General features: G+C 40.7%; 2 protein-coding genes across 7 annotated transcripts; both read left to right on the forward strand.

The window, feature by feature from the left end:
• Positions 1-13,132: 13,132 nt before the first annotated feature.
• On the forward strand, positions 13,133-362,145 carry SNCAIP (synuclein alpha interacting protein). Of its 6 annotated transcripts, none has more exons than XM_089674735.1 (14): positions 13,133-13,254; positions 101,635-101,669; positions 103,855-103,955; positions 191,977-192,079; positions 215,897-215,969; positions 244,068-244,888; positions 282,161-282,340; positions 300,989-301,102; positions 303,717-303,842; positions 313,856-314,025; positions 322,793-322,873; positions 331,045-332,110; positions 333,407-333,471; positions 355,897-362,145. In XM_089674735.1, the coding sequence occupies exons 4-13, from the start codon at positions 192,020-192,022 to the stop codon at positions 333,461-333,463; spliced, it is 2,748 nt and encodes a 915-aa protein (XP_089530861.1). In that variant the 5' UTR covers positions 13,133-13,254; positions 101,635-101,669; positions 103,855-103,955; positions 191,977-192,019; the 3' UTR covers positions 333,464-333,471; positions 355,897-362,145. The 6 variants fall into 6 exon arrangements, with proteins under 6 accessions (XP_089530861.1, XP_089530566.1, XP_089530875.1 ...); XM_089674440.1 differs by lacking the exon at positions 333,407-333,471 and adding an exon at positions 337,345-337,415; XM_089674749.1 differs by lacking the exon at positions 333,407-333,471.
• On the forward strand, positions 128,948-129,958 carry LOC149474667 (uncharacterized). The gene has a single exon (XM_089676798.1). The coding sequence runs from the start codon at positions 128,948-128,950 to the stop codon at positions 129,956-129,958; it is 1,011 nt and encodes a 336-aa protein (XP_089532924.1).
• Positions 362,146-576,716: the final 214,571 nt, after the last annotated feature.

The raw sequence follows: 576,716 nt of genomic DNA on the forward strand, positions 1-576,716 counted from the left end.
AGCAGAGGCTGGTTCTCTGCTAAAGCTGCAATCTGTCTGACGTCGGCCGGGCAGATATGCAGGAGCTGATCTCGTATCATGAGATCTTCTAAAGACTTCTAAAGTCCTTTAGTCCACTGTCGGAATACGGTGCGTAAGCGACTTGCCACATCCGTATAAGAGTCCCCAGGTCCCTTTTGCATAGACCTGAACTGCTTGCGGTACACTTCCGGGGTCATCTGGTACTTCCGGATGATGGCTTCTTTAAAGCTTCATAATCGTCGTCCTGCCCCTCTGGCATTTCAACAAACGCATCCAGGGCCTTGCCTCGTAGCCCTGGGGTCAGGTACCGAGCCCATTGAGTTGGGGGCACATGGTACTGACGGCACATTTTTTCAAATGACAGTAAATACATGTCAATGTCATCATTGTCCATCACTGGAAACTTGGCGGCTGTGCCCACGGCCAGAGTGGTATCCCTGTGCTCTAGGGACCCGGGGTTCTGCACCTGTGGCTGGAGCCTCGCCATCTCCAGCTCGTGCTGACGATCAGCTTCCCTCTGCACCGCCTCTCTCTCAGCCGCTTTTTCAGCTTGGCGTTCCGCAGCTTCTCTATCAGCCGCTGCTTGCCGTTCCAGCACCTCTCTGTCAGCCTGGCATTCTGCAGCTTCTCTGTCAGCCTGGTGTTCCATGAACCACAGGTATGCCTCAAGATCTGTCTCCTTGATGCGTTTCAGGGCTTCCTGCATCTGAGGAGAGTCTCTGCTGGTTACAGGCACTCCGGGGCTGGCTGCTCAGGCGGTGGTGTGAAGATAATATTTGATGATACTCCAGTGTCGATCTCTGTATGCCTATCCTGCGAGGCCGTCTCTGAGCCACTGAGACACCGTCATGGTCAAGTTCCCCCGAGTTCTGATCTGCTCGGATACCATACTCCACTAGATCCCGAATCAAATCTTCACAATTTTTGCGACCAACGTCCAATCCTCGTGAGGTACATTCCACCTTCAGATCACTTTTGCTCATTTTCTCGTATTCTGCTGCACCAGGCATAATTGCAAGCAAAGATAGAATAGAAAGTAGAATAAGGAAGAAGCTGTTGCTATATGTCTATATATAAAATATGCACCGCTTGTTTCTAAGGACTGTTTCCACATAGGTTACAATCCTTCAGTGCAGAGCTAATTTTTAACGCTGCACTGAAGCTCTTAATGCAACTATCCCACCGCTGCCACGAATAGGTGATGAGCGCGGCGTCAGACCACAGCCCTTCTCACCAAACTCGTGACCAAAGGACTAGCCAATCTAAAACCGCGTTGTCACGTGCGTAACAATGCCACACCCAGCTGCACCCTGCACATCGATGTTCCAGCGAATTGGACAGCGGTCGACGTACCGGCAGCTTGAATGCGATTGTTTCGGGGTCAGCTTAATTACACAATTAACCCTTCACACTGCCACCACCTCCTTTTTATACAGAGAAAGAGGAAACTCAGCAATACACTAGGATGGTTGGTTAACCGTCAGTATCCCGATATCTCTACAGACCGGTTATACAGAGGGTTAAATACTCATAGTAGCGTTCTTCAGCGGCAGGGACTCGTAAGCTACATTCAAGAGCTATAGAAACAGTTCAGCACTTTCAGAAAGTAGGATTTATTACCAAAAGGTCAAAAGGGTGCAGTAAAAATATTTACAGAAAGGTGTAACCAATATACAGTGGGGCAAAAAAGTATTTAGTTAGCCACCAATTGTGCAAGTTCTCCCACTTAAAAAGATGAGAGAGGCCTATAATTGGCATCACAGGTAGACCTCAACTATGAGAGACAAAATGAGAAAAAAAATCCAATCACACAATAAGTATTTGGCCACCTACAAACAAGCAAGATTTCTGGCTCTCACAGACCTGTACCTTCTTCTTTAAGAGACTCCTCTGTCCCGCACTCATTACCTGTATCAATGGCACCTGTTTGAACATGTTATCAGTATAAAAGACACCTGTCCACAACCTCAAACAGTCACACTCCAAACTCCCCTATGGTGAAGACCAAAGAGCTGTCGAAGCACACCAGAAACAAAATTGTAGACCTAGTAGATATAGATCACTAATTCTTCCCAACTCTTTTTAAGCACACTTCACCTCTACCCTTAGAGGTGCACAAATATAAACAAAAATATGCTCAGTGAAAATTAATAAAAGAAACCCTTCATTAGATAATAATTTCAAATTAAAGTCCAAAGTCTATATGAAAAAAAAAAAAAAAATTGAAAACCAAAATGTCCAAAATATATATATCCAATATCCCAATAAAATAAATAAGTACGTGTAGTCCAAAAATTGATTCAAGTATAAAAACTCTCCGCTGCTTGCAAAAACTTGATTACCTCAAAAAAAACAAAAAAATATACATAGTGCATTATCCTTTATAAATCAGAAATTTGCATGTGAAATCACTCCAGTAATATTCACCCAAGTGAAAAACAAGTATATATATCAAACCACATATACATGCAATATACTGTGCAAAACCATGCATGTGAAACACTCTACTGTGCTCAAAAACCTCATAACACAGTGTACACTTCTATCAAGGTAAGGAGTGCATACCCTTACCAATATTTAAAACAATTTATGCTTTGATCTCAATCCACAGAAATTGCCCGATGATATAAATCCTCTTGCAGATGTCCTCAGGGTTTGCTTTGATCCTATAACACTGTATGGATCCTTCCACCCTAGCAACTCAGATGTGTTTCCACCATATACGCCAGTCAGATACGCAAATGTAAGGAATAAATCATAGTATAATACTGCCACATACTAAGATCCAAACTTTTAATCATACTGCTTACATTAAAAACATCTTTCAATCGCATAAAGCATATAGAACCTTTCTGCCATCCAGGATCCAGGAGAGTCCTAATTGTCAGTCACAGCCGATTTTTGCCCTCTCCAAGATGGCCACCACTCCACTTCCGGTTTCTCGTATGCGTCTGTCGTCACTTCCCTTTCCAGAAACAAAGGATATATAACAAAGTATTGAGATGAACTTTTGATATTGACTTATTTTCCACCATAATTTGAAAATAAATTCTTTCCAAATCAGCCAATGTGATTGTTTTTTTTTCTCATTCTGTCTCTCAACTAGTTGAGGTCTACCTATGATGCTAATTACAGGCCTCTCTCATCTTTTTAAGTGGGAGAACTTGCACAACTGGTGGCTGACTAAATATTTTTTTGCCCCACTGTATGTGTGTGTGTATATATATATATATATATATATATATATATATATATACACAGAGCACAACAGCACAGCAAACAGATAACAGAGAGAAGTTTAGGTAAATAAGTACTTGCCAAATAAATGTCTGGGCTTAAGCAGTTCAAGTGTGATGAGCTAAAAAGGGATTTCTGGTCTCGCACTGGGTTTCGTTGTTGCCGCGAGATTCTCCTTTGCTTTCTGTCCGATAGATGTTATATTGAGGACGGTCCTCACTTCTCTGACTACACACAAAAACTAACAGCTTATTTTTCTACACAACATTAACTAGTATCTTCACTACCTTATTTGGCAGAGGAATTGTTAGGCGGGGCTCAGCATCATAAGCTGCTTGCATTCCTGAGGGAGGGGGAATGAGGAGATACATGAAGCCTTCTTAATATAGCGGGAGCCTGTGCCTGGCTCTTGTATGCACGATACTAAACCTTCCCCCCCCACTCATGTGATGGCATATGAGTTTAAGAGCAATACCAAAATGTATACGTTTAGGGCAAAATGGAGAACTGCACCTCTCCCTGTGGGCATGATTGTGACAGCACCCTCTAGTGTGCTACTAGAATAGTGTAGTGTATTGCAGGTAAAAACATTGTGTAGGACTCATGGTAACTGTGTGAGTCTGTGATTGAGGTTGGGTTATTACAAGTCAGCTGGATGATTAAATAGGTTGTGGATCTATCGCTTCCTCCAGACTCTGGCGGACCATGGAACCTTCTAGATGTCGGTAAGCAGGAAGGGGTGGAGACCTAATCTGCATGTTTATGGGAGTCTGGCCAATCCCAGGTTTGGAGACCCTGGTAGGGTTGTGGACTGGCCCATAAACATGGGAGAGTCAGGTAGAAGATGGAATGCTGAAAAGACTGTCGGTGCCTGGGATGGGCCCCCTAGGTCTAGGGGGGTCTCCCTCCAGGCTGGGCTCAGGCTGGCTCAGGGGGATACATTCAGCAGTGCAGCGTGAATGAGACTGAGACCTTGAGCAGTGGGAGCAAAGAGGACAGAGTGAGTACACCAGCACTCCCTGGGATCCACAAAGGGAAATACTGCCACATGTAGCAAGCTTTCAAAGAACAGCTCTGGGCTCAATCCTTATCCTTGTCCCGGGAGATCTTCTGAGCAGCTGGGAGTGTCTGCAGGCTGTGGAACTGGGATTAGTTCTACAGTGGGACAGAATATACCTCTGCATGAAGTTACAAGAAGCTAAGTTGATTTCTGGAGGGGCTGCTAGTTCCTCGCCCATAAAGGGCTGTTGCTACTGATCCACAAAGACTGACAGCCTTCACAGAAAAAAATGGTCTAGAATCTATTTTTGTACATAGGAAGAAAGTTGTCCCCCCCTTTCACAGATCAAGCCAAACTGGGCATCCCATAATCCCTTTTTCCCTACTCAAGTTATTTTCCTCTAATAAAATAACAAAACCAAGCCCATCGACTGGTTACTGTCTCTTGGATGCAAGTCTGTGAAGAAAATACCTGTTGCCTGGCTGTGCAGAGCTTAGGGGTACCCACAACACAAAGGCCCTCATGAGGGTAGTGCTACATACAGTTGTGTTCAAAATAATAGCATTGTGTTGAAAAAAGTGAATAAAGCTCAAAATCCTTCTAATAGCTTTTATTTCCATACACACAAATGCATTGGGAACACTACACATTCTATTCTAAATCAAAACATGAAGAAAAATATATCAAATTTGTGTTGTAAACAAATTGAAGAAAAGTGAATATTAGACTGTTCAAAAAAATAGCAGTGTTTATATTCTTCTTTACAAACTCAAACATTCACTATATAAACTGAAAAATGTTTGAAGATTTTGCTTTCCTTTGAATCACTTAATTAATATTTAGTTATGTAAGCACTGTTTCTGAGAACTGCCGTACATCTGTGTTGCATGGAGTCAACCAACTTCTGGCACCTGTGAACATGTATTCCAGCGCAGGATGATTGGACTACATTCCACAGTTCTTCTCTATTTCTTGGTTTTGCCTCAGAAACTGCATTTTTTATGTCACCCCACAAGTTTTCTATTGGATTAAGATCCGGGGATTGGGTTGGCCACTCCATAACGTCAATCTTGTTGGTCTGGAACCAAGATGTTGCACGTTTACTGGTGTGTTTGGGGTCGTTGTCTTGTTGGAACACCCATTTCAAGGGCATTTCCTCTTCAGCATAAGGCAGCATGACCTCTTCAAGTATTCTGATGTATTCAAACTGACCCATGATCCCTGGTATGCGATAAATAGGCCCAACACCGTAGAATGAGAAACATCCCCATATCATGATGCTTGCGCAACCATGCTTCACTGTCTTCACAGTGTACTGTGGCTTGAATTCAGTGTTTGGGGGTCATCTGACAAACTGTTTCTGGCCACTAGACCCAAAAAGAACAATCTTACTTTCATCAGTCCACAAAATGTTGCGCCATTTCTCTTTAGGCCAGTCAATGTGCTCTTTGGCAAATTGTAACCTCTTCAGCACATGTCTTTTTTTCAACGTGGGACTTTGCGGGGGCTTCTTGCAGATAGCTTGGCTTCACATAGGCGTCTTCTAATTGTAACAGTACTCACAGGTAACTTTAGACCTTCTTTGATCTTCCTGGAGCTGATTGTTGGCTGAGTCCTTGCCATTTTGGCTATTCTTCTATCCATTCGAATGGTAGTTTTTCGCTTTCTTCCACGTCTTTCAGGTTTTGGTTGGCATTTTAAAGTATTTGCGATCATTTTAGCTGAGCAGTCTATAATTTTCTGCACTTCTTTATATGTTTTCCCCTCTCCAATCAACTTTTTGATCAAGGTACCCTGTTCTTCAGAACAATGTCTGGAACAACCCATTTTCCTCAGAATTTCAGAGAGAAATGCACTGTAACCAGCATGTACAACATTTGCTGCCTTCCTTCCTTAAATAAGGGCAATAGTTTCCACCTGTTTTTCAAAGAATGAATGACCTCACTAATAGAACTCCACACTGCTATTATTTTGAACATGCCCCTTTCAATTAGTGATTCAATTACACAGAATCAGCAGCATGCATGTCATGACTGTTGGGTCTGTTGGATTTCTATTACTCTACTACACCTGCTAGTAAATTATTTGCCATGTAGAAATATCATTTCTACCAAAAACAGTGATTGATCAGGTTAGTGATGTCTGACTGCTATTATTTTGAACACAACTGTATACGTGATTTTGCATATCGGGAAGGGGGTGCGCGACCGCCCTACCCGCGCCACCGATCACGGCCACGGGTGTCAATCATCGGGTCCCGGACGGTGATTATCCGCTGGGTTACGGCGATTGCCGGCAAACACTGACACAGCGCACAGCTGTATTGTTTTCCCTGTTAGTTTCCAGCACTCTGTTCCAGAGAGCAGAGATTACTTTTCCAGGACAGCATGTTTCTGTGAAGCACACACACCCGCCCACTAGTAAATCACTCCCCTCACACAGTTAACCATTTGATTGCCTAAAAATGTTAACCCCTTCCTCCCCAGTGCCATTAGTACAGTGTCAGTGCTTTTTTTTTGCACTGATCAATGTATTGGTGTCACTGGGGATGTCAGTGACCCCAAGTCAGTTCCCCCCCAGTGTCAGAATGTCCACTGCAGTCCTGCCATAAGTTGCGGATCGCTGCCATAAATTGCTGATCACTGCTATTAATAAAAATTTAAATTGCAGTAAATATACCGCCATTTGTAAACGCTATAACTTTCACATAAACCAATTAATTTACACGTATTGGGATTTTTTTTTAGCAAAGACATGTCGCAGAATATATTTTGGCTAAAATTTATGACAAAATTTGATTTTGAAATTTTTTTCACTAGACATGTTTTATAGCAAAAAGTCCAAAATATATATTTTTTTTCTCAAAATTGTTGGGTTTTTTTTTATATAGCGCAAAAAATAAAAAACGCACAGGCAATCAAATACCACTGAAAGAAAGTTCAATTCATGGGGAAAAAAAGATATAAATTTAATTTTGGTGCAGTGTTACATGACTGCGCAATTGTCAGTTAAAGTAACGCAGCTCCGTAACAGAAACCGCTTTATGTAACCGCTTCCTGACCGCCCTATAGCAGAAATACTGCTGCAGGGCGGCACAGGTGTGCAAAATCACATATAGATATGTGATTCGCGCTACAGTGGTTTTCATGCCCTTCCCAGATAGCGTCAGATTGCCCGTTGGTACACCAGTCATCACATTTAACTCCTTGACTGCCAGGAAGACCCTCATGCACAATAAACTTCCATTGCTAGTATAGTGTCTGAGCGGATCAGCACTATACCTGCGTTCACATTAGTATAGTGTCCCCAAAAATGCAGTGTTAGCGGGATCAGCTAACACCTGCCAACACCTGTTTTACCCCCCCCCCCCGCCTTCTCCCACAGCAAGTGCAGTGTCAGTAGTTCACTGTCACTTGATACATTGAACACAAAACCGCAGTGTTGGCAAAATCAGGCCTGATCTCTGTTAGCACTTGATGGTAAATTTTGTTGACTCTCTTATGCAGCAGAGTGCCAGTACTAGTGCCACACTACCTTTTGGTGAACTAACAAACACCAGCGACTTTGTACATCCTGGTGTTTCACATACCTCTAAGATTGTAAGCTCCCAGGATCAGGCCCTCCTAACCTTCTTGTTTTGAACTGTATTGTTGCTGTATTGTCTCCCGTTATATTGTAAAGTGCTGAGCAAACTGTTGACGCTATATAAATCCTGTATAATAATAATAATACCAACACTGCAGTATGACTGGGGACGTGGTGAGTCCCATAAGTGTAGTGCAAGCTGGCGCAGTGGCGAGCACAAGTATTGTCCCGCAACCACCAAGAATTTGCACACAGGACCGTACAGCCGCCAACCCAAATTCAAACCTTGCCCGGCCATTCACATGGAAACCCATTACGGTTTCCGCATTTAATTTTCTTTTTGGGCCTAACCCTCAACATGGGTATTACTAAAAAAAATGATTGCGGTTGTATTGGTCCACAGAACCGATTCATCATATACCTGTGTTCTCTGCCGCCATGGCCAGGCATAGATATAAGAGTATAATGTGTTTTATGCATTTCAATGACAGTACACCCTGTCGTCCTCGGGGTGACCCTGAATTTGACCGGCTCCACAAAATTCAGCCCCTCACAAATCACCTTAACCAAAACTTTGCAGATGTCTATACTCCCCAGCAAAAAATCTGCGTTGATGAGTTCCTCATTAATTTTTCTGGCCGCCTTGCATTCAAACAATTTCTCCCCAGCAAGCGTGCCAGATATGGGGTCAAGATGTAGAAGACCTGTGAGAGGGCAACAGGCTAGACTTGTAAGTTTCGGATTTACAAGGGAAAGGATTGTCACGTGGAGCCCCCCAGATGCCCAGACTACATGGGGAGCAGTGGCATGATAGTTTGGGACTTGGTGTCATCCTTTTTCCATATGGGGTACCACTTATACAAGGACAATTTTTATTCAAGCGTGCCACTATTTAGACATTTGTACAATCTTGGAACTGGCTCATGTGGCAAAGTGTGACCTAATGTGTGCCCATTATTAGAAGTGGGTGGATGCAAGGCGGTATATTCCAATGGTGGGCATACCACAAACTGGCAGAGATTTCTTCTCTTTTTTTCATTCAACCCACAGGCTGCATACAAAAAAAAGAAAGAACATAGCATATACGGTTTCCTCCCACACTCCAAAGACATGCTGGTAGGTTAATTGGATCCTGTATAAATTGGCCCTAGTATATGTATGAATGTGAGTTAGGAACTTTAGATTGAACACCCCCAGAGGGTTAGGGACTGATGTGAATGTACAATATATATGTAAAGCGCTGCGTAAATTGACGACGCTATATAAGTACCTGAAATAAATAATAAATATACAGTAATACCTTGGTTTACAAATGCCTCTGTTAACGTAATTTTCGGTTTACGAATGAAAATCCATTGAAAATAATGCCTCGGTTTACAAATTTTTTTCACAATACGAAGTGTATGTCAGTGCTGATTTGTAAATGCAATTGCCGTCTTTTTTTTTTCTTCACTATATCTCACAACATTAGCTGTTAGTTTCCTGGAGCTAAAGGATACTTTGTATCTTTTAAGAAACTGAAAGAAAACATTGTATCTTTTAAGAAACTGAAAGGAAACATTGTATCTTTTAACTTGGGGAAATAAACTAAAAGAAACTTTATCTCTTTTAGCTGGAGGGGGAAAGTAACTGCTGAATTTTTGAACTACTGTATAGTGAAGAAAAAAAACAAAAACGTAATTACATTTAAAAACTGGCACCTGCCAGCTGAGTGAATTGCCTGCAATTAAAACATTTTTTTTTAATTGCCAGCAATTCTTTTACATTCAGCTGTCAGTGGGGAACCCCGCTGACAGCTGAAACATTAACACATGGTTGTCACTACTAAAATACTGCATGAGTTAATAAAATAACTAATGCTGTATTTTAGCTCGCCTGCTCATTGTGTGCAGGTGGCAAGTAGTTTACAAAAAAAAAAAAGAAAGATAATGTTAAAAAAAAAACAATGTTTTTATTTTTTTAAACACTATACTACTGTGGGGGAAGGGGTGATCAGGGATTTTTTTTGTATTATATTTTTGCATTATTATAAAGATTATTGCTCCTGCAATGCAATTTTTTTTGCTTTTAACTGTCATGCATGGGTTAAGCTCATGACAGTTCAAAATACAGTTATCTGTGATTGGCTCCATACCATGTGAGAGCTGTGTGCCAATCACAGCTCACTAGGAAGAGAAGCAGAGCTGTTATGAATCAGATTGATTCATAACAGCTTTGTTGTCATTGTGATCATGTGATCACATAGCGATCACATGACCGCCAGGTGCGGTTCACCGGGATTTTCATTCCACTGTGTCCAGTGGACACAACAGATGTGTGGGGAGGGTTGTGCGCCTGCTCGGGTGCGCAACACCCCCTTATGTTGCTACAACACCAGAGACGTACAGGTACGTGATGGTCCTGTAGCTGCCACCCATTCACAGTGCATTGCAGGCGGGCAGACATAATGTTAAAGTGACACTAAAGGCTCATTTTTTATTTCTCTTTTTTAATAATAAAAATGTCATACTTACCTGCTCTGTGCAATACTTTTGCACAATGCAGCCTTGATCCTTCTCTTCTCAGGTCCCCCTCCAGCGCTCCTGGTCACCCCCCCCTGCTGAGTGCCCACATAGAAAGCTGCTTGCTCTTGAGCCACCGCTGTGTGTGGCTGTGATTGACAGCGGTGGGCGCCAATGGGTCCTGCTGCTGTGTCTAAGCCAATGAGAAGGCCGTGACGTGGGAGAGCTGTTCCTGTCATGCACATCGCTGGATCGGCATCAAGCTCGGGGGAGTATTGAGAGGGGAGCTGCACACTGAAGGTTTTTTACATTCATGCATAGAATGCATGAAGGTACAAAAAACTTCAGCCTTTAGAAACACTTTAAACAAACCATACCACTGCAGGGGCAAGGTCATCCAATGCCTAGGGTGAGGATACCTACAAATCGTGCCCTCTGTACTACATTCTATAGGACCCCTTTGTTACATTCTGTGAGACTCTAGCATTATATTCTATGTGCACCAGGCGGAGCAGTTGACACCTGTTCTGTATTCTATGGGACACCCGTACAGCAATATGTAATGTGTGGTGAAAACAGTAAAATATGGTGAAGGTAAAGATGCTTCAGCATCAGTGTGAGGGAAAAAATGTCCCTGACTCAATGGTGTCATTGCAAAGAAAAAAAGGCACCTGCATTGATGGTGTCAGTGGATGAAAAGTAATCCTGTTGTGTCGGTGTCAGTGGGAGGAATAAATGGCAATGCGGTGGTGGTGTTTGTATGAAGAGAATTGTCTTGGCATTTATGTCAGTGGATTTAAGGAGGGGAGCTGGGAGGCTGGGGTGGGGGTTTTGTGGGAAACATTGTACTAAGGGGGCTAGTGTTGCCCAAGGGGAGAGAGGGGGCTCAAGGAACCTCTGAGGAAGGTAGGGTGGCTAAGGTGCTCTTTGAGGCTTTGAGGTGGAGAGGGGAGTTCTGGGGCTGAGTTGACTCCCACATCACCCTTCAGGTAATCACTGTGTAGACTTTTTTAGTGCTATGCAGGCTCAGGAAATAAGGCAACTTCTTCCTGTCTCTGGTTGTGATAGGTCACATTAAAAGGGAAGAGAGGAAGAAGGACTGTCCTCTCACTCCCCAGCATACGCCTGTACCCTGTGCTACAGTATATGGGACACCTGTGTATTCCAATGGACCCCTGTACTACATTCTATAGAACACCCATACTACGTTCTATAGGGAATCTGTACTGTATTCTATAGGACACTAGTAAAATGTTAAATTGGATAGCTGTACTACATTATATGGGACACCTGTACTGCCCTCACTCCCCAGTGGGTGCCTGTACCTTGTGCTGCATTCTCTGCCATGGGACACCTATATTTTCTCTGGAACTCCTGTACTGCATTCTGTGGGACACCTCTACTATATTCTATGGGAAACCTGTGCTGAAATCTGAGACACCTGTACTGCATTCTAAGGGACACCCATAATATATTATTCTATGGGACAACCATACTGCATTCTTTGGGACACCCATACTGCATTCTTTGGGACACCCATACTGCATTCTTTGGGACACCTATAATATATTCTGTGGGACACATGTACTTCATCCTATGGAACATCTATAATATATTCTATTGGTCACCTATGCTACATACTATGGGACACCTGTACTGCATTCATTCTGAGGGACATCTGTATTACATTCTATAGGCACATGTACTACATTCTATGGGACATTTGTACTATATTGTATAGGGCACCTGTACTATTTTCTATGAGACACATGAAATACATTCTATGGGACACCTGTACTATATTCTTTAGGACACTGCCACTCTATTCTCTGGGGCACCTGTACTATTTCCATAGTCACCTGTACCGTATTTATGAGACACCTGTACTATATTCTATTAAACATCTGTATTACATTCTATGGATGCCTGTGCCATATTCGTTTGACAAATCTACATTCTCTGGGACACCTGTAGTATTTTCTATGAAACACCTGTGATATATTCCATGGAACATGTGTGCTATATTCTTTTGACACCTCTACTATATTCTTTGGGACACCTGTGCTGTATGTTTTAGGACCTCTGTAATATAGTCTATAGAACACCTGTACTATATTCTATAGAACCCTTGCCTGTACTGTATGTAATGGGACCCCTGTACTACATTCTATGGGACCCCTGCCTGTACTGTATGTAATGGGACCCCTGTACTACATTCTATGGGACCCCTGCCTGTGCTGTATGTAATGGGACCCCTGTACTACATTCTGTGGTACCCCTGTACTACATTCTAAGGGACCCCTTCCTGTACTGTATGTAATGGGACCCCGGTACTACATTCTACGGGACCCCTGCCTGTGCTGTATGTAATGGGACCCCTGCCTGTACTATATCCTTTGAGAACACCCGTAGTATTCTCCATAGGACTCTACGCTCTACTATATTCCCTGGACCTCTTGTATGAAATCTTCAATTCTCTGCAGAGTCCCCTCTTCTTATACCCAAGGAATGATGGCGTCTCAGTGGTCTCACAGCCCGTGCACACACATATATGTATTATATGACGGTATTCCATGTAGCAGTGAAGTGCTGACATTAGTTCAGGCCCCCAGGAGGTCAGCAATCTGTGATCGGAGGATCGCTCCGTACATCTGGCACACACGACCCTCCAGCTGACACACGGAGCCGGCTAGTGACCAAATGGGGCGTGTCCAGCGCTGGCTCGGCCCTCTTCTACACAGCTGGAGCCAATCAGTATGCGGGGGTGTGTTCTGGTTGAAAGGTTAACCCTCTATGAGTAAGATGCTCGGAGCTGATGTGTATGAGAGGGAAGCTGTGCAGTGTTGGGAGGCCGCCCGTCCTCACCGAGAGCCGCAGCCTGGACTCCGCACCCTGGCAGAAGACAGTGAGGTGAGCCGAGGATGGGGGGTCATGGAGCTGACGGGGAGATGCTGATTGATCGTATCTATAGTAACGTTGCCTGCTCCTGGACCACTCAGTCCTCATACATCCTCCCAGTCCAGCCGGCTCCCTCCTGCCATCCCTTTGTATGCTGCTCTGGGTAGCATTGCAATGAATGGGGAGCGACCTTTGTAGCCGCTCATCTCCATCTAACCAACGATGTGTTCTTCTAATGATCATCCCCGGAGCCGAGGGGGGGTTACGTGACCGCAGAGCGGATTGATGGATTGCATGTCACCGGCGCTAGGCACTGACAGGACGGGGAGGAGGGGGGGGGCACCGCCAGGCACAATGACTGGACCCGTCTGTCAGCTCTCTGCTCGTCTCACACAATGTAATGTCACCCAAGGAGCATGGGCCGAGCCGCACACCGTCACATCTGACACAGGAGCACCCCGTCTGATCCCCGATACGTGCTGATGCCTCTCATACATCGCCCCTCCGATCACATCGACCCCCCTATACAATACCCATAATCCTCCAATCACATCACCCCTCCTATATATTACCCCACTGATCACATTGCCCCCTTTATACATCGCCCCTCCGATCACATCGACCCCATACAATACACATCATCTTCCAATCACATCACCCCTCCTATATATTACCCCACTGATCACATTGCCCTCTTTATACATTGCCCCTCCTATATATTACCCCACTGATCACATTGCCCCTTTATACATCGCCCCTCCGATCACATCGACCCCATACAATACCCATCATCCTCCAATCACATCACCCCTCCTATATATTACCCCACTGATCACATTGCCCTCTTTATACATCACCCCTCCTATATATTGTCCATTAGATCGCATTAAAACCTGTGCTCACATTACACCTCTCATACATTACCCCACCAATCACATTGCCCGTCTCATCACATTTCTTCTCTGATCACATCACCCCTCTGATCACATTACTGTTCCGATCACATTGCCCCTTTTATACATCACCCCTCTGATCACATTACTGTTCTGATCACATTGCCCCTTTTATAATATTGCCCCTCTGATCACATTACTGTTCTGATCACATTGCCCCTTTTATAATATTGCCCCTCTGATCACATTACTGTTCCGATCACATTGCCCCTTTTATACATTGCCCCTCTGATCACATTACCAGGCTGATCACGTTGTTCCTGTTATACATTGTTCTTCTGATAACATCACCCCCTGATCAAATTGTCCGTGATCACATTGCCCCCCTTATACATTACTGCTCTGATCACATTGCCCCCCTTATACATTACTGCTCTGATCACATTGCCCCTTTTATGCATTGCCTGTTTGATCACAGTGCTCTTCTTATTACATTGCCCTCTGATGATGGTTTTCCTGTTATCACATTGTCCCTCTGATCACATTGCCATCCTTAATACATTGCCCCTCTGTTCATATTGCCATCCTTAATACATTGCCCCTCTGATCACATTGCCCTCTAATCACAATGCCCCCTGATCACATTACCCCTCTGATCACAATGCCCTCTGATCACAATGCCCTCTGATCATATTGCCCTCTGATCACAATGCCCTCTGATCATATTGCCCTCTGATCACAATGCCCTCTGATCACAATGCCCTCTGATCACATTGCCCTCTGATCACAATGCCCTCTGATCACATTGCCCTCTGATCACAATGTCCTCTGATCACAATGCCCCTCTGATCACAATGCCCTCTGATCACATTGCCCCTCTGATCACAATGCCCTCTGATCACAATGCCCTCTGATCACATTGCCCTCTGATCACATTGCCCCTCTGATCACATTGCCCTCTGATCACATTGCCCTCTGATCACAATGCCCTCTGATCACATTGCCCTCTGATCACATTGCCCCTCTGATCACATTGCCCTCTGATCACATTGCCCTCTGATCACAATGTCCTCTGATCACAATACCCCTCTGATCACAATGCCCTCTGATCACAATGCCCTCTGATCACATTGCCCTCTGATCACATTGCCCCTCTGATCACATTGCCCTCTGATCACAGTGCCCTCTGATCACATTGCCCTCTGATCACATTGCCCTCTCATCACAATGTCCTCTGATCACAATACCCCTCTAATCACATTGCCCCTCTGTTCACATTGCCCCTCTGATCACAATACCCCTCTGATCACAATGCCCTCTGATCACATTGCCCCTCTGTTCACAATGACCTCTGATCACAATACCCCTCTGATCACAATGCCCTCTGATCACATTGCCCTCTGATCACATTGCCCTCTGATCACAATGTCCTCTGATCACAATACCCCTCTGATTACATTACCCCTCTGATCACAATGTCCTCTGATCACAATACCCCTCTGATTACATTGCCCCTCTGATTACATTGCCCCTCTGATCACAATGCTCTCTGATCACAATGCCCTCTGATCACATTGCCCCTCTGTTCACAATGACCTCTGATTACATTACCCCTCTGATCACAATGTCCTCTGATCACAATACCCCTCTGATTACATTGCCCCTCTGATTACATTGCCCCTCTGATCACATTGCCCTCTGATCACATTGCCCTCTGATCACAATGTCCTCTGATCACAATACCCCTCTGATTACATTACCCCTCTGATCACAATGTCCTCTGATCACAATACCCCTCTGATTACATTGCCCCTCTGATTACATTGCCCCTCTGATCACAATGCTCTCTGATCACAATGCCCTCTGATCACATTGCCCCTCTTACCACATAGCCCCTCTTGATCAGGGTCACTGTGGCACTAGGCCAAGCTGTGGATTATATCCAGTTTTGTTCCAGCACAGGAGGACTATATAATACCCAGAAATGTCCTGACAAATCCTGACGTCATCATCTGCTCCCAGAGACCTGATCCTCTTCTCAGACTGTATTACAGGTAATTCCCAGTTCTGGCAGGCATTCCTCCCTCTGCTCTATGCTTCCTATCAGACTGTGTGCACAGCATGTCCTACCTGTACTCATGCCTAGGGAATGCTATGGGGGAATGTTCATTTTATTCTGTATACATGTTTTACACATGACTGGATGAGAGGAGATTTAAGTACAGTGTGCTGATTAAACTTTGTCTTGGAATTGAACTTGCAGCTCCAATAGCCATTCACGCGTCGATAAACGAGCGTTTGCTTTTCTGAACATTCTTCCCCAATAGGAATAATGAATCTGTAGGTGACAACCCATTTGTTTGATATGCCACATATGATTTTGATCAATAGTTGTAAGAAACAATTGTAAGTTTTTGATCGCATCTCTGGTTTCAGCATATCTCATAATCTGATTGAACAGAGTACAACCAAATTCATGACCAAAGCATCTCAGTACTGCTGAATGATGCAACTTGATTTGTAATTTTCCATCCTAGCTAATCAACTCACTTTGATCGAATTTGATCTAAATCAAGCCTGAATAGTTTAGAAGGGATATTATGCTTCTTGGATTGCCAATTTGATTAAATTGCACATCTTTTGGAAAATACGATCAGAGCGTATATGGCCACCATAAGGCTAACCATAGATTGTACAATCTCCTTTAGATCTACCATCAAGTATGTATTGCAAGGGCCTGCCTGACCAGATACAAATTGAATACATTGGTTAGGTTTGCCCCTATATTACATAGTTTTGGTAACTCTAAAGTAAGTTGTACAGAAATTGTACAATCAGGTTGTATAATGTATTGCCAGATTAAGAGCTGATATGATGCCCAGTGACGTCTGGTTGGGGCTCATAGAAGTCAATGAAAGATTTCAAAGAAGTGGAAGGTGCTTTAGAAATACATTGTCAGATGTAGTTATGCTACTTTAACCCTCTCTACTCTAGAAATCTGTGTTTTATGGAGTTCTTATTTCAAGCTGATGTCGGGAATAGGCAAATATTCTCTAACTGCAAGAGTCATATGTATAGTTTCTGGAATCTCGATTTTCTTTGTGTATTGCTTCCAGATTTGTGCAGTATTACAGAGTGAAACATCCTCTAATAAAGACCTGTCAGTGTTGTTCTCTGTACCTGTGCTGCATGACTGGTCTTGTCTCCATCCCCTCCTGTAGTTTTCTACAGATAGTTTGTAGTGGGTGGAGCCTGTGGGGTCCCTCCCACAGCTCTGCTCTTTGCACAGGCTATGTTCAGCATAATGATAATGGCACTGCTACTTTTACAAGGTAATCTCTGGGGTTGTAAAGGCATTTGGTGCACAGTAAATGAATTTATATAATTTAAGGGTATTATTATTATACAGGATTTATATAGCGCCAACAGTTTGCGCAGCGCTTTACAAAATATTGAAGAACATATTTGAATGACAGCTTTTGTGCTTGGAGCTCAGCTTTAAGTAATCCAATGTGAGACTTTGCCTCTGTGTGGGGCTTCCAGTTAAATAATTTGTGAACCCTCACCCTGTAAGACAGCCCATTCAGTTTAAAATAGATATGAAAGGCAAAGCATTTGCGTATACATATGAAATTATTGTAAATACCTTTTTTTTTAAGTGATCACATACCCTCCGATCTCAATTACATAAGGGGCTCAGGGAGCTGGGGAGGATGAAACCGCAGCACACTGGTCTTCCCAGTGAATGGTTTGGGGAGGAGGTGGGGTAGAAAACCAGAGAGACTAGAAGGAATACCGGGGATTTCACAGAAAGGAAGCAAAACAAAGGCTAGAAGGGTATAGGATTGTGTATTTGAAGGTTTTTGATGTGTTTTTTTCTCTGGGGGTTGAACTGGATGTATTTGTGTCTTTTTTCAACAAGACTAACTATGTATCTATGTAACAAAGAGAACAGGATAATTTTCATACAAGTACATGGCACAACAGTCATATATCAGGAATATGAAATGTTGGGTTTACATATTCTTTAAGACCGGCCGCTGCTGCTCTCTCTCTTTGTGCATGGTGATTGGTCTTATCTCTGCCCCCTCCTATAGTCTTCTGCAAGCAGCCTATAGTGGGTTGATCTGCTGGGTCACTGCTACTTTTAAAATGTAATATATAAATTTGCAAAGCCATTTGGAGCTCACAAAGTGGATTTATATCCTTTATGGCTGTAGGTGGCTGAAGGTTTTTGTGACTGGAGTTCAGCTTTAAAACTTCTGAAACTTTTGAAAACGCTAGTTGCCTGAGATCTCTCATTTGTAGTTGTCACGGTCCACCTCACACGCACACACCCACAGCGACTAGCTAACCGAGGCGCGCACGCTGGGCCGTGACTTGGGGTAAGAGGGAATAAGGGGGACCTAACTTTGAATATATATATACGTATATAAGATCGGCCGTGATATAATTTCACAGCCCGCACTACCTCTTGGCCACCACTGGAGGGAGACTCCACTCCAATCCAGCCGGCCGACCACACACTGGCAGATACGAATCTTATACACAATCTAGTGCACTAACTAGAGTTGAGGAGCAGCTTAGCAATTGCACACCCTTCTAGGGTTCCTCCAGCTATCCCACTTTGTTAGGTACACCTGTTCAATTGCTTGGTAACACAAGATTGCTAACCAGCCAATCACGTGGTAGCACTCAATGCATTTCGGCATGTAAAAGTGGTGAAGGCAACTTGCTGAAGTTCAAACCGAGCATCAGAATGGGGAAGAAAGGTGCCAGACAGGCTGGTCTGAGTATTTCAAAAACTGCTGATCTACTGGGATTTTCAAGCACAACCTTCTCTATGGAAATCAAGGCTCATCAGACCAGGCAACGTTTTTCCAATCTTCTATTGTCCAATCTTGGTGAGCCTGTGTGAATTGTAGCCTCCGTTTCCTGTTCATAACTGACAGGAGTGGAACCCAATTGACGTAATGCATCAACGTAGTGACGTCATCACGTCTGGAACCGTCGTATGCAAGTGTCCCCTTGATGGACCAAGCAAAGCTGGTTGGAGCCTAATGTGTGGCATGCATCACATCAGGGAAACCTGCATTTATCTATGCACTCTGGAAACATTTAGAGAGGTAACCTGAGGATGTACCAGCAAAAGGATGAGGAAGAATACTGGAGAGATGGAGGTATGAGGTGCATCATCCTAAAGTGGCAGTAAGTTACTGAACTATACATACCGACGTGCTCGGTCATTCACCAATACTTCAGCCACTACATTCTCTCTCTCCTACTTCTCTTCAATTGGACTTCCTATCCAAATATTTTCACTTAAAGGAACTGTGACTCCTTTTCAGTCACGTGGACACATATGATTGTCGCCTTCCTGGATCAGCCCTTTGGGCTTCATTCAATAAGCGAACTTGTTTACACAGCCATTTTATTGCCACTTTTTGCATATTCTATGATCAGAGTCCTTTGATCTGGATGGATAATTTTCCCTGATTGCATATTGCCCTCATTTCCATAGCTGACGCATAGCAGGTGAATATTTCCAGCACAATTACTATATGCCGGCAATGTATTTTCTATACATATTAAGTTGAATGACAACCTATTTTGGATACATAGCACCATGTGAAGTCTCATGACCTGCAACTTTGAGTTGCCTGTTGCACTTCCAGGCATTTATAGCAGAACTATTCTACCTCAGTCTTGTTAGAAGCTTCTATATTCCAGTTAGGTGATCCATCCACCACGCTGTCATCTTTACTAAACCGATTTATTAGATATTCTTATCTTTAGCTGATTACTGTTATGCTCTATTGTTTAGTCATTGTGCTTTAGGGCTCATGTACACTGCAGCTGATAAGCTCAGGTATAGGAGCTATTCAGTGTTTTTTTCAGCAGCCCCTGAACTCTCCCTAATGTTTTCCTATGTGTCCATGTACACATCTTTGTTTACAGTCGTTTACATGCATTTGAGTTTACAGTTGTTTGTTTGAACGCAGAAAACTTGCATTCAGCAGCCGATTTTATCAGCGTTTCAAATGCTAAACGTGGCAAATCGCGTTTATAAGCGCTTGTGTCTGAAAATTTTTTTAACTCTTCCAGTTCCCAATGCCGTCCAGAGTCTTTTTTCATCATGAAAAATGCATGCAAAGCGTTTTCAAGGTACTCAGATGGACAAAACACTGAACACAGGATGTTCCTACCAAGTTTGTTACACATTGTAATGACCAATTCACACCTCAGACCTCTCCCACCCTTGGAAACAAAAGATATGTTAATGACCATTCATACCTCAAATTCCTCATGAAGACCCCCTGCCAGGTGACCTTAATGACTCACTCCACCAGACACCTTTCTGACCCTTGGAAACTAAAGAAATGTTTAATGAGCAACTCACACCTAAGCTAATTTCAATACATACTGCCGTCTCTGCTTCTACTCTCTGTATTTCTCTGAAACAGTCTGAAATAGTTAATAATTTACCATTTTTCAATGCATTCTGGGCATTTGGGAGGTTCTCCTGTGCTGATCTTTAAAAAACGCTTCTAAACGCACATAAATGCATTATGCAGACGTGGCTAAACAGATGTTTTTTAACCTACGTTTTCCAGCAGTTAGTTTCCATCGTTCAGAAGTGTCCCGTGTACATGGGGCCTTAGTCCTCATTCAATGATGTGTATTCAAATACATTGGGTTCTTTGGGCCATTTTGATTCATATTATTGATCTTATGCATACATCCTAGTACGGCACTTCCTTTTAATTCACTTATATGACCGGTGAATGTATGTTTTTTCTTGAAGGGCAATGTTTTAATGTTTATCTTCTCAATAAGGAATAATGTTTTGTACACAATTCATTAATGCTACTCTGCATGGGTAATTTTATTACTGGCTGTGTTCAGTTTGTTCTCTACAGTTGTTTTTTTGATGCAAGTAAGTAAAACATGTTTGTTATTTTATTTAAAAAATATAAAGCTTTACAATCACTTTAAGGCTAAGTCAATGTTAGAAAAAATAAGAACACTATTTATTTTTTAAAAAGTGCTTTTTATTAGTAAGGTTGCTGTGACCGTCATAATGTGCAGGTCAAAGGACAAGCCTTTGATGTGCACATAGACCATGCACTAATCAAAATGTGCCCGGTTCAGCAAGGAGCAAACAAATTTTGATCAGCATGTGTGTTTTCGGGCTCAACATAAGGCGGCATACTCTGACAGTGGCCGGTGCCGTTGTCAGAATACAGTGTCCCAGCAGGGGAAAATCCTCCATCCTCCTTGTGTTCCGGAATATTGTTTCTCAATTCAGCCAGCCAGGTATGGCCAACGTACGTCTGTGAATCTGATGTCAGGAGTGCACTGCATTTCCAATAAAAGCCGATCTATACAGGTCCCTATTAACTCAAGTGCAGAGATCTCTCTACTAGAGTAACTAACAGTTCTGGAAAGGGGAAGGGGGGGATAATTCAACCTGCTTACATGAACCTGAAAAAATAAAAAATAGTAGGTGGACTTAACCTTTATATGACAGGACACAGCAAGCTACTGTGCTTTGTGATGTTTAGTTGTTCCACTGAGGCATGCCAGAGCCCTTCTAACATGTGTAGGGGGAAAGGTATTCCTTCTCTTCCTAGCACCATTTACTTTCTCCAAAGACTGCTCAGCTGTCAGCTGCAGGAACTCTGGAGGAAGGGGGTCTTAAATAAGCCATTCAGCTGGGTATATATCATGTGAAGCTTGACAAGCCAGAGATTATCATTACTGAGAGAAAAATCTCAAAAATAACCTCATAACTCATATCCCAACAGGAGCTTGAAGAGCCATTTCTCCTTTTTTGAACTGTTCTGGAGGTGGAACTGACTTTGTGAGGATTATCTCTACTTACTGCTCTGTGCAGCTGCACTGCTTTTGCTGAATATAGTGAAAGAGCTTATTTATTTACAAAGCAAGCATTGGTATTTTGCATTATTTTAGAATACATTCAGAGACACTTGATATTATTAAGTATTAGATTTTTTTCTCCTTCTGTCTATCTATCTATCTATCTATCTATCTATTTGTTATTATATATATTATTTTATAAAGACAGATATATCATAAGCAGTACTCTGCCGAAGGGCACACCACTCACAACTTATATAAAATGTATCTCTTAGGGAATGTCTCCTGGCTGCGTGCAGGTAAAAATGTGTCCCATAGTGGATCCTGCTCTGCTTGCTTTTTAAAAGATGCCATAGGAGTGAAAAGCAAGCGAGAAAGCATAAAAGTTAAGCCAGGGAGAAAGAAGACTTCTTCTGAGCCTCAGAACTCTCAAGCCACACAATGGTGCCATAGATTGCATCTTCTTGGGGTGGACACCAGGTCGCAATCAACTTGGCGCCTGCAAAAAGACCTCATTGGAGCCTGTCACTGCGCAACCCAGACTCAATAACCAATCCTCTGGGGAAGGTAGGCAACATGGGTCTCTCATGTACACCTGCTTCTCCAAGTTCCCACTTAATATCTGGTGCAGGGGACATTTATTTATTTATAGACATCAAAGCCTACATCAGGGCCCTACTCACTAGAGATGACCTAGAGCAGTTTTTCAAATGGATGGTGACATAATTTGAGTAAGAACTTGACATTTTTAAAGCTGGCACTACTCAGCTCAGTCAAACGCTAGAAAATAAATGAGAGGACATTCTCCATTTTCTAGAATTGCTGAAATAAGTCACACCCAACCTGAGAGCGAATCCTTGATGTTACAACTAGATGTTGTTACAGCTAGATGACTATGAGAATAGGAGCAGATGCTCTAATATTAGAATAAAAAGTTTACCAGAAGCAACCAGACCCCAAGATATGATCCCTCTGTTACTTGAGATTTTCGAGCAGACCAGACCATGACAATCACATTGAGAATAATAGAGCTCACAGAGCAATTTCACCCTCCAACCAAAGACAAGACGAGATATGCATTTTGTTAATTACTTAAATATTCAGAACAAGGGGCAATAATGGCTAAAATGCATGCTGAACAGCATTTTGACTTTAATAGAGCCTAACTGAGCCTTTTCCTTGACCTCTCCAGATGCATTTTAATGATGCAGCAATCCCTTCTGCCATTACTAGAACAGCTGTGCAAAAAGATTTCTTGTCATTAGGGTTACCTCTTCTGTCTGACTGCTGTAACAGTCACTCTCATACACAAGCTTGTCTCAGATGTTTCATCGAACAGCTAGAGCTGCCGAGGGCCGGAGAGTAGTGGAAGATATCATTTCTCGCCTGCAAGAACCCTGGCATACCAGCCAAAGTAGAAACAGAAGGAAGCGCTGGAACATCATAATCCTGGTTCATATCCTTCCACATTGCATACTTTGTGACTGCTTAAGGGGGCTGTCTTGACCATCAGTCGTTGACTTTATTCCTGATCTTTCTGATCATCCTCCTGTGTAACATATGGATAATATTCCTCTATGCATTATATCTCTTCTTTTTAGGAATATTGCTATATATTGGGAACAATGTGGTGGGTAGATTACTATACCCCTGTCAGGGGTAAATTGGTTCACCACCTTATATAGACTCTCTACAACCAGTCCTGCTCAATGTCACGTTTCCACTGGATGACTGCTACCTTCATTACTCTCAGCTGAACTCACTGTGACTTTAGCTGTTTCTGCAATATTTAAAGAACATTCACCCATGTGTCCTGCACACATCATGGTGGTCTTTGTCAAGTCCTATCATTCACTTGTCCTACCTATTCTGATTTATTTATTTCATAGTGGACCATAGCTCCAAATTTGGTTAGAATGACAATGACAATATTTGGTCAAAGGTGCACACAACCACTAATACACCCCTGTGCAACCTACAATTCACAGGCAGTGGGGAGAGCAGAATGACCATCACATGACAGCAATACACTTACTTCCAGTACGACCTTCTCCGAGTCTCAAAGTACCCTCCATATTGGACCATGCTCTTTGTATGGCAATTGCCACAAATCAGTGCGGCACAGAGACATTATGCCCCCTCTACCTCACCACTGGACCCACTGGAGTTTCCTCTGGTTCCCCTGGGAGAACATATGTCATTTTTTACATCATGGGCTAAGGAACATAACACAAGTTGATATAAATATACTTGGAACGGGTGGTTAATTCCTAAGAAACACAAAATATGAAAGGTACCCTGTGGACTAGGGGAGATATACTTAATTGCAAAACTTTTCCTCTACTCTGCCAAATTTATTATTCATGGAATCCCTCACACCTTTGAAATCCCATTGAACAGGAGGACCCATCTTCAAGGGCTTCTGATCACTTTCATGCACACTCATACTAAGCAGGAAACACAGAATGGTTTATATTATTCTTAAAGAATGGGAGCCAGAACTTGAGAATACATTCACTGATCGCCAAAATGTAAGATATGAGCTCACCATTTTACTGTTTCTCCTTTCACTGTCCAATCACAGTCTGGGGTGGGTCTATTACAACCTGGGCTCAGAGGAAATGAGTAAATTAGGCTGGTCATTAGACTGAGGACATGCAGTGAAAATGTATTGTGGGAAAAAATCTCTGAAATGAAGGTGAATATTGCAGCAAAGATTTTTTGTTATTTTCTTTTTAATGAGCTATTCATTTTAATCATCTTATTATTGGCTGAACTTTTGCTTTAAGCAAGTTGGATTTATGAAGATAGCATTGAGTCTTCCTACTATTAGTCAGCTGGGAACCTGTGGCCTTCCAGATTTTTGTGAACTAGAAAGCCCAGCATGTACTAGCATCCAGATGCTGACCACATATTATAGGAACACAATTAATCTACATTTGTAGGACCCCAAATTGCTAAATCTCAGTCTATAATACAAAGAGAATGAAATACAATGTTTATTCACTAAGTTTCCTATTATATAACCACAGCGGACCTTTAGCAGTCTTTTGCTGTTAAATTTCTCAAAATGCTTTGTCAGCCAGGAACTGGCTGAGCATTGTGGAATATCTAAGTCATCAACACTTTAATATGGAAAGTTGCCCATCCATGGCGTGGGCCCTTTTAGTCTTACAGTACAGTATTTACAGTATATACATGGCTACCTTTTTCTACTGCCTATACAGACACAGCTTGTTCCATGTAAATATTGTAAGTAAATTAACAAGAGATTTTTATTGTAGCATTTATTTCTATTCAAGTGAAACATTTACGTTGCTATCTGAATTTCAGCAATTTTCCAAACTTTGGCAGTTTTTAAAAGACGTGGGACTTGGGTAGGGTTTAAACCGGTAGTAAATTCCACTTTTTATCTTGTACCTACAGATAGGGCCTACCTGTAGGTACAGTGCTATCTCCTAAACGTGCACCATTCACATGTGTAGCAACCAGTGATGTCACCAGCACATGCACATTGCGCTCTTAATGGATGCGCCCCTTAGACTACTAGGACGCCTTCTTCCAAGCTTCTATGAGAGCTACTGCTCAGTCTCAACCAGGGGACTTTAAGCTCAGGAAGTACACGAACATTGAAGGCTGTGGCCTTTAAATCAAGGTAATTAAAAAACTAGGTGGGCTAATTTAGGTCATTGACGGTTTAAAAACGCTAAGTTCCCCTGTTATATAAAATAGCCCATGCACTCAAGAGGCTTTGGAATTAAAAACAACAGTGCAAACAGTGTAAAATATTCATTTTTTTTTTTTTTGCTAAACCTGTAAACCTTTTGGAACCTCTTGGAAGATTGGCTGAAAAACTACCAGTTAGCAATCCCCAGATCCTGCCTTGTTGCTAGGACATAAAAATATTTGGCTTTCGTTCCTGTAATTTTGGGAGTGAGCAACCAATGTTTTTCACACCCTAACAACAAAGCAGGATGTTAGGATTAACAACTGGGAGATTTTCGGCTAGTCTTCCAGGGGGGCCCAAATGGCCTACAGAAATTACAATAAATTTAATTAACATTTTACAAAGCTGCACAGTTTTTTTTACTACATTTGTACTATCCTGCCTGTTTGGAGACCTAAAAGTGTTTTTCCACTGAACAAAATGTTTGTTTTAATGGTCTTAATGAGACTCTTTTTTTCATGTATGTATATGGTGGCATAGTATGATGTGTTATTTTTCTTCCTGAAGAAATTAGAAGCAGAAAAACTCTGCAGAGTACAATGATCTAACATAGATCTAGGCTCGTAACCATAAGTGCACTTTATTTTGTGTATTACATTGGCCTTGAAGTGTGCAGTTGTATCTAGCTTGGGGTATGACTATGATGCCTTTTAATTCAATTAGCCTTATTTTGTAATGTCTCTGTTCACAGTTGGCTCTGAGATGAATCTTCTGAAATAATTATTCTGGGTTTGATTTTTAGATTTTCATTACAATTCTTTAAGACCAAATTTGGTAATGGATGTTTTTCGTGTGCTTTCAAAACAGTTGTTTATTCTTTAATATTGTTTGATGTGGCAACTATAATATTCTGTTTTATAGAACTAACATGTACCTTGTTAAAGGTAGAAAACACACACAATTTATGTGGGCATGATAATGTAATATTTACCTTGGCATTTTTCTTGTACATCTGACTGCCCCACAAGCTAAATCTGAATAACCTTGAATCTAAGCCTGGAAAATGCAGGCCATTGAATCCACTGGCTCAAACTCATCGTTCCCAAGCCCACTTCAAACTCAGTTCATTCTCAGTCAATGACCTAGGACAAGTAGGCATGAAGTAAAAAAACTAATCTTGTTCTAGGTTAGTGAACCAGAAAGTACAATATCCATTGGAACAGTAAGGCTGCCAGGAAACTAGCAATTTCAGAGAGAAAGGACATCAGTAGAAGCCTAAATATCGAATTGAATGTTATAATCAGAATTATATTTATTGATTTTATGTATGCAAATGTGGCATAAATATTGTACATCACTGTATGGAGTACAAGGTTTCATTTACATCAGCCAGTTTTTTTTTCTATATGAAACATATTGCTACAAGAATTTTATTTTAATTTACATTAAGGTCCCGTTCACACTGGCTTTCTGAAAAGGTCAGGCAGACCTGATTGGAAGCTCAATGCAGCTCTGTGGATAGGTGGGTGTAAGCATACCTCTGTCCATTTATATCTACCTACCACAGAGTCTGCCCAACTCTAGAAAAAAATAGAAAACGACTAAGTCCTATTCCTTTTTTGTGGACCTAAACATGATGGATCTGAGGTAGACTGATGTAAATGGACAGCGGATTTCCTTTACATCTGGCTGCTTATAGAGCTATCTCAGGTCTCCTGTGTCTGCTGGACACAAACTGGACAGGCATGATTGTAAAAAAAAATCACATTCTTCCCATGCAGCATTTTTAATGCCCAACTCCAGCCAAATATTATATTACATTTTGAATAGAGTGGTGAACAATAAGGCATTGGTCACAAGGATGTACGTATGGGTACACCCGTGTGAGGGCCGTGTTTTGTTTGCATGGGATGCACAGGTGTTCAATGCATCCATGTGCAGGCAGTCTCCTTCATGTCAGTTGGGACACATAGCTACATGGACATAGCCACTACTCCCAATTCAAAATTTTTGCAGCTGCTGGTCCCTGAATGCAGATAGTGTGAGACTTGCATCCGGATATCATATTGGGAGCAGGGGCTGTGTCCATGCTGCCGCTGCTTCATCATTGACATGAATGGTACTGCCTGCAGGTGGAGGCACAGAGCACCAGTGCATCCCATGCAGGCAACATACGGCCCTCACAAGGATGTATGCTGAAGTACGCTCATGTGAATGAGGCTTTAGAGGCTCTGTTTGTTCGGACCATGTGTCAGTGTCCATATTAGGGAAATTTACCCTCATTTCCTGTCAGGACGTAATGGGGAGCTGCTTCATTTCAGTAGAATGGGCCCTAAAGGTTAGGATTTCTGGCAATGTTTTTGTTGCTTTCTACGTCTTCCAGTTCTGGTGGCAACTGTTCCACCTGTTTTTTGTATTGGCATCGTATGGACAGCAAGTGAGAGGAAATCTGCCCAAGGGGATCACACAACTTTAAAACTATGCCAACTAAAAAAAGAAATTGGTTAGAGTTACCCCTTAAAGTGATGCTAAAGGTTCACTTTTTTTTTTAACAAACATGGTATACTTACCTGCTCTGTGCAATGGTTTTGCTATGTGCTCTGGGGGCACTCATGCGTGCTTGCTCCCAAGCCGCCCCTGTTTATAAGACACAAAGAGGATAGCTCGGCCCCGCCCCCCCTCCATCCTCAGTAGCTGTGATTGATAGCAGCGGAAGTCAATGTCCCAGCCAATGAGGAGGGTGAGACCCAGGAGAGCCGCCTCTCTCACGCACATGGCTGGATCATGATCAAGATCAGGTAAGTATTGGGGGGTTGAGGGGGGAGCTGCACAATGAAGATTTCATGAAGGTAAAAAATCTTCAGCCTATAGAAACACTTTAATCACTTAAGAGGTTTCTGATGCCAGGGGCGGGGCAGGGTTTCTGATCATGTGACCGCTGCGATTGGCTGTCACAGCAGTCACATGATCAGAAAGTGCCCAATCACTAGTAAATATTGGGAGATTTCCGTTAGCTGCTGGTAACTGTGACGGGAGTGCTCTCAGCACAGGTCTGTTTACATTCTGGTACGCATATATGCGGCCTCTCGGCGATAAGGCCCACCTGCCGAAAAGCCACATATATGTGTATCACCAGTGCGAAAAGGTTAAAGGGAATCAACAAACAGAATAGCATTATGCTATCAGTTTTATAAAGAGAAATGTGAATATCTTAGCAATAAAGGTTGTATGTGGAAGATCCCTAAAAATAGTAAGAACAGGCAATGCTGCTCTGCCTTCTTCCATATGTCTATTTTACAATTTAGTCTTCATCATTTTTCATTAACAAAACTTGCTGGTCCCTTACGAAAACTGCCTTCTCTCCCATCCATCCATAGTAGTGAGGCTGCCAGACTATTTTATCTCACTTCCAGATCTTCCTCTGTTCCTCTGCTGTGCATATCCTGGACTCTTTCCTAATATTCCCAGTAATCAAATGTATGACCTTGACCCTACCAAAAACTTACATCCCCCATGGTCCAATAAACAGGACCAATACTTTCTCTTTCATGTCTTCTCCTCCACACACCCTTTAAACTAATTTTATCTCCTGTGGAATCAAAATAATGGATTGTAAACATTCCCCACAGCCCAAATTACACCGCCTAATTATAACTTTGCTCTATGCAGGCAGCGCTTGTAATTATAAATTCCAACAAGGGTTTTACTAACATTAGCATGGGTTAGCTTCTGTCATTTTATTGGCAGCTACAATTTCTCATTTCCTAAAAAAAACTAATTTGTACCCATATAAACTAATAGCAGTGATAACAATGCTTTCTTTTAATGCAAACCCATTACACTGTGTGGTACCTCTTTTATGGGTTCCGCCAACCACTAGAAAGACTGCCTTCTCCAATGAGACTGAAATTATGTTGCTGTATCCTGAAAGGTAAAGTCCGGTCTAAATGGAAAATGAAACCTTCATGCATTGTCAGGCTGGGGAGAGGGTAGGATTAGATGGACTAGTAGTTTTAAATGGACTCAACTAACAAATTGAAGTTGAACTCCAGCTAACACTTTAGCAGTTACAGGTTTCTTTTCCTTTTGGCATAAATAATTAAACTATATAAATAAAAGCAGACCGTGGTAAGCACCCTTCTCCGTGTTAAATGGTTTTTCTCAACTCTCTAACTGGAACTTTTGCTGGACAGCTTGGTCTCTGAAAGGGAATTATTAATATTATTATACAGGATTTATATAGAGCCAACAGTTTGCTCAGCACTTTACAATATAACGGGAGACAATACAGCAACAATACAGTTCAATACAAGAGGGTTAGGAGGGCCCTGCTCCTTGGAGCTTACAATCTAAGGGGGAGGGACTAGTGGTACAAAAGGTAATAACTGTGGGGGATGGACTTGTAGGAGCAATAGAAGATGCCATTATTAGCTGAAGGCAGGATAGGCTTCCCTGAAGAGATAGGTTTTCAGAGATCGCCTAAAAGTAAGCAGAGTAGGCGATAGCCTGATAAATTGGGGTAAAGAGTTCCAGAGGATGGGGAAGCTCTGGAGAAGCCCTGGAGATGAGCATGAGAGGAGGAGACAAGGGAGCTAGAGAGCAGGAGGTCATGCTAGGAGCGGAAAGTACAGTTTGGGTGATATTTGGAGACAAGATTGGTGATGTAATTTGGGGAAGTGTTATAAATGGCTTTTTATATTATTGATAATGTTTTGAATTGTATCTGTTGGGTAATGGGAAGCCAGTGGAGGGATTGGTAGAGGGGGGTGGCAGATACGGAACTGTTAGTAAGGTGGATGAGTCTGGCAGCAGCATTCATGATAGAATGAAGAGGGGATAACCTGCAATGAGGTAGGGAGTTACAATAGTCAAGGCGAGAGACAACCAGGGAGTGAATAAGTTGCTTAGTAGTTTCATAGGATAAGAACCAGCGCATCTTGGAGATGTTGTGAAGGTGAAATCTACAAGATTTGGACAGCGATTGGATTTGGGGCTGAAAGGAAAGATGGGAGTCTAGGATTACACCTAGTACCCTGGCATGAGGGGAGGGACTGATAATTGTGTTATGGATCTTGATGAGAAGTCAGGGGAGGGGGCACGGGCTGGAGGGAATAGTAAGAGCTCAGTTTTGGAAAGATTGAGTTTGAGGAAGTGAAGTGACATCCATGCTTAATGTCACTTAGTAAGTTAGTAATGCGAGAGGGGACTGAAGGGGTGAGGTGAGGAGTAGAAAGATAGATTTGGGAAGGGGTCCAAGGACAGAACCTTGAGGGACCCCTACAGAAAGAGGAAGTGGATAGGAGGAGGCAGAGTTATAGGTAACGCTGAAGGAGATCTGTGAAACGTAGGAGGAGAACCAGGAGAGAGCAGAGTCTCGGAGGCAAAGAGAGTGGAGTTTTGTGAGGAGGAGGGGATGGTCTACAGTATCAAAAGCCGCAGAGAGGTCAAGTAGTAAGAGTACGAAGTAGTGGCTATTGGTTTTAGCAGTTAGTAAATCATTAGTGAGTTTTAGTAGGGCAGTTCAGTGGAGTGGAGTGAGCAAAAGCCAGACTATAAAGGGTCAAGAAGGTTCTTGTCTTGTTGTCAGTGAGGTGGGAGCTCAGGCGATTGTAGACTTAGCATTCTAAGAGTTTAGAGGTAAACGGGAGCAGGGAGATGGGTCTTAAGTTGTTCAGGTTGGTGGGGTCCAAGGAGGGCTTTTTAAGTATGGGAGTGATGTGTGCATGCTTTAGAGGGGTTAGGAAGGCACCATTAGAGAGGGAGAGATTGAAGATGTGAGTGAGGGAGAATAGAATGGAAGAAGAGGGTGAACATAGGTGTTGTGAGGGGACAGGATCCAGGGGGCAGGTAGTGAGACGGGCTTCTAAGAAAACCTTTATGACCTCTTTGGTAGTAGCAAGGTCAAAAGAGGAAAGTGTTGAGGGAGGTTTAGTATAAGGTATGCTAAGTTGAAAAATAACTATCTTACTGGCTGAATTGCCAGGTGAAGATACTGAAAAAAAAAAACAGAGAACGAATACAGCCGCCACGTCCAAGAATTGTTAAAGTAGCACTATAGGCAAAACTTTTTTCATTTTGGATAGAGCAAGGGAAGATTATAACCCCTGTCATGTTTTTTTTTTGCCATCTGTGTCCCATTGCTGAGATTTCCCTTCATTTCCTGTCCCATACCCAAACAGGAAGTGAGAGGAAACCCCTGCAATTAAGGGAATTCCTTGGGGACCCCCAAGTCACCAGAACTAGTGTCTCCATAGGAGGGTTTCCCAAACCCAAAATCTGGGTATTTCTTTTACTTTCAATGATTTCACTTTCAATGATAAAGGTAAACAGGACCAATAGAGAGAGTGAATCTTCTTAACGGGGGCACAGACAGCAATGAAAATCTCTTAGATTGTAAGCTCCAAGGAGCAGGGCCCTCCTAACCCTCTTGTACTGAACTGTATTGTTGCTGTATTGTCTCCTTTTATATTGTAAAGCGCTGAGCAAACTGTTGGCGCTATAGAAATCCTGTGTAATAATAATAAATAATAATAACTGACAAACATTCTTATCCACCTGCACTCTATCCAAAATAGGAAAAAAAAGTTTTGCCTTTAGTAATACGTAACCTGCAATTTGTTTTTGAGTTATTAAACTTTAATAACAATTCCATAGAGCAATTGGCATAATTCTTCCATCTTTTACATGACATGTTGTTTTATCTAACATGGAAGGAAAAATGTCACCAGCACACCGAAGATCACCAATATGGGTCCAAAGGTTTTAATGAACGATCACATAGTTACAGCAAGGCAACTTGTCGGAGTCTCGCAGAACCCCTTCATCAGGCAGGTGAGGTTAATTAAAACCTTTGGACCCATATTGGTGATCCTCGGTGTGCTGGTGACATTTTTCCTTGCTGATTTTGTTCGGTTCCAGCCGACGGTCACTGCAGCACCCACTTATACACACAGCCATTTTTAATGCAGGAACGTGTGCATTTGGATTGTAAACTTGTTTTATCTAACATGACTGTCACACTTGACAAACAATTGAAACTAGGTCTCAGAGAACAGATCTTAAGCCAAGCACACACGATCAGAAAATCATACAAAAAATACATGCTTTCGAAATGATCGTACAATAATCTGATCGTTAATACGCAGCTTTTGTCCGAAATTATTTGAAGGATCAAGCACAAAAATCTTTCTCGTACGATTTTCATTTAATCAGTACAGTTTTTGTCCAAAAATACAATACAAATACATTACAATACATTACATCATTTCCGAATTTTTATTCTGTGTTACGAGAATTTTCGGAACTTTAGTACCGTATTTTCCGGCGTATAAGACGACTTTTCAACCCCTGAAAATCTTCTGAAAAGTCGGGGGTCGTCTTATACGCCGGTGCGAGCCGGTGTCAGGGCGGCACTTTTTCGAGGGGCGGTGCTGCGCCGCCCCCCCTCCTCCTCCAACGGACACCAAGTACAGGGGTGGGCAGAGGGGCTGCTGTACCTTACCTGGCTCCGGTCCCACGACGATCCGGTCCAGGAAGCTCGGCTACTCCTTCTTTCAGTTCGGCCGCTCGATTGTCACGCGGCCGCTCGGCTCCGCCTCCTCACCGGTGATTGGGCGCCAGCACTGGAAAGGCACACAGGCGACCAATCACCGGCAAGGAGGCGGAGCCGAGCAGCCCCACGAAAATCGAGCGGCCGCACTGGAAGAAGGAGCAGCCGCTCCTCTCCCCCACTGACACTAACGATGGGGCACTATTCCTCCTCCACACTGACACCAACGATGAGGCACTGTTCCTCCTCCCCACTGACACCAACGATGAGGCACTGTTCCTCCCCCACTGACACCAACAATGAGGTACTGTTCCTCCCCCACTGACACCAACGATGAGGCACTGTTCCTCCCCCACTGACACCAACGATGAGGCACTGTTCTCCCCACTGATACCAATGATGGGGCACTATACCTCCTCCCCACTGACACCAATGATGGGGCACTATTCTCCCCACTGATACCAATGATGGGGCACTATTCCTCCCCCACTGACACCAACGATGGGGCACTATTCCTCCTCCCCACTGACACCAATGATGGGGCACTATTCTCCCCACTGACACCAATGATGGGGCACTATTCTCCCCACTGATACCAATGATAGGGCACTATTCCTCCCCCACTGACACCAACGATGGGGCACTATTCCTCCTCCCCACTGACACCAACGATGGGGCACTATTCTCCCCACTGACACCAATGATGGGGCACTATTCTCCCCACTGATACCAATGATGGGGCGCAATTCCTCCCACTGACACCAATGATGGGGCGCAATTCCTCCCACTGACACCAATGATGGGGTGCAATTCCTCCCACTGATACCAATGATGGGGCGCTATTCCTCCCACTGACACCAATGATGGGGCGCAATTCATGCCACTGATACCAATGATGGGGCGCTATTCCTCCCACTGACACCAATGATGGGGCGCTATTCCTCCCACTGACACCAATGATGGGGCGCTATTCATCCCACTGACAGCAATGATGGGGTGCTATTCCTCCCACTGACACCAATGATGGGGTGCTATTCCTCCCACTGATACCAATGATGGGGTGCTATTCCTCCCACTGATACCAATGATGGGCCACTATTCCTCCCACTGACACCAATGATGGAGCACTATTCCTCCCACTGACACCAATGATGGGACACTATTCCTCCCACTGACACTAATGATGGGACACTGCTGAGGTGTTATGGAAGACCAGGATGCTTCAATAGCGGCCTTCAGCTCTTCTGCATTGTTCGGTCTCATGTCTCCCATCTTTCTCTTGGTAATGCCAAGGAGGGTGTCAATGATGGTTTTCTGCACAACTGTCAGGTCAGCAGTCTTTCCCATGATTGTGATTCCTACTGAACCAGACTGAGAGACCATTTAAAGGCTCAGGAACCCTTTGCAGGTGTTATGGCTTAATTAGCTGATTAGAGTGGGACACTTTGAGCCTAGAATATTGCACCTTTTCACAATATTCTCATTTTCTGAGATTGTGGATTTGGGGTTTTCATGAGCTGTAAGCCATAATCATCACAATTATGACAAATCACGGCTTGAACTATCTTGCTTTGCATGTAATGAGTCTATCTAATATATTAGTTTCATCTTTTAAGTTGCATTACTGAAATAACTGAACTTTTGCACGATATTCTAATTTTTCAAGTTTCACCTGTATGTCCGGGGCTTTAGGTATGAGGAAAAACTACCCATGTTGCCCACTAGTTAAATTCAAGTGTCCTTTTTCCTAGTGATTATTTGTAATTAAATGATATCTATTAAAAATAGATATAATTTAAATAGCGCCACAGTGTATAAAATAATATAACCTGCCTCCCCAGTGTAAAAATATACATTCTTGAAAAAAGAAAAAAACAACAACAAGGGGGCGCTATGTAAATTAATGGATATCAATCCCAGATATGCTACTAATAAAGATTACCAATCAGGGAGATTAGAAGATAAGGAGATTGGAGTTCACCATTGATATTGGTAAGTAAATGCTATTGTCAACACAGGCAGGTCTTCTTGGCAAGTTCTCACCGAAAGAAGCAAAGAAACTATGGGTCAGCATTACAATTGCAAGAAAAATTCAGATACAGACAGCTCCCATTTTAGTGCGGCTACAAGCTGTCGTTTTCTGAAGATTTTCCAGTGGATAATTAATAATTACAAAATGTTTCTAATTCCAGGCCCTTAACATAATGGATCTTGTAGAGTGAAGAAATAGTAAACATTGTGGTTACGTTCATGTGCATAGTAACTATATACACTTCCAACAAATGTTCTGCAGCTTATATTTCATATGTGGAATTTTTTTTTTAATTCAGAGAAGGAAGATTAGTGTTCCATATTCTTTTATGTAAAGCAGAACTCCAGAATGCAAGGGTCTTAGCAACTCAAATTTCCCCCTTACCCCTCATCAAATACTTATAAATACCACAGCAAATCAATTAAAATTTGTGGTCTTGAGACCGCGACAGTCTCCTTCTTCCCCTTTCCTGGTAGATGATGGGCAGACAGCAACTAAGAACTTCTGCTGCAATGATGCACATTACAAGGGACTACATGTCTCATAACACATTACATCCCTAGCAGTGAGGAGCATGTACAGACCGTGTTTATAGGCATATCAAGAGGCAGCAAGCAGCATTGGTCAGTGCTGCATAGATATTGGGGTCACTCACTGCATGGAGGTGTTTCTGTGTTGGAAACGAGGGTGACTACTTTGCCAATCAGCCTGTTAATTACCCCACCTGCTTAAGTAGTGTAAACACATCACCAATGTGGTTATATTGGTCTACAATGGAGAATACCTCCTCCATATTTAATGGAGATTTGCAAAGGGGGAGATGTTCAAATATGTAACAAGCAGCCTAGGGTGACATCGATGTTTATCCATAGATACAGTCAGTAAAAGTTGTCACCCTCGAATAGGAAGTGTCTGAGTGCCAGTTCACATACAGTATATGCAGATTGGATACAGATTGAACCTCATCTAATCCGCATGACATGTGAAATAATATTGCTTCCTATGCTGACTGTTCACATATGTCCGTTGCACTGGCAGTGCGGATTGAAGAGAGTCGTGTCTGATTTCTGAGCAGATTACAGGCTGTTTATTTCTATGGGAATTGTTTCTAAACCACCAATGTCATCAGTTGTGAACAGGATAAAATCCTGACCTGAACCTGATCTAAACCTGACCTCAACTACTGTATCAATTAGATGTGAAACCTGAGATTCAATCCACACTGGCACATCCCTTTTCTTCTCAGCTGGGACTGAGTTGCTGCATTAAGGCCCTTTCACACAGGTGGTTCGTTCAGGCCTACCTGTCAATTTTTCAGGAGGACCTGATGGAAAGTTCCATGCAAGTCTATGACCAGGCGGATGTAAACAGATGTCTGTTCATTTAATTCAGCTTACCTCCTACCAGATTTGCCTAGGTCCAGAAAAAAATGTAAATGGTCTAACCAAAATTTAATGGACTAGAGCATGTGGCCCACCGAGGACATTTATCCAGCCCGCCGGGTGTTTTGTAATATTTGTCATCCCCCTGCGTACTTTCACTTTCATTCCACCAGCACCGCCGCGCTTGACTGGCTCTGCCTCTCCCTCCCTCAGCTCCCTCACCTGCCCCTTGGCTCCGCCTCAGCTCCACCCCCAGTGATATTCCTGTGTGCTGGGGATGTAGATCCAGCCCGCATGGCGAGTAAATGATAGAGGGGTGGTGTCTGTGATCTCTGGAGGGGCTGCCTGCAGTTCTCCCGCGCTGGGCAGTGACAGACAGCCGAGGAGAAGGACACCGATCAGACTGCATTGAATTGCTGGACACTGGTGAGGCTGCGTTAATGGACACTGATCAGACTGCATTGATGGACACTGGTGAGGCTGCATTAATAAACACTGAGCATACTGCATTGATGGGCATTGGTGAGGCTGCATTAATGGACACTGATCAGACTGCATTGATGGGCATTGGTGAGGCTGCATTGATGGGCATTGGTGAGGCTGCATTGATGGGCACTGGTCAGACTGCATTGATGGGCACTGGTGAGACTGCATTGTTGGGCACTGGTGAGGCTGCATTGATGGGCACTGGTGAGGCTGCATTGATGGGCACTGATCAGACTGCATTGTTGGGCACTGGTGAGGCTGCATTGATGGGCACTGGTAATGCTGCATTGATGGTCACTGATTAGACTGCATTGATGGGCACTGATCAGACTGCATTGATGGGCACTGATCAGACTGCATTGATGGGCACTGATCAGACTGCATTGATGGGCACTGGTGAGGCTGCATTGATGGGCACTGGTGAGGCTGCATTGATGGTCACTGATCAAACTGTATTGATGGGCACTGATCAGACTGCATTGATGGGCACTGGTGAGGCTGCATTGTTGGGCACTGGTTAGGCTGTATTGATGGGCACTGGTGAGGCTGCATTGATGGGCACTGATCAGACTGCATTGATGGGCCTATATATATAGTCCGGATATAGTCCGGCCCTCCAACGGTCTGAGGGACAGTGAACTGGCCCCCTATTTAAAAAGTTTGAGGACCCCTGGACTAGAGGAAGACTGTTTTAAACAGATGCAAGTCCATTTACATTTAAATGGCCATAGATCCAATATGAGTCTGGAGAGCTCTGTTTTTTAAATGGATCTGATTTAGCAGGGGATCTGTTCATGGATCCCCTGCTTAATGGACTGCCATGCGCCCTTGTGAGAGGTAAAAACATTTTTAAATACTAGGCTGGATTTACACTGTTGTGCTGTGGTAACACACAATGCTATGAATTAAAGTTACAAAGGGGGAACAAAGGCTGTGCAGCTGTGTGATTACATATGCTCACCTTTCATCTTCATATAGATCAATGTTTGCAAGAATAGTCAATCAATAAAATGCTAAAAAATTATATTTATTTCTTGTTTTTTGCAAAGTGTGATAATAATAATTGTCTTCAAAGCCAACAAGAAACAGTGTTGACTCCTCGGTGTTGTTTACAGTGAATTATGAATGCAGTGCTAAGATTGGATCATTTCTTTAGCAAGGGTGAAAAAATGGAAAATCTTAGCAAGATTGTAGCTGTAAAGGCAGTAAATTGTATTTAGGAATTTTAAGTGAAGTGTTCTGACCTTAAGATAGAAGTTCAATAAAAATTGTTCTCCTTTAGCAAAATAAATGTCTAGTGACAACAATAAATTTCTGCAAAGATATTTCATTTTAAGTGGAGGAGTAGTGAATAGACAATAGCTTTAAAATCATTTTTGCCTTTTCTGCCCTGATCTCAAATTCCACTATGAAGTTACTCATTGATCTTCTACTCTTGTTGCTCCAAGTATTTATTCCTGTCTGGTTTTCAGAGTGTTGCCTTGATGTCAAGGAAAGTTTACCTAATCCTGAAAGGTGGGAGCACCGAGGTAAGGAGTTTGTTAGGGGTACAAAATCAGTTAAAGTAGAACTATAGGCAACATTTTTTTTTCATCTTGGATAGAGCAAGGGAGGGTTATAACCCTGGTCAGATTTTTTTTTACGTCATTGGCTCCCGCTGCTGTCAATCACAGCCAGTGAGGAGGGAGCAGGGGGTAGGACTGAGCTACTGTCTGTGAGACTTATGGACACACAGAAGCAGCTCAGGAATGAGTAGGCACAAGTGTCCCAGAGCAAGCAGCTTGCTCTGGGGACACTTGGCGGGGGGGGGGGGGGGCTGAGAGGGGAGCCAGGAGCACCAACGGGGGACCAGAGAAGAGGAGAATCTGGGCTGCTCTGCGCAAAACCACTGCACAGAGCAGGTAAGAATGACATTTGTTATTTTTAAAAAATAAAAAAGGAACCTTTAGAATCACTTTAAATTGTAGTTGGATAGGGGAAAAAAGGTTACATCTTCTCTCAGATTTTGGGACAAAAAGTAATGGACAATCTTACATTTTTCAGACGTCACCAGAACTAATGTAAAGATAAAACTACCAATACAGATACCTGTTCCATTGACAACGATCAGCGTTTAGATGTCCTTTCAGTGTTGAAGTTTAAAAGTATGCTACTAACGGTTAACTGACAGCTAGCTAAGCAGAAGCAGCATTGTTTCTGGGGGGCTGGGGTACAAAGAAAGGGGACTTGGATGCAAGGAGGGGGGAACTGTGATGTGATGGAGTGACAGAGAACACTGATGTGAAGGGGAGGGGGGCTGTGATGTTAGGTGGTGTCTGAGGACACTGATGTAAAAGGGAAAGATTTGTGGTGTGAAGAAGGGACAGAGGGCATTGATGTAAAGGGGGCTGTGATGTAAGTGGGGGACCTGAATACAAAAGGGGGGCTGTGATGTAAATGAGGGGACTTGGATGCAAAGAGGTCTGTGATGTAAAGAGGGGGCTGTATTGTAAAGGAAGGTGCTGTGATGTAAAGAGGGAGCTCTGTGATGTAAAAGGGGGCACTGTGATGTAAAGGGGATAACTGATGACACCGATGTGAAGGGAAAATGTAATGTAAGGGGGTGTGGCTGTGACATGAAGGTTCCGAGTCATAGCACAAACATGAGACTTGGACCTCTGCTGGATGAAAATTTTCATGACTGGACCTCCATGAATTTTAATTCCATACCCCTGTTCTAAGCCTTCCCCACTTTATCCAGAACAAAAGAAAGTTATTCCTGGAGTTCTACACTTAACCATCAACCTGGCGTTCCATTTATCTGGAGTTTGTCTTTAAAACCTACAGTGATACAGTATCCAATAACTGTGTGTTTCATAGATCCTGTGTTTCTTTCTAAAGGAAGCATACATTCCTGCCTACATGATGTAGCCTTTGAGCTCTAGCCATAACAATGAACACATGATTGTTTCCTTCGTTGTTTTGCACAGGCACATGTCATAAACACAAGACTGGGAATCCAGGTGTCTGTCAGAGCAGATCCTAAACAAAGCTGGATCTGCTTCCTCTGCTCAGTGGCTACGTCTTTCTCTGAAATGATTCAGACCTCAGCTGGCCTGATTCATTCATGCATCAATTAAGCAGAAAACCATCGGTGGAAGTGGGAAACTGTGAGATCCTCTCAGCAATTGTTTCACCAAAATAAACTGTTTGAAAGAACGCAGGTCAAAAGCATGGCTGTTCTCAATGTCAAGCAGTTGAGTGGAATAACTGTGTTAAATGGGTAGGGGAAATCAGAGTTAATATGTAGAATGGTCCCATTACAATGTTGCATTATGACTTTCAAAATGACCACTACAGAAACACATTTTTTAATTCTTTTTTTAAAAATGTCAGATGAAGACAACAAATCAATGACAAATATCATGTAACATTAAAACAATGCTGAGTTGTGCTCAAAAAGACAATAAAAACCAACTTACAATACCATATTGTAAAGCGCTGAGCAAACTGTTGGCGCTATATAAATCCTGTATAATAATAATAACTTAAGCTGACTATACACTGTTAGTTTTTTTTAACAAAAATTTGCACAACATTTGTATGAAACAGCATATGAAAATTCTCAGTATATTCAACAGCTTGAGGAATGTTGTTCGCTTGTAGTTCAAAACTTTGTTTGCATTTAGCATTTGATTATACTGTAGAATGAATGCACTTTACCAAACAAAAAGCACATACACTTAGAAATTTTTTTGGAAAGCATTTTCGATCCTGCTCTTTCAAATTTTCTCTATATGTTCAAAAACTATTGTCATTTTGACCCCGCTAATGATTATAACATCAAATACACGTTCTGAAAAAATTTCAATTTAAATTCTACTAGTGTATATCCGGCTTCAGTCTTAAATAGGTAGTGTGATTTGCAAGGTCACAAAGCCATCATATGTATGCAACTTAGTATTTTTCCGCTGAAGATTGAGGATAAGCCCTGGTTCACACCGAATCGATCAAAGTAGCGTGATTTCAAAGCCACTGGTCAGTGCGATTTCATGTGCAGCTTGCCTGACATCTGTGTGACATCATGCACAGATGTCTATGCAAGTTGCACATGAAATTGCCAAAAATAGTCAGGAACCTTTTTTCAAAATCGGTGCTGCACCGCAAAGTCAGAGTCGCACTGATGTGAACGGTTCCATAGCCACAAATAGGGTGCGACTTGTCATGCGATTTGGAACTGTCAAATCGCATAACAAGTTGCACCAGTGTGAACCAGGGCTAAAAGAAAAATTTGCAGGTAGGTTCCCCTACCTGCAAGGAGCCTGGGGAGGGGAGTAGAAGAGAGGTGGAGGGAAGAGGTGTAGGTAAGTAGGTGTAGGTAAGGCAAGGCAAACAAGGCGTTTGCCTTGGGTGGCATTTTTCAGAGGGGTAATGTCACCCCCCAGCAGAAGTGACACAGTGGCAGCCGGTGACTGGTAATGGGGAAGCAGGCACAAAAAGGCACAGCAGGCGCTGGGATCCACGAGAGGCTGCGGGCTGCTGGATGGTGTCAGATTCTCTTTCCTGGTCCTGATCATGGCTTCGTTGGTGCCTGGTGGATGTCATTCTTTGAGCTGTGCCGGTGAGTGCTGGAACAACTGTATTACATCTCCATCTGTCCATGCAGGTGAGGTACTGCAGGAGCTCCTGAAGATGGTGTAAAGGAGATGAGTCATTTGCGACAGGCTTGGGGCTATTGGAGGGTGTCCAACTGTCATTCCCGGATCTCTCTCTCTCTTTATTTGGGGGGTGGTACCCAATTTTTGTGTTGCCTAGGGCAGCATAAAAGCAAAATACACCACTGGTGGAGGGTTAGAGGGAGGTTAGTGGAAAAAAGTAAGGGGGTCAGTAGTAAACCTCTGCCTGGTCTACCCCCAAATGTAGAATAATGTCTAAAATATCTAGCAAATGGTAGCAGGCTATAATAACGCTTGTTTGAGCAGAACAAAGTTTTTTTCCCCTTATTCTTGTGTCTAACATCTTTTTCAGAAATGGCTGATTTTCATGTAAAGGATGGTAATTTACTTGCAGAAAGCCTGACATGACAATGTACCCAGCACACTCAGCTTGTGCTGTCATATCATTGTCTAGGAACCAGCTGGACTGTTTATCTATCCACTAGTGACAGGGTGTGTTACTCTGTTTCAGACTATTGGACACTTCAAAAGAAAGAAAAAAGCCAGACTTCCTTTGTAAAGGTCTATGTGGACCTTTGCTATATCTAGAAAAACAATGGATCCTTGGTTTAAAATAAGAGTGTATGATCAGTAAAATGACTAAGGTGACAAATAGCTGACGGCTCCAGGTGAGGATGATGTAAGAAAACATGAAGGATATGGTGTATATTGACAGCTTATGCTGTCAACTGCCTGCTGGAGTTGTTGCATTAGTAGTTTGGCTGAGCACACAGGTTCATTTACAGTTGTGTCCAAAATTATTCAACCCCCACTGAAATTGAGTGTTTTGGCCAGTTTGACATTGCTTTTGATCATTCAGTCATCTTGCTTACATTTACATTAAAGAGGCACTTGTAGGTCAGACAAATATAACATAACAGTTATAATGAAATAACCACAAATGTCTTTTCTGTGCTCACAGCATTATCAGTTTTATTCAACCCCCAAGTGACATTCAATCTTAGTACTTAGTACAGCATCCTTTTACAGTTATAACAGCTTTTAAACGTGAAGCATAGCTTGACACAAGTGTCTTGCAGCGATCTACGGGTATCTTCGCCCATTCTTCATGGGCAAAGGCCTCCAGTTCAGTCACATTCTTAGGCTTGCGCACTGCAACTGCTTTCTTTAAGTCCCACCAGAGGTTCTCAATCGGATTTAAGTCTGGTGACTGCGATGGCCACTCCAAAATGTTCCAGCCTTTCCTCTGCAACCATGCTCTAGTGGACTTGGAGGTATGCTTGGGATCATTGTCCTGTTGAAAGGTCCAACGTCTCCCAAGCCTCAGGTGTGTGACGGACTGCATCACGTTTCCATCCAATATCTCCTGGTACTGAAGAGAATTCATGGTACCTTGCACACGCTGAAGCTTCCCTGTACCTGCAGAAGCAAAACAGCCCCAAAGCATGATTGACCCTCCACCATGCTTCACAGTAGGCAAGGTGTTCTTTTCATCATAGGCCTTGTTCTTCCTCCTCCAAACATAGCGTTGATCCATGGGCCCAAACAGTTCTAATTTTGTTTCATCAGTCCACAGAACACTATCCCACAACTTTTGTGGTTTGTCCACATGGCTTTTGGCATACTGCAGTCGACTCTTCTTATTCTTTGGAGACAGCAAGGGGGTACGCCTGGGAGTTCTGGCACGGAGGCCTTCATTACGCAGTGTGCGTCTTATTGTCTGGGCTGAAACTTCTGTACCCACATCTGACAAATCTTTTCTCAGTTCCTCAGCAGTCACACGGGGACTTCTCTCCACTCTACGCTTCAGGTAGCGCACAGCAGTCGAAGTCAGCATCTTCTTTCTGCCACGACCAGGTAGCGTTTCAACAGTGCCCTTTGCCTTGAATTTGCGAATGATGCTTCCTAAGGTGTCTCTTGGTATGTTTAACATCTTTGCAATCTTCTTATAGCCATTGCCCTTCCTGTGAAGAGAAATCACCTCTTCTCTTGTCTTCCTGGACCATTCTCTTGCCTTCACCATGTTTGTAACCACACCAGTAAATGTCTAGAAGGAGCTGAGTATCACAGTCATTTTAAAGCTGCCTAATTGGTGCTTATTATGCTTGATTGCTGCTCGGTGACATCCACAGGTGTTTTCAATACCTGATGGAAAGCACCTGTATGAACCTCTGTTCTTCAGAGTGGTAGTCTTTAAGGGGTTGAATAATTGTGGCAATGAAGAAACCACATAAGAACCATTTACTACTGTATTACATAAACAATTGATGTCATTTTAGTTGCATTTGGGTAGTTACAACGTCCTTGTAGGATTTGATTCTGAATACAATTCCAAATGTACACTATAGTCCCTAAACCCCTTTACAGCATTGGGGGTTGAATAATTTTGGACACAACTGTAAGTTCATTTAAAAGTACAAAATCAGTTCCACAATTTTCATTTTAATGTGTTTTATTAAACTGTTGTCTTCATGTCAGCTATTGAAATGATAGATTCCGCAATCATACCAAGGCAATACCAGTCTGTAGTATGTTAATGTCATTCTAATGCAGAGTGGACAAGGGTCCAGCTCCTGCCCAGCACCAAGTTCAGCATTCCTAGTTGTCTTCTGCATATCTTAAATTGGCACATCAGGTCACATGTCAGAAGAAAGCGGGCCATAAATCTCCCCTGCAGGCTATTGTATAATGACAGCCAGGTCCAGAGACTGGTAAAATGCCCACACAGCAGCTGCATCTGATTGGACAATTTTCCCCCTGGCTCCTTCAACAAAAGCCAATTTAACAGCTTTTGTCAAAATGGGTAGTGGTGACAAGGGCACCCACAGCTCAAATTTCGTACTCTGACAAAGGAGTATCTGAGAGAAAGGTAGACTACAAGACCATAGCAGTCTATTGGGAGTATGACAGTCTTGGTGTTGTGCACCATATATATAGTTTTGGGTTAAAACTGCTTTGCTTGTGTGGGCTGGGTGCCCCTGACCCTTACAGTTGGGTAAATATACATAATGTGGCCCTTTGTAGAAAAGTTTGGACCATATGCTTATATAAAACATAAAGTAATTTGTAATATAAAATATTAACATTTGCTTTGTGTGATCTCTATGTTGTAGCAAGCAGTACAATACAAATAGTTACTGACCTCAGCTTTCTGTCGAAATATGTGTTTACCATTATATTAATTAGAGGCCAATTCCATGGAGATTTGATCATTGAATTTTTCATGGTCTCCAGCAAATTCAATCTTACGTCTCTTGAGAATTCCATTGGCAAGGGACTTCCATCAAAATCCCCAGCCAAACTGCCATAACCACTTCTTTCAAAATCCCCAGCCAAAGTGCCACAGCCATTGCCAAGTTATTTGATGGTGTTATGTTCTCCTGTTGAACTTCCCATGAGATGAAACAAAGAAACAACTGGGAATTATAACTTCAAGAGTTTCACCTTCATTATAACCATGTGAGAGGACAAAGTCACAAAGGGGTTGATTTACTAAAGGGAAATTAAATGTTCACTTTGCAAGGGAATTCTTTATGGAGCTTATGGAATGCGTTGAAATTTAATTTTGCAATACCCAATCATGTGAAAGGAAAATTTTGAAAATTGTTTTTGCTTTCACATGATTAAATTATATAAGTTAGCAGACCTTTATTTCATTCACTATTTGCATTTAGTAAATCAACCCCATAGTCCTGCAAATCTTGGCAAATCTTAGCATTGGATTTATAAAAGGCAGTGGGTGACTGGAGGGGATGACTTTTTAATGTACTGTCACTAAAAAGTACTTAAAGCAGAACTCCAGTCAAACCTAAAAAAATAAGTCAGCAGGTACAAAAACTGTAGTTGCTGACTTTTAAAATACATCCACTCACCTGTCCCACGATCCAGCAGTGTACTTACTGCAGCTGGTTTCACCGACCGTTCTTGCTCCCAGGTGCCGGCATCCTAGGTGTGGGCACTCGGCTTGTTACAGCTTGCAGCTTCACAACCAGGTGCCCACTGCGCATGCATGAGTAGCACCTTCTAAATTGTTTCATAGTCTTCTGGGACCTTCACATGTTCCAGAAGACTACGAAGAGGAAGGGAGGACAACTTCTGCTTCCAATTGCCTAGGCCAGCCTTTCTCAACTTTTTCAACACAGAGGAACCTTTGACATAACTTTCTGGTCTCAGGGAACCCCTGCTAAAAATGACTATATCTACAATTCACGATACATTAGTGTGATAGTCAGAGGTAAGAATGCTCCTTATACTTGTGGTTATTGGGAAGAATTACCCCCTTACAAATTGCTAAAAAGGTGTCAATGGTGTCAGGGCGAACTTACATATTGCTAATTGCTCAAGGAATCCCTAGCAACCTCTGGAGGAACCCTAATCGAGAAGCCCTGACCTAGGCAGTCACAGTGAGAGCAGGTACCTGTCAAAATGGGGTCCCCCCCCCCCCCCCCCGCTCCCTAAAGGTGTAAATTCCTCACGGGGAGCTGGGAACCAGTACTTAAAGTGGAACTTCCTCTTTTGGGTTGTGCTCCGCTTTAATGCTCCTATTGACTAGATTTGTGTATATATATTTCAATTTGTCAAGCATCTGTTTTGCAGGGGGTTTCAAATTGTCATTAAGAAAATGGAAAACCAGGTGGACTGGTCATAGTTTTCTGCTCAGAACTAACCATTATTTGTTTCACAACCTTTAAAAAGCAGCTCCAGGCTGTTGTAGTTCTTAGAGCTGTTTGGCATTTTAAGTGCAGTCCAGTTCCAACACAGAAACCCAGTTATAGTGTTTAGCTGGCTGATTAGGCAGGTTTCCATGTTTAGAGACTCCTGCCAGTCCACACAATGAAGGAAATTGGAGGAGCTTTCCACTTTATGATTCAAAGGAAAAACACCTTTAAAATTATGTTTTTTGTCAATTATTTTTGTAACTGAGTATTTTTTGCTTGGTATCTACAGCTACTATTACCACCACTAATAACAATGAATACATTCACAAACTCATTCATTATAGCCAGCCACTGCCTAATTGTATATTTATGAATGATGTGTAGGCATCATTCACCCATTTAATGGCAATTTAACGAAAGATTTCATATTGTTTTGACTGCTCTAAACTTACAGAATAAGTGTATTACAGCCTGTTAGAAATTCTGTATATAGCCCTACAGAACAGACAGTGCAGAGTCCACATGTGCTTTTCTGCTTCACTGCAACAAGGAAACAGGAAACTTTATTCAGCAAAAAGACATAGAGTATACCATAAATGCAGCTACAAACGTATAAATACTGCCATCTACTGGTTGAAGAATATATCACTATTGATTACTGATGTAGTTGTTGCACAAAACACTGTATTTCAGCACAACCCTATAGACTTTTACAGGGCTCCTGAGGCTTGAGATAAAGGGGATAGTCCCAAAGAAGCTTATGGGGCTGTAATGTGTAGGTTAGGCAAAAACAGTGAATAGCGAAACTGTGGCTGCCAAATCAAGGGAAGTATACATCTGTGGAGGGGTAAGATTTATTTTATTTATTTTCAGGTACTTATATAGCGCCGTCAATTTACGCAGCGCTTTACACACATATATATTGTACATTCACATCAGTCCCTAACCCTCAAGGGGTGTACAATCTAAGGTCCATAACTTACATTCATACATACATATATTAGGGCCAATTTAGACAGGAACCAATTAACCTACCAGCATGTCCTTGGAGTTTGGGAGGAAACTGAAGTACCTGGAGGAAACCCACACAGGCACAGGGAGAACATGCAAACTCCAGGCAGGTGGTGCCGTGGCTGGGATTCGAACCAACGACCCTAGTACTGCCACGTGGAAGTGCTAACCATTTAGCCACAGTGCTGCCCCATGGGTGATGGGTGAGGTTAGGTCAGGGGAAAACAGGTTAGTGCACTTTTTTTTAAAAATGAAATTATCCTTTAAAATCTGTCTAGCTGTCATTATTTTATTGCATGCCATTGCTCTTTGGTTGGCCTTAAATTAAAGTGTCTTTATTGCCATTTTTCAGTTTTGGATTGAGCAGGGAAGGGTTGAAACCTCTGACAAGTTTTTGTTGTTCTCTAAGTCCAGGGGAGTTTCATCCCTCTATTTGTCCTGGTGACCATAGTCCAAAATTTTACAATTGTCATCAAAACAGAAGGTGAGGAGAAATCTTCCATTAGGGACACCTGTTCTGACAGCTGACTAAGAGGGAAATTTTCTTAATTCTATAGAGTTTTTTTATTCCATGCATCACAAGAACAGGAATAAACAGAAATTTCCTCAATGGGACACAGACACCAAAACTAAATCCACAGTAGTTTTAACGCATTGCTTGTCTATCCAAAACAAAAACAGTGTTGGCTATACATACATTTTAATTAATACACCTAAAGTGTTACTAAAGTCAAAAGATTTTTTGTAACTAAAAAGCATAAACATGTTGTACTCACCTGCTCTGTGCAGTGGTATTGCACAGAGCAGCCCTGATCCTCCTATTGGCTTCTCCTCTTCTTTGTGTATCCCCATTGCAAGCTTTGTAGACTTACACAGCCGGACGTAGCCCTTAGCCCCCCCCTCCCCTCCTCCTCACTGCATTTGATTAGCAGCAGCCAATGGCTCCTGCTGCTGCTCGAGGAGTGCTGTACGAAGAGTAAGAGAGGGGAGAAGAGATGCAGCCATGCACAGTACACAATAACCAACAAATATGTGCAGTCTCTGTATGCATAATTCAATACTCCCCTACCTTGTAATACACTTCCCTTGATAATGGTACTTATATGAATATGTTCTGCTCCTCTAATGACCTCCCCTCTTTAGCCTGCTGATGGGTGGCCAATGATGGGGCTCAATCATCCTGTCGGCATGTTTACAGTGTTAGACTGACAGCACCGTGCAAAACCATAGATACCTGGCTGTGTCAGGGTGCTGACCCTCCTGCTTCCATTCTACATTCCGCTGTGGTTGGAATTATGTAAAGGTCACGAAGAAGGCCAATTTAGGTACTTGTTTTAGAGATTAAAATTAATTTAATTATTCTTAAGGAATCAATTACCTGACTGGTTAAAGGGTATTTTTACTATTTGCTCAAAGCTTTGCTTTTTAACAAGACCTTGAGAACATTTGGGGTTTTTTTACAAAACGCTTGATTTATGTTTTTTATTTACATTTAAGCTCATTGAATTCAAGATGTATTTCCCTGTAACTTCAATCAATAGGCCTAGTGAAATTCAGATATTTTTCATACAGGAAAGTGTTCTGTGGTCATTGCAGTTCCCAAGAAATCTCCCACTAAGTGTAGATAATGAAAAGCACACAGCTTGTATTTTGTCTAATGTGCTAGTTCTAGACATAGCTCAATTTGTCACTGATACCTATTTGATATCCTGCACATACCACTTTGGTTATATCAAGCAAATTGCAAGCCACCTACAAGTTCATAGTGGAGTTTATCATTACAAAGTAGAAACATAAGCTAAATAACTTTGTTTTGTATCTTGTTGGCAGCAAATTGTGGAAATTCTGTTTTCAAAGTGAATCAACATTGCTTTTAACTTCCCATATTTGAACATGAAGAAGTCAGTATAAAACAGAGATTGAGAACTGTATTTTGTATATGCAGTTGCCGGCTTTAATTTAATTAGTCTTTCTTAAATATACTCACATGTTTCTTGCTAGAAACAAAAGACTGATACACACATGTATCAAGGGGGATCTCCTGGAGATCCAGGATTCCCCAGAACCCTAGTTGAGAAACCTTGGGTTAGGGTGATTCACCCTATCCATTGGTCCAGAAACTGAGAGAACATTCAAACTATATAGTTGTCCCCAAAACAGGAATAGAGAAGAAAACCATACAGTGGAAACATCTGGGATTTAGCTCACTTTGGAGAGATTTCCTCCCATTTCCTGTTGTGTCCACTGGACAGAAAGTGAAGATAAATCTCTTGAATGAAATGACTGGCCAAAAAAAATCCTAACTAGGGTTTTAACCATCACCTACTCAATCCAAAATGAAAACAATACATGTTTGCTTTAGATACTTTGTTTTAAATGGAGTTTTATTTTCAGAAAGAAATTGAGAAACCCTATCAAACCGTGGCAGTGTCTGCTGAAGAGGTTTCCAACTGTGTTACTGAACTTGGAAGACCCCTTTCTCAAACTTCTTAACAGAGAAAACATTTTCATGTTTCAGGGAACTCCTGCTAAATTATTGCATTTCATGATACAGTAGTGGGATCATTAAGTTGGATATATAATGATAAGTTAAATAAAAAATGAAGCTTTCCCACTCTATATGACAAATTTCTTTTCAGTATTAATCATGAAATTAAACAAATAATATTAATGGCCAGAAAAAAAAAGCAAAGACAAAAATTATAGTGCCCCCCTCCCCTATATTGGTGTTGAGTGGAGAAATGCCCCTTACATTGGTGGTCAATGGACAAATGCATTCAGTGGTAGGTGTAATGGTCCCATATATTATTGGTCAGTGGAAGAGGGACCCCTTACAACACTGTTGTAAAGTGAGAAGACTTCCCTTTACAAACAGGTAAACATTATTGATTTCTTAGTTATTGAAAGACAGAAATTGTTGCCAGGAGCCCCTGACAACCTCTTGAAGAACGTTAAGGTTCAACATAACCGTAGTTGAGAAAGGATAGTCTAATTGATCACTTTATTACATTTTGTATTGGAATTGTCAAAGCTCATCAAATATATTTTATAATGTGATAGATAGCAGTAGCATTTATATCTGACTGTTACACCAATCCACAGCATTCAGACATTTCCCATATCTCAGTATAAACCAGGTGTTTTTTTCTTGACCTCATCACATGGTAGGAAAAATCTTCTAGGGACAGTTTCCAAGTCCATTGCCTAAAGTTGGCTGCTTGCTTTACATGATAACATGAGTTCAGAATCACAGTGATTCAGCTGTTTTTAATATTATGCATCAGGTCTCCAATCTGTCTTTGGCACCTCTGCTTGCTAAACATTATAAACTCAACTACTATCTGCTGAGCAATAGCACAAATGCTTGTCAGATGTCCTAGAAGAGTCTGTGCTGCTTCTTACAGTCATGATGTACAGTTGTGGCCAAAATTATTCAACCCCCAATGCTGTAAAGGGGTTTAGGGACTATAGTGTACATTTGGAATTGTATTCAGAATCAAATCCTACAAGGACGTTGTAACTACCCAAATGCAACTAAAATGACATCAATTGTTTATGTAATACAGTAGTAAATGGTTCTTATGTGGTTTCTTCATTGCCACAATTATTCAACCCCTTAAAGACTACCACTCTGAAGAACAGAGGTTCATACAGGTGCTTTCCATCAGGTATTGAAAACACCTGTGGATGTCACCGAGCAGCAATCAAGCATAATAAGCACCAATTAGGCAGCTTTAAAATGACTGTGATACTCAGCTCCTTCTAGACATTTACTGGTGTGGTTACAAACATGGTGAAGGCAAGAGAATGGTCCAGGAAGACAAGAGAAGAGGTGATTTCTCTTCACAGGAAGGGCAATGGCTATAAGAAGATTGCAAAGATGTTAAACATACCAAGAGACACCTTAGGAAGCATCATTCGCAAATTCAAGGCAAAGGGCACTGTTGAAACGCTACCTGGTCGTGGCAGAAAGAAGATGCTGACTTCGACTGCTGTGCGCTACCTGAAGCGTAGAGTGGAGAGAAGTCCCCGTGTGACTGCTGAGGAACTGAGAAAAGATTTGTCAGATGTGGGTACAGAAGTTTCAGCCCAGACAATAAGACGCACACTGCGTAATGAAGGCCTCCGTGCCAGAACTCCCAGGCGTACCCCCTTGCTGTCTCCAAAGAATAAGAAGAGTCGACTGCAGTATGCCAAAAGCCATGTGGACAAACCACAAAAGTTGTGGGATAGTGTTCTGTGGACTGATGAAACAAAATTAGAACTGTTTGGGCCCATGGATCAACGCTATGTTTGGAGGAGGAAGAACAAGGCCTATGATGAAAAGAACACCTTGCCTACTGTGAAGCATGGTGGAGGGTCAATCATGCTTTGGGGCTGTTTTGCTTCTGCAGGTACAGGGAAGCTTCAGCGTGTGCAAGGTACCATGAATTCTCTTCAGTACCAGGAGATATTGGATGGAAACGTGATGCAGTCCGTCACACACCTGAGGCTTGGGAGACGTTGGACCTTTCAACAGGACAATGATCCCAAGCATACCTCCAAGTCCACTAGAGCATGGTTGCAGAGGAAAGGCTGGAACATTTTGGAGTGGCCATCGCAGTCACCAGACTTAAATCCGATTGAGAACCTCTGGTGGGACTTAAAGAAAGCAGTTGCAGTGCGCAAGCCTAAGAATGTGACTGAACTGGAGGCCTTTGCCCATGAAGAATGGGCGAAGATACCCGTAGATCGCTGCAAGACACTTGTGTCAAGCTATGCTTCACGTTTAAAAGCTGTTATAACTGTAAAAGGATGCTGTACTAAGTACTAAGATTGAATGTCACTTGGGGGTTGAATAAAACTGATAATGCTGTGAGCACAGAAAAGACATTTGTGGTTATTTCATTATAACTGTTATGTTATATTTGTCTGACCTACAAGTGCCTCTTTAATGTAAATGTAAGCAAGATGACTGAATGATCAAAAGCAATGTCAAACTGGCCAAAACACTCAATTTCAGTGGGGGTTGAATAATTTTGGCCACAACTGTACGAGGAGTCAGGCCAGCGACATATTAACAAGAGAGCAGAAGTCAAAGAATTTCTTTAGCTTTAAAGACACAGAACAAATCTTTAGTTCATGATATCCTTTGACATAATAGTACTTAACCTGTAGCCCTTGACCTCCTTGTGCTTGCGTGATTTGTGATTTTGTTCTGACAGTGCCTTTGTGGAGATACCTCAAAGAAGCAGTGTTGGCAGTATATAGCAACTGCATTCAGGTTATGAGTTGGCTTTGTATCTGAAAACACATTCTAAACAAAGGTATTTTCATTAAAGCTGTATGGGGCTAATGATTACTGTGGAACATCACACAGATAAAAGTCTTCAAAACAAGTCAAATAAATGCAGACAGAATTGGACAATGAAACACACTGATGTGCCAGGAGGACCTGCAATTCATTATCTTTCACTGAGTGTTTCATGCTCTTTCATGCATCAAATAGCCAAAAATACAAGACAGATGCTCTGTTTTCATTGAACTAGGACATTGTAGAAATAAGTGATTGAGAATGCTTTTAAATATTAAATACCAATGTATGGGGTTATAGCCTAACAGGGTAACTGAGCAAAAGGGAACTCTTGCTCATCCCTTCTGCAGTTTCTTTTCTGATAATAGGTGCATTTATGGGCCACAGCTTAGGTACAGAACAAATTAAGAGCTGCATTTGCTCTTGAACAATTGCTTCTATTATCCACAGATTTATGTGAGTGGTTGCCATTCACCTGAACCCAAAATTTTTCTTAGACTTAGGTAAGAATGAGATTGTCGGAATATCTTGTTGCAAACCATCAATGAAAAAAATAGCCCAAGCTGAATGTGTATTGAAAGCATTAGAGTTTGAACAGGTCATTGCAAAATATGGAGCATATCCTTTTAAAATATAGTCAGGATTGGAAAGAAGAAAGTAGAGTGATAAAACACACTGGGTTAAAGAATGGACCAATACTGCCCATAGGCCTAATAGGGTGGCTAGTTGTATAGGCATAATTCAACTGTCTTCAATGAAAAAAAAATCTTCCATATAAGATTGCCTTTTTCACATCTCTTGTGAACCAGTTGTCCTCTCTGCCCAAAATGTTCACCTCGCTCTCCTTAAGGTGTAGAAAAAATGCTTAGTTTACCCTCCTATGTTGGGCCTTCCATTTGCTGAGAGGTTTAGATGTGAAGCATCTTCAGCATTACAGAACAATTCCAGTTGAATGTGACTAACCACTGATTGCCTTTACAATCCTTGTTTTTAGAATCTTTCAGACACTAGAGATTGGCTAGCATATAAGTACTCATGGAAGTTTGCTGTTTTTTGAGTTCACTACCTTTTATTTGGCAAGAACAAGAATTAACTACAGGCTTGTAAATGTCTGTTTTATAGCTATATGGTTGCTGTTTATTTAATCTGTTCCCTGGATGGGTAGGTATAACCAGTTGAAACAGTAGGAATTTCTGTGTGACATCACATCCAATACCTTTTGAAATTTAACAGTTGAAGTCAAACCAAATGTATGTTCTTCTGTAGCAATCCATACCCTTAATCAATGTGTCTTACTTTTTACCTTACTGTTCTGCAGTCATTATTGTTGATATATCAGGCATGAAATCCTGGCTCAGATTTTGTTTTTGGGCTGTAGTGATGGCACTGCAAAAACTGATCAGGGTTAGCAAGTTTGCACTGGAGGTAGAACCTACCAGGGAAATGAGCATCCCTCCACCACTTTCCTATGCTCAGAGAGTTATTGACAGTATAATAGCCCCATATGTCATACAATGCGCATCTTCTTCCACTGACACACAACTACATCACATATCACCTGCTTAAGTTTCTGCTGCAATGTCTCCTCTTACTCTACATATTTTCAACTAACAGACCAGCAGGATCATGTGGTCTAGTTTTTTGTATGGTAATTTCCAATTTACTTTAAGTGAAGATTTTTAACATACCATAACAGTTTCTTCTGAATCTTTTTCTGGTGGACTGACTTCCAATTTCACTTGTTTTGTTACAGCCACAATAAAGGTCTTACAAACTGTTTGAATCACAGAAAACTGGATTTTTATGGACATATACAAGTATTGCTAGTCAGTTATTTGGAAATTATCCAACTGCTGCATGATCTTTTAAGCCCCCAGTTCTCATGATAAGATGTAAACTCTTATAAATGTACATACGACACTATACTATACACTACAGACATACCTAGATTTAATTTATGCTTTGCAGAATGATTTCAGTGAAAAACAAAATCTAAAGTTTCTGCTGAAAATGGAAAGGTTCTGATTAAACTAACCAATCTATTATTGCTGTCTGTTTGCATCTTAAGAAAGTGAAATATGTTTTGCAGAGAAGATTCTATTGTTTTTACAGTAGTATGCCCTTCCAAAGGACCCTTCGAAGCATTTTCTCTATAAAGTAATTAAGACTTTGTATGATCCTACTCCCCCTTTCCCAATCATAAAATATATGCAGATATTATAACTAAACATTAATCTTAATTAGCAAGGCCAATAAATGAGCAGTCCTTGTCACTGCTATTACAATTTCAGATCAAACGCTATGCAAAGCTAGTGTTTTTATTCTTTGTAGATAAAACATTCTTCTTGATTCTTTCCTTTGGTCAAGCAGCATCAACAGGAATGATTATTTAGACAGTATGGAGCTAATTTCCTATATAAACATTTAGGAGAAAAAGATCTAAAGACTGCTTAGTAGCTAATTATCCCCAGAACTATGGCTGCAAATGAACCATATTGCTAGCTGTAAAATGATTGCCTAATTTGAAATCCTTTAGGATAAAGATCTATATAAGGGTTGAACTGTCAAAACTACCACTACTGGGATTCTTCACATTTAAGTTATCACAGCATTCTGTCTCTGCTCTCCACACAAATCGCAATTCTCTATACCACTTGTGTGCTGGGAAACCAGTCACAGCACCACCCTGTTCCACCCCAATGTCCTGCATTTAGCTCAAGCCAAACCACACCACCAACAAGCAGGATGGGCAGTCTGACTACCTAGTGCAACTTGCACCTAAAATTACCACATGCATACTGCAGACCTTTTCCCCTTGTGCCGCTCGGTCTCTACAGGTATGACATGACGTTGCACTCAGCAGTGCCTGCCCAAGACAATGTCTATGCTCCAGCATTGGCTGCCTGACTTTGGGATCATGCCCAGGCTCAGATTTAAATACCAAAACAGGGACCAGTAGTGAGTGACTTACCTCCCTCCCTTCCCTTTCCCTCTCTGTGGACCCTTTATTGCCTGTGACCAGGGGCGGACTGACAACTCATGGGGCCCCTGGGCAATAGGGGATCATGGGGCCCCTGTGTTCTTGCCCAAACTCAAAAAAGCCTATGAAAAAGGTACTAGGGGCATCTCATGGGGCCCCCTACTGACCCAGGGACCTTGGGCAGTGCCCGAGTTTCCAAATGGTCAGTCCGCCCCTGCCTGCGGCCTGTGTAAACCCAAGGCTGTGGCTAGGCTTCTCACTTTGGACCAAGGAAACACTTCATCTGTACCTCTTTTACCCTCTACGCAGCTGTCCTGCGAGGACCCAGCTGATGGAGATAGCATTCCCAAGACCAACTAAAGCTTCCAGTGTGACTGGTGCAGTAACCCCATGTTGTGTCATATTATCAATACTGTGATTCTGCTAGACCAGGGGTGGGCAACTGTGGCCCTCCAGCTGTTGAACTACAAGTCCCATCATGCCTCTGCCTTTGGGAGTCATGCTTGTAACTGTCAGTTTTGCAATGCCTCATGGGACTTCTACAACAGCTGAAGGGCCACAGTTGCCCACCCCTGTGCTAGACTATCCCTGCTGTATCATTGTTGCCTCTCTTATTCTACTGCTGGACTGCCCCCTCTGCACTATATTGTTGCCACTGTGATTCTGCTGGACTGTCCCTGCTGTACCCTATTGCTGCCTTGGTGTCCCTGCTGAATCATCCATATTCTGGCCCTGTGATCCTTTCTGATTTCCCTGACCCTGAAATGCTACCACTGGATTTAACTGTTCGGCTGTACCATATTTCCATATACCAACATGTTGTCCTACACCTCCCTCAATATTACCCTAGTTACCTTGTTTTTTTACTGTGCCCCCTGTGGGCTTAACCTTTAGGTACAATTGCAGTAAATTCTCTGTTGAACCCTTTTAATAAATAACTCCTGGGCCAAGGGTCCTGAACCACTCTTGATCTCCATGTGTGGTTTGTTCTGCCAACACCTTTGTCACATGGATTTTTACACAATGCTAGCAAATACAGTGCACATTACAGTAAATCTGTTTCTTAAAGAACAACTTCACCTCTTATAATAGATTTTCATCTTTTTGCAGATAAAAAAATGTGCTTTGGTAATTTTTTTACTAGGAGCCTAGAAAGCATTGCACCCACGATCTGCTGATTCAAGACTCCTTCTGACTTGTCAGTGTAGCTAGAAACAAAAATGTATGCCTTGGTTGATTTCCCCTGGAGGTAGAGCAATGGTGCTCCAAACCTTACAGTGTTTTCCTTGCACTTTATCCAGTTGCCTACTGGGCACTTATACCCCCTTCGTGCCCAGGCCAATTTTCAGTTTTCAGCGCTGTCACACTTTGAATGTCAGTTGCGTGGTCATGCAACATTGTAACCATATGAAATTTTTATCCTATTTTTCACACAATAGAGCTTTGTTTTGGTAGTATTTAATCACCACTGGGTGGTTTTTTTTTTTTGCGCTATAAACAAAAAATTTGAAAAACAAGTCTTTCTTTGTTTCTATTATAAAATGTTGCAAACGGGTAGTTGTTCTCCTTCACTGATGTGCGTTGATGAGGCTGCACTGATAGGCAGCACTGATGGGCACTGATGAGGTGGCACGGATAGGCAGCACTGATGGGCACTGATAGGCTGCACTGATGAGGTGGCACTGATGGGCATTGATGAGGAGCCACTGATGATGCTGCAATGATGGTCATTGATAGGTGGTACTGATGGGCGACACTGACGGGTGGTCATGACTGGCAGCACTGACTGATGGCACTCATGGGCGGCACTGATGGGCAGCACTCATGGGTGGCACTGCTGGGGGGCACTGCTGGGGGGCACTCATGGGTGGCACTGGTGGGAGACACTGATGGGCAGTGGTGGGAGACACTAGTGGAAGACACAGATGGGCACTGGTGGGAGGCACTGCTGGACACTGGTGGGTGGCACTGCAAGGCACTGATAAAAGCACTGATCATCAGTGCCCTGATGATTAGTGCCAATCTCCTCTGTGACAGCTGCTGGTTATTGGCAGTGCTTTCCTCACGCTGTGACAGCATCATTGGATACAGCTGATCACATGGTAAAAGGCTGCAGTGATTGGTCTTTTACTTCATCACGTGGTCAGCTGTGTCCTACAGACAGAGCGATCATGAAGACCGCTGGGTTTGCGCACCTGGGGGCACGTGGGAGGGCATGTTCTGGGAGGACGTCATATGACACCCTCCCAGAACTTGGTAACCATGCTGTAGCTGTCGTTCAGCTATAGCACAGTTACTAAGCGGTTAGGCAACAAAAGTATAAGGTGAAGAGTCGGCAACTCATTCTCCCAAAAAAAGTACTTTATTCATAAATGGTAAAGTGTGCACGTTACAGCAGCTTACGCGTTTGTGTAAATAGCTTTATTCATAGCCAAGCCAAGGCTACAAATAAGGTTTTTTACCAAAATTCATAAGCTGCTGTAACTTGCACACTGTACCCTTTATGAATAAAGTACTTTTATAAGGAGAACAGGAGAACGAGTTGTCAGCTCTTCACCTTATACATGTTCCCAAAGGTGAACTTATCCTTTAAATTTATATTCCTTAAACATGGTAGCTCTCAGGCCCAGAGGCAGTAGTATTTGTTGTTGAGCGTTGTGTAGTAAGAACAAAATAAAATCCTAAAGCTTCCCTAAAGCTGGTCATAGATGGATTGAAACATGGCCAGATAGCAGGGACCAGCCAAGATCTGATCCATCTGTGGGCAGGCTGGTTGTACCCAAGTTGATCGATGGATCGACTTGGGTGCAACCAGTCTGTTAGATTTTTTTACATGTGATTAGCCCTGCTATGGATGTGATGACACCGTGGGACTGTCTACCATCTACACTCATAGGGGGTGTCATCTGCCAGGCAAGCAGAAGATCAGGTAAGTAAAAGTGCTTCTCCGCTTCCTTAGTCTAAAAAAAAAAACACTAACCTTGGCAGTGCAGACAAAGCTTCATTGCAAGGGAGGATTTTCTCATGTCCCAGAGTTGGGCTTTAGGGAACATTTTGATATGTACAGTTGTGTTCAAAATAATAGCAGTGTGTTGAAAAAAGTGAATAAAGCTCAAAATCCTTCTCATAGCTTTTATTTCCATACACATAAATGCATTGGGAACACTACACATTCTATTCCAAATCAAAACATGAAGAATAATATATCAAATTTGTGTTGTTCCTCTAAAAAAAATTGAAGAAAAGTGAATATTAGACTGTTCAAAAAAAATTATCTATATTGTGAAGGTTTGGGTTTGTACCTTTATGCCAGCTGCTTACTATTCATTTCCAAGCGCTCATTAATGTTTTATTGTTTTAAAAAAATAGCAGTGTTTGTATTCTTCTTTACAAACTCAAACATTCACTATATAAACTGAAAAATGTTTGAAGATTTTGCTTTCCTTTGAATCACTTCATTAATATTTGGTTGTATAAGCACTGTTTCTGAGAACTGCAGTACATCTGTGTTGCATGGAGTCAACCAACTTCTGGCACCTGTGAACAGGTATTCCTGCCCAGGATGATTGGACTACATTCCACAGTTCTTCTCTATTTCTTGGTTTTGCCTCAGAAACTGCATTTTTTATGTCACCCCACAAGTTTTCTATTGGATTAAGATCCAGGGATTGGGCTGGCTAATCCATAACGTCAATCTTGTTGGTCTGGAAACAAGATGTTGCACGTTTACTGGTGTGTTTGGGGTCGTTGTCTTGTTGGAACACCCATTTCAAAGGAATTTCCTCTTCAGCATAAGGCAGCATGACCTCTTCAAGTATTCTGATGTATTCAAACTGATCCATGATCCCTGGTATGCGATAAATAGACCCAACACCGTAGTATGAGAAACATCCCCATATCATGATGCTTGCTCAACCATGCTTCACTGTCTTCGCAGTGTACTGTGGCTTGAATTCAGTGTTTGGGGGTCGTCTGACAAACTGTCTCCGGCCACTAGACCCAAAAAGAACAATCTTACTTTCATCAGTCCACAAAATGTTGCGCCATTTCTCTTTAGGCCAGTCAATGTGTTCTTTGGCAAATTGTAACCTCTTCAGCACATGTCTTTTTTTCAACAGTGGGACTTTGCGGGGGCTTCTTGCAGATAGCTTGGCTTCACATAGGCGTCTTCTAATTGTAACAGTACTCACAGGTAACTTTAGACCTTCTTTGATCTTCCTGGAGCTGATGTTGGCTGAGTCCTTGCCATTTTGGCTATTCTTCTATCCATTCGAATGGTAGTTTTTCGCTTTCTTCCACGTCTATCAGGTTTTGGTTGCCATTTTAAAGCATTTGCGATAATTTTAGCTGAGCAGCCTATCATTTTCTGCACTTCTTTATATGTTTTCCCCTCTCCAATCAACTTTTTAATCAAGGTACGCTGTTCTTCTGAACAATGTCTGGAACGACCCATTTTCCTCAGAATTTCAGAGAGAAATGCACTGTAACCAGCATGTACAACATTTGCTGCCTTCCTTCCTTAAATAAGGGCAATAATTGCCACCTGTTTTTCAAAGAATGAATGACCTCACTAATAGAACTCCACACTGCTATTATTTTGAACATGCCCCTTTCAATTAGTGATTCAATTACACAGAATCAGCAGCATGCATGTCATGACTGTTGGGTCTGTTGGATTTCTATTACTCTACTACACCTGCTAGTAAATTATTTGCCATGTAGAAATATCATTTCTACCAAAAACAGTGACTGATCAGGTTAGTGATGTCTGATAAGAATATACAATAGAGTCATAAAAATAACAACATCAGGGTTAGGTTCCTCTAGAGTACAAAAAATTGTCAGTATGTAGATAATTAACTAATGTAAAATTATCTGGAATAGTGACTGTGCCCTTAGGTTGTCGCTAAAAGTGTAATTCTGAAAAGATTAACATGCCTGTCTGCAGTAAAGATTATTTTTCTGTTTTTCACAGACAAATATTTTTCAATAGATTTTTAATGTTATGTGCTTTTTATGGTACTATATTACTAGAACATACAGAAACCATGGTGCACCAGTACAAGCAGAAAGAATTTCTTCCAAGAACTCTTCTGGGTATGAGCTACTGCCAGCCAAGGTCACACATTTTGCTTTCTATTTATCATTGTCTTTGAAAGCTACAAAAATACAGTACGGTCAATTTCCAAGCAAAATTAATTTCTTCCTGGAAACCATTTGGGTTTTTCTGATTAATAGTTTTAAAACTGTATTGTGTTCTTTGGATACACTGAGTACAGTTTTCTGTTTGTCTTTTAAACTAAACCTTTATGGACACATTTGACTGTTTCTGTTTCCTATCTCTGTGGTATTAAGCCTTTTTCTAATGGTTGATATTGCCATTAGTTTTCAGGGAAATATTATTCTCGACAGTATAGCCCATTTATTTTCTTCTTCTTAACCTTCTCTTGTTTTTTTTGATACTCCCATTTTTTTCAGTCTACTTTTCACTTCACTTAACAGCACATCTTTTAGTGAATAAATAAGCTAATAAGCAAATCTTTATAATTAAATTGCTATATTTTACAAAGTTTATCAGATACCTAATTGAAAAAATATTAGACTCCTAGAGCAAAATCATTGTAAGGCTTCTAAGGTCTCTTGAGAAAACAATACCAGGACAATTTGAAAGTGAGATCCAAAAAGTAATTTGCAAACAAAAGCACTGTGTCCCTGTTTGTCCAACTACTAGATAGCTACTCTGTTTCTATCTATCTATCTATCTATCTATCTATCTATCTATCTATCTATCTATCTATCCTATATGAAAAAAGCAATAGTGTTTCATAACTCTACTGTGCTGCACAATATTGCTTTTCTTCTCTGACTTGTGTAATTCCTAAAATACAATGTATCAATGATTTCTGACAATTGCATAATATTTGCTTTGTAATAAAACGGAACTAAACCCAATGATTTATGGGTTCAAAAAGCAGTTACATGCTTTCTGCCAGCTTTGCTTGTGCTGTCAACCAAACTGTCAAGCCATCATGAGCTGATGTTATAACTGATAACATGCGCAACACCATGGCAGTTGCAGATCAAACAGAGGCTAAGATGGCAGCTTCCTTTGCTGAAAAGAATAGGAAGGTTTAGTTCTGCTTTAAGTCCAATCCAAGCATTTCACATGGCAAACTCAAAGTTTGTCATGCTCCAGGTATCCATTACTTGCAAAATAAGGGAAGAAGGGCGCACCAGCCTAGTGCATTACTTGGGAAATAACTTTATTAATACAAGGATGAATACAAACAACTGTGGTAACAAAAGCTTATCAAAGTGTAAAGCGACCTGGTCATCAAGTCAACTCCCAAACTGCGGGAGGAACCTCCAGATGGCTGAAGCATTTGGAAGGGCGCTCCCCTCTTTCTCAGAGCCAGTCCTAGATGTTGCACATGCACCCTTCTTCCCTTATTTTACAGTGTTTCTCCTGGGTTCCCAGACCCTTGGAGGGCAGCAAAGCCTGTGCTGGCATTTGATGTGCTAAGGACCTGACATCTTATTCATCATCAGTACACCACTCTTAAGCGCAGGGGATTTTTGTTTTTTCTACTGTATCCACTACCAGAAAATAGGATTGATCCAAGCAGAATGCTTCAGTCTCATATTGCAGTAGAGAGAGAACAGTTCCACCCTTTCAGTAATTAGATGTTACATTATATGGTTTGCATACCCAGAATGTTTTCTTTGGATAAAGAAGGGCAGGATTAGGACATGCAGGCTTGTATTGCTGTCTGTGTATCCAATGGGGAGATTCACTCTCTTTATTTATCTTGGTGACTGCTGTTACCAGGAAAGAAAGTGGGATAGAAAATCCAAAATTTGTAATTGCCACCAGAACAGCAGAAGGGGGTAAATCTTCCAAAGAGGACATCTGTTCTTGTAACAGCTGTCTAAGAAGGGATTTCTGTTCAGGTTGTCTTGCATCTCCAGGATATTAAGTAGAGTGCAATTTCACAGAGAAAAAAAATGGCAGGGGCTTTAACTTTATACTAGTCTTTCCAAATAATAATAAAAGTTGGCCTTGTATAATTTTAAAGCCCAATTCTGGGAATTAAAAAACACCTTTGCAGTGCCCCCCGCAACAAGGCAAGAGTTAAATGCTCATTAACTGTACAGGTAGCAAAATAAGATGTAATATATACGTTTTCCTTGCTCTGTGCAACCAATCCCTATCTGAGACCAATCTTCTTTAAGTCAGCCAGAGGTTGCAAGTTGCCATAACTAAGTACAATGCAGAGCCGCTTCCCTGCATTGTACACAGGAATGACAAGGGACTGCTCACAACCAGGCACGTCTAGGAGAAGATGCCGAAGGCTTACAATGCGAGGTATAAGGTAAGTATATCACCTTATTTATTTACCCCTAAACTCAGTGAACATGAACAGAACTATGATTTAATTGGTATTGCTGAATCTTGGCTTTATTCTTCACATGACTGGGCCATTACTATTCCTGGCTATGTTCTCTTTCGAAGAGACAGGGTAAATAGGAAAGTTGGTGGTGTCTTTCTCTATGTGAGAAATTATCTCAGAGTGAGTGTGAAAGAGGACCTAGTTGATGGAGAGTGTGATGAGGTTGGCTGAAGTATTATGGGTGGAACTGCACATGGGGGTGCGTACTACAAAGGTAATCATTGGAGTTTGTTATAGGCCTCCCAGTGTTAATGAGGAGGTGGAGGCTCAGCTCCTTGCAGAGATCGAAAGGACTGCAAGGGCTGGGACAGTGCTAATAATGGGGGATTTTAACTACCCGGAAATTGACTGGAGTAATGTTACTGCAGGAACAGTTAAAGGGCAAAAATGTTTAAGCCTACTACAGGATTTTATGTTTACAGTTCATAGAGGCCCCTACTAGGAATGATGCTCTGCTGGACCTGGTAATCTCAAACCATGCAGAGCTTATTACGAATGTCCATATAAAAGAACATCTGGGTAGCAGTGACCATAATATGATTTCATTTGTTGTTAGCTGTAAACAGCAAGGACATACGGGAAAAATAAAAATGCTCAATTTTAAGAGAGCTAATTTTCCAAGGCTGAGAGCTGCTCTCCAAGACTTAGACTGGGAGGGAATATTGGCATCAATGAACACAACACAGAAATGGGAGTTCTTCAAAAAGACTGTATGTGAACACACTGTAAAATATATTCCCATGGGCAACAAGTTTAAAAGGCTAAAAATCAAACCTATGTGGCTTACGGCCAAAGTTAGAAAAACTATAGATAATAAGAAAAGAGCTTTTATTAAATATAAAAAAAGAAGGAACGCTATTGCAAAAGTTATCTGAAAATGAATGACAGATTGCAAAGGATAGCAGGACCAACCCCCAAAAATTCTTCAAATATATTAACAGTAAAAAGGTCCAAAACACTCCAATATATATATATATATGTATAATCTCTGATCTATATCCTGAAAACATATGCAAAAAAGTGGGAAATAAATTATGAAAAATACCTTAACCAAATAACATGTAAAATTGCCTAATTAATTTTAAAAAATATATCCGTGATTATACTAAAATAAAATCTGTGATTAAAAAGTGACCTAAATTAATATTACTTCACTTATAAGAAACGATATATACAAATATCTTAAATAAAAATAAATGAATTAATTGATATATCTGTGAAAACAGTGTCCCATACAAATAAAAGTGACTTTGTGCTTTAATTAATCTTCAATCCATAATTGCATGTAAATCCGTGACTGATTGTGAATCCTCCCATTAGTGCAGATGTACTCTCACCTCCTTATCTGCCTATAATTAGGCTATATGCGCTTTCGGTTCTCCTCCTATGGAACCTGCTTGATTAAGACTCTTTCTTTTAGAATAATGGATATCCGTTGTTACTGATATATGCTCTGGGATTGATCCCTTCTCCAGAGGATGCAACTCCTCTATACTCTCATCTCCATACGACTCTCCACATGGAAAAAAGATCTAAACATGGTGTTTTATCCTTTTTAAAGATTGGTTTTATTGACTCCAAGTATTGCACTCACATGTGTTGTATTCAAATATAAGCGTTCCGCAACATAGACCGAGTCCTCCGCTGACTGTAAGAGGCATGCACCCGTGGTCCGGCAAACAAACTGACTCCCTCCGAGTGACGTTGCAGTCCCACCCCTACGCGTTACGCCACTGGTCACGTGGCTTCATCAGGGGGATTTGATTCGAACGCTTATATTTGAATACAACACATGTGAGTGCAATACTTGGAGTCAATAAAACCAATCTTTAAAAAGGATAAAACACCATGTTTAGATCTTTTTTCCATGTGGAGAGTCGTATGGAGATGAGAGTATAGAGGAGTTGCATCCTCTGGAGAAGGGATCAATCCCAGAGCATATATCAGTAACAACGGATATCCATTATTCTAAAAGAAAGAGTCTTAATCAAGCAGGTTCCATAGGAGGAGAACCGAAAGCGCATATAGCCTAATTATAGGCAGATAAGGAGGTGAGAGTACATCTGCACTAATGGGAGGATTCACAATCAGTCACGGATTTACATGCAATTATGGATTGAAGATTAATTAAAGCACAAAGTCACTTTTATTTGTATGGGACACTGTTTTCACAGATATATCAATTAATTCATTTATTTTTATTTAAGATATTTGTATATATCGTTTCTTATAAGTGAAGTAATATTAATTTAGGTCACTTTTTAATCACAGATTTTATTTTAGTATAATCACGGATATATTTTTTAAAATTAATTAGGCAATTTTACATGTTATTTGGTTAAGGTATTTTTCATAATTTATTTCCCACTTTTTTGCATATGTTTTCAGGATATAGATCAGAGATTATACATATATATATATATATATTGGAGTGTTTTGGGAGCGCAACAGAATAGGGTTATATTCATAATTTTTCACACATTGGTTGTTATGTGTTAGATGTTTGCGATCCTACCATATAGAGGTTATACATTTGATGTTATATTAGGGTGACCGTTTGTTTTTTGGCTCGCAAGATTCTTTAAATATTTTATAGTAAAAAGGTCCAGCCCTAGCATGTAGGCCCTTTACAAAATAATCTAGAATGGTTGAGTGGGAACAAAGAGAAGGCAAATTTATTAGGTACCTTCTTCAGCTCTGTGTATACAAAGGAGCATGGGGTAGTTCTTGTACATAATGGAGCATGGTATTGACACAGCTCCAGATGATCCACATTGGCTCACAATTGATATGATCCAAAAATATTTAAACAGAATAAAGGTGAATAAAGCACCTGGACCAGATGGCATACACCCACGGGTCCTTAAAGCATTAAGTGCTGTCATTTCAAACCATTGTTTCTAATTTTTAGGGACTCTTTAATGACTGACATAGTACCACTGGATTGGCGTAAGGCCAGTGTGGTGCCAATGTCTAAAAAGGGGTAAAATCTTTACCAAGTAATTATAGACCTGTTAGTTTAACTTCTATAGTTGGGAAGATACTGGAGAGTTTAATAAAAGACCACATAGATGAGTTCTTGCTGGAAAAAAATATTTTAAGCAATAGACAGCATGGATTCAGGAAAGACAGAAGTTGTCAAACAAATTTGATTTCTTTTTATGAGGAGGTGAGCAAAACCTTTGACAGATGAGTGGTGGTGGACGTTGTATACTTGGATTTTTCAAAAGCATTTAACACAGTTTCCCACATGGCTAATGTGTAAGGTAAAGTCTACAGGCTTGGAAAAATCTGTATGTAAATGGATAGAAAACTGGCTAAAAGATCGTATTCAGAGAGTAGTGGTTAATAATTCATACTCCGAATGGTCTAGGGTTGTCAGTGGTGTACCCCAAGGTTCAGTTTACTTACTTTATAATATTTTTTTAAATGATATAGGGTCTGTGTAACGTACATGTAAGATTTGAATAGCTGAGATGTGACATAAAGATAAAGATTTGAGTAGCTAAGATGTGACCTGTAGAAAATATGACACTTTAGAATTAGTTTAATTCCTTGTCATTAAAGAAATATTCAGTCATAGGTATTCAGAGACATGTGCTCATACATTAGCATCTGAAAAGACAGAGCAGCTTCCAGGCTGGAAGTGACACCTGGGTGCCAATAAGATTTGTCTATAATCAGTCTTTGCCACCTTCCTGAAGTTTAAAAGAGGAACACAAACGTTTAGGCTTCATGACACCAGGGGGGCTCCGATCTGTCTGGGGAGCTTTAAAGTATATCACAGATCAAAGGAATAGATTCATCTCTCATAAAAGCTAAAATATTAGTTGCAGAGTGATGAAAATACTTCCTTCTGATTGGGCACTCTGTGGGCTACATCTGCATGTAAAAACCGTATTTGTGGACTATGTAGAATGCCATAAAAATACAGGAAATGGTTATGTGGCGCTGGATCGCGACAGCTGAACAGTGATTGGTACGGTCGCGATCGGACTAATGTGCTGGTGTTGGAAATTCAATCCCTGACTTGATGATTCAAACCATTCCTGGTCCAATCAACTTTGGGCATTTCAGTACCCAGAACGTCCTTTGGGCTGGTACGGGAACACCCCCCAGGGTTGATTGGCCAAGGGCTCATATCCAGCCTACGTCCATATTCCCATAAATTGAGGACTTGAGGTATGGACATTGTGATTCGTATGGAGCCCGTTCTATTTGACTGACAGATCGCGGACTTTCTCTGACTTGCTCCAGTCGCAGGATAAATCTTGGTAAAAGTTTTATTTCTGTTAGTGCACCAGATTGTATGTAAAATCGTGTCTGCCAAGGTGTGGTCGGCCGACTGGATTGGAGTGGAGCCTCCCTCCAGTGGTGGCCAAGAGGTAGTGTGGGCTGTGAAAGTATATCACGGCCAGTTTTATATATTCAAAGTTAAGTCCCCTAGATTCCCTCTTACCCCAAGTCACGGACGCACGTGCGTGCCTCGGTTAGCTAGTCGCTGTGGGCATGGTGTGTGGGTTGGACTGTGACAGTCTGGGATTATAAATACCATTTCAGTCTTTGCAGATGACAACAAGCTTTGCAGTGGAATAACGTCCTTACAGGATGTCTCCAACTTACAAGCCAACCTCAATGCACTGTTTAATTGGGCAACTATGTGGCAAATGAGGTTTATTGTTGATAAATGTAAGGTTATGCACTTGGGGGCTAAGAATATGCATGCATCATACATACTAGGGTGGGTACAACTGGGGGAATCAATGGTGGAGAAGGATCTGGGAGTTCTGGTAGATCACAAGCATAATAATGGCATGCAATGCCAAGCTGCGGTTTCTAAAGCGAGCAAAATCCTCTCTTGTATTAAAAGAGGTATAGACTCCAGAGAGAGAGATATCATATTACCCCTGTACAAATCATTAGTAACACCTCATCTGGAATATGCAGTTCAGTTTTGGGCACCAATTCTCAAAAAGAACATTGGGGAACTGGAGAACGTATAGAGAAGGGCAACCAAAGTGATAAGAGGCATGGAGGAGCTCAGCTAAGAGGAAAGGTTGGAGGAACTGAATATATTCTCTCTTGAGAAGAGGAGATTAAGGAGGTTATGATCAACATGTATAAATACATCAGTGGTTCATATAGTGAACTCAGTGTGGAGTAATTCACCCTGAGGTCATCACAGAGGACAAGGGGGCACTCTTTATGCCTGGAGGAAAAGAAATGTAATCTCCAAACATGGAAAGGTTTCTTAACAGGAAGAGCTATTAAAATGTGGAATAGACTCCCTCAAAAGTTGGTTCTTGCCAGCTCAGTGGATTGCTTTAACCTCCCTGGCGGTATGATTATTTCAGATTTTTGGTGCTGAAAGCGGTACCATTATTTTGCATGGAAATATGTAGTTTTTTTTATTGTAGGCTGTAATATTTAGGAATAACTCACTGAAATCTGTCCGAACAAGAGTCTATTAAACATCCCGGGTATGATAAAATTTGAAACACAAAATCATAAATTATAATTTAATAAATAATCATAAAAAATAATAATATAATAATAATACATTTAATTCAATAATATAATCAAACCAAAAACACTGAAATTTGAAATATAGCGCCATAATAAGTTCGCACATTGCGGAGCAAAGTCGCAAAATCGTTTTCAGTGTCTGATGACAAATTTCCCCACAAATCATTATCACTCAATTCTGCAAGCGGTTCTGATTTACTATCGCTAGCTGATCTAAACCGCTTTTGACCTAAAGGGAGACTTTTTGGACGCCATGGACATTTCTCAGTTTCCAGGCAGAAAGAACAGACAAAATGCAGGCGGGGCGCAGGACAAAGCACTAGGGACAAAATGTATGTGAAATTGGTTGAGGCAGCAATGTTTTACTATGTAAAATGTGAAAAAAAAAAAAATGACATTATTTAACATTTTGAAATTTCCCGCCGCCGGCGGCACCCGTACGTCCCGACGTCACAGGGACAGGACACAGAAGCCGGATGCCGGCATCAGCCGAAGGAGATGGCCGGGGACGCTGCAGGGGACACATCGTGGGAGCGCAGGGTAAGGTAAGTGAAGAACAAATGCCGGAGCAGTGCCGCATGGTATTCCCGAGTGTAGCTCGGGGTTACCGCTCTTGGTACTGAAATTTTACCCCGAGCTACACTCGGGAATACCGCCAAGGAGGTTAAGAAAGCCCTGGATTCTTTCTTGGATACACAAAATATAACTGGTTACTATTTATAGGTAAAGTTGATCCAGGGAATATCTCATTGCCTCTCGGGGGATCAGGAAGGAGTTTGTTCCCCTGCAGGAGCAGATTGGATCATGCTTTGTTGGGTTTTTTGCCTTCCTCTGGATCAACTGTGGGTGTAAGATTATAACTTTTTTTTTTTTTAATGGCTGAACTGGATGGACTTTTGTCTTTTTTAAGCCAGACTAACTATGTAATTATGTAATTTAAAGTGGTCGTAAGCCTTTGAAATGCAACATGAGCATAGCATATCCTCATATAAACTGTACCTGTCTCATTCCATAGCACCTATTGTGGATTCCTAATGTACTCTGCTTCCTCTGCAATCTGCATGTGTCACTTTTGGCAGTTTTCTCCAACACCAGCCATTCCATGGTGATGGTCTGCTCTCCCTCTAGCAACAAACTATTTGCATTGCTCATACAATGCTGATGTTATAGAGTGAAATTGTATACTATGACCATAGATCTCCTTTAAAGGTCAGATCTAGAGACAATCTCATCCTGGAGTCTTGGAAGTGGAGAAGTAGTGCCCTTACACATGTCTCCTGTGGTGGGCAAGTGGGTTTACAGTGGAAGTAGTTTTGCCTTTGAAGCAGCCATATGAAAACATGCATTATAATGGTTGTAAATGGTGAATTCTTTTTACCTTCATGCATTCTATGCATGAAGGTAAAAAACCTTCAGTGTGCAGCTCTTCCCGCAGCCCCCCTACTACTTACCTGAGTTTGATCTCGATCCAGCAATGTACACAAGAGCAACAACTCTTCTGTGTCTCAACCAATGAGGAGAGAGAGACTCTGCAAAGAGAGCCATTGCCTCCCGCTGCTGTCAATCACAGCCAGTGAGGAGGGGAGTGGGTGGTGTGTCCACACAAAGGCAGTTTGGGAGTGAGCACACACGAGTGCCTCAGAGCAAACAGCTTGCTCTGGGGGCACTTAACAGGGGGATGAGCCAGAAGTGCTGGCAAGGGACCTGAGAAGAGGTGGATCAGGGCTGTTCTGTGCAAAACCATTGCACAGAATAGGTAAGTATGATGTGTTTATTAATCTAAAGAACAAAAAATTCGAACCTTGAGAACCCCTTTAATCTCAAGTGTAAATGAGTAGGGATATGAAACTGGAACAAAATGCAAGTTCATGCTGACTATGGAAAGTGAAGCATTTAAATACATGTTTTCTTTTCAATTTTGTATTTCTTTTTATCAACTTTGGAGCCAAACTAAAACTGCAGAAAGTGTATTTTTAGTATACTATTTAGTATGTTATTTGGCATAAACATGGGTACAAATGTAATGATATCCTTCAGCTTTTATGTATGGTCTAGTCACTCCTCTTTATAAAATCCAGCTTACTAAAGGGATTGTTTCAATGCCTCTCTGCACACAAATGCTAGGATCTACTGAACAAGTGCACACAGATCCCATGGGATTGCAGCCCACCACTGCCCCTGCACAATTATTCCCCAGAATACAACCATAAATAAAGACACGTACACATAAAAATTATGGCAGATTAATGGCCGTGGCACTATTGGTTTTAAACTTCAAACATCAAATAATTAATGAATTATTTTATTAATTATTTATTTAACAATAAACCAAATAAATACTCAACATAAGCTCAGTTATAAGAACTTGAGCCAAATTTAAATAAATTAACATAAATGTCCCCCATAGGAATTCAGGGTGACCAAATCACATAAAGCACCAGTGACAAGGCTGGGAAAGAGGGTAACTCATTCGGCCAGGCTGACCAACTGCAAAAAATCCCTGGAGCCCTCTTCTTTATATAGCGCTTCAAAGACCTTCCAAAATTTTCCATGAATTCCTATTGGCTAATATTAATTTATAAAATTTAAAGAGACAGTGCACTCTTTATTAATCTTAACTATATTATACAATTTAAACAAGCGGAGAGGGACGGGGTGGTCGCAAACCCATTGAGGAGGGCCCAAATACCTGTGCCCTCCTTCTACATTCTATTGCATTGTTAAAAATAAATAGAGGAATACATGTTTAAATGACTGGATACCCCCACTGTGCTGGAAATGGCGTTCACACAATAAAAGAAACAATCTAGTGGGTTAATCTTCATTTTGGGCTTATTCACACTGATTTATAAAGATAAAAGCCATTCTGTAAAATATGTGTTATTGTAATGCACATTGCCGTGTGTTAATCTCAGCTCTGCAGTTCCAGTCATTATGGATAGAACCCCAACACACTTGTACAGTAGCTGCCAACATATCTGCAGTATAGTGCACCACAGCACACATTATTATTATTATTATTATTATTATTATTATACAGTATTTATAAAGCGCCAATAGTTCGCTCAGCGCTGTACATTACAAAGGGAGACAGAACATGTGACAGAACAATACCAATACAATGCAAAACATGAGGGGATCAAGGGCCCTGCTCTTTCGAGCTTACAATCTAGGAGATTGTAACACATAGCACTGTGTTGCCTAAAATGCTGCAAATTGGTGCTTCATGCATTAAGAAGTGCTCCTTGCCCATTAAAAACAATAGGTTGCTGTGGGTGAATGTCTTATTATGCCTCATTTTGCTCCAAAATGAATGGGTTGAATGCCTCATTTTTCATCATTTACATGAATGCACTTAAAGCAGTGTTTCTCAACTCCAGTCCTCATGGACCCCCAACAGGTCATGTTTTCAGGATTTCCATTATTTTGCACAGGTGATTTGATCAGTTTCACTGCCTTAGTAATTACCACAGCTGTTTCATCTGAGGGAAATCCTGAAAACATGACCTGTTGGGGGTCCATGAGGACTGGAGTTGAGAAACACTGACTTAAAGCAATGCGTAGTGTAAGTGTGCACTAGTTTATTCTCCTTCTCCTTTTATTTTTATTATGTGGTGGGTTTGAGAATATGTATCTCTTATGTTAAAGACTTCAAGTCATTGTTATATAAAATAATACCTTCATTTTTATATAAAATAGTACCTTCAAGTTCTAACAATATTGGGGCATAATGTGTGTTACATTAGGAACTCTGTATTAAGCAATTGGCAAAACCATGTACCATCACAGAAGTTCTGTTGGTTGTATAACTGCTTACATGCAGACTATCTCTGTGTTTAGAGCAAAAGCTACTTCCAATGGACAAACATCACCCTTCAGCAGTTCCAATTTTTGTAAGGCACTACATAGTGTCAGGTTTAGCACAGTGGAGCACTGATTTCTGACCTGGAGGCCATACTGGCCCAGGGCTAACCTTGGTTCCTTGTCTGCAGCATGAAGGGATTTCCAGAAAGGTTATGGAAGCCAGCCAGAGTAGTTCAGCAGTTTTCCCATGTGCATTTAGCAACAAAACAAGGTTGTTACTGAAAAGCTGTAGTGACATCTGTCAAAAGAATTCTTTTATAGACCAATGAGATCAGGTAGTTTTCTGAATAGGTGCTTCATACAATGAGCATAAACTGGAATACTGCCCCTTAGTTGAAGGACAAATTTATACCAAAATATTCTGCTCCTGATCTCCTTCAGGACCTTCCTGGCAAAGCCTATCAGCAAATTTTTTTTTGCAGAAATCACCCAGTCACTGTCGTTAGTTTATTTTTCCTTTAATTGTATTCATTTAGTTGGGCTATGATTGTGATTACAGCATTTGTCAGTCAGGAATTTAGTAGCAAAGAACTAATTAGTTCAGAACCATTGAGATGTAACACCCATCCATGCATTTGATATTTATACTCCATATTTTATGTTGTATTCTTTGGCTCTTAGATCAGTTTCATGAAATGCAAAACAAAATAAACACTGATGTTCCCGTCACCTTAAATGATTTATTTTTGAGTAGGGCATACCCACTGGTGTTTGACTAAAAGCAGCAACATATTTCAAGAAACAAGTCTTTACTTTATAGTATCTTTTCTTTATAGTATATTATCTTAAGAATCTTGTTTTTTATAAAAAGAAACACGATAGTCAAAGCCTTGTCATTTCCACATGAAACCACACTGGTGATTTTAAAATATTAAGGAAATATTTATCTTCGTATGACAAACTGAAAAGATTCCATTGGGGTTAACTTTATATTTGACTTTGTGTATTGCTATCCATCACTTTGCTGGGACATTTGCTGGCACTTTCTGCTTTTTAAAGGAGAAGTATGGGATCTGCCGGTGCTAATTTGTTTTTCAAGACTAAGCTTTGGGTTGTCATCCTCATCATGCTTTAACTACTTAATGAGCCACTGGCCCACAACAAGTATGCTAACAATGAAGGTAAAACACCTGACCTGCATACTTTTTCCAGGTCAGTCACTCACAACATTTTGAAGAGGATGGTGACTTTGACTGTACTAGCCCTGGGCAAGCTAGGAAGTGTATTAGCCAGTTTGAGTTGCGCATGCTATGTTCTTCACATATAGAGAGATTTACTGTGGAAAGAATATGGAACGTACATTTAAAGGCACATTTACTATTTATGGTTTTCCTCGAGCAGCTAGGTATTCTAAGTACATTTTCATAGGCAACAAAACATGCCTTTCATTGCCTTTCATTGCTTTGTTGTCTTTACAGTAGGTTACAGCACTTCTTTTATGTATTCATTTTCTGTTTTCTTTACTAACTATCTCATAAAAGTGTTTAATACCAAATGATTTATACCTTTTTAAGCTTCTGTTTTAATGGATCGTTTCCTAAATACTCTTAACATGTGTTGAATATAATCAATTCCCGTCTCGTTGGCTTGCTATTTTAACTTGAGTCTTCATCCATCTTCTACTCCAGCTTGAATATTCCTTCCGGCAGTGGTGCCAGAGTGTGACTTCATTGAGAGCTATTGTGTTGTGGAGAACTGACTGTACACCATCAGTTTGCCAGATACATGCGTTGTATAATCTTTCTTTCTAAGACTTGTGTACAGATGTCTTTAGAGAGAATAGTGTGAACTGTTCTGTTCTTGCCCATACTTGCCGTGTCTTGGGATCACAAAAAGACACCTTAAAGTGCTACCAAATCCACAACAGTAAAGTCAGTCTGTATATGCAGTAAAGCCTGCTTGTTCTATTCACTGAGAAACTTAAGGGGTTAATCCTCTGCGTTGTGTAAAAAGAATGTTTGATCCTCCCCTTCTTCTACTGTCCCCAATCCATCTGCTGATAGAACAGAGCCTTGGGGGCAAGCTGAGCATGCTCAGTTTGGTGTGTATTGCTATAGAGTTTTTTTTTATCTCTGGAGAGTGCATGTGATCAGCTCATGGCCAATCAGCACTGTCCAGACAGAGGGTCAGGGGTCCTGCAGCCTCATAGGACAATTAAGGGAGAATGAAAACTCCTTTAACTAGTGCTCTGCTGGACACTGATAGAAGTCACAAGACTGCTCTAACTGCTGATGAGAAAAGATATTTAGCAGTTTATATTTACTAAAATATTCCATGTTCTGTATACTGTTGGAGACCAGATATAATGAATGCAGGGTCGTGGGGTTAGTAACACTTTAACAACAACCATAATTATCATATACACCAAAACAGGACCACCCTTGAAAAGAACCTGGCCAGTCTAGCTAGAAAGATTGCAAGCTTTGCCACATACCTGTTGTACTGCTACCATCCTACATACCTGTCATCGAACATGACACCTATTGCTAAGGTAGATTCCTTTTCTGCACCTCCTAGCCAGTGAGAGCATGGTACCTAAAAAGGGGGCTTTATGCATAATTTACCTTAAATTGCACAAAACTACAAATGGAAATGGGCGGGTGGTGGAGGGTTGCATTTCCCTTATAAAGTACATGAAGTAGTTACTATACACTGTAGTTTTTACTCAGGCCACTGCATAGATTGTATTGGTAAATATGTCTGCTTTCATGAGAATTCAGTAAGTAAACAAACTTGTGCATTTGAATTTAAATAGTTATTCACCCAAAGTGAATATGTTGTTGATGGCTCTTATTTAAATGTCTGCAAAAACTCAGCAGGGAAATGTTTCCATCAACAATGGATACAACTGATTGATATACATACCATATTGCCAAAAGTACTGGGGCGCTTGCCTTTACATGCACATGAACTTTAATGGCATCCCAGTCTTATTCTGCAGGGTTCAATATTGTGTTGGCCCACCCTTTGCAGCTATAACAGCTTCAACTCTTCTGGGAAGGCTGTCCACAAGGTTTAGGAGTGTGTCTATGGGAATGTTTGACCATTCTTCCAGAAGCGCATTTGTGAGATCAGGCACTGATCATTGCACTGGCACAGGCATTTATCCCAAAGGTGTTCTAATGGGTTGAGGTCAAGACTCTGTGCAGGCCAGTCAAGTTCCTCCACCCCAAACTCTCTCCTCCGTGTCTTTATGGACCTTGCTTTATGCAGTTATGTTGGAGCAAGAAGGGGCCATCCCCAAACTGTTCCCACAAAGTTGGGAGCATGAGATTGCCACTGACCCTGCTTTGTCATCTTACATGGCCTACCACTCCGTGGCTGAGTTGCTGTTTTTCCCAGCTGCTTCCACTTTGTTATAATACCACTAACAGTTGTCCTTGGAATATTTAGTAGCAAAGAAACTTCATGGATGGACTTATTGCTAAAGGTGGCAACCTATCATGGTACCACACCTGAATTCACTGAGCTGCTGAGAGCATTTGTGTGAACCACCTCAACAGAAACAAAAAATATCTAGCCTGTCATGGGAATCTGTGAGTTTGAAAATGCATCCAGAATTGCATATGTATGTGAACCAAGGCGGCTCCATTCACACCTGAGCATTTTGGGACCATGGAAGAATCACTCCGATTGCAAAATGCAGATTCAGGTGCCATTATTTTTAATCGTACCTAAACTGTGGTGCTATTTTGCCACGATTATCGCATGGCAAATCACATCGTGTGAAGCTTGTCGTCCAAACGTTTCCTTGCCCCAGGCACTGACAACCCACGCTACATTTAAAAAACTGGCTCCTAACTTTTATAGCTGACTCTTAGAGTCAAAGCAAATTTGTCAAGCTCTGATATATGATATGGTATGATATGATAAGATATGTTATATATCCACATATACCATTTTAGATAGGACTTACTTTAAAGTGGAACTCTGCGGAATCAGATTATACATACATACCAACAGACATGCATACCTAACAGAAGATATGCAATTTTGGCCAGCCATTTTTATGATGCCCTCACCTCTGCTAGTCAGTAAGATTCTGCTTTTTGAGTCAGCGTTACTTCTTGTTAGGTCAATTTATGAATGGGGATGATGATGCTGTCTTGTTTCCCTAATAGTAGCATAAAGAGGAGACATAAGCATCTGAAATCACGATTATTTATGTAAAATTGCAAATTATTTGGGATGTAAACATATTCGTATTTCAATTGTGTGCTTCAATTTTTGCTGTTTGCCCCGAGTTTCATTTTATAAAGTGTTAGTCGCGTTTTGCTTATCAATTTGTTGTAAGATAAACATTTAAAAACAAACTGACTTGGCAGTTGGTCATGGTAGGCCTCTTACTTAGATAACATTAAAGATAAGTTGATACAATATGAACTGTTTATTCTTTAAATTGACATGAAATTTTCATCAGATGTCTGTAACAACCCATGCAATCCACACATACAAAGAAACCAAAACAAATAAGTTCAGAAATTAAGTTATGTGTAATAAAATGGAATGACACAAAGAAAAAGTATTGAGCACGCTAACTGAAATTTCTTTAATACTTCGTACAAAATCCTTTGTTGATAATGATAGCTTCAAGATGCCTCCTGTATGGGGAAACTAGTTGCATGCATTGCTCAGGTGTGATTTTGGCCCATTCTTCCACACAAACAGTCTTCAAATCTTAAAAGTTCTGTGTGCCTCTTCTATGAACTCTGATCTTTAGTTTTTTCCATAGATTTTCTGTTGAATTCAAGTCAGGTGATTGGCTGGGCCATTCTAGCAGCTTTATTTTCTTTCTTTGAAACCAATTGAGAGTTTCCTTGGCATTGTGTTTGGGATCATTGTCTTGCTGAAATGTCCACCCTCATTTCATCTTCATCCTGGTGGATGGCAGCAGATTTTTATGAAGAATGTCTTGGTACATTTTTCCATTCATCCTTCCTTCAATGGCATGAAGTTTGCCAGTACCGTATGCTGAAAAACAGCCCCACGCCATGATGTTTCCACTTCCAAATGTCACTGCTGGTATGGTGATTTTGGGGTGATGTGCCATGCCATTTGACCTCCAAACATGGTGTGTATTATGGCATCCAAAGAGTTCAGTTTTTGTCTCATCTGACCAGACTGTATTCTCCCAGTATTGCACAGGCTTGTCTAAATGTTGTGCAGTAAACTTTAAACGAGCTTCTACATGTTTTTTCTTCAGCAATAGAGTCTTGCGAGGTGAGCATACGTACAGGCCATGACGGTTGATTGCATTACCCTTTGTTTTTTTTTTTAAACAATTGTACCTGCTAATTCCAGGTCTTTCTGAAGCTCTCCACAAGTGATCCTTGGCTCATGGACAACTCTTCTGATAATTATTTTCACTCCTCTGTTAGAAATCTTGCAAGGAGCACCTGGTTGTGGCTGGTTTATGGTGAAATGATGTTCTTTCCACTTCTGGAGTATGGCCCCAACAGTGCTCACTGGAACATTCAGAAGTTTAGAAATCCTGTAACCAATGCCATCAGTATGTTTTACAACAATAAGTTTGCAAAGGTTGTGAGAGAGTTCTTTGTTTTTACCCATCATGAGATGTTTCTTGTGTGACACCTTGGTAATGAGAAAACTTTTTATAGTCCATCAGTTGAGACTGAACTAGCTAATATTAATTTGCACTGACAAGGGGCAGGATTGCTTTCTAATTAATGATAGACTTCAGCTGGTGTCTCAGCTTTCCATGCACCTCCCTTTTTTCATGTGTTCAGTACTTTTTCCCCTGTGTCATTCTATTTTATTACACATAACTTAATTTTTGAACTTATTTGTTTTGGTTTCTTTGCATGTGTGGATTGCATGGGTTGTTACCGACATGTGGTGAAAATTTCATGTCAATTTAAAGAATAAGCAGTTCATGTTGTATCAACTTTTCTTTAAAGTGTTATTTTTAACGTTATCTGAGGAAGAGGCCTACCATGACCGACTGCCTAGTCAGTTTTGTTTTTAAATGTTTATCTTACAACAAATTCATAAGGAAAAGGTGACTAACACTTTATAAAATGAAACTCGGACAAACAGCAAAAATTGAAGCACACAATTGAAATACAAATATGTTTACAGGTTTACATCCCAAATAATTTGCAATTTTACATAAATAATCTTGTGATTTCAGATGCTTAAGCCTCCTCTTCACACTACTCTTAGGGAAATAAGACAGCATCATCATCCCCATTCATAAGTTTATCCAGCAAGAAGTAACACTGACTCAAAAAACAGAATCTTACTGACTAGCAGAGGTGAGAGCATCATCAGAATGGCTGGCAAAAATTACTTTTTCCCTGTGTAATTCCATTTTATTACACATAACTTAATTTCTGAACTTACTGTATTGGTTTTGGTTTCTTTGTATGCATGGATTGCATGGGTTGTTACCGACATGTGGTAAAAATTTCATGTCAATAGCACGTTTATAAAAAATATTTACCAAGAAAAATGGTGACATGCTCAATACTTATTTTGCCCGCTGTACATTGTAAGCTATATACAGTATAATGTATTGCAAATTTATATTTTGCATCCTGTTTTTAGCCAGGAGACAGAGCTTTAGGTTTTATTTCCTGTTTTACAAGATTCTCCATTTGCTTTGATGATATTAAAAAAACTGGTTACAGACCTCAATAGCTTAAGTTGGAATTTATAAACTGATGGAATGACTTAGCACCATGGCTCATCCATTGGACAATTAATTGCAGAGTTTTAAAGCCAAAGCAAGTAAAAAAGCAGTCAGCTACTGCTAGGCTGTCTCCTTTTCTAACCCACAGTGCTCTGGGAATCTCAATGTTCTGTATTAAATGTTATGTAATTTGTTTATTTGGAAGAAAAAAAAGTATATATAAGATTATTGATCAAATAACAGTTTAAAATATATAAATGAAAAATAAATATAACTGACCCTAAATCATGGCAGTTTTCCATTAATTCACTGTCTCATTTATATTGTCTTTTCAAAATAACAAATGATGTAATATAGAGGTTGGATAAACATTTTAATAAAACACCGAGACTGCACTGGGACAGAGGGTTTTGTTCTTGAAAGAGGGGCAGTCCCCCCAAGTTAGGGACAGTTGGGAGGTATAACAGTGCTCAAAATGCAAAAGAATAGTAAAACAAAACATGTCCTTGAATCTTTAAGAGAGACTTTTAATCCTGCAGGGATAAACTAAGCCAGGATATAAAATCATGAATTGAAGATTTTAAATATTTTAAAATAAGAGAGAGGACATACAATTTCCCAGGGGGCAATTTTCTTATTTTGTACATTTTATGCTGGGAATTCAGAGCCATCCACTACCAGCACTGTTCTCCTGGCACTAAAAGCTAATGTATAGAGAATAACTTGAACCACTTTGCCTTCTGGAGGTATTTTCCTCTGAACATATTCCATCGAACACTGCCCTAGATAAAGCCAGACCTTTCTCATCTTCAGTGACACTGCTGTTCAGCATAACATTAAGTGTGGTCTGTTGGGAAAGAAGCCTTGCTGTTTTATGTTTAAGCAGGGCAATTTCCCTTTTTGCCACTTTAGAAGCCTTGCTGTTTTATGTTTAAGCAGAGCAATTTCCCTTTTTGCCACTTTAGAAGCCTTGCTGTTTTAGGTTTAAGCAGAGCAATTTCCCTTTTTGCCACTTTAGAAGCCTTGCTGTTTTGTGTTTAAGCAGAGCAATTTCCCTTTTTGTCACTTTAGAAGCCTTGCTGTTTTGTGTTTAAGCAGAGCAATTTCCCTTTTTTGCCACTTTAGAAGCCTTGCTGTTTTGTGTTTAAGCAGAGCAATTTCCCTTTTTTGCCACTTTAGAAGCCTTGCTGTTTTGTGTTTAAGCAGAGCAATTTCCCTTTTTGCCACTTTAGAAGCCTTGCTGTTTTGTGTTTAAGGAGAGCAATTTCCCTCTTTGCCACTTTAGAAGCCTTGGTGTTTTGTGTTAAAGCAGAGCAATTTCCCTCTTTGCCACTTTAGAAGCCTTGGTGTTTTGTGTTTAAGGAAAGCAATTTCCCTCTTTGCCACTTTAGAAGCCTTGGTGTTTTGTGTTAAAGCAGAGCAATTTTCCTTTTTGCCACTTTAGTAAAATGTCTTGATATATTTTGAGCATAAGCTAATTTTCTTGTTCCTGGAGTATACAGAAAGGTTTTGGTTTTTTTTATTTTGTAACACAAGTTACTTTATTCTACTTAAGAAGTGAATGGGAATCCATGAGTGTCCTGTAGCACATTGCTCCTAATTTATAACGTGTATTTTATTACAGCAGCGTTTCTTGCTGAATGTTTTTTGGAAGCCACTTGTATCAGATAAGTTAGTACTTGCACGGTGATCTGGTGATAGAAATTTGGCTTTTCCATTCTGTACTTAAAATAAAGAAGTATAACATTAATGAGAAATGTTCCATAAATAAGGCCCTAAAACTCTTTTCATTATGGAGCCAGGCTAAAAATATCCTCGACACGTCAAAGGATTATTCTCAGTATCTGATCTTCAGAAGAGACCAGAATTTTTAATCATGTTCCCTGATGTGTACTGATAACAGTGCTGTTCATAGAAAGGTCTGCTTGCTGTTAGACAGCGTACAGAGGGCCCCTTAGAAATGAAGTATTTCTCCCCGCACCCTTATACAGCACTCTTAGGGCACCTGCATTATGGTGTTAACTGTTAGAGCAGCTACCAACCTACCTCTATTCCATGATGAGTCTTACTGTTTGCCAGACCATTCTTCCCAGCTGGTATTATCAGCACCATCATCACCATGGTTGCCTAGACGAGCAAGCCAGAAGCCAGGGTCTATAAACATTGGGGTCCATATGGGGTGCAAAGTCTGTTTTAAAAAACGGCCAGACTAAAAAAGAAGAGTGTGGCAGGGGTCAGTACAACTAAGGTGCTCTCACAGGCTCTCATCAAGAGTGCTTGACTGTGTCCACTCTTTCCGCTCAGCCCTGCCATTATCAGAAGCTGTACTGCAACTTCTATGAATGTAACAGGATCCATTGTCGGAGGGCATGGACCTTTCAATCATCACCTGTCCTTCATTCAGAGATCGCTATAGTATCCTTTCTATGAATGCTGGAACCCCTTGGGGGATTGTGGCATGGTCGGAGGAAGAGTTCTATTAACAGAAGAGAAATCAGCACAAGGGACACATCCTACTGACTGTAAATTTTGTCCCATGTGCAGATTTTGTATTTTTTTTATTTTAGCTACACTTAGGCTTTAAATTATGGTCTTGATTTACTAAAAGCAAATAGGTTGTTTACTTTGCAAAGCAATATTCATTTTGCATGGGAATTATCTCTTAGTTTAGTGAATGTGGTGAAATTTTACTTTGCAAAGAATACCCAATCACATGCAAAGAAAATAAAAAACAGTATTTTTGCTTGCACATGTTTAGGTGATGGAAGTCAACAGACCTCACTAAGCTAGACTCAAAATCCCTTGCAAAGTGGACAGTCTATATGTATTTAGCAAATCAATTCCTATAGATCTTGATTGCGGTGAAAGTTTAGAAAGGGCCCACAAACAGCACAACTGTTTGTAATTTAAAATGGAATTTCAAATCGGGTAGTTAGAAGGATTGATCAACACTAGTTATTGATCAAAGTCATTAGATTTCCGTAATCAATCCCTACTGACAATATTTCCTATAACTGTAGCACAAAAAACTGAAACTCTCTTGAATTACAGCATTAAGGACTCCCTGTTCACTAAGTTGCTAAAGAGATGTGATCTCTTTTAAAATGTATGGGAAGCTTCTTGATGCCAGGATTGTTAGAGAGGTGACTGCACTAGATATGTTTTTTTGCACATGTGGCTTCAATATATTCAGTGAAAATGACTGTTACTTCATATTTATCCAAAGTCTCCAAGTTACCAAGAACATACTCTGAGTGGTCTTCCGGAAAATTATGCCTGGAATAGTCCTGATGGTAAAAAGGTGGCTTGGTCCCAAAAGTGTTCATTGTTCATCACACACTGCTTTGTGTATAACATATGCATATTTTGGAGTGTCTAATTCAAGCATAACGTTGTTCATTTAAAGTATAAGTTAGGCCTAAAACAGAAATCTTATTTGTTCCCTTTTGTCATTTGAATATATCATTGTAAGCATTTTATTACAACCCGAATTAAAAAAAAAATTGGGAAGTTGTGTAAAATCTACATAAAAACAGAATACAATGGTTTGAAAATTTCATAAACCCAAATTTTATTCACAAGATAAATTAAAAAACATATCAAGTGTTTAACAATCTGTGAAAAACTGCATCTAAAAATGTCCAGCACTTTCAGAATACTGTTCCTCAACGTATAATTGAAAAGACTTTAAATATATCATCATCTACAGTACATAATATAAAAAAATCCAGAGAATCTGGAGAAAATTCTGTGCGCAGGTGACAAGGCCAAAATGCAATATTGGATGCTAGTGATTTTTGGGCTCCTAGACGGCATTGCATTAAAAATAGGCATAATTTTGTGATGGACATCACTGCATGGGCTCAGGAATACTGCACAAAATCACTGTCTGTGAACACAGTTCGCTATGTCATCCAAAAATTCATGTCAAAGCTCTATCATGCAAAGAAAAAGTCATATCTGAACATAATCCAGATATGCTGCCATCTCCTCGGGGCCAAAGCTAAAAAAAAAATGGTCTGTTGCAAAGTGGAAAAGAGTTCTGTGGTCAGACAAATCAAAATTTAACATTCTTTTTAGCAACCATGGGCACCATGTCCTCTGGACTAGAGAGGAGAAGGAACTTCTGGCTTATCAACATTTAATTCAAAAGCCTGCATTTCTGATGGTATGGGGGTCATGCATCATCCTGTGCAGTGCCATGCCATATGCCTCATGTTTGAACACAAACAGAAATTGCTGACAAGAGTATGTGAAGATTTATTCTGCTATAGACTGGATGTAAGTGCTTGAATGCAGGATACCTTTATTTGTAGAGCATGCTGGGAGACACAAATAGCTACTATTTTAGCAAGTACTGGCCATATCAGAGGTTCCCAAACTTATTTGGCCTACCAACCCTTTTCAGAAAAAAATTACTCAGCACCCCGCTTTGAAATCTACCTTCTTTAAATGAATAAACAGAAATGTGCAGTGACAAATTTCTATATTTCTACCTATATCCTAGGGGAAAAATGAAAGGGGATATGCAGTGGCTAGCACTTCTGTTTGGCAGTATTAGGGTCATTGGTTTGAATCCCAACCACGGCACCAACTGCCTGAAGTTTGCTTGTTCTCCCTGTGCCTGCGTGAGTTTACTCCGGGTACTCTGGTTTCCTCCCACACTACAAAGACATGCTGGTAGGTTAACTGGATCCTGTCTAAATTGGCCCTAGTATGTGTATATATGAATGTAAGTTAGGGGCTTTAGATTATATGACCCTTGAGGGTTAGGGACTGACATGAATGTACTATATATATGTAAAGTGCTGTGTAAATTGATGGCACTACCTGTTATTATTATTATTATACAGGATTTATATGGCGCCAACAGTTTGCGCAGCGCTATACAATATAAGGGGAGACAATACAGCAACAATACAGTTCAATACAAGAGGGATAGGAGGGCCCTGCTCCTTGGAGCTTACAATCTAGAATGGAGGGGCTAGTAGGACAAAAGGTAGTAACTGTGGGGGATGGACTGGTAGGAAGAGTAGAAGATTCCATTATTAGCTGAGGGCAGGATAGGCTTCCCTGAAGAGAGAAGTTTTCAGAGATTGCCTAAAAGTGAGCAGAGTAGGTGATAGTCTGATAAATTGGGGTAGAGAGTTTCAGAGGATGCGGGAAGCTCTGGAAGTCCTGGAGATGAGCATGGGAGATGGAGACAAGGGAGCTAGAGAGCAGGAGGTTGTGTGAGGAGCGGAGAGTACGGTTTGGGTGATATTTGGAGACAAGATCGGTGATGTAATTTGGACAAAATAAATAACTATGATTGTCACCAGTGTCACCATTGGAAGACTTCCCATCTCTCACTGTTCTGGGGACTACTCAAAATTTGGGATTTTTTTTAACTTTCACTTTTAATGGTAACGTTAAACATGACAAATAGGGAAGGGGAACAGTTAGCAATAAAAACGTGAAAGGTGTTCTAATCCCTCTGCACTCTATCCAAAACCTTAAAAAAATTGCCTTTAGTTTTCCTTAATTGGCAAAAGAAATTACTGTTTATATGTATTTCAAAGAAACTTTTTTTTTTTCAGTTAGACCACATTTTTCTTTTATGTTGTTTGGGGGTTGGTGTATCGTCTGCATCACTTTTAGTTGTGGAATTGTGTGAAGGCTTGTACCAAGCATCAACTAAGGTTTAATCACATCTTTATTAAAAGACCAAACAGTTTACTAAACCAGCCCAGAGCACGGCAGTAACTAAGATCCTTAAACAACCCCCAAAATGTTTAAAGCTTTGTTGCAAATCCCACAGCCTTTTTTGTAATCATTTTCTGTTTCAGAAACACGGCCGGTTGAGGTTAGGCTCCCCCACCCCCCTTCTCTCTTTCAGAATGACCACATTTAAATTATACTTTGTTTGATAGACTTGAAGTCATTTTTTTCCTACCAAATGAGCTATGTAATGCAACTACAGTATGGAAAATTCTACTAAGTCATAAGCCACAATTCAATAATTCAAGTCTCTGCTAAAAATCTACAGAACTGTCACTTCTGCATTAATAGGTTAAAAAACAATGGAAATCTTAACTGTAGTTATACTGTAGATCAAGATTTCAGAAAACCTAAAATAATCTTTCAGAAAAAACTTAGAAATGAATGCAAGAAATGCCTATTTGTATGTGTTCAAATGTTAGAAAGTAGTCAGCCTTCTTCTAAATTTCTATGCCTGTGGCATTGCTCCCATTCATTACTATCATACTGCTTTATCTCTCATCTTCTGTTGCATCGCACAACTCCACCATTGCTTTTTACACTCACAGACCACTTTATTAGGTACACCTTGCTAGTACCAGGTTGGACCCCCTTTTGCCTTCAGAACTGCCTTAATTCTTCATGACATAGATTCAACAAGGTGTTGGAAACATTCTTCGAACCAGTCTGCCCATTCTCCTGTGACCTCTGTCATCAACAAGGTATTTTCGTCCACACAACTGCCGCTCACTGGATATTTTCTCTTTTTTGGACCATTCTCTGTAAACCCTAGAGATGGTTGTGCATGAAAATCCCAGTAGATGAGCAGTTTTTTAAATACTCAGAGCAGCCCATCTTGCACCAACAACCATGCCACGTTCCATGTCATTTAAATCTCCTTTCTTCCCTATTCCAATGCTCAGTTTGGAATTCAGCAAGTCATCTTCATCATGTCTACATGCCTAAATGCATTGAGTTGCTGCCATGTGATTGGTGGATTAGCAATTTGTGTTACCAAACAATTGAACAGGTGGACCTAATAAAGTGGCCAGTGGGTGTATGTCAGATGTATGCTTAGTAATGTTTTGTGTGCTGCATGGAGGGATAATTCTGCCACCCATGTAAATTTGCTTAAAAAAATATCTAATATCTTCTTCAGATTAGCAGAGATAAACTACAAGAGAAATCCTTTTAATATTATTCAGCTATACATATGTGAAAGTATAGCATAAAGTGTAGTAAGCATACACTCACATTCGTACGGTTGCTGGTTACCCATCCTGGGGTCAAGCAACTTATTTAAGCACATGTGGAGAATATGACTATCTCCATGCAGAGGAGTACGGGCTGGCACATGTTCGAGGTACAGTGTTTATTGATTATAAAAAAAGGTTCCAACAACATCAATGCATTTCATGGCACTTTAGTAGTCACTTCATCAGGAAAAGGTCTACAGTACACTTTAATGGCTGGGATTTGTGTGCATTCCTTCAGTTAAGGGAAATACAGTACAGTATACTCTGGACTGGTGGGATCTGTGTACATTCCCTCAGCCCAAAGTATATACTGTACTGTATTGCCCTTGGCTGAAGGAATGCACACAAATCCCAGCCATTAACATTTACTGTACACTTTTTCATGATGAATTGGCCACTAAAGCGCAAAAAAAAAAAATGTTGTAGGACCGGTTCACACCACATGCAGTTCAGTGCATTTTTTTATGCATCAAAAATGCTTGGATAGTAGGTTATATGATTTCCAATGGCATAGATCACACGAGTGCTGTCAGTTCCAGTGCATTCCAGTTCCAGAAAAAAAGTAGAACATGCTGCCTTTTTTCTGCACTGCACTGTACTGGAATGCGGTAAAATGCATCAAAACTGTACGTAAACGCAAGAAAAATACACCAGAATGCACATGTCCTTATTTATAGTGAAGCAAAAAAGAGAAGGGGGGGGAATGCACTGGAATGCATCAAAAACACACCAGAATGCTTCCAAACTCGCATGCAGAAACTCATACAGAACGCATTCAGAGTGCGTTTCTATGGTGTGAACTGGCCCTTACCTGTCTTAATGTTCAATAAATGCAAACCTTCCTGAATAATGCACTTAAAAGCAACTTTTTATTTAACTACTTGCCAACCGCAGATAGCCGAATGATGGCTACACTGCGGCCGGCTAGTTCTGGGAGGGCATCACGATCTCCGTGATCGCTGTGTCCTATGGACACAGCTGATCACGTGATGTGGTAAAAGGCCAGTCACAGCGGCCTTTTACCACATGATCAGCCGTGTCCAATGACACGCTGATCACCGGGAAATGCAATTGCCGGTTCTTGGATGCACTTTCCTCACCTTGTCAGAGCAGGGATCGGCACCGATCATCAGGGCACTGATGATTAGTGCCCTGATGATCGGTGCCCAGCAGCGCCACCCACCAGTTCTGCCCACCTGTGCCCAGCAGTGCCGCCCAGTAGCTCTGCCCACCTGTGCCCCGCAGTGCCACCCACCTGTGCCCACCCACCTGTGCCCATCAGTGCAGCCCAGCAGTGCTGCCAGTCAGTGCCACCAGTCAGTGCCCAGCGGTTGTGCCAGTCAATGCCTAGCAGTGCCGCCAGTCAGTGCCCAGCAGTGATGCCAGTCAGTGCCACCTATCAGTGCTGTCTATCAGTACCCATCATCAGTGCCGCCTATCCATGACACCTCATTAGTGCTGCCTATCAGTGCCGCCTATCCGTGGCACCTCATTAGTGCTGCCTATCAGTGCCGCCTATCAGTGCCCATCAGTGCTGCCTCATCAACGTACATCAGTGAAGGAGAAAAATTACCTGTTTGAAAAATTTTATAATAGAAACAAAGAAACTTTTTTTTTTTCAAATTTTTTGCACACTTTTTGTTTATAGCGCAAAAAGTAAAGCGCCCAGCAGCGATTAAATACCACGAAAAGAAAGCTCTATTTGTGAGAAAAAAATAATAAAAATTTCATATGGGTACAATCTTGCATGACCGCGCAATTGTCAATCAAAGTGCGACAGTGCTGAAAGCTGAAAATTGGCCTGGTAAAGAAGGGGGTATAAGTGCCCTTTAAGCAAGTGGTTAAAGAGCACCTCTGCTGATCACACTTTGGGGTTGATTTACTAAGACTGGTGCAGCTGTGCATGGTAGCCAATCAGCTTCCAATTTCAACTTGTTCAATTAATTTTAGACAATGAATCCTGGAAGCTGATTGGTTTCTATGCAGAGCTGCACCAGATTTTGCACTCTCTGGCTTCAGTAAGTCAGCCCCATTGGTTCCATTTTGAGGCCTCACCCTTTTTCCCAGTATTCACATGCTAGCACCCTCTGCTCCAGTTGTAAGCCTCTGCATTGTACTTTTGGCTAGATCTGTCTGTTGTTTGGACTGCGGGTAATTGTGTCATTTTATGTTGAATACATTCAAGGACACTTTTACAAAGGCAAATGTTTGATGCAAGAGATATTTAGGTGTCAATGAAAGCAGCTTTAGGCTAGGTTCACACCTATGCAGTTTGCGTTTGATCCGTTTCTGTAGTACGCTATGTGTTTTGCTTTTTTTTATTTATTACTTTCTGCAAAATGCATCAAAAATGCATCAAACACGCACTACATGCTTTTCTGCAGCTTCTTCATTGAAGTCTATAGAACCAAAAACGCACCATTGTGCTTTTAACAAAGCCCCTGACCCTTTCCAAAAGATGCAGAAGGTGAAAATGTGGAGATGTGAACCTGTCCCATAGGAAATCATGTTAAATGGACTTATAAGAAAAAAAAAGTGCAGCGCTATAGTGAATAACATGGGTGACGTGAAAAATAATAAAACAATGGTTGACTTGCGTGAGAAAATAATTAGTGCATAATTAACTATATGATATGAACAGTCAATCTCTTATGTATAGTGTCCAAAAATTGTAAATAAATGTGACATCAAGTGATGAGTGAATCCGTGACAATTCTTCCTCCTAAAGCATGTAGGCTCCTCTCTGACGAGTTTCGTGCACACACACGTTATCAAAGGGGTCCCTTTGATAACGTGCTTGTGTACAAAGCGCGTCAGTAGGGGCCTACGCGCTGACCTCATGCCACCACGTCCATAGGATGATCTGGCGGCTATCTTTGTAAGTGGATTACATCTGTTTTTATGCTCCACATGGAGGCTTCTATATTTTAATAAAATTTACTGCACCATAAGCGGTTTTCTTTTGGCTCTTTTTGTGAGCTGTTTCCTTCACGGTTGGGCCATTTTGCTTCTGAGAATTAAGCCACCTTTTTGGGGAACCAACTGTCTCTGTTGAATTAAAGCTGTGCATACCTTTAATCTGTACCTGGATAAGGCTGACCTGCTGGAGGAGTTTTTCTATTTTGAATGTGCATTCATTATATGTTTCTGGTGAGGGCATTAGGAGGAAGAATTGTCACGGATTCACTCATCACTTGATGTCACATTTATTTACAATTTTTGGACACTATACATAAGAAATTGACTGTTCATATCCTATTGTTAATTATGCACTAATTATTTGCTCACCCATTGTTTTTCACATCACCCATGTTCTTCACTATAGCACTGCACTTTCTTTTTATTATATGTTTATGAGGATAAAAGTGGGTTGCCCTTTTTGTGCTAGCAGCTGAGACTTTTTCTCCCTGAGCGCTCACTATATCGTTCTTTTTACATATGTTAAATGGACTGCTGTGCGTTTCTGCAAAACGCATCGGAAAACGCATAGGTGAGAACCTAAACTAAGTCAGTTGTATCTTTCTTTGCCATTTCCGTTTAAATTAGTTTATGTGCTGCTATGTTACAAATCTGCAAACTGTTCAACTAGCTTTCCTAGACCATGGATATTAGAATTGTATGTGTATAGTGAGATCATCACTGTCCTGAGACACAAAAAGGATGTGCAGATGTTTACCACTAAGTGGAGAATCTATTCAAGTTAATAGCTTGTTACTCTCTGCTTTGTAAGGCCACCTGAAAGTGCAGAGCAGTTCATGGAAGATGATCTGCATCAGTTTGCATTAGTTAAGGACTTGTCATGCTTTGTGTAGTTGCCTTTTTACTGTGGATGAATAATAGCTGTGTGTCATAGCCAGCGAATTAGAAGCACAAGCCGGCTAGTGAGACTGACCGCGGGTCATTTGTGATGGCTGCAGTCTGTATTAGTTAATGCCATGCAGCGTATCACATATCTTTACACGGGTGTACAATATGCTAACTGGATTATAAACCGTCTGCATTCTTTACTTTACAAGTTTGAGTTCAGCTTGAATATATTACCACTCTCTTACATTTTGGTTGGGATTAAATATACAGGAGAATAGGGATAAATAGGTAACATCTGTCTGTAAAACGGTTTGCACAGAAATGACAACCTCTTTCAAAACAGGGACCATAAATAAACAGCCTCTTAGTTTAACCAACGTAGAGCCTACATATTGTTGTTCTTTAAAATTAGTGATGCACCAATATATCAGCTGCCAAAAATAGAGTTATCGGCATTTTGGCGATAAAAAAACAGTTCCGATAACGATAACTGACTTCAATGCAAAATTGCGTCCTATTGACTTCAATGCAGAAATGCCCCCTATTGACTTCAATTAACAAACGCCCATAGTTAAGTTTTTTTTTATTTTATATACAGTATATGTCACTTTATTTTCTGTCCAATTTGTGTGTGTTACTTTCAATATGAGTTATTTTTAATATTACTGGATTATTTTTTCTAAATTCATATTCATTTAAATTCATGATAATAATTCATGACAATTACATATATATATATATATATATATATATATATATATAAAATATTTTTTAAAAACTGTCTATTTTGGTTTCGGCTTTTGGCCATATGCATCCTGAATTTTCCGTTTCGATCTCGAATTTTCATTTTGGTACACCACTACTTAAAATATATGATTGGCTGCAGTCTGTCTATAACACAGATACAACTTTTCATGCAATTTGGCCATACAATTTGCATGCAATGATCGGCAATGGAACCGTTCGACAGAGTCACACGGATTTGAAAAGTAGTTCCTGCACTACTTTTGCCGATTTTGGGTGCGACTTGCATAGATATCTGTGCATGAAGTTGCACAGATGTCTGCAAGTCGCACCCAAAGTCGCATTGACATGGGACTTTGAAATTGTGCGACTTCCAGTCGCATACTTTGTTATTCGCATGCAGTGTGAACGAGGCTAAACTGATATTAAAGCTTGTATTGTTTTTTAAATAAAATAATAAACATGTTATACTTACTGGCTTTGCACAGAGCAATCCCAATCCTCCTCTTATGGGGTCTCTTATCGCTTCTGGCTCCTCCTCTTCGGTGAGTTACCCCATAGAAAGCAGCACTTGTGCAGGGTCACTCCTGAGCCACCACGTCTGCATCTTTTGACACAGACACAGTAGTTCAACCCTGCACCCCCCCACGCTTCCTCGTCACAGAATTTGATTGACAATGGCTCCCACTGCTATCCTCGGCCCTGTGAGGAGGGAGGGAGAGAGCAGAGTGCTAGATCGATATTTAGGTAAAAAAACCTTTAGGCTTTAGAACCCCTTTAATACCAGATTCACCAGCAGGTGGTGATGAAAGTGAAATATATTATTGGTACACACAGAGCTGCTGCCTAAAACAGATACTCCTTTAGGTTCCTAATTAGAGATTTCCCTAACATGCAGAGGACTGGTAGTTTTACTGGAATACTCTTTTAGGGAAGAAAAAGAAGTACCAGACATGGGCATATGCAACAAAAATTATATTGTGTTCTCTGTTTTCTTTCGGTTAACCACAATCAGTAAATTAGACCCAGAATCAAACTATTCTCTTGCACTGGTTTGCTGATTGGATCATATACAGAGCTGAGACTGACACAAAGGACTTTAATCATACATAAGTGTTTTCATTCTTTTTTATCCCCTGCAGAACCTAATGACATGATGTGAAAATTACAAGAGGGAAATAGATATAAACTGATCTGTAAATCTTCAAACTTATTGCACTTACATGTGTTCTCTCCCTCAATACAGAATTCTAAAGAGAATCATTTTTCTACCTGGGTTCTATAGAACCCTAGGTTTTCTCCAAGGGTTGTTTGGGTTTCCATGAGCGTTGGCAGATTGATTTCCCACTGCACAGTGGGGGTTATTTACTAAAACATCAAGATGCAAAATGTGGTGCAGCTCTACATAGAAACCAGTCAGCTTCCAGGTTTTATTGTCAAAGCAACAAGCTGAAGTTCAAAGCTGATTAGCTACCATGCACAGCTGCACCAGATTCTGAGTGCACCAGTTTTAGTAAATCTACACTGATGCCTACATAGTTCCAGGAATGACAGTCAGCAAAGTGAAATGGGTTCTTGACCTTTTGGCTAACAGCCACTAACACCAATGATGTTTTAGCTGTTTGCAGGGGGCACATGCTTGCCACAGTTGTCTAAGGTAATAGGACATTCTTTACACTGAACATCAATGTAAGGGGGACTCAATGTCTCCTGTTGACCACTAGTGTGAGGGAGACCTACACTGACTACCAAGGCATTCTTTACACTGACCGACATAAGAGGGCCCTTCTCCACTAACCACCAATGTGAGTGGGCATTTTTCCACTGACCTTCATTGTACCAGAGAATATACACTGACCACCATTTCTCTATTCTTTACTTTCTTTACATTTAATAAAAGCTGCACCACTCCTTGCTCTCTCTTTTATCCTCCAGTGTTCAAGTGGAATTCAGTTTCTTGGACCTTCCAGGACCTTGACCACTCAAATGTTGGTCTTACAGAGAAACTCTGTTATCTGTATTCTGGTATACGAATCTCACTCTGGGTCCTTTTCTCTCATGGTACTTGGTGTCCTTTTCTTCTTTTGTCCATTTCTCCACTGTCCTTCAATGCAGTACTTAGGTCATTGGTTCAAATCCCAACCATGACACCACCTGCGTGGAGTTTTCATGTTCACTCTCATTTGTATGTATTTCCTGTGGGTGCTACAGTTTCTCCCCACACTCCAAAGTCATGCTGGTAGGTTAATTGACTCCTGTCTATATTGGCCCTAGTATGTGTATGTGCAGTATGAAAGTGAGGAAGGGGCCTTAGATTAAAAGCTCTTTGAGGGCAGGGACTGATTTGAATGTACAATATAAGTAAAGTGTCGCATAAAATGTCGGCGATATAAAAATACCGGTCATAATTAATTCTTACTGTATCTACAACTTCCGATTGATACTATTGTACTGTGAGTTGTGAATAGAATCATTTTTAGCAGGGGTTTCCTGAAAATTATTTTAAGGGGTTTTCCATATAACGGTAAAAAAGTATACTACGTAGGTTTACCAAGTGCTTTACGAACATGCCTGAACCTCAAATTCACCTATGCCAGTTTTGGAGACAAATTCTGATGGCTAACGATCTATCTCAGTAGACCTCATTTGAAAAGAAGCTCCTTTAATTGCTCTTTTCAGTATGCATGCATGATTTGGGTCAGTGATTGGAAGTTTTAAAGTAAATAGATCATTGGATGACATGTTCATATTCCACTTTTTCTACTGAGTTTTAAAAAAATTACATTCTGTGTGCCATACATATAATGTATGCATGCATTTTAATTAATCAAAGTTGATATGTATTATTATGAAATAGCACAGGTCTGACATTTTACTGAAAGTAGCTCTTATAACTATATATCTGGCACTAAAATGCAAGCCATACCTAAATATACCACAGCTTTCATTTCTGACAATTTCTATTTTTTCCAAAATCCACTCCCACTCTTTACGCTTAAATAAAGAACACACAGAAAGCCTTACATGCCTATCAGTGCAGTTTGCTGGAATTTCATGCAGAACCACAAATAAACAGGAAAAGCATTAGTAACCACATAAAATGCAAACAGCAAAACAAAAACAAAGACAACAAAAACAGCCATTTAGTCTAAAAATAGTACACTCCAATATCATTATGTATTGTTTGCTTTACTCCACACACCTTTAAAGTGTATGTTAGGGCAAAAGAAAACATTAAGGCCTCATGCACACTGACAATAAATGTTAACTCCCCTAGAAGTCAGCAGCGCTGTGGCCAAAAAAACGCTTGACGCTTGTAAAGTGTGTACCGTGTTTACCCACGTCAAGTGTTTGGGCATTAATTAATTTCCTTGGCCACAATAAATAATTTATTCTGGCAACTGAAATAAATGAACGCTCAGGCGCTAAACGCGCCTAGCATTAACTCGTTTAAGTGTGTCAAGCTTTTTTCAGCCTAAACACTGCTGCTGCAGGACACCCTGGCAGTGTTTTTTTTTTTTTTTGCCACTAAACTCTCTTGCCACAAAATGCTGCTAAAATCCTATGTGTGCATGAAAACATAGGATAACATGCAGCGGGGTTTAGGGGCAGTAAAAAAACAACTGGCTGACACCCCTAGGAGCAGCTGTAAAAACATCCAGTGTGCATGAGTCCTAAATTTGATTTACTAAAGGCAAATAGACTTTCACTTTGCAAGTGCAGTTGCTCCAGAGCTTGACAACTGAGGAGAAGTTCTGATGACATCCATCATCCAATCATGTGTAAGCAAAAATGCTGTTTTTTATTTTCCTTGCATATGATTGGGTATTCTTTGCAACTGCAAGGCTATTTGCCTTTAATAAATCAACCCTATGTTTGGTACATCTCTGCAATACATGCAAAATTCCCAATGTTTTATTGTTTTAAAAATGCAATAGGTACAAAACAAATACTTGTCAATCTTGCAAAACATTCAATGTGCTCCTAACTCCTAAAAGTTTAGCAGTGTCTTTGCTGAAGTGTTGTTAACTCTTCTGTCTAAACTACAGAATGCTTCCTGTCCTCCAACCCTCTCTACCCTACGCCACGTGCATACATTGATTTCTTTCCCAGCAATAAAATGCCTCTGCCGTGACTTACCCACTGTGTGTAGCGAAAGGGCTCCTGGGAGATGTAGTTCTGGGGGATGCCCATGTCCATAAAACTGAGCATCTCATCACCTGTCCTGAAGAATTTTAAAAGCTTGGTGATGATGTCATAGGGAGTAATACAAGTTTCTCGTTCAAGGAGAAATGGAAACGAAAAAAAAATACTGGGGCATGCTTTGTAGGGTACAAGGTTAGTAAATTTGGGTAATGCCTGGGCATACACTGTACATTTTTTAATTATTTTGGATTTATTTACATGAATTTAATCTGGGTTTATGGAGTTTGCTTGGTTAGGATAGGAGCTCTGGGAAGATTCTAAATTCTACTTGTGGCCACATCAGGGAAATTTCACCTCACTAGATACCCATTATAACTTGACAGAGGGATCTAACCTTCCTTCCCCGTTTTGCTGAAAAAGTGTATTGCACAGTTTGCCCTTTTCACAAGGGCACTATCGGGCAGCAAAACCAGGCAGTTGAGGCACTTTTTAACACTCCTCAGCCACTTGCCAAAACCAGTCAATAGCCGCTAGACAGCCCTATACTAGACATGTGCACACAAGAAATTTTAGTTTCGTTTTGTTTCGAATGTACTCGTTCATTGAAGAATTTTGTTTCATGATATTCGTTGTGTTTGTATTTCGTTATATTCGGCATTCGTTTCATATATTTGTTGGTCTGGTTAGATTTCAAATATGTTGCAGTTTTTTTGGCAGATTGCTATATATTTCGGATGGATTCGATATTCATATATCAGAACTATTTGGAAAGATTAAATATTTTTGGATGTAACAGAATAAATAATGCTAAAGTTGTCAAACCTAAGAATTGCAGTAGACCATGGAACTGGACTGACTGTGAGAATTACAAAATCAATTTAAATCACAAATTTACTTGAATTAGAATTATCCAACAAATGTGAAAATTGTATTAATTTCCCCATGGGCCTGAACTACTTTTGAATCATGTGACAGCATCCGAATGAAACAAATGCATTTATTAACTCCATTATAACTTTTTTCAAATTCGTTGACATTTGTTACTATGTCCATTCGGAGATTTGTATATATCCGAGTCTCCAAAAATCTAATTTTTGGATGAAAATCAATTCATTACAAAACAAAATGCACATGTCTACCCCATACACACTGAAACTGTGCTTTATGGTGCAGCAAAAAAAGGGACATGTTGCAGCTGACAGGTGATACCCTGTGTCTTAGTGCCTAATGGAGGTGAATAGGGCTGTGGCGCAACCGAGTCCAATGAACACAATTTTTGTTCTTTTTGTTTATTTCTATTTAAATTTTTGTTTTATTTGTTAGTTATGGTGCATTGTAGAGGGATTTCCATTTCCATTCGCCAGCTGCCCACGGGCGAGTTGCTCCTACCGAAGCGATCCACCACAGATCATTAGTCAGCAGCTAGGCCCATGTGAAAGAGGCTTAAGACTGCATGGGGTAGCTTCACTAAAACTGGTGCACTCAGAAACTGGTGCAGCTGTGTATGGTAGCCAGTCAACTTCTAACTTCAGCTTGTTCAATTAAGATTTGGCAATAAAACCTGGAAGCTGATTGATTTCTATGTAAAGCTGCACCAGATTTTGCACTCTCCAGCTTTAGTAAATAACTCCTCCATGTGTATGTGCAGTGTGTAGAAGAAACAATTTTGAGAGGATCCTAAAACTCTTTAGATTTCTGGTAATATTTTGTAAGGTACACATCAAACAGTTTTGTGGCAGCTTTTATGGTTAGATGATCATTGGGCAATTTTATAAAAGACAAGTATAAACACATTTTTTTTCTGGGAAGCAGGTTTGGATGAAGTAGGGAAGGACTACAGCAACCACTGTTGGGTCTTTATTGCGTCTGTTCTGGAGGAAGTTACGGTTTGTCCCGACGTTGTTACAACAGAAACAGAAATCCAGGAATTTTAGTTGTCACCATTGGTGATGCAAATCTTCCAATAGGACACTTGTTCCAGTGACGACTAATAAAGAAGTTCCACTTACATCCCTTCCTCTGACATCCTGCTTTGCCTTCAGGACAGGAAGCAAAGGGAAGTCTCCCCAATAGGACACAGACAGCAAATAAATAACTGACAGAGATTGGTGTTATTGGGAGTTATGAAAGATATTGTGACCACCAGGTATTTGAAATTGTTTTGTTCTTTGCACCTTATGCACGTAGGGAACTACTGTTAGGATGGAAGCAATCTGCTCCACCCATGGTACATAGTTGGAAATCTGCAGTGAACGCAGTACTGATGCTTTATGAGTTGACATATGAGAGTAGAAACTGTCCAAAATTTGACAAAATATGGTCAGCCTGGATTTATGCATATGGTTCAGATATATCTGATGAGATCCTGGTTTCCCTCCCCCCCCCAACAAGAGGGGTGCTGGTCTCCTTCTCCTCCTCTTCTTTCTTCTCTCCCTCCCCCTCCCCCCTTGGGATTTCTTTCCATAGCCCTCTTACCCTACCTCCTCCCTATCTTGTTTCCTTCTCCTCGTACTCCCCCCCCCCCCTTGATTTCCTTATCCCTCCCATTTTTATTTCTATTTTCCCCCTCCTGCCATTGCACATTGGTGGAGAATACTTTTCTACCATTTTGGACACTATCACTCTGCAGGGCACTACTGGGGCACGTGTCATTTTGGGAGGGTCTAGATGGATGCTGAAAGCGTTGATTTTGGTATACTCCTTAAGTGTCTTTTCTTATTTTTATAGTATACTTGGTATTTTTAATCTTTCTGATTTCTGTTCTTTATGGGGAGAATATGTATGACCTGATGTATCTTTCTTTGACACTTATATATAGCCTACTTGAGATTACTCAAATGTACGATACCAACTGTGATGCATTTGTTAATCTGCGCATTATATATAATAAACATTCTTCTGTTAAAATAAATAAATAAGTAAATAACTGACAGAGGTTTTAACCCTTCCCTACTTTATGCAAAACTGAGGGAAAAAAGGTTTGAACATACCCTGGCATGTCTTTTCTAGCAAGGAATAGTTTAAAGACATATGGTATGTTAATGTCTGTATCATACATGTGATGCCTTATGTAAATCCATTCTGTAGGTTTGTTACTATCCACACGTTCTTAGTGAAAACTAATATATGTTTTCTATTTCGTTGTGTGCGTATTAGTTTTAAGTTGGCCGGACTCGGAGATGTGCTTCTGATCGAATGAAGATAAATATTTCTAGAGGCTCTTTTGGATAGGTAAACGCAGCACACTTATTTTTATAGACTCAAAATACAGCAAGCTGATTCGTGCCCAATTCAAACAGGGAACCAGCTGGATCCCTTATCATGATGGCTTTCCATTGTGGGATCATGTTACTGTGGAATTGTTTTTCCTGCACTGCGCACCGTATTAAGCTCAGTCTCTGACAAGCGCCACAAAGTCAACAAACAGCAATGTGACACAGAGGACGCTCACTCGCCTTTGTCCCTTTTTCATTTAGTAATGTTTAAGTTTCCTTCCATGTGTATTCATTTTTCTGCTTGATGTTGGAAGAGGTTTTGCCATGAGCAGGAAACAACACTTTTGGCTCTGATCACTTTACAGCTGCTGTTAAAATACATCAGCAGTAAAAATCCCTGGACATTCAATCAGGTTGCAGAGAAAAAAAATCGAAGGTTCGTGTTCATCCTGTTTATTAGTAAATTGGCATATGTGATATTCTTACAGTAAGTATTACCATTGATAAATGTATAAAAAGCCAACTGTTCATTCATCATAGAAATACAAAAAAGAGATTTCTGGTAATACAATGCACCTTTTTATGATTCTCCTGTGCCTATTTTAGATACATATGTGTATTAAACTTTTTATTTCATTTGGCTCCTGTGCTTTCTCAGCATGTGATAGCATGCCGCATGACAGTAATATTCTGATGGCTAGTTACTATGTACTTACCTCATCCTTCCTGAAAAGGCACTAAATGTCTACAACTTAAAGGAAAAAAAGTAGAGGTGTGACCCGTGTCCAAGAAATATGTTCCATATGTCATTATCCTTGAGAAAATTACACATTTAAATGATAATTACAGTCAGCAACTCTACTGATCCTTTTCAAAAATACTTCTATTGAACCCCATAAAGCATGAAGGCCTTCCAGCTGCCAACTAAACGGTGTATAAAGTCTCTTCATATCAACCCTATCCAGTAAGGCCAAGAGCAATGCACAAAATGCAGAAACCCATAACAGCCAGTAAGAGTCATTACCTTGTCATTGATAATACCTTTTCTCCATGATGGCACCTATCTGGAGATCATCTTCTTACACATAAAGGGACAGGGAGAATGAAATGTATTCGCAATACCCCCAGATCTATTTCTCTAAGTTCCTCAGGAAATGCTGATTACCTCATTTACATTCTGAGCTTCTGGAAAAGGAATTATAGGTATTAATTCTCTCCTTTCATAACAGCTCCTGGTTTCACTTGATGGAACTTTTTCAGGTTGTGTTTTTCCCACATGGGAAATGTATACATATGCAATGTGTCTATGCAAACATCCCATCATTAATTGCAGACGTTTGTGGGGAAGGAGCATGGCTACCATCCAGATATGAAGATTTGTCTTTGAACAGATGAGACTTCTAGAGCCTGTAAAACGAGAACCAGGAGATAGTTTATACGTACTATTTGAAATGTTTAATGACCATCTTAAGGTGGAGATGCACTAGAAGAATTTTGTTCGAAAACCTTAGTTTCAGGAACATTTGGTTAATTTTCTAATGGTTAGTGGGGTCAAATTGGAATTTCTTTTCAACAGTGACAAGAAAGTTTGTTGGAGCAGGATAGACATTTCTTTTTTTATAAATAACAAATTTCCAATAGTGAATGTCTATTTTGTCTAGGAAATGATTTCAAAATCAAAAGTTTAAAGCAAACACATTTGTAAATTGATTTTCTTCCCTTGCGTAGTGTCTTTTTTTTTCTGGAAATGTAGCTTTTAGAGTCCTCTTCACCCTCTTCTTGTAGCTATGACCATAATAACTGCTGCTGTCTATTACCATGGCATCAGCTGGTCTTCCAGGTTGCCCTATATCATCCAGGCTTGCTTATCAGCAGCATGGTCATCACTGACACTTCTCTGTAGTCCCCAGCACTACAAGTAGGTTCTATTGTTTAGTTATTACAGGTATTTGAGACAATTTACACAGCTCTGTCCATTCACATTAGTCCCAGCCTTCAAGGAGCTTATATTCAGGTCCCTATCTCACTTGCATACAAACTCACGCACACATACTAGGGGCCAATAAGCTTACTAACATACAATGATGGACCAGAAAGTATCCAGCTATGTAATATGAAAAATAGAGACATTTATTGAAGAATATACAAGAAACATTGTACATAAGATAATGACACCTCATTCCCCTTCAAAGTAGGCACCTTGGGACCTCACAAAATCGCTAACACAGTATTTTTCGGAATCCCCGGATCCACTTTTAGTTCTCTCATTGTCAGTCGCTGATCTTTTTTTATTGCAGCACATTCAATATCCTCAGGTGTTCAGCTTGTTGCAGGCCTTCTAGAACGTAGATCACTTTCAACAGTTTATGACTATGTTTGAAGCACTTTTGTTTGTGCTTTGCTCATTGCATTATCCCCAAAAGCCTTCTGAATCATCCAAATAGTTTCCATGAAGGAAAGTTCAAGCTGAATGCAAAATTTGATGCAGCTTCATTGCACAATCATTTTGAATGCGATAGTTACACTGTACGCATGCTCACTCAAAGAAGTCTAACATCCCCACTGCCTAGTAGAGTGAAGTCATTGTTCACGCATGCACATTCCAGTCCGCTCTCCTTGGCTGTCAGGTTACATCGATGTCACGCAAACCATTTTTGTTATATTAACAATGGCCGGGCTTTTTTTGGACAGACCTTGTATTTTTGAAGTGTGAGAGGAATCCTACATAAGTCCAGGGAGAACATGCAACCTCTATTCAAACAATGTGCTGACCAGGTTTCAACCCAAGGAAGCTAATGTTGCAAGTCCAAAATGCTAACCACTAAGCCACTGTGCTGCCCATCATGCCAAGAGAGTCAATAGGCATTTTCAGCAGCAGTTTGAGTATTGCTCACTCTTTGCAGAAGACTGCCGACCCAAATAATTCAAAATCTAATATCACCAGCTTGTGACTTTCAGGTGCAGCTCCTCCCACCAGATATGGCTTACAGTGAAGAACAACGCTTTCTGCAGGTCACATTAAACCAAATTTCGAGGCATTGTTAAGAAGCAGTCTATAATAATTTCCTTAAGAATTTGCTTTATCATGGCACAGCAGGCCAGGGGGTAATACAGGCAAATAAGATACATGATCTTTCTGCACAAGAAATATCTATGTGAGAAGCCAAATATATCACAAAACCAGCAGCATAAGACCAGCCAGGAAACCTAATTAAAGTATAGTTTTTTTTACCTCTTACTTGATGCTGCTTTGCTATGTGGATTATATTATGTTATTAACTGTATAAGTCACTTTTTAATTAAATTGCACTTGCAGAAATATGCTGACAATATTCTAATGATACAGAATCTACTACAACTAGCAATACATAACCTTACTGCATTCATACAAATAATATTGCTGCTGATTACAAGAGGCATCTCTTCAGTCAGCAACTTGCTGAACTTAGCTTTTTGTATGCTTTTTTATAATCATTACATTTTCTTTCTCCCTTTTGTGTTGCAGGTTCTGTCTGGTGCTCACCAATCAACCACATACAAGTAAGTTTCTTTTCTTTTTATTTAATTATTTCATTGACATATTAATATTATGGTAATAGAATAAACCCCAAAGTTCAATCTGAATTTAGAATGTAATATTATTATTATATTATTATTATACAGTGTTTATATAGCACCAAAGGGTTTGCTCAGCGCTGTACATTAGCGTGGGGGACAGAACATGAGACAAAACAGTACAATACAATACACGAGGGGTTTGAGGGCCCTGCTCTTTCGAGCTTACAATCTAGGAGGGAGGGGATAGTGGTAGAGGAGGAAGTGGCTGTGGGGGATGGAGTGGTAGGAGGAGTGGAGGAGATCAGCTGTTAGGTGAGGGTGGGGTAGGCTTCCCTGAAGAGATGGGTTTTTAGGGTGCGCCTGAAGGTGAGGAGGGTAGGTGACAGTCTGATGGATTGGGGTAGGGAGTTCCAGAGGATGGGGGAAGTCCTGGAGAAGTCCTGCAGTCAAGCATGGGAGGAGGAGTCTAGGGAGCTGGAGAGTAGGAGGTCCTGTGAGGAGTGAAGGGCACGGGTAGGGTGGTATTTGGGTATCAGGTCTGTTAGGTAGTTTGGGGCAGCGTTGTGAATGGCTTTGTATGTCAGAGTTAGTAGTTTGAATTTAATGTGTTGGGCAATCGGGAGCCAGTGAAGGGATTGGCAGAGGGGGTGGCAGAAGTGGAGCGGTTGGTGAGGTGGATGAGTCTAGCCGCTGAGTTCAGGATAGACTGGAGTTGGGATAGCATTTGTTTGGGTAGGCCAGTGAGAAGGGAGTTGCAGTAGTCCAGGCGTGAGATAATGAGGGAGGGAGCGTACAAGTTGTTTAGTAGTGTCTGGGGTGAGGAACGTACGTATCTTGGAGATGTTGCGAAGGTGGAGCCTGCATGACTTTGATAGTGATTGGACATGAGGTTGGAAGGAAAGGTTTGAGTCCAGGGTGACACCCAGGACTTTGGCGTGTGGGGTGGGATTGATGGTGGCGTTGCTAGTCGTGATGGAGAGGATGGGGGGGGCGCGGGCTGGGGGGAAAATTAGGAGCTCGGTTTTCGACAGGTTTAACTTGAGGAAATGGAGCGACATCCAGTCTGATATGTTGTTCAGGAGGTGGGCGATGCGGGCGGAGAGTGAGGGGGTGAGTTGAGGGGTGGAGAGGTGAATTTGTGTGTCGTCGGCATAGAGGTGATAGTTGAAGCCGTGGGAATGTATCAGTTTGCCAAGGGAGGAGGTGTAGATACAGAAGAAGAGGGGTCCGAGGACAGAGCCTTGGGGGACACCGACAGAGAGGGGGAGGTGGTAGCGTTATAGGTAACGCTGAAGGAGCGTTGGGATAGGTAGGAGGAGAACCAGGAGAGAGCAGCATCCCTGATGCCAAAGGAGTGCAGTTTAGTAAGGAGGAGGGGGTGGTCGACTGTGTCGAATGGCCGCGGAGAGGTCGAGGAGCAGGAGGACTGAGTAGTGGCCAATAGCTTTGGCGGTTCGCAGGTCGTTAGTGATTTTAAGTAGGGCAGTTTCGGTGGAGTGTAGGGGACGGAAGCCAGACTGTAGTGGATCAAGGAGGTTGTTATCAGTGAGGTGGGCGCTTAGGCGTTTGTAGGCTAAGCGCTCAAGGAGCTTGGAAGTGAATGGCAGCAGGGAGATGGGTCTAAGATTGTTTAGGTCCGTGGAGTCAAGGGAGGGTTTTTTGAGTATGGGGGTGATGTGTGCGTGCTTTAGGGGGGAGGGAAATGCGCCAGTATGATTGGTTAAGTAAAGTGGTAATGGTTAAGCAAAGTAATGTTACCATTACCTTATTCACTAATTATGCTTTCCTACTAATGGTTAGCCAACAGCTAGCTAACAAAACCAACAGAAGGAGCGTTGTGTTTCATTCCAAAACTGAATTTACTTTTGTGAATAGTTCTGTAAAACTGCAATACAATCACATAAACTGAAGTTACAATATGCTTGTACAAATGTCTCTTACAAATGCATACAATGAACACATTTCTTACAAACAGCTACCTACACATCGCATTAAATATATTGAGATGTGATCTAGATATGTATGTGAACTTTCACAAACACAATGAATGAACTTAAAGGCATATGTGTATCAAAGGGAGGAAGGAGGCCTTCACTGCTGTGTTACTCTGGAAGCTTAAATGGCTCTGGACTGATGTGTGAGTGAAACTTCCTGTTTCCCGTTTCAGAAAAAGAATAGACTACAATTGCAGTGAATGCCCAATAGATGGCTCCCTACGCAACACAATGATGAGAATACAGAACACTAACTAACATTCAATTTGCATAGGTAATATTAACTAATGTTTTAATAAATCAATGTTTTTGAATATTGATGGTTATTTAAACAGTTGTGTAACGATCTTGATAGGTGGATAGGGGTGTATCGTGCTATGCATTTTGTAACGGGTGTGTAGCTAGTGTGCATAGTTGTTGTTTTTGTACAGAGTGTGCAGTTAGTTGAAACTGGGCTCAGATGCTGACCAGGAGCACATCTGTAACATGACAAGGTGAGCCCTTGCCTCAGGCAGTGCTGTGAAATCAAATAACAGGAATAGCAGATGCAAAGCATCTTGCATGTTGCTTGAGCTTCATTAATTCAAAGGTAAAAAGACACTAATGAAAAGAGAAACTCTCAGTGCTGCCATTCACCTCCCTCACTGGTTCTTTTTTATTCTACTGTTTATATGATTTTGTATTTAAAACATTTTCTTCTGTAAATCTGCTCATGTGTATGGGATACCTAAGCTCGCAGCAGATAACAGGTTACAGCTTCTGCCATATAACAAGGTTATGCCAAACTGGGCAGAAGGGGCAAGAGTCCAAAGGCCAGATGTGGCAGTAAAGTAGAGGATGGGGTGCATTAAAAACAGAGTTAAGTCCTGTAATCACTGCTGTCCAAACTAATGTAGGCCTGTTACCTCTAATAGGTGCATCTTGCATAATTCATGCATTTTATTACTATACACTTGCTGGGCATCACAGCTTGCCTACTTGATTACATTATTGGAGATGATTTATTACCGTATTATTGGACCTGTCCAATATTCCTGAAGGTAATCCACAAGGCTGATTTATTGCATATATAATTAACATTGACATTGGTAATGATACCTTTTTTGTGTTTGGGTTATGCAATATACTGTATTGAAGGAATTTGGTCACTTATTTAGGGTGTTTAAATGGTTGTAAACTTCTGAAATGAAAAATTATGAAAGCATATTTTTGTATAGTTTCTACTTGGCTCAATCCAAACCACTTTGTGTGATTTCTGTCTGCTCTGTCATTCTTCTGCTAGTCTTTGCAGACATCAGACAACCCCAGGAGGTGGCCCCACCCCCTTCCAACACTGCAGGTGATTGACAGCCTCAGCTGTACATGTTTCCCTATAAGATTGTATAAAGGGGGATGCATCCATTCCCAAAAATCAGGTCTCAGATAGATGAGGCCTGTCTATTTTTATCTTTTTGAAAAAAATTAAACTGGAATGAAACTATCCTAACTTGTGTTTGATTGAGCTTTTAAATGCAGGTCAATTACACTGAAATAACACAAGCCCTTAAACATTATTGAGGAAAGTTGAAAAATGGACCTGTAAGATTATTTTATTGGTATTGCTATCCTGGAGTATTGATGTTGATGTAAATAATCTGATTTCCCTGGCAGTCAGCTCTACAGGCTTGTAGTATAATGTTAACAGAGGTCCAGATTCAACTTTATTCAAATAAAACTGAGGGGGACAATCAAAAAATTATCCAGCAGGTTTTGGGGGATCCAAAATGCCTCCTTCATCAGGGCTTCATTGGAAGCAATGTGATTAGATTAGAATTGTTTTTTTTAATTGCCAAAACAGCTGCTGACAAAGCCTCAGCTTATAATTACACTGGAAGAAATGATATCAAAGGAGCAGTTTATTTCTAGTCTGATCAAATTGTTTTCAATCAAGTCCTGATGAAGGGGATGTTTTTGGACCCCGGAAATGTGTTTGATCTTCTGAGGATTATCCGCCTGACGTTTATTGGAATAAAGTTGTACCTGGACCCCTTAGCAATGTTGTGTCACTTCAGTTTCCATTTTTGTTACCTTGAGCCATACTGGCTTAAGGTTTATTACTAATATACTAATAGCATATTATTACATATTACTTGCTATTGTTGCTAGTGTGCAGTTAGGAATGAAAGGCAACTGGATGTATAGATATATTGTTATTATGCCACCTATTACCACTACCACTAACATGTGACATGGTTAGGTATCATCTTTGAGTTACTAATATTTATATTACTGAGCATCGCTACATCTGACTTATTACTGTTACTCCTTCATAGTTTGCTTCCATTCACTCATAAGGCTCACAGGTGCTGGTAAAGCACCTTTGTATACAAAGCATAGAAGCTGGCAGTGAGGTATAAAGTAGAACTAAAGGTAAAACGTTTTATTCATTTTGGATAGAGTAAGGGAGGGTATGACCCTGTCCGTTTTTTGCCATCTGTGTCTTATTGGGGAGATTTTCCTTCATTTCTTGTCCAATAACCACAATAGGAAGTGAGGAGAAATTCTTCCAAAGCAAGGGAATCCCTGCTCATCACCAGGTCACCAGACCTAGTGTCCCCATTGGAAGATTCTCCCTCCATTCCTGTTATGGGGTCAACCCAAATTTTAAGATTTTCTCTCACTTTCACTCTCAGCAATAAAAGCCAGACAGATGTTCTAATTCCTCTTCACGCTATGCAAAACTTAACAAAAGTTATAATTCCAGGCAGATATTAGAGGCACAAATTACTGCAGCTATGTAATCATTAATATATCATTACCAGGGGCGGACTGACCATTTGGAAACCCAGGCACTGCCCAAGGGCTTGGGGTCAGTAGGAGGCCCCATGAGATGGCCCTGGTACCTTTTTCATAGGCTTTTTTGAGTTTGGGCAAGGCCACAGGGGCCCCATGATCCCCTATTGCCCGGGGGCCCCATGAGTTGTCAATCTGTCCCTGATCATTACATGCATATTTTTTAAATGCAAGCAGTGTAAGTATTTGAATGGGAACTGGTATTAGCCTCTTGCACACCCTGTACAGCACAGCATAACCCAGAGAGGGAAGGGAGAAGCAGCAAAAGGGGCCAATCGGACGTGTTGCAGTGCAAGAATTATTCTGATAGAAAGATGAGATTACCAGTGTGCTGTTTTTCCTTTCATTGTCCAGTCACAGTGAACCTTGCTGGAGAGGATTTTGTTGTATGGATAAAGTATGTAAATCTGGGGACTAGATGGACAGAAATACAAACCCTTTACTTGAAGTTCAGCTTTAATCCAACTTCCAGTAACTAATTTCTGCTCTGGTGCCTTGCAATGAATTAAATTAGAAATAGCGCAAACAGCCAAATGTTGTACCCAGCATAAGAAAATGCTAGGTATTGTGTTCTGTACGGCTGTAAACTGCATGCATTATGTATAAGTCCGAATTTATTTTCTTTTACGGGTTAGCAACATTTTACTTGGGAATTTGGCACCTTTTAAAAAAACTTTGCATGCTTTAAAGAAATTACAGCTTATCCAACCTATGTAGCCTATGGCCTCAAAACACATTTTATTGCTAATTAGTAGATGAACATAAGGGAAAAATGTACCTTTTAATATAAATATGTAAGGGACATTTTAATGACACATTAAATGAGCAGGCACACCATAAATGCCACGATAACTTTAATGCATGTTGAAAAATATTTATTTTGTCTGGTATGTGAGACATTACTGGGTAAAATAAATACTCTTAACTTCATGACTTTATCTTGTAAAGTTATTTATGGTGTGCCGTGGTCTTTCATATGCAGTAAGGCTGCAGGACTTTAGGTCCCTGTTTGTTTGCATTGCACCCAAATGTTCCTTTGAAGATCCCTTTCCATTTAATAGCTGTTTTTACATTTTGAATTAATTACCTTGGGCCACAATTTTCTGCATGCACATTTGTTATACACCAATGCTTGCACTGACCCTGTCACTGAGCAGCCATTGAAATACCAAAAAAGGGGTAAACTCTGAGCATGATGTATTATCCGTTATTAACCTTAGGATTTAATATTATACATACATCCTCTTGTAGTTTATTCTGTTTATAAGTATCTGTCTTCTCTGTGCCCCAAAGGTTTTTCAGGGTTATGCCAACACAAAGGATTGCCTCAGGCCAATGCTCCATATACCTTAATGTAATTTCTATTGCTTTGCCTGCTTCTTAGGTCAGCAAAAAGCCAAATGCCGCTGTAGGTGTTGTGAAAACAAAATGCTAGTCCTCCATGCCCGCTAATATATAGTAGTCCCAATCCAACATACTTTTAATTATCTATTTGTGGGTAATGTAAATCTAAAATACCATTTTCTGGTCTACGTGTATAGGTCAAGCGATTCTGATCAGAAGGCAAATTGATTTTTTGGTACTTGAGAAGAATTGCCACTCACCAGGAAAATGAGAAAGTAACTTATTTATTTATTTATTTATTTCATATCTGAAAAACTTTATGTATGTCAGAATAAAAGTTATTTGTGTTTAATCAGTTTTATTGAGTTTTAAAATTTTCACAAGAAAACAAGACAATAGAGATAGAACAGAAAGAATGCACTTTCCACCATCGGTACATTACAGGAAATATAAAGAGAATAATGGTGCAAAAAAAATTAGAGAAAACCAGAACAGCACTCTATAACACCTAGGGAGTGTATACAAAGCTGTCACAACCACCTAGGAGGGTGGATATGAAGGCATGACCAAAATACTTTAATAGCTATAACAATACGGCATATAAACTATATGAAAGCATATACATAAAGAGCATCTGCCAGTATCTTGAGTGGCACTAGTGCCAGTATCGACATCTAGGTAGTCATTACTATTCGGTGACTAGCAGAGTGGTAGATGAGCTCTACATATCCAGCATATTGGCTAATGGAAGTCAACCGGTATGCAAGTAACATATAAAGGAGAGTGAAAAGGCGTACAGTGTGATATAGAGTAGAGAGGGGGAGAGAGGGAGGAGAGAAAAAAAAAGGGGGGGGGGAGGGGATGATGGGCCCAGTGCTACTGCTGAACAGAAACATGGCATCTAATAGACACTGGCAGTCAGTAGAGCATCAGCTCAAATATAGGAGTTGAACTTTGGAGAGTGTTGGAAGTGGTTCCAAACTGACCAGGTGAGAGTATAATCGTCAGTTTTACCAGTTTCCCAAGAGACCAAGTTTTCCATGTAACAGATTGAGTCTATTTCATAAACCCATACAGCAAAAGAAGGAGCAGTCATTTGACGCCAAGCCCTGGCTATCACAGCACATGCAGAAGTCAAGAAGTGCCAGAGGAAACTCTTCTTATTTTGTTTATAGGACCCGGGCATCATAGAGAGCATTATTTATGTATTTCAGGAATCCAATTTTTTGCGTTCACGCTGAGTGCTCTATAGAACATGCCTTCATATTTGGGATTCTGCTTCAACGCAAACGGCAAAATACGCCTACATCAAATGATCACAAAAATATCTGCACGGATAGCTGACAATATTTAATGGTCAGATTAGACTGTGGTGAGAGGGTCTCTTTGGTCTCATTCACATGGGTGTTAAGATTCGTAGTCCAAAAATGGGTTGTATGTTTATGCAACTAGAGCCACAAGATGCAGGCAGCACATGTAAGTGTTTTGGGGCATAGCAGCTGCACAGACACAGCTTAATGTGACAGGCATGCGGGTGAGTATTTAACAGTACTAGAATTAAATGTCAAGTTAAAGAGGAGCTCCAGTTAAACCTAAAAAAGTGAAAGTCAGCAGCTACAAACACTGTAGCTGCTGACTCTTAAAAAGCAGCCACTCACCTGTCCCACGATCCAGTGGTGTCGTCACCACAGCCGGTTTCATCGACCGTCCTCACTTCCCGGTGCCAGCATCCTACGTGTGAGCACCCGGCTGTGACAGCTTGTGGCTTCACAGTCAGTGCCCACTGTGCATGCGTGAGTAGCGCTGTGCCTTGTGAATGGACCTGTCATGTGTCCCAGAAGACTACACCTAGTAGGTGTACCCACTAAGCCCCCAACCCTGCCCCCCCCACTCCCCAAAGGTGCCAATTCCTCGCAGTACGTAAAGCATACCTTTTAGGCGGAGCTCTGCTTTAAGGCTGTATTCTATGCCCATTAGAGTTAAGCTCATCTTACCTTCCAAACCAGGCATGTCTAGAAGTAGTCGGTCACATTTAACTGGACTTGTTCTGTAATGTTGAAGACATTTCAGAGCTTATCCAAACCACTTCTTCACTTCTAATGAGCATCAGGACAGCACTACCAGGTACCTGCTAGCATCTTTGGTTTTCTTAGATATCTTAATTATATGCTTGGTTATCATAGACACATAGCATCAAGCCTTAAAGTTAACCTGTAAAGGAAATACCCTGTATATGTGGAGGAGCATGTAACTCACTGGGGCATTGATTGGGCTAATTAGTGTTGTCACATTGGGAGTCCATAGCTCAGACTAAGCGAAGTAATTTGTAGCTCACACATTACTTTCCTTGGCCACTGGTGGATGAATGGAGAGACAGTGGCGTGTAAGGAAGGAAAGCATATGCCTCTAGCAAAGGCTAAGTTATAGTGTATCTGTTGTTTTGCCCTGCCTAGGAAATACACAGATTCACTTCAAGGCCAAGTTCTCTGTCTACTTTCTACATTCTTTGTAAGGTGGGAAAATCTAGTAACTTTTCAGGACCACTGTCCATTTTCCTAAATAAGAAGGTACAAGTGCCTGTTTTCTTAATTTGCCTCATTTGGTGGTCAGTTTGTTTGCTTGTAATAATTATTATATTTAATTAATTATTCTTTATAAATGTTTCAGATAAGATGAATTCTGTGGTGCACTCCTGGGACTGATAATAAAACTGCGTGCTGTGCCATCACTACTGATGTTATAACTGCATATTTAGGATTTGGCAGGGCACTTTCTTTACACTGCAAAGGATTTAGTTTTAAATATTTTCACAGCTGTAAGAATTACTACACCATTTAATGGTGGCCATAAAGGGATATACAGTGCAGGGGTTGAAATGGTGAAGATAATTAATTACTAGTCACTATTAGCCATAAAATTAGCATGTTCATGAAAGAGAAGGAAATAATAACAAACTATATGGATCCCATGTAATACATAGGAATTGGGCTTGGGAAATCTTTTGTGTGTGCACAAATGTATGACATGTAGTTCTGCCTGACATGTTTTCTTGACACGAGCAAAGACATCATTTGTCATCATTTAAAAAAAATCCAGGAAAATGTTTTTATGACCTACAATAGGTCCAATTATGCTTTGCTATAACCACTTCCTGCTCACCTGCTCGCAATATACTGCGGAAGGGCGGCCAGAGTAGGCAAAGCTACGTACCCATATGATGTTGCCTATTTCCGGGTTTAGTACACAGCGGGAGCCTGTTAGCAAGTCACTGCCAATGATATACAGCCGGAACCTGCTGATCAGCTGTGTACAATCACAGCCAAGAGCTCTGTGTTGACAATTAACACAAAGCTCTGTACAGAGAGAACAATCTCTCTGTTCCTCATCCTTGCAAAGAAGGGAAGAGAAACTTAGAGATCTATTAGTAAAAGCAACACACTTTAGACATGATACACGTATCATCCTAGATGTTAACCCCTTCCCTGCCAGTGGCATTAGTACAGTGACAATGTATAGTATTATCACTGATCACTGCGTTAATGTCCGGTTTTGCGTCTGACGTCACATCCCTCATTGGTTACTGGAGATATCAGTGGTAGAACGGATGAGTTAGATGGATGGACTTCCCTAATTTTAATGTAAGATTTCAATAAACATGTTCATTACCTTTACACTCCACTGTTGATTTCCTTATCTACTCTTATGAGGACTTGGAGAGAGTGAACGAGGCATACCCGCAGAGTGGAAGCTAGCATTAGAAACCCTGAAGGGCTGGTCTTACTAGTTGATGCTATAAGAAGAGCTGGTTTATGCTGTTTTATGCTGCAAGAGTGTAATGGCCTTGAATCCCACTATTGTGTGGCACCACTGATTTTTACACGATTTTTGCACAATTTCACATGCTGTGGATTTTGCTGTTTTACCTCACTAGTGTGGGGTGTCACGGAGTGTTCACCGAAAGTTATTTATCAATTTATTTACTTTGGATGTGCTGATATTCACTCTTAGGTGTTTGAATTTCACAGAGTGTTGTGTGGATATATTTGATAATACAATATATTTAATTATTATAGATTTAAAAGTTTTTTTTTTTCTCTCACTATTATTGGTTTTGCATGTATCACGCATCACCATTTAAGATTTTAAGGGTAATACACTATATGTAGTTTATGTTTTTTTGAGGTATTCTGGATCTGGAGTGGCGAATTGAAACAGATATTGGGTGGACTATTGGAACACTTATTTTGGACAATTGTTTGGACTTTTTGATGTGAGGACTTTTTTAGGGGTTGGTGAAAGGTATTTAAGAAAAGGTTTTTGGCATTTGTACTTTCAAGGGTGAAAGTGTGACTTTTCTTTTGGGTTTGATTGTAGAGAGTTTTTTTCAGAGTGTTTTCAAGAGAGTGACCACATATGTGAAAATGAACATACAAATTTAATTTACACATAATTCTGACTACTGTATGCTGTGCTGCACATAGCACATGTCTGACTGCTGCCCTACATGCATACACAATGCTGTGGTCAGAGGTGCAGTAGTCAGGAGTGTGCAACATGCAGCACAGCATACGGAGTGCAGCAGTCAGAAGATGTAGGGGCTTACACTTGCTGTTTCCATCACTGTACCCTCAACACTCTCAAAAACCTTTTTTATCTCTGCACTCCATGCACGCCTCTTTCACCATCGCACTCCTTGCACACCTCCTTTCAATACTGCATTACCTCTGTCACCCAAAGGAAGAAGGGTTGGCCGCACACCGGAGGATTGATTAAATGTAGCATTAGATTTATTGATCCATAAAATACAAGTAGCACCAGGACATATGCAGAGCTGTTAACGTGTTACACACGATCACATGCTTAATCATGATTAACCGCCTCCCGCCCACCATATAAGGAAGTGATGGACGGGTGGTGATTCTCTCGCTCTGGGAGGACGTCATATGACTTCCTCCCACTCTAACCGCGCGTGCGCGCCCCTGGGGGCGCTCAGTGTGGCAATAGGTGGTGCGCTGTGTCCCTGGGACACAGCAGATCACCGATCAGTGGAAAGAGCCAATGACTTCGGCTCTGTCGTGTGATCAGCTGTGTCCAATCACAGCTGATTGCATGTAAATAAGGAAATGCCGGTTATTGACATTCCTCTCCTCAAGAGCTGTCACGCTGACAGCTTGGGAGGAGAGGAGAGCCGGTAATCAGCATTACTCAGAGGGAACATCTACACTGGTCATCAGTGCTTGATGATCAGTGTAGTCCCATCAGTGCCACCTGTCAGTGCCCATCAATGCCACTTGTCAGTGCCCATCAGTGCACATCAATGCCACATATTAGTGCCTATCAATGCCACATATCAATGCCCATTTTAGCTGCCTTTCAGTTCCAACTATCAGTGCCAGTCAGTGCCGCCTATGCGTTCTGCCAATCAGTGCCACCTATCAGTGCCAGTCAGTGCCGCCTATCAGTGCCGCCTATCAGTGCCAGTCAGTGCCGCCTATCCGTGCCATATATGAGTACTGTCTTTCAGTGATGTCTGTCAATGCCCACCAGTGATGCCTGTCAATTCCCATCAGGTTAAAACCTGATCTGGATGGTAAACCTATATGTAATCACACAGCCTGCTCCAGTTGATGGGCCATGACCTGGTTGGGTTGTTATTCACACTTTTAAGCACCACATTTCAAATTTGATACTCAAAATGAAGACCTGCCGCTCCGCCTATTCTGCTTAGTGAAGTTTTTCAAAGAGGAATACTTTCTTAGTAATAGATGTTGTTTTGTTTGATTGCAGCGTGGTTCTTGAACTGACAGGATTGGGATTTAGCTTTTTACCTTGACACATACACACGCACACATTTTAAATTTGGACTTTTGCTCTTAATATTATATTTTTCTTGGAAAAGATTAGAGAGAGTAAACGAAAGGTGTGCAGCTGCTTTTTAAATAAGCTCCTGAGACTTCTGCACTGTATTTAGTAATTCGTAGAGTATTTTAGGAGTAAAACTTTCTTGGTATTTATCCTTAACATCTGTTTGAACTGTAGAGGGAAAACGATTTCTGTGCTGTAAACCCAACTTAATTTTTAGAGGTCAGGAAAACAAACAGTACAGTATTATCATTATTATTTCAAATGCTTTCCTTCCAGAATTTTATAGTGACGTTAAGTTATTTTCAGCATTAAAGTACCAGATTTTTTGAATGCCAGGTTAAACAACTGCTGCGTTTTTTGCAGTTTTCTTAAGCTTTATTTCATAGTAACAGTGTGGCTGTTTCACATAAAATCCTATGAAAAATAATGTGAATGATAAGTTCTTAAGTTAAATCTGTTATATTCCAAATGTTTAATTTTTGATACCTATATAGAAAGCTATAATTAGTATTTAAAGGGGTAAAGATTCCTAAAAGTTTTAGTATAACCTCTTCTCCTATTTTATCTGCCAAATGATCCAAATTTGCATGGCCTCTAAACACTGTTATTGGTCCCATGGTATCTTCCATCATTTTATCTATCGGAAACATTAAAACCTTAGATTTCTTGGGGAAGACTTCTGAAGCAGCCATACGATGAACACATACACTGATGGATCAGCCATCCTATTTGTTTAATAGCTGAGTCACTAACATATTAAAGTGGTATTAAAACCAAAGATGTATTGTATTGTAGCTTACCAATGCATGGCTATTTTTAGGCCTTTTTCCCCTCTGTTTTCACCTGGTGATCTGGCTAGTAACACACCTCTAGTATTAGTGAAACACCACTCTGGAGGAATGAGAACAGGACACAGTAGACAGCCACATTGTCAGTCTGGGCTAACAGGAGTGTTAAATGTATTAACAGACTTGAATACAATAAAAAACTGAAGCCAAACTCCAGCTCACACTTTATAATCAGTTTCAGCAAACACTTTTTGTCCTTTTGGGATAAAGGTTTTGACATGAATAAGTAAAAGCTGATCATTTTAATCACCTCTGCTAGTGGTAAATGGATTGTTTCATCCATGTCAACTGATACATTCTGTTGGAGAGCTTGAGCTTCTGATAAACAACCTTACTGGACTTACTGGCCAGATCACCAGATGAAAATATAAGATAGCCTACAAAAAGAAAACTAACACAGCCATCACATCTAAAAATTGGTAAGCTTCAATAAAACAAATGTTTGCATTTAATACTGCTTCAAGTGTGGGAATCAATCCAAGAATATGAAAAATGAATATTTTTGTCTGCTCACAATTATACATTTATCTTGTAATACAAACAGACTGTATTACGCCTACACTTAAACCCAGGGGTGTGTTTACCACAAGGCAAACAAGGCATTTGCCTAGGGCAGCATTTTTCAGGGGGGGGGGCGGCACCTCCCACCGGCAGAAGTGACACACGTGACAGCCGGTGACTGAGAATGGGGAGCGGGTGAGGCACAGCAGTGTGGGGTGTGGGCTGCTTTGGACTGCTGAAGGTTGTCCGACTCTCTTTCCAGGATCATTGTCAGAGATAGGCACAGCAATGCGGGCTGCTGAAGGCTGTCTGACTCTCGTTCGTGGATCATTGCAGAGATCAGAGAAGAAGGAAAACGTTGAGCTTTCCTGATCATGTCTCCCACGGTGGATGGCAGGTGAGTGCTGAAATCTCTCCCCCCACCCCCACATAGGGTGGGGAGCATGATGTTTCTCTCGCCTAGGGCAGCAGACAACCAAAATACACAAATGCTTAAACCTTGTATACAGTACATTGGTCATACTTGCTTGCACATATAAAACAATCTGATCCTCATTTTTGATAATCAACAGTGTGGGCCCATATTAGAACTCTGGGCAAACTACATAAATAAACATTTATGGAACCTGCAAAGCATTTTTAACTGTAAACCATTACCCACAAATCACTTGTTGGTCCTACAAGCAAAAAGTTTTTTTTTCTTGTCACTTCCTTTGATAGATTTACAAAACTGTCTCACTCTACTGAGGTTCAGGTCAGCATTGTCACCCTTGGGTACACTGTACCTGCTCGACTGCAGCACTATGCATTTATGTATTTGGTGACTATCAGCATTGTCACCACTGATTCACAAGCACTTAGGTTATCAATCTGAAACCCTCAAACCATAAACTTCATTCTCTGGGAGTGGGTGTGATTTTGGATGATTTTCAAGGCATATATTAGGTCAAATGAGAATTTGCTGCTTCTAATAACACAAGGACAATTGCTAATATTATCAATATAAGTAAGAGCCTTTAGAAAGACTTTAAGATCTCAAGTGGTTATCAGAAACTTTGAGTATAGGAAGTGCTTGCTGAGATATAGGTAGTTTTGGAAAATATTGGCATCCAGTTTTGTACAAAATGACCAATCTTTTCACTGCACATGTGCAGAAGTCCAGCATTGTTTAAGACAACTAAACAATAGCAGTTCCTGAGGTTTGGCCAACAACCATTATTATTTGTCTCAATGACCTAGTATGTGGTATGGTTGTAGATGTAAGCATGCTGTAGCTAAAATTGGAGTTTGGAGACTGCCTGGAGGAATAATGCCAGCAATAAAAAAAAATCATCATTAATACACCATGACAGGTGTTTATCTCACAATGGCATTAAGTATATAGTTTTTGGTTCTCATCCAAATTTAGCCATAAGGCTTAATATAAAATTTGTAGCATTGAAGAGTGCCATGTGTACAACATCCTAGTATTACAAGGGAAAAAAAAAGAATAATCTAAGGAGGTCAGTAGCATGATATGTGTTAGTCTTTTAATATTCATGGTTGCCTTCATTATTCATCAGGTTGGGGATCTTATTACCTGGAACTAAATGAATATAACCTTTCCATGGCTATGACATTGCTAAGCTACAGTACCTGAGCAGTATATTTTTGATTTGTGTGTACAAGAGGATACATTTTGCTGTGCAATGGTCACTAATAATTTCTTTTTTAATAGATTATACATGTTTAAAATTGTTGTTTTTACCACACTAGCTTTCTTAGTAAAGAAGTAACTAGTGTATATGTGTTATTGAAGACAACTACACATAGGAGCACTTACAGACATTTGAGCTAAAATATGTCTCCCTATGAAGAAAAGATATTGCGATTGTTGCCAAGATCAGAATTTCTCACTGAAGAAGGGAACCCGATATTTGAACAGGCTAACATAAAGAGAATGTGTTTTATAAATGTGGCAACTCTTCCATGTATCCAGTGGAAAATGAATAGTGAAATGATCATTTGCCATTATAAACATTTCTTCCCTGCTACCACATCTCTCCAAACAGACCCCATCCCCCAAAACACACCTACTTCCCACCCATCATCCACATCACCTCCCTTCTGCAGTTCAAATTCATGGTTGGTCCTTAACAAACTGCATATTTGGCATGTCTATAATGTCCAATACTAATTAGTAAAAGTCCTAAAAATCTTTAGGCTAAGCTCAGTGAGATGTGCTGTATTGCGTGTACAATGTGTTCTGGATAATTAACCCCTCCAGTGATCATATGAGAGGATGCCGAGTTTTCAAAACCCACTGTGAGTCTTTCTTTCGGCATCAGGCTCTCCATATTCACTACTCAGGGTTAGTTAACTAGCAGTACAGCACAAACCTGGCTTAGCCACATCCTACCCTTCCCTGGGAATCAATTTTACTCTAAAGTTTTTCAAGTTGAACATCACAGACCTGCTCCATGTCATTGCTCTGCAGTAAAGCATAAAACATAAATATACTGCAGCTATAACTGGTCTTAAACACTTTTATTGCTTTAACCTTGGTTTTGGTTGCAGTATACCTTCATGCCTTGCCATTTTCACAACCATGACATGGAGCATGGAGTGCTAGGTGGATGGTCTCATAGCTCAGAGTATTGGTTTTAATGATATATATGTATAAATCTGTTAAAAACTTGTCCTGTAAGTTTTGATCAACTGCCAGTAAAGTAAATATTTTATGACTGGCAAACATACTACAATTAAATTTGTCTCCACGCATATCACTCCTCTGCAATCACCTCTGCCTCTTCCCTTCAGCCTCTCTCAACAACCTCGCCTGTCCTCTAACAAATACATCCACCTACCCAGTGGTGTATTTTGGTTTTGTGCTGCCCTAGACAAGACTAAAATCGTGCCCCTCCCATCTAAATTTGCCCCACCCCTTCCTGTTTAGGATCCACCCCTTTATCTGTAAACTCTGCCCCTTCCACTTTAGGTTCCACCTCTTCCTATTAGAGCTCCACTGCAGGAGATGGTCAGACTGCAGACAGGATACAGGAGAGGGTCCCCACAACCCCTCCCCTTGCATCAGGGTCCGAAAAGTTCTCCCTCCTTAAATCAGGGTCCCCAGAGTCCCCCTTCAACATTAGGGTCCAAAAAGCCCCCCAATAAATCTGGATCCCCCCACTTTACATCAGGGTCCCCATAGGCCCTCCCTTTACATCATGGTCCCCCAGAGCCCCCCTCCTTAAATCCGTGTCCCCATAGTCCCTACCACTTACATCAGGGTCCCAAGAGTCCCCCCAGTACATCAGAGTCCACGTTTACATCATGGTCTTCAGCTTACCCGACTCATAGACTCTCCCCATACATCAGGGTTCCCCAGAGACCCAGATCCCCGTTCTTAAATAAGGGTTCCCAGAGTTCCCCCCTTCCCTTACATCAGGGTCCCAAGAGTTCCCCCATTACATCAGGGTCCCCCTATACATCATGGTCTTCAGACTCCCCCACCTTACATCAGGGTTCCTAGAACCCATTCTCTTTAATTTGGGTCCCCAAAGTTCCCCTTGCTTTACATCAGGATCCCCCTAACCCCCCTTACCTCAGAGTCCTGTCCATCTCATTCCTCCAGGCAGCTACACGAGCTGGAAGAAGGAAGTTCTGTCCTTGGCGCCCTCCTCTGAATGTCATGGCCTGGGGGCAGGGCAAGCACCTGATTGTTTTTTAGGACCAGCGATGTCCTATCAACCAATCGTGATTACCCTGCCTCCCACTAGCACTGACAGTGACAACACAGGGCAGTGACGCAGCGGTGGATGTCACCTGGCTCTGATGCACAGCCTGCCTGTTGGTAAGACTGAGCCGCACGGCTCCAGGCAGGGTGCTTTGGGGGGGATCAGACCTTTCAAACCCCCCCTTAGCTACGTCCCTGCAATTGAACACAGCCGAGCTGCCCCCCGCCCGAGCACACACGAGAATGCCCCCACAGCCCGAACACAGCCAAGCATGCCCCCCCCGCCCGAACACAGCCCTTTGTACACAGCACTGGTCTCTTCTGCCTCCCAAGGCAGCTGCCTTGTTTGCCTCGCAGCAGATACGCCCCTGCACCTACCCATGCTTACTTTACTTTTTTGTATCCAAATGACTGCAAGATCAGAGTTAAACTCAAGTGTGTGGTTAAAGCATTTAGGTCCTAATAACAAACAAGACACAAAAGCTTGGATGCCCATTTCTGATTCTGAAAGCTTAGTAGGCAGCCAAATTACTTCACTGTGCTTGGAGACCTCACCAAAGAGCACTCACTGGCTACTGTGAATTGCTTTATGCTTTTATCTTGGCCAAGAAGGGGCAGCTACTTTGGGTGTTTCAGCAGAAGGTAGGGTGCAAAAAGGGCAGGACCTGAAACCTATGCTGCTGAGGTAGTATACAGCTCTTGGGGGGTGCATTCTGGCCTTTTCATCTTGTGTTCTAAAGATCTTTTTCACAGTGGCATGCAGAAGATGGGGTCAATGGTGCAATGGTCCCAGGCATCCTTCAGGGCAAGGGCATCCAGGGACAGGACAGACACAGACTGCCAAAGGCCAGCTTATTAGCCATTCTTCTGCAGCTATGCTCGCTAGTGGTTTCTCTCTAATGGCTGTCCACTGGGCAACTCGCCATCTAAAACACTGCCATCAATTTATGAATAATCTAACTAGAATAGGACCATCATTTCCACAATAAGTAAGGGCAAAGCTTATAAACCTGGTCACATCTCTGCCTGGAAATCATAGACTGCTGGCACTGTGGGTTAAAAATGAAACTGCGGCCATGGACTGTATGTGGTCAAACATCAGCATGTGGAGAACAGGACTGTCGTTCCCACAATGAGTAAGGGCAAAAATTATAAACCTTGTAAAGTCCAGCATAAACACTTGACGCTGTGGGTTAGATAGGAAACTGCAGCCATTGTATCAGCTTTGACTCTTGTCAATGGCACCTCAAACGCAGATTGCAAATGCAGTGCATTGTGGACACTAAATTGCATGATACTGCAGCCACAGTACCATGCGGTTGCCTGCAGTGCATTGCACTACTTATTCTGCAGTCCAGTGTGTTTTGTACCCCATTCAAATGAATGAGCTGCCAAAACACAATGCAGGGAAATGCACTTGAATCACTGGAAGAGAATGCATGTGAACCAGCCCATATGGGCATACAATCAAGGAGTTGGCCTCAGGCATCACCAAACTTCTACATGTCACTGCTTGTCATAGCACTGCTTGCTAATATAGCCCTGGCTACTTGTTTCAGCTTCCCGTGTCACTGACCAACCTAAACCAACAAAAGAGTTATCATTCAACAAAACCACGCCATGGCATTGGAATTAGTAACACTATTCATAGTGCAACATGAGTGATATAATTAGAGAATAGAGACAGTAATTTTATTGGTACTGTCAATATTCTAAGGGGGAGAGACTTATTATTGGTGATATGGGCAGAATAACTGTACTCTTACTCCAACAATCCATAGGGCAAGATATCCAATTTAGTCATAGGATTACTTTTATCATTTATGTATGTGGTTATCAAATGCTATCAGTGAGGTCATCAAATTGTGATGACTAATGCTACATTTACTTTAAAATCAGAAAAATAATAATAGGTCCTGTATTGGCTAATATTTCTTTAAAAGGGAACATACCAACCACTAATTTAAACAAATCTATGATGCCAAGTCATGTTGATTTAAATGGCCAACCTCTGGTGCATATAATTAGATCAAATCAGCTTAAGCACTGAATACCCAGCTCTTGCATATGAATGAAAGTTTAAGAGCCTGAATTATGGCGCATAAACAGCATGAAAATATTATTTATAGCAGTTAAATGTGTGCTTTTGCAGTCCAAATGTGCTAGTAGGTTATTGTTTAGTAGTAGTAGGTTAGCAGAGTTTATATATTTCTATATAACTATATTAGGGACACAAGATTTTCATTTCTCTCACACGGTGTCTAGTCTGAATTATTTTATGTATTCTGTAAAGCTTTATGGAGTGAGAAAGTGGTTTGTTACTATAGTTATTAATCTTGCAGAAGTATGCAGAACTCGTTAATCAAAAGCTGTTTGCTGAAAACAAAGGGCTCTTAGCTGGTTGTCGTTTTGGTAGGGAAAAACAGAATCCAGTAGTGCAGTAATTTAGAGTTGACGTATTCTTAAAGATTATTTCCCCCCCTTATTTATTTATTTATTTATTTTGTACGTTTTCATTCACAAACTGTTTATTTTGTTTCATTATTTATATAAAATCATTTACCACATTGTACTGTACATTGTGCTTTGTGGAGCACACTAGATTTTTAAAATCAGCAAAGGCTATTCACAATGTAGCGGTAAATTGGCAGCAAGTTGTTGAAATATTGATATGCAGTATTCCATTAACATTTTTTTTTTAAACAGTGAAACAAGTATTTGCTAAAACATTATACATGCCCTTAAGACCACTGCTAAAGTACGACAATGAAAAAACAAAAAATGGTCTGCGGCTATGTGTGCACCTGCCAATCTATGCATGTGCTGGAGCCCAAAGGTGTATGAATGCAAGATATTACAGCTGTAGCTGGAAGGGTGTTTATTGCAGCACAATGCACTTCAATCTAGCTGCAGAGACCTCCTTTTGGCTTGCAGTTTTGGCCTAAAACCTGTGATACTTATATACTTGCAGTATGGGACCAACCTGGTGAAATGATTCAAAATATGCAATCCTTAGTGGTAAGCCTCAGTGTGCTATTTAGAAATGTTCACAACTTGGTAAGAACATATACATGTCTTTAGAATTATTTGGTAGGTTGCGAATATGTGAGGAATAATATAGCTTGTTGTAAGTCTCCAAATTTATGAATGCACATCTAAATTTACTAATTGCAGTAAAGGGGGATGACAGGAAAAGTTGGCCTTTGCTGAGTTACTGGCATTTGGAAAGTATTAGCAGAAGCTTAAGACCTCATTAATGACCTGTGAGATAACACCTTGAAGGCTGCAGTGAGGCCTTAGAGCAGCCAAGGAACAATCTTTCACTAAGGCTGCCACATTTTGTAACTGCCAAAACCCGGCACCTGTAGATTTAGCAGATTATTGAAAGTATGGTGAGCAAAGTAAGACTTTTCCGCAAATGTTCACATTACCATAAATAACTCCTGAACAATGCCAGGTTACCAGTGCTAGCAAAGCAAAATTACACAAACGTTAATATTTTAAAAGTATTTGAAAATGATTGGCAAAATAATTAGCATATCCTGGAAGCCCCCTTTAATTATAAAGAGGCATCCAGATACTGGCCCCCCTATGTGAGTGAATAAAGGGTACATAGTGAAAAAATGTAATTAAATAAAGAGTACATAGTAAAAAAAAATGTACAGTGTAAATAAAAACAAACACAGTTTTTGACAAGTCTTATGATCACCTCCTGCTGGGCAGGAGCTCCCTTTTTCCAGGAGGGCTTATGCCTTCCCACTTGCACACTTTGTATGCGCCGTTGTGAATACTGTGTTCCCCGGACACTGCAGATCACAGAGTGGGGTATAGGGCTACTGTGATTGGCCCTGCACCATGTGATCCCTGTGACTAATCACACACGTAAACCCAGGCTGCAATGCTGAAGCCTGTGAAGTCTCTCCTGGTGCTGGGCACTGTACTACACACTGAAAAAGTAAAAATAAATAAATAATAATAATCCTTTACTGATCACTGCCATTAGAGCAGTGCAGTGTCACTATGGTGACATTCTACTGATCAGGTTAGGGATCATAGACACAGTGTCTCTGGGCATTGATTAGAGCAGTACAGTGTCAACATAGTTGCACTACACAGCCCTGGTGACAGTTATCTTTTTTTTTAATGTAAAAGTAAAAAAAAAAAATAAAATTACCAAAATAATAAAAAAAATGTAAAACATAATTTAAAAAATAAGGGCTCATTCACATCTGCGGTGCTCTCTGAAGAGCAATCTGAGTGTGGATTGTTCTTCAGAGACCATTAAACAGTTTTAACCTGCTATATGCTGGGCTGCCGCACCACAATCGTGTGCATTGTGTGTAGTTGCAGGGCAGTAACAGCAAGACCCTATTCACTTGTATGAGTTGTGCTTAGAGGGCAGTAGTGACCGACAAGTTGAGAAGCAGTTCAGTTCAGTCTGTCACAGCATTCTTTAACACCGCCACACCAGTCCCAGTATCACCATAAGGCCTCATTCACATTGGACGTATCAATGTGGGCCATTTTCATCCGCACAGGGATACACAGGTGTTCCTTGCATCCCTGTGCAGGCAGTTCCATTGATATCTATTGGGACATAGTGGCGGAACAACACAGCTGATGCTCCCAATCTGAAATCCATGCAGGTGTAAGACCCAAAACACAGAGAATGTGAGTTCGGGGACATACAACTGCATGGATGTCAGATTGGGAGAAACGGCTGTATCCAACGTAAATGGGACTGCCTGCATGGAGATGCATGTAACATCTGTGCTTTCCCATGTGGGTAAACGATGCCCTCATATGGGGTACACATTAATATCCCCCGTGTGAACAAAACCTAATAGTACAGCCAGTCACAGTGTTCCTGATCGCCGCCACATTAGTAACAATGTCATCAGACCAGTGCAGCCAGCAACAGAGTCCCTGATCTCTACCACATCAGTACAGTGTCATCATAGTTACATAGTTAGTCTGGCTGAAAAAATACAAAAGTCCATCCAGTTCAACCATAAAAAGAAAAAAAGTTAGAATCCTACACCCACAGCTGATCCAAAGGAAAAGTTACATTACATGAAATTCATTAGCAGGCTCAGCAGGTATTTGTGGGACTTTGCAGGGGAGACTAAGAGAAAGCTGTAAGCACAGATGCATATACAATTGTGTTCAAAATAATAGCAGTCAGTCATCACTAACCTGATCAATCACTGTATTTGGTAGAAATTATATTTCTACATGGCAAATAATTTACTAGCAGGTGTAGCAGAGTAATAGAAATCCAACAGACCCAACAGTCATGACATGCATGCTGCTGATTCTGTGTAATTGAATCACTAATTGAAAGGGGCATGTTCAAAATAATAGCAGTATGGCAATTATTGCCCTTATTTAAGGAAGGAAGGCAGCAAATGTTGTACATGCTGGTTACAGTGCATTTCTCTCTGAAATTCTGAGGAAAATGGGTCGTTCCAGACATTGTTCAGAAGAACAGCGTACCTTGATTAAAAAGTTGATTGGAGAGGGGAAAACATATAAAGAAGTGCAGAAAATGATAGGCTGCTTAGCTAAAATGATCGCAAATGCTTTAAAATGGCAACAAAAACCTGAAAGACGTAGAAGAAAGCGAAAAACTACCATTTGAATGGATAGAAGAATAGCCAAAATGGCAAGGACTCAGCCAACAATCAGCTCCAGGAAGATCAAAGAAGGTCTAAAGTTACCTGGGAGTACTGTTACAATTAGAAGACGCCTATGTGAAGCCAAGCTATCTGCAAAAAGCCCCCGCAAAGTCCCACTGTTGAAAAAAAGATGTGCTGAAGAGGTTACAATTTGCCAAAGGGCACATTGACTGGCCTAAAGAGAAATGGCACAACATTTTGTGGACTGATGAAAGTAAGATTGTTCTTTTTGGGTCTAGTGGCCGGAGACAGTTTGTCAGACGACCCCCAAACACTGAATTCAAGCCACAGTACACTGTGAAGACAGTGAAGCATGGTTGCGCAAGCATCATGATATGGGGATGTTTCTCGTACTACGGTGTTGGGCCTATTTATCGCATACCAGGGATCATGGATCAGTTTGAATACATCAGAATACTTGAAGAGGTCATGCTGCCTTATGCTGAAGAGGAAAATGCCCTTGAAATGGGTGTTCCAACAAGACCATGACCCCAAACACACCAGTAAACGTGCAACATCTTGGTTCCAGAACAACAAGATTGACGTTATGGAGTGACCAGCCCAATCCCCGGATCTTAATCCAATAGAAAACTTGTGGGGTGACATCAAAAATGCAGTTTCTGAGGCAAAACCAAGAAATAGAGAAGAACTGTAGAATGTAGTCCAATCATCCTGGGCTGGAATACCTGTTCACAGGTGCCAGAAGTTGGTTGACTCCATGCAACACAGATGTACAGCAGTTCTCAGAAACAGTGCTTATACAACTAAATATTAATTAAGTGATTCAAAGGAAAGCAAAATCTTCAAACATTTTTCAGTTTATATAGTGAATGTTTGAGTTTGTAAAGAAGAATACAAACACTGCTATTTTTATGAACAGTCTAATATTCACTTTTCTTCAATTTTTTTAGAGGAACAATACAAATTTGATATATTTTTCTTCATGTTTTTGAGGAATTGAGCTCAAAGGAATTTGAGCTTTATTCACTTTTTTCAACACACTGCTATTATTTTGAACACAACTGTATAAATACACTCACCGGCCACTTTATTAGGTCCAACTGTTCAATTGCTTGGTAAATTGCTAATCAGCCAATCACATGGCAGCAACTCAATGCATTTAGGTGTCTAGACATGATGAAGACAACTTGCTGAAGTTCAAACCGAGCATCAGAATAAGGAAGAAAGGGGATTTAAGTGAATTTGAATGTGGCATGTTTGTTGGTGCCAGACATGCTGGTCTGAGTATTTCAAAAACTGCTGATCTACTGGGATTTTCATGCACAACCATCTCTAGGGTTTACAAAGAATGGTCCAAAAAAGAGAAAATATCCAGTGAGCCACAGTTGTGTGGACGAAAATGCCTTGTTGATGTCAGAGGAGAATGGGCAGACTGGTTGCTGCGACATTCAGATGGTAGGGTCAGAATTTGGCGTAAACAACATGAAAGCATGGATCCATCCTGCCTTGTATCCATGGTTCAGGCTGGTGGTGTAATGGTGTGGGGGAGATTTTCTTGGCACTAGCAAGGTGTACCTAATAAAGTGGCCGGAGAATGTAAGTGCTGCAGCACATATTTTGTTAATGAGTTACCATTGTTTTGCCTTAATTTACAAGGGACTTGATAACTGTGACTCTTTGTGTATCATGCCTCTGTGATGACACAGAGTTCCTAGCTGCAAATACTGGATGAGTCCAAAAGTCTAGCGATCTGATGGTCTTGGTATAAGAGAGAACTTTTAAACTTCAACGGTAAGAGAAGCCATATTGTAGCAAGCACACTTAGTATTTCTTTTCTTTTTTTTTTTTAAGTTTCCAGAATGGGCTGTCAAGTAAGATTTGTCATGGCACAGTCATTATCCTTACAAACAGATGAAACAGCTTTGCAAACTAGCTTGTCTTCTGAAGCGAACCTCTTAAAAATGACTTGTTTGAACTGTTGAACTTTCCATAGAAGGGAACAGTCTGAATAAACCTTAGTAGGGATAAGGTGATCCTTTGCTTGGAACGTACCCTCTCACTAACATAAATCAAATGTGTCATGAGCTGGAAAGGCAATGAATAAAATAACAGTGCTTGAATTTTTTTTCTGTTTTCCTTTGTTCTTTCCCTAACCCAAAACCTTTGTGAGCAATTATAATTATCATTTTCAGGAAATGTCACTTGACGTGAAAACCAGAAGCCAATATGTCTGTGAGCAAATTTAGCTTTTCTGCCTGAATTATACTTTCATCATGTGAGATTTTTTAGTTGTGCTTCTTCACTTGACAAATATCAGGACAATATTTTATTTAATTGTAATCACAGACTATGAATTGTGCTACTTCACCCTGCTTAGCCACTTGTCATGGGTGACAATGTATATGGGTAATAAGCAATGAAAGCAAATCCCAGGCCTAATGATCTGGTCATATTAAACTGAAATTTGATTTCTATGGGCTACCACATTTTGCACATTACCATTACTTGGTAAATTTAATTTTTAACCCTCAGTGGGGAAAAGTGAAAGCTAATGCTGATTACTACGGTAGAAAGAACAGTGCAATATACTTTTGCTTATGTAACAGCAGAACTCCTGATTCACCTGTTTCCCCATCTGCTTTTGCCTCTGTTAGTTAAAGAACAATTCCAGGCATGGTATGTTTTTGCATAGTCACATTAGTCCAACTTGAACCAATGTACTGTAATAATGTACATTACCTACCTTGCTGATGCCCTTGGAAGCTGAAAATCACTGAAGTAGATACTGCTACTCCAGTGATCTCCATTTGGTTCTGGGTTCTGTGCTGAGCAGCAACCTGGTGCACTGGGAACACAGAAGGTTGGCCATTTGGCATGGCCCCATTAAGAGTATATTTTGCATTTTCTGAATGAATGTACAGCATTCTCTGATTGGACGAGGTGGAGAATATGATGTCACCGCACTATCTATTTACCATCTAGGCATTATATCTGCAAAATGTCAAAGTGGCACAACAGGGAGGTGTGAAACATGTTTATTTTGGTGCCATTTCCCCCAGCCTTCTTTCGCACTGCCACTACTGCATCGTGCAACCTCAATTTCAGTGTCTTTACTACGTATGTGCACACCATTTATTTCCTATTGGAATGTTTTCTCAGTTCACACCTGGCTCACAGCTCCCACAGTGCTATACCCTCCTGGGTTCGGCAACCTATAGTGCCTTGCGCAGAAGGCTTCACCCTTCCCTCTCTACAAAATCAATGCACTAGCAGGTGCACTGATCCTCACAGTCCAGAAACATACTGATGTGTAGAGTTCACTCTTGCTTAACAGTAGAATGAAACACAGGTCGCTGCAGCTCTCTTAACATCTTAACATCCACCGGGTGGCAGAATACATTTGGCATAAACAACAACAAAAAGAGAGCGCCAGACTGCCCTAGCGTAACACAATTTTGTCATAAAAGCTGGTAACAAATTCCATCCAATGCACTCACATGAAATAATAAGGTACGTGGCGCCGGCTGCACCTACATGCGCAGTAGGTCCCGCACGCCATGTGGAGTGATGGGAGTACAGAAGCTGCCTGCCATAATTACATACTTAAGAAGCTGGGTAACAAAAATGGCGATCTAAGAGAGGAGAGGCAGTTACACCCTGATGTGCCCGATGACCTTACTATTTCATGTCAATGGATTGGATGGAGTTTTTTAACTATTTTTTTATAACAAAATTGTGTTATACTAGGCAGGTCTGGCACTGTCTTTTTGTTTGTTGTTTAACCCTTCCCTCTCCACAACCTCAAAGATTGCGAGTACCCATTTGGAGTAATTTTGGACCACAAAAAAATCTGTGCTTCTACATTTGTGCTGTCAAAACAGGAGGACTACACACAGGTCGAATTTTGCTGAACTGGACAAGTTTTGAGCCATGTATACCCAGCTTTAATCTTTTTTTTCCTGGAGTTCAGCTTTAAATGAAAGTTTATGTGACCAGAGTGTTGCTTTGAAGACCATACAATAGGGCAAATTGTTTAAGGTTTCTTGTAAAGCAATATGAAGTAGCAAACTAAGGGCACTATTCCTTCCAAAGGCCAAATACTCAACTGAGTTGGGTGCTATAGGCAATATAACCACAGTATCTTTTCCTTGGCTCTTTAGCTCTTCTGTCTTATGAGTGAATAAGATGATGTCTGTCTTTGTCCTGTCTTTAGAGTATTGCAGCATAATTCCCTGGAGAAATTATAATATGTTGTTGTACAGTTACCAGGCTTGTGTGAGTTATAATTAATAGGTATACATCTGTTTTTCTATTCCATCACTCAGTCCCATGATAACCTCATCTTGTCCGATTGTATCTGTACATTTCTGCATTTCCATAGTATACAGAGTGTTCAGCTTTTCTTTAGCACAAAGGATTATCTCTGTGAATTTCCTCATGATCATGATCAGCACAAGTGCAGTTTCTTTTATGTGGCAATTAGCACTAAACAAGTGACACATTCTGTTTGGACATCCTACCGATGATCAAGATGGAGCTTTCGTCAAATAACACTGAAATAATTGCCTGCTGCATCTTAATCTTTATCAGCTTACTGGGAAACGCCATACTGATTTATTGCACATGGAGATGCATTACAAGACGCCTGCCTACATCTTTTGTTCTCATCTTCAGCCTTGCCTTTGCCCATGTTTTGAAGAATATTGTTGTCAATACTATAAACATTATTCTTAGTGCTGGATTTTCCCCTAATCCACTACTCTGTAAAATTAGGGTATTTATTGCATCCATGACTACCAAACTGGAAATCTGGTTTACCCTTTACATGGCTATCTTCTACTGTGTTAAGCTGAAACGGGTCATCCATCCTCTGAGGACACCTCCTAATGCCAAATGGCGCAAGCATCACCTGATCACTGTGTTTGCCTTGTGGATCATAGGGTTCTCAGTTTGTTGTCCTTACTTGGTATTTGTGCATGATGTACAAAGTTTGACCTCATATAATGATACTTCTCCTGTTCATCATAGCTTTCCCTATGAAGATTGTGATGTTCGGTTTACAGATGCCGTAACGGACATCTATTACCATCAGATATTTATGGTTGTTACTGATTTACTTCCTATTGTGGTTTTATTGTTTGTTTGTGGTCGCATAATGCTCCTTTTTTATGAGCAAAATCGTGCAACTTATGGAAACATATGGATTGGGCATGATGCATCTGAGACTGAGGTTCTGCGGGCTGCCAAAGTCATAGTACTTTTAATGCACATTGTCACAGCATTGTGGGTGGCCCATTTTGTCGTAGTCATGAGCATAAAGGATATAAATGTATGGTATTGGAGGTCAACTTTGCTCGTTGTCCTATTTTCTGGATATGCTAGCATCAGCCCTTACTTACTGATGCTAATTAATTACAGAATCAGTTTACAGATTAGGTCACTGAGTTCCTTCTGCTGTAATAACACTAACACAAGCAAACCACCCAGTGGTGGTCAAAAATCTATACCTGACAGTTCCCCTGCTGAAGACTGATCCTATAGAGTGTGGCGTTAAATGGATTGAGAGAATGTCATCTGTTTTCTTGGTTAGCTAATGTACCACAGCCATCATTGCATCTTTTCAAAGAGACTGAAAAAAATTCTACTGTACATAGATTACACAGATGATCATAGTTTATGTGCTTAACAGCTAAAATGTTTCATTATGATTTATAATTTTACAATATATTTTTCTAAAGTGGGTATTCACTTCTAAAGCATTTAAAATGATTTAACGTTTTCATTTTTAGTGCTTTTTAAAACTTTGCCTAATAATGAATTAGCCATTAGCTACCAAATTGTTTGACCTTTTAGTCAACTGACATATTTGTAAAAAAAAAAAAAGTTTTTTGTGCTGAAAAAAGATGTTTTTAGTGGGTTTTACCATTTACTGATACATATTTAAAATGTATGTAAAGTCTTGTTTTTTTTAAACATTTTGGATAAAATAGGAAAGATTATTTTTATTTACTGGGGAGATTTTATCCTCCTGGAGAGATTTCTCTCCACTTGTTATCTAGGAGGCATGACAGGAAATGAAGGGAAATCTCCAAAAACATTAAGGAAATTCCTATCTTTGTATTTGCCCCCACTTTTTGTCATGTTGAAAATGGCAAAATTTTGTTTTTACGCTTTAAAAAGTAGGTTTTTATATTCTGTGTGAATGATTCACTTTGAAGGAACTGATCTTGTTCATAGTACTTTATTTAAAAGGAAATCTGCTATAGACCTGCACAATTTAAACTAATATGTTGAGCAAAATCAGAGACGACTTTATCAATGAAGTCTGCATATCCAGGGGCGGACTGACAACTCATGGGGCCCCCGGGCATTAGGGGATCATGGGGCCCCTGTGTCCTTGCCCAAACTCAAAAAAGCCTATGAAAAGGTACCAGGGGCATCTCATGGGGCCCCCTACTGACCCCAGGCCCTCAGGCAGTGCCCGAGTTTTCAAATGGTCAGTCCGCCCCTGCGCATATCAAACCAATCAGTAGATATATAAATATAGTAGGCTGAACTTATAGTGAATGAAAATTCAAGGTCTTATGTTGCAGTTTCAAATTAAACCAAAGAAAGAAAAACTGGTGAAAACAGGCACTATCCACATAAAAATACTAATATTTACTACTATACCTCAGTTGATAAAAAAAAAACCAAACAAATCACCCCTACACTGTATAAAAAACTGACAATATTCTCATAGTATCACCAGGCATAAAATCCCCCCCCCAATCAAGTTGTACATGCATATGATCAAAATATGGATAAAAAGAGGGGAGCAAAGCTTATTCGTGTAAAACATGCATATATAAATGCCCATATATGATGGTAGGTATTGAATAAATTTGGACCTGTGCCAGAGCTGATTTGTCCATGCCAAAAGATATAAGGAATGCAAACCAGAATTAATGCAACAAACTTTCTGCCAGGATATGAATTGTACAGTCTTTGCCATTTGTTTGTCATCCATTGATAGGTAAGGCAAGGAGATTTCTGTTTAATTAATAGTAGACAGTGCTCATTCAGTTATATCTCGTATGTGATTGTCCATGCTCAGCAGCACTCCTCACAAATAGCAAGTATTCCACATGGGCATGTATATGTCTAGCTCAGACAAATTGGTAATATGAGCATAAGAATTGTTGATGAATGCTGAATTCATAGATATCGACAGAGTATCCCAGGTCTGGCATAGGCACTCTCTATCTCCTCCTCTATATTGTTTCTTCCACCCTCTGGCATATCAATGGAGAGCTCATATGTATTCAGCTGCTACGTGTTTGTCATCTATATGTATGATGTCTACATGTTTCATCCCAGGCATCAGGACTTTATCAGAAAATTAAGTTGCAGCCCCGCAGACTCCCAAAAATATGCATCGAAAACCATAAGACAATAAAACACTTGTAGAAAAATTTAAATAAATAAATACTTACCTTCCATGCCTAGGTGAGCATGATGACATTTGGCCTTCTCACAGGGTCCTGGGAATGGTGTAGATCCCAAATCTTGTGAGAATGTCCTGCAGAAGAGTGGAACATTTTCTACTGATATTTGTAATCCTGAGATTTTTCCAGAATCCCTCAGTGAGGCCCCATAATTTCCCAGGCACCTACAAAAAAAGTGACTTTTAAACATTGCCCTTCAAAATATAAATTAGTTTATTATAGATATGACAGGTAAGTGTACATAAGATCTTGTGGTATACATACCATTTGTGTAGACTGTATCACTGAACAAGGGCCCTCTGGGATTTAGGGGACATTTTTAGTAGCCATGAGTCAAATGGGTGCTGAGACCATAGGGGCTGATTTACTAACATTGGAGAGTTCAAAAATCTGGTGCAGCTCTGCATGGTAGCCAATCAGCTTCTAACTTCAGCTTGTTCAGTTAAGCTGATTGGTTTCTATTCTCAGCTGCACTTGATTTTGCACTCTCCAGTTTTAGTAAATCAACCCCATAGACCTGAGCACAGTTCACTTCTATCTACCTGTCAATTGGTAAACATTGAATTCAAGATTTTACTTGGCCAGTAGATTTCTGGGGCCCAGAAATTAATCATCCAAAGGGGTCTTTTGGTGATGCTGTCCGCCACTGATGGTGAACCAGAAACTGCCAAATATAACTGAAGGGAGGGGTGATTTACATGTATTGGAGGAGTCATTTTGTTTACTACTGTAAGGAGTTTTTCGTTGGTGTTACAGTGTCTGTATTTAGTGCACTAAAATTTTGCTTGCTCAATGTTACAGATACCTGGTTATTGATGCTATTTACCTGTAAAAAGATGTAAACATCATCCTAAAATATCTAATTATCCTTTTAGGCTTTGTTTAAAATAAATTGTAAGCAAGTGATTACATCTTACAAGCCAGCATATGAAAAGAGGAGAAATGTTTTCTGACAATTAATAGAGGAGTATGGCTGAAGCTTGTTTGCATGTCTTTTTGTACTCCTATGACCTAGAATCAGCGGACAACGCGCTAGAGACCACTGTTGGCTGAAGTCACACGACAACTCTAGTCTCTAAGAGGATCCCGACAATAATGTTGGGATCCACCCAGATTTCTGACTGGCAGCTGGCTCAGCCTCTCAACGCACTACTGAGAGACTGAGCCACTTGGTCCTGACCCCTCTCATACCCAGTGCTCCAGTGAGCACTGGAGGGGCAGATCACAGAGCGGTGACTGTCTGCTCTCAGAGTGGACTCGAACGGAACAATCAAAGGTCATGTGATCACTCAGTTCTCAGTCTTAGAGGTGGTGGGGGACAGTATGTATTCTTTTTTTTTTTCTTTACTTCCCACACTTCTCCTTTAATGATTGATATCACCTGATCATAGAGCACATAGCACTCACAAACAACCCCTATTAACAGTTCTATCAAAAGAACCTAGTTAGCGATGTCCTAAGTATATATTCTAACTAGATTCAGGATAATGTGTTCTTAATCTGTTTATGATAAGAAGTGTAGTGTTGTAAACCCATTTTATAATGTAAATTGATTAATGTTTAATACGGTTAGCAAGTATTTGGTGCCATGTTCGTTTTACTATGTGACATTCTCATGCTTACACTCACTGATACGTTGCTAAATTCTCTTTGGCCTAATGCGTTGTGAAATACAACAGCTATAGCAGCCATTCTCGTCCAGAATCCTGTGGAACCCTAGGGTTATCCCAGGGGTTGTTGGTTCCATCAGTTGTGGATGATTGACCTCCTATCTAAATATTTCTATGCCCAATGCCACGTGGCAGAGCCTGCAGCATAATACAATCTTTTTTAGCTGTCTGTAATAGCAGCATTCTGACCACCACTGTAAGGGGGCATTCTTCTCACTATCCACCAATATAAAGAGCTTTTTTCCTACTGACCACCAATGTAAGGGACATTGTTCCCACTGATCTCCAATTAATTAGATTTAGCAGGTGTTCCCTGAGACACGGAATTATCTCAAGGTTTTTATGGGGTAAAAAGGTTAAGAAAGTCCGAGCTGTTGCATCTCATAACAGCAAATATGTGTTTTTTCATAAAACCCTTTCACATCATTAAGTTTTCTTTATAGTCTAGGCAATGTTGCTTATATCTCTTACAATATTTGTTCAGAAAATAAAATAATTTATCCAGCTTTCTTTCAGTTGTTTGTTCTCCTGCTTCTGATGCCTTTGTTACCTGTCTCATATATGTGTCAACCAGTGGCATAGGTAGGTGCTGGGGCTAGGGCCCAAGGCTTCATATGGGTGCCCTAGGTTTCTGGATGTGAGTCCTGGGTATTAGGCCTGCAGCTGCCATTAATGTGTAGTCATGCCTGTACTTTACCTGTAACAGGTAGGTGGTAGAGATTTCAAGTGAAGTAGGAAGGCACTAGCATCATGCAATATCACAAGTGCTCCTCCAGGTGCCGTCCAGCTGGAAGGTAAGTGAGGAAGACTTTTCCTGGACTTTCAGCCATGCAGATTTAGGGTACATGCATATTGGGCTTAAAAAATGCTGCTTCTACAGGAGTTTTGTGTTTTGCCTGTAGAAGCAGCTCAATGTTATCCTATGTGTCAATGCACATTAGGACAATTAGAGGCATATTTTAAGTTCAGCATTTAGAGGCAAAAAAAATAACCCTTCTGCTATGCGTTTTTGAGTGGTGTTTTCCAGAGGAAAATACTAAACACTCTTAAATTCTCACTATGAGCGTTTTTTCTCTGCCAAAAGAACTGGCGTTTGTTTAAGCCCAGTGTGCATAGACCCCCAAAAAAAACAGAAGCAGCTATACATGCAAGACAAGTATTGTGCTGTATCTTATACACTAATATAATGTTGAGCTTCTTGTTGCGGTTTTAATTTTTTTTTGCCATGGCTGCTTTTATTATGCTGTTGCCATAGGATGGGGGGATAATACTCTGGGTGTGAGAATTGGGAGGTATACTCAAGGGGTCAATATAGGGCTGGGATAATTATTAGTGAAGAAACTTGATTGCTGCACAGTTGAGGGTAAGGAAAGGTGCTTTCACTACTCTACTCTACTCTACTCTACCGCAACAGTTTACAGATTTGCTGATGCCAAATGATTGCAAATACATATTTTACAGTTCAGCTTAGCATTAGTTTTAGTTTTGGGGCTAAAGGGACTTCAACCCAGTGGAGAAAAGTTTGTAAACCCCTGCCTCAGAGCATCTGTGGGCACTACTGGGTACCCAGTAAGAAACAGATTTTATAAGGGTTCTTAAATCTACAGTGTACCAAATTAGCAAATGTATACTGTAAATTTGTTGCATATTACAATCTGAACAGGATGGTTACCAAAGCACAAAAGGCAAATAATATATTATAAAACCTTATTTTATTATTTTGGCACATTTTTATATTTTCCCTTCACATTTGCTTCTGTAGAATTTTGCTTGTTAGCCTTAATTGTCTTAGTAAAAAGAGGGAATTCTTTATAGCCTGCGATAACTTTTACTGGACGCAAGTTGGTGTTTTTCTTAGAACCTTGGTAACCACAAAGGCCTGATTTTTATAAAAATCTTATGTGGTCTTTCAATTGTAGACACAGTCCAAAGTTACACAGTGGGATAGAGTAACTCATAACACATGGATACTCTGCTCAATAAGTTCAGCAGCAGTAGGGTCATCATAGTCATGCCTGAACTGTGAAGACGGCGGTAATTTGATGCAAGCACAAGACTCCAAATTGTACAGGTAGTAGCTCATAGGACATGATCAGATAACCAGTGGTTATACAGCTGTGAGCAGCGTCTGACAGCATGCTGTTCAGTTACCATCTGAGAGCCAAAAGACATCTTAGCCAGTTAAAGAACTATGTATTTTCATTGGATCATACCTATAATACAGGACAGGATATTTTTACAGACAAGGAAAGATTTAACTGAATTCTGAATATAAGTTAATGTAATGCATTTTTAATGTGGACCTGATTTTCTATGCTAAAGGGAACATCTAGAAATGATAATTGTGCCCAAGCAATAACCTGAAAAATCTTTTGGCTTGAATTCCACCTGAAAAATAGTAGTGTACTGTCTGTGCCTTCTGTCTTCCAGCAGTATATCTGCTGTATGAGATCATCTCTGAGGTGTACTTGCTGAAGAGAAGCTGCAGTCCAAGGATCTCTCTACTTCTGCTTTATCTATTCTGTGGATCTGTAATTTTCCATATTTCCTGAAAGTTTGTGAATAATACCCTACCCTACCCTACCCATCAGGGGCAGCCTTGATGCATGGGGTAGCCAAGCCCTTATCCTCTATGAAAATGACCTCCTTCACACACAAGGCATAGTAAGTCGGTACTGGGGAAAAGATTTTACTATTCCTTGTGTGTCACTGGTTGTTTGTCCTTTACTTGCTTCTTTTAGTACCTCTTTCACAATTCAGATCCTCCTTAGAAGCTTGAGTTTATGCTCTTTGTTAGGAGTAGGGGCAGAAGTATTGTACACTAAACACGATAGCTTGGCACAGGTATTTATGGCACAGAGCTTTCAGCACAGAGAACATTTGCAAATCTTGCCTCCCGTCTCACTGTAACTGTGTTCTATAGTGGCCCAAACACTAAAGCTCTTCCAACTCAACCCTTCCCCTTCCCTAATTCACCCCAAAACTTAACAAAAGTCGAAAATAGTGCCATGACTCTTAACCTATCACTTCATTTTTCATATAACTTTAATTTATTCTATTAACACTTAAAAACCATCACTTAAATTTTACACATGTTTCCAAAAAATACACAAATAGAATTATTTCTTTTGTAAGTGTATGTTATCCCAAAAATTATATTGCATAAGGGTGGATAGATTAGGAGATAATCCGACAGATTGTGGTAGGGAGTTCCATAGGATGGGAGAAGCTCGGGAGAAGTCCTGGAGATGAGCATGGGAGGAGGTGACATGGAAACTAGAGAGCAGAAGGTCTTGGGAGGATTGAAGAGAGCAGTTTGGTTGATATTTTGAGACCAGATTGGTGATGTAGCTGGGGGCAGAGTTGTGGATGGCTTTGTAAGTTATTGTTCGTATTTTGAATTTTATTCATTGGATGAGTGGAAGCCAATGGAGGGATTATCAGAGAGGAGTAGCAGACACTAAATGGTTGGTAAGGTGGATGAGCCTGGCAGCAGCATTCATGATGGACTGGAGGGGGAATAGCCTATGTAATGGTAAGCCAATGAGGAGGGAGTTGCAGTAGTCGGGAGATAACCAGGGAGTGAGTTAGAAGCTTTTTTGTATCATTGGTTAAAAAGGGGCGTATTCTGGAGATGTTGCCCATGATTTGGGCAGGGATTGGATGTGGGCCTGAAAGAATCCAGGGTTAACCCTAGCACCCTGGCATTCGGGTATGGGTTGATAGTTGTGCTATTGATCCTGACCAAAAAATCAGGGGAAGAGGCACATGGGGGAGGAAATATTATGAGCTCAGTTTTGGATAGATTGAGTTTTAGGAAGTGTCGTGACATCCAATCTGATATGTCTGTTAGTAAATCAGTGATGCGTGAGGAAACTGATGCGTGAGGAAACTGATGAGGTGAGCTGAGGAGAAGAGAGGACGATTTGTGTGTCATCAGCATAGAAATGGTATTGGAAACTATCAGCTGACCCAGGGAAGAAGTGTAGATCGAGAAAAGGAGAAATTCAATGACAGAACCTTGGGGGACCCCAACAGTAAGAGGAGAAGGAGAGGAGGAAGTAGAGTTGTAAGTGACACTGAAGGTGCAATGAGATAGGTAAGATTCAAACCAACAGAGAGTATAGTCACGGAGGCCAAGTAAATAGAGTTTTTTGAGGAGGAGAGGGTAGTCAACTGTGTCAAAGGCAGCAGAGAGGTCCAAGAGTAAGAGAATGGAATAGTGACTGTTGGTTTTAGCTGTTAGTAAGTCGTTTGTGAGTTTTAGGAGAGCAGTTTCTGTGGAGTGTTGTGGGCAAAATCCAGACTGAAGGGGATCAAGAAAGTTATTCTCAATGAGGTTTCAGCTCAGCCGATTGTAGACTAGATGTTCAAGGAGTTTGAAGGCAAAAGGCAGTAAGGAGATGGGTCTTAGGTTGCTAAAATTGGTGGGGTCCAGTGAGGCCTTTTTAAGTATGGGGATGATTAGTGCATGTTTTAGAGGGTTGGGGAAGATGCCAGTAGAAAGGGAGAGATTGAAGATATGTGTTAAAGATTGAAGGATAGAGCCAAAGGCAGAATGTAGTATTTGCGTGGGAACAGGGTCCAGGCAACAGGTGGTTAGGTGGACTTTAGAAAAATGTTTACCAACCTCCTCTATAGTAGCTGGGATAAACAAGGGAAGTATTGATTGTGCAGGTGGACAAGGAGTGTAGAGGGGTGAAGGAAAGAAAGTTTGAAGAGAGAAGATACAACTGTGAGGAGGAGTAGGGAGTGCATGTTACAGAATGGTGAGATTAGGAAGCAGACTGGGTAAGAGATGAAAAAGCTGGATGGGGAGACAGGTCAGCTGTAGTTTGTTTAGTATTTGGAGATGTCTGCTGTGACTTCTCGCTTTCTGCATTCGCTGAAGTGCAGAGCCGAAGTGCAATGCTCAATACTTTATCCAAGATGAATAATTTATCCAAGATGATAGTTGCCAAAGCTACCCCTGGCTGTGCCTTCCCTAAAGGCCTAAATTTATACTGAGTTGGGTGGGGGTATTGCCAATTCATGAATTAGTAATGCATAGGAGAGACACATGGCTAGCAAGGCAAACATCTCACACCAAAGGAGGACTACAAGAGACAGCAAGAGATCGGGAGGGCAGAGTTGTAAAGATCAGCTGATAAAGTTTGGTTAGACAATAAGAGCAAAATAAACATTACAGTAATATGAACAGAGCTAAAGATTTTGGAAGCAGCAAATATTACCAATAAGAACACTGATAGTAATGAATCAGCTTCAGTTAGAGGGGGATTTTGAAAGCAATATAGATTACCATATTGCACAGCAGTGTCAATTAGCAGTCATACATGGCATGTGAGATAGTGCAGATGGATATTGCTCGCAGATATTTATCATATAGCACAGCATTTTAGAATTCTTCAGTTCCTCCCAAATGCTTGTTGATCCTGCCAGTTCTTCATCACTAATGCTAATTCTGACCATGCCAAGCATGAAACCAGATCCATCTTGGTGTGGTGAGTTTGCATATTCCTTCTTCTTTTAAGATAAAGGATGCCATGCTTATACACGTGTCCTATATCTCCTAATTATAATTAGATTAGCAGCCGCACCCCCAGCCAGTGCTTCTTTGAATATTGCAGCTCCCAGAAGTTCCTTTTGACATGTTGCATCAGCCATATGGAACATAGCATACACAGTGGGGAGTGTACTTCTTGGCTGTGTGCGCCGAATAAATAAACCTGCCTACTTTGGAAAGTGACACACCTCCCACTCTCAAGAAAAAGGACAGTATAGAAGGCTTTGTGATTTTGTGACTGCAAAATAAAACTACTGAAAAAGGTTATTGACTTTTTGGAGATTATGGTGATTATGGTATAGGAACAATAGTTGATGTACTAACATATTATTTAGTTAACGTGCGTTCATATTGTAAATACTTGAAGTCATGTAACCTTGTGTTACCATGAAATATTGCATAAAACTTTTGTTATTTTAAACCAGTAGGTGGCTCTGTGGGCCATGTCCTGCATGTTTAATTTCTATCCTTATCTATACTGTTGGAAAAAAAAATCTATTGTTGACAGAGCTCAATAGTTCCAAGCTGAAATTTACATACCATTGAATGAGTCAGAGCAGTGATTAAATCATTTCCCTTCCTCGAACAGTGTTCAGCCATCTCTGCCCAAAGTTTAAATAGAGAGAAAAATTGTGTGATGGATGAAACATAAATCAAATGTTTATTTCTTTACCAAACATTTTATATAAGTTAGAAAAAAGCTATAAAATATTATTTTGAACATTTACGAACTTTGGCTGTCTGTAATGTAACCTAAAGATCCAAATAAGAGTGTCATATCCACTATTAGTTGTGACTTGTTGGCAGAGCTGGGAACTCTGATGCAACAATACTGTTACTATAAGACCAAAAGACGTTGCTGTGGGACTCTAGACCGAAATGTTCGTTTTGGATCGAGGGATGCCATATGGGAGCTTTAAAACGAAATTTTATTTTATCTATCTAAATGAGAAACCTTTTCACAGATTATGGAAAACACTACATCGACATTTTTCGTGTTATCAGACAGTATTATTTTCAGAGCTGATATCAGTACCCTATCTACAGTATACTAAAACATATGTAATATTTATGTATGAGTCATTCCATGAAAATCATACTTTTTTCCATTTTATTTTAATAAAAATAAAAACCAGGATAGGAAAGCTGACACTTGATGATTAAATTACGGCACTGTGAACTCTTGCATATTGTCTTTTATGGAAAAGTCATTATTTCTTATGGCAAGCTATTTTTGAAATCCAGTGGCAGTTTATAACCTGGAAACAGCCTCCAAGATTTTCACAGCCAAAGATATAAAATCTTTTCTGGATGCTGAGATTCACTTGCAATCTATCTGCCCAATACATAGATAGAGTCCAAAGTAAATCGGAAACTAAGGAAATGGATTCCAGTTCATAGTGTTTGTATGCCCTTAGCTTGAAACCCATATAATAAGGACTTTTAAACCGTAGTTTATTTCTTATGCAATGGCTTTGGCAGTAATCGGACACCTCCGGTGTATTTAATTATATGATTAGAAGAATGCCTTTGACCACTTTTATTACAACACCTGAGGGGTGTTTACTTTTAATCTTGAGTTACACTATGGCATGCTGTATTGATTAATATTCTGTTGTGCAATGGATTGTAAATATTGGGTTAAAGTGGTGCCATCACTACTGCTTTACACATGCTGTATAAAGCAGTTAGGCAGACGTATTTTATTTGACTAAAATACATCATATTAAATGACACTAAGTGCATTCATGAACATGTTAGAAGTGGCTCTATATTTATACTATTAGTGGTTTAAGGGAGTTTTTAATCAACGTTATTAAAATAAGTACCCCTTTATAAAATCCAGTACCCCCTACTGTATGTCATAGTTTATGTAAAACTTTTTTCCTTTTATTTCCTGTCCAGGATATGTAAAAGGAAATGAGAGGAAAACCCTTCAAATTGAATGGAATTTCCATTTTGGAAAATTGCCACAAGGACAAGCATTTCCATTCAAGAACTTTTTCCCACCTCTTGCTCTGGTGGCAACTCGAAATTATTTGTTTTCCCCTCACTTTTTCTCTCTGTGACAATGGATACCAAGCTGGACAGAGAAGTGAATCTTCCCACCAGGGTTACAGAGAAAAACAAATTGACAAAAGGTCTTACGCTTTCTCATTCTGTCCAAAACTAACCAAAATATGTGCTTTTACATACACCTATCTCAATTACCACCTGGAATGTGTGCATATATTCCCAGTACTCTGTAATTCTGTATATAATGTTTTATTTCTTCAATAAAACAACTATCATTCCCTGCCCTCATGTAAGAATGCTAGGTATAATTCTGGACTCTGACCTGACTTTTCAGCACTAAATCTGATCACTGTCCAAATCTTGCCACTTTCACCTCTGTAACATTTCCAAAATATACCCCTTCTTCACCGATGTTTACCCTCTGGTTCCAACTCCCTCCATGATGGCCTACCACTACACAGACTTACCCTTCAGTCTATCATGAATACTGTTGCCAGATTTAATCCACCTTACTAACTGCTCACTGCTCAATGCGTAAAATTAAAAATATTATCAACAACATACTAAGCCATCAAAAACTCTGCCCCTAAACTGCATCACCAATCTTATCTGAAAATGTCACCCAAACTGTCCTCTCCACTCCTCCCAATACCTTCTCCCTTGTCACCTCTTTCCAGACTTGCCTCCAGAGCTTCTTCAGAGCCTCTCCCATCCTCTGGAACTCTTTAGTCCAATATGTCCATCCTGAGGCAAGCCTTGAAAACGTATCTCTTCAGGGAAGCCTATTTTGGCTCTACCTAACAACTGAACTTTTATTTTTTCATCAATTCATACTCTTACAGTTATTACCTTTTGTGCCAAATGTCATTCCCTTATGGTTTGTAAGCTGTCGCGAGCAGGGCTCTCCTAACTCTCTTGTCTTGAATTGTACTGTACTGTATTGAATTGTACTGTAACTGTACTGTCTCCTGAAGTAAGACTTAAACCTGGGGTATCATAGAGTACCAGTAACACAGAACATATGGTATAAAACTTAGACAATTGCATTTGAATTTCAGAAGGCAGCTATATTCTTTCTATTTTATTCTATTCTATTTTAATCTTTTCTATTTTTTATTCTATTATTTTCTATTCTACTATTTTATTTTCTATTCTTTTATTTTATTTTCTATTCTATCTACGTTTTATTCTATTAATTTCTATTCTATTCTATTTTATTCTTTTCTATTCTTTACAAATTTCGAAAGATGACTCTTTTCTTTTTATTTAATGCTATTCTATTCAAAAATCAAATTTCATAATTCAAATTTTAGAAGACGGCCATATTCTATTTTTTTCTATTCTATTATTTTCTATTTCTTTATTCTCTATTCTATTCTTTTATTTTCTATTCTATTCTGTTTTATTCTATTCTTTTCTAAATTAAAATTTCAGGAGCTGGCCATATTCTAACAGTAATACACACAGTTATTGAAGGAAATCAGCAATAGTCAGCAATATGTTTACAGTTTGAATTTTTTTTCAAATACGTTTAGAATACACATTAGAATCTACTAATTCAGATAAAATGTTGTTATTTTGGATTCGAATTCATTACTATTGTATTTCAGAAATTTGGATACATCTAACTCTTTGAATAATTAAAATGTCCAAATTTCGATTCGGAACAAAACGAACTGCATGTGTCTAGTTTTGAGACCTTAGGCTTTTTTTCTGACCAAGGTGATCAAGGAGATCTCCTTTCTCCATAATTAGGATGTTGCCTTTACTTCTTTCAATATGGCTGTTAAGCATCCCAGGGTGGTTTGCACAGCTTGGATGTGGTTCATGCTATGCATGTTTACTTATCAGTTATGGCCCCCTTTAGAATTTTGGATTCCCTTCTTTTCCTTCTTGAAGGCTCTCACAGAAGGTCTCATGCTTCTCGTTCCACCATTGCTAGGTGGATTCGACAAGTCATCATTCAAGCCTATTCCTTGCAGGATAGAGTTGTATTCTTACCTGTTCAGACTCACTCCATCAGTTCCATGAGTGATTCTTGGGCTTTTCAGCAACAAGCATCAATTTCACAGATTTGTAAGACTGCTACCTGATAGTCTGTTCACACATTTGCAATGTTCTACCTATTTAGGCCTTTGCTGATGCTGGCTTTGGTGATAAGGAGCACCAAAAAAGTATTAGGTTCTCAAACCACAGTTTTTGTTTTGTGGGCTTGTTTGCATTTGTTTACTCTTTTGCCCACCCTTCATTTTTGTATGCTTTTGGACATCCCAGCTATCTGTCGCCATTCATGTGTCCTGTACTGTACGATGAAGATAAAAAGATTTTTGTCTTACCTGTAAAATCTGTTTCTCAGAGTAGGGTGCAGGATAAGGACCCTCCCTTCTGTCTTGTTAATCCTTTATTACTTGCTAAAATACTGAGGATTGCTGTGAGTGGGAGAGATTATATGGGGTCCTGACAGTTCTGTTTGCCTGTATCTAGTAATCCGAACATAGCAACATATCATTCAGTCGTCTACGACTATGCCTGTGTCCTGTACTGTACTCCAAGAATTGAATTATACATTTTTTTTGCCTGGATTTGACCTGCTATCAGCCTTTTGCAATCTATTAGCTCAGACTTGGAGAAACAAAGCACCACAAGGAGAAGGCCCATTTCCAAGATGAGAATACACCTTTTTGGAGTTCCTGGTGGTGGTTCTGTTTGTGTACTTCCTCATTGGATGATTCTTGGCACATTTCCTTAGACATTTAAATTGGGCACTACTCATGGATCAATCTGCATGGATCACATGTGATCATGGACTTATATGTTTCATATTGATTGTTCTTCTATATCGATTGCACATTTTATATCAATTGCATTTTCGTTGGCACAGATTTTGCACTTTCATGATAGTTTATTTATAATCATGAAGTCACATGAATTTTGAGACTCTTGTTGTTTGATTTGCCATAGTATATTAATTGTGATACACATATCATTAACACATTGATTTTTATAGTGCAGTGCTTTTTCACGCACACATACACTGTGTGCTTGCAGCTCAATAGTACCATTGATGCGCAAACCTTTGGTTCACAAGATGCAATATATTTATGGGAGGGTTAGTATCACTGTAATTACAGCATATCTCCTGCCTTACCAGAAAGGACTGTGCTGTGTTTCACAGTTGTTTAAGTCTCGGGACATATTTTGGGATATACAGAAATATGAATCCTTCGGAATGTAAAACAGCTCTTGTATATGTATTTAATCTGTGTATTTAGCCGTTTGCCTGGAGTTCAGTTTTATGTTTCACATTATTACTATAGCAATAAAATATGTGTAGTATATAGAATTTATTCCTTATTCTGATTTTGGTTCATTTTAGGTAGGCAGTGGGCGCTCTTAACACATCTTATTCTGCTTTGCAAGCCAGCATGTGGTTATTGCCGGGGGCATGCTGACCCCTGCACTGTTTATCATCTGTCTTTGTGTTCCAGCAGTCAGCTATGCTACAGGGAATTCACTGGACTTTGCGTGAGGGAAAGTAATGCTCTGAAATATTGTTCCCTGGTTTCATAGACAAATGTTTGTGATTTTCTCCTAGTGATGTCATGCCACTTCATTGGTTTTATGTTCTCTTTCAGTAGTTACATTGAGTTATATGGGTTCAATCAAAGTAATCTATAAGTATTGTGTGCTTGACTGCTGGAAGTTAACAGAGCTTGATGTAATGTGTTGTATCTATTCCAAAGAATACAGTGAGTGTTCTGGGGAGATGGGCTGTTCATGTGAAGACATGAGGACTGTGGTGTCACTATAAGGTGAAGGTAAAACTTGTGTTGATGCGCTTGGGTTCACAGACTGTGAATTACCGTATTCCATAAAGCAGTGTCACATTTCAGTTTATTTAAGTCAGATCATTAAATAATAAGTGTTGATTGTCTTATGCATTAGTATTTAACACCCAAAAGTATTCAATTTTGTGCCAGAATACTGTCCACACTGTTTCCGAGCATGCCCTGTTTATAGTAGACTGAGGGGCCAATTCATTTTAAATGGTACCCCAATGCACCTGTGTCGCTGCACACAGCAATCATAGTGTGTTGTCATGTGCTGCATTGGTAAAAATGATGTAAGCCCTTTTTTCAGCATTTTGATGCAATGACAACCTTATATAAGTTAATATGTCTGTTAACACGATACCCCAAAATGTCAAGGTGTGAATGGGTCCTGAATGCTGAAGTTAAAGTGGTACTAAACCCAAAAACAAAAATTGTAATATCTTGCAGCTTAGCAATCCTTGAATGTGGTGGTTTAATTTTTGCATTAGTTTTTGCGTTAGCCCTTTTTTCCAATCTTAGAGAGGGTAGAGTTGGATGAATCAGCAGGTTTAGATCGACTGACAAAATTAATAGACTAACAAGAAAAAGTTGAACTCCAGCGAACACTTATCATATACAAACCAAACTAAAATGATTAGTTATTGATTCAACCAGGACTGAAGGGTTTTTTATATTTGTTCGTGTTGTACTAACGTAGATAAATAGGATTTTTACCCAAGATCTGGTGCCAACGTATTAGTGTGGGAAGCCGGCTTTGACTCTGTGGCTTGAGGCTTTACAGCCGGCTGCCCACTGCACATGCATGAGCCACACTGCAGTGTGTAAATAGTCCTGTATCCTCATGGGACCTGTGATGTGTCCCAGAGGTTGCAGGGTGGGGGGAACGTCTGCTGGAATCAGCTAGGCAATATGACTGGAAATGAGAGTGGGTACCTACCAAAACTGCATACCCTCTCCCCTCCCCCCCCCAAAAAAAGCCCAAAAGTGTTATAGGAGGGGGGAGGAGGACATAAAGCGGAACCTACCCTTTAGGGTGAAGCAGCTGCAGCAACATTTTTTTCCTTGTGGGATAAAAATAAATAAAAATATTAAATAAAATAAGTGGTGGTTACTGGGGGTTAATTTAGATTGCATATTGCTTTTTGTCAACATGATATTCAGAATGTACATACTGATATGAATTTGCTGTTTCTTATTATAAATCCACCATCACTGGGCTAGTTAAAAATGATGTCAGTAGTTATTATGGAAATGTCCCATGTGGCGTAACAAGAAACTGATTCTAAGAAGAGTAGCTGTGCTGATTAAAAGCCTGAAAAATGTAGTTCATTGATTGAAAAGTCATTGGTTTAATAAATTGAAAGCAGCATGAAGTCTGGTGGAACAAAATAATTATACACTGTGTCAGTTTGCCATAAGTGCACTGATCAATTCATCGATCGACATGTTGAGTTACTGTGAATGTTCAAAATGATTTTGAAAGGGCAGATTAACTGACACAAGAGATACAAAGTACTTTTTGTTTTAGTAGTTAGGATATAAACGGCTAAATAGGAAATATCTAGGGTTTTGCCCTCACCTCCCTTAGTAACTGATAGAGAAGAGAAAGGTATATATAATGTGCATCAATCATTTAAAGCAGTCTTTGCTTTATCTAAGTTATATACCTGTGTTAGATATACATTATATACATCAATTCAACCATCACACCCTAAAAATATCAAAAACAAACTGATTTGCCAGAGTGAATTTTTGCCCAGACTATGCACATTCTTAACAAGCTGTAAACAGGGGCGGACTGAGAACTCATGGGACCCCCGGGCAATCGGGGATCATGGGGCCCCTGTGTCCTTGCTTACACTCAAAGCATACCCAAAAAAGCCCATAAGAAGGTATCAGGAGCATTTCATGGGGCCCCCTACTGACCCCGGGCCCTCGGGCAGTGCCGAGTGCTCGAATGGTCAGTCCGCCCCTGGCTGTAAAAGCACCTTAAACAAGCCCTTGTTTGCCTCTTTAGCTGTAGGCGTTGCAAACAAATTCATCTTCATAGTTCAAAAGACTTTGAAGCACTAAAGTTTTAGCTCTTTTTCTAATAATAATATTGTACCATTTACTAATGTAAACATGTAGAAGGTGTTTCTAAGCTTCTAGAAATTAAATAACACCCAACTTTAGAGTCTTTATTGTGATCTTTGAGGATTTTTGAGAATCAATTACATAAGTGCAGTTAGAGAAGTCAGATGATGGATAGTTTAACTGTTTGTTGAGAAATTCTGGGAACAGGTGCACATAAGGTATAATCCTCAAATTACTGTTGTTTAGTCACCAATTGTTGGACATTGTAAGCCAGGTTTTCTTAACTAGGGCTCCTGCAGAGGTTGCTATGGGATCCCTTAGGCAGTGGCAGATTTGTCTCCCACCTACAATGACCACCAATGTAAGGGTGTAATATTCAACTTGCATACAATGCAAGGGGTCACTTCTGTCACGATCGCAAGATCACCGCCACCAACATGCGACAATCTCACGACAGCGACCACCAATATGTCACGATCGCAGCATCAGACCCCAGACCTTCTTACCAAACTCGTGACCGAAGGACCGGCCGATCCAGACCGCGATGTGACGTGCGTAACAATGCCACACCCAGCTGCACCCTACACAGCGATTTTCCAGCTAATGGATTTCAATCTGTGCCTGCAGCCTGGATGCGCTTGTTACTGGGTCAAGTTAATTACGCAACTGACCCTTACACTGCCACCACCCCTTTTTGTACAGAGAAAGGGGAAACTCTCTTTATGAAATATACACTGTAATGGTTGAAAAGTCGTTTTTCCAATACAGTCACCGCAGGCCGATTGGGCAGAGGATTAAACAAACACAGTAGCATCTCTTTAGAGGCAGGGATTTGTAAATTGCAATTAAGCGCTTTAGAAACAGTTTAACACTTTCAGAAAGAAAGATTTATTACTAAAAGAGTCAAACAGGTGCAATAAAATATTTACAGAAAAAGATGTAACTAAGATATATATATATATATATACACAAAGAACCATAGCACAGCAGAGAGATAATAGGAAAGAAGTTAAAGGGTTAAGTTACTTGCCATTTAAACCTTTGATGTAAGCAGATCCAAGTTGCAGAGCGAAAGGGTCTCCCCAGGTGGTATTGATGTTACAAATGGGAGATGTCTTCAACTTGCCTTTTTTAGGCCTGCTAGCCTGTGTTTTAAAGTCCCCCAGCAGGGGGGGGTGGCTTTGAGTAACTGACCAATACTCTGTTTAGGGATGGATCATCGGGCGGACTCTGAATTAGAACCAACATCTTCATAATCCATGATATGACACATAGGGGACAAACTGACTTGAGGAATGTTCATTTAATTCTGTCACCTAGCTGCTAGGTCTTATGAGGTTACAATCTCCTCAACTCCTGGGAAAAGCTGCCTTATCTAGGTTTTGAAGTGAGAAATTACACAGGTCCTTGAGCAGCTAGTCTCTGTCTCTCCTGTGGGGCTTTGTAGCTCTGGGCCCCCTGCTGCTCTACCTGCCAGTGACACTTTTAACACACACACATCTGTCACTGTGCCTCTCAGGAAGGGAGGGGGAAGGAGAATGAGAAATGAGAGACACAATATATACTCCGTACCAAGATGGAGGTGCCCACAAAATGGTTGAACTGCGTACCTGCGTGTTTTGCACAGTTTTTGCGACAACTTCTTCAACAATTGCCAGTGTAGAGGGCCAGTTCTCTGCTGACACCAAGTGTTAAAGGTCATTCTAGTTTTAGCAGTCTGTTTCTTTTAAGGCGATAAGTATTACTTATTTTATATATTGTCCACAAGGAGCGGATTCCGCCAGAAGTCCCCCTTGCCGGCAGGGAATCTGTCTGCTGACCCCTGCTGAGCAAGCGAATGGCTGGTCTGTGTCTGCTCTGCTTATGTAGAGTGGACACGGACACAGCCTGCTGTCCTCTTTGGGCGACTGGATGTGAACAGACCACTTGTCCATTTACACCCGACTGCCATCTGTTCCCTTGAATGTATATATCTTGTGTTTGTGTTAATATAAAGCAGTTGACTTCCTGTCTTAAGAAGAGTCTGGTCCTGTCTTATTTCCTGTATGGTCATGGTGGTGTCCGGGAATCTGGGTTCGGACAGGGAAGCGAGAGTATAACGGAAATACCCAAGTGCGGTCTGGGTTCGGTTCCGTGACACCCTACAACTTGAAGCCCCTCTTGCTATAAGGTATTCAGGCAGTACTCTGGTGCCATTCTCATATAGCGGCAGTCTGCCCCTATTGTGTCATACCCTCAGGCTTAGGCATTTTCCGTAGCACATTTTCTCTACCCTTTCTGTTCTCCCTCTAAGTCCAATCTCTTTCCCTATCTGCTTTTTTTTGTTTTCTTTTTTTTCTTGCACTTTATCCCCCAGCTACTCAATTAAGTGCTAATGCCCAGGCCTGTTATTTATATTTTGATTAAATTCTATGTATACACTTGAGTTATCTTTCTTGTTATTTGTAAAACTTCAGACATCTCTTGTTCTGTTAGATTACTTTATGCAGGCTTCATCTTCTTAGGCAGGCCTTTCTTTCATCAAGTCAGCGTTTTCATTTATGCAAACATTTATTTATTTTATTTATTTCAGATACTTATATAGTGCTGTCAATTTATGCAGTGCTTTACACATATATATTGAACATTCACATCAGTCCCTAACTCTCAAGGGGTGTACAAGCTAAGGTCCCTTACTTACATTCATACATACACATATTAGGGCCAATTTAGACAGGATCCAATTAACCTACCAACATGTCTTTGTAGTGTGGGAGGAAACCAGAGTACCTGGTGGAAACCCACGCAAGCACAGGGAGAACATGCAAACTCCATGCAGGAGCCACCATGTTTGGGAATCGAACCCATGACCCATTTACTGCAAGGCAGACATGCTAACCACTAAGCCACTGTGCCGCCCTGTTTATGTATATATCTTTATTATCCCATTGATTGAAGTTTTCAAAGTCTGTACTTTTGTCTATGAATCGACATGTCCTATCTAAGTTAACTACAGAATTTAAAGGATAAGTTCCCCTATGGGAATTGTTATGTGTTCCATCCGTTTTTAGGGGTAACATGTTCCCACTCCCGGAGCTCTCACACGCTCTGCTGCATCTAGTGACATTTAGCGGGGGGGATCTTCTCCCCCCATTAGCTGTCACTATGTTAAAAAAAATGCAGGCTTCACCCGCCTGGTGCGTCATTCATTCACAGAATTCTGTGAATGGAAAACTACAAGCACAGACAGTCTTTGCGGCTGTCAGGTTGTAGTTCTTAACCACTTCCATACAGGGCACTTTTATCCCCTTCCTGCCCAGGCCAATTTTCAGGTTTCAGTGCTCTCACATTTTGAATGAGAATTGCGCAGTCATACAACACTGTACCCAAACTAAAATGTTATCATTTTCTTCACACAACTAGAGCTTTCTTTTGGTGGTATTTAATCAGCACTGGGATTTTTATTTCTTGCTAAATTAACAAAAAAGATCGAACATTTTGCAAAAAAAACACATTTTTCTTTGTTTCTGTTATAAAAGTTTGCAAATAAATAATTGTTCTTCACAAATTTAGGCCAAGATGTATTCTACTACATGTCTTTGGTGAAAATAACACAAATTAGGATGTATTATTTAGTCTGTAGGAAAGTTATAGAGTTCACAAACTATGTGATATACAGATATCCCCCAAATGACCCCTTTTTGCAAAGTAGACAGTCTGACGTATTTCATAACAGGCATGGCGAGTTTTTTGAAGTTGTAATTTTTTTGTCATAATTTTTCGGAAAATGAAGAAATTAAAAAAATGATTTTCACTATTTTGTTTTTTACATACTGTCACCAGTGCAGTACAGCATCATCATATAACTGGCATGGCGGTGATCAGGGAATTTTTCAATTGTTTTATTATTTTTAATTTTTTATTAAATTTTTTTTCTCTTTTTTTAAGATTTTTTTTCTTAAAGCAAAGAATTACTTTGCTATAAGCAAGCATTTACCTGAATTAAATTGATTCATTCAGGAGTTTTTTTTATGATTAGTTGTGATTTGACCACGGCTAATCACATGACACAGCTGGGCTGTGGAAGGAAGCCATCCATTGTATACAACTGATTGGTGACAGCAGGTCACACGGTACTGGCAACGGGGCCGGTACACAGATCTGTCATCGGCCACGTCCGAGGTACACGGCCTGTGACAGATCCTGCCACAGCACGGCCCTGCGGGCATGCGCAATGCGCGTTCCGGAAAGGACACCATATGGCGTCCACCAGGGGCAGACTGACCATTCGAGCACTCGGGCACTGCCCGAGAGCCTGGGGTCAGTAGGGGGCCCCATGAGATGCCCCTGGTACCTTTTTTTTAGGCTTTTTTGAGTGTGGGCAAGGACACAGGGGCCCCATGATCCCCTATTGGCCGGGAGCCCCATGAGTTGTCAGTCCGCCTCTGGCGTCCACCCGGAGGGACAAGCTGTTCGTCCGGCCGCCATCTGGCTATAGGCTGGACGGCAACTGGTTAATGATCTACTGTGGCGCTGTTGAGCGCTCTGGTAGTTCATTGATTCTTCCTGTCAGTGTGTATCTGCTTTCCTGTACGAGGTACAAGCAGACAGATACACTGACAAATCTGCATGAGTCCTGCATGGCTGATCGCTGACAATGATTTTTAGGCTCCTAAAAGAAAAAATTATAATCTTTTTGCAGGTAAAAAATATGTGCATTTATTATTTTTTTTACTAAGGTGAACTTATCCTTTAAAAAAGGCACCAAATTACATTCTGACCACATTGTTAGAATAATTATAGTTCTACTTTAGTGAACCGCTCTGCATAATGTCGGTATTGCAGTGTTTACGGTTGATAAATGTATTTAACATCTTCGTGCCAATGCTCAACATTTTAAAAATGCATGAAACTCATACATGTATCCAGGGGCGGACTGACAATTCATGGGGCCCCCAGGCAATAAGGGATCATGGGGCCCCTGTGTCTTTGCCCACATCCATAAAAGCCTATGAAAAAGCCAATGAAAGGTACCAGGGGCATCTCATGGGGCCTCATACTGATCCAGGGCCCTGGGGCAGTGTCTGAGTGCTCGAATGGTCAGTTCGCCCCTGCATGTAACACAGCTTATACTTAAAACATCATTTCCCTGCTGCTGACAGATCTGTGAAGCTGCCATGCCAACAGAAATTAGTCCCAGTTACACTCCAGTGCCATTTTGCCCAGTGTTCACAGCTCTGGTGAACTCATAGAGTTGTGTTACTTCTTCAATAGGATGAACAAAAGCAAGAAGCAGGACAGATAAAAAAAAGGCATTATATTAAAAAAAAATCAAAAAACAACCTCTTTACTTAATATAACAAGAATGAATATTGTTCGGCAGTGTGCCATGTTAGTAGACAAGGTTAATGCAACTTTGAAATGGAGCGTTAATGTGCACATTGATATGCGTGTAGCAAGAAAAGCATGGTTGGGGGAATAAAGCAATCTGCCAACATATCAGACCAAAAGACAAGAATGAATGCTTGTAATTGACTTCACCACCTAACCTTTCCTTTTAATTATGCATGAAGTAAATCCTGCTGGGAGCTTTTACAAAGAGCTGTTTACAAACCTAACATAACTCAGTCTAGATAAATAATTTATCAGATTGCATGAAAGTCTTGGCTCATCACTCACACGGTGTGATAAGTAAAAAGAAAGTAATATCTTTCTATCACGCACAGTCTATACCCAATCTTACTTATGCCATGTGACACTAATATCTCAAAGCTGCCTATAGTTCTACAATGTGCTTACAATTTGGGGAAAAATATTTAATACATTGATGCTGGAAGCAGAGAGAAAGAGCCATAACGTAGGGCGCTGGAGGAGGAGCAGAGGTGAGAATATACCCTTACCTAATGATGCTGCTTCCAGGACCTGCCAAGGAGAGCTGCCTGTTAGAACTACCTGCCTGACCTAAGCTCTGCAGAGCAAAGGATCGTGTTGCACTTAAACACTCACTCAAAAAGCACAGTAATCAATGGTTGAAAAGCAATATCAAACATGGCCCCACAAGGGATACTTGGAGATAAAAGGACAAGGGGTGATTGGCTATAAATTACAAGATAACATTCAATAAAATAAAGTCTAAATAATATAATGATTCCATTTTAGGAAATACACTGTGTCAGCAGTTCCTTCTTCAAACAAGTTCTGGAGTTTTCCCTCCGATGGTCATGTAAAAACAGGGAGGGGTAGAGAGAGCGCCACTGTTTAAGAGTAGTAGTGATAGGAAAATCAATAAAAACTGGATGATAAGTGTTCCACCCACATACACATGGATAAAACACAACATATTGATACAGGTATGTTCATTGGAGACATCAACGGATGTCAACTTCTTAAGAATACTCAGATGGATATAAAATGATAAGAAAGGCAGCTTCTCTCCTCTTTCTTGTCGTTTTATATCCATCGAGTATTCTTAAAGTATGACTAAAGGAAAAGCTTTTTTTCAGTTCTGGATAGAGTGGAGATGGATTAGAACACCTGTCAGCGTTTGTTGCTGTCTGTGCCCCTGTTAAGGAGATTCACCCTCTCTGTTTCTCTATTTGTCCTGTTTACCATTATCATTGAAAGTGAAAGTAAAAGAACATCCCAAATTCTGGCTTGTCCCCAGAAAAATAATAGAGGAGAAATCTGCCAATGGGGAAATGAGTTCTGGTGACCTGGGTGTCCCCAAGGAATTCTTTTAGTTTGGAGGGATTTTTTCTCAATTCCTGTTTCGCTATGGGACAGGAAGTGAAGGGAAAGCTCCACAATGGGGCATAGATGGCGGAAAAAAAATCAGACCGCGGTTTTAAACCCCCCCCCCCCCGCTCTTTTCAAAATGAATCTACTTTAAGAAGCTGCCGTCTGTTGATGTCTCCACTGTCCACTGAACATATTGATATGCTGTGTTTTTTCCATGTAGATGTGAATGCAATACTTATTATCCAATTATATGTTGATTTTCCTATCACTACTATGTTTAGATTGCGTTCTCTCTCCCCCTTTTTCTGTTTCTACAGTAATCAATGGATATGTCCTACTGCCACTTTCCAGAACCCTGAACCTAATATCTGCTCCACCCTTGGTAGATGGCCCAATGTATTTAGGAGACAGTGGCAAAAACACATGAACCTCTGACCCCCCTCCCCCCCCCCCCCTTAGCTGCATGAATTAACCTGAATTTACTGGTTTGTCCCTTGTCTTCAACCAGTATGTCACTAACTGACTGACACACAAAAGTATTTCCACCAAGTACAGAATGAACAGTGATAGCTTTGGAGCAAAGCCACCTGCTGATACTAACAGTGCTGAGGCTGATTAAGAGCCGGGTAGTGCACCACACATACAAGTTTTGCCTTACCCCCATACCTCTCTGGCCAGTAGGACAGCAGTCACTTGGATCTTATGGATATTCTGGGTAACTTGCCTTTTAACTTTTGAAGTACAAAAAGGACTTCCTGCATTTCTGTCTATGCAGGGTGGTACACCACTACCTATGACCCACCCAGCATTTGCAGCAAAATCTTTTTGCCAGTGATAAAATTGTGCTAACAAATGTCTGTTTCATGGTTGTTAAAGGATACGTTCACATTTAGAAAGAATAATATATGAACATTTTTTTGCAGATAAAAAAAATGTGCATTTATTATTTTTGTCTGCAGGAGCCTGTAAACCATTGCACCAGATTTCTGGTGCCATGCAGGTCTCCAGCAGATCTGTCAGTATATCTGCTTGCTTGCACGGGATGTACAAGTAAACAGATATACTGACAGGAAGAATAAATGATCTACCACAGCTCTTCATAGTGCCGTGGTAGTTCATTGAGGATTCCAAGCTGACAGCCGCTAAGGCTGTTTGGACTTGTAGTCTCTCATTCACAGATGACTGTGAATGAGTGACTCAGCCGTGTGAGCAGAGCACCTCATGGCCACTATTTCTTTACATTTGCCAGCTAGCAAGGGGGGAGAAAATCCCCCTCTAGCTGTCAAAGCGGAGATTGGGGAGGAACAGGGGTCGTTCTGATCATAACATGTTACATATTACACCTTGAATATGTGTGTAACATATAACATGTTATGAAAGGCAAACTTATCCTTCAGCTGTGTAGACAGTATTACTAAACAGTATCTTGTAATCTAGTCTGGGGTCAAAGCCACTTCATGGCAGCTTTGCTGGCAGTCCTAACACAATATAGGATGTGGGGAAGAGTCTGCAGACAGTCAGAGTGTCACGTACCTGACCGGAGGCTGGTATGGAGAGAGGGCTCCCCTTACGGCTAAGTGCAGTGCACCCCTGAAGGTGGTGACAGAAGGTGCAGTGCCAAAAGAAGTACGGGTTGCCAATGGTATGGATGCTTGGTGATGCCTGGTAAGACGGTACCCGTGGGTAGACTGGATACAAGGGGAGGTCCTCCAGAGGACACGTGAATCCAGGTTGATGGGTAGAGCAGGAAACAAAGTCAGTAGCCAGAGCCAGGGTCAATACGGAGCATCAGGTAGGAGCAAGGTCAGGATCAAGCCTGGATCATACACAGAGCAGCAGACAGGAGCAAGGTCAGGATCAAGCTGGGATCATACACAGAGCAGCAGACAGGAACAAGGTCAGGATCAAGCCGGGATCATACACAGAGCAGCAGACAGGAGCAAAGTCAGGATCAAGCCGGGATCATACACAGAGCAGCAGACAGGAGCAAGGTCAGGATCAAGCCAGAGTGGAGAGCCAGGAAGAGAGCCAAAGCAGGTCAGGGACAAGCCGGGTCGGTAACGGATAATCAGCAGTAGAGTAACACACAGGAACATGGGAACAGGGGGCTGAAGATCCAGCAATTATTGTGAGGAGCTGCAGTCCTTATAAAGGCCACTGAGTGTCAGCAATTATCGCGCCCTGTGTGTGCTGATGTGCTTTCGCGCACAGGGATGCACGATTACATGCCGTGCGCATATGCACCCTTTTGCGCAAATTAGCACAGCCATATTGGGCATTGGCGCATTTGCCCGGGCTTCCTTGTCTTGTCCCCTGACATGGAGTCAACATTCCAGGGAGTGTCAGACTCTTATTATTTTGCAGGGCTTGTATCTACATGTAGGGGTTTATTTACTGTAAGTAAAGAGACTGTTCAATTTGCCAGGGCAGTTACACTTTGAAAGGAAATTATCCCCAGAGCTTAGGAAATGAGGTGAAACCCTGCTGACTTCCATCATTTAAGCCAGGGGTCTGCAACCTTTAAGACATAAAGAGCCACTTGGACCCGTTTCCGAGAGGGAAAAAAAGACTGGGAGCCGCAAAACCATTGCAACATTTAAAACAAATCCGACACTGCATATATTGCAAAAAACGCTCTGGTCATGAAGGGGGTTTAAGGGCCCAGTAAGCAAAGGGTTAATCAGGGCCACAGTGTATCGTCATAATCACAATCATAGCCTTAGGTCAGTGGTGGGCAACCTTTTTTTTCGACTGAGCCAAATCTCGCCAAAACCACGATTGAAATTTATTTTGAGAGAAACATTTTTAAAACTGAAAATACATCCCCCATATAGTAATTCATCCCCCATATAGTAATTCATCCCCCATATAGTAATTCATCCCCCATAGTAATTCATCCCCCATAGTAATTCATCCCCCCTATAGTAATTCATCCCCCCTATAGTAATTCATCCCCCATATAGTAATTCATCCCCCATATAGTAATTCATCCCCCGTAGTAATTCATCCCCCGTAGTAATTCATCCCCCCTATAGTAATTCATCCCCCCTATAGTAATTCATCCCCCATATAGTAATTCATCCCCCATATAGTAATTCATCCCCCATAGTAATTCATTTCCCATATAGTAATTCATCCCCCCTATAGTAATTCATCCCCCATATAGTAATTCATCCCCCATATAGTAATTCATCCCCCCTATAGTAATTCATCCCCCATATAGTAATTCATCCCCCATAGTAATTCATCCCCCCTATAATAATTCATCCCCCATATAGTAATTCATCCCCCATAGTAATTCATCCCCCATATAGTAATTCATCCCCCATATAGTAATTCATCCCCCATATAGTAATTCATCCCCCATAGTAATTCATCCCCCATATAGTAATTCATCCCCCATAGTAATTCATCCCCCCTATAGTAATTCATCCCCCATATAGTAATTCATCCCCCATATAGTAATTCATCCCCCGTAGTAATTCATCCCCCATAGTAATTCATCCCCCCTATAGTAATTCATCCCCCATATAGTAATTCATCCCCCATAGTAATTCATCCCCCCTATAGTAATTCATCCCCCCTATAGTAATTCATCCCCCATATAGTAATTCATCCCCCATAGTAATTCATCCCCCATATAGTAATTCATCCCCCATATAGTAATTCATCCCCCATATAGTAATTCATCCCCCTTATAGTAATTCATTCCCCATATTGTGTGAATTCACTTACCTTTGCTCCGCGCGTTCCTCTCGCTGTGTTCCCGCGCCGTTCTGGTCTTCAGGGCGGACTGTGAGAGGAGAGGAGTTCGTCACGCTGCCCCGCCTACATCCGGGCTGCCCCGCCTACATCCTGACAGCCAATGTTTGCCAGCGGGCGCCCGGCACACAGAAGAGCTGCATTAAAAGAGCCGCGGCTTGCCGACCCTATTGCCTGTCACCTGGTGGGCAGTGTGCTCCGGAGCCGCAGGAAAGGTGAAAAAGAGCCGCATGCGGCTCCGGAGCCGCGGGTTGCCGACACCCGATCTAAGCAAAATGCTATTTCTTTTTTCTTGCACATGGTTAGGTATTGTGTGCAAAGTGATATTTCACCATATTCACTAAGCTCTGGGGAAAAACTCCTTGCAATGTGCAACTTCCCTTGCAAAGTGAACAGCCTATTTGCTTTTAATTTACTTTAATTTTTTAAATAAACCCCAGAGAGTCAGCAAATTGAAAGACAAGGCAGATGCATTTATATATTTTTTTTCTTTATTAAAAAAACTTTGAATTAAAAAGTATGAACTGGTGTTAGGGACTCTTTAGGTTATGAAGTATGAAGGCTTTCAAAACACGTTAGTGTTTTTATTCAGTTATGCAGTATTGGGTCTAAAAACAATATATTTCTTTAGTAACAAAGTGATAAGATGAAATACCATATATACTCAAGTATAAGCCGACCCGAATATAAGCCGAGGTACCTAATTTTACCACAAAAAACTGGGAAAAACTATTGACTCGAGTATAAGCCGAGGGTGGGAAATGAGGCACCTACTAGTCAATGTAAAAAATTGGTGTCAGTGGGAGGAATAGTGCCCCATCATTGGTGTCAGTGGGAGGAATAGTGCCCCATCATTGGTATCACTGGGAGGAATAGTGCCCCATCGTTGGTGTCAGTGGGAGGAATAATGCCCCATCATTAGTATCAGTGGGAGGAATAGTGCCCCATCATTGGTGTCAGTGGGAGGAATAGTGCCCCATCGTTGGTGTCAGTGGGAGGAATAATGCCCCATCATTAGTATCAGTGACACCAATGATGCGGCACTATTCCTCCCACTGACACCAATGACACTTGCTGACCCCTGTTGCAGTATGGTGCTGCTGCAGCCAGCATATGTGGTTGCAGCAGCACCTCTGCATTGCACACTTACCGGCTTTTCCCTCACTCGATTTTCGCGGGTCCGCTCGGCTCCGCCTCCTCGCCCGTGATTGGCCACCTGTGTACCTTTCCTGAGCTACAGTTCTGGCGGCCAATCACCGGTGAGGAGGCGGAGCCGAGCGGCAGGAGTGAGGGAGTGGCTGGAGTGACGGAAGGAGCAGCGCTTCCTGGATGGATCATCGTGGGAGCCAGGTAAGAGACAGCAGCCCTCTGCCCACCCCTGTACGCGCCCCCCTTGACGGAGCTTCGCGCCCCCCCTGGGGGGCGCGCCCCACTATCTGCAGATGTTGACTCGAGTATAAGCCGAGGGGGCCGTTTTTCAGCACAAAAAATGTGCTGAAAAACTCGGCTTATACTCGAGTATATACGGTACAACAGTTTTCTCTCCATACCCATGAATGATAATGGCTGTTGTGAAATTGTAGAATACATAGATAAAGATCAGGGCTCAGAAGTGTCATCAGGGAACAAACACTTTAGAGATAAGAAATCCAGGCACCCTTCCAACCTCATTGTGAGCCTATGAGAGTGAAAGTCTTATTGGAAGGCCCATTCACCTTTGATCAGAGGCCCAAAGGAAAACAGGCTTCCTTGACAGATATAACAACTTCAATTAAAATAATAGCGGTATGTAAAATATTTGTCCTAATTTAGGTCCCTGTCAAAAGTTAGTTTTTTGGGGGTTTTTTGTTAGTGAGTTTACCTATTCTATCATTCTTTTTGTGTCTCAATTTGTAGATTCATTTTTATATGCTTATCCTTAGTCCCTAAGACAATTTTTTATGCTTGCCTTAGTTTCTTATCACCATAACCTGTATGTTTATATTGTCTCATTGGGTGCCAACCCTAGTCCATAGAAGCCATGGTTTTCATGCACTGCACTGATGATGGCCAAAATAGCCTTAAAGTGGAGCTCCACCAAAAAGGGGAAGTTCCGCTTTAAGGACTGCTCCCCCACTTCCCATTAAGGATTGGCACCTTTGGGGAGTGGGTATCCGAATTAGACAGGTACCCGCTCCCACTTCCGGTCCGATCGCCTAGGCGATCGGAAGCGGAAGGTGTCCTCCCTCCCTGTAGTCTTTTGGGACACGTGACTGGTACCAGAAGACTACAGAACCATTCATGAAACGCAGCGCTACTCGCGCATGTGTAGTGGGTACCCGGCTGTGAAGCTGCAAGCTATCACAGCTGGGTGCCCACACTGAAGATGCCGGCCTCCTGGAATACAGGACAGCCGGTGAAATGAGCTGCGGGGGACACACCATGGGACTGAGGGACAGGTAAGTGGCTGTTTTTTAAAAGTCAGCCGCTACAGTTTTTGTAGCTGCTGACTTATTTATTGATAGGTCCAGTGGAACTCCGCTTTAAACAGTGATGTGCATTTTGAAATACATGGTTCTATAATATAAGGCTATAGTTGCACTATACACCAGCAGTTCTGGATGTGCATCTGTCCAATGGGGTGTAAATCGGTGGTTTATATGGCTGTACCTCCTGTAATGAAATTAGGAATAATCCTCTTATTTTCAGGATATGTGATGGAATGAGACATGTGGTTACCTTCTGTTTTAAAAAGACTTTACTGTACTATGTACTGATTAGAGTGAGCACTTTTTAAATTTATTCTCTTCTCAGCTTTACCCATATAGTTTTACTGACTTGTTGGATCCCCCTTTAAAACCTTTAGACTGGAAACATTGTGACAATGATATTGCATTACAATTGTATTCTGTTCCACTGCCAGTGCATATAAATATGTAGCTTGATACCCACAGTGTGAGAAAAGAAGTGATTACTGGGAAATAAATACAATTAAATATAAGTGAATATAATAAGACATACTGGACGTGTTTTTTTTTTCCTATCTCAGCTGTAGAGCTTCTTTAGATTTACAATTGAGCTGTAGACTGCTTCACTGAATAAAGTCCTCCAATAACTACACAGTCACTGAGTTTTAAATGGAAAATGGATAAGAAGCATGTGCCAAAAACCAACTAGCAGCTGATACACCAAAGGCAACCTTCAAATACCTCCTAAGATACAAATAAAAATGTGGGTGCAGCGCTAAATAATTACAGAAAACATAAAATATCTATGCATAAATAAAGTGCCCATCAAAGTGCAATGAATATACAAAGGTGCTGTGCACGTGATGATGAAGATGATAAATGTATATATCTCATACAGCTCTCCTAATAAGAGAGCATATGGCAGTTCAAGAGATATAAGTGAATGATGTACTCAAAAAAGTCTCTAGATGGTAATCCATGTAATCCTGGGCATTCATTCAAGTGATATGTCAACATGATTGTGAATAATGCACACTCACCAGATGGCAAATCATAATATGCAATGTATATGACAATAAGCTGGAGGTCCCCCTTAAATGTAATGGGCAGCCTGGTCTGGTCCACAGGATCTCCTTCCTCCCTGGTAATCAGCCAAACAGCTACCGTCCTCCAAGAATGGGCTCTAGAATGGTATTAGCTCATATAGAGCCAACAAGGAGAATGCCCATAGTGTAGTATATTCAGCAAAACACGTTTATTGTAGGTATATTGTAGCAGCAAAAATCAGCACAGAAGATAACACTGACCATATGTAAGATGGCCGCCGGACCTCCATGTGGTCTCGGTGGCGTAACGTCACCGCGTATGGCTCCTCCTAGAGCCCATTCTTGGAGGACGGTAGCTGTTTGGCTGATTACCAGGGAGGAAGGAGATCCTGTGGACCAGACCAGGCTGCCCATTACCTTTAAGGGGGACCTACGGCTTATTGTCATATACATTGCGTATTATGATTTGCCATCTGGTGAGTGTGCATTTTTAACAATCATCTTGATACATCACCTGAATGAATGCCCAGGATTACAGGGATTACCATCTAGAGACTTTTTTGAGTAGCCTGTGCACAGCACCTTTGTATATTCATTGCACTTTGATGGGCACTTTAATTATTTATGCATAGATATTTTATGTTTTCAGTATTTATTTAGCGCTGCACCCACATTTTTATTAGTCACTGAGTTTTGATTAACATCCTTGTGTAGTCAAGATTGTTCTTTATTCTTTTAGGTTTTTTAATGGGTTTCTGGGGATGTTCAAAGGTAAGAATTTTTAATTTATAACCCAAGCCTGACTAATACTTTTTCAGAAGTTTATTGTGGATTAGTTGTGATAGCTATTTGGTCTTCTTAGTATTATTTGTTAAGATATATTCTTTGACAAACTATGAGGCCTTTCAAAACTTCCATTGGACTACTTTTGTGCAGATCTGTGATGTAAAATTCCAATTCCAGGATGTAACATTAAAAATAAGGAAAAGTCAAATGGGTTGAATACTTATGCAAAACATTGTATTTCTAGAAATGCTACTCAATCCAAAAGCCTAGGGGGTAGTTCTTTAATATGAAATATGTGACTTAAACGGAAAAGCAGAAATGGTAACAATTATTCTAGAAATGTCATCTCGCAAAAAAATTAGTTTCTGTAGAACATTTGCCAGTCTTAAATTGTACCACATGATTCCGAATGAAGTACAATTAGATCAAACAGGCTTTACAAATATAGTCTGTCTTGAATTTCGGCATATTTCACATAACTTTGGTATAAAAAAAATGAGGCCGAAATTGCCTGAACTTATATTTTGTCTTTATGTGTCTTATATACAGACTGCTTATAACTTACTGCATTAATATCTGTGTCCTTCATGAAGTAATATAAATCAGCTTTGAGGGAGATTCAGGAGATGAAATTTAGGTACCAGTTACCGATACTTTTTTTGTGGGTTATTATGGCATTTGAGAAGTAAAAAGAAAAAAATAACAGATAACAATATTCTGTACCAGTTTGGTCTGTAATAGATTGTAAGCTCCAAGGAGCAGGGTCCTCCTATCCCTCTTGTATTGAACTGTATTGCTACTGTATTGTCTCCCGTTATAGTATAAAACGCTGAGCAAACTGTTGGCACTATATAAATCCTGCATAATAATAATAATAATAATAAGGTTCACTATATTTTTGTTTGTTTTTGCTTTAGATTGATGAATGGTCAGGAAGGTAACAGACACACCTCTGTATCTATTTCCTGCTAAATGTTTACTTTAGTTATTTTTTTTTTTAAAATAACTTTCAATGTGCCTCTGAACTTGCTAGAAAGTTTGATCACTTCAGGAGGAGTCAATTCCCTACCACAGGCTACTACCTCCTTACAGGTCATATCCCTATCCTCATCAAAGGTGTATGATTACTGTGCTGTCCCAACTACTCCACCCTTCCACTCCCCTCACTACATAACCTTTGATGGAGCTGCTGGGGTAAGAGTAAAGGGGAATACTATAGAATGTCACTTGAGTGAGAGCTCTGAGGCTGCTGATATCACATCCAAGATGGCAGTGCCCACAAACAGTCTTTTGATACCTACACAAGAGAAACTTTTACAGGTAAATACAATACTTAACGAGTGTGTTGAAAAAGTGAATAAAGCTCAAAATCCTTCTAATAGCTTTTATTTCCATGCACACAAATGCATTGGGAACACTACACATTCTATTCCAAATCAAAACATGAAGAAACATATATCAAATTTGTGTTGTTCCTCTACAAAATGTGAAGAAAAGTGAATATTAGACTGTTCAAAAAAATAGTGTTTGTATTCTTCTTTACAAACTCAAACATTCACTATATAAACTGAAAAATGTTTGAAGATTTTGCTTTCCTTTGAATCACTTAATTAATATTTAGTTGTATAAGCACTGTTTCTGAGAACTGCTGTCCATCTGTGTTGCATGGAGTCAACCAACTTCTGGCACCTGTGAACAGGTATTCCAGCCCAGGATGATTGGACTACATTCCACAGTTCTTCTCTATTTCTTGGTTTTGCCTCAGAAACTGCATTTTTGATGTCACCCCACAAGTTTTCTATTGGATTAAGATCCAGGGATTGGGCTGGCCACTGCATAATGTCAATCTTGTTGGTCCGGAACCAAGATGTTGCACGTTTACTGGTGTGTTTGGGGTCGTTGTCTTGTTGGAACACCCATTTCAAGGGCATTTCCTCTTCAGCATAAGGCAGCATGACCTCTTCAAGTATTCTGATGTATTCAAACTGATCCATGATCCCTGGTATGCGATAAATAGGCCCAACACTGTAGTATGAGAAACATCCCCATATCATGATGCTTGTGCAACCATGCTTCACTGTCTTCACAGTGTACTGTGGCTTGAATTCAGTGTTTGGGGGTCGTCTGACAAACTGTCTCCGGCCACTAGACCCAAAAAGAACAATCTTACTTTCATCAGCCCACAAAATGTTGCGCCATTTCTCTTTAGGCCAGTCAATGTGCTCTTTGGCAAATTGTAACCTCTTCAGCATGTCTTTCTTTCAACAGTGGGACTTTGCGGGGGCTTCTTGCAGATAGCTTGGCTTCACATAGGTGTCTTCCAATTGTATCAGTACTCACAGGTAACTTTAGACCTTTGATCTTCCTGGAGCTGATTGTTGGCTGAGTCCTTGCCATTTTGGCTATTCTATCCATTCGAATGGTAGTTTTTCACTTTCTTTTACGTCTTTGGTTTTGGTTTCCATTTTAAAGCATTTGCGATCATTTTAGCTGAGCAGCCTATCATTTTCTGCACTTCTTTATATGTTTTCCCCTCTCCAATCAACTTTTTAATCAAGGTACACTGTTATTGTGAACAATGTCTGGAACGACCCATTTTCCTCAGAATTTCAGAGAGAAATACACTGTAACCAGCATGTACAACATTTGCTGCCTTCCTTCCTTAAATAAGGGCAATAATTGCCACTTGTTTTTCAAAGAATGTGTCACGGTCTGGGTCAGGTTCAGAGACCAGTTGCTATAGCAGTGTAAGGCTTACCTTAAACCAGCAGGATAGGTACACAGGCAGGTCACCCTGGGAAATCACGCAGGCTCACCTGAGGTGTGGGGTCTAAGCATTAACCGGTTTTCACCAGAGCTCCTAATGGTGGAGATGGATTTGGCTGCGTGTCAATACCAGGTCGCAGATCTCAGGATCACCCCACCAGGGAATGAGCAAGTCGGTAACCGATAGCGGATCAAACAGATTAGGGATAAGCAGAAGCAGAGTCAAACAAGCCAAGGGTCCATCACAGATGGTAGTGGATGAGGATGAGACAAAATCGTGGTCAGGAACAAGTCAAAGGTCGGTAGCCGAGGTATAGACGGCAGCAGGAACAATAAGCTGGATATTGGCTGGTAAGGTACAATAATCTGGCAACCAGGAAGTGCAGAGACATGGCTTTTATAGATAGTTCATGGGAGGAGCAAGGAGTTCAAGGTTCAAGACAAAACAGGGAAAAGGCAGGATCATCCAAAGAATTGTCAAGGGAGCTGTCCAGCATTCCAGGTGGCTCAGTGAGAAGAAACACTGTCTCTCACCGCAGAAGGCCCACGTTCGATTCCAGGCTCTGACAGAATGAATGACCTCACTAATAGAACTTCACGCTGCTATTATTTTGAACATGTCCCTTTCAATTAGTGATTCAATTACACAGAATCAGCAGCATGCATGTCATGACTGTTGGGTCTGTTGGATTTCTATTACTCTACTACACCTGTTAGTAAATTATTTGCCATGTAGAAATATCATTTCTACCAAAAACAGTGATTGATCAGGTTAGTGATGTCTGACTGCTATTATTTTGAACACAACTGTATATAATGTTGTTGGAAGTTTGTTGCTGAAATGAATGGTCTGGTGACAGGGTCTCTTGAACAGTGTGCTCCCAGCACAGGTGCCTAACGAAAAGCTCCCGATCACTACTTGCAATCGGGAGCTTTCCGATCATGTGACCACTGTGACAGCCAACCACGGTGGTCATAAACCCTTCCCCACCTCAGAAACCCCCTAAAGGGACAGGAGGCACTGGCATTAAGGGGCATTGTTGATTTCCATTCAAGCAAATGCCATGAGTACCAGAGTACTAGAGCAGACCTGACTTCAACTGAAAATGTGAAGAAGCGACTTGTAGATTTTTCTTTACTGCTGTTAGTTTAGGAAGATATTCTTCTTTACAACTTGACTATTGCAGAAGCAGGACAAAAGAAAGTTACATGCATCAATAAAAGGTTTTCACTGAAAAGTCAGTGAACCAAATTGGATATCAGTAAGTCTGACTGTTTTAACAGATGATCAGATAGGTCATACACACTGGCCCATAGCTTATGATAGTATTAAATCTCTACTGATTGTGATTACACACATGGCTTTCCATTTTAGGGTAATTTATTTTATCCCTGGGAACTAGACAATCATGTGTGCTCCATAATATATACATTTTTCAAATGATTTAACTTTCACCCCAGTCTACTGACAATGAATGACTGTTTCACTGTGCTTCTGGACGTCCACTTAATTCAGCTTTATTTCATATTTAATAATTCCTCATCCTTGTTATAGCTGATGACTGTTTCTTCTGTTTCCTGACCAATTTAAATCTTAGAGCTTGCCTAATCTGAAATGGAATTAAAGATCCAAAGCACATACTTCAGGCAGGGTTAGACTTCTCTATTTCAGCCACAAACAGTTCTTCTTCCTTCCTCGCAGAAACTTGACCTTGCCATTTTGCTTTCTTTCCTCTGCAGCTGGAGCTCACTTCACGTCACCTGGATGAGTTATATGGAAAAATGCTATTATTATTGCAAGAATTGCAATAAATAATTTATTCTCCTTTTCATTTTACCCTACAGACACAGGGCCTGTCGACCGGCCCCAGACCAATAGCCTGACAGCTCTTGTGAGTACTGGCATTTAACTACAACCTGACCTGTAGAGTGTGTATCCTCACCTTATTCAAAACCAACCTATGCAACAGCAATGATACAGATGATATAGAGACCTCTATGCTACTCACAGAGAAGTTGGTCAAGTTCAGAGAGACTGCCAAGAATGCACACTTACAAAAAGAGGTTGACCATTTACAGGGAGAGACTACCAAGATACATTTCCTGTATTCAGAGAAAAAAATGTTGCACATTCAAGCCTTTGGCATAGGTATCCCCTCCAATTCCAAACCACACCACCAGTAATACTGTACCACAACCTGACATACTTTTTATTATAATTATGATTAACTTACCGTGAGCATCCAGTAACCTGTCTTGCTGCATGACGCTCACTTACCTTATACGTGGATATTTGAGCTCTTGAGGAATTTTTCTATTAAGTATCAGCGACTAAATATCCAAGCTTAACACCAGGCCCAAAAGTGAAAACTGGCAATGTTGAATAGAAGGCCTGTGCTACCTGAGAATATCTATTGTTTTCTGACTTAAGCCAGCCATACATGGATCGAAATTCAGGCGGTTAATCAGGGACTGCTTGAATTTCGATCCATGTATGGGCAAACTGGTTGTACACAAGTTAATCTATCGATGGACTTGTGTACAACTAGCCTGTCAGGTTTTTCCCACACAATTAGTGCCACCAGCTATAGCCGGCAACCCTAATCATTGGGTTCTGCCGGCAAGGAAGGGTTTCCGCTGGCACAACATAATAACGTGAATGGAGGGATTCCCTCATCCACACTGATTGTGTTGATGGGGTAATGGAGCAATTTTCTTTCCTTCCACCCGTGATAGCAGGAAAGAAAAATAGTAAAATCTAGGGCTTTTCCAGTCATTTTACAGTATTAGAAGAAAATGTTCCTTGATGCTTGGATTGTCATCCAACCTGACACATTCTACACTAAGTCAGTCATTGTGCCCGCACAAAGAAATTATTATTCCACCAGGTTTGTGGACACTCAAGGGTGGTAAGACATGCAGATACAATCAACCTATAGGCATCTATTACAGCAAGCGCATGCCTCAAACACATGCATGATCATTATGTTTAGGTTAGTGGTAGGAGTTGTGGGGAAACGAGTACACTAAAGATACCTCTGGCTCCAGCATATTAGAGCAAAAACAAGTGTGATCCGTAAATGTTTACCAACCTATCCAATTGCTACTTGCTCAGCATGAGCCTTAACCTGCAGTGTTTGCAAGTGAAGCATTAACACTAAACAATATCCTTAATCTCCAAAAATAATCCATACACATCCACTACTTAACCACTTGGTAACCGTGCTATAGCCGAATGACGCCAATGACACAGCAGATCATGGAGTAAATACAGTTGCCAGTTATCGGCAGCACTTTCCTCACACTGTCACAGCATGAGGAAAGTACTGCCGATAACCGGCAGCTGTCATAGAGAAGATTGGCACTGATCATCGGGCACTGATGATCAGTGCCCGACGATCAGTACCCTGCAGTGCCACCAAGTAGTGCCTCCCACCAGTGCCCAACAATGCCACCCATCTGTACCCAGCAGTGCCACCAATCAGTGCTGTCCAGCAGTTGCATCCATCATTGCCACCAGTCAGAGCTATCAGTCAGTGCTGCCAGTCAGTGTCGCCCATCAGTGACCATCAGTGCCACCTATCAGTGACCATCATTGCTGCATATCAGTGCAGCATCATCAGTGCCTCCTCATCAATGTCCACCAGTGCCGCCTTATCAGTGCCACCTCATAAGTGCAGCCTATCGGTGCCCATCAGTAATGCCTATCCATGCCATTTCATCAGTGCCCATCGGTGCTGCCTATCAGTGCAGCCTCATCAGCTCACATCAGTGAAGAAAAAAAATTACCTGTTTGCAAAATGTTTTAATAGAAACAAAGAAAAACGTTTCTTTTTAATTTTTTGCTTTTTTTATTGTTTATAGCCAAAAAATAAATCACCCAGCAGCTAATAAATACCACAAAAGAAAGCTCTGTTTGTGTGAAAAAAATTATAAAAATTTCATGTGGGTACAGTGTTGCATGACTGCTCAATTGTCATTCAAATTGCGACAGTGCTGAAAGCTGAAAATTGGCCTGGGGATGAAGGGGGTATAAGTGCCCAGTAGGCAAGTGGTTAAATGCCCTTTAACCTCTTCACGCTGGCAGCACACAAATGTGTGGCCTCCCGGCGTCTGGGCCTAGACGCCGAGCGGCCGCACATTTGCGTGCAATTAACAAAAAACATATGTGCTGAGAACGCGCTCCCAGCACACATGTCCGGTACTCACAGAAAGGTCCCGGTCTGATCTTTCGATCGGGACCTTTCCCGATCATGTGACCACCGTGATGACACGTCTCAGCAGTCACATGATCCCTAAACCCTGCCCCGCCTGTCCCGCCTCCCGGCTTCTGAAACTCTTAAAGGGTCGGGAGGCGCCGGTGGGAAGGGGTTAATCTATTTTTCATAAAGTTATTTCTTACTGTATTTTCTACCTCCTTGTAACATTTGATTGGAATGAGCTGTGCACGTTAGTTGCTGTCATGTGCGCTGCTCTATGCATACCACAAATCCCATAGTCCATATTCTGTAATCCCAAATCCATTTTGGGAACAAGCAAGATAATGAGCATAGCCTCCCTCTAACAGAATACTGAATCACATCAACAAAAAATAAAAAAAAGGAAATCTTGAGATTTGGAGGAGAGCAATAGAAGATACTTTTTTTAATTTAAGTTTAGAATACATACTTGAAAACTGCCAGATTTAGGAACACACCTTTGTGGGGGGGGGGGGGGGGTTGTGGTAGTGCCCGTTATGTGCATTAGCACATTGTGATACTGTTTATTTTGAATGGCACCCCAACACATTAAGATAATGCTGACACAGATGTGTTGCAGCGCACCATAACGCACAGTTACACACTACATTGGATTGTGGTGTGCTGCATTGGAAAAAGTGCTGCATGTCCATTCTTTGGTCCATTCTTAAACAGTGGCAGTTCGTTAAAACTGACTTGATTCTCCCAGCCACACATTCAATGAGATCACAGGCCAGTCAACAACTCCAAACTTAAAATTAATAAATATTGTCCACGGTCTTGTGTATTGGTTGTAACATAACACAATAACATTCATTAACCACACCTTTATACTTATATAAATCAGACTGAAAATGTACCTCATCTATCATATAAAAAAACATAAAAACCGAATGGGACTTTACTGGTACAGAAAGTGGACAACACCATATTATTGTATAAAACATGTTTATTGAAACGTATCTTCTAAAAATTTACCATAAAAACAGTATTTTGCCTTACCAGCCCAATATATCACAGCATTGTATATCATGATATCAAAGTACTCTGGAGTACTCCATACATGGATCTAAATTCGGCAAGTTCCTGCTGAATTTCGATCCATGTATGGCTGACCTAACTTCCACTGGTGGCTGCAGCAATTGGACAACATTGCTACAGGAGTGAGTTGAGAGTGAAACTGGTGGGCAGCCAATGTGGTAAGATTAGCAACAACAAGCTCCCGTATACTAGCAGTATTTTCAGACATTGCATTTAGTATAATATATTGTTTCCCTTTAAAGTGTCTGCTGTACTTTCTTCTTTTTGGGGTCCCCCAGGCGGGTTATGCCATAATATGCTAGTAGAGCACAGCATACTAGCATATTATAGCATACCTACCTGTCAAAACGAGCCCCCCAGTGCTGAGATGTGATTGATCCTGGGTGCTTCCATCTTTGCACGGTTTTCCGGGGTATTATACCTTCAGCTGCTTGAATGGCCAGACTGCGATGGCATCACTCTGCACATGGGAGTCACGTTGCAGCGGCAAAGATCGAGGCCGTTAATGATCTCTGAGCTACGCATGCGCTGCTCAGTGTACATCACGGCTGACAGGCAAGAGTAAGCAATTATGAAAGAAGAGACTGATAGGGTCTCTTCTGTCTTACATACCCTGCCTATCAGCAGATCTTCAGAACACTATGTTTACTACCGCTCTAAGACAGTAAAGCTAAGATCTGGATGAAAACTCACACTGTTAAAACAGATCAGAAACTTCTGTCCTCTCTTATTCCCTTTAATGTTTTTAGCATACTAATTTTGGGTGGATAGACTTTTAAAAACAACATTATTCATTTTCCTCTTTTTTTATTGTTTGCAAGTTCATTAGTAATCAAATGGTTAAGCAGAAACCACAAACTAGTAAATTAGGGAAAGCAGTAGAATAACAGATGGGTCTGTTAATTTCAACTGCATACGTATGAAGATACTGTGGTGTTTCAAGATGGTTGTTTGAACCCATTGTCCAGTTTTGCACCTGCTTGCAATTTATCTGTTGAAGGATATTGGTTTTCCTTATGCTGCTCTCACATCCTGCTATAGTCCCTAAGTAAATGAAAAACATTCACAAATCCTAGGGTTCTTGCTTAGCTACTCTGCCATCATTAGAACTTGTGCACAAAGACATCTTTCTTGCTGCTGGAAAAGTGTTCCCATTCCTGTATGGGCTGGTGTGGAAGTAATCTATTACATAGATTGTTGCATTTATGTCCATTTAGGAGATTTTTTTCATGTTTTTGACTCAGATGGAAAGGCTTTTATCTGTATGCAAATGTAACAAAGAATTCATAATGTGGTTGTATTATATTGCCTAAATTTCTGTAAATGCATTGCATTTTAAAAGAGTGAAGGATTTTTGATTACAGCCCCTGAGCATGCAAATACAAATCAACAATGCAGATCTTGTATTCTAGCCCCGACAGGTTCTCTTGAAAGTTTCTATCTCCTTAACCACTTGCCCTCCTGAGGATTTACCCCCCTTAATGACGAGGCCTCTTTTTGCTACTCGGCGCTGCACTAATTCAACTGATAATTGCGCGGTCATGCAATGCTGCACCCAAACGAAATTTACGTCCTTTTTTTCACACAAATAGAGCTTTCTTTCGGTGGTATTTGATCACCTGTGCGCTTTTATTTTTCACACTATAAACAAAAAAAGACCAAAAAGTTTGAAGAAAAACGATATTTTTTACTTTCAGCTATAAAAAATATATAGTAAACTCAAAGTTGGTTATAAATTTAGGCCAAAATGTATTCTGCTCCATGTTTTTGGTAAAAAAAATCCCAATAAGTGTATATTGATTGCTTTGTGTGAAAGTTATAGCATCTACAAACTATGGTATAGATACTGCAATTTACGCCAATTGCGCGGTCATGCAATACGGTACATAAATGAAATTTACCTCCTTTTTTTCCCACAAATTGAGCTTTCTTTCGGTGGTATTTGATTGCCTGTGCATTTTTAATTTTTTGCGCTATAAAAAGAAAAAGCCTGACAATTTTGAGGAAAAAAACAATATTTTGGACTTTTTGCTATAAAACATGTCCAGTAAAAAAAAAATTTAAAAATCAAATTTAGTCATAAATTTCTGCCAAACTGTATTCTGTGACATGTCTTTGCTAAAAAAAACCCCAATACGTGTAAATTAATTGGTTTACGTGAAAGTTATAGCGTTTACAAATGGCGGGAAAGATACTGGGATTTTTAATTTTTTTTTTATACTAATAATGGCGGCGATCAGCGACTTATGGCGGCAATCAGTGACTTATGACGGCGATCAGCGACTTATGGCGGGACTGCGGGACTACGGCGGACATTCTTACACTGGGGGGGAACTGACTTGGGGTCACTAACATCCCCAGTGACACCAATACAGTGATCAGTGCAAAAAAAAAAACACTGACACTGTACTAATGGCACTGGGGAGGAAGGGGTTAACTTTATTATTCACTGAAAGGGTTAACTGTGTGAGGGGAGTGTTTTACTAGGGGGCAGGGATGTGTACTGCACGGAGACACACTGATCCGGACAGATAAACTCTTCTGTCCCAATCAGCATGTCAGGAGCTGTCAGGGAACTGACAGAAAGCACAGCTACTGCAGCTGTGCTCTCTGTCAGTGATTGCCGCTAATCTCCGGGACATAGCCGGTAACGACCGGCTGTGACCCGGCGACTGACATCCGCGGCCGTGATTGGCAGGACAGGTAGGGCGGCGGCGCGCCTTGCGCGCCCCCTACCTGTTTTGAAAACACACGTTTTAAAACGTGGTTTTGCCCAGCCGTGCCGCCCTGCCACCGTATTTCTACAGTGGCTGGGCGGCATGTGGTTAACTGTGTATGACACAATTCAGCTAAATGTATGTGCAAATTTGAATCACAGTATTCATATAAGGATTGTCCATGTTATGGATATCAGTTACATGTTTTCTTATGTGCCAATCCCCTCCCTATGAAAATCATGGGCTCCCAACTGCCTTTTCTCAGTTTGTGTTGGAGTAGGCTTATATTAGTTAGGGATAGACCACAGAGAGCTATTTTTGCTGCTAGCAGTTGCTGAAAGACAGCTGTATTGCTATCCTCATGTGGGCTGCTTGTATGATTGCCCCGATTTCCCCTTACTTCACCCCGCAGCCAGGCACAGTGTATTTCTTCAGCCAAACACACACAGTTCCGCTCGTTGTCTTCAGTGACCAGTCTAGGGGATGTTTGTTTTTGGAGTTTATTGTAGAACTGGGGATAGGGATGGGGAGTTGTAGTAGGATACTCCAACATTAGAACTATGCACACTGAGGACATCTAGCTGATCTCTTAGTTAAGCAGTATTGAAGTCCTGACTGACAGCAGATAGCAGACTTCTCTTTCATGTGTAGCAACAAGTAGTTTAGGAGTGAGCAAAGTCCCTTCGGCAGTAGTAGTAATTGCAAGGCTGAGCTCCTCAGGTACAGGCCTGTTACGGCAGACTGTGGCAGTCCAAAGTGATAGAAATCGTTGGTATTGCTTTTTTCATTTCATGGTTTCATATTTGTTTTTTACCTTCATTTAGGTTGAAAAAGAGAGATTACACTTGAAATGTGTATGAAATTGCTCCAAAAATTGGTAGCTTTGTTCAGTGAAATAAATAGACTCCAATGCTGATTAAAAACTTGCTGGTATGGGTCATGTTCAAAATGTGGGCTAGTAAAAATGCTTAAATACTGTGTACATAGTCACTACAATATTTTGGGGCTTTTTCTTGTGTTGTTGTTTTTTTTTTTATTTAAATCTGGCTGGTGTGTGTCATCTTCAAAATGAGGCCTAGTGAAGGGGCTTTAATACTGTGCACAGAGTTCTACAATTTGAGTCTGTACATTATGTCTTTATGTAAACTGTGTGCAAAAAACTTTCACCCTCACCTCAAGTTATTAAAATGCATGTAGCACAAGGGCAAAGCCTTTTCCCCTGTATGATTCTGATACATGTCACCATCCAGGAGGCCTTCAGAGTGTGCTTGGTTGTGGAAGGTTCAAGGCTTGAAAGCATAACCACTTTCTTACTTAACTCAGCTTTCATATATAGTAGCCATATACTCGGGTATGAGTTACAGGAGATAGTGCTACCTTCCCTCAGAACAAGCAGTTTCCCCGTACACTTAGTGGTTCCCATGACATCCAAACAACAGTCCCTCACTCTTCCTATAGACCAGGTCAGGAGTAGAACCCTAAACATTCTAACCTTCCCACAGGGGGTTGTGGAACAGACACCGGCTACTCCAGCCATCCATAGCAGCAAACTCTGCAAGGGTGCACAAACCCTTAAAGTGGTTCTAAAGTCAAGTCATTTTTTACCTTAATGCATTCCCTACATTAAGGTAAATAATGTCTCACTACTTGTTCCTCCCCTCCCTAAACATTTACCTTGGTCTTCAATCAATCCAGAGCTGTGCCCTTCTGCAGCAGCATTGCCTTCCTCTTGCTCTAGTCACAGAAGACTCTAAGAGCAGCAAGAGCTATTGGCACCTGGCTCCTGCTTCTGTCAGTCAAATCCTGTGAGCAGGGAGCAGGGGGCATGACTGTGCTATTTTTGTATATGGACACACAAAGCTTGGCTCGGAAGGGCACCCACATGAGTGCCCACTCAGCACATGGCTTGCTGAGGGGGCATCTAGGGAAGAGAAGGAGCAGAGAACACCGGAGGGGGACCCAATGCAGGAGATAAGGCAATACCATTGCACAGAGCAGGTAGTTATAACATCTTTTTTATTTTAGTTGGATAAATTAGCTTTATAACCACTGAACCGTCCATTCACTCTACATCCCAGCTTCACACATGATGATGGATGGTGTAGTGAAACCAGTATGTCTTTTACATTTTACTTGCAGAAATTATTATTTACAAAGTTCAAATAATTGGTGATAGCAAGTGTATTCTCATGATGGTAGAACAAATATTTTCTCATAAATAGTTCTAAAGAAATGGCCAGTTAACATGCTTTAGATAAACTCCTCAACACTGGTCAGGGTCATGCAAATGTCCCATAGGGTTTTATCTTCCTGTTCCAGTGTTGGTGGAATTAATAGGCCGATCCTAAGGAGGTGACTGTTTAAGGGAAAACATTACTCCTCTCCTCCCTAAATCTTGCCATCTCTGCTGAACAAAATTCCCAACTCCAACTCTCTTCAGTTGGATCCACCCCTGACATATGTTCCCAACAAGTGAGCAGGTGTAGCCTATCAAGACTATATGGAAAAGGTCAGAAGAAACCCCAAAGGGGATCAACAACCTGTTACATTTAGATTTTCAGAAACAAATTAGGCCTAGAGCTTGCTTTGTGTTTAAAAGTAGCTCCTAGGTTGCATTGCTGTCCCTGCCCATATCTGTTTCAACAGGACAGTAATAGCCTTACTATGATCTAAAAAACATAATAAACCACACCGAAACACCAATTACCTACCTCTCACTTTAGGTTTTGGAGACCTTGGTTTTTAGTTAGGGGGGACAATTAAATTTAATGACAGCTATAACAAATGTTGGGGAAGAAAAGGGGCTGCTTTTCAGCACACAACTGTAACGCTCAAGTATGCAGTGACATGCAGAACACAAAGGACAGCTTTGCATGTGTCAGGAGCAAGTCTTAAAATAAATCCACCTTGTGGGTGGGCAGCCAGACTGTGTGGATACAGACATGATCAGGAAATGCAGTGTATAAAATAGCCTGTATGCATGTTGGAGCAGAAGGAGGAAGAAAAGAGGGCAATGGTAGGCCAAACGCATGGCTACTATGGACCCTAGACAGGAAGAGCTAACATTAGGAGTCCATATAAAATGGCCTATATGCACATCTATGGGGGAGGGAAAGGAGAAAAAAGACTATATTAGCAGGGAAAAAAATATGGCTGCTATGACTCCCTGAGAAGGAAAAGGTTGCATTAGGAGTCCATAGAAATGGCTGATATGAATGTCTGGGAAGGGGGAGAGCAAACAGGAAATGGTGCATCAGCAGCACTTAAAAAGTGTAGCTACTATGCATTCTCGCGGAGGAAGAGCAGACAAATTCAGTATTGCTAGTACATAAAAAGTGGCTACTACTCACCCTTGAGGAGGAGAAAAAGGCCACATTAACAGGCCATATAAATGGCTGCTCCTCATCCTTGAGGAGGAAAAAATAGGACTAGGAGCCAGGGGTGGACTGACAACTCATGGGGCCCCCGGGCAACAGGTGATCATGGGGCCCCTGTGTCCTTACCCACACTCAAACCACACCCAAAAAAGCCTATGAAAAGGTACCAGGGGCATCTTATGGGGCACCCTACTGACCCCGGGCCCTCGGGCAGTGCCCTGAGTTCCCAAATGGTTAGTCTTCCCCTGCTAGGAGCTTTATGCTACAATATACAGTAAGTGAGGGTTTGCTGTGCTAACAACGTAAATAAAATAAACTTGCTGCAATGTGTCCTTGAGTGGAAGGAGGAAGAGGAATAGGGTGCATAAGCACGCCCAACAAAAATGGCTGCTCTGCGCCCTTGAAATGGTGGAGGAAAAGGGTGCATTAGTAGCACTCTGAAATAAAGTGGCGGCTGTACACTCTCGAGGAGGAGGACTCTGTACCTTTTGCTGCTGACTTGTCTCATTAACATGCTGCTCCCACCATGCTCTTGACTGAAGAGTAATGTTTCCTCCTTCCTGTGATACCCAAAATGCTGGTACTTTTTACTATGGCTGATACAATGAAGGCCGAGGCTGCAGGCCACAATGCTGCTGTTATCAGCTGATACATTTAAAAAAGCACACACTGCAGAGCTCCTTTCATGTGCTGCCTATTCAAGAGCTTGCATTACTGTTCTGATGCTGGCTGAAACACATAATCGAAGTATATAGTTAGAATATTCTAGGAATAATTGTAGATATGGGGATTGGAGGGAATTTAGGGTTGTGGTTCCAAGAAGAAATCTGCAATTCGTTTCGGTCCGAATCTAAATTTGGATGAATTTTTGGTTATTCGGAGATTCATATGCATCCAAATTTCCGAATAACAATAGTAACGAATTTCATTAAAATTGTTTTAATTTGTTTTGTTTATTTGTTTTCTAACAAATTAAAAATTTTCAGAACAATTTGAATTCTGTGAGAAAAAAAGCTGGTTGTTAAGGAGAGGGCTGGGAAGCTGGCTGCCACGTCCTTAACAACCGATGACTCATCAGCTGTCAGTGGTTTCCCCCGAAAAAAGAATTGCCAGCAATGAAAAATTAAGAAAGAAAAAACGCCAACATTTTATTTAAAAAAGTAATGAAGTCCCCCCCCAAATCCATGCCAGAGTTGTATTCGAGCATGCAGCCCGGTAGGTCAGGAAAGGGGAGTGGGGAGCGAGCGCCGGCATCCTTAATAACAGTGATTCATCTGCTGTCAGTGGGGTACCTTGCTGACAGCAGAATGTAAACAAAATAATGCTGGTTTATAACATTTTTTTTTAAAAGCAACGTGCATGCTGCACCCCCCCCCCTTTTCCTCCATGTTCGGATAAAGGTCTGCTTTTTAAGGGGACCCCACAAGTTTTGTTTTTTTATTTTGACATGGGGTTCCCCTTAGAATCCATACCAGACCCAAAGGGCCATGCCGGTTTTCTCTTAATTTTTCATTGTCGGCAATTCTTTTCTTTACATTCAGCTGTCAGTGGGGTTCACACCGCATCCAATCTATGTGAACGGGCACTTAGCTGTATTTTTTAAGGGTACACTGTTCCATAGCTTTTAGATCTATTGTGGATGGTACTCTTCCACTGTCCAATTGAGGCCTATTAACACTAGATAGAAAAGCATGTGTTGCAGCCTAGACAACCTGAAAAAGCCTTTTCTTTCAGTCTGGGTTCACACTTGTGTGGTGCTTCACATCACATGTGAGTCACATAGGAACCACACTGCATTCCTGTGCAAATCATATGCAAATGCTGTGCGGTGCAATTTGAGCCATACATTTTGTATGGCTCAAATCGCACCTCATCCACACCAAAAAGGTGCAGGACCCTTTTCTTGGTCCACATTAGAATCGGATCACATGGGTATTCACACCCAATGCGATCCGATTCTGCACATCACATCATTTTGTGGACCGATTTTGGGGTGTTGTTAACTTAACATACACACCTGTAACGGTTCATATGAACGACGTGCAATTGTAATGCAGTGCGGAATTCACACAGAAACTGTTGCGAATTCCACACCACATCAGTGTGAACCTAGGCTCAAGTTGAAATGAATCAGATTGTGATGTTTTTTCTGTATTCCAGCAAAGCTAAATGTAAAATTTAAAAAAAAAAACAATTATACATGCAAAGTATGTGATGCCCTGTTGGCATTTCCGAAGCATGTTATTTGAAGGAATGGTGTTTTTCCATGTTGTCCTTAAAGTCACATTTTGTTGCATTGGTACATCTCTTGACCAGCTCCCCATGCATTTGTTTTTGCAATCCCTTCCTATTAGCTTTGAAATTGGCCATACATAATTTTCAAGATTTACCCCCATAGACTACAGATTAAAGTTCACAGTTTTTAGGCTTTATGATTAATTTGACGAACGGCCCATGAACCAAGTGCATTGGCTCATCCTTAAGGCATGAAATAGTGCTTCTTTTGTCTCAGAGGATCTAATACAGAGTATTATTTACCTTAACCTGTGGTCTCACAGCGGCTGGAGCCCCGATCTTCTCTTCTACGCTGAATGTGTGCAGACAGTGTCCTTCATTGCACATGGTGACATTGGTTGGGCACTGATGCTACACAGAAAACAGCAAGAGAAGGGTCTTTGGGGGGAATGGCAGGTGAAATTCTATGGGGATTAAGATGAGCAAAATACTCTATTAGATCTCCCCTAGACAAAACAAACATTATATTCTTAATTGGTGGGTGATAGGTGCATAGATTTTACATTTTGAGCCAGCCCGAAGTTCCACTTAAAATAATCATTTTTTTTTAGAGGTTGGACCAAAAAAGAGAGACAACAGTGGTAGAAAGAAGGACAGAGAGATTTGCTGCCAAAGGCGGACAGCTCCTCCAAATGAAACACATTTGGGAGCTAAGTAAATGCTAATTTTTATGCTGCAGTACACTCACGTAATTAGTGGAGATCACAAATTGCTAGCAGCAAATATCTCCCACATACTATCTGGTTCTTCTTAATTTTTCATTTGCAAATTTGGGGAAGAGCAAGTAGATTTTAAAGGTTTCTTAAAGGTGTAAAATATTCTACTAATTTTAAGACTCAAATACTTGTGTGTAAAGGTTAGATGTGTACATTTTTCAGAGAATTGCATCTTTGTGTGGGGTGCGGACTGTAATTTACATAGAAGGTATATTTAACATTTCGCAGATGTGGGGAATTCTAATTATGAGTACCGACGACACCCCCAGGACATGGTACGTAGTGTTGAAAATAGTCTGTCATTTGTTCCTCTGACAATGCAAGCTGTGAGTGTCTGCTTTTATTTGGGCAGTGTGGATTACATTACAAAGGATTGCTTCTTTTGAAATCTCCATGTAAGTTTTTTTATATTTCTGGATTTAAAAAATGTTTGTTAATCTTCTATTTACTGCATACTAAACATCTAAATGTATGAATGCATGTATCCAATTATTTGTTGGGTTACTCACTCCCTTAGCAGTTTGCATACAATTTTTTTTTCATAAGCAGATCATAAAATTGATTTATGTACCACATACATTGGAAAAATACTCACTGAAAGCCTTAAATGTCTGAAAAAAAAATACTTTATATTGGTTTCAGTACGACTTATTAAAGGACTGATCTATGCAGCACAGTGGCCAAATGGTAAGGATTTCCACCTGGCAGTACTAGGGCCGTTGGTGCGAATCCCAACCACAGCACGACCTACCTGGGGTTTGCATGTTCTTCCTGTACCTGCGTGGGTTTCCTCCAGGTTCTCCAGTTTCATCCCACAATCTAAAGACATGCTGGTAGGTTAATTGAATCCTGTCTTAATTGTTATTTAGGAACCTTAGATTGCACACGCCTTGAGGATTAGGGACTGATGTGAATGTACAATATATATGTAAAGCGCTGCGTATCTTGACGGCGCTGTATAAGCACCTGTAATAATAATGCAAACAATACAATTAAATGGAGAACCATTTAAAAATGTCAACACCAGAAACTGTCAATGGACCTTCAGTGTCAATAGACCTTCAGAATGTTGTGGTTGTTTGTAACCAATTACCCCCTGGACAGATGAGCATTGTTCATGCTGAACATCAGGCATCTAATACTGTATGTTCCATTAACGTTGCTTCCCTGTATTGGACCCAAAATTCCCTTATCCATCACAGAATTATTGTCTTATATGTTTCATGTCCAGATCTGGAAAAACAGATTCTAAATAAGTGTGTATTAAAGCTTTGTATATTCTCTTCTTTTATTTTCACCTGTCATAAGAGAAATATGGCCACTGCCAACATTGGCGTCCTTCTGAAAAAAGTAGTAAATTGGCTGTGACCTGCACTGAACTAGAATACATGTGCAGATCTGGAAAGCCAGAGAAATGTTAGAAGTCTTTATCGTCATACTGGTTCTAGGTCAGTAAAGTATTAATGTGGGAGCATAAGCATGACAGCCAGGTAACCAACAAAGGTAGCATAGGTTTCTCTTATGATGGGTTTCCTTATTCAGTTTTTCCCTGATGAAGACTTTTTTTTTTACCTGGAATTGTATAAAACATTTTTTTAAATGATGCAAATATGACTGGCAGCAGAGCAGGATTGTTTCTTTAATCCAAACATTTTGCTTTCAAAATGTGCCTCAGAAAATGGTGAAGTATCAGATGATGTTGAAACAGAAATAAAAACATTATGAAATAAATGTCTGAGGAATAGCAACAACTATTGATTTAGTCCAATCAGCATCTTGTCCATTGCACATACAAGTTTTTAATTCTTAATACATTTTCAAGTTGCTGGAGATTGGAATATGTCTTCTATATGCAGTGGAGATTGGATACTTTCCATTATCTGCTGTGCACCAAGTGGGTAAGCATAGGGAGGAGGGGCGAGGCGCGCTGAGGAGACAATATCAGATGTATATTCCAACTATAATCCTATATTTGTATATAGAGAGAGCGTAAATAGGAATAAAACCATATAAGTAAAAAATGGCAGACATGTGAGTGTCCAGTAATGTCCACTACACACAAGTCCATAGGTATTATTATTATTATACAGGATTTATATAGCGCCAACAGTTTGCTCAGCGACAATACAGCAACAATACAGTTCAATACAAGAGGGATAGGAGGGCCCTGCTCCTTGGAGCTTACAATCTAGGAGGGAGGTACATAATATCTCCGGATAGATGTGGTTCTCAAGGTAGAAGGCAGCCAGCTGTCAGAGCAAGAAGCAACTCTAATGCACAGAAAAAGAAGGAAACACAGTAGCGCCACTCTAAGTGTAGATTTATCATAAAACCAGACATTTAATAGGTAAACAACTCACAAGGATTGGATGTAAATTTGCATGTCTTAATGATAGGATGGATCCTGGCGGTATAGATGTAGAGGCTGAGGTCCATCAGATGGCCTGAGAAAGGAGCATGCATGCTTTGAACCAGCACCTTACGTAATCTTATGGTTCCGGTGATGTCACCAGCTGTCAGCCTCCCTTCTCCTTGCTGCCACCCCTGGAGCCCTGTACACCACCAGTGCGGCGAGGAGAGTCCCACAATAGCAAGGAAATTTCAAGCATAGACTTATTGCACAGGTGGCAACTTATCACGGTACCACGCTTGAATTTGCTGAGCTCCTGAGAGCGACCCATTCTTTAACAAATGTTTGTAGAAGCAGTCTGCATGCCTAGATGCTTGATTTTATATACATGTGGCCATGGAGGTGATTGGAACACCTGAATCCAGTGATATGGAGGGTTGTTCCCGATACTTTTGGCAATATAGTGTGTGTGTGTGTGTGTATATATATATATATATATATATATATATATATATATGGCACACAGAGCATGGCTTGACCTCGCTCCTGCTCCCTCCTCACTTGCTGTGATTGGCTATCACTGCTGTCAATCACAGCCAGTGAGAGAGAGGAGAGAGGCTTGACTTTTTTTCACACCGCTTGATCGAGATCCGGCTCTGGTAATTAAAAGGGGAGCCTGGGGGGTGGTTAAGCTGCATGCTGGAGGTTTTTTACCTTCATGCATAGAATGCATGAAGGTAAAAAACCTTCTGCCTTTGCAATCACTTTAAGATCACTCAATCATTAACAGGCAAAATGAATAACATTGATTATCTCGCTACAATTTTTTTCTTAATCTAAGAATTTATTATATGTTACCATCATATGAGGAGATGTTAAGTTGTTAACTGTAAGTGCTGTGATCTTTAATATATTCTGCTGGATGTACTTGGCTTATGAATTCCCAATGCATTGTTTGTGCAAGGGTGTGGAGAATTATTGGGAATTTATTTTAGCAGACATAATTCTGAAAATGTGGTATACTGCATACTATGGAGCAGCTAGTCAAATCCTAATTGACTCCAGCTTGGGAATTCAGTAGAAACACACAATCCTAGTTAGAAGATCTGGGCTTGTGAGGACAGTCATTCAGCACTGATCAGTAATAGTTTACAGAGCCATTATTGAATTGTGAAAGGGGAATGAAATCAGTATGCTACAGTGTTTTCACTGCACTTTAACATACAGATCTATCATTAACCAGGGCAGTAATTATAGTAAATTGTCAGTAGGTGTAAGCATCATTCCTTTTGTTTTTTTAATAAATAAATTCCCATTTTGAGCCCGATTTCTAAAAAAAAAAAAATCATTTAATTCTGTTAAAACAGCTGGATAACGAACCATCTGCCACACATCAGCTGCTGTCCACAAGACTGCCTCCTGAAGTGCAACATTCCTAATCCTGAACTAGTTGTTGGAATTGCTAAAATGAAACATCCCATCCTTAATTCATGAAGCCTCCTTCCACTACACGTAGCTCCTAGCTGTCAAAATCCGAGCACAGCTTCTCAGGAACCACGTGTCCAGGCTCTCACTGACATTCGATAGGACGTGTGCCCAGCTGTGGCAGCTTATTCCAATTTCACCACAATGAAGAAGAGAGGCTATGTACAACACACAGTTTGTATTTCCACCTCTTACCTAACCTGATATATCCATTACTATCGTCCGCTGAGAACATTTCTGCGCTGCGCTGAAACCTGAAATGCAAACTGATCTTTTTGTCAAATCGCTCCATCTGCACGTTTGTATAAATGAACTGTTTTTAGAGATTGCTTTTGACACATTGACGAGCTCGATATGAGCTATTGCTTCCTTGTTATTTGGCTCATTACAATTGTTGTTTTGACAAGATTTTTTTTCATGCTTGGAACACATGTATACACAGAAAGGTTGACTACACGTAAGCCTTGTTCCAACTTCCATCTACCGATGTACTACTAGGAGCCAAGAAAAAGCAGTTCTTTGTGGATTATTTGAAATAAACATGGACAAATGGTAAGTTGTAAGTTTTATATCAACTAATTACAAGCAGTACAAATGGGCAGGGCTACCTAGTGTAACCTGAAGAGGTTAGCTTAAATATTTTTAAATAAAATCAAGTAATTGAATCTCCTAGATTGTAAGCTCCAAGGAGCAGGGCCCTCCTATCCCTCTTGTATTGAACTGTATTGTTGCTGTATTGGCTCCCTATATATTGTAAAGCGCTGAGCAAACTGTTGGCGCTATATAAATCCTGTATAATAATAATAATAATGAATTGGTTGGTGGCCACATTTCCTTTAATGAGATGTACTTTCTGCTATTGTTCTTTTGTATTTTTGAGAATACCCATAAAAGAATCCTTCATTTCTCTGTTAGAAATGTTACAATAGTGTGATGGCTAATCTTAGGCTTTTTTTTGCCATCCATTGGAACCCGGGTATACCTGAGCTGTATATAAATTCTGGCTGTGACATCATCATTTGGGAGAAAACTCTATAGGAATGATATTTAACTAATTCAATACTGGGTAATTTTACACCTTCCTGCCCAGGCCATTTTTCAGGTTTCAGTGCTCTCACACTTTGAATGACAATTGCGCGGTCATACAACACTGTACCCAAACCAAAATGTTATCATTTTCTTCACACAACTAGAGCTTTCTTTTGGTGGTATTTAATCATCGCCAGGGTTTTTATTTTTTGCTAAATTAACAAAAAAAGACGGAAATTTTGAAAAAAAACACGTTTTTCTTTGTTTCTGTTATAAAAGTTTACAAATAAATCATTGTTCTTCATAAATTTAGGCCGAGATGTATTCTGCTACATGTCTTTGGTGAAAATAACCCAAATTAGGATGTATTATTTAGTCTGTAGGAAAGTTATAGAGTTCATAAACTATGGTATAGATCTGAATATTGATCAATCCTAAAGTACTGACAGCCAATCTAATTTCTTGAGGCCCAAGAATGTCAGAACAGTACAGATATCCCCCAAAGGACCCCTTTTTGCAGAGTAGACAGTCCGACATACTTCATAAGAGGCATGGCGAGTTTTTTGAAGTTGTATTTTTTTTGTCATAATTTTTCGGAAAATGAAAAAATAAAAAAAATTATTTTTTTTTTTACATACTGTCACCAGTGCAGTACAGTGTCATCATATAACTGGCATGGCGGTGATCAGGGACACTGACTGGTGAGAGTGTGAAAAAAAATATATTTTTTTTTTATTTTTTTTTTATTATTTTAAATTTTTTATTACATTTTTAAATTTTTTTTAAGATTTTTTTTTCATATTTCACTATGTCCAAAGTAGTACAATGTTACCATAGTAACATTGTACTACTTTGGGGAAGTGATCAGTATTTTTTTTTTTACACAATTTGCTTATAGCAAAGAATTACTTTGCTATAAGCATGCATGTTACCTGAATGACATCGATTCATTCAGGGTTTTTTTTTTTTGTGCTTAGCTGTGATTTGGCCACAGCTAATCACATGACATGTGCATGTGATTAGCTGTGACCATTCACAGCTAGACACTAGTATAGACAATGGATGGCATGAATGAAGCCATCCATTGTATACAACTGTCATGTGATCTGCTGTGATTGGTCACAGCAGATCACATGGTACCGGCAACGAGGCCGATACTCAGATCTGTCATTGGCTGTGTCCGAGGTACACGGCCGGTGACAGATCGCGCCGCTGCGCGGCTCTACAAGCGCGCGAACTGCGCATATGCGAGAGTACACCACATGGCCAAAAGCTAGTGCATTTTTCTGGCCGCCATACAGCTATTGGCCGGGCGTCAAATGGCTAAAGTGATTGTAAATCTCAGACATGAAATATAAACAAAGCATATCACTCTATAGCATGTACTTGTCTTAATGAATGTGTTACTAAACCCACAGCAGTAAAATCTGTCTGCATATGCAGTAAAACATGCTTGTTATACTTGCTGTGGAACCTATGGAGTTATTCCTCCACATTGTATAAAAAGGATGTTTGATCCTCTCTTCTCTGATCCTCCCCTTCTTCCAGTGTCTCCCAAATATCCCCTGATAGAACAAGCTGCACATGCTCAGTTTGGTGTGTATTTCTAGAGAGTTGTTGTTTTTTTCTTGGGAGAGTGCATGTGATCAGCACAGGGCCAATTAGCACTCTCCAGACAGAGGTCAGATGCATCCTGCTACAGGAGAATGAAAACTCCTCCTACAAGCTTTAACCAGTGCTTTGCTGGACACTGATAGAAGTTACAAGACTGCTCTAACTGCTGATGAGAAAAGGTATTTAGCAGTTTATATTTACTAAAACAGTTGCATATCCATGTTGTGTGTACTGTGGGAGACCAGATAACTGAACGCAGGGTCTTGGGTTTAGTAACACTTTAAGAGCATTAGAGCGCTAAGTATCATTTATATCTGCTGCCCCGTTGCTTTACTATCAGCATGAATCAATTCTGACAAGTTTTTCTGACACCAGAAGAAAAATGGTGACAGGGAAGATATCTCCAGGGGGGTGTGTCCCTTCCCTCCAATAAGCCCTCAGAACTCACCTGACTGAGCTCTGCAGTTTCCAATTTCAGCTCTCCGCCCCTTTTTTATGAACTCTCAGACAAGCTTTATAAATTCAGCACTTTGAACAGATATAGAGAAGAGAAGACTTCAGATAGACAGGCACAACTTAAGTAGGAGGAGGTTTCCATCTCTGTGAGGCCAGTCACTCCATTGGGTATATGTAAGTGTTTACAACCACTTTAAAGTGGAACTGCACTGCATCTGAGCATCACAAACCAAAAATGCTATTCAATACATTGTTAATATTAAATGCAAACTCCCCCATCCATCCATGTCTCCATGCTTTATTTTGCTGACATTTCTGGCAATGGCCATCATGATTTAGAGCAGATGATTCATGTAGCATTTACTTCCTGGAATCCATCTGCTCTTAGCTCAGGCATTGGCTGAGAACCCTCCCTCCCCTCCTGAAGACTCCTGGGATGTATGACATTATTTGTCTAGGCATAGAAACCAGTGAGTAACTGAAAAAAGAAAAAAAGTTTAAAACATGTAAATGTGATATACTTTTCTATATATTTACTAATGCTAGCAGCATAAGGATTCAAAATAGTCCATGTTGATTGAGAGAGTGAAGTTCCACTTTAAGTACTTGGTGTGTTAACCATTGCTTTTCAACCACAGCCTGCTGCTGGGCCCTGACCTCTCTCCTGCTAGGCCAGGACTTGCCATCTATGCCATAGAGGGACCACATTAATCAGCCCCATTGGGCAGCAGCAGTAATGTTGTCAAGCGCTCACCTTCTGCTGATTGGATCACAGTATTACAACATGCAATGTGATTGGTATATGCATCTGCTGCATGAAAGAAATGAACACCTGTATGGGCCAGTAGCTTCTTGGCTGGGCATTGAAGCATGAAGCTTGAGGGCAGGCAGAGGATCAGTGCGATAGTCCATATGGCGACAGCAGGGGAAGAGCAGTGAGCATTTGATGCTGCTTGGTTTTTACGGGCTGTAATAGGCATTCATTTCTCTGTACTGCTGTGCAGGGTGCTGTAAGGGAGTAGAGGGCAGTTTGAGGGAGAGGTAAGGAAAGTAGCGGCTCACACAGGCCGTCTGTAATCATTGCTGCTGCTGTGGAAAGTTTTAGTGTGTTCCCTTTTGATGGTTGTGTAAAGAGATCCAAACTCTGAACACAACAGGGAAAATATATCAAAGGATGAATTAGATATTTTAATTTTAAATTTTTATAATAACAAAATATTATCCTTCTGGTTTTTCACCCATTCGTTAGCATTGGAGGACAACTACGCAGTTGTTGAAATGGTTATCTTAATGCATTCCTTGAATTAGGGTAAAAAAATGTTTAAGCATCAGTATCCTCCCTCACCCCCCCCTTTTTACTTACCTGGGCTCTAATTTGATCCAGCGCAGTGCCTGCAGCTCATCACTTCCTAGTTTTACTGGCTCTGCTGAGGCAGCGGGTGCCATTGGCTCCTGCTGCTGTCAATCAAAGCTAGTGATGGGGAAGAAGGGGGCAGGGCTGAGTCCCGCTGAGTCAATAGATTCAGACAGCAAGGCTCGGGAGCAGACCCATACGAGTGCCCCCATAAAAAGCATCTTTAAATGGGGGCACTCAGAGAAGGGCTATATCCAGGAGAGCTGGCAGGGGACCCGGGAAGCATCTTTAAATGAAAAAGCATCTTTAAATGGGGGCACTCAGAGAAGGGCTGGATCCAGGAGAGCTGGCAGGGGACCCGGGAAGAGAAGGTTCAGGGCTGCTCTGTGCAATTCTATTTCACAGAGCAGGTAAGTATAAACCTGTTTGTTATTTTTAGAAAAAAAATAAGTGTTTACTATCACTTTAAGCTGCAATGAATATGCAGCTTATGTCAGACCTGGCAAAGTCTTTTATCTCCTCCAAGCACCCAAAAAAGCTACATGCTTTCCTAAGCACTTGTTGTATGTATTAAAGGAAGACAGTCAGGTCATTGCTGAGCTCCTTTTGAAAATGCTTTCTACATGGCTGTCTCTGGCTTCAGTACATTCTGAGTCAATGACCTGGAGTCAAAATACAAATACAAAAGCCTGTAAAGTTAAAAGAAACTTAGTGTCAGTGACCCAGAAAGTGTTGAAGTCATGGTGGTTGACTTACTAAAGGCAAATAGGCTATTCACTTTGCAAGAAAAGTTCAACTTTGCAAGGGAATTTTCTTAGGGCTTAAGGAATGTGGTGACATTCTACTTTGCAAAGAATACCCAATCATGTGCAAGGAAAATTTAAATGAACAGCATTTATTTTTACTTGTGTAGCACCAGGGGCGGACTTACAACTCATGGGGCCTCCGAGCAATAGGGGATCATGGGACCCCGGTGTCCTTGACCACGCTCAAAAAAGCCTATAAAAAAGGTACCAGGGGCATTTCATGGGTCAGTCTGACCCTGTGTAGCACCCTCCTAGGCAGGTGCTCCGATAAGATAGATAGGTAAACCTAGTTGTCACTTTGTAGGTACAGTGACTGTAATTATTGCTAGATAAAAGTATTGTTAGATCACTGTATTGAATGAGCTGTGATTAGTGAGGTCTGCTCTGTGTGCTCAGGTTTCTCTGTATCCAGGAGACTGCAGAGGTTTCTGGATGATAGGTGTGGAGCTACGCAGATAGCAGCATGAATATTGATACAGCCTCAGGCTTTCCCAAAGAGAGGGGCTCCAGGGCATGCTGTGTAACTGTATATATTCAGTGAGCACATAGAGCTCTGGGTCTTCTGGCTTGGATTGCCCAAGCTTGGGAGAGGGCATGTTACCCTCCCAGGCAGATGCTGCCGTAGGCCTTAGGTGGGCTATCTGAGGGCCTGAATTGCTGGAACCCAGGTTCTGCTATGCTGACTGAAATGCTGTCTGATGGAGATCTGGTCTGGTATCACAAAGGAAGGCTCTTGGGCCTTGTGAGTATAGACATCCCTAAAGGATCTTATAGATTGTGTACTGTTAACCCTCCTCTGGTGCTATGAAGTCAACGGTGGGTTTAACAAAGGAAATACTGGCTGGTGTTCCAAAGAGCTTTGTCCTTCTGCCCACTAGTGACACTGCTCTGGGGCTCTAAAGGAGTTACTGCTGTTACTGCTACTTCTTGTTGCTACTGCCTTGAGCTGAGGATTAGACAAAGTCCTCAATGTACATGACTGAACCCTACTGAAAGCACCATAGGCTCATTTGTTCAGAAGGGAAATTTGCTTTTTGACTCTATCCTCAATTTTATCTTCTCTGTTTTAGCTTTTTTATCAATACTGAAGTTCTACAAATATTGCAGCTGTTATAGTACAAAGCCAGATCTGCTAGAAGTCATTATTTCCTAGGTGTCTGAGTGCTTCAGGAGTGCTGTGCTGCTTATTCATTTATGGCTGGTATAATGATCAGTGGTATAAGTAACACACTGTAACTGCTGGAATATCATACCGCTTTCTTCTACTTTTACTGAACTGCATAATTACTGCCGTTTTTCATAAATCACCCAAATTTTCCGCTGTGAATCGGTTCAAGATACATAAGGAGAAAATGTTAGCTACAGTTTTTCTGTGAAGTGTATTATTCAATGAACTGTAAAGTGTTAGTGAAAGCAAACAGGTAAATGCGCATTTTAAGAACACATGTATGTAAAGCATTTGTAAAGGCTGTTTTTTTTTTCTTTTTAATTAAAAAACTTTATACTTTCCTGCTCTGTCCAAAGGTATTTAGCAGAGCGTCCTTGAACCTCCTCTTTTGGTGCCACTTCAACTGTGGTGGTCAGTGTCATATTGGTGTTCACTGGTTAGTGCCCCCTGTAGCAGCTGTGGTCAGTGTCCCCTTCAGCACTGGTGGTCAGTGTCCTCTGCAGCATTAGTGATCTGACTCCCCCTGCAGTATTGGTGGTCAATTCCCCCCGTATCATTGGTGGTCAGTGTTCACACCCCCAGCAATGGTGGTTAGTCTCTTTTTAGTAGTGGTGGTCAGGTCCCCTCTGTAGCATTGGTGGTTAGTGCTCATTGCCCCTCCATCATAGCCCCTTTTATCAGTGGAAGACAAATCATTGGTGCATAGGTGCTTATCGGTTACTTATTTGAAAACACTGCACCCTGCAGGGGTCCATCTTCACTGGCTTGCTGCTCCCGGAACGTTTCTGAGTGCTTGTAATGTATCACTCCCTCTGGTTTACCTACACCTCTCTTTCTGACTGCCTTGTATTCATGGGATTAAATGTGCTCCCCTTTGCTATTCTACAATCTTTTTTACAGATTGTTTGAAAACTGATCTGTAAAAAACATTGTATTATAGAGACAGTTAGCACAGTTATTCAATGAATGAAGGACAGAGAATGATTCTGTGCATAAAAAGCTGTTGCCTATACCTGTCAGACACTGTACAAGGCCAACCTTTTTTTGACAGGTACCCACTCCCACTTCCGCGGAGTTCTCCTTCCTATACTGTGGGCACCCGACTTTGACAGCTGGGTGCCCACTGCGCATGTGCGAGAAGCGCTGCGCTTTGTGAATGAACCGGCGTCTTTTGGGACCTGTCATGTGTCCCAGAAGACACCGGACCATTCACAAAGCACAGCGCTTCTCGCACATGCGCAATGGGCACCCGGCTGTCACAGATGCCGGGGCGGGAAGAAGCCGTCACGGGAAGACTACAGCGCTGGACCGAGGAACAGGTGAGTTCCTGCCACAGAGAACAGCTGAGCGGCTGGCCCGGTATTCTGACATGGTGGCAGCGGAAATACCGGACCAGCCGCTTTATATTCGCTCCATAAGACTCACTGACATTTTCCCCCCTTTTTTGGGGGGAAAAAAGTGCATCTTATGGAGCGAAAAATACGGTATATAGGATTTCTTCTCCTTGTTCCCAGCAACAAAGTAAGTAAAGTAAACTTAAGATGGTAAAGCCGGCCATACATGGAGTGAAATTTAGCCTATTTAACAGAAACCAGTGGAATTTCGATCCATGTATGGGTTGGCTGATTGTACACAAGACAATCTATCGATTGACTTAAGTACAGCAAGCCTTCTAGGTTTTACCAGAATGATCACTGACGCAGGCTATAGCTGGCAACATTGATCATTGTATTCTGCCGGTTGTGATAGCTCCCCATTGTCAGAATACAATAGCTCAGCAGCAGCTCAGCAGGAGTGACATAGACTGTGTGTGTGGATGGGGGAATCGTTTTTTTTTTTTTTTTTTTTTCAATCAACCCGCTGGTTGGTTAGAAAATCATATATGGCCAGCCTAAGAATAGGAAGGTGAAATTAAGAAGGTAAGAATAAAATGTTGGTGGGGCTATCTTCAAAGTTAACCTGTTTCTTTGCCCTGCATAGACAAAGTACAGGTTGACTTTATGAAATATAGACTGGTCTAAAAATATGCTTTCACTTTTACTCAAAACTGACTAACCATTCTGCATATAGGTGTGGCAACTGAAAAATTTGTGTTGTATCACTTTCTCTCCATTTACTCCATGTGAATGCATGTATTGGTTTTCTACAGTGGATATCCCTAAAGGTTGTGTGACAGTTTTTCCCATTACCGTATCCAGGCTTCCATACTCACTAGTTTCCCCTTTACTGGTTTTTAGTTGGTTTTTGGTTTAATTACACCACTAAGAAATTTCAATGTACTTAAATTGTAAACATATAGTCCTTCTTATTTACAATATATGATGGCGATTTTAAATTGCGAGCCATAATATTGAAATCCTATGGAGCATTAACAGATTTCTTTTGTCTTCCACCCTTTGACAGTCCATTAAAAGGATGTTACTAGTCTTTAGACTCTGGGGGAATATTGGATAGAAAAATTCTTAAAATATTCTGAAACTGAATAGCTTTGTAGCAAGTCTTTCATCTAGGCTAACAACATCTGAGTTCTGTTATGCTCAATTAAGTAACACCATAATTTGTTTTTAACAACCATTTAAAGAAACGATTTCGCTTGTACGCAAACATTGATCCTTCTTCTCCCTTTCATGCCACTATTAACACTCAGTAAGCAGTAAATTCATGCTGCTCTTATTGCTGGGTATCCAGTTTAAGTACAGAATGTGGTGTCTCATGAATGTCTTTTTCTTTTACCAGGTTTAGGTAACTGCTGTCTGTAGCTGAAAATGAGCATTGAAGAATGATGGAAGCTCCAGAGTACCTCGATTTAGATGAGATTGACTTCAGTGATGACATATCTGTAAGTAAACACAATAGGATTCATGAAATTAATACATCTGGGTGCCCTTTGTAACCAATATAGATTTTTTTATGTGTTGTACTCTAGTAAAATAACACCTACAGACAATGATACTGGTACATTTCTAAGTGCAGTGATTATAATCAATGAGAAAATATCTCTTAAAGGAACGGAGTGTAGTGTCCAATTTTTTCTTCCCTTCTGATTTTATTATGGCAAAGACTAAATTATTATAATATGAGATATTACATTTGTGGCCTTTATTTAACCAGCAGGTGGAGCTCCTTTTATTGCTCTCCACCTACCCCATGTTGATAATATTGTTGTTCCCAGAGGTTAATAGAGCAAGCAAAATTTATGCACAGAACTGGATGAGTCAGAGCATTAACTTATCTCTTATTCAGTGAGAAACAACTGTGAATGAAAGGCAACTACGTCTGCATTGCCATCTCTATAGATAGTCCAATGTGCTCCAGGAATCCTTTGTCACATCCTAAAAGCTTATTTGTAAAACAAAGAATTTATCTAAAAATTATTTAAAACAAAATATTAAAATAAAATTGACCATTGCAGTTTCCCTTTAACAGACCTAACTGTAGCAAAAATGTATTTATATAGAGAACTATGTCATCATGGCTCTTTATCGTATTGAATAATGATACTTCAGTTTCATGTAGCCATTATGAATATATTGCCTATATTGTACTAGACTGTTTTTAATTTCTTATGCTAGAATCTTGGAATCATAGTTCAAATTATTTTCATCTGTTTTTGTTCATTACACGTGCCTCAGATCTCTCAAATCTTAAAGTAATAGACTTATAACATCATTGTCTTCTTGCCACATAACCCCTGTTGGTGCTGAAACTATGTAGGTGGTGTTAGGAAAAGTATCACTCTCTCTGGTGTACCTGCACTTTCTGATTGTCATTTATTCATGGGACTGTGTTCTTCTTGAAAGAATAGACTTATGACTAAGGCCCCTTTCTGACGGGGCAAACTCTGGCTGCAAACCGCTTGCTCAGCAGGGGATCTGTTTGCTGATCCCTGATGACCAGGCAGATAATTGGTCCACTATGCAGAGCAGACCCAAAAAGCCTGCCTTCCTCTATGGGTGGTCGGATGTAATGGACCGCCTGTCCGTTTACAACCGACTGCTATCCAATCCGGTCTGCTGGACAGAAGGGGCATGCCATCCGTCTGTTTTTAGTGGATCGGATTGGACTGGATTTTTCCAGATGTAAGCGGACACATGTCCTTTTACAACCACTGCTCTATAGAGGAGAACGGAGGTTCTGATCACAGTGAAAGTGCCATACCAATGTTTGTAGTGGCCAGAAATTATTTTAATTAAATCTTAATGGAAAGAATAAAACAGTCAACATGTTTTAGGTGTTTAGGCACTACTCCTTCATCATGGTGTTGATGCTGTAATAACTCCTATAAGACTGGATTCAGTAGATTGTGCTATTTTTATTGTACAATCAGAAAGTGATATTGTTCTGTCTCATTGTAGCAGCAGTTTATAGTAACTGAATCATATGATACAAAGGACAGCGCTTTTTTCAGCTGATATCTAAATATGACCCTGGTAAGGTCTGCTCATTGTCACCTGCAGCAACTTTTCCAAATGTGCGCCACAGTAAAATATTGCCGATGACAGGTTGGGTTGTGCGGTGATTTTGATGACGGCAAACCTGTCATCTTGCATTGTTGTCAGTGATATATCTGCCCATATATGGTCCCTTAGTAGAGAAATAATCATTTCAATTTTCTAATTTGCCCCTATTTAAAATTATCAATGTGAAGATCTTATGTTGTGAAGGAATACATTTTCAGAACAGCTGCATTCCTTTGTTCACTGGTTCCTGTCCCACAAGCAATACTCATGGCTAATGCTTACAGAAGAAATGCTGACCCGTAAGTCACCCCAGTGCCTGGGTTTAGTAAAGAGTGCTGACATTTTGCAAATGTGTCTGCCACACATCACCAGAAATCCAGTGTATACACACAGGTCAATTTACCTGTTCCAGCATTCTTTAATGATTTTATTGGTGCTTTCCTGCAACACAGCCAATAGGCAGCTCTAGTTAACCTCATAGGGACCGAAATAAAGCCCAGATGGAAAACCTGATCTATGGTCGTGTGCACACCATAGAAACGCAGTCTAGATGCATTCTAGATGCTTTTTTCGCATGCTCGTTTTTTATGTGTTAAGCATGCATTCCGATATGTCTTTTGATGCGTTTTATGTGTTCTGGTGTGTTTTTTCCCATCTTTTTTTCTTCATCCTAAAAAGGGACATGTGCATTTTTGAAGTGTTTAGGTTTGTTCCTTTGCGTTCTGATGCATTTTTGAAGCGTTTTGTTGTGTTCCAGTACAGTTCTGTGCAGAAAACATACTGCATGTTCTAAAAAAACTGAATGGACTGCATCTGGTGTGAAACGGCCCTAAGAGAAATTTCAAACATAACATAAAATGATTCTGTAATGCCCTGAGCTACAGCTACAGTAGATATAACTTTAACTCATCCTGTAGGCAATATAGGCAGGGTTTTTTTTTCAGAGAATAGGTACAGGAACTCCCCTCTTCAGAGTCACTCCTATCTCCAGGCCTTCCCATCTCCAACCACCATCCCTTGGTTCCACCTCCTACACACCTCCAAGTACTGCCCCTTTAAGAGAATACAGAACCAAGTATCATATTGTTGTGCTAAGTAATTTGGAAATTTGTTAATGATAGCAATAAAAACAGTAAAAAGATCCCCTGTAGCCATCAACAATAGACCCCCCTGGGAACAATAGATCCCCCCAGCAAAAATAGATCCTCCAGCAAACAAATATTCCCTGGGCAACAATAAATCCCCCAGCAACATTAGATTCCCCCCAGTTACAATAGACCCCCTGAAAGCAGTAGATCCCCCAGCAACAATAGTTTTCCCCAGCAAAAATTGATACTCTAGCAACAATGGACCCCCACCAGCAACAACAGATCTCTAAACCCTCCAGCAGCCAGAAATAATAGACCCCCTCCCTCAACAGTAGTAATTTCCCAACAACAAATGACCAGCCCAGATACATAAGACCTCCTAGCGACAACAGATCCCTCACCAGCAACAGTAGACCCCCACTCAAAAATAGACCCCCTCCAGCAACAATAGACCCGCTAGCAGAAAGCATCAATAGACCCTCCAGCACACCCCAACACCCCTTGTTATTACATACATCCAGTGCTGGAGGTGCTGGAACTGCGTTCCCCCATGTTCCCACCGAAAAAAAGCCCTGGATATAGTTTATTATATCATCTTATGGCTAGGAACAATATCATATAAATACACATTGCTTCGCATCCCTCTTGTGAAGAAAGAGCATCATTAACGATTCTGATTGATTTCATGGTTAATGATGGGAAAGTATTAAAGAAAGGATCTAGGGGGATGTTCCCATGATTCCACTAGACTGACTGCCTCCTACTTATGATGGCCTGTGTGTGACAAGGCTAAACTAACTTACTACATAAAGGATTAAAGGGCAAATTAGCAATTACTAAATCTGAGCCTTTGATCTGTGATTCAGTCCTTGCAGAAAGAAAGAGGAATTTTGCCAGAACAGTTCAAGAGAATTAATGACAACAGGCAGGTATACAGTCTATGCATTAGTCCTTTAGCAGAGGTCTACTTAATAAAAAAAAATGTACTTGGACCCAAAAGCCAGTCAAGCAGTGTTGTGGCAAGGACCGTGGTGTTCTTACATATAGAAATACTATACAGTGAGTGCAAATATGAAAGGGAAGACTCACTTACTGTGCCAGGGAGATGTAACAGCAAGTGTAACAAGGATCCATTTTCCTCTAAAAATTTGTCTGTGAGCTTAACGGCATTGTTTACCTTTACCAAAAAACTACCTACGCAGGTTAGGGATGTCTGTAGATAAAAACAACCTGTGCAGCTTTGAGCAAAGTTGAATTATGCCCTTGCTATTAGTGTAGTCTGGGGGTCTCCAAACTTTCTAAACAATGGACCAGCTTACTGTCCTTCAGTCTTTAGGTGGGCTGGACTGTGGGCATTGGGAGTAGAAAAGATCCTGAGGTCATTGTGGGAAAAAAACAATTCCCCATCTTTGTGTCATTGGACCCTATTGTTAGTGTCAGTAGGTGGAATTGTGCCCCATCATCCGTGGCATTAGGCCTCATTGGTGGTGTCATTGGAAGGAATTCTGTCCTTTTAGATTGTAAGCTTTAACGAGAAGGGCCTTCTGACTTCTCCTGTATTCAATTGTATTGTAACAGTACTGTTTGCCCTCACGTTGTAAAGCATTGCACAAACCATTGGCACTATATAAATCCTGTATAATAATAATAATAATAATCATTGGTGTCATCGGGCCCCATCCATGGTGTGATTGGGCCCCATTGTTGGTGTCATTTGGAGAGATTGTGCCTAATCATTGGTGTCATTGAGAGGAATTGTGCTCCTTCATTGATTTCAGTGGGGGGAATTATGCCTTATTGTTGATATCAGTGGATGAAATAGTGCTCTAGGGGCCAGATAAAAGAAAGCAAAGATGCTGCATCTGGCCCCTGGGCCACAGTTTGGAGATCACTGGTGTGGGCCGTTTACATTACTTGGGAAGCCTGGCTAGAATACTTCTAGGGCACTGCTAAGAGAAGCTGAGCTGTTACTCTTCACCACCACTATCACAGGACCAAGCTCTTTCTCTAATTCAAACCCCTTCAGAAGCATTTACTCTCCCCTGATGCAGTAGCTGCGAGCTCAGTGTTTGAGATCTCACTCTTGTGATGGTGAGCGGTAATAGCTAGGTGTCTCTTAGCAACATCCTTAGCAATGTCTTAGAAATTTTCGAGTCAGGGATGTTGAGTTATGTAAATGGCCTACACCTGTAACAAGGGCATTATTCAAAGCTGCACAATTGTTCTTATCTGCATAGGCAGTTTTTTTGGTAAAGATGAACTAACCCCGTAAGGAGAATGGAGGTATATTGAAGGAGAGTTCTTTTAGAACACACATGAGTATATTGTACGAGGGGTGTTCAAATCAACCCCTAACTTTTGAGTTTATATAATAAAAGAACAAATTTCAAGGTGTGAAAACTGCATTTAGCTTTTGACATATTCCCCTGCTACATTTATACATTTACCCCAGCTTTTTATCAAATGTCTGGAAAGCTTCGGCAAAGATTTGTCAGTAAGCCTGAACCATCCTAGGACAGCCTGCTTCACTTCATCATCAATGCTGACATGCTGACCTCCGAGGAACTCTTTTAGGTCAAAATCACTTGGAGCAAGGTTCAGACTGCAATACATCCCAGGCGAGTTGCTATAATGTGCACGTAATGTGGTAGACATTATGAGCTTGTGCATTGTCCTGGAGAAACAGGACGCCCTTAGTGATCAAACCAGGCGTTTTTTTTTCTGCAGATGTGTATGCACATCACTCAGAACATGACAGTAATATTTACTGATGATAGTGCCACCACAGGGTAGCAAATCCACATGAATAATGCCACGTTTGTTTCAGAAAATACTTGCCATCACTTTACCTGCAGACGCAATTGTTCAAATTTTTTTTGGTGGTGTGAGTCTGCATGCTTCCACTGCTTTGATGTTTGTTTTGGTTCTGGAGTGATATGATGTGCCCAAGTTTTGTCACTTGTAATGGTGCTATCCAGCAAATCCTGGCCTTCCCAAAACGCTCCTTCAATGCAGTGCAATGAATTATTATCACCGTTCCCACAGAAATTCACCTCTCTTGTGCAATTTCATGATAGATTATACATCGATTGTCCACGTGCTGAATGTTCACAGGAATGACTGTTGCTGGTTGGGAACCACCATGGCCGGGATCATCACTGATGGGTGTACGGCCATCTTTGAAGTGTTTACACCATTCAAATGTCTTACTGCGGCTGATCGTCTAATGTGCTTATAGTCGTCTGTAGATACTCGCAGGTTTTACGCCTTTATTCACAAGAAACTTCATCACCAAATGCTGTTCTGTGCATGCACTAACAGTGTTGCCTGCCATCTTGATTAAAGGACTCTAGACTGGCCCATATGTGCACCTTTTATCAGTAATAGGACCCACTTGCCACTTACTACTGTGAGTTGTACCACCACACTAGCATCCCTTTTTATACCTGTAAAATTAAAAGTCCCGGTTTGACTTGAACGCCCTTCATATTTTTCCTATACAAGTAGATTTTGGGAGCATATCTGTAAAAATGAACCACTCCATAGCTCTGCACTGCCTCATTTTTGGGTAGTGGCTGCAAATATTAGCACCTGTGCCTCTGATACTGCTTCCTGAAGTGGCATCCAGGCACGTAATACTAGTGTAGAATTTAATGAGACACCAATAGTATAGCCAGCTTATGCCCATGCAGGGCAAGGCAAAAGCTCTTCTTTAAAGCCCAGTCCCACAGCAGCACATAGACAACTTTCCTTTGCTTTCCAGCCCTAAGTTTAGTTGCTGGGAACCTTGTAAATAACCATTATTTGAGAATGGAGGAGAATGTGATTTACTTTGACATTGCTGGTGGTTTGTGATTGCATGGCAAAAAACAGCAAAATGTGTTAATCCATCTGTCTTCCAAAACATAAAACTGGGGGGGGGGGGTCATTTGTTAGGAACACGCACCATTACCGTGAGATGCAATGATACCAGACACTACTGGAGTACTAGAGTCAATGGATGCAAAAGAAAGTGGGATAATATGTTTGCATACAGTGAGTAGATTGAGTGGATGTTTGACTTACAGGAGAGGTTTTTTTTTTGGCGGTGTATTGACCTTAAGTACTAAATGCTTCCCACAAAAATGTAGTCAGGAAAACTGTTTTCTAAAGCTCTGAATGGTTTCCTTTTTCCTTCAATTGACACATCACTTTCTACGACTTCCTTTGAAAATACATTGTGGTCATTGTTCTCAGCGAGGAGGCTGGTTCAGTGTGGAGAAGGATATAAATGCAGAGTTATCTGTAACATTATTCAAGATAGGGAAAGCCACTTTGTAAAATAAAGTTATTACCTCCATAACATTCTCACGTAATCCCAGCTTTCACTTTTTCCTCATTATAATAGCACACTTGGACCTGTTAACAATCAGATCACTAAAGGAAAGGGAATGCTTTTGGCATCTGGTGCAATGCATCTGTTGGAACTGTTAACCCTGTGAGTTCTTGACAAACACTTCTAGCACGTCAACAGGAACTGGCTGAATTATTTAGTGCACCAGGGCTTTCAGCACTATGCACACATAATAGTCCTTTGTAAAGTCTGACTTTTTGCCATTGAAGTAACTAGCTTATACAGATATACAGGCAACTGTGTGGTTTACCAAGCAAACAAGCTGCAAATAGGTGCAAAAAATTGTATAGGCTGTGGAGATTTTCAAAGAGACACAAGAGGGTGCTTATAAATGCAGCAAATTGAATCATTTATTAGTAAAAAATGCAAATTAGCCATTCACATAGGTAGGAATAAAAGATCATATCAAGATTAAAAGCCATCACCCCTTGAGAACCTGGGCTGTCTGAAGCAGATGGGAGGTACACCAACAGTGTTAGAGTGTTGTGAGATACACAAGCTCAATACCAGGGGATACATCGGCTCAGGAGCCAGTCTGACAGCTTGGGAAATTGGCCGATGACATCAGATGCAAGAAGGAGTGGAGAGATGTGGCTACGCATTTCAAGGCAATGAGGCCTTTTTCTCAAGCCTGTCATACTGAGGAAAACCTGCACTCCAGGGGCAGACTGACCATTTGAGCACTCGGGCACTGCCTGAGGCCCAGGGTCAGTAGGGGGCCCCATGAAATGCCCCTGGTACATTTTATAAGCTTTTTTGGGTGTGCTTTGAGTGTGGGCAAGGACACAGGGGCCCCATGATCCCCTATTGCCCGGGGACCCCATGAGTTGTCAGTCTGCCCCTGCTGCACTCCCTTTATATGCATACAGTGGCCAGCAAACCCTGTCCACCTAACTCGGGAAGCCAGAATAAACACACAGATGTATGGAATAAACAGAGTCTCTTGGCTGGTCTTTTCGCACTATAACGGATTGTAATTCACTGTAGAGATTTTCATGGTGCATCAACTTGACATAATATGAATCGTTTAAAAACACCAACAAAAATATACGTAAGTAGATTTTTTTGAGCATGGGGGGAAATGCAAACTCCGTGCAAATCGTGTCCATGCTGAGACTCTCTCATGATGACTTCCCATCTGTCTTGGGATTTATGTGGCACTATATATTTACCAAAATTTGCAGTTAACAATTGCCACAGCTATTAAAATAAATGTTGTTACAGATCTACCTTCTCCTGTACATTCTTGGTAATGTCAAAATTAGAAAGAAATGGGGGATCTAGCTGCAAGGGGAAGAAGTGAGACCTTCATTATATGCTTCTCAGATGAACCAGGATAACAAGTTACTGCAGGAAATAATACCACTGAAATGTGCACATCCAGCAGGAGATTCCACCCATTGGTGTCCTCTGATGCACTCAGCATCTATGTAAAGTGGTCTTCCTGCTTAAAATGATGCCTGCCAGCTGCTTTAAGGCAGTGAGAAGACAATAAAGGCTTGCAGCGGACTTTTAGCTATTCTGTCTTTGCAGTATAATTGGCTCCAGCTAGAGAAGCTAATCAAAATAAAACTGGTCCAATCATAAGTCACAATTTAAGTGAGCCAACAGGAAACATGTCAGCGTTGCAAAAATACATTATTGTTTTGAAGTATTTAAAAAAAAAGCTGCTTTTCTCCAGCTTCCAGTCTAGGTAGCATTGGTTAAGTGGATGTCACTCTTTGGGTAAAGAATTAGAAATGATACAAGGAAAAAAAAGTTTTAATGTATCAGCACACACGGATAAGAATGCATACATTGGGTTGATCTCTTTCAAATATAGTATGTAAAAATATGTTAAAGCCCTGTCCTTCATCTCCTGTTTACATGAGGTGAGGTCCTTTGGTGGCTGTCCAGACATGGACACTTCCTATTGGCTGCCAAGTGGCAGGGTCTTCTCAGGATCCAGAAGAAGAGTGATATCAACATCAGGGGATTGTCGTGGACTGTCCAATATGAGCACATCTGCAGCACTGGATTAGTGGTCCCTGTAAACAGCTAAACACACAAATGACATACTGTACATATATTGGAGTAGTTTTACAAAGGGTCAGCAGATCTGATTTTTCTCTGCTGTGGATAAGTAACAACTACATCTCTTATGCATTCCCTCATTCTGTGACTGGAACTTGAAAGGAAAAGCAGCACACTAATGATCCCATCTACCAGTCACTCTACTCTTTTCTCCTATCAGCATGCCCCCTTTTCTGCAGCAAAACGGATTGACTCTGTGCTGCTTCTGCCTCTCCAGTCTAAGCTTTGCTGTGCAGGGACTGCAAGATACCAAGCTTACTTATAGTACTTACACTGCTTTAATAAAAAAAAAATACATTACATGTTATATTAATTTGTGTATTTTATATCTGCCTAAATTTGATCTTTAAAGCTGAAGTTTAGATATGAATTGTTCTGCATAGCTACATTGGTCAAGCTTGGGCCAATACTGTAAAAGCATGCATATGCCATACCTTTGGGATCCCCGTAGAAGTTGGAAATCATTGCAGTAGGCACAGCTACTACAGGCAGTCCCTGGGTTATGAACAAGATAGGTTCTGTAGGTTTGTTCATAAGTTGGTTTTGTATATAAGTTGGAACAGGTAAATTTTTTAAGTGTAACTCCAGCCAAAAAATTATTTTTAAGTTTTGGATAGCATAGGGAAGGGTTAACTGACCATGCAGCGATGTGGGATTGCTGACAGGTCCGCCAGACAATAGGTGGTAGCATGCAGTGAGCAGCAAGATGGCCGCCGGGTGGTTTATGGGACCAGTGTGACATCACACTGACTCCGTTCTTAATTAAGAGTCGTTTGTAAGTTGCATGTTGGTGACTCGGGGGACTGCCTGTACAGTGATAATTGCCAGGTTTGAGGTCCCATGCTGGGTGGCTGCCCTGAAGCTTAGTATACACAGCAGATCTCTAGCCTGGCAAGGGTGCCATTGAGAGAACACTTTGCATTTTCTTAATAAATGCAACGCATTGTCTGATTGGATGATGTGGAGATTGTGACTGCCCTGCCTCACCACCTCATTCAATCAGAAAATGCTTTGCATTCATTGAGAAAATGCTCGGGGGGAGATTTACTAAATCTGGTGCACTCAGAATCTGGTGCAGCTGTGCATGGTAGCTAATCAGCTTCTAACTTTAGCTTGTTCAATTAGGCTATTGCAATAAAAACTGGAAGCTGATTGGTTTCTACATAGAGCTGCACCAGATGTTGTACTCTCCAGTTTTAGTAAATAACTCCCAAAGTGTTCTCTGAATGGCGACCCAGAAGCTAACAGAAATCACTTTAGTGATGCCTATTACAGTGATTTGGAGCTTCCACAGGAATCCTACAGGTATGGCATATGCATACTTACATTGGTTCAAGCTGGGCCAATGTATCTATGCAGAAATATGCATACCTAAACTTCAGCTTTAGGGCCCACAATAAAAAAATGTCTTTAAGGCCCGGAATTTAAAGGTTTATTATTAAAAGTGGAAAACCCCTTATCAGTTTTAGAAGCCCAATCAAATCTGGGATAAAGTTGAGGTTGTATAAGGATATGCTGCTTGATATAACTTGACTTGAAGACTTGAGGTATCTCACTTTCTGCTACCAAACCAATTCAGTGACTTGTTGACTATAATTTATGGAAATTATTTCATTGGCCTTCCACTCCTGAAATGACAAAATATTTTGTAGGGTGCTGGAAAGTTTCTTCTGCTGATGCTACAAAAATTCATTGTTTGAAAGAACTATTTTCTAATGGTTTGCTAACTTGATTATAACAAGAAATACTCGTTGGTGCTTGTCCAGCTGTACACAACATCTTTCAGTTTGCAGTGTTATTATACTGTACAAGAATGAACTAAGGTCATTGAGGAAAAAAATATTTTTATTTTGCTGCTGAAAGGAGCTAGCAAATTGGAATTTGCAGTGCTGGGAATATGTTCTAGTCAGTGCTTAGCTACAGCACAGACATCTAAGCAGTTAGTGATATCATCAGATCACCGGCTTCTGGCAGACAAGCCAGGAATAGGAGCAGTTCCAGACCAAAATCCTGAAGTTCCCTAGCTGAACCTGAAAAATATGCCTTACGGTTTTGATAAAAATTTCATGGCCTGTTTATTTATTTATTTCTCATTGACTTTGGATTGGAGAAGATGAAATCTTCAGGTCATTTGAAAGCCATCATAAATTCAAAACAGTTTTATGCAAAGAAAAACATATTTTGGAAAGTTTGCTAAGTAATATAAAAAAAAAAAGATAATTGTCCATCCCAAGTAGTGAATAAATGTCCAGGTTTCTGTACGGGGTTTGTGTGCCAATAACAGTCAGCCAAAGCATGCACTGTATACACCATGGCATGTTTTCAACCACTATCTTTCATTACACTTTTTGTTTTGTTTAAGGGGCATTCAAAAATCTAATATGACTAGTTAATCTGTAATAAAATGTGACAGCTAATCAAAATCCGTTCCTAAAGAACTCGAGCCTTTACATCATTAAACAACCATTTAGCAAGATCTTTGTTAAATGTCTGGGGAAAACAACTAAAGCAGGCCTTACATGAGCCATTGTTTTGGGTCAAGTTGAACAAAAAAGTCTTGAGTCCCCCATCCACAACCTCAATGTGGATAGGGGAATCCTACCCACTGAACCTTTGTATTATGACAGCGGAGGGTTTTCCCCACCATCAGAATACACTGGTGAGCACTGCCAGTTATAACCTTTGGCGCTGATTGAACAGGGAAAATCTGGCTGGCTGGTTGTACAGAAATTTATATCGGAATTTTGCTGGTCACTGCTAAACCAGCCAAATTTGGATCCATGTATTGCTGACTTTAGCTAATGTATTTGGAGCCCATGATTGTAATAAACAGGTTTATGTGCTAAAGGCATATATAATTTTTCTTATCTTAGTGAATGTGGTGAAAGTTAACTTTGGAAAGAATAACCAATCATGTGCCTGAAAAAAAAATAGTGGATGGATGATGGAATTCAGCAGAGCGTTACTTCATACCCGAAACTAGGGGAAAGTTCTCTTGCAAAATTAAAATTCATTTTAAAAGTAAACAGCCTATTTGCTTTAGTAAATCCACCAAATTGTCTTCTGGGTAAAGTTTCACCATTCACTGTATTTATAGGTGTTCCTCTAACTCGGCATCATACATCCCAACTATCCTCGATTGGACTGGACATTCCTGCATTTTCACCTTTGTCTCGCGGTGCCAGTGTACAGTAGCTTTGTCCCGCTTTACTCTATCTATTATTTATATGCTAACTTCCAGCCGAGCAGGACCTACAGTATTGTGAACAGTGTGCGTATCTAGCATAGCTAAGGATTGGTGGGCAAGCCAGTGGGGCTTGCAGCCGCAATGAGAGAGAGCGTGCTGCTGTCAACCTGTAATGTCGGGAAAGAATGGGGCCGATATGCATTTCAGGGGCTCCGTCCCGTTTGTCAAGCAAGCACTGCATAGACAAACAGCTGGCATTCAAACATTGCTAACCAGGGAAAACAATGACAGGGAGCAGGACCAATTGGAACTACTGCATGTGCACCCTCAGAGGTGTATAATAAACCTGAATTGTACACCGCTATGGGTGCATATGATGCAGTTCCAATTCGTCCTGCTCCCTGCCACCTATTTCCTGGTTGGCACTGTATAAATGCTGGCTGTTTCCCTGTGAACAGGTTGTTTTTATAAGGGGATAGAGCCCCTGAAACGCATATCAGCTCCACCCATCCCCAACATCACAGGTTGGACTTGACAGCTGCACTCCCTCTCATTGCATCCATACCCCCGCTGGCTTGTTTGCTAATCCCTGGCTGTGCTGGATATTCACAATGCTGCAGGTCCTGCTCGACTGCACTCATTTGTTATCCATCTGATGCCTGCATTCTTGCCTTGACTCCTGTATGCTGTTAATAAAGATTTTAGAATGTAATTCTATGTTTAATCGGTGTCTTCGCGGTTTAACTAACTTCTGAATAATGCATCCCTGAATCCTGCACTTTGTATGAAACGCACATCTGAATCCTGCACTCTGTATGAAACACACTCTTGAATCCTGCACTCTGTATAAAACACACTTTTGAATCCTGCACTCTGTATAAAACACACTCTTGAATCCTGCACTCTGTATGAAACGCACTCCTGAATCCTGCACTCTGTATGAAACTCACTCCTGAATCCTGCACTCTGTATGAAACTCACTCCTGAATCCTTCACTCTGTATGAAATGCACTCCTGAATCCTGCACTCTGTATGAAATGCACTCCTGAATCCTGCACTCTGTATGAAAAGCACACCTGAATCCTGCACTCTATACATAATGCATTCCTGAATCCTTCCACGCTCTGTGTAACGCACTCTTCCACAGTTTGTGCAAAACCATTTGTAAAGGAAGTTTTTTACTCTTTTTTTTAACCTCCCTGGCGGTATTTCCGAGTGTAGCTCGGGGTTAACTTTCAGTACCAGAAGCGGTAACCCAGAGCTACACTCGGGATTACACTGCAGCTTTGCTCTGGGATCCCTCGAGCACTTACCTTGTCCTGCAGTCCTGCGATGTCCCCCCAGCAGCATCCCCGACAATATGGGAGGTATGATCATAACTAACAAAAGTACTATTCTTCATGCCATCTAGTCTCCTGGTGCTGATTTGCTGATTGTATCCTGTGCGTTATCTTTGTTTAATAATGTGTGGATATCTTGCCTAAGTTTTGATACCGAGTGCACAACTACCATAAATCAAAACAGCATCTTCAAAGTTCCTGAAATTAAGGAAAGTTTTATTGTATTCTGTAAGACTTGTAGTCACTCACTTGTATATTGTTCAGCAGGTTCAGGTTCACAAGAAAACAAAAACAGGGTTAATCACGTATAGTGGTATTGGGTGGTATTGGTATTTGGGCTGGTAAAATTGCAATTCATTCACTATAGTATAACTATTAAATCGTAACTGCAGCTTTGGCACAGTTACACATATATTCATTTGTCCCCTGCCACCAGCTCACCCATAAAGTCTCATACTTATCTGTCCCTTATCCAGAAGGATATCAGCCACAATGCCACTAGGTCACTTTTCAAAACCTTCTATTTTATAGAGAGTTCATACTATGCTAGAACATGGATTATAATCTCTCGATAGGAGTAAATGGATATTTACTGCACATACAAATGCCTGACCCAAGATAATGAAATGCAGTTTTGTGGGGAATATCTTGCTGAATCAGGGACAGGTAAGTATAAGGCTTGCATAGTGGGGTGGGGGAAAGTAGAATATAAATGAAATCACACGAAAGGTATAATTACACTCTAAAGTGCAACTATCTTGGTGGGGTGAATAAATGTTGAGAAAAAAATGCCTTCCTTTTCTGCAGAAATTGCTACCCAGATTCCCCCTAGTGCTGCCCATAATTGGACCTTCAGGTATGTGTACAAGTTACCATAAAGCACAGGATTGATTAGTTTGGTACTACAGCACCTGGCTAAACAATACCTCTGCATTTCTCACACTGCACATTATCACATTCCTGAATACAAGGGTTTATCAGAAACATAAAGTTAGATGTCTGGTGAACTGCATTGATCTGTGTAGCCATAGATCAATGAGGCTCAACAGAGGGGCACACCAAGATGGCAGTCAAATCCTAAATTCTTTATAATGGAACTCTGTCTTTACAAAATATAAAATGTGTTGGGCATCATAGACTTGCAACTTGCAGGAACCTATGTTGCTTGATTAATTTATTTTTAACAAGAAATTCAAGTCAATTACTTGAATAAACAAATTCAGAAGAGATTATATCTTCAAAAAATGGTGATTGTACTCACCCTCATTTTGTGAATTACAAAGTTCATGTATACAATCTCTGTTTTATTGTAAAAAAGCAATAAGCAGTAAGAATTGGAAATGCATGTAGACCAAGAACAGAGAACATGAAATTGATGTAGAGGAGCATGTGTGCACATGAGGCTCAGTTTAGCAAAGAAAGGGTTAACCAAGGCATCAGGGAGAAATGAGGATGGAAGGAAGAGTTTGGGGACAGTTAAAGATGGCTGCATCAGTGTGTGGGAGAGACACCTGGAGCAGCAACAGAATATACACTCCATTCATTACCGATTTACCTACCCAAAATGGCAGCTGTCAGCTTACTGATGTAAATGCACATTTCTATGTGGACAATGGATATTCTGATCTCTAGTTTACAGTATGTATCTGTTAGCTTGGACATAGTCCTCGTTTTACTTATTTTTTTAGCCTGCTGTGTCCACTGTGAATGTACGCTGGTTTTCTGACTTCCTGAGTGGTGAGTGCCACTCTTTGTTGCCGAATAAATTAAGCCGTCTTCCTTCCTGGGCATACTTTTTCTAGGAAATCTTTCCCACTGCTGCAGTGCAAGTGACTTTTAACAGTACATAGAACAACAGGTTTACTTTGAAATGGAACTCAAGTTACAACATTTTTTAAACAGTTTGCCTAGGATTAGAAAAGTTTAAAACCTTTGTGAGGATTTCATTGCTGCCTGTGTCTCCGTTGTGGAGATTTACCCTCACTTTGTGGTCAGGAATACAGGAAAGAAAGGGTGATATCTTCAATTGGGACACCGAAATAAAAGCACTGTTTTTGGTACATTGGGGAAGGATTTCCACCTGTGTCCCCATATTGATCTTTCCTCTAACTTCCTGTTCAATTGACCATACCTCCCCAGAAAAGGCAGTGGCAGCACTCAGAATATTACTCGGTTTGCTTTTATATTGTGCCAGGAAAGCAATAATTCTAAAGTGGAAGTTTTCTTTGGCCCCTAGGTTAGACTTCTGAAAACATCTAGTTAACATGGCCATGACCTTTATACATTCACATATGAATGTAGAGGTTGTCCCAAGAAATTCTCCAAAGTTCGGAGTATTTGACTTAATTCACCCCCTACCAATGCCTCACTGGACATGTATCCCTAACACTGTTAGGGTTGTATGTGGTTTTTTGGGGGACTCTCCATTCTGATTTGAGATACCCCCTGCATCTTGGTTAGGAGGGCGATCCTGCAAAAACAGAGCGAGTATTGCCATCCTACAAGAAGCATCTAGCTAGTGTTTCTCTTTGTATTGTGTACTTATTGAGCCATGGTATGCCCATACGGCTCTATTTTGTACCATTTATTCCTACAAATTCAATAAAAAAAACAACTTTGAAAAAAAATGCCATACTTTTTGTGTGGTTACAGGGTTTTGGGGAAATTTCCTCAGTGTGGACAAAGCAATAAAAGCCTAAGAACTTTAAAAAAATAACTGGAGTCCCACAAAACAAAATGAATTACAAATCAGTCAACTAAGACCTCCATAAATCTTGTATGGAAGTAAAACATAAAATCATAAATGCAAGTAAATATATGAAGAGGAGCCAAAAAACTACAATCAAGGACATCTTTCTCCCAATGGGAAACAAAGAACAAAGAGTTATTAATCCATGCTGGAGCTCAAGTAAAGATATAAATAGCATCTCATTTAATGTGGTTTCATCTGTGGTTACTCTACACTGCTTTATTCTCTTCATTTTTTGTTTCACAACATGCTAAAAATATTCTTCTACTTGTATTTCTCTAGTATATTTCACATTTGTTTTTAAACTGTTTCTTCGTGATGATGTTTGAACAATGAAAAATGAGACTTTTTCATGATCTTGCCTTACATATACTGTGGTTGTTTAGGGAATTCTAAATAATGTCCATAATGAGTTGAGTATTACTTAATGTTTACATAATGACGATGTAAGTGAAGATGCGGGGTCTGTTGACCATTTTAGATTGACTACCTCTTTTTAAATTCCTAAAGTAAACTTCATGACTGTGTTATATGCTTTTAATTATTGCCCCACAGCAATGTAAGCTCTTTAAATTATACAGACACACCCTTTGCTTCAAATTGAAGTACATACCATTCAGATTGTCAGTTCCCATAAAATTCAGGGTGAACATTTGTACACAATACTACAGTAGACCTAGAGGATAACTATTATGATCATGAATAGAACAGAACATACTATTAGTTCATGATGTGTATAGATTTACAGTGTACTGATTTAAATTAACTTAGATCCACAGGGATCTTGAACGCATGTTTCAGGTTTTTTTTTAAATTCATTTGATTTTCCAGTGTTATTTATTCTTATAGGAAAATAGAAAGGGTTTAAAGAATAGGAGCATGTGATATGGAGAGGGGTGTAGCTAAGGTTTTGTTGGCTCCAAAACAAAACTATTATCAGGATCCCAAAGTAACTCCTTTTTAATACCACCTACCACAACTCTAGGGAAAAAAGACAGACAGTATTGAGTTATGATCTGAAATAACTCCCCTCCAGGGCCATGGGCCCATTACATTTTTGTATATTTTACCGCTGTAGCTACAGCAGTACAAACAGTTTAGAGGAGATGTGGTTAAAACCTTCATGCAAGCTCTGAATCAACCAAAGATATCTGATGACCAGAGATGTCTGGCTGTTCCATTCAGTCTATAGAGTGCATATTTGTACTATTTTAAAGATTTAGATCACATATGGAAGCAAATGGAAATTGGAAGGAATGTACAAAAAATGACTGCTTACTTTTGAATAAAATATAATGGGTGCACACAGATTATATTAAAGGTTGATAGCACTAAAGGCAACATTTACTGAAGAGAAATATGAAGGCTGCCATAGTTAATTCTCCTTCTGAAAATAACAGTTGTCTGGCTGTCATACTGATCAAACATGCAATATGTGAATTCAAAACATCCAATTTGCATACAGAAAAGTAAGTGCCTGTGCCAATGGGCTTTTGGCTTGTGTTCAAGGGAAAATTCAGCATGTTTCAGGTGCATTCCAGTTGTACTTGACATCAGTTTTAGATGCTTCTAATATCATTTATTAGTTATAGTGCAGTTTACTAGCAGTTGACCTCTTCCTAAGCTGCATCAGCTTGCTTTAAGCTGCTCTCTATCTTCCCATCCTATCTTCCCATCAACTTGTGTGGGGTGAGCATCAGTTCTTGTGAATAAAAACCCATCAATACATTTTTTTCTAATGCAAACCTTGTTTAGTATGACTGTATCTAGTATACAGTGGGGCAAAAAAGTATTTAGTCAGCCATCAATTGTGCAAGTTCTCCCACTTAAAAAGATGAGAGAGGCCTGTAATTGGCATCATAGGTAGACCTCAACTATGAGAGACAAAATGAGAAAAAAAATCCAGACAATCACATTGGCTGATTTGGAAAGCATTTATTTGCATATTATGGTGGAAAATAAGTATTTGGTCAATATCAAAAGTTCATCTCAATACTTTGTTATATATCCTTTGTTGGCAATGACAGAGGTCAGACGTTTCCTGTAAGTCTTCACAAGGCTGGCACACACTGTTGCTGGTATGTTGGCCCATTCCTCCATGCACATCTCCTCTAGAGCAGTGATGTTTTGGGGCTGTCGCTGGGCAACACGGACTTTCAACTCCCTCGAAAGGTTTTCTATGGGGTTGAGATCTGGAGACTGGCTAGGCCACTCCAGGACCTTGAAATGCTTCTTACGAAGCCACTCCTTCGTTGCCCGGGCGGTATGTTTGGGATCATTGTCATGTTGGAAGACCCAGCCACGTTTCATCTTCAATGCCCTTGCTGATGGAAGGAGGTTTGCACTCAAAATCTCACGATACATGGCCCCATTCATTCTGTCCTGTACATGGATCAGTCGTCCTGGTCCCTTTGCGGAGAAACAGCTGGTGTTCTTTGGATGCAACTCAGCATTCTCTCTCCTCCAAACACGACGAGTTGTGTTTCTACCAAACAGTTCTATTTTGGTTTCATCTGTCCATATGACATTCTCCCAATCCTCTTCTGGATCATCCAAATGCTCTCTAGCAAACTTCAGACGGGCCCGGACATGTACTGGCTTAAGCAGGGGGACACATCTGGCACTGCAGGATCTGAGTCCCTGGCGGCGTAGTGTGTTACTAATGGTAGCCTTTGTTACGTTGGTCCCAGCTCTCTGCAGGTCATTCACTAGGTCCCCCTGTGTGGTCCTGGGATTTTTGCTCACCGTTCTTGTGATCAATTTGACCCCACGGGGTGAGATCTTGCGTGGAGCCCCAGATTGAGGGAGATTATCAGTGGTCTTGTATGTCTTCCATTTTCTAATTATTGCTCCCACAGTTGATTTGTTCACACCAAGCTGCTTGCCTATTGCAGATTCAGTCTTCCCAGCCTGGTGCAGGTCTACAATTTTGTTTCTGGTGTCCTTCGACAGCTCTTTGATCTTCACCATAGTGGAGTTTGGAGTGTGACTGTTAAAGGTTGCGGACAGGTGTCTTTTATACTGATAACAAGTTCAAACAGGTGCCATTGATACAGGTAATGAGTGCAGGACAGAGGAACCTCTTAAAGAAGAAGGTACAGGTCTGTGAGAGCCAGAAATCTTGCTTGTTTGTAGGTGACCAAATACTTATTTTCCACCATGATTTGCAAATAAATTCTTTCCAAATCAGCCAATGTGATTGTCTGGATTTTTTTTCTCATTTTGTCTCTCATAGTTGAGATCTACCTAGGATGCCAATTACAGCCCTCTCTCATCTTTATAAGTGGGAGAACTTGCACAATTGGTGGCTGAATAAATACTTTTTTGCCCCACTGTATTTAGAGATAGAGGTCAACAATAACTGATCTTGAATATCTCTTAGTACAGGTTTTCTACATTGCTTCGCTGCCATGGTCTCAGGAGCAATTACCCATACCCCACCTCCAACATTCCCTGACACACTTGCCTTTAATCTGCTGCTTCAAACTTTAAAAGGCTAAGAGGAAAAAGATTTTATTCAACTTAATTCTAAATTAGCACCTTATGGATTTGCACCATAATCTTTTGTATTTAAATGTATGTCTTCTAAAACAGTATGTACTAAAACATTACTATATATGCTTTCATTTTGTTTTTTTGTATAAAAGTTAGAGGCAAGGTAAATTGGAGATCTTCTCTATAAAAACCTAATATAGTTTTTGAGAAGTTCATTGTTGCTATGCACGGTACAATCACTTTATACATGAGACTGGTTATATAAGAATCCATAGGTAATAAAAGGTTATCACCTAGAAATGTATCATAATCCATTGATCATGGAGCTATCTAGGGGCTCCCACTGCACTGGGGTGTCACATTCAGTAGAGTTTTTGATGTTGACCCTACTGGATTTTTCAGCCAGAGCAGTACTGTAGGCTAATTTTATAAAATATGATGCACATAGGGTAAGGACATACATGTTTATAGGTATTTTATGACTAGGGGGATTGTTTTATGATATCCAAAATTTATATGTAAAGGAAGTTCACCCTTGGGAACATGTTACATGTTCCACCTGTTTTCAGGGTGGAACATGTAACATATTCCCACTCTTGCAGCTGCTGCCCGTTCCACTGGACATTCTAGCTACAGCAAGAAGGTGGATCTTTTCCCCTCACTAGCTTTCACTATGTTTTTAAAAAATTCACCTGTGCTGGGCTCCGTCCACCCGGGGGGCAACATTCATTCACAGAGTTCTGTGAAAGTGAAACTACAAGTACTGACATCCTTTCAGCTGTTGGCTTGTAGTTATCAATGAGCTGCCATGATGCTGTTGAGCACTCCAATAGTTCATTGTCTCTTCCTGTCAGAGTGTATCTGCCTGTCAGTATGAACAGACAGGTACAATGACAAGTCTGCAGGAGTCTTGCATGGCACCTACGATCTGCTGTTCGCAGATGCAATGCTTTACAGAATCCAAGTAAAAAAATAATAAATGCATATTTTTTTACTTGAAAAAATGTGCATTTATTACGTTTTTTTAAAAGGTGGACTTATCCTTTAAAGCTGAACTTTTTTTTAACTATTTTTAATCCTTGTGCTGCTAGCCTTAGTAAATAGATAGGAAGGCATATTATATTTACTCATTTTAGTTTCAATAGATTTTTATTAACTTTTCAAATAAGAAACACAAAAGTATAAATAAGTAGCAAGCAAATGTAGCTCAATCTAGTAGATTAACAAGAGTAGGGGTACATCAAGTAAATTGCCACATGGGCTATAAAAACAATACATATGATATTTACTCATTTTAAACTTTTTTTTTTTTACATTTCTTCAGTCACTTCCTAGTTTCTGGCCCAGGCCAAAACAATGTCATACATTCCAGGAGTCGTTATGTGCATTCTTTTTTCTTTCATCTGGGAGAGAGGAGGGGGAATTATTTCAGCTAAGCACACCCTACTGCTTGCATACCTGAGCTTGCAAAAGGATACCTATGTATATTTTACTGAAATAGACAAATGACTAGGCGCTAAATCCCTCAACCAATATTGGGTAAGACAAGGATAAGATAAGGCCAGTCCCACAGCTGCTCCAATGACCATTAGGAGTATGGAGTGATAAGAAAAGAGCATAGAAAATAAGAGTGCTCGTGATTAGTGCCAGAAATAAATGCAATGTTCATGACCAGCAGTCAATGTATAGAACAAGTTTAATGAAACAATAAAACCATAATCACCATATAAATTGTATCCATGAAATGATATGATGCAAGACAAGGATTGGTGCAAAATTTTGGCTGAAAGGAATGGTGGGAGCAGCTTACTGTCGTGTAGACATGGCTATGCGGAGCCAGGATGGTGGACTCTGTAGATGGAAGAGTAATGAACCACAGTTGGTGGTACATGGGGTATCCATAGGCCAGCGGTCTGATGAAATGCCACTAAAGGGATGAGAAGAACCAGGAAGAACCTCCTCGGTGTACCGAAGATTGCACGCCGGAAGTGACATCACTGCGCACTGGGAATGACCTCGGTGGAATACAAGGAAGCCGACAGCAACCATCAAAAGCCCTCAGCAGGAAGGAGACCAATTGCAACGAGTCCCAGTTACCACGACAATGTGTTTCGTTCGGTTCAGTGCTTTATCACAGTCAGTGTGACTGTGCGCCGTGATGTCACTTCCGGTGTGCGATCTTCGGTACACCGAGGAGGTCCTTTCCTCTCATCCCTCTAGTGGCATTTCATTAGACTGCTGACCTATGGATACCACATTTACCACCAACTGTCATTCATTACTCTTCCATCTACTGAGTCCACCATCCTGGCTCCACATAGCCATGTCTACACAACAGTAAGCTGCTCCCACCATTCCATTCAGCCTAAATTTTGCACCAATCCTTGTCTTGCATCATATAATTTCATGGATACAATATATATATGGTGATTATGGTTTTATTGCTTCATTAAACTTTTTATATACATTGACTGCTGGTCATGACTGCCGTTGCATTTATTCTTGGCTCTCACCACGAGCGCTCTTATTTTCTATGCTCGTATATTTTACTGAGCATGTGCAAGATTTTCAAGGGCATTATCATAGTAAGAGCAGATGGATTCCAGAAAGCAATTGCTATATGAATCATCTGCCTTTACTCAAGCTGGCCACAGCTGGAAAAGCTGGAGGTGTGTTTTTCAAAATGATTTCTCAACAAAAGAAAGCATGAAGGCATGGATAATTGGGGGGGAGTTTGAGCAGAATATTAAAAATTAGTTAAATAGTGTTTTCGGTTTGTGGTGCTCAAATACAGTTAGGTTCTGCTTTAAAAACATGGTTTAAAGAACAAATGCTAGCAATATACAGTGAGACTTTTTCTAAACACAATAGATTTCAGCATCACCTCAAATATCTAGTTATAGGTTGTCAGACAAATTAATGACACAAAAACTGGTAAAAGCTATTACATCAATTTTCCCCTTTGCTACTTAACATGAAGTTAGCGATTTTAATATGTTAAACTGCTCTTCAGCATGAGTAATTGAAGCTTTACTTTACATTTTTAAAGCATGAAATAATTAGTGTTTCTAAATGTGTATTTAATAACAGACACAAACAGGAAGCAATGTTATTAATTAGGAAGCAATAGCTTGTTCTTCATTTATATAGTATATCACAAATGATGGTAGGAAGGAGAGGACACACATGCAGCCTAAACGAAAGAAAAAAAGTCCACTTATTACTACTTTCTGATGTAGCGTGCTAATTTTTTTTTTCTAATGCAAACTATACATCTGTAATAAGGATCACGCTGTGGGAAACGCTATTAAATGTTGCACTGAAAAAGTTGGAAAGCTACATTTGTGCTGTATTGAAATACTGCTGAGTTAGAGGCATTGCAAGCCCATGCATGTGGTTTAGATGATAGTTTTATTGAACTAACCTAATTCAGTGAAATTATAGCATTTTGTGTATACAGTGTCATGTATCTTAATGTAAACTTTACTAGCAAAAATAACCAGGCACTGAATTATGTTTAACAAAAAGTGTTCGTCTGCTTCCTGAGACTTCCTGCTACATAGTTTCCTAACTAGCATAGCTCACACAATGTGTAAATGTATGAGCGGCCGCTACTTTCCCACACAATGCTGGCGCTTCCATTTACTACCCATATTACGGAACTCATGTAGCTGGCCTTGTAAATACAATGGGACTCATGAATTGTTTTATTTTCTAATGACAGTTTTTATCTGATTGCATGGTACAGGAAGCACTAAAACCTTTCCTTTCTTCCAGTATACATAGGTAATGCTGAGTAACGTTGTTAAATATAAATGTAAGATAGAATTTATTGATATTGATATCTATTTTTTAATCTTTTCCTTTCTAGTATTCTATAACATCCCTCAAAACAATTCCTGAACTATGCAGAAGGTGTGATGCACAAAATGAAGACAGACCCGGTGGGTATTTAATACTTATTTCTGTCATAGAAAACATTTGTTCATATTCTAAATCTACAGCTAACATAAACATTTATTGCGCAGGATTTTGTGCACAACTGTGGCCTGGAACACGAAAACAACTGCTGCAAAAGTGACTGCAGAGCTCAATCTCAGTCCTGTGAAGACTGAGATTGGGCTCTTCAGTCACTTTTGCAGCAGTTGTTTCCTTATTCCAGGTCACAATCCTGCACAATGTCCTTTAGTCTCTTTTGGTCAGTTGACCATGTCAGTCGCGCTTATGCTTATCAAATGACGTTTTCACGGAAACTGTATATGCCGTTATAACCTTTGATCCTTTACCTCGCGACACCTCAAATAAATTGGCAACTTTAGTCACAGAGGGACCGGCTAAGCGGGCACCAACAATTTGCCCTCTTTGAAGCTCTGACATGACTCCGTATTACTAGCAGCGCATGCAGTAAATGATAAAAGTGAGGCTTCCCACCTGTTAACTAGGTGTCTCATCACACAGAAAAAGTAAAAGAATGTTACATCACATCTGCTTTCAATACAAAACATGTCATCACTTTCGCACCTTCAAATCATGTAGTGCTTCCATTTTTTTGTCTATGTCTAACCCTTGTATACACATATAATAGCACCATGACTTGGTTATTACTATTATAATATGGGCCTTTAAACAATGTTGACTTGACAATACATAAGCAAAAATGGCAATCCTAACAATATATGAGTTATAAATGGGCAAATATTATATTACACAGGCAACAAATACTCATTTGTTATAATACATAGACAACATACAGTCAACTCTTACAATACACAGGCAACAAATGGGCAATCTTGACAATAGATGGGCAACAAACAGGCAATCATGACAATATAATGGCAATAGACTAGCAATCTAGCCAATATGTATGACAACAAATGGGCAATCATATCACCACAAAAGTAATGACAAAACCAGTGACAATACCTGAAGTTCAGTCAGTGGAAACAAAACCATATGGTCATTAGGAATAATGTTACTTAAATTGGTGATCAGTAGGGTGACCGTCTCCTGCTGTCTTGACACTTGTTCTGCCAAGTGATGTCAGCACTGGAACTTTGCAGGCACTATCAGGCAGGATGTCAATCCACCAAGCAGTGCCTGCACTTCCACAGCACCCTGCAGTTGGCTATACTCTGGGTGGAACAAACTCCCCACCTTGCCCTAGGTATATCACTGTGTAAAGTGTTGCATCACAATTCAGAATTAATAGCTGGTCTTTTGGTTACAGCTGGCATGTCTTGATGAACCATAGCAAAACATTGCACATAGTGTGGGCACCTGTTTTTGACAAAATATCAAAACAATTTCCCTTCTCTAGGGTTTTATTTGGAGGTCATGCTGCTTCCCCAGTGTCTAGTGTCAGAGTCCAGGCTACTTGCAGCCACAAGCACATAGGCTATTGTGAACCCTCTATTTCCACCACTGATTCTCTATTTCCACCACTGATTCATGCTATAGAAAATCTATTTTCTATTATTAAGCCCCCGCAAGCAGAAAAATTAATTTTCCTTTTGAGCCAGATCTTAGTTAATCCACAAAGATCAAAGTGTAATTAAACATCTCTGACTTGTATACACTGGAACTGTGAGTGATGTATGAATTAGTAATAAATATGTGCTGGAGAGCTTCTCTACAAACAAACAGCCCATTATCTTTCGCAAGTATTTGGAATGAGCTTGATACTAATTCTTCTTATCCCAATCTGTCCATTAAGCCACGAGACACGAGTAATCCCATCATATATTATCTGCCCTGGCAGCTTTAGAGAAGGACTCCATCTTGGGTGTACATGAATATCATTCTGTTCTTCTGATAACAAGACATCCATTTAGTGAAACAATGCATACTTTTCCATTATATATCAGTTTGACTCAAATAGTACAGTTAAAGTTGGCCTCTTTTATCATAGTCTGGACGTCTTAGTCAGACTGCGACTCCTATCAAGAGAAGAATATTACAATTTGTAAAGGATAACTGTACTTTCAGACTATTTTATTTTATCCCAGGATTCCAAGAAAATAACAATTTATTCTGCCTTGTGAGAGTTGCCATCAAGCCAATGTAAATATTGCGCTGTAGACAAGAGGTGAAGAAAAGGGATGCATCTTCGCCAAATACCTACTTGACCTGTGTATTTTTTTCCAGGAATCATAAACTAATATTACTATGTTGCAGTGCACTAATGCAGTCATTGTAGATCACAGACTGCTAGGAGCAAGAAGCTCTTGCATGAGCTTAGCTGAAGTGTAGACATAACAGATCTCTAGACCAGGAATACATCAAATATACTTTGAGACATGCATTCTTTCTTCCATTCTGTCTGCAGTCATATGTAAGATGGCGGAAAGGGCTTAGCTAAATGGTCTGTCTGCCTCTAGTAGCTGCTTACATTGCAGCATATACATCAGTATAGATAGATATTGAACTACACAGTTACCTAAAGCAGATTCATTGTTGTAGTTTCTTGTCTGCAGTTCTAGTGCAAACAGAGACAAAAAGTATATAAAAAATGCATTATTTTACAATAACATGGGCCTTCGATGGCAACTTTCAACGTATAGGGAAAAAAAGGCATAGGCAAGATGTTTGTCCAAAGGATAGATTATTTTAGGAGAATCTCCCAGATTGTTGACAGGAAACATAGCTTTTCTAGGAAGGGGAGGGGGTGGAATCTTGCTAGGTAGAAGCAATCCAGATTAAGGTTTATAGAAAAGAAAAATTACATTGTTAAAAGTCAGGAAGTTGTGTGTGGCAGCACCCAGATATTGAAGAGTTCCTCTTTAAACTCTAACACTTCTAGCAGCCTCTGTTTGCAAAAGCAAGGTCACCAGCTCACTTCCCCCCTCCCTTATTTTCTGTGAAATAATGTATTCCAGCTTGTAGCTGGTATCCTTATCTGTAGCTGGCATTCAAGGCCATATACTGCACAGTTTAGAAAGCCTTTTGAATGTACAGAAAGTGAAAGAGGAAAAATATGCATTGTGACCTAATTGTTAATATGTATACTCTGTGAGATGTTTTTGAAGTCTGGCTAAGGTGTCCGTTTATGAACCAGCGGTAATAGCTCGCTGCTCAGTTCTCCGGCATTCTCAGAGAACACAGTTCTCCTGTGAATGCAGTTTATGAAGCAGTTCTCCGAACGAAGGGAGAACGGTCTCCAAACGCTGGAGAATGGTCTACAAACAGTGGAAAACGGCTGATTTTACTATAATCTAGTGAGATTACAGTAAAAGATCAGTTTACTAAGCAGAGGTAAATTATCTCTGCTTAGTTTGCAGTCCCTCTGATTCTCCAGCTCTGGGCTGGAGAATCTGGAGGGAGAACACAGATCTCCAGAGAAGGGCTGACATGATCTCCTGAGTGTCATAAACTGTGAATGACCAGAGAATAGCTGAGATCCGTTGAATCGCAGCTATTCTCTGTGTCATAAACGGACACCTAAGTCTTAACCAGCGCTGGTTAAATAAAAGGTTTGTATTCCTCGAGTTCGTGTCCGGAGTTTATCTGGTATCCGCAAAGTTGCTGCTACAGCAAGATGATTGATGCCTAATGAAGATGTAAGGGTAACATTTAAAAATTAACATTTGCAGTGGTGCAATTTTTACTCTCCAGCCCACCTCCCATGATCCTTTTGTACCCCATTCTAAAGTTCCATTAATGAAAATGTAAATGTTTTTTGTGGGCTGCGGTCTAAACTCTACAAGACTGCTTATAAACTTCCATGATAAAATCTCCTGTCAGAAACATAAGGAGGTAGATCAGTAGTAAACCTGAGAAAACCTTAAAACAGACAATACGAGACTTTCGTTACTGTATACCTATTGCTTTCATGGCAGTGTACACATTACAATTATCCCTGGATTAAGAAAGTTTATGGCAAATGCCAGTCTTCATTTTATCTGCTTTCATTTTTTTATTCATGCATACACATAGCCCTTTTTATAGTAATCATGCAGTCTATTTTGGGATTGCTATTTGGTTACACTTTTCAGCAGTTAACACATACAACAGGCTGAACGAATCCCGTCTGTGAAAATCTGTTTTGAAATGATCAATGGATACCTAGCATGTGCCGCACTAGATTAAATATCATATAGTTAGGTTAAGCAGATCTATTACACCGCAAGAGACAGTGGCTTAACTTGACACGTAATCTAAGTAAACAATGTCACTGATCGTCTGAACGCTTATAATTTCAGTGTTAAACAGAAGGAAGTGTGTTTATGATAGGAGATTATTTTAATATGAGTATTTCGTCTCTAGTTATGTAAGCATTTGACCAAAATTAACAAGCCTGTGCCAGTGTTATAAGCAGACACACAAGATAAAATGAACTAAAAAACATATTTTATACTTGACAATTAGAGATGAGCGAATCGAACTTGGCGAAGTGGAATTCGTTTCGAATATTAGGAAAAATTCGATTCGCACCGAATCCGAAAATTAGCAAACTTCGGATGCACGAATCAAATTTTTCCCGATCGGCCCATTTTCATCCCTTCTACAGCCGGCAAAAAGTGTCCCTGCAGAGAGCTCCGCTATTTCTGACAGTTCTCTGACAGTTCCTTCACATTTACAGCGGTTGAAACATTGTATCTATTTGTTTCCATTTAGGATACAGATGTTTTTATTCGGAAACAAATGGATACAATGTTTCAACCGCTGTAAATGTGAAGGAACTGTCAGAGAACTGTCAGAAATAGCGGAGCTCTCTGCAGATACACTTTTTGCTGTACTGGAATTCTTCTTATTTTCATCCTACTTCTTCTTCTTCTTCTTCTTCATCCTCATCCTCATCTTCCTCATCTTCTTCTTCTTCTTCTTATCCTTCTTCTTCTTCTTCTTCTTCTTCTTATCCTTCTTCTTCTTCTTCTTCTTCTTCTTCTTATCCTTCTTCTTCTTCTTCTTATCCTTCTTCTTCTTCTTCTTATCCTTCTTCTTCTTCTTCTTCTTCTTATCCTTCTTCTTCTTCTTCTTCTTCATCCTCATCCTCATCTTCTTCTTCTTCTTCTTCATCCTCATCTTCTTCTTCTTCTTATCCTTCTTCTTCTTCTTCTTCTTCTTCATCCTCATCCTCATCTTCCTCATCTTCTTCTTCTTCTTCTTCTTCTTCTTATCCTTCTTCTTCTTCTTTTTTTTCTTCTTCTTCTTCTTCATCCTCATCCTCATCTTCTTCTTCTTCTTCATCCTCATCTTCTTCTTCTTCTTCATCCTCATCTTCTTCTTCTTCTTATCCTTCTTCTTCTTCTTCTTATCCTTCTTCTTCTTCTTCTTCTTCTTATCCTTCTTCTTCTTCTTCTTCTTCTTCCTCATCCTCATCTTCCTCATCTTCTTCTTATCCTTCTTCTTCTTCTCCTTCTTTTTCATCCTCATCCTCATCTTCTTCTTCTTCTTCATCCTCATCCTCATCTTCTTCTTCATCCTCATCTTCTTCTTCTTCTTATCCTTCTTCTTCTTCTTCTTATCCTTCGTCTTCTTCTTCTTCTTCTTCTTCTTCTTCTTCTTCTTCTTCTTCTTCTTCTCCTTCTTCTTCTTCTTCTTCTTCTTCATCCTCATCTTCTTCTTATCCTTCTTCTTCTTCTTCTTCTTCTTCTTCTTCTTATCCTTCTTCTTCTTCTTCTTCTTCTTATCCTTCTTCTTCTTCTTCTTATCCTTCTTCTTCTTCTTCTTATTATTATCCTTCTTCTTCTTCTTCTTCTTCCTCATCTTCCTCATCTTCCTCATCTTCTTCTTCTTCTTCTTCATCCTCATCTTCTTCTTCTTCTTATCCTTCTTCTTCTTCTTATCCTTCTTCTTCTTCTTCTTCTTCTTCTTCTTCTTATCCTTCTTCTTCTTCTTCATCCTCATCCTCATCTTCTTCTTCTTCTTCTTCTTCTTCTTCTTCATCCTCATCTTCTTCTTCTTCATCCTCATCTTCTTCTTCTTCTTCTTATCCTTCTTATGCTTCTTATCCTTCTTCTTCTTCTTCATCTTCTTCATCTTCTTCATCTTCTTCTTCTTCATCTTCTTCATCTTCTTCATCATCTTCTTCATCATCTTCTTCTTCATCATCATCTTCTTCATCATCATCTTCTTCATCATCTTCTTCTTCTTCATCTTCTTCTTCTTCTTCTTCTTCTTCATCTTCTTCTTCTTCTTCATCTTCTTCATCTTCTTCATCTTCTTCTTCATCTTCTTCGTCGTGCCCCGTGACTGCCCAAATGAGTGAAGTGTGCGGTGATTCTAAGATCGACGGCACTCATCTGCATGTCATACTGACTGACAGTATTATTTCTCTTCCCCAGCAGACTCCAAGGGCATTTAAATTAAAGGTACAGTGTTCTGCACTAATATAAAGGCTCTCTGAAGCCTAGAAACCCTTTTAATAAGTTAAATTCGCAGCGAATAAATTCGCATCGAATCAAATTTATTCCACAAATTCGGCGAATCAGCCGAATCAAATTTTTGAATAATTCGCTCATCTCTATTGACAATTCATACTTGATTGAGGGAGAAAAAAGTGATTCACATACATATTATCATGCAGAACAGTGCAGAACATTAGAAATGTGCACACTGGAAATTTTCATTTATTGAAGAATTTTGTTTCATCATATTTATTATGTTGAACTGATTTGTTTTTTGGAATTCATTTTGTATATTTGTTGGTATATATCAATATATTATTGAATTGGACAGATTTGAATAGGAAGAATTTGATGTTTTCAGCCCACCAAGAAAAATGGCACAAGCTGATTGGACAATATCGACTGGCGCTATGTGCATTCAAATTAACAAATGGAATGAAATTCAAATCCATTCATTATCTGAATCATCAAATGAGTGCAAAACTGTATTTATTTATTACAGGTACTTATATAGTGCCATCAATTTACACAGCGCTTTACACATATATTGTACATTCACATCAGTCCCTAACCCTCATGGAGCGTACAGTCTAAGGTCCCTAACACACATTCATACATACATATACTAGGGCCAGTTTACCCTAGGTTCATATCTAAGCGGTTTCCACAGTGTTTTGCAGAAACGCACTGCAGTCCACTTAACATGATTTCCTATGGGACATGTTCACATCTCTGCGTTTTCACCTGTTGTGTTTTTTGGAAGGGGTCAGGGACTTTTTTGAACGCAAAAAGTTGCGTTTTTGGTTCTATAGAAACGCTGCAGAAAAGCATATAGTTCATTTTTTATGTGTTTTTGATACTTTTTTTAATGTGTTTTGCATTTTAAATCTGCCTAGCACCAAGAAAAAAAAAGCAAAATGCAAAACGCATCAAAAACATGACAAAAACGCAATGCAGAAATGAGTCAATCGCAACTTGCATAGGTGTGAACCTAGCCTTAGTCAGGAACCAATTAACCTACCAGAATGTCTTTGGAGTGTGGTAGGAATCTGGAATATCTGGAGGAAACCCACGCTGGCACAGGAAAAACATGCAAACTCCATGCAGGTAGTGCTGTGGTTGGGATTTGAACCAATGACCCTAGTGCTGCCAAGTGAAAGTGCTAACCACTTAATAACTGTGCTGCCCTCAAAAATGTAATTCATTTTACCATGGGCCTGAACTACTATTGCATTATGTGACATCATCCAAACAAAACAAATGTATTTGATAATTTCATTATACATTTTTTTCAGATTTGTTGACATTTGTTTCTATGTTCATTTGGAGATTTGTATAATCCAAATCCCTGAAAATGAAATTTTTGCCCGAAAAACGAATTATAATGAAATGCATATGTCTAAAGAACCCTTAAACCAGTACCCTTCTGAAGATGGTCTTCAGAAGATACAGCCTCTGAGTACTCTTTGAATGGTCCTGGAATACATATGCATGCATGGGCAGCACAGTGGCTAAATGGTTAGCACTTCCAGCTGGCAGCACTAGGGTCATTTGTTCGAATCCCAACCACAGCACCACCTGCCTGAATTTTGCATGTTCTCCCTGTGCCTGCATGGGTTTACTCCAGTTTCCTCCCTCACTACAAAGACATGCTGGTAGGTTAATTGGCTCCCGTCTAAATTGGCCCTAGTGTGTGTATGAATGTAAGTTAGGGACCTTAGATTGTACACTCCTTGAGGGTTAGGGACTGATGTGAATGTACAATATATATGTAAAGCTCTGCGTAAATTGATGGCGCTATATAAGTACCTGAAATAAGTAAATAATAAAATATGCATGCCTGTATTTTTCAGTTGTGCATGCAAACAAAGAAACATACATTTTCAGGTATAGGTGGGTCCCTAAGGTGACATTTACTAAACAACCACTGCAGGTGAATCTTCTTGGATATTGTGTTTTAATACAGAGTAAATGATTCACTGCCATTGAATGTTTGATGAATGCCACATTTGCTACTTTTTAAATATTATGCTCCCTAGAGGTTAGTATAAGGTTATGGGTAAATGTAATTAAAGGGCTTTAATGCCAGCATCGTGTGTGCAGAGATAGAGTATGCGGCACAGGTTTATCCCACATGGAAGAAAAATATATTTGAAATATATATTTTTTAAATATATTCTTCAGATTTTTTTTAACATATAAAAAAGTCATTTCAACATATATTTTTACATATATGAATGCATTCCAAAAATTTAGATTTTGTATTTTTAAAGACATAAAGTATATTTAAAATGTATTTTTAAAAATATTGTTCATATATTTTGTAAAAAAAATGCATTTCAACATACAGTGTGTGTGTATATATATATATATATATATATATATATATATATATATATATATATATATATCATTTTTTTTTTCAAATATATTGAATATGGCCAAAATTGTAGCGTTTCAAATATATGCCATTATATTGGGAAGAATGTTTTAAAAATATATTTCAAATATATTTTTATTCCATATGGGATACATTGAACTGTTTACCAGCAATCTGACGACAAGTTGTTGTAGGGGCTCAAGACTTCGTATCATTTCGATTTGATCTAAATTCTGACATTACTTTAACAAATATGACATTCAACAAAGACAGGAAACACATTGGACTAAAATGAAAGGAAAACAGGAACAAAACTGAAGAAACAAGTTAATTCACTATGGGACAGATTGGGATGAGGAGATCATGCTGTCTGGTTGGTTGGATAGATCTCAGCCTTCTAAACAAACAATGAAGTAAATAAACAGTAGCGCAGAAAAAGTTAGGGTGGTTAAGTTCATGTTCAGGTTATAAGCCAAAACAGCGGATCTGTGTCTGCAAGATTGACAAGAAGCTGAAAGTGTAGCCGACTCTTCCCTGCTGGCCAGACCATTGTGCAGAAAGAAGTGTTTTCATAAGGCTTAGACAGAATTCATTTCCATGCACTGCCTTTAATGGTTCCTGTCAGAACGAAACAGCTGGTGAGCATATGGGATTCATTTCCCTGTATCACGTGGAAAAAATTTCACATGTAAATAGAACTAACATAAAAGTGTAGCCCTTGAACCCAGAATCTTATAGAAGGCATAAAAATGCATGTGCACAATGATGTGTCTGTGGCAGCTAGCAGGCTATTGCGTTTTCCATTGTCCTAAAATAAGAGAATTGCAGGCTTAACAGTTATCGTTTTCAGCCTGCTGTATTTTAACTCGAGATTTGATTTAATTGTTTAAATTGAATTACATTCCCAAATATAAAATGAGTGTTTAAAGATATTTTTATTGTTACAGCAATGAAATGTAAGTCAGTTTGGAATCTGGCCATACATTGGGTATCTGTCTTCTACTTGATTTAAATAAAGTCCAATTTAGGATCGGTAAAGATTATTTGAGTCTATGACAATATCAGTGCAAGTGTTCCCTGGGCTATTTGTAGACACACAAAAAAAAAAATACATGCAGGATGATTTATTGGTTAATATGTTCAGGATGGTCATCCTATTTAAATGCCTAATATGATTAATAAAAATTGATCTATGTATCTGTACATTTATCAGTCTGTCTATCTGTCTATCTATCTATCTATCTATCTATCTATCTAGCATAGTGCTGTCTGTCTCGGCTATGGCACCGCTAAATTGTCATTAAAGCTGTCTTAAAATACCAAACAAAACCTTCTCTTTGTTCCTCCAAAGACCTCCTGCTGTCTAGCTCTCTTTTCACCTCCCCTATGCTCGCCTCCAGTACTTTCTGTTGAGCCTCTCCCATCCTCTGGGACTCCCTACTCCGTTCTATCCGATTATCTCCTACTCTGTCCACTTTTAGGCGATCCCTAAAAACCCTTCTCTTTGGAGAAGCCTATCCTGGCTCCACTTAGCCCTCATGCTCACTGGACATTTTTACAACGGCTGTTTTTGGTTTTTGCCATTTCTTTTCTACAGCCAGTAAACCGCCCAGCATGTTATCCTATGTGTCCATCCACACATGGACTGTAATCAACGTTTTTTGGCAGGGGCGTTTTTTGGCCCAGAACTAGTGGGTTTCTAGAGGAGTTTTTTAGCTGTTAAAACGCTGTAATGTTGAAAAACGCTGTAAATCACGGCAAACCAGCATTTTGGGACTTTTTTGACCCCCATTAAAACTTTTTTTAGTAAAGAAAGACTCTATAAAATGCGGCAAAACACTGCTAAACGCTAATACAAAAATGCTAAAAACTGCTGAAAACCTCAAGTTTTTAATGTGACGTTACATAGCTAACATTACCAACATTATTAAAACGTCCAGTGTGCATGAAGCCTTAACAACTGTACTGTACTTTCTCCATCAGCTCATCCCCCACAGTTATTACCTTTTGAATCACTTGATTCTCCCTTTTAGACTGTAAGCTCTAATGAGCAGGGCCCTCTAATTGCTCCTGTATTGAATTGCATTGTAACTGTACTGTCTGCCCTCATGTTGTAAAGCGCTGCACAAACTGTTGGAGCTAAATAAATCCTGTATAATAATAATAATAATACATTAATCTTCAGATTGCTGGAGCTGGAAATAAAAACTTAGGACCAAATATTAATATTTTTGCCATAGGGTTAAGGTGGGAAATGTAGTAGCAAAAGGTGATTAAAAAGAAGGAAAAGGTGCAGAGAGTAAATATAGAAAGTAAAAAAAAAGTACCGTATATTCGCTTCATAAGACCCACTATTTTCCCACCAAAAAATGGGGGAAAATGTGTGTCTATGGCGCGAATATGGAGCGGCCGGCCCGGTATTACCGCCGCCGCCGTGTCAGAATACTGGGCCGGCCGCTCGACTCTTCTTTGCAGCAGAACCTTACCTGTTCTTCGGTCCAGCGGTGTCCTCACGGTCTTTTCTCTTGGCACGGGCGTCTTTAGTGTGGCACCCGGCTGTGACAGCTTGCGGCTTCACAGCCAGGTGCCCACTGCACATGCACGAGAAGCGCTGCGCTTTGTGAATGGTCCGGCAGTCTTTTGGGACCTGTCACGTGTCCCAAAAAACGGGGAAGAAGGAAGTGGGAGCTGGTATCTGCAAAATTCGGGTACCTGCTTCCCCCCCTCCCCAAAGGTCCGCAGTCTCTGGTCATCCCCTGTACTGTGTCTGCAGTATCTGGTCATCTTCTATACTATGTCCGCAGTCTCTGGTCATCTCCTGTACTGTGTCCTCAGTCTCTGGTCATTCCCTGTACTGTGTCCGCAGTCTCTGGTCATCTCCTGTACTATGTCCGCAGTCTCTGGTCATCTCCTGTACTGTGTCCACAGTCTCTGGTCATTCCCTGTACTGTGTCCGCAGTCTCTGGTGATCTCCTGTACTATGTCCGCAGTCTCTGGTCATCTCCTGTACTGTGTCCACAGTCTCTGGTGATCTCCTGTACTATGTCCGCAGTCTCTGGTCATCTCCTGTAGTATGTCCGCAGTCTCTGGTCATCTCCTGTAGTATGTCCGCAGTCTCTGGTCATCTCCTGTACTGTGTCTGCAGTCTCTGGTCATCCCCTGTACTGTGTCCGCAGTCTCTGGTCATCTCCTGTACTATGTCCGCAGTCTCTGGTCATCTCCTGTAGTATGTCTGCAGTCTCTGGTCATCTCCTGTACTGTGTCCGCAGTCTCTGGTCATCTCCTGTACTGTGTCCGCAGTCTATGGTCATCTCCTGTACTGTATTTGCAGTCTCTGGCGATCTCTGTAGTATGTCTGCAGTCTCTGGTCATCTCCTGTAGTATGTCCACAGTCTCTGGTCATCTCCTGTAGTATGTCCGGAGTCTCTGGTCATCTCCTGTAGTGTGTCCGCAGTCCCTGGTCATTTCCTGTAGTATGTCCGCAGTCTCTGGTCATCTCCTGTAGTATGTTCGCAGTCTCTGGTCATCTCCTGTAGTGTATCCGCAGTCCCTGGTCATCCCCTGTAGTATGTCCGCAGTCTCTGGTCATCTCCTGTACTATGTTTGCAGTCTCTGGTCATCTCCTGTACTATGTCTGCAGTCTCTGGTCATCTCCTGTACTGTGTCCGCAGTCTATGGTCATCTCCTGTACTGTGTCCGCAGTCTCTGGTCATCTCCTGTACTATGTCTGCAGTCTCTGGTTATTTCCTGTACTGTGTCTGCAGTCCATTGGTTCAGAATATTTTTTTTCTTGTTTTCCTCCTCTAAAACCTAGGTGCGTCTTATGGTCAGGTGCGTCTTATGGAGCGAAAAATACGGTATTTTGTCTAATTTACATCATGGCACATGCAACCTTACCATTAAGCAATGCTAGTTTTAAAGAGGCCCTTTGGAAGCGTTTATTACAACAATAATGCTTATTGAGTTATATGTGCTTTTTACATATTTTAGGCATGCAATTTACCTGTAAAATCCTCCCTTGTGTAGATATCGAAAAGCCCTCAGACTGCTGCTGGCCATCACCATGTTGGATATGATGTTAGCAGCCCCAGCAGACTCAGAGCTGTCACTATAGTGGCACTATCTCGCCCTGGTGCCCAACCAGTGGTCATTGGCCACCTATTGTGCGGCCCTTGGGGCCTGCGCACAATAGTCTGTGTTTTCATTATCTAGGTGCCTAGTCAGGCTAGTGAAGTAAAATATTCTTTAAACCAGTTTTCAGTATTTAATTGATTGGTTTGTTTATTTCTTTCACACTCTCTTACTATTTTCTGTGATGTCCACATAGAAATATTAAATGTGGCACAAGTAATTTTTAAGGGGACTGTAGGGAGCAGAAATGTAAAAGCACTGACTAGCAAAGGGACTATAATAGCAGTAATGTCTAGCAGTCACATATAATGCGTCCCTAGTTTCCAACAACTTCAATGTCATATCTGCAGTCCTGCCATCTCATGTAGCATTTATGTAGTCTCACAGGACCTCCTGTTACAAATCTGCAATCTCTGACAGCTTTTAGTAGCATACCATTCACTGCATATTATGTGCAGCCGTTTTGTGATGTCAGGGGCCACACTTGAGGACCCCTATATCAAGAAAGTTGACTACCACTGCTCTATATTATTCCCATTCATGCCTCCCCAGCAGCTACATAAAATATTCTATAGGAAGGTATGGGGAGGGTCGGAGATGCTGGGTCAGCACAGTAATTAGACATTCCCAGAAGAGGAGAGGGTTATGAAATTGCAGAAGGGAGGGGGCAATACTAGGGAATTCACTAGTTAGTTTTCTAGCGAGCTCAGAGGCATGTTGCAAGTTACAGTGGTTGTAAATCTCAGACATGAACAAACCATATGCCTCTCTACTGTGTACATGTCTCAGTTAAGGGCACTGTGGGGATTATTTACTAAAACTGCATGGTGTAAAATCTGGTGAAATTCTGCATAGAAACCAATCAGCTTCCAGGTTTTATTGTCAAAGCTTAATTGAACAAGCTGAAGTTAGAAGCTGATTGGTTACCATGCACAGCTGCACCTGATTCTGAGTGCTCTAGTTTTAGTAAATCTCCCCCTAAGTGTTATTTCTGTCTGCTGCTTCTTCCCTCTGCAATCAGTATGAATCACTTCTGACAAGTTTTCCTGACATTAGGAGAAAAATGGTGACGGAAAGGGACCTCCAGCAGATTGACAACCTCAGCTCTTTTCCTGTGAGCTGTGTGGAGGGGGGGGGGGGGGGGTCTTGTCCCTTTAATCAGCTCTCAGAGCTCTCCTCCCTGAGCTCTGCATGTGTCATGTCAGCTCTCCACCCCTTTTTTTCCGAACTCTCAGACAAGCTTTATGACTTTGGCACTTTGAACGGATGTAGAGAAGACTTCAGAAATACAGATACAACTTATGTAGGATGATTTGTTTCATCTCTGTGTATCTCTGTGAGTCACTTCACTTGGTATATGTAAGGATTTACAACCACTTTCATACAAAATAAGAGAAAGGCAAAATGCGTTTAAATCATATATTGATTTCTAGCCTACTTCTTTTTTATCTGAATGATACTGAAGTTTGGAAACTTACTTTGTGAAGAACCCCAAACTTTACTTTTTTGAATGCAGTGACACATATTTACTATGCCCTGTGAACATTCCACTGCTTTATCACCCACTTTACAAAGCCTGCTGTCTGAACTACAACTATACTATACTGAAAAATAGAAGGCGTCTCAGGAGGCGAAATTTGTACAGGAAACCATCATCACCATGGCATCAACAGATTATCATGGGATATGTAGACCTCAGAAATTAAATTAACAGGAATGAGCAAAGGAGACGCTTCAGAGCATGAAGAGAATACAGGAAGTTGGGGAAAGCAATGACTAGCAGACAGGCAGAACTCACAACAGGACATTTTTCAAGTAAGCTGATATTGGATTGTCAGAAATAAATATATTGCTATTACAATGTTGATGTTATAAAATTAAAGTGTAAGAGATGTGACTTTAGATCGCCTTTGAAATACATTACATTTCTGAGCTGTTCCCTGAAATGTTTTGAATCCGTGATGGGGTCCCTGTAACAATGGTTGAATTTGTACCTTACCTTAAGTGCTTATTCACACCATAGTGCAAATTCCAGAGAGGTCAGTTTTTCAACACATATTCTGCAAGGGCCCAATGAAATCAATTGTTCTCTATGTGCCCCATACACATCACAACACTAGTATCACGTGCAGATTTGTTCTGCGCAGGAATCTGCAACGTGTATAAAACTTGTTGAGGCAAACATGAAAATTGATGTCTCTGCAAGTGAAATCTGCGCGTCAGTTTTTGTGCTGGTATGGTGTGAACAAGGCCTTATATAACACAATACAATGAGGAAGTCAACAAGGGGATAACTTGTGCAAAAAGTGTAGACTGGAAATAGTATGTTCTGGTTTACTGACTGTTTTTGTGCAGCTACAACTCCATTGCAATAAATGATATTGTTTATTTATTCTGCAAGCTACAGTATATGCAGAATAATCTAACCCAGTGTGTTCAGTGAATGTCAGGGAACCAAAGGTTACATGGTGAAGAATTACATACTTTCTTTATAACGTTAACATTCCAAAGATTGTCTTATAATGAGCTGAGAGGCAGGTGCACATCAGCCAGCAAAAAATAGCAAGTGTGGTCTGAAAATGTTTTATCTAAAATAGAAAGTGGCATAGAGCTATATTTTAAATACAACATACACTATATTGCCAAAAGTATTGGGAGACCCCTCCAAATCATTGGATTCAGGTGTTCCAATTACCTCCATGGCCACAGGTGCATAAAATCAAGCACCCAGGCATGCAGTCTGCTCCTACAAACATTTGTGATATCACTCTCAGGAGCCGTGATAGGTTTCCACCTGTGCAATAAGTCCATCCGTGAAATTTCCTTGCTACTAAATATTCCACATCAACTGTTGGTGGTATTATAACAAAGTGGAAGCAACTGGGTACTACAGCAACTCAGCCATGAAGTGGTAGGCAGCATAAAATGTCAGAGCGGGGTCAGCACATGCTGAAGCGCACAGTGCGCAGAAGTCACCAACTGTCTGCAGAGTCAATAGCTAAAGACCTCCAAGCTTTATGTGGCCTTTAGATTAGCACAACAGTGCGTAGAGTGCTTCACGGAATGGGTTTCCATAGCAGAGCAGCTACATCCAAGCCTTACATCACCAAGTGCAATGCAAAGCATCGGATGCAGTGGTGTAAAAAACATCGTCACTGGACTCTAGAGCAGTGGAGAAATGTTCTCTGGAGTGACAATCACACTTCTCTATCTGGCAATCCAATGGACGTGTCTGGGTTTGGTGGTTGCTAGGAGAAGGGTACTTGTTTGACTACATTGTGCCAAGTGTAAAGTTTGGTGGAAGGGGGATTATGGTGTGTGGTTGTTTTTTAGGGGTTGGGCTTGGCCCCTTAGTTCGAGTGAAGGGAATTCTTAAGGCGTCAGCATACCAAGACATTTTGGACAATTTCATGCTCCCAACTTTGTGGGAACAGTTTGGGGATGGCTCCTGCCTGTTCCAAGAGGATTGCGCACCTGTACTTAAAGCATGCTCCATAAAGACATGGATGAGTGAGTTTGGGGTAGAGAAACTTAACTGGCCTGCACAGAGTCCTGACCTCAACTCGATAAAACACCTTTGGGATGAATTAGAGCGGAGACTGCGAGCCAGACCTTCTCATCCGACATCAGTGCCTCGCCTCACAAATGTGCTTCTGGAAGAATGGTCAAACATTCCCATAGACACACTCCAAAACTTTATGGACAGCCTTCCCAGAAGAGTTGAAGCTGGTATAGCTGCAAAAGGTGGGCCAACTCAATATTGAACCATACGGACTAAGACTGGGATGCCATTAAAGTTCATGTGTATGTGAAGGAAGGCAGCCCAATACTTTTGGCAATATAGTGTATATCAGCAACTCTGGGTGTAGGGACAACAAAATAACAATTGATGGCATGATCCCACTCAATTATTATGTGTTATTAAGTGGTTGTAATTCAGAAGGTTTTTTACCTTCATGCATTCTATGCATAAAGCTAAAAAACATTCTGGATGCAACGACCCCCCCCCAAATGCTTACCTGAGCCCAATTTCAATCCAGCAATGTGCATGACAGCAAAGGCTTTCTCAGCTCTCTCTCTGCTCATTGGCTCAGAAAAAGCAGCGAGAGCCATTGGCAATCACACCCAGTGAGCAGGGAGCAGGGGGTGGGGCCGAGCCACGTTCTGTGTCTTGGGGGCACTCAGCTGGGTGATGGAGCCAGGAGCTCAAGCAAGGGACCTAAGATGAGGAGGATCGGGTTGCTCTGTGCAAAACAATTGCACAGAGCAGGTAAATATGACATGGTTGGTATTTTTTTTTAAAATCTGCTTTTACAATGACTTTAAATATGGAATTAATTTAAATAGAGCATTATTGCTTATGGTTACTCTCCAATGCACGTTATAACTAAAATTAAAAAATAATCATAAACTATTCACTAAATTAAATTACTGGAGAAAAATCCATATATCTATATGTAATTGCATCTAAATATTTTAACATCACCAACCACATTGTTTATAAATGATCAATAAGTGGTAAATATATTTACCACTTAATAACTTGGAAAACACAGACAATATAAATTCTCATAGTAATGGTCTTACGTAGCAATAGGAAAGATTATCAGGAGTGCTAGCCACAATGAGCTTGATTGCAAGTAAAGTGTATGTATGTGGTATGCTGTGAGTCTGAGCCAGCTGCCGGTCAAGCATCTGGGTGTATCTAGACATTAAAGTTGGGATCTCTCCAGAGTCTGGACTGGCTGAGTAATGTGAACTTTAGCCCACTCTTAGCTCAATTCGGATCACAGGAGTGTAGGACAAAGTGCACTTCTGTCACCTACAGGAGAAGTAGGGCCAAACAAGCTTTGTCCCTACTTATCCTTTAATGGCACATGAATATGGGCATTTGATCACTTTTGAACTGATTTGCATTCATCTATGAGTAAATATGAATTGCTTGAAGCATCTCAAAGCAGTTCATAGGTTGAGGAGCTGGAAGCAACTGCTTCAGCAACACAAAGTCAAACAGTAGCAACCCAGAAAGAAGTCAATGCAAATCAGAAGCACCTGCAAAAATATGCAAAATTTGCATTATACAGTACCTTTGTACCTATAAAGTCTACTGTATAAGAGCTTACAAAGATAGATGAAATGGATGCTTGTCGTAAAGAGTTTTGTGACTTCCTTTAACAGTTCCAGAACTGCTTCCCCTTCTCATCTGCTGCTAAATTTACAAGGTATAAAATCTGTTTAGGCAAGAAACATACAAAGCACACAATTATAAATTCCTTTTTTGCTGCCCTTTACCTTGCTTCTCCTGTCTTACAGAAAAATACAGCTATAATCTGAGAGAGAAAAATAAACAAAAAGCAGCATGATGTAAAAAATAGTATAAGTTTAAAATTGTATAATTTAAATGTTTACCTTAATTACAACACGTGGCAAACTTACACTAATACTGTATTAATGACCTACCTGATTTGTGGCATCAGTTTGCTTTTGTTTTGATCAGCTACTAAAGGGTAGATATGTTATGAAGAAGTTATGAACCAGTTGGTAAAATCATACAGAATAAACTGCATTTATTCTGGTTTTATCTATGTCTTGCTACATGCAAATCTCAAATAACGGTTTGTTTGGAGAAGATGATTAAAAAAGTAGTCACGTAGTGTGGTATTATGTCTCAGCGTATAAACATATCCTCTAACTCTTCACAGACATACATGAAGTATACACATCTTTAAAATCAGATGAATCACATAGTACTGGCTAGTCTAGTGGCCACAAGAAACTGCTGCTGTTTCAGCTTTTTGGTGAATTCTGAGGGGGTTGAATCACCCATTTGCTCTTTACGTTTGTATGGGAATATTGCGGCAAGGTTTCTTACTGGAATTCCCCACTCTGCCTCCCTCTCCCCCTGTAGTGGCCATTGGGAAGAAAAGCAGGGCCTTGTTTCCCTTTGTGTATTCTCAAAATAATGATTTATAAAATGGGCAACCCAGCAGTGAGAATTAGATTGAGCTGCAGAAGTCTAGTTTTTTTTTTATGTACTGGAGAGGAGAAAAAGGGAGAAAAGGTGATTTAACCAAACAAATGTAAGAAAAATTTACATGTTGCAATAAAATATAAGAGAAATCATATTAGAATCCAATGCCTATACTTTATTCTATATAAAAGTGGTTTAGTGCTTATCAGTACATATATATCACACTTATTCATTTGCAATTATAAATCACAAATCATGTAAAAAACAAAAAAAATACCCATTTTCAAAAAAGTCTATATGCTTCTTCCTTTAAAACCCAACAATGTGCTCATAAACTCTTGTGAAAAACCAATTTACTCCTCCTTTCACCTCCATGTACCTTCATCTCCAGTTGTGCTCTCACCTTCAGGATATGATGTACATATACATGCAAGGTTACAAAAAGCTTGTGTCTCCTTTAAAGCCAGTCTTTTGTTTTCCAATGAGATATACCCATTTAAACTCAGCTCCTTCTCCAAACACCATCAATAGAAAAGAAAACAATCCATAGCGCTTCACTTTTTTTTTCAAATCTTTTATTTGTACCACTCAAATGAAATGCACACACATTCTCATGGTGCTTACAGCACACCACTTTATCACAGGAAATACAACAAACGGCATCAGTCATCGGTCCCTGCTAGCGCAAGGACGTCATCCAAAGGCCCCACCCCTCTGTGTTTCATCACAGGGACATGACTTCCTCCCCCTGGCGTAGCTCCGGCCATTTTTTTCATAGGTGCTTGAATCTCCAGTTTTGAAACTCAAGTTATATTAAAACCACAAATACCGTATAAAAACACTTATTCAGAAAATGAATAGTACACTGAAGAATAAACCAGCATTTCTATCACATGACATCATATTAAAATTTTAATTCCTTGGTGTCAGGGTTGCCGACCTCTCTACACTGTTTTTTATTGACAACTGTATAAAATTTACTGACAGAACACATTTTTCTTACTGACAACCTGAAATATTGCAGATGTTTCAATGAAAAACTAAAGAAAATCAATATGTTAACAATATAAACAATATGTAAATGTTAACAATAGTCACAACAAGTAATCGGCCTTGCTTTACAATGAAAGCCAACCAGTGAGTGAGAGAAGTGAAAATGACTAAATGGCTAAATGGATGTTTTGAACTCAAAGCAGGATATCTCCCAACATCAGAAATTGGGAAAGAAAAATCCCTGATGGAAGAGGCTGCAGCGCATGCAACGTGCTGAAGCTTTAAAAAGAGCTGTGGCTACAGTTTGAAAATATTGGGTGTGGCTGTGGTGTACCGTCTGAGACTAATTATAACTCAAAATGTATACAGTCCATAGTCGTTGTACCCACAAAATACCTCTTATTTACTGTGCTATGAGCTAGATTGTTACTGTCGCACTATGTAACAAACAAAATAGCATATTGAAGTCAGGTCTATAAAATATTCTAAACAGAATATAAAGAGTAGTGGTCAGGACTGTACAACATACATCGTTGTGCTCAAACTGCAACCGTCAGGAGTTTTTCACTTACATATCTAGTCAGTAAAACAAAAAATACTTTGGTATAAGTGGAAGGAAAGACCCCTTAAGTGTAATGGACAGTGGGAGGAAAAAATGCTTTGGCTTCAGTGGGGGAAAAAAACCCTGGTGTCAGTGGTTCTTCAGAGAGAAAAAATTCCACATGTCAGTGGCAGGAAAAATGCCCTCGTTTTAGAGGTCAGAAAAAAATTAAGGGTTGGTAGTTAGTGCGATGAATTTTTGTTTTCATTGCCTGGTGGAAGAAGAGTGTCCCTACATCAGTTGGAGGAGCCCTGATGAACATGAACAAATCATTTTTTTTTTTTTACAAATAGTATATTCTGAAAATCCCCCCAGTGACATTGTTGGTTAGTATGAGACCACACTATACTGACCAGCAATGTAGTGGAAAAACTACAATTACCCCAACGAAATTGAGGATTCTGCACTGACCACCAACATAATGGGGAATTGTACATTGTCCACCAGTGTAAGGGTGATTTTACACTGACCACAAATGTAAGAGGGGATTCTACACTGACCACAAATGTAAGGGTGCTTCTATACTGACCACAAATGTAAAGGGGGATTCCACACTGACCACAAATGTAACAGGGGGTTCTACACTGACCACCAATGTATTAGAAAACATTCACACACTGACTACCTTGACCATCAATCTAATGAGGGTATGTACACTGCCTTCCAATATAACATGGAATTTTACACTGCCCACCAAAGTAACAGGGGTATTTACACTGACTACCAATGTAATGGGGACATTTACGGCGACCACTAGTGTAATGAAGGGATTCTTCACCAATGTAACACAGTCATTTATACTGACCACTAATGTAACTGAGTCATCTACACTGACCAGCAATGTAACAGGGGTACTTACAGTGCCCACCAACGCCTATCTGCTCACCTCTGCACCCCAGCCCCACCTTCTTTGCTAACCTCTACATCCTAACCCTCCCCTCTCTGCTCATACTTTCACTTCAACCCCCCCCCCCCCTCCTGCTCACTTTGCACCCTAATCTCTTGCATGCAGATCAGGAGTTCAGAATTTGCTTGCTGCGGACTTGCCCTAGGCCAATGACTAGACCTAGATTAATTGAGGCTAGAGAAAGCCAGATAACTAGCATTTTCAGAAATAGGTTACAAATGGCAGGCCCCATATTTCTCTTAGTATAGACTCCTTAAAAAAGGAATCCGCTGAAGTAGAAACAAGCCCAATATTATCAAGTCATAATTGCAAATGTTTGAATGTGCTAGAGAGTAAGTTATGGAATAAAACACTATATTGTACTGTATGTTGGATATCGGTAGACAACGAAAATTATTACATATTTTCTAGAGTGTCCATTATGTGTCTTCCAGCCAGTTCCTTTCATACTTCCAGATGTAAACCATTTTACTAAATAAATATCTGCTGCTGGATATGTATCAGTATTTATAATAAAATATACTTATAAAGTCTGTGCATAAACAAGAATTAAACAGTCATGGTCATTGACTGTGTCTAATATTTTTGGTTTCTAAACCAGTGAATGAGTCATTTTATAATAACCCAGCAGTGCTTTGGATTTCCATTCCAGAACTCCTTAAAAGGGAAGAGCTAATTTTTGATATATTTCTTTCTTCTAAGACTAAAACTTGTCCAACGAGTATTAGCTGTACACTAGATCTAGTTTTAAAAGCACATTCTCAGCAATATTTGGCTTTGCTTATGATAAACAACACAAGTACTTTGACTTGCAAGTGCAGTATACAGTGGTGTACCTATTCACACTTGTTGTGCCTATAACATATTGATTATGACAAAATGTCATAGCTAAATGCTTGCAAGCCATCTTTTTAAGGAATTCTACCCCAAACAGACATTGGTCTTTGGGATTTCTGACATTGATGTTTACCAGTAAATTACCAGACAGTTTGTGGAGCTTGGAAATATCCTGAAATCAAATGCTGCAATAATATTATCAATCTTTGTGAGTTGCAATGGCAGGTAAGTGGAATTTAAACATGTTTATTGAGGCAAGGAATAGCAACATAAATTTCCACCCCATTCAAAATATGCTTCCCTTCCACTTCCATATCTTTTTCTGGGCATTGCCTGATGGTCTAAACCAGGAGTCTCCAACTTTCTGAACAAAGGGCTAGTCTACTATCCTTCAGACTTTAGAGGAGCCTAAGGGAGTAGAAAATGTCCTGGCATCGGTAACAATGCCCCATCCGTGAGAGGAATAGTGCCCCATCATTGGTGTCCATGAGAGGAATAGTGCTTCATTGTTGGTGTCAGTGGTATGAATAGTGTCCAGTCATTGGTGTAAGTGGGTGGAATAGTGCCCCATCATTGATGTTAGTGGGAAGAATATTGCCCCACTGTTGGTGTCAATTGAAGGAATTATGCTAGATTGTTGGTGTCAGTGGCAGGAATTATGCCTCATTGTTATTGTCAGTGGGAGGAATAGTGCCCCAAGGACCAGATAAAAGCAAGCAAAGGGCCACAGTTTGGAGTCCACTGGTCTAAACCACCTGATAACCATCAGTATCAAGATGTTGTTTGAGAAGGTGGCATATTATTATAGCTCCCCTGTTGAATCAATTGCATGATTCTGATGAGCATATGTACTGGTAAATATATAACAAATAATCTCCCTGAGTTAAAATCTTTAGCTATGTTCATAGCATCTCGTTTACATATGCCAGAATCATATATTTCTTGGGCAACCCCTTTTTGATATTACAAATATTTTTAAATTATTCATTTAAATGTTCATGAATTTTCATTATTCACCTGTGTTTATTTAGGAACATGAATAACATATTCAAGTTCCTAAATAAACACAGGTGAATAATATGGTTATGTTTTTGCTTCTAAACTGAAAAGAAAACCATAAAGCATATTACTACTTAGCAATGTGTTGGATATTTTTATTTTCAATAATATTTTTTTTTTCAATAATTTTTATTGAACTTTCCAAGTTTACAAAAATAGAACACCCCTGCAACTGCAGAGGAGAAATATAGAAAATAAAATAAATACAGAGCAAATCAAAGGTTAGCCTCGCAGGGCATACATATGACCATACATCAACAGATGATAAGAGAATAAACTATCCATCATTACAACAAAGTTGTGATTCAGCTGTTAAGACTGGATCCGGGTATATCCATGACTCTATCCTTCAAATACCATGTTTTCCAATATTTCCAAGCATTATCAAAGGATTGTATATTGTCTGACCTACAATATGCTAACAGTTTCTCAAAAGAGTGGACAGATTGGGTGATAGAAATTACTTTGGACAAATTGGGCGCCTTGTCTCCTCTCCAATGTCTTGTTATAGTCTAACGAGCAGCTTGTAATATACAGGTAATTACTTTGCGAAACATGACAGGAAAGTCGTCAATTCTTAAATTTAAAATTGCTAGATCTGGTGTAGGATTAGTCAGTACTCACGTGACAGTGGAGAGGAGTCAGAACACACTTCGCCAGAAGCTATGAAGATTCTTGATCAGAAGGCGTGCAATAGGTTGCCCACCTGGCCACAACCTCTCCAACACAAAGGAGAGCCTCCCAGTGTATAGTGAGCTATACGGTACGACGTGAGGTACCATCTAGATATTTTTTTTGTGTGAGTTCCCAGTAATTAACACAGTGGGATACAGCATAGGAAAAGAATAGGGCCAGTTTTATGGAAAAATAACTTATTTTGGAAAAGGGTGTAAAAAAAGGCAATCCCTTTGGTAGATTTAGGTGGGTTGTTATAAAATTGCCATATTCTGGTGTCTATTTGTAAGGGAGAGGGAGGCTATTTCAATAGAAAATGGTAAATACTAAATAACTTAAAGAGTATTGACAATAGAAATTTGTTACCCTTTTGCAGATCTCGTAAACGTTTAAGTTTAGCCTGTTCATAAAAATTTGTCACATTGTATAGACCATAACAAGACCAGTAAGTAACCACCAGATGCGGAAGGAGAATATTTAGTACATTCGCAGGTAGAGATATGTCAGCAGGAGAATAAATGTCAGTCTGAAGTTTAGTAGCTAATCTCTAAGCCATTAGCAAGGCTTTAACAGTGATAGGTAGTTTATCTAAGTGCTGTGGAACCCATAAATCAGCTAGCAATAGGTGCTGTAGGTCATGAGTCGGTATGGTTACTGTCTCTATGTCTACCCAAAAGTGTTCTGAAGGCGAATTAAACCAATGTTTAATCTGTGCCAACAAAGCGGCTGTGTAATAATCTTTAATATCTACTAGCCCTATGCCTCCCACTGATTTATGTTTCATAAGTTGGGCGTAGGAGCAACTAGCTATTTTCTGGTTCCATAGATATTTTTTAAACAGGGATTCTAAGGAAGATAGATATGAGGATTTCAGGGGAATGGGGAGAGTTCTGAAAAGATAAATAATTTGTGGTAGGTTATAACATTTTAAAAGCAGCTAGTCTACCTGTCCAGGATAGCTCAAATTTGGCTGTGCATGTAAGTTCGTTGCTAAGCTTTTTAATAAGGGGCTGGAAATTAGATTCCGCTAAATTAGCAGTGGAAGGGGTTAAGATGATACCTAGATACGGCAGTCCCCCAGAAGTCCAAGTATAGGAAAAGGAGGTTTCCAAGGTTGTATTAGCTAATGCAGAAATTCCTAGGTTTAAAATAAGAAAAATTTACCTTGTAGTATGGAATGGCACCAAATTGTGAAAGAATAGAATGTGCTCATGGTAATGATTCTGAAGGGTTTGTTAACGCCAGGATCACATCATCAGCGAATAATCTAATGACATGGGACTTATAGTGGAAACAGAAGCCCGAGACAGAAGTATTAGTTCTAATGGTTTCCGCCAGTGGCTCAATCATAAGATTGAAGATGAGTGGCGACAAAGGGCATCCCTGTCTTGTGCCATTAGTGATGTTGAAGGTTTTAGACAATAAATTTGAAGTGTATACCTGGGCTGAGGGAGAAGAATATAATGCTAGTACCGCCGAGAGTATTGGGGCTGGAAACCAAATTTTTCCAGGACTTGTGTCATATATCCCCAGTGTACTCTATCGAACACCTTCTCTGCATCAATAGATAGAAGCAGAGAGGGTGTTCGCGAGCGTTCAGCGTAGTCACTAATATTGATTATTTGTCTCGTCGCTTCTGATGCTTGATGTCCTTTTGTAAAGCCTGTTTGGTCCGGTTACACCAGGAATGGTATAATTTTCATCAGTCTGAGTGCCAAGAGCTTGGCATATATTTTGATATCTGAGTTCAACAGTGAAATCAGCCTAAAGTGTGAAGGTAAACTGGCATCTTTCCCAGGCTCAGGGAGCGAGACAATATGTGCCCTCAGTATTTCTTGGGGAAAGAGTTTTTGTTGTTGTGAAGTGGTAAATAAATTTATGAGATGGAAGGATAAATGCAGACGGAAGGTTTTGAAATATTCATTCGTAAATCCGTCTGGGCGGGAGGATTTCCAAGAAGGTATAGTTTTGATAACTTGAATGATTTCTGAGGTTGTGAAAGGGGCGTTAAGTTGGTGTAAGTGCTTTTCAGTAAGGGAGGGTATATTCAGCGTAGCAAGAAATAGTTGCTGGCAGAAGGTTGAGGGGTGGTTGGGCCATTTTTTAAGTTATAGAGACTCTCATAATAGTCACCAAATGCAATTTGTTTGGGATTTATTAGTTTCTCATTTGTTGTAGGATGGAGTATAAATGGGATTTTGTGTTTAATTCTTTGGGTTTTAAGTCTATTTGCCAAAAGCTTCCCTGCTTTATTATTATGTGAATAGTATCGGAGATTTAAAAAACTAAGACATTTATCATGTTGGAGTCCGCAAGAGTTCCCTGAGTTCCATCCTAAGTTTATGGATAGAAGTAGAGACAGTCAGCGTGGGTTGGGCTTTGTTCAGGGTTTCTAGTGACTGAATTTCTATCAACAAAGTATTAAGTTTCAAATTGGTTACCCGCTTGGCATGTGCGCAGAGTCGCAGAATCATGCCACACATATATGCTTTATGGGCATTCCATAGCGTGAATGTGTCAACGTTCCCAGTATTGTTAGATTCAAAATATTCCATAAGGTGTCGGGACAATACCATTACGTTACTGGGGTCTTGAATTATAGTGTTGTTACAATGCCACAAATTCAGGCACAACTTTGTGGAAGAGGTCACGAATGTAGTGTGGTAGTTGAGACGCCTGAATATCTTCAGATATACCACGGATCTTTAAGATATTACATCGAGACCTATCTTCCAGGTCTGCGACCTTGTTTTTTATCCAAGCCATGTCATCTTTTTGGGCCTCGTGGGCGTCTATTAAGAAGTTGAAAGAGTGAACGTATTCTCCCATTTTATCTTCCACATATCCTAATCTGTCTCCCAGATCCTGTACTTCAGCTGCAAGCTTATGGATACAGGAGAATAGATCCATTTGAAGGGATGCCCCTAAAGAGAGTAACATGTCCTTCAACATGGTATCTGATACTGGATGACCCAGTGTAGGGAATGTAGCGATGGGGTCTACTGGTGAAGGTGCATCTGTGTGTATAGCAGGCCGATCTCTTACCTTCATCAGAGGATCATCGTTGCTGGCCTGGGAGTCCCTGCAGGGCCTGGATTTAACCAGGCTCCGTGTGGAGGGAGTAGTTGCTCCGGACCCTCCTGTATCTTCCTGCACAAGCGGTTGGTCTGCTCCGACACCGTTCACCCCTGGGTCTGTGGGCGCTAGAGGCAGCATGGCGACGTGTGGGGATGGTCTCCCACTGCCATCTTTGTGTAGCCCTTTATGGAGAATCGGGAAAAAACCCGATAATTTAGCGGGCTGTGTGGTTTCTCTGTGGCGCCATGGCATGTCCTGATGTTCAGCTGGGTGTTTGGTAGCAGTAGAGGGCTGTGCAATGGTTAGGGTAGCGTAAGCTCGTCGGTCGGTCACGACATGAGAAGGAGCTGTTAGCTCATGAGGCCATCTTCTTCAGTGGTCGCCACGCCCCCCTTCCACAATTCTTTAAAGGAAACCCATCATGAGAGAAATGAAAAGGCAGCCATTACTGACCACTGATCAAAATGCTGATTACCTAGCTGGCATGCTAGCCCTCAATACTTTGTCAGTAGGGCTGATTTACTAAACGAATAGGGTCTGTTCGTTTTAGGAAAGGGATTGGTAGCAAATAAGGTGAACTTGTGTTCATTTTCAATGCCCACTCATGTGCGAAGGAAATTAAAAAATAAGATTTTTGCATATGCTTAGTTGATTTAAATAAACACAGCTTTATCGTATTTTTGAAACTCAGTTGATATTCATTTAGTAAATTAATCCTAGCAACCTAGAAAAAGTGTAAAGATAAGAATCTAAGGGGTTGATTTACCAAAACCGCAGAGTGCAAAATCCGGTGCAGATGCACATGGTAGCCAATCAGCTTCTAACTTCAGTTTGTTCAATTAGGCTTTGAAAGAAAAAAAGATCTGGAAGTTTTCTGATGGTTTCTATGCAGAGTTGCACCAGAGTTTACACTCTCTAGTTTTAGTAAATCAACCCCTAAGTATGTGTAAGCATATAAAAGTCAATGATCTTAGTAGTTCTAAGACATTTCACAGATTTTATTTGTGGTATTTCTCTTTTTTATTCTCACCAACTAACTGATGTCTGTTCTGCTACCTTTTTAGTTTCCAGCGCTAACTGGAACTGTGGAGTGTCTGCTCTTATCGGAAACACACAAAAGCCAACAGGTATTGCAGATATTTACAGTAAATTTCGGCCTGTGAAGAGGGTCTCACCATTGAAGCATCAACCTGAGAGTCCAAAACTAAATGAAAGTGATGATCAAAAAGAGGAAAAGGAAGAAAATGAAAAGAATGGAGAACCCAGCAAGACTGTTGGGAAAGATGGAGGTCCCGGTGAGGAGAGTGGGTTTAAATGTAGGAGCATTGAGCCAAGTGTGTTGCTTGGGGAACTTGAACACTATGACCTTGACATGGATGAGATTTTGGATGTGCCTTACATCAAATCCAGCCAGCCTTTGACTCTATTTACCAAGGTAGCCTCAGAGAAAAGGACTTCCAGCATACACCCAATATCTAAAGGAAAAACTGGTCCCTTAGGGAACCTAGAGAACCTGCCATCCAATGCCACTCAGTACTGTGTATTGTCTCCCGTTAAAAACTCAGCTCAGCCCGCTGTCCTCGATCCAAGCAGGCATTCATCTGGGGGATTAGAGCATTCCCAGTCTAGCATTCAGTGCAGCTCAGTCCACGAACCTGATTGCTATAACAAGGGCTTCCTCAATAGGGCTCTGTCTGATTCCCATGCACAGAAGCTTGAAAAAAGCATGCCCAACTGCCAGCTTCGGCCATTCCACCTGCCAGCACCAGACACACAACTAGATGGCATAAACGGCAATGTGAACTGGAACTACACTGAAGGAGAAGACATGAAGAAAATCAAGAGCATTTTAAATATTGTTAAAGAAGGGCAAATATCTCTTCTGGTAAGTACATAGAATACTGATTATAATCTAATTTTCCTTTAATGTTATCAAAAGGTTGCTTTATTTAAGACACAGCTATACAGTTGGCAAAGGTGACTGTTCATTCACAGTAACAGTTTATTATGTCAGCCTGATTTATGTAGGCTGGAACATAGAAAAGCAACTAATCACCTATCATGTGTAATCCTGTATGAATGGCATGTAACCCCAAATGCTCGTCTTCCGCAAATGCCTAATGTTTCCATTGATGCAGCTTTCTGAAATCCATACATAATTATGTATAGAAAGTGAGTGGATCCTGTTAAAAAGTATTTTTTTATAAAATTTGGTGCATATGTTCCAGCTTGTTTACCAACGTTAACCATTGCAAGGAGTAATACATTCAGCAACATCGAGGATCCATTTATTTCCATTAAGTACTACAGTTTGTCAGCTCTTCAGCTTGTTTTCATCCCAGTGGAAGCTCCCTTTCATTGGCTCAGCGTGGGAACACCAGGGCCGTCTGTTGTCCTTTCATTAGTATTCACAAGGTCTCTGTGCCAGCTCTTTGTAGCTGCCATTCAAAGACAGGAGCAGGAATAGAAAGCCCAAAATGTCCCAGGACTCATGCAAAGTATTTCATTAGCAACAACTTTGGCGAATAGATTCCACAAATGCGTGTTACCACAGTAACAAGTACACTAACAACGCAATTTAATTTAAGATTAGATCATCCATTACAAAATCAGGTTAGTTCTGCTGGATTGCTGCCTTCCTTTAGAACAGTGTGTGATTCTGTGATGTACATTGATTATTATTACAGTCAGTACAGTGCTAACCGTACAGACTCATTTTATAAGAGGCGCAAAGGAATAGCAAATGTGGCAAGGACAGTTATCCATTCTGGCCAAGTGGGTATCAGTTTACTGGCATCAGATCAGTGAAAGATTTATTTAACACTATGGATTTCTGCACTTTGTTTTTTGTTGATATTACATGCATAAAATATACATACATGCCCCTTTTTTTTCTCTAGTAATTTGAATGTACCCAGACCAACTATTGTTTAATAAAAATAATTAGCATTTAAGGGAAAACAGTCTGTAACAATGATCTTAAAAGTTTTCCAGTAAATGTTGTGGCGTACAATTGTGATATTTTGGAGGTAGTAGTCTGTAAGACTTAAAGTGGAAGAAAAGCCTAACTATTCATAGGAATGATCCCCCTTTCTTCCTACCTGTCCTGCATACCCTCTGTAAAACAGATCTGAGTACGTATCTCTTTGTAATCTACTCATGTGATCCTGTATCTCTGGCATCCCTGCTGCAGGGGAGAGGAAGGAGTGCATCAATGGCTGGGCCATGGGAGCCTATGGGTTATGTCAAGGCTCCCGGATTCCACGGCAATTGTTGAGCACTCCCATACAGGGGAGCTGTACCTGCAGAATCTTGTGACCAAACTGTACTGGATTAAAATAAAGGTAAGTACTTTCTAATCATTAGTTGGGTCAAATTACTGTATGTTTTTGACTGCAGTGCCAATAAAATTCGAAAGAACAGGATGAAAAGTTTTTTCTCAAACTAATGAATTTCCTACAGTGTATGTGGTTTTCGTATGGGAAAGTCCTTCATGCCATAACCAAATGTCAAACGCAAATGAAATTTTGAAGTACTTTAGAATGACATTCGATAAGTCAACTTATGTACTTTGAATTTTCATATGAACGTTTGTTTTGAAATTTACTAGTGTAAAAACAACTTTGACGGAAGGAAAAACCCAGAGCTGTTAAAGTGGTTGTAAAGGTAGAAGTTTTTTTTTAACTTAATGCATTCTCTGCATTAGAGTTTAAAACCTTCTGTGGACATGGAGGAAGTCATTGGCTCCTGATGCTGTCAATCACAGCCTGTAATGAGGGAGCAGGGGGGTGTCAATGGACACACACAACGCTGCTTGGGTTTGAGTCCACACAAGGGCCCCTATAGCAAGCAGCAGGGGGGAGGAGCCAGGAAGACTGGTGGGAGATCCCAGAAGAGGAGGACCAGTGCTGCTCTATGCAAAAACATTGCACAGAGCAGATAAGTATAACGTATGTTATTAAAAAAATACGGTTACAATCACTTGTTTTTGACCATGTTTTATGTGCTCAGAGGCCTGTGGCACCTTCATACATGAGGAACTACAAGTCACAGCATGGGGAATCTTTTGGTCAGCACTGAAGAAGTTAATCTAATAGAGATTCAGAAAAAGAACAGGGCAGCAAAGTGTGGGCAATTAAATTTTGTTCACATGAGTGATAAGTGTTTTCTTTGTAATTTTCTAGGGATATGCATGTTTTATTAATTTTAGCTGCGCCAGCTATAAAAGGCACTGGGAACAATTGTGTAGTCTGCAGTGTACAGACTTTGACTCTCCAGCAATTTATCACAATTAAAGGAGGGCTAGGATTTTTCACATGCAGAGTATACTTGCCAATTGGAATCCAGTAATTAAAACACTGATAAGTGTTTTGTCTAGTTTACTATTGCTTATACTCTGGCTTATACTCTGTTTTGGGTTGAAACATATGGTAACATGCTGTTTTCCTACAGAGAAACATTTTTTTGGAGGATTATTTTACATGAATACCGTACGTTTGTTTAAGTCCAGTAAAAACCTAACGTTTTGAGTACCCAGTGAGGCAGTTATAGTAGTCTTGCTGACTATAAGTCACTACATGTTTCTTATAACCAGCAGAAAGTTGTGAAATCTTTTTGCAGGATGAATTCGATGTTGGCCAGAAAATGATCCACTGTGAACAAAGTCTTTTAACTGATGGAAAAGAATTTAAAGGAAAAACTCACCTCCACAAAGACAGTTTTTGTTGGGCGTTTAGTGTGCACAATGGGACCTCCTGGATTTTGGAAATGTAACCCCTATTTTGTTTTGCTTTGTCAGTATACTCAGTTGTGTAGTATAAGGGCCTGTGTCGACAAGCTTTGGGCTTATGTCAATGACATTAGTTTGGCATCAGTATGAGATTCTTCTGAGATCCTTCAGAATTCGTTTAAAGGTACATATGACCTGCATTTCATCTGCTTCAAGAGGGCTTTACATCTCTATAGACATGTATGGATTTGCAAAACGTGCTTGACATGAAAATAAAACCCTCTTTGACACAGGCCCTAAAGCTTACAAATTCTGCAGATAGAAGATTAGTCTTCAAGAGTGATAGACCTGGCTGCAATATGTCACATGTCATGAATATTGATAGCAGTCGCAGATTATATTGCTTCTTCCATCAGGGAGGGAAACATTTTAAGTTAAATAAATTAGAACCAAAGACAAATTTTTTTTTTTTCATTTTGGATAGAGTAAGGAGGAGATTTCCCTTCACTTCCTGTCCCATATGTAGGCAGGGGTCACTAGGTTGCCCCTTTAAATGGGAACTTTAACCTGGTAATTAAAAATTGACAGACAGACAGGCATGCTTTGTCTCTTCTGCATTAAAGCCTCTTACCTGCTCGTCCGCCCCTGTACAGTAAGCTGCACAAGAAAATCTCACTGCACAAATTCATCAGTACCAAATCTGATGGCACTCTCGTCCAAGCGCGGGAGTGACGTCATGTCCACTTGGCTTCAGTAAAGGCCAGGTCTTGAGCCACCCGGTGGGGAGTTCCAAGGATGGTTCATTGCTGAATTCAAGGTGAGTATAGTTCTGCCTAAATTTAGTTGCTCCTTTAAACTTCCAAGAAGAAGGATGAGTTAATTTCCTACTGGTAGGATCATATAAATACTTGGGGTAGTTCTTAGTTTAGGAGAAGCTGGATGATGGGAAGAGGATTGCCAGTGAGGAGAGCCATGACCTAAGAAGAGAAATCTTTATTCTACTCCTGAGATGGGCACCCCTGTTACTGGGTCCACTAAGATACACCACTATATGGACAGAACTGCTAAATGATTGATTTAGAAGATGTGATGTCATGGACTTTTGAAGAAACCTGTTCAAATAAAATCAAGCTGGACTTCTGGCTGCTTTTTGTGTCTGAAGTGGATCCTTAGTAACCCTGCTGTTGTGAAGTGGAATAGTACCCTGCTAAGCTATTACTAGACTGTATATCTCATGAGACACTTGCATGGAGAAGAAGGATCCTGGAGTAGCCAACTGTGTGCAAACCTGGTCAGGCTAGGGGATGGTGATGTCCTGGAACCTCATGCAAGATGTGGGGCCCTGCACAAGAGGTGTCACCAGTCAGAGTGGCAGTGTTGCCAAGGGTTACCAGGAGTATACTGAGTGCATTGTGCCTACTTTGCCTTTGACACAATGTAAGTGCAGGTGTGCAAGATGAATGGAGTACTGGAGGGCTGTGAACTCAGATTATGGCTGGTGCTTGGCCTGAGCAATCCTGATACAGGCACTGTCTGGCGGAGTACATGTGGGTGATTCAGTTACATATCAGGGATCTGCCCAGGCCAAAACAGGAAGTGAGAGGAAATCCCTCCAAAATGAGTTAATCCCTGGTTGTCATCAGGGTCACCAAAACTAGTGTGCCCATTGGAAGACCTATCCTCTACTTTGGTTCTGGCGACAACCCAACATTTTTTAATTTGTTTTCACTTTCACTATTAATGATAATGGTAAACATGACATATAGGGAGTATAAATCTCCCAAACGGGCACAGACAGCAAAGAAAACCTGACAGGTGTTCAAATGTCTCTCTTCAAAACTGAAAAGAAAAATGTTTTGCTTCTAATTATACTTTAAGGCATGGCATTTTTCTCTTTACCCTAATCTCAAGACCTGGTTGAGAAAGCTTTGTGATTAGGTGATAAGTCTAAATTTAGGTTTAACTGCAGCAAATGGTGAAACATTATCACACAGTGCGGAGATCTTCTGTTATGTGAATACACCACTCCTGTATTTAATTTGTGTTTTCCTTTGTATTAGAGTACAAATATTTTTTTTAAATTGCTATTCTTCATTAAGCTGTTGCCCCACCCGAGGCTCCTGAGCTTTGATAAGGAATATGGAAAGAAATGGACTAACCTTTTCTTACTCCCCAGTCTTCAGAGATTCTGATTGGGTAATGGTTTTAAGTGGCCATGGAACTATATTTTATCTCCTGATAATTTGTGCACATGCAGATGCACTTATAGTATAATTTTAGACTTATATTCAAATGAGCCAAACAAAACCTGCACAATTCATACTAAGAATGTAGTAAAACATGTAAGCAGACATTGCCTTTGGTAAAAAAAGTGCATATTAAATAGATCAGTACATCCAAAGATATTAGCAGCTGAATATGCATGCAAATCAAAGACAATAGGACATTATTATTATTCTGTAATGCCTGTATGCATCGGGTTTGAAGATCAGTCCAAGAAAAGGATTCTTCACAGTAATAGTTGTACTCAGGGGCGGACTAACCATTTGAGCACTAGGGCCCAGGGTCAGTAGGGGGCCCCATGAGATGCCCCTGGTACCTTTCAGAGGCTCTTTTGGTTGTGGTTTGAGTGTGGGCGAGGACACAGGGGCCCCATGATCCTCTATTGCCCAGGGGCCCCATGAGCTGTCAGTCCGCCCCTGGTTGTACTGTTCAATGTAGGTGTGCTTAAAGCACAGTAATAATTCCCTCAGGAACTAGTTCTGGTCAGCTCAGTGGATTGTATTAAAATAGAGCTGGATACAATTTAGGGGGCTCTATAGCAATATTTTGATAGGGCCCCCAATAGCCTTTTTCTGTGACACTTGTCAATGTGTGACAATAGTCAAATTGATCTTAATAAGAAACATCATCTAACTTGCCACTCAGAGGTGGCCCACCCTGTGCATGCATGCGATCCACTAACTGGTGGAGACTGTCTCAAAGGCTCCTGGGATGCATGATATGTATTCCAAGGGCCTGCAGATAGGGGTGAACACTGAGTACAATGTCATCCTCACCTCGTCTAGTGGGAACAAGAATCGCTGTAAAAACATAAAAATTGCTGCGCTGCCTCTCTCAAAAACAACTTTAATTAATTAATTACTTAATTAAATGAATGAACTCCCTACTACACAAAGGGTCCCCACAAATGTGCATGTGCTATAATGCCCCGTGGGCTGGCAATTATATCCCTCCTCCCCAGTGACTAAATACCAAATAAACCAATAAGTAAATACAAGGTGCTAAAATGACAATAGTGCTAAAAATAGCACATATACAATGCCATGAAACTGTGTACACAGTGAAATTGTATAAAACAATATATATATTAAAGTCCCAATAATTGTGCAAACATCTAAAAGTTCCCAAAAAATTAAAAAGTAAAAAAAAAACCCTCCAAAGAAACCCCCATCCGCATCCAGTGTGAATATTAAGTGATACAGTAGTAAATCTTCTTATCCATAGCAATTCCCTGTGCATAGGGCTCCAATTAGTCCTCCCCCTCCAGAGCCCCACTCACCACAGATAATCGATCACCGGGAATGGTAGGTCACATATCTCATGAGATGTTGCAGCGCTCTCCTGCAGGAAAGTTGGCCTTCTGTGTGGGAATGACACCTCTATATGCTGATGACAGACTCCATAATGGAAGCACCTCTAGATCAATTGTTTGCGACAAAACTCCTCCAGAACCTCCACAGTACTCCTCCACCACCGTAAAAACATCAAAGGGAAACTTCCATAGCGTATTTATTAGGTAAAAAACATTTAAAATTGCACTCACATAAAAACCATGTGCATGGCACTTTTTATCCCAGCAAAAAGCAATTTCTTCTCTGAAGACAAGTGTAGCGCTATCAAGCCCCACCCTACATGTTTCATCTTATGATGTCATCAGGAGCTGTGACATCAGTGATTAGCATGCCCCGGTCGATGTCACACAGGCGGGGTCACAAGGGTGATGTCACTGGGTGGCCCCGCCCCTTACATATTTAAGATCTGTCAAACGTGCTCAGAGGCAGACTGCCGGAGGCCAGCGTCGATAGTGGAGCCTTTTTTTTTTTCTCTGGAGCGGCAGTGGTGGCGGGCATCATGATTGACATTGAATCTACTTCGGGGGACATTGTTTTATTAAAGGACTTGTCAAAGAATGACTCCTGTCTTTTTTCACACTACAGCTTTTTTTTGTGAATGGGTAGTGGTACCATGTACCCCATATTCATTCAGTTGGGGGGGCAGGATCTGGGGGCCCCCTTGCTAAAGGGGGCTTCCAGATTCTGATAAGCCCCCCACCTGCAGACCCCCACAACCACAGCCCAGGGTTGTGGAGAAGAGGCCCTTGCCCCCATCAACATGGGGACAACGTGCTTTGGGGTAGGGGGAGCTCCCCCCCATGTTGAGGGCATGTGGCTCACGCTCGTTTGCCCCCCCCCTTCTTTCCTGATCTGCCGGGCTGCATGCTCAGATAAGGGTCTGGTATGGATTTTGGGGGGGAACCCCATGCCATTTTTTTAATTTTGGCATGGGGCTTCCCCTCAAAATCCATACCAGACCCAAAGGACTTGGTTTAGATGGGAGGGGGGACCCCACGCCGTTTTTTTAAATTATGTTTTAATTGCCGGCAATTCTTACATTCAGCTGTCAGTGGGAATCCCACTGACAGCTGAAACATGTTGCATGCTTTGCACTACTAAAATTCTGCATGACTTGATAAAATAATTCATGCAGTATTTTAATAGCCTTTTTTAGTGTGTTTTTTTAAATGCTATGCGGTATCCTACTGCATACCCGGATGCAGTAGGATACCGCTTAGTGAATTGTTCCCAGTCAAAAACACTTCTAAGCGCAAACAATTGTGAACGCGGTTAACCGCGTATACAAGCAGTTACACGCGTTTACAAGCATTTGGTGTTTGAAACACCGGTAAAATCTACTCCTGAACACAATTTTGATGCGTTAAAAAAAACTGTAAACACCACTGCCTGTAAACGACTGTAAACGACTATGTGTACATGGACACATAGGAAAACATTAGGGAAAGTTCAGGGGCTGCTGAATGTCAGTTTATCAGCTGCAGTGTACATGAGCCCTAATTGACCAGTCCTCTGCGGAGGTTATACTCACACACTTGCTGTAAAAGGATTGGCAGCAGGAGAGATGTTAAAATAGTCAGTACATTACTAGTGATCAGTGCTATGGATAGAACTTACTAGGGGGAAGAACAGCACTTCTGCCTTCTGCTCCTGGGAACTAACTTTTAACCTTAATTATCCATATAGCTTCTCAGTAGCGCACCGGTAAACATTGTGGTTTCTTAGTCCGTAAACCAAAAAAAAAATAAAAACATATATACATATACTGTATATATATATATATATATATATATATATATATACAGTGTGCTCCTGTGCAGATGTCTTGCATTCTAGGCATTCGTCCCTGCTGGCATCAGGGCTTAATGCTGTTCTTCTGCCTTGTGAAAATGCTGGGATCTTATGTACAGGGGTTAAATGCCCAGTGTGCATGAGGCCTAAGTTGCCCTGGCTATGAGAAGGGCACATAGTCTTGCACTGTACATGAGGATGGTGTGGGCCTGCCCACAACCCAGTGGCTGGGAGAGCCAGGAATAAGGTAAGTGTTACAACATTTTCCTCTACCCCCCAGAAATAATGAGCATTTAAGCCTTGCAGTGCAAGAGGAGGGGGAAGGTTAGCCACTGCAATGATGTTTTATTGTTTTTATCAGAGTTCGTCTTTATGCATTCCATCTATACCTTTACAACTAATGTAATATAGCTAATGTATTCTTCATGTAATGTACCTATACACATGCAGTCTATCTGTACAGCCAGTTCATTCTAGAACTCTTCTAGTAATTTTGGTTTATTTTGGGGTTGTGGCTTATTGTAAAGCCAAAATCTGCACAGGAGCACACTGTGTGTATGTATATGTATATATATACTGTATATATATATATATAGTATATGTATGTATGTTTTTATTTATTTTTTTGGTTTACTGACTAAGAAACCACAATGTTTACCAGTGAGCTACTGAGAAGCTATATGGATAATTAATAGAGATGAGCGAATCGAACTAGGCGAACCGGAATTCGAGTCGAATTTCAGGAAATATTCGATTCGTGTCGAAACCGAAATTTTGCCTACTTCGGGTGCGCGAATCGAACATTTCCCGATCAGCCGGCAAAAGTGTCCCTGCAGTGAGCTCCGCTATTTCTGACAGTTCTCTGACAGAAGGAACACATGTTTAGCGGTTGAAACATTGTATCTATTAGTTTACATTTAGGATACAGATGTTTCAACCACTGTACATGTGAAGAAGTTGTGAGAGAACTGTCAGAAATAGAGGAACTCTGCACATACACTTTTTGCCGGCTTGGAATTATTCTTCTTTTCATCCTACTTCTTCTTCTTCTTCATCCTCAGAAGAAGAGGATGAGGATGAGGATGAAGAAGAAGAAGAAGAAGAAGAAGAAGAAGAAGAAGTAGGATGAAAAGAAGAATAATTCCAAGCCGGCAAAAAGTGTATGTGCAGAGTTCCTCTATTTCTGACAGTTCTCTCACAGCTTCTTCACATGTACAGCGGTTGAAACATCTGTATCCTAAATGGAAACTAATAGATACAATTTGTATCTATTAGTTTCCATTTAGGATACAGATATTTCAACCGCTGTACATGTGAAGAAGCTGTGAGAGAACTGTCAGAAATAGAGGAACTCTGCACATACACTTTTTGCCGGCTTGGAATTATTCTTCTTTTCATTCTTCTTCTTCTTCCTCATCCTCATCCTCATCCTCATCCTCTTCTTCTGAGGATGAGGATGAAGAAGAAGAAGAAGAAGAAGTAGGATGAAAAGAAGAATAATTCCAAGCCGGCAAAAAGTGTATGTGCAGAGTTCCTCTATTCTGCAGATACACTTAGAGGAGCTCTGCAGATACACTTAGAGGAGCTCTGCACATACACTTTTTGCCGGCTTGGAATTAATCTTATTTTCATCCTACTTCTTCTTCTTCTTCTTCTTCTTCTTCTTCATCCTCATCCTCAGAAGAAGAAGAGGATGAGGATGAGGATGAAGAAGAAGAAGAAGAAGTAGGATGAAAATAAGAATAATTCCAAACCGGAAAAAAGTGTATGTGCAGAGCTCCTCTAAGTGTATCTGCAGAGCTCCTCTAAGTGTATCTGCAGAATAGAGGAACTCTGCACATACACTTTTTGCCGGAAACCGCTGTATGGAGTGAATGTCCCAGAACTGTCAGAAATAGACTATTTATGACAGTTCTGGGACATTCACTGCATACAGCTGTTTTAACCGCTGTATGGAGGGAATGTCATGGAACTGTCAGAAATAGACTATTAATGACAGTTCTGGGACTGTCCTTCAATGCAGCGGTTGAAACATTGTATGTATTTGTTTCCATAAATGGATCCATTTATGGAAACAAATACATACAATGTTTCAACCGCTGTATGGAAGGACAGTCCCACAACTGTCATTAATAGTCTATTTCTGACAGTTCCATGACATTCCCTCCATACAGCGGTTAAAACAGCTGTATGGAGTGAATGTCCCAGATCTATCAGAAATAGACTATTTATGACAGTTCTGGGACATTCACTGCATACAGCTGTTTTAACCGCTGTATGGAGGGAATGTCATGGAACTGTCAGAAATAGACTATTAATGACAGTTCTGGGACTGTCCTTCCATGCAGCGGTTGAAACATTGTATGTATTTGTTTCCATAAATGGATCCATTTATGGAAACAAATACATACAATGTTTCAACCGCTGTATGGAAGGACAGTCCCACAACTGTCATTAATAGTCTATTTCTGACAGTTCCATGACATTCCCTCCATACAGCGGTTAAAACAGCTGTATGGAGTGAATGTCCCAGATCTATCAGAAATAGACTATTTATGACAGTTCTGGGACATTCACTCCATACAGCTGTTTTAACCGCTGTATGGAGGGAATGTCATGGAACTGTCAGAAATAGACTATTAATGACAGTTCTGGGACTGTCCTTCAATGCAGCGGTTGAAACATTGTATGTATTTGTTTCCATAAATGGATCCATTTATGGAAACAAATACATACAATGTTTCAACCGCTGCATGGAAGGACAGTCCCAGAACTGTCATTAATAGTCTATTTCTGACAGTTCCATGACATTCCCTCCATACAGCGGTTAAAACAGCTGTATGGAGTGAATGTCCCAGATCTATCAGAAATAGACTATTTATGACAGTTCTGGGACATTCACTGCATACAGCTGTTTTAACCGCTGTATGGAGGGAATGTCATGGAACTGTCAGAAATAGACTATTAATGACAGTTCTGGGACTGTCCTTCAATGCAGCGGTTGAAACATTGTATGTATTTGTTTCCATAAATGGATCCATTTATGGAAACAAATACATACAATGTTTCAACCGCTGCATGGAAGGACAGTCCCAGAACTGTCATTAATAGTCTATTTCTGACAGTTCCATGACATTCCCTCCATACAGCGGTTAAAACAGCTGTATGGAGTGAATGTCCCAGATCTATCAGAAATAGACTATTTATGACAGTTCTGGGACATTCACTGCATACAGCTGTTTTAACCGCTGTATGGAGGGAATGTCATGGAACTGTCAGAAATAGACTATTAATGACAGTTCTGGGACTGTCCTTCAATGCAGCGGTTGAAACATTGTATGTATTTGTTTCCATAAATGGATCCATTTATGGAAACAAATACATACAATGTTTCAACCGCTGTATGGAAGGACAGTCCCACAACTGTCATTAATAGTCTATTTCTGACAGTTCCATGACATTCCCTCCATACAGCGGTTAAAACAGCTGTATGGAGTGAATGTCCCAGATCTATCAGAAATAGACTATTTATGACAGTTCTGGGACATTCACTGCATACAGCTGTTTTAACCGCTGTATGGAGGGAATGTCATGGAACTGTCAGAAATAGACTATTAATGACAGTTCTGGGACTGTCCTTCCATGCAGCGGTTGAAACATTGTATGTATTTGTTTCCATAAATGGATCCATTTATGGAAACAAATACATACAATGTTTCAACCGCTGCATGGAAGGACAGTCCCAGAACTGTCATTAATAGTCTATTTCTGACAGTTCTATGACATTCCCTCCATACAGCGGTTGAAACCGCTGTATGGAGTGAATGTCCCAGAACTGTCAGAAATAGACAGAAACTGTCACAGAACTGTCCTTCTTCTCATCCTTCTCCTTCTTCTCATCCTTCTTCTCATCCTTCTTCTCATCCTTCTCCTTCTTCTCATCCTTCTCCTTCTTCTCATCCTTCTCCTTCTGCTCATCCTTCTTCTCATCCTTCTCCTTCTTCTCATCCTTCTCCTTCTCCTTCTTCTCATCCTTCTCCTTCTCCTTCTTCTCATCCTTCTCCTTCTCATCCTTCTCCTTCTCCTTCTCATCCTTCTCCTTCTTCTCATCCTTCTCCTTCTTCTCATCCTTCTCCTTCTCCTTCTTCTCATCCTTCTCCTTCTCCTTCTCATCCTTCTCCTTCTTCTCATCCTTCTCCTTCTCCTCATCCTTTTTCTTCTCATCCTTCTCCTTCTCCTTCTTCTCATCCTTCTCCTTCTTCTCATCCTTCTCCTTCTTCTCATCCTTCTCCTTCTTCTCATCCTTCTCCTTCTTCTCCTTCTTCTCATCATTCTCCTTCTTCTCATCCTTCTCCTTCTTCTCATCCTTCTCATCCTTCTTCTCATCCTTCTTCTTCTCATCCTTCTCCTTCTTCTCATCCTTCTCCTTCTCCTTCTTCTCATCCTTCTCCTTCTTCTCATCCTTCTCCTTCTTCTCATCCTTCTCCTTCTCATCCTTCTCCTTCTCCTTCTTCTCTTCCTTCTCCTTCTTCTCATCCTTCTCCTTCTTCTCATCCTTCTTCTTCTCATCCTTCTCCTCCTTCTTCTCATCCTTCTTCTCATCCTTCTTCTTCTCATCCTTCTCCTTCTTCTCATCCTTCTCCTTCTCCTTCTTCTCATCCTTCTCCTTCTTCTCATCCTTCTCCTTCTTCTCATCCTTCTCCTTCTTCTCATCCTTCTCCTTCTTCTCATCCTTCTCCTTCTTCTCTTCCTTCTCCTTCTTATCATCCTTCTCCTTCTTCTCATCATTCTCCTTCTTCTCATCCTTCTCCTTCTTCTCATCCTTCTTCTTCTCATCCTTTTCCTTCTTCTCATCCTTCTTCTTCTCATCCTTCTTCTTCTCATCCTTCTCCTTCTCATCCTTCTCTTTCTTCTCATCCTTCTCCTTCTCCTTCTTCTCATCCTTCTCCTTCTTCTCATCCTTCTCCTTCTCCTTCTTCTCATCCTTCTCCTTATTCTCAGCCTTCTTCTTCTCATCCTTCTCCTTCTCATCCTTCTCCTTCTCATCCTTCTCCTTCTTCTCATCCTTCTCCTTCTTCTCATCCTTCTCCTTCTTCTCATCCTTCTCCTTCTTCTCCTTCTTCTCATCATTCTCCTTCTTCTCATCCTTCTCCTTCTTCTCATCCTTCTCATCCTTCTTCTCATCCTTCTTCTTCTCATCCTTCTCCTTCTCCTTCTTCTCATCCTTCTCCTTCTTCTCATCCTTCTCCTTCTTCTCATCCTTCTCCTTCTCATCCTTCTCCTTCTCCTTCTTCTCTTCCTTCTCCTTCTTCTCTTCCTTCTCCTTCTTATCATCCTTCTCCTTCTTCTCATCATTCTCCTTCTTCTCATCCTTCTCCTTCTTCTCATCCTTCTTCTTCTCATCCTTTTCCTTCTTCTCATCCTTCTTCTTCTCATCCTTCTTCTTCTCATCCTTCTCCTTCTCATCCTTCTCTTTCTTCTCATCCTTCTCCTTCTCCTTCTTCTCATCCTTCTCCTTCTTCTCATCCTTCTCCTTCTCCTTCTTCTCATCCTTCTCCTTATTCTCAGCCTTCTTCTTCTCATCCTTCTCCTTCTCATCCTTCTCCTTCTCATCCTTCTCCTTCTTCTCATCCTTCTCCTTCTTCTCATCCTTCTCCTTCTTCTCATCCTTCTCCTTCTTCTCCTTCTTCTCATCATTCTCCTTCTTCTCATCCTTCTCCTTCTTCTCATCCTTCTCATCCTTCTTCTCATCCTTCTTCTTCTCATCCTTCTCCTTCTCCTTCTTCTCATCCTTCTCCTTCTTCTCATCCTTCTCCTTCTTCTCATCCTTCTCCTTCTCATCCTTCTCCTTCTCCTTCTTCTCTTCCTTCTCCTTCTTCTCATCCTTCTCCTTCTTCTCATCCTTCTTCTTCTCATCCTTCTCCTCCTTCTTCTCATCCTTCTTCTCATCCTTCTTCTTCTCATCCTTCTCCTTCTTCTCATCCTTCTCCTTCTCCTTCTTCTCATCCTTCTCCTTCTTCTCATCCTTCTCCTTCTTCTCATCCTTCTCCTTCTTCTCATCCTTCTCCTTCTCCTTCTTCTCTTCCTTCTCCTTCTTATCATCCTTCTCCTTCTTCTCATCATTCTCCTTCTTCTCATCCTTCTCCTTCTTCTCATCCTTCTTCTTCTCATCCTTTTCCTTCTTCTCATCCTTCTTCTTCTCATCCTTCTTCTTCTCATCCTTCTCCTTCTCATCCTTCTCTTTCTTCTCATCCTTCTCCTTCTCCTTCTTCTCATCCTTCTCCTTCTTCTCATCCTTCTCCTTCTCCTTCTTCTCATCCTTCTCCTTATTCTCAGCCTTCTTCTTCTCATCCTTCTCCTTCTCATCCTTCTCCTTCTCATCCTTCTCCTTCTTCTCATCCTTCTCCTTCTTCTCATCCTTCTCCTTCTCCTTCTTCTCATCCTTCTCCTTCTCCTTCTTCTCATCCTTCTCCTTCTCCTTCTTCTCATCCTTCTCCTTCTTCTCATCCTTCTCCTTCTTCTCACCCTTCTCCTTCTCCTTCTTCTCATCCTTCTCCTTCTCCTTCTTCTCATCCTTCTCCTTCTCCTTCTCCTTCCTCATCTCCAAGGGCATTTAAATTAAAGGTACAGTGTTCTGCACTAATTTAAAGGCTCTCTGAAGCCTAGAAACCCTTTAAATAAGTCATCTTCGTAGCGGAGAAATTCGCATCGAATCGAATTTCACACTGGAATTCGCCGAATCAGCCGAATCGAATTTTTCATTTCTTCGCTCATCTCTAATAATTAAGATTAAAAGTTAGTTCCCAGGAGCAGAAGGCAGAAGTGCTGTTCTTCCCCACCCGGGTGACGCTCGCCAGAGGGGAGACACCAGGTTTGTCAACCATTTGTAAAAAATATAGCCATGCGACGACTTTGCATGCGAGTTCCAAAGCCAACCAGGCTCGGACATGCTCGACCATTTTCGGCTGGGCGGGTGCATGCGCAGTGAGTCAGTGATGTCATGGCACTGCCCGGCACCATGTTTGAATGAATGGCAGCACGGCAGTGGGCATGCCTCCTGAGTTACACTCCAGAGACTGGATCCAAGCCTGCGCCATCCCACCACCATGCCACTGTGAGCAGCCTGGACATGGTGTCCAGGAGACTGAACCCCGGCTCGCCACCATCCATCTGTGGCTGCTGGAGACTTCCATCACACCACCTTAAGCCACGGCCACATGGAGTCCCAGAGACCGGACCCTTGCACCATCCATCCATGGCTACTGGAGACTCCCACACCATTGTGAACAAAGCTATGGCCACAATCTCTGGCTATCTCTTGTATCATATCCGCACAGTTTCTGACCATCTCTTTTATCATGTCCACTATCTCTGGCTATCTCTTGTACCATGTCCAGGCGGGGGTGAGGGTGACATCAACCCTAGTGATGCCAATGTGCCTCTAACCAAACCACCCACAGTCATTAAGGAATCTATTTTGGTTTGTTTTGCCTGTGTTTGAAGTGAATAGAGTAGGGTTACAATGGGAGTACATATGCTGGAGAAACTGAGAAGATAGGAGGTTAGGCTAGGTAAGACACCAATTATATAATTCTAACCGTTATCCTAATTTGCCTAATATTTTGCACCACTGAAACCATGGTATGCAGGTTCAGTTCTAAAATGATGCTATCAAAGCTAATAGAGATTTTACTAGCTATAGCCATCCTAACTTAGGGTAAATATGCTTCCCTAGAAACACTTTGAATATGTTTTACTTCCTTTTTTGGATATAAATGCCATTTATTACGTTCATGATATATGTTTTTCTTCAAGTACAATAAAGAAGAAACTGCAGTAAGTCAGACACATGGTATTATATATTTTACAAATGAGCCGTGATCCTGTCTAACCTGAGTCATTTTCCATTAGTTTTAGAATTGTTTGGCGGAGAACTTTTTATTGATATAGTTGTTTGATTAGAGCAGATCTTTTCTCCAGAGCATAGTGAAAAAAGTCAGTCTTTGCTGGAAATGTTATTCAGTTTTGTCCCATGTGCAGACTCCAGTTGCATGGTATGTCTGTGGTTTGTTGCCATAGAAGAATTCGGTCACATAACTGGAAACAGTTGAAGAAAGAAAGAAATCACCAGTGGAGCCCTTTTTGCTCTGCATGCAAGGCTGTCATCAGTCAATATTAATTAGAAAGTATGGAAACAAAAATAAAGATGTAAATATGATGGGACATGTATTTACTGCTAGCTGTATAGTTTTCTTGGTAGCTGGAGTTTCATTTGTTGATGCTGTATTGGTTAATTAAATATTATCTTAATATAATAAAACATGATATAATTGATATGGTATGTCTGTTTATGATAAAGCACAACAGCTCTAATGTACTGTATTACAGTTAGGTTTTAGTACAGACTAGGGCATGTTTTATAATAAAGAAAAATGTTAAAGCAAAATAAAAACAAAATAGATTCAAATCAATTTGGATCATTCGTTAAGTCATTACATTATTTTGGATGTTTCAAATATTAACAAAAGGCCCAAACTATATTGCATTATGTCATCTGAATGAAACAAATGAATACAAATTAATTTGTTGTTTTGTTATAATTCATTCAGATACGTTGAAATTTGTTACTATTGTGATTCAAAGATTCAGATACATGCAAATATCCGAATAACAAAAATTTCGATTGGTAACTAAACGAATCTCATCTCTCTGGTGCAGATCTATATGCATTGGTTCATTGTTTACAAGTGAATGTCTCCTACCCTCTGCCCCAAATGTAATGCAACGTCCACTGCTTTTGTATTGTTGCATTTTATTTGTGTTCCGTTTTGTGCATCTATGGTCAATATTTAAAATCATATGTTCATTTTCACATTATATTTACTTCTAGCGCTATTCTTATAAATCTGAATAATATTAAAAACCTAATTTGTGAGGAATTGCAGACACTTACTTACTTAAATTCTGTGACACACATTTGCCAAAGGGTCAGTTCACACTAGGAATCGCACAGGAACTCACTGTGTTTTCCTTTGCGATTCACATGCAGTTCTGTGTGATGCGATTTGAGCCCATTTATATTGAATGGGCTCATATTGCACTGCACCGCAGCAAAAGCAGTGCAAGCACTACTTTTGGAAACACACTGCAACTGGATTGCATGGTCCTTCTTTATTAAGCGATCTGGTGCAGGACAATGCAGTGTGCTTGCAATCTGCGTTTGGGGTGTCGTTACCTTAACATTGGCACCCACTGGAGATCACAAATATAGTGTAATCTGAATGCTGTTTTGGAAATGCACATGTAACATGTGTTTTCTACACTGTGTTCTAGTGTGAACAGGCCCTAACCCCTATGAATATGCACTGCTGTGTCACACATTTCACAGAGCCTGCGCTCTAAGCTACAGAGTTGCTGAGGGGAGGAGTTTCAGGAGGCGGAGTCAGTACAGGAATCACTGCTTGCAGGAAGCAAGGTATTGTGGAATTTGTAGTCTTTAGAAATTGAACGTAAACCACAGTAATGAGAAGAGGAAAAGCTTCAAAGCATTTATAGAATCTCAGTGGTTGTTGAACAAGATGGCCAGCAGATAACCAGCAAGCACACCATGAAAGGAGTTTTTTTTTAAGCAAACTCATATTGGATTTTCAAAAATAACTATAATTTGTATAGCAATTTTAATGCTGATGTTCTAAAAATAAAAAACATTGTATGCTGTAGCTATAGATATCTTTTAACTAATGACCTTGCATTAAGCACACCTACATTGAACAGTTCACTAACATTGAGAATCCTTTCACACTTCATAATTTGGAATCGCGGGCAGAATTGCCGCATATCTGCCCACTATTCTGAATTGCGTGGCAATCGCAGTGCATTGAGCGCTGCATGTTTGGGTCCTATTATCCTTCAAAGACACCTCAAATGCAATGTGATTCTGCCACAATTGTTGCAAAACAGGTCTTACCCTCTCTGTGCCTTCCCGGAGCGCTGATTCTCTGCTGCACCCACTGACTTTGTTAAGATCCGGCAGGAAGCCCAGGTCCAGACTGACCATCGCAGCTATGCTCCACCCACCTGGCCTCTCTGCAGCCAGCTGTCTATTCCATTCACTGCATAGGGCTGGAGGGCGGAGCCTAGAGGTCAGCTGACCATGAAGAGGGGGTGCAGGAGAGGAGACCATCACTGCATATCAAGTATCAGTGCAGCCACAGACCCCAGATACTGTATGTGCTCCTTTACTTGTCAAATAGAGTCTCCGTCTCTCTCTCTCCCCCTCTCTCTTCTTCCCCCCTTCTCCCTTTCTCTCTCTTCCCCCCTCTCTCTCCTCCCCCCTCTTTCTCTCCTCCCCCTCTCTCTCTTTGCCCCCTCTCTCTCTCTTCTTCCCCTCCCTCTCTCTGCTTCCCCTCCCTCTCTCTTCTCCCCCCCTCTCTCTTCTTCCCTCCCCTCTCTCTCTTCTTCCCTCCTCTCTCTCTCTTCTTCCCCCTCTCTCTCTCTTCTTCCCCCTCTCTCTCTCTTTCTTCTCCCCCCCTCTCTTCTCCCGCCCCCTCTCTCCCCCCCCTCTCTTCTTCCCCCCCTCTCTCTTCTTCCCCCCTCTCTCTCTCTCCCCTCTCTCTCTTCTTCCCTTCTCTCTCTTCTTCCCTGCCCTCTCTTCTTCCCTCCTCTCTCTCTCTCTTCCTCCCCCCCTCTCTCTTCTTCCCCCACTCTCTTCTGCCCCCCCTCTATTCCTCCCCCTCGCTCCTCTTCCCCCCCTCTCTCTTCTCCCCCCTCTCTCTCTTCTTCCCCCCTCTCGCTCTTCTTTCCCCTCTCTCGCTCTTCTTCCACCCCTCTCTCTCTCTTCTCCCCCCTCTCTCTTCTCCCCCCTCTCTTCTTCCCCCTCTCTTCTTCCCCTCTCTCTCTCTTCTCCCCCCTCTCTCTCTCTTCCCCCTCTCTCTTCTCCCCACTCTCTTGTCCCCACTCTCTCTTCCCCCCTCTCTCTCATCCCCCCTCTCTCTTTTCCCCCTCCCCCCCTCTCTCTCTCTCTTCTCCTGTCTCTCTCTTCCCCCCTTTCTCCCCCCTTCTCCCCCCCTCTCTTCTCCCCCCCTCTGTCTTCTCCTTCCCCTCTCTCTCTTCTCCTCCCTCTTTCTCTGTCTCTTCTCCTCCCTTTCTCTCTCTCTCTTCCTCCGCGCTCTTTCTCTTCTCCTACCCTCTCTCTTTTCTCCTCCTCCCTCTCTCTTCTCCTCCCCTCTCTCTCTCTTCCCCCTCTCTCTGTTCTCCCCCCTCTCTCTCTCCTCCCTTCTCTCTCTTCTCCCCCTCTCTTCTCCTCTCTCTCTTCTCCCCCTCCTCTCTCTCTCTCTCTCTCTCTCCCTCCCTCTTCTCCCCCTCTCCCTCTTCTCCTCTCTCTCTCCATCTCTCTCTTCTCCTCTCTCTCTCTCCCTCTCCCCCTCTCTCTCTCTCATTTTGCACAAGATAAAAGTAATCTGGGACTAACAAGCCACTGGGTTACTTTTATAGGCGGCGGAATGGCGCCCCTCCTCCTCCTGCCACCGACGACTTTACCAGGCTCTACCATGCAGTCCCAATGCAAGTGATCAGAATGATCTGTGTCTGATCGCATGCATTGGGAGGCCAGAGGAGAGATTTGGGGTCTTATAGATCCCAGATTTCTCCATAAACAGGAACTGTCATGGCCCATGCTATCACAAGAGATGTTGTTCATCTCTTGTAATAGAAATAAACTACCGTTCCGGGACTCTGGGAGGTGCAACGGGGACACAGGGAGGGGAAGAGCACAGCCAGGCTGTGTGTACACGACAGGGACCGCCCACCTCTGGAGGGATGACACCACGTGTTACCACACCGGGTGACACCAACCCTAGGGATGCCTCTGCACACATTCATGCGTTAAAAATGGCTGTGTGTATAAGTGGGTGCTGCAGCAATCATCAGCTGGAACCGAACAGAATCAGCAAGGGAGAATGTCACCAGCACACCAAGGATCACCAATATGGGTCCAAAAGTTTTAATGAACGATCGCATAGTTACAGGAAGGCAACGTTTCGGAGTCTCGCAGGACCCCTTCATCAGGCATGTCACGTACCTGATGAAGGGGTCCTACGAGACTCCGAAACGTTGCCTTGCTGTAACTATGTTATCGTTGATTAAAGCTTATGGACCCATATTGGTGACACTCAGTGTGCTGGTGACATTCTCTCTTGATGATATGGCCTGTCAGTCACAGGTTTATTCCAGTACTGTATGCTTGTACAAGTTACAGAATAGCCACTATCACCTAACTGTTTAAAGGACACAGGACTGTCATGTGCCACAGGTTAGGGTGGTTACCTCTGTAGGCCTATACCTCATGTCTTGATTCTAAAGGATTCTTGATTCCTCAACTTAAGCCTATACAACTATAATACTCAATTTACAGTAAAGTGAGGGTTGATTGAGACAATACTCACATCAAATACTGTATATCTGAATTGTTCTCAGATGCATGTCCATCTGTGTATTGAAGAATGTCAACTTTAACACTGTATTTAACTTATAGCTTCCAATTAATTTAGTCCACTGCTCTTCCTACTAGCTCTCTCTTTCCGTTTTCCTTTTACTCACACCACTGTACTATGCTTACTAAAATATTGAGCACCAAACAGATGTGCAGTCATTGTGCCTGTGGCAGTATTTAGGTGGCTTGTTTAAATTTAGCCATTGTCTGAGAAAAAGATTAAGGTCAGTTCCAATGAGATTAAGTATCCTGTTGGTTTATCTTGATAATTCTTCTGGTTTTGACTCTAGCCTGTCCTAAAACTGAAATGGAAAGTTGCAGGTTTTAGCTATGAAATAATGGTAAGTTTGGCCCCAGTAACAAAGTGAAATGAAATCAGAGAGGAGCTCAAATGAGGCCTGTCACAAGACACCCCATGCCCAAAATCTCCACATGACCCAGCACAGTTCATGGAGTCAATACTCAGCTCAGGTTTAAAGTGTAAATATTCATTTAGCTTTTTTTGCTGTGCAGAGTCCTTACTATCAATATCTTGCTGTGCCTCGAATGCTGCCCTTTGATCCTGGCCCCTAATCTTTGCTGTATCATATTGCTGCCCTGTGATCTTGCAGCCTGTACCTTACTGTGCCCAGATTGATGCTGTATGACCATGGACTTAATCTTTGCTGTACTATATTGCTGTCCTGGGATCTTGCTTACTGTCCCTACTGTATCTTTGCTGCCTTGTGGCTCAAGATTTATAATTTGCCATGGCTTATGCTGCCCTGTGATCCTGCTACTTGACCTTTGCTGTTCCCAAATTGTTGCATTATGACCCTGGATTTATCTTTTGCAGTACCTTGTTGCTACCCTGTAGACTTATGTTAAATCTTCTTTTTTGAACTCTTTATAAAAAACTCTTTGGCCTAGGGTCCAGAACCACTCTTGATCCCCATTTGTATTCTGTTCTGCCCACACCACCATCACAATGCTTTTCTGACTAATAAAGATATGACAGGAATCCTGCATCTATGAGCAATGTGCTTGCTCATAGATAAGACCATTAGTTTAAAGGTTTAAAATGAAGCACAGGTTCACTTTAGGTTTCTTTTTTTTTATCTGGGACATATCAATTGCTGTAGGACTAAGTATCTGAAGGAAGAACTTATAATGCTGCCCATGGTAACCAATCCGATTTCCCTTTTATTCTCAATGATCAAAGCCCCAACTGGAGATTATGCTGTCTAAGAGTAGCAATATACACTCATCGGTCACTTTGTTAGGTACACCTGTTGAATTGCTTGGTAACACAAATTGCTAATCAGCCAATCACCTGGCAGCAACTCAATCCTTTTAGGCATCTAGACATGGTGAAGACGACTTGCTGAAGTTCAAACTGAGCATCAGAATGGGGAAGAAAGGGGATTTAAGTGACTTTGAACATGGCATGGTTGTTGGTGCCATACTGGTCTGATTATTTAAAAAACTGTTGATCTACAGAAATTTTCATGCTCAACCATCTCTAGGGTTTACAGAGACTGGTCCGAAAAAGAGAAAATATCCAGTGAGCGGCAGTTGTGCAGACAAAAAATCCCTTGTTGATTTTAGAGGTCAGAGGAGAATGGGCTCTGAGGAAGGGGCAAGTCCCCAAAATGTGTTAGCCTATTGGAGGTCCAGTGTTCCTGTTGGGATCACCGTAGCAGGCAGACTGGACATTGCTCTGTTTCATGATGAGCTTTTTTATCATTGTCGTTTGTGAATATATCACCATTTGTTACTTTTATCAATACATTTATTTAGATAATGCACCAGCTCGGTGCGACCTCTGCTAGTTTTCTTTACATACAGTGTTTTGGACTTCCGCAGTATTCTGAGGGCAGCAAGGCGTGCAATATCCAGGATCTTCCACACGGATCCTTAGTTACACCGAGTTCACCCCCAAGCACAGGAGTATTTGTGTTTATTATTTGGGAGGAGAATGGGCATTTGATTTCAGCTGCAACATTCAGATGGTAGGGTCAGAATTTGGCGTAAATAACATGAAAACATGGATCCATCCTGCCTTGTATCCATTGTTCAGGCTGGTGGTGGTGGTGTAATGGTGTGGGGGATATTTTCTTAGCACTAGCAAGGTGTACATAATAAAGTGACCAGAGAGTGTATGTCCATCTTTTGAGGTCTATGACAATCTCATGAAATTACAGCTGCTTTTCTGTACAACCCTTGCACCGAACTTAGGAAATAACTGATGGTATCTGTGCATATCTTCTGTTTGGACAGTTCTGGAAACTCTTAAGTCATTATTGCACAAAGGCATACAGTGCAGCACACTTTAATGGATCCATCCTGCCTTGTATCAATGGTTCAGGCTGGTGGTGGTAGTGTAATGGTGTGGGGGAGATTTTCTTGGTACTAGAAAGGTGTACTTAACCACTTCCCGTCCGGCCGCTGTTTATAAACGGCAGGACGGGACACCTACAGGAGCGGGTTGCCGTCTCTAAACGGCACCTTGTATCTGAGGCTCGTGCGCGGCTCCTAGAGCGCGCACCCGCGAGCCCGATGATTGCCGAGTCCGACGGACACGGTGGATTACGTGACATGGTATGGGACCAATGAAATCGGTCCCATACCATGTGATCAGCTGTGTCCAATAAGGACACAGCTTAAGTGTAAACAAAAGCCGCATAGTGCGGCTTCCGCCTCCTTCTCCTCTCACGGAGTTGTCTGTGAGAGGAGAAACAGCGAAGAAGAGGGTTGTAGCTAACTGCCCTCCACCTCAGTGACACCTGATCGCCCCTAAAGTGTCCCTGATTGCCCCACGTGTCCCTGATCACCCCAATAAGTGGCCCTGATCGCCCCCACAAGTGGCCCTGATCTCCCCCACAAGTGTCCCTGATTGCCCCCACAAGTGTCCCTGATTGCCCCAAGTGGCCCTGATTGCCCCAAGTGGCCCTGATCACCCACAAGTGGTCCTGATCGCCAACAAGTGGCCCTGATCGCCCCCACATAGTGTCCCTGATTGCCCCCACAAGTGGCCCTGATTGCCCCAAGTGGCCCTGATTGCCCCAAGTGGCCCTGATCGCCCACAAGTGGTCCTGATCGCCCACAAGTGGCCCTGATTGCCCACAAGTGGCCCTGATCGCCCAACAACTGGCCCAGCAGTGTCCCTGATTGTTAGTGTCCCTGATCACCACATAGTGGCCCAGCAGTGTTCCTGATCGCCACAGTGTCCCTGATCGTCACAGTATCCCTGATCGCCGCAGTGGCCAAGCAGTGTTCCTGATCGTCACACAAGTGGCCCAGCAGTATCGCCGCAGTGGCCAAGCAGTGTCCCTGATTGCCACACAAGTGGCCCAGAAGTGTCCCTGATTGCCGCAGTGGCCCAGCAGTGTCCCTGATCACCGCAGTGTCCCTGATTGCCGCACAAGTGGTCCAGCAGTGTCCCTGATCGCCGCAGTGGCCCAGCAGTGTCCCTGATCACCGCAGTGTCCCTGATTGCCGCACAAGTGGTCCAGCAGTGTTCCTGATCGCCACAGTGTCCCTGATTGCCGCACAAGTGGTCCAGCAGTGTTCCTGATCGCCGCAGTGTCCCTGATTGCCGCAGTGGCCCAGCAGTGTCCCTGATCGCCACACAAGTGGCCCAGCAGTGTCCCTGATCGCCGCACAAGTAACCCAGCATTGTCCCCGATTGCCGCACAAGTGGTCCAGCAGTGTCCCTGATCACCACAGTGGCCCAGCAGTGTCCCTGATCGCCGCAGTGGCCCTGATTGCCGCAGTGGCCCAGCAGTGTCCCTGACCACCACACAAGTGGCCCAGCAGTGTCCCTGATCACCGCATTGGCCCAGCAGTGTTCCTGATCACCACACAAGTGGCCCAGCAGTGTCCCTGATCACCGCATTGGCCCAGCAGTGTTCCTGATCACCACACAATTGGCCCAGCAGTGTCCCTGATCCCCACATTGGCCCAGCAGTGTTCCTGATCACCACACAAGTGGCCCAGCAGTGTCCCTGATCGCCGGATAAGTGGTCCAGCAGTGCCCCTGATCACCGAAGTGTCCCTGATCACCGCAGTAGTCCAGCAGTGTTTCTGATTGCCACACAAGTGGCCCAGCAGTGTCCTGATCATTGCAGTGGCCCAGCAGTGTCCCTGATCGCCGCAGAAGTGGTCCAGCAGTGTCCCTGATCGCCGCAGTGTCCCAGCAGTGTCCCTGATCACCGCAGTGTCCCCGATTGCTGCACAAGTGGTCCAGCAGTGTCCCTGATCACCGCAGTGTCCCTGATTGCCGCAGTGGCCCAGATCACCACACAAGTGGCCCAGCAGTGTCCCTGATCACCACACAAGTGGCCAGCAGTGTCCCTGATCGCCGGACAAGTGGTCCAGCAGTGCCCCTGATCACCGCAGTGTCCCTGATCACCGCAGTTGCCCAGCAGTGTTTCTGATTGCCACACAAGTGGCCCAGCAGTGTCCTGATCATCGCAGTGGCCCAGCAGTGTCCATGGTCGCCGCACAAGTGGTCCAGCAGTGTCCCTGATCGCCACAGTGTCCCTGATTGCCACAGTGTCCCTGATCGCCACACAAGTGGCCCAGCATTGTCCCTGATCACCGCAGTGGCCCAGCAGTGTCCCTGGTCACCATACAGTGGCCCAATCAGTGTCTCTGATCACCTTACAGTGTGCCTGTTCATAAAGTGTCCCTGATCTCTGCCACACCAGTGGATCCTGTTCACTGCCATCGTCTGTGAGGAGAGAGATCCAGTACAGCTAACTGTGAGTAATTTTCAGCCCCCACAAGTGTCCCTGATTGCCCCCACAAGTGTCCCTGATTGCCCCAAGTGGCCCTGATTGCCCCAAGTGGCCCTGATTGCCCCAAGTGGCCCTGATCGCCCACAAGTGGTCCTGATTGCCAACAAGTGGCCCTGATCGCCCCCACATAGTGTCCCTGATTGCCCCCACAAGTGGCCCTGATTGCCCCAAGTGGCCCTGATTGCCCCAAGTGGCCCTGATCGCCCACAAGTGGTCCTGATCGCCCACAAGTGGCCCTGATTGCCCACAAGTGGCCCTGATCGCCCAACAACTGGCCCAGCAGTGTCCCTGATTGTTAGTGACCCTGATCACCACATAGTGGCCCAGCAGTGTTCCTGATCGCCACAGTGTCCCTGATCGTCACAGTATCCCTGATCGCCGCAGTGGCCAAGCAGTGTCCCTGATCGTCACACAAGTGGCCCAGCAGTATCGCCGCAGTGGCCAAGCAGTGTCCCTGATTGCCACACAAGTGGCCCAGAAGTGTCCCTGATTGCCGCAGTGGCCCAGCAGTGTCCCTGATCACCGCAGTGTCCCTGATTGCCGCACAAGTGGTCCAGCAGTGTCCCTGATCGCCGCAGTGGCCCAGCAGTGTCCCTGATCACCGCAGTGTCCCTGATTGCCGCACAAGTGGTCCAGCAGTGTTCCTGATCGCCACAGTGTCCCTGATTGCCACACAAGTGGTCCAGCAGTGTCCCTGATTGCCGCAGTGTCCCTGATTGCCGCAGTGGCCCAGCAGTGTCCCTGATCGCCACACAAGTGGCCCAGCAGTGTCCCTGATCGCCGCACAAGTAACCCAGCATTGTCCCCGATTGCCGCACAAGTGGTCCAGCAGTGTCCCTGATCATCACAGTGGCCCAGCAGTGTCCCTGATCGCCGCAGTGGCCCTGATTGCCGCAGTGGCCCAGCAGTGTCCCTGACCACCACACAAGTGGCCCAGCAGTGTCCCTGATCACCGCATTGGCCCAGCAGTGTTCCTGATCACCACACAAGTGGCCCAGCAGTGTCCCTGATCACCGCATTGGCCCAGCAGTGTTCCTGATCACCACACAATTGGCCCAGCAGTGTCCCTGATCCCCACATTGGCCCAGCAGTGTTCCTGATCACCACACAAGTGGCCCAGCAGTGTCCCTGATCGCCGGATAAGTGGTCCAGCAGTGCCCCTGATCACCGAAGTGTCCCTGATCACCGCAGTAGTCCAGCAGTGTTTCTGATTGCCACACAAGTGGCCCAGCAGTGTCCTGATCATTGCAGTGGCCCAGCAGTGTCCCTGATCGCCGCAGAAGTGGTCCAGCAGTGTCCCTGATCGCCGCAGTGTCCCAGCAGTGTCCCTGATCACCGCAGTGTCCCCGATTGCTGCACAAGTGGTCCAGCAGTGTCCCTGATCACCGCAGTGTCCCTGATTGCCGCAGTGGCCCAGATCACCACACAAGTGGCCCAGCAGTGTCCCTGATCACCACACAAGTGGCCAGCAGTGTCCCTGATCGCCGGACAAGTGGTCCAGCAGTGCCCCTGATCACCGCAGTGTCCCTGATCACCGCAGTTGCCCAGCAGTGTTTCTGATCGCCACACAAGTGGCCCAGCAGTGTCCTGATCATCGCAGTGGCCCAGCAGTGTCCATGGTCGCCGCACAAGTGGTCCAGCAGTGTCCCTGATCGCCACAGTGTCCCTGATTGCCACAGTGTCCCTGATTGCCACACAAGTGGCCCAGCAGTGTCCCTGATCACCGCAGTGGCCCAGCAGTGTCCCTGGTCACCATACAGTGGCCCAATCAGTGTCTCTGATCACCTTACAGTGTGCCTGTTCATAAAGTGTCCCTGATCTCTGCCACATCAGTGGATCCTGTTCACTGCCATCGTCTGTGAGGAGAGAGATCCAGTACAGCTAACTGTGAGTAATTTTCAGCCTTTGCACAGAGTTTACACACACTCACAAAACATTGCCAGCCACCTCACTCTGATCTCTGATTTTTGCCCAACAATGACTAGTGTGAACCAACTGCAGCCAGATATCTGTCCCTCACTGCAACACCATCCTGATCACTGCCATACCAGTGGGTCCTGATCAGTGTCAAAAATATGGCCAAAAGATCATATACAAGCGAGGAGGCATTTCAAATTCTGAGTATGACAGATGAGAGTGACGGAGAACTAAAAACATACCTTGGGGTGTTTGCTTTCCAAAATGGGGTCATTTTGTGGATAATTCCATTGTCCTGATGCTCCAGGACCTCCAAAACAGCAATAGGTAGTTAAGAAATTAGATGTGCGATCTTTGCCCTTAGAACGCTAACAGGTGCTTATTGGATGTGGAACCCCTCTATGTGGCCAGACTGTGAAAAAGTCTCACACATTTGGTATCACCATATTCAGGAAGAGTTAGAGAATGTGTTTTGGGGTGTAATTTTAAGTATGCCTATGCAGTGTATTAGAAATATCTCATAGATTGACAACTTTGTGTAGAAAAAAATACATTTTCATTTTCTTTTCGCATTTTCCAAAAACTTGTGGCAAAAAATGAAGTCTTCAGAAGACTCTGCATGCCTCTTAAAACATACCTTGGGGTGTTTGCTTTCCAAAATGGGGTCATTTTGTGGATAATTCCATTGCCCTGATGCTCCAGGACCTCCAAAACTGCAATAGGTAGTCAAGAAATTAGATGTGTAATTTTTGCCCTTAGAACGCTAACAGGTGCTTATTGGGTGTGGAACCCCTCTATGTGGCCAGACTGTGAAAAAGTCTCACACATTTGGTATCGCCATATTCAGCAGGAGTTAAAGAATGCGTTTGAGGTATCATTTTAAGTATGCCTATGCTGTGTAATAGAAATATCTCATAGATTGAGAACTTTGCGTAAAAAAAAATACATTTTCATTTTCTTTTCACATTTTCCAAAAACATGTGGCAAAAAATGAAGTCTTCAGAGGACTCCCCATGCCTCTTAAAACATACGTGTGTAGGTGTAGGTGTGTAGGTGTTTTCTTTCGAAAATGGGGTCATTTTGTGGGTAATTCAATTGTCCTGGTGCTCCAGGACCTCCAAAACTGTGATAGACAGTCAAGAAATTAGATGTGTAATTTTTGCCCCTAGAACGCCTAAGGGTGCTTATTGGATGTGGGGCCCTTCTATGTGGTTAGGCTGTGAAAAAGTTTTACACATGTGGTATCACCATACTCAGGATGAGTAGCAGAATGTGTTTTGGGGTGTAATTGCAAGTATGCCTATGCCGTGTGAGAGAAAGAACTTGTTAAATGACAACTTTGTGGGAAAAAAAAAAAGAATTTTTTTTACTTTCATCATTTCCTTAAAAAATTGGCAAAAAATTACAACTTCAAAAAACTCCCCATGCCTCTCATTAAATACCTCAGACTGTCTACTTTCCAAAAAGGGGTCGTTTGGGGGGTATTTGTACTGTCCTGGCATTTTAGGGCCCCAAGAAATTATATAGGTAGTCCGTGCATCAGGATTGATACATTTTCAAATATATCAAATATATATACCGTGGTCTGTGGACTCTATAACTTTCACAAAGACTAAATAATACACACTGATTTGGGTTATGTCTACCAACAAAATGTAGCACAATGGATTTTGGCCTAAATTTATGAAGAAAGTATATTTATTTGCAAAATTTAGTATCAAATACTAAGAAAAACATGGTTTTTTTCAAAATTTTCAGTCTTTTTTCATTTTTCTAGCAAAAAATAAAAACCCCAGTGATGATTAAATACCACCAAATTAAAGCTCTATTTGTTTGAAAAAAATGATAATAATTTCATTTAGATACAGTGTTGTATGCCTGAGTAATTGTCATTCACAATGTGAGAGCGCCGAAAGCTGAAAATTGGCCTGGACAGGAAGGGGGTAAAAGTGTCCGGACAGGAAGTGGTTAATAAAGTGTCCGGTGAGCGTATGTTATTAGGTCAGACAGCTTTATGCATGAGGCCTTGTGTGAGTGTCTAGTTCTGAACTTCAACTATTTTGAATGATAAAACACCTCTATGTGCAGTCCTTCAGTATCTCCATGCTTTAGTAATCTGAACTAGGGAAAAATAAAACAGTGTGTGGCATTCAGGCACATTCTCCCCTTGTCATAGTAGACCTGAATGAAAAGACTAATCATGCCTATTTTGTTAATCATGGGCTGTCAAGAGTCATGATTTATTTCGGACATTTTCTCAAAACTAAATCATTTTCATGAATGCACAGCATGAAGTGATAATTTCTCATGTGTGATACCATTGTGGTGTTTCACATATCTATACTTTAATGTTTATGAGATCTGGGCATTGATAAATTTCTTTTCCTCTTTTCCCACAGTTTTGTGCCTGTAAAATGGATATTCAGCCTTGTTTCCCCCATGCTGCTAGGTATTCTGATTATTGACATTCAGTTATGTCAGTCATTAGAGGAATTTCCACTTATAAGTGACAATTAAGTTAATGCTTTTCACTTTTACACCAATTCATCACAGATTGAACAACACTAACACAGGCTGGATTTGTTCTTTTCAACCCCTTCAGTACATCAACCTGTGTTTTCTTGAACATAAATGTGTGTTGTGTTAACATGCAAAACATACGCCAAGTAGCGCACCACAATGCTTATTCCATGCGTTGTGGCATGCTGCATTGCTAAAAAAAGGGGGATGTGCATTTTTTGATTCATATTGAATTTGCTGGGTAAAAGATGTGCATTTAGTATTTTTTGTTTTAGGAGCCTGGAAAGTACTGCACCAGTGATCAGCTGATTGCTGGTGCCATGCAGACCTCTTAGTGTATATGTGTGCACGTACCTTGTACGGGCAAGCAGATACACTGACAAGAAGAATCAGTGAACTACCACAGTGCTGAACAGCTCTGTGGTAGTTCATTGAGAACTACAAGTCGACAGCTGCAAAGGCTGTCTGAATTTGTAGATTTCCCATTCACAGAATACTATGAATGAATGACATGGCTGGACGGGCGAGCCCCGCATGGCCACTTTTTTAAAATTGTGACAGCTAGCGGGGGAGAATATCCCCCTCTTGCTGTCACAATGGGGGATCGAGGTGGTGCGGGGGCCGGTCATTTCGTAACATGTTACATGTTACATCCTGAATATGGGTGTGACATGTTACAAAAGGTAAACTTATCATTTAAAGCTGGAGGTTTTGAAAAGCATATGTGAGATTAACAATATAGGTACTAGTGCTGTTGTCTTTTCATCATCATTCTGGATGTTAAGACTTCACTGACTGCATGATTATGCTTTTTTCCACACAAGCTGTTTGTAATCAGTGCATCTCCTTAAAGAAGTTCACCCTTTACTGAAAGTGTTCTCTCCCCGTTATAGGGCACAATTTAGAGGAATACCATAAACTACAGAGCAAGTGCATTTTAATCCCCATTGACATAAATTCTAAAAAAATAAAAAAAAATAAGGAACACTATAGAAAAAAAGTGTCTTTTACAAGCTCTTTACAAAAATAGAAACATTGATTAGGCTTATAGAATCTATCATAATACTAATATTATGTAAGTCCAGCCTCAGTTTGAAGTCTCAAAACAATATTCTCACAGGCGCAGGATATAGATGTCATAAATAAATGAATAAAGGTGCCAGGTATTCCATTCAGTTATCAGAAGGATCAGCTGCTCCTTCCTTTCCCTTCTGCAGACTGTAGAAATTATCATCAACGCCAGTCCTATTTGTTACCAGCATGACTTCAAAAGATGCCAGTAGCTTGGGTCTACATATGGATAGCTAGGAACTGCAATGCCTAAAAGACAGGCATAATGATTTCTATCCTGTTTCAGTTTTTTTAATCATTCGTGGATCCAGGCCCATACCCCTATCATTGGGTTCCATTATACCCAAGGGGTATGGATTTCCTTGCCTAAAGTAGAACTTTAGTCAAACAATTAGGCCATGATAGATGTCTTCAAGCAGGACCCTTTTGCAGGTATAGCTGTATAAAACATTAAAAATAAGTGTTTATACTGCTTAAACTGTTTAAAATATAGTGATGCATAACCACTAGAAGTCAGTCAGCTGACAGCTTTATGATTTACTGCTGCTGAAGGGGGAAGAAAGCAACAGGAACACAGATTAGGGAGGGAGAAAAGAAAAGCAGAAGTGACAGGACAAATTCTGGTACCAGCGGGACACAAAAGAGTTAAAATTATTAGGATAGTGTCTTATCCTATCTTCCTGATATTCTCTCCTTTCTCCCCATGAGCAGATCTATTAACGTCAACACTGTAAAGCTTCTATCAGCCTTCTTGTCTAGCTGAGCCAGGACATACAATCAAGGCTGGAAATGTTCATATTTTAAATGAAGAAAGTGACATATATTACCAATACCAAGGAGAGGGGGAGAGTTTCCAATAAGGAAGTGAATACTCTGGGCTTCAACACAATGGCAGCCTCCAGCAAGAAGAAACAGGAACAAAGCTGAAGGCAATTTATAGGACACCCTAATTTTGGTAGCATAATAATAATGTGTATAGGGGCTTGATGGGTCTTTCACCTAAAAAATTACTTAATAGGTTAAAATTAACTTAATTTAGAAGGCAGTGTTGTGGGATTTTTCAGTTCGGGAACAGATACCTGGCCTCAGCTATCCAGTGATACCCAGTTCAAGAGACCAGGTTAAATACACAAATTGACATATGTCATGTAGGTTGGATCAGAAAATAAATCCAACCAATCAAAGAATAATACATTTTACAGAAAGCAGAGAGGTAAACGTTGTATGATCATTAGTTCATAGAAATGTTATCATAAGAGAATATTAATGTTTGTGACCTATGCTGCCAGTTAAATATAACCACAGAAGACTGTTTTTCAGGAACTTCTTGCAACAGGTTCTTCAAACATAAATCATTAGTTCCATAAATCATCAAATTCCAAGATGCCAAGAGTACATGCAAAGAGCAATATGCATAGATTACTTTCATATAATGCATCCATCTAGTACATAATGTAGCCATCCTTGTTTTCTCATCTCAGCAATTTCTGTATGGGATGACCACCTAAACTGGAGGATGATTAATGGAAATGTTATGAACATAAGTAAAGTAACATTTTTTCTCTGGATTAAAAGTGTACCTGGCCCCTATATTCCTTTGTTCTTTTTTTTCTCCCATTTAATGGGCTAAATAAAAATTCTAAGAATGAAGATGTAGGCAAAAGATTAAAGTGATACTAAAGTCTTGTTTTTTAAATAAAAAAATGACAAACATATCATACTTACCTGCTCTGTGCAAAACCACTGCCCAGGTCCTCCTCTTCTTGGGCCCTCCACCAGCACTCCTGGCCCCTCCATCCTGTCGTGTGCACCCCATAGCAAGCAGCTTGCTATGTGGGCACCCAAGCAGGCACGTTCCTGAGCTTCAGCTCTGTGTGTCCATTCACACACAGAGCCTCAGCTTGGTCCCACCCTTCCCTCTCCAGATTGGCTCACTGGCTGTGATTGATAGCCAATGGCTCCCACTGCTACCTCAGTTAATCAGGAGTGAGAGTCCCCAGAGAACCAAGGCTCTTATGTACATCACTGGATTGGGATAGGGCCCAGGTAAGGGTTGGGGGGGGGGGGGCTGCTACACAAAGAAGGTTTTATACCTTCATGCATACAATGCATGCAGATAAAAAAAACCTTGAGCCTTTAGAACCACTAGGAATGATTTCCTATGAAATTGTTGAGTTTATCCACATAGCTAACTATGATATCTGTTTCAGTCCACAAATGAGATTCAGAGTGTAGGCATAAGGTCCATAATAATATATAAATTTATTTAATAAAGATGTCTTATTCTTAAGCATTGAAGTACAACTGTGGGCAAAACTTTTTTTCATTTTGGATAGAATAAGGGAGGGTTATAACCCCTGTCAGAGTTTGTTTTCGCCATCTGTATCCCAGTGTGGAGATTTCCCTTCACTTCCTGTCCCATAGCCAAACAGAGCCAAATTCCAGCAAACTAAGGGAATTCTTTGGGGACCGCCAAGTAACAGAACTATTGTTCCCATTGGAAGATTTCCTTGCTATTACTTTTTTGGGGACAACCCAAAATTTGGGATTTTCTTTCATTTTCAATGATAATGATAAACAGGACAAATAGAGAGTGTGCATTTTCTTAATGGGGACACAGACAGCAATAAAAATCTAACAGATGTTCTAATCCCTCTCCACTCTATCCAAAACTAAAAAACGTTTTTACCTTTAGTTATACTTAAATTCTTATATATGGTAGCCCAAAATGACCAGTTAGAATGCACTCAGTTAAACTCAGAAAATTAAAATGTGCATTCTAATTGATTAGTGCACAAAAGAGTTGGCGCATAAAAATGAACTTTTTATTGAGTAAGACCATTGAACAGCAGGTGGAAAACAATAATAATAATAAGTTTGCCCACAGCTACTAGTCATATTCAAGTCAAAATTCTCTAATCTTTGATAAGTTAAAAAACATCTGATTTCACATCACTTTCATTTTATTCTACTGTAATTAATAAATGTAAATATGCAGTGTGCAATACAATATATACCATATACATGTGATTTTTTTTATTATCAGATTTTTCAGGATGAAGTCCATCTTTATTTTAAATTAATTTTCACACTAAACAAAAATGAATTAATTACCTGTTAAGATGATAAAAGGTATGATGAACTCTAGCAATTTTTGACTTTACTTGTATAAGAAGTAGTTCCGCTGCTATTCTTGAACTTTCCATATCACTTTTGGCTGTAAAAAAAATGAAAGTACTTGAGATCACCTGGCTCAATGCCAACACACTGTCACACAGGCAGATATTGTATTATCTCAGTGTGAGTGTTGGACATTGTGTCAGCTAATCTCAGGTTCAGTTATCACTCTTCTGTGTTTATATACATGGACAGTAAAGTGTGCTTCACTGTATGCCTTTGTGCAATAATGACTTGAGAGTTTCCAGAACTGTCCAAACAGAAGATATGCACAGATACCATCAGTTATTTCCTAAGTTCAGTGCAAGTGTTGTACAGAAAAACAGCTGTAATTCCATGAAACTGTCATAGACCTCAAAAGATGGACATACACTCACGGGTGGCTTTATTAGGTACACCTTGCTAGTACCAAGAAAATATCCCCCACACCATTACACCACCACCACCAGCCTGAACCATTGATACAAGGCAGGATGGATCCATGCTTTAATGTTGTTTACGCCAAATTCTGACCCTACCCCCTGAATGTCGCAGCAACCAGTCTGCCCATTCTCCTCTGACCTCAACATATCACAACAAGGCATTTTCATCCACACAACTGCCGCTCACTGGATATTTTCTCTTTTTCGGACCATTCTCTGTAAACCCTAGAGACGCTTGTGTGTGAAACTCCCAGTAGATCAGCAGTTTTTGAAATACTCAGACCAGCCTGTTTGGTGTCAACAACCATGCCACATTCAAAGTCATTTAAATCCCCTTGTTCCCCATTCTGATGCTCGGTTTGAACTTCAGCAAATCTTCTTCACCATGTCTAGATGCCTAAATGCATTGAGTTGCTGCCATGTGATTGGCTGATTAGCAATTTGTGTTACCAAGCAATTGAACAGGTGTACCTAATAAAGTGGCCGGTGAGTGTATGTGTAAGCACCCTCTAAATGTCATCTATCTGGTTAGTTTCATTGTCACCCAAGTGTAAATGAAGGAGATTAGAAGCAACAGGGTGGAGACAACTAGAGGGCAAGTCCATTTCACATGGGCAGACTCCATTTGGATCAGCTGGGGATCTGTCCACTGGTCCCCTTCTCATCAGAGCAGAGGAGGCGGATGAGAGTCCGCTCTTCTCTATGGACTGATGGGAGTAAACAGACTGTCTGTTTACACTCAACTGCCCTCTGTTCCAATCCGCCTAGACAGAGGAGGACAGATCCCCTTCCTTTTTTTAGAGGATCAGATTGGAAGTAGGCGGGTGTTAACGGACACAAGTCCGTTTACATCTGCCGGTCCATGGGGGCAACAGGGGGTCTGATAGAGTCTGCCTGGAAAACTGACAGGCAGACCTGATTGGACCGTTCGTGTGAAAGTGGCCTAATAGTGATCAGACTAGGCTTGTCCTAAGAGTGATTGGCTGCTAAGTGTATGATACTGACATAAGGTGTCAATCTGAGTAGTTTATTTTTTGAACAATCTAAGTAGTTAGCCTAGATTATCCATCACAGTCAGTATTTATTTTCTTTAAGATCATTTGGCTAGGGCTTGGTAACTTTAGAAATAAGGACTGTGGCCAGATATGGACAGAATTAGCCAAATCTCAATTACTAGGGTCACCTTCAACCATCATTCCTACCTGCTAAAAAAAAGTGTTTAGTGTGACTTGGCTATGACGGGACACATGTATGACCTGCTTTTTCTACAACATAGTAGAAGGGTCTACTATAACAAATGGTGTAAAAGTAATTTGCTACACTCATTCACAGTGGCAGGGATCAGGATTAAACAAAGTAGTGAACTGGTGGGACACATGTTGCATGACTGCGCAATTGTCATTCAAAGTGTGATAGCGCTGAAAGCTGAAAATTGGCCTGGACAGGAAGGGGGTAAAAGTGTCCAGACTTGAAGTGGTTAAATAATTTTGTTTAGTTAAATTTGTTTAATTTGTTATCGGAATTTGTTTTGTTTCATTTAACCACATTTGAATTTCTGAATTCATTTGAATCGGCATGCGAATGCAAATTTTTTCTATTTGAAATTCAAATTTCGGATTACAGTTAAATTCTTTTTATTTTCTATTCTATTGTCTTTTGCATTCTATTCTTTGCTTTTCTATTCTACTCTGTTCCTTTCTATGCTATTCTTTTCTATTCCAATCTATTCTATTTGAAACTTGAATTTTGGAAGATGGTTATATTCATTCTATTCTCTTCTATTCCATTCTATTGTTTTTTTCTATTCTATTCTTTTCTATTGCATTCTTGTTTTCGAATTCGGTTTCGTTTTCAAATTCGATTTGAATTTCGGACGTCGTTTTCAAATTCGATTTGAATTTCGGACGTAATTTTGTTTTGTTATTTTGGATTTGTTTAAATTTGTTACTATTGTAATTTGGAAGTTCAGATACATTCGAATCTCCAAATAACAAAAAAAATCATTGAATTTCGATTCGGAACTAAACAAACCGTAAATGTCTATAACGTATTGCATTTATGTTGACGCATATAAAAAGACAGTCATTAGGATTGTTGTGTTTGCTCTTTATCCATATTAAACAAATGTGATGTTGGTTTTAAAATAACAGAACTGCATTCCTTGCTATTTGTGATATTTCAGTAGTAACACACGATTACACAACTAATTGGAAATACACTCTACTTCAAGAAGTTGTCTTTCTTTTAGAACCCCTTATTTTTGTTTTTATATATTAAATTGTCTTAAAGCATAATGTCACTTGGACTAGGCTCTTATATCTTGATTCCTACTGAAACCTTTACTGAGAGAATAGGAAGGCTGTATTTGCATTTTACTTGGCTGCCATGTTGATCTGACTCCATTACTTTGTTTTTTTAATAAACTTTGTTTTAAAGACATGGACATCCCAGCAACTAGTATTCCTATAAGGAGGGTAGCAATGGCAACCCCCATATTTCTTTCAGTACAGGGTTTTTTAATGTCGGGGTTAACGGGGCTTGCTTGGAAGATAATCTTGCCATTTTGCAGGTTGCTTACTCAGTGTTGGACTGCTCATGATGCTTTCCCTTTTTTGTCCCCCCAGCCTCACATCGCTGTTGATAATTTGGACCAAATTCATGATGAAAATGGAAACAATCTACTGCACATTGCAGCATCCCAGGGACATGCTGAATGTCTGCAGCACCTTACCTCACTTATGGGGGAAGATTGTTTAAGTGAAAGGAATGAGGAGCAACTGACACCTGCTGGATTGGCAATAAAGGTAATGAAGACCTCCTACTTGTGATACAGTAAAATAAGGCTTTCCAAAGTTTGTGATGAGCAGCACTGACTTTATAATGCCTAGATGTATTCCTATAGCAGCGCATTATATGGTGGGCCACTTTGCAGAGAAAAAGGTCACTGAGTTACCAGTGGAATTCAATAGAGGGGGCATGGTGAATTACCCCACAGATTGAATGTCTCTTCTTTTTTTTGGAACTTCAAGTTTATTGTGAATTTTCCACAGGATAAAAAAGAAGAGAAGCGATATAAACAGTTTGGTTTGCATTCCATAGAGAACATAGGAATGCAACAAGTAGAGAGGTCGTGTATGAATGTCTCTGCTTTTATTGGCTCCAAAAGTCATTTTGGGAAGCTACTTCAAGAAGTCTTAGGGATCAGGAAGAAGTGTCAGTCTATGGTCAGATTCTCAGTACAGGAAGAACGGTATTTTACAGTATTAGTAGTATATATTGTAACGTTTAATGCTGAGCCGTAGGTATGATTTTTATTTCATAGTTACACGGGTCCAGCTTGTACGAATGTGAATATGCATATTTCATACCACTGTGGAAGCTGCAAATCACTATAGTATTTGGCACTACTACAGTGATAGCAGTAATATTCTGAGTACTGTGCCAAGCGGCTTCCGTTCTTCAGAATAACTACAGGAGGTTGCTCTCCATTTGCCACCATTTACAGAACACTTTGTATTTTTTCCAATGAATAGAGATTCTTTGATTGTACAAGGTGGAAATTGTAATGTCACCACCTCAACTCTCCACCTTATCCAATCAGTGAACACCTTGTAATGATAAAAAAAAAAAATACAGGGCATTTTGTAAATGGCTACAATGCTATGTAACAACCCCCCATGTGGTTACCATGCAGAAAGCAGGGATGTTCAATTCCTATTGCCTGACACCTTGGACATGCAGTTCCGGGCCTTGGGCAGGTCGTTTTTTTCTACCTTTAGCCCTGCTGTGGGCAAGGAGCGGGCTCACCTGTCAGGTGGAAGCATTGCTTCCACACAGTGCCAGCCTCTTTCCCCCCCCCGTGAGGTTTCCTGGGCTCCGCTTGCCCATATGCAGGACTGGGACCAGCTCACCGCCGTTGGCTACAGGGGAGGGAGGAGAGTGGACACGTCCGCTCCCCTCCCCTTCTTCTCCTGATCCGGAAGTGACATTATGCTGTTACTTCTGGGTCCCCGTTGAAAGATTCCCAGCCATGGAAGCCACGAAAGAATGTAATGCTGTGCAATGTGCACCGCATTACATTCAGTGGAGCACAGGAGAGACATGTAGGATCTTTTAGACCCTGGATGCCTCAATATAAAGAATCTGTAGCCAAAAAAGCAACACATGTGATGAGAAAAAAGTTTGTGTTTTTTTATTGTAAATAATGAAAGTTACATCCAAGCACATACCATCCCCCACCCAAAAAAAAACTGAGGCCACCCCACCCCCACATATACGCATGCACAAATGTAAAAGCACATGGTGGGGCGCCTACGCATGAAAACATCGTTTGCGATACACATGTCACACATTGCCACGCGCGCCAGAATGAGATCAATAATTCTAGCACCAGACCTCCTACGTAATGCTAAACTGATGACCTATAAGGAGCTTTAAAAGTGTTGACCTATAGAAAATATAGGGTACTGAAGTTTGTTGCCATTTCACGAGCGCACACAAATTTAAAGTTTGTTGGATAGCTATTTACTCAGTGCAACCTCATCTTTTATACTTTACAAAACAAATGGCAATTTATTGCTTTTTATGCCCTAAAATTAACTTAAGTGTTTCCTAGACCTTTGTGATAATATTGTGCAACATAAAAAATAGGAACTACCATTATTTTATTCTCTAGGATCTCTGATTTAAGAAAATATATTATGTTTGGGGGTTTGTGTAATCTTCAGGCCTAAAACTTGTATTTTTTACTGAAATTTTGCGGTGATATCATGCGAGATAAAAAATTGGAACTACCACTATTTATATTCTCTAGGGTCTCTGCTTTCAGAAAATATATGTTAGGGGGTTTTATGTAATCTTCAGGCCAAAAATGAATTTTTAAACTTGTGCAGGAAATGCAAAACGGCTCTGGGAGCGAAAGGGATAAAGGACAAGCCCGACACTCCCCTTTCCTGAGGAGCAGCCAATGTGTGCTCGTTACACTGCAAGGTCTCTCCCCTGCCTGCTAGTCCCCGGGGGCGGGGCTGGAGAGTGGCAGGGAGGGGAGGAGGAGATAAATAGCGCAATGTTAAAAATATTAAACGTTTAAGTCGCCATAAAGCCCCTTTTGTTTTTAAAAGCCCCAACCATTCCTAATATCACCTCCAATTTAAATACAGTTTTGGGTTACAATTGTTTTTTGTTTTTTTTTATCTGGACAAGTAGATTGTCATGAGGGATAAGTAGATTGGGGCACCGATTTAGTCCCTGGACAAGTAGATTTTTTTTAAAATGTCCACACCCCTGAAAAAGGAAGCTTCTTGACACCAGACCTGGATGACTACTGCTATCCCCATACTAGCGCTGACTCCTACAGAGATTGTCAGCTTTCACACTGATCACTCAGGTTTGAGATTTGATACCCACATTGGTCCAAGTTGAACCAATGTAACTGTGCAATAAAAATCACACCTAGAGTTCAGCCTTCAGGGGTGCAGGTGGTACTATTTTTAAACTGCAAAAGTTGTGATGTTGTACATGAATGACCAAATTCTGAGAAATATGATATTAAAACAAACATTGCAGTTCCAAATTACAGTACAATTTTAATCAAACATGGAAGCTTCACATTTATCGGTCACTTTGGAGTCTAATAGTAGATGTTTTATGGCAATTAGAAAACTCGACTTCCACTAGATATAATAAACACCAAATAATGCAGTTATATGTTAAAAAAAAACCCTAAATGTATTTTAAACTACAAATAAGTGTATCTAAATTTGACTTGTTGCTGCCTCTTGTAACAACATATATACCAGCACTTGGCCTGGGGGGGGCAGGGGAAGCACTAGGAGCCAGTCAGGCTTGCAGCATGCAAATGTGCTGACAGGAAGCAGGCTGCATACCCTGTGTACAAAAGATCTGTGTACTTACCTGTTTTCCATCTAGCCTCGTGATTGTACAGCTCCGGCTTCCCAATGTCAGTGAGTGACTGCTGGAGGGGACAGGGGGAGTGCCAGTGGTATCACTAAGGTTGGTGTCACCTGCTACGATAAATCATGGTGTCACCCTCCCCCCAGCCTGCCACAGTGCTCTCTCCTGCCGCTGTGGAGTGTCAGAAGGACAGGCAGTAGGGCACTGAGCTGGCTAGTACATTGGTGCAGCTCCCCCCCCCCCACCTTCCCCATGGCTTGCCACAGTGCTACTTGATGGTGTCACTCAGGGTTTCTTTCTCAGAGAAAAGGTGCAGGAACACAACCTCTTCCTACTCTGCAGGGGAGGGGGGTGGCAGGGCTGGGCACAGCTGGCTCTCCACATCAAATTGTGGGTGTGGCCGTATTACATACCAGGTGTTCAGAAGTGCGCAACGTACAGAGTGCAGTGTTGAGGCGTACACTAAATACAGAGTGCTGAGTTAAAGAGTGTGCTACATACAGTGTGCAGGATTGAAGACTGTGTTATATACAGAATGCAGTGTTGAGGGGTGCGCTGTGTACAGAGTGCAGGGTTGAGGGGTGCACTGTGTATAGAGTGCAGGGTTGAGGGGTGCGCTGTGTACAGAGTGCAAGGTTGAGGGGTGCACTGTGTATTGAGTGCAGGGTTGAGGGGTGCACTGTGTATTGAGTGCAGGGTTGAGGGGTGCACTGTGTATAGAGTGCAGGGTTGAGGGGTGCACTGTGTACAGAGTGCAGGGTTGAGGGGTGCGCTGTGTACAGAGTGCAGGGTTGAGGGGTGCGCTGTGTATAGAGTGCAGGGTTGAGGCGTGCACTAAATACAGAGTGCTGAGTTGAAGAGTGTGCTACATACAGTGTGCAGGATTGAAGACTGCGTTATATACAGAATGCAGTGTTGAGGGGTGCACTGTGTACAGAGTGCAGGGTTGAGGGGTGCACTGTGTATAGAGTGCAGGGTTGAGGGGTGCGCTGTGTACAGAGTGCAAGGTTGAGGGGTGCGCTGTGTACAGAGTGCAGGGTTGAGGGGTGCACTGTGTATAGAGTGCAGGGTTGAGGGGTGCGCTGTGTACAGAGTGCAAGGTTGAGGGGTGCGCTGTGTATAGAGTGCAGGGTTAAGGGGTGCACTGTGTATTGAGTGCAGGGTTGAGGGGTGCGCTGTGTACAGAGTGCAGGTTTGAGGGGTGCACTGTGCATAGAGTGCAGGGTTGAGGGGTGCGCTGTGTACAGAGTGCAGGGTTGAGGGGTGCGCTGTGTACAGAGTGCAGGGTTGAGGGGTGCGCTGTGTATAGAGTGCAGGGTTGAGGCGTGCACTAAATACAGAGAGCCGATTTAAAGAGTGTGCTACGTACAGTGTGCAGGATTGAAGACTGCGTTATATACAGAATGCAGTGTTGAGGGGTGCGCTGTGTATAGAGTGCAGGGTTGAGGGGTGCGCTGTGTACAGAGTGCAGGGTTGAGGGGTGCACGGTGTACAGAGTGTAGGGTTAAGGGGTGCACTGTGTATAGAGTGCAGGGTTGAGGGGTGCACTGTTTACAGAGTGCAGGGTTGGGGGGTGCATTGTGTACAATGTGCAGGGTTGAGGGGTAAGCTGTATTCAGTATGCAGGGTTGGGGGGTAAGCTGTGTACAATTTGCAGAGTTGAGGGTTCAGCTGTGTACAGAGTGCAGGATTGAGGGGTGATCTGTGTACAGAGTGCAGGGTTGAGGGGTGTTCTGTGTACAGAGTGCATGGCTGATTAGTGCGCTGTGTACAGAGTGAAGAGTTGGGGGGTATGCTGTGTAAAATGTGCAGGGTTGAGGGATAGGCTGTATTCAATGTGCAGGATTGGTGTATGAGCTGTATAAAATGTGCAGAGTTGAGGGGTGCACTGTGTACAGAGTGCAGGGTTGAGGGGTGTTCTGTGTACAGAGTGCAGGGCTGAGGGGTGTTCTGTGTACAGAGTGCAGGGTTGAGGGGTGCACTGTGTACAATGTGCAGGGTTGAGGGGTGCACTGTGTACAATGTGCAGAGTTGAGGGTTGCACTGTGTACAAAGTGCAGGTCTGAGGGGTGCACTGTGTACAGAGTGCAGGGTTGGGGGGTGTTCTGAGTACAGAGTGCAGGGCTGAGGGGTGCACTGTGTACAATGTGCAGGGTTGAGGGGTGCACTGTGTACAGAGTGCAGGGCTGAGGGGTGCACTGTGTACAGAGTGCAGGGTTGGGGGTGTTCTGTGTACAGAGTGCAGGGCTGAGGGGTGCACTGTGTACAATGTGCAGGGTTGAGGGGTGCACTGTGTACAGAGTGCAGGGCTGAGGGGTGCACTGTGTACAGAGTGCAGTGTTGGGGGGTGTTCTGTGTACAGAGTGCAGGGCTGAGGGGCGCACTGTGTACAGAGTGCAGGGTTGGGGGGTGTTCTGTGTACAGAGTGCAGGGCTGAGGGGTGCACTGTGTACAGAGTGCAGGGTTGGGGGGTGTTCTGTGTACAGAGTGCAGGGCTGAGGGGTGCACTGTGTACAATGTGCAGGGTTGAGGGGTGCACTGTGTACAGAGTGCAGGGCTGAGGGGTGCACTGTGTACAGAGTGCAATGTTGGGGGGTGTTCTGTGTACAGAGTGCAGGGCTGAGGGGCGCACTCTGTACAATGTGCAGGGTTGAGGAGTGCCCTGTATACCCCCCAATTCTCCCCACCCAGTACAAATCTTCCCCCCCCAGATTCCAATATATAGATCAACCCCCCCCCCCCCTTCCTAAGAGAGCTCTCCTCCCACCCCAAATCATCTCACACCAACCTGGAAAGCACCAGAGAGAGGGACTGCTGCATAAGAACAGCTACAACTTACAGGGGAAAGGACAGTGCGGGCTGGTGGTGGGCTGCAGGTCTGCAGGCAGAGCTTCTGCCGTGACTGTGAGACTAACCGCTGTATAGATTCCCAGCCCCTGTTCTTCTGTTCTCATATTGAGATGTGCAGGGCAGGGAGGTTCTGAGCTGGGAGCGGAGCGTTGTCACTTGTAAATACTTCTGTATTTACAAGTGACAGTACTGAACAGTGACCAGTGGGTTCCAGCAGAAAGAGAGTCCTGGTGTCACCCCTCTAGTGGGTGTCACCCAGGTGCGGTGTGCACCTCACCACCCCCATAGCAATGCCACTGGGGAGTGCCAACAACAGCTAGGCCATGGGAGCTTTTGGGTGACATCACATCTCCCGCAATTCATAGCCATTGTAGAGTGCTCCCTTACACAGAAGAGCCAGAGCTACTGAATCACACCAGAATAAAAAAGTAAGACACAGATCTTTTTTAGGATAGTTAGTGTTAGGTTTTCTTCCACTTTAACGAGAAAAGTCAGATCACTACCCTGTCCTGCAGAGCTATGTTAATCACAAGATTAGATATGTAGATACAAAACCATTGACAAGTAAAATAGCTCTTAAACGTGTGTTTCAGCTATGTTTTTTTTTTTTGCCTGGAATTCAGCTTTAAGAAACACTTCTGAATAGGTCTGGAATGGGAATTAACAGGTAGAGAATCATGGCACTAAATGGGGTAGTAAAGCTGCAGGCAACCATATAACCATTTATGTTATGACTGCAGTAGATGTGCTCCATTACTTGACTATAGGGTGCACTGAGGTAATTACAGGCACTATTTAACATATTCATTGATAGCATTCAGGATTTTAGATGAAGGCACCCATAAATGTGCTTACAATGCCTCTGGTTCATGCCACATTCAAACACTGGCAGGCCATTAGAGAGCTAAGACTGATGTACACATATTTTTTAGCAATTGAAAAGGAATCTTTCTTGGTTTCAAATGTAACATATTATATTAGTGGTCTAATAGGATATACTAAGATCAGACTTTCAAGGGATTTGCTGACACAGTACTAGATGAATATGTCCAGTAAACAGGGGATTGTGAGAGAATCTAATCATTCATATTTGAAAAATCAGATCCTTTGAATATGGCCAGATTCTATGTGAACTTACGATTGCAGTAAGCTGTGAAATCATTGATATCAGGATTGCAGTAAATCAAGCTGTTGCAAGTCAGATTTACTTTAGCACTCACTTTTTCATATATTCATAGGATCTAACTCTTGCACACACACCCAATTCTGCAGTATAAAATCTTATAGGTTGCATTAACAGGACCAACTGAAATCGCTTGTATTCCGCTTATGCCCCACACATAATAATTTCCCAATTTTTTTTTTTTTTACGATTTTGGTAATCATAACACATATTAGACCACAGCTCTGCTTATGATTGCACCATAGTTTTCTCTAGCGGTTCAACAAGTTAGCAGTAGCTATAACCTGAAATGTTTTTTTTTATTACAGTCAAATAGTATAGGTAATTTTTACAGTTACACAGTATAGGTGAGTTTTTATGGGGCTTCATTGTTTAAAGAATACATTGTCCAATAAAAAGCTATCACCGTCTGCTAAAGTGTTGACATTTTATTCTCTATATGACTTAAGTTGCTGGAGATCTGCCATTCTCCATTAAAATGCCTATAAACCTGAATCCTTATGAAAACAGTACAGAATAAATTAAATGTACATATTACTTTCCAAAGCCAACCTAAAAAACCTTAAGTTGTACTGGATGGGCTTTGATTTTCAAGTTGCTTAGTCTTCTTATTGGCTTTTAATTATCATAATGTATCTGCCAAATAGCGCTGGACAGTCCTCAAACAAGATGAAGTACTGTGAAAAGTCTTTTAACAAACTAGTCAGCATAATAAAGCAGAAAGTTTAAAACATATGCATGCGTTGCAAAGAAAGACAGTTGGTTCAGTTTTTCTTATCATTTCATGAACCTCAGTCTAAGGAAATATTTTCTTGATGATGTTCATATGATGGGTTACTACCGCCTAACTCATAATCAGGCACATTCTCAATCTTGCTTGAAGACCTGGACTAAATAAAGGCACATTTTTTAACAGAAAGAGTGTGTTTTAAAGGTTGGTTCCTGTGAAAAATTATTATTTTATGTACAGGTGGACCCAAGTGGTTCCTAATTATCTCTCAGAGACTCAAACATGGAGATCTCACCCCTGCATTTTTTGGCTCAGCCCATGACATCATATGTCACTCCTACTGAGACACAAGCATGTTCAATGGCCTTGTTGCAGTGTAATATACGCTTATCAAGGAGAATGTACCCCCTCATGATGGCTTTTGCAGATAGATTATCCTGGAACGTAGGTGCAGAACTCCAGTGAATCCCTGAGAGACATAAGATGTTGGTGACTGATATATCAGTTTTGTGTGGACCAACAATGGAATAGCATCATTTATGAGAATCTGTCTATATCCTATCCATTAAAGTAGTGGTTGTAGTGATCTGTTGACTGTAGAGTTTCCTTTAACATGCCATTGTATAATTTGCATCTGCAGGACCCCATCATAGAGATCTATATGTTGGCATCTCAGAAAGGTATAATATCAGTTTTGACATATATCTTCAGCAATCCTGGTTTGATTGAAACCAATAAAAATAATGCTCATGAAACTTTCAGAGCAGAGGTTGAAGGTGTGAGATGTTCCTTTGCTGTAATTTCAGAGGTTGCTTGTACCAGTGAAATTAGTGCACATTCTTAACTGCTCACCATAAATTTGCTGGCCACCTGTATAGTATGTGGTGAAAAGTCATTGCTGAAAGTTGTATTCAACATATGGAGAAAAAGAAACTTCCCCTCCTGCCCCTATGGGCTGTCAGTCTCATATTTCAGTTGAAATAACATGAATTCTTTTAGATGGAGATGAAATACTGATATAGAAAACATACCGTACCAGGGCCTCTACAGTTCCTTTAGGCTACACGTGAACTGAACAAAGGTTCTGAAGGTGGGGATGGTAATAGTCTTTCAACAATGTTTTTGACATTACTATATACAGTTGTGGCCAAAATTATTCAACCCCCAATGCTGTAAAGGGGTTTAGGGACTATAGTGTACATTTGGAATTGTATTCAGAATCAAATCCTACAAGGACGTTGTAACTACCCAAATGCAACTAAAATGACATCAATTGTTTATGTAATACAGTAGTAAATGGTTCTTATGTGGTTTCTTCATTGCCACAATTATTCAACCCCTTAAAGACTACCACTCTGAAGAACAGAGGTTCATACAGGTGCTTTCCATCAGGTATTGAAAACACCTGTGGATGTCACCGAGCAGCAATCAAGCATAATAAGCACCAATTAGGCAGCTTTAAAATGACTGTGATACTCAGCTCCTTCTAGACATTTACTGGTGTGGTTACAAACATGGTGAAGGCAAGAGAATGGTCCAGGAAGACAAGAGAAGAGGTGATTTCTCTTCACAGGAAGGGCAATGGCTATAAGAAGATTGCAAAGATGTTAAACATACCAAGAGACACCTTAGGAAGCATCATTCGCAAATTCAAGGCAAAGGGCACTGTTGAAACGCTACCTGGTCGTGGCAGAAAGAAGATGCTGACTTCGACTGCTGTGCGCTACCTGAAGCGTAGAGTGGAGAGAAGTCCCCGTGTGACTGCTGAGGAACTGAGAAAAGATTTGTCAGATGTGGGTACAGAAGTTTCAGCCCAGACAATAAGACGCACACTGCGTAATGAAGGCCTCCGTGCCAGAACTCCCAGGCGTACCCCCTTGCTGTCTCCAAAGAATAAGAAGAGTCGACTGCAGTATGCCAAAAGCCATGTGGACAAACCACAAAAGTTGTGGGATAGTGTTCTGTGGACTGATGAAACAAAATTAGAACTGTTTGGGCCCATGGATCAACGCTATGTTTGGAGGAGGAAGAACAAGGCCTATGATGAAAAGAACACCTTGCCTACTGTGAAGCATGGTGGAGGGTCAATCATGCTTTGGGGCTGTTTTGCTTCTGCAGGTACAGGGAAGCTTCAGCGTGTGCAAGGTACCATGAATTCTCTTCAGTACCAGGAGATATTGGATGGAAACGTGATGCAGTCCGTCACACACCTGAGGCTTGGGAGACGTTGGACCTTTCAACAGGACAATGATCCCAAGCATACCTCCAAGTCCACTAGAGCATGGTTGCAGAGGAAAGGCTGGAACATTTTGGAGTGGCCATCGCAGTCACCAGACTTAAATCCGATTGAGAACCTCTGGTGGGACTTAAAGAAAGCAGTTGCAGTGCGCAAGCCTAAGAATGTGACTGAACTGGAGGCCTTTGCCCATGAAGAATGGGCGAAGATACCCGTAGATCGCTGCAAGACACTTGTGTCAAGCTATGCTTCACGTTTAAAAGCTGTTATAACTGTAAAAGGATGCTGTACTAAGTACTAAGATTGAATGTCACTTGGGGGTTGAATAAAACTGATAATGCTGTGAGCACAGAAAAGACATTTGTGGTTATTTCATTATAACTGTTATGTTATATTTGTCTGACCTACAAGTGCCTCTTTAATGTAAATGTAAGCAAGATGACTGAATGATCAAAAGCAATGTCAAACTGGCCAAAACACTCAATTTCAGTGGGGGTTGAATAATTTTGGCCACAACTGTATGTGCTACTGCCTGTGATTTGTTTATCACATGCATTAAATCCATTTTACTTTCAGTGTATACCCCTATGTGAAATCTGCTTCAAAACCAGGAAAGTTCCCAAATTAAATGTTACATGAGACAGCAGTAGAAGTCCTCCTGACCCATGCTCTATGGTAAGCCTCATCCTTGGGGATAAGCCCTGTGGCTGGTGTTACTAGTATAGATAATGAGAATACAGTACATCAGCATGGATTCTGCTTCTCTGTCCTGTTTCCTCAAGTGTTCATATTAGCAGAATAGAATTTGTTTAAACTGGCTTTGCATAAAATAACTGGCTGTGTTGCTGACAGGTTCTCAAAGGAAACCTGTATTTACAGAAATACAAAAACTCCCTTTGCTGACCTCCCTTTTTGAAATTGCTAGTTCCCTGGCTGGCTTTAAAGCAGTAGTAAACTTTAAAAAAAAATTCTCCCTGCAAGGTAAAGGCATAATGTGCTATTAAGCCCTCTATTGGCACGCTGTCACCGCTGACAGGGCTTCCATCTTCACCCGATCTTCCTTCGGGGTTCGTGGGCTGTGACTATTTGAATGGCAGAGTCGTGATGACGTCATTCCTGCACATGCCCGCGGGTGTCAAGGCCACAGCACTGAGCTCTGAAGGAACGACATGGGTATGCAATTCCTTCAGAGCACATGCGCCAGTGATGCCAACCAAGCGAAGATCTCCTAAACAGTGCATGTTTAGGAGATAATTATTTAGTCTACAGGTAAGCTTTATTATAAGCTTACTGTACCTGTAAGTTAAAATAAAAATCCAGAGTTTACTTTCACTTTAATACATTTAAGCTTATGTCCTGGGAATATACATGTACACCAGTAGTTCTAATTTCACTGCAATGTAACTTTCCCCATGCTTGCTTTAGATCGGTTACTAAGAAGGTATAGACATCAGAGACAGCCAATCAACTGGCATTTTAAAATGGTAAGCAGTGGCGACCTAAATTTCTTTTTTTTGTACTCAGTCCTTCCGACCCACAGGATTCCTATTTTAAGAGCCTGTTCACACTTATGCAACTTGTCATGCAACTTTGGGGTCCAAAGTCGCATGACAAGTTTCCCCCCATGTTTCCCAATGGGTACCATTCATATCTGTGCGACTTCAAAGTAGTTCCTGCACTACGTTGGTCCAACCTGAGGGCCATAGACTTGTGTGCGACTTTGTACAGCAGAAACCATTATCCTTGGTCAAAGCCAAAGTCATAGTCATCCAAAGTCGTGTCAAAGTTGCATCAAGTTGCACTGTAAAGTCACAATGAAAATTGCAGGATTTTGAAGTCAATCGCACAAGTGTGAATGGACCCTTAATGTGTCCATGAAGTTATCATTAACAGGTCACACATAAATCTTGTAAATGCCAGTACCCCATTCAAGTATGAATACAGAATAAAAATATGTTGATTGTAAATGGTACTTAATGTTAGTGGCAAAATGTCTACTTTAGTAGCTTGAATCACAATCCCCAGTGTATATAAACTGACAAACTTCCAAATGCTTTTGCCATAAGTAATAGTCGTAGTGAATTTTTTTCTACTTTTGGATCATTTCCAATGTGGAGTCTGTCTGGTTCAGCGAAGATTAAATATATTTGGAAAAAAGGGACATAGGGAATTGTCTAAGACACCTTCCAGTCGTAAATAAAACATAATCATTTGGAAGATATATATTAAATATACATCTATGAGCACATGCAGTCACTTCTACTAATATTTTATGCTTCGTAGTCTTGGAATTTTGACCTAAGCGCCATATTCACAAAAGATTACAGTTATATAACAAGTCAAAGAATGCACAAATGTAGCCATGAAAAAGATTACAGGAGACATTTGAGGTGGCTGGAACCGCATAGCTGCTTAACAGTAATTTAAGTAGTATGAAAAAGCAAAAAAAAAGTTAGTCTCATGCTAATATAAAACAAGTGTTCCTGTACTATGCAAAAGTATAGCATAAGCTAAAGATATTTATTTTAGAACAACTCGAAACCACCCATAACATACTTTGTGCATATCAAAAATAAATTAAAGCTTTGTTGAAAAAATTTTTCATGTTACCTTGGCAGCATTGGATTTATGTATCAAAAAACTGGAAACCGTATTATGTCAGTGTTTCCTGTAGTAATTTTAGATGAAAAATACATATCTGATCCATCTATTTGCCAGAAGTGGATGGGCAAAGCCAGGGGTGGACTGACAACTCATAGGGCCCATGGGCAATAGGGGATCATGGGGCCCCTGTGTCCTAGCACACACTCAAACTACACCCAAAAAAGCCTATGAAAGGTACCAAGGGCATCTCATGAGGTCCCCCACAGACCCCGGGCCCTCGGGCAGTGCCTGAATGCACGAATGGTCATTCCGCCCCTGGGCAAAGCAGGAATGGCCTTTCCATTAAAAAAAAATAGGTCTACTAAGTCATTCAAGGTTTGAAAGAGTGAGAGGTTAGGGAGTTTAACTTCTAGGATTCCTATTTCGCCTAGAATGGCTCTCGATAAATCAGATTACTGGATGTTTCCATTTTCAGAGGCATCTGCAAATTGTGATTGACTAACACCTTTCAGGTTTTCTTATTTACTAATTTGCTCAACTCCAGACAAGAAAACTACTAATTTGGTACCTCCATTGGTAAAGCAGTAATAAACCCAAAAGCAAACATTTATTGTATTGTAGCTAACTAGTTCTTAGATGCGATGGCTACTTTAGTTTTCTTTTTTAGGCTTTTTTTCTTATATTTTCATCTTGTGTTACAGCCAGCAATATATTTCAAAAGCGTACGCTGTTCAACAGAATGCATCGGTTTACAAGGGTGAAACAATCCATTAGACACAAATATAACGCCTCCTGTGCTCAGGGACCCAGATCAGAAGAGGGCTGATGGAACAATATATGATAGGATATATGAAAGGTCATCCAAAACCGATCAAAGATTGTACGGCTCTAATGCGAAGCTGGGGAACCTCAATACACACTGTAGTGAAGAACAAAAACAAAGCGCACCAACCTAGCGCATTACCTCAGTATGCAATTGGTAAATGTATTGATTTAAGAAATACTCACAAAGGTAGCAATATAAAAGTCATATAGAATCCAAAATTGAAGCACTGGATTAGGAGACACATGCAAATCCCATTGAGATGGGAGAGTCTTAGGGCAAAGTTGACACGTTTCGAAGGGTGTCCCTTTGCGTCAGCTTTACCCTGAGAATCTCCCCTCTTGATGGGATTTGCATGTGTCTCCTAATCCAGTGCTTCAATTTTGGATTCTCTATGCATTTTATATTGCTACTTTTGTGAGTATATTTCTTATGTCAATAAATTTACCAATTGCTTACTGAGGTAATGCGCTTTGTTGGTTAGTGCGCTTTGTTTTTGTTCATCACTACAGTTTGAAACAATCCATTTACCACTGGCAGGTGATTATAAAGTGTGAGCTGGAGCTGGCTTCAAATTGCTAGAGCATTTAAATTTGCTAATACACTTAACAATACTCCCCCCCCCCCCCCAGATTGACAATGCTGCTGTCTGCTATGCCACTTGTGCTCACTCATCCAGAGTGGGGGCACTGTAATACAGGAGGTGTGTTACTGGCCTGATCACCATATGAAAACAAAAGGTAAAAGCCAAAGGAAAAACCTGATGCAGCCACCACATCCAATGATTGTTAAGCTGCAATATAATAATATTTTGATTTTGCGTTGCATACTGCTTTAAAAATTAGAATTGTAACCTGTTTGCTAGGCAATGTAGGTACTATTCTCTGAGATTGTTATTTATTTATTTGATTGGTTAGCCAGATCATGCATCTTATTTAAAATTGCCTAAGATAATCTTTCTCCCTTTGAGAAAATTTTGATCGAGAAGGCAGAGGAATGTTATGATTTGTCTGAGGCTAGGTTGTGTCCAACAGAAGTGCAAAAAAATTAAGGGGAATGGAAAGTAGGGTTATAACTTTTACTTTTATAAAGTTACAGTATGTTATTATTATTTCATTTTTATTTATTGTTTGGTCACTTGCTTCACTAACCAGGTAATTTGAAGTAGTGTGTCAATCAGTAATAGTTTTGACATAGCCTACATACAATAATTAGTCAGGTGTGTATCAGCATGAAAATATACCACCTGTAATTTTAATTGTTATCATATTCATTACCAACCCTCATGTTGCAAATCTAGCACTATTTGATATCACTATATACTCAGAACCATCAAATCCCTCAGTATGCACTTCATTCCAATCTCAGCATACTGTTCTCTTCATGGGGTTAGGGTCATATAACTAAACTATCCTTTGAAAGTTGGGCCTACAGCCCTTAGAAACAGACCCACCCAGTGTGCTGATTAAATTAGCATGCTTTTGCCAGTTGACTGCCACCCGCAGCTGGGATGACAGAAAGCCAATTCTTTATAATTCTCTCTTGAAGATATATTGTGAGGTTTGATTTATAACATCCACACTGAAGAGAACCCATGCTGTTCTAGCACTAGACATAAGGACTCATTTACTAAAATAATACCTTTAAAAGAGAAGTATGAGATTTAGGAAAAAACAAAAATCTATACTCAAGTAGGTGGATGCAGCATCATTCCGAACCTGCATCTGTCTCCTGCTTGCTCTGCACTGTGGACTGAGCGATCAAAGACCTGGGATTGCTCAGTTCCCAGTATTCTGGGAGTAGAGAGCCTGGGACTGTTAGTCCCCGGCTCTCTGCTCTGCCCTCCAGCGCTTATTACAGTGCTGGGCTGTGGAGGAGGAGAGAGCAGCTGGATCAGGCTCTCAGTGGCTCGCACTCCTGTGATACATAGGAGAAGTATAGCCAAATAGCTTTGGCTATGCTTTTCCTTTAAAGCTGAACTTCAGAAAAAAAAAAAAACCCTTACAGTGTGGCTACTCTGTACTGAAAGGGCTAAATGCTCATTTGGGTCCAGGGGGCCTCAAAATCAGTTTCACTTACCTGATCTGCCTTTCCCGCATGCTCCAGTCTAGCTGTAAAGCCCCATATTGGCCCATATTGGCCAGTTCAATAGAAACTGGCCAACATTCTGCCCTGTGCTTACAACAGCCAGTCCGACAAAATTTGGAGGAAGGAAAAAAAATGGTGACAGTGTGTACTAGGCTTACAACTGGCCCCTGCAGACTCCCCTATGCTACGACGGCTGCAGGTCCTCTGATGTCATCTGAAGTCCAGTGTAGAGCCTATAGCCATGCAATAGATGTGAGGATGCTGATGGACAGTCTGCTGTCAGAGTGTAGAGGAGTAGAAGAGGGTGGAGGATTGGTTAAAAGCAGGGGTAGCCCCACTGCAAGGGAGGATTTTTCCATTCCCTAGAGATGGGCTTTAACTTAAAGTGCAACTGCTGCCAATTATTATTTTTAAACTTTGGATGGAGGGGAAAATGCTGTTAGGTTTTTTACTGGGATCTGAGTTGTGATCTCATTTGAGAGATTTCCCCTCATTTCTATTGGGACAAGAAGTGATGAGAATTCTGACTAATTAGGAAATACTGCAACAAAATATGTAAGTTTTCAGTACAATGGGGAAGGATTATAAAATCTGTCAGGTTATTAAAACTCCCTTCTTTTCTTGGTGGAAGCTGGTCCCTCACTTCTTGCCGTGCATTCACCGAGACAGGAAGTACTTGGAATATACCTAACAGGGTTAAGGGCAGCAAAAAAATAAGTCTATCCAAATCTAGAAAGGTTTTGGCTGGAAGTGGGTCTTAACCAATAATTTTGTTTCACATATCCAATCATGTCCCAAGAAAGAAATTTTTCTTGACTGCACAATTGAAATTTAGAGTTCCAGCATAAAAACTACTCCGTTAGTCAATCTTCCTCATAATATAAACACATATTTCCTATATATAAATGTATAGATAATGGGTTTTACAGTAGTAATTTAAGTGCCTGGGAAGGTTTTCAACTTAGGAAAGGTTTTCTTTCAAACATCAGAACAGAGATGGAAATAGCCTTTTCCCACCAGGCCACAATAAAATACATGGAGTGTGTTTCTAACGTGTACTTAACATTAAGGGTCCTTAGGGAAACAGTCCCTACATAGGCACTACATGCCATTATCTGCTCATCATTTAACGCAGGGTATAAACTAGTCCGTAAAATGCCAGAGATTCTAAGCACAGGGACCAACAAACACTAATGAACTGGAAAAAGAAATACTAGAAGTCCATAGTATGACTACATACTTAAGTGAAGGGCAGCTGCAGCCTTTCTCCTTTTATAAAAGGAAACCTGGGTCAAATAGGCGCTTTGCTAATTAGCGTGCTACCAGAAAACACTGAGTGACAGCAGCTTGGAAATCGGAAATCTCTCACCACTCGTTTATACAGATAAATCATTTTCACAGATCCACAGTCCACCGGAGAATTAGAGGACCATTCAGGTTTAAATTGTCAAAACCCCAGAACTCACTTTTTTCTCTTAGGGACTCCCAATCTATATCAACAAGAAGCAGATCAAGAGCAATTACAGCCCATTCTGGAAGGACTGACCATGAGTCTATTCCTGAAGAAATATTTGCACAGAAAGTAATATAACACCACTGGGAAAGCCTGGCTTCTGAAGGGGAATGTTACAATTACGCATGACAAGATGCCATTGAGAATGAGGATTTCTGTGGCGGTCTTACATAACTACAGAGAGATTCTATACAGCTCCACATGACCACCACTATGGGCTACCCCTTCCTAACATAACTCAACAAAATATATGTCATTGGAATTCCATACGCATAATATTGTAATTTTTGATGGCTTCTCAGATTTTGTAATAGCATATGAGCTGTGTGTTATGGTGCACAGTGGGTAAGAAATTCCACACATTGTTAGCAAAGGCAATTTTCTTTTCTTTTTTTAATTTTGCTTTGGAATGTAGCATTTTTTTATGGAACATTTTTTCATATTATAGTGTTTTAATTAGCCCATTAGTCTAAGATTAATTTTTGAAAAAACATATAGAGGTAGATTTACTAAAGCTGGTGCACTCAGAATCTGGTGCAATTGTGCATGGTAGCCAATCAGCTTCTAACTTCAACTTGTTCAATTAGGCTTTGAAAGTAAAAAAAACCTGAAAGTTTTCTAATGGTTTCTATGCAGAGCTGCACCAGAGTTTACACTCTCTGTTTTTAGTAAAGTTTTGGCAATAAAACCTGAAAGCTGCTTGGTTTCTATGCATGATTTCTATGCTGAGTTGCACCATATTTTGCGCTCTTCAGTTTTAGAAAATAACCCCAATAGTTTGAACCTAATGACTGATGTTTCCTACTAAAAGGTATTGTTGGTTACTTGTGTAGAATTACTAGTGAACATAAAACAAAAAAATACACATGAAGCTGTTAAATGAGCTCTTTTGGCTGTGGATCACAGGAGTGCAGTTCGTTCTGCACTCCTGTGACCTGTTTTCAGCTGTCAGCTGAAGCCCGCTGACAGCTGATGTCAGCCTGTCCAGACTGAGGAAAGTCGGGATCCACCCCAGAGTCTGGAGCAGCATCTGGCTCAGCCTCTCAGTGAGCCGCTGAGAGCCCAGGCCAGCCGCTCCCTCCCCCTCCACAGCCCAGAATCCAGTGAATGCGGGGGAAGGGGGGACAGAGCAGAGAGCGGTGACTAACAGTCACCGCTCTCTGCTCACAGCGGCTGTGAGAACTCAACAATCAGCGGTCATGTGATCGCTGAGTTCTCATACTTAGAGCTGGCGGGGGACAAATGCAGCATCGGACCAATGCTGCATTCACCTAGGTACGTATGCTTTTTTTAAAAAACAAAATCCCATTCTTCTCTTTTGAATTAAAGGGTCGCCAAAGGCATTTTTTAATAGTTATAACCCTCTTTTATTGTAGTCAAAATGAAAAAAAAAAAGTTTGGCTTTTAGTGACAATTTAAGCTTTACCTGTCTGTCATAATTTTTCTAAATCTTTTTAGTAAAACAATTTTGTAAGAAGAATGTTAAGAATATTTTTCTTTCCCCTAATATAGACAGGTCAGCTGGAGTGTGTGCGGTGGATGGTTAGTGAGACGGAAGCCATTGCAGAGCTGAGTTGTTCGAAGGATCACCCTAGCCTTATCCACTATGCAGCCAACTATGGCCAGGTATGTTTTGTAAACCTTCAATGTGTTTTATGAACTAGAAAAGATAAACAATGAAGAAAGGGAATGAACATTTTTCTAAAACAAACATGCAGGCTTTATAGCATAGAACCTTGTAGACCCTTAGGGGTTTATTTACTAAACCTGGTTGACTCAGAATCTTGGGCACCTGTGCATGGTAGCCAATCAGCTTCTAACCTTAGCATGTTCAGTTAAGCTTCAGCAATAAAACCTGGAAGCTGATTGGTTTTTATGCAGAAGTGGACAAGATTCTGAGTCAACCAGGTTTAGTAAATAAACCCCTTATTTTCAAGATGACTATTAGAGAACTGGCAACATGTAGAAGAAAAACTCCCCCTTAGAGGGCTGGTAGTACATTGAGTCTCCGTTGTCCAATGCAGAACTGTTGTTCCTCCAAAAACATATTAAAGGTAAAATGCTGAACAGCAAAATACCTGTATGACAAGCATCAGATTAGAGTTGCTGTTTGCACTGAGTCACATAACCCCATAGTCACAAACTTTATAGTTGTATGGTCTGCTGTGGCTGCTGGTTGACCTTTGGGGAAGCATGCCCAAGGGGAAGTGCAGGAACTGAGTAATTGTCAGTGTAACACGCAAGCAGAAGCCAAGTTTTAGGGCAGTTTTAAACGTGCAATTGAAAGAGATGTTTTAGAAAAACCAGAGACACAGCAAAGCAGACATTTATAGAGATGAGCTGAGCCTGAGCTGAGCCAATATTCAGCATGTACTTAACAGGCTGCTTTCCAATACACTTTGGTTCAGATTGCAAATTCACTTCCTCAGTTGTCAGCAGGTATAATAATGATATAGCTAACTTTACATATGCCAATATTTTGATAGCAACACCTATTTCCCATGCAGCATTTTCATGTTCAATTTGAGGACAATTGAAATAGTAGTAGAGCAGGAAGGTGTGACACAGGAACTCCAACCAACAGATCTCACCTCTGGAGAGAAATAAGGAAATTGCATGACATTTACACACCCTATTTCTTGAAATGTTTCATTTTCATTGCTGGGTGGAATTGTCTTCTAAATGGTGCAGATACTAAGCCCTTTTGGAATTCAGTGTAACAGCCCTAGGTTAAATGCTTTTCTGTATATGAAAGGACTAGCCTGCCATTTTCACATAACAATCACACCTAGGGGTACTGAATAAATAGTAACATACAATAAACTGAATGAATAGTGCTAAGCCCTGTACACATGATGAGAATATCAGACAAATGATCATTCGTTGTTTTTTTTTGCATGCTAGTCTCATATTGAAAGCGAAGAGGTTACTAAGGTTACGTAAATTCTTGTACAACAGAATTAAAGTTCAAAAGTGATGTAATGTATTATATTGTATTATATTTCTGCAAAAACTGTATTGATTAAATGAAAATCGTATGACCTGGTATCGTATGAGAAAACTTTTCGTGCTTGTCTCTTTGAATAATTTCAGCCGAAAGCTGTGTACTAACGGTCAATTTATTGTATGATTGCTTAGAAAGCGGTATTTTTCATATGATTTTCTGATCGTATGTACTAGGTTCTAGGCTACAGGATCAGATTTGTCGGAAAGCATGATAGAAATTCCAGTAATAGCTGATTCAGCCCTCTAAATTCTGAGATAAGTAAAACTAATTTTTATGAAGGGCAGTTCATTCAAATTTGTAACTAACAATAAGTGAATAAATATGCTACGGTTACTGGGTCTTTTCTAAAGCCATATATCAAAAGTATACCTAGATGATACATAATTTAATTTGGCATTTTCTAAAGAAACCAGCATTAGATTATAAGAGAAGCTGTCGTTAATGACTTTACCTTTTGAGAATGCTTCTCCCATGGCTGTCATGATGATGGATTGGCTTCCGTGCTATCTCCCTCTCTTTGTATTGTAAAATGCTGCACAGACTGTTGGCACTATATATATCCTGTATAATATTAATAATCTCAGTTGCTGGCCTAAAACAAATATAAACGTCGGAAATATTGCCACTTTTCTGACTCGTAAGTCCCCCGGAGCTGGTTGAGAAACTATTGCAGTCAGCCATGACACCTTCTCATCAAAAATATATAAAAAGTCTTTTTTTTTGTTTGTTTGTTTATTTAGGTATTTTCTGGGAATAGGAACACATAACAATATATAGTGGGGTTTTCCTGAACTCTACTGAAAAAGTGCAAACACAATTTAAGCTCTCAATAAAGACATGGCAGTGAACTGTTTGTTAAACAAGACTTACTTTATTTTAGGAATAGACCATATAATTGGAGCCAGTCATGTAGAAATCCTTTTTTTTTTCAAGGGTTCAAAAACGCTTTTTTGCAACTGTACTAGAAGCTTAACTTGACAAAACCCTCTCCTGTTCCAACCCCTTAGAAGTGTACAGTATAGTCTGCAGGAGCAATTGCAACCTTACTTGGGCATGATGTATATACCAGAGGGGAAATGAAACACAGGACATATAATGAATAACAGTTGTTAAGTGGCCTCATAAAACATCGACAATATACCTGGCTTTTAGTGACCTCTGTTGAACAGCATTATGCGGAAAGTATGTAGTCTACTAAATATTATCTTCTATCCAATTTTTTTTTTTTCATAGGAAAAAATACTACTGTGGCTGCTTCAGTTTATGCAAGAACAAGGGATTTCTCTTGATGAGACTGACAAATGTGGGAACAGTGCTGTTCATATAGCTTCTCAGCATGGATATCTAGGCTGCATTCAGGTAACAAAAATTATTTTTATAACCATTCTACTGCAAAAGTTGTGCACAGATTTATTATAGTGAAATCTCTACAGGGAAGATTTATGAATGATTCAATAACTGTATTTTTGTTTTAATTCTTTATTTTCCATTTTCAAAAAAGTACAGTTGTATGACAGTAGGCAAGTCAATATACTAAACAACATGTACAGGCATTTGTGAACTGTATGTAAGTGTCACGTGAACATGGAGACTACTACCCATGTATGGGCCACCCTTCAGTATATACTACACTCAAAAAACCATCTCAGCAATGAATAGTGAGATGTAAAAGTTAATGTTAGAGCCTAATTACAGGATATCTGAACCTATAGTAGTAGTGTGTGGTTCATTTCATATTTAGAGGATCTGATTAACTGTTCCTAAGACTGATAAAGCTATGAAAAATGGGGCAGGTAAAACAAGAAAAATAAGAAAGGGAGGCAAAGAAAAAAAAAGGGGGGGGCGTGATGGGGGGGAAGGATAGTATAGAAGGGAGGGGACATAAGTGGCTGCTTGCAAAGACCTGTAGGAGAACTCATTAAAACACGATGCTCTGAGGAATAAAACCGACATGGTCCAAAAGAACCAAGTTTTACAGACTTGTTCCTCCTTGGAATTAGCCACCACAATCAATTCCTCCATAGTTTGGAGTTTGTTAAAGCGCAGTTTCAGTTGGTTTTGTGTTTATTAAAAGAAATTAATAAGTACACACTCACCTGTCACTCACCTGTCCCAGGATCCAGTGAGGTGCTCACCCGTGACATCACTTCTCTCCCTCTTCTTTTCCTGACGCCGGCATCTTAACTATGGACACCCGGCTGTGATAACTTGCGGTTTCACAGCCAGGTGCCCAATGCACATGCACGGTTTGCCCTGCACCCCCTGATTGGTCTGGCAGTCTTCTGGGGCCTAAGAAGTGTCCCAGCAGACTGCGGGGGAAGGGGGCCGAACTTCCGCCTCAGTTTGCCATGGCGAACTGAGACGGAGGTGGGGGTGGGTACCTGTCAAAACTGGGTATCCACTCCCCTCCAAAAAGTGCCAAATGTGGCAGTGGAAGGGGGGAGGAGGCAGACAAGCAGAGCTTCCCCTTTTGGGTGGAACTCCGCTTTAACCTTAGATAGCCATAGGCTAATTAGAGGAGGTTTAGTTTTCTTCCAGTAAATTGGTATGCAAGACTTGGCTGCATTCAGCAGGTGTATTAGTAGGGATCATTTGAGTGTGTGTGTGTTTCTATGACATTGGGGTCAGATGGAGGAAAAATGCCACTGGGTCATCCGGCATCTGAATGTCTATTGACGTGAAGATACCTGTGAAACCTGTTTCCAGAAGCCTGTAATTCCAGGGCAGAACCAAAGACATGAAGTATGGTGCTTTCTGACACCTCCAAAAAATAGGGAAGTATTAAGAAAAAAATGTTGTGTAATCCCTTGAGAACCCTATACCACTGCATGCATTTGGGCACGCATCAGATGCTTTATGCATCATCTGAAAAATGTTATCCTTTTACTGATTAATAAATGTGATGTCCAAGTCTTTTTCCCTTTGTTGTATATATTTCGTATAGACCATATCCAGTGGATGAGATAGGCTTGGGAAGGACCGTGGTGGGGTGGATCCATCGTTAGACATAGATCCTCAAACTGTGTGAGTGGGGAAAGAGGTTAAGATCTGTTTCGTAGGGAAGAAAGGATATGGTGCAGTTGCATTGCAATCACTGTATTTTGAAACATATGCATATCAGGTGTTTAAGCTGGTGGCTAGTATTACAGTAAAAGTGATCCAAACGTGATTATACATCCACCTGATCACTTATACAGTGCTTAGAAGAGAGCCCCCCTCTTCTGCCACTGCAGTAAGTGATCTGGTCAGCTGTGCACAGATGAGATGGAGGAGCGTCTGTTCCTTCATCTACTCTGTCACAAATAAAGCCAGAGGCATTTTTATCGCTTCTGGTTTCAGTTTGGAATGTACCTGGCTGCTGCAGCCAGAGAAGAAGCCAATCAATCAGATTGTTTGATTGTTTGATCAGATTGATTGATATGGAGGGCAGAGGACCTCTGATCCCTGAATAAAGAATTATCCTTTGTCATAGCAATGAAGTTGAATTTTAAAAAATCTAAAATCTAAAACAATAGATAAAAAAAATTAAAGCACCTCTATCGCCCTGTACTCATGCGCAAATGAAAATGCACACATAGTCCTACATGAATATGTAAATAGTAATTTTACCATATGTGACAAAATTGCTCCAGATGGCAAGTGGTTAAAAATGAGCAACCACTTTTGCTGGGGTACAGTGTCCATTGATCCCCACTGTTCTGCTGAGTAAGACACAATCCAAAGTGGAAAAATGTCAGATTGTTTAAATATACAGCCAGCAAAAGGTACATTTGGCTATTCACAATATATTAAAAACACAGACAAGTTTCTCTGTGCTTAGTTTTTAATGACCTTATATAAAACCTACAATTCTTCTAAAAGAGCAGAAGTTTCACTATGCATAATTGCATAATTGTTTTGTAATAAAACTATGCATTTGATTCTAAACTGTGCTGCATGTGCTGAGAAATAATCAGTGTGTGGAACTTAGCAGTAGTTTATTCTAATTGTTTAGTCGGGTACTAGAAGTCATTAGGAGACTTGCTCAGGGCAGATGTGGACCCCGTGAGGTGCATATCAAACATGCCAAGCTTTTTCTTCTAAGAAAAAATCTAAACTGATTAATTCTTTTATAGCTAGAAGCAGTTACCCTTTGTATGTGCATAATTTACCCTTTATAGCTTGATTGAGCAATTTTCTTTTTTTTTTTCTTTGTGCACTCACAGTTCTATAGGTGACATGACATAGTCACAGGTTGCAGCACATTTCTGGAGGGTTCATAAAATGTTTAGCAGATTTTTATAGGGATGTTTGGTTTCCATGTATATCTGTAAATGTATGCAACTGAGACTTCTGTTTTTGAGGTCTCTGTCTGATATTAGAAGTGATTTTCCCTAACTTTTAGTACGCACAAACAATCAAAAAATGGGACTACAGTATTTGGGAAATTTACTGAAATAAATGGGTTTCTGAGGCAGGTGTGAATACAGCATTATTACTAACAGAAGAATGCTGGCATATGAAAGCACACCTTCAAGTTGATCTTTGATTTTCAGTTAAACACACATTTCAAAGTTTGTCTTAAGTATGATGAACATTTAATTGGTAATTTAGAGTAGGCACCTCTAAGCACCAGAATGTGAGTCTATGTAAACCGGTCCTGTCCTTTGCAAGTCACTGTTCATCAGTTTTGGTGGGTCAGCCTCCATGGGAGCTGAATGAAATTTGGAGGGTCTAGGGCAGTGGTTGCCAACTTATAAGCGAAAAGGTGCCTCAAATGTGTCCCCTGACATTACCAAAGGACTATATGTAATGCTTTCGAGGACTGTCAGAAACTGCATACCTAGTGGAGGAAATAAGGGTCAGAGAGTATGGACATGCTACATTTTTGGATGGGGATATACTGCAGAAGACAATATGAAAGTGGGAACGTGTTACATGAGGCTAATTGAGATCGATGATCATAATGCCTCCACTAAAGGCTGCTGAGGTCTGAAGGCCGCACATCATATACCAAAGGGCCGCATGCTTGGATAACTGTAGCGCTATTGTTTCTGGAAAAGAGCCAAGGTTGCTACATGGAAATTAATTTGAATTGAAGGAGTTTGCATTTTATACCTGTCTGCTCACTCCAAGGTGCATGTATACTTAACTTAGTAAATAAGGTAAAACTGCCTTCACTTTGAATACCCAATCATGTGCAAAGAAAACTAGAAAAAAAAATTAAACAGGATTTTCTTTGTACATGATTGGATGATTGAAGTGAACACCACTTCACCTCACTGACTTTGCAAAATAAAAGTTCAGTATTTTTTGAACAGTCTCTACTACCGTAAATGAACCTGAATGTGTACTATGCAAGATGCTCCGGAGAACAAGAGCACAAGAATGGCTAGTAGAATATATACAGTAAAGTGTATAACATGTATTTCAATTTTAACAGCTGCTAAGGATCTGCTGCCTTTTGGAATTCAAAGACTAGAGATAAGCAGCAAGCTTTTAGCGCTTAGTATCTTTTATCTCACGTTCCTTATAAGATAACAATTTGTATTTTTACTTTTTTATAGTTAGGCGCTACAAAAATGCACTAACATTTGGAGTGTGTGAAGGTGTGAATTTAGCGTAAAACCTAACACCAGACAAAGAGCAAGAAAAGGGGGGGGGGGGTAAGAGCATACATCTAAAAAGAAGTGTTTAGTACAGTAGGTGTCTAATTTGTATCTTGTGTCTCTGGCGCACCTACATTATTTCTTCCCCCTCTGTTTTGTAATTGAAAACATATCAAGAGCTGTATTCCTTCAGAGTGTACCAGAGCTGATGCCAGAAGGTTGTCTGAATTTAATGAGTCAAGTTTTGGCAAAGTCTAAAACATTTTCTGTCCTCTAAAATATACATTAATATAAAAGAGAAGGGCCAGCATTTCAAAAGCTTTAAGGTCTGTGCCAGATACCATAAACTGATGCTTTTCATACAGAAAACAGCTTAGATAGAAAGTGTGCTCCTTTGACAATGTAATTGCTGTGGGTTTATTTAAAATTATTTTTCTGAGCTAATGTAATAATTTATTGTTACGACTGGGTGATTAATACAGTGCCACATCTCTGGAGAGGTGTGAATGTTTCATTACTGATAGCCAACCCATACGGTCAGACTGGAAGCAGGCACAGAGTTGCGTACCATCAGAGACTATATCTGTCATACCATGGACAGGAGACAGCATGGACAGGAGACGGGAAACCACGGGACACAAGCCGCTCATTGTTTCAGTGAGAAGTCTATAGTGTTCTACTCTCTCAAGTGCTGAATTTGGGCATAGAGCCTGAATTAGCTCTATCAGAGAGATAAAACATGTCTGGTTCCTAGTTTGTAAATAATAAATGAATGCAGTCTTCTGTTAAATGTGAACTATGTTGTTTCTGAGTGGCTTAGTAGGCCAGTTCAGTATGCAGTAACCAAAGCAACAATTCTGCTTCGTCTTTCATCCATTTATAAGAATAAAAAATGATTGGTTGGTATAAGCAAGCAGACTTTTTACATTTTTGGGGGAGTAAAAAATAAAGCTATGAGTGTGTAAATTGTCATTGTTAGTTTTACCAAGCAAGCACCTCTGATACATTTTTATCTTTTGCATCATATTTTTCTCCGTTATTATTTTTTATTTTTGTAGACGTAGCCAGCTGCCTCTGGTGTTGTCCAGATCCGTGCTGCTGTTAGTCCTGACATTCAGACTAACAGTGGAATAGATTTACTAAAGGCAAATAGACTGTTCTCTTTGCAAAGGAATTTTCCCCAGAGCTTAGTGAATGAGGGGACACTCTGCTGACTTCTACCCTCCAATCATGTGCAAACAAAAATACTGTTTTTATTTTTTTTATTTGTTTTTTTTGCACATGATTGGGTATTTTTTGCTAAGTGAACTTTTATAACATTTGCTAAGCTCTGGGGAAAACTCCCTTGCAAAGCAAACAGTCTTTTGCCTTTAATAAATCATCTCCATTGCTCTAAACTCAGCTTGTTTACTAAAGGTGTCTGCAGACATGACATGGCCACCTAAACATTTAGATCAAGAGACAATCTCATGTCCATGGGTGGCTGCCCTCCCAACAAATCTCTGGGGAGAAATTAATTAAGCCGGCATGGATCGAAATTAAGCCGGTTCACCGGGCACCAGCTGAATTTCGATCCATGTATGGACAGCTGGTTTTACACAAGTAAATTTATCTATCAACATGTGTTGTTAAGCCAGCCTGTTGGAAACTCTGCTCTCGCTCAGCATGTGCTGCTGAGTGTATTCTGACAGATGGGGGAATCGGGTCGTTTTCTTTCGTTCAACCTGCTGGTTGAAAAAAAAAAAAAAGACTTATGTATGGCCAGTTTAAAGTCTAGTACATACGGGCTGAATGTTGGGTGGCATTGGCTGGTTCAATGGTTCAATAGAAACCAGCTGACATTTGGCCCGTGTGTGGGGTAGCCAGTCCGACAGAAACCAGCCATTTGGCCCGTTTCTGTTGAAGGGGCATGTCCGAAGAAGGTCTGCCAATCAACACCCGATCAGTGCTCTCAACCACTTGCTGAGGGTGCTGACTGGAGTGTTCTAGCGGGGAGGCTTTCCCCTCTGTCAGAAAACAATAGCACAGTGGAGGAGATCGCTGTACTAATGTTGGATAGTTAGTACAGCAGCTGCTCCTGAGCTGTAATTTTTTTTTTTTTTTGTTCAGCCTGCTGGGTTGAATGACAAAAAACTAGAATTACGTACGAGGCTTTAGACCTGGTCACTTTTCAGTGGTGTCTATAACAAGCTTATGTAATGTGTATGGTAAAGTGTGATGTCTTAATTATCATTGAAGCCAATTCAGATTTCACCTTTCATCAAGCAGAGAGCACTAATTTGATTGTTACCATTGATTCCAGGCGCTTTGCACATTAAATCAGTCTGACAATAGAGTATATGAGCATATTCACATATATTTGGCCTCTGTTAAGAACAATGAGGGCACTTTGGTTGTTTAAATATTTCTTGAATTCATTGTTGGTAATAATAATGCTTTTAAAGCTGATCTCCAATTCAACTGCTAAACACATACACTGCTCAAAAAAATTAAAAGAACACTTTTTAATTAGAGTAAAGCATCAAGTCAATTAAACTCCTGGGATATTGATCTGGTCAGTTAGGTAGCAGAGGGGGTTGTTAATCAGTATCAGCTGCTTTGGTGTTAATGAAATTAACAATAGGTGCACTAGATGGGCAACAATGAGACAACCCTCAAACAGGAACTGTTTTACAGGTGAAAGCCACTCACATTTTTTTTCAACTCATCTTTTTTTACTTTTTTTCACTAGTTTTGCATTTGGCTAGGGTCAGTGTCAGTACTGGTAGCAGGAGACGATACCTAGACCCTACAGAGGTTGCACAGGCATTCTAACTCCTCCAGGATGACACATCAATACGTGCCATTGTCAGAAGGTTTGCTGTGTCCCCCAGCACAGTCTCAAGAGCATAGAGGAGATTCCAGGAGACAGGCAGTTACTCTAGGAGAGCTAGACAGGGCTGTAGAAGGTCCTTAACCCTTTAGCAGGACCCTTATCAGTTCCTTTGTTCAATGAGGAACAGGATGAGCACTGCCAGAGCCCTACAAAATGACCTCTAGCAGGCCACTGGTGTGAATGTCTCTGACCAAACAATCAGAAACAGACTTTATGAGGGTGGCTTGAGGACCCGCCATCCTCTAGTGGGCCATGTGCTCACTGCCCCTCATAGAGCTCAATTGGGATTTGCCATTGAACACCAGAATTGGTAGGTCTGCCACTGGCACCCTGTGCTTTTCACAGATGAGAGCAAGTTCACCCTGAGCACATGTGCAAGATGTGAAAGGGTCTGGAGAAGCCGTGGAGAACATTATGTTGCCTGTAACATTGTTCAGTATGACCGTTTTGGTGATGGGTCAGTGATGGTCTGAGGAGGCATATCCATGGAGGGACACACAGACCTCTACAGGCTAGATAATGGCACCCTGACTGGTATCAAGATGAAATCCTTGGACCCATTGCCAGACCCTTTTCTGGTGCAGTGGGTCCTGGGTTCCTCCTGGTGCACGACAATGCCTGGCTTCATGTGGCGAGAGTATGCAGGCAGTTCCTGCAGGATAAAGGAATTGATACCATTGAATGGCCCCCATGTTCACCTGACCTAAATCCAATATAACTCCTGTGGGATATCATGTTTTGGTCCATCCAACACCTCCAGGTTGGACCAGTACTCAGTGATGCCCTGGTCCAGATCTGGGAGGAAATACCCCATTGTCTCATTAGGAGCATGCCCCGACGTTGTCAGGCATGCATACAAGAACGTGGGGGCCATACAAATTACTGAGTACCATTTGAGTTGCTGCAATGAAAATTCAGTAAAATGAACCAGCCTGCTGCATAATGTTTTCACTTTAATTTTTGGGGTGTCTTTGAATTCAGGCCTCTGTAGGTTGATAATTTCATTCCTAACACATTACCCAGTCCATATCAGTATAGATACCCAGCATTATATTTTTCCCTATTGAGATCTGATGTGCTTCCAAAGTGTTCCTTTAATTTTTTTGAGCAGTGTATATTGAACTCTCTTACATGACCAAAGTTTTTACATATTGTACATTCACATCAGTCCCTTACCCTCAAGGAGTGTACAATCTAAGGTTTCTCTCTAATAAACATGTTCAGAGGCTCTGATAAATCTAATAATGCTGCTCATACACTACCTCAGATCAAGTTTAGGTTAGGTCGGTAACTCAATTTTTAGCAGGCTATACGCTATGAAATGTCCTTTCCTTCAACCACAGAAAATTGCTCAATTCCCCAACAACACTGACTGACAGGTTGATGGAAAGAAAATTGCTCACTGACACACAAATGACTGCTAATAGGAACATTCCTCCCGCAGCACTATTGTGTTCTGCCAGCGGGCAGCGTAGAAGCCTTCTCCTCCAGCAAAATGCAATGATCGCTGCTGACAGCTATAGCTACTGGCAGTGACACAAGAACTAAAATGACAGGCTTGATGTACTGAAGACGATCGAAAGTTTGACTTCAGTACAACCAGCCTGCCCATAGATGGATTGAAATTTGGGCAGTTTACCAGAAACCCGATGAATTTCGATCCATCTATGGCCGGCTTAAGTCTTTATGTCCAAATTCAGGTAATTACATACAAATCCAGCAGTTTTGGACTATATACACATTTTGGTACAGGGTATATATATATATATATATATATATATATATATATGAACACAGAAAGAAAGTTTTGGCCAGTACATTGGATGTTTATAATGTATTGACTATGTATATGCAAATAGGTAAGATGGTGTACACAGAAGAAAATAGAAGTCCAAAGTAAATATAATATTTGTTTACTTATTATTCTTATACAGGATTTATATGGCGCCAACAGTTTGCTCAGCACTTTACAATAGAACGGGAGACAATACAGCAACAATACAGTTCAATACAAGAGGGAAAGGAGGGCCCTGCTCCTTGGAGCTTACAATCTAGGAGGGAGGGGCTAGTGGTACAAAAGGTAATAACTGTGGGGGATGGACTGATAGGAAGAGTAGAAGATTCCATTATTAGCTGAGGGCAGGATAGGCTTCCCTGAAGAGAGAGGTTTTCAGAGATCGCCTAAAAGTGAGCAGAGTAGGTGATAGTCTGATAAAATGGGCAGAGAGTTCCAGAGGATGGGGGAAGCTCTGGAAAAGTCCTGCAGACGAGCATGGGAGGAGGAGACAAGGGAGCTAGCAAGCAGGAGGTCTTGCGAGGAGCGGAGAGTACGGTTTGGGTGATATTTAGAGACAAGATCGTTGATGTAATTTGGGGCAGAGTTATAAATGGCTTTATATGTTATTGTTAATGTTTTGAATTTTATCCGTTGGGCAACGGGAAGCCAGTGGAGGGATTGGCAGAGAGGGGTGGCAGATGCAGAACGGTTAGTAAGGTGGATAAGTCTGGCAGCAGCATTCATGATAGACTGAAGAGTGGATAGCCTGCGATTCGGTAGGCTAATGAGGAGGGAGTTACAATAGTCAAGGCGAGATATAACAAGGGAGTGAATAAGTTGCTTAGTGGTTTCCGAGGTTAGGAACGGGCGTATCTTGGAGATGTTGCGGAGGGTGAAGTCTACAAGATTTGGACAGTGATTGGATTTGGGGGTGAAAGGACAGATGGGAGTCTAGGATTACACCTAGTACCCTTGATAAGCTGTATATAATTGTACAGTAAGTCCAGTGCATGTGTATTCTTTAAATAGTCCAAATAGTGGACTAGTGCAGCATCACAAATCAATATATAGAACCGTTGCGTATCATAATACAATAATACATATTAAGCAGACCTGTATTGGAATTTTGCAGACTTTGGTAGAATATGGAGCAAACGTGACCATACAGAACCATGCTGGAGAAAAGCCATCTCAGACTGCTGAGCACCATGGACATAGCATGTGTTCCCGATACCTGGTGGTGGTGGAGACCTGTATGTCTTTGGCATCTCAAGTTGTCAAGCTCACCAAGCAACTTAAAGAGTAAGTAAGGTTACATATACAACATGCTTCAAATGTCACCCCTCTTGGTGTTCCCTGCATGGAAGACATATTCCCCTTTTACTTAAGCAAGGAAAAATCTGATTGGCTGTTTTTGAATACTGCACTATACACACAACTGTGATCTATCTATATGCTCAAGTACTGAATCATTCCATTTGTTTTAAACATCTAGGGTTTCTATTAATAAAGAGTGATTTCCCATTCATAATAAAGTTTTGTTTTGTAACACTATCATGGCATCCATGGAATCAAGTGATAAAAGCTGGATACCTGAGTGCTGATTCGGTTAGGCAATCATGGCATTTTGTGGAGAAAACAGCCTGCTGTTATATAGAGCTGTCTATAGAATAGTTTATGAGTACAACACACTGTGTAACCACATTTCCTATGACCAACATTTTTTTTTTAAATCCCATATCCCACTCTATCCAAAATGAAAAAAGTTTGGCTTTAGATACACTTTAAAGCAGTATTAAACCCAAAACCAAATACTGTATATAATATATTGCAGCTTACCAATCATTAGATGTGGTGGCTGCATTAGTTTTCTTTTTTAGGCTTTTTTCCCTCTGTTTTCACTTAGTGATCTGGCCAGTGTCACACCTCCTGTATTAGAGTGCCCCCCCTCTGGATGAATAAGCACAGAGACACCTTAGGACAGCGGCATTGTCAGTCTGATGGGAGTGCTAGATGTGCTAGCAAGTAAATGTAATAAAAACTGACCATTGTAAGCACCCCTGTTCATGGTAAATGGTTTGTCTCAACTGCTACATCTGAAGAAACATATCATAACAAAAGTGCTGCGCTATATGAAAAATCTGAAAATTAAAAAACAATCAACCAATGAAGATGAAATGTAATACAATAACCCATGAATGTTGCTACATATAAAGACAATAGGTATACAAAAACTATAATATGATACGTGCAGTCATCGATACAACAAACAATCCAAATAAACAAAAGGAAATCCGTGATCTAATGATATCCAGTGCACAAACAGAGATGCTCAGTGGAATAAATGGCTGCACCCACAATTAATATGGACAGCAGTCCTAAGTAGAGTGAAGTGACATCCCAATGGGGAAAAGAGACATCCGTGAAATCCTTCACCACTATGCACCCACTGGAACTAAGGTAAAACAGGCTTGTACTAAAAGATCCTCCAACATATGTATATCTCCTCCTCTCAGGGCTGGTACGTGCTCAGTAGTGTGTCCTAAAAAAGGAGCTCTCCGCTGCTACCTCCGGTAGAGGGGTACTGGCCATAAATTTTCACAGGTCATCAAAATTCTGACAAAGTCATTACTCGAGCCCAACTGGCCTATATTCAGCAGCTCAAAGACATGAACTTCCCAGGAGAGGACATTCACCCACGTTGAGTAATCCAAGTATAAGAGATAAAAGAGAGCTCCAAATTAACATATTACATTTAATCTTCTTTGGTGACAAATTACCAGTAAAGGAATTGCTAAAAAGGGCAGAGAAATACTCACCTGCTTCCATGGTGTCACTTCCTTTCAAGCTGGATAAGCCAGGCATAATTCTTCACTGATGGAAATGGTGAAGAATGTCACTTGCCAACAATGGAGTGGTTTTTCGCTCATCTGGTCAGCAAAGGAAGGGATGCCATGGAGGCAGGAGATTCTCTGCTCTGTAAAGTGATACGGTCACATTATTGCAAGTGTGACATGGATGACTTCTGTTTATGTATTTTTTTTGTTGGCAGCCTTTCTGATCTTGCGATGCTGTTGACGCTGACTTAGACCCCTTTCACAGAAGGTGGACTCTGCTTTGCTCAGTGGGGGTCTGCCCACTGGGCATAACAGGCGGATGCAGGACACAGCCTGCTGTGCTCTATGGCAGGGGCGGACTGACAACTTGTGGGGCTCCTGGGCAATAGGGGATCATGGGGCCCCTGTGTCCTTGCCCACACTCAAACCACACCCAAAAAAGCATATGAAAAGGTACCAGGAACATCTCATGGGGCCCCCTACTGACCCCAGGCCCTCGGGCAGTGCCCGAGTACCCGAATGGTCAGTCCACCCCTGCTTTATGGGTAGTCGGGTGTAAACAGACTCTGCATACACACGCTGTCCGTATACACCGACTGCCATCCGATTAGGTTAGATGGAGGGGAACGAATCCCTTCGATTTTTTTTAAGGATGGTGGGTATAAACAGACACAAGCCCATTTACACGTGCCAGTCCATAGGAAAGCATAGACCATCCAATCAGGTCTGCTTGAAAAACTGATAGGCAGACCTTATCGGATTACCTGTGTGAAAGGGGCTACTGCAGATAAAAAACTAAGATCTGTATTACAGTTTGCCTGCTGCATGCCTAGTGTCCTTAAATGAGACCTTTGTAAGAGAGAGATAGCTGACTTTATTGGTACCATGGCAAAACTGTTTTTCTATGGACACCATGCTAGAGGTCTGTCCTGGTCAAACACCAATACTGTGAAAAAACTCAGCAAAAAGCTTTTTTTTTTTTCTTTTTTTTTTAACTGCTATTTAACCCTATCACAGCACATGGTAAACATGTTATTTTGTGCTGCAGAGAAAGTCTCGGAGGAAAATCAGATTTGTCACTTTTCACTCTTCAGCAAATCCTCCCTTCATATGTTAGACTTTGACCCCGCCAATATTTCCAGTGAAGACCTTTACAAAACCCAAATGATGCCTGAAACAGGACCCTTGTGGTGCTGGCTATTTCCTCCTGTTACCAAAACAATGACAGCCAACCGATTTCAACCGTCAGCCAGCTGTCATCATTCACTGACACTTAGTGATTCTCTGTAAACTTTTCCTGCACTTTCATGCATTATGTTACTATGTCAGACTGTCACATTAGTCAAAGTCTATAAAGGGGAATCCAGGGTACCAGAGACGTTTTTATGGTATAATGTGGTTGGGGATGAACTAAAGATGTCTGTAGAGAATGAAGTCAAGTGAGGCTATCTGGGCTTTGTAACATTAGCGCTGCTCTGCCATCTGCTGGCTGTTAATAGTATTGGCAGCTAACAGAGATTTACACCAACCACTTATTCAAACTCTTCTTCAACCGTGTTAGATATAATCTTCTACTTTGCAAGAATTAAACAGCTAGTGCAAAGGTTAGACATAAAAAGAAGTTAAGATTGTGTGTAGGATGCAATCACAAAGTAATCTTTTTTTGGCAGCGATATGTACAGCGATGTGCTGTATTACACGTTGGCTTTATATTAATAGAAATAACAGACAAACATGTCTTTATCACTCAAGTGTGCTTGTCTGTACACTGAGGAGACATCCTTGGCACAAGCTTATCTCATCCATATATTTTTCTCATCTTTATAACAAAAAACATTGATCATGAAAACTCTTGTGTTGGCAATTTGCTGTCAAGAACAATCAATTGTGAAGGCCGTTTCTAATCTGCCCATAGACATGGTAATGTCATGCAATCTGTTTGAAATCAGCAAAAACAGGCAATGATCTTCTTAATACCTATATAGAGTATTTTTATAGATTATTCAGGCACATACTTAACAGGCAGCTGCTGGAAAAGTAGAGATACTGCTTGTGGGGCACTGGGACAAGGAAGGCCTAGATTGGATTTTCCATTGAATTTTTTAAATATTTGCTGGCATTACAATTTCTTATACCACTACCACCATTTTCTTCATTTATACTTTTAGATAGCACATCACATTCATAATAGTGTTAACAGTCCCTGGAACCTGACCAATTTTTATTTAAGGCTAGTGATCACATGAAGCCATTTATTATCACATAGTGTGGTTTTGGTGCAGTAAAAGCTTCTTTCTGGCAACTCGACCATACAGCTCATTTTCGTTGAAGTATCATCATATTGTGCCCCTTAAAACAAACACGTCATCTTTTTCCAGAGCAGCCTGTATTTCTCCTAATTTTACTTGTGGGGTTTATTTATATCCCAAACAATTCTTCTGGCAGTTGTGGCTGCAATCATTCTTAGTCTACCTGACCTTGACTTGGTATCAAGAGTTCCCCAAACTTTCTACTTTTTAGTAAGTGATTGAACAGTACTGACTGGCATATTCAAGGCTTTAGATATAATTTTATATCCCTTTCCATCTTTATAAAGTTCCATTACCTTGTTATGCAGTTCTTATGGCAGTTCTTTTATGCTTCCCATGGCTCAGTGCATCCACGTGAGAGCTAACAAGTGACTCATTGACTATTTGCAGACACTAATCGCAATGTAAAAAGCCACAGATGTGGAAAATTAACCTTTAATTGCCATTTTAACCTGTGTGTATCATCCTGTGTGTCGGTACCAAGGCCAAACATTCCAGGGTATGTAAACTTTTGGTCAAGGCCATTTGGTTGATTCCTGTTATCATTATGATTTAAAAAAGAGCCAAACAACTATGTGATAATAAATGGCTTCATATGATCACTACCCTTACATAAAATACATTTTTGGCATGATCATGATATACTGTAAATACCAAAATTTCATGATTTCTGCCAGGGTATGCAAACTTTTGAGCACAACTGTGTATATTATATACAGTTGTGTTCAAAATAATAGCAGTGTGTTGAAAAAAGTGAATAAAGCTCAAATTCCTTCTAATAGCTTTTATTTCCATACACACAAATGCATTGGGAACACTACACATTCTATTCCAAATCAAAACATGAAGAAAAATATATCAAATTTGTGTTGTTCCTCTAAAAAAATTGAAGAAAAGTGAATATTAGACTGTTCAAAAAAATAGCCGTGTTTGTATTCTTCTTTACAAACTCAAACATTCACTATATAAACTGAAAAATGTTTGAAGATTTTGCTTTCCTTTGAATCACTTAATTAATATTTAGTTGTATAACCACTGTTTTTGAGAACTGCTGTACATCTGTGTTGCATGGAGTCAACCAACTTCTGGCACCTGTGAACAGGTATTCCAGCCCAGGATGATTGGAATACATTCCACAGTTCTTCTCTATTTCTTGGTTTTACCTCAGAAACTGCATTTTTGATGTCACCCCACCAGGGGCGGACTGACAACTCATGGGGCCCCCAGGCAATAGGGGAACATGGGGCCCCTGTGTCCTTGCCCAAAGTCAAAAAAACCTATGAAAAAGGTACCAGGGGCATCTCATGGGGCCCCCTACTGACCCCAGGCCCTTGGGCAGTGCCTGAGTTTCCAAATGGTCAGTCCGCCACTGCACCCCACAAGTTTTCTATTGGATTAAGATCCGGGGATTGGGCTGGCCACTCCATAACGTCAATCTTGTTGGTCTGGAACCAAGATGTTGCACGTTTACTTGTGTGTTTGGGGTCATTGTCTTGTTGGAACACCCATTTCAAGGGCATTTCCTCTTCAGCATAAGGCAGCATGACCTCTTCAAGTATTCTGATGTATTCAAACTGATCCATGATCCCTGGTATGCGATAAATAGGCCCAACACCGTAGTATGAGAAACATCCCCATATCATGATGCTTGCGCAACCATGCTTCACTGTCTTCACAGTGTACTGTGGCTTGAATTCAGTGTTTGGGGGTCGTCTGACAAACTGTCTCTGGCCACTAGACCCAAAAAGAACAATCTTACTTTCAGACCACAAAATGTTGCGCCATTTCTCTTTAGGCCAGTCAATGGGCTCTTTGGCAAATTGTAACCTCTTCAGCACATCTTTTTTCCAACAGTGGGACTTTGCGGGGGCTTCTTGCAGATAGCTTGGCTTCACATAGGCGTCTTCTAATTGTAACAGTACTCACAGGTAACTTTAGACCTTCTTTGATCTTCCTGGAGCTGATTGTTGGCTGAGTCCTTGCCATTTTGGCTATTCTTCTATCCATTCGAATGGTAGTTTTTGCACTTTCTTCCACGTCTTTCAGGTTTTGGTTGCCATTTTAAAGCATTTGCGATAATTTTAGCTGATCAGCCTATCATTTTCTGCACTTCTTTATATGTTTTCCCCTCTCCAATCAACTTTTTAATCAAGGTACGCTGTTCTTCTGAACAATGTCTAGAAAGACAAATTTTCCTCAGAATTTCAGAGAGAAATGCACTGTAACCAGCATGTACAACATTTGCTGCCTTCCTTCCTTAAAAAAGGGCAATAATTGCCACCTGTTTTTCAAAGAATGAATGACCTCACTAATAGAACTCCACACTGCTATTATTTTGAACATGCCCCTTTCAATTAGTGATTCAATTACACAGAATCAGCAGCATGCATGTCATGACTGTTGGGTCTGTTGTATTTCTATTACTCTACTACACCTGCTAGTAAATTATTTGCCATGTAGAAATATCATTTCTACCAAAAACAGTGATTGATCAGGTTAGTGATGACTGACTGCTATTATTTTGAACACAACTGTATATCGTAAAATGATAAACATGAGTATGGTCATAAAGCATACGCCATATAGTCCATATGGTTCTACACCATATAGCCCTAAGCTGCTGTAGGTTTTGGGTGCTGTAACGATGACATGGATTACCTCATTGACATGACTTGTTCATTTATTTAAATTAAAACAATCATCACCTAAAAGTAGGTTTGAGAAATCTTAAAATCCATTTACCTAATGCGTTATGTAATGACTTTAATAAAGGAGCGCCAAAATGAATTTTTTCTTTGAAAAGGATACAGTATGTTAACTTTGTTGCGTTGACCTTGAATACCCAATCATGTGCAAGGGTTGTTACTAAACATAGGATGTTTGCTTGAACACAATTGGTTGATTAAAGTACCAATGAATATTCACTTTGCTAAGTGAACTGTATACAGTATATTCCTTTGTAAATCACCACCTCTGTACCCTCCTTTCTATGCTGCACTCCCGGAAAGAGGGAAAAAAATCTAAAAAAAAGTTTGAAATGCTTGTAAAATGTTTCTGAATTCTGAACTCTGGACAGATAAATTAATACACAAATGAATGCAGTTACACGTTCAGCAAAACATCATGAGATGTATTTTTGAATCCGCTAGTTCAGTACCTAAACCAGTCTCAAAATTGGAATCTCCTGTACAGCAGCACACAGCTTGGTAGATGAAAGGACAGCATTAGGGTTCAATCAAGTGGCATATGTGTGCATGTGCTGACAAAGAACATGCCAACAGTAAGGCTATGTTCACACCTATGCAGTTTGCATTTGGCCCGTTTCTGCAGTGTGTTTTGTGTTTTTGCACATGCGTTTTTGACGCATTTTTTAAGAAATTTGCGTTTTTTAATTTATTTTAATTTTGTTTCAGGTTGCTAGGCAGACTTAACGCGCAAAACATATCAAAAACGCACTACATGCTTTTTTTCAGCGTTTCCATTGAAGTCTATAGAACCAAAAAAGGGTCCATGACCCTTTCCAAAAAATGCACCGGGTGAAAACATGGAGATGTGAACGTGTCCCATAGGAAATCATGATAAATGGACTGTAGTGCATTTCTGCAAAACGCTGCGGAGAATGCTTAGGTGTGAACCTAGAGTAAGAGAGCAGATGATTATTTATTAATAATGTGCTGCCCCCTCGCTGTTCATAGTGTGAGGATAGAAAGGTGACTAGGAGTTGTGCTGCTTAAAGTGGAGCTCCACCCAAAAGAGGAAGTTCCGCTTTAAGCCTTTGTCCCCCGCTCCCCATTAAAGCGGAGTTCCACCCAAAAGGGGAAATTCCGCTTTAAAGATTGGTCCTCCGCTCCCCATTAAGGATTGGCATCTTTGGGGAGCGGGGGGGGGGAACAGGTACCTGATTTTTGCATGTACCCGCTCCCACTTCCACTGCGATCGCGTAGGCGATCGGACACGGAAGTTGTCCTCCTACCCTCCCTCCCGGAAGTCTTGTGGGACACGTGACAGGTCCCAGAAGACAACGGGGCCATTCAGGAAGTGCAGTGCTGCTCGCGCATGTGCAGTGGGCACACAGCTGTGAAGCTCCAAGCTGTCACAGCTGGGTGCCAACACTGAAGATGCTGGTGCCTGGAATACAGGACGGCCGGTGAAACGGGCTGCGGAGGGGGGCAACGCGGGATCGTGGGACAGGTGAGTGGCTGTTTTTTAAAAGTCAACAGTTACAGTTTTTGTAGCTGCTGACTTTTATTTTTTAACAGAGTGAGTGGAACTCTGCTTTAAGGACTGGCACCTTTGGGGCGAGTACCCAAATTTTACAGGTACCCGCTCCCACTTAGGCGATCTAAAGCAGAAATTGTCCTCCTTCCCCGTAGTCTTCTGGGACACGTGACAGGTCCAAGAAGACTACGGGGCCATTCAAAAGGCACAGTGGGCACCCGGCTGTGAAGCCATAAGCTGTCACAGCCGGGTACCCACACTAAAGATGCCAGTGCCAGAGAGAGAAGATGGCCGGTGAAACCAGTGGTGGTGAGGACACCACTGGCCCGAGGGACAGGTGAGTGTCTGTATTTTAAGAGTCAGCTGCTACAATTTTTGTAGCTGCTGACTTTTATTTTTTTTTTCCTTCAGATGGAACTCCGCTCTAACTACACTAAAGAAAAGTCAGGTCACTGGCCTAACTGTACTGTTATTTGGTAGGTGAGACTGCTTCAAACATGTAATTTAACTTTGTATTTATTTGTTTGTCTAGAGTTCAGCATTCAAATATAAATCTTGTTTCCTGATTTAACAGTAGACCATCTTGCATGGCAGAGCTGTATGTTTCCAGTTGCACAATACAATAATGACACGCAGAAGCTTTAAGTGGTGTCTTGGGAAGGGTTATGTCCAACACAACTGCAGTTTAATCTCTTTTCTTTACAGACAGACGGCAGAGCGGATCACTTTACAGACTCACCTCCAGCAGCTACTGGAAGCACAGCGATCCCTTCCAACATCCCCCAGGTATTATATTGCCTCCCATTTATTTCCTGCCAAAAGATTCAATAAAAAGGGAATCCAAACGCTACAGGAAGCAAAGATGATAACAGAAATAGGGAAACGCTGGTTTGCTTGACAGGAAACTTTCATTTCCTAGTTAGCAAGCTATATCAGAGATTGTCCGTGTGAAAGAAAAATAACATTTATGGAAAACATGTGAACGTGATATTGGAGGTTAAAGCTTTAATTAGGTAAATAGTAAAGCTGTAAGCAGATGCTTCCTTCATGTTTAACCTTTCACCTTTAAAAACCCCAATAAATGCAAAGAAACCAGTACAATCCAAAGTGCAATATCTCATTTTATATATGGTGTGGTCATTGGGAATGGGGAGAATTGGAGACAAATCCAGTGACAAGCCCATCTGAGGAATGTGATCAATAATGACCAGTGTTGTTAACCTACCAGAATGAAATTCACTGACACAGCACCCAAATTTGACTGGCACAGCCACATTTTTACTGGAATTTCTAAAAGTTACAAAAATTTTAAGTGCAAATTTCAGTATTTAAACTACAAATGAGTGCAATATGCTATTAGCAATTTGATTTAAAGTGTTACTAAACCCAGGACCCTGTATTCACTCTATCTGGTCTCCCACAGTACACAATACATGGAAATGCAATTATTTTAGTAAGTATAAACTGCTAAATACCTTTTCTCATCCGCAGTTAGAGCCATCTTGTGACTTCTATCAGTGTTCAGCAGACCACATGTTAAAGCTTGTAGGAGTTTTTTTTCTGCTCTAGGAGGATGCAGAACCCCTGACCTCTGTCTGGACAGTGCTGATTGGCCTGGTGCTGATCACATGCACTCTCCCAAGAAAAAAAAAAAACCTCTCGAGCAATACACATCAAACTGAGTATGTGCAGAGTGTTTCCGCACGATATGTCTTATCAGGAGATAAGAGGGGGGACACTGGAAGAAGGGGAGGATCAGAGAAGTCAGGATCAACAGCATTTTTATACAATGCAGAGGATTAACCCCATAGGTTCCACAGTGAGTATATCAAGCATACTTTACTGCATATACAGACTGATTTTACTGTTGTGGGTTTAAGGTAGATATTAAGGTAAAACACATATTTCTTATTTATTTTGATTTTAATTTATTAAGAGTGGGTTATTATAACCAATCAGCTTTTGTCACCTTTGGCCAACTGGAGAGATTTCCCTTTAAAGGATAAGTTCACTTTTGGGAACATGTTATATGTTCCACCTGTTTTTAGGGTGGCACATGTAACATGTACCCAATGCTGCAGCTGCTGCCCACTGCTCCCCCCTCCCTCTGACAGAAGTGCAGGGAGAATTTCCCCCTACTAACTGTCAGATTTGAAAGCTCCGCCCACAAGCCCGCATCAATTATTCACAGAGCTCTGTGAATTAATGCACTATAAGTCCTGACAGCCTTTGCGGCAGTCGGCTTGTAGTCCTCAATGAACTGCCATGGCACTGTGGAGCGACATGGTAGTTCATTGAATTTTCATGTCAGTATATGTGCTTGCTCCTGTACAGGCAAGCAGATATACTGACAGATCTGTTGACGATCTACTGATCACTGGTGCAATGCTTTACAGGCTCCTGCAGACAAAAATAATAAATGCAAATTTTTTAACCTGTAAAAAAATGTGCATTTATTATTTTTGTGCAAAAAGTGATCCTTTAATTTCTTTTCCATAGCCACCACAGAAAGTGAGGGGAAATCCCTGGTAGCCACCAGGACAACCAGAATTTATGTCCACAATTGTAAAGATTCACCTCTATTCCTGTTCTGGAATCTCATTTGCTTTTGGTGAAAGTGGTAAACAGGACAATGATAGAGGATACATCTCCCTAACTGCTGCACAGACAGAGAGAGATACTGCTTTGCATTTGCCCCCACAGAGAAAGAGATCACTTTGTCACCACAGAGAGAGAGACAAAGAGAGCACTTTGCATTTGCTTCCACAGAGAGGGACCACTTTGCCCCCATAGAGAGAGAGAGAGGCAGAGAGAGTGCTTGACCCCCACAGAGAGAGAGAGGTCTCTTTGCCCCCACATCAAGAGCCAAGAGAACCCCTTGGCCAATCTGCAGTGCCCAGCAAACAGACTGCTGCCCCCCATCAGTTCATGCAAATCTCTAACACTTCCCAGTAATGGCACAGGTGGCCTGCACACTGCCTTTCCAAAAAGCTCCAACACTTCCCTTTAGTGTAGCGAAGGTGGCCTGCACCCTCCTGCCTTCATACATAACTCCATCACTTTCCAGTGACACAGGTGGCCTGCGCCCTCCTGCCTTCATACAAAACTTCATCACTTTCCAGTGACACAGGTGGCCTGCGCCCTCCTGCCTTCATACAAAACTCCATCACTTTCCAGTGACACAGGTGGCCTGCGCCCTCCTGCCTTCATACAAAACTCCATCACTTTCCAGTGACAGGTGGCCTGCGCCCTCCTGCCTTCATCCAAAACTCCATCACTTTCAAGTGACACAGGTGGCCTGCGCCCTCCTGCCTTCATACAAAACTTCATCACTTTCCAGTGACACAGGTGGCCTGCGCCCTCCTGCCTTCATACAAAACTCCATCACTTTCCAGTGACACAGGTGGCCTGCGCCCTCCTGCCTTCATACAAAACTCCATCACTTTCCAGTGACACAGGTGGCCTTCGCCCTCCTGCCTTCATACAAAACTCCATCACTTTCCAGTGACACAGGTGACCTGCACCCTCCTGCCTTCATACAAAACTCCATCACTTTCCAGTGACACAGGTGGCCTTCACCCTCCTGCCATCTTGCCTCCATACAAAGCTCAATCACTTGCTTCCTAGTAATGACACAAGTGGCCTGAGTGGCCTGTACCTAGTACCAACCTGTGTGAACTGTCCATCACCGTCTCTCACCTCCTCTCCAGTCTGTCTGGGATCATCCTGCTGCCCACACACAAGGCTCCAACTCTGCTTCAGCTCCAGCTGCTTAGCTCCTGGCAGTTTATAGTGACTGCTCTGCGGCTGGCGGCAGTGAGAAATGCACCAATGTTGATTATTCATCATTGCTGGTGCCACCTCGCACTGTCACTCACAGCCTCCCCCAGGGTCCAGAAGTCCCAAACCCCACTGGCACCACTCGGAACACACACTCGGTAACTCAGATGGTCTCGTCTTGGGCAGCTCCGGAACTGCACATGTGCAGTTCCGAGACAAGCCATCACAGCCATTTTTTCACTGGCACATTTTATAAAAATACGGGCAGTTGGCAACACTGGTAATTACTATAATTTTGCAATATTGCTGCAGGTGTCCTTGTAGATTGGTAATGTGTGCTACTAAATATAAATATGTAAAATACATGATCTATTATTAAGAGAAGTGAGGGTTTAGAAAAAATAAACATGCATACTCACCTAGTAGAGTAGAGGTTTTAGAGGTGGCTTAATTTGTCCCCCGCCACCTCTAAGAACGAGAACTAAGCAATTGTAGACCACTGATCACTCAGTTCTCGATCTTTAGTGGGCAGAGAGCTGGTGACTGTAAGTCCCCGGCTCTCTGTTCTGCCCCTCCAGCACTCACTGGCCCTTCCTCTCCAGCACTCAGCGATCCTCTGACAGCCTGAGCCAACTGTTTATACAGGCATCTGGGTGGATACTGGCACTAAAGTTGGGATCCCTCCAGATTCTGGATCGGCTGAGTGACATCAGCCAACAGCGGACTTTAAAACAGGTTACAGTGGTGCAGAACAAAGTGCACTGTGACCTTCAAAGCTCTTTTGGCCTCACTTCTCTTTTAACTCAATTTCAAATCCCAACTCCAGGCTTTGCTAGACCCCCACTCTTTACCTTCCCTTCCCTGTCCCAGAAGTTCACAAATAATTTTTACAAAATCTCTTTACACATAATCCTGCAGTCTTTTGGCTAGTCACATGACATCAATTTTAATTTTCCAGCATGAACAGTGGGTGGTCTTTATTTCTGGACAGAGAACTCACGTAATGATGTATGTACCATTCTGTTCAAGTACTGTGAGCACAGGCCAGTGTGATAACACATCACTAGGCAGTGCGTTCATGATGGTCTGGATTGAAAGCAAGTGGGTTGGATGTTGCTGTTATCATTCAAACTGGAGGAGTTGGATTGCACAATGGTGAGCCTGGTAATATATTAACAAAGGCTGCCTTTTTTATTTTTAAACATAGTTGGATACTTATACTTAGATTTTATTACAAAACTGAAGTTGGGCTTTACATTATTAGAAAGTGCATGCCTATGGGAACAAAATATGTGATATTAAAAACAAACTGTAATGGTTAAATATAAAAGCTATAGACATTATAAAATTGATTGGATCATATGTCCTAAACTGCAGTTAATTAAAACAAAAAGATGTATAAGGAATGTAATAACAGTGTTAAAAGTCAGTCAACCTGGTATGTAAGTTGAAAAAAAAGCTAATATTATTCAATGAAATCTAAAAGGTTTTACAGGTATATAAACTTTTAAAAAAATCTTATAACATAGCCCTGCAAAAATACATTTGAAAATAGAATCACTAAGATCTGAAATACACATTTTTAGCTGTCTTTACAAAGTAGCTGTCAATGCCAGATAATATAGTGAAGTAATGCAGTCAATCACATTGGATATTGCTTGGAAGAGCAGGGACAGTTAAGTCTAACTCAGGTTGCATAACCTCAATGGAAGAGTTCGTAGACCACTGTCTATTTGTCAACTTGGTCAGATCTACAATTCCAATGTTAGATGTACAGCTGATAATGTACTGCTATGTAGTTTAAAGGATAAAAGAAGTGCAAAAAACTAGATCCAAGACAATGCAAACCAGTAAACCTGACTTCTGTTGCATAAAATTTATTGGAAAGTGTGCTAAGGGATGATATGCAATATAGACATTGGAGAATATTCTTACAATAGAGAATTACCATGCGTTCATGTAGGATAGATTATGTGTAATTGGCAATTAGAGATTTTATGAGACCATGGAAAACTGGATGTTGGATGTGAAAAATCTGGAATGAATTTGAATGCAAAAAGAGCTGGGTTACAAAAACTGGATTGAAAAAAAAAACTATAGAAGTTATGTACTGTATATGCACATATCCCAGATCATTGGAATATTTTATTTTTTCAAGGATTATATAAAGGGTTGGGACAATAAGCTACAGTCTATTAGGAGTTTTTTTTTTGTTTACATAGTGGTTCAAGCATGGAATTCATGCCACATGGAATACAAATGGCAAAGATTAGTTACAGAAAGGAGGTTTGATAGTTATAACTATCACTAAAAGATAGTGTGACTGTAGTACACTTCACTAGCAGAAAGACAGAAGTAACTAGACAAACGTCTACAAGACAATATCCCAGCCACTGGGCTTTTTTGAACACTGAACCCCAGGCAAAACTCCAGGTTAAACTTTTAGTATACATGCAAAAACCATCATATGGCTTACCTGATCCACTGCTTTCATCAATAGTGTCCAATGTATTCACAAACCCATTAATAGTTGCCCTAAGCCACCATTTCTTTTAGAAATGACCAATCATTACTGATCTCTTCCCTTGAACAGGGTATTCAGTTGTGTAACCACCTTCTGTTGTCCTTGCTATTTATGCTCATTGTTCATTATGTCAACTCAGTCTTGAACTGGTGGTTCTGGTCTGTGGTCTGTGGTTATATGGGTGGTGACAGAGCAGGAGAGAACTACCTATATGGTTGCCCACGCCACAGACTGCATTTCTAAGTGTTCATGGGAAATGTATTCCTGTGAAGTATGTCTCAAGTAGAAAGTGATGTAGGGCTTGCTTAAATCCATCCTCTTCGCCAAAGGAGATCCCTGGCATTTGCAGGAGCAACAAGTGGTTTCACAATGGATAAAATATCTTCTTTTGGGATAAAGAAGAAGGCAATATGAATATATTACATACAGTGCAGTTGCACATTGGGAGATGATGCTGGCAGGAAAAAGATGGCACAATCCCATAGTTTTATTTAAATATGTGCTTTGCTAAACCAAAAGTATTGGATAGTATAGTCTTGGCTTCTGGATTTCCTGAAGTGTTTATTATTATTTATTTATTTATTTATTTATTACAGGTATTTATATAGCACCGTCAATTTAGGCAGCATGTCACATATATTGTACATTCAAATCAGTCCCTTCCATCAAGGAGCTTACAATCTAAGGTCCCTAACTCACATTCATACATACACATACTAGGGATAATTTAGACAGGAGCCACTGAACCTACCAGCATGTCTTTCTATGTAAGAGGATACTGGAGTACCCGGAGGAAACCCATGCAGGCACAGGGAGAACATGCACAATCTGTGCAGATAGTGCTCTGGTTGGGATCTGAATCAACAACCTTAGTGCTGCTAGGTGGAAATGCTAACCACTTAGTCACTGTGCTGCCCCAAATAAAGGAGCATTACATAATATTGTCTATCTTTACTTTATACTGTAGGAAAATTATGCCTGTGTTGCTTCACAGGCTTAGCAGAATCGTCAGGAAAAAAAATCTCCCCACCATGGGGCAAAATTGGCAATGGTTGCCCAGACTAAAACATATAACATTTATGAGAGTCTGAACTCAACAGACATTTATTTTTACCTAGATAACCATGTAGACGTGTGTGTTGTTTTTCTTTGAAAATGGCAGACTTAATTTCTGGTAAGTAACTTGGTGTTGCTTGTGTGAGGGGAAACAGACCTCTGCTGTGATGGATTCAGATATTGATCTGTACTCAGTTTTTTTTTTACCTCATTCTTGAAGTTGTGAGGATTACGTGTACATTATCACAAGCTAGAGTTTCACATCTTGAAATGCACTTATATATCTTGTAATATAGGGACTGTTTGTTTAGCACGTTGAGCAAGGATTCCATAGCCTAATAGCACACCATTAAGTCAGTGAGACTGCTCATCAAATCTAGTCTTCCTAGTCTAACATGCAATAATGTAATTTAATAGTCAAGCTTGGGAAGGATCCTGCATCTGATTCATGTGAATTTCCTACCACATAAGGGATTTGGATGAAAGAATAAAACTCATCTACCAGTATGTAAACCAAATTCATGAACTTTTCAACAAGGTGCTAGAGAAAGAACATTGCGAATATGTTTCTAATATTCTATTTATTGTACTGAAATCTGGATTAGGATGATGCTGTATATAAACTATAATTCCAACAAAATATCAGTAGTAAAACAGTAATAAATAAACAATATACAGTATACATCATCATATTAAAAAGGGTTCATTTATTTATGTGTGTATGATTTCTCCCAGTTCAAAATCCTGATACTGTACAAATGAAATAGCATTTGCTTGGTAAAACAGAGCATTCACTGCTTAGTACAGGATAGACACAGACAAGAGAAGTTTGGGAAACAAAGAAAACTGTTGCCTCAAAGACTGAAAACTGAACGATCTTTGGTAGCTCAGTTCTCAGTCTTCAGTGAGCCGAGAGCCAGTGACTGTCAGTTACCATCTCTCTGTTCTGCCCCCACAGCATTCACTGGAGCTCCAGGCTGTGAAGGGAGTGAGAGTGACCAGCAGCCAGTCCAGGCATCTGAGGGGATCCCAACTTTAAATATGGGATCGATCCAGAGCCTGGACCAGCTGAGTGAGAAGAAAGTGCACTCCTGTGATTCATAGAAGGCCCTACTTCTCCTTTAATGCTGCTGGTTTTCTGAAAAAGTAGAAAAGCAAGGTTAGACCAACCAGGAAAAATGAAGGAGTTATTATACTACGAGGCAGATTTACTAAAACCAGAGGGTGCAAAATCTGGTGCAGCTCTGCATAGAAACCAATCAGATTCCAGGTTTAATTGTCAAAGGTTAATAGAACAAGCTGAAGTTAGAAGCTGACTGGCTACCATGCACAGCTGCACCAGCTTTTGCACACTCCAGTTTCAGTGAATCCCTCTCTATGGCTAGCTAGACTGAATAAAATTAAACTGTCCATGTATTAAATTGTGCTGGTCAACACAAAGAATGTACAGTATATGCTATTATGACAATACAGAAACTTGTTTCAGTAGTTATCAGTCTGTTTTCAGTTACCATGCTTACACGATAATTTGGCCAAGAGGACAAACACAACCATCTGTATAATAAGCCATGCTTCAGGGTGTTTTTTCTTTTCACAGTTCACCGTCTTCTCCAGCATCTGGCAGCCTTCAGAAGAAGACCCAGGAATCAGAAGATATGGCACAGAAAAACAAATTGAATGGTATTTATGAAAGCTATCAGTCTCTTGGTGCATCGATTCCCAACAGGCTCAGGTGTAGAACCCTTGATGAAGAGTCTGATAAGATTCTAAGGCAGCTATTGGGAAAAGACTTAGTAGACAATGTCTCTAGTCCTGAAAAGCTCTCACTGGAATTCCAAGATGGGATGGCAAATCGTAGTGGGAAACGAATGCCACTGGAGAAAAGAGAGTTTAAGTTGGCTCGCCTAAGGCAGATTATGCAGAGGTCTCTCAGTGAATCTGACACAGACTCCAATAACTCAGAGGATCAGAAGAATACACCAGTTAGGAAAATTGACAAACCAAGACCACAGCCTATAGTAGAAAGTGTGGAAAATTCTGAAACTCTTCAGATGATGATTAAAAAACATACACAGTCAAACACCGCAGGAAGGAGGTTTGTTTTGGGACTCAAATCCAAGTCTGTGGATGGCCATAGTCCATCTCCAACATCAGAAAGTAGTGATCCAGACTATGAACCTCAATACCAATCAGGGAGCATACTTCAGTCTTCAGAATCTGCACTTTCTTCATCTTCGACCGGTTCCTCAGCACAGAAGACAACAAGTCCAAAAAGTGCTTTAAAATCTCCATCCTCTAAACGTAGGACTTCCCAAAACCTTAAACTCAGGGTGACTTTTGAAGACCCTGTTGTTCAGATAGAACAGACTGAGATAGATAATGAGACTAAAGATAAAGATGGTGGAAAGACTTCTCCAAAAGCTTCAACTAATGGTGAAATAGGGGAGCAGCAGAAAAGGACATTTGGTGCTTTCCGATCTATTATGGAAACTTTTAGCAACAACCAGAATAACAACAATAACTCTCAATCTGTGAACAATGTCAAAGCACCTTCATCATCGTCGTCATCATCATCATCATCACTGTCCTTTTCCTCATTAGGCAGAAAGTCAACAGATACAAAGACATCACCTGCAAATGGTGGAAAAGGAAAGAACAAAACTGTAAGTGAAAAGTACTGTTCCTTCCATAACAAGAGATACAAGCCAGTATTTACTTAAATTTTGTGACCTCAGTCATTGGGGTTTATTTATTTCAAGTAATATATTGCTGATTACCAGTCCTTAGATATGGTGGCTTTTTTCTCATTATTTCCACCTGGTGATTATGCCAGTTACACACTCCATGTCCTAGGGTGACAACTCTCATTCATCATAGGACAGATAAGTCGGGCTAACTCCCCCTCCTCTCTTCTCCATAGATGTTCTGTAGTCTATGGAGACAGATGGAAGCAACTTAAATGATAATTGTGCTGCTCAAGCAGAGAGCACAGGAAATTAGCTCACCAGATTTCAAGCAGGACCGACAATTTTTTTGTGAAATTTTCAAACAGATATGACAAAACACTTCAATGGTATTATTTATGGACCAAAAGGAAAAAACATTCAAAGAAATGATAGAAGTGAGGGTGTACATTACTTTAAAAAGTCGAGGCTGTTCTCTTAGAAGATGTTCACTTAGCTTACTGATTAAAGTGAAGCTTTGTTCACTTCAGTCATTCAGTCACATTTAAAAAAACATTTTTTTTACATTTTTTCTTGCACATGATAGCGTAATAAAGCTGTATACAGTTTCACCAATCTCTAAGCTAAGAAAATATTCACTTTAAGTAAATGGTCTCTACCCGTTCAAACCTAGAGAGTCTAGTAAATCAGCTGCAGCGAGGGCAGAACTTCAGTGAGTGCAGAGGATGTAAGTGTCACAGGGTTCTTGAGGTCATGGTGCCCATAGGAGCTACTCCTTTTTTACCAACTGTATTTTCACATTACATTCACTACAGAACAAAACAGTATTTTACTGTTTGAACTTTTTGTAGGCATAATAATTATAAATTATTTATAAATTATTTTTTAAAAATAGATTACATGAAAAATATATACCTAAAAAAACGGTAAATCCATTGTAAACAGATAAAAAAACACAATGCATCTTTTTATAAAAGTGCTGAGTCACACCATCGGGTATTTTTATGTCATATAAAAGGATTTAAATTTTTTACTAAAACCCTTTATCAGGTACTTACTGCTAAAGGAGTGGAAAGCACTGTCATTTTTTTTAAATATGAAATTTTATGTATTTGGTTTTTTTGAGTGACATTATTTAGATATTTTGTTTACAGATTTATTATCTACATTTTATGTTATCATGTGAGGGTATATTATTATTTAGACTATCCCATATGGATAACTGACAGCTGCATGCATAGTTATAATATATTTCTTCTGCTCTTTTGTTTACAGTTAGCTGTCAGACAGCGTATTTCATGTCTGCCAATGTGCTGCACATGTGCTAGCTGAACTTAAAGGTCTGGTTAACATTTACTGAATTATTATAGACTTATAGACTATAGTAAGTAAGTTCAAGTTAAGTAAAGTTCAAAGATTGTGTGTATAACATATATATATATATATATATATATATATATATATAGTATATACTCTATATACAGTCATGTGACAAATTAAAGACGCCCTTAGAAATTGTTGACTTTTACAATAGGCAAACATTACGGATAAAGATGGTATACTTGAATAATAATTTGCCTTTTTAATCACTTATTCAGTAAAAATATCAATTGTAATGGTGTTCTGTGAAAAAAGTGAATTCAAATAAGAACCTCCTTAGTATCAAATGCTGATATTGACCTCTGTAGCTGAAATTACTTCTTGTAGGCATTTTGTATAACTACCCGTTAGTCTCTGACACTGACTGCTAAATTCCTTCAGTTGCAAGATGTTTGTTGGTTTCCTAACATGAACTGCCCATTTCACCCCCCCCCCCCTGCAAAATTTCAATAGGATTTAAATCAAGGCTTTGCCTAAAGCAGTCCATTACCCTCTATGTCTTCTTTTCAAACCTTTTCTTGGTGGAGTTTCCAGCGTGGTTCAAATTATTACTAAAGACTAATTTCCAGTTCAACTCCAACTTTTGAACAAATGGCCCCATATTCTTATCAATCACACTTTGATAAGATTCAGAATGTATAGTTGACTTGATGACTGGAATCTGCTAAGGCCCTGAAGCAGCAAAGCAACCCTAAACCACTGCATTTCTATCAGCATTTTCATAGTTGTCATCAGGTTCTCCTGAAATACTATCTTTGTTTTTTTCCAAACATTTCTATTGTTACTGTAACATAACAACTCTGTCTTTGATTGATCAGTTTTCAGCACTTAGTTCCAGGAGGCCTGGTACTTGTCTATATGTTCAATGATAAAGTTCTTTTTGGAAAGCAAAGGCTTTTTCTTAGCACACCTCTCATGCAGATTGAATTGGTGCAATCTCTTTCTGTAGATGCATCCAACTGTTTAAAGAGTAACCAGAACAGTCACAATGAAATTTTGGGGTGCTTGAAAACTTCTTTTTTTAGCAACAACCAGCTGTGGGGTTGAATTTGCACAGTTGGCTTGTCCTGGTCACAAATTAGCAGTTGTTTGAAATCTATTCTAACTCCCTTGCCAGACCTATAGGGATCCACAACGTTCTTTCTGAAGGGACTTAGAGAGCTCTATTGGTCTTTTGTATGATGACACCACACATGTCAGTAACAGAACCCCAGACCCTGGATGTCTAAGATTTAAATAAAACAGATTTCATCTGCATAGTCCCTTAGGATGTTGTAATTGTTGGCACTTAATGTGGAACAACAGATTCTTATTTCATGGATTTGAAATGGTGGTAAATGTAAGGGTGTACTTACCTTTGCTTCAACATATAAAACTGCATTTTACTTCTTTTAGATCATGAAAGTAATGCACCGTTTAAAATTTTAGTGTAATTTTAGAACTAATATTTGCCTGTTGAAATGTTAAAAATGTCAACAATTTACATGGGCTGTACTTACATTTTTTATATGGCTGTGTGTGTATATTATATATATATATATATATATATATATATATATAATGTATATTGAGGCACTGGCTGACAGCATCTTTTTTTACATCTTCATTATAATAGCAGTATAGTTATTTTTGACAATCCAATATAAAACAACATTTTTAAAATCTCCTTTCATGTTGTGCATTCTGCCTATCTGCTGGTCATCTCTTTCCACAACTTCCTAGATTCTTCTCTGCTGTTTACTTTTAATTTCTAAAGACTACATGTCCCATGGTACTTTGTTGCCTGCAAGTGGTGATTCCTGATCTGACTCCACTCTCTGAAACTCTTCCTCCCAGCACCTCTATAGTTCAAAAGGCAGGCTCTGTGAATTCTGTAACACAGCAGTGCCATACAGTATATAGTGAATACGTGTCACAGAATTCAAGGAAGTAAATGTGTGGGGATCTTCACAAAGTAGGTTTACAAACTTCAAGATTATTCAGATTAATAGGAGTAGGCTAGAAATAATTGAAATACAATGTGGAAATGTACTGTATATATGAATATACATTCTGACCTTAGATATGCTTTAATGTGGACACACAAAATATTGATTTGATTTAGGTTTTTATTCTGTTTAACCACGTTGTACGTAGTTATTTGATCAATAAAAACTATTAATTTAATACTTTTAAAGGCATCCTCACCTTATATCAGTCTTTCACAAGTGCTTTACAAAGTGCACTACAAAGCCCCTGCACCCAGGCTGCCTCAAACTGCAGAACAATGCACACCTCATATCCAAGACAACAGAACACTTCACATTGTAGAACATAACACCCAGCACTATTATTGAACGACTACACACTCTTCGCAATGCAAACTACTTCATGCCTCACGCTGCATAGCATCACATCCGGCACAACTCAAACTGCAGAACAATACATTCGTTACACTGCAGGACACTGCAACCGTCATGTCTCAAACTGCAGAACACTGCACCTTGGATTTCGTAAACCACAGAACACTGCACACAGCACCCAGATTACAGACACAAATTATTATTATTATTATTATACAGGATTTATATAGCGCCAACAGTTTGCTCAGCACTTTACAATATAACGGGAGACAATACAGCAACAATACAGTTCAATACAAGAGGGATAGGAGGTCCCTGCTCCTTGGAGCTTACAAATTTTATTCAACCTTTTCAGCTGTAGGCAGATGCACTTTCTTTTCTTTGTTGCTTTCGGTAGGGCATAGGCATGTCATTTTCAGGATAGTAGTTTCCTGGACACACTACATGCTGCATTCATCATTTAAAAGTCCTAAAATGTATAAATAAGTTCATACTTCTACTCTGCTTTACTCTCACTTGTGTCCAATGTGTGGAACCCTTTACCACTCTTTCAAGACACAACAAGGAGGAAAAGAACCACATTCCTTTCTCAATGAAATGAAAGATGTGGCAATGCAAAGCTTGAGGTGTAAGGTGACCACCTTAGTTGCCATTACTTTTAAATTTCAAGCCAAAGCTTGGTTTTTTTTGGTAGAGAAGGTTATGGTTAAAACCCCGCTGTGTCCCATCAGGCAGGTTTCCATCACTTCCTATCCCAGAGACACAACTGAAATAAGAATATATCTCTTGAAAGTAAAGGAAAATCCCATTAGACAGTTGTCATTGAAACAGATGCCCCCTTTGGAAGATCCCCCCTTACATCCTGTCCCTGTCATAACTGTAAAGTTCTGTGCTTCCCACCACTTTCTGTATTATTAACAATGGTCATCAGGGTGATTAGAGAGGGTTGTTCTCCCCAGGGGGGCACAGACAATAAAACTTGACATGGGTTTTTGCACATTCTCACTGTTCAAAACAACAAAAAAGTTTTGATTTATTATTTAGTTTAAGGCAGCCCTGACCACAAACTTTTTTACCTTGTCACTTACCAACTCTGGCACCAAGGTGTAGGTAAAAAAAGTTGGCTTTAGACATAATATCTTAGTGAAACATAGCCAGGCTAGTTTAAAACCAATTTTCTTTTAGTTCAAATATTTACAAACACATTACACAAGCTTCCTTGGATTACAATGAGCAAGGGAATATGACCTTCCTAGAAAGAAGTTTGCTATTAGAGATCTCATCAGTTTAATTTGGGGCCAGGCCTATTTTGTGAAGATTTTAGTTTAGAAATGTTGGTAAGTATTGTACATGCAATGAAACTGTGCACTGTCTTTTACATATTTCATTTGTGATCCAAGTACATAGAAAGCATGTTTTTCTTTATGTATGCATTGTATTGTAAGCATGCTGCATGCTGCACGTACTGATTTTTATATTACAATTCCCTAGGAATCTTGTGTCTGCTGTGCCAAACTTTCCTCTAGTGCATTGCTTGAAGATCTTCTTCCTAATCATGCATGGTATGTGGGGGTGCTGTTGATTATAGAAGTTTCCTTTCTCTTCTCTATGCTATTTTGCACATTTATCTGCATGCTCTTTTGAAATCATCCTGCAAGCAGGAATATAAATCAAGTAGGAAAGCCAAAGCAAGTTTGTCCATTGCAATTAGCAGTGCACATCTTTAAGACTGCCTTGCTGACAGGCCTAGCAATGTAGATTTGGCTATGCTGCTTTGCCTCATATAAAAAGAGAAGACCATGTCATAAATCCATCTTGCGGCATACTACATCTTGGCATGACTCTCGGTCTCTGCACAGCAAGAGTCATATAACAGATGATGTGAATGGAAACTACATTTCCTGTCATGTGTGGGAAAGTCACCTCCAGAATTCTCAAACCTGGATAGTGCAAGCGCAGGATAGATTATGGTGGACGGGAGCTTGTAAAATTCTGTTTACATTTACAATGTGTCAGTAGTGAATTTGTATTCTACTGAAGGTTGGGGAAGGAAGGTGTTACATTCATTACATTCTTCGCTTTAGCTCCAGACTTGTCTTTCATGACACTTTGTACATCTCAGCATTCGTATTTCTTATGGTAGGATAGGCAAGAACTGCTATTTTTTGTATACTACTCTTTTGTAATATGACATTTTAGGTGCCATTCAGCTGCAGGCATCTCAGATTGGGGCTATTAGTGTTAGGGTGGTTGCATTTACTTTTATCTGTTCAGCAAAGGTGGTTTGTTCCCAAGCAGGGGGTAGTTGCTGAACAACTGTACAGAGATAATACAGGTGTCCCTCCAATTCTGGGCTCTGTTTGTTAATGTCAGAGACAGGCTTTGCAGCGACACATACTCCCCCGTCTGCTAGCACTTTCAGACTATGCACAAATCCCAAATTTAGGCCACCCGTGACTTACTCCTGGATTAAAAGGTTGTTGTGGACCAGTGCAGTGCAAGGATCCCACCCACTCTTTCCCTGGCCAGACTCCAGAGCCATCAAAGCAAGGCAATTTGGACTCTTGCCAAAGGCTTTTTTCCTCTGGAGCCATTTACCACACGAATTGTCCCAACCTTGGTGGCAAGTATATACATTCTAGACCATATACCAGGCTTTCTATGGTGTGTATGGCAATATATTGTTTATTTTATATATTCAGAACATGTTTTTCCTTTTTTCATGTGTTTTTAGCTAAAATAAACATACATTACTATACATCATCTCCTGCTTCAGGACAATAAAGTAAGGAAAAGGCCTTGCATACTACAGCATACACCCATGCAAGGGCCATGTTTGCCCTAATGGCGATGCACAGGTGTTCCATGCATCCCCTTGCAGGCATTCAAATTGGGAGCAGCAGCTGTGTCCATGCAGCCACTGCGTCCCAATTGACATGAACTGGACTGCCTGTGCGGGGATGCATGAAACACCTGTGCAGGAAACCATGGCCCTCGCACGGGAGTACGCTGTATTACACTCATGTCAATGAGGCTTCAGGTAGAATAGATCTACTAAAGAATTAGAGCATGTTTACTTTTCAAAGTGAATTTTCACTTAGGTTTGTAAATGAGGTAAAGCTAGGTGAAAGTTCATGTTAAAAAGAGTACACAATCGTGTACAAGAAAAAAAAAACAGGTGTTCTGTGCATACATTATTGGATGATTAAAGTCAATACATCTTCACCCGATTCACTAAGTTATGTGAAAATTGACACTGTAAAGTGAACACCCTATACTCCTGTAGTAAATCAGCCCTATCGGTTCTGTCCTTGAGATTATATGGATAATATTAGTACAATTACTATAGTTATCATATTATAAAATAGTAACACTAAGCAAATTATTTCTTGCTTTTCCAAAAATACTTTTAAGGACAATGTACAGCAGTTAGTCACAAAAGTCAAAGTTTACAAAAGTTTTCCTTCCCTCACTGGATTTGTTGGTGTTTTTGACATCTAATACACTGGTCTTATTACTAACAGATAACCCACCACATAGTTGAAGTAAACACCAGTATAGATGTAGTGTGGGTCCTAGCCACAAACACCTCCTTGTACAAGATGATTTTAATTTGATGCTTTTCTTACATAAAACAAGTGCTATGTATGTCTACAGCCTCAGCAGAAACTGGATGTTTCATGCCTAGACAATTAATACAATTTTTAATAAGTAGCTATACAATGACAGTTGCTGTTGTGTGCCCTTTGAATGAATGTTATGCTTTGGACATGATATGGATGAATCAGGAGAAAGAGCTGCCAGGGAACATGAATATCTCCAACTATAGGTCATCCAATCATGCTTTCTAAGCATTTTTAAAACAGATGTGGGCCAGTTTACGTTGAGATTAGGTTACTTTATGCGCTTTCTGATGAGCCATATAGAATGTGAATTAGTGAGTTTGGTTTAAGATTATATAGACAAATAGATGTTGACAGAAGTTTCCCATTGATATTAAATGACAACTAGGTTGACTAGGTTGGTTTATTCCAACCAGAAGCTATTCTTCTGTATCTGTTGTGCATACCTATGTGCAGAAACACTTGTTCTATGGTTGAGTCATCCACAATTACTTTAAAACCATTTTGTTTCTCTAGTGTACATGTCAATGTGGGCTTTATAAGCTAAAAAGATTTACTGACCAAACATCTACATTTGTGAGCATTTATACATTTTTGGACTTCATACATAAAAATAGTCTAAATAGTCTAACGTAACAAACAACACACACAACATTGCCATTTTCTTATGTATTTTTCAAATTAAAGGATGTGTATGTAAAGACAGTAATTGGGTCCAAGTATTCCTATCAACAAGTTAGGGTAAGTCAGGTTTGGTGTGGGATTGATATAACCTGTTGAATAAAACAGACAATTTAGGTTACTTGTCCTTTACACCAGAACTCTGCTAAAGTACAATATTGTCCAAAGAATATGAGATGATCTCAGAAGAAGAATTGTTGAATGTTATAAGCCTGGAAAGTGTTACAAAGGATCTCTCTCAGGAGCTCAGTGAATTCAAGCATGGTACCATGATAGGTCGCTACCTGTTCAATAAGTCCATCTGTGAAATTTTTTTGCTACTAAATATTCCACAGTCAACTGTTAGTGGTATTATAACAAAGTGGAAGAAACTGGGAACAACAGCAGCCCAGCCAAAAAGTGGTAGGCCACATAAAATGACAGAGCGGAGTCAGCACATGCTGAAGCACAAAGTGTGTAGAAGTTGCCCACTGTCTGCAGAGTCAATAGCTAAGGGTCTCCAAACTTCATGTGGCTTTCATATTAGCACAACAACAATGCGTACAGAGCTTCATGGAATGCGTTTCCGTGGCCCAGCAGCTGCATCCAAGCCTTACATCACCAAGTGCAATACAAAGTGTCAGATGCAGTGGTGTAAAGCACGCCGCCACTGCACTCTAGAGCAGTGGAGACTTGCTCTCTGGAGTGATGAATCACGCTTCTCTGTCTGGCAATCCAATGGGTTTGGCGGTTTCCAGGAGAACGGTACTTGCCTGACTGAATTGTGCCAAGTGTAAAGTTTGGTGGAGGGGGGACTATGGTGTGGGGTTATTTTTCAGGGGTTGGGTTTGGCCCCTTAGTTCCAGTGAAGGAAACTCTTAAGGCATCAGCATACCAAGACATATGGACAATTTCATGCTCCCAACTTTGAGGGAACAGTTTGGGGATGGCCCCTTCCTGTTCCAACATGACTGCGCACCAGTGCACAAGGCAAGGTCCATAAAGACATGGATGAGTGAGTTTGGGGTGGAGGAACTTGACTGGCCTGCACAGAGTCCTGACCTCAACCCGATAGAACACCTTTGGGATGAATTAGAGTGGAGCCAGGCCTTCTCGTCCGACATCAGTACCTGACCTCACAAATGCACTTCTGGAAGAATGGTCAAACATTCCCATAGACACACTCCTAAACCTTGTGGATAGCCTTCCCAGAAGAGTTGAAGCTGTTATAGCTGCAGAGGATGGGTCAACTCAATTTTCATCCCTATGGACTAAGACTGGGATGCCATTAAAGTTCCTGTACATATAAAGGCAGGCGTCCCAATATTTTTGGCAATATAGTGTATGGCAATATAGACAAAAATGTTTTCAGAGGCAGGACTTTTGATACACCACAAAGTTACAATCGCTTAAGTACAATAAAATTTTATAAGCATGGGATACATAGTGGATGACATTCCAGACACTCTATATAGACTAAGGAAAAGTAATATCTTTAATGCTCTAAATCGTAATCCCTGTGAAAATTTAACTATAAGCCTGAACTCCCATTTGGGGTTTGAAAGCTGTGAGTGCCCCCCAGTGACAAGCAATGTAGTAACTTTTGTGTAGGGTCCCTTACCTGTACCTCCATGAGGAATCAACACTCTGGTTCTCATTTTGACTCATTTGAGAAACATGATGAGCTACTGTATGTGATCAATCTCAACCTCTGTAGAACAAATGATTGTTATATGGGAATACCCCTTGGTTTGTTAGTCTTGGTCTTGGTTTGTTAGTCATCTATCAGTTCACAGTCAAGAAGATTAAAAGTTAAAGAGTCTCTGCACTGTTTCTACTATCCCTAGTTGGCATTCTGCAGAAGTCAGTGCAGTATAAGAGCATGACACACAGTTCTGAGATAGATGACAAAATCTTTACATCTCCAGATATCTCTCAATCTTGAAAACATTTTTGTTTGGCAGTAACTTTTGTCTATGATGTGTCGGTGAACATTTGTAGTAACTTTTGTCTATGACGTCATGAGTGGTGCGTGTAATGTTTGGGTGATGGATGTACTGTAGGGGCCCCAACCTGTACCTCCATGAGGAATAAAGACTTTGGTTATTAGCTTTTTTAAGAGCAAAACTGACCTCTTTAGCTCTTGAAGAAGTGGATTTTTTTGGCCCCCGAGAAAAGCATTGAACGATACAATCCATTACAACCATTGTAGAACAAATGATTGTTATATAGGAATAACCCATGGTTTGTCCATCTTTGGCCATCACAATCCATCACAACTGCTGTGAAACAAATAATTGTTAGATGGGAATAACCCATGGTTTGTTAATCTGTTTCTAGTAAAGTGGGTGATGGAAGTTAGATTAAAAATGTGGGGTCTTTTTGATCACATTGCTCTAGTTTCTCAAGAAAATAAAAAAGACGTTGTGGGTCTTTTATATATTTCTACTAATATACTTATAAGATTGTAATTTTGTGGTGCCTCAAAAGTCCTGCCTATATACAGGAAAGAATGCCACACAGAAAAGACAGCCAAACTATTTACCGACTAGGAAGATATGGCAATATTATCTAATGTGTGTGTTATTTGTTAAATAAGAAAATATGTATTTGTTGTCTCTTAGATGAAAATTATTTATAGATATCAAGTGTATTCCTAAGGCTCAATCTTTGTTTTTTCTTCTAAGAAAACCAAGATACGTTTTGTTTCCTTGTAATTTTTTAATTTCCAGGTGCAACAGGACTTACTCCCATTTGTCTTACTCTGGTGCACCCTGGTTACAGAAATATCTTGATGCTCACACGTGTATTGAATTCCAAATAAAATAGCCCAGGAGTCAACTTCCATTTATATGGTACTCCCAGGCCCTTCCAAGCCTAAAAGGGATAGGTGAGGAGCCTACATTCTACTGGAAATTAACCTTAAGATTGGAAACAAATAATTCCACTTACTGTAATACACTAAACCACCTGATCCCCATGAACAGTCTTCTTTATCAGTTATTTTCTGGCTGCAAACTACTAATTTGCCAGGAGGTAGACCAAAGCTGATCTTACATTGTTTCTTTTTTTGCAGCCACTGGGCTGAATGAAAAAAAACAAACAGGATCCTCCATCCACACAAATTAAGTTAATGGAGGGATTCTCGCCCCCATACTGAGACATTGTATTCTGACAGACACTGATCGATGAAAATATTTTCAACATGGTTCTTTAACAGAAGTCAGTTGAACAACAAGTCTGTTGAGCAGGTGAGCCCACGCACTGATCGAAATTTGACCCAATTTCAGAAACCTCTAAAAATGTTCTGCCTTTGCAGAGCTAAAAGTTGTTAACATACCCCACCATGCTAAAAAGTTCTTCAACATCCAGCACACTTCTGAATGTGTCAAATTCCCCCAAACAGCTTTGCTGGCTAAAAATGTTTTGAACTTGTCGCCTCAGCAGAATTCAGTTGAACAACTGACTTCTGTTGAGCAGGGAGGCCTATACACCGATTGAAATTTGACCCGATTTCAATTAGTGTATGGCCAGCTTAACCACTTCCCATCAGGCCCATGTACATATACGGCCGGATGGGAGCAGTGTAGGAGTGTGTTGCCGTTCATAAACGGCCCCCACATTTACAGCCTGTGTGCGCTCCCTGGGAGTGCGCTGCACCACGATCTGGTACCCACTGTGTCCTGAGGACACAGCGGAACACCGATCGCTGTACGGGACCTCTGCGTGAGGTCCCGATCATGTGATCACTGATTGGCTAATCAGTGATCACATGAATAGAAGTAAACAAGATGTCACTTCCTGACTTCATTGCTTACTACTAGTGCAATCTGTGAATGATCACAGAGGTCACATGGTACAAGGCTATTCACAACAGCCTTTTACCATGTGACAAGCTGTGACCAATCACAGCTCTCACAGTATTTCTCAATGGCTGCAAGAATGCAGTCAGAGAGAAGGAGAAATGATTGCTTTTACAGCCTTTATGGGTGTAAAAGCAATCAGTGTAAAAAAAAAAATCTTCATTACCCCCCACTATGGTGACACTGTACTGCTACGGTTACAGTATGTTAAAAAAAAAAACCATAATAAGTAATAATATAAAAAATAAAATAAAAATATGAAAAAAATTTTAGAAAATTATAATTTTGGGTTATAAATGAATTTCGTTTTTTTTTTTGTTTTTTTTTTTTACTAAAAAGATAACTGAATACATTTTGGCTAAGATTTATGAAGAAAGATTATTTATTTGCAAAATATTATGAGAAAAACTGTTTTTTTAAAATTTTTGTACTTTTTCATTTATATAGCAAAAAGTGGTGAATAAATACCACCAAAATAAAGTTTTATCTGTCTCAAAAAATGCTAAAAAATTCATATGGGTACAGTGTTGCATGACTGCGCAATTGCCATTCAACATGTGATAGCACTGAAAGCTGAAAATTGGCCTGGACAGGTATGCGGTAAAAGTATCCGGACTTGAAATGATTAAGAAACCTCTAGAATTGTTCTGCCTTTGTAGAGCTAAAATTCTTTAACAAACCCTACCTATCTTTTTTACTCCATTATAAATCCATCCTTTAATTCACATCTATCCATTCATATCTCTTTGTCACTCGGATGTCTCCAAACACAGCCTAAAACTTACTCTCTGGCAGAAACATCTGCAGACCTTCTGAAAACATGGGAAAGGATGAAAACATGTGGATGTGACAGTTTAATGTGCTTGGTGTACGTTCAATGCATGATCCATCATCCTTAATGAGAAAAACCTAAACAGACATCTGCACATGCATTCTGCTTGATTCTTCCCAAGCATTTCTGTGTCCTGCCAACAAACGAATAGACAGACCTTGTCATTTTCCGAATCCTTGAAAAACAGGAATTTTTACAAGCATGCCTTATGATTATTAGAGAGAAGCATTAAGGTTAATATTTATTATTGCAAAATAATGATAACCATATAAATAGTTTTATCTCTCAAATCTTTAGATATAATTTAATTTATTTAAAAAAAACTGACATCATTAAGAAAATAGCAAAGGTCATCTAGACAGTGAAGCTCAGAGCAGCTGTATGAGTATGTGAATAGGCCAAAATGTTCCTGCAGATGTTTACTGCAGAGTCAGCACATTTGCTGGCGGCTCTCACATTTGTCAGCTGTAAAAGGGTTTGCAGATCCTCAGCACCGACCCCATTATTTCAAAATGAATTTGCATACCCCAAAATTACATTGTCCATGTATGAAAGCTGTGCTATAATGCTGCTTTTTCTGCTAATTCTGAAGTACATTTTCTGGGCATTCCTTACAACAATACGGCATATGAATTAATGTTTATTTTTTATGGTGTTTTACAGAACATAAAACATCAGTCTTTACCCAAATATCCTTCTACGCTCATACCATTACACACTCTAGGGCTTATAATAACCTGATCCTTTACCTGTATCACCAAACTCTGCTGTGTTAAGGATCTAAGCTTGCTGAAAGATCTTCAACATTTGGCACACTTCTGGAAGTGTCAGATATTGAAGTCCCCCCTTCACCTTTCCAGGTCCTTATAACCTAAGTTTTGTTTTTTTAGGATAAAGTAGAGAGGGGATTTAACACCTGTTAGTTTATGTTTTGCTGTCTGTGTACATCTGTGGAAATTTCACTTCACTTCCTGTTGCAAAGACACATAAGGAAGCTAGAGGAAATCTCTCAGGGTTAAATTCCCCTTTTTGATAGTTGGCCCCAAAACAGGTTTCCTCTTCAGAAGATTAACTCTTTTTATGGGGACAACTCTGAAAATTTGGATTTCCTCTCACCTTTTTTCTTGGTAACCATAGTCACCAGCAGGGTTTTTTTCCTCCTCAGAGAATGGGTGCAGGAACTCCCCCTTTTGGAATCACTTCTTGCCTCCGTCCCCCTACCCATCTTCAAGCACAGTCCCTTGGATCCACCCCTACCCACCTCCCAGTACCACTCGTTATTTTGTGGTGGTAAGTAATTTGTATGGAATGTGTTAATGACAACAAGAAAAGCAATAAAATAGGTCCCCCCAGCAACAATGGACCCCCATTACAAAATACAACCCCAGCAACAATAGACCCCCAGCAGCAACAACAGATCTCCCAGCAGCAATCATCAATAGACTCTCCAGCAGCCAGCAACATTAGAACCCTCCCTCAACAGTAGATCCCTTCTAGAAACAATATATACCCCATCTGCAACAATAGACCACCCCAGTAGCAATATACCCCCAGCAGCAACAACAGATCTCCCAACAGCCAGCATCAATAGACTCTCCAGTAGCCAGCAACAATAGACCCCTCCCTCAACAGTAGATCCCTTCCAGAAACAATACATCCCCCACCAGCAACAATAGACCACCCCGGTAACAATAGACCACCATATAAAAATAGATCCTCTCCAGTGACATAAGATCCCCAGCAGTCAGCATCAATAGACCTTCCAACACACCCCAGCACCTCTTGCCATCACATACATTTAGTGCTGGAGGTGCCAGAACTGCGTTCCCCACAGTCCTGCTGAAAAAAAGTCCTGGTCACCAGTACAATGGGGGCAGAGTGCACAGTAAAAAGGGAGCAAATTGGTGCATATTCACTACAGCTTTGACCACTAAATGGTGTATACATTTTTAATTTTAATCCTTGAAATCTTTCTTCAGATTAAGCCTGGGTTCACACTGATGTGGTGCAGAATTCGCAGCGTTTTCTGTGCGAATTCTGCACCGCATCAGAATTGCACCCCATTCATGGGAACCACTGCAGGTGTGTATGTTAAGATAACAACACCTCGAAACCGGTCCACAAATTGCGGTGCAATGTGCAGAATCAGATTCCATGGGTGTGAATACCCATGCGATCCGATTCTAGTGCGGACCAAAAAAAGGGACCATACAAAAAGTATGGCTCAAATCGCACCACACAGAATTCGCATGCACCGCACCGCACATGTGTGAACCCTGCCTGACTCCCAACTGTATAAATGTGTAAATCAAAATTGATAATAAGGGAGAAATTTCAGGAGTTTGATAGTTGAAGAACGATAATTGCAATTTGATTAATATACCAAAATAAAAATATTTTTGTAATACCAATAACATTAAAAAGTGTTTGTAAACTTCCAATTATTAAACATAATTCACGTCATTTTCTAGGCAATCGATATAGTATAACAGTCCATATAGTATACCAGTCTTGAAATCGCATTCATGTGATTCAGGTAGACTTAGAAGGCAGAAAGAATCTAGGCGCATATGAATAACAAAAACTGTTGTTGATGAAGCCAGCTGGATAGGCATTAGATATATTGTATCCAGTATAATCATAAACGTTATTACAGTCATGCTGTGCAGATTGTGTATTGACAGCTTATATCAACAAAGAAGATTATCCCCAATTCAACATATGTAATAGATTGCAGGTTATAGAAAAAGCATCCAGGCATAAACATTGATTAAACATTGAGAACAGCAACACCTTTAGCTTTCAGTTTCTCAAGCCAGGCTGTATAAAATAGTATATGGCAGTATTCTGTTGGATATTGCCCAGTGGATAATAATATTATTGTAGGCAACCACAGACACAAGCAAATGCTTAGAGATAATGTCCTGTATGTGCAAAATATCTTGCAAGAAGGTTTACATAAAGGGGTGTTGTTATAAAATAAATTGCTTAGTAATTCACCCAGTGAATGTGCATGTACATTCATTCTGTGTGGAACAGGCAAAAACAAACACTATCAAGCTATTTCCTGTGTTGGCTGAATGTTTTTCATTGATTTTAAATGGAAAATACTACATTTGGCCACTAGATGGCTCTCGGTATCATAGTAATGTCTATGATACCCAGGGCCATCTAGTGGCAAAATGTGGCATTTTCGGTTTTAAATCAATTAAAAACATTTGACATGCGCAGTAAATAGCCTGTGAATCTTTGCCTAATTTTGCAGAATGGTCATATATGCACTTTCACTGGGTGAAATGCCATGCAATTGTTTTCATAAACACATTCCTTAGTGTACAGTTGGACGCTGACTTCTCCACACAAATATAGATGTGTTAGGATAACTCAATTTCGTGTCGGCACCCACTGTCCAATCATGCCAGATATAAAGTACTTTGGGAATAATGTAATTCAGACACTGAGGTGTGAAAAACACATACTGCAAAGTCTTTATTATTGTACTTGAGTTTATATATGGAGATAACACTGAACACTTTGGGCAATATCCATAAAGCATCAATCAAAATACATTATAGATGTTACAATACCTCACCATATGGTGCGTAATAGAAATAGAGCAATCAGGATAATAAATTCTGCAAAACCTTCAAGGCTGGAGACACTTGTACAGATAACAACATTCCAGTCCCCAGAGAACATTCTGTTTATGGGAATAAAAGTTGATTAGTATGCACAAACCAAACATTAGTTAACGATTAACCCTTTCATAGATGTATATCAAAGTTTGGTATGATATATAATCCAAGTCCATCGGACAGCAATAATTGCCAGCTTTGCAAGATACTGTATATGCTATTGACAGCAAAATCTCCTTTGCCTTTGTATCTATATGTGGTACATATATTTCATATAACCTCCAACTTTCACAGTGGTGGAGATCAGCCAGAAGAATTGGAACATGTTTACCAATACTGCTGATAAAGTAATAATATGCCAACAAATGTTCTGTATATAAATAGATATGAGAACTACAAGTCAACCACAGAAAACCCGCAAAACCACTCTCATTCTCCAGAGATAATTAGGGGGAAATACTCCACATCAAAGAGAACAAGGCTGATGTGTTTTGTTATAATATAGCAGCTCATCTGTTTGATGTAGATTCTACTCCCCGAGAATCTCTGTAGAACACTATTTCATTCTTAAACAGTTACATAGTTAGTCTGGCTGAAAAAAGACAAAAGTCCATCCATTTCTGGTACAGAATGTTAGTTGGCATAAAATTACTTAATCAGCAATATGGGTAAGCTTGTTCTAATTCCTCTGGTTGAAATGCACAACGAGGAAAGTTAGAGACTATATGGAATATACAGTATTTGTAAAACCGTATAGACACAAAACCAAGGGAGATTTGCTGGCTCTTATGGGCTTGGATTATTTATTGTGCCAAGCAATGATATACATCTAAGTATGTGTGGAGAAGTCAGTATCCAGGGTATTTATTAAAAATCCTGCCAAACTGCATGTACTATACATTCAGTCTGTGTGAATGCTTGCAAAACCTGAATGTTACTGGGCTATTTTCTCTCAAGTTTGGATGTTCTTCATTCATATGTATAGCATGAATCAAGAAAATACCAAATTGTGGCCACTAGATGGAACTAATGATCGTAGAAAATAAATATTTATTTCCTTTGACTATCGGTTTTATCTAGTGACCATAGTACAACATTATACAATAATTTTCTGATTTACGAATAAAGAACATCCTACCTGGAGAGAAAATAGTCTAGTAACATTCAATTTTGCTGGCATTCACACAAAATCAATGTATATGCACTGTACGTGTTGTTCAAAGGTTTATAAACACCCTGCTTTGTGTTAGCCTTTTTGCTGCCATTTTGCACATACAGGACATAAAGTGCTCAGCATAAATGAATACCCCCCTGCAGATTCGTCAGGAAACCTTTACTTTCCTTTCAGAATCAACATTTTCTATGGGACAGTCTTTGGAGCAAAGCTAAATTTTAGACAGCAAAATCCTAATTAACAAGAGTTCAACTGCAGGTGAGTCTAATTATTCATTAAACAAGTGTCCAACAGACAGTTGATTGTAAAAGGGCGTTACTTAACAAAGAAAACCCCTTCCCATTTCATGCTGTGAGCAATGGCACCACATTGAAGAGAAATGTCACAAGGCCTGAGAAAGAAAATCATTTCTTTACACAAGAAAGGTGAAGGCTACAAGAAGATTAGCAAAGCTTTAGATATAAGTCAGAATACTGTAGCAAAAGTGATACAAAAGTTTAACAAAGATGGAACTGCAGCCATCTCACAGAGAGGTCCATGCCGTCCACAGTAGTTAACACCTCAACAGGTGCATCTTCTGATGAGAAGGGTTGAAGAAAATAACCATGCAAGTTCACTGCAGTTGGCTAAAGAAGTAGAAAGCCAAACTGGAGTGATTGTTTCCTGTGAAACAATATGGCGTGCACGACAGAGGAATACCATGCATGGGTGTCATCCATGAAGGAAGCCTCTTCTAAAGTATATGCATGAAAAAGCCCACCTAGAATTTGCCAGGGCCCATACTGAAAAATAAGAAGACTACTGGGACTCTATATGTACTCTGGAGTGATGAAACCAAGATAAATGTTTTTAGAACTAATGGCTTAAAAACTGTATGGTGTCGCAAAGGTGAGGAGTACAAAGAAAAATGCATGGTGCCTACAGTGAAACATGGAGGTGGCAGTGTGCTTCTATGGGGCTGCATGAGTGCTGCTGGTGTCCAGGAGTTGCATTTCATTGATGATATTGTGAAGTCACAGATGTACTGCTCTGTATTGAAAGAGAAGATGCTACCATCATTCCGTGCCCTTGGTCGGTGTGCACTTTTCCAGCATGACAATGATCCAAAACACACATCTAAGACCATTGTTGCATTTCTGAAGAAGAACAGGGTGAAAGGGATTCGGTTGCCATGTATGTCTCCTGATCTGAACCCAATCGAAACCTATGGGGAATTCTGAAGAGAAAAGTTAAGCATCACTCTCCATCCAAGCTCTAAAAGAGATCGTTCTTGAAGAATGGAAAATGATAGCTGTTGCTATATGTCGCCAACTTGTTCATTCCATGCCTAGAAGACTTCATGTCTGCTGTCCTTACAAATCATGGAGTTCATACAAAATACTAGATATAGTAGTTTTTGTTGTGGGGTGTATTCATTTTTGCATCAACTAATTTGAGTAAATCTGAAGATTTTGTAATCCAAGTTATGGTATTAACCTTACTTTCATGTAATGGGCTAAACAAATGTTCTATAAAACTCAGTTTTGTAAACATTTTTGAAATTGTTCTTGTGTTCATTGAGAAATTGATTAAAATCTTACTTTTCAAAAGGTGTGTACTCATTTATGCTGAGCACTGTATTTTATCTTTAAGTATTTGCCTGTGTCTGTGGCTGGTTACAACAATTTTATCAGCCATTTGGCAATATCTCACAGAATACTGCGATACACTTTATTATAGAGCCTGGCCTGAGAAACTGAAAGGCGTTCTTATTCTCAATGTTTATGACTAGTTGCTATTTCTATTACCCGCAACCTATTACATTTGTTGAATTTGGGATATTCTTCCTTGTTGATATGAGCCATCAATACACAGTCCACAAAGTTTGATTATACCTTGTAATAACTTTTAAGATTCTATTGGATACAATATAACTTATGCCTATCCAGCTGGCTTCATCAACCACTTTGGCTTCAACAACAGCTTTGTTATAAAAATAAGGCCAAAAAAATATATGTACATAAGTCTACCTTTTTCCGTTTGAATATACAGGGGGACATGAATGTGATTTTAAGCTGGATTTATTTTTTGCTATAAATTTTTATCTATGCCCATAACGGATGAACTGTGATCAGCTTCAGTAATATGATTTTTCATGACTGGTATACTGTATCTTGTATTTTAAAAGCTTAGAAAATAATACGAATAATGTTTTTTTAACACACATCTAGGATTAATTCAAATCCTGCAGACTCTTTTTTATGTTGTTGGTAATTTAATAATATTTTACTTTTGGTATATTATTAACATTGTTTTTTATCTTTCTTCAAATATCATAATCTACTTTATTCTCCCTTTTGAGCAATAACAATTTGACAGAGAATCTAGGACTTTCCCACTCTATCCAAAATTGGCCAGAGATACACTTTAAAGCTTAACACAGCCAAACAGACAAATGAAATAAGTGGGAGCAGTTTTATCTTCCAAAGGATTTGTATTTGTGTATATTAATTTCTTAGATTTACCTTTGTCTGCCCCTAGCCTTCTGACTGGACAGTGACAGAGCAGCAGCATAATGATGAGGTCATTTTTCTGCTCATTAAGCTCTTTTCACCTATCTGCCTCTCCTTCTCCCAAAGTGCTGCTGTACAGGAACTGAAAGGGGCTGATCCAAAGTCAAATTCAGATATGCTAGTTATCCTAAAATTAATTTAATGATTAATAATACAGGGCTGCATTTATTTAAGATTATTATCTAAAGATCAGCTTCATTCACCATATGAATGCTGGCAATGCTAAACTGTCATATACTAGCTTCTAAAATTTGACTGGTTGCTGATTGGTCAATGTAGGCATTGCCTCTACATCATTTCAGAGTTTAGTAGTGCTTCATGTACACTCACATTTGCTATCATATTGCAGTACTTTGACATATGTGTGAATCTGCCATCTCAGTTGGCAGTCAGTACTATCTGAAATATATGGAGATACTGGAAATATAGAATAGAGCTTAGCTTTCATTATCTCCAATCTGCAATGTGCTATGTGATTGACCTGTCTTCTCTAAGGGTTTACCTTGCTGGAGGTGGTGAGGTATCACTCTGATGAGGCTGTACTATCTTATCAAGTCTGAGTTGTACTGTCTAATATGCTCGCTTAATAACTGCCATTTGTGATGTTACTTGGACAGGAAATGTCCCCAAGGGATATCTCCCAAGGGGCACTCAAAAATAAAAAGCTTCAAACCCATCCTCAGTCTATTCAAACCTAAAACCATCAAGTTACACTACATTGCCAAAAGTATTGGGGCACCCCTCTAAATCATTGGATTCAGGTGTTCAAATCACCCCCACGGCCACAGGTGTATAAAATCAAGCACCCAGGCATGCAGACTGCTTCACTGAGCTCTCAGGAGCTCAGTGAATTCAAGTGTGGCACCGTGATAGGTTGCCACCTGTGCAATAAATCTATCCATGATATTTCCTTGCTACTAAATATTACACGGTCAACTATTACTGGTATTGTAACAAAGTGGAAGCAACTGGGAACAAGAGCAACTCTGCCACTAAGTGGTAGGCCACGTAAAATGACAGAATGGGGTCAGCACATGCTGAAGCACACTGCGCAAAAAGTCACCAACTTTCTGCAGAGTCAATAGCTAAAGACCTCCAAACTTTGTTTGGCCTTCAGATTAGCACAACAACAGTGCGTAGAGAGCTTCATGGCTGTGCAGCTACATCCAAGCCTAACATCACCAAGTGCAATGCAAAACATCAGATGCAGTGGTGTAAAGCATGTCACCACTGGACTGTAGAGCAGTGGAGACGTGTTCTCTGGAATGACAAATGCTTCTCTGTCTGGCAATCTGATGCACATGTCTGGGTTTGGCGGCTGCCAGGAGAATTGTACTTGCCTGACTGCAGTGTGCCAAGTGTAAAGTTTGGTGGAGGGGGGATTATGGTGTGTGGTTGTTTTTCAGGGGTTGGGTTTGGCCCCTTAGTTCCAGTGAAGGGAACTCTTAAGGCGTCAGCATACCAAGACATTTTGGACAATTTCACACTGCCACCACCGCCTTTTTGTACAGAGAAGGAGGAAACTCGCCAATCTTAGCAATAACACTATGATGTTTGAATAAGCGTCTGTATACACACTGTCACCGCAGGCAGTTGTATGCAGAAGTTTAAAACACACAGTAGTGCTCTTCAGAGACAGGGATTCTTAGTTTGCATAAAATAGCTTTAGGAACAGTTCAACACTTTTCAGAAAATAGGATTTATTACTAAAAAGGTCAAAAGGGTGCAATAAAAATATTTACAGAAGAAGATGTAGCAAATATATAAATATATATATATATATATATATAAATGCAGAGAGCAATAACACAGCAGAGAGACAACAGAAAGAAGTTTAGAGAGGTAGAATACTGGGTTTAAGCAGATTCAAGGGTCCTGAGCAAAAGGGTACCGTTTCTCCCAAAGTTGGTTCCTGATGTCAAACGGTAGAAATATCTTCATCTTCCTTCCCCAGGCATAACAGCTCTTTTCTAGGAACCCAACAGGGTGTCACCTTCAAGCAAAGAACCAATCGCCTCAATGGGGAGGGGTGTTTAGGCGGGGAACTCAGGCTATGACCGAATCCCTCCCAGTTTATGTCATGGTCAATAACCTTCCATAGGTGCATGCAGCAGCCTAGCCACTGACAGGATAATATGCAGAATGATATTCTGAACGTCCAGATACCAGATATGACATATCTGCTTGGGACGGTTAAGGAGATATCGCTTTCTGCTCTCTTGTAGATGTAATCTAGTAATTCCTACGAGAAGTTATGAAAGTGTATGAAAAAGTGGTTTCCCAAATGAGATATATGTTTTACTGCTATTTTGGAATACTTTTCAAGTCCAGTGACTGACAGGTTTATAGCTTTACGATCAGCTCAAAGCAAGAGTCTGGCAGACTTCATGGAACCAACTAATTGGGTTTATAACCATGAAGCGTATCCAGCTGTGCCCTGTGCACTCCTGAACTCAGCACACACACAGACCGCTCAACAGAAAGGGAGGGGGGCTGATTTTGGAGTGAGAATGACACAAGATGGAGGATCTTTAGCAAAATAGATGTTCGTGTCCATATTTGTACGTACAATTGCTACAGAACTTGACTGGCCTGCACAGAGTCCTGACCTTAACCTGATAGAACACCTTTGGAATGAATTAGAGCAATGACTGCGAGCCAGGCCTTCTCCTCCGACATCAGTGCCTGACCTCACAAGTGCGCTTCTGGAAGAATGGTCAAACATTCCCATAGACACACTCCTAAACCATGTGGACAGCCTTCTGAGAAGAGTTGAAGTTGTTATAGCTGCAAAGGGTGGGCCAATTGAATATTGAACCTTACGGCCTAAGACTGGGATGCCGTTAAAGTTCATGTGCGTGTAAAGGCAGGCATCCCAATACTTTTGGCAACATAGTGTATCTGTCTCTGCCAAATCCCTTATGTAATCTTTTTCCGTGATTTGGCCAACACATGGATTTTAGCACAATCATATTGAAAGATGTTATAACAAAGCCACTGTTGCGTCTCTGATATTAACTAAAACACGTTTAAGCAAACAACATTTTAATCAGCTACTTCACTTTCTGCTTTTGGGTCAAGTATGGCCACACTTTTGCTGGTCATATACAGAGTGTTATTTAGGAACTTTACATTTATTTTCAATCAGACTTTCCATCTGCCACACACGATTTCAAACATTTCCCAGTTTCAAGTGACCAATTGATCGAACTGGCATGGAAATTGAATGAAAAATGCCATTTTATTGGATTTGTAGTGGTGTTGATTGATTTGAATTCTTGTATTTATTTTGGGGAGCATATTGCTGTGATTGAAGGTTGGTTAAAAGCTCCAAACTGCTAAGCGTAGAGTCAGTTATTAACATTTTTCAATGTAAGACTTAATATGTCCGTACAGTGTAAAGGAACCAAAACAGTGTGCAAAATCTTAGATGTATGCAAAAAAAAAAAATGTTGCGATTTTATATTGTAGAAAGTGAGTACTGCTTATCTAAGTGTTTGAGGAGGAATTGTTTGAACTGCTCCAAAACAGTCTGTCAGATTCCTTTTATAATTCTCCAACTTCCATTTTACAGAACATTACAGTGTTTGAATGCAGATTCTCATTATACAATAGGTCAGGTTGGTAGATTAGATGTAATGTGTTTTACAATGCAAGCCTCTAAATTTTAATGTAAGTTGATGTTTCTTGTTATATCCTCACAGGCATAATACATTTGGTGGATCATTGAAGATTTTATTCAGTGACATGGATCCAGAAGAACCTGAGATGCAAGAGTTTTTCCTCTAACCCTGTCTTCTAACAAATGTCCTGAGACTACACCTTCCAGTTTTTGGCTCCCATGAGGCCTTATGATGTCTTTTTACACTTAGTGTTGGTGTGCTTGTTTGGTGTGAGATACTTTCTCAGACATTGACTTTTTGTCTTTGTGATGACAAGCCGTTTTTATACTGCACTGCATGGACAGTGATCTGCTATATATCTGAATCTAGTTCCTGTTCATAAAGAAAATATTTTGGTTTTTTTGCCTTAGTTTCTTCTTCAGTTATTGTACACTGTATTTATTACTGACAAGGTTCATCCCATTGCTCATGATACAAAGAAACCTGTTCCCCATTGAAATATCTCCTGCCATTTTTAAGGGTTCATTGAAGATTTCTTTATCTTAAAAATGTCACTTCACCGTTTGAGTAAATCAGATTCTTGGAATCACAATTGGTATATAAAGAAATGTACACATTTACCTTTTCTAGGATCATTTTTCATGGTGCAATCCATATTTCTGTAAAATAAATAAATATGAATAAATATTTCTGTAAACTGCACTGGAATCTGTACTAACAGAACTGTCTGAATTCTTAATAGAGGCCCTTCTCCCCCTCCCCCACACACTAGTTATGAAAATTATACGAGGACCATAAGAAAAGGGTGTTATAATATCTCTTCAACGACAATGTGTGCCAAATCCGTGTAATCTGTATAGAAATGCTAGGGGTTTTTTTTGTAAAGGAGGCTGTAAAACCAGGTTGTACCTTTTTGAGCTTCATGGCTAAAGATGAGCAAATAATCAAAAATTCCCTGCTCTGATAATCTGTTTCTTCTATTCTTTTTAAATACTGCAAAAGGTAAAAAAACTACCTCTGCTCCTGTGAACTGGTAAATGATTTTACCATTCACCCATCACAAGTAAACTGCACCAAAAAAAAAAAGACCAACACGATATTTTAAAAAGAAAACTATAAAGAAAACTTGCATGGAGAACAGGTAAGTGACACATAAACCACCTTGATGCCTATATATTCTCCTGGGACATTGGATATGGGGCAAAATTGGGCTAGTGTTTGCTGATAGGTGTTCCAACAGGTTGATGGTACAACATGTGTAACCAGTTGGTATCAGGAATCTTGTTTCTTTCTGAATTTCATAAAAACTTAAAAAAGCACAGGAGGTCTAAGTCTGGCAAATTAGCTAAATATTAAATGAAATTTGTTGCAAATCATCTTATCTTCTTTAACTTCATTCAGTCATCTCATGGCTCATTCTGAAACTTTTATTGTGTAACGTCACTCTTGGAAAAAATACTTAGAACCTCATACATTGTTTTGAAGACTTCATCTACTTGGGTTTAAAGTGAACCTGTGGAGGAATTGCTAAACAGGCAGACCGATGAGACCGATAACACCTTATCATTATCATGATTTACATTATACCTCTCTGCCTGGAACCCTCCCAAGGTTATGCAGATATAGGCACCTTCAGAATGTAACTATTTCCATGGGCCACAAATTATAGTTCTGATCTTACTGACAGGTTGCTCAGTCCCTGAAAAGAGGGCAGAGATATAAGTAAATTATTAGTAATAACATGGGGTAGGAAAATTACAGAGATTGCACCGGGTAGTGCTGGAGGGGCAAATGTAATATTATTTAATATAATCTGCATATTTTTTACCCTTCTCTACAATATACTATCTTGCTTTCAGAAGAGCCTCATACAAGCTGCTACATGCACCATCAACCACCATGCAGTGTTTGGCAAGAAATACCTGGACATCAGCCCTGAAAGTGTGTTTAAACATTCACATAGCATGAGTAAATCATATCAACAATAAAAACCCAATAGAAGTTCCAAAACAAAGTTTTAATTTTAAATATATTTTAAGAAGCTGTACGGCCAAAGGTGGACCAGACAAGCTCTGTATATAGAGCATATTGTGTGCCATTTTCAAAAAACTGGATCATATATATATATATATATATATATATATATAGTAATGTGCTACAAAAAATTGCTAATTTTAATTACATACTGAATGCAAATTTGTTCACTACATGGCAAGCCTTAATGAATAGGCCCGTTATGTCCAACCTGAGTTTGTGATTTACATCAAACATTTTCTTTGCTTTGGTAGCCGTGAGGTGATTCACTGGTAATTGCCACAAAATTAATCTCTAGAAAGTATAATAGCTTGCTGATACGTTGGTGTTACTAAATTGTACAGTACAGCCCAAGTGATTTTTAGTGTTGTTTCACTTTTCTGGAGTGATCACACAGCTCCGTCTGCTGTGTTATTGAGAGGCTTGCTGCTACTGGTTGGAGGGAACTCTCTTCCACTTAACATTAGATAGCTCACTGGAAACGTCAAGCTTCTCACTAATACACACAAAAACACAAAATCTACTATCTTTTCTTGTACTGTAAAAGTGGTAATGGAAAAGTCAAATCTACAAGTATGCTACAAACAAACTTAGTCAACCCTCCCTAGCTTGCTAAGCTAATGTAACCTAAAACCCCCTCTCCAGTGCACACTTACCTCTCCATGGAGGCAGTGGACTCCTGCAGTGTTTATATATCCTTGAGGCAGAAATTTCCTCTGGTATTGACCTCATCAGTATAATAACCCCCCATCGACTTGAATGGAACCATAGTTTTTAGGTGGCCATACTTGGGTCAAAATTCATCCAGTCCAGCAAATTTAAACTTATGTATGGGCAGACGGGTTGTACACAAGTTTGTTGGGTTTTTCTTGAGTGATCAGTGCAGCTCTGATCATTTTATTCTGACAACGGCAAAGTCTCTCCGCTGTCAGAACACAATAGCACAGTGAGAGGGATTCATGTGGATGAATGTGTGGATGGGGGAATCGGATCTTTTGGAGGTTTTTTGTACAAAAAAAAAAAGATTAATGTATGGCCAGCCTTAGTGTCTCTGTTGTAGTAGTATATATCTATGAAGTATGCACTGGGAAGGGTTTTTAGTATACTTTTGTGCTACTACATTTATAAACCTGCTATGTGCAGTACCCATGCAGAACTGACAGCTGCTCAGTAAATGAACAAGGTAGGTCAGTTGTTTTCACGTAGCTGCATTTTGAGAGCCTTGCTTCCAGTTTTGCCAAAATACTATACATTGCAAAAGCATTTTTTAATAAAGAAAAAAAAAAGGTAGATGGAATGCAAATATAATGTACATGATGCTCAGTAATATATTCAGACAATAACAATAAACTCAACTAAAATGTGTGGGCAAGTAACAAAATGTGTGGAGTAGCAGTAATTCTCATAGTGAGGCTTTAACATCAATTCTCAGTCAGAAATTCATTTCTTTCACCTTTTTATTACCAAAGTGAGAAGTGTAGTAACTGGTGAGCAAAGAAAAGTTGAGATCAAAGATAATTTTTATTTTTTTTCGACACCGGATTATGTCAGGCCAAGAGGACCACAAGGATGACATACAGCCTGTAGATTTCCAGCTGGTTATCGCTGACCTAAGGTGGCCCTAAAAAGAGTGTGATTGTGGCTCACTGAAAGCATTTGTGCATGGTTATTGAATAATGTGTTTATATAGAGCAGAAAACTTGGGAAGGTTTGTCCAATTCCTTACTGACCAGTGTACAATGGGGGACAGGAAGGAAAGAAGGTTGGCTCAGAAAGCCTATTTCCCCCATACTTTGGGGATGCCAGAGAGCAGTGAAAGCAATCTGTGCATGGAGGTACAGTACCTGATAATAGGTCCTAAGTCCACTTTTTTAAATAAGGTAGTCTGTGCAATGGTTGTAATGCTTACCAGATTTTCTTACCCCTCATTTTTCTCTATACAGAAGACAAATTAAAACAGATTAAAACCACTAAAACCACCAGACAGTGGCCAGTTTGTCAATGTTTAACAGACAACAGATATTACATTTTAGCTACATTTTTAAACTTTTATTTAATGTTTCTTCTTTTGCTATTTATATTCAGTCTTTGTTTTAAAACAAAATTACGTTTATGTTTATTTATTTCCGTTATGGCAATAAGGAAAAAGGTAAATATGTATAAAATCAATAAACAGTCCATTTTACAGCGTCTAAAAGAAGATCAGTTCTTCTTGATGTAATAGTGAGCCTGAGTTTCCCTTTCATGTTTCCCATACAATATGTGATGTGATATGATTTCCAAAAATGATTTAAAACAGTAAATCCTATAAAAATTGGAAGCACATTCAAAGCCTGCATTTTCTGCAATGCCTGCCTGCAAATCCAAAGCCTGAAATTCCCTGTCTCACTATTTGCATATTTGGTTTTATATACAGGCGTATCTCGGTTTACGAATTTAATGCATTCTCTGGGATGTTTTGTATTGCAAAAAATTGGCAAACCGAAATGCTGTTTCCCATAGGAATGCATTGAAAACCAATTAATCTGTCCTGGAGGTTAAAAAAAAGTCTTTTATCTGTTCAAAACTCTTTATACAGTGCCATTTAAAGGCATAAATACTGTACAGGGACATAATTAAAAAAAAAATTGTGAATGCATTGAAAACCAATTAATTCACTCCGGAGGTCAGAAAAAAGTAAAAAAAAGTTTAATCTGTTCAAAACTCTTTATAAAGTACATTTTAAAGGCATAACTACTGTACAAGGACATGATTAAAAAACATTGTAAATGCATTGAAAACCAATTAATTAATTCCAGAGGTCAGAAAAAAGTCAAAAAAGTTTTATCTGTTCAAAACTCTTTATAAAGTGCACTTTAAAGGCACGGGGCCGGCGCTATAAATGTCCAAGGCGCAATGCAACCTGGGAAAACTTACTTCGTATTGCAAAAAAAAATTGTAAACCGAGGCATTATATTCAATGGATTTTCATTCGTAAACCAAAAATTACGTTAACCGAGGCATTCGTAAACTGAGGTACGTCTGTACTGTATATCCTGAACCAAAGTTTTGATTATAAAGCAGAACATTTTCAGTGTGTTTTGGCAACAGATAATAATTGTGAGCGTTCTGAATCTTCCATGTTCCTCCATATACTGTAGGAATACATGTAGGGCACAATTGCACGGAGATTCCCAACTTTCCATTTGGGCAAAAATTTGTCATACTAATGAGAGGGCATGGGAATTATTTCTACAACTTGATATTCATTTCTGCTTTCAACCTGGTAGTGTTTTGTAACTCTGGTTCCCAGTTTTAAATTATAACTGAAAACCAAACACTTCACATTTAAAGTGCTGGCACAAAACAAAAACTGTAGTTGAAATACAGTATATATGTTTGAACTGTGTCAACTTCTAAAAATTGTAATGTTTAGACAGTTTTGTAATTCATACAGCATAACCTGTTCCTGACCACTTCAGGGCTGTGATTGGATAGTGAAAGAGTAAAAGCTTCTGGATAAGGCCATCACTGTGGTCTCTCCTCCAATCAGAAATCTCCACTGCTGATTGCACTGTATAATGCATTAAATCTTAAATGGCTTGTAGCAATGCCCCTTCCTTCCGCAGCCTGTGCAGAAGACTGGTACAAAGGCAGTCTCAGGACTATTTAAAATACATTTTGGTACATAACTGGAATAATTGCAATATCATATTCCACCAACAAGTGGTGCTGTTCATTTGTGTCCCAAGAACACCCAGACAGATAGGAGGCAGAATCCTCAATGTTTCCTTAACATGGGAGATTTCCACTTTCCCTGATATCCCTTTCAAAAGACTGTGCTGAGTCAAGAAGCAAACAAATGTCCAACCATCTTCCATATCAGACAATAGCAATAGACAACATTCAGGACAGTTTCTCAATCCACAGTGAAACGTGTGTACGAAAAACAGATATTTGTGCAGTTGCATGGGATGATCGCAGCACATAATTTTCTACTGTAAATGAATTGCTTTTAGTTTATGATGTCTTCACGTTATGTTTTTATAAAGAAGAGGTTGTTTTTTTCTGAGCCTTTTACATTTTATAAAACCGTTGATCAAGTAGACTGCTAACTATAGAACATTTTATTAAGGTGTTTCTATTGTACAATGGTTGTTGCATAAATAATAGGAGAGCTCTCGGTCTTGCTGTAAGAAATATTTTATGAGAAATTAGCACTTTTTTATCTATCCTATGTTGGGTTTGACATTGTGAAATTGATGTTTTTAAAAACTGTACATTTTGGAAGCAATAACAATAAAAATTAATGTGCAATTCTTGTGTTTGTGTTTACTCTCTGTATACACCAGTAATCTATAATTTTCCCAAAGAGATCATCAAATAGGGGCAAGAACTTTGCAAAAGTGCAAAATCGGGTGGAGTTGTGCATAGAAACCAATCAGCTTCCAGGTTTTTTGTCACAGTTTAATTGAACAAGCTGAAGTTAGAAGCCGATTGGCTACCATGCACAGCTGCACCAGATTATAGTAAATCAACCCCAAAATTATTTCAGCTGTTACCTATTGCATTCATTACATTGGAATTTTTTTTTTCTTTTACTAGTAATGGCAGCGATCAGCAGTGACTTATAGCGGGACTGTGGGACTGCGGCAGACATTCTGACACTGGGGGGAACTGACCTGGTGTCACTGACATCCCCAGTGACACCAATACAGTGATCAGTGCTAATAAGAAGCACGGACAGTGTACTAATGGCACTGGGCAGGAAAGGGTTAACATGAGGGGCAATCAAAGGGTTAGCTGTGTGCAGGGAGTGTTTTACTAGGGTGCCGTGTCAGTGTGCTTCACTGCAAGCACACTGCTGTGAATGGCTGTGCTGTATAGCCGCCGGTGATGCTTGTGTCCTACGGACACATCTGATCACATGGTACGGTAAATGGCCAATCATGGTGGCTTTTTACCACGTGATCAGCTGTGTCCAATGACACAGAGATCACCGGGTAAATCCAGTTGCCGGTTATCGAAAACACTTTCCTCAAGCTGTAACAGCGTGAGGAAAGTACTGCCGAGAACCAGTGATTGTCAGTGAAGGGATCGAAACTGATCATCAAGACACTGATAATCAGTTCTCAGCATTGCCGCCCACCTGTGCCACCCACCTGTGCCCAGCAGTGCTGCCCTCCTGTACCCATTAGTGCCACCCACCTCTATCAGTGCCACCCACCTGTGCCCATCAGTGCCACCCACCTATTTCACTGATGATCAGTTCCCAGCATTGCCATCCACCTGTGCCCTGCAGTGCCACACACCTGTGCACTGCAATGCCACCCATCAGTGCTGCCCAGAAGTGCCACCCATCAGTGTTGCCCAGCAGTGTCGCCTATCAATGCAGCATCATCAGTGCCAGCTCATCAGTGCCTCCTATCAGTGCTGCCTATTTGTGCCACCTCATCAGTGCCCATCAGTGCTACCTATCCATGCCCATCAGTGCTGCCTATCAGTGCAGCCTCATCAACGCACATCAGTGAAGGAGAAATATTACCCGTTTGCAAAATTTTATAATAGATACGAGAATAAAAACTTTTTTGGTCTTTTTTTGTTTATAGCGCAAAAAATAAAACACCCAGCGGCAAGTCAATACCACCAAAAGAAAGCTCTATTTGTGTGAAAAAAATGCTAAAAATTTCATTTGGGTACAGTGTTGCATGACCCCGCAATTGTCATTCAAAGTGTGACAGCGCTGAAAGCTGAAAATTGGCCTGGACAGAAAGGGGGTATAAGTGCCCTGTAGGCAAGTGGTTAATTACGATTTTTTATTTATATGTGCATTTATTTGATTTATTTTACATTTTTTATTATTATTATTATTATTATTATAAAGGATTTATATAACGCCAACAGTTTGCTCAGTGCTTTACAATATAAAGGGAGACAATACAGCAACAATACAGTTCAATACAAGAGAGATAGGAGGGCCCTGCTCCTTGGAGCTTACAATCTAGGAGATTTATTCGTACAACGGGCAGCACAGTGGCTAAATGGTTAGCACTTCCGCCTGGCAGTACTCGGGTCATCAGTTTTAATCCCAACCACGGCACCACCTGCCTGGAGTTTGCATGTTCTCCCTGTGCCTGCATGGGTTTCCACCGGGTACTCCGCTTTCCTCCCACACTCCAAAGACATGCTGTATATATGTAAAGTGCTGCGTAAATTGACGGCGCTATTTAAGTACCTGTAATAAATAAATAATATACTATTACTATTTTTTTATTTTACATTTTTTCATTTGAGCAGAAAATCACACAAAACACACGCAAAAATGTGCACAAACATGCCAATTGCGCATTTCTATTCTTTTCTATGGGAATAAAAACACGCCAAAAACATGCACATCTGCCCAAGTTGAGCTACAAAAGTATCTCTAAAACATTTTTGAGCTTCAGGCGTTCTGCTTCAGGTGACTTGGAGTGGAACCTTCTCCATAGAATAATATTGATTTTTTTTCCCCCTTTGGAGCTTTGAGCTTCGTGCTACAAAACGCTCTGGTGTGAATGCAGCCTTAAGCCTCCAGAGTCACAGGTGGCTGTACAGGAGGAGCCACGTGAGAGTCACCATGTAAAAAAGGGGACTTCCTCCCCACCCCCCACTCTGCAAAGATTAATTACTTGTTTAGTCTAGTGGTGCAAGGGTAAGGTGTATTCCTTGCTTGGCACCAAGGGACTGCCCACAGACTGTAATGATACTATGTATTCCTGTACCCCCACCTAGACAAACCCTTGCAGGGGATGGGGGGATTCAACTGCAAGAGTAGGTTGTGTCTAGCTCCTGGAGTTCAGCTTTAATGGAGAAGAAAGAAATACATTTTAGCTCTGCTTTAGCTCTGCTTTATCTGTGTAGACGGAAATCATTACTGACCTATCATCCTGATAATATGTAAAAATTCTCTGACCTAAAACAAAGGACACAAGATCGACCTTTTCAGACTTTTCTTATGTTTGCTTCTGGATAGTGACTAGATCAAGATGACAGCCCTGATGCCTGCATCTTTCCTATTTAATACATTGGCTCATAGTAGTCAATGCATATATCACTTTGCAAAGTGTAATTACATCTTTAGTCCTTCAGCTTGTATGGAAAGGTTCTGCATTTCAAAAATACCATAATTAAGCTAAATGGCACCCATTTACAGCGGTCATTGTACATATAAACTGTACAATAAAAATGTAAAATAAAAATGTATTCAACAACTCTTGTTTTTGTGAGTTCATTTTATTTTGAGTTGTTTAGTTGTATAAACTCACTTCAAAACATAAAAAGACATTTCAGCATGAATGTGTATTAATTGCTAAAATATCTTAGAAGGTCTTAGAGAGATGGAGTGATTTGTGTCTCCCATAGCCGTAACATAGCTCCAGGGGCGGACTGACCATTTGGAAACTTGGGCACTGCCCGAGGGCCTGGGGTCAGTAGGGGCCCCGTGAGATGTCCTTTTTCATAGGCTTTTTTGAGTTTGGGCAAGGACACAGGGGCCCCATGATCCCATATTGTCCGGGGGCCCCATGAGTTGTCAGTCCGCCCCTGAATAGCTCCTTAGAATATGGACAGAGCTTCTGGAAATCAATAAACAAACCAATATGTGAAGTTTTATAAATATATATATATATATGGAAGAGCAGCTAATCCAACCCTTAACAAGGTGTACATATAAAACAAAAAAGGCAGCGCTCCTCCTTAGTATAATCTCAAAGTGCTAAATCTTAATGAAATTCTTAAAACAAAAGTGTATATAAATCAATATTACATATCTATCTCAAAAAATAATAAATTATCTCCAGCAAAATGTGTCCTTTTACAACTTATTCAGTAAGCCAAGAATGTGAAAAAATATAAAATGTCCAAACACCATAAAAAAAAAATAAAAAAATAAAAAAATATGTATAAGTGCTTATGTCTTCAATATTCAAACTTCAAGTGAAAAAAACACACAAATCACCGTGCACAAATCCACCACCAGATAGATTGGGTAAACTCACCAGAGCATATGCTGGTCAGGTTGTAGACCAGCACAAACGCTTCTCCTCTGGGAGCAATGATCTGCAGATGAATAACCAGCGTATGTGGGATAATTCAAATGGCATTAAACTCTTCTCAGTCTTGGAATGAACTCAGGAAGTAAGAAAGGAAAGACTCATAGCGTAACAATGTATCAAAAATGTATACATAAAAACACCATATATTCCACTCACATTTAATAGTGTCCGAGCCGACACTAGCATGCATAGCGTACACAGCAAAAATCAAACAGCCTGCTCCGGTGTACACAGACCCCGGAAGCTGGCTGAACGCGGTGACGTCACCTCCAGAAGCCCTGCCCTACGCATTTCGTCACTTGACGTGCTCACGGAGCGGAAGGACATGAGTCACCGTACGCTGTCAGTTTATCCTCTGCACACACTACTACGCAGTGCTAATTGACAACCAAATAACGAACCATAATATCTACAAAACTTAGAACAACGTACTGCTGTGCATATATACTCCTCAATGGCAAGGAAAACAAACATTTGTCCCCATTTTCTGCAGATGATTATCTTGTAGCCTAACCCTATTCGTAAAAAAACTAACTGAAGTTAGAATGTATAAAAATGTTTTTGCATTTTTCTAAAGAAAATCTGGACATGAAGGGGTGACAGAGTACTATGGATGTCTGGGTTTTCTTATGCATTAAAAAAAGAATTTGTGTACCACTATTATTGTCCTGTATCAAGAAATGAGATCAAATTCACCAACTGCCATTTTTAAAAGTACAATCCTGTGCATATTGAGAAAAGCCTTGTAATGCATGCAGGAAACTCAGGTTATTGCTGCATTCATTCATCTATGAATGGCACAGATAATAAGGACCATTCTTACTATAAAAAATGTTGTAGACTCAATGTGATAGTCTTCTCATGTCTCTTTGGTGAACAGTATGTCCTTCAGCGATAAGTGACCTTACCCTTGAAGTAAACTCTTATTAAACAGGATTTCCCTAGAATGGGTAACAGACACCTAGCTATGCATGCTGAAGTGTTCAGTTATTTAAGAAAGCCAGAAGGTAGACACCTTTGTCCCAATCCCTCCCATCTCCTACACACCAGCTATTAACAAATGAATGGCACAGGACACTGTCAGGAGTGGTGTGCACCACATGAACTAAGTAGATAGACCTGTTTCAGGTTTATCTGTACCAACTGCACCAGTTTATATTTAAAAGTGAGATAGAAACCAGTGCAGGCCTGCCACTAATTAACAGAGACAATACGGCAGTTTTCTATATAGAAATCTGCCATAGATTTCCGCCAGGTGAACCTGCCACAGATTCTCTTGTCATACTGTCAGATTTCTCCTTCCAGTCAACGGGGGGGGGGGGGGGGTAGGTACAGACAGAGGGATTGGAGCGTGCAGCTCCTGCTCTCATGTTCTCTGTGTTGCCTGCCTTGGACATGGCAGAACAGAGAATAGGTCGCTCCTAATTGCACCTCTTTTGTTAATTAGGAGCAGGAACTGCTATTTCTATTGACCATTGTGCTTTCACCACTCTTTGTTAATTCTCCCCGTCAATCACTCCAGGTTTTGGGGCTCTCATAGAACTCTATCATCTAGGTAAACGCATATGCAGATACCCACGTGTTCCTTATTAGAGCAATTTACAGAAGTATGGTCCAAGCTATTTTTGGCTGTACTTCTCCTGTTGGTTACAGCAGTGTGCTTAGTTCTGCATACCTGTGACCCAGATTCAGCTGACAGTGGGCTAAAGTCCACTGGTGTCAGCTGACATCACAGAGCCGGTCCAGGCTCTGCAGGGATCCTGACAGAATGTCAGGATCCATCCAGATGCTTGACTGATAGCTGGCTCAGCCTCTCTGCATGCTGCAGACAGCTTGAGCCAGTCATTCCCACCCCCTCCACAGGCCGATGCTCCATTGAGCGCTGGAGGGGCAGAGCAGACTGACAGTTACTGCTCTGTGCTCAGAGCAAACCTGAAAACTGAGCAATCAGCAGTCTTTGATTGCTCAGTTCTCAGTGTAGAGCCAGCGGGGGGCCAGCTGCAGCATCAGATCAATATAGCAATCATCTAGGTGAGTATAAATGCTTATTATTTTGTATTACCACACTTCTCTTTAAGGGATAAGTTTACCTTTGGGAACATGTTCCATTTTGCACCCATTTTTAGGGTGGAACATTTTCCCAATCCTTCAGCTGCTGCTGGGAAGTTCCCTGTACTAGCTGTCAGTTTTCAAAAGCAGCCTTTTGGGACAGTGTTCTGTGAATGAATGGACTACAAGTCCCAACGGCCTTAGTGGCTGTCGGCTTGCAGTTCTCAATGAACTACCACAGTGCTATGTGCACTATGGTAGTTCATTGAGTCTTCTTGTCAGCAAGTATCAGCTTGCCCGTACAGGATTTCCGAGCAAGCTGATACACTGACAGTGTGCAGGAGAACTGAATGGCATCAGCGATCTTATGGCTCCTAATACAAAAAAATAATAAATGCATATTTTTTACCTTCCAAAAAATGTGCACTTATTACTTTTTGAGGAAATGTGAACTTATTCTTTAAGGAAATGACGGATGGGTGGTGGTTCTCTTGTTCTGGAAGGACGTCATATGATGTCCTCCCACTCTAACCGCATGTGCGAACCCCCTGGGGCACGCAGCGTGGCGATTGGTGGTGCGCTGTGTCCCTGGGGCACAGCGGATCAATGGAAAGAGCTGATGACGTCAGCTCTGCCATGTGATCAGCTGTGTCCAATCACAGCTGATCGCATGTAAATAAGGAAATCCCGGTTATTGGCAGTCCTCTCCTCACGCTGACAGCTCGTGAGGAGAGGAGAGCCTGTAATCGGCATTCCTCAAAGGGGACATGTACACTGATCATCAGGGCACTAATGATAAGTGCCCTGATGATCAGTGTTGCTACATCAGTGCCACCTGTCAGTGCCACATCAATGCGCCATATCAGTGACTACCAGTACACATCAATTCCACATACCAGTGCCCTTCTGTGTTGCCTTTCAGTGTCACCTATCAGTGACAGTCAGTGCCGCCTATCAGTGCCAGACAGTGCCACCTATCAGTGCTGCCTATCAGTGCCTGTCAGTGCCGCCTATCAGTGGCCATCAGTGCCGCCAAACAGTTCCAGTCAGTGCTGCCTATCAGTGCCAGTCAGTGCTGCCTATCAGTGCCGCCTATCAGTGCCATATATGAGTGCCGCCTTTCAGTGCCCATCAGTGATGCCTGTCAATGCCCATCAGTGCCACCTACTAGTGCCTCCTCAACAGTGCCTACCAGTGCCCATCAGTGCAGCCTATCAGTACTCATCACTGCTGCCTCATTAGCGCACATCAGTGAAGGAGAAACATCACTTATTTGCAAAATTTTATAACAGAAACTAAGAAAAAACTATTTTTTTTCAAAATTTTTAGTGGTTTTTGCTTTGTTAAGCAAAATATAAAAAACCCAGAGGTGATTAAATACCACCAAAAGAAAGCTCTATCTGTCTCAAAAATATGATAAAAACTTCATATAGTGTTGCATGACCGCGCAATTGTCATTCAAAGTGTGACAGCACTGAAAGCTGAAAATTGGTCTGGGTAAGAAGGGGGTGAAAATGCCTGGCAGGCAAGTGGTTAAACAAGAGTAAACAGTTCACAGGTTCACTTTAAGACAGCCTATCACATGCACCCAGAAAATGACAGTTTACCAGTATGTTTCAGCAGCCAGCATCTTGCAGAACACATCAGGGCTTGTATTTCATAAGCAGCTAGATGGCCGCTTGCTGGCCAGCCCTGCCTTTGGCAATTGAATTAAAGTTTACTATTGCTGTAATTATGGCTTCGAAAAACATACACTTTTGAACTTCCAGAGTAATTGTACTGCAAATAGCAAAGTCTTTACTTCATTCTTTTCTTTCTTATTCAATAAGAAAATTAACTTGTAGATGTAAAACATGCAATGCTGGGGTAGCTATGCCTTGGGATCCTCAGTTCATTTTACAAAGCTGTTAAATAACTGTTAATGGGATCCTAACACTGAATTGTTGGTAGGGCATTCAAGCTATTTCGAAATTTGATGCCATCTAGACATATGATGTAATAAATAGGAGACTAATGAAACACTTGGCTACACTTGATTGTTGTGGAACAAGCTGACTATCTAGAGATAAAAGTACATTTTTTTTTTTGTAAACTGTAACCGTAACACATGATGCCTAATGTTTGCAGAGCAGTGACATCACTCTCACTCTATACATAGTAATACTAAAGTAAATCTAAACTTTACCTGGAGGACATTTGGTTTGCTAAAGCAAACTTTTTAAATGAATTTTGCATCTCAGTGCTGCTAATCGGCCCCAGGTTTTTTAGCCAATTCCTGTTTACTTTCATTCGTTGCAGTGTTGGCTACATATCATTGCTTTGGACTGGCTTCCTGAGAGTGACAATGGTGGACCATGCCTGCACAATGTGTGCCGGTACAGCAGCTTGTAGTCTTCTTCAAGAGTGGGTTTGACAGCGTTCGACTTCAGGGGGGAGTGGCCTGAACATGTGCAGGAGCTCCCGACACCCACCATGAAGAGATAGCCTGGGGCCTGATCTATCTTCATCTCACCCTGCATCCTACTTTATCCTGTTGGTGGTGCTGATCGGTGTTGCAGTGTCCCCACGGTGTCGGTCTAGAGGAGGAGGGTGGCTGAGGTGGAATCTGGCGGAGGGACCAGCGGTCTGAGGCTGGGATCCCAGAGCTCCCGAAGGAACCAGCGCTGGCCGGCGGAGGTGCTTCCTAGAGTGCGGGCGGCACCAAGAGAGGGAGGCTGAGGAGGCGCCTGAACAAGGAAGGTCCCCAGGAGGGAGAGTCCATGTGTGGAGGCATCAAGTTGGCTGGACACCCCAGCGGCCAGAGAAGGTGGACATACCACAGGAGATCCGGAGGCCAGGAGAAACCCCAGGACTCCAGCATACAGGACTTCCTGGGCGCACGCCCAGACCCCCGCTCAGACGATCCTGCAAATTGGAGCATGAGAACTCGACTGGGATAGAGGAACATATAGAGACAGATGGATCCAGAAGCCTGGGTTCGGAGGGTGAGGGTGAATTGCCATGAGCAATGACAGGAGATTTAAGTCGCAATTTCTTCGGTTGCTAGCAACTGTATACCTGAGCTGTGGGACTGGACGGTTAGAAGACCAAGGGTATCTCAGGGGCCTATTAGTGTTGTGAATAACGTGTCTGCTATAAACACTACTTGGGACTGTAAAGTCATTGCAGAAGAACAAGGAGGTCAGGTCCTCCTGGGGTGTGGGAACATTGTATTTTGAACTATGAGTGAAAAATCTGCGGCTAAGTGTAGCTAATATGAAGAACAGATCCACTGGGGGGGGGGGTGGAAATACCCTGCAGTCCAAATCAAATGCTAGCACAATAAAGAAATACTTGCCATTACAGGAAAAAATCCCAGAGATACAAAGTCCTGGGAAATATCAGAAAGAATTAAAAAGTTTGATGGAGAGCAGTCTAGACGCTCATTTGGAGTACGGGAAGAGAATCAGAGTAATGAATCAATAAACAATAATAGTGTAAATGATCAAAATATCGCCGAACAACAGAGCGTAATATCAAAAAGATTATACCTTCTTCTCTAGTGCATAGATTGTACTCACGGTTGGATTATATAATGATCGAGCATAGACAATTGGACTCATTGGATAAATCTAATATTGAAACTATGTCTATCTCGAATCATGCTCCTGTCATGGCGAGATTAAAGGTAGGAGGAGAATGGAACAAAAGGGCAATGTGGAGACTAAATGAGACGCTTATACAGGACCCTGAAATAGAGATGAGATTACAGTAAGCGAGGAAATAGAGCAATTTTTTCTGCTAAACGAAACTGAGGAAGTCTCGGTGGCCACTATTTAAGAGACACATAAGGCATATGTGAGGGGAATCCTGATAGCCGCAGGAGCTAAAAAATCAAAAGATCGTGAGAGAAAAATAAAGGAGGTGATGGAGGAACTGTATAGATTAGAACAGGCACATAAAAAGAGACAGAACACCGAGGTTTATTTGAGGATCATACTTAAAAAAGAAGAGTTAAAAGACCTATTGGAACAGGAATCAAGGAGGATTCTCAATAGGATTGCAAAGCAAAGATATTGGTGGGGGAATATGATAAATATGAAAATATTTAAGGAAAAGAAATGTAAAAATTATATTGAAAAAAATTAAGGACAAAAAAGGAGAACTGGTCTACTCCACCACCCATATTGCTGAAACGTTCCAAAAATTCTATAGTAAACTGTATGATGTTAAATCTAAGAACCCGAAAGTTAGAGAGGGAGAAAATAGGGGGAAATGGTTGGAATATCTAAAAGCAGCAGACCTGCCAAAAATAGCAAAAGAAAAATCAGTGTCTTAGAACAAGCTATCTCTCAGGAGGAAATTAATAACGCATTGAAGAATATAGTGGGGGGGCGTTTAAGGTAAATGGGTCTCTCTCTGAGTCTTTTAGGATGTACAATGGTACAAGACAGGGATGTCTTATCCCCATTATTATTTGTTTTATCCTTGGTACCTTTGTTGGCGACGGTAATAAATAGTGTAGATATTAGAGTAATCAAGAGAGGTGAGATAGAGCATAAGGTAGCGGCATACGCTGATTGTAATGATTGTGCGCAATAGAGACATGAACGCTGTACGTGACAGCCATCTTGCTAGGCTTCAGCCATTTTGTCTCTCCTCTCCTCCCTCTTGGAATGGAATTTATTGTTGTAAATTGAACGGATGTCAAAAGAGCCTCTTCTCTTAAATAAAACACAGACAGATGAAGCTCCAGGGCTGTAAACAGCTAATTAGTCTGATGCAGGAGGTCCGCTTTGCAAACTACTTTCCTCTGCTTGATCGTAAAACAATAACTCAGTCAGTCATGACCTGTTAGGCCATTAGGGCTAGAGTGGGCCATAAAACGTCCATTCCACATGTAGACATTTTTCATACAATTCATAAAGTTCAGCAGGAACTGGGCACATTAATATTAGGTATATATTTGGATAGATCATTTTAATGTGAGTCAAACAAGGCCTTACATGACTATATTAGCATCTAGGATGGGGAAGAAAGCAGTCTCTTCCCTCCTGGGTGACAAGAGTACACTGTGTTTGGTATCCCTGGGTTTGAAATATAATTCTGAATATTAATCTGCCAGTTGCTAGGATGCCACCTGTACCTATTGGAGGTTATTAACCTTAGTATGAAATTGTAAGGCGACTTGGTCATAACCTTGTTTACCTCCTAGACCCCATCCCAAACTGGATGATTGGTCATTTGTTCTCAGGCGACACCCCTTTAATATGATAGAAAAAGACTGACAGGCTGGAGAAAAGACAGCTCTCGTTTAACATCAATCAGGAAACATCTAACTGACTTGAGAGCCAAGGCAATCTTTTTGTTCAGACAATTGGACTCTGCCTTAACCAAGGACATTGCAAGTATTCTGCCTTCTGAACTCCTTACTTTTATTTCTCTGTTGTTTTATTGTTCTCTTTATATCTTTACAACATATTTTTCTGTAAATATTTTAATTGCACCATTTTGACCTTTTTAGTAATAAATCTTACTTTGAAAAGTGTTGAAACTGTCTCTAAAACTTTTAATGCAAACTAAACAATCCCTGTCTCTTGAAGAGTGCTACTGTATGTAATAATCCTCTGATCTCCCTGTCCCTGGAAGAGTGTACCTGTATGTAATAATCCTCTGAATATATCTGTCTGTAGTGACAGTGACAGACGCTTATGCTAATATCATAGTGTTGTTGCTAGGATTTGTGAGTTTCCTCCTTCTCTGTAAAAAGGTGGTGGTGGCAGTGTGAAGGGTTAATTCCATAATTAACCTAACCCAGTAACAATCGCTCTCAGGCTGCTGGCACATAGATTGTGGTCCTGCGAGCTGGAAAATCTTTGTGCAGGGCGCAGCTGAGAGTGGCATTGTTACTCAAGTGACAGCGCGGTGCGGGATCGGCTGGTCATTCGGTCACGAGTTGGTGAGAAGGGCAGGGGTTGGGCACTGTGTTCTGTCACACTGATGACATATTATTTTATATTGTGAACCCTGGGTTAATGTTACCTAACCTAATGAGGTTATTAAAAGAGTACGGAGAGCTTTCAAATCTGAAGATAAACCTCATAAAATCAGAGATCTTGAATATTAATATTTCTAAGAAGGAGATGTAGACTCTACAAAAGGACTTCCCATTTTCATGGAGGGAAAAAGAATTGCGCTACCTAGGAGTAAAACTGACCCCTTCTATAAAAAATATATACCGGGTAAACTATATCCCATTAATAAACGAAATAAAGGAGTTGAGAAGACTTTCAAGAGAAAAGGTCTCTTGGATTGGGCATATAACTTTGGTTAAGATGGTGATAGTCCCAAAAATCTTATATAAATTTCATATGCTCCCAGTCCACATTCTAAAATCCTTCTTTGTAATAATAAAAAAATGAATACTTAAATATATATATGGGCTAATAAGAAGCCAAGAACCAGGTATGAACTTCTGTGTAATAAGAAAGAAAAAGGAGGATTAAATTTGCCCGATATTAAAAATTATTACACTGCGGTGATACTGTCACGAATTGTAGATTGGACACATAACTCACAGGGGAAGAGTTGGGTTAAAATAGAAGGCACTTTATGTAACACACGATTCAAGATGATTATTTGGATACCACGGAAGTTTCGTAATATAGATGAGACAAGTAGTACACTGACACAGGAGGTGTTACGAGTATGGGATGGATTACATAAACAAATGGATTGGAAGTATAATTCACTGTTGATTCCCTGGTGGGAACTGATTTTTTCCCACTGGGGAAGGATAATATTTCAGGGAAATGGTTTAAGGATGTAGATGCATGGCTGGGGGATATATTAGTTAAGGGGGAGTTGTGCACTTTTCAAGATTTAAAGAGTAAAAAAAAATTTGTAGCATTAGATGAACTGAGATATTACCAGTTAAGACATTTTGTTTCGAAGTTGCCCCAACCCCTGAGGATGGTGGAGGACATGCTCCTGTTCAAAAAGATGTTGGGCTGTAGTATGGCTCCAAAACATGGCACTTCTGGAACTTATAAGATTTTAACTGAATTGAGGGGGGCAGTTCCTCCTCTGTTCTTAATGGGAAAGGGAAATGGGAACAAAAATAAATGAATCACAGAAGAATAAAATGTTTAAATTAACACATGGGGTGACGAATATGAACACAGTTGAGATTAATTGCAAATGTTTAGCGAGATGGTATTTGATACCGAGTGCTGCACATAGACAACGAGCAGAAGTCTCACTGCTCTGTTGGAGGGAATGTGGAGCTAAGGGAACAATGGCTCATATGCATAGAATGCATGAAGGTAAAAAGCCTTGAGATTTTATAACCACTGTAAAGAATTTAACATTTTTCTAAAATCTAATCATTTTCTGGGCCAATTCTGACATTATTCTCCTACATAAAAACACAATTTTTTTTGCTAGAAAACTACTTAGAACCCCCAAAAATTATATAGTTTTTAAGCAGAGGCTCAGAGAATAAAATAGTAGATGTTGCATATTTTTATGTCACATGGTATTTGCGCAGTGGATTTTCAAACACAATTTTTTTTCAAATACACTTTAATGAATTTTAATGCAAAATAACATAATTTAATACACATGTTTTTGGTAAAATATAAAAGATGATGTTACAACAAGTAAATAGATACCAGATATAATATGCTTTTTTGCATATGCCCACGGAATGACGCCAAAAAATCTCCATAAGCAAGGTTACCAGTTTAAAATTACATCAGAGATCTGGTGCTAGAATTATTGCACTCTCGCAGACATTTGCCGTTATGCCTCACATGTGTGGTGCGATCAACGTTTATGTATGTGTGTGGGACCGAATTTTGTGTTTGCCTTAGTGCACAAGCATGGTGGTGTTTAAAAAAATATTTTTTATTTTATTTGAATTTGTTTTACACTGTAACTTTTTTTAATCACTTTTATTGCTATCACGAGGGCTGTACTACATCCATTGTGATAGCATGGGCCGTGACAGGTCTGGCCTCCAAAGCATCAGATCAAATTAAGATCGGTTTGATCTGATGATCTGATGTTTGTACAAGCCAGTAATGGTCTATTTACATGAGACCAAAATCCTCATTGCTTCCAGTTTCTGATGTCACAAGATGTGAGGATTACAATGGGATTGTGCGCAATGAGTCCACTCCTCCTCTCACCCCATGCACTTTATTCTTAATTAGTGGAGCCAATGACCAAAATGATGGGTCAGTGAGAAGAAACATAGCATAGAGTGGGGTGGGGTCAAAGTCAGCAGAAAATAAAGCTGGCCAGTGCTTGCAACCTAGGTTTAAGCGTATTATCCACTTAAACCCAAGCTTTTTCTGGCACTTTTTGCTCACGTGTGACATTCTTTTTTTTTGCTAGAAAATTACTTGGAACTCCAAAACATTAAATATTTTTAAAGCAGATGCCCTAGAGAATAAATTGGTGGGTTTTGCAGTATTTAACCACTTGAGCTCCTGAGGATTTACCCCCCTTAATGACCAGGCCTCTTTTTGCTACTTGGCGCTGCACTAATTCAACTGATAATTGCGCGGTCATGCAATGCTGCACCCAAACGAAATTTATGTCCTTTTTTTCACACAAATAGAGCTTTCTTTTGGTGGTATTTGATCATCTGTGCGCTTTTTATTTTTCACGCTATAAACAAAAAAAGGCCAAAAATTTTGAAGAAAAACAATATTTTTTATTTTCAGCTATAAAAAATATATAGTAAACTCAAAGTTGGTTATAAATTTAGGCCAAAATGTATTCTACTACATGTTTTTGGTAAAAAAAAATCCCAATAAGTGTATATTGATTGCTTTTTGTGGAAGTTATAGCGTCTACAAACTATGGTATAAATACTGCAATTTACGCCATTTTTCTGCTATACAGCACTGCGCTAGTTTAACAGACAATTGCGCGGTCATGCAATATGGTACATAAATTAAATTTACATCCTTTCTTTTCCCCACAAATTGAGCTTTCTTTCGGTGGTATTTGATCGCCTGTGCGGTTTTTATTTTTTGCGCTATAAAAAAAAAGCTGACAATTTTGAGGAAAACAAAACAATATTTTGGACTTTTTGCTATAAAACATGTCCAGTAAAAAAAAATGCAAAAATCAAATTTAGTCATAAATTTCTGCCAAAATGCATTCTGCGACATGTCTTTGCTAAAAAAAAACCCAATACGTGTAAATTAATTGGTTTATGTGAAAGTTATAGCGTTTACAATGGCGGGAAAGATACTGGGATTTTTAGGTTTTTTTTTATACTGATAATGGCGGCGATCAGCGAATTATGGCGGCAATCAGGGACTTATGGCAGCGACCAGCGACTTATGGCGGGACTGCGGCGGACATTTTGACATTGGGGGGTACTGACTTGGGGTCACTGACATCCCCAAAAACACTAATACAGTGATCAGTGCAAAAAAAAAAAAAACTGACACTGTACTAATGGCAATGGGGAGGAAGGGGTTAACTTTATTTTGCAGGGAAGGGTTATAGGAGTGAGGGGAGTGTTTTACTAGGGGGCGGGGGGGGTGTGCTGCATGGGACAAGGCTGATCGAGAAAGAAAAACTGTTCTTTCTCGATCAGCTCATCCTCGAGCTGTCAGGGAAGTGACAGACAGCACAGCTACTGCAGCTGTGCTCTCTGTCACTGTTTGCCACTGATCGCCGGGACATAGCCGCTAAGGAGCGGCTGTGACCCGGTGACTGACATCTGCGGCAGAGAACCGCGGGACAAATAGGGCGGTGGCACGCTTCGCGCACGCCCCCTATTTGTTTACAAAACACACGTCTTAAAACGTGGTTTTGCCTGTGAGTGCTGCCCTGCCGCCGTATATGTACAGTGGCTGGGCGGCATGCGGTTAATATCACTCAATATTTGCACTGTGGGGGGTATTTGGGGGTAAAAATACACTTTTTTGAATTTTAATGCAAAAAACACAATACATAAGCCAATTTTTTGTACAGTATAAAAGATGATGTTACGCGACTAAATAGGTACCAAACATGTCATGCTTTAAAACTGCGCACGCATAAATTTCACTATCCGCTACTATTTACTATTAGTAGGTGATGGTTTAAAAGCCTTTTCAGGTTACCACTTTAGATTTACAAAGGAGGTCTGGTGCTAGAACTACTGCCCATGATCTGACGTTCACAGCGATATCTCACGTGTGGGACGTTTGCATGCATGCGGGACCAAGGTGTGCGTTCACATTTGGGGGGAGGGGGAGGGACACTTTAATTATTTTTTTTTTTACTCTGTAATTTTAAAACAACATTTTTGATCACTTTTATTTCTATCACAAATAATGTATGCATCCCTTGGGACAGCTGAAGGAAAACCGAGGGCTGGGCCCACAGATTCAGAGGGTACACGATGCCACACAGACACAGACAGCGGTTCTTTTACAACAATTACGTTTACTGAACAGGTATAGTGAACAAGTAGTTGAGCATACATAAACAGAATGATAACAGCGCATAACCATACAGTAAGAATAATACTGCCTAACACTAACCCCGTACTTGCGGACTTTTCCCCAATGTCCAGAAAGCAGCCTGGCTGCGCCTGAATGTTCCTGAGCAAGATATAACGTTGGGGTGCACCCTAAGTATTGCGCAATACTATTTGTAATCCAAAGGAAAGTGGAGTACATCTCTTGTAGCTTTCTGGTATATCCAAAATGTCACTGAACAAGTGTGGTGCGATGTGCTGCGACAAAGCCGCACTTACAGTTCCTTGGCAGGCTCTTGGTGCTTTTTCCTGATCCACTGGTCCTCTCCAAAACTGGACCATACAGTCACTTGTTTCCCGGTCTCGTCGCGGTGAATCTTCCCTAGGTGCCATCGCCAGACTCCACTGTGAGCCGTAAATCCTCTTCCAGGCTCCACACAGATTCTCCAGACGTCCTCAGCATACACCAGCCAGACACACTCTGTCACTTCCTGCTCTGCACCGGAACTCGTCCCCTTCCCAGAGAGTTTAGTGATGCAGTAAGTATTTTCCTAATTGCAGCCTCAAACCTGCATTTACAGTTCACTATGACCCTTCTGAGGTTCCTACTCAGCCCCTAAATTAGCATTAATTAAACTTTATAAGGTAACTAAGCATTCGTTTTGTCTTAGTAAACTGCAATGCAAAATCGTTCTTGTACTTTGCTGTCATCTACTGACCAAAGAGCATATTGCAGGCATATTACAATTTAACATTGCACATCAGTATTTATCCATGCCCCACACCCTTACACAGCAATAGGCCTTTGAGAGGTGCTCTTAATGGAGGGATCTGGGGTCAATAAAACCCCAAATCCCTCCTCTACCCAAGATTTGTGTGATTGAATTTCGTTTTTATTTTTTTTAAACTATGTTGATTGTTTCCAAGTAACGCAGAAGTGATGTCAGGTCATTACTTCCAGTTTACTGGTTAACGGAGCTGAATGTTAGACTCTGTGACTAGCCAAAGGCAGCAGCGGCTGGTTGATTGGGACTCCCAGTGGGACGGGAGATTCTGTTAAAGTGGCGGAAGGCGGTGGGAGGAGGGACATCCCCCTCCCCCTCTGCTTGTGATATTGATCAAGTGGCTATTACATTGATCTGATTGCTATTACAACAAAGTCAACCGTCAGCTGTAAATAATGGTACCGGGATGATGTCTGCAGCTGCAGGGAGGAGCCAGAGCGTGTGACGTCAGCACGTACCGGAAACTGGTGGCCATATTATGGGTTTGAAACTTATCATCCATCTTTTTGGTGACATGCTGTTTTATCAATTACATTAATGTACGTATTATAATATGCTTTGGGGCAATAAATCTTTCATAATTTACTGCACTATGAGGATTTTTTTTGTTCTTGAATGGGTTTGTCCTCTATAGGATAAATCTTTTCTGCAGGTTTTTTTCTCTGTTCAATTTTTGGAGTTAAAGTTTGGAGCTCTACCAGTGTCCGGATCATAGCCAATTTTTGGAATCATCCAGCGGGTGCTTTTATTCATCTACCATTGGGGGCCAGTTTGATTCTTTGACGTTTTTTAAGTGTCTAGGTCCGTGGCATGCGTTTGGATTCTGCATTTTGCAATTTGACCCAACCTTAACCGGGTGTAAAGTTTATCTGGTAAGAGGCAGAATTTTTCGGGTGTTGGTGATAGTGGATTCCCTTCATCTTCTTGACCAGATTTTAAATATTCATGACAACATTGATGTCCCAATAAAGGGGCTTATTCTATCCCATATTTCCTTTGCATGTGTGGACTTTTTATTTACTGCACTAATTATTTTTTGGTTATATGTAGCTCCGCACTTTTATGTTTTATCATCCAGGTACAACCACTTGAAGACCGGTGATGTACCAGGTGTGTGAATGGTGAGCAAGTGATGATATAGGGATTGGATGCATTGGGTAGGGACCTGGAAGGTACTGCTATTCCTAGTAAAAAAAAAAAAATACTCCACAGGTCATCTAATAAGAAATGTCATGGTAACTAAAAAACTATGCTATAGCCTTATTTTTGTGGGGTTTTTAAGCTCTCATGTATTTAAGCAGCATAATATTGATACAACTTCAGGAAGGAGGTGGATAGTGACTGTATTTATATGTCATCTTCAAGTGATGTGCAGGCAACTGCATGAACCAGACTTCCATTAGCACTTGCAGATGCTCTTTGTGGAGAAAGCATAGTTGTGAGAGTTACATGCTATTCAATGTGCAGTCTTAGTTGGTCTATTGCAGTGATATAATGAACTAAATCTAACCATAGCATCTATCTAGGAGAGCACAACAAAAGTGCTCTGGCTTGCCCATGGAGAATCAATCCATCCATGGCCACTGCTGTATTTTACTGATGTGACAGGCCTGAATGTTTACAATCAGGGGCAGACTGACAACTCATGGGGCCCCAGGGCAATAGGGGATCATGGGGCCCCTGTGTCCTTGCCCACACTCAAAAAAGCCTATGAAAAAGGTACCAGGGGCATCTCATGGGGCCCCCTACTGACCCCGGCCTCTTCCAAATGGTCAGTCCGCCCCTGTTTACAATGCTACAATATAGGGATGAAGGAGCTAGAAGGATGATCAAACAGGCAGGAGTGAGTCAATAAATTTAGTATTGCTTGACTGTATTCAGACAAAGCGTTCTTACATCCCAGGCCTTCTGTCTTGGGAAGCTTGGGCCTGAAAAATACAGAGTGCTGGTCTTGGCTTAATGGTCTTCTTCTGTATTGCAGTTAGGAGAATGCTAACTTTGCACTGTATTTACCCTCTATCCCAAATATCCCTCTATCTAAACTCATTAACAATTTCTGAAGTGACTGGTGCCCATTCATTTGTACCCACTGATCTGTTAGGGGTGATGTGAAAGGGGGGCAGAGGGCATTACTGTGGAGGGGGGGCAGGAGACACTACCATGGGGGAAATGTGAAAGGGTGGCATAGGTCACTACTGTGGGGGGTGATGTGAAGGAGGGGCAAAATATACTACAGTGGGGGGTGATGTTGAAGGGGCATAGCATACTAATGTGCTACACTGTGTTCTTCAGGCCACCTTTTTATTGGGGGTTCTTCAGGCCACCTTTTTATTGGGGGTTTATATTTTTTTAAAGGGCCGTACCTTGGGGATCTTTGATCTTTTCAATGTTGTCCAGGTAGATCTTCACCTCTCAAAGGTTGCCTAGGTTGCCCTAGGGAGAAAGGGGGTGCTATACCTGTATAGTTTAAGTAAGGGACATAGTCACCAGATGAGAATTCAACTGTACCTAAATCTAAAAGGGTTAGAATTGTGTTTTTATTGCCATCTGTGTCTCCATTGGAAAGGTTAACTCTCTCTGTTTGTACTGATCATTATCACCGTGAATGAAAGTGAGGAAAATCCTAATTTTCAAGTTGTCACCAGAAGAAGAATAAAGGGGAAATCTTCCAGTGGTACACTTGTGATCTTCACTATGACACTATGGAGTGATGGAGAGATTTTCTCTTACATCCTGTTGGGTCTCAGGACAAGAAGTCAACAGAAATCTCCCCAATGGGACAAAGATTGCAAAAAAAAATTACCTTTCCTTGCTCTATCCAAGACTATATCCTTTACATAGTCTTTAAAGTGTGCAAAAAATTAACAATAAACGTCTCTTATTTGTTCCCTTTCAGTATAATAAATACAGTATACTATGTGTAGCACCCTCCTAGTCAGCTAGGGGGAACTCTAGCTCAAATTGTTAGAGAGGAGGGCTGCATAACAGCCTGGGTTTGATAGCCAGGTGGGTCAAATTTAGGTCAGAGCTGAGAGGCACTGCAGACCAGCTCAATGGATGTTCCCCCTGCTCTAGGACTTTGGAGAGAGATCTAGAAGCAGTGGGTGGAGATAAGGAGTGTCTGGTCTGTACTCTTAGGGGATCCTGGCCAATCCCCAACAGGAGGCTTGGCAAGGGGTCATGACAGCCTTTAAGAGTAACTGAGCCTGCTCAGCAGCAGTAGAGTTGGAGGAGAGTTTGGGTAGAAGCTGAGGATGTGAGGCTAGAGAGAGGAGCCTGGGAGGTGGCTCAGATGGAAGAGGGGCTCACCTCCAAGCAAAAGGACCTTGGAAGGATGAAAACTTGGGACTTCACCAGCACCCAGAGAGAGGACCACCTGTATGGCAGGGGAAAAGTGGTGCAGCTAGAAGGCCTGGTAGCAGCCACTGACCCACCAGCAACACAGGAGAAGGGCTGAGTGAGTACCCCTGCACACCCTGGGCCAGATAAAGTAAGGAACACTCTGGTGGGAAACCAGATTAGCAAGTACTCAGGACTATCTTTCTTTACAGTGACAGGCACTAGATCCCCTGCTCAAGGATACCCTCAGAACAGCTGGATTGGGAGAATCTGGGGTTTGGGGTGATACAACTGGAGACATTGGCTAGCTCTCCAAAAAGAGGATTTTTGCGTAAAGACTTGTACATAGTTCAGGAAGATTGTCCTCAATTACAGTTCCATTGGGCATCCTGTACAACCCTTACCCCATCCAAGTTTAATTCCCCTAATAAAATCCACAGGAACAGGCTCAGGGACTGCTTGTTGTTTCCTGGATGCAGGTCTGGCTGAGGTAGGTGCATAATGCCTGGCTGTGCAGGACTATTGGGGGACTTAGGATTTCAGCAACTCCTAAGGGGGTAGACATTCAGAGCTGTTCTGTGTCCGCTGACACTACCTGCATTACGTAAAAAAAAGTCCCCCTAGGTTTTATCAGTTTCATCATGAACTACAGAATAATTAGCTTTTATGTTGTAGAGATCCGAGAGCAAGAGTAGATGAGTAGTTAAGCAAAAGACACTGGAAGAGCTAACACCTCTCAGTCCACAAAAATGTTGTGTGTTGTTAGCCCACAACGGGGATTAGGAGTTCAGAGCATTTCTGGCAGATCAACAGATTTTTTTGCCTGTATTTGCAAAATCTTTCATGGGTTAAAACATAGGAAAATATGCATGTATTGTATAGGTGTAGTACTTGTGCTTTTTTACTTGACATGCTTTAACTGATGTACATTTATCAACATCAAAGTGATGGACAGCTACTTAGTACTGTCAGGAGGCCATTGAGCTGGTTAATGGCTGTAAACTGAGTCATTAATAATTTAGTTCACAGAAATACTCTACTGAGCTGATCCGAGCAGCTCTGTACCTTGTGAACACTATGATGACCAATCACAGCAATCACAAATGTAATCCTACTAATGTTTACATTGCTGATCCCTCCCCTTCTTCTTCTTATAAGAGAGGAATGAGTAATTGTAGTAATGTATGAATTGATTGATTAAATGAATGAATTAATGGATCAATAGTAGCAGCTCATTCATTGTGAGGTATTTTCATTGAATGTGGGATCTTTTCTTTAACCCTTCCATCCCCTCTAACACATCCCACCTGTCTCTGTATGTAAGCTGAATATTAACTCCTTCACCTCCCTCATCATACGCATCTGCATATTGCAGAAGTGGTCATTTGGGGGTATACATACCGTGCTGGCATTTTTATTTGATATGTTTTATAACAGAAAGTAATAAAAAAATTTTTAAAAACAGCAGTTGTTAAATGCTACCAAAAGACAGCTCTATTTGTTAAACAAATACCAAATTCATTTGGATACAGTGTTGCATTTAATTGTCAGTCAAACTGATGTTTGTCATCACAGCAATGAAAACTGAAAATGTCCTGGTAATAAAGGGTTATTACAGGCTGTTACTCCGCTAATTAAAGATCCCTTTTCTTGGAAATATCTCCAACAACTAAAAGATTTGAGTGTTTTTTTGTAAAGTGGTTGTGTTTGCTATCAAAAGATTAAGAAGTTATTATAAGTCCCTGTATGTGACTATAGGTGCAGTATATAATTTAAGGACTACATACAAATATTTTCTTACATATAATCTGAATAAGAGCAAGTTACATTACATATCATCATTCAAATTTGATTTCTGTTAGCTGTTCTGTATTAGTCCCTGTATTGTGAATGGAGCTGTCAATGTAAGAAAATGGTTAACAGAATCCAGAAATTCTGCCAATGAAAAATCCCTTATGACAGTAAAGCAAGGAGCAATCCATATGGTCTGGGCAGTTTTATCTAACCGATAAGACTTCTCAGCACTTCCTGCATTGTTCTGCTGGCAGTTGCTGGCATGTTTCTCACCTTAAATAATTGAAGACTACAGATTTTCTTTCACATTTGGAGACAAGGCTATCAGTGTTTCTCTCAATAATAAAACCTCAAACTGCCCCTGCAGCATCTTGTAATTTAATTAACCAAATACCCATGAGACAAATAGAACTTTATGAGGCACTTACACTCTGCAGAATGAACTAAACTCTCATAAAGTCTGCGATTTCCTGCAACCTCTGAAATGTCCACTAGATGGGGATGTTGTACTATATAGTAACAAGGCATTCTGACCTGAGCTATATTAAAAAAGCTTCAAGGAGACCAGCACCTTCCTGCACAACACTTGAAGCACCCATGTTCCTACATTACAAATATCAAATCAATGGCAACCTGTAAAAGGACATGTTCACAGGACAGAGTAGCAACCTAGCATCCAGATCACCAAAATTACTCATCAAAGTCAATTTGTTGCATGTCATTGGAACTGACAAGTTATACACACATAGAAAGTTGAAATAAGTTAGGAATTCTGATATAAGTGGGCTCTGATGTGGACCCTGATGTAAGGGGGGCTATGACATAATGGGGGGTTTGATAGGGGACCTTGATAGGAACTCTGATATAAGTGGGCTGTGATGTGGACCCTGATGCAAGGGGGGCTCTGACATAAGGGGGATTTTGATAGGGGACCTTGATAGGAACTCTGATATAAGTGGGCTGTGATGTGGACCCTGATGCAAGGGGGGCTCTGACATAAGGGGGACTTTGATAGGGGACCTTGATAGGAACTCTGATATAAGTGGGCTGTGATGTGGACCCTGATGCAAGGGGGGCTCTGACATAAGGGGGACTTTTATAGGGGACCTTGATAGGAACTTTGATATAAGTGGGCTGTGATGTGGACCCTGATGTAAGGGGGGCTCTGACATAAGGGGGACTTTGATAGGGGACCTTGATTGGAACTCTGATATAAGTGGGCTGTGATGTGGACCCTGATGTAAGGGGGGCTCTAACATAAGGGGGACTTTGATAGGGGACCTTGATAGAAACTCTGATATAAGTGGGCTGTGATGTGGATCCTGATGTAAGGGGGGCTCTGACATAAGGGGGACTTTGATAGGGGACCTTGATAGGAGCTCTGATATAAATGGGCTATGATGGAGACCCTGATGTAAGGGGGGCTCTGACATAAGGGGGACTTTGATAGGGGACCTTGATAGGAACTCTGATATAAATGGGCTGTGATGTGTTCCCAGATGTAAGGGGGACTCCGATAGGGACTCAGATATAAATGGGCTCTGATGGGGACTAAGCTTAGTTTATTGATTTTTCTTTTCTTTTCTCATGCCAATTACAAAAAAGGCCTATACATTCATTTAAACTTTATTCATTCATTTTTTTTGCCAGTTACTATTTGTAAATTATGCAATGTGGCCCTTGTACTGAAAAAGTTGGAGATCCATAGCCTAGCCTAAAGGTAATGGCTAGACCTACACAAACTTTCCATGGTAATTGACCTTTCTTACTGACTAATTAAACAACAATTTTGGTATTGGTTGATTTTTTTCAATCACAATTACACATTTTAACACTGTATGACATAAAATCCTTATGAGGTTGCACACCCATGTACACTTGCATAGGCTACCTTCCTCTATGTGTGCTGCACTTGAGCTGCCAAAATTCGTTTAAAACTAAGATGATATACTAGACTGAAAATGTCTGCAAAATATTGCTTCCCAAGATAAATTTTAATAAAAGAAACTCACTTTTAAATTATTTAAACCACTTCCAGAAAATTTTACACCCTCATGACCAGGCCATTTTTTTGCTGTTCGGCTTTGCACTACTTTAACTGGTAACTGCGCAGTCATGCAGTGCTGTACGCAAATTAAGTATGTATCTTATATTGTAAGGTCTAATGAGCAGGGCCCTCTGAATCCTCCTGTATTAATTTGTATTGTAATTGTACTGTCTGCCCTTATGTTGTAAAGTGCTGCGTAAACTGTTGGCGCTATATAAATCTTGAATAATAATAATATCTTTTTTTTTTTCACAAAATTGAGCTTTCTTTTTGTGGTATTTGATCAACACTGTTTTTTTTATTTTTATATAAATGATAAAAAAAGACCCAACATCTAAAAAAAAAACCACAATATTTTCTACTTTTGCTATAAAACACATCCAATAGAAAATTAAAAAATTTGATTTCTTCATACATTTTGTCCAAAATTTATTCTGCTACATGTCTTTGGTAAAAAAAAAAGTTATAGCATCAGCAAATGATGGTATATATACTGGAATTTTTATTTATTTTTTAATATCAGCAATATATACAGTACAGCAGACAATCTGACACTAACTGATGCTGGGGGGGGGACTGACTAACTTTCACTGACTTCTCCAGTGCCACTAATACAGTGATCAGTGCTAATAATTGTAGCAACCTCCTAGATAGCGAGGGGGAGCTAGAGTTCAATTGTTAGTCAGAGGCTGAGTAGCAGCCTGTGATGATAATCAGAGGGAAGTTAAATTCAGGTCAGGGCTGAGAGGCTCTGCAGGTCAGTTCCCTGATACCTTCCCCTGCTCTAGAATCTTGGAGAAGATTCTAGAAGCAGAAGAGGGGATAAGGAGGGGCTGGAGGACCTTGGCCAGTCCCCAAGCAGGAGGCTTGGCATTGGGCCAGGGCAGCCTTCAAATGTGGGCGAGCCTGCTAAGCAGGAGGAGAGTTCGGGTGGACAAGGGAGAGGAAGTGAGAGGCTGGAGAGCAGAAGCCTGGGAGGGGGCCCAGATTGGAATGGGCTCACCTACAGGCAGTAGAGCTCAAAAGGAGGAAAGCTCAGGACCTCATCGGCCCCTAGAGCGAGTACCATCTGTGCAGCAGGAAAGGAGCAGCCCAGCAGAAGGCCTGAGAGCAGGCACTGAGCCATCATCAACAGACAGAGGACTGAGGGAGTAGACCTACACACACTGGGCCAGTAAGGGGAAAAAAGAACTCTAGTGGGAAACTGGATTAGCTGTTTTACCCAAGACTGTTTCACACTGCAGTGGCAGGCACTGGATATCCTGCCCATTCCTTTAGACAGCTGCATAGAGGAGTATCTGGGGTCTGGAATGGTACACCAGGAAAGGCTGGCTAGCTCTCCAAGAAGAGCATCTTTGTTTTAAAGAGACGTGTACATAGTTCCCTTGGGCATCCCATACACCCCTTACCCCATCCAAGTTCAATTCCCCTAATAAAATCCCCAAAAAACAAGCTCAAGAACTGGTTACTGTCTCCTGGATGTAAGTATGTGTGGAAAATGCATGTTGCCTGGCTGTGCAGTACTATGGGGGGGCCCAAATCTTCAGCAACTCCTACGGGGGTAAGGCTGCACTGTCACTAAACTAATCCACTGACTGGGAAGGGATTAACATCTAGGGCGATCAAGGGTTTAAATGTGTGCCTAACAATGTTTATTGTGTGTAATATGTGCTGTTTTACCAACATAGGGCTCTCTTCTGTCATTTGCTCAGCTGATCAATGGGTCCTGGCCATAAACAATTGTTCAGGACCCTCTGATCGACTTGTGCTGCAGCAAATGACAACACAGCCTTATGGGTCCCAAAAGAGTGGACCCAGAAGAAAGCTGTGACGCACAGGTTCATGATCATTCCTGTATGAGCCAACCTGACACAGTAAATGTACTGCGATGGGTTAAATAACACCTGCTCCAGTGACAACTGTCTGAAGCTGGCCATAAACAGTTAGATTTCTGTTCGAACTTTGGTAGAACTGTTCATCCAAACATTTTTTCTTGTCATCATTGAGGCTGATTTACTAAAGGATTTGAGAATGTTTATACATCAAATTAATTGAATATTCACTTCAATTATCCACTAATATACAGATGAAATATGTAAATAGGGATTTTCTTTTCACATGATTGGATAATGGAAGTTAATCTTCACACATTTTTTGTGTAACCAATTCTTTAGTAAATCATAGAAACACCTGGGGGGTAGCAAACTAGCGATTCCCAGAGGGGAGAGTGTGCTCTTTGAGTTGAGAAATTCCTGCAGTAAACCAGGCTAATTGAGTCAACTAATTTCTTTTGAAAACCCTTACAATTTTGTCCACAATGTTATTTGAATGGAATCCCAGATGTATTAAACATAATTTGTTACAATATGTATGATTTTTCTCAAATGAGAAAATGTAGAGTTTTGTTCATCTAAGAAAAAAATGTATCCTGCTCTGAAGTGTCTGAAGGTTTTGCATCGTTGCTGTGGAAGAATAATAAATGGAAGAAATTCTAATATACTGTATATACTGTAGTTACATATTTTAAAAGGTTGAAAAAAGACATTGGTCCATCCAGTTCAACCTATGTGTTTATATGTGTGTGTGATTTTTATTCTCTAAAATTTCCCATAACCCTGTATATCCTGCTTCCTGAGGAAAACATCCACATTTTTTGAACGTTTAAACACGCTTGGCTAGTTTCGCTTCCTGAGAAAGGGAGCACCACAATTTACTGCTCTAACAGTAAAGAACACTTTCCACAATCACGAAGGTTAAGCCTCCTTTCTTCTAACCTCAAATCTTGGCCACGTGTCCCTTTCAGGGATTTTAGAGTAAACTATTTATTACAGTTACTAAAGTCACCTTTAGTCTATCTGTACATTGTATTCATATCCTCTCTTAAAAACTTGAATATGCTTACCTTGCTGTTCCATGTAGTAAACGTATTACAAAGGTACATACATAAAGGGTTCTTTACAGTAAGAGCTGGGAAAACATGGAAAAGTCCTCATTTAGAGCATTCAGATGTCTCAGTGCGACCTTAAGTAAAGTAGATATAAATGTTTTTAGATGGATCTAGTATGTCCAGAGCTTGAAGAGGTTACAAAAGCTCAAGGCTGCCTTCTGTGTTCAGCAGGCTCATTGTTTTAATGTAAAAGTGATCTTGGTTGCTATAAAGCCACCCGATTACTTTTAGGGGACTAGTTTCATTATATATATTGGGTATCACCACACATACCAGAGTGAGAGCAATAATTCTAGCACCTCATGACGAGCTGTAAAGGCATTTAAAGTGGTTATAAAAGCTGAAGGTTTTATACCTTCATGCATTCTATGCATGAAGGTAGAAAATCCTTCTGTATGTAGCTCCCCCCCATGCCCCTCCTAATATTCACGAGACCCTCTCAATCCAGCAATGTGCACGAGAGCCTCCCGGGACTACCTCTCCTCATTGGCTGAGACAGCAGTGGGAACCATTGGCTCTTATGGATTTATAGAGGTGGATTCAGAAGCAAGCATGCACCAGTGCCCCCATAGCAAGCGGCGCGCTATTGGGGGCACTGGTCAAGGGGGAGGAGCCAGAGCCCCAGTGGTGATTAAATACCACCAAAAGAAAGCTCCAGTTGTGTGAACAAAATGATAAAAGTTTAGTTTGGGTACAGTGCTGCATGATAGCGCAATTGTCATTCAAATTGTGAGAGTGGCCTGGGCAGGAAGGGGGTAAAAGTGCCCTGTATTGAAGTGGTTAAAGAATATGTAAATCCAACATTTCATATTTCTGATATGTGGCTGCTGTACCATGTACTTGTATGAAAAAGTATCCTGTTCTCTTTGTATTGCTCCCTTTGCGTAAAATACTTGGTGTTTCTGTCAGTCCCTTTGCTTTCCTTTTCAAAACTGAGCACACAAGGCATGACAGCATAACGTGATCAGTTCTCTAACTATGCTGGGAAATCAGTGTGCTCTCCTCCAATAATCACACTTGTCCAGACACGCCCCCTGCACAATCGTTCACTGGGAAGATCAGTGTAATGCTGTTTCTTGTCCCCCAGCTCCCTGATCTCCTAATGTAGCTGAGAACAGAGGGTATGTGATCACTTATGCAAAAAGGGAAAAATAAAGTGTTTATAATTTTTTTTATATTTTTTTTTATATATCTACACAAATGTTTTGCCTTTCATTTATATTTTAAACTGAATGGGTTGTTATACAAGGTGAAGGTTTACATATACTTTAAATAAAGCACTAATTCAACTGCTGATTCAATATAGCAATAAAATGCAAAATATTGGATAGCGCAAAGAAATATTAAAATTCAAATGACAACTATTGGAACTTACAGTATATAGGTACATAACCTGAGATGATATCAACTGCTGATGGTAAATACGTTGAAATTATTATTATTATACAGGATTTATATAGCGCCAATAGTTTGCTCAGTGCTAAAGGCCCCAGATTGTATGGGGGCAAGTTTTATAATCCAGACACTTGATGGTTAAAAGACTCCTTATGTGCAAATAGATGTATGTATGTGAAAGAAACACACATACTGTATGTTGAAGTAACAGAAAACAGCTGATGGTAAAGTGGTTCTAAAGTCATAGCAATTATTACCTTAATGCATTCCCTGATTCCTCACTTGATCCAGCGCTGTGCCTGTCTGTTGAGGCTCTCTTCTCTCTCCCTGCATTCATAGGACACAAAGGCAGCAGTGGGGGCCATTGGCTTCTGCTGCTGTCAATCAAATCCTATAAGTAGAGAGAGGAGGAGGGCCAAGTCGTACTGTGTGTATCTATAGATGCTAACAGCCTGCTTCAGGCGTGAGCCAGCATATCTGAATCATAGCAAGTGGCTTGCTATGGGGGCAGACACAGAGGAGGAGAGCAGAGAGCACTGCCGGGAAACCCCAGAAGAGGAGGCTCAAGGCCACTCTGTGCAATAGTATTGCACGTAAGTATAACATGTTAATTATTTTATCCTTTGGATTCACTTTAAAACAAATGACTGACAATAAATACTCTGCGTTCACAATGGTGTGCAAATGGTTAAAGTGGTTTTAAAGCCAAAACATTTTTATCTTAATGCATTCCCTGCGTCAAGGTAAAAAATGCTTAGCTAGCAGTATGCCCCCTTAACTCTCCCCCCCAGCCTTATACTTATCTGAGTTCTCACTCAATCCAGCACTGTTGCCTGTCTTTAGTGGCTTTCATAGGATTTGCTGAGGCTGCAGGAGTCATTGGCTCCCACTGCTGTATGGCAAATCCTGTGAAGAGTGAGTGGGGCCAAGCCACATTATCTGTGCCTATGGACGCAGGCAGCATGGCTCAGGAGCGAGTCTGCAGGTTTCCCCCCTTAGCAATCAGCTTGTTATGGAGGCACACCAAGAAGAGGAGGAGCCAAGAATGCTGGCAAGAGACCACTTGGTGATGTAAGGCTTGGATGCAGCTGCTCGGCCATAGAAACCCATTCCATGAAGCTCTCTACGCACTGTTGTGCTAATCTGAAGGCCCCACAAAATTTGGAGGTCTTTAGCTATTGACTCTGCAGACAGTTGGTGACTTCTCAGGCGCTTCAGCATGCGCTGACCCCGCTCTGTCATTTTAGGTGGCCTACTACTTAATGGCTGAGTTGCTGTTGTTCCCAGTAGCTTCCACTTTGTTATAATACCACTAACAGTTGACCGTGGAATATTTAGTAGCAAGGAAATTTCATGGATGGACTTATTGCACAGGTGGCAACCTATCACGCTTGAATTTACTGAGCTCCTGAGAGCGACCCATTCTTTCACAAATGTTTGTAGAAGAAGTCAGCATGCCTAGGTGCTTGATTTTATACACCTGTAGCCATGAAGGTGATTGGAACACCCAACTCCAATGATTTGGAGGGGTGTCCCAATACTTTAGGCAATATATATTGTGTATATTGTGTATATTCTGTATATTTAGTCCCAACAGCCTAACACTACATTTAAAAAGTTGTGATCAGACAGCCTGTTCACAGTCTTCTTTTAAATATACACTGAGTTGTGCATGAGTCAGCAGATGTATAACAAATTTCAGAAATCTGATATACTCATTGATTTCAGCAGAAGACATAGCCAAACAGGTGTTTCATGCGTTGTAGCAGACTCAGTCAGCAAAAAGCAATGCTGGTGAATAAATATATTACAATTTGAAGCAAGCTGATTTTAAAACCATTGTATATGTAGCAGCCACTTGCATTATACTGTAATATACTTATCCATCCATGAATTAGAGATCGAATTAGTGGTCAAAGAGAATGGTGCTTCAGCATAGGATCAGCATGCCTCCAATGGTGGATGTGAGGCAAGAAAAGCACATCCCTGAGAAGTTTCACCACTAGATGTCCTTGAAGAGGCTTGTATGCACTCCTTGCAGACAGAATAAAAGAAAGGTGTTGGCAGAGTTTCTTCCTCCACCATCTGACCTAAGTTCTGGTCCTGTATAACAGCCATTGGAAGGCAAAAACAGGCTAGATCACATGACATACAAAAAAATCATGAGCCCCAGCCACAAGACAAAAGTGGGGACAGAAAATCCACAGTGCCTCCTTCCAGCCAGTGGTGCAAAAACCAACATTTATTTATTTATTTCAGGTACTTATACAGCGCCATCAATTTACGCAGCGCTTTACACATATATATTGTACATTCACATCAGTCCCTAACCCTCAAGGGGTGTACAATCTAAGGTCCCTAACTTACATTCATACATACACATATTAGGGCCAATTTAGACATATCCACAAACAAACAGAAAGCTGTGGTGTATAAATATATAAAATAAGCAAAAGAAAACAACACCTTTTATTACAGAAAACACACAAAATGAAGGTTATCATTAAAGAGCAAATACACTGTATCTGAGTACCACAAATCAAAAGCACAATTGTATTCATTTTAATTATTCAAAGTAAACCCAGCCATCCAACCATGTCTCTGTGCTTTATTTTGCTGACAAATCAACTTTTGAAAACACCCCCTAGCATTTTTGGCCGTGGCCATCCTGAGTAAGGGCAGATTGTTCATGTAGCATTTTCTTCCTGGAATCCATTTGCCCTTAGCTCAGGCATGCAGGAAGGAGAGTGTGCTTAGCTGAGAAAACCCCTCCTCCCCTCTGAAGACTCCTGGGATGTATGACATAATTTGCCTAGGCCTGGAAACCAGGAAGAAACTGAAGAAATGTAAAAAAAAAATTTAAACAAGTAATTATGATATACACTATATTTCCAAAAGTATTGGGACAACCCTCCATGGCCATAGGTGTATAAAATCATGCACCCAGGCATGCAGATTGCTTCTACAAACACTTGTGAAAGAATGGATCGCTCTCAGGAGCTCGGTGAAGTCAAGCGTGGTACCATGCTAGGTTGCTACCTGTGCAATAAGTCCATCCGTGAAATTTCCTTGCAGCTAAATATTCCACGGTCAACTGTTAGTGGTATTATAACAAAGTGGAAGCAACTGAGAACAACAGCAACTCAGCCACGAAGTGGTAGGCCACGTAAAAAGACAGAGTGGGGTCAGTGCATGCTGAAGAGTACAGTGCGCAGAAGTCGCCAACTCTCTGCAGAGACAATAGCTAAAGACCTCGAAACTTCATGTGGCCTTCAGATTAGCACAACAACAGTGTGTAGAGAGCTTCATGGAATGGGGTTCCATGGCCGAGCAGCTGCATCCAAGCCTTACATTACCAAATGAATTGCAAAGCATTGAATGCTGTAGTGTAAGGCACGCCGCCACTGGACTCTAGAGCAGTGGAGATGTGTTCTCTGGAGTGACCAATCACGCTTCTCTGTCTGGCAATCCGATGGACATGCCTGGGTTTGGCGGTTGCCAGGAGAACGGTACTTGCCTGACTGCATTGTGCCAAGTGTAAAGTTTGGTGGAGGAGAGATTATGGTGTGGGGTTGTTTTTCAGGGGTTGGGCTTGGCCCCTTAGTTCCAGTGAATAGAACTCTTAAGGTGTCAGCATACAAACACACTTTGGACAATTTTATGCTCCTAACTTTGTGGGAACAGTTTGGGGATGGCTCCTTCCTGTTCCAACATGACTGCGCACCAATGCACAAAGCAAGGTCCATAAAGCCATGGATGAGCGACTTTGGAATGATGGAACTTGACTGGCCTGCACAGAGTCCTGACCTCAACCTGATAGAACACCTTTGGGATGAATTAGAGAGAAGACTGTGAGCCAGGCCTTCTCATCCGACATCAGTGCCTGACCTCACAAATGCGCTTCTAGAAGAATGGTCAAACACTCCCATAGACACACTCCTAAACCTTGTGGACAGCCTTCCCAGAAGAGTTGAAGCTGTTAAATCTGCAAAGTGAGGGCCAACTCAATAGTGAACCCTACAGACTAAGACTGGGATGCCATTAAAGTTCGCTTGCATGTAAAGGCAAGCGGCCCAATACTTTTGGCAATATAGTGTACTTTCCTATCTATTTACTACTGCTAGCAGCATAAGGATTAAACATAGTCAATGTTGATTGAGAGCGTGAAGTTCCACTTTAAGTCCTGAGGTGTATTTACTGTCAGTTTATAGAACTCACTAACTTTCTCACTGCAGCTTATTCATATTACCTCCCTTGGGTTTATATAGATATAGAGAAATAAAATCTTAAGAGATTCTCAAGATGTGCCAACTGGCACAGGTACATCATTGACAACCTCCTCTTTTGGACAGGTTTTTAAAACTTTTTGGAGACCAATTTAAAGATAACAAAATCAATCTAAATTTACTTTGGCCTTTAATATGGAAAATATGGAATGTGCTGGAAAATTAAACAAAGCAACAGCAGGAAACACAAACTTGCACACCAGCAGTAACCACCCAAAATCCTCCTACATTGGTTCATTTACTACTTTTGTTTCATCATTTTTGTAGAGACTTCTAAAGTTGAACCCCAGGCAGATATTTCATATACACTAAAATATACTAGCTAGTTTTTAAGACAGAACTGTTAATGGTGGTAAGTTAAAATGAATTATAGCCAGAAGGGAAATTTGCTATTAGTGCAACTGAACTTCCTTTCTTGTGTATTTTGATTCAGTAACTTTTTACATTTGCACTGTACACACAATCAGAAGATATAGATTGTAGTAAGAACTGAAACTGACAGGGACGCAGAGATAAAAATTGGAGTTTAGAGATGAGAGAATTTGCCTGGATTCAGGACAAGGATGGTATGTTAAATCCTGCTTAAAGTGACATTAAAGGTCATTTTAAAAAATAATTTTAAACTAACAAACATGTTACAGCTGTGCTCAAAAGTCTGCACACCCTGGCAAAAATCATAAAATTTTGGCATTCATATTGAAAATATGACTGATCATGCCAAACAATACTTGAACAAAAATGAGCTGCATGGTCGAGTTGCCAGAAAGAAGCCTTTACTGTACCAATGCCACAAAAAAGCCCTGTTACAATATGCCCGACAATGCTTGGACTGACACACCTCATCTGGCTTTTTTGTGACATTGGTGCACTAAAGACTTCTTTCTGGTAACTCAACCATGCAGCTAATTTTTGTTCAAGTATAGTCGTTTTGTGCTCATTGAATCAACCACACCATCTTTTTCCAGGTCAGCCTGTATTTCTCCTGAGGTTACCTGTGGGTTTTTCTTTGTATCCCAAACAGTTTTTCTGGCAGTTGTGGCTGCAATCTTTCTTGATCTACCTGACCTTGCCTTGGTATCCCCGAATTTTCTACTTCTTAATAGGTGATTGAACAGTACTGACTGGCATATTCAAGGCTTTGGATATCTTTTGCATTTGGGGGACCTTTTCCATCTTTATAAAGTTCCATTACCTTGTTATTCAGGTCTTTTGATAGTTCTTTTCTGCAGCCCATGGCTCAGTATCCAGGGTTGCCAACCGTCTGTAGATTTCCGGACAGACAGAAAATTTTAACCATTTACAGGCTGTCCATAAATGTTCATTTATGGGCAGCTGACGGCCGTGGAAAATGCAAGGAAATAACCAATGTGCAGAGCTGACTTACCGCCGCTGTGCACATACGTACCTGAGATAGCTGAATATCATTGGCCATCTCCGGCACTGCGCACGCACAGTGTGAATAATTAGTTTTTGCGTTTGAAACGCTGATTAAATCAACTGCTGAACACAAGTTTTCTGCGTTCAAAAAAGCGACTGTAAACTCAAATGCCTGTAAATGACTGTAAACGAAGATGTGTACATGGACACATAGGAAAACATTAGGGTGAGTTCAGGGGCTGCTGAAAAAAACACTGAACAGCTCCTAAACGTGAGTTTATCAGCTGCAGTGTACATGAGCCCTAAGACTCAGAGAGCATGGCTCAGCCCCACTCCCTCCTTACTGGCTGTGATTGACAGCAGTGGGGGTCAATGGCTCCTGATGCTGTGTCTCAGCCAATGAAAGGGAGAAACTGGGAAAAGCCACTGCTCTCATGCACATTGTTTGGATTGAGATTGGGCTCAGTTGAGTATAAAGGGAAGCTGCACTCAGAATGTTTTTTACCTTCAAGCATAGAATGTATGAAGGTAAAAAAGCTGTCTATACATCCACTTTAAGGTATATTTCTACTTATGCAGTCACATTTGTTTAATATTATGTGTTCCTGTTCACACAGTATATGTAAAAAAAAAATGTTTCTTATCTTTCTAGGTGCTTCTATATTTCAACGTGTTATTCCAATTTAGCTGCAAAAATGGAAATACAAGTCTGAGAAAATTTGCATCGATTCTCATTAAAGTAAATGGGAGTCGAATTGGTTTAATTTGTTCTGGTCATTTTCAAGGTTAGGAAGCATGCTATGGTCAAAAAAGGGACATAGGGAATTGGGCACTGCCATGGAGGACATGTACCAATTCAAAAAATGTTTAAAAAAAACTGTACAGTGGAGAGAGGGGCTTTTCATGCCAGTTCGGAGTAATATTCAAATCACGGAAATTCTTTAAATAACTTGGGGGAAGTCTTAAAGTGAATCTAAAGCCAAAATGATGTCTACATTAATGGATTCCTAACATTAAGGTAAAAAATATTTTACAACTTGCTGCCCTCCCCCACCTCCCTAAATACTTGAGTCCTAAATCGAAACATTGCTGTGCACAGCTGGATCGCTTATCGCTTCTCTTCTTTTTCACACAGGGACGTGGGCAGGAGCAGGAGCCAGTGACTGTCAAATCCAGTGAGGAGGAAGTGGGGGGAGTGCGATTCCACAGACACACACAGCTCAGTGGCGAGCATGAATTGGTTCCCCTCATAGAAAGCAGCTTGCTATGAGGGCACATGGAGAAGAGGAGGAGCCAAAATCTGCGACAAGGACCCCAGAGGAGAAGGATCGGGGTTGATCTCTGCAATGTCATTGCACAGAGCAGGTGAGTATAACATGTTTATTATTTTAATTGAAAAAAATCTTTTAGTAACACTTTAAAACTGTATTTGGCAGTACAGCACAGTACAATTTTGAATGGACAGGCTCTGCAACAGCATATACTGGCAGCACATATTTGGCTGTGGAATTTATTTCAATTACAATAAGTTTGGCTTACATACAACAGTGCCCCAGTGTGACTTATTGCAATTTGAATGTAGTTAATTTAAACAGGAAAAAAGTATCTGGGTTCACCTTAAGTTTTCAATCAGAACCCTATCCAGGCATGCAGCTTGCCCCCCCCCCCCCTTCCTTTCTGTACTAGACCAGGTCACTTGTCTTGGTCCTCCACCCTTGAAAAGCATCCTTATCCGAATGTTGGGGGGCAAAGGCCTCTTTCCCACCTCCAGTCCCCCAAAAAGGCAGGAGGGAATGAGTACAGGGGTACATTTGTATCCCTTTGCCCATTCCCAAAAAAGTAAATAAACACACACCTTGAAAATATTATTTAATTGAAATTAAACAAAACGCATAAAAATAACTTTTATTATTATCCCCAGAAGTAATTCCAAGTCCTGTAATGTAATCACACATGCCACCCAGAGGAAGTAATCCTCATCAATCATGTTTTGCTGCCCATCACCCTTGCAAAGTACTCCCCTCCAATACTAAAGGGCATGTGGCATTGTGTGATACAGAAAGGTATGGGGGAAGCCACATGCTCAAAGCCACCTCTTTACTGGACACCCAGCCTTCATGCTTGGATAAGGGTTTGATAGGAATATTAAGGAAAGTCCCTAGCTGTTTTATTCCACATTTTTCATAAATATATCTGACTCTGGGATCCAGGGACCCCTTATTCATTTATAATATTGCTGTTATGGGGCTGCAATCAGAAAGGCCGTTTACCCGGTATAAGATGTCCAGTAGTTTGCCGAGGATGTCCTTGCTCTCACTGACACAGCAATGTAAAATTGTCTTGCAGCAGGACAGAGCACAGGAAAGTGTTTTACTATAACCATTAACAGAACACAGATGGCAGAGCAGTGTAAAATTGACCTGTAGCAGGAGAAATACATTTTCTTTCAAATAGCAAGGTTGGCTTTAAATTAAAAGAATACACATGAAGCTTTACTATAAGAATTAAGATACTGCAGAGGATACAGTGCTGTCAATTTGGCTGGCAGCAGGACAGTTTGAATCATGGAGAATAGGCCCAACCTGTGTAAGACTAACTTTTATTTTTTACTATGGGAACATGGAGGTGCAGGGAATAGGGATAATAGTGTGAGGGTATTGTGGTACACGCTGATTTTACACTTAGTTTGTGGGGTTTTCCCTTCAAAACATGCAGCTGTGTGTTTCCACCTGCCAGAACAGATTGGCAACAAGAATGATGCTGTGCTTTGAGCACCCTAAAAGTAATAAAGGTCCTATCAACACAAAACAAAAATCAAGCCCCCCCCCCAAAAAAAAAAAGAAAACCCCAAAATACCACCCCTGATCTAAGAAAGAGTGGGATAGCGGTGTCAGGCTGTAATGTATTGAATTTCACAGGGTTGTCCATCTAACATGGGGATTACTTTTGCAGGGAATAAGAGTACATAGATATATACTAGGTAAACATGGAAGCTTATATACAGGTATACAGCTATTCTCATACAATAGGCAAACACAGAGTATTTTATAGAGTACATACAGGATAATAAAAGACTTTTATGATATAAAAGAATAAAATAGGTGAGAATATTTACCAAGCGTATAACTTCACCAAACTATCTTAGAGTATCAGATTCATCAGAAAAGCAGAAATACGGTATATCAAGCACAGATTTACATTCTAATTTAACTCAGTTATATGTTATATTTAAAGGAGAAGTTCACCTTGTGAACATGTTACATGTTCCACCCATTTTTAGGGTGGACCATTTAAGATGTTTCCATAGCTGCAGCCGCCGCCTGCCGCCCCCCTCCCTCTGACAGATAGTACGGGGAGAAGTTCCCCAGTACTATCTGTCAGATTTTAAAACAGCGCGGCCATGCAGGGTTCCACCCACATGGATGCATCATTCATTCACAGACTTCTGTGAATAAATGAACTGCAAGTCCCGACAGCTTTAGCTGCTGTGGGCTTGAATTTTCAAAGAACTGCCACGGCACTGGGGAGCGACGTGGTAGTTCATTGAAGCTTCCTGTCATAATATCTGCTTGACTGTAAATCCTGTACAGCAAGCAGATATTCTGACAGGTCTGCAGGAGACTTGCATGGCATCAGCGATCTACTGATCGCTGGTGCAATTCTTTCCAGGCTCCTTTGGACAAAAATAATACATGCACATGTTTTACCTGCAAAAAATGTGCATTTATTATTTTTGTCCAAAAGGTGAACGTATCCTTTAATAAATAGGCTCATATATAACTTTTACTCTTTTTGTTTTGGACCTACTAGGATTTAAAATTTTTTTAAGAATAATACATTCAAAGGTACAGTACATTTGTTGCAAATTTATGTTTGCAATTACAACGCCTAGTACTGTTAATGGTTTTAATGCTGCTATTAGAGTGAGAAGCAGAACAACTCTTTAATGACATAAATAGTAAGAACTGTAAAACTAATTTATAGATGAATGTGATGCCAAGTTAGAATGCATTAACAAGGTAGGGCTGTAGGGTCTCTCAAGGTAAGATAATATATTGCTTTCATTAAAAAGCAATCTGCATGGACCATATCCACTAACACTGGGAACTCTGCAGCTGTCACCTTTATCAAGGGAATAAGAGCAAACCACTACATTTTAATCACTGGACTTTGTCAGGAACAAAAAACAGCCTGCTCCCCACTAATCAACAGACATGTATCCTGATAAAGAGGCTGAACTGGAGAAAGACAATTACGCCATGTACCGTAATGCTTTCACTGCGATGAACAGACCTGTGATACAACACCAGATCAAGCTATCAAATACCTTTATTAGGGTGTAGGAATCTGTCGAAGTAAGTTTACTAATTTTGTCTGATGACATTTTCATAGTAACTTGCTCTTTTGTAAAATAAAAAAATATAAGAAGCAAATGGCAGAATGTGGCATTATATACATTTTTTTACTAAATTGAACTAAATTAAAATCCAGTTATTATTCCAATTTTTATTTTGCCATCCTAAACCTGAAAGTAGTATGAAAAAAAGGGTAGATGTAAAATCAAAAATGATGAAAATGTAATACTTTTGGGTGAAATTTTAAGACTGTACAGATATGAAGAGCTGTTTTCTAATGTAAGTCTCCCCCTAGCTTTTATCTTTTATTTCAAAATTGCTACCCACTCAAATTAAAATTATTTTTAAAAAACTTGCCTGCTCACCCTGTCCACACTCCAGCACTGTCCTTTGCATCCACCTCTGCTGCTGTGCACCCCTGAAGTTGAGTTTTAATATTAACATTGTACTGCTAATAGTACCTTTATAACAGCCTTCATGTTACACAAGGTAACAGGGTTGCCAACGTCAGTAAATTTACAGACAGTTTGTAAAAAAATCAATGATTTTTACAACTGTCTGTAAATATAAGGGGCTGATAATTTGGCATGCTGTGTTGACTTTTGTAAGTGTAAACCAGGCAAATTACTTGTTATGGGTATTGTCAGTGTTTCCAAATTGTGTTTATACTGTTTAAATATTGATTGTCTTGGTCTTTAACGTCATTTTTCAGGTTGTCAGTAAAAAATGTGCTCAGCCAGTAAATTTTCCATGTTTTGTGGGAGGTTGGCAACACTGAAAGATACTCACATACTGCATCTCTTTACATCACAAACACCAAAAATAATGGAAGTTATTCTTCCTTTTCGGATAGTGAATGGAGCTCTGCAAATAATTTTTATGTTGCTTGTAGAATGTACATAAAAGTTGTCTTATTGTCAAAAATAGTCATTTGTGCTGAATTATGAAAGGGATGGGGACTGTTCATTTAAAAAAAGTAAATTTTCACACATATCGAATAAGGTAAAGCTGTTTACATTTTAGTGATTTAATCATGTGCAAGTAAAAATCCTGTCGACTTCCTTTGCACATTGGGTATTCTTAGTAAACATATCTGTACCTTTTTACTAGGCTAAGTGAACATACACTTTGCTAAGAGAACATTCACTTTACTAAGTGAAAAGCTGCTACTCCTTCACTAAAAATCAACATTATTAACTTCTACTCCACTGACCAAGTCAAGAAAATTTAAAAGAACTAATCAATAAACTCATCCTTGGTGTAGACCATTGATGGCTTCGGACCATTTTAAACTTGTTCTATTTACAACCACCCATTGTTTTTGTTCTTTATCTATGTAAATGGACAGCACAGTGGCTAAATGGTTAACACTTCAGTCTGGCAGTACTAGGGTTGTTGGTTTGAATCCCAACCACGGCACCACCTGCCTGGAGTTTGCATGTTCTCCCTGTGCCTGCGTGGGTTTCCTCCGGGTACTCCGGTTTCCTCCTACACTCCAAAGACATGCTGGTAGGTGAGTTGGCTCCTGTCTAAATTGGCCCTAGTATTTGTATGTATGAATGTGAGTTATGGACCTTAGATTGTACACCCCTTGAGGGTTAGGGACTGATGTGAATGTACAATATATGTATGTAAAGCGCTGCATAAATTTTCGGCGCTATATAAGCACCTGAAATAAATAAATAATAAATAAATGCTATAAATTTTTAGCTTGTTCTTGTATACTTGGCTGTACTATACTCTTATGATGAACAGTAACAAAATCCAAAGATACAATATACATAAAAAAAACATATTTGAACTTACCTCCTCTTGATAAATAATGTATTATGCTGGTTAGACTCACACTGTCTTTAATTCACCTACTCTGATTCCACGGTACTTATTTTATTGTCTGCTACTTATTTTGATAAATCATCCGTTCATAGACCTTCAAATAATTTAAAAACACTTAAAGTAAGGCTAACTTTTTTTTAGGTTTTTTTTTGCTCTAGCTTCATATCTTTCTTACTTAGCAATACCATCAGTGTACAACAGTCTTGTGGTACTGACACAGTTAAGATATAGTGGCCTATTAATAACAGAGCTTAAATCTTTAAGCACACTGGGGAGGGAAGGGATATGCCATCTGGGCAAGGTGCTTTATCCATCATCATTTTCTTTAGGTGTACCTGCACTTCTTCCTCTCTTGGCATGTAACATTCACAATATCAGATTTCTTTTGTGTTAGCTTAACTAAGGAGACGCTATGATCATTGGAATAACTGGATGATTAAAGTAAACACAAGACAAGCAAACATTCACTTTGCAAAGTGTGCACCCTATGTTTTAGTAAATCAACCCTATTGACTGGAAGATCAGGAGTACTGACTTCACTCTGATTTCAGTATCTGAATACTGGGTCAGGGACTCAAAAAGCATTGATGCCAGAAACATTCAGGCAACTAACATTTTCAGAAGGAAAGATAAATAATATCAGCTTGCATATTTCTCTTTATTGCATTATTGTTACATTCTTAAATGTTACATACTTTCCCATACAGCAATCAAGAATTCCTGTAATTTATAGAAGCATTGTTCAGATAGGGAATGTACTTTCTAAACTTATTAATTAAAATATTTTTAAATATGTTCTAGCAAGTTTCAGTGTCTTGAACAGCAGCTATCCTCCATATACAAGATTAAGTGCATCTCCTAATTGCTTTACATTTCTTTAAAGAAAATCATATTCTGTAGTATGGTTGTATATAAGGTTATTGATTGAATGCCAACTCAAATGTTACCATTTTGAAATCACAGTTGCCAGAACATTCCTTGAGCTTAACACCCAATCCAGAATCAGGTACATTAACCGCTTGCTGTCTGCCTTATAGCAGTTTTACTTCTACAGGGCAGCCCTCCTATGCAAAATCACATATATATACATTATTTTGCACTTCTGCCACGTGGGGGTGTGCACTCACCACTGGCGGATCGCTTCTACTGTGAACTGTCACAACAGAAGCAAATTTGCAAGTCCCGGCAGTTTGCCAGCACCCACAGATCGTTGGGCAGGGAGGAAGAACAGAGCTGTGCTATGTTTACATAAGTACAGCTCTGTAGTGATAGGGGAAAGCGATTGATCATGTGTCCCTGCAGAGCTGGGAAACACGATCCATCACTTCCTCTTGTACCAGCATTATCTAGTGTTACACAAGCACTTAGCTAGGCACACACTTAACCCTTTGATCACCCTAGATGTTAACCACTTCCTAACCAGTGTCATTAGTACAGTGAATGTATATTTGTAGCACTGATCATGTGTCCCTGCAGAGCTGGGAACATGATCCATCACTTCCTCTTGTACCAGCACCATCTAGTGTTACACAAGCACTTAGCTAGGCACACACTTAACCCTTTGATCACCCTAGATGTTAACCACTTCCCAAACAGTGTCATTAGTACAGTGAATGTATATTTGTAGCACTGATCACTGTATTAGTGTCACTGGTTTCCACAAAATATCAGTTAGTAGAAAAATGTCCGCGGCAATATCGCAGTCCCACTAAAATTCACCATCGTTACTATTATTTATTTATTTCAGATACTTATTATTAAAATAATTTTTTTTTAAATCCAGTATATGTCCCATAGGTGTCCGTTTATGACACACAGAATAGCTGAGATTCAGAGGATCACAGCTATTCTCTGGTCATTCACAGTTTATGACACCCAGGAGAATATGTTCAGCCCTTCTCTGGAGATCTGTGATCTCCCCCCAGATTCTCCAGCCCAGAGCTGGAGAATTGGAGGGAGTGAAAACTAAGCAGAGATAATTTACCTCTGCTTAGTAAACTGATCTTTTACTGTAATCTCGCGAGATTATAGTAAAATCAGTCGTTTTCCAGCATTTGTAGACCGTTCTCCCTTCGTTTGGAGAACTGATCTACATATGCTTCATAAACGGCATTCACAGGAGAACTGTGTTCTCCGAGAATGCCGGAGAACTGAGCAGCGATCTATTACTGCTGGTTCATAAACGGACACCATAGTTTGTAGACAGTATAACTTTTGCACAAATCAATCAATATATGCTTATTGGGATTTTTTTACCATAAATATGTAGCAGAATACATTTTGGCCTAAATTTATGACATTTTATTTGTAAAATTTTTCATTGGATATGTTTTATAGTGGAAAATAATTTTTTTTTTCAAAATTGTTGGTCTTTTTTTGTTTATATCACAAAAAGTAAAAACTGCAGAGGTGATCAAATTCCACCAGAAGAAAGCTCTAGTGGGAAAAAAGGACATAATTTACATTTGGGTTGCATGACCGCACAATTATCAGTTAAAGTAACGCAGCGCCGTACTACAAAGAATGGCCTAGTCAGGAAGGGGGGGGGGGGGGGGAGGTAAATCTTCCGGAGCTGAAGAGAAAGGAAACAGATCCCTCAAAGTGTTTCCTCTACTTGATTAATTTAACTATTATTAGTTTTTATTTGCTTTTGTCAAGTGGTTGAGAAATGTTTACCTGCATTTATTTAAATATGTTTTTACCATTCTAACTGTAAACTGGTCTCCATGTCATGCCTTGGCCTAAAGCTTACAATACACTTATAGTTTGGGGTGCATATCTTTTTTTTGTTTGATCCAATATTTAAAAGATTCAAAGTATCAAAATGTTTGAAAATAGTTCATATTTGTCCACTTATCAGCCTATAAAAAACACTCCAAATAAAATCTTTATATATCCTTTAAGAAATTGCAGAAAATATCTGGGTGGGCAAATTAGTCTTAGAGTTATTGTCACGTTAACTGACACATAGGGGGAGATTTACTAAAACTGGTGCACGCAGAATCTGGTGCAGCTCTGCATAGAAACCGAAAAAATCAGAAAAATCAGCTTCCAGGTTTTATTGTCAAAGCTTAATTGAACAAGCAGACGTTACAAGCTGATTGGTTACTATGCACAGCTACACCGGATTCTGAGTGCTCCAGTTTTAGAAAATCTCTCCCATATTGATGCTGCTATATTTGGTCTAGACATCTGCCGTCTTTGAGCACAAAAGGGTTAGGATAGTGTGTGTTGGGGAGCTGCAACACTGAGCAGGTATTTAGTTTCACTCTGATACTTAACCATAATTATGTCACATGATTTAAAAGAGTGAAGGGTTTACGGCAGAAAACTAGCAATAGTAATATAATCATTGTAATTAAACACACATTAAATTATTGCAAAATATATGGTACCTCAGGAATTATACATTTCTTAATGACTTGACAGATAAGAATATTCTATAATTATTTACAGAAGAACAAAATCCTATGAAATGATAAAAAATAGGAGTTGGCTTGTAATGTTTCAAGAGGAGAGATATGAACGACGTGTCATGGGCAGTGTCTTGGCCTGGATCTCATCACTGCATTTTTAAGTGATGCTTGTTTTTTCTACTTAAATCTCTATTAAGATTAAGATAACTAAAATATGTTGACATTCTAGACACCCAAAAGACAGACAGAACTGTACATATTTGTGTGGGGGCAAATATAAAAGTAAACTGAGCAAGGTTTATGTTTTAAAGAGCTTTTCAACAAAAAAGAAATGTCATATTAATTATTCAGTTTTTAAAAATATATGATTTATTATACTTTGTCCTGGACATGAGTTTTTTGAGTGAATAATACTGTTGAGAAGCATACAGAATCAAAAAAGTTTTAATGCATAGTAAGTTATTCTGAGAAAGATTAAGATATGTGTAAAGGACAATACAGTATAGAGTTTTTTTTCTCATTTTAGGATATAGTTCTGACTTTTTATTTGTAACATATTTTATATACATTTTAAAAAAATTATTTGGCAAACTAATAAAAGTAAAATACAGTTATATTGATTTGTTGGTGTGTACAAATTATTATTTTCTTTTCATTCTCTCTAAAGGGCCTTAGTACATTATTTGTAACTTAACCACTTCAATACCGGGCACTTCTACCCCCTTCTTGCCCATGTCAATTTTTTAGCTTTCAGCTTTGTTGCACTTTGAATGACAATTGCACGGTCATGCAACACTGTACACACTGAAAAAAAAATTCACACAAATAGAGATTTCCTTTTGATGGTATTTAATCACCACTGAGTTTTTAATTTTTTGCTAAATAAACAGTAAAAGATCAAAACTTGAACAAAATGTTTTGCCTTTTTTGTTATAACATTTTGCAAATAAATAATCTTTCTTCATTATTTTAGGTTAAAATGTATTCTGCTACATTTATTGGTGAAAATAACCCAAATTAGTGTATATTATTTACTCTGTAGGAACGTTAGAGTCCACAAACTATGGGATATATCTTAAAATTTATCAATCCTGAAGTACTGACAGCCAATCTAATTTGTTGAGCTCCAAGAATGTCAGAACAGTACAGATATCCCCCAAATGACCCATTTTTGGAAAATAGACAAACCAAAAACCAAGGTATTTGGTAAGAGGCATGAAGAGTTTTTTGAAGTTGTAATTTTTTGTCACAATTATTTGGAAATGAAGAAAATAACAAAAAAAAAATCACAATTTTTTTTTTTTTACATATTGTCACCAGTCCAGTACAGCGTTATCAAAACTGGTGTGGCAGTGATCAGGGACACTGACTGGTGACAGTATGTAAAAAAAAAATACTAATAATTATTTTTTTTTCAGTGTTTTAAATTTGTTTTCTTTTTTATTACATTTTTATCTTTTATTTAACAATTTTTTTCAAACCAGGCTAGAGCAATACAGTGTAACCATTGTGCTACTCGGGGCAAGTAGTCAGGATTTTTTTTTTACACGTTCTGATTGCTTATACCAATGTATTTCATTAATTTTGGCAACCATTTTTACTGAATGAAATTGATTATTTTGTTGTGATTAGCTGTGATTGGCCAAAGCTCATCACATGGTACATAGACTATAATTGGGCCTGTCTGTTCCATGTGACTGCTGTGACCAATCACAGCTAACAACACAATTGCATACAATGGATGGCATGAAAGGAATCCTTTCTTTGTATACAAATGTGATGTGATCTGCTGTGATTGGTCACAGCGATCACATGACCCTGACAGTGGACTGATCAGTCATCGACTGTGTCCAGTGGGCACAGCGAGTGAGAGATCGTGCTGCTGCGTGGCCCCCCGGCCACTTGGGCGGCGCCTTCTGAAAGGACTTCATATGACTTCCACTCAATAGGAGGATCGTCCTGCCCGGCCATCAATCTGCTATAGGCCGGGCGGGAAGGCGTTAAGATGATAAAAAAGCAGATAGTTTTGTGCAAGAATATTTTCTTTCACATTACAGAAAAATGTACAAAACTATCATTCTCCTAACATTTCTTTATGCATTATTCATTCTTTATTAGTTACCTGCAATTGCATGAAATTCAAATAAATCAAAAAGACATTTTGAAATGAAAAATACATATTTTTAAGTTGAATAAAAAGATGAAATTGTAATGAGAATGGCATGATTTACTAATGTACTGTGTATGCATATATGATTCTGCATCAGTTTCGTTCATTTACAATTTTTGCAAACATTTGAGCACAGATTATAGCAAATAAAAATATAAAACCAAAAGTAATTTGCAATTGAATGTAAGTTCTAAGGTTCGAAACATACAGGTGAAACTCCAAAAATTAGAATATCGTGCAAAAGTTAATTTATTTCAGTAATGCAACTTAAAAGGTGAAACTAATATATGAGATAGACTCATTACATGTAAAGCAAGATAGTTCAAGCCGTGATTCGTCATAATTGTGATGATTATGGCTTTAAGCTCAAGAAAAACCCAAATCCACAATCTCAGAAAATTAGAATATTACATGCAATCAATAAAACAAGGATTGTACATAGAACAATATCGAACCTCTGAAAAGTAGAAGCATGCATATGTACTCAGTACTTGGTTTGGGCCCTTTTTGCAGCAATTACTGCCTCAATGCGGCGTGGCATGGAAGCTATCATCCTGTGGCACTGCTGAGGTGTTATGGAAGAACAGGATGCTTCAATAGCGGCCTTCAGCTCTTCTGCATTGTTCGGTCTCATGTCTCTCACCTTTCTCTTGGCAATGCCCCATAGATTCTCTATGGGTTTCAGGTCAGGCGAGTTTGCTGGCCAATCAAGCACAGTAATCCCACGGTCATTGAACCAGGTTTTGGTGCTTTTGGCAGTGTGGGCAGGTGCCAAGTCCTGCTGGAAAATGAAGTCAGCATCCCAGGTCTATTTTTCTTTAGCCCAGGTAAGACGCTTCTGACGTTGTTTGTTGTTCAGGAGCGGCTTGACAAGAGGAATACGACATTTGAAGCCCATGTCCAGGATCCGTCTGTGTGTGGTGGCTCTGGCACTGACTCCAGCCTCAGTCCACTCCTTGTGAAAGTCCCCAACACTTTTGAATGGCCTTTTCCTGACAATCCTCTCCAGGCTGCGGTCATCCCTGCTGCTTGTGCACCTTTTTCTTCCACACTTTTCCCTTCCACATAACTTTCTATTAATGTGCTTTGATACAGCACTTTGGGAACATCAAACTACTTTTGTAATTACCTTTTGAGGCTTTCCCTCCTTATGGAGAGTGTCAATGATGGTTTTCTGCACAACTGTCAGGTCAGCAGTCTTTCCCATGATTGTGATTCCTACTGCACCAGACTGAGAGACCATTTAAAGGCTCAGGAACCCTTTGCAGGTGTTATGGCTTAATTAGCTGATTAGAGTGGGACACTTTGAGCCTAGAATATTGTACCTTTTTTTTCAATATTCTAATTTTCTGAGATTGTGGATTTGGGGTTTTCATGAGCTGTAAGCCTTAATCATCACAATTATGACAAATCACGGCTTGAACTATCTTGCTTTGCATGTAATGAGTCTATCTCATATATTAGTTTCACCTTTTAAGTTGCATTACTGAAATAAATGAACTTTTGCACGATATTCTAATTTTTGAGTTTCACCTGTACGACAGCTAATCCGGGCATGTCTAAAACATGATTTTTCTCTATGGTTTTTGGGTCTATATACAATAAATGCTGTTAGAATTTTCAGATATACCATAGAGGAATAGCATACATAAAATATGCAAGGCAATAATTAAAGAAGACTGTAGAAAGCATCAGTGGACCATAAATGCAGGGACGTAATGCAAATGCACAAATGCCACTGGGTGGATTTACCAAAGACAAATAGACTGTGCACTTAGCAAATGCAGTTGCATTAATTTCCTTAGTAAATGTAAATGTGGTAAAGTATCACTTCATAAAGAATACCCAATTAGGAGCAAGGAAAATATAAAAAAAAAAATTTGCTTGCAGCGATTGGATGAGGGAAATCAGCAGAGCTTTAGAACATTTACTAGCTCTGGGGAATATAAGTGCAATTGCACTTGCAAGGTGCACAGTCCATTTGCCTTTAGTAAATTCACCCCACTGGGTGATTGAGCTTGATTTGAGTGTAAGATCAAAGTGTTAAAATACAGTTATGGACTGTTAGAATAAGCCTGCACTTCAGTCCTTCATTTAATTTTAAAAAGGTAGGAGTGTTTTTTGTTTATTTTGTTTCACATTTTTCTTATATATTTTTAACATTTTAAATCATGACATAGTTACATATCTCTCTTCTAAACAACTTATGGGGCCCCCGGGCAGTAAGAGATAATGGGGCCCCCTGTGCCCCCGCCTACACTCAAGCACACCCACACAACACCCCTACCTACATATTGCAGCTCAGCTGCATAGAAGGGGCATTTAAATATTTACTGCAGCAAAGACTGCATGAATGTTCCCGGCATCTTTCCGTAGAAGCCACTTGGCACTTCCAGGTTTAAAGATGGCTGCCATGTGAGGGAAGTGAAAGAGAGAGGGGAGTGAGAGGGTGAAAAAGAGGAGGGGTGTGAGAGAGAGAGAGAAGGAGGAGGAGTGAGAGAGGAAGGGATGAGGGGGGGGGGTGTTTTAAATTGCGCTAAAATTGGGCATGGCTTAAAAGGGGTGTGGTTAAATAGTGTCTGAGATGACTTATATAGTGCAGAATGAGGTAATGTTAAATAGGGAATGTACAGTGTGGTGTGTATGACTGTGGGTAGTATGTACAGGGAGAGGAGTGCAGAGTGTATGGGTAGCATGTGTAGGATGGTGTCAATAGGTGGTGTCAGTAGTTCTTCATTTTTATTATTATTTTATTTTTTTTACAATTGTATTATTTTTTTACAAATTAATGTTTTATTATTTTTATAATTTATAATTTTTTTTCCAAAATGCTTTTGGGTGGCCAGTGGATGGTGTCAGTAGAGCAATGGCGTGGGTGTAAAAAACATTTAAGTTTTTATTATCTAATTTTGTAATTATTTTTTACAATTTATTTCTGTATTATTTTTTTCACAATGATTTTGTGGGGGCAGTGGACAGTGGACACTCAGTAGGGAGTGAACAGGGAGCACTAGTATATGTTGGGCTGTCATTAGATTGGGATGAATAAACAGAAACTGTACCCCCTTATATCAGAAGGAAGGGAATGGATGGAGGGAAGGAAGGGAGGGAGGGAGGGAGGGAGGGCGGGAATGGATGGAGGAAGAAAGGGGAGGGAAGGAAGGAGGGGTGGGAGGAAAGAATGAAGGGAAGGGATGGAGGAAGGAAGGGAAAGAAGAAAAAGGAGGGAGGGAGAGAATGGATGGAGGAAGTAAGGAAAGAAAATGGATGGAGGAAGGAATGAAGGAAAAGAAGGGAAGGGAGGAAGTTAGGAAGGGATGATGGATGAAGGAAGGAAGGAAGGAAGGAAGGAAGGGAGGAAGGGAGGGAGGGAAGGAGGGGTGGGAGGAAAGAATGAAGGGAGGGAATGGAGGAAGGAAGGGAAAGAAGAAAAGGGAGGGAATGGATGGAGGAAGGAAGGAAAGAAAATGGATGGAGGAAGGAATGAAGGAAAAGAAGGGAAGGGAGGAAGTTAGGAAGGGATGATGGAAGGAAGGAAGGAAAAAGGAGGGAGGGAATGGATGGAGGAAGGAAGGAAGGAAGGAAGGGGAGGGAAGGAAGGAGGGGTGGGAGGAAGGAAGGAAAGGAAGAAAAGGGAGGGAGGGAGGAAATGGATGGAGGAAGGAAGGAAGGAAGGAAGGAAGGAAGGAAGGAAGGAAGGAAGGAAGGAAGGAAGGAAAGAAAATGATGGCTGAAGTAATGAAGGTAAAGGAGGGAAGGGAGGAAGGAAGGAAGGAAGGAAGGAAGGAAGGAAGGAAGGAAGGAAGGAAGGAAGGGAGGAAGGGAGGGAAGGAAGGGAGGAAGGAAGGGAGGGAGGAAATGGAAGGAAGGAAGGAAGGAAGGGAGGAAGGGAGGGAAGGAAGGGAGGAAGGAAGGGAGGGAGGGAGGAAATGGAAGGAAGGAAGGAAGGAAGGAAGGAAGGAAGGAAAGAAAATGATGGCTGAAGTAATGAAGGTAAAGGAGGGAAGGGAGGAAGGGAGGAAGGAAGGAAGGAAGGAAGGAAGGGAGAAAGGAAGGAAGAAAGGAAGAAAAGAGAGGGAATAGATGGAGGGAGGAAGGAAGGAAATGGATGGAGGAAGGAAAGGGAGGGAAGGAAGGAGGGGAGGGAGGAAGGAAATGAAAGGAGGGGAGGGAAGAAAAAAATGAAGGGAGGGGATGGAGGAAGGAAGGAAGGAATGAAGGGAGGGAGGAAGGGAGAAAGGAAGGATTGAAGGAAGGGGAGGGAGGGAATGAAAAAATGAAGAGGAAAGAATGAAGGTAAGGCATTAAAGGGAGGGAGGCAATGGAGGAAGGAAGGAAGAAAATGGATGGAGAAAGGAATGAAGGAAGGGGAGGGAAGGAAGGAGGGGAGGGAGGAAGGAAGGAAGAAAAAGGAGGGAGGAAATGGATGGAGGAAGGAAGGAAATTGATGGAGGAAGGAAGGAAGGAAGGAAGAAAAAGGAAGGAAGGAAGGAAGGAAGGAAGAAAAGGGATGGAGGGAATGGATGGAGGAAGGAATGAAGGAAGGGAGGGAAGGAAGAATGAAGGAAGGGAGGAAGGAAGGAAATTAAAGGAGGGGAGGGAGGACAGAAGGGAGGGAGGGGATGGAGGAAGGAAGAAAAGGGTGGGAGGGAGGGAGGGAGGGAGGGAGGGAGGGAGGGAATGGATGGAGGAAGGAAGGAGTGGATGGAGGAAGGAAGGAAGCAAGGAATGAAGGAAGGAAGGAAGCAAGGAGGGGAGGGAGGGAGGAAGGAAGGAAGGGAAGAAATGGTATGGAGGAAAAGAATGAAGGAAAGGGAGGGAAGGATGGAGGGGAGAGAGGAAGGAAGGAAATGAAAGGAGGGGAGGGAGGCAGGAAGGAAGGAAGAATATGAAAAGAGGGGAGGGAGGAAAGAATGAAGGGAGGGGATGGATGAAGGAAGGAAGGAATGAAGGGAGGGGGGAATGGAGAAAGGAAGGAAGGATTGAAGGAGGGATGGAATGAAGGAAGGGGAGGGAAGGAAGGAGGGGAGGGAGGAAAGAAGGAAGAAAAAGGAGGGATGAAATAGATGAAGGAAGGAAGGAAAGAAGGGGAGGAATGGAGAGAGAAAGGAAGGAAGGGAGAGAGGGAGGGAGGGAGGGAGGGAGGGAGGGAGGGAGGGAGGGAAGGAAGGAAGGAAGGAAAAATGAAGGGAGGGGATGGAGGGAATGGATGAAGGAAGGAAGGATAAAAAGAAGGGAGGGAAGGAAGGAAGAAAAGGGAGGGAAAGATTAGAAGGGAGGAATGAAGGAAATAAAAGGAGGGGAGGGAGGGAAGGGAGAGAGGAAAGAATGAAAGGAGGGGATGGAGGAAAGGAAGGGGAGAGAGAGGGAGAGAGAGATGGGGGAGGGAGAGAGGGAGAGAGGGGGAGAGGGAGAAATAGGGGGAGAGGGGGAGAGGGAGAGAGAGAGAGAGAGAGAGGGGGAGAGAGAGGGAGAGAGGAAGAGGGAGACAGAGGGAAAGAGGGAGAGAGAGAGGGAGGGAGGGAGAGAGAGGGAGAGGTAGAGAGAATGAATCACACAGCTGCTGGCTGATCTGGACAGGGGAGGCAGAGCAAATCCTCTCTCCTGCTCTGCTGTGGAGGACGTTTGGAGGGGCTGGACACTGTCAGAGAAGAGGAAGCATCACAGACCTGCAAGGGGGGGTAAGGAGCACAGAGGGGGGGCCCAGGAGGGATATCCGATGCACAGTCAGGGATTATAGGTGCAGTGGAGGGACAGTGACAGCACCAATCTCCCTGCATGGATTTCAAGGAGGCAGCTGGGAGTCTTTCAGCTGCTTCATTGAAATCCATGCAGGGAGATCAGTGCTGTCACTGTCCCTCCACTGCACCGATCATCTCCGACTTTGTTCCTGCTACATATCATCCATGGGGGAAGGATGTGTGCAGGGTGTGTGCGGTGAACACCCCGCACCCATGGATAATATGCCTCTCACCTTCCCACTGCCCACTGGCTCCATCACCAGCACAGTGTCCAGACCCATCGCCCGACTCACTCTGCCACCACCTAAAGTGACAGGTGAGCTAATTCTGGGTCAGGATCTGAGACTGCCTCCTCCTCCGCTACCCACACTGTCACTGGACAGTGATCCTCTCACGGGCCCCCTACTGACCACGGGCCCTCGGGCAATGCCCAAATGGTCAGTCCGCCCATAGTTCAGATAATTTACACTCATAGCTGAGGTCCTCCATGCCCTTTGTTAATTTTCCTACTCTTTGTTGCATTTTTTCTAGTCCCACACCACCCTGCTGGTAAACCGGTGACAAAAACTTAATTGCCTATTTAGGATGAGGTCTACTGTCTTACTACTGATTGAAAGGCAGTGCTTCTTTTCCTACAAGAAAATATATTACTCACGCTATAAGCTACAATTACATACTGACTTTACCTCTGTGATCTACTAGAACACCTAGATCTTTCTCCATCATTGTTTCACAAAATTGTATTGCCCTCTAGAATGTATGATGCATGCATCTTTTTATCCCTTAAGTGAAAAACTTCTATTTATCAACATTAAAGCTCATTTACCATGAAGCTGCCCAATAACCAATCCTGGTCAGCTTGTAGATTAGAGACAATTTTAAAGGATTCTGTTTTATTGTATAGCTTTATGTCATTTGAAAATACAGAAATGGTACTTTTGTTTGCTTTACATACACAGAGATAGTGAAGACTATTTATTAAGTTTACCATATTGTTGTCTCCAGAAAGCCTACATGCTCAAACGTATTCCTTTTATCATTAATATAATGTAAAGAAAGGTGCAATATTACATTATTGTTATTTTAAACTGAAGAACACTTGCTTTCCAGTGCAGAAGACACTATACCTAGGCCAGCCTGTAAACAATGAAGTTTTTATAAAAAACTCTAGCACTAGGACATCGGGGACAATTCACAAAGCAGTATTTTACCGTATCCCAGTATACAGTAAGATACAGCACAGCGTTTTAACAAAAAAAGCTGGCATTCACTAAAAAATGCTACTAACATATGAGTTAATCATGCAGAATTTTAGTAGTGAAAAAATGCGGTAATGTCACCAGTCATCAGCTGAATATAATAAAAACAATTGCCGCCAATTAAAACGTATGAAGAAAAAACAGCATTGGGTCCCCCCCAACCCATACCAAGCATTTTGGGTCTGATATGGATTTTTAGTGGAACCCCACACCCTTAGCCCAGCTAAAGGGAGCTTCCAGATTCAGATTTTCCCCCCACCTGCCCCCACAACCACCAGCCAGAGTTGTGGAGAAGAGACCCTTGTCCCCATCAACATGGGAACAAGGTGCTTTGGGGGGGGGGGGCAGAGCACACATGCCCCAAAGCATCCCCCCATGTTGAGGGCATATGGCCTGATATGGTTCAGGAGGGGTGCGTTCATTCGTCCCCCCCCTTTCCTGACCTGCCAGGCTGCATGCTTGAATAAGGGTCTGGTAAGGGTTTGGGGGAGGCCCCATGCCATTTTTTTTATTTTTGTATGGGGGTTCCCCTCAAAATCCATACCAGACCTGAAGAGCTTGGTATGGATTGGGGAAGAGCCCACACCATATTTTTTCCTAATCTGTTTTGCCGGCAATTCTTTTTTTTACATTCAGCTGATGACTCGCTACATTACCGCATGTTTTCACTACTAAAATACTGCATGAATAACTTATATTTATGACTCATTGGTTGTTAAGGATGCAGCGGCTGCTCGCTCCTTAAAGGATAAGTTCACCTTTACATATTCAGGGTGTAACATGTAACATGTCATGATCAGACCAGCCCAGGGGCGGACTGACCATTTGGAAACTTGGGCACTGCCCGAGCGCCCAGGGTCAGTAGGAGGCCCAATGAGATGCCCCTGGTACCTTTTTCATAGGCTTTTTTGAGTTTGGGCAAGGACACAGGGGCCCCATGATCCCCTATTGCCTGGGGGCCCCATGAGTTGTCAGTTCACCCCTGGACCAGCCCCTGCTCCCCCCCCCCACCGATTCCCGCTTTTTAAAAATTTTTTAAAAACATGGCCGTGTGGGGCTCCGCCCATATGGCCATGTCACGTATTCACAGTCATCTGTGAATGAGAGACTACAAGTCCCAACAGCCTTAGCGGCTGTCAGCTTGTAGTTAATGAGCAAGCTTCACAGCGCCATGGTAGTTCATTCATTCTTCCTGTCAGTATGGGATGTACGAGCAAGCAGATATACTGACATACCTGCAGGAGACCTACATAGCACCAGCGATCTGCTGGTGCAATGGTTTACAGGCTCCTGCAGACAAAAATAATAAATGCACATTTTTTTACCTGCACAAAATGTGCATTTATATTTTTTTTCTAAAGGGTGAACTTATCCTTTAACAACCATAACAGTTACTGGTTGTTAAGGACATTGGCACCGGCCCACTCCTTAACAACCAGTACATAGCACATGTCCTTTGCAACCTCCTTCTCATGCTCCAGTATGTGTACATAAGGCTGCAGTGGGCTCAGAAAATGCAATACATTAATCACTAAAAACACCATCCAACTCAGATTCAGAACTTTTTAGGAGTTGATGATAATTGTGTTTATTTTACAAGCAGGGTGTCAGTATGTTCAAGATGATTGTGGTAATGAACATAACAGACCTTCGCATGCAGTCTTTATCCCTTTATTCAATTTAAATCCAGAAGATTAATGTTTGATGGGAGGTATCTTTAAATATATGTCTGTGTTTAAAAATATTTTCAATTAAGCTGAATGAATATATGTTGTAATTGTAATTGGGTTACAGCCAGAAAAAGGTGGGATGAAGCATGTCTCTCTGATAAGGTAGTATTTGTTTGATAGTGCAGACAGTACAGCACAGGATTTGTAGCGGGTAAGGTTCCAGTCCTGTAATGAATAAAAATAAGATCACTTCAGGGAGAATGTGTTATTGACAAATTAGATTGCCTATCTATACATATTAATTATTTCAGGCAGGTTTGGTTGCTCTGACATGACCATGCTCACAAACAATCTATTTTAATTCACAAGACAGGGGTCAGTGCTCCAGACTTACAGGCAAAGCAGACAGAAAAAAAAGAACCAGATACAATGCTATGCAGGATAGTATAAATAAAGGAATGAATGCCCCACTGAACAGCACTGAACTTTACTTGTATTGTTTTTTAGCGATGGAGTTTGAAAGGTTGAAATGCTTTGTAATTTCTTCAGATGTTTAGTGTATTTGATTGCTGGATATGTTTAATTGGTTTTCTGATTTCAATGACTGTATGAGTTATTTAAATGAATAAACAAACATTATGAAAGGGAGTCTGTGGATTTTTTAATATTACTCTTAGATGTACAGTATACCTAAATATGATTGGTATTTTAATAAATGTTTAAAAATTTGTTACGTTTGTGTGAGTAGTTTGTAATAATACATGTACCTGGAGTCAGCCATACTTGTTCATGACATAGATAGATGCTGCTTCCTGCTTAGCAGTGCTGCTCAAAGCTTGAGCTTCTCTTTCAACGTGCTATACAGTCTATAAGGTTGATACGTATACTAAAAGGACAGAGGCTGTTAACTTTGCAAGTACAGCTGCATTCTGCAAGAGAATTTTCCTCAAAGCTTAGTAAATTTTGTGAAACTTCACTTTTCAAAAAAATACCCAACAGCATGTGTCACGATCGCAAGATCGCCGCCACCAACATGCGACAATCTCACGACCGCGACCAACAATACGTCACGCCCGTGACGTCAGACCCCAGACCTTCTCACCAAACTCGTGACCGAAGGACCGGCCGATCTACAACTGCGGTGTGACGCGCGTAACAATGCCACCTTCAGCTGCACAACGATTGTCCAGCTAATGGAACGCAATCGACGCACCGGCAGCCTGAACGCGCGTGTTACTGGGTCAGGTTAATTACGCAACTAACCCTTCACTGCCACCACCCCTTTTTGTACAGAGAAAGGGGAAACTCTCTTTATCCAATATACACTGTAATGGTTGAAAAGTCGCCTGTCCAATACGGTCACCGCAGGCCGATTGGGCAGAGGATTAAACAAACACAGTAGCGTCTCTTCAAAAGGCAGGAATTCGTGAATTGCAAGTAAGCACTTAGAAACAGTTTAACACTTTCAGAAAGAAAGATTTATTACTAAAAGAGTCAAACAGGTGCAATAAAATATTTACAAGGAAAATGTAACTAAGATATATATACAGTCATGGCCGAAATTGTTGGCACCCTTGATATTTCTCCAGGAAATCATGTATTTCTCACGAAACGTATTGCATTAACACATGTTTTGCTATACACATGTTTATTCCCTTTGTGTGTATTGGGACAAAACAAAAAAAGGGAGGAAAGAAAGCAAATTCGACATAATGTCACACAAACCTCCAAAAATGGGCTGGACAAAAGTATTGGCACCCTTTCACAACTGCGGATAAATAAGAATGTTACAAGCATGTGATGCTCCTGTAAACTCACCTGGGGCAAGTAACAGGTGTGGGCAATATAGAAATCACACCTGAAAGCAGATAAAAAGGAGAGACGTTCACTTAACCTTTGCATTGTGTGTCTGTCTGTGCCACACTAAGCATGGACAACAGAAAGAGGAGACGAGAACTGTCTGAGGACCTGAGAACCAAAATTGTGGCAAAATATCAACAATCTCAAGGTTACAAGTCCATCTCCAGAGAACTAGATTTGCCTTTGTCCACAGTGCGCAACATTATCAAGAAGTTTGCAACCCATGGCACTGTAGCTAATCTCCCTGGTCGTGGACGGATGAGGAAAATTGATGAAAGATTGCAACGCAGAATAGTCCGGATGGTGGATAAGCAGCCCCAAACATGTTCCAAAGACATTCAAGCTGTCCTGCAGGCTCAGGGAGCATCAGTGTCAGCGCGAACTATCCGTCGACATTTAAATGAAATGAAACGCTATGGCAGGAGACCCAGGAGGACCCCACTGCTGACACAGAGACATAAAAAAGCAAGACTACAGTTTGCCAAAATGTACTTGAGTAAGCCAAAAGCCTTCTGGGAAAACGTCTTGTGGACAGATGAGACCAAGATAGAGCTTTTCGGTAAAGCACATCATTCTACTGTTTACCGAAAACGGAATGAGGCCTACAAAGAACAAAACACAGTACCTACGGTAAAATATGGTGGAGGTTCAATGATGTTTTGGGGTTGTTTTGCTGCCTCTGGCACTGGGTGCCTTGACTGTGTGCAAGGCATCATGAAATCTGAGGATTACCAAAGGATTTTGGGTCGCACTGTAGGGCCCAGTGTCAGAAAGCTGGGTTTGCGTCCAAGATCCTGGGTCTTCCAGCAGGACAATGACCCCAAACATACGTCAAAAAGCACTCAGAAATGGATGGCAAAGAAGCGCTGGAGAGTTCTGAAGTGGCCAGCAATGAGCCCAGATCTAAATCCCATTGAACACCTGTGGAGAGATCTTAAAATTGCTGTTGGGAAAAGGTGTCCTTCCAATAAGAGAGACCTGGAGCTGTTTGCAAAGGAAGAGTGGTCCAAAATTCCGGGTGAGAGGTGTCAGAAGCTTATTGATGGTTATAGGAAGCGACTGATTTCAGTTATGTTTTCCAAAGGGTGTGCAACCAAATATTAAGTTAAGGGTGCCAATACTTTTGTCCAGCCCATTTTTGGGGTTTTGTGTGACATTATGTCATATTTGCTTTTCTGCCTCTGTTTTATATTTGTTCCAATACATACAAAGGGAATAAACATGTGTATAGCAAAACATGTGTTAATGCAATACCTTTTTTGTGTGAAATACTTGATTTTCAGGAAAAATATCAAGGGTGCCAACAATTTCGGCCATGACTGTATATATGCATAGAAAACAGCACAGCACAGAGATAACAGGGAGAAGTTAAAAGGTTAAGTTACTTGCCATGTTCAGCCTTAAGGTAAGCAGATCCAAGTTGCAGAGCGAAAAGGGTCTTTGATCTCCTGCTGTTACGATGTTAAAATTAGGAGATCTCTTTAGCTTCACCTTTTAGGCCTGCTAGCCTGAGTTTTTAAAAGTCCCCCAGCAGGGGGAATGGCTCTGAGTAACTGACCAATACGTTGTTTAGGGAGGGGTCAGTCGGGCGAACTCTGAATTAGAACCAACATCTGTCATAATCCATGATATGAAACATAGGGGAAAACCAGATCTGTTAAAAATGTTATCTTGTTTGTGCTTCTGGGGAATGCCTTGAACTCTTGAGAAGGTTCTGCCATCCTTCCCCGAGGTGTGAAATCACACAGGTCCCTTGGACAGAGAGTCTCTGAGAGGCTCTGTCTCTGTAGGGGGGGGGGGCTTTGTAGCTCTGGGCCCTCTGGGGCTCTACCTGCCATTGACTTTTACCACATACACATCTGTCACTGTGCCTCTCATCAAGGAAGGGGGAAGGAGAATAAAGGATTGAGGGAGAAATGTATGCTCTTATCAAACTGTATGTGCCTGACAAAATGGTGACACTGCGTCCATCTTTGAGTGCAAGATTGCTACAGCATGCTAGTAAAATTAAAAAAAAACAGCATTTTTGTTTTCGCATTGATTGGATAATGAAAGTCATCATTATTTGATGAGCTCTGGGGGAATTTCTCTTGGAGAGTGCAAATACACTTGCAAAGTAAACAGTCTATTTGCCTTTAGTAAATCAACCCCTGTAAAGCAAGCCATACATTAAGCAATTTTCTTTCCTGCAACCCATGGAAAATGCTTGATTCCCCCATCAACACATTCAATGTTGATTGGAAAATCCCTCCAATGGAGCTATTGTATTCTGACAGGGGGATGTTTCCCAGATGGCAGAATACAGTGATTACTGCTAGCTGCTATAGCTTTCAGCAGTGAATAAATGAAAAATACCTAAGACTGGTTGTACTGAAGTTGATCAATGGATTGACTTCAGTACAACCAGCCTGCCCATACATGGATTAAAATTCAGCCGGTCCCTGCTGAACTTCCTGAATTTCTATCCATCTATGGCCAGCTTCATTCACTCCTGATGGATTGAAAACAAAGTCTATAGGCATTGAGACCCTGGGACTCCAGCTAGGGTACTCCTGACATCCTTTACCATCCCCTTCTTTTCTTCCTGTCTTTACACCTTTCCCCTTCCTATCCACTTCACCTTTCCTGCAGGAAATGCCTCTTCTTATGCACTTCTCTGTTCTCTATGTAGTAAACCTAATATATTTGCATTTAACTCATAAACGCCTATTACCTAGATATTGCCACTCAGTTCTTCTTGTTTTTTATTTATATTGTTAATTAATTGTGGCACCATTACCGTGTTTCTTGGTAAAATTACTGTTTTGTCTTTTGCAACACCTTTCCCATATGATGTATGATTGCTACAGATTTTTAAGTCACCAATACTCCACTTCTACTTATACACTTGTTTAATTACACATTGTATTCTTTAAAATATTTGATACAAATTATTGAAACAGAAAACAATGGACTTTCTATAGGACTAAACAAGGTTATGTTAAAAGTCAATAAAGTGGAACTCCCTCAATTTTTTTAAGAATAAAGTAAAAAGTAGAGCCTGTGTTGGGTTTTATTGCTACCCGTGGAATTTTTTGGGAGATACTCTCTAATTTTTTGTCCTACTGAGCATCATCACCAGGACAGAAAGAAGAAGGCAGTTGCTGCTGGAATGAAAGAGAAAACAATCTCTAAATGTGGACACCTAATTTACTGACAGCAGTCAAAGCTGAGATTTCCTCTCTCTTTAGTATAGAGATTTCCTATTACTTCTTCATGTCCTATTTACTTGTGCCTATGGCACAGGAATTACAGAGAAATTTACTCAATGGGGACACAGAAAACAATATACCTTTCATGAGGCTACAACACTTCCCCACTCTATTTAAATATAAAAAAACGTTATTTGTGTGGAGTTCCATTTTAAGTAGGGTTAGTGGTCACTTTATCTGATATATCCATGTTAACTAGTGGGAACTTTTACAATTATGAATAAGAAATGCATTAACCAAGTATAAAAAAGCAAACCAGTGAAAACAAGAAACAAAGAAAATAGAATTGGACTATTTGGGATTTTTATGATATGAACTAGACCTCTAGTTAATTTTCTTTAAATACATTACCTTCAAAGAATCCCAACAAGCAGATCATCATGAACTGCAAGTTTGACCACAACTAAGTGGTTTGGAGTGGCTTTCAGTGGGCAGGGCGGTCTGAGGTCTAAGCAGTGTGAACAGAAATTTGTAGTAAAGCCAAAGCAGTGGTCGCCAGTAGGGTTATACACAAGATCTTTTTCATATCATGAGGACACAAGATCAGATTTCCTTAATCTGCCATGACAGCGATTCACAGCAAGTAAACCAATGGACCAGTATGATAACCAGAGAACTAGTATTTTGCTAAAAGGGAGGTCCAGCAATGGCAGCTTCCATAAATGCCTAGTATCGGTTAGTATAGGTTTACTTTGAGATGTTTCCTCTACCTTTCAGTGGTTGTTTTTTAATTAGAATATAACAGTAAGGGTCCAATCACACTGTAATAGAACACACAGGTTAACACAGTATTCATGACGTTATTTGTTGTGTTAAGACAGTCTATTCATTTGAATGGGTCACCTAAGTACCAAAACAGGTTCAGACATTATTTCTGGGAGCTCAATGCATGTCAGTGCATTGCTGCGCATTGTGCAGCATCGCACATTCACTGGCAAGGTGCATTGGGTGCCATGCAAAATAATTGGCACTGTATTGCAAGATAGAGGAATGAAATTGAATGCTTGAGATGTCCTGCACAAATTGAACTATTGAATTACTACAAATAAGTAAAATTGACCTTTGTTTAATAAGGTAAATAGTCCTGCATAACCTCTTACAACAAACAAGCAATCATCTTTCAGCTGATGAAAGGTGAAATCTGATTGACTCCTATGGGTGGCAGTACATTATCATTCTTTGCACTACTTTATTTTTTTAAATTAACCCATACAATAGGCAGCTAGGACATAAATTGCTGCCACAAAGCTGACCTTTCCTTCAGTTTTTATTGCCCTAATTAATAGAGCCACTGCCAAATCCCAAAAAGTAATTTTCAACAATTGTCTCTTGTCCAGGAAAAATGTGAGTAATACATCATAAGGAAAACTGCTTTCCAGAATGCTGCGAATGGTTGAATTGGTTTTTTTTTTCCACTATTATTTTCCAATAGGGGATGTAAGTATTTCATGTTGATCGCTTGATTGGCTGCAGTGGGACCCTTTAAAAATAGTAAAAAAAAACAAATAAACAATTCTGTACAAATCAAATGTGTGCCAACATCAATCACATGCTCAGAACAACAGCCCAGATATTTACACAGAAAGTTGCCATTAAAACTTGCCAGAATTAATTGCTGCTGTTGAACATAATGGCCATTTGTGACAACGCTTTTGAAGTGCAAAGAAATATTATGGAAAAAGCGAATGCCTACAGGGAGGCTGAGCGGTATCTTCTTTGTTTTAATATTGTTTATGTGTAGCCCTGATCCATTACACCGTTTTAATTCACTAACCTTTTTATGTAGTTTTTTTTTCTCCGCTCAAAGCATGAACATCCATAACAGTTGATGCGCTATAATATATCATTTTATTGCATGAAAAAAATGAACGCATTTATAGTGATTTGGTAATGAGAATTTATTTACAAAGTTTCTATTTCTGGTTCAAACAATCACAAAAAAGGTATATAAGTAAAAGGCATGTTGATCTTAATTAAAATTAAGATTTACATTGCTGTTAGTTTAGATTTTTTTTTTCATGAACATTAAAAAGAAATATTATCCATATGATTATATGAGTGTTCTTCATTAATCACCATTGTATCATTACACAACCACAGTTAAAAGACATTGGGGCTGATTTACTAAGACTAGAGAATGCAAAATCTGGTGCAGCTGTGTATGGTAGCCAATCACTGTGGGAATATTGTTTATTTATTTATTACAGGTACTTATATAGCATGGTCAATTTACGCAGCCCTTTACGTATATATTGTACATTCACATCAGTACCTAACCCTCAAGGGGCATAAAAAATATACGGTCCCTAACTTACATTCATACATCTGTATGTCAATCCATTTTTGCTAGCAGCCAGGTCACACCATAGTGTGGACTGGAGATTATTGACTTTTGACTTTAAATCTGATTGATCTAATTTTATTTTACTGTTGCTTATTGTCTGTTTTGTAATATCTTTTCCATAAAAAATCTACTCTAATCAAAAATTAGAGAATCTTTGCCTCTCTGAGGGCTACCATATTGTAAACTCATTACATTCCTGTCTGGGCGTAGTAGCAAGTGATATTGATATTTCTTTCAGACAATCAGAATTGCAACAGCAGATCTTATGAATACTACATGTTTGGTTTAAAACAAGGGGTGGCAGACACTGTGGGTGAGATTTACTGAAACTGGAGCATTGAGAATCTGATTCTGCCATGCAGGGTAGCCAGTCAGCTTCTAACTTCAACTTGTTCAATAAAGCTGTAGCATTACAACCTGGAAGCTGATTGCTTATTATGCAGAGCTTCACCAGATGTTGCACTCTCTAGTTTTAGTAAATAACCCTCTGCGTGTGTTTGTGTGTCTTTAAATGCTCAACTTCAGAGTTAACCTTCCCCAGTGATTTTCATTCCCAGAGGTCTGAGGAAGAAGTTCTGCTTCGAAACGCGTCACCACCCATTTACGTCATCACGTCCAACTTTGACATCACGTCCTCCCTTGCGCCATTTGCATTCCATGCTGGTTTCCCTGCGGCAGCTGACCGCTCCAGGATATCCGTTCCAGCCAACAGTCTAACGTTGGATTCCCCCTGCCCTCCATTGGCTCCCGGGATTGCTTCGGAACACGTCACGGGCGACATGCCTTAAACCTTCATACTCTTCTTGTGAGCTGCCAATTGTCTTTTATGCCAATAAATTGCCACTACTTATACTGCACTTAGTCCGGCGCCCCTCTATTCTCTCTCTTTGCTTACAGAGTCCAGCTTTACTCTGAGGGCGCTGCCACTGATGCTGCTGTTCTTTGTCCATTGCCTTTGGGAACACTCACAGCTTGTTCCCCCCTGTCTCCCTTCCCCCTCCCCCTACCCTTTGGACTTTATTGATGGACTTTTTGGATTTATGGACTTTTCAGTAGATCCATTATACCCCTCCAGCACCAAATATTTACATATTGTATAGTATGTTATGTACAAACTTATACTAACCCTTTTTCTTTCATGTAGCAACTCCCGAAGAAGTGATATTATCGCGAAACATGTTGAGTTACTACAGCTATTGATATCAGAATATTTTTTTCCAAACTCTTACCGGGCTATGGTATATTTGTATTGTGGGATGCGTTAACACTATATGTACCTACGTGAATTGTAACTGCACAGAGTGTACTATTTCATCGGGGGACTACACACTCTGCAGAGGAATTTACTAATTGTTGTACGTCTGTGTATATTCAATGAAGCAACAATTTTGATGAATACTGTTGTAGTGCCTATAAAGTCCACCTTATGGCCTCCCCTCCTTGTTTGTCTCTCCTCAATAGCGGATGCCAAAGGAAGGTGCAGTAAGAAAGCGCACAGAACGTAGCAACAGTATAGAATTTTGTTAACAATATGCATCAAACATAATAGTTCCTCCATAAAAACAAGGTAAGAATATAAATAAAGCTGGTTACAACTTACATTTAAAGCCACGAACGACCAAATCATGTATACATTTGTCTGCCAATCCTGTCTCCCAAGTATTTTCCCAGCACTGATTGCAAGTAGGGGATCCTAATGTTATATTTACATTTAGTGAAACACCCGTAAATGAAATGCTTATATAGTGAAAATATTAAACAAATCACCAATCAAAACCTGTAATTGTTGCTCCATACTAGTAAAGGAAAACAGACATCTAATGGTCAATTCTTTTTCTAAATCAGTCCCTGTGTTTACTACCGTCTGCTTATGTAATCCTTGTCTTTTTTCTCCAATACTCATGGCTTCTCAGGCAATTATCTGAAAAATGTCTATATAATACAACAATTTACTTCACGTTGAAGGCATTTTTGATTTTTCTTTAAACCAGAACTTAATTGCAAGATTACTCTTTAATATTAGTGATCAGATGCTTTGTGACCACTGATCAATACTAAAACTTCTCTTATGTTTGATGCATCTCAATGAAGAAAGCCATAAAGAATGTCTATAATCATATATTTCTTCAGTGTCCTTTGGGACACAACCTTTGAAACACTCAGACTTCTTAAGTGTCCTTCAAAACAGAGCTGTGTTCACTAAAGGCATTACAATTTAGTGAGACAAATTAGACTAAACTTTTTATCTCTGCAGTTTTGCACATGCACTGATTAAACCAGTATTTCTTCCAAAGATCACTGGAGAAGATAAATGAACCAGGACAGCAATTAGAGTAAGGAAAAAGTAAAGATTGTCTGACATGATTTAAGTTTACTGCTTAGGCACTTTGTCATTTTGTCTCTATAATCTCTATCAGAATTGACTAAAACAGTAAGCATAAATCATTATACTAATTTATTTTATCACACTGTGGTCCAGGGGAAGAATAATTCTTTTTTTTTTCCTTAAGACCCAAGGGAATGATGAAGCCATGCTGAACTTTATTTTTTTTTCTACTAGGGATCGATAATTAGTTTCCGTATCTCTTCAAAACCATATTTTCATGCAGCCAAGCAGGAGTCCTGTAGCATACTTGAAACATCGGAGGATAGCTGAAGACATTGTGGTATTAGGTGTAGTGCTAAATCGATGCTTATTGATAATTATAGTTTGGGTCCATACCTCCGTATGTATTAATATAAATATTGTATGTATTATCAATGATCGGAAACTGGCTATTCAGACATTGACAGCAAGCCTTAAAAAAGAAAGCCTCTAACACATATGAATGAAGGATAGTTAACCATTTCAAAGAACAATTAAGAGCTATAACTGGAAGAAGCCAATCAGATTTCAGTTAACTATTGCCAACAACAACCTCTAAATAATTGTTTTCCTTTTAAGATAATTATTTTACAGCTTTAAATGCCACTATAGTAACCCATGTTGCCAACATCAGGTTGGAGAGCAAAGGAAACATATGAGCCTCCCCCCCACACTCCTCTTTCCCCATCACTGAATAAGCAGATTTTAGTTATATGCTGATCCATAAAAGGTAGAACAGTATTGTCAACCTTTAACATCCTATTGTTGTCTCAGAAATAGATATGAAGTAGGGCTAGATCTAGTGGAGTGCTGGGGTGGGCTTTGCCCCCCTCCCAGATTTGAGTTATCCCCCCCCAGGTCTCTGAGAGTGCATTCATTGATCCATAAGTCTGATGCAGACAGTTGACGTAAGGGGGCACTCTGATGAGGGCAATCCATGAAAGGGGTAAATCTGATGGGAACACCTGATGTAAGGAGGCACTCTGATGGGGAAACCTGATGTAGGGGGGCACTCTCATGGGTATAACTGATCATATGCAAGGGGACACTCTGGTGGCGACACCTGATGTAAGGGGGACCTTATTAGGGACCCTGATGTAAGGGGGCACCTGATGTAGGGGGGCACTCTCATGGATATAACTGATCATATGAAGTAAAAACTCTGATGGGGTCACATGATGTGAGGGGGACTTTATTATAGAAAACACCTCCATTACTTCCTACCCCACCCTGAATTTTGTATTTAGGACATGAAAACCATCAGAAGGAAGTACTTCACCAGCAGACCTCATTAACACACACCCTGCGCCTGCCCTCCCCCTCTAGGACATTGTTCCTTCCCAACTCTGCGTTTACATACAATCCTTATCAGTTTATATATCTTTAGCTATTATCATTAAATACACAGCCATTGATCAATTTTATTTGTTCCTTCATCTTGCACAGATTGTTCATTTGGCAGACTGTGCAGGAAGTATCTGAGTGATCACAAACAGCCTATCTGAAGCAGAGCTGTAGTATTGAAAACAGGAGATGTGCATCCCTGGAAGTCTGTAAAACTGGAGTGAAACGGCTCAGGTAAGCTTTAAGGGGGGTTGGAGGTGTGCTACTATTAAATCTTTTTTACCTTAATGCAGAGAATACATTAAGGTAAAAAAACCTTTCATCTTTACAACCACTTTAATTCACTGGACAAGGCAAATAATATATCGGGTAATTGCCTGTGCTTTATAGGTGGTATGTCATTATAATACAGGAAAGGAAAAGAATTGCTGATATCATATGCCAATTGTTCATCATCTGTAAAATAACCTAAAATGTACACAATAGTTTTCCTTTAATGAGTAACTCCACTTTTGTTGAGAAAAATACATTGCAGGGATTTTTAACAAACTTTGTTGCAGATTCCTACCTTTTGTTCTTCTGAAGAGTGTTTGTCTGTGTCCACGTGGAAAGTGAAGCTAGTGGTTTCATAATTATCAATCAGCTCTGCACCTGCAGGGCTCTAATGAGGAAAATTGCAGGGTCTGCATACCTTTAGATGTGATTTCCTATTGGGAGTAGCTCATCAAAAATGACATTTTTGTAGCAGGGGATGATTGAAATCTGACTTCTGGGAAAATCAGTGAGCCAATCAAACAAGCAGGAAATTATGTTGCTCGGAAGTGTTCTGTACACATTCTGGGTACAGAACACCTCCAGGCAGCCATATTGCATTGCATTTTACAGAAAATTACAGCACTTCAGATTGAAAAGGAAAGGTAATTTTTAATAACATTCAATTACAATATAACTTGTGTCGCAGTTGTATATGTGTTTTTCTATTTGCTTTTTTTCCCCACTAAAGTGGAGGTACCCATTAAAACAACAGTTATATAAGAATCTGAAATCTCAAACTATTTTAATTTCTGTTTGTCCAACCCTGAGGTTCACAAAGACTTGTCAAACAGAAGAGCAAGGTTAACCAGTTGCCTCCTAGCTTATAGCCAGATGGCGGTCGGACGAACAGCTCGTCCCTCCAGGTGGACGCCATAAGGCATCCTTTCTGGAACGCTCATTGCGCATGCCTGCAGGGCCGCGCTGCGGCACGATCTGTCACTGGCCATATACCTCGGACATGGCCGATGACAGATCTGTGTACCGGCCCCGTTGCCAGTACCATGTGACCTGCTGTGACCAATCACAGCAGGTCACATGACAGTTGCATACAATGGATGGCTTCCTATCATGCCATCCATTGTATACAAGTGTGTCTAGCTGTGAATGGTCACAGCAATCACATACACAAGCTGGGCCAATCACAGCCCAGCTGTGTCATGTGATTAGCCATGGCCAAATCACAGCTAATCACAAAAAAAACCCCTGAATGAATCAATTTCATTCAGGTAAATACTTGCTTATAATTGTGTAAAAAAAAAAAAAAATACTGATCACTTCCCCAAAGTAGTGCAATGTTACCATGGTAGAGAAAAAAATGTAATAAAAAATTTAAAATAATAAAAAAAAAAATAAAATATAAAAACTTTTTTTCGTACTGTCCCTGATCACAGCCATGCCAGTTGTATGATGATGCTGTACTGCACTGGTGACAGTATGTAAAAAAAAAAATAGTGAAAATCATTTTTTTAATTTCTTCATTTTTCGAAAAATTATGACAAAAAAATTACAACTTCAAAAAACTTGCCATGCCTCTTATGAAATACATTCGACTGTCTATTTTGCAAAAAGGGGTCATTTGGCGTATATCTGTACTGTTCTGACATTCTTGGACCTCAACAAATTAGATTGGCTGTCAGTACTTCAGGATTGATCAATTTTAAGATATATCCCATAGTTTGTGAACTCTATAACTTTCCTACAGACTAAATAATAAATACTGATTTGGGTTATTTTCACCAAAGAAATGTAGTAGAATACATTTTGGCCTAAATTTATGAAGAACAATTATTTATTTGCAAACTTTTATAACAGAAACAAATAAAAACGTGTTTTTTTTTTCAAAATCTTTGGTCTTTTTTTGTTAATTTAGCAAAAAATAAAAATCCCAGTGTTGATTAAATATCACCAAAAGAAAGCTCCAGTTGTGTGAAGAAAATTATACAATTTTAGTTTGGGTACAGTGTTGTATGACTGCGCAATTGTCATTCAAAATGTGAGAGCGCTGAAACCTGAAAATTGGCCTGGGCAAGAAGGGGGTAAAAGTGCCCTGTATGGAAGTGGTTAATGACCTGACTTTTCTCTACATTCCTGAGGGAGGGGGGAAATCAGAGGAGGGAGACTGATTTGGGAGTAGAAAATGATACAAGATGGAGGCCTTTGCCAAAATGGAGGTTTGCATCCATCTCTGTGTGCACGACTGCTACACTGTGTACGTGGCTTTCCGGAACGTCTGATAAGCGTGAGCCCGGAAAGCACCATGACACACGGAACTGATGTAATGACAGACAGGACAGGCACTCGGCAGGACTGTAGAGCCAAAACTGGAGCCAGAAGCGTAGTCAGAGTAATAGCCAGGGTCAGCAATGAGCAGGCGATAAGGTACCAAAACATCAGACAGGGACGTGGTCAGGTGGAAGCCAGGATCAGAAACCGATGAGCAGAAGCATAAACAGGATCCAAGAGCAGGTCAATGGCAAGCCGGGTCAGTAAATGATACATACAGGATACAGCAGGATACAGGAAGCAGGAAGTTAGCTGAAGACCAGCCAGCACTGACAGAGAGTAAGAGCCTCTTTTAAATAGTCTGTCTGGCGCCAGAAGCAGTAGGCACGCTCCCGCGTGTGTGCACCAGTGTGCGCGCATTCTTGCGCGCATGCTTGAGCCTATGCTTATTTCTATTAGCCAGTTGCCGTACAGGAATTCCCTTACAGAACCCTTCTGCTAGCCCCTCCTGTGGTGGGTGTGGCTCCGCCCACTATTGGGGCGCTTCCAGAAATAGGGTTTATAAGGCGGAGGTCCGGGCGAGACCAGCAGAAGCTCCCCTAGTGGCCAGAGGACGCTCTAACGCTGGGATTTTTTCCAAGGCTATATGGGCTCATCGACTGGTCGCACCTATGGCTTCTCCATGACCCCCTGGGTAGTTTGGTTCCCATAGGATTTGTTTCTCCCAGCTTCCACATAGCTTTGGTAATGTAATAATTCTAAGATGTGACTCTGTCAAATGATGTGTCTATTTCATGCTGTAATGCTCACGTTGTTATTGTGTTTTATTATGCAGATTGTGATGACTACAGATCCTCCTGTGTGTTGTGTGATAATAAAAGTGGAGGTTTTGACGGTGCAAGAATATTGCAGTTGGATTCTGTTATTTCTTGGAGTGCCAGGTGAATGCTATGATGTGCCAGTGCAGGTATTCATTTGGTAGTTGGTCTTTCACATGCATAGAACATGTAATGGTTTAAATGCTGATTAAAAGTACCTGCATGACTACATGTTGATTGTGTGCGTGTATATGACTTGTTTTTAGTAATTGCACCCAGCATCACTATTACACTGGGTGAGGACCATGTTAGTTTCAGGGACAGGTAAGTGTCTGTTTAGTAAAAGTCAGCAGCTAAAGTTTTTGTAGCTGCTGACTTTTAATTTTTACAAAAAAGACTGGAGCTCCACTAGTTGCCTTTAAAAATGTATGCAAAGCTCTTAATAAATAAAGCATAACTACTGTATAGTAATTGGCTTTCTTCTGTTGAAAGTTTGTCTCTAAGGTCAAACAAAATCTTAAATTGGTGTTTGTTTGCTGTAAATCTAAGTATGCTTTTATATAATTTTAATCTTCATCAAAAGCTGCTTTGAAAATACCGCACAGTTGTTCTATATTTCATGCACATGTTATTTTCCTTTCCTTCTTCTAGTTAGAGTACAAAACACATAATACAGAGAAACATTAGTTTTTGTACAATTGAAGTTAAACTGATAAATTAGATCTAACGCATTGAAAAGGAGTAGGAGTCAATTGCCAGGGGAGTCATTTGACTACTTTGAAGACCCCGCTAACTTAATTGGTGCTAGTTTGGGGGCTGAAGGAAACATTTAGGTCTGTAGCAGCAGGACACCCTAGTGCTTGCGGATGGTGGAGACAAGTATTCCATCTGACAAGGGAAGTCATCTATAGATTTTTGTGTCTATTGTTTCCACGTATTTGTGTGTGCGCTTTACTCAGTCAATCAAATATAATTGACACCGCTGGGTTCTGTTGTTTGGAGCCTGACACGAGCTAAAACAAAACGAAAAAATGTGCAAGTGTATCTCTTTACTGAAAGACTGTGGACAGATTTTCTACTACTTATATGAAGCGCCCTGTCCAATTTTATTAATTGGTGGAGGGAAGCACAATTACAGTGCTAAGTTTAACTTTGGTAAACAACCAAAATAATAATTTGTGTTAAAACAAAGCAAAAACACAAAGAAAGCAAATACTCTTTTCTTGCAATTTTAAAGAACAAGCCAGTGTTTTTACTCCAGACAGGATAGAAATCACCATTGTAAACGTACAACATGTTAAAGTATAACTAAAGGAAAAACTTTTTTTTAGTTTTGGATAGTGCAGGGAGGGATTAGAACACCTGTCCGGTTTTTATTGCTGTCTGGGCCCCGCTAGGCAGATTCACCCTCCCTATTTGTCCCATTTACTTTTATTACTGAGTGTGAAAATATCAGGAAAATCCCAAATTTTGAGTTGTCATCAGAAAAGGAATAGAGGGAAAATCATCCAAAAAGGATACTAGTCCTGGTGATTTCTGTTGTGTTGGAGGGATTTCCTCCCATTTCCTCATGTGGCTTTAAGACATGCAGTGAAAGGAAATCTCCCCAATGACAAACAAATGACAAGAAAATGACAGTTATGAGAGTTATATCTCTTCCCTAGTCTGCCAAAAATGAAAAAAAAAGGCTGTTTGATCCTGTCTTCTCTGACCCTCCTCTTTTTTACTGTCCCTAACCCATCTGCTGATAGTACAGAGCCCTAGGAGGCACTCTGCACATGCTCAGTGTGATGTGTATTGTGGGGAGGTTGCATGTGGTCAGCACAGGGCCAATCAGCACTGTCCAGATAGAGGGCCAGGGGTCATGCAGCCTCATAGGACAGTCAGAGGAGAATGAAAACCACTTCTACAAGCTGTAACCAGTTCTCAGCTAGATAGAAGTTGTAAGACTGCTATATATTGCTGATGAGAAAAGGTATTAGCAATTTATACTCACCAGCCACTTTAATAGGTACACTTTGCTAGTGGCAAGAAAATATCCCCCACACCATTACGCCTGAACCGTAATACAAGGCAGGATGGATCCATGCTTTTATGTTGTTCACACCAAATACTGACCCTATCATCTGAATGTCGCAGCTAAAATCAAGACTCACCAAACCAGGCAATGTTTTTACAATCTTCTATTGCCAATTTTGGTGAGCCTGTGCGAATTTTAGCCTCCGTTTCCTGTTCTTAGCTGACAGGAGTGGCACCCGGCGTTTTCTTCTGCTGCTGTAGCCCATCTGCTTCAAAGATGGTATTCTGCATACCTTGGTTGTAATGAGTGATTATTTGAGTTACTGTTCCCTTACTATCATCTTGAACCAGTCTGCCCATTCTTCTCTGACCTCTGACATCAACAAGGCATTTTCGTCCACACAACTGCCACTCACTAGATATTTTCTCTTTTTCGGACCATTCTAATAAACCCTAGAGATGGTTGTGCGTGCGTAAAAATCCCAGTAGATCAGCAGCTTTTGAATTACTCAGACCAGCCTGTCTGACACCAACAACCATGCCATGTTCATTTAAATCCCCTTTCTTCCCCATTCTGATGCTCAGTTTGAACTTCATCAAGTTGTCTTCACCACATCTACATGCCTAAATGTAATGAGTTGCTGCCATGTCATTGGCTGATTAGCATTTTGTGTTACCAAGCAATTGAACAGGTGTACCTAAAAAAAAGTGGCCGGTGAGTGTATATTTACCAAAATAATTGCATTTCCGTGTTCTCTGTACTGTGGAAAACTGGATATAGTGAATGCAGGGTCCTGGGATTAGTAACACTTTAAGTTACTTGCGTTGACGTTTCTCTTTTTGACTGTGAAGGGTAGTGGCGCCTGTATGGAATGATTCACTGCTAATGGGAGTTGCATTATTTCAAAACTTTAAAAACAATTAAAGAAAAAAAAATGGACACAGGTATGCAACTGTGAATAGTCATGAGCGAATGTTGTTTATTTCCTAAAGTTCACTTTTGAAATCACAAAACAAAGTAGTGGGGCTACATGTTTGCTACATGAAGGATTGTCAGTTTTTGTGGGATTCCACAGGAAGGCAAAGTTAAGCAGATCTGTTTTATTACATTTCTTTTTTTTCTTCTAGTGTTCTTTTAGGTTTTGTTTCCTATCCTTTTTACAAGGGAGTGTAATAGCAGAACCTTGCATTTTGGGGCAAGATCAGCTATGAGCTATGAAGCAGAGATTAGAGCAGCAGTGATGATCTCTAGGAGGACTGTTCTTTACATTTATGGTCTTTGGGAACATTCCTTCCTTACAGATACGGTGGAGTATAAAGATCATCTCTGTCAGCAGTTAATTAACTGAGAAGCAAAAATTGCTTATTGCTCAAAGAACCCCTGGCTCCCTTTGGAGGAACCCTGGGGTTTCATGGTTGAGAAAGGACAATTTAGAGGACTGTGAGAAGGAGAATGTAAAGTTCACACTTTTCCATGTTCCAAGTCCAGGTTAATTTAAAAGGGATGTTCACTTTTCAAAGTCAAGTGCATATTCACCTTCCTAAGTTAAGGTTTATAAATTAGGTAATTATTTTTGTTCACTTTGAATACCAAGTGATTTGTCAGGAAAAAGAAACAAGATTTTTTACTATCATACAACTGGGTATCTTGAGTGAAGAAAGTTTCAACATATTTACTAACTTTGGTGTCCGTTTATGAACCAGCGGTAATAGATCGCTGCTCAGTTCTCCGGCGTTCTCGGAGAACACAGTTCTCCTGTGAATGCAGTTTATGAAGCAGTTCTCCGAACGAAGGGAGAACGATCTCCAAACGCTTGAGAACGGTCTACAAACTCTGGAAAACGGCTGATTTTACTATAATCTCGCGAGATTACAGTAAAAGACCAGTTTACTAAGCAGAAGTAAATTATCTCTGCTTAGTTTTCGGTCCCTCTGATTCTGGGCTGGAGAATCTGGAGGGAGAACACAGATCTCCAGAGAAGGGCTGAACATATTCTCCTGGGTGTTATAAACTGTGAATGACCAGAGAATAGCTGTGATCCTCTGAATCTCAGCTATTCTGTGTGTCATAAACGGACACCTAAGTTAGGTGAATAACCTCTTCCCTCATTTCCTGTGTATTTTATGAAATTGTTAATGGTCCAAAATGTACACCAATGTCCAATGATGTTGTGATCAGAGGAATATAGTATAGGCCAGGGGCTTTCAGCAGCTGAGAGTGATACTGGGCTCCATTCACAAAGCAGTATCTATCACTTTAAGGAATGTAAATGTAAAATACCGCTCAGCGTTTTACAAAAACATTTTTGACATTCACTAAAAAATTATTCTAAAATATCACATGCAGTATTTTTCCTAAATATGCGGTTTTTATATCATGAAACTATGCGGTATTTTGTCTCATGCAATATCCAATGGGATGGATACAGTGGAGAAGGATTAAAACCCCCGTCAGTGTTTATTGCTAAGGTAATGAGGTAAAGAGGTAAAATGGTTTAAACCATAGAATTATACTGCCTTTGTGAGTTGGCATATGTATTAATACAAAGGAATAATGGTGACTAGAATACCAGGGAAGGTGCTTTCACAGGACACACGTGGTCTATCAAAAACATTAAATAAATACAAAATATCTTAAATTAAGTAAATACAAAATATCTTTAGAAATGTCAAATAAATGAAAATAGTATGAAAAATCACATACATATATAAATACACTTCTTCCATCAATAAAATATACAATGTTGTCTTTTTTTTATTGGTGGAAGGGTATTTACTGTATATATGTGTGTGATTTTTTTATACTATTTTCATTCAATATTTGACATTTGTAAAGATATTTTGTATTTACTTAAAGTGGAATTGCACTGTATCTGAGCACCACAAACATAAAATGCTATTTAATTCATTTTTAATATTCATAGCAAACTCACCCATCCATTCATGTCTCTGTGCTTTATTTTGCTGAGAAATCATTTTGAAAAACACCCCCTACAATTTCTGGCCTTTTGCCATCTTCAGTTAGGGCAGATGATTCATATAGCATTTACTTCCTGGAATCCATCTGCCCTTAGCTCAGACATAGGCTGAGCTGAAAACCCTCTCTCTCCTCCTAAAGACTCCTAGGATGTATGACATAATTTGCCTAGGCATGGAAACCAGGAAGTAACTTAAGAAATGTAAAAGAATAAAATTAAACAAGTAAATATGATATACTTTCCTATCTAATTACTGATCCTAGCAGCATAAGGATTAAAAATAGTCAATGTGGATTGAGAGAGTTAAGTTATGCTTTAGTGTATAACTAAAGGAAAACTTTTTTTTTAAATTTTGGATAGGGTGAAGAGGGATTACAACACCTATTAGGTCTTTACTGCTGTCTGTCCCTATTAGGAAAATTCACCCTTATTATTTGTCCTGTTTACCATCATCATTGAAAGTGAAATGAAAAGAAAATCCCAATACCATCTGTGTCCCCATTGGAAGATGTCCCCTCTATTACATTTCTGGGGACAACCCAAATTTTAGGATTTTACATTCAATGATAATGGTAAATAGGACAAATAGAGAGGGTGAATCTAATAGGAGCACATACAACAATAAAAACCTGACAGGTGTTCTAATCCACCTCCATTCTATCCGAAACTAAACAAAAAGTTTTTCCTTTAGTAAATCAACCCCAATAATTTCCATATTTAGGTTTCTATGTATTACTATTGAGAGAACTGATCCAAAAAGGCAGAGACTACTCAAAATTGGCTATTATGTTTTTACATTCCCTAAATACTGCATGCCTGAACCACTACTTAATTACTGCATGCATTTAATTACTTATTTCCTTCTTTGATTTGAGTTTAATGTCTTTTCATACAGTATTTTTCGACTATTTTGAGCGTTTTGCACAAAATACTTCAGAAGGGCATAGTGAATTGACAGTTTCAGGATCGCATGTGATATTTAGGGAAAATGTGTCCAGACACCTAAATACTGCATGCAATATGATTTTGTGAATGGAGCCCACAGTGAGGAGACAGTGTTGCCATTTTTGCTTCTGAAAACTAACATGTTTATTTTTGGCACTGGAGTTTGGTGCCGCAAATTTAAGCACTAACGTTTTGGCAATAAAATCATATGTTGCAATTGTTATACACTAATCACACCCATAGAACAAATAATCACTAAAAGGCCCTTAGCTTCAATGTAAACTCTAAAGCTAGGGTTTAATTTCAACCAAACCTATGAAATTAAAGTGGTTGTAAACCTCAGACATGAAATATGAACAAAGCATATCCCTCTATAGTGTGTCTCAATCCAGAACAATAATTTTCATTTCTGTCTGCTGCTTCGTTCCTCTGCTATCTGCATAACACTTCAGACAGTCACTTCTGACATGTTTTCCTGACATCAACAGAAAAAAGGTGATGGGGAGGGAGCTCCAGCACACATCCTTTGATTGACAGCCTCAGCTGTTCCTCTGTGATGTGTGGAGGGAGGTGTGTCTCTTCCATCCACTCAACTCTCAGCTTTCTGCAGAGTGTAACTTCAGCTCTCCGCCCCCTGCTTTCTGGAAGCTCAGACAAGCTGCATAAATTCTGGGTTTTGAATGGCTGTAGAGAAAAGTAGACCACAGATAAGCAAGTAAAACCTATGCTGGAGGATTTTTTTCATCTACATGTACTGTATCACCTGAGGCCAGTCACCTCACTGGGTATATGTAAGGATTTACATCCACTTTAACCACTTCAAGTCGAAAATTTTGAACAAAAAGTGTTTTTATTTTATTTTTTATATTATTATTTATGGGGTTTTTTAACATACTGTCACCCTAGCAGTACAGTGTCACCATAGTGACACTGTACTACTTGTGGGGGGTAGTGATGATTTGTTTTTCTTTTTTTACACTGATTGCTTTTACACCCATAAGGGCTGCAAAAGCAATCATTTCTCCTTCTCTCTGGCTGCATTTTTGCAGCCATTGAGAAATACTGTGAGAGTTGTGAATAGCCTTGTACCATGTGACATCTGTCATCATTCACAGATTTCACACGTAGTAAGCAATGATGTCAGGAAGTGACATTTTATTTACTATTATTCATGTGATCACTGATTGGCCAATCAGTGATCACATGAATCAGGACCTCACACTGATACCAAGTCAAAAACAGATACTAAAGCTGACTATAGATGTCAGAATCTTGGCTGTTTCAGCAGGGAGAAGCTGAGATCTGAACCATCTATGGACAGGCTGATTGTACCCAAGATGATTGTAGTACAACTTGGGTACAACCAACATGTCAGATTTTTCATGCAACTATTGCTGCTAGCAATAATCTGTGTTCTCCTGACAGAGATGGCTCCCCACCAGGAGAACATAATAGCTCCCCCATCAATACTGACCATGTTGATAGAAGAATCGAGCAATTTTCTTTCCTGCAACCCATGATTGTAGGAAAGATGATCACATCGTCTATGGCCGACTAAACACTACTACAGTATATGAAACAACATACAATGATATATTAGTCAATACAAATCTATATTAATTTGTAGCCTTTATATCTATCTGAAGTAGAGCTTTAAATCAAAAACAAAAAATATTCTATCAATTATATCGTACTTCTAGTTTTACATCAAGAATATAAAAAATTATTGTTTCTGAACAATAGTGACAATATTGTATATGCCAGCTAATGCCTACATGTGGCTCTCGCTGGAATTTTGAAGCTGAAAGTGTAACACCATACAAAACGTTTGTTGTTCTTGCTTGTCCTGGGTGCACTGAGGCAGCTTTTGATTAGTAAAACATATTTTAAACTGTCAATGGCCACAGAGCTATCCCCCCCACTCTTGGTTTTATCATGCCAGCAACATTTCTACTGTAAGGTAAACATTCTGATTCCCCTTTCTGGAGAGCATTTTACATATATTGCTACATTGACTTGTTCTGGTAACACCATTATTGCCTCTATCTCTAGCAGCAGGGAATCCTAGCTGAATTCCAGGTATGATCTTAATTGTATTCTTATATTTGTCCAGCTTAGACCAATATCTCATATCTGAGGGACCACTTTGGAAGTTGAGAATCACTTTAGTAGTAATAGCTACTACAGTGATCACAAAAACCTTCCAGGTCCTTTGCTGAGTGACTACCCCACTGCACAATGACCAGAGGGGAAGCCGCATAGATTTTTTTTCCAGTGAATACAAGTTTTTTTCTGATTGGAGGAGGGCAGTGATGTCTCAATCTACATCTCATCTAATCAGAAAACACTTTGTATTCATTGAAAAAAAATACAAGGCATTCTGTGACAAGCGAGTGATCCCCTGTGGTCAGGTTCCACAGAGGTCCCTCATATATGAAATAGACATACTTACTATGCAATTAAGATTATACCTGGAGTTCATTTTTAAACTCTGCTTCACTTTATCCAAAGCTAAAAAGGATTTGGGTACGGTAAGTAGAAGCAACATGATGTTATCTCATCTACATGGGTACCAACCTAGGATCAGAGTTCATACTGGCTGACCCTCCTTCCTTCCCATCAGAAGAGGTCACTTGACAAAATGTCTGGATTTGGTGGCAAGACTTGTACTAGAGGGAGTCTAGAGGATGATTTTCTCAAGGAAAGGCAACTGTTTTGGTACTTTAATTATTCTTTTATTTATCTATCCAACCAAGACCAACAACATAGCTTTAACATAACATTCCAGTATAGGTCTGCTTTAGGTAAGTGCAATATGAAGGGCAACAGCAGTAAGTTGTACATTACTATTGATCCAATGGTTCCTACTAGCCAATCTGTGTACCTATATTTTTTGCTTTCCTTAAGCTTACTTCTAGAACTTTCCTGCCATGTTCATAGAACAATTGAAAACAATACATTCTCCCACAAAGAAAACCTTTAAAGATTGACCATTTTAACAGGAGCCTCAGCAGGGTTTCTTTTACACAAGAATATAATTTCAGTATGTGTTCTTTAGTTTGCAGTAAATATCTGCCCATTATTTCAGGTCAGGCATGCCATGTGTCGTAATGGCTGAGCAGTCACGACCACCCTTTCAAACATAGGTAAAATGCTCCATTGAGGATACTCACAACTGTCAAGACTGTGAGCTGTCAAGGTTCCAAGCAATATTTTTTTACATACCAAAAAGATCTCTGCCCTGCATTCCTGCTGGCAGCTGTTTTGATTGTGGCTATACAATGAATTCCACAAGGCTCAATTTAAAGCAGTCGACACCGCAGTCTTTAGTTGCCAAGCTAGTTCAAGGTACAAACCTTTTACTCAATTTACCTGAATGTGATTGAAATTGTCAGTTGCATGTTCTGAAATCATTTTCCCCATGAAGCCAGCTGTTTCAGTCTGTCTGTCTCTGTTATCATAAAGCGCCATATCTGGAACAGATCTTATACCATAAAGAGTTCCCTACTGTTACATATCAATATCACAATGGTGCAATGGATCAGTGATAACGAATTTTCTAAATTAGGCAGCTAATACAACATGGTAAAAAATGTAGAGGATTACCGAAATTGGCAAGAAATGCATGGCATTAGAATATGAGCGTGTTGTCTTAAAAAACAACTAGAGGTTCCTGCATGACAGTCTAAACTGCTTCCAAATCCAGTTACTATCTATATAAAAACCTCATAAATGAAACAAAAAACTTCCTTTACCCTCACTGACTAAGCCAAATTTTCCTTCAATTGTGCCTCATGCACTCCCCATCCCAAACCCTGCAGCTCACAGTGAGAGGGTTTCATCAACAGGGGCAGTGCTATCAATCCAGAAAGCAATAGACAGGGCTAGGTGTGGCCAGTTACTTCAGGTGAACTACACAGCAGGAAATCAGCAGTGACACAATTGACAGTTGTGCGCCCTGGAACAACTTCTCATCCCACTGTAGTGCAAGCACAGTCTACATGAGACTGGAAAATCTGATATGAATTCTGGAGCAGTCCAGCGTTGTTGCCAACCCATCACAGACAGCTACATTAGATGGATTTTACTATTTGTAGGACTTTGCAGGATAAAATTAGGGAAGGGCTTAAACCTCTGTTGGGTTTTTATTGTTGCCTGTGTCAGCACTGGGAGTTTCAGCCTGTCTATTTATTTCAATGACAATTGTCACCAGGACTCAAAGTGGGAGTCATGCTCCAGTGGGAAAGTATGTGGGATACATGCTCCAATGACAACTGTCTAAGAATTTTGTTCCAGTGACAACTGTCTTTAAGAATTTTGCTCCAGTGACAACTGTCTTTAAGAATTTTGCTCCAGTGACAACTGTCTAAGAATTTAGTATTTTTTGGGAGAGATCCCCTTTCACTTCCTGTTGTGTCTTCTAACTGGACTACTATCTCTGCACAGTTGTAGATTTTTGTTGGTAACATTTGTTTTTACAGTTACAGTTAATTTCTTCTGGGTCTTTTCATTTAGAACAGAACTGCTAGCATAACGATTTTTTAACTTTCTTTTTTGTTTAACTGAATGGACTTTGGTCATTTTTCTAGTTCTCAGTTATAGAAGTACTGATACAGAGAAGACAATTTCTATGCTCTACGCTACTGGTCAGGAGAGGCTGGAAACATTTGGCATTTGGGGGGGGGGGAGGGAGGCAAGCACAACTAACTAGCCAATTAAAGTTGTAGTAAAGTTGTTTTTTTACTTGTACCTACAGGCAAGCCTATAATACGCATTGATTATAATACATCGCACATCTGGGGGTGCAGCAGTATGCTGACAGCTACGGGGTCATCCTTCCATCTGTCAGGGTGGGTGCCTGGTGGTCCTGGGGGGAATTAGCTCAGCCACAGGAGCCAGAAAGATGCTTATAGTGTAGTATTTTAGTTAAGGTAACAATAGCAAGTAGCATAAAAATGTATCCACGTGGAGTAATAAAATAAATAAATAAATGAATATAGTACCAACATGGCCGCCGCTCATCAGTAGCAGCGGCTAGAGGTAAGCAATAGGGCTCCAACCAACGCGTTTCGTTTAATAATATGTCCTCAGGGGTACACCCATTGCTGACATCTTTCAAAACTCCCCTTATATAGCCCACAAGGCTCCAAAAGACCATGTGGTGACTGCGGCCATTTTGCTGGTGATCCGTGGTCACATGACAACCGCGGCCATCTTGCCGGAGTCCGGGCCAGGTTGGATGGCAACCATTTTCTCGGAGGGGATGGTGTATTATCACCAGAGAGAATGTGAGAACTGTGACCAAGCAGAATACCTGCTCCAAACCTTGGGGGGAAAAGAATATCTTCATAGAATAGTACTGTATATATTATAACGATGTCAAATGTAACCTGATGGTGACCCCTACGGTAAATAACACGCAAATACCAAATGCACAAAATAAATATATAAACGCATAAAAAAGGGGGGGGAAAAGCAGTGTGCATAAGATGAATGTATAAAAATCCTTATAAAAAGTTGCCACAATTCTATAAAAAATTAAGAGTATAAAAGGTGCAGAAAAATGCATATAAAAAAATAGTAATTAACGAATATCTGGGATCAAAATAGAATCCATCATTATTATTTTTATATATGCATTTTTCCGCACCTTTTATACTCTTAATTTTTTATAGTATTGTGACAACTTTTTATAAGGATTTTTATACAGTCACTCATATTCATCTTATGCACACTGCGTTTTTTCCCCCTATTTTGTGCATTTGGTATTTATAATTCTGATAACACTTTTATTTATTTTTATATATCTTATCTTTTATAGATATTACGGTATTTTGTTTAACCATAAACAGATTACATTATTCTGTGAATTTTACTATTCAATATGTGTCATTACGTTTTATTCACAGTAGGGGTCACCATCAGGTTACATTTGACATCGTTATAATACATATTTAAACATCCCATTTTTCCCAGTTTTTGACACATTCTATGTGCCCTTATTTTACTTTTCTATGAAGATACTCTCTTCCCCCGAGGTTTGGAGCAGGTATTTTGCTTGGTCCCGGTTCTCACATTCTCTCTGGTGATAATACACCATCCCCTCCAAGAAAACGGCTGCCATCTAACCCAGTCCAGACTTTGGCAATATGGCTGCGGTTGTCACGTGACCACGGATCACCGGCAAAATGGCCGTGGGCACCTCAGGGTCTTTTGGAGCCTTGTGGGCTATATAAGGGGAGTTTTGAAAGATGTCAGCGATGGGTGTACCCCTGAGGATGTGATATTACACGAAACGCGTTGGATGGAGCCCTATTGCTGACCTCTAGCCGCCACTACTGATGAGTGACACCCATTTTGGTACTTTATGCATTTATTTATATATTTTATTACTCCACGTGGATACGTTTTTATGCTACTTGCTATTATTACCTTAAATAAAATACTACACTATAAGCATCTTTCTGGCTCCTGTGGCTGAGCTAATTCCCCCCAGGACCACCAGGCACCCACCCTGACGGATGACCCTGTAGCTGTCAGCATACCGCTGCACCCCCAGATGTATTATAATCAATACGCATTATAATTTATGGTCTGGTGAGTGTACATCCGTACCAAGGGTGGATTTCCTTTTACAAGCTTTTGCACAGTTGCTCTTCACGGATAACTTCACGTGCCAGTCATAGGCATTTCTTCAGCTGATATTTTTGCACAAGAGACGTTTTAAATTCATGAATGCTCTGATGAACTTATTTTATTGCATTTCATGTCATCTTGAACTAGAAGAGACAGTTTAGTGGTGCAAACAAAGACAAAGGCAGAAGTGAGCATAACACAGCTCCATGAATCCAGATCTTATCGCTCTGCGTCTACTAGACGCTCTTCAAGATCTTCCAAATACCTACAATCAAAGTCTTCTACACTCAGTCAACAACTAATAAAAGCCCGTGCTGATGCTGAAGCTTCTAAAATTTCAGGCAGCTTTCGCCCGAAAGAAAGCAGAAATGGAGGCTCAGGCCCCACATAAGAAAGCAGAAATGGAGGCTCAGGCCGCATATAAGAAAGCAGAAATGGAGGCTCAGGCCGCAGAAATGGAAGCTCAGGCCACGCATAAGAAAGCAGAAATAGAGGCTCAGGCCGCACCTAAGAAAGCAGAAATAGAGGCTCAGGCCGCATATAAGAACACAGAAATGGAGGCTCAGGCCACACATCAGAAAGAAGCTGAAGCCACACGCCAAAAGGCAGAAATTGAAGTTTTGGAAAAACAATGTGAGCATGCCACAGCCATGGCAAGGTTACAGGTCTAAAACAAGCCGCTAGTGAAAACAAAAGAGACAACAGTTCCAGACATTCAGTTGTATCTTACAGTATGTCTCAGATTCTTCACACACCTCTCTAGAACATCAACTCCCTGTCACAGCAGCCAAAGTACTCAATCAAAGTCTCTTCTCTGCACCTACTGTACCTCAAGACCATTTGCCCTTATATCCTCCAATACATCAGACTGCAGCATCTCAGTTAGCTGCAGAAACTGGTATGTATTTAATAGACCATCCACCTTACTTTGGCACTAACAAAGTACCTCCTAGCAAATGCACTACTCTACAAACTAACATGTCAATGGACTTTAAGCCAGTTCTGGCATTGCAGCTTAGCAGCAACATATGTTCCCAAGTCACTCCATGTAAGTCCATCAACCGTCACAACCAACTCTGTTTTACCTGCAGTCATGCACCCAAAATCTGAAAATACGGACATGTCACAGTTTGCTAAATACATGCTTCGCAGAGAACTTGTTAAGACAGGCCTCACCAAGTTTGATGACAAGCCTTTAAATTACAGAGGCTGGAAATCCATTTTTAAGGCCACAATGAGTGATCTAGACATCAATGCCACAGATAAATTAAATCTGCTTATTAGATGGCTAGGTCCCCAGTCCACTGAACAAATCAAGAGGCTCAAAGCAGTTCATATTGAAAACCCTGCTGCAGGCCTTAATGCTGCTTGGGGCAGACTTGAACATATCTTTGGCAGCCCATAGGCCATTGATGAAGCTTTATTCAAAAGGTTGCAAAGTTTCCCAAGGATTTCTGCTAGCGACAATCTAAAGTTTCAAGAACTCAGTGATGTTCTATTAGAGCTTCATCTTGCTAAGGCTGACATCAGCTTACCTGGTCTCAGTTACCTTGACACCTCTCATGGCATCAAATCTTTTGTTCTCAAGCTACCATATGGAATTCAAGAAAGATGGGCAGCGGTTGGATCAAAGTTTTTCCTACTTTTGCGAGTTCATCAAAAGAATTGCAGACACTAAGAATGACCCAAGTTTCTCATATGGGGACTGTAACCTTCTCAGTACATTCTCTCCAAGACCTACAAACACACGTATGTCGCACAGAGACCATAGAGGTCCAGCGTTAGTGAAAAGGACTAATGTTCTACCTGTGCCTGCTACAGTTCTTGAAAAGACTGATCAAAACAAGAAAATTGAGGACCCAAGTTGCCAATGTCCAATACATAACAAATCACATCCACTGAAGAAATGTATCGGCTTCAGAAACAAAACCCTCCAAGAACATAAGGAACTTTTGAGGAAATTTGGGGTTTGCTATAAATGCTGTGCCTCCACAGAACACTTTGCAAAGGGCTGTAAAGCAATCATCAAATGTATAAAATGTATAGAGTGTGACAGTAATGACCATGTGCAAGCTCTTCATCAATATTGGCACAACTCTACTACGCTCACAATCTTCCTGAAGCAAAGCAAGGTAAGGAGTGCCCAGATCAAGCAGCACCTACCGCCTCAGTGTTCTCTACATGTTCAGAGGTCTGAGGAGAAGGATTCTGCGACAAATCCTGTGCAAAGATATGCTTGGTCCGTATATACCACAAAGGTCAACCTGAAAAGGCCATAAGACTGTATACTATTCTCAGAGTGACCGATCTCTTGCAAGAACACAGTTTTTTGAACTGTTGAACATAACTGGAGATGCTCTGCCTTATACCTTAAGCACTTGTTCTGGCACTATAGAAGTCTTAGGTAGGAGAGCCAGTGGTCTTGTAGTTACTCCTTTGAATGACAATGTGGAAATAGCTTTGTCCACTATCACTGAGTGCAACCATATTCCAAACACCAAAGAGGAGATCCCTACTCCTGAAGCTGCTTTTCACCATTCTCACTTAAAGCACATAGTCATCCGAATACCAGCCCTCGATGAAAGGGCTGATATCCTGTTGTTACTCGGTCGAGAAATCCTAAGGGTGCACAAAGTTCGTCATCAAATCAATGGTCCACACAATGCACCATATGCTTAGCGTCTGGACCTAGGATGGGTCATCATAGGCAATGTCTGCCTAGACAAGGACAGGAGGTCCTACTCAGTCTCTTCCTTTAAAACACATGTCCTGTCAAATGGACGAATAACTTGTTCTGCACAACGACGACATAAATATATCGTGAAAGAAAGACTGTTTGAAAAAAGTGCACAACGACACGTCATACAAGACAATAAGAAAGCTCTTAATCTTTGGGATGACAACATCGGCAACACAGTGTTCGAGGAAACCACTAAAGACAATGAGTTGGCAGCTACCATAGAAGACAAAGAATTCTTGAAAACCATGAGTAAAGAGTTCTACCAAGATGATTCCAACAGTTGGGTAGGACCTCTACCATTTCATACCCCAAGAAAGAGACTGTAAGGAAGTCCAGGGCTCACGGCGGCACATGGGACGGCGCATGCACAGAACGCCGATGCGTGTTAACCGGCGGGCAATAGGACATGGTCAACCACGCCAGCGGCGGCGGCCACGCATGCGCACTCACGATCGCGGACGCACGCCTGACACCAATGACAGCGCAGGGCACGCTATTTAAACCAGCCATAGGTATGTGCAAATTGCCGTATGGTCTCATTACCTGTTCCTGCTCCTCTTTTCCATGAAGTACCCTTTGTTGCCGACCCTGCTTTGATGCTGATCCTGTTGACTGTCTCCTGCACTGACTCCTGGCTTTTCCTGACCACTCTCCTGTCTGCTCCTTGTTACTGGATCTCCCGTTGCTGAACTTGGCTCGTTACCTGACTACTCTCTGCCTGCTCCTCCTGTACCTACCTGCCTGTTAGTTGCTGACCTGGCCTGTCTGACTACGCTATACCTTCACGGTCATCCATCCCGCATGGATCCAGTCCCTGCTGCCCAGGTCTGCTAGCCTCTTCACGTCAGGCTCTCTTCTTCTACACACCTCTGGCGGTTACCTCTACCACAGTCGGGCGTACTCAGGGGTCGCGTCCGGGTCTCAGTCTGCTCCAAGTCCATCCCCACCATCAGGGGCTCTGGTGAACAAGCAGATTGGGACTTAGACTCCGTGCCCTGGGGAACCCCGCACTGCGGGATGCTAGAGATACCACCAGGCGGTTTATGACAGAGACTACCAAACAACAGAGTACACACAGAATCATGGTTTATTTCTTGAAATCGTAGTTTGCACCAGAAGCCTGAGATGGAAAAGCACTTTGTGGACTTTATGCAGAAGGTGTTTGAGAGAGATCATGCTGAGCCTGCACCACCTCTTATGGAAGGAGAAGAATGTTGGTACCTACCATGCTTTTGTGTCTACCATCCTTGCAAGCCTGATCAGATTAGGGTGGTCTTTGACTCAAGTGCTCGTCATGAAGGCGTCTCCCTCAATGACAATCTTCTTACTGGGCCTAATCTGAACAACAATCTCATAGGAGTTTTAATTCGCTTCAGACAAGAGCCAATTGCTGTTATGGCTGACATTCAGCAGATGTTCCACTGTTTCACTGTCCGTGAAGACTACAGAAACTTCCTCAGGTTCCGATGGTACCGCAATAATGATGTCAACGATGAAGTCATAGACTACCGAATGAAGGTACATGTTTTCGGTAACAGTCCTTCTCCTGCAGTAGCAATTTATGGACTGAGGAAAACAGCTCAAGAGGGTGAGAAAGAATTTGGATCTGATGCAAGACAGTTCATTGAAAGGAATTTCTATGTAGACGACGGACTCAAATCTCTGCCCAATGAAGAAGAAGCTACTGACCTTCTTACTAGAACCCAGAACATGCTTGCCACTGCTAACCTCAGACTTCACAAAATCATCTCTAACAGCGACAAGGTCATGATAGCCCTTCCTTCTGATGACCATTTTGTCAGTGTGAAGAAATCCCAACTAGGATCTGACCTTTCTGTTACACAACGCAGTCTTGGATTGCTTTAGAATGTTAAACAAGAAACATTCACATTTCAAGCATCAGCCTGTGACAAGTCCTTCACATAGCGAGGAGTATTGTCTACAGTGAACAGCATTTGGGATCCCTTAGGTTTCATTACACCTCTCACCATTCAGGGTAAGATACTGCTGAGACAACTTACTTCTGAAAGCTCAGACTGGGATACCCCCTTACCCAAGGAGAAACAACAAAGGTGGGAATCCTGGAAACAGTCTCTGAAAGGATTAGAACAACTCCAGATATCACACTCTTACACCCAAGCATCCTTAAAGAATGCCACCAGAAAAGAGATTCACGTCTTCTCCGATGCATCCCACGAAACCATTGCTGCGGTGGCTTATCTTCGAGCTATGGATCCCAGCGGTGAAGTGGGTGTAGGATTTATCATGTGCAACACCAAGCTCACACCCAAACCTGCACATACTATTCCAAGGCTTGAACTTTGTGCAGCTGTTTTAGCTGTGGAAATTGCTGAGCTTATAGAACTTGAAATAGATGTTGAAATAGACTCCTTTGACTTTTATACAGACAGTAAAATAGTGCTAGGATATATACACAATTGCACAAGATAGTTCTACGTGTATGTCGGCAACAGAGTGGAATGCATAAGGAAGTTCTCTACGCCTGCACAATGGCACTATGTTCCCACAAGCCTCAACCCTGCTGACTGCGGCAGTCATGCAGTACCTACTACTGCATTTCTGGACACATCTTGGCTATATCCACCATGAAAAAAGGTTCCGCACAGGCCTATAAAGGAACTAGTACGTCTTTTGCCCAAAGAGGAAGACAAGTCATTAACTTTATTTAAAGGGAGGTAAGGAGGAATAGTGCATGTTGCTGCCTTCCCCTCTGAATATGGATTTCCATGTCTCAGCCTGGACTTTCAAGACCAACATCTGCAAGTATTATGCTAAATGTTTGCATTGTTTTCCTTTGTTCTTCCTTTCTTTCTTGTTTTGCAGATGTTCCTGGAAAGAATATTCATTTCTCATATTGGACTAAATTTTTTATAATAGAAGTCATAGATTTCGACGGGAGTGTCATGTTTCACATGACTGTCATATGCCTTTAAGTGTTCTTTGTATTTTTTCCCTGCTCCTTCCTTTCCTTTGGTTTATTTCATGCTCCACCCTTTTCCCAGTAAGGCATTTCAGCTTCAAGCCTCATGTCATGAAGCAAATCACATTGTGATCTTTTGACCTATCCAATGTTCATTGTTGTAAGATTCTCTCAGTTTATGGAATAAACTTCACAAGATCTACAAGGTGTCATCTTATCGAGTCACTGCCTATACTATTCAACTAAGATTGGAGTTATCGCTATCTCATCACAACTGTAAGTTACAGAGATCACACTTTCAATGCTTAGATTGGAGAGACAGAACAGCTATTATTAACACTGCATACATTTTTAAGCAATTTCACAAGGCTGACATTTTCAAAACAATCTGATGGCCTTCAGATTGAGCTACACAACTGTTATTTAGTTACTTTAACCGCTTCCCGATCGCCCTATAGCAGATATACTGCTACAGGGCAGCAAGGGTGCGCAAAATCACATATATATACATGATTTTGTGTTTCAGGTAGGGGGCGTGTGTGAGCTGCGTGCGCGCCCTACCCGTGCTGCTATTCGCAGCTGCGGTTGTCAATCACCGGGTCCCGGCCGGGGATTACCTGACGGCACCCAGCAATTACCGAACATCTTCAATGGGGAGGAGGACTGCTTTGTTTACTAACAGTCCTCCTCCCTGTCAGCTCGGGCACACTGCTCTGGATGGCTGAGCACAGCCATCCAAAGCAGTGTGATTACAGGAAAGCCTACACACACTGCCCCTATGTAAAACACTCCCTGCACACAATTAACGCTTTGATCGCCCCTCGTGTTAACCCCTTCCTGCCATTAGTACAGTGTCAGTGCTCTTTTTAGCACTGATCATTGTATTGGTGTCACTGGGGATGTTGGCGACACCAAGTCAGTTCCCCCCAGTGTCAGAATGCCCACCGCATTCCTGAAGTCCCACTATAAGTCGCTGATCACTGCCATTATTAGTAAAAAAAATAAAAAATTCCAGCATTTATATTGCCATTTGTAAACACTATAACTTTCATGTAAACCAATTAATTTACACGTATTGGGATTTTTTTTAGCAAACACATGTAGCAGAATACATTTTGGTGTAATTTTATGACGAAATTTGATTTTTTAAATTTTTTTTACTGGATATGTTTAATAGCAAAAAGTCAAAAATATAGTTTTTTTTCTCAAAATGGTCGGTCTTTTTTTATAGCGCAAAAAAAGAAAACGCACAGGCAAATGAAAGCTCAATTCGTGGGAAGAAAAGAACATAAATTTCATTTGGGTGCAGCTTTGTATGACCACGCAATTGTCAGTTAAAATAACGCAGTGCCATAATGCAAAAAATAGCCTGGTCAGGAAAGGGGGGTAAATCCTTTGGAGGCCAAGTGGTTAATAAGGGGCATCTATGACCTCTGGTATGAGAAAAGATTTACTGATTGTGAGAGAAAAGAATAAAGAGTACCAAACTCCCACAAAGGAGTTAACGTGTTTATTATTATATAATTTTTTTCTGTGCAAATAGATCTATGTGCTTAAACATCTCAGCTTGAAAAATGGCCCTCAAAGTGTTTGTAAACTCTAACAATTACATTTCTTACTTGCTCTTTTTGGTCTGTTAAACATACAGTTGAAAACATTTTATTGTATCTGGTCACTTAGTGCAAAAAAGTACCTATTGATTCCTCCAGAAATCAAGAGGCATGTAAGAATACCCACTCCCAATGTTATGTAGATGAGAAGAGGGGGTTTTCTGTAATCCCAACTTTCTAAAATAATCAATATGTTACCATTGCACAACATTCCAGTTTTAACTATGACATTTCAGGGTGATCTAGTTGATACTGACTGGGAATGGGAAATAACTTGTCAAAATATGTCACTAGCACATTTAGAAGCTTGTTACATTCCTACAGTACCTATATGAGTAATACAATAATTTTTTTGCAATAGTTTTTATTATAAAGTAAAAGAGGCAACATAAAACTAGTGCAATATTTGACACTATCTTTGATAAAGTAACGCATCGATAATTGGTTCAATGGATATAGTAGCAATTTTCAATCAATTCTCAAGGTGCTCATCAGATATTTTGGTTCTAAGTTTGCCCTTCATGTGCTTCATCCTTGAAAATAATTTCTCATAGCTCATAGGTGCTGCGGACAACTGATGACAGAAATAATGCATGAGTGTGAAGAGTTAGATATATTTATTTGGGAAGATAAAACTTATAAAAGTCCAGTAAATTGACACTATCAAATTTTTCTTCAACCACATTTATTCACGACGTGAAAACACATTTTTCACAAAAAATTCCCCCTCCCAAAATCAAAATTTTAAGTAAGTTTACGATTTTGTGTTGGGCTGCATTTATAGCCATCTTGGGCTGCATGCAGCTTGAGGTTTGACACCCATGGTCTAGAACTTTACCTTTAGGCTGCAAATAATTCCAAGAATAAAAGGAATTTAAATATATATATACCTGTATACCTATATGTAATATATATATATACTGAATATATTTCTGAATATTGTACACACATATATATATATTTTTCCATAATCTGTTTTGACACCTAGCTTCTGTTTTTTTTCTACATATTCAAAAACAAATTGGTGTACATTACAAAATAGTTTGAAGTTATATAACTGAATTATAATGTAATTATAAAAAATAGGTGACAAGAAATGGGACATTTATAATGCAAAACTAAAGCTGCACTGTTGCAGTATATACTGTACATGTAAATTAAGCATATTTAGAATAGTTTCCTTAATCAAGAAAATGTATAATTATGAGGCCAGTTATACATACCATTTGTTGGATTAAGTCTTCAAATAACATTTTGCAAAAAAAGTGATCGAGCATCAGAAATATTATGACTTGTTTTGGCTTCAGTATAACAAGCCGCGTTTTTATATTGTGATTAGAATTCATAAAACTATTTTGTCCTGTAATGAGAAAATGTTTTGTTGGAGGAGCCATCCCAGTAGATCACTGATCCTACAGATATTTGTCTGGTGGTAAGTCAAAGAGTTGTGTGATGTTCTTGTATCGATTTTTGTTGCTATGTATCCCTTGGGTGTAGAAACTGCTAAGAAATGTTTTGATAGGGAGAAGTGTGACCTTTTTCTAGTGAGGCATTTTAATACTGAATGATGTTAAAAAGTCAGACTTACAAAAATGAAGTGTTCTCATTACAAGAGATAACACCACACTGTCAAATAAATGGCAAACTATAAAGTAACACTAAAATATTAGTTTATTATTTGCCAAAAAAACCTGAAAAATATAATCGAAATACACAATCTAGTTAGGCAGAAATTATTCTGTGGATATTTTAAATTATATTTTACATTAAAAAGTATTAAATATGAGTGTTGTAAAGTATCATATTAAAATGATTAATTAATTTGTACTAAAGCATAATACAGTTTGTGAAACATTAATAATTAAAATAAGCTCTATAAACTGAGATTATATTCTATAAAAACTATACATCAACATGTATAGTACATGTATAGTAGATCCAGAGCTTGACAATGTCCATTCCCACTTCCCAGAACCTTATGGTGAGGTCATCGATCACATAAAAGGACAAAAAGGAAGGGACAGAAGGGTCAAATGGGGGTGTAGCAAACTCAACTTTTACAGGAACAAGTATTGATTTGAATACAATGTCAGATATCTACATTAGTGTTTCTCAACCTTTTTTTCAGTCAAGGCACCCTTTAAACTTTTGTATCTCGAAGCACCCCATTCTAAAATGTAAAGACTAAACTGATAATGTCACGTAATACAGCAGTATACACACACATAGGACTTTCAACATTAGAGATGATTTAGTTTTACAATGCGATACACCTTTGTACACTGGTAATGAGTATAATGAGTAGTGTTCCAGCATTTATCTCCTCCCTCCGTTTCTCTCCCTTATGCCGCTAACATGACCCCAGTGCCGATTAAGAGGTTCAGGGGAGGGACAAACAAGGATGGCTTCAGGTACCCGATGACCTTCTTATCAACCTATGACAACACTGATTGGTAAGATCCCGGCAGATGGCCCACACAGAACCTAACATTGTTGACAGTTTTAGAGCAATTTGGGACAATTTTTAGGCATTTTGCTAAGACACACCTGAAGAACCTGGAAGACACCCCAGGGTTCACCCGGGTTGAAAGAGGCCGGTCTATATCTTTGATCATTTTACATTGCTAGTGTCAGGGAATGGGAAGATCGCCGCAGCGATCGAATCTGCACATGCGTAGAATCCTGACAAAATGTACAGGCAGGCGGGCACTAGGACCCAGGCGTGCCTGTCACAAATGACGGCGCTGGGCAAGCACTAGGACCCAGGAGCGCCTGTCAGGAGTCGGGCGGACTATTTAAACCCGGCTCTTGCAATGCTCACGTGCCGTACGGTCTTATCTGTGTTCCTGAGTTCCTGTGAGTAGATTGTTTGTTGCCGACCCTGCCTGATCCTGATTTGTTGTTCGTCTCCTGCTCTGATCCCTGGCTTTGTCTGACCATTCTCCTGCTTAACCCCATACATTCTGACCTCCTGTTGACGAACCCGGCTTGTGACCTGTTTATCCCTCTGCCTGCTGATTCTGTACTACACCGCCACCACTGTTACTGACCCGGCCTGCCCGACGCTGCTTCAGTTACCTCCTCACATCAGACTCTTACCCGCTATACACCTTCAACGGTGCCTCTACCACAGCTGGGTGAACCCAGGGGCCGCGACCTGGTCTCGGCCTGCTCCAAGTCCATCCCCACCATCAGGGGCTCTGGTGAACAAGCAGGTCGGAGCTTAGATTCCGCGCCTTGGGGGATTCTGGTCTGTGGAGTGCTAGAGGCTACCGCTGCAGGATCCCTGACAGCTAGACTGAAAAAGACACATTTCCATCAAGGTCTGTCACAAAACAAATTGCAAAACAATATAAATGTTGTATCCACAGAACCTTTAAAATAAAATCTAAGTGTCTGTGCCAGCATTAGGAAGTGAAAGTGAAAGAAAATCCCAAATTTTGGGTTGTCTCCAGAACAATGGGGACACTAGTTCTGGTGACCCTGGTGACAACCAAGGATTCCCTCACGTTGGAGGAATTGCCTCTCACATCCTGTTCTGGCTATGGGAGGGGAAGTGAAGGGAACTCTCCCCAATAAAGGACAGATGACAAAAAAGCTGAAAGCTCACTTACTCCCTTACTAACCCTCCCTTACTCTATCCAAAATATATTTTTTTTAAATTGCTTTTAGTTCTACTTTAAGCTCTTGCTTATCCAGTCGAAAACAAAAACTTACACAGTTGAAGGAAATTAGATAACTCTCTGGAACAACATTCTACCAAGTAATACATATATGCATTAGCTTCTATCTTCATTTCCATTTCTCACTGGACCCTTTTTTGAAGCATTCCACTGAATATTTAAGTGTAGCCATTTCCTGTAGAAGTCTGTTTCATATTCAAGAGCTCTTACCATAAAGAATTATTTCTGAATAGGGATTAAACCTTTTTTCTTCACTCATTAGAAATGCCTTTGTGGGAGTTTGGTACTCTTTAGTCTCTTCTCTCACAATCAGTAAATCTTTTCTCATACCAGAGGTCATAGATGCCCTTTATTAACCACTTGCCCTCCAGAGGATTTACTCCCCTTCCTGACCAGGCCATTTTTTGCGATATAGCGCTGTGTTCCTTTAACTGACAATTGTGCGGTCATGCAACGCTGCATCCAAATGAAATTTACGTCCTTGTTTTCCCATGAATTGAGCTTTCTTTTGGTGGTAATTGATCGCCTGTGCGTTTTTATTTTTTGCGCTATAAAAAAAAAAGACGGACAATTTTGAGAAAAATACAATATTTTGCTATTAAACATATCCAGTAAAAAATTTTTTAAAACAAATTCCTTCATAAATTTATGCCAAAATGTATTCTGCTACATGCCTTTGCTAAAAAAAAATCCCAATACGTGTAAATTAATTGGTTTACATGAAAGTTATATTGTTTACAAATGGCGGTATAGATACTGGAATTTTTTTATTTTTTTTACTAGTAGTGGCGGCGATCAGCGACTTACAGTGGGACTGCGGGACTGCGGCTGGCATTCTGACACTGGGGGGAACTGACTTGGTGTCAGTGACATCCCCAGTGACACCAATACAGTGATCAGTGCTAAAAAAAAAGCACTGACACTGTACTAATCGCAGGAAGGAGTTAACATGAGGGGCAATCAAAGGGTTAATTGTGTGCAGGGAGTGTTTTACATGGGGGGCGGTGTGTGTGGCCCTTACTGTAATCACACTGCTCTGATGGCGATCAGCAACTTATAGTGGGACTGCGAGACTGTGGCAGGCATTCTGACACTGGGGAGAACTGACTTGGCGTCAGTGACATCCCCAGTGGCACCAATACAGTGATCAGTGCTAAACAAAAGCACTGACACTGTACTATTTGCAGGAAGGGGTTAACATGATGGGTGATCAAAGGGTTAATTGTTTGCAGGGAGTGTTTTACATAGGGGACCGTGTGTGTGGCCCTTACTGTAATCACACTGCTCTGGATGGCTGTGATGTGCACAGCTATCCAGAGAATTGTGCCCGAGTTGACAGGGAGGAGGACTGTTAGTAAACAAAGCAGTCCTCCTCCCTGTCGGAGATGCTCGGTAATCACTGGGCGCCGGTGGGTAATCACCGGCCAGGACCCGGTGATTGTCAGCCATGAATGGCGGCGCGGCTAGGGCACACATGCAGCTCGCACACGCCCCCTACTCGGAAACACAAAATTATATATATACAGTATATATATATTTATATATATATATGTAATTTTGTGCACCCCTGCTGCCCTGTAGCAGTATACCTGCTATAGGGCGGTCAGGAAGCAGTTAAAGTAACAGTTGTGTAGCTCAAACTGAAGGCCATCAGATTGTTTTGAAAATGTCAGCCTTGTGAAATTGTTTAAAAATGTTTGCAATGGTAATAATAGCATTTTATAAAAGACCCAAAATACACGTTCACATGGATATAGATAATTCAGAAATGAGCAGTGCTATGTTCTTTTTAATAATCATTCTGAATTCATGATTAGTAAGCTACCTGAATAGTTACGGTAAATGAGCATAACATTGCGCAATATAAACCAATGCATTTCATTTACAAGGAAAGTGGTGCTTATTGTCTCTTGATATTGCAGTTATTAGTCACAATAACAACATCAAACATCATAGACTCACAAGGCATGCTGAGACTTAGGGGCAAGGGAGGACCAGGCAGGACCAATACTAATAAGATGGGCTGGACTCTTGGCCCTGGCAGAAGATATTTCACAATTTGTTCACTGGAGCTTTCTTTCGGTGGTATTTAATCACCTGTGCTTTTTTTTTATTTTTTGCGCTATAAACAAAAAAACCCCACAATTTTGAGAAAAACAATATTGTTGACTTTTTGCTATTAACCTCCCTGGCGGTATGATTATTTCAGATTTTTGGTGCTGAAAGCGGTACCATTTTTTTGCATGGAAATATGTATTTTTTTAATTGTAGGCCTGTAATATATAGGAATAACTCACTGAAATCTGTCCGAACAAGAGTCTAGTAAACATCCCGGGTATGATAAAATTTGAAACACGAAATCATAAATTATAATTTAATAAATAATCATAAAAATAATATAAAAATAATAAAAAATTTAATTCAATAGTATAATCAAACCAAAAACACTGAAATTTGAAATATAGCACCAAGTTCGCACATCGCTGAGCTCAGTCGCAAAATCGTTTTCGGTGTCTGATGACGAATTTCCCCACGAATCATTATCACTCAATTCTGCAAGTGGTTCTGATTTACTATCGCTGTTCTCTAGCTGATCTAAACCGCTTTTGACCTAAAGGGACACTTTTTGGATGCATGGACGTTTCTCAGTTTCCAGGCAGAAAGAACAGACAAAATGCAGGCAGGGCACAGGACAAAGCACTAGGGACAAAATATATGTGAAATTGGTTGAGACAGCAATGTTTTACTATGTAAAATGTAAAAAAAAAAAAATGACATTTTTTAAAATTTTTAAATTTCCCGCCGCCGGCGGCGGCGCCCGTACGTCCCGACGTCACAGGGACAGGACACAGAAGCCGGATGCCGGCATCGGCCGGAGGAGATGGCCGGGGACGCTGCAGGGGACACATCGTGGGAGCGCAGGGTAAGGTAAGTGAAGAACACACGCCGGAGCAGCGCCGCATGGTATTCCCGAGTGTAGCTCGGGGTTACCGCTTTTGGTACTGAAATGTTACCCCGAGCTACACTCGGGAATACCGCTAAGGAGGTTAAACATGTCCAATAAAAAAATTTTAAAAAATCAAATTTCGTCATAAATTTCGCCAAAATGTATTCTGCTACATGTCTTTGCTAAAACAAAAATCCCAATATGTGTAAATTATTTGGTTTATGTGAAAGTTAAAGAGTTTACAAATGGCGGTATATATACTGGAATTTTTTTTTATTTTTTCTTACTAGTAATGGCAGCGATCAGCGAATTATAACGGGACTGCAACGGGCATTCTGACACTTGTGGGAACTGATTTGGTGTCACTGACATCCCCAGAGATACCAATACAGTGATCATTGCTAAAAAACAGCACTGACTCTGTACTACTGACACTGGCAGGAAGGGGTTAACACGTGGGGTGATCAAAGGGTTAATTGTGTGCTGTGTGCTGTTTCACATTATGCTCTGTGTGAGTGCTTTCCACTGTAAGCACACTGCTATGCAGAGCCATGCAAAGCAGTGTGCAGGAGCTGACAGGGGAGTGATCTGTGTTGTTTATACACAGGACTCTCCTCCGTTGGAGATACTCGACGATCACCGGGTGCCAGCGAGTCATCACCGACTGGGACCCGGTGATTGACAGCCGAGGCCACGAATGTTGGCACGGGTACCCTACCCGTAGATGCAAAATCACATATATATATATGTGATATGTATATATGTGATATATGTGATTTTGCGCACCCCTGCTGCCCCGTAGCAGAATTTCTGCGGAGGGGAAGCAGTTAATTTATTTGTCGCTATCCACAACTTTTTGGTCCCAAGACATTCTTGTTGTGAACAGGTGTCCATAGATGAACTGGCCCCATGGATAAGCTCTTATTAACACCGTGCAGAGGACCAAAATCATGTTCAACTTTAGAGGCTAGTTTTTTCGAATAAACTGTTGTTTATTTATAAAACGTGTACTCTCTTTGGGATTTTTTCCTTCTGTGTTTACCGATTGTGGTACTCTTTTTAATATAAATTTTTCTATTTCTAACTGAGTTGAACAGATGAGTTCAGGGTCAGATATCTGTCCGCTGGGTGTGTGGATACATGTGAACAGGGGCGGACTTACCATTTGGAAACTCGGGCACTGCCCGAGGGCCCGGGGTCAGTAGGGGCCCCCATGAGATGCCCCTGGTACCTTTTTCATAGGCTTTTTTGAGTTTGGGCAAGGACACAGAGGCCCCATGATCCCCTATTTCCCGGGGCCCCATGAGTTGTCAGTCCACCCCTGCATGTTAACAATAACAGCTCCTCTCAGCCTGTCATTTCGATATGTGAAGGAGGCCTAACATATTCAGCAAAGCATCATCTCTTTATAAACTGTCTCCTTAACCGCTTCTCATCTGCCCTATAGCCGGTGATTATTCGCGGGAGCCTGGTGATTTCTGAGGATCTCCGAAGGGGAGGAGAACTGTTTTATTTACTAACAGTTCTCCTCCCTGTCAGCTTGGGCACACTACTATGGATGGCTGTGTGCTTACAGTGAAGTATCAACTCATGGCCCCCTAGTAAAACACTCCCAGCACACAGTTAACCCTTTGCTCGCCCCTCACGTTAACCCCTTCCTGCCCAGTGTCATTAGTACAGTGTCAGTGCTTTTGTCGACTGCAGTCCCACTATAAGTCGCTGATTACTGCCATTACTAGTAAAAATTTAAAAAATATATATATAAAGTATATGTACCATTTGTAAATGCTATAATTTTCATGTTAACCAATTAATTTACACGTATTGGGATTTTTTTTATAGCAAAGACATGTAGAAGAATACATTTTGGTGTACATTTATGATGAAATTTGATTTTTAAAATTATTTTACTGGACATGTTTAATAGCAAAAAGTCAAAATATTGTTTTTTCTCAAAATTGTCTGTCTTTTTTTATAGCGCAAAAAATAAAAAATGCAGAGGCAATCAAATACCAACAAAAGAAAGCTCTATTCGTGGGGAAAAAAGGACGTAAATTTAATTTGGGTGTAGCATTGCATGACTGCGCAATTGTCAGTTAAAGTAACGCAACGCCGTAATGCAAAAATGGCCTGGTCCGGAGGGAAGGTAAATCCTTAGGAGGCAGGCCCAGACTGACCATGGGGCACACTGAGCATTTGCCCAGTGAGCCGGGGCCGCCAAGCTTAAGATGACCGGGCCGCAGAGCGGCTAATACAGACCGCGGGGCTAATGCAGACCGCGGCCACCCCCACCTCCCCCTGTGAGGCTATGCCTAAAGCAGCAGTGACAGCTCCAGATGACAAGCAGGAAGTGCCACTGACACAGGGACACCTCCATGGCTGGCTGCTGCACAGAAGGGACAACAGCGGCCTCTCTTCTTCACCTGCCGGCACACTGTGGCAGCTCTGTAGCTGTGGTGGATGGGGCTGTCTCTGCTGGATGCGCTGTCTCTTTGCTGGACAGCGATGTCTCTTTGTTGGACTGCGATGTCTCTTTTCTAGATTGGACTGCATCTTTGCTGGATGGGGATGTCTCTTTGCTGGACTGGGCTGTCTCTTTGCTCAGTTGGGTCTGGCAAAGAGACATCCCTGTCCAGCAAAGAGACATCCCATCTTTGCTATATGGGGATGGCTCTTTGCTGGATTGGGCCATCTCTTTGAATATATAGGGGGCACCATAATTAGATAGCTAGGGTCACTGTAATGTAAAGGGGCACTGTGATTATAAAGGGGACTGCGCTGTAAAGGGGCACTGTAATCAATACAGTGCCCCTTTACAGTGCAGTCCTCTTTATATCACAATGCCCCTTTATATTACAGTGCGGACTCTGTGAACTGCCCCCTCAAATGCTCTTGCACCCCCCAAAAAATTGGCTGCTCAGTCTTATTTTTTGTCCCAGTCCTGGCCTGTCAGGAGGGCAAGTGGATAAAAAAAATGTCACAAATGTTTACAAATTTCCTGCTCACTTGCTGTACTAGCAATGCAATTATGCCAGTCAATTTCTGGTAAAAGCTCCCATTATTAGAGTTGTCCTAACTGGTACACTTCTTTCCATCTGTAAACACCACTGCATGTTAGCTGTGGTCATGTGCACTGCTCTATGCACACTACAAATCCCATAGTAAATAGTCCCCAGTCCATTTTGAAAGCAAGCAAGAGAGGGTGTGTACATTCCTACAATGAGCAGGACCAAGGAGAACAAATGTAGAGACCCTCTAACAGTCAGATCACAGCAGCAAACAGGGGCAGACTGACCATTCGGGCACTGCCCGAGGGCCTGTGGTCAGTAGGGGGCCCCATGAAATGCCCCTGGTACCTTTTATAGGCTTTTTTGGGTGTGCTTTGAGTGTGGGCAAGGACACAGGGGCCCCATGATCCCCTATTGCCCGGGGGCCCCATGAGTTGTCAGTCCGCCCCTGGCAGCAAAACAAAAGGTATTTGAAGATTTAGAGGAGGATGAAAGCAATAAAAGTGGAGAATACATACTGGTTTAAATGCTAAGTTCACTTTAGAAAATAAATGCACATTTCATTTTTTTGACAGGTAAAAAAATGTGTATTTATTCATTTTATTTCCTGGGAGCCTGTAAATCGTTGCACCCACAATCAGTAGATCGTGGGTGCAATGTCAGGCTCTTGCAGGCTGTCGGTTCACTATCTGCCCGTCCCTCTGATACAGGCAGGTAGTCACTTTAGTTCAGGAAGCTCAATGGACTACAAGAGCGCTCACCAGCGCTCCCACAGTACATTGAGAACTACAAGCTGTCAGCCACCAAGGCTGATGGTACTTCTAGGCATTCACTCACAGGAAATTGTGAAAGAATGACGCGGCCATGTGGGCGGAGCTCTGCACGACCTCGTGTTTTTGTTTTTTTTATTGTGACAGCGAGCACAGGGAGAGGAATCCCCACCCACTTTCACAGGGAGGGGGAATTGGGGAGAGAAGCTGCAGCTGCTGGAAAATATTGCATGTTCTACCCTAAAAAAAACAGTGGAACATGTATTATATTCAAAAAGCTGAATTTATCCTTTAATATGTATTTGTAAAGAAGAGTTTAGTGTCACTTTAACCCTTCCTTCAATAGGCAATAATGACCTCAAGAAACCCATGCAAACACGGCAGATGCACTTAAAAATGTGTGTGCATGCAATATCTCTTAAGGGTATTAAACCCATTATGGAACTATAATAATTTCTCTAAGTTGAAGTAAATACACTGAACTGCAAAAACTTTCAGCAGCTAGCCATAATTTATTTTACTGTAGTCATATCAGTGAGTAATAGTTGTTATGGGTGCACATCAACACTGCTCTTTGCACTGTAAAATAAACCCTTATAAGCTGCCTGGTCAGCCATCTGTTTAATATATTGTTGGGTACATGTGACGACCATCTATCCTGATATTATTTACTGTCAGCAAGCAAAGGTAAGTAATGTTTCACTTTTGGTGATATCATCACTATTTACTTACAGTATGTTCAGTAAAGAAAGAGAAACATTTTTCAAGGAGTGTTATGCTGGTTCACTAAACAGATACCATCAGTTTACAAGGAGTCACATTATTTTAAATCTGAGTTGTGGGTATAAGGTATTAATGTCATAAATCTAGTTACCTGAATTAATGCAGTTACACGCTGGATAAGATCACCATATATTTATATGGTAGACTGCCGAGCTGATTACAGATGTTTCTACTCCCCTATATCAGTTTGGACATGGAAGATATGGTTGTTACTGGACAAGAAATCAGTGTTATCCATACTGAAATTATGGCTGTTTGTTGGACAAAGAACTTTATAACAAACACTTAGAAAATGACATTGTCAAGAAATTTTATGAAGAATGGGACTGCTGGGAAACTAAAATGTTGGCACCAATGGTAAAGAAGAGGTAACCATTCTTGTGTTTGCACAGACCCAGTTTTAACAGATATGCCTATACGTCTATATGGGCAAATCCAGGTTTGCATCTTTGCCACATTTCCAGATCTGTACATTGGCTCAATATCAGGTAGTTGACTGTATTCATTTACTGTATATAGCAGAGAGTGATGACCTACCCAAAAGCCCCCTTAACTCTGATTCTCTCTTTAACCCCCACACTTACCTTTCCTTAAACTGACCATGTCATATCTTAACAAAATTCCCAATGCCAGCTCCCTGTAAATGGAAAGAGCCACATTGCAGGTTGGGGAAAAGAGGTATCCAATACTCCTAGAAGTGGTGAATACTAAAGAGTCTTACCGAGGCAGCAGCAGCAGAATGGAGGGAAGTTAGGAGTTATGAGGGTTGATTTACTAAAGTAAATAGGCTGTCTTCTTTGCAAGGAAATTTTTCCTTAGCTTATTGAATGTGAAAAATTCACATCGCAAAGAATACCCAAGAAACTCTCTTGGATCTTTGAATAGGGCTTTCTTTTTTCTGGGTCAGATCTGCTCAGCTATGACATGCTGGGTAAGAGTAGCTTACATATTCTCTGTACTTTAAATCCTACACAAGTTGGATATTGGCAAAAGGACTGAAAATGTAACTACCTGCATTCAATTAAATCTTGCAAACCAGTCAGAAACGTTTAGCTTGCATGTACCCAGTACACCAGTGACCCGAAAAATAATTTGAAGCAAGAAGCTTAAGGAATATTGCTATCAATAACAATGTATGATCTTATTATCTAATAGTCTTAAAAAGTCGAATCTTAACTTGAGTTGATTTGCTGACTGTAGATTTGTCTGGAACTGAAGTTGGTCTTTAACATAGTCCTCTGTAGTATAAAAGGTGCATCCAGAATATAATGAAAATAAAGTTCCTACACTCGAGAAGGGCTCTATGAAGGGAGAAGCTGGCCAAGGTCACTTGGGGTGGGATTGCCAGGTACACATTAGAATACTGATCAGTTGCATTCCAGCCCCCGTCAGTGGAGACATTCTTTTTTGTGACACCCTGTTCAAGTGCCCTTTCCTATTAGGAAAAATGCAAGCGAGTTTGGAACAGCGGTAAAGGATAACATTTAGTGTGAAATTGGTTAAAAGTGCATCAGAAACTTTGGAAATGCTGAGGAAAGCTTATGAAGAAGCTTCACTACCATCTGTACAAGTGTACCAATGGCACAAGGCCTTCAAGGGATGATGAGAAGTTGTTGAAAATGAACAATGATCAGGACGCCCCTCTTCGCCAAAAACGGAACAGAATGTGGATGCAGTGAGGTCTGTTCTCAACTATGACCGATGGCTCACTATCAGAATGATTGCAGAGGAAATGGGAATTACCAAGTCAATTGTACGCTCATATGGTACATACTTTAAAGGAGACAATGTTCTATTGTAACATTTTTCAATATTTCAATAAAATATTCCTTTAAAATATCATTATCATTGCTTTCTGGACACACCTCGTGTATAAGGGTTGATTTACTAAAACTGCAGAGAGCAAAATCTAGTGCAGCTCTGCATAGAAGCCAATCAGCTTCCAGGTTTTTTTTATATTTAAACTGAACAAGCTGAAGTTAGAAGCTGATTGGCTGCCATGCACAGCTTCACCAGATTTGCACTCTCTAGTACATACTGTAAATGAAATATACTAAAGGAGGTGAGAATAATCAATAAGATATATGAATAGTCACTTCAAGAATTTAATCATAATAGCAAATCCCCAGTTAATTTTTCTATTTGCGCTTGATTGGATAATCAAAGTGATTATTCACAATTTATTGAAGATTCTCTCTTCCTTTAGTAAATCAGCCCAACTGTGTTTCTGCGTGTGCACGTATATACTATATATATATAATATGCATATATTGTTTCTGTGTATAAATACTGTACATATATATATATATATATATATATATATATACATACACACACATATATATATAAACACACACTATCAAAGTATTTAGTACATTTTCAACTAGTCATCTTTGATTAATCAGTATAGCTGTGTTATTGTATTAGATTCAGAACTACTTCTAAGACCTTCAAGTGTGTTTGTATTCAAACTGTAAACCTGTACAATAATTTGTTTCACAGCTGAAAGCTGACAGAACAAATCCAAAACATCAATGTATACACGTTTCCACGCGAGGCGATTGGCATTGGCGATGTATCTGAAGGTGCTTTAAGTCCCTTATGCTTTTTGTAACATTTTCAGATTCTTGGCTGTCTTCCACATGACAGTGAATCTAAGCTGGCTTTCCTCATGGGAGATCTTTATTCACACTGAAGTCAAAAACCCTTGACAAAAGGCATCCAGGGGAACTCATTGACCTTTCAGCTTTCTGTCTAACATCAGTGCAAGTATTGCTTCTTGATAAAATCAGAAATTCAATTGTGGAGATTTTTTGTAGCAATTTGACTAGCTCCTCATTTTACATGAGCTTTTGGGCTGTCCTTCAAAAAGACAGCACATAAAATAAAATGTTCATTCATCATTTCAAGTTGCAGAAAATGTTTTAATGAGGATTGAAAGAAGACCCGCTGTTACACTTTCCTTGTCGATATTGAATCACTTATAATAACACACATTTTCTGCATTCCTGTTATGATTATGTGCTACCCACTTTTGCAATAAACATACTAAGGGGGGCACTTGGCACAACAAGGAGGGGGGCTAATAAATCACAACAGTGTTGTTATATTATTCCACCCAGTGGGGAAGGGTTTAATATGTTAACAACTCCCTCTTTAAAGGTGAACTGTGCTCAAGTAAGACATGCAGAGGGCAAAGGACCAGTCATCAACAGTGCCAGATCTTGTCTGGTGCTGACCCCAGACTTTATCCACGCTCCTCAGGACCAGTGGCATCAGCAGGACCGTCCCTATAATGGGGACTGGAGACTAGGCCAAGCCAGCATAGCTGTAGCCAGGGGCTGCTGACCATTTGGAAACTCGGGCACTGCCCGAGGTCCCGGGGCAAGTAGGGGGCCCCATGAGATGTCCCTGGTACCTTTTTCATAGGCTTTTTTGAGTTTGGGCAAGGACACAGGGGCCCCATGATCCCCTATTGCCCGGGGGCCCCATGAGTTGTCAGTCCGCCCCTGGCTGTAGCACACAAGCCACTGCCAGTGTAGTGCTTAACCCAAGGAGAGCTCTGACAAGAGGACAGACTGTTCAGCCTGACCCCAACCGCCAAGAGTGTGCGAATGCCTCGGTGGCTAAAATCACTGTTAGTGGATGGGGTGGGCCGAACAGTCTGTCCTCCCACCATGGCTGCCTCAGCCTTAACACGCTTCTGGGGATGAGCAACAGAGGCAAGACAAGGTACTGTCTAGTCTGGTATATACTGTATACTCTGGTTGGAACTTGGAAGTCTGTATGCAAACTTACAGTAAGTCGCTACTGGGGACACTGAGATCTGTAATGGTCACTGCTGAGGGCACTGGGATCTTTACTTGTTACTGCTGTAAACACAACGCCTTGCATCCTTAATGAATGCAAAGCATTTTCTCATTGGATTAGGTGAAGAGGCAGTCGCTGATGTCACAATCTCCAACTCATCCATTCAGAGGACAGTTTGCATTCTTTTAGTATATTCAAATTGTTCTCTGAATGACGCCTGTGCCAAGCAAGCAACTTCCTGTGTTCACTAAGCAGCAGGACACTCGCTTGACGTAAGTCCTGGAAGCTAGCAGCAATGATTATGGTAGAGGTGCCTACTACGGTGATTTCAAGCTTCTAGGGGGATCTTTCAGGTATTGCACACACATACATTGGCCCAAGCAGGTAGAATAGCCATACTTAACTTCAGCCTTAGGGAGCATTTCCCTTTTCTCATTTTTGTATACTACTGGATTTATCTGTTTGCCATATACCAGGGGTGGCTAACCTGTGGCTCTCCAGCTGTTGTGGAACTACATTTCCCATGAGGCATTGCAAAGATGGGAAGTTACTGACTTGCAGAGGCATGATGGAACTTGTAGTCCTGCAGCAGCTGGAGAGCCGCAGGTTGGCCACCCCTGCCATATACCATTGTTTTAACCACTTAAGCTCCAAAAGATTTTACCCCCTTCATGATCAGGGTATTTTTTGCTGTTTGACAGTGCCCTACTTTAACTGAGAATTGCACGATCATGCTATATTGTATACAACAACAAATAAAGGAGCACTCCCAACCCTGTGTAAGTCAGTAGAATTACAAGCCCAGGAATAGTTAAAATATAAATTCACTTTAATGCTGAATTAAAAAGCATGACATGTAGGAGTGCTCAGATTGATACATCACCAAGCCAGTGGAGAGGAGAAACACATATTCCCAGAAGCTGGAGGATGACACATAATCCTAGACCCAACAGTAGGTTGCTCAGCCCAGGAGCCTCAGGACAATGGGAAGGGTGTGTGGAAGTGTCCCAGATCCGGTTCTTATGTCATACACCTGGCGGGAGACCACCCGAACAAAAGCTGGTCAGGGCAAACTGGAACCCTAGAGGAGCACTCAACCATCTCAAACCAAAGGAGAGAAGCCGGTCATCATATAAACACATTTCAGGGACTTGCCCCTTCCTCACATCAAGTCAAAGATCTACTGTCTCAGTAAAACTTTTCAGGCAGTGAAAAAATACTCGGCTCACTCAGGAAAACTCTTACCAAGTATTCCTATTTAAATAGCTGCAGCATATGAAGAAGCAGGAATACTGTACAACACATGGTATCACATTGATTAAAAATCAATGTAAAATCAATGTAAAAAGTCCATGGACTATTGGTGGATGTGATTCTCTTGGCACTAATGTACTGGCTTTTAGAACTGTCTGCCAGGAGAAAGTTACTCCTATTTGATTTGTTTTTAAACAAGCCGGCTATTTTCTTATCACCCTGAAACACCCTGACAATATTAAATGTATAAAAGTCAGCTGTACAATTAAATGCAGGGTGCATATTTTTAAAGTTTCTAATGAATTATTATTATTATTATCATACAGGATTTATATAGCGCCAACAGTTTGCTCAGCTCTTTACAATATAACGGGAGACAATACAGCAACAATACAGTTCAATACAAGAGGGATAGGAGGGCCCTGCTCCTTGGAGCTTACAATCTAGGAGGGAGGGGCTAGTGGTACAAAAGGCAATAACTGTGGGGGATGGATTGGTTGGAAGAGTAGAAGATTCCATTATTAGCTGAGGGCAGGATAGGCTTCCCTGAAGAGATAGGTTTTCAGAGATCGCCTAAAAGTGAGCAGAGTAGGCGATAGTCTGATAAATTGGGGTAGAGAGTTCCAGAGGATGGGGGAAGCTCTGGAGAAGTCCTGGAGACGAGCATGAGAGAAGACAAGGGAGCTAGAGAGTAGGAGGTCTTGCGAGGAGCGGAGAGTACGGTTTGGGTGATATTTAGAGACAAGATCGGTGATGTAATTTGAGGCAGAGTTATAAATGGCTTTATACGTAATTGTTAATGTTTTGAATTTTATCCATTGGGCAATGGGAAGCCAGTGGAGGGATTGGCAGAGAGGGGTGGCAGATACAGAACAGTTAGTAAGGTGGATGAGTCTGGAAGCAGCATTCATCATAAACTGAAGAGGGGATAGCCTGCGATTAGGTAGGCCAATGAGGAGGGAGTTACAATAGTCAAGGCGAGATATAACAAGGGAGTGAATAAGTTGCTTAGTGGTTTCCGAGGTTAGGAACGGGCGTATCTTTGAGATGTTGCGGAGGTGAAGTCTACAAGATTTGGACAGCGATTAGATTTGGGGCTGAAAGGACAGATGGGAGTCTAGGATTATACCTAGTACCCTGGCATGAGGGGAGGGACTGATGATTGTGTTATTGATCTCGATGGAGAAGTCAGAGAAGGGGGCACAGGCTGGGGGGAATACTAAGAGCTCAGTTTCAGAAAGATTGCGTTTCAGAAAGTTGAGTGACATCCATGCCGATATGTCACTTAGTAGGTTAGTAATGCGAGAGGAGACTGAAGGGGTGAGGTGAGGGGTAGAAAGATAGATTTATGTGTCATCAGCACACAGATGGTACTTAAAGCCATGGGGGTTTATCAAGTGACCAAGGGAGGAGGTGTAGATGGAGAAGAGAAGGGGTCCAAGGACAGAACCTTGAGGGACCCCTACAGAAAGAGGGAGTGAAGAGGAGGAGGCAGCGTTATAGGTAACGCTGAAGGAGCGCTGCGATAGGTAGGAGGAGAACCAGAAGAGAGCAGAGTCTCTGAGGCCAAGAGAGTGGAGTTTTTTGAGGAGGAGGGGATGGTCAACTGTATCAAAAGCCGCAGAGAGGTAAAGTAGTAAGAGTACAGAGTAGTGGCCATTGGTTTTAGCAGTTAGTAGATCATTAGTGAGTTTTAGTAGGGCAGTTTCAGTGGAGTGTAGTGAGCGAAAGCCAGACTGTAAAGGGTCAAGAAGGTTGTTGTCGGTGAGGTGGGAGCTCAGACGAATGTAGACTAAGCGTTCTAAGAATTTAGAGGTAAACGGCAGCAGGGAGATGGGTCTTAAGTTGTTCAGGTTGGTAGGGTCCATGGAGGGTTTTTTAAGCATGGGAGTGATGTGCGCATGCTTTAGAGGGGAGGGGAAGGCACCAGTAGAGAGGGAAGGATTGAAGATGTGAATGAGGGAGCATAGGATGGAAGAAGAGTGTGACCGTAGTAGTTGTGAGGGGACAGGATCCAGGGGGCAGGTAGGGAGAGGGGCTTCTGAGAAAACCTTAGTGACCTCTTCGGTGGTAGCAAGGTCAAAAGGGGAAAGTGTTGAGGGAGGTTTAGTATAAGGTATGCTAAGTGGGATGGATGTCTGTGCAGTGGTGATGCCCCTACGAATTGCGTCAATCTTGTTTTTGAAATTATTTGCAATCTCGTGAGCAGTGAGTGAGGTACTGGGTGGAGGTGGAGAAAGTAGAGAGTTAAATGTAGAGAAGAGACGACAAGGACTGGATGACAAGGTATTAATAAGAGTGACAAAGTAGGCTTGTTTGGCAGCATGAAGGGAGGAATTGTATGTTAATTACCCTCCTCTTCTTTTCAACAAATGAAAAGAACATCACGGAAGAATCCACATTCAGCATTAAAGTTTTACTAAACCCACAAAAGTAAAATCAGTCTGTACATGCAGGAAAGCATGCTTGTTATACTCACTGTGGAACCTAAGGGGTTAATCCTTTGCATTGTGCAAAAATGCTGTTTGATCCTGACTTCTCTGATCCTCCCCTTCTTCCAGTGCCCCCCTCTTATCTCCTGATAAAACATATCATGTGGAGACAGAAAGTGCATGTGATCAGCACAAGGCTACTCAGCACTGTCCAGACAGAGGTCAGGGGGTTTGCATCCACTAGAGCAGAAAGAAAATTATGCCTACAAACTTTAACCAGTGCTCTGCTGAACACTGATAGAAGTCACAAGACTGCTCTAACTACTGATGAGAAAAGGTATTTAGCATTTTATATTTACTAAAATAATTGCACTTCCATGTTCTGTGTACTGTGGGAGACCAGATATAGTGAATGCAGGGTCCTGGATTTAGTAACACTTTAAGTCATCATAAGCTGACAAATTGAAATCATGGGAAGTCTCAATGTCAGGCATAAAACTGCTTGCTGTACAAACTAACCATACATTTATTTTTATTTATTTCAGGTATTTATATACCGCCATCAATTTACGCAGGACTTCACATATATATTTTACATTAACATCAGTCCCTAACCCTCAAGGGGCGTACAATCTAAGGTCCCTAACTCACATTCATACATACACATGATGTACAAGAAGTGGTAGAAAGCGCCTTAGTAAAGAGCAACAAGCTACTATGCACAAGATAGGTACCAATGACCTATGGAATAGACAATATAATATTTATGAAAGGTGCAGCGCTAGTAAGCAATAATTTGTATACAAAGATCACTGGTAAATCAGAAAATATATATTGAGTAGTCCCGTAATTAAATATAAGTGGTTGAGGTGACTATAATATCCGTGTAGAGGTGGTAATGAAATGCGCACTCACCGGACGCGCATATTAAATGCGCCTTGTTATAATTATCCTGCTGCCAGGTGGTGGGCGGTCTTCCCTCTATCGGATCCTAGACAAGTAGTCCTTCTCCTCTAGAGGTCCCCTTGTGTGGTCCTAGTGGATGTTGTCACTACAACTGGCCTGGGTGGTGGGTAGTGATCCGTTCTTGGAGTGGGTCTGTGGGCTAGAGCACTCCCCCAGGGGGCAACAAGAACACTCCCATAGTGTAGTAAGTTTAAACCTCAAATTTATTAATTAAGTAAGGTGTATCAGGTAAAAATGAATAATAGTACAGCGTTGCAGACAGTAATCTGTAAAGGAACTGACCAGCTGGTAAACAAAGATGGCCGCCGGAGCTCCACGTTACTGTTACTGTTAAATCTACCAACAACTTTGTAGTACAAGGTCCTACCTGATTGATCACAAACTGAATGGATTGAGGTGTTCCCTCACATTAAATAATATGTAGATTATACAGTGAGTGTACAATCAGGTTGTAAAACATATGGTCAACTTTTGGCATTAGGAGCATTCACTTTTATGCACTATATAGGCTTATTAGATTGGACACAGACTGAATAAATTAAAGCGAAGTTCCACTCACGCTGTCAAAAAATAAAAGTCAGCAGCTACAAAAACTGTAGCTGCTGACTTTTAAAAAACAGCACTTACCTGTCCCATTATCCCACAGTGTGTACCCTGCAGCTCGTTTCACCAGCTGTCCTGTATTCCAGGAGGCCGGCATCTTCAGTGTGGGCACCCGGCTGTGACAGCTTGCGGCTTCACAGCCGGGTACCCACTGCGCATGTGCGAGAAGCGCTGCACTCTCTGAATGGTCCTGTAGTCTTCTGGGACCTGTCACGTGTCCCAAAAGACTACAGAGAGGGAGGACACCTTCCATTTCTGATTGCCTAGGCAATCGGACCGAAAGTGGGAGCAGGTACCTGTGAAATTCGGGTAATCGCTCCCCCCCCCCAAAGGTGCCAATCCTTAATGGGGAGCGGGGAAGCAGTCCTTAAAGCGGAACTTTTGGGTGGAGCTCCACTTTAAAATAAGCCCTCACCTTACATACATAATTGACATAGCTTTGGTAAATCTAAAGGGGATTAAACAGGGATTGTACAATCAGATTGTAAAATATTTGGCTAACTTTGGCATAAGGAGCCTGCATTTCTTTTATGGGGAAATACAATGTATTGAAAAAGTATTCATACCCCTTGAAATGTTTCACATTTTGTCATGTTACTACAAAAAATGTAAATGTGTTTTATTAGGATGTTATGTTATAGACCAACACAAAGTGGCACATAATTGCGAGGTGGAAAAAAATGATAAATTGTTTTCACATTTTTTTACAAATAAATATCTGAAAAGTGTGGCGTGCATTTGTATTTAGCCCCCTGTACTCTGATACCCACATCTAAAATCTAGAGTCCACCTGTGTGTAATTTAATCTCAGTATAAATACAGCTGTTCTGTGAAGCCCTCAGAGGTTTGTTAGTGAACATTAGTGAAAAAACAGCATCATGAAGGCCAAGAAACACACCAGACAGATCAGGAATAAAGTTGTGCAGAAGTTTAAAGCAGTGTTAGGTTATGAAACTATTTCCCAAGCTGTGAACATCTCCACAGAGCATTGTTCAATCCATCATCGGAAAATGGAAAGCGCATGGAACAACTGCAAACCTACCAAGACATGGCTGTCCACCTAAACCGACAGACCGGGCAAGGAGAGCATTAATCAGAGAAGCAGCCATGGTAACTCTGGAGGAGCTGCAAAGATCCACAGCTCAGGTGGGAGAATCTGTCCACAGGACACCTATTAGTTGTGCACTCCACAAATCTGGCCTTCATGGAAGAGTGGCAAGAAGAAAGCCATTGTTGAAAGAAAGCAATAAGAAGTCTCATTTGCAGTTTACGAGAAGTCATGTGGGAGACACAGCAAACATGTGGAAGAAGGTTCTCTGGTCAGATGAGACCAAAATTGAATTTTTTGGCCTAAAAGAAAAATGATATGTGTGGCGGAAAACTAACATTGCACATCACCCTGAACACACCATCCCCACTGTGAAACATGGTGGTGGCAGCATCATGTTGTGGGGATGCTTTTCTTCAACAGGGAGAGGGACACTGGTTAGAGTTGATTGGAAAATGAGTGAAGCCAAATACAGGGCAATCTTAGAAGAAAACCTGTTAGAGTCTGCAAAAGACTTGAGACTGGGATGGACGTTCACCTTCCAACAAGACAACAACCCTAAACATACAGCCAGAGCTACAATGCAATGGTTTAGATCAAAGCATATTCATGTGTTAGAATGACCCAGTTAGAGTCCAGACCTAAATCCAATTGAAAATCTGTGGAAAGACTTGAAAATTGCTGTTCACAGACACTCTCCATCCAATCTGACAGAGCTTGAGCTATTTTGCAAAGAATGGGCAAAAATGTCCCTCTCTAGATGAGCAAAGCTGGTAGAGACATCCCCAAAAAGACTTGCAGCTGTAATTGCAGCGAAAGGTGGTTCTACAAAGTATTGACTCAGGGAGGCTGAATATAAATGCATGCCACACTTTTCACATGTTTATGTGTGAAAACTTTTTCTTCCACTTCACAATTATGTGCCACTTTGTGTTGGTCTATCACATAAAATCCCAATACGTTTTTGGTTGTAACATGACAAAATATGGAAAATTTCAAGGGGTATGAATATTTTTTCAAGGCACTGTATAATTAGTGTGGGAACATAAAAATTGGTCAACTACCTAACTCACTTGTAAATGGGTGGAGAAACCATGATGTGCCATAAACTTTAACCCCTTTACACTCCAATGTCAATTAAAAAGCTGGGCCTTAACGACCACTTGCTGCATATATGCACGCTGGGCGGAAATGTTTATCTGCTCGGAGCATCCGCTGTGCGCACTCCCAGCACAAAGACTGAGTTGAGGAAGATGGCTCTTGGTCCCAAGAAAACATCAGTAGCTGGCAGGACTATCTTTTGATCATGTGACTACTGTGACAGCCAATCACAGCGGTCACATAATCTCTGATCCTTTCCATCCCCCATCACTTTTGGTGAGTGTTTTATTGGCTATTTGGCTTTTAATATAATAAACAATACTACACTATTGGAGGCCATTTGTTTTTCCGGAGTGGAGGAGAGGAAGTGGAGGTGACATTTTTCGGAGCTGAGGTTATGCTGCTGATGGAGGAGATTTACAGTGTGACCAGTTGCTGCCTCTAGAGTCCATATATGGAAATACAACCAAGCACTTGTGGCCTTGTTGTATTACATAGATCCTGGTGTACAGGTGAGCGGCAATCCTTACATGTGGTGGTGGTATTTATCACACGATTGATTTCGGATCACTGGAGTATATTTGTCAGGTGAATCACAGAATTAACTATTTGAATCACTTACACATTATGGATATAAACTATTTACAATAATGGACACATTGATTATTTGATTGTTTTAATAATATTCAGTTTTATGCATGTATTTGAGATGTTTTATTTTTTATTTTTAAATCAAGAACTTTTAAAGGGTATGCCAGGTTGAGCAGAAAGGGGTTAATAGCCTAAATAAACTAGATTCCTGTTGCCCAACCTGTGGCTCAGTGGCCACATTTGTGCAGCACTGGGGGCTCCCTGCAGGCAATAATAATAAATGTGGTCTTGTGCACATCACTGGATTGCGATAGGACTCCTGGAGCCTTTACAACCACTTTAACTGTTTCACAATTTTGTGGAAGAATCCAGACCACGGACTTATGTGGTGAATTTCAAGTTTATTGAACGTACATGCTGTATGTGGCACTTTAATGGCAAAGAGGAAAATGCCACATATATACTATCAATAAACTTGGATTTTATTTTCACCACACAAGACACTATAGTAGACTGTATTCTTCTACAACACCAAAAAAAAAATGTTAATGAATGCATAATGAAACATACCAATGGTGTTTTTTGCAGTGTTTGCATTTACATTCTGTCTACTAACACATACACAGTGTATGCTACATTCAAGACATGCTTCTGGTGATGGCTGTCACTGATGCCAGTGTGTTTTTATTAGTCCCCAACTGACCTTCCAAGCCCTGAATTTACTGGTGGCATAGCTGGTCACGTGTGCAGCACCAGCACAGTCTAAGCAGAGGCTAAGATGTAGCTGTCCTCAGTGAATAGGAGGATAGGATAGGATAGCTTCCCTTTACTGCCTATTGCCTATTATTGTATGCCTTGTTACACCACAACAACTCCTGGTCAGTCTTTTTCACACACAGTCATTGCTGGTTACATTATCCTTTGGTCCCTTCCCTTATCCCTTAGTAATATGAAGAACTTCAGTACCTTTGTCCCTAAGGGAGTAACAGAGAGAAGGTGGTCATTACAATGGAAAGGTGACCTGCACCATGTTACATATTAGTATTTATGCAGGCCAAAAATACAGCATTCACAATCAAGTCCAGATTTATAATTTTTTAAGCAACAGTCAGCATGGATTCATGAACGACAGAAGCTGTAAAACAAATCTGATTTCTTTCTATAAGGAGGTAAGCAAAATCTTAGACAAAGGTGTGGCTGTGGATATACAGTAGTATACTTGGAATCTGCAAAAGTGTTTGACACAGTTCCCCATACATGGCTAATGTGTACGATAAAGTCTACAGGCTTGGAAAACCCATTTGTAAATGGATAGAAAACTGACTAAAAGATCGTATTCAAAAAGTAGTGGTTATTGATTCATACCTTGAATGGTCTAAGGTTATTAGTGGTGTACCCCAAGGTTCAGTGTTGGGACGCTTACTTTTTAATATATTTTTAAATATAAAAATGATATACGGTTTGGGATTAAAGGTGCCATTTCAGTCTTTGCAGATGACACCAAGCTGTGCAGTGGAACAATGTTCTTACGCTTACGGGATGTCTCCAACTTACAAGCCGGCCTCAATGCACTGTTAATATGGCAAATGAGGTTTAAAGTGATACTAAAACTGTTTTGTTTTTTTTTGTTTTTTTAAATAATAAACATGTCTATACTTACCTGCTCTGTGCAGTGATTTTGCACAGCGAAGCCCCGATCCTATTCTTTTCGGGTCCCATTCGGCACTCCTGGCTCCTCCTCCTCGAGCACTGCCCCCAGGGAAAGCTGCTTGCCCTGGGGCCACCTCTGCATGCTTGTCTCTGAGCTGCTGCTCTATGCGTCCATAAGACACATAGAGCAGCGGCTCAGCCCCGCCCCCACTCTCTCCTCCTTGGCTCACTGGCTGTTATTGACAGCAGTGGGAGTCAATGGGCTCCTGATGCTGTCTAAGCCCATGAGAAGGAAGAGTCCCTAGACAGCAGAGGCTGTCCAGAACATCTCTGGATCAGAGGGGGCTCATGTAAGGATTGGGGGGCTAGGGGGCCGCTGCACAGAGAAGGTTTTTACCTTCATGTATAGAATGCATTCTCTCTTGAGAATAGGAGTTTATGGGGGGAATGTGATCAACATATATAAATACATAAGTGGTCCATATAGTAAACTTGATGTAGACGTATGTACATTAAGCTAATCACTGAGGACAAGGGGGCACTTTTTACATCTGGAGGAAAAGAGATTTAACCTCCAAATATGGAAAAGCTTCTACACAGTAAAAGCTGTGAAAATGTACAATAGACTCCCTCGAAAGCTGGTTCTGGCCAGCTCAGTAGATTGTTTTAAAAGGGGCATGGATTCTTTCCTGAATGCGCAGAATATAACTGGATACTAATATTTATCGGTAAAGTTGATCCAGGCAATATCTAATTGCCTCTTGGGGGATCAGGAAGAAATTTCTCCCCTTCTGGAGCAAATTGGATCATGATTTTTTTTTTTCCTCCGAATCAACTGTGGGTATGGAATTGTGTAGATGGAGGTTTGGAGGGGATGAAAAAACAGCAGCGACACCCTCTTCACACGTACACATAAGACATCATCCAAGCTTACTGAAAAAAAAAGTATAGCCTCCAATACTATAGTGTACAGAATAGTGCATTTAAAAAGATTCTCCCCCCCAAAAAAGGTAACTAAAAAGACAAAACTCGAAAATAACACAAACAGATAAGTATAATGGAGTGTGGAAGAGTATCAGTACAAACCTTTATCAAGGAAAAGCTAAAAGCTTAGCAGCGCAATGCTGGTCATACATGGTCCTGAAAGTCTGACCATCACAAGTCTAATAGCCCATTTATATCCCCATGAAGATGGCTGCCATTCAGGGAGCTCCTCCCCGCACCCCCCATGCAAGCATCCGGCGTCAGTGAAACACAGGGCAGGTATGCCTCTGGGAATGTACAGCCCACAGCAACGACACACATGCCCAGAGATGGTGGGGCAGGGACAGGATATCCATGATCCACCTAGCCAACCCCAACCCAACATTTTTTGAAACATTTTTTCAAGGAGAGTCACTTGTCTAGGGTACAGCGTGGCATAACTGAGAATAAATAAGTGGAATGCAAATAAAATTCTTCCTGCAGTTGTTGAAATTATTTAAAACCTTGCACGGTAAAGAGATGGCACAGATATTTACCCCTTGGACAGACCTCTAATACTCCCCAAAGAGGGTTATTAGGTGATGTCAACCAAGAGGCCTTAGAAATATGAGTCACCACTACATGAAACAAAGAGAGTGAGGTATTTAACATTGTAGTGCCTGGACAAGAGGGTACCTGACATCTGCAAATAATATTACGAAGGGTTTTCATTAAAGAGGCACCAAGTAGTACAGGTAAAACTTAGGCAAGGAGCCCTGCTAAATGAGTTGGCAGTCACAGGACCTCCAGCACTATTCTAGGTGAGTTAATTTGCCAAAGGAATGCTGCACAAATGGTATCGATTTGCTTAAAGTTTCTTTTTGATATCCTGCAAGGGGAGTTAGCCAAAACATACAAGAATTTAGGTAAATAGATCATTTTAAAGAATATTGACCCTGCCCATTAGGAAGGTCCATCCACTGCTTGATTTGGCATTGCAACTGGGAAAGAAAAGGGCACACATTATTGGCAATGTAGGAATGTAGAGGTAGTTGGACTCTAGCACTCAAGTAGCCAAGAGGCTCAATTTTCCCCAGTTCACCCAAAAGCCAGTATAATCACCAAATCATTTCCTGTAGTAGAGAGTATACAACTGGGTATCGTCAGCATACAACTAAATGTGGTCTTCTATAGTACCAATGGGGATACCTCTAATGGTAGGGGAGTTAGGAATACAAACAGCAAGCGGCTCTATCACCAAGGCAAATAAAAGGGGGAACAGTGGCCACCCCTGCTGAGTGCCACTATATATTGGGAAGGCATCAGTGATATGGAAGCTGACTCTAATACTGGCCACAGGATTGGTATACAAGAGACGTATCTAAGCTATCATACAGGGGCCAAAACTGTAAATTTGTAATATACAAAAAAAGTATGGCCATTCGACAATATGAAAGGCTTTACAAGTGTCCAAAGAAACAATAACACGAGTGGGAAGGCAACCATGAGGATATTGTAAGTTCTGAAATAAACTGAAAATACTCATTCTAGTTGAACGACCAGGTAAAAAAAACACCTTGATCTCCTTGCAATAATCGCTCAACCATTGTTCTCAAATGATTTGCTAGGACTTCAGCCAAGATTTTTACATCCACATTATTTGCAGTTTCAGAAGAACAGTTAATGCTTCCTATATGGATGGAGGGACAATGCCTGCATCCAGGGCCTCAGTGATTGTACAGAGAAGAAAGAAACTCAATAATTGTTTAAATTTAGCATACTATTCAGCCGGGAAGCTATCAACACCAGGAGTTTTATGAGCAGGTAGTTGTGAAATGGCAAGCTCAATCTCCTCAGTGGAGATAAGTGTGTCCAGTTCTCTATTCCTTTGCGAGAACAGAGAAAGGGAGGGGTAACTGAACCAAACAGTCAGATAATTGTTCATCTGAGTACTGAGCCATTGAAACATAGAGCGTTGAATGGCAGAAGCGAAAAAGTCCCCTGCGTTTCCTCTGTACTATGATGGAAATGTATCAGGTTCTTAGTACATCCAGTGTTAGCATAGGCCTTGCTGCCCTCTAAGAGTCATGGGGAAGCCCAGAGAAAATCACTGTAAAAACAAGGGAAAAAAGGGCGCACCACCCTAGTGCATTACCTAAGATAATACCTTTTTTAAATCCAAAGTAGATATATACTCACAATCAACTGTGGTAAGAGAGTGAAATAAAAGCACATAAAAGCATCAAGAACCACATGAGGGGCAGTACTAAGTTGATAGTCCGATGCAAATAATAGAAGTGGGAACAGAATCAGGTCTGGCTTAATATAGTGGCAGACGGCCAGCCTTGTTACCATGTTCAAAAATGTTATGAGCAGTGTAGACCGTCTTTTTTTTTTTGTAAACTCCAATAGCCGTAGTTCACATTATCTGCATTTATGTAGCCATTTTGCCCAAGTATGTAGGGTGGGATCAGCAACATAACCAATTTATGCTTGAAGCATAGCAGTTGCTAGTTCCTCAGTACACAGGTGGGCATTTTTACTCCCTCCCATATACCAGTGAAGATCAGCAGAGGGTGGTTTTAAAGGCCTCCCACTCCGTGGAAGGATAAACAGTATTTAAATGAATGTTCTGTAGTCTGTAATACCTTTCTTGCATTCCCCTTGCACCACCTGATTCTCCAACCACTCTGAATTTAAATGGCATAGGGTGGAACTTGCACGTGGAAGGAGTTGGAGATCCAACAAGAGAGGTGCATGGTCGGAGATACCCCTAGGGAGATATGAAACTGACGATAAAAGGGGAAGCATACTGGAAGTAGCAAAGGCTAAATCTATACGACGCATGGTATGAATGGCAGGAATATTGTCTGGTATCTGGATGCTTCCACTTCCATATTTCAGTAACACCATAAACTTGCACCCACTTACTACCTTCCCCTAAGCAGTCCATAGTAAGATCCACCACAGCGTTAAAGTTTCCAAAAAAACCACTGGGAAAGGTCAAATTTGTGGTGTAGGTTGGGTGAAAAAGGTGGCGGAACATAAAGATTCACCAACGTGAACATACAGAGGCAATTTGTAGCATAAGAATGGTAAACTGCCCATTTAGATCTGTTATTGTCTGCATAATATCAGCGAGGAGAGATTTGGCCAGTAATATAAAGCCCCCCCCCCCCCAAATAGGAGATATGTGTGACATGGAAGGATTTAGCAATCCAGTGACGCTTAAGAGATAACAGTTTGGAGCCAGTGAGATGAGTCTCTTGGAGACAAACAGCGTTGGGTTTGTACTTTTTAAGGAAGGCAATTACCAGCCAAAAACATAAATTTAATGTGTTTTAGCTTACCAGTTCTTAGATGTGGTGGCTGCCTTAGTTTTCTTTTGTTGTTTTTTTTTTCACCTAATGATTTTGCCAGTAACCACTTCAGCTCCAGAAGGGTTTACCCCCTTCATCACCAGGCCTTTTTTTGCTAATTAGCATTGCGCTACTTTAATTGGTAATTGTGTGGTTATGCAATGCTGTACCCAGAATAAATTTATATCATTTTTTTCACACAAATAGTGCTTTCTTTTAATGGTATTTGATCACTAGAGATGAGCGAATTATTCAAAAATTCGATTCGGCTGATTCGCCGAATTTGCGGGAGAAATTCGATTTGATGCAAATTTATTCGCCGCGAATTTAACTTATTTAAAGGGTTTCTAGGCTTCAGAGAGCCTTTATATTAGTGCAGAACACTGTACCTTTAATTTAAATGCCCTTGGAGTCTGCTGGGGAAGAGAAATAATACTGTCAGTCAGTATGACATGCAGATGAGTGCCGTCGATCTTAGAATCACCGCACACTTCACTCATTTGGGCAGTCACGGGGCACGACGACGAAGAAGAAGAAGAAGAAGAATGAAAAGAAGAATGAAAAGAAGAAGAAGAAGAATGAAAAGAAGAATGAAAAGAAGAAGAAGAAGAATGAAAAGAAGAAGAAGAAGAATGAAAAGAAGAATGAAAAGAAGAAGAAGAAGAATGAAAAGAAGAAGAAGAATGAAAAGAAGAAGAAGAAGAATGAAAGAAGAAGAAGAATGAAAAGAAGAATGAGAAGAATGAAAAGAAGAAGAATGAAAAGAAGAATGAGAAGAAGAAAGAAAAGAAGAATTAAAAGAAGAATGAAAAGAAGAATGAAAAGAAGAATGAGAAGAATGAAAAGAAGAAGAAGAAGAATGAAAAGAAGAATTAAAAGAAGAATGAGAAGAATGAAAAGAAGAAGAAGAAGAATGAAAAGAAGAAGAAGAAGAGTGAAAAGAAGAAGAAGAAGAATGAAAAGAAGAATGAAAAGAAGAAGAGTGAAAAGAAGAAGAAGAAGAATGAAAAGAAGAAGAAGAAGAAGAATGAAAAGAAGAAGAAGAATGAAAAGAAGAAGAAGAAGAATGAAAAGAAGAAGAATGAAAAGAAGAATGAGAAGAAGAATGAAAAGAAGAATGAAAAGAAGAAGTAGAAGAATGAAAAGAAGAAGAAGAAGAATGAAAAGAAGAAGAAGAATGAAAAGAAGAATGAAAAGAAGAAGAAGAATGAAAAGAAGAAGAAGAAGAATGAAAAGAAGAAGAAGAAGAATGAAAAGAAGAATGAAAAGAAGAAGAAGAAGAATGAAAAGAAGAAGAAGAATGAAAAGAAGAAGAAGAAGAATGAAAGAAGAAGAAGAATGAAAAGAAGAATGAGAAGAATGAAAAGAAGAAGAATGAAAAGAAGAATGAGAAGAAGAATGAAAAGAAGAATTAAAAGAAGAATGAAAAGAAGAATGAAAAGAAGAATGAGAAGAATGAAAAGAAGAAGAAGAAGAATGAAAAGAAGAATGAAAAGAAGAAGAAGAAGAGTGAAAAGAAGAATGAAAAGAAGAAGAGTGAAAAGAAGAAGAAGAAGAATGAAAAGAAGAAGAAGAAGAAGAATGAAAAGAAGAAGAAGAATGAAAAGAAGAAGAAGAAGAATGAAAAGAAGAAGAAGAAGAATGAAAAGAAGAATGAGAAGAAGAATGAAAAGAAGAATGAAAAGAAGAAGTAGAAGAATGAAAAGAAGAATGAAAAGAAGAAGAAGAATGAAAAGAAGAAGAATGAAAAGAAGAATGAAAAGAAGAAGAAGAAGAATGAAAAGAAGAAGAAGAAGAATGAAAAGAAGAATGAAAAGAAGAAGGAGAAGAAGAATGAAAAGAAGAAGAAGAAGAATGAAAAGAAGAATGAAAAGAAGAAGAAGAATGAAAAGAAGAAGAATGAAAAGAAGAATGAAAAGAAGAAGAAGAAGAATGAAAAGAAGAAGAAGAATGAAAAGAAGAAGAAGAAGAAGAAGAATGAAAAGAAGAATGAGAAGAAGAATGAAAAGAAGAATGAAAAGAAGAATGAAAAGAAGAATGAAAAGAAGAATGAAAAGTAGAAAAAGAAGAATGAGAAGAATGAAAAGAAGAAGAAGAATGAAAAGAAGAATGAAAAGAAGAAGAAGAAGAGTGAAAAGAAGAAGAAGAAGAATGAAAAGAAGAATGAAAAATGAAAAGAAGAAGAAGAAGAATGAAAAGAAGAATGAGAAGAAGAATGAAAAGAAGAATGAAAAGAAGAATGAGAAGAATGAGAAGAATGAAAAGAAGAATGAAAAGAAGAAGAAGAAGAATGAAAAGAAGAAGAATGAAAAGAAGAATGAAAAGAAGAAGAAGAAGAATGAAAAGAAGAATGAAAAGAAGAAGAAGAAGAAGAATGAAAAGAAGAATGAAAAGAAGAAGAAGAAGAATGAAAAGAAGAATGAAAAGAAGAAGAAGAAGAATAAAAGAAGAAGAAGAATGAAAAGAAGAAGAAGAAGAATGAAAAGAAGAATGAGAAGAAGAATGAAAAGAAGAATGAAAAGAAGAAGAAGAAGAATGAAAAGAAGAATGAAAAGAAGAAGAAGAAGAATGAAAAGAAGAATGAAAAGAAGAATGAAAAGAAGAATGAGAAGAATGAAAAGAAGAATGAAAAGAAGAAGAATGAAAAGAAGAAGAATGAAAAGAAGAATGAAAAAAAGAAGAAGAAGAATGAAAAGAAGAATGAAAAGAAGAAGAAGAAGAATGAAAAGAAGAATGAAAAGAAGAAGTAGAAGAATGAAAAGAAGAATGAAAAGAAGAAGAAGAAGAATGAAAAGAAGAAGAATGAAAAGAAGAATGAAAAGAAGAAGAAGAAGAATGAAAAGAAGAAGAAGAAGAATGAAAAGAAGAATGAAAAGAAGAAGGAGAAGAAGAATGAAAAGAAGAAGAAGAAGAAGAATGAAAAGAAGAATGAAAAGAAGAAGAAGAATGAAAAGAAGAAGAATGAAAAGAAGAATGAAAAGAAGAAGAAGAAGAATGAAAAGAAGAAGAAGAATGAAAAGAAGAAGAAGAAGAAGAATGAAAAGAAGAATGAGAAGAAGAATGAAAAGAAGAATGAAAAGAAGAATGAAAAGAAGAAAAAGAAGAATGAGAAGAATGAAAAGAAGAAGAAGAAGAATGAAAAGAAGAATGAAAAGAAGAAGAAGAAGAGTGAAAAGAAGAAGAAGAAGAATGAAAAGAAGAATGAAAAATGAAAAGAAGAAGAAGAAGAATGAAAAGAAGAATGAGAAGAAGAATGAAAAGAAGAATGAAAAGAAGAATGAGAAGAATGAGAAGAATGAAAAGAAGAATGAAAAGAAGAAGAAGAAGAATGAAAAGAAGAAGAATGAAAAGAAGAATGAAAAGAAGAAGAAGAAGAATGAAAAGAAGAAGAATGAAAAGAAGAATGAAAAGAAGAAGAAGAAGAAAAATGAAAAGAAGAATGAAAAGAAGAAGAAGAAGAATGAAAAGAAGAATGAAAAGAAGAAGAAGAAGAATGAAAAGAAGAAGAAGAATGAAAAGAAGAAGAAGAAGAATGAAAAGAAGAATGAGAAGAAGAATGAAAAGAAGAATGAAAAGAAGAAGAAGAAGAATGAAAAGAAGAATGAAAAGAAGAAGAAGAAGAAGAATGAAAAGAAGAATGAAAAGAAGAATGAGAAGAATGAAAAGAAGAATGAAAAGAAGAAGAAGAAGAATGAAAAGAAGAAGAATGAAAAGAAGAATGAAAAAAAGAAGAAGAAGAATGAAAAGAAGAATGAAAAGAAGAAGAAGAAGAATGAAAAGAAGAAGAAGAAGAATGAAAAGAAGAATGAAAAGAAGAAGAAGAAGAAGAAGAATGAAAAGAAGAAGAAGAAGAAGAATGAAAAGAAGAATGAAAAGAAGAAGAAGAAGAATGAAAAGAAGAAGAAGAAGAATGAAAAGAAGAATGAAAAGAAGAAGAAGAAGAATGAAAAGAAGAAGAAGAATGAAAAGAAGAAGAAGAAGAAGAATGAAAAGAAGAATGAGAAGAAGAATGAAAAGAAGAATGAAAAGAAGAAGAAGAAGAATGAAAAGAAGAAGAATGAAAAGAAGAATGAAAAGAAGAAGAAGAAGAATGAAAAGAAGAATGAAAAGAAGAAGAAGAATGAAAAGAAGAATGAAAAGAAGAAGAAGAAGAATGAAAAGAAGAATGAAAAGAAGAAGAAGAAGAATAAAAGAAGAAGAAGAATGAAAAGAAGAAGAAGAAGAATGAAAAGAAGAATGAGAAGAAGAATGAAAAGAAGAATGAAAAGAAGAAGAAGAAGAATGAAAAGAAGAATGAAAAGAAGAAGAAGAAGAAGAATGAAAAGAAGAATGAAAAGAAGAATGAAAAGAAGAATGAGAAGAATGAAAAGAAGAATGAAAAGAAGAAGAATGAAAAGAAGAAGAATGAAAAGAAGAATGAAAAAAAGAAGAAGAAGAAGAAGAATGAAAAGAAGAATGAAAAGAAGAAGTAGAAGAATGAAAAGAAGAATGAAAAGAAGAAGAAGAAGAATGAAAAGAAGAAGAATGAAAAGAAGAATGAAAAGAAGAAGAAGAAGAATGAAAAGAAGAATGAAAAGAAGAAGAAGAAGAAGAATGAAAAGAAGAATGAAAAGAAGAATGAAAAGAAGAATGAGAAGAATGAAAAGAAGAATGAAAAGAAGAAGAATGAAAAGAAGAAGAATGAAAAGAAGAATGAAAAAAAGAAGAAGAAGAAGAAGAATGAAAAGAAGAATGAAAAGAAGAAGTAGAAGAATGAAAAGAAGAATGAAAAGAAGAAGAAGAAGAATGAAAAGAAGAAGAATGAAAAGAAGAATGAAAAGAAGAAGAAGAAGAATGAAAAGAAGAAGAAGAAGAATGAAAAGAAGAATGAAAAGAAGAAGGAGAAGAAGAATGAAAAGAAGAAGAAGAAGAAGAATGAAAAGAAGAATGAAAAGAAGAAGAAGAATGAAAAGAAGAAGAATGAAAAGAAGAATGAAAAGAAGAAGAAGAAGAATGAAAAGAAGAAGAAGAATGAAAAGAAGAAGAAGAAGAAGAAGAATGAAAAGAAGAATGAGAAGAAGAATGAAAAGAAGAATGAAAAGAAGAATGAAAAGAAGAAAAAGAAGAATGAGAAGAATGAAAAGAAGAAGAAGAAGAATGAAAAGAAGAATGAAAAGAAGAAGAAGAAGAGTGAAAAGAAGAAGAAGAAGAATGAAAAGAAGAATGAAAAATGAAAAGAAGAAGAAGAAGAATGAAAAGAAGAATGAGAAGAAGAATGAAAAGAAGAATGAAAAGAAGAATGAGAAGAATGAGAAGAATGAAAAGAAGAATGAAAAGAAGAAGAAGAAGAATGAAAAGAAGAAGAATGAAAAGAAGAATGAAAAGAAGAAGAAGAAGAATGAAAAGAAGAAGAAGAAGAATGAAAAGAAGAATGAAAAGAAGAAGAAGAAGAAGAAGAATGAAAAGAAGAAGAAGAAGAAGAATGAAAAGAAGAATGAAAAGAAGAAGAAGAAGAATGAAAAGAAGAAGAAGAAGAATGAAAAGAAGAATGAAAAGAAGAAGAAGAAGAATGAAAAGAAGAAGAAGAATGAAAAGAAGAAGAAGAAGAAGAATGAAAAGAAGAATGAGAAGAAGAATGAAAAGAAGAATGAAAAGAAGAAGAAGAAGAATGAAAAGAAGAAGAATGAAAAGAAGAATGAAAAGAAGAAGAAGAAGAATGAAAAGAAGAATGAAAAGAAGAAGAAGAATGAAAAGAAGAATGAAAAGAAGAAGAAGAAGAATGAAAAGAAGAATGAAAAGAAGAAGAAGAAGAATAAAAGAAGAAGAAGAATGAAAAGAAGAAGAAGAAGAATGAAAAGAAGAATGAGAAGAAGAATGAAAAGAAGAATGAAAAGAAGAAGAAGAAGAATGAAAAGAAGAATGAAAAGAAGAAGAAGAAGAAGAATGAAAAGAAGAATGAAAAGAAGAATGAAAAGAAGAATGAGAAGAATGAAAAGAAGAATGAAAAGAAGAAGAATGAAAAGAAGAAGAATGAAAAGAAGAATGAAAAAAAGAAGAAGAAGAAGAAGAATGAAAAGAAGAATGAAAAGAAGAAGTAGAAGAATGAAAAGAAGAATGAAAAGAAGAAGAAGAAGAATGAAAAGAAGAAGAATGAAAAGAAGAATGAAAAGAAGAAGAAGAAGAATGAAAAGAAGAATGAAAAGAAGAAGAAGAAGAAGAATGAAAAGAAGAATGAAAAGAAGAATGAAAAGAAGAATGAGAAGAATGAAAAGAAGAATGAAAAGAAGAAGAATGAAAAGAAGAAGAATGAAAAGAAGAATGAAAAAAAGAAGAAGAAGAAGAAGAATGAAAAGAAGAATGAAAAGAAGAAGTAGAAGAATGAAAAGAAGAATGAAAAGAAGAAGAAGAAGAATGAAAAGAAGAAGAATGAAAAGAAGAATGAAAAGAAGAAGAAGAAGAATGAAAAGAAGAAGAAGAAGAATGAAAAGAAGAATGAAAAGAAGAAGGAGAAGAAGAATGAAAAGAAGAAGAAGAAGAAGAATGAAAAGAAGAATGAAAAGAAGAAGAAGAATGAAAAGAAGAAGAATGAAAAGAAGAATGAAAAGAAGAAGAAGAAGAATGAAAAGAAGAAGAAGAATGAAAAGAAGAAGAAGAAGAAGAAGAATGAAAAGAAGAATGAGAAGAAGAATGAAAAGAAGAATGAAAAGAAGAATGAAAAGAAGAAAAAGAAGAATGAGAAGAATGAAAAGAAGAAGAAGAAGAATGAAAAGAAGAATGAAAAGAAGAAGAAGAAGAGTGAAAAGAAGAAGAAGAAGAATGAAAAGAAGAATGAAAAATGAAAAGAAGAAGAAGAAGAATGAAAAGAAGAATGAGAAGAAGAATGAAAAGAAGAATGAAAAGAAGAATGAGAAGAATGAGAAGAATGAAAAGAAGAATGAAAAGAAGAAGAAGAAGAATGAAAAGAAGAAGAATGAAAAGAAGAATGAAAAGAAGAAGAAGAAGAATGAAAAGAAGAAGAAGAAGAATGAAAAGAAGAATGAAAAGAAGAAGAAGAAGAAGAATGAAAAGAAGAATGAAAAGAAGAAGAAGAAGAATGAAAAGAAGAATGAAAAGAAGAAGAAGAAGAATGAAAAGAAGAAGAAGAATGAAAAGAAGAAGAAGAAGAATGAAAAGAAGAATGAGAAGAAGAATGAAAAGAAGAATGAAAAGAAGAAGAAGAAGAATGAAAAGAAGAATGAAAAGAAGAAGAAGAAGAAGAATGAAAAGAAGAATGAAAAGAAGAATGAGAAGAATGAAAAGAAGAATGAAAAGAAGAAGAAGAAGAATGAAAAGAAGAAGAATGAAAAGAAGAATGAAAAAAAGAAGAAGAAGAATGAAAAGAAGAATGAAAAGAAGAAGAAGAATGAAAAGAAGAAGAAGAAGAATGAAAAGAAGAATGAAAAGAAGAAGAAGAAGAATGAAAAGAAGAAGAAGAAGAAGAATGAAAAGAAGAATGAAAAGAAGAAGAAGAAGAATGAAAAGAAGAAGAAGAAGAATGAAAAGAAGAATGAAAAGAAGAAGAAGAAGAATGAAAAGAAGAAGAAGAATGAAAAGAAGAAGAAGAAGAAGAATGAAAAGAAGAATGAGAAGAAGAATGAAAAGAAGAATGAAAAGAAGAATGAGAAGAATGAAAAGAAGAATGAAAAGAAGAAGAAGAAGAAGAATGAAAAGAAGAAGAAGAATGAGAAGAAGAATGAAAAGAAGAATGAAAAGAAGAATGAAAAGAAGAAGAAGAAGAATGAAAAGAAGAATGAAAAGAAGAAGAAGAAGAGTGAAAAGAAGAAGAAGAAGAATGAAAAGAAGAATGAAAAGAAGAAGAGTGAAAAGAAGAAGAAGAAGAATGAAAAGAAGAAGAAGAATGAAAAGAAGAAGAAGAAGAATGAAAAGAAGAATGAGAAGAAGAATGAAAAGAAGAATGAAAAGAAGAATGAGAAGAATGAAAAGAAGAATGAAAAGAAGAAGAATGAAAAGAAGAATGAAAAGAAGAAGAAGAAGAATGAAAATAAGAAGAAGAAGAATGAAAAGAAGAATGAAAAGAAGAAGAAGAATGAAAAGAAGAAGAAGAATGAAAAGAAGAATGAAAAGAAGAAGAAGAATGAAAAGAAGAAGAAGAAGAATGAAAAGAAGAAGAAGAATGAAAAGAAGAAGAAGAAGAATGAAAAGAAGAATGAAAAGAAGAAGAAGAATGAAAAGAAGAATGAAAAGAAGAAGAATGAAAAGAAGAAGAAGAAGAATGAAAAGAAGAAGAATGAAAAGAAGAAGAAGAAGAATGAAAAGAAGAATGAAAAGAAGAATGAAAAGAAGAATGAGAAGAATGAAAAGAAGAATGAAAAGAAGAAGAAGAAGAATGAAAAGAAGAATGAAAAGAAGAAGAAGAAGAATGAAAAGAAGAAGAAGAAGAATGAAAAGAAGAATGAAAAGAAGAAGAAGAAGAATGAAAAGTAGAAGAAGAATGAAAAGAAGAATGAAAAGAAGAAGAAGAAGAAGAATGAAAAGAAGAAGAAGAAGAATGAAAAGAAGAATGAAAAGAAGAAGAAGAAGAATGAAAAGAAGAAGAAGAAGAATGAAAAGAAGAATGAAAAGAAGAAGAAGAAGAAGAATGAAAAGAAGAAGAAGAATGAAAAGAAGAAGAAGAAGAATAAAAAGAAGAATGAGAAGAAGAATGAAAAGAAGAATGAGAAGAATGAAAAGAAGAATGAAAAGAAGAAGAAGAAGAATGAAAAGAAGAATGAGAAGAAGAATGAAAAGAAGAATGAAAAGAAGAATGAGAAGAATGAAAAGAAGAATGAAAAGAAGAAGAAGAAGAATGAAAAGAAGAAGAAGAAGAATGAAAAGAAGAATGAAAAGAAGAAGAAGAAGAATGAAAAGAAGAAGAAGAATGAAAAGAAGAATGAAAAGAAGAAGAAGAATGAAAAGAAGAAGAAGAATGAAAAGAAGAATGAAAAGAAGAAGAAGAAGAATGAAAAGAAGAAGAAGAAGAATGAAAAGAAGAATGAAAAGAAGAAGAAGAAGAAGAATGAAAAGAAGAAGAAGAAGAATGAAAAGAAGAAGAAGAAGAATGAAAAGTAGAAGAAAAAGAACGAAAAGAAGAATGAAAAGAAGAAGAAGAAGAATGAAAAGAAAAAGAAGAATGAAAAGAAGAAGAAGAAGAATGAAAAGAAGAAGAAGAAGAATGAAAAGAAGAAGGAGAATGAAAAGAAGAAGAAGAAGAATGAAAAGAAGAATGAAAAGAAGAAGAAGAAGAAGAATGAAAAGAAGAAGAAGAAGAATGAAAAGAAGAATGAAAAGAAGAAGAAGAAGAATGAAAAGAAGAAGGAGAATGAAAAGAAGAAGTATTCCAGTACAGCAAAAAGTGTATCTGCAGAGAGCTCCGCTATTTCTGAGAGTTCTCTGACAGTTCCTTCACATTTACAGCGGTTGAAACATTGTATCTATTTATTTCCGAATAAAAACATCTGTATCCTAAATGGAAACAAATAGATACAATGTTTCAACCGCTGTAAATGAACTGTCAGAACTGTCAGAAATAGCGGAGCTCTCTGCAGTGACACTTTTGCCGGCTGATCGGGAAAAATTCGATTCGTGCACCCAAAGTTTGCTAAAATTCGGATTCGATGCGAATCGAATTTTTCCTGATATTCGAAATGAATTCCACTTCGCCAGGTTCGATTCGCTCATCTCTATTGATCACCACTGGGTTTTAATTTTTTTGTTGTAATTATTCATTTTATTATATCTAATTAATTTATTATATATATTAAAAAAAATCTAATTTCTTTATAAGTGTAGGCCAAAAGGTATTCTGCTAAAAGTCTTCGGTAAAGAAAAACCAGTTAGTGTATATTGATTGGTTTGTGTGAAAGTTATAGCATCTGCAACCTTTGGTGTATCTATACTGTTTGTGGGGCTTTTTCTATTACGTGTAATGGCGGTGATCAGTGACTTATAGTGGGACTGTTAGATGCACTGACTGACATTGACATCACCAGTGGCATTTACACAGTACACTGTGCGCTTCATCATGCGCTGATCCCGCTCTGTCATTTTATGTGGCCTACAACTTCGTGGCTGAGTTGCTGTTGTTCCCAGTTGCTTCCACTTTGCTATAATACCACTAACAGTTGACTGAGGAATATCTATCACGGTACCACGCTTGAATTCACTGAGCTCCTGAGAGCGACCCATTCTTTCACAAATGTTTGTAGAAGCAGTCTGCATGCCTAGGTGCTTGATTTTATACACTTGTGGTCATGGAGGTGATTGGAATACCTGGATCCAATGATTTGGAGGGATGTCCCAATACCTTTGGCAATATAGTGTACTATCATTACTAGGATACCACCTTGCCATTCTATGTCAGGATAACAGAAACTAGAGGGACATGATCTTGTATTCTTCAGAGATGCCTAAGAACAATGTAATTGGCTGCAGTCAGTAAAGACAAAGGGCACAGAACGTTATCAGCAAGATTTCTGGCAAGATTTGTTGCTATGTTTAATTTAGTGATTTTTTATAGCATAAATATGTGGAGTAATATATTTTAGCTTCCATTTTGAATTTCAGAGACAAGGCAAAACAATTGGGAGCTCATGGCCGGGAGTTCATTAACGTTCAGTTGAAACAGATCTGTTTTAAGTAGTGTTGTTTGTACTGAAAAAAACTACATAGATTGTTGAGAGAGAAAGGTGCGCAGAGAAAATCAGTGAAGAGCAGGGGGCGTGCAATATTATACTACAAAAATCCTCTATTATGCTACAAAAATCAAGAGGTGAAATGTGTTGCTATGGCTATTTTAGTGATTTTTTAGCATATATATATATATGTGGAATAATACATTTAGCTACCATCTTAAATTCAAAAGGTTAGCTTCATCTATTGAAATGATAATTTACCTTTTTAACTGGTTCATAGAGGCTAGGTATCAGGAAATGATGTTGGCAGGAAATGGAGGAGAGGGAAGATATGAGATAACACAGCCATGGAGGGGGGGCTCCATAACCACAAGAAGAAATAAGGAAAGTCTGTGCCAGAGGTGACTTCTCAAGACCAAGGAACTTCACCTGGGGATGATGCTAAATCTACACTACGAGAGTGTCTGGTTTTCTGCAATTATTTGAGTGGAGCCCAGAGCCCTGTTTGTTACAGAAATCATGAACTATAATCTAAGCAACTTTTTAGTTTATTCCCATTGCATGAAGACCATTGTCAATGCTCATTTGCTATTAAGATTAGGTAGCGTATGCATGCATGCTGTGTGAATATCTGTAATGCTCTGTATGTCCTGTATTATTTTCCTACAATTGTAAGTAGTTTGTATGAACAGCATTCTTGTTTAGTAAAACACATTAATATACAATGTACTACTGGGGTTTCTGCTTCCTTGCTTTGCTGCAAAGTGACTTAAAAGAGACAAAGCAAAACACAACAGGTATTTTTAAACATATTAAAACTATGTAATTACATTTTTTCAGTGGTATATTTAACAAATCAAAAGCACCAAATAACGAAACTTCATTATTTAAGTATTTTATATAATTCAAAAGACAACTTTGTAGAAATCACAGTTCACCTAGAAAACACCTGCAATGCCTCTGCAGTCACTCTATGGATGAAATGACTTAACAAATATTTTGGATACCTTTACAAACCAGACAGATCACAGTGAATTCACAAGCAGAGACCTTACATTCAATTTCAAGGGAGTACAACATTATTCAGAGGGTCCATAAGAGACAGAGGGTATTTATTATTGTCAGGGCAGGAGCTGTGGAACGGACAGGCAGGCCTAGAGGCAGGGTCACGCACTGACTGACGACAACCACCACCCACAGACCGGAGTCCCTCAGGGTGCGGAGTCTAAGTCCCAGGCTGCCTTTCATCAGTGCCCCTGATGGTGGGGATGGACTTGACACAGCCAGGAACCAGGTCGCGGCCCCCGAGACACCCCAGCTGCGGTAATGGCCGCCGCCAATGGCGTGTAGCTGGTTGGAATCAAATCAGACAATAGCGTGATCGAGCAGGCCGGGTCGACAACAACGGGACAAATGGTACAGAACAGTAGACAAGAATCACAGGTCACAGGATGGGTTCAGCAACGGGAGGTCAGATCAAAGGAAAATGCAGAGAATGGTCTAGTCACAAGCCAAGTCAGATTCCAGGAGAGTCACGAGAGTATACACAGAGCTGTTGCAACACTAACACACAAGACACGAATGCAAAGGGCATGTGCGGACAGCAGACTTATATGTAATCAATCACACCCCTCTGGGGGATGGACCTCAGAGGCCTGAAGGCATAAAAGACTCCCACCATGCTCTTTGCAGAAACCCAAGATGGATGCCAGCACATGGAGCAGCACAACCTCTGGGAAAAGGTAGGACCTTGAGAATTATGGCCTCATAACAGGGGCATTAAGATTTTTAGCAGTATAGGCAAACTTTGTTTAGCAGGACCATAAACCCTACTTATGCAGGCCATACATGGATCAAATTCCGAACAAATTTTCTTTAACAAATCGGAAACTTTGTGCCTTTTGCAGTCTGATGGTTCCACCTTTGATTTCAGCAACCAAGCCTTCAATTTTACCTCTTGTTGCTATAGAAAAGAAATTTGTGGTTCGGAATCTTCTTTTCTTTCTAGGTCACAGCTCATGCTCATTTCTTTTTCCATTATGATTCTCCCATCATTGTTTAGAAGTTCATTTTTCAAACATGCCTGATCACTCAAATTCGATGACTGCAAGACTGGCAGATACTGCAGCCCAATAATGGTGCGAAAATTCTCAGTTACAATTTTTGAAAGAAAATTATTTTCGGAATTCGACCCATGTATGGCCTGCATTAGCCAGAATCTATTAAGAGGATATCTTATCAAAAGAACACTGATGGAAGGGCATTAATTATCTGGATTTAAAAAGTTTAATGATGTTATACCAGCAATTAGGGAAATCTGGGAAAACAGATGCTTATTATAGTCATCATAGACCTGATTCAGTTTTGAGTCTGACACTATCTAATGCAATCGAGGCACAGGCACAGGTAATTAAACTAATTAGGCAGACATCCCCTAATACAACAGCCTAATAGCAGAGGCTTTGTGACATGTTGTAAATATTTTAGCAAGCAATGAACAGCCAACCACAAAATCCAGTCATGATTCATAGATCCTGGTAAGTAGAACCTACAATAATTAGAAGAATTGATCTGAATGTATCAGAAAAGACTGGTTACAAATATACTACATACCCTTGCCTTGTGAGAGAGAAGTCCAGAAGGCTAATGGGCCACATTATTGCCACAATACTTCTTCTTAGGAAGGCACATATGAAATATATATCATGTGTGGACTTGTTCAAAAGGTAATTTTATGCTGGACAATAAATATGAGCTATCAGATTGTGCAATGTCTGCAACTGTGTTCAAGAAAATAACAATGGCGGAGCAGGTGTCAGTGTTTCCTGTTCTTGATAGTGCTTGGGACTCTCTCATCCAAGGGATGGCATCTGGCAAACACTGGCAGTCTTTCTCTCTCTTCCGACAATGCTTCCACACACTCTCCGGTTCCACCGACAGAGTTCCGTCCGGTCACCTGCCAGTAGACAAGGTCAGTGATCAGCAGACTCTCCTTGTCTCCTCTCTCCCACTCTCTTTCTCTCCACAGCCGCATCCGGCCCTTCTGCAGTCAGAGCACTTCTCTCTCTAGATCTCCCTTCTCACTTCCTGTCCCATCTCCCGGGCGTTCATATATATACACACACCTCCACCCACATGCCAGATCCTCTGGGAAATGTAGTTCTTTACTACACTGTTCCTTAGCAAAGTCCTGCGGTTCAGCACACAAGTTCCATGGTGCTGCTCTACAGAGTGTGAATGCCACAGGGGCTATCAATGGCACATACATGACAAAAACATTAGTATAACACCGACAGTGACTCAAACTAAATCAGCTATCCACTGCCACACCACAAACAAACAGAAAACGAAAAGGAAAGAGAAGTACAAAAGGAAAAAGATAAGACCAAGAGCAGGGGTCTGAGAACGCCAATACCGAGCAACAACACAACCCCAGATTAGCAGGGGGGAGCGTGGGAAAGGCATATTGCAACCACGGCTCCCATATTTTCAAGAATTTCCCTTGGGAGTCGTTATAGATACTCAATATCTGTTCATTGAGCATCATAGTAGTCAAACGGTCCCGCACCCCCTGAAGAGGGACAAACGGCTCTTCCAGGCCTGAGCAATTGTTCTAGTGGCCGACAAAAACAAATAGAAAGCTAACTTCTGCTGGTGAGCAAAGAGATCTGGTATGGGACAATGAAGCAAGGCATACCGATCATCGCGGTGTATGGAGAGATGGAACAAGGTGAAAAGGAGGCCAAACACACGAGACCAAAAATGAAACAGTCTCGGACATGACCACCAGATATGCAATATATCACCATGATGGCAACAGCACCCAAAGCATCGATCACTGCAGGCATTGTTCACCTGGGCCAAACGAGCCAGAACCCAATACCAACAAAACAATACCTTGTATGCCGCCTCCAGCGCGGTCGTATTAAATGAACATTTAGCAATAAGCGACCAGGCCCTATTCCAGTCCTCCAGATCCACGACTGCCCCCAGGTCGCACTCCCCCTGAGCGACATATGAGAGAGAAGTATACGTCGAGCATCTGTTCAAAGCTGCATAAAGAAGGGAAATAAGGCCCAGGGCGCCCGGACGCTGTTGGCAAAGCAGTTCAGAGGCAGATTTCTGGTATGGGAAAGCGGAAGTGCCCCGCAGTGAGGTCGGCCAATGCCACAATTGAAAGTAATGAAAAACTTCTGCCGGAGGGACATCCCATGACTCCAGAAGAGAATTCCAAGTGGGAAAGGGCCGAGAAGTCAAAAAGTGTCGCACTTGTGAAAAACCATTGGCCACCCACCAAGAAAACGCCCTTGGTTGATCTAAACCCGGTGGGAAGAGAGGGTTGTTAATAACTGGGAGCAAAGGTAGGAAAGGTGACATCAGGCCACTGGAGTAACAAATCGAGTCCCACACTTGTAGGCCATGGAGCAAAATCGGACTCAGAGCCATAGGGCGCAGGGCAGGGGGAAGCCATAGAAGCGTGCAGTTTGTTTTTTTAATAATGTAATCTATAGTGCATCCAACTAGTACTAAATTCTCAATTTGACTTATTTTTATTCTTCTGTAATTCCTTGTACACCACTACTGAGGTTCTGAATGAAAAGAGCAGTAATTCACCTGCATTCACATGTGCTGCAAAAAAGCAGAGGGATTAACTCATTAGCCTGTCTCTGCTTCTTCACTGTCCAGTGACAGGCCAGACACATGAAGATTACTTAGCTGTGTTGCCTAAAGGATATCTAAACCCAAGATCCAAAATGTTATATATTGCAGCTTAAATAACTAGATGATGTGGCTGCATTAGTTTTCATTTTAGAGGCTGCAAGCATTTTCAGCAAGTAAAGAAAATACCTGTTGATCCTGCCAGAAATGAAGTGCCCTTGCCAATTGAACTGAAAGCACAAACAATGTGTTTTCCTTTTGTAAACTACTAATCCCCCACCCCCTTTGGGATAGAGAAGAAGAGAGGACATTATATTTGAAGTTCAGCCTGGGTGGCAATCATAGCTCCCTCCAAACATACTGTGCAATGACTGACATAGCCATCTAAGGACATAAAGTATATTATTAACAAGATTACCAGGTAAAATAAAAAAAAAAGCCTCCAAAGGGATAACTAACACAGCCACTATATTGAAACACTTGTAAGCTACAGTACATTATGTTTTTGTATTTGGGTTTGAATACACTTCAACTGCAGCAGAGAAAAGTCAGGTCACCATGCTTGCTGTGCCATGTTGCAGGCTTGTATAAATCTCAGAGCTGGATGGAAATGCAAATCTTTTTGCAGATAAGACATGTATTTCAATTGTTTTAGTAACAGAAGTAGCACTGCTCACGTGTCTTTTAAATCATGCTAAGTTTTCAATTAATTTTTTTCCACCATAAAAAGTCTTCTTATGATACATTATGTTATTAATATATATTCATGTAAACAGATCAAACTGCTCAAATTCCCAATGCCTCTAATATAAAAAGCTGCAAATATTAAAGAGGATATCCTCTCTTCAGACAAACCTTGTTATATAAAATATTGCGCTATGTATAACATTTTTACAAAATCCACTTGTCAATACATATTCACTATGAGGTCACATATACCTATAAAAAGTGATCAAATCAATGAAAAACAAATAAATAGTGACATGTAGTCCATACAAAAACACAGTAAAGTTCGTGTGGATATAAAACTCCACAACCAACCATGACCCATTTCATCATCAAAAGACATTTTCCAGGGGCTTGCCTTTGATGCTGAAACGCGTCGGGCGGAGCCTCCCTCTGACATCATCACACTCTTGGCCATCTTGGAAGCTGTTTTTTTTTTATGCTTGTCAGTACCCTACAGCTTGTAGGTAGGATTTCATTTGTGCAAATAAAAGATATTCAAACTTATTGCACTATGAGAGACATATTTTTTCTTTCATGATATTATTTGGCATCGTATTGGAGTTCACATATTGGTTTGTGAGGCTTGGGAGATTCTTGATCCGAGCATGGCATGGAGAATTGGATGACACCCTATATCGCAATGCTGGTTAAGACCCCCTATAATTAAGGGGTCTCTGTTTCTGGTAAGCCTCCATTTATTCACTCAGTGGTGGTGCACACATTGGCGAATAATTGGGAAAATAGGATTCGCAACATCAATATTATATTTACAGTATTGGAACATGGCTTTTACTATTGGTTGTGGAGCTTTATATCCACACGAACTTTACTGTGTTTTTGTATGGACTACATGTCACTATTTATTTTTCATTGATTTGATCACTTTTTATAGGTATATATGACCTCATAGTGAATATGTGCTGACATGTGGAGTTTGTAAAAATGTTATACAGAGCACAAGATTTTATATAACATCATTAATATATATTCCACTGATGACATGTCATTTGCGCTGTTGTGATTCCTTGTGACCCATTCTTGGCATGGTTTAAATTTTAAAACAATGTCTAAGCACTATTCACTGCTAAGCTGTGGTTTTAAAATGTTCTCTACATTCTACTATCACAGAGGACCATGGAACTCTAATCACCCAGTTCTGCCATGTTAATTAAAATTGGATTTATATACTTTTTTAATTTCAAATGGTGAATGTGTATATTTATGTACATTTACATTAAAAGCTCAAAATGTTTGTATACTAGGAGCATTACAGATGAATACATTTTATGGAACAGTTGTGCAATGATGTATACTAAGAGTAGAACATCCCTAAGACAAATCTTCAGAGCCTGGAATAAAACTGAAATAAGGATAATGGGGTAACCCAGTATTGATTCACGTATGTACAGCCTTTCCAGGAAAAATGTTTTTTAACAAAAGTATATGATTTCTATACCCCACTGCTATAAAAAGAGGCATAATTCAGCATATTTAAAATCTGCATATGTCTGCCATTCATCAAAGACAACAACAAAGCAAGTCAAGTTAAATGGGGCTATAAAAACAAAATGATATGTAGTAAACATGCCTTGCCTGGCTGTGCTTGAAGTAGACTTTGGCAGCACTGTGTCAGTGTATTGAATACAGAACATCATCACATTTATTACACAAACACAACCGGGGTGAAAAGCATATAATGATCACATCTGTTTAATTTGGCATGCTGCACTAAACTTCTTTTATGAGCAAATAAAATGCTGTCTTTCAAAGATATTGATGCTACAAAAATGATTAGTTGCTTTCAATATCTAGGACAAAATGCTACTATTAGATATTTCTACAGAACAATTATAAGAATTTTATCAAAAGATATTTGTCAACTATATTAGTGTTAGGAGTGTTTGGTCTTGGATGGGACACTACGTACTTCCAGAAGCAGCGTGAAGGAGTATATTGTGATAATGAGAAGCATACATTGCTGAGCCTGGATGTGATATAATGCAATACCAGACGCAGTGCCAGAAGTCTCTATCTAAAGCAGTTTATCTATCTATCTATCTATCTATCTATCTATCTATCTATCTATCTATCTATCTATCTATCTATCTCCATTTCTTTTTTAACTGTTTTATTGTACACCAACTGACAAGTGTAATATTGTAATTATAATGTATTTTCAGCAGCTTGGCATTAACCATATCCTATGCCAGGGGTGCTGAACCTGGGCCCATGGGCCATATGCGGCACTCAGAGCCCCCTGATTTGGCCCTCCACCTCAATCCAGGGAAGCACAACTCTATTAAATCCTGTGGGTTTGGTGCACTTTCTGGAAACGAACCAAAACTCCTGAATGCAGTAGTTTTGGTCTTCTTTCAGAAAGTGCACTACATCCACAAGCAATAATAGAAGTCTATGGCAAGTGCAGGTAGCCACAGGTGCACTATGCTGCACCCGTGATGTGGATAAACCACAGCGCATCAGTGTGAAAACAGCCTTATAAGGGTGTCAGGATAGTAATAGCTCATTTATATTTGTGTTGGGGGGGTGTGGTAAAACCCCATAGTTGAGAGGTGTGTTTACCACAGCCCCCCAACCACTGGTAAAGCCTCAGGGGTTGCAATGGTGACCCTGCCCGATGCTCCAGGGGGCCCGTGCGGCCTCCCTGTCACATTCTTTTTTACACTCCTGCTACTGCTGAAAGTCGGCTTCTCCTTTTCTCCCTCCCACCAGCATTCAGCGGCTGCACGAGGAAAAGGTTCATTATGCTATTCAAAATAAAGAAAAAAACTAAATACTGGACCATTTCATTTTTTGTGGCCCAAAACCAGATACCAAAAAAAACTTATGTGACCCTCACTCTTCAAAGGGTTGAGCACCCCTGTCCTATGCCTATCCAGTAATAACAATATTTGCAATCTTTATTTTTTTTTATTACTAATTAAATAACAAAAATGAATAAACATTAAATAAGTGGGGGTTTCTATGAAAATGCTGGATGATTGATGTCTTCCTCCAACTACACTATATTGCCAAAAGTATTTTGACACCCCTCCAAATCATTGGATTCAGGTGTTCCAATCACCTCCATGGCCACAGGTGTATACAATCAAGCACACAAAAAACTGGTCACCAGCCCAAGTCTATAACTGGCTTTTTCAGCAGTGAACATGGACGGGCATCGCATATAAAATATAAATAGGGCTACCCTGTTCAACTTGCCAGCCAACCCCAGTCTAATAATGGCTATTATAAGCAAGGAACCTGGGTAGGTATCACTTATCAATAAGGGGGATAAGAAAGCCAGTTCAATCTGCCAGCCAGCTAGCCAACTATCAAAAACCAAATTAACCTATCTAAAAACATGCGTTTAAAAACAGGGGTTTTGTTAGCACACATTTGCAAATACATACGTATCCCACAGAACCACATCATGGCACCCTGAGTATCTGTGGTCCCAACTCTATAAATCTTGAGAGTCCTCACAATGGAGGCACATGCATTTAAATGGATAGAGAAAGGGCTCAATCCATTTACAATCAAGTACCTAGGCATGCAGACTGATTCTACAAACATTTGTGAAAGAATGGGTTGCTCTCCAGAGCTCAGTGAATTCAACCGTGGTACTGTGATAGGTTGCCACCTGTGCAATAAGTCCATCCGTGAAATTTCCTTGCTACTAAATATTCCACAGTCAACTGTTATTGGTATTATAACAAAGTGAGAGCAACTGGGAACAACAGCAACTCAGCCACGAAGTGATAGGCCACGTAAAATGACAGAGCGTGGTCAGTGCATGCTGAAGCACACACTGAAGCACACAGTGTACAGAAGATGCCAACTGTCTGCAGAGTCAACAGCTAAAGGCCTGCAAACGTCGTGTGGCCTTCAGATAAGCACAACAGTGCATAGAGAGCTTCATGTTATGGGTTTCAATGGCCATGCAGCTACATCTAAGCCTTACATAACCAAGAGCAATGCAAAATGTCAGATGCAGTGGTGTAAAGCACTCCACCACTGGACTCTAAAGCAGTGGAGACGTGTCCTCTGGAGTAACAAATCGTGCATTTCTGTCTGGCAATCTGATGGACATGTCTGGGTTTGGCGGATGCCAGGAGAACGGTACTTGCCTGACTGCATTGTGCCAAGAGTAAAGTTTGGTGGAGGGGGGATCATGATGTGGGATTGTTTTTCAGGTGTTGGGCTTGGCCCCTTACTTCCAGTGAAGGGAAGTGTTAAGACTTCAGCATACCAAGACATTTTGGACAATTTCATGCTCCCAACTTTGTGGGAACGGTTTGGGGATGGTCCCTTCCTGTTCCAACATGACTGCACACAGTAAGGTCCATAAAGACATCGATGAGAGAGTTTGGGGTGGAGAAATTGGACTGGCCTGCACAGAGTCCTGACCTCAACCAGATAGAACACCTTTGTGATGAATTAAAGCAGAGACTGCGAGCCAGGCCTTCTCGTCCAACATGAGTGCCTGACCTCACAAATGCTCTTCTGAAAGAATGGTCAAACATTCCCATAGACACTCCTAAACCTTGTGGACAGCCTTCCCAGAAGTTGAAGCTGTTATAGCTGCAAAGGGTGGGCCAACTCAGTATTGAACCCTACAGACTAAGACTGGGATGCCATTAAATTTCATGCGAGTGTAAAGGTAGGCATCCCAATACTTTTGGCAATATAGTATATGCTGGATTTCTTCATATAATATCATGCCTCTGGAGGAAGGGTGTAACAACATCCCATTCTTAGCAGCAGTAACACCATCTCACCATTAATTGCAGTTCCTGAATTGTAGTTCAACCACAAATATGCAAAGATGCCATAGAATCAATGTTTTTTAAGGTCATATTGTAATACCTGGTGGTACTGCAGGTAAACAGCAGGTAAAACCCATAGAGCTGTGTTTGGAGGTGATCATGTTGTGTACTAAAATCTGCAAACAAACACATGGAATCAAACATCATATTGTTTTCTATACTTACTTTACAGACAGGGTGCCAATCATGAAATGTGCACCAAATATAACGTCACAAAAAATATCAGTCATCATTACTGATTACTAGGAACAATTAGCTAATTTTGCCAGTTAAAAACATGTCTCTTCCAGCTGTGCAGTGGACTGCCATGCCTGCAGGGAACCCTGGAGCAGTCCTGTAGTTCTATGAAACCGTGAAGTCCCTCTAAGTGGCTGTGTGAGCAGTATTCTCCATGTAGCTGGCCTGGCACTTTTGTGACAGGATATCCATTTTCTCCTAAAAGGTTCTGTTCATTTTCTTGGAGCAGAGGTAGATCTGAAATCTGGCACTAAGGAAGATGAACTATGTGAACCATATTTAGAGGAAACAGAGAAAGTTCCCAGCAGGAATGCAGGTCCTCTTGAGACCAGGTTGACAGGCCAATGCTGTCGCATTGTATTGATCCAATAGATGAACATGCTCCGGTAACAAATCCAGTAGAGAGCCTGCTGCTTTTGCAAAGACCTTTTCAAATCCCCCTATAATCACTAACTGCAAAGCAGTAAATTAAAACAGCCTCAGATATTGAAAGCTTTAACAGGCAGGGTGAACATGCACTGAGAGGTGAATTATTGTATTGTTAACATGCTTGGTGCTATGACACATATCCTTTAAAAGAAGGTAAGTACTATTTAAATATTTGAACAACCGTTCTGTTTTTTTGGGGGTTTTTTTTATAGCCTTTATTAAAACTTCACCCTGGGAAATATCATGTCACATTACGTGCTATTTGCTGATACAATTTGGTAAAAGCTACCTAAAAAATGAAAGAGTTTTCACAGCGGGTTTTTCCTTTAGTCTCCCGGTTTGCTTCACATCCACATTATTAGCTGTGAATTTTGATGTGGACAAATTTTTGTCTAATGACAATAAGCATGTGAGCTCTGGCTCCGGGGAGACTCGGTAAATTACAATGCAAGTAAAAGACTTAAAGTGCTCCAGAGGGATTTGTAATAGTGAGCACTCTTGTCATCTAATGAAATATACAGATATTTCTGTTAAGGACAATGCATTCACTTGTTGGAAATCTAAAGCCAAAACATTGACCAGGGAAATAGAAAGTGTCTGCATGAATGCAACTGTAAATAGAGATGTCTGCAGCCATAAAGTAGTTATCTTTATGTAGGGTCTGTGGCTCTTCTTTAGTAAAATTGACGATCCTATGTAAACTGATTCAGTAAAGAGTGCAAATTTAATTTTTTATTGTCCTGGCAAGTGCTGGTTCAAAATAGGTCAAATCAGGCAATCCCTGGGTATTGGTTATAGGCCATTCTGCTAGTTATTTCCCAGAACTAACCGATTATAAACAGCACCAGATTAAACTCTGTGGCAGCTTCTAGGCAATCAAAACCTTGGGGCCCCCTCACAGGTTTCTGGAGGTTTCTTATGCGTCATGCATCATCTCCATCTAGTGCTTGTCGACCAGTAGATGGAGATGACCATCAATATCTACTACATTATACGTAGGTTGCACCAAAATGTTTTACAAACTGACAGCTGAAAGAAGATGAGCTTTTACCAGACAAACTAATGTGAACCTGATGTCTATGGTCTATGTATTTTAAGTTGTTATTGAGCACATTACATACAGTAATACAGTATTATGTCTATAGTATATTTAATGAAAAGTGTTTGATCATTGAGTTGATTCCATTTTTTCAATCTTTTGTAAGCAATTTAACCTCTTCCCATCCAGCCCATGCCAACAAACGGACGCACGGGAGCGTTGCCGATGCAGGAGGACATTACTAAACATCCCCCCGCATCCACTGCCTGTGTGCATCCAATGCCTGTGTGCATCCAATGCCTGTGCGCATCCACTGCCTGTGCGCATCCACTGCCTGTGCGCCTGGACACAACAGAACACAGATCGATGTACAGGACCGCTGTGTGAGGTCCCGATTCATGTGATCAGTGATTGACCAATTAGTGATCACATGAACAGTAGTAAACAAGATGTCACTTCCTGACATCATTGTTTACTACTTGTGAATTCTGTGAATGATCACAGAGGTCACATGGTACAAGGCCACTCACAACAGTCTTGTACCATGTGCAAGCTGCGACCAATCACAGCTCTCACAGTATTTCTCAATGGCTGCAGGAATGCAGCCAGAGAGAAGGAGAAATTATTGCTTTTCCAGCCTTTATGGGTATAAAAGCAATCAGTGTAAAGAAAAAAAAATCTTCACCACCCCCACAAGTAGTACAGTGTCACTATGGTGCCACTGTACTGCTAGGGTGACAGTATGTAAAAATAAAAAAGACATAAATAATAATATTTAAAAATTAGAAAATTATAAAAAAAAATTTATAAACTGATTTTGTGTTTTTTTTACCAAAAAGATAGCTGAATACAGTTTGGCCAAGATTTATTCTCAACATTTTATAATAAAAACACTTTTTTTCTAAAATTTTGGTCTTTTATTTATATAGCAAATAAATAAAAATCCCAGTGGTGAATAAATACCACAAAAGAAAGTTTTATCTATTTAAAAAAAATGCTAAAAATGTCATTTAGGTACAGTGTTGCATGACTGCGCAATTGTCATTCAAAGTGTGATAGCACTGAAAGCTGAAACTTGGAATGGACTGGAAGGGGGTGAAAGTGACCAGATTTGAAGTGGTTAGGAAAGCTTCATTGTAATTTTCTTTCAAGATCAAATAAATATTATTTTGATCTTTTGTCTGGGGGCTCTTAAATGCCATGGGGCTCATAGTCTTGTGCCTACTCTGCCTATTTGGTAATCCAGCACTGGTTCTATATACACCTGAAACTGACACTTATCCTCATTCAGAAGAGAATGCAGTTTTAGGTTGCACTCTATGTATAATCAAAACATTTTTCTTAGTACATTTGGCATACCTTAGTGTTCCCTGTATACTTCACAGCTATTATTCACATTTTATATGTTACTACAAGACTTACCAGACGTTCCTGCCAGTATCTGTACTTTCTATTCCTGACCTAAGCCGCTTGCCTTGCAATAAGCAGCAGTGTTGTTGGGGTACTTACCTGATAGACCTGATAGGCATTCCAATGGACAACTGATGGTGCACACACAACAGGACCTACAAAACTGTTGGAGGGTGGACCTATCACAGCTGAAGAGGGTACACGGGGAGGTAGATGTGTTTACTATGCATACTTGAAATCATGGTAAAAATGCACCTACAAACATTAACATTTAGTTTTGCTTTAAATGAAACCTAATGCTTTGCAATTAGTGTTAAACAGAACTTGTAAGGACACAAATATTAACCGCTTCCCGTGTGCCCTATAGCAGAAATAATGCTACAGGGCGGCATGGGTGCACAGCACAGCCATCCAGAGCAGTGTGATTACTGTGAAGCACCAACACACCGCCCCCTAGCAAAACACTCCCTGCACTCAGTTAACCCTTTGATTGCCCCTAATGTTAACCTCTTCCTGCCCAGTGCCATTAGTACAGTGTCAGTGCTTTTTTTTAACACTGATCACTGTATTGGTGTCACTGGGGATGCCAGTGACACCAAGGCAGTTCCCCCCAGTGTCAGAATGTCCGCGGCAGTCCTGCTATAAGTTGCTGATCACTGCCATTAGTAGTAAAAATAAAAATTAAAAATTCCAGTATCTTTATAGCCATTTGTAAACACTATAACATTCACGTAAACCAATTAATTTACACGTATTGGGATTTTTTTTTTTAGCAAAGACATGTAGCAGAACTTTTTGGTGTAAATTTATGATGAAATTAGATTTTTTCACTGGACATGTTTAGTAGCAAAAAGTCAAAAATATAATTTTTTTTCTCAAAATTGTCGGGCTCTTTTTTATAGCACAAAAAATAAAAATGCACAGGTGATCAAATACCTCCAAAAGAAAGCTCAATTCGTGGGAAAAAAGGATGTAATAGACTGTAATCAGAGGAGTAATGGACTTCTAGAGGAGTTTTTTAGCTGTAAAAATGCTCTAATGCTGAAAAACGCGGCAAAACATGGTAAACCACGGCAAACCAGTGTTTTTGGATGTTTTTTTCTGCAAAAAAAATATTTTTTGGTAACAAATGCTATAAAAACGGTACAAATGCAAAACTGAAAAAAAAATGGCAAAACGCCGCTAAACGCTAATGCAAAAATGTTAAAAAAACCCACGTTTTTAGCATGACTTTACACAGCTAACGTTATCAGCATTATTAAAACACCCCGTGTGCATGGAGCCATAAAGTAATGTTTTACATTTTTATTTATGTTAAATGTTTCTTTTTCAATTTAATATTTAACACAGGATGCACACGTTACCTTGGTGTCACAGAGCATTATGGGTTTTCTAAATTGAGAGCACAATCAAAGCTGCTTTCTTTCAACATCTCTTTTTTTAAAGTGATTGTAAAGGTAAAACTAAAAAGAAAATTACAAAACATGTCATACTTACCTGCTCTGTGCAAAAGCATTTCACAGAGCAGCCCTGAGCCTCCTCTTCTGGGGTTGCTAGCACTCCTGGCCCCTCCCCTCCCTAAGTGCCCACCACAGCAAGCCATTTGCTATGGGGGGCACTTGTGTGGGCTCACTCCCGAGCCAGCTCTGTGTCCTTAAAACAAACAAAGCAAAGATCAACCCCATACCTTGCTTCCTCCTCACTGGCTGTGATTGACAACAGTAGGGGCTAATGGCTCCTGCTGCTATGTCTGAGCCAATGAGAGGCAGAGAGCCAAGAGAGTCTCTGCTCTCTTGGACATCGCTGGATCGAGATGGGAATCAGGGAAGAATAACGGTGGCTGGCAGGAGATGCATGCAGAAGATTTTTTTACCTTAATGCAGAGAATGCATAAAGTAAAAAAACCTTTCTGCCTTTAGAACCACTATAACTGAAATTGTATATAGCCTTGTGTGGACAGAGCACTCAGGATAAAGGAGGAAGGGGGATGAGCCATTCAGTTGACTCTAAGGCAAATGGGCTAATCACAAGGAATTTTCTCTTAGCTTAGTGAAAGTGGTGAAAATGTACTTTGCAAAGAATAGCAGGGGAAATAAAAATGACTGAATGATGGAATTCAGCAAAGCTTTACCTCATTCACTAAGCTAAAGAAAATTCCCCTTGCAGACTGCAAATTCCCTTGCAAAGTGAACAGGCTTTTTGCTTTTAGTAAATCAACCCTAAATTCAATCTCATTTAACTGCATGGAAATTTAAATAATAAACCCCAAAACAAAGATATAATATATTGCAGCTTTCCGATCCTTACAGTTGGTGGCTACATTAGTTTTCTTTTTTGGCTTTTTAACTTTATTTTCACCTGATGATCCAGCTACTAACACACTTTCTGTCTTGGGGTGTCTCTACACTGGTTGGAGGAGCAAAGGAGACACCCTTGGAAAGCATTACTGTCAATCTCAGAAAAGGGTAGTGTAGATGCACTAGCAGATGTAGATGGACTTGACTAATGAATTAAATCTGAACACCTGCTTACATGTTATAGGTAGTTACTGCAGCAATTTTTTCCTGTTTAGATAAAGGTTTTACATACATTAACCTTCCTAGCGGTAATCCTGAGTGTGGCTCGGTGTTGATTTACAGTACCTAAAACAGCAACCCCGAGCTACACTCAGGATTACACTGCAGTGTTTGTCCTGCGATCCCCCACTCCTTACCTTGTCCTGCAATCCCCCGATGTCCTCCCGCTGTGTCCTCCAGTCGATGCTAGCATCCGTCTTCTGGGTTCCCTTCTCTGCGAGTGGGGCGGAACCGGTGGGAGATTCAAAAAAGTAAAAACATGACATACACACAATACATTGTAATCTGTTAGGATTACATTACTGTATCAAACCATTTCACCTAAATTTTGTCCCTAGTGCTTTGTCCTGTGCCCTGCCTGCACTTTTACCGTTCTTTCTGCCTGGAAACTTGAGAACGTCCATGGCATCCAAAAAGCATCCCTTTAGGTCAAAAGTGGTTTTAGACCAGCTAGAGAACAGCGATAGTGAATTAGAACCACTTGCAGAATTGAGTGATAATGATTCGTGGGGAAATTTGTCATCAGACACTGAAAATGATTCTGCGACTGAGCTCAGTGATGTGCGAACTTGGCGCTATATTTCAGATTTCAGTGTTTTTGGTTTGATTATATTATTGAATTAAATGTATTATTATATTATTATTTTTTATAATTATTTTTAATTATTTATTATATTATAATTTATGATTTCGTGTTTCAAACGTTATCATACCCGGGATGTTTACCAGACTCTTGTTTGGACAGATTTAAGTGAGTTATTCCTAAGAACTACAGGCCTACAATATAAAACAACAGATTTCCATGCAAGACAATGTACCGCTTTGACATTCAAAAATATTGATAAGTTAGACCGCCAGGGAGGTTAATAAAAGCTTACTATTGTAAGCACCCCTGTCAGTGTTAAATTGTTTGTCTCAACCTTCTAACTGCCACTTTTGCTGGACAGATTGGTCTGTTGAAAAATATCAGACTTGCTGACTGGCTCAACAGGTGAAAAGAAAAAAATCCTAAAATAAGAAAATAATGTAACCACCACATCTAAGCATTGGTAAGCTGCAATAGAATATATTTTGTTTTTGTAATGAATACCACTTTAAGCTGGAGCAATCAATCTCTATAAGCAATAGATTTTCCAGCAAAAAAAAAGAATAGACTAGAACCTGTGGAAAGGAACCTAGATTTTCACTTGCTGGATAGAAATTTAAATCTGAAATATTTAGATGCACTACATTCGACTTATCCTACTATAAAAAGTTGCATGTAAAATTTGCAATTTAATTCAAGGAAGGAAGGAAGGAAGGACATACAAAAGTATTACCCTCTGAATAGACATTTTTTCACTTATGTACATGTTTATAGAGTAAAAGCTGTTAGACCAACAAATAAAGTAAACATGAACTTACCTTGTTAAACAACCCATTTAGTTTAAAATATAAATGAAAGGAAAAATATTTATATATATATATATATATATATATATATATATATACACACACACACATTATTATTATTAGTTTTTTTTCTTTTTTATAAGTAATCACATGACCTCTGTGCTCATCCACATAGGGGGCTTGGAGAGGTGGGGATGGAAAAACAGCAGTACACTGATCCTCCCAGTGAATGGCTCTGCCAGGGGGCATGTCAGCAAACATCTTTGCCATTGGAGGACAGGCAAGCTGTTCTCCCACCACAGCCAGAAAGCCTGGGAGGGATATGCTCTCATGCCTAGCATGGTCAATTTGAAATAGGAAAGCAGGGGGACTGGCAGGATCACCACAGATTTCACACAAAAGTAAGTAATAAAAAGAGAACAAGATACTTTTAAACACTAGTACATGGTACGACAGGCATATGAGGAATAGGAATTGTTGGGCTAACATATTCTTTAATGGCACATACTGTATATGTATGTGAATGTTTCTGTTTATATGTTTATTCTGATATACAGTAATAATAAATGACAGACTGCATTACAAAACATTGCTCATTTTTAGTGTTTCTTTAGCAATATTTTCCACTAGGAATGCTTTCATATTGCTGTCAGTAATTAATGATGCCTTGTACTATAACATTTATTATAGCTATTGACCTGAGTTCTCCCATTTAAAATAAACGCACTATTTGTTGAGTTTTCTTTTATAATCTTATTTTACTGCTTTTGAGACAGATCGCCATCCTATCTTTTGATGGAGTTTAGGCTTTCAACAGCAGGTGAGATCATGCACATCAAGATCATTTTTAATTTCTCAAGTGATTAAATTATGTGCTTCTGGTGCAATATTAAGTGCTTATTGATTTGACATAATGGTAATAAATAAAGTTATCATGCTCTTTAACAGCTTAAGGAAAAAAGATAATAAATAATCAGAACATTTCCATTATCATCTAGTATGACTTTAGTGTGTAACGGTAAATACATTGACTTGCTCTTTCAACATCTACCATCAGATCAAAAATGAATTCCATTAATAAATTAACTCCATTTATCTGGCAAACTGCACTTGGTCCAAAAAAAACCTTTTGCAGAACAATAATTCCTTACCTTACAAGCATCTTGGTGTTTAAACCAAGGTGTTCAGGGAAATAAGATCATATTTGCCCATCACTGCAGTTTTATATGGATTAAGCAACAATAATTATAACTATGATTACTAGTAGAAAGCCCTGGCTGATCATTTCTACAAGATAAGACTGGTTCCATTGTTTCTGGAAATTCAAAGACATGCATCTGGGTAAACAAGTGTGTATCTTTATGTAATGACTATTTGAAAGCAACCGACATTTGACCATACACACATCTAGGAGATGATTTACTAAAACTGGAGAGTGAAAATCTGGTGTGGCTGTGCATGGTAGCCAATCAGCTTCTAGCTTCAGCTTGTTCAATTAAGCTTTAACAAAAAACGTGGAAGCTGATAGGTGCTCCTCCAGATTTTGCACTCTCCAGTTTTAGTAAATCAACCCCCTAAAGTCTATGGCCCACAACAGACATTACTGTGCAATTCATCTTCACATATCGTCATTACGGACAAGCAAAACTGCACATTTTAGTGCCAAGTCCCACCTATGCATTATTTTATGTGCATTCCATTGAAATCAATGTGAATGCATCAAAACTGCATCATACAAAGAGGAATGTGATGAATTCAAACTGGTTTTCCAGCCAAACACATCTTGTTTATCAGTAACTCATAAATGACTCTATTCTGAGCATACAATGTGCTGATGAAATTCAGGCATCTGACGCATGTGTCATGATGCGCATCAACACACCATGACATCTGGCAACATAAAAATGCGCAGCAACACACAGTAATTTAATTTGATGCAATTCTACTGATTTACTTTGAAAATGTTGAAAACCATATAGGTGTTAGTAGGCCCTAAATGTCTCCACCAATTAAATGCATTGGAGTCAATGTTGAAGACAACATCAAAGCTCACCACTGGCCATAGGAACAATAAATACACCCTCTGGATAAAAGCACTTCCCATTTGCTGTTTAGTGGTGGAGTATAATCAGAATACAGAAGAAAGCAATGGTATGATTACAGATGAGGCTCCAGCAAGGAACACTTAGCGGTGCATTTAGGTGACATAAATGCTTTGGAAGGGTTCTAAATAATAATAATAATAATAACAATAAAGGTTGTAAATGTGTGGGAGCGTAGGCTGGACAGAGATTAGTTTTTTTTATTAATTAGTTGTATTTAGTGGTTTGTAAGCACATTTTTTTTAATAGCTCCTGAGGTTTACCAAGCTGCTTTCAATTGCTGCAATTCTGCACCTGTTATTGTACCAAAATATCATCTATTGTTAGTCCCATTGTTTGTTGCTTTTTTTCTCAGAAAGAAAACTTGTCCAGCAGAAAAAATTTAAATAAAATATTAAGACACAATAAGACACAAATAATCCAAAAGTATAGAAAAGAAAAAAAATGCAACACTAGATAAAACAAACTATACTACCCAAGTAACCCCCCCCCCCCAAAGAAAATGTAAAATAAGAAGAATAGAACTTTTTTTGCCTAAGCAGCTAAATCAGTTAAATTTTGATTATTTTTCTAAGCAGTGAAATTGAGGGTTTCCTGCTCTCAGTAGAGACAGAAAATTTTGTAGCAACTTCAATTTCAGCAAAAATGGTCCATTCATGCCTGATTATCATCCTATGTATATACTTTTCACTTTCCTGCCAATTTCAACTACTACTATTTTTGTATTTTTTTATTATTTATTAAAGCTGAACTTCAGGCAGATAAAAGGCAATTTGGTTATTTAGCCTCCTGTTTAATCCTCTGTACAGCAGCACTCTGACTGCAAGGCAGAAGCAGCAACAGGGACCAATCAGATGTGTGCTCATGTGCTGACACAGAACATGTGTCTCAAATGCACAGTCAGAGGTTGGCAGCAGAAAGATTACCAAGCTTTATTGCTCAACTGCAGCAGAGAAAATTCAAGATACCAGCCTGGCTGTGCAAATCTCGGGACTGGGTGGACAGAGATACAAATCCTTTGACAGGTAAGCAACTCCCATATATGTATTTCAATTGTGCATTTAGCTGTTTGGAGTTCAGTTTTAATCATGGAATAACTGCATGGGCATACATTAAGCCTATGCAGTCCATACCTCTTGGAAATTCTTAATAAATAAAATAATTTCATATTAATACAACTGAATTGTAAGCTCCAAGGAGCAGGGCCCTCGAACCCCTTGTGTATCGCATTGTATTGTTATTATACTGTCTCATGTATTGTCTCCCATTGCAATGTACAGCGCTGAACAAACTGTTGGCGCTATATAAATACTGTATAATAATAATATAATAACTGAATAATGCAGGTTCACCAAATCGCATGCTAAAATGGTTATTTGGCCCCACTACACTCAGTAACAGCTTCTAGCCCCCCCCCCAACAGATAAACTGATACTTGAAGGTAACCTATTAAAATAAAAGTCTGAAAATATACATTTAAAGCCTAACACATTTCAGCTTTTCTTTATAATCTAAGTTGCAATAACACTGAATTTAAAACTTCTCCAAACACGCAACTATACATCAGAATTAAGACATTTCCCAATTACATCCAGCAGAGGGCAGATGTCCTCCATCTAAACAACAATTCAATCTGCATTACCCACAAACATTTCATTAATTTTTTATTCATATATTATAATAATGACATTCATGTCTACAGATAAGTTTTTCAATTATTGATAAACCTTATATGTTGTTTGTACTTTGGGCAAACACAGAAAAAAATCTTATGCTGTCAAGCCATATTTATGTGTTATTTCTGTTTTGGCTCACTACCATGTGTATTGGCCATGTCATGGACTCAGTGAGCTATCTGATCATTTCATTAAAATGTCCATATAATGTAAAAGTGGAACAAAGAGTTCTAGCAGCAACATTAAAATGGGTCTCCTTGTATTATAAACATACGCTAAAGTATTTTGGGGATCTGCCTTTATTTTTCTTTGCTTGCATACTTTTCTGTAGAGTAGTTTGCTCTTCTGACAAATAATCTCTTATAGATCTCAATGACTGGAGTTTATTTTAGTTCAACATGATCAATTAATATGCATCTGGAATATGCAGTTTAGTTTTGGGCACCAATTCACAAAAAGAACATTGGGGAACTTAAGAAAGTACAGTGAAGGGCAACCAAACTGATAAGAGGAATGGAGGAGCTCAGCTATGAGGAAAGATTAGAGGAACTGAATTTATTCTCTCTTGAGAAGAGGAGATTAAGGGGGGATATGATCAACATATATAAATACATCAGTGGTTCATATAGTGAACTCGGTGTAGAGCTATTCACCCTGAGGTCCTCACAGAGGACAAGGGGGCACTCTTTACATCTGGATGAAAAGAGATTTAATCTCCAAACACAGAAAGGTTTCTTCACAGTGAGAGCTGTGAAGATGTGGAATAGACTCCCTCAAGAGTTGGTTCTGGCCAGCTCAGTGGATTGCTTTATAAAAAAGGCCTGGATTCTTTCTTGGATACACAGAATATAACTGGATACTAACATTTATTGGTAAAGTTGATCCAGGGAATATCCGATTGCCTCTCGGGGGGTCAGGAAGGAATTTTTTCCCCTGCAGGAGCAGATTGGATCATGCTTTGCTGGGTTTTTTTGCCTTCCTCTGGATCAACTGTGGGTATGGGATTGTGACTTTTTTTTTTTTACATAATGGTTGAACTTGATGGACTTTTGTCCTTTTTCAGCCAGACTAATCATGTACCTATGTAATTACTGCTAGAATTTCCAGTTATTTTTTACACTGCTCCCAAATGTTTGGTACTGTATAATATGCAGTGCAGGAGAGGAATGGTAGTAGAAATTGGAGAAACAGTGAAGCATGTAACAAGGGAAAGGGAATGTTTAGTAAGCGCTACCCTAGGAGTAAAAGAAATAAATAAATACACCCGCTGCTGAAACACCAAAATAAAAGGTAACCAAAAAAACCTCCAGAGATATATGAATCAAAATAGACAGGTGCAGCGCTGAGTAATGATAAACACTTATAATATACACACTTTCATTTTATATCAACAGGTGCAAACAGATGATGTCACCGAATGGTGATTCTCAGTGACTAAATAGTTCAATAGGATATAATAAAATCGTGCGGATCCTGAAGGATCACAATGTCAGGTGCGTGGATATCCTGATCCGGGAGGGACAGATGGTGTGCTTCAAATGAATGAAATACGCACTCACCAGAAGTGCGTTTACAATACGCAATATGAAATCCTGCATCTCCAGACAGTTAGTGGATCATCTGTTCCCAGGTCAGGTCACACATCAGATAACCATTTGGTCACATCAGCATAGAGGTACCACGGTCCTTTGGTGCGTATCACCATTTTGGGTCATCTCTTTTAGAATGGGCACTGCGAATGGAGGCACTCACACGGAGAGCCCAATAAGAGACCACATAGTGTGATACTGTATAAAGTACCTTTTATTCCAGTTAGATGAGTGTTACAAAGTAATAAAATAAATTTACTGACCAAATGTTCAGAGTGGCCAGCAACGGTGGTCAGATGTCCGGTTGATGTAACGTGCACCTTTTTATTCATGAGATGATGGCATGTCTCACCTACATTTGTCTCAGCATAGTGCAGATTGACCAGTCTCAATCTAATGCATTTTCTTCAATTTATAGCATAATTACTGTACACCCAAAAACAGAAATGTAATATATTGTTGCTTAAAAGTCATGCCATGAATAGTAACTGTCACAGTTGCTTGTACTCTCCATCAACTGTCAAGGTGGTGTCATAACAGATCATATGTGCAACTTCAGATCAAATAGAGGCTAAGATGACATCTTCCTTAGCTGTAAAGGATAGAAGATGTAGTTCCATTTTAAATGTGATGGCTGCATTGGATTTATATTGTAGGCTTTTTCCTTTATTTTCACCTGAGGATCCCACCAGTCAGTCTTTAATTTTTTAAATTTCCTCCAGACCAAGATTTCCACCAAAAGTGGCAGTTGGAGGATTGAGACAAACCATTAACCACTGACAGGGATGCTTACAATGATCATCTTTTATTTAGGCTTAAAACTTTATCCCAGAAGGAAAAAAAACTGTTGTTGTTACTGTCTATAAAGTGTTAGCTGGAGTTCAGTTTATAGAAATTAAAAAATAAAAAAATTTAAAATAAATTGCTCTTCTCCTGAAAATACACTTACCTGCCTTTTTGCAGTCCCCTGTAGAGTGCACACTGAGCTGTGCAAGAGCCATCTCAGTTTACATTCCGACACATATCCTGTGTGCCAGGATGACGGCACTCCTGTGTATACACAGGGCAATCAAGATGGCCAAAGACTGGCACCCAGAAAAAGCGGGGGAGACAATGCCAACGCCTGTGAGGAGATATCACACACGTCAGACAGTTGGAACTAAGGTAAGTATTTTTTCTTTTAGTGCTAGTTAGTCAGGTCAATCGAAATCTCAGTACTGCTGTCCAAAGGTGTCTGTGTTGCTCCACCATCCGGATTTGAGACATCTTCAGATTGGAAATGTGTTACTGGCTGGAAAACAAATCTAAAAAATGAATACTAAAGCAACCAGTGCCAGCCTAAAGTGTTTGTAAGCCTAAAAATTTAAAACATTGGGCTCTTTAAACACTTGCCCTCCAAAGGATTTACCCCCCTTCTTGACCAGGTCATTTTTTTTGCAATACGGTGCTGCACCCAAATTAAATTTATGTCCTTTTTTTATCACAAATGGAACGTTCGGTGGTATTTGATCGCCTGTGTGGTTTTTATTTTTTGCGCTATAAACAAAAAAAGGCTGACAATTTTGAAAAAAAACCCCAAGATTTTTGACTTTTTGCTATAAAACATATCCAGTAAAAAATGTTTTAAATTTCGTCATAAATTTAGGCCAAAATATATTCTGCTACGTCTTTGCTAAAAAAAAAAATCCCAATACATGTAAATTAATTGGTTTATGTTTAAGTTATAGTTTTTTTTTTTTATACTAGTAATGGCGGCGATCAGCGACTTATAGGGGGACTGTGGGACTGCGGCCGGCATTCTGACACTGGGGGGGAGCTGACTAATTGTCACTGACATCCCCAGTGACACTAATACAGTGATCAGAGCTAACAAAAAGCACTGACATTGTAATAATGGCACTGGGCAGGAAGAGGTTAACATGAGGGGAGATCAAAGGGTTATCTGTGTGCTGTGTGTGTTTCATATTTATGTGCTGTATGTGTTTTACTGTGTAAGTATGCTGCTTTGTATTTCTCTGTTATGCAGAGCAATAAAAAACAGCAGGCTGGTGCTGACAGGTGAGAGATCTGTATTGTATACGCACAGACCTCCAGGTGCTGGCAGGGAATCTCCGGCCAGGACCTGGTGATCAACAGCTGTAGCCGCCAATGGCGGCATGGGTAGGGCGATGGTCGCTTGCCCCCTACCCGGAAATGCGAAATCGCTTACACATCAATATACATGATTCTGCACCGCCCTGCTGCCCTGTAGCAGTAGTTCTACTATAGGGCGGTTGGGAAGCGGTTAATTTGTCATTTCACTAGGCCTCATGTGCACTGGGCGTTTTAAAAACACCAGTAGCATTAGTTGTAAAAAGCCATATTAAAAACTTGATTTTTCTCCAAGTTTTTTATCATTTTGCATTAGCGCTTAGCCACGTTTTGCATTAGTGTTTAGCCACGTTTTGCATTAGTGTTTAGCTGTGTTTTTTTCTGCATTTTTCCATGTTAGTGCTTTTTAGCATTTTTTTTACACAAAAAAATGTTTGGGCTTAAAAACGCTGGTTTACTGCGTTTTACCAGTGTTTGAGCATTTTTACAGCTAAAAAAACTCCTCTTGAAACCCACTATTTCTGGGAGGTATTTCCCAGTCAAAAAACGCAGCTACCGAAAACCGCTGATTAAAGCCTATGTGTGCATGGACATATAAGGTAACATGCTGGGGAGTTTATTGGCTGTAGAAAAAGAAACGCCAGAAGCCATAAACAGCAGCTGTAAAAATGCCTAGTGTGCAAGAGGCCTGAAACGTCTCCCTGCCGATGTCCTGTTTTACCTGGTCAGTTCACGTCTTGTTTCAATCTATTGAAGCCACAGGCACGCTGTGCTAGAGCGCAGCATTCCTGTATCTTCCATAGTCAGTGCACAGCCACGCTACCACTGCCACTACAGTCAGCTGTGAAGGGGAAGTGAGATCATTCCGCTGGGCTGGTGGTCCATTGCTATGCAAACAGAGAAGCTTGCCGCCAACATCACTTCCTATCATGACATGATGCCCCCAGCACTGGACACGTCCACCAGTCCACCAGTCTACCAGCAGGTCTCATGTATCGCTGTAGAAGCTACAGCAATCACATGACCTGCTCTAATGAGTCAGGGGAAAGTGGTAATGTTATTTTTTGTTAAATAACAAGCTCATAGTGAATAAAGGCTTACATTTCCCTATTAAACACGTGTAAGCTTTACAAATACTTAAAGAATAGGTATACCAGAATATAATGGGTTTTTTTCATGTTAATGTTTATTTCAATTGAGCTAACATATTTCATAATGTACGTGTCCCTAACATCCCTAACTGGGATTTGAACTCAGGGCCCCAGCAATAAAAGACAATAGGAATAAGTTATAATCACTATTACACCAAGACGCAATGAAAAATGAATTGTGATGCTAGAATGTTCAGTTCATAATGGCACCTGCACTGGAGCTGCATGGATAATAGTCTTCCCTTTTCTGTCTTTAAAAAAAGTTACATTTTAATACTACATAAAATTTATCTCCAAGGCGATCATAAAACAAAGATCATGAGCTGATAATATTGATCGCACTATGCTGAGATAATAAATCACTGTTACATCTCAGAAATGTCTCATATGATATTTTACCATGGGTCGAAGCTGCTATTTTGTTAAAACATAAACAGACATTTTTTTCTCTTTTCTCTTTGATTGATAACAGTGCCATGCCCATTTTTTCTTATCTGCTCTGAAAATAATTCATGCATGGATGTCTTATTTTAGTCTTGTGTATCCCAACACACAAAATCCCAACATAGAGCCACATTGGACCCGGTGGTAGAGGGCCCGGCAATTAATGACTTGTGGTAGGGGACCCTGCATTTTATGATGGTGTCTTTTTTCAGCAGTTTATATTACCATTAGATATGCAAGAATCAATTTGTTACAAATTGAACTTTGGACAAAATTTTCGTTATTCAGAGATTCGGACGTATAAGAATTTCCGAATCACAATACTATTGAATTTCAACAAATCCAAAACAAATTATAACAAAACAAATTTTCTGAATTCGAAAATGAATTTGAAATGGAAACATATTGCATTAAATGCAGTAAGGTATAAAAGTGAAGATGAAGATTGCTTCTTAGGCTGCTGAATAGAATAGAAAATAATGAAATAGAATAGAATAGAAGAATAGTTAGAAAATAAAGGAATAGAATAGAATGGAATAGAATAAAACAGATTAGAATAGAAAAGAATAGAATAGAATTGAAATTAGTAAAATAGAATAGAAAAGAATAGAATAGAAAATAAAATAATAGAATAGAAAATGAAAAAATAGAATAGAAGATAAAAGAATAAAATAAAAAAGAATAGAAAATAAAAGAATATGATAGACTGGAATAGAATACAGTAGAATAGAATAAAATAGAATGAATATAGCTGCCTTTGAATCAATTTGAAAATAACGAATATACAATGAATCCGAATATATGAAACAAATTCTGAAAACGAATGATTCTAACATATTGAATATAACAAAACAAAATTATTATCTTAACAAACGAATCCAAAATTAAATAAAACAGATTTTTCCTTTGTGCACATCTCTAATTACCATTTAAAGGCCTAAAAGCAATTTTTAAACCTAAAGTATACCTAGCACCTAACAGACTTTTCAAGCTCATTTCAAGCTAAAGCAGTATTAAACCCAGAAACAAAAAATGTAATATATTGTAGCTTACCAATCATTAGATATGGTGGCTGCATTAGTTTTCTTTTTTAGGCTTTTTCCCCTCTGTTTTCACATGATGATCTGACTAGTAACATACCTCCTGTATTAGTGAGGCAACACAGTTACTGTCAAGACCTCCAGATAGAAATATTTGCAACAGATTCAAATTAAAAAATAGTTTAGCTTAAGAAAAGTGAATACTATAAGGCAGGGGTGTCAAACTCAATTTCATCCTGGGCTACATCATGATTACGGTTGCCTCCAAAGGGCCATTTGTATCTGTAAGAGCAGATGTCCAGAACACCCCAGCCTCCATTACATCAGATGTCAAGAGTTCCCCACCATCACTTACATCATAGTGCAGCCCCCTTACTTTGTCCTGCTGCCGGGAAGAAGCTGGGAGGCAGAAAGTCCAGGGTCTGGAGAAGGACCAGAGGAGGTCTGGAGTCAGCTGCTAGAGTTTGCTGAATGCAACGTGGAGTTATGAGGCTACACAGATCGGCACAGTATCTGTAGAAGACGTTCTGCCCTCCTCTCTGTTGCTGACTACTGAGATGGGGGGGGGGACAGATAAGCCGAGATCTGATGTAGGGAGTTCTGTCCTCCTTTCTCCTACTGAATGCTGAGACAAGGTGAGGCAGAGATGAGGGGGGTGCCACACCTGCAGGAGAGGTGCAAGGGCCACATTGAATGGCCTTGTGGGCCTGATTTGGCCTGTGGGCCCTGTGTTTAACAAATGTGCTGTAAGGCATGATGCCAGGCATACTGTAAAATAGATTTAGGACCAGTTCACACTGGGAATGCACAGGAATGCATGCCACGTTCCCATGTAATGCAATGTTGTAGCCCATTCATTTGATTGGCCTGCAAATCGCAGAGGAATGTAGAAAAAGTAGTGCATGCGCTACTTATAAAAACAAGCTATGGTACCATGTGATTTGGTGCCCACAAACGTACTGCGAAGTTTGGGGTGCCATTACTATTACACTGGCACCCAGATGCAGATCGCAAGGCATTGCTTGAACGCAGTGCAGGAAATGCGCACGCAACGTCCCTTTTCTGTACTGCGTTCTGGTGTGAACCAGTCCTCAAGGTTTATGTACACTTGAAAAATAAATTGTTGAAATCTTTTGCCACATCAAAACACTATAAATTCACTAAATTGAATGCTATAGCTACAAAAAAAATTAGTTTCTGCAACAAAAATGCTTTCCTGCAGCCCTTTTTGATTGGAGGAAAGCCAGCTATTAACAACAGCTATCAACCATAAGATGTAAGATTTGTTTCCCTTGCCACACTGAGCCAATGAACACGAAAAGCTAGCAATCATTAAATGTAGCAGATAATTATCAGCACAATCAATCTATGTGGCACCACTTTAAATAGTGCGGGTTTCCCTGTATGTGTAGTATATATAGTATATGTGCAGAAGTATTAGGCCTCATTCATATGGACTTACTTAACCCCTTCACACTGGCGCCTTCTCGGCCCTTTAAGGGGATTCTGACGCCGGGAGACGGGGCTGGGTTTAGGATCATGTGAGCGCCGTGATTGGCTGTCACAGCAGTCACATGATCAAAAAAGTCCCGATTTCAAAGAGAGATCAGGACCTTTCCGTGGGACACTGACACATGTGCTGGGACAAAGCAGGGTGTGCGCTCTCAGCACATGCTTGTTTACAAATGGTACGCAAATATGTGGCTGCTCGACGTCAAGGCCCAGCCGCTGAGAGGCTGCATATTTGCATTCGCTTGGAGTGGCTAGCGGTTAAAGTGGAGCTCCACCCAAAAGGGGAAGTTCTGCTTTAAGGACTACTCCCCCGCTCCCAAATAAGGATTGGCACCTTTGGGGGGTGGGGGGGAGCAGGTACCCGAATTTGACAGGTATCCGCTCCCACTTCCAGTCTGATCACCTGGGCGATCGAAAGCGGAAGGTGTCCTCCCTCCCTGTAGTCTTTTGGGACACGTGCCAGGTCCCAGAAGACTACAGGACCATTCATGAAGCGCAGCGCTTCTCGCACATGCGCCGTGGGTACCGGCTGTGAAGCCGCAAGCAGTCACAGCCGGGTGCCCACACTGAAGATGCCGGCCTCCTAGAATACAGGACGGCTGGTGAAACGAGCTGCGGGGGACACCACGGGACCGAGGGACAGTTAAGTGGCTGTTTATTAAAAGTCAGCAGCTGCAGTTTTTGGAGCTGCTGACTTTTTTTTTTTTTTTTTCAGCTGGAACTCCACTTTAAGTACATCAATATAAATGAGGCCTTAGTTAGTAAATGTCTAAAACGGTTTTAACCCAAAAACAAAATTGTATACAGTGCAGTTTACTTGTCCTTGACTGTGGTAGCTGCATTTCTTTAATTTTTTTTTTTAATTTATTTTAGGATTGTTTTCAACTTTCTTTAACAGATCAAACTGTCCAGCAAAAGTAGGAGTTAGAGGGTTGAGAAAACTATTTAACATGGGACAGGGGTGCTTACAATAGTCAGCTTTTATTCATTTATATAAAACTGTCATCCCAAAATGTAAAAAAAACTGTTCCGTAACTGCTTTAAAATTGTTAACTGGCGTTTAACAATAATTTGTTAGTCAAGTCCATTTAAATCTGCTAATCCATCTAACACTACCCTCCCCCTGGACTGACAATGCTGCTGTCCAAGAGTGTCTCCTTTGCTCCACCATCCAGATTAGAGACACCTTAAGGCTGGCCATACACTGAATAAAATTCAGCCAGCTCAGTAGAGACTTGCCCAGTTTTGATCAGTGTGGCAGTCCGTGGGACACGTTGGAAAACTTTTCTTGATCCGAGACTGCAACTGCTGATCAGTGTTTTCTCACAATTGTCAGAATACAACGTGCTGCCTGGGGGAGATTTCTCCATCCACCTAATCTGTTTGAATAGGGGTATCTGTTCATTCTTTTCATTCATCCCAGTGGCTGAACAAAATAAACCTAATTGTGTGACTAGATTTAGACAGGACGGAGTTGATTTACTAAAACTGGAGTGTGCAAAATCTGGTGTATCTCTGCATAGAAACCAAACAGCTTTCAGTTTTTATTGCCAAATCTTAATTGAACAAGCTGAAGTTAGAAGCTGATTGACTACTATGCACAGCTACACCAGATTTTGAGTGCTCCAGTTTTAGTGAATATTCCCCAAAGTGTGTTGCTGGCCCGATCACCTGCTGCAAATAAATGTAAAAAGCATAAAGCTTGGTTCACACTGGTTGCATGTGGGATTGGTTCCCGCACCCACAACTACCCACAGCTGAATGGCGCTGCTGTTAGGAGACGCATGGGGTTGTCATTCATTCGGTATGGCACCCCCATGCATCTCAGCATGCAGTACAATTCCGGGTCAAAAAGACCATGCAGTTTCCCTGCAGCTATGCTGGCACCTTTTTTTGATGAATGGGCTGCCATGTCCGAGCAAACACGGACCGCATGGTCAGCAATAGTGTGAACCAGGGCTAAATAAAGAAAATTTAAAAATATAAATGCAGCCAAGACATTTAAGGACTGGTAAACTGCAAAATATTACATTAATGTTTTTGAGTTTAATACCACTTTAAAAGCAGTATGTCGAAGAATTACAATTGTAACTTTGTGAAGAGAAAATGTGCACTAATGATGATCCCGGAGAAGCGTAGAACACACCCGTGATGACCTCTAGGAAGAAGAAAAGTACCACTTTTCCAGATCTTTTTTGTCATGCAAAGTTTTTGTCAGTTCTTTTATATAAAATATTTTACACATTTACTGTAGTACGTTTATTTACTTTTAATGACATGTAATGGTTCAAATGTTGGGAAAACTACAATATTATAATTTTCATTTTGTATCATTTAGTTGCACAACCCCGTACTCTGGTAGTGTGGGAGTTTTCCCATGTTTATCTTACTAATGAGGTGAAAAAACATCCCGGCCTATGTTGAAACCAGGTCTTTTGCCATCCTCATTTGGAGTTAAGGGTGGTTTTCATTATGTCATAGCGATAATTTAAATAAACAGTTTTTCCAGTAGGTTAACAAGCTTCATTGGGCAGTGTGGGATTAAACGAAAGCTAATTTGATCAATGACTTTCAGTTCCAGAGGTCTATGCAGAAGACAGAAGCCAGTGTACATAGTTTGGCAGATGACGAATCAGCGCAGTCAACACATGCCGTAAAGGTAATGAACATTCCTTTGGACTTCATTTTTTATCCAGCCTAGAGAAGAAAAAGATAAATCCCAATAACTGAGCTACTTAGAGCCCTGCAGATACATTGTAGATAAAAACAAATTTGATTCAACAAAACGCTTAGCCATTTACCATTTAATATTTCTTAGCCTGCAGATTATTGGTGTGATTTCTTTATTTCCCAGCCTTGGGCATTTAAATCAGGTATTAAGTAACAGAGAAATTTACTCATCACAGTAAACTATTTTCACTATTTAGCTGAAATTCATTTTTTAAGCAACATTCACATATTTTCCAGCTTATTGTTTAATACTTCAACTTCTGCATTTCATTATATGGACGGTACACCAGCACAAGACACCATGCAGTACACCATGCATAAGATGGGGACACCCAGAAACGTCCAAGTATATTTTTCCTGCACTTTTTTTCAGCAAAGGCATCAAATAAACACAGTTTCAATGCAGGAGGGCTTTGTACAGAAAATCCACAGCATCAAATAAACAAAAAATCTGCTCATACAAACAACTAACTAAACTTAAGCTAGTTCCTGACTAACAGGGCGCCCACTAATACCACCTTTTTAGTGTTCTGTCAGCACTCAGCCTTTTCACACAGCAGCAGGCTCTCGCAGCAGAAAGAGTGAAAGAAAGCTCTGAGCATTGGTCAGCTCATATATATATATAAAAGCCTGTGGACATCTAATGAAGTCTGGCTATCAGGTAAAAATAGAGGCTTTGCCCTGCCGAAAACTCTACAAAGCCTCAGGGATTCAGGACCCAGAAGATGATTTATTAAGATTCTGAGAAAACAAAAAGTTTGAAAATCCTGGAGCATCCAAAACATGTATGCGAGAAACCTGGGTGACACTCCACCCTAAATTCTGCCAGCCAGTGCCTCACAGGATGGATAAATATTCTCTAAAGTGGTCATCTATATATCAGGTAATATAATTAGAAAATGTAAGGGGTTTGGGTAAGTTGTATTTATATTTTTGAAAAGTTTGTATGCTTGCAAAATGATATATAAATAATGGTAATATTTGTATAAAATCCTTATCTTACAAATAAAATAAGTTACAGTGTTTGCAAAGCATGAAAACATCCCCTAAGAAGAAAGCCCACCACTAGCCCTGCACATATTGACTGCTCCTGTAGATTAATATCCAGAAAGTGCATCTCTAGGAAGGTGGCGTCTTTTCTTAGTCATTCATTTTCTCATTCAGCTGTGCCTGCAATTTGGTGTCCTACTGTTCAGGTCTGTATTTACAGCATGACAGTAAAGCAGCCATCTGAAATGATAAAGCATTAGAAACCTGATGGATGCAAGATGTAACTATGAATGTTTTATATGTGATATGGCACATAAAATGTAATGATACACAAATTTAAAAAACGAAAAAAGACTACATATTCTGTTAAAGCAGTAGTAAACCGCATAAAAAAAAAAGAAAAAACACCCCCTGCAAGGTAAAGGCATAATGTGCTAGTATGCATTGCATACTAGAACATTATTGAGGACTTACTTTGAAATGAAGCACTCCAGCAGAGCACTGTCACGGCTCCCCAGGGCTTTCATTTTCACCCGGTCTTCCTTTTCGAGTTCTAGCCAGCTGACTGGCCAAGACGCAATGACGTCAATGTGCGGGAGTCCTGGGCTACGACTATCAGTAGGGCTAATATCTCCTAAATGGTTCACCTACAGGTAAGCATTATTATAAGCTTGCCTGTAGGTAAAATTATTAAAGAGGACTTTACTACCACTTTAAAGGACTTTGGAGATAAATTCTGTTGGTTTAGTCAGATCATACCTGACCCCTAGACTTGCACTGACAGAGTGGTTTTATATATTAACACTCATTTCTTTAGGCTTTACATTCACAAAAATCCTTAAAATATTTAAAAAGACTATAGTTTTCTTTTTTTTGTGCATTATGCCCTTGTTGGTACCTATTTAGATTTTCTTCATTTGATCCACCCTCTGCATGTATAACAAAGCATTACTGTCATTGAGTCTGATCCCCAAATACTACATTGCCTAAATCTCCACACCCAGCTCAGTTCCTCTCCCTTTCTAGCTGTTCTTCCTTTCCACACAACCCATGTCTCAATTACTCATGTTTCCACAACTGTCAGGGATAGAGGACCTGATGTATCATTATGTCAGCACACAGGACTGTAGACGTTTCCCTATAGCCACCACTAGCATTCAGGCCTGAAAAATGTTAATGTGATAGGTAGTTGCTACGTAGAAGTTAACAGTTCCTAATATTGACAGCATAATAATGCCACCCCAAACTACCTAACCGACCTGATACCCAAATACTACCCTACCCGTGCCCTCTGCTCCTCACAGGACCTCCTACTCTCTAGCTCCCTGATCTCCTCCTCCCACGCCCTATTGCAGGACTTCTCTAGGACTTCCCCCATCCTCTGGAACTCCCTACCCCAATCCATCAGACTGTCACCTACCCTCCTCACCTTCAGGCGCACCCTGAAAACCCTCCTCTTCAGGGCAGCCTACCCCAACCTCACCTAACACCTGACCTCACCTAACAACTAACCTCCTCCACTCCTCCCACCACTCCATCCCCCACAGCCATTTCCTCCTGTACCACTTTCCCCTCCCTCCTAGATTGTAAGCTCGAAAGAGCAGGGCCCTCGAACCCCTTGTCTACAGGTGAAACTCGAAAAATTAGAATATCGTGCAAAAGTTCATTTATTTCATTAGTGCAACTTAAAAGGTGAAACTAATATATGAGATAGACTCATTACATGCAAAGCAAGATAGTTCAAGCCGTGATTTGTCATAATTGTGATGATTATGGCTTACAGCTCATGAAAACCCCAAATCCACAATCTCAGAAAATTAGAATATTACATGCAATCAATAAAACAAGGATTGTACATAGAACAATAACGGACCTCTGAAAAGTATGAGCATACATATGTACTGAGTACTTGGTTTGGGCCCCTTTTGCAGCAATTACTGCCTCAATTCGGCGTGGCATGGAAGCTGTCAGCCTGTGGCACTGCTGAGGTGTTATGGAAGACCAGGATGCTTCAATAGCGGCCTTCAGCTCTTCTGCATTGTTCGGTCTCATGTCTCATCTTTCTCTTGGCAATGCCCCATAGATTCTCTATGGGGTTTAGGTCAGGCGAGTTTGCTGGCCAATCAAGCACAGTAATCCCACGGTCATTGAACCAGGTTTTGGTGCTTTTGGCAGTGTGGGCAGGTGCCAAGTTCTGCTGGAAAATGAAGTCAGCGTCCCCATAAAGCTCGTCTGTGGAAGGAAGCATGAAGTGCTCCAAAATCTCCTGGTAGACGGCTGCATTGACCCTGGACTTAATGAAGCACAGTGGACCAACACCAGCAGATGACATGGATCCCCAAATCAACACAGACTGTGGAAACTTCACACTGGACTTCAAGCATCTTGCAGTGTGTGCCTCTCCATTCTTCCTCCATACTCTGGGTCCTTGGTTTCCAAATGAGATGCAAAAGTTGCTCTCATCAGAAAAGAGGACTTTGGACCACTGAGCAACAGACCAGGTCTGTTTTTCTTTAGCTCAGGTAAGACGCTTCTGATGTTGGTTGTTGTTCAGGAGCAGCTTGACAAGAGGAATACCTATGTCCAGAATCCGTCTGTGTTTGGTGGCTCTTGATCGACTCACTCCAGCCTCAGTCCACTCCTTGTGAAAGTCCCCAACACTTTTGAATGGCCGTTTCCTGACAATCCTCTCCAGGCTGCAGTCATCCCTGCTGCTTGTGCACCTTTTTCTTCCACACTTTTCCCTTCCACATAACTTTCTATTAATGTGCTTTGATGCAGCACTTTGGGAACATCCAACTTCTTTTGCAATTACCTTTTGAGGCTTTCCCTCCTTATGGAGGGTGTCAATGATGGTTTTCTGCACAACTGTCAGGTCAGCAGTCTTTCCCATGATTGCGATTCCTACTGAACCAGACTGAGAACCATTTAAAGACTCAGGAACCCTTTACAGGTGTTATGGCTTAATTAGCTGATTAGAGTGGGACACTTTGAGCCTAGAATATTGCATCTTTTAAAATATTCAAATTTTCTGAGATTGTGGATTTGGGGTTTTCATGAGCTGTAAGCCATAATCATCACAATTATGACAAATCACGGCTTGAACTATCTTGCTTTGTATGTAATGAGTCTATCTCAAATATTAGTTTCACCTTTTAAGTTGCACTACTGAAATAAATGAACTTTTGCACGATATTCTAATTTTTCGAGTTTCACCTGTATTGTATTGTTACTGTCTTGTCTCATGTTCTGTCCCCCTTGCTACTGTACAGCGCTGAGCAAACCCTTTGGCGCTATATAAATACTGTATAATAATAATAATAATATATGAAGCCTATAGTCTATGAGCAATATACACACAATTCTTTTCCTACACACTGTGAGTAAGCACCCAAAAACAAATTAATGAGCACAGTAACAATGGTTCAAGCCCTTTATAATCTCCATTTTTTTGTTTTTCAAGTGACATAAACATTACCAAGTTTCCATTTTGTTTACAACTAAGTTTAAAACATTTGCTATATGAACATGACAGCAAAATTTGATGTATTTCTCTAATATGATTAGTTCCAATATCTAATGGTCATAATGGAGGTTATTAACTAAAATTAGAGAGCGCAAAATCTGGTGCAGTTCTGAAAAGAAACCAATCAGCTTCCAGGTTTTATTGCCAAAGCTTAATTGAGCAAGCTGCAGTTAGAAGCTGATTGGCTGCCAAGCACAGTTGCACCAGATTCTGGGTGCACCAGTTTTAGTAAATCCCCCCAATTTTAATTTTCCCCAAAAATACTGCAATCGGTAAAAAAAAATTGCACTATAGCCATTAGATGGTTCTGACAATATGGGAACTATTTAGATTATTATTATTATTATACAGGATTTCTATAGCGCCAACAGTTTGCTCAGCACTTTACAATATAACGGGAGACAATACAGCAACAATACAGTTCAATACAAGAGGGTTAGGAGGGCCCTGCTCCTTGGAGCTTACAGAAAATACAGCAAATTTTGGTTCTGACTGCACAGATGAGTGTCACATTCATACAGCAAACATTTTATACATCGACCCTTAAGTTTTTTAATAAGTACTTAACTTTATTGGTCATTATTCATAAGCCTAGTCTCATAAACATTTACCTTTAGGACTTCAAAAGCCACTTAAGCCCATTTCCGATGAGTGCAGTACACACAGCTAGCCTAGATTTATATACATAATCGGTACCAACAGGCACCCAATTTTAGCATTTTATTGGTCTGTCACAAAAGTGTGGCTTTTCATAGTGATCAGAAGTCATTTGTTAACTTCTCTGACCACGCAAAGTAAAATCAGATTTCTTTCTGTAGGTTACTTGTTTTAATCTGTAAACTATCACAACTCAATGTATGAATTTGAGTATGCCTGTATTCTCTACCACATCTATTAGAAAGAGAATTTTTTACTTTTGACGTCCTTTTTATGCATTCATCTAAAGAGAAGGCAGACACTGCTGACCCTGTTTTTTGTAAGAGGGAACAAAGGCTATAAGGAGATATTTTTTAACTTGTCTGATCAATCATTCTTTTAACAGAGGTCAGCTGGTGATCAGCAGCCAGAACCACAGACATTAGACCATCACCCAATGTAGCCAAAAAGGACATAATGGACAACTGTCATCTTAAGTCTATGACAGCCTTAAAAAAGAATAGAGACATGAAAAAAGAAGGAAAGCAATTTTCTTTTCATGTGAGTGCTGGATGCAGAAGAACATCCTATGCCCCTGTTATCGAGCTATAATTTTAAATAATCTCCCAACAAGGAGGCCTTCCTGGGAAAACAAATGGACAGGTTCAACCTGAATACTGATTGCGACGCTCAGGTTGGTGTGGTAAAAATGCCAGGCCTGACAGATAAAGCCATGTTTACTATGTGTGAGGCAGCGCTACACCCAAAAACTATACTATAAAATAACCCCCCCAATTACTAACCACTCCAAAAAAACTGCACTTCACCTGGGACAATGTTCCAAGCAGTGAATACAAAACGTAAATATACAGTTTCAAGTTGTGAATAAAACCAGCTCCAAAATAATAAGTGATCTGCCTGCAATGATAATTTCAATAGTGCTCCATCTACTTGACTTGACTACTGTCCTACCCTCCTCGCCGGCTTACCTCATCACAGGCTATCCCCGCTTCAGTCTATCCTGAATTCTGCGGCCAGACTTATCTACCTTAATAACCGCTCTGTATCCACCACCCCTCTCTGCCAATCCCTCCACTGGCTTCCGATTGCCCAACGCATAAAATTCAGAATGCTAACATTGACATACAAAGCTGTCCATAACTCTGCCCCAAACTACATCACTGACCTGATATCCATCTACCACCCAAAACGTACTCTCCGCTCCTCACAAGACCTCCTACTCTCTAGCTCCCTGGTCTCCTCCTCCCACGCCCGTATCCAGGACTTCTCCAGGGCTTCCCCCATCCTCTGGAACTCACTACCCCAATCCATCAGACTGTCACCTACCCTGCTCACTTTTAGGCGCACCCTGAAAACCCATCTCTTCAGGGAAGCCTACCCCGCCCTCACCTAATTGCCGATCTCCTCCACTCTTCCTACCACTCCATCCCCCACAGCTATTTCCTCCTGTACCACTATCCCCTCCCTCCTAGATTGTAAGCTCCAAGGAGCAGGGCCCTCGGACACCTCGTGTATTGTACTGTATTGTTACTGTACTGTTTCGTGTACTGTCTCCCATTATAATGTACAGCGCTGAGCAAACTGTTGGCGTTATATAAATCCTGTATAATAATAATAATAATCTACTGTATAGTGAAAATGCCAATTTTCTGTGCACACCCTTTGGACAACACACACTCACCAGAACAGTTGGACCTTTACAGCCATATAAAGCTCAGACACACTATAGTAAATCTTGGAGGGTAATCTTCCTCTCCCCCAGCCCTATAGTATTCCACTCATGGGGAAGGGAGAGAAGACAGAAAGGGACTCATTGCTTAACACTATTAAAACCGTTTTTATTAAAATGTATATACAAACAAATGCACTCACATTTAATGGTGCCTCTCAAATATTGTCACAAGTAGAAAGCTCAATCATATACAGGGGACGGAGTGGCTTCACTAAGCTGTCACAAGGGTCGACATGCATTCCACCCTGGTTGCACCAAACTGTCAGCAAACTGGAAGTGAAGTCAAGGACGATCAAAGTCCAATGCTTCAGGTTGGTGTCATAAAAATGCCAGGCCTGGCAGATAAAGCCATGTGCTGCTTTTTCAGACGCAGCATCTTAGGGGCACTTGTCAATGCATATACCACTGCTCTCCATAACATAATTAGCTGCTTGAGATATTATTATTATTATTATTATACAGTATTTATAAAGCGCCAATAGTTCACTCAGCGCTGTACATTACAAAGGGGGACAGAACATGTGACAGAACAATAACAATACAATGCAAAACATGAGGGGATTGAGGGCCCTGCTCTTTCGAGCTTACAATCTAGGAGGGAGGGGATGGTGGCACAGGAGGAGATAGCTGTGGGGGATAGAGTGGTAGGAAGAGTGGAGGAGTTCGGCAAGTTAGCAGGGGGTGGGGTAGGCTTCCCTGAAGAGATGGGTTTTCAGGGTGCGCCTAAAGGAGAGGACAGTAGGTGATAATCTGATGGGTTGGGGCTGGGAGTTCCAGAGGATGGGTGACACCCTGGAGAAGTCCTGGAGGCGGGCATGGGAGGAGGAGACCAGGGAACTAGAGAGAAGGAGGTCTTGTGAGGAGCAGAGTGTGCGTGGTACTTGGATATTAGGTCGATGATGTAGTTCGGGGCACTATGGTGGATGGCTTTGTACGTCAGTGTTAGGATTTTGAATTTGATCCGTTGCGCAATCGGAAGCAAGTGGAGGGATTGGCAGAGGGGGGTGGCGGAGATGGAGCGGTTGGAAAGGTGAATGAGTCTGGCAGCCGTATTCAGGATCGACTGAAGCGGGGATAGCCAGCGGCGAGGCAGGCCAGTAAGGAGGGAGTTGCAGTAATCGAGTCGTGATATGATGAGGGAGTGGATGAGCTGTTTAGTGGTTTCTGGGGTTAGGAACGTGCGGATTTTGGCGATGTTGCGGAGGTGGAGTCTGCACGAGCTTGTTAAAGATTAGACTTGGGGCTGGAAGGATAGGTTGGAGTCCAGAATGACACCAAGTACTCTGGCCTGCGGGGCGGGTTTGATGGTGGTGTTGTTGGACATGATGGAGAAGTCAATGGGGGGTGGTGTCCAGGCTGGGTGGAAGACAAGAAACTCGGTCTTGGAGAGGTTCAGTTTAAGGAAGTGGAGCGACATCCAGTCAGATATGTCGCTCAGTAGGTGTGTGATTCGGGTAGAGACTGAGGGGGTGAGGTGGGGGGTTGAGAGATAGATTTGTGTGTCGTCGGCATATAGGTGGTAGTTGAAGCCGTGAGAGTGTATGAGTTGGCCAACGGAGGAGGTGTAGATGGAGAAGAGAATAATAATATGCAAAAAAGTGATCAATACATCTGAAGAGGAGCTGACAGGGGATCTGACAGAAGATAAACAACACCTATTTGGATAAATCAGTCTTACCTTGTATTGTTATTTTCAGGTCATTAAGTAACATGCATCTCCTAATTAGTAAGAACTACATGTGGTGGTCAGTAAGTACCATTCTTACGGCTGGCAGCAGATTGAAATCAGATCAGTCAATAGGCTATTTGCCTATTAGGATCTCCAGCTAGGTAAAAGTCATCTGTTCCATTGTTAATTTCATGTTTATTTCACAGTTAGGATATGGACACACATGCAGCTACTGTATATCTGCTGTAGATGACCACCACATTTTATGCAACCAATCCTTGCTTCTATGATAATGGCTGCCTATCAACCTTTCTATATTACAGTATATGCTGGTGGGCCTACTAATTAATCGCCTAACATGTATCAGTAAATCAGAGGTTATTTAATGATTATAAAACATTTATTGGGAATCATACCTATGGTAGTGTCCTTACATGGTTGGAGTTCATGAACGGTTTGTAAGACAAAATATAAAAAAACAGCAAATACTCCAACCTTACTGCCAAAAATAAAATGTTTAAATCCTAAAAATGTTCCCTGAATAAAAGTAAGAAAAAAAAATACTTACTAGTCCATGGAGTCCAGCATTGTCTTGTTTGTAGGGAAAGTTCTCCCTATACAGCCTCACCATCCTGTACTGGCAAAGGCAAACTGCAGGGAGATCTACGACCCCTCTCCTAGTCTGAGCATTGCTGTATAGGGTTTGCAAGAGGCTAGTACTGAGTCAAATTCAGGTACTTACACTGCTAGCAATTAAAAAAAAACATTTAATGATGTTCCATTGAAAACAGGGCTGTATTAACGTGTCTTTTATATCTGATTGGAGTTCAGATTTTAGTACAGTAATCATTTGTACTTTTCAATATGACCACATCATCAGATGACCACATCAAATTCATGTTTGCTTCTGATTTAAATGTCTGCTATACTCAGTGGGGTCACTAGGGTTGGTGTCACCTGGTTCGGTAAACCATGGTGTCACTTCCCCCCCGCTCACCACCCCAGGCTCTCTCCTGTCTAGTCTACCACTACACTGCACTGTAGATGGTCAGAGACTGTGGACATACTACAGGAGATGATCAGAGACTGCAGACCTACTACAGGAGATGATTAGAGACTGCAGACATAATACAGGAGACAGTCAGAGACTGCAGACATAATACAGGAGACAGTCAGAGACTGCAGACATAATACAGGAGACAGTCAGAGACCCTATGGCCACAATGTGGACTGTGGCACCGCCCCGCCACTGAAGTCCCCAGGAGGAAAACTGCCTGGAGCAGCTGCCGGCTGCTGCTGCCCTCATCGCCCTGGGACCGCTCAAAGTACCAAATTAACCGCCGGCAGAGATGATATGGTTACTTCCCCCTCTGGGCTTAACCCCCCTAATTGTGTCCCTGGACGGTGTCACCCCTGTGGCAGGTATCACCTGGGTGCAGTTCGCACCCCCTGCACCCCCATAGCAACGCCACTGGCTATATTGTACCTCTTAAAGAAAACTATATAAGTTTGTATTTCTTTTTAAATATGTAAATAAAAAAATCAAATGGTTTCTTTGAGAGGCATAGTGAACATGAAGCAGAGAATGTATATGAATACCTATATTCACTACCATAGTCTTTTCTACTGACCCCCTATGTGTTATATTTACCTGTTACAAAGACTAGAGTCCCTTTCACCTGTCTCTTCCACCTTTTGATATGATCTTCTTAGTTTGTTCTCCAGTTTGATCTTTGGAAATGCATGAAGACCAGACAAATGCCTGTTTGTTAAAGGGTGCTATTGCTAATGACTGTTATTTGCCTTTTGTAGGACTAAATAGACATACTAAAAATGCAAAAAACTTTAGTTTCCTCTGTGTCTGCTTTTCTAGGAAAGCTCATATATCGTACTTGTGAATCTTGTCATACTCTCTGTCTTTTTGACTGTCTACCAAATCCAGCTGCAAGTTAGCCCATTTTCATTAAGACTTGTCTATTATCCACATAAATCTGGGACAGGCACTGCTGGTAGGTATGCCAAATACAACATGCCATGATATGCATGGAGCACTTATTGGCAGAAGCTCGTCCAAAAATGCCATCTATTTAAGTCCTTAAAATGAACTTCAGGCCATCAGATTGCCTTGAACTCATACACTCAACTCAACACTGAATATAGGGTGAAAATTCATATCCCTACTAATTGTACCTACTCAAGAGCATTTTATTTACTGCAAATGATCTTTCTAATATGTACTGTGGGTAGCTATTAAGTACAGCAGAATGTTGAATGCAAGACCAGCTGATTTCTCTAACTGGCGATTACAATCCATGAAAAATATGCAGCACTTGAAATCTGAAGTACAATTGAACAACCTACTACATTCTTCATCAATTACACCTATGACCTAAAACTTAAGAGTCTAGAGGTTTCTCTCTTTTACTTGTTCATGCTTGAACAGTACTCAACAATTGTATTGCTACTTATGTTGCCTCTATATTTACCAGAACATTGTTGGTTTCCCTCAAACAATTGGCAGCACAGTGGCTAAATAGTTAGTATTTCCACCTGGCAGCACTAGGGTCGCTGACTCGAATCCCAACCATGACACCACCTGCATGGAGTTTGCTTGTTCTCCCTGTGCCTGCGTGGGTTTCATCCCACACTCCAGAGATATGCTGGTAGGTTAATTGGATCTTGTCTAAATATGTGTGTTAGGGACCTTAGATTGCACGCTTCTTGAGGTTTAAGGACTGATGTGAATATACAAAATATATATAAGTAAAGCTCTGTGTTAATTGATGACACTATATCAGTACCTGTAATAAATAAACTAGAAAAGCTACAATTTCTGGGGAAATTGTGTCCTAGATTGTAAGCTCGAAAGAGCAGGGCCCTCGAACCCCTCATGTAGTGTATTGTTACTGTCGTGTCTCATGTTCTGTCCCCCTTGCTACTGTACAGCGCTGAGCATACCCTTTGGCGCTATATAAATACTGTATAATAATAATAAAGTGTTCTTGCCTGCACCAGTAGTCTACAACTGGAGTGGGCGGGGAGTAACTGGGTGGAGTGGCTTGTCAGTCTGCTGCCAGCTCACACACCTGGGTTCCTATGGCAACTCACTCTACAGCAAGGGCAGAGAAGAGCGTTAAAAACAAACTGCTCCAACTTGCTCACTTCACTGGTGGTTGCCATCTTCAAACGGTTGTAGTTTAAAAATTATAAATCCTACACCGAAGAGCTTTACATTGTGAGAATCACAAGACCCAGACTGACATTTTAATGCATAGTATGTCTCTGAACTATTAAAAATGAAGGCACAGTTGCAGTTTAGAAATTGCCCTTCAAATTTGAGGTGGCTAGAGTGGAGTTTCAATGAATGTCAATGAGCAGTGTGAGTTGCAAACAAATGGTCATAATGTGAAAACTATCAGGACTATGGCTTAGCCATGGACATTTTTAGTGGCAGCAGGGATAGCTGAACGTTTTGATATAAGATTTGTGTAGGTGGGCCTGAAAATGAGGGAGTGATTGCAGTTTAGAAATCATGTCCTGATTTTTCAGCTCACACTCTAGCTTTTGTCAGCTCCCACTCTAGTTTTGAACATTCCGCCATTCATTCCTATGGGACCAATTTCAACAAAAACTTTGTGAACCATTCTGCGAAATGTTCCACAAAGTAATAGCGCACCAATCGGGAACAATCCGCACGTTTCGGCATATTACTGTCGATGTAGTGTAAAAACTGTGGGAGGAGTTAGGGTGGTAAATTTGGCTATAATAATAAGAATATATATGTGAGATAACAGTAAGTTGTCTTGCCATGCAAGAACACTTAATAATACAACTCAGTTTGTCTATAATTAGCAAAAATACACTGCTCAAAAAATGTAAAGGAACACTCTTTAATTAGAGTATAGCATCAAGTCATTTAAACTCCAGGGATATTGATCCGGTCAGTTAAGTATCAGAGGGAGTTGTTAGTTCCAGCTGCTTTGGTGTTAATGAAATTAACAACAGGTGCACTAGATGGGCAACAATGAGACGATCCCCATGGTAATGGTTTTACAGGTGGAGGCCACTGACAATTTTTTCCCTACTCATCTTTTCTGACTGACCCTAGCCAAATGCAAAACTAGTGAAAAACAGTGTCATTACTGGTAAAATGAGGTGATACCTGGACCCTACAGAGGTTGCACAGGCAGTCCAACTTCCCCAGGATGGCACATCAATACGTGCCATTTCCAGAAGGTTTGCTGTGTCTCCCAGCACAACTCAAGAGCATGGAGGAGATTCCAGGAGACAGGCAGTTACTCTAGGAGAGCTATATATATATACAGTCATGGCCGAAATTGTTGGCACCCTTGATATTTTTCCTGAAAATCAAGTATTTCACACAAAAAAGGTATTGCATTAACACATGTTTTGCTATACACATGTTTATTCCCTTTGTATGTATTGGAACAAATATAAAACAGAGGCAGAAAAGCAAATATGACATAATGTCACACAAAACCCCAAAAATGGGCTGGACAAAAGTATTGGCACCCTTAACTTAATATTTGGTTGCACACCCTTTGGAAAACATAACTGAAATCAGTCGCTTCCTATAACCATCAATAAGCTTCTGACACCTCTCACCCGGAATTTTGGACCACTCTTCCTTTGCAAACAGCTCCAGGTCTCTCTTATTGGAAGGACACCTTTTCCCAACAGCAATTTTAAGATCTCTCCACAGGTGTTCAATGGGATTTAGATCTGGGCTCATTGCTGGCCACTTCAGAACTCTCCAGCGCTTCTTTGCCATCCATTTCTGAGTGCTTTTTGACGTATGTTTGGGGTCATTGTCCTGCTGGAAGACCCAGGATCTTGGACGCAAACCCAGCTTTCTGACACTGGGCCCTACAGTGCGACCCAAAATCCTTTGGTAATCCTCAGATTTCATGATGCCTTGCACACAGTCAAGGCACCCAGTGCCAGAGGCAGCAAAACAACCCCAAAACATCATTGAACCTCCACCATATTTTACCGTAGGTACTGTGTTTTGTTCTTTGTAGGCCTCATTCCGTTTTCGGTAAACAGTAGAATGATGTGCTTTACCGAAAAGCTCTATCTTGGTCTCATCTGTCCACAAGACGTTTTCCCAGAAGGCTTTTGGCTTACTCAAGTACATTTTGGCAAACTGTAGTCTTGCTTTTTTATGTCTCTGTGTCAGCAGTGGGGTCCTCCTGGGTCTCCTGCCATAGCGTTTCATTTCATTTAAATGTCGACGGATAGTTCGCGCTGACACTGATGCTCCCTGAGCCTGCAGGACAGCTTGAATGTCTTTGGAACATGTTTGGGGCTGCTTATCCACCATCCGGACTATTCTGCGTTGCAATCTTTCATCAATTTTCCTCATCCGTCCACGACCAGGGAGATTAGCTACAGTGCCATGGGTTGCAAACTTCTTGATAATGTTGCGCACTGTGGACAAAAGCAAATCTAGTTCTCTGGAGATGGACTTGTAACCTTGAGATTGTTGATATTTTGCCACAATTTTGGTTCTCAGGTCCTCAGACAGTTCTCGTCTCCTCTTTCTGTTGTCCATGCTTAGTGTGGCACAGACAGACACACAATGCAAAGGTTAAGTGAACGTCTCTCCTTTTTATCTGCTTTCAGGTGTGATTTCTATATTGCCCACACCTGTTACTTGCCCCAGGTGAGTTTACAGGAGCATCACATGCTTGTAACATTCTTATTTATCCGCAGTTGTGAAAGGGTGCCAATACTTTTGTCCAGCCCATTTTTGGAGGTTTGTGTGACATTATGTCGAATTTGCTTTCTTTCCTCCCTTTTTTTGTTTTGTCCCAATACACACAAAGGGAATAAACATGTGTATAGCAAAACATGTGTTAATGCAATACGTTTCGTGAGAAATACATGATTTCCTGGAGAAATATCAAGGGTGCCAACAATTTCGGCCATGACTGTATAATCTGTATGGCCTTCATTCGCCATTCCTGAGGGTGGGAGCTTTAAGAGCGGGGAACCGAAGCTGCCAGTTTGAGCTAATGATTCCCAGGACCCCAGTGGAAGCGTGGCTGCAGAGGAGGCTTGTGTCCAGAGGAGGGATCCAAGTTCCATGCTGTCTGGCAGATCCATGTAAAAGGGGCTTCCTACAGGTTCTTGTACAACATATTGCGCATTTAATCATGAGCATGTGGTGAGTGCGCATTTCTTACATTCTTTCGCACAGATTTATTGGATATCACATGTGCATTAGGACTTATTTGGAGCACTGTATGCTGACCTGATTTTGTCAAGCCTTCACTATTTTATGAACAATTTTTTGTTTAAAGACTTTTCACAGTTGCACAGAATTTTTTGCACCCATCATAGCGCTTCATTCACTTATATTGTTTATCACTATTTAATTATGTTTTATTGATTATATTCTACATCTATTTTAATATTTACTTATAATATTATAGCACTGCACTGTTTTTCTGATTTTTTTCAGACCAGATATAGTGAATGCAGGGTCCTGGGTTTAGTAACAGTTCAAGTAGCAGAGGGGTTGTTATCGGTTTCACCTACTTTGGTGTTAATAGAATTAACAGGTGCACTAGATGGGCAACAATGAGACGAGCCCCCAAAACAGGAAGGATTTTACAGGTGGAGGCCACTGACTTTTTTTTTTTTACCTTACTCTTCTTCTGTGACTGTTATCTATTAGTTTTGTCCCTACTGGTAGCATGAGGTGATACCTAAACCCTACAGAGGTTGAACAGGCAGTTCAATTCCTCCAGGATGGTACATCAATACATGCCATTGCGAGAAGGTTTGCTGTGTCTCCCAGCACAACACCAGAGCATGGAGGAGATTCCAGGAGACAGGCAGTTACTCTAGGAGAGCTGAACAGGGCTGTAGAAGGTCCTTAACCCATCAGCAGGACCGGTATCTGCTCCTTTATGCAAGGAGGAAGAGGATGAGCACTTCCAAAGCCATACAAAATGACCTCCAGCAGGCCACTGGTGTGAATGTCTCTGACCAAACAATCAGAAACAGACTTCATGAGGGTGGCCTGAGGGCCTAACATCCTCTATAGTGGGCCCTGTGCTCACTACACCATAGAGCTCGATTGGCTTTTGCCATTGAACAGCAGAATTGGCAGGTCAGCCACTAGCACCCTGTGCTTTTCACAGATGAGAGCAGGTTCACCCTGAGCACCTGTGACAGATGTGAAAAGGTCTGGAGAAGCTGAGGAGAACGTTATGCTGCCTGTAACATCATTCAGCATGACCTTTTTGGTGGTGGGTCAGTGATGGTCTGGGGAGACATATCCATGGAGGAATACTAGAAATTCTGAAGACCCTCTGCACACTGGTATATACCCTTTCAAGCAGACTATGCAATAAATAGGGATATTTTGTTCACACATATTGCAATATATGCTTAAGCTGGCCAACTGCGTCAAAAGTAATCCCTCTATGGCCAGTCCTACTCTGCTCTGCCTACGCAAATGCTACTGTGGACACAATGCTAGCATAGGGGAAAAGATACAATGGGGAGAGCTACAAGGTTCAGGTCTGGCTACTGACCCAACAATACAACAAACAAGAGATCCCTGTGCTCAAATGCCAACAGCTAGTGCATGCATTTATCCATCAGGTGCTAAAGGGGTGTAACCACATATTAACACTAGAAATTCTGAGGACCCTCTGCACACTGGTATATACCCTTTCAAGCAGACTATGCAATAAATAGGGATATTTTGTTCACACATATTGCAATACATGCTTAAGCTGGCCAACTGCGTCAAAGTAATCCCTCTATGGCCAGTCCTACTCTGCTCTGCCTACGCAAATGCTACTGTGGACACAATGCTAGCATAGGGAAAAAGACACAATGGGGAGAGCTACAAGGTTCAGGTCTGGCTACTGACCCAACAATACAACAAACAAGAGATCCCTGTGCTCAAATCCCAACAGCTAGTGCATGCATTTATCCATCAGGTGCTAAAGGGGTGAAACCACATATTAACACTAGAAATTCTGAAGACCCTCTGCATATCCATGGAGGGGCGCACAAACCTCTACAGGCTAGAAAATGGTACTATGACTGCCATTAGGTATCGGGATGAACTCCTTGAACCCATTATCAGACCCTATGCTGGTGCAGTGGGTCCTGGGTTCCTCCTGGTGCACAACAATGCCCGGAATCATGTGGTGAGAGTTTGCATGCAGTTCCTGGAGGATGAAGGAATTGATACCACTGAATGGCCCTCACGCTCGCCTGACCTAAATCCAATAGAAAACCTTTGGGATATCATGCTTCGGTCCATCTGACGCTACTAGGATGCACCTCAGACTGTCCAGGAGCTCAGTGATGCCCTGGTCCAGACCTAGGAGGAAACCATCCATCATCTGATTAGGAGCATGCCCCGACATTGTCAGACATGCATACAAGCACGAGGGGGGCATACAAACTACTGAGTACCATTTTGATTAGCCTGCTGCATCATTTTTTCACTTTCATTTTCGGGGTGTCTTTGAATTCAGTCCTCTGTAGCTTGATAATTTTCATTTCCATCAAACAATGAGGCAACCTTACGTTACTAACACATTATCCAGTCGATATCCAGCATGACGTGTTTTTAAAGTGTTCCTTTAATTTTTTTGAGCAGTGTATTTCTTAGTCATGCAGTACAGAACACAGGACTTTTGTATTTAGCTATGGGTTATATGCAGTTACCTTTAGGTGACTGGACACTGGCAAAAAAAATAGAGCTGCAGGAACATTCCTTACATAACTCCTCCCACTCCAAACTAGCTGCAGTGTTTTGCTAGTTTCCTAAGGTGATGAACTTATTCTCTCTTTTCTCTTTTCTCTAAAGATGATTCTTCTATATATTCCTGACTGCATCTGCATCTTCCAGATCAACTTGGCTAAGCCTTGGGGTCCTGTAATGTTGCTTTGGGCACTGCATCCTAAGTGGATGCTCACCTTAGCAGCTGTTGCATAGTGTTAAGTTAGTCACAGGATTCTACAAAGGTCCTGGGTCATGGTCTTCCATTGGAAGAGCCCTGCCATGGAGGGAGAAGCCAGAATAGGGTCTTATCCTTTGTATCCTCTCCAGAGGAGAAACCATATGCCAAGGTGAGTACAAGGCTTGTGCTCTCTAAATTGCCCCAGGGTGCTGGTGCATTGGCTGTAGTGGAACAAGGACTTCAACACTTTAAACAGTTTTTCGCAGTCATACATGGGAGCCACCAGCTGTTTAAATTTGATGCATGGGAAACTATTGCTTCACTGGGCATGTACGCACCATATTTTCCCCCGAGATGTACCACTTAGTCGGCACCAGCAAGGCTTCTTAACTGTACAGCACAGCAATCCTTGGACGTATACCTGGGTGCAGAAGCCTTAACCCTCTCCTCACCACTGCAGAAGAAGTCATGAGTACCCAACCTGATCTATGCCTTTCCATTCCTCCAGCTTATTCCTCATATACTCTGCAGAAACTAGATGGAAAGCATTCCAATGATTCTTATCACACCAAACTGGCCCAGGAGAATGTGGTACTCTGACATACTCTGATTCCTGGTAGACTCTTAATGGGCCCTTCCAGATATTCTAGGCCTTCTGTCCCAGGGTCTTGCATGTCATCTTGCTTCTTGGATGTTGGCTTTAATGCCATGGCTGGTGAAGCCCATATCCTAAGGAACAGAGGTCTATCAGATTTGATCATTCTTACCCTATTGAAAGCTAGGAAGTTGACTTTTTGCAGAGTCTACCATTGTATCTGGGAAGCCTATGGTGTGCATGGTGTGAGACCAGGAAATTCCATCTTTGAAAGTAGTCTGTGTGGCGCATTCTGTTCTTCCTCCAATCTTCTCTATATCATCATCTTGCCTTGAGCACCATCAAGGGACAAATCTTGTCCTTGTTTGTTCTGTTTCAGAGACTGCTGACCACTTGAGCAGAGTGTCACATGCATCTCTCAGACTGTAAGTTCCCTTCTGACTCCATCAGACCTGAGCTTGGTTCTTTTGGCCCTTCAGAGGTCACCCCTTTGATCATGTTGGTGATATTTCCCAAATCTGACCTTACTCACAAGGTAGATTTTCTCATTACTTTCACCTCTGTGCAGAGGGTCTTAATTACCAGCCTTGTCCGGAGGCCTAAATCCTCCTTTCTCCTTAATATCCTTTCCTCCTCCCACCTAAACCAGGACATTGTTCTTCCTTCATTCCTGCTGTCCTGCTCAAAACCATTCCAAGGAAACTTCTCTCCACTGTTTTGACAAGGTACATTCTGTGAGAGTCTAACTCTCAACAACAGCCTCTTTTTGGCAATCAGATTCCCTCTTTGTACTTCCAATAGTTCCTGCTGTGGCCTCCCTGCTTTTTGCTCAACCATTGCTAAGTGGATTAGACAAGTCACCATTTCAGTCTAAAGGATAGGGCTCCTCCTTTAACTGATGAGGCACTCTCTACCAGATCTGATAGTGCTTCTTGGGCTTTTTAGCATCAGACACCTGTTTCCCAGATTTGCAAGGATGCCTCCCGGCCTTCTGTTAGCACAATTGTTAAGATTTACCACATGAATGTTCAGACCTCCTCTAGTGCCAGTTTCATGCATCAGGTGCTATAAGCTGCTCTCTGAGCCAAATCCTTCTTGAAATGTTTTTTAACTGGGCCTGTTGTAATTGTTTGTGGTGTTGCCCACCTCTAGGATGGACAGATTCTAGATGTCTTATGGTTAAAGACTGTCCTGTGTCCTGCATTGTACAACTACGAAACAAGGATTTTTGACATGCCAGTAAAATCTGTTTCTTGAAGTGCAGTACAGGAAAATGGTCCCTCCCCTCTGTTCTTTATGATCTCCCTATTGCTTGCTTCAAAATTGAGGCTAGCTGGAATTGGGAGGGGTTTATATAGGAGATGTCTCTACAACTTTGTTTTTGTCACCTGAAGGTAGTTGCATATAACCCATGGTTCAAGACTAAGGTCCTGTACTGTACTGTACTGTACTTTAAGGAACAGATTTTACTGGTAAACTCCAAATCCTATCATTTCAATTTAAAAATATACTTTATTATTTGATTAGGTATGTATCACACATACCCCTAACGCAGGTGGTCAAAAAACTACAGCTAGCTTCTGCGTTCTTCACCTATAGCAACCCCTTTTCCCATAAGACAAGTAGGCCTACAGGTACTTGGTTGCCCTCAATACTTATACACAATACTATAGTGCCTGGCTACCATGCTGGGGCAGGCGTGAACTAAGTACAACAAACAGGAACTAGCGGTTCACAAACAGGCAGAGTGGTTCAATGACAATCCAGGTACAAGGCAGGCAAGGTTCAGGATAGTCAGAGTCAGATCGATAGTCAAAAGGCAGGCAGAGTTCAGAGAGTAGTCGATATCAGATCTGAGGTCGTTAGTGAGGGAATCCAAACAGCAGAGCAGGACGGATAGACAGGGAGCGTGTGGAACGGTTTACACACGCAATATCACAAGCATGAGACTGCAGACTTCCACTGCCAAAACATACTTGTAAGCGAATTGCTTTCCACTAAAACTGACCCTGGTGCATGTTTATGATCATTATAGGAACTATACATTCAAGGATAGGGAACAATGTGAATGGCCTATACTCTCTGCAAAGGGTCAAAGAATTTGTTTTTTATATGTACATAAATAATACAAACAATAACTTGCCTCCTACAACTTTTCATATAGACCACATTACCCCCGAAATGTCTGTACAAGAGGCATGTTATATTTAAAATGTTTCTAAAAATGTATTTACTTTACTTTCTAAGGAATCACTCTTATGAATTTTAAAGATATTGTCATTAGAAACAAAATTTTTGCTTCATTTTACTGATCTCTCTTTCAGAGAATGCCAGTTGGCCTGCTGTCTTCTCATGCTTTGGCTTCAATACTTTCAGATGGCGAACCTGGAACAAGTATAGAAATAAAAATAGAAATTAAAAGAAAAAAATAAACTTTTTTAGATTATCATTTGTTGTTTGTTATATGCTTGTTCCAGGTCTGTGATTCAAAAGTACTGAAGCCTGAGAAAGTCATACATTTTGTGTTTTCACAAGGAGATCAGCAATGACAGCTACCCGTAAACAATCCCCACTTTCCCCCTTTTTTGCCTATTATCTAGTTCTTGTAATATGTGCATATTAAATATAAATGTTTAAAATACAAATAATATCAATACATACCATGATTGTTTAAATGTGTTGGCAACTGTTCACCCATCTTTATGAGTTGTAGAGTGGACACAATAAATAAAGAGAAATGCACAACATTTTTTCTAGTAAAAAAAATTGCATTCAATTAAAATATATATGAAACTAATTATGTTTTGCTAGTAGTTCTCTTCTAACTAGATATAAAACAGGCACTGACACGATGAATCGACTCTACAGTAGCTATTGTTTATACCAAACATATCATGACGGATTAAGGGAAACATGGCACTAAGCTACAGTGCCAGTATTTAGTTGAGAAGGATTTTGCCAAAGGCACTGCCTACATGCATGCTGCTTACTGTATTCACACATCATTTATTGGCTATGAAGGGCAGACTGATACAGACTTAAGGGCTATGACCTTGTAATTAGTCTAATGCTTTCATGAAAGTAATGTCTGTGAAGTCCTGTGCTATAACTTCATAATCCCTTTCTTTGATCTGTCTTCTTATTTATACTGTAAAGGGTGAATAAGCAGAAATTCCTATGTGCTTAGAGTCAAGTATGATATGTCTTTTTATGTATTTTGATGAATGAGATTGTAATAGGAGTAACAGCAGGTGGGGTGAGGAGCAGATGAAATCAAATGACTGAACACTAATTAACTTTATTATGTGCAGCATTCCACTGAAATCAATGATATGAGAAAACACCTAAATGGTAGTACAATGTACCATTATTTTGTGTATTTATGTTATGTGTTGGAATTAAGGTCCTCGGTTTACATTTGATATAAAGGTGAAACCAAAACAAACAATGAAAAAAATCTCCAAAAATGAAATATAGGTGTTTCTATCTGTAGCGCTACCCCCATAGGAGCCACTGATTAGGATGGGTCATCAGTTCTTTGCCTCAACCTTTTTCCAAAAACCCTCAAGTCCCTCTAACACACCAGGTTGAGTGTACAAACATACAATATTGCAGGAAATCAATGAAGGTAATAATAAGTACCCAGTAGTAACAACATATCAAAGGAAACAGGCACCAAAGCAGGTAGTAAGGGGCAAACTTAATATATTGTCATCCAAATTCATAAAAACTAGCTGCCTTGCTGTGTACCACATCTTACTTTTACATATTCAAAACAGAAAAATGTTAACAGACTTCATTGGTATCAGGGATAACACCAAATATTTCATAAAAGCAATATGTAAGGGACCGCCCGGCGGTACCACTAGCACTCCACTGGTCGGATGTTCCCAGCGCACGGAGTCTAAGCCCCAGGGTACTTGTTCACCAGGGCCCCTGATGGTGGGGATGGACTTGGAGTACCCCAGGACCAGGTCGTGACCACTGAGGACACCCGTCAGTGGTAGGGGTATTCGCCAGGGGCTCCCACGGGAGAGAGCCAGGTATGAGGAGGTCTGGAGACCCCGTAGAGAGGGACGGATGGATGGATGGATGGATGGCTGAGTAGGAGCAGGGTCATACAAGCCGGGTCGGTAACTATGGGGACGGTGCGGTACAGAGCAGCGGGCAGAGAATAGTCGGGTCACACGCCAGGTCAGCAACAGCAGGTCAGATCCAATAGGGGGCATACAGGAGAGAGGTCAGGCAAGCAAGGGTCAAAACAGGAGAAAACAGCAAGGTCAGGGCACAATCCGGGTCAGCAACTTACTTCAGACAGGTTCACAGGTTCACAGGATACAAAAGACCAAAAGGCACTGAATGACAGCTCAGGGCCGTTTAAATATCCCGCCCTGCGCTGTCATTGGTGCCAGGCGCGCGCCCGCGGTCACTACTGCGCATGCGCGAACCTGATTGCCGCGGTCGGCCAAGTCCCGGCGCTCGCGTACAGGGAGGTGTACTGCGCCTGCGCCGGGACCAGCGGCGCGACGATCCCCGACATTGCCCCCCCCCTACGGGCAACCTCCGGATGCCCACCCGATCTCTCCACCACGGGTGATCACGAAGAAACTCCCGGACTAGTCTAGGTGCGTGGACATTATGAGCCGGTTCCCAGGAGTTGTCCTCAGGACCATAGCCCTTCCACTTAATTAGGAATTGGGTCTGGCCCCCCCTTCTTCGGCACTTAAGGATCGTTTCCACCTCAAATTCCTCTTGTCCTTCGACCGTTATGGCCTCAGGGGGTCTGGATTCTCGTTCTGGGAAGGCATCTGGGACCACTGGCTTCAGCAGAGATACATGGAAAACTGGATGAATTCTGAATGTGGCCGGAAGGATCAGCTCATATGCCACTTCGTTGACCATCCGCTTTACCTGAAAAGGCCCCACAAATTTAGGTCCCAATTTTTTCGAAGGACAAAGCATCTTTAAGTTGGTTGTGGCCAACCACACCTTCTGCCCAGGCCGCAACGCCAAATCCCCTCTTCGTTTCTTGTTAAACTCCTTCTTATTGTCCTCTTGGGCCCGAGCGATGGCTTCCTGGAGTAATTTGTTATTGACGGAGAAGAAGGTCAACGCATCCTGCGTGGCTGGAACTGGGCATTCAGAGACCAAGTCAGGGAGAAAGACAGGGTGAAACCCATAATTCGAAAAGAATGGGGACTGCCCCGTTGCCGAATGGCTTGCGTTGTTATAAGCGAACTCCGCCAGGGGTAAAAGAGACAGCCAATCATCCTGCAGGAAAGACGTGTAGCAACGCAAGTATTGCTCCAGGGTCTGGTTCGTCCTCTCGGTCTGACCGTTGGTCTGAGGGTGGAACGCGGAGGAGAGGGACAACTTGATGTCCAGGGCCTTGCACAGAGCCCTCCAAAACTTAGATGTAAACTGGACCCCTCGATCAGAGACGATGTCCTCGGGTACTCCATGAAGTCTAACGATCTCCCGGATAAATATTCGCGCCGTCTCAGTTGCTGACGGAGTCTTCCTTAGTGGCACGAAGTGAGCCATCTTGGATAGGCGATCAATAACTACCAGAATTGCTGTGTGGTCTTGTGACGGTGGGAGCTCGACTATGAAGTCCATCGCGATCTTCTGCCAAGGCCGTTCGGGAATCGGCAAAGGTCGCAACAGCCCCCAGGCTTTGCTCCTTGACGGTTTGCTCTTCTGGCAGATGGTACAGGATCTCACGTAGCGCTTGCAATCCTTAGCCATGTTTGGCCACCAAAACGAGCGCCGGAGAAGCTCCAGAGTCTTGACTGGGCCAAAGTGACCCGCCAGCGGGTGATCGTGGCAATGCCCCAAAACCAGGGTCCGGACTTCCTCAGGTACCATGATAGCATCCTCCTTCCACAGGAGTCCCCCTTTGTTCTGGAGGGATACCCCAACTGGGGTTGGTGTGGCCGTAGATGCTTCTATTAACTTGGAGCGAAGGTCCGACTGGAGCGCCAAGAAGTTCCCTGAGGACAAGATAGTGTCGGGTACCAGTTCTTCTTCGGAGTCCTCAAACATACGAGATAGCGCGTCAGGCTTCGTATTTTTAGATCCGGGCCTGTAAGTAATATGAAAATTGAATCTGGAAAAGAACAGGGCCCATCTTGCCTGCCGTGGGCGTAGACGCTTGGCAGTCCTCAGATATTCCAGATTCTTGTGGTCTGTGAAAATCAATATAGGGTGTGAGGCACCTTCCAGCAGGTATCTCCATTCTTCTAGCGCTGCTTTGATAGCCAGCAGCTCTCGATCCCCGATATCGTAATTCTTCTCTGCTGGGGTGAGTTTCCTCGAGAAGAATGCTACGGGATGGAGTAACTCTTTGGTGCCTTTCCGCTGAGACAGGATGGATCCTACCGCATTCTCCGATGCATCGACCTCCAAGATGTAGGGCAGGGCCGCGTCCGGGTGGCCCAGGATGGGTGCCGAGGTAAACAGCTTTTTCAGAGCTTCGAAAGCTTTTTGAGCCTCTGGTGTCCATTTGAACCGGGTTCCAAGTTTGGTTAGTTGGGTAATGGGGGAGACCAGACCCGAGAAGTTTTTGATAAACTTCCGATAAAAGTTCGCGAACCCTATAAACCGTTGGACACCTTTTTTGTCCGTGGGTTCAGGCCAATCTAAAATTGCAGAGACCTTCTGGGGGTCCATCGCGACCCCCGCAGTGGAGATAATCAGGCCTAGGAACGTGATGCTAGATTGCTCAAAGCAACATTTCTCCGCCTTAGCATATAACCCATGCTGCCGCAATCGCCCCAAAACTTTCGCCACATGTATCCTATGATCCTCTAGAGAGGGTGAAAAAATTAGTATGTCGTCCAAGTAGACGATAACGAAGACATCCAAAAAATCCCTGAAGATGTCGTTCACAAAGTGTTGGAAGGTGGCTGGTGCATTGCACAGCCCAAATGGCATGACCAAGTATTCAAAGTGGCCAAACCGGGTACGGAAAGCAGTTTTCCACTCGTCCCCCTCTCTTATGCGTACCAGGTTATAGGCCCCCCTTAAATCAAGTTTTGTGAATATGACTGCAGCCTTTAGGCTCTGAAACAGTTCTGGTACCAATGGCAATGGGTAACGATTTTTTATCGTGACCCTGTTCAGCTCCCGGTAGTCAATACAAGGTCTCAGGGTTTTGTCTTTTTTCTCCACGAAGAAGATTCCCGCTCCTGCTGGAGAAGTGGAGGGGCGGATGAATCCCTTCTGGAGGCTGTCCTCGATATATTCCTTCAGGGCCCCCAATTCAAGCTCAGATAGGGGGAAAATACGCCCAAAAGGGATTTCAGAGCCTGGTAACAGGTCGATTGGACAGTCATACGGGCGGTGGGGGGGCAGAGTGTCGGCTCCCCGCTTACTGAACACATCCAGGAACCCATGATAGGCTGCGGGAATAACCTGTTTCAAGTCGGAGTCTCCTTCGGAGCAAAGGAGAACTCGGGGCCCCGCGGGGCCCGAAGTGCGACAATGTTCCCGACAGTATGGGGAAGGGAACGAGATTGACCCGGTCTCCCAGTCAATCTGGGGGTTATGGGCCCGCAACCATGGGAGCCCCAGAATGACTGGGAAAAGAGGTGATGCAATAGCGTCCAGGCGGAGGAACTCCTGGTGCTGGTTGGCAATGATAGTGGCAATGGGGGGAGTTTCCTGATTAACTACCCCCGATTTTATCTGGGAACCATCAGCCAAAAAGATGTTGAAGCCCTTCTGTCTGTGTTGGAGAGGGATACCCTGTTGGTGAGCAAACTCTAGATCCAGGAAACAGCTGCATGCCCCCGAATCAACTATGGCTGTCACCTCCACGATCTTTCCTGGAAGCTGAAAGGAGAGGGGCACTACTAAGTATTGCGAAGGACAGGTATTGCTAACAGACAAGGAAGAAAAACGGGTGCACTTACTCATTTTTTGAGGGCAGGATCGCACCATATGACCAGCTTCACCGCAGTAAAGGCAGAGGTTCTGGGCTCGTCTGCGCTGGCGTTCCTCCGGTGATAATTTAGGCCGTGCCAGACCTAGCTGCATAGGTTCCGGAACATCTCCTGGTGGTGGGTTCTGGATGCTTTGTCGGGTTGGTGGGCTGGGGCCTAGGAATGGACCCCAGGTATTTCCGCGACCCTGGCCGGACCTCTCAAGCCTGCGTTCCCGCAGTCTTCGGTCAATCTTAATTGTCAGGGCAATAAGGTCTTCTAGAGACTCGGGAACCTCCACCCGGGCCAGCTCATCTTTCAAGGGATCGGAGAGTCCCATACGGAACTGGTGCAATAGAGCGAACTCATTCCAGCGTGTGTCCCCCATCCACCGCCTGAAATCAGAGGCGTATTCCTCTGCCGCCCGCCGGCCCTGTCGGAGCGCATATAAGGTCGCTTCGGCAGAGGCTGCCCGCTGTGGGTCATCATACAAGATGGCCATTGCTTCAAAGAAACTATTGACCGATCCCAGGTGAGGATCATTGTTTCCCCTTAGCCGGTGGGCCCAATCCTGGGGTTCACCCTGTAGTAGTGAAATAATGAATCCTACCTTCACGTTTTCGGTCAGGAAGGTACGGGGTTGTAGCTCAAAGAACAAGAGACAGGAGTCGCGGAATGACCGGAAGCGTGTGCGGTCCCCGTGAAAACGCTCCGGTAGGGGTACTCGGGGTTCTACCATAGGGAGCGGGGCGGAAGCCCCTGAGGCTGGCTCCTGAGCTACCAGGGCCGGGGGTGCAGAAACCGGGGCCTGTGGGGCAGGATCAGAAATAGAGCCAGTCTGGATGCGATTCTCCAGCTGCATGCATCTGTCCTGCAGGACCGTTACGGCCTGCGTCAAAGTAGCTAGGTGCCTGCAAATTTCCTCTAACGGGGAGGGCCCTCCTCTAGGCTCAGTCATGGCCTTTTGGTACTGTAAGGGACCGCCCGGCGGTACCACTAGCACTCCACTGGTCGGATGTTCCCAGCGCACGGAGTCTAAGCCCCAGGGTACTTGTTCACCAGGGCCCCTGATGGTGGGGATGGACTTGGAGTACCCCAGGACCAGGTCGTGACCACTGAGGACACCCGTCAGTGGTAGGGGTATTCGCCAGGGGCTCCCACGGGAGAGAGCCAGGTATGAGGAGGTCTGGAGACCCCGTAGAGAGGGACGGATGGATGGATGGATGGATGGCTGAGTAGGAGCAGGGTCATACAAGCCGGGTCGGTAACTATGGGGACGGTGCGGTACAGAGCAGCGGGCAGAGAATAGTCGGGTCACACGCCAGGTCAGCAACAGCAGGTCAGATCCAATAGGGGGCATACAGGAGAGAGGTCAGGCAAGCAAGGGTCAAAACAGGAGAAAACAGCAAGGTCAGGGCACAATCCGGGTCAGCAACTTACTTCAGACAGGTTCACAGGTTCACAGGATACAAAAGACCAAAAGGCACTGAATGACAGCTCAGGGCCGTTTAAATATCCCGCCCTGCGCTGTCATTGGTGCCAGGCGCGCGCCCGCGGTCACTACTGCGCATGCGCGAACCTGATTGCCGCGGTCGGCCAAGTCCCGGCGCTCGCGTACAGGGAGGTGTACTGCGCCTGCGCCGGGACCAGCGGCGCGACGATCCCCGACACAATATTTGTATTGCATAATTAACAATCACATACATATACAATATCATTAAAACCTTACAGGTAATGACCCCACAGAAATATGGTCACTCCTTTTATAGAAATTTTACATTCCTTTGTAAATTCAGAAGATCAGTAATCCAAAAAGGTCAATGTGTCTCTCTTGATTCAAGTGAAACACGTTGACCTTTTTGGATTACTGATCGTTTGAATTTAAAAAGGACTGTAAAATTTCTGTAAGAGTAATGACCATATAACTGTGGGGGTTATTCCCTATATGGTTTTAATGATATTGTATATGCATGTGATTTTTTTTTTTTTTTTAAACTTCTCTTTTTTAATATTGTAGAAGAGGGTTACATAACAGAGCCTCTGGGCATTCACTGGCTAGAGGTAAAACAACATAGAAAGTTTAAACCATCAAAACAAACAGTTGCTCAATATCTCTTACCATTATGGTAATAGCAGGCAAAGTCAGGAGAGAGTATAAGATCGAGTCACCACAAGCAGGACACCATAAGTACAGTCATATCGATTGGGGCATGGGAATTAAGATAATTCTGCTAAACCAAACACAATCCAGGAATAGGGGAAAGTGTCCTGTGGGTATCCAATAAAGATAAACATTCCTAAGAACAAGTACTTGCAGCTAGATGGGCAAAGCAGTGGTCTGTGTAGTCTCTTTTTCTCCCCCCTGTTGAGTTGCCATACTATAGTTCTAATCACGTAGGGTCTCCAGTGATCGTGGAGGATGACTACAGTCAGATACGTTAGCTTGTACAAAGGTATAACAGAGTTGACAAGTGCTTTCCAGCTAGATAAAGGGGGAGGCAAAACTATGATCTTCCTGGCATAAAAAAGTAACAAACTGAGTAATGTTCTAACCACTCTAGTACTGGCTAAGGCATTAACAAGACCCAGTAAACATAAGTCCACTGTACGAGGGATGTTAATGGTGGTTAAGGTGTAAATGAAACCCAGGACTTCCACCCAGAAAGTGCCTACAGTATATGTGGGCAATGCCAAAGAATATGCATGAAATCAGCAGCAAAGTCTCCACATCGCCAGCAAACAGAGGGTACTGACGGGTATATTCTATGAAGTTTAGACTTGGGTGATATAAACATATGTAGTATTTTAAATTGCGTTAGACTATCTCTGGTTGCCACAATTGGGAAAGAGGGTAGTCCCAAATGTCCTCCCAATCCTCACCATCCAGCTCAGAGACCTCGGTGTAGCAAGCGTGCACACAGAGACGGACGCACCCTTCCATTTTGTTAAGAATTCTCCATGTCTCCCCTCATTCTCCCCCTCCCTCTCTGAGAGCCACAGTGATATCTGGTCGGTGTGGGTGTTGGAAGTGTCACAGGCAGGCCAGAACCCAGCAGGGAGCCCAGAGCTATACCACCTCTCTGAGCTGAGCGTCTGGGTGTCTAAGAAAGCCGTGCAATCTAGCACATCGTAAAAGATAACGCAAGACTTCCCAGGAGTTCAAAGACATTCCAGAGGAGCACGAACCAGATAACATTTTTAAAATCCATTTTTCCCCTATGTCTCATATCTTGGAATATGAGAGACTTACAAAAACCAGGCCTATCTTCAGATTGCCCATGAGAAGACAAACAGTTTGATAGGTCACACTCCCTGACTGGAATACCTAGGAAAGCAGAAAATTACATCTCTGGAACCCTTCAAATATATATTTCATATTTCATATCTACCCGTTCCTCGGATGCATCTGCATAGTAATGTACCCGCGGGTGGAGTGTCACTTGTGCATAGGGAAAGTTATGAGCCAAAATATAAACTATAAGGGATTTTGGCTCTAGTTTCAGTCTACGCCCAGACCTTCCCTCCCTAAACGGGGCATTGGTCCTTGACTTCAGAGACACCCCCTGCTAGAGAACTACAAAATGGGCTGTCAGGCCTAAGAGAGTTAAGTTGAAGAATTCTCCTGTTTAACATCAGAACCAACTTGGGAGACAGCCCTTTCACTCTGAAACTTGATCTGCAAACCCAAGGCTGATTGGCAAGTACTTTAACCCTTTAACCTCCTTTCTGTTACCTCTTTGCTGTGCTAATGTTCTCTATATATTTATATATATATTGGTTACATCTTTTTTATGTAAATATTTTTATTGCACCCTTTTGACCTTTTAGTAATAAACCATTCCTTCTGAAAGTTTTAAACTGTTTATATAGCTCGTTAATGCAATTTACGAATTCCTGCCTCTAAAAGAGCGCTACTGTGTTTGTTTAACCCTCTGTATAACCGGTCTGCGGTGACAGTGTTATACAGACGATTATCTCAACCATCATAGTGTTATTGCTGAGATTGCTGAGTTTCCTCTTTCTCTGTACAAAAAGGAGGTGGTGGTAGTGTGAAGGGTTAATTGCGTAATTAACCTGACCCAGTAACAATCGCTCCCAGGCTGCCGGTACATCGATTGTGGTCCAATTAGCTGGAAAATCGGTGTGCAGGGTGCAGCTGGGCGTGGCATTGCTACGCACGTGACATCGCAGTTTTAGATTGGCTAGTCCTTCAGTCACGAGTTTGGTGAGAAGGTCAGGGGTCTGACGCCGTGTTCGTCACACTCGGCTCTCCATTTTGCCTGCAAGGAGTCTAGACCCGCATGTACTGATGGTAATAACTCCTTGTAAATGGCTGAACACGGCTTTTTAAGAGAGGAGTCACAAAGGAGGGACTCCACTTCATCAGGTAGGAGATGAATAGGTTCTGTACCAAATTGAGACTGAAAGGCATGGCAAAGTTAGAGAAACCTGAAAAAGTGACAATTGGGGAGGGCGTACCGCAATTTCAGCTGATCAAAGGTTGACAGAGTGCCTCCAATACAGATATCATCTAAGTATTTGATCCTCTGCAAGGCCCAAATGGAAGGCTCCAGCAGGGATTGGAGGGAAATTCAGCTAGATTGGGATTATACCACAGCAGGGTATAAGGAGAACAAAAGACAGAGGTAGAAGAACACTGGGGCATGGTCAATCGCCAGGCCCTAAGGACTGCTCTCATAGCTAAGGTAAGGAATGGGGCCGTGGCCTTCTCCCCCCCTATATAGCATATAAAGTACAAATATTCAAAAAGCGACCACGCTCAAACATGAATTCATGAGTCACAACATTGGCAGGATTGAGCTGTTGACCCTCCACTGGGCAGTGGCATAGTCAAGGCCTTTGAACCATAGATAACATATAGTTAACCCTTTGTTTAGTTATATTTATATACTGGACCCATCTATCCAGTAGCTCCCTAGGGTGTAACATGATAGATAGATAGATAGATAGATAGATAGATAGATAGATAGATAGATAGATAGAAAGATAGATTTTCATTCTTTTCAAAATTAGACAAAACATTATGTGGAGAAATGTGTACAATTGAAAATAGAGATTGTAAAAGAAAGTGTACTCTATTCCATTTTGTATGCTTGGCTCATGTATTGCACACTGCACTAATAATGTTTTGATTATGTATTCACATTCTTTTAGACTCTGACAAGAAAATAGCCTGCTTGTGTAGCACCCCTTGTTACCTTAAAAATACAATTGCAACATTAAAGTGGAACTTTACCCATAACAACTTGACAAAAAATAATGTTCTTTAGCAAGGAACGTACATTACATTCCACATTAATAATTATGCTACCAAAATTAGTGTGTGCTGTAAATTGCCTCCAGTATTGCTCCTGTTTCTTCAAGCTGGAGGCTGACATTTTGCTGAAGCCCAGAGCCCCTGAACAGCAGCTAATCTAAAAGGGGAACTAAACCCATCAATTTTACAGTTTAAAAAATAGTTACATTCCTGGAATGCGGGGATTGCTAACTGTCAACTAAACTCTCAACTATCAAATGGCTTGTGTCATAACTGATTACATGTGCAGCACCGTGACAGTTGCAGATCAAATAAAAGCAGCTTCCTTGGCTGTAAAGAATAGGAGGGTTTAATTCCGCTTTAAGATTGTCAACAGATTGGCCTCTACAAATTCAGCAGTGCCTAAAAATGCCTAATAATGGAGAGCAGCTGAGCATGTGCAGAGCATTGTATCACTGGATTTTAAGCTGTATAGACACTTGTTTTTAATGTTTTACATAGCTATACCTGAAAAAGGGGCCAGCCTGTAGTCATCTAGCAGGACTTAGTTTCCTGACTAAAGTTCCACATACCTACGTAAGCTTGGTTTAAAATACTTCAAATGCGCTGAATAAACAGAACAGTTATTTGTGTCTGTTCCCTACTGCAGTAGTTATTAATTTGGAACCACTAATAATTTTTGAGGATAGGAATTATCTATCTATAAAATTTATAAGACAGTATACATGCCATCTAGTGTCACGGTATTAGGCTTCCTGCATTTCCTACTAGAAAAGTCTTAGCAAAATGCGTACAAAAATTCTCAGAACATTATTTTGTTGTTCAAAAACATTTGCTTGCTTTTAACATTTGATTGTGAAATGAATAGACTTTACTGAACAAAAACCACATACACCATTAGATTTGTTCAAGAAAATGTTTTCATCCTGCTCCTTCAAATTGTCTCGTCACTGTAGTCAAAAACGAACATTAATTTGACCACACTAACAACTAGAAAAACAAACAAACTTTCTTAGAATCTTCTTTTCCCAAGAATTTTAATTTGAGATTCCTCTCATCTACGGCCAGCTTAACACTAAAGAAACCCTTATGTAATTTAAGATCAAGGCAGGCCATACGTTAACCAATTTTATTTCCTTAAACCACGGGTTTTAGGAAAGAAAGTTGCTTGATTTCCCCACCAACACATTGTTCAAGTTGCTTGATTTCCCCATCAACATCAGTGTTGTTGGAGGAATTACTTCCGCTGTGCTATTGTATTCTTACAGCGGGAGGTTTCCCAGCCATCAGTACACAATAATCACTGCTTGCGACTATAGTTGCCAGCAGTGATCTAATAAAAAAAATGACAGGCTGGTTGTACTACAGTCAATTTATAAATTGTGGCCACGTGTCTTCTTTGAGGACCTTAGTATAAACAGTTTATTAATGATGCATTTGTATATATATATATATATATATATATATTGACATGTTTTTAATTCTAGGGATGCTTTTTATTTTAAGAATGACTCTGCTTCATGGTGACAATTAAAAAAAAGAAAAAGAAAAGAAAGAGAAAAAGTACAAAAATTCACAGCTAAATCAGATCTTAAGAGTGCTGGTAATGGTAAAATAACTTGACAGTTTTGGTATGTTGCTTGTGTAGAGAATAGGCACCCTATGCTCCTCCACAGAATAATGTAATATAGAATGAAAACGTCATACACACAGATGACTACATAGTTACTTTCAGTGCCTGTGTAGCCATAGGGCACATCGGTCACTTGCTTGGTGGACCAGAGCCGCATTTCCTTGTGGGGCCCAAAGCAGCAGAGGCAGCTGAGCCCGAGCCACCCACCCAGCCTCTCCATGGCTGCCCACTTAGCGGAGACGGAAGGCGCCCATTGACTTCATGGCATGGTTGGGGGGCATAGACTAGAGGTCAGCTGAGTCATGACAGGCCTTTCCATGGTCGCCCATTCAATTTACAGCATAGCTGGGGGACATAGACTAGAAGTCAGCCGACCCGGGACGACCATGAAGGGGGAGGAGCTGGAGCAGACCTCATCACCTGATCTCGGCATAGGTGTCACTGCTGCCGCAGACACCACGGAGCCAGATACAAAGTGAGTACCCTTGCCAGTGATAATAGTTGACATTAATAGCCCCCACTACAGTCCTCAGATCAGCAGATGGCCTTGATCAAGAGCACCTAAGTTGGCTGGGCAGAACTCCAGATTTCCACGTGTGGGCAATGTACAGTGCTTTCCTGACCTTTTCTTCATAGAGCCTAATGAAGAAACCACCTACTTGTAAGGCTCTATGGAAAAAAGGTGTGCATATGCATTTTCATCCCCGCCCAGCATTGCTACCCATATCATCCCCTCCAGCACTGCCACTGGTTCTATCTCCCCCCAGCACTGCTAGTCTTGCCATCCCCCAGCACTGCCACTGACCCTATCACCTCCCCCGCACTTCCACTCATCCCACCCCCCCAGCACTGCCACTGATCCTATTCCCCCCGCACTGCTGATGATCCCCCCCAGCACTGCCACTGACCCTATCAGCCCTCACACTGCCACTCATTCGATCCTCCCATCACTGCCACTGATCATATCCCCCCCCCCCGGGCTGCCACTCATTCCATCCCCCTAGCACTGCCACTCATTCCACACCCCCAGCACTGTCATTGATCCTATCTCCCCCCCCCCCCAGCACTGCCACTGATCACATCCCCCAGCCCCCCAGCCCCAGCAACCAATGGGTGAATGGTAGTGCAGTAACCTCTAGCAGTCAGTTAATGGTAACTGCAATCAATTAGTGACAGAAGCAGGCTTAATATAACAAAGAGACATCGAGGAACTAGTAGTTGTCATCATTTATAATTTAGTTTTTAAAAAATGGGCTGCTCAGTCTAAAATGTCTGGGCCTATTTTATGTCCCAGTCTGGGCCTAGCTACTGTCCTGGGTGCATACCAAATTCAAATTATCATAGAGCAGTATTACTGTAAGGCACTCATGTGATTATTTTTTTTAAAGTAATGTAGGATAATATGACCAGAGAAATAAACAATTTTTGATTCTACAATATTCCTTGACTACAGATATTGTTAAAGGAGTTCTATAGTCACAGCATCCACTTAAAGTGATACTAAAGCTAAAAACATTTTTTACCTTATTGCATGCCTTGCATTAATGTTAGAAAAAGTTTTCTATTTCTCTTCCTTTCCCCCCTTCCCTGTGTGAAGGGGAAGAGAGGGGAGAACAGATCCAGTGGTGTGCACGGCTGCAACTATTTTCCCCTGTCTTCCTATTTACAAAGCACTCGAGCAGCAACAGGAGCCAATTGGCTCCTGCTGCTGCCAATCAAATGCAATGAGGAAGAAGTGGGGGGTGGGGCTAAACCCCACTGTTTAAGTCTATGGAGTGTGGCTCCATAGACACACAGCACTGGATCGTGCAGACACTGTGTGCCTCCATAGCAAATTACTTACTATGGGGACACACAAAGAAGAGGAGGAGCCAAGATCGCCAGTGGGGATCTGAAAAGAGTAGGATCAGGGTCACTCTGTGCAACACCACTGCACAGAGTAGGTGAGTATAACATGTTTGTTATTTTAATTAAAAATAATTTTTGACATTAGTAAGATTTTAATATTTTAACATCAGCATTGTAATAACAATACAAACAATGGTTATATTTGATAAACCAATATAAGTTTACTTGAAAAACCTCCTTTCATGCTGTGAGTGCTACCTGTCTGCCGGCCATCTCTTTCCTCAACTTCTGGACCTGGTTTCACTGCAACTTTCTGGTTTTCTATGCAGCTTCTCCTCTGCTGTTTACTTTCAAGTTCTAAGAACTACATGTCCCATAGTACCTTGCTGCCAGCAAAAAGTGATTTTTGTACTGACTCCTCTCCTCTCTTTAGTTCAGAAGGCAGGCTCTATGAAATGCATAACACAGCAATGCCTACTAACAGGGCATAGTGAATATGTGTCACAGAATTCAAGGAATAAATGTATGGGGATCTTCAAAAAGTAAGTTTACAAACGTCAAGATATTTCAGAATAATAAGAGTAGGCTAGAAATAATTGAAGTGTAGTGGGAAATTAACAGATTTTACATTTTGACCATAGCTAATGCGTTAAATTCGGCATGTTCATGCAATAATAACTGCATTCACTCTATTCCTTGGATGCAAATTAAAAGTGTATTTTTCTTTTTCAGCTAATAACTTCACAATTTCTTTTGGGATATAGTAATTAAGACAGCCAATATTTCATCAAGTCCTTTTATTTTGATTTATTTGCTCCCACTTCTACCTTTCCACAACATCCTTTCCAGTTGAAAATGATTGATTTGAACCGTGCAGTTTATGTTAAATAGACGTGACATTCTACATTGTTCTATAGACTGTATTTTTTCTCTGCCTATATTTTCTCACCTTTATACTTCTATTATATTAAGCAGCTCTGTGGTTTCTGAAGCTTATATAAAAAAGATTGCAGATCACAGTCAGTCTAAAAATTACTCATTTAGCTTTCTGCTCAAGCTCCAGCCTGCTATTGAGTCTTGAATGTTTCAATGATTTAATGATGTTTTCTAATGAAAATAATGGTATGAAGTCATGAGAGTTATTATATGACATGGAAATCAGTAAGGGCTGCATTTTACCCTTGTTAAGCTGCAACCTCTGACCTGTACCAATCATCACCTTTTTAGGAAAAGGCTGATTTACTTTCTGTGCCACACATTTGTGAGCCAAGCCTGTTGCGCTATCTGTGTTTTGTGAGTAATATTTCTATTTAGATAAATGCACACTAGGGAATGGTGCTGTGGCAGCCATGTATACTTTTTTCGATGGTCATTTCCAAAGTTGTGTCTTGGGAAAAGTAATAATAATACATTATTTTTTATGTTTAAATGTTTTCACAAATCATATGGGTGTATTTTGCTAAGAAAATTCTCACTGGAAAGGCCAAGGTAAGGAATTTTGTCTCACTCGTTTAGGAATGAAAAAAATGGGTAATGTTACTAAAGTCAATGGTATGGTATGGCTCATTATTATTAATATGGATCATTACCTTAATCTTTTATTTATTAACTTACTTCAGTTTATACCTTTGATAAACACCCAATAAGCCATTTATCAGTGGATGAAAGCTGTTTATAAAATCATATTGGTTACACGTCTGTGGGGATTTTGTCATTGCCTTATTCTGGTTTGGGTTCAGGCAAGGATACTTCGATTGTGTAGCTCAGTGGTCTCCAAACTGTGGCCTGTGGACTAGATGTGGCCCTCTGCTTTCTTTATTCTCTCCATAATAGGAGGAACTATTGTTCCAACTGACACTAATGATGAGGCACCATTCCTTTCACTGACACCAACAGTGGGATAACATTCCTCCAACTGACACCAATGATGAGGCACCATTCCTTTCACTGACACCAAGAGTGGGGTAACATTCCAACAACTAACACCAATGATGGGGCCCTATTTCTTCCACTGGCACCAATAGGGCACTATTCCTCTCTTTGACACCAACGATGGGGCACTAGTGCTCCCATTGACAATAACAATGGAGCATTATTCCTCCCATTGACACCAACAATGGGGCACTATTCTTCCCATTATCACCAATGATGGGACACTATTCCTCCCACTGACACCAATGATGGGGCATTATTCCTCTCACTGACACCAATGATGGGACACTATTCCTCCCATTGATACCAACAGTTGGGCACTATTCCTCCCATTGACACCAGTGATAGGGCACAATACCTCCCATTGGTTCCAATAATGGGGCACTATTCCTTTCCCTGACTCCAATAATGGGGCTCTATTACTCCCACTGATAGCAATGATGGGGCACTATTCCTCCCATTGATACCAACAATGAGGCACTATTCCTTCCATTTACACCAATGATGGTGCATGATTCCTCTAATTTATACCAGTAACGGCACTATTCCTCCCACTGACACCAATGATGGGGCACTATTACACCTACTGACATCAAAGATGGGGCACTATTCCTCCCTTTGATACCAATGATGGGGCAATATTCCTCTCACTGACACCAATAATGGGGCACAATTCTTCCCATTGGGTCCAATAATGGGGCACTATTCCTCTCCCTGACACCAATAACACTGTTCAACAGGTAAAAAATTTTGGGCATAAAATTAGCTAATCTTACATAATTTTGGGGTGCTGAAAACGAAAATGACCCTAAAAAATGTTGATTGGCTCTAGTTTCCATGATATATTCACCCATCTAATGACGTAAACCATTCAAAATTATGATGCAACTTCAGCTGCATATTGCGCAATTGATACTGGTGACCAATAGAAAATTGCATGTATACTGAGATGATGCAATATTAGCCTTTAATTGCATCACTTCACTGCATAAAAGCTGCAGTATCTGTAGCTGATTGTAGTTCGACAGCGTCTTTACATTTCGTTTTATGCTTATATAGGCTACTCAGTAATGCCTCGAACTTGTGTGAATAAAGCAGATAATTTCTGCTATACCTGCGGTGAAATAACTTTTATCTCACAAAAAAGGAGGATAACAGGAATGATTAAGAAAGCCTACAACTTGTATTTTGGCTGCAAGATAGGAGACCAGGGCAAGAGCTGGGCACCACATATATGCTGCAATTCTTGTGGGACGGCACTGGAGCAATGGTTGAATGGAAAAAAGGCATCTATGCCTTTCGCTGTGCCAATGATTTGGAGAGAGCCAACAGATCATGTTAGTAATTGTTACTTTTGTATGGTGCCTCCAATTGTAAAAGGGCTAAATAAGAAGAAAAAGTTATCTGTGCACTATCCAAATATTCCATCGGCAATACGTCCAGTTCCTCATGGAGAGGGGCTACCAATTCCTAAAGCACCAGAATCCTTTGTGGTTGAGTCAAGTGAGGAAGAACCTGAAGCGTGTAGTCACGTGCAGTTGTAAGAGATAGCCCTTTCCTCGAATACAAGAGGAAAGCCAAGAGAAGCAAAACCGACACAAACTGAAGACAAAACTAGTGAGAATCCTAAGTATTAAAATGATTCAACTTAGCTTATGGCTATGATTTTTCTTGGTAATCCTATGCAATATATTATGCCATTTAGGCTTTGTTATGTAGTCAATATCACTTGCTTTATATTTGTGGAAAGACATCTATCTATATAATTATTGTGCATTATGTAGTCATTACGCCTATAGTAGAAAACTTTCCGTTTACAGAAAAACTAGAGCCAATTGACAAATTTCATTGTTATATTTAAACTCAGAATGTGAAATTCATTAAGAAATGGATCCTTTTGTTTCCAAAACTGGCAAAAAATAAAAATTTGTTGAACAGTGTAATGGGTCTCTTTTACTCTCAGTGATACCAATGATGGGACACTATTCCTCTCATTGATACCAACAATGAAACACTATTCCTCCCATTTACACCAATGATGGTGCACGATTCCTCTCATTTATACCAGTAATGGGGCACTATTCCTCCCACTGACACCAATGATGGGGCACTATTCCTCCCACTGACACCAATGATGGGGCACTATTACTCCTACTGACACCAAAGGTGGGGCACTATTCCTCCCATTGATAACAATGATGGGGCAATATTCCTCCACTGACAACAATGATGGCGCTTTTTTACAGGGTGTTCTTAAGGTTGTTGGCATGGCCATTTGTAGTCTGCAAGTGAAAGTGTGATAACACAGAAGCACACTGTAATTGGGAGACAGTTGTTATCACATTACAGGTAGTGCCTGAGCAATTATTTTTTTATGGCAGGATCACCAGACACATATTTATAGAAAGCTGCTGATCTGAGAAAGATTGAAATATATATTTGTAAAGAAAGCTGCAGACAGAGGAGGCTCTAAGCTTTGAGAGGCCTTGGACAAAACTTAGACATAAGGCTCCACTCACGTCCATAATGGGAAAAATAATTAAAGCGATAAAAATGAAATGGGGAATGGGTAAGGCAACCATTGGTTGTTCAGAAGTGGAGCTAACAATTTAGTTGTGCTGTAACCCGTAACTGTCTCCTCAATTACAGATTTGCAGCGTCTCACGGCTGATAGAGCAAATATAGTACATACCAACCGCAGGCTGAGACATGAGATGCCAACCACCACACTGCTGTGACTGCACTAACCCCTCATCTGCCACACTAACAATGCTCTGTTGTGGAGCACCCCTCCTTGTAGGCCCAGCACTGATAATATTGTCCTGTGGATGGGAGTGGGTCACTTCCACGGACACAATGTCACTACACATTGGCTGGTGGTGCTCCAGATGGGTTACGCGAGAGGTGAGTGTGACAGGGCTTGCAACGCTGCCTGAGCACAGTAGCATTAAGGTTCCCTGTCCTTCAAAACTGGGGTAATGTGTTAGGCCAGTGTCTCTCAACCTTTTTGCCTTCGAGGAACCTTTGGCAAAAAGTCTGTGGTCTCGGGGAACCCCTGAAAAAATGTTCACATCTACAGCTCACGGACCATTGGTATGATCAGCAAGCTGTTAATAATAACAATTATTTTTTAGAAATAGCATTAAATAAAATAAAAAATGTTAAAACATACCTATTTAATGTGAAATTTGTGCTCTTTTTCTGCATAGATGCTCCATTCTGGGTCCAACTTAGGTTAAACAGTGTTTGGGGGGGGGCATCAGGGCAGGATACAGGGGCTGAGGAGGGAACACTACATGAGGGGGAAGCAGGGTACATTACATGGAAGCAGGGCACATTATCTGGGAACAGGGTACATTACACAAGAGCAGGGCACATTGCATGGAGGCAGGGCACATTACAGGGGTCAAGGAACATTATGTGGGAGCAGGGCACATTACATGAGGGCAAGGCACATTATGAGGGAGCAGGGAACATTACATGGAGGCAGGGTACATTATGTAGGAACAGGGCACATTACACAAGAGCAGGGCACATTATGTAGAGGCAGGGCACATTATGTGAGGGCAAGGCACATTATGTGGAAGCAGGGCACATTATATGGAGGCAGGGCTCACTACATGGAGGCAGGGCACATTACATGGGACAGGGCAAATTACACATAGTATGGGCAGGGGGCATTACATGAGACAGAGCACATGGCACATTAAATCATTAAATGGGACAGGACTTCAGGTTCTGGCACCGCATGGAGAGGACCTACGCAGAAACAGCTCCCACCGCACTCCACTATAACTCAGCTTTCCAAGCCTGCCACAGCCCGGGGTTCACCCTGCTTACTTAGTGCTCCACAGGGGACTTCCATGGATTGGTTTGTGGAACAACAATCCTCTGGGGACACGGCTGCCAAAGCAGCCAAGATGGCGCCCGCACCCCACGCTTATACTATCGGTGCCAAGGACAGCCCACAGCCAACAGCTCTGCCTGACCCTGCAGCCTTAGATCCAGCCTCCCCAACTGGCATAGCTCAAGTGGTGGTCTCTCTCCTGTCCCCCACCATCACAAAGACCATGGACAATGCAGTACTGAAAGGTCTAGATCAGCTTCACTGTGATCTCCAAGTTCAGGCCCAGAGGATCTCACTCGCTGAGGACTGGATCTCCACGCTGGAAGATGAGGCCACTGCTCAATCTGCTGTTCTGGCTCGACTGACGCACTCACAAAGAGAAATGCAAGTTAAGTTTGATGATATCGAAAATCAAATAATCTGTGAATTGTGGGACTCCCTGAATCTATCACTGGGGCAGCCCTTTCTGAACCTTGTGCCAAACGGATCACTGAGCAACTGGGCTTATGCTCTCCTTGCCTAATTGAACTCGCTCATCGCCTTGGACAACCCTCAGACACACGCTCCAAGCCTAGGTCAGTGACTGTTCTCTATCTGAACTATGCTGATAAAAATGCCATCCTACAAACGTTCAGACGGGTCCGCAACCTCTCCATTGATGGCCATGATCTGCTATTGTTTGCTAACTACTCAGTTGAGCTTATGAAGCAACGTAAAGAATTTTCACCCATCTGCTCGGCCCTTTTTTGCAAGCAAGTCAAGTTCAACATGGCCTAGCACCTCCTTTTTTTTACAAAACTTGGTTTCTTCAGTACTCCAAGTTCCCGAATCCCTACATTTAATAGCGGAGATTTTAACTCAGTCAGAGACCCTTTTGAGGACCATTCTGGCCATCACCCTGTGAGGTCCCACAATAGAACCCCTTCCATATCCACCCCTACCCTCCTGGCCCAATCTATTGCTTCCATGCATTTCCTTGACACTTGGTGCCTGACCCATCCTATTGATCGGGAGTTTTCCTTTTTCTCCCCCATAATTCTTTCTCATGCATTGAATATTTTTTTAGCTCTCCAGCGCTCTTTCCCTCACTACATAACTCACAAATTGGAGATATTGTGATCTCCAATCATAGCCCGATCTCGGTGGAGCTATCTGGATTGAAATCATCTGGTGCTCCGCCAATCTGGCAATTTCCCTTACACCTGGCCAATAGTGAAGACTTTAAACATACACTTTATCAGACGCGAGCAGAATATGCTGCCATCAATGGAGCTCGCCTGACTGACCCTAATCTATTCAGGGAAGCCGGTAAGGCTTTTCTCCGGGGTAAAATGATCTCATACACTACCCAATTCAAAAAACATTCCCGTCAACAATATCTATGGGCCAGTGATTCTTTGAGGCAGGCAAACACAGTACTTCTACATCAACGCACCTCAGCTAACAGATGAACATGGCAATCTGCCAAACAAAATTAAAATTTTTAGGTGGAACAACAGGAAGCGGCTAAAATATTTTATTCTGCTCTTAAATTTCATAGGTTTGGCAACAAGGCAGGTAAACTTTTAGCCAAATTATGGTCAGGCCCCAGAACGCCCACCTATATTACTGCTCTTAAAATGGCGTCACCACCACGCCTCGGGAAATCAATGCCTTACTGACAGAGCACTTCTCATCTCCCTGTGAAAATTACTCTATTAATGCAGATGTTGCCGCTGCCGCTCTGTTGGCTAGAGTGCATCTCCCTAAACTTTATTCTTCTCAGTTGGAATTGCTCAATGTCTGCATTAATCCAGAGGATATACTCACAACCTTCAAACAACTCCCCACTGCCAAAGTGCCTGGCGCAAACTCACTAAAGAATTTATCCCAGACACCCTACATCACATTTTTACAGCTATGTGGGATGGTGACCCATATCTCTCTACCGGTGCTCAAGCTCATATCAAACTAATTTCTAAAAAGGGAAGGACCCTCTCCAACCGGGATCGTATAGGCCAATCTCCTTAGTCAACGTAGATGTGAAAATCCTTTCTAAAATTGTGGCATCTAGATTAGCAACACTCCTTCCACTTATCATATACCCGGCTCAGTATTGACAATATCAGCTTTACTTGGCTATTCATGGTCGTGAGTCAATTTGGCTTCTCGGGACCCATACTTGAATTCTTACAACAAATGTATACCTCTCCTACTGCGCGATTAGCCACCCCAGACTTCATATCAGCACCTATCTCCTTAACCAAAGGCACGAGACAGGGATGCCCACTATCCCCCCTTCTCTTCAACATTGTGATTGAACCCCTGTCCAGAATATTAAATTCATCTAATAGTGTTAGTGATATCTCTATTGGCAGCCAAGTCCTTAGAACTGCATTTTTTGTGGACGATATTTTATTATTTTCCTCAAACCCTTTTAGTATACTCCAGAACCTACTTGCAACCTTCCGAGTCTGCTCCAGGCTATGGATCAACTTTGATAAAAGTGAAGTTTTAATATTGAATTACCACACCTCGGTCAGATGGTGGTCCCCTTCACTGTTTAGCATTGCAAAGCAGTCCATCACTTACCTGGGTATAAATATTGGATGTGAACCATCCTCCTTGTATCATCTGAACTACCCTACTTTAAAAGCAAAGATTGTGCAGGAGTTGGAAGCTAGGGCGGCTTTGCCCCCATTGCTCTTTGGGAAATGTCACTTGTTCAAAATGGTATCCTTTACATTCTTCCTTTACCCTATGCAAACTATCTTCTCCTGAAGCATTCAGATGTCCAGAAAATCCATACTGCCCTATTGGCCTTTATAGGGAGTAGCAAAAAAGCTTTCATTGCTTTACAGAAATTGTGTCTCCCTAAGAGCGAGGGGGGTGTGGGTCTCCCTAACATAAGGTTCTACAATCTTTCCTGTTGCTTAGACAAGGTCTAGACTGGCTCTGGGGCAACTCACGATACACTAACCGCGCTCTGGAGAGCGCATTTGTCCATCCATTCAACCTACCTGCTGTCTTGCACTCTCCCCTCAAAGCCTTGCATACTGACTTGAAATGCAATGAACTTATTTATTTTATTTATTTCAGGTACTTGTATAGCGCCGTCAATTTACGCAGCGCTATACATATATATATTGTACATTCCCATCAGTCCCTAACCCTCAAGGGGTGTACAATCTAAGGCCCCTATCTTACATTCATACATACTCATACAGTTGTGTTCAAAATAATAGCAGTCAGACATCACTAACCTGATCAATCACTGTTTTTGGCAGAAATTATATTTCTACATGGCAAATAATTTACTAGCCGGTGTAGTAGAGTAATAGAAATCCAACAGACCCAACAGTCATGACATGCATGCTGCTGATTCTGTGTAATTGAATCACTAATTGAAAGAGGCATGTTCAAAATAATAGCAGTGTGGAGTTATGTTAGTGAGGTCATTCATTCTTTGAAAAACAGGTGGCAATTATTGCCCTTATTTAAGGAAGGAAGGCAGCAAATGTTGTACATGCTTGTTACAGTGCATTTCTCTCTGAAATTCTGAGGAAAATGGGTCGTTCCAGACATTGTTCAGAAGAACAGCGTACCTTGATTAAAAAGTTGATTGGAGAGAAGTGCAGAAAATGATAGGCTGCTCAGCTAAAATGATCGCAAATGCTTTAAAATGGCAACCAAAGCCTGAAAGACGTAGAAGAAAGTGAAAAACTACCATTCAAATGGATAGAAGAATAGCCAAAATGGCAATGACTCAGCTAACAATCAGCTCCAGGAAGATCAAAGAAGGTGTAAAGTTACCTGTGAGTACTGTTACAATTAGAAGACACCTATGTGAAGCCAAGCTATCTGCAAGAAGCCCCCGCAAAGTCCCACTGTTGAAAAAAAGACATGTGCTGAAGAGGTTACAATTTGCCAAAGAGCACATTAATTGGCCTAAAGAGAAATGGCACAACATTTTGTGGACTGATGAAAGTAATATTGTTCTTTTTGGGTCTAGTGGCCGGAGATAGTTTGTCAGACGACCCCCAAACACTGAATTCAAGCCACAGTACACTGTGAAGACCGTGAAGCATGGTTGCGCAAGCATCATGATATGGGGATGTTTCTCATACTACGGTGTTGGGCCTATTTATCGCATACCAGGGATCATGGATCAGTTTGAATACATCAGAATACTTGAAGAGGTCATGCTGCCTTATGCTGATGAGGAAATGCCCTTGAAATGGGTGTTCCAACAAGACAACGACCCCAAACACATCAGTAAACGTGCAAGATCTTGCTTCCAGACCAACAAGATTGACGTTATGGAGTGGCCAGCCCAATCAACGGATCTTAATCCAATAGAAAACCTGTGGGGTGACATCAAAAATGCAGTTTCTGAGGCAAGACCAAGAAATAGAGAAGAACTGTGGAATGTAGTCCAATCATCCTGGGCTGGAATACCTGTTCACAGGTGCCAGAAGTTGGTTGACTCCATGCAACACAGATGTACAGCAGTTCATTTTTCAGTTTATATAGTGAATGTTTGAGTTTGTAAAGAAGAATACAAACACTGCTATTTTTTTGAACAGTCTAATATTCACTTTTCTTCAATTTTTTTTAGAGGAACAACACAAATTTGATATGTTCCCAATGCATTTGTGTGCATGGAAATAAAAGCTATTAGAAGGATTTTGAGCTTTATTCACTTTTTTTTAACACACTGCTATTATTTTGAACACAACTGTACATACTAGGGACAATTTAGACAAGAGCCAATTAACCTAGCAGCATGTCTTTGGAGTGTGGGAGGAAACTGAAGCACCCAGAGGAAACCCACGCAGGCACAGGGAGAACATGCAAACTCCAGGCAGGAGGTGCCGTGGCTGGGATTCGAACCAACGACCCTAGTACTGCCAGGCGGAAGTGCTAATCATTTAGCCACTGTGCTGCCCATGAACTGATAAGAGACACAGTTATAGCTTGGAGAGAGATATGAAAACTTTTAGGATTACCACCAACTATATCCCGATATTTACCTATACAAGGTAACCCTATGTTTCCTTTGTCTACTCAACACAAGGCCTTTGCCCAGTGGCATTCCTCGGAGCTCACTACTATCACAAAACTTTACTGGAACAACCCAGCTACTTACAAGTCTTTCACGGATTTCTCTCAAGTGTATTCCCTTCCTCCATCACTTTCACTACCATCAACTACTAAGCTATCTTCAGACTAGCTATGATTTTAAACAAGGCCCCCTCTGATGTTCCTTTATTGAAATGATGCTACGTCATAATTGATGCTCTATGTCTGACTTATATACTCATCTAATAACACATCAGTCCACTAAGTATCACCTTACCCTGGTACAACAGTGGGTCCCTGCTCTTCAACAGGATAATACCTCTGAACTGCTCCTGGTGGGATATCGAAAAATATGCCATCTCATCATCTGTGAAACCTGGTGAGAGACTCAGTTCAAATTAATCCACAAAGCATATTACCCTTTCCGCATGGTTGAAGGAGACCCTTCCCAGTCTAAATGTCTATGGTGCTCCCTTCACCGACCATATCTATACCACCACTTGTGGGAATGTCCTCCTATTGCTCTCTTCTGGGACAAAGTCTTAGCCTATATTGCAAAGGTACATATGAAGAAACTACCCAAAAATCCAATGATATGCCTCTTTAGCTGTGTTGATCCAAGCACACTGTCTACACCTATTACCACAATGGACGTACCAAAATGAGCTCATATATGTTTACTAGTGACTTGTAGGACAATTCTCTAGACCTGGATACAACCATCACCTCCATGCCTTCTTACTGTTTAGAAGGCTCTGGTGGCGTTATTTACATTGGAGAGACTGGACACTATTACACTCAACTTCCAGCACCCAAATGCTTCTTCGTCAGATGGAGACACTATATGGAGTACACTTTCTCTCATACTGAGATTATATGCAACCTTTCCAATATAGTGACTAGTATCTCAGAGGGGAACGCTCCAACTCCCTAGGCAAGCTTAAAGTCTCTGACCTTGGTCAGTCCCTTGACTCTTCCTTTATTACAGCTTCCGGTCCAATAAAACCCTCACTCAGCTAGAATCTTTACATATCTGGCAGCCGCATCTGGATTAATCTTTCTAGTGTGCTCAAGGTTACCCCCACAATTTATTGCTGATGATATGCATATAAGAAAAGTACATAATTGATTGTTAGCATGCTGAACAAACCACTTGTTTTTTCTTTTATCCTCTTTTAGCTTGTTCAACTGTCTCTTCTTTATGTTGCATTTATTGTCATTATGACATGTCTAACTTTACTGTTGGTGAAGGCAGATAAGCCTTTCTCCTGTGGCATTCATGGCAACTAATGTTCATGTTGTTTTCACAATATAAAAACCTAATAAAAATGTTTTAAAAAAAGGGATAGAGCCCAGGGCACATTACATAGGACAGAGCGCATTGCATGGGACAGGGCACAGGGCACATTTCATTGGACAGGCACATTAAATAGGAAAGGGTACACGGTACAGTACATGGCAAAGAGCACAGGGTACATTACATGAGACAGAGTACATTATATGGGACAGAGCTCAGTGCACTTTATATGGGACAGAGCACAGGGCACATAGCATAGGACAAGGCACATTACATGGGACAGGGCACATTTCATGGGACAAAGCACAGGGCACATATTATGGGACAGGGCACATTACATGGGACATAGCACATTACTTGGGACAGGGCACATTACATGGGACAGAGCATAGGACACATTACATGGGATGGGGCACATTAAATGGGACAGAATACATTAAATGGGACAGGGCACAGAGCACATTACATGGGACAGGGCACATTACATGGGATAGGGCACAGGGCACATTATGTGCGACAGGGAAAATTACATGGGACAGGGCACATTACATAGGACAGAGCACATTACATGGGACAGGGCACTTTACATGGGACAGGGCACTTTACATGGGACAGAGCACTTTACATGGGACAGAGGACTTTACATGGGACAGGGAACATTACATGGGACAGATCACTTTACATGGGACAGAGCACTTTACATAGAACAGGGCACATTACATGGGACAGGGCACATTTCATGGGAAAGAGCACTTTACATTGGACAGGGAACACTACATAGGACAGAGCACATTACATGGAACAGAGTACTTTATATGTGACAGGGCACATTACATGGGACAGGGCACTTTACATGGGACAGAGCATATTACATGGGACAGAGCATATTACATTGGACAGTGAACATTGCATGAGAAAGAGCACTTTACATGGGACAGAGCACTTTACATGGGACAGAGCGCTTTACTTGGGACAGGGCACATTACACAGGACTGTGGGACAGGGCACATTGTGTGGGACAGACTGTTGGGCACAGTGTGGGGGACAAAGCTGGTCACACTACTGTACCGGCTTCCTTCTTCTTCTACCCGGCTTCAGAGGCGACTTTTAACAGACCTCCAGTGGCACTCTGAACCCCGCCGGCCTACCCTCTTCTCCTCTTATCCTGTCCATCACAGATGATGTTACATACAAACACCCAGGATGGACAGGAGCGCACTCTACAGCCAATACTATGCCAGCTGCTTCTCTGCACGTGTTGCAATGTGATCTACCTGTCAACTGCCTGCGACTCACAGGTAGATCGCTGCAGAGTTCCAGTTGAGAAACACTGTGTTAGGCAAAGTAGGTGGCCGCGAGGCCTTAGGCGACCGCCTAATTTGCCTAATTAAAGAGCTACCTCTGGCTGCAGATTTAAAAAGATTAATGACCTTTAAAATGACAATACAAGGTTAAAGTTTATGTTAGAGTTTAGTATTTGGATCTATATTACTTTAGTTTATATACAAAGTTCAGCAACCCATGTGCCAATTACTTATTAATGGTTTATAATGAACCCAGAGGAAGGCAGAGATAGAAAAAAGGGCAAGCAGAATTTACTTTTGGTATGCCCACAAGATTTAAAAAGCTGATTGAAACCAACAGTGACCACGTAAACCTGAAATACAAGATGACATACTTTCAGAATTATCCACTGGTATATAACTATTCCAGGAGCAGATCTGTTTAGACCTCTAAATATACCCTATTATAAATACTGTCTTAACTCCTAAAACTGGAAAAGCAGCTGATCTCCAAATTATCTAACTACCTAAATCAGGCAGTCAGAATAACAGTGGGCTCAGTTCACTAAAGGACATGGACATGGATATGATGTCATGCGATAAAATACAGATCAGTTTCATGAGATAAATACCGCACACATACCAATAAATGCTGCACATTTCAAAGGAATAGCGCATGCCTTTTCCTTTAAGCTTGTTTGATGAATAGCAATCTTAATCTTAAAACAGTAAATACCATTTCTTGAATTGAGCCCAGTATGTGGACATTCTGCATAAAGGTTGCATAATACTTTCATTCCACATTTGTTTATTACATTTTTTTTTGTTTGCTTGTTTTTTTTAATAAATAGGTAGATTGTGCATTTTACAAATAAATGTTTAAAATACAATGAAACAGGATTCACAGAGAAAATCTGTTTGTTTTTAGACAGTCTTTCTCTGTCTTTGTAATTGAAATTCTACATGGCCTAATGCAAGCACAACAGGCATGTGAGAGGAGAATCATTCACTTTTCTGACTTGTTGACTTGTGTATGTAAATTTGGCATAAAAGATTGAGCTCTGTAAATAGATGTGTGTCAATTTGAAATACTAACCTGCAATATGTCATATCTTTCTGACAAAAAAAAATGAAAACAGAAATGTATCTTTTTCTATTATTTTTTGTTCTAAACATAATATATACAGTAAATTAAATATAGGGGATTCTCTTTTAAGATCAAGTAAAATAAGTGAGAGACATTTCTAGCCTTTGCCCAACCCCCTTATTGCAACATGATTTATACACTAAGCACAGAAAAGGAAGATTTTTCTGATTCTAAAGGAGCTTAGTTTTGGAGGCGGAAAAGTGGCCACATTCATATTCTAATTTTTTTAAATTCTTCCATAGGTTTTGCCTATTGGAATCATAGACACACCATAAAGACAAAGTGTTTTTTTTACATAAATGCAGTTCTTTGTTGAAAATTGCACTAGGATTATGTTATGGGGAAAGTTTAAATACAACAAAGTTCTTTTAAAAAAAGTATACCAAACAGAAGAGAAAAAATATTATTTTCAGATACAACATTATAAACTTAAAAAAAAATTGAAAACAATTGCATGGAAAATTGTTTTACACAACAGCACACATATTTTAAGTACAATTCATTTTTCAATGTATTTGTAGATCAGCAAAAAAATTGTGAGATCCCTAATGTTTAATCAGGTAAATTGGAACTTGGGAAAGTATCGCATTTCTGCTGTAAACTGTACCGGAGTCTGTAAATGTACAAAGAAAACACTGGACTGTTCCCTATGTTGTAAATCTTGTCACAGGGAAATGTATGATTCATGTTTCCACATAAATCAACAGATATCTGCAGATAGAAAGAAATAACATTTGCTGTTTGCTTTAGTCCAGTTCACTTACAGTATCATTGTACTAAACATTATTTTATGTTTGCTACATGTCTGTCCAGCTGCTTTATGGGATAATGTGGATTAAGTAAAATGTAAAAAATGATGAGGAATTATTCACAAAGTAAAGAAAACACAACAAAAAAAAAATCTAAACTACAGTATCGGTCTAGGGACATTTTGTTAGGGTAAAAGCCAGATGTTAAAAAAACACATCCATGAGGTTAGCTCATACCATACAAGCTAAACAGTCACCATTGTCCATCATTTATATAGACAGTACCTCTTTTGCAACCATTTCCCCCTTCCTTCTTTCCTCCAAATGCAGGATCTATATACAATATACAGATCTAAATAAATAACTATAGTATTTAACTAACAAATGTGTCATATTGTATTTAAATTTTCATCCAACCTTCAAATTATTGCATTGGTCATTTTTAAGTACTAGTATAAAGAAAGATACTGGTAAATTAAAGGTATACTCCAGGTATTTAAAAAAAAAAATACAAATGAATGCAACTTGGTATTCATTAAAGAATAGTTTCAGGCATGGTATATTTTACATATGTACATTGGTCCAGCTTGGACAAATGTAACTATGTATATGCCATACCTGGCTAGAAATCACTTAAGTAGACACCGCTACTCCAGTGATCTCCACTAGCTTCCAGATCCTTTGCTGAGTGACTAGCCTGATGCATTGTGGGTGGTGACATCTGTTGTGTGGTACTGACCTACTGGTGGTAAGCCATTGTATTGTTTTCACACATAGAGAAAGGGAAATAGAGGGCCGCACTCCAAAAGGAACAGCCCGGATGTCAAGATAGAGAAAGCAGCTTCAGCCCAATTTCTCCCAAGCCACACGGGAAGGGGGAGGGAAATTGGGCTGAAGCTACTTTGCATCTGGGCTGTTCCTTTCGGAGTGTGATGCTGTATCTCCCCTTCTCTATATGTGCACATTGAGCTGGGATGGCTCTCTCAACGCCAGCACCCAGCATTCATATGAGTCACTGAAGTATTGTAGGAGCACTGCTTAGAGCTTGATTTAAAGTGGAGCTCCACCCAAAAGGGGAAGTTCCGTTTTAAGGACTGCTCCCCATTAAGGATTGGGACCTTTGGGGAGCGGGTAATTTGAGAGACACCCGCTCCCACTTCTGGTCCGATCGCCTAAGTCTTTTAGGACACGTGACAGGTCCCAGAAGACTACAGGACCATTCACGAAGCGCAGCGCTATTCGCGCATGCGCAGTGGGTACGTGGCTGTGAAGCCGCAAGCTATCACAGCCGGGTGCCCACAGTGAAGATGCCGGCCTCCTGGAATACAGGACGGCTGGTGAAACGAGGTGCAGGCAACACACCGCAGGACTGAGGGACAGGTAAGTGGCTGTTTTTTAAAAGTCAGCAGCTACAGTTTTTGTAGCTGCTGACTTATTTTTTGATAGGTTGAGTGGAACTCCGCTTTAAGGTCATTGAATTGTTTTAGTAATACTGGAGTGTTCGCAGTTACTTTCAAGTAGCTGGCTGGTGATCCTGGGCTAACCACATTAGAATACATAGTTACCTTACCTTGGTCCAACCTGGACTGATGTAACTGTGTAAAAATATACCATACCTGGAATTCATCTTTAATACATCATTAAATGTATTTTTTAAATGCAAGTGCAAGTTTTTGGTTGTAACATGACAAAATGTGCAAAATTTCAAGGGGTATGAATACTTTTTAAAGGCACTGTAGCTATTCCCCTGGAGTTATACTTGTCTACACAAAGAACAAACATGTAATATTTTACAGCTTACCAGTTATTAGATGAGTTGATTGCATACATTTTTTACTTTTCAGGCTTTTTTCAATTATTTTTACCATCTGATCCTACCAGTAACATGCTTCCTGTCCTGGAATGGTAATGCTAACTTACCATACCATATCTATAAAGAAGCAGCGTTGTCACCCTAGGACAGGAAATATGTTAGGAATACAGAGCAACACCTTCTCTCCTCTCTGCCATAGCATAGGGGAAAATGTGATAGCTAGGAACAATGCAACTGAAAGGAGTGCAGAATAGGCAGCAAGTACAAGAATTGTACAAGCTCACAAGATTTCTGGCAGGAGCAACATGTATTTTTTGCACATACAGTATTGAACAGATAACAAAATACTTTAAATTTGTATTTTTAACAAACCACGCAGCAGATAAGAGAAGTTCATTGTTAAGGTTTACATGCCTTATAACTGATAATCTTTGGCACATCGTGGTGCCCATGATTAGGGTGCAGAAATAATGTATCCTTTGTTTAAATACCTTGTTGTAAAAGATGTTTTTGTTTCCCATTTCCCAATTTCCAGAAAGTAGTATGCTTGTCTATAATTTACAATAGAATATTCACTATGCTAAAGGAGTGAAACTATAATGGTGGCAATGATAAGAAATGCTGAGCTTTGGCCCTTCAGTGCTGGAGAGTCCAAAAGCAGTCATTGAGTGACTTGAGCTAACAATATCCAACCGGAGTTAGGAGTACTTCAACCTATTATTTTCCCTCATAGGAATTTCTAACCATTTGTAATAAAATATTTGTATTATTCATAGTTTATAAGGCTTGCCAGATCCCCAGCTCACATGAAGAACAACTCCAGGCAATAAATAAAAATAGTGTAAAACACAGAAAGTGTCTTCAATGTGAGTCAAGCTGCTGGTCCACACTACTCCTGTCATCAACACTGATTGATACTTCCGCCTGGAACAAAGTGGAAGGTTGGGGGTGGGGGGGAGCAAACAAAAAAAAGGGTGGGAGCAATGCACAAAAGGGACAGATATTATGCAGCCAAGCAGTGGTGTTGGTGCCCAAGAGCTGTGAGCATCCCAGTAATGGGAGTAAATAGCAATCAGTAAGACTTAAATTTACTGGAGATAGATGAAGTAAGAGATGTATGACTGGTGTATAGTATTTACCACACTTGATAGTAAACCTGATAAAAGGAAAATGCCTTTAATTCATTTGTTTTATTATTTACTGGTATTTCTCAGAAACAAAAGTGAATCATATCAAGAATCCAACGTGGTCTTTTCCTAAGAAAAAAATGAACTCTGCAAATTTAAATTGTTACTAAATCCACAACAGTGAAAAAAGTCTGTATATGGAGTAAAGCATGCTTGTTATACTCACTTTGGAACTTAATCCTCTACATTGTGTTAAATAGGCTGTTTGATCCTGTCTTCTCTGATCTTCCCATTCTTCTAATATCCCCAATCCATCTGCTGATAGTACAGAGCTCTAGAAGTTACTTTGCACATGCTAAGTTTAGTGTGTATGGCTAGAGAACAGGGGCGGACTGACCATTTGGAAACTCGGGCACTGCCCGAGGGCCCGGGGTCAGTAGGGGGCCCCATGAGATGCCCCTGGTACCTTTTTCATAGGCTTTTTTGAGTTTGGGCAAGGACACAGGGGCCCCATGATCCCCTATTGCCCGGGGGCCCCATGAGTTGTCAGTCCGCCCCTGGTACTGTACTAGTGATAACAGAATAATTAAAATGTAGTAGACCAGAGTTTCACTGCAATTCATTGCAGTGATTTTTTCTGCTGGAAGACCACTAGTTATAACTTATCAGATAATTTTTTTTAAAATTGTAATAAAAAAGAGGATTCCATCCATAAATACACCAGCTTGGAACACTAGGCGTTTGTGTTATTTTCTCAAAGATGGAAGACAGCAATATTTCCTAAATACTTCCTTCATATGTTTAGGGGTGGGGGCAGGACCACCAAAAAGGGGTTACCACCAGCCCCATTGTATGGGCCCCAGGGCCCATCAGTTCAGCAGGGGGGGTCCAGGCAGCAGAGGGAATCAGATCGTGGACAGGAAGTGTGATCAGTGTGGCAGGACGGCAATTACTAAAATGGATCCCCCTGTGTAGCTCTCCCTTCTCTTCTTCTCCTTTCTGCCGGCTTTCAACTTCTGCAGGAAGAGCCACACAGGGGAATTGATTCCAGCAACTGCCCCCCTGTCGCACTAATCACTCTCCCTGTCCACAATCCAATTCTCCCTGAAGCCCAAGCCCTTTTCCCCTGCAGCACTACCGACTTCTCCTCCCCCTCC

This window comes from Staurois parvus, unplaced genomic scaffold (assembly GCF_062004578.1).
Source record: "Staurois parvus isolate SC_StPar_1 unplaced genomic scaffold, SC_StPar_1.0 ptg000004l, whole genome shotgun sequence".
Lineage (NCBI taxonomy): Eukaryota > Metazoa > Chordata > Amphibia > Anura > Ranidae > Staurois > Staurois parvus.

Coding starts and splice junctions, on each gene's coding strand:
- SNCAIP (XM_089674440.1), top strand. CDS start 192,020: ATGATGGAAGCTCCAGAGTACCTCGATTTAGATGAGATTGACTTCAGT. Junction 314,026..322,792: donor CTCACCAAGCAACTTAAAGA/GTAAGTAAGGTT, acceptor TTTTCTTTACAG/ACAGACGGCAGAGCGGATCA. Junction 332,111..337,344: donor GAAAAGGAAAGAACAAAACT/GTAAGTGAAAAG, acceptor ACAATTCCCTAG/GAATCTTGTGTCTGCTGTGC.
- LOC149474667 (XM_089676798.1), top strand. CDS start 128,948: ATGATCAAGATGGAGCTTTCGTCAAATAACACTGAAATAATTGCCTGC.